Source organism: Schistocerca americana, chromosome 4, assembly GCF_021461395.2.
Source record: "Schistocerca americana isolate TAMUIC-IGC-003095 chromosome 4, iqSchAmer2.1, whole genome shotgun sequence".
NCBI lineage: Eukaryota > Metazoa > Arthropoda > Insecta > Orthoptera > Acrididae > Schistocerca > Schistocerca americana.
In genome coordinates, this window is record NC_060122.1 from 466,385,872 (window position 1) to 466,833,516 (window position 447,645).

At 40.2% G+C, this 447,645-nt stretch overlaps 2 protein-coding genes across 2 annotated transcripts; one reads left to right on the forward strand and one right to left on the reverse strand.

Moving 5' to 3' along the window:
• Positions 1-43,416: 43,416 nt before the first annotated feature.
• LOC124612788 (protein SEC13 homolog) lies at positions 43,417-44,725 on the reverse strand. The gene has a single exon (XM_047141186.1). The coding sequence runs from the start codon at positions 44,619-44,621 to the stop codon at positions 43,671-43,673; it is 951 nt and encodes a 316-aa protein (XP_046997142.1). The 5' UTR covers positions 44,622-44,725; the 3' UTR covers positions 43,417-43,670.
• A 39,215-nt stretch (positions 44,726-83,940) lies between these two features.
• LOC124612707 (DNA polymerase epsilon catalytic subunit 1) lies at positions 83,941-397,806 on the forward strand. The gene is made up of 36 exons (XM_047141058.1): positions 83,941-84,098; positions 94,221-94,344; positions 94,440-94,658; positions 98,257-98,492; positions 102,490-102,730; positions 114,179-114,495; positions 117,142-117,388; positions 125,525-125,737; positions 138,634-138,829; positions 138,950-139,093; positions 145,610-145,902; positions 157,988-158,136; positions 158,239-158,476; positions 174,420-174,622; positions 178,902-179,052; positions 183,263-183,477; positions 192,273-192,456; positions 202,116-202,262; positions 208,273-208,440; positions 216,833-217,066; positions 223,169-223,401; positions 238,941-239,158; positions 250,271-250,445; positions 261,961-262,127; positions 272,778-273,111; positions 275,244-275,383; positions 303,116-303,329; positions 303,427-303,511; positions 314,524-314,727; positions 323,188-323,316; positions 325,461-325,577; positions 332,348-332,502; positions 350,527-350,656; positions 371,554-371,765; positions 377,286-377,418; positions 396,932-397,806. The coding sequence occupies exons 1-36, from the start codon at positions 84,025-84,027 to the stop codon at positions 397,109-397,111; spliced, it is 6,819 nt and encodes a 2,272-aa protein (XP_046997014.1). The 5' UTR covers positions 83,941-84,024; the 3' UTR covers positions 397,112-397,806.
• The last annotated feature ends 49,839 nt before the right edge of the window (positions 397,807-447,645 follow it).

Genomic DNA, 447,645 nt, shown 5'->3' on the forward strand with positions numbered 1-447,645 from the left:
GAACACCTAAAGTAAATAAAGTGTTGAGTAAACATGACTAGTAATAACACTGTATAAGGTAGATAACACAGCTCTACAAAATAATTTTTTTTTTTTTTTTTTTTTTTTGTTGCCAGGGAAGTTTGAACGAAAATGGGATATTGTTATGATACTCATTCCGAGTATATTTGTACTTTTTCCAAATTGGCTCTGGTTTTTGAGGTATAGGTTATTTGTGGAAATGAGAGTTTCATGTGGATAATATCAACTGCAGGGTCCATATATGGTGTAATGTATTTGCTACCTGTTTTTTAATTAGTGACATTGTACTATCTTTATTAAACAATTGTGCTCAGGGAGTGCATCTGTGTGGTTGAGGATTACATCATGCAAACATCACACTGTCAGCATGTGTTCAGTCCTGTTGTGCGGTGCGTGTGTTGAAGATATTGAGGGTTGTGCAGATTTGAATTCGGCGGTACTCGACATTCATTTGTTGGCCGAGGTAATCCCCGCAACAGCCGATAGGTAGCGTTCAGTGTAAACAAGAAAAATGGCGATGGTCGAAAGTCACACACATGTGCAGTGCAGCTTCAAGGAGATAGAACCTTTTCATCGTGATGTAGCAAATAAGAGGTGAGTATTCATTTCACACAAAACAATTAATGATGTTTGTTGGATGTGATTGACATGCAAATACAAGAAAGTTCTGCATAATATGTAGTATTTGTGCAATTTTGTTTTAGGAAAACATGAGTTCTTCACGCCGTCTTTGCGTGAACCATCCAGATGAGTTCTGCTACATTTGTGGTGAATACGTTCTTCAAATGAACAGGAAGAATATCACTCCTTTTGTGAAGGAAGCGTATCTGGCATATTTCGGAATTAAACTTGGAGATCAAGACAAGGCGTGGGCACCCCATAAAGTTTGTAAATGCTGTGTGGAGTGCTTACGGCAGTGGACAAAACGAAAAAGGAAAAGCTTAAACTTCGGAGTGCCTATGGTATGGCGAGAGCAGAAGAACCATACAGATGATTGCTATTTTTGCATTGTTAATGTGAAAGGTTTTAATAGGTTCTAAAAACGAAAGTGGGAATATCCCGATTTGGAGTCAGCAAGAAGACCGGTGGTGCACAGCAACGATGTTCCTGTACCAACCTTCACAACATTACCCACGCTAACATCATCAGATGACGATGTGCACGGCGAGGAATGTACAAGTAGTGGTTCGGAATACGAAGGACGTGAGAGACAACCCCAGCAGTTCGACCAGAAGGAGCTCAGTGACTTGATACGAGAACTCAATCTTTCAAAGCAAGCATCAGAACTCTTAGCATCCAGGCTTAAGGAAAAGAACTGTCTTCATCCAAGTGTTAAAATAACAGCTTACCGGACGAGAGAAGAAAACCTTCTTCCATACTTCAACCAAGAAGAGGTTATAGTGTATTGCAGCAATATACCTGGACTTTTACTTGAATTGGGGCTGCCAGAATATAGACCAGAGGACTGGCGTCTCTTCATAGACAGTTCCACTAGAAGTTTAAAATGTGTTCTCCTACACAATGGCAATCGTTACGCATCTATTCCAATTGCCCACTCAACAAAACTTTGTGAAGCATATGCTAACATCAAGATGGTTCTGCAGAAAATTCAGTATATGCAGCACCAGTGGTTGATTTGTGTTGATTTGAAAATGGTGAACTTCTTGCTTGGACAACAAAGTGGATACACAAAGCACTCATGTTTTATCTGCATGTGGGATAGTAGGGCAAAGCACGAACATTGGAAGCAGAAAACATGGCCTCCAAGGGAACATATGGCTGTTGGTGAAGCAAACATCATTAATGAACCTCTGGTTAGTAGGGACAAGATTGTTCTTCCACCATTACATATTAAGTTAGGACTAATGAAGCAATTCACCAAAGCTTTAGACAGAAATGGTAATTGCTTCACATACATATGCAATACGTTCCCTGGACTCAGTAGTGAAAAACTTAAGGCAGGAATATTTGATGGTCCTCAAATTCGCAGGCTCATCAACGATACCAATTTTACCAGTGTCATGACTGTCACTGAAGCATCGGCCTGGAACAGTTTTGTCGCTGTTGTAAAATGTTTTTTGGGCAATCATAAAGCTCCCAATTACGAGGAACTGGTCAAAAACATGCTCACTAACTTTCAGAACTTAGGAGCTAACATGAGCATAAAATTGCACTTCCTTCACAGCCACTTGGATCGATTTCCTCGTAATCTAGGTGATTTCAGTGAGGAACAAGGAGAGCGGTTCCATCAAGATATGAAAGGAATAGAGGAAAGATATAAAGGAAGATGGGACAGGCATATGATGGCAGATTATTGCTGGAATCTGCAACGTGACTGTTCTGAAGAGACCTATAAAAGGAAAGCGTGCAGGAAGCGGTTCGTCATGGACGGAAAATGATATACTTATAGAGAAACTTTTCAATTATGTTTTATACGTGGACAAATGCCTATCAGGTTTTCATAGAAGCTATTTATAAAGATTATTTTCTTTTTTCATTGTAGTTTGTAGCGCTCGAGTTCAGTATTAGCAATTTTTTCTAATTTTTTGAATAAATCATGCATTATCTCAAAAACTAGAGCCAAACTGCATAAATGGTTGCTACATTCGTCCTCAGCACCACTAACCCATCCTAAAGCCACTCAAATATCCTTGGCAAGAAAATGAGTGTTGACCAGTGTAATTAGACATCTTGCAGAAGCCTTCTTAAGGAGCTTAGGACTCTTACACTCACTTCCCAATACATTTACTCCTGAATGGTTTTGGTGCTGTGATAAAAATCCATTTCAGCTGAATTGTGAGACACACAGTCAGAATACAAGACACAAAAATGATTTTTGCCTCCTTGCCCAGAATTCAGAACAGAGTTATGTACTGGTGGTAAGGTATTTAACAGGCTCTCACTTAACATAAAGCAAGAAATTGATAACTCATGCCAATTCAAAAGAAAACTAATAACGTATCTCATTAGCCACTCTTTCTCTAAATTATCTGAATACCTAGATTCAGGGACCGAAAAGGTCTTGTCAGCCAGATAACAAGTAGTAATGTTTGTTATAAAGCTATATGGCACATACATAATAATGTGCTCTAAAGAGGACTCAGAATTTGCAGATGTAAAAATATTTTCTTTGAAAAGCACCATTGCAGTCAAGTAAATATTAAGCTTATTTCTTTCTCTCCCCTAGCATTTATCCCCATCTAAATAGGGTCCATTTTTTTCAGGGTTTTCTTTATTAGGTTGGCGCATAAGTTCATAGCATTTTTGTTTTGCGGGTTGCTATGGGTTTATTTATTGATTGTTAATTTTTATTTGTAGTTCACTGTTGCTATTTGAATTTAGATATTGCCATTTTCTCATCTGGAGATATTCAGTGGAGATGTGGATGCTAGAAAATAAAGTGCCAAGAGGAGAAATTGGAACATTTCCAACATATTCTTCTTTTTGAGTTCAATAAAGGGATGACAGCAGTGGAGACAACCATAAACATTTGTGCCATGTATGGGGATAATGCCATTGGACAGAGCATGACAAGAAAATGGTTTTCTTGTTTTGAGGAGGATCGTTTTGACAGTAGTGACTCCACATTCAGGAAGAACTATGGGATTCAACGAAGATTGTTTAAACACATTAATCCACAATGAGCTACGTCAGTGTACTCGAGAACTGACAAATGTGATGAGCTGTGATCATTCTGTCATCATGCGACATTTGCACGCAATAAGGAAGGTTTAAAAATCAAGTGTGTGGGGACTGCATGCTCTAAAAAAGCCAAAATCACAAAAATTGGCAGGTTTCTGTATGTGCATCTCTTCTAGCTTTCCATCAATTTGCTCTTGAACGACTCTGACCATTCCTAACCTGCATCATTACTGGTGATGAGAAATGGTGTTTTTATGTTTACGTAAGGAACAGCAAGGAATGGATGAGCCCAAACAAAGCAGCAACTCCCCATATGAAGACCTGGGGGCATCCGCAAAAGATAATGTTATGCATCTGGTGAAACAGCAGTGGTGCGGTGTACCACGAATTGCTTCTCTGAGATGTAACCATCACTGCTGACATTTATTGTCATCAACTGAGAGGTCTTGCAGATGCAATCCAAGAACAATGAACAGGAAGAGTGGGTGGAGTGATGCTACTACATGATAATACCCACCTGCATTCTGCTAGACTGACAAAAATCACTATACAGGAATTGGGTTGCATAGTTATTCTGCGCCCACCTTGTTCACCTGATCTTGCATCATCAGATTTTCACCTTTTCTGTTCTCTATCGAATAGCCTTTAAGGAACTTCCTTACCAGATGAAAATGCTCTCCAAACATGGCTCGATGAGTTCTTCGCCTGATAACCACATGATTTATACAGCCACAGAATCAAAAAGCTATCCCAGCATTAGCAGACTGATATAAATAGTGCAGGAGACTATATTGCTGATGAGTAATGTCTCTATATGCATCTGTTGAGTTATTAAACTTGTGGAAAAATGTTACAACTTATGCACCAACTAGTAGTTATGTAACCTTATAGCTGGACCAGTCATTTGATCTACAAGCTAAGCTGCAACCACTGTGTTGCACTCTTTGTAGGCATGACAACCAACAAGCTGTCAGCCCGCATGAATGGCCACCAACAAACTGTGCCCAAGATACAAGTGGGCCATCCTGCTGCTGAACACTCTGCCAAACATGATATCCCTCATTTCAATGACTGCTTTCACAGCCTGTACCATATGGATCCTTCCCACAAACACCAGCTGTTCTAAATTGCGCATGTGGGAACTTTCCCTGCAATACATCTTACGTTCCCGTAACTCTCCTGGCCTCAACCTTCATTAGTCCCTGTCCCCATCCATCCAGCCTCTTCCCTGTTCCCATTCCAGCACTACACAGCCGCCATTCCATCAGCACGTCCAGTCTTTTTATTTCTCACCTTTTCCACTACTTCCAACCCTCCTCACCTCTCCCCTGCCCTCCATCTAACATGCAGCACTTCACTGCCTGCCACGCCCACCATACTATCCCTCCCTCTCCCCGCCCCAGCCTCATCATTACCTCCACCCAGCTGTCACTCCCATCATGCACTGGTACTGCTGCTCACAGTGTGGTTTCAGTTGCCTGAGACTGCAGCCGTGTGTGTGTGTGTGTGTGTGTGTGTGTGTGTGTGTGTGTGTGTGTGTGTGTTTGACAAAGGCCTTAATGGCTGAAAGCTTTGATTGTGAGAGTCTTTTTGTTGTGCCTAGCTGTGATTCAGCATCTCCACTATATGATATTGTAAGTCTGTCAGAGACAGCAAAGGACTTGGAAGAGCAGTTGCATGGAATGGACATACTCTTGAAAGGAGAATGTAATATGAATATCATCAAAAGCAAAACCAGGACAATGGAATGTAGCTGAATTAAATCAGGTGATGCCGAGGAAATCAGATATGGAACAAGGCACTAAAAGTAGTAGATGAGTTTCACTATTTGGGTAGCAGAATAACTGATGATGATTGAAGTAGAGAGGACATAAAATGTAAACTGGCAATAGAAAGAAAAGGATCTCTGTAAAAAAGAAATTTGTTAACATCGAATATAAATTTAAGTGCCAGGAAGTCATTTCTGAAGGCATTTATCTGACATTTAGCCAAGTATGGAACTGAAACAAGAACAATAAACAGTTTAGATAAGAAGAGAGTAGTGAATTTTGAAATGTGGAGCTGCACAAGAATGCTGAAGAATAGATGGGTACATGGACTAAATACTGAGGAGGTGCTGAATAGAATTGGGAAGAAAAGGAATTTGAGGCACATCTTAACTAAAAGAAGGATAGGGCAATTCTTAGACATCAAGGGATCTTCAATTTAGTATTAGAGGGAAGTGTGGGGGCAAAAAATTGTAGAAGGAGACCAAGAGATTCAGAAGGATGTAGGTGGCAGTAGTTGTTCAGAGATGAAGAGGACGCACTGGATAGAGTAGCATAGAGCTGCATCAAACCAGTCTCCAGACTGAAAACAAGAGCACTGTAATCTAACAGAAGTGAATGTTTTCACCTATTTACACACAATGTGTTACATTTATTTACATTCAGTGTCAACTTCCAGCTCCTGCACCAATCGTTGATCCCTTAAAGGACTTCCAGCATTTTGTCAGTCTTCTGGCATTGCAACTGCAGTATCTGTAAATAGTCTCATTGAGCCTATGACTAGATCATTCCAGAGCTAATCCTAAGTCCATACTTTATATTAACCACAAATACTACAGTATAACTGTAAGAATCCCTTGGTTACTGAATAGGGTTCTGCAAAATGTTCAGTTATCAACTTTAAGCAATGTTTTTTTATTGCTGGTTTCTGTAGAATAAGAGATTATGCCATAGTTCCACATGAACCATGAACATTGCCAAGGTAGGGCGGCCTGCTTGCCTCAGCCATACTGCAGGTGCAACCACAACAGAAGAGCACCTGTAGTGAGGCCAAACGACCTGTGGTTTATAAAGAGGAGTGACAGCCTTTTCTGTAGCTGCAGGGATAGCATTCTAGATGACCGACTGATCTGTTCTTGTAACATTAGCCAACATGGCTTTGCTGTGCTGCTATTATTTTTCCCAAGGGCATGCAGGTCTACCATATGGCTTAATGCTGATAGCATCCTCTTGGGTAAAATATTCTGGGGTTAAACAGTCTGCCATTTGTATCTCTGGGTGAGCACCACTCAGGAGGATGTTCTCATAAGAAAACAGAACTGGTATTCAATGGGTTGGAGTATAGAATGTTGGATCCCTTAATTGGGTAGGTAGACTAGAGAATTTATCAACTGAAATGGATAGGTTAAAGCTAGATGCAGTGGAAATTAGTAAAGTGAGGTGACAGGAAAAACAGGATTTCTGGTCTGTTGAGTACAAGCTTATAATACAAAATCAAATAGGTGTATTGCAGGAGTAGACTTAATAATGAACAAGAAAATAAGAGTGTGGGTAAGCTATTGTCAACAGCTGAGTGAACACATTATTGTAGCCCAGATAATCATAAAGCAAACAGCTACCTCAGTAGTACAAGTTTATACACTATCTATCTCCACAAATGATGGAGAGAGAGAAATTAAAAGAAAGGTACGATGAGATAAAAGAAATAATTCAAATAGTTAAGGAAGACAAGAATTTAATTGTGATGGAGAACTGGAATTAGAAAACAGGAAAGGAAGAGAAGGAAACACAGAGTGGAATGAAAGAGAGACCTGCCTGAAGAACTTTGCACAAAGCACAATTTAATCATCATAAGCACCTGGATCAAATATCATGGAGGAAAGTTGTATATGTGGAAGAGACATGGGAAAGTTTCAAATGGATTACATAGTGATAAGAATGAGATTCCGAAATCCAGTTTCAAACTGCAAAATATTTCCATGGGCAGATATAAGCTCTGCTCATAAATAATTGATTATGAACCGCATATTAAAACTAAATTAGTTGCAAAAAGGCAGGAAATTAAGGAGATGAATGCAGATGAATTCTAGAAATTCAAGGTTATTGAGAGTTTCAAAGGGAGCTTTAGGTAAAGTCGTCTGAAACAGGAAAGGAATACTGTTGAATGGTGAAATAGACTGATTATGGACTTTAAACTTAAAATTCCTGAAACCCATAAAATTAGTATATTGGTTTTTCTTTCAGAGCCTGGGTACTGAGCTGTAGTAACAAAAGTTTTGGTCTTTATTAACTTTTGCTCTAACGGAGTGGAATATTTAAAATGGGGCGAATTTTACTAAATATCTGTTATGTGACAACTACGGATTGTTTATGACTCTAGGATGACTTGAATTGTTCTGAAACTTTATCAATAGTTGAAAAATAAATCTGGCATAATAAGTATATTTTTAACTAATTTCAGAGTAAGATGCAAAGAAAGTTTAAGGACAAGAAAATGTTATGATAGATTTACTTAATGAAATTCTGAAGAAACATACACAAAAAACTCATTCACTGTACACTGAACCCTGGCATTTCAGCTTCAAAGAAAAATCCACCCTTCTTGCAACTACCGGGTTTGGCAAATATTTTACATCTGAAATCTGAATTGTTTTGATATCGTCAGTTACCTCCCCCCATGAACCATGGACCTTGCCGTTGGTGGGGAGGCTTGCGTGCCTCAGCGATACAGATAGCCGTGCCGTAGGTGCAACCACAACGGAGGGGTATCTGTTGAGAGGCCAGACAAACTTGTGGTTCCTGAAGAGGGGGAGCACCCTTTTCAGTAGTTGCAAGGGCAACAGTCTGGATGATTGACTGATCTGGCCTTGTAACAATAACCAAAACAGCCTTGCTGTGCTGGTACTGCGAACGGCTGAAAGCAAGGGGAAACTACGGCCGTAATTTTTCTCGAGGGCATGCAGCTTTACTGTACGATTAAATGATGATGGTGTCCTCTTGGGTAAAATATTCCGGAGGTAAAATAGTCCCCCATTCGGATCTCCGGGCGGGGACTTCTCAAGAGGATGTCGTTATCAGGAGAAAGAAAACTGGTGTTCTACGGATCGAAGCGTGGAATGTCAGATCACTTAATCAGGCAGGTAGGTTAGGAAATTTAAAAAGGGAAATGGATAGGTTAAAGTTAGATATAGTGGGAGTTAGTGAAGTTCGGTGGCAGGAGGAACAAGACTTCTGGTCAGGTGACTACAGGGTTATAAACACAAAATCAAATAGGGGTCATGCAGGAGTAGGTTTAATAATGAATAGGAAAATAGGAATGCGGGTAAGCTACTACAAACAGCTTAGTGAACGCATTATTGTGTCCGAGGTAGATACGAAGCCCACACCTACTACAGTAGTACAAGTTTATATGCCAACTAGCTCTGCAGATGACGAAGAAATTGAAGAAATGTATGATGAAATAAAAGAAATTATTCAGATAGTGAAGGGTGACGAAAATTTAATAGTCATGGGTGACTAGAATTCGGTAGTAGGAAAAGGGAAAGAAGGAAACGTAGTAGCTGAATATGGATTGGGGCTAAGAAATGAAAGAGGAAGCCGCCTGGTAGAATTTTGCACAGAGCACAACTTAATCATAGCTAACACTTGGTTTAAGAATCATAAAAGAAGGTTGTATACATGGAAGAATCCTGGAGATACTAGAAGGTATCAGATAGATTATATAATGGTAAGACAGAGATTTAGGAACCAGATTTTAAATTGTAAGACATTTCCAGGGGCAGATGTGGACTCTGACCACAATCTATTGGTTATGACCTGTAGATTAAAACTGAAGAAACTGCAAAAAGGTGGGAACTTAAGGAGATGAGACCTGGATAAACTGAAAGAACCAGAGGTTGTACAGAGTTTCAGGGAGAGCATAAGGGAACAATTGACAGGAATGGGGGAAAGAAATACAGTAGAAGAAGAATGGGTAATTTTGAGGGATGAAGTAGCGAAGGCAGCAGAGGATCAAGTAGGTAAAAAGACGAGGGCTAGTAGAAATCCTTGGGTAACAGAAGAAATATTGAATTTAATTGATGAAAGGAGAAAATATAAAAATGCAGTAAATGAAGCAGGCAAAAAGGAATACAAACGTCTCAAAAATGAGATCGACAGGAAGTGCAAAATGGCTAAGCAGGGATGGCTAGAGGACAAATGTAAAGACGTAGAGGCTTATCTCACTAGGGGTAAGATAGGTACTGCCCACAGGAAAATTAGAGAGACCTTTGGAGATAAGAGAACCACTTGTATGAACATCAAGAGCTCAGATGGAAACCCAGTTCTAAGCAAAGAAGGGAAAGCAGAAAGGTGGAAGGAGTATATAGTGGGTCTATCCAAGGGCGATGTACTTGAGGACAATATTATAGAAATGGAAGAGGATGTAGATGAAGATGAAATGGGAGATACGATACTGCGTGAAGAGTTTCACAAAGCACTGAAAGACCTGAGTCGAAACAAGGCCCCGGGAGTAGACAACATTCCATTGGAACTACTGATGGCCTTGGGAGAGCCAGTCCTGACAAAACTCTACCATCTGGTGAGCAAGATGTATGAAACAGGCGAAATACCCTCAGACTTCAAGAAGAATATAATAATTCCAATCCCAAAGAAAGCAGGTGTTGACAGATGTGAAAATTACCGAACAATCAGTTTAATAAGCCACAGCTGCAAAATACTAACACGAATTCTTTACAGACGAATGGAAAAACTGGTAGAAGCCGACCTCGGGGAAGATCAGTTTGGATTCCATAGAAATACTGGAACACATGAGGCAATACTGACCTTACGACTTATCTTCGAAGAAAGATTAAGGAAAGGCAAACCTATGTTTCTAGCATTTGTAGACTTAGAGAAAGCTTTTGACAATGTTGACTGGAATACACTCTTTCAAATTGTAAAGGTGGCAGGGGTAAAATACAGGGAGCAAAAGGCTATTTACAATTTGTACGGAAACCAGATGGCAGTTATAAGAGTCGAGGGACATGAAAGAGAAGCAGTTGTTGGGAAGGGATTAAGACAGGGTTGTAGCCTCTCCCCAATGTTACTCAATCTGTATATTGAGAGAGCAGTAAAGGAAACAAAAGAAAAATTTGGAGTAGGTATTAAAATCCAGGGAGAAGAAATAAAAACTTTGAGGTTCGCCGATGACATTGTAATTCTGTCAGAGACAGCAAAGGACTTGGAGGAGCAGTTGAATAGAATGGATAGCGTCTTGAAAGGAGGATATAAGATGAACATCAACAAAAGCAAAACGAGGATAATGGAATGTAGTCGAATTAAGTCAGGTGATGCTGAGGGAATTAGATTAGGAAATGAGACACTTAAAGTAGTAAAGGAGTTTTGCTATTTGGGGTGCAAAATAACTGATGATGGTCGAAGTAGAGAGGATTATAAAATGTAGACTGGCAATGGCAAGGAAAGCATTTCTGAAGAAGAGAAATTTGTTAACATCGAGTATAGATTTAAGTGTCAGGAAGTCATTTCTGAAAGTATTTGTATGGAGTGTAGCCATGTATGGAAGTGAAACATGGACAATAAATAGTTTGGACAAGAAGAGAATAGAAGCTTTCGAAATGTGGTGCTACAGAAGAATGCTGAAGATTAGATGGGTAGATCACATAACTAATGAGGAAGTATTGAATAGGATTGGGGAGAAGAGAAGTTTGTGGCACAGCTTGACCAGAAGAAGGGATCGGTTGGCAGGACATGTTCTGAGGCATCAAGGGATCACCAATTTAGTATTGGATGGCAGCGTGGAGGGTAAAAATCGTAAAGGGAGACCAAGAGATGAATACACTAAGCAGATTCAGAAGGATGTAGGTTGCAGTAGGTACTGGGAGAGGAAGAAGCTTGCACAGGATAGAGTAGCACGGAGAGCTGCATCAAACCAGTCTCAGGACTGAAGACCACAACAACAACAACAACAACAACAACAACAACATCGTCAGTTACAGGTCACATACAATGAGACTGACTTCTGTGAAGGAATGTAACTTCTGTCAGCATTTCATAAGAACTTCCCCATATGTTGTTTGACTGTTTTCTTGGAGCAGCATTGAACCAGCTCCCATTCAGACCGATTTGGAGTTTTTATCTGGAAAGAATGGATATAAAAATAATATCTTGTTACTGGGACCTCGTGTCGCGTAGACCGTTCGCCGGGTGCAAGTCTTTTGATTTGACGCCACTTCAGCAATTTGCGCGCCGATGGGGATGAAATGATGATTAGGACAACACAACACCCAGCCCTGAGTGGAGAAAATCTCCGACCCAGCCAGGAATCGAATCCAGGCCATTAGGATTGACATTCTCTTGTACTGACCACTCAGCTACCGGGGGCGGACTCAGAATAGATATGAAGAATTAAAGTTGAATAAATTTTTTTATAAGCACAGAAAAGATAGTAATGTACAGCCACCTTTCTTACTCACTCCATTACCAGCGCCATGAGTATCATCATCATCATCATCATCATCATCATCAGACTTGGAAGACAAGTCCTGGCACAAGTTCTTAAAAGGTGTCTCAGTACTGAAGTGTCATCTTTGCAACTGATGTAACCAATTTTCACTGGAGTGTCCTCAGCTGCAATAGATCTTCCTGGAATTATATTCAGTTTCTTCCATTTCACTGATGTGGTATCCTCATTAGTAGTGTGTCTCAGTTCCTTCAGGTATCTTTATGTACATTCTTTTCATCTACGTCATTCTTAGTCAGTGTTGTGCAATGCTGGCAGTCTCTCTATTAACTTGTGTTTGTTAAGTGGGTGAATACAAACTGAAAATCCACTTGCAGCATTCTTCCTAATTCAGTCCTTTCCTAGGACACAAAAGAGATGCCTCAGAATTCAAGAAAACATTCTCATTTCAACAGCAGATGTGGCAGGATTTGCCTTGTTCAAGTCTGTTAGAATTTCCCTCCAGAATTTCTTGAAAGGTGCAAGGATTGAAAAACGTTGCTCATAAATTGGGATGACAGATTATCACCAATTAAAACTTCTGTTCTTCAAATAACTTTGTGTGAGGCAAAATTACTTTCTGGAAACGGTCGCTGAACATGGAACAGTCAAACCATAAATGACTGGTATGACTGTAATGTGTTGCTATTGAACAGCATTTCTTTGTACAGAATTGAGCATCTTTTGAGCAGCCTTCATACCAGGAATCTCACACGTTGGCTGCCTTATACACAACATAAGGAGGCAATGCTTCACTGCTACTGATATGCACTATGTAATAGTTACTGAGCTCTTTGAATGGTTTTCCTGGGGTCACTACTTCAGTTGCTCTTGTCACAGTTAAAAACTGCATCAGGACTTACTGCATGGAGTGCTTTTTGCAAGTTTGTCACGGAAATCTGACAAATTAGTGATTCACACCAGCTCTAGCCCTCTTTATATTGTTACTAAGTCGAACACAAATTTGATCTTTGTGTTGGAACACACAGTCTCTTTTCCAATGAGGACTTGGAAAATTGTTTGTAAGTTTTAACTGAATGCCTGAGGTCCCAATTTAGATGATCAGGAAGTCCCATCAGTAGAGCCTCTTCTTTGGCACTGAAAACTGACTGACCACCTTGTGTTTTACCATGATGACCATGAATCCTGTTTATCAGGGTTCCTTTGGAAATTTTATACACTCGACTCACCTTGTTAATGCTTATTTTTCCATTTAAAAATTCTCTGAGAGACAGGTCTAAAACACCCAGGCTATATTTATTTGATTTGCCTGATTTGCATTTGGACACATGCATCATTTTCACACTGACAACTGTGATGATCTCAGCTGTATGATATAATCAAAACTATGGCTATGTGACATATTCATAAGTTAACATACAGCTGCTTGCAACAAGCCTTCCTCAATCTACCGCCAGTCTGTTGCTGCATCCTTTGTGTCACATTGTTGCTGCTTTTATTAGATCAACTTATTGCCAAATTCATGAATGTTATTTCATAAAAGAATCTCTCAAGAATAGAGAGTCAGCTTTACCCCAATTCCACCAAGAATTTTCAATGTCTTATTTATGTATCTATAAATAGGTAACTATAACAGATTAACTTTTGTTTTTGCTCTAGTTATAATTGTGAAAGGTTAATGCACAACATACATAAAACCTAGATACAAGAGTTGTTCCATGCCAGCCACAAACAAAAGTTTTAGCTCATTAAAAAAGTCAATCATTTTGAAAATGATTGGACAGAGGTTCAGAATATTATACATGTAGCCATTGCCATGAATCAGGAACTTCTGAACAGTAAATATAATAACTAAAATAAAGTAGTTTTCATGTGTAGTTATTCAACATAAAATATTTTTCAATCAAGTGACAGCAGGAGAAAATGTATAAAAGTTAAGGAAATGTGCAAGCTTTCGAAGTCAGTGGCAGAATGGTTGAAGAGGAAGGAAAGGGGATGAAAGAAAAGGACTGGTGAGGTTTAGGAAGTGGGAAAAGTTACTGAAGTTCTTCCATCCCACTTCCTTCCCCTTCAGCCCTTCTCCTAGAAGAAAAAGCCACTGACTCCAAAAGCTTGCACATTTCCTTAACTTGCATATGTGTTTTCTCCTATCTCTGCTTGGTGAGCAAATTTTTAATCACTCAGTTATGTTATATTTTCCAACAATGATTATTTTGATTTATATAAAATATTATTTGAACTTTTCAGTTAATTTCAGTCCATTTGAAAGTATAATAGAAAACAAATGGGTAGCTTTGAGAGACAAAACGGTGAAGGCAGTGGAGCATCAAACAGGTAAAGAGGCAAGGCCTATTAGAAATCCTTGGATAACACAACAGATATTGAATGTAACTGACGAAAGGAGAAAATATGAAAAAGTCACAAGTAAAACAGGCTAAAGAGAATACAAGCATCTAAAAAATGAGTGACAGATAATGTAAATGGCTAAAAAAGAATGGCCAAAGGAGAAATGCAAGGCTCTAGAGGCATACATGACTAGGGCAAAATTAAAGTAGCATTTGGAGAAAAAAGAACCAGCTGCATCAATCTCAAAAAGTCAGATGACAAGCTGATACCAAACATGAGGAAGTTGAAAGATGGAAGGAATATGTAAAAGAGCTCTACAAGACAAATGAACAAGAAGACAATGTCATAGAAATGGAGGAGGAAGTACATGAAGATGAGATCAGAGCTATTACACAGCAAGAAGAATTTGACAGAGTACTGAAAGACCTAAATGGAAGTAAGGTCCCTGGAATAGATGACATTCCCTCACAACTACTGAGATACTTGGTAGAGCAAGCCATGACAAAACTATTCGACCCAGGTATGTGGGAGAGGCAAAATACCCTCAAACTTCAAGAAGAATGTAATAATTCCAATTCCAAAGAACTCAGAAGCTGACAGTGTGAATACTACCAAACCATCAATTTAATAAGTCATGATTGCAAAATACTGACAGACATTATTTACAGAAGAATGGAAATGCTGTTAGAAGCCAGCCAACCTAGGGGAAGATCAGTTTGAGTTCCAGAGAAATATAGAAATAAACGAAGCAATATTGGCCCTATAACTTACCTTAGCAGATAGAATGAAGAAAATAAAACTTAAACAATGGAAAATCCAGGATGGAATAATGACATTAGGAATAGGATAGTTGTTACTCACCATATAAGCAGAGGTGCTGAGTCACAGACAAGCACAACAAAAAGACTCTCAGTAAGAAAGCTTTTGGCCAAAAAAACTTTCATCAAACACACACACACACACACACACACACACACACACACACACACACACACACACGACCACAGTCTATGGCTGCCAAGGCCACAAAACTTTCATTTATAGTGTTTGTAAATTTAGAAAAGCTTTTGATAGTGTTGACTGGCCTAGACTTGGTGAAAATAAGAAAACAGGAGGGATAAAAATATATGGAGCACAAAGTTATTTACAACCATGAAGAAACCAGACAGCAGTTATCAGAGTCAAAGGACATGAAAGGGAACTGTAGCTGAGAAAGGAGAGAGGAATTGTTGTAGTCTATGCTCACTTTTATTCAATCTGTGCATTGAGCAAGCTGTGAAGGAAACAAAGGAGAAATTTGGAAAGGGAATTAAAGTTCAGGGAGAAGAAATACTGTATAAACTTTAAGGTTGGCTGATCACATTGTAACTCTGCCAGAGAAAACAAATGACTTGTAAGAGTAATTGAACAAAATGGATAGTGTATTGAAAAGAGCTTAAAAGAAGAACATCAACAAAAGTAAAACAAAGGTAATGGAATGTAGTTTAATCAAATCAGATAATACTGTGGGAATTAGAGTTGAAAATGAGACAGTAAAATTAGTAGATATTTTGTTATTTGGACAGCAAAAAACTGATGATGGTCAAAGCACAAAACATATAAAATGAAGACTGTCTATGGAAAGAAAGGCTTTTCTGAAAAGAGTAATTTTTTAGCATCAAATATAACATGTTAGAAAGTCTCTTCTGAAGATGTTTGTGTGAAATATAGCCTTGTATGGAAGTGAAACATGGACAGCAAGCATTTCAGACATGAAGATAATAAAGCTTTTGAAATGTGATGCTACAGAAGAATGCTGAAGATTGGATAGGTAGATCAGGTGACTTATGAGGTAGTACTAAAATGACATTAGGAATAGGATAGTTGTTACTCACCATGTAAGCAGAGACGCTGAGTCACAGATAAGCACAACAAAGAAATGTATGGCACAACTTGACTAAACTGGTCAATAGAACACAATCTGAGATATCAATGAAGTGTCAATTTGGTAACAGAGTAAGCAAGCTTGTTGTTGTGGGAGGAGGGAGTGACTGCAGAGGGAGATGACGGCTTGACTGCAGTAAACAAATGGGAGTAGGTTGCAGTAATTATGCAGCAGTGAAGAGGCTTGCACAGGATAGAGTAGCATGGAGATCAGTGTCACACAAGCCATTAGACTAAAGTTCACAACACAACAGTGACGTAAAAGTATTTTTAGGAAAAAATAAAATTGTCTTCTACTATATATCCCCGGCAAACTTCCTCAAATGTTTCGTCTTTTAAATTCTCCCTGAATAATGCAACTGAATTAGCTTTTACAATTCTGCAAACTATTAATATTTCCCTCTTTATCAAACCTGACTGATGGGAATGATTTATTGCTGCCATTTGACCATCATGGGTAGGTAAGCTATTTATTATGTAGCCCACATACAAGGGATGATGGAGGGTTGGATCTAGAAATAAACTGTCAATCACTGTTGCACTATGTTCTTCAACTGTTTTTGCAAGTGTTACTGTTGGGCTGAAACCAAACATGTACATCAGTAGTTGAAAGTGCCCCTGATTAAATCATTCAAGCTGAATCAACATTTAAATCACTGGTACTGTCAATTCCCAGATATTTCCACTAAGTGTTACTAGCAGCCCCACTAATTGGCTAATAAATAAGTTTAAAACATTTTTGTTTTCTGTTGGGGCCCAATTAACTGTCAGAACTCCTAATTTGCATGTTTCTACATCATTACTGAAGAACAACACAAAAAGTACTCGCTGAATTATGTAGCCTGGGATTTCATTACAGTTTTGTGCACATAGCCACTCACCCTTTGCTCATATTATGCATACAGTAACGAGATATTAACTTGTATCTGTCTAAATGCAACCATTCAGGCATGCATGAGCAGCAGCCATGAGTGGAGCTAATTCCTCTTCCTTGGCACTAGCGAGCATGAACACCTGAATCCACCCCAGCCCCTGATAGATAGTACTGGAATCACGGTGAGTTATGCTGACCCCTCTGGGAATGATACCCTTGTAAATCAAAGTGCCTACCAAGCTGACCATAACCTAAAAATCAACAAATATCTAATGTGACAAGCAGCACAATATGCATTTGAATTATACCAGCCACAGTTCCAAAAACAGCAACAACAACAACAATTCAATCAGGTGCACCACAGTGACTTCCCGGAAGCCGAAAAGTATGAGCAGTGCCAACAAGAACCACAGGTAAAGCAGCCCACTCCTTTGGAGCTGCTGGCACACAATCATAGAGAACTTCATCAACCCATCAGGAGCTTTAAAATAGTAGTAGTGGCAGCAGGCAGAGGCATGTCAACATAACTTCTGGTAACAGCAGTCTAATGTGGCAAAAGCCTCATGTTAGGTTGTCATCAACAGAGGAAAGCACCAGCAAGTGGACTGGTACTAAACAAGCTAATTCATTGATTTCATTACAGCAGCTACAGTTAGTTGTTCTATACAGCTCACAAATACTGAAGATGATCACAGTGGTCACATGGTTGTCCATGCAAACAATTATGGCAACAATTCCACTAAAAATAACAGTGTTAGCAATAGTTTACAATACTCAGCTTGTACAAAATGGGAGTGCAATGTACATAGCTAAAAACAGTTATCAAGATGTAGTCACATTGGGAATAAGTTCCAAAACATGAGAACACTTCAGACCAAGTGAGGTGGCGCAGTGGTTAGCACACTGGACTCACATTCAGGAGGATGACAGTTCAATTCTGCGTCCAGTCATCCTGATTTAGGTTTTCCATGATTTCCCTAAATCGCTTCAGGTAAATGCCGGGATGGTTCCTTTGAAAGGGCATGGCTGACTTCCTTTCCCATCCTTCCCTAATCCTTGGAGACTGATGACCTCACTGTTTGGTCTCCTCCCACAAACAACCCAACACCATGAGAAAACTTCATCCTATGGCTGTAGGCAGACTCTTATTTAAAGGAAGTAAAGATTGTTAATATCAACATAGTGGGAAGGAATAGGACAAAAGTTGAACTCAAGTCTGTCAATGCAGCTAATTCGTTTGTGAAATCATCAATACTGAGAGAGAAAACTCTGGAATGTAATGTACCTACAGCACATGATACATAAACAGGGAATTATTCACACCATTGATATGGATATTAATGATGAGGGCATACTAGCTGATACATAGTCCCCATTTACTATTGTTAAAATTAAAACAGGCTTAAAAAAGTGTGGGCGATGGTGAATCTACCTACTGACCTTCACTGGTAGCTCAGGTGACATTCAGGTCTCATCGGCTCTCAGAATGTGCCTAGGTGTATGACCTGAGAGGCTCAACCCTACAGATCACCAATTTGCCGTTGTTATATCTGTTTCTGATTTTATTATATACATGTACATTGTTGGAACAAACCATGTTGTGCCAGTTGTGGTGGTGATCATGATCTAACACGCTGAATGGCAATGTCTAGTGCTAGTTGCCTGTACTGCTCTCGTAAATACTATGTTCAACCTGAAACTGCCCATTATATCCCAAACAGTGGCCATGGCTGATTTTCAGCACCCAGACATAACGAACCTACGTTTCATTATACTCGGAGGCAATGGATCCAATTTCCTGTCAGTTGATGTAATTACATTGAGAGCTCATGACAGATCCACTATCTCAGCTCCCCTGAATGAGCAGTCTCAAATGACAACAGTTTTCTCTTCTAAACAGTTTTTCACGTCTGTACCAAGACCATGGTCTGTCCCAAATTAATCAGTACATAGACAATTTAGTATCCTAAATGTGGCGCATTTGCTATAACCAGGATGTATACGTGGACAAGGAAAAAAAATTCCCAGATTTCTCCTGGATTTCCCGGTTAAAAATACACTTTCTCCCGGGTGGAAACATAGTCTTTCCCTGTTAATTGACAGTATATTTTCTCTCGGAACTGTAAAACTTATCAATCCTTTGAATGGTTATGGTTTTATACATGGGCGTAGAATTTCCCGGCGCTTTAGAAAACGAAACACCTTTTGGAAAGATGTTTGATGTGCAGTAACATGTACGCTGCATATTTTCGTATTATGAAAGTATAAACTCGAATTCCACCAAACACCGCATGTTACTTTCCGAAGCATTGAAATTGAGATTGCGATGCATATTTGTAAGCCAGTCATAACTCATGTCACGTGATCTCGCCAGCCAATGACAGCAGATATTGAGAGCTTTGGACATGTGGTGCAGTCAGCCAATAGCAACATCACTGTTCAGTAGCGCGAACACACTAACAGGAAAAGTTAATGGTTTAAATTAATATATACATTGTTACTACAAGAAAAACAAAGCTTTCACATATAATATTGGCCTTTAAGGCCAATATGCTGCAAGAGAAGCTAAGCTTTCACATATAATGTTGGTCTTTTATGCACATATTACATTTAAGATATATCACACAAATGTGCCAGTAAAGTGGCTCGTCATCAGTGAGCTGATTTTTTAAATGAGTCCCAGATTCCCAGTGAAGTACACGTCGACCTGATATTAAGCTTTTCAAAGTGGTTTCCGGATGTAAATTTCCTTGGGTACCAGTACTTTGTTATCTCATGTCTGGTTCTTTGTTATGGCATAATACCATACGTGCTAGAAGATGAAAACATACACTTGAAATGCACCGAACAGTTGAGACTAGCCAATAGTTTGAAATTAAGCCCTTTGTTTCAAATATATTGACTGCCTCAGCGGAAAAGACTAATAAAAGAAAATTTCTCCAGCAAACCGATAAAAAAAACTTCATTGTTCTGCATGGCAATTAATGCTTGACTGTCAGAAAGGTGGAAATAAAATAAAATCTGAAACTAATAACGCATTTTAGCCTTCCGTAATTATGTGAATGTATTTTAATTCACATGATAGCTCCCGGCCAAAGAAATCAATTTTGTTTTCATTTGACGTGAGTGCAGTAGACAAAGAGGAAACAGCAAAATCACTAAATGTAAACATGGAGACTACCCGCTTCCCTATTATAACTCAGACTGCTCTGCACATCAAACCCGTATCTACGATATTTTCGAACCAGGGCAATGGAAGATGGTGGCGTCCCTCGAGCATTTGAGATAGGACGTCAAAAATTTTAAAAAAAATCGAATTTTCAAGAATACGCTCATTTTGTAGCGCACATCTTTCTGAAGACTCTGATACGTACAACATACATGTCCGAGGAATTGTAAGACATGTTATCTGATCTTAAGTGTGCCAAAGTGCAGTGCCACTCCTCTCCATACAGCATTCTTCTAACACACGTCACTGTATTTCGGTCTGTGGAATTGAAACATGTATATTTTGTACTGGATGCCATCAAACTATATTCAGGACAGTGGAAATTAAAATGTCCTATGGTGCCTCTCCTGCTTCCAGTCGACCGGTTTGACATCCTGCCCCTCTTTTTCTTTTTTTCTTTTTTTTTTTTTTTTAAAAAAACTCTTCAGAAAATTTGCACTCTTTATTTACTATTAGCTAACAACTTGCTGCTTTGTGTGACATAAAATTTAGTATAGGATACATAAAGCCAGTAAGAAAAGAGACAAGCAAGACAGTACACATTTCTTTAATCCTTAGCTCCTAAAATTTTTTTCTCTCTAATCTTGCTACAGCCTTACATGGCGTGCTTTCTTTTCGGCGAAAGGATCTGTTACCTCATCAAAGTTCGTCATACGTTTTGCTACATGAAAAATCATATGTCGTTGTCTAATACTGAAAAAGCTGTAAGCACAAATAGGCCCAAGACTGGTGTGGTTCTCGACCTGATTACCTATATTATGTCACTGTCTGCTAGATAAAACAAAATAGGCCTTTATAATAGTGCAGCAATTGTAACACACGCCAAATAATCGAGTCTTTTTTGGCAGAAATGGTCATTTTTATAACACGGCAGAATATAATTCACGAAGTACCAATATCAAATGCCTAATAGGACTACTACAATCAAAAACCTTTACGTTAGGAAATAGTTTTACACTTCACTCATATGCTCTGGTTTCTCAAGCATGAGATCGGAAAGTAGTAGTGCGAAATTTTTATAGAAATTTGGAATCGTCTTATTCTTCCATAATTTGTGTTATGTCCCCATTTCTTCTCCTTCCTCGTTCTAACAAACAATGTTGTCATCACTAATTCTGTATCTATTCCTGCCAATGTCAAAGGTTATTCGCAGGTTAACTTCACTAACTCTGCCAGAGTCACCAGTTTAGTTATCCCGCAATTATTCTCCCGTTAGGCATTGTTACGTGTTCGTACAACACGTTTTGGCCGGCCGGTGTGGCCATGCGGTTCTAGGTGCTTCAGTCTGGAACCGCGAGACCGCGACGGTCACCGGTTCGAATCCTGCCTCGGGCATGGATGTGTGTGATGTTCTTAGGTTAGTTAGGTTTAAGTAGTCCTAGAGGACTGATGACCACAGATGTTAAGTCCCATAGTGCTCAGAGCCATTTGAACGAGTTTTCTGCGCTACTTCCAAAATAGACCTGCTGCTAGACCGACTGCTAGCCGGAGACTGTACAACTGGCCCTTGCTAGTAGAGCTATCTGGCCAAAAATTTTCTGTCAAAATTTCATTTTCTTGGATACACTGAGAAGATGCTTGCACAGCCAACAGCCACGTTTCTGTAGGCAGAAGCAGAAGCAGAAGAAGATACCACTGAACTGCGCATGCACATGATCCCACTCGTAACTGCTAAAACAAATCTAATGCTAACAGTTGTGACGTCATGCTCATCGGAGGCAATTTGTTGTTACGAAGCATTGCATAGCCTTCCTAAAGGCTTTGACACATTTTGCTGTTGGCAGATGCTTGTATGAGCATTGTGTTTTGTTACTGTACATGGCGCATTTCTTTTGCAATTTAAGTTTTATTTTAGTTTTTTCTCTCGTTCACGTTTTATGGCTGTAGTATTATTCTGCAGTAGCAGGATACAGTAATATCCTTTGTTAGAGTATTGGTTCTTACCAGTCAAAACTACAAAAATTTAACTGAGAGCAAAAACAATGAAAAATTCCCGGAATTCATAAAAATTCCCGGGTTTTTCCCGGTTTTATCCCGGATGAAAAAATTCCCGAGTTTTTCCCGGATCTCCCGGTTGTCCCAGGTCATAGACACCCTGTATAACAGATAACGGACCCTTCAGACTGATCAGAAAACTGCTACACACCTGTGACTTCCACAGGTGCTGTTGTGGACCAACAGAAGTTGATTGATACTGATCAAATATGCCAGACTGCATTATGCACAATACGTCAAATACATTACCACTTCATATCAGAATGAACTTTTGGCTACAAAACAACAGAAAGGATGTACCTTTTACTGTTCTACAGTGGAATGCCAGGATCTTTGGTCACAAGTGGAATTGCTTGGTTGCTACTATGAGTGAACTGCATGCTAGTATGGCAACCATTTCCGAAAGATGTTTTACTGCAAATGTGTAGCCAAAGTACAACCGTTTTAAATTTTTTACAAAGGACAGAGATGATGGAAAAGGAGGAGTCATGGTTGTAAAGGAATAAAACTTGAACTACACTCCTTACAGTATATAGGCAAATAATATTTTCATAGAGATCTTATCACCTAGCATAGTGAACTTGCAAAACATTTTGAATGTTAAGCTAATAATGTCCCCCTCATAATAAAGTTTCTGCAACCACATACAAAAATTCAACCAGCTAGCAAGGAATTGCACTTTTGTAGATGATTTCAATGCACACAATCACATGTGGGATGATCAGTTAAATGATTTCATCAGTAATGAACTACTGAACTCCATCACTCAATCAGATCTAGTTTTATTAAACATTAAACAACCAACCAGATTATGCAGTCAGTCACAACACCCATGCCCACCAGATATTTCACTTGTATCCTCAGCATTGTCCTTAAAATGCCACTGGAAACCACTCAGTGACACACAAGGCGATGACCGCCATGTTATTAAAATGTCTGTGGTGGCACATAACTCCCTGTTGACTAGAAAACACATGGGAAGATGGCATCAGCTATAAACTTATTAACTGGTATGGGCATCAAACAAAATTAAACAAGAGTTTTCATGCTTCTACACCCAATGATTGCCTTAAAGGTAAATACAAGATCCTTGAGAATACAATTTGGACAGCTGCCATTGAAAACACACCCATGAACAAGTCAGCTAACAGATATCACAATCGGAATCTGTGGACTGCAGGATGTTCTTTTACAATTGTCAAAAGACTGTTTGAATCAAGATATTTAAAATGAATCTACATATAATAATTTTATAGGCATGCGGAAGAACATAGCTTCGGCAAAGAAGATCCCATAAAACTTTGATTGTATATTTGTGCATTAAAATTTCTGAGAAGAGTAATTTCTTTAAAGGATGAACTCTCAATAATAATAATATAGGGCCTACACAGAGTCATTCATGGACCTGTCATCATCAGCCTATGTGCAACAAAGTGCCATTGAGCTATCAACCTTCCATCAAGGGTATGCACCCAATAATAAATGAAAGACTTGGCACCAGGCTCAGACAAAATTTTGCACTTTCACCTAAAAAATACAGACCGCTCTTCTTGAGCTTACAACAATTTATTTCAAAACTTCTGTGTGTCCGAGCAATGGAAGCTAATCAAAATGACACCAGCACCCGAACAGGCAAAATATCCAGCATCAGTTAACTCTTTACACCAGGTATCCTTCATCTCGCTTATCTGCAACATTATGAGTAAAATGATCAAAATCAAATTAGAGTTATTCGTAGAACATGACAAAATACTTCACAATAGGATATTTGGATCCCAGAAAAATATCAGCACAATAGATTCACCAATTGTATCTGTTACGTATTGGAAGAGAGCATGTTGTATACATCCACCTGTTCCTGTAATACTCCTTACAGTATTATTTTTTTTTCTTTATTTGGTATGAATAACTCATGTATGACTGTTACACAAACTATTCATTTTCTTATTTATTAATTTGGGGAGCAGTAAAACATGTAAATAGAATTTGGAATGAGCTTATAAGTGACTCTGACTGAAGCAAATACCTCATCTGAAAGCCTTACTTTCCTCTTTTTGGTAAATACCTTGCTTATCCCAAACGCATCATGTTCAAAAAATAAGTCATAATTAAAGGTCTCATCTTCCAGAATGTTCCATTTTTAATCAGTGATTTTTTCCAAAATTCATTTATGTGGTTTTGCAGCCCTAATTTTTCTGACTACAAAAGTTCCACCTGCACTAAGTGAACATGCTAGTTTGCTAATTACTCAATCTAGAGAATTGTATGTATCAGCCATTTTGGCAGGCGTTGTGATTCGTTGTGAGAGTATACAGTGTATTCACAATACAGTCCACATAATTTTGTCAATTTTCCATTTATCCAACCCATAGTTAAACCAGATTACTTCTTGGATGATTGTAAATCCATATCCTGTAATGTTGCTACCTTTCTTCTTATCAATCAAAAGGTAATAATAAACCTGAATTATTATTCACACAGAATCCTATAAATATTGTACTGGACAATGCTTCAGTCAGTTAGCAACTGGTAATCAAATTGTAACGTCTGTGCGCAGAGTTCATGGTTTACATTTATTTTGGCAACATCTCTTTGATATTTCATTGAGTCAGACTGCAGATGTTATTCATTTCAGTAATATCATGTTGTCACTTATACTACAAATCTTCATGAACTTATTTGAGTCAGTTTTAGGGTAGCTGTTGTTTTGCGAACCTCATGTAAGCCCTCATCAGCTATCTAGATGTAAAAAATTCTGTGTCATTACAAGTTCATTGACTATTTTAATATTATTCTGTCCACTGGTAACGAAAAATTGAGCAAAATTTATTTGCAGTGAATATGTAAATGAACCTAACTCCATGTTGTGTTTTCACCACAACTGTGTAGGGAAAGAATACTGGAAATATGACAGCAGTGTCAAATGCTTTATAGTAGAATGTAGACGCTGGCATGTGAGAAATATACTGTGTAAATTATAGTATGCAAACTGATAATAATAATAATAATAATAATAATAATAATGCATGAGTCAATAAATGTGGAAATGTCTCAAGCTAACTAACTAAGTGTTGCATCAACTTGCCATTAATCCAAATTACAGCAAGGCACCAGACTCTAGAGGCTGAGCAGACTAGGTTGGTCGTTTTACAAGATATGCAATTGAAATTCTCTAACAGTTTGTATATGTTTTGAAGGATGCGTACAACAATTTTGATATTTTTATATTTTGACAAACTGTATGTAATCTGAGTGTATCACCCAAAATAGTCTACTGGTGCTTGCAATTACTACACTACAGGATCTTAAGATAAAGTCAGGCAGATGGATAACTGACTTCCAGAACCATCTATAAAGGTTTACCATAAAGGGATCCCTTAAGGCTGTTATAATTTATATGCTAGGAAGAATTGAAAATGATGATGATGTCCTGTCACCTTTCTACATATTTTCCTGGCTTTGTGATGTATACCATCCACAAGGACCAGAATTGTGACTTGAACTACATACAATGAGGTGTCAATATAGTGGTAACTGGGTTCATCAGGATAGGAACGTATTCAGTGCCTAAGAAGTGCCATCTCAATGTTTCTATCAGACTCAGTATAGACTCTGAAGCAAATTCTTTCCTAATTAATAACTGTCCTATTTTAGAACCTATTCATCTTAAATTTCTGGAAATGTTGCTAGACATTAGACTAACATGGAAAATACATACCAGTGAATGCCAGTCTAACATACATACAATAATTAACATTTTGAAATCTTTTTCCTGCAATTTTAGTGGGGAACCAATTTTAGGACCCTCTTACATCTCTACAAACAGTTAATAAAGACCAAGATGGAATATGGCTGCTTGTTGCATGATTCTGCTCCCATGTCACGATCGAAAGTTCTAGGCAATATACATTCAGCAGCTCTACATATTTGTGGAGGTGATATTAAAATGATACACATATCTGCCACACAAGCAGAATTGGCAATTCCCTCACACGTTACAAGATGAAAACTCTTTATGTGACTCGTGAACTTTGAGTGTCAGATCTACAAACCATCCATTACAATGAGAATTACATTGATTATTAAATCTGATATAGACTAATGTAAGTCATACAGGACAAAGAAACATAAGCCCCTACCACCAATGTCATATAGTATGGTGAAATCCTGGAACATCTGACAGCACAATGTTAGCATGAGTTTCAGACATATGGCTTTAATCAAACACTCTCTCTCCAAAAATTCAGTGTGCTGTCTATGATGGGCAAATAACTAAAGGATCTCTGCTCTTTGGTGAACTGATAGCCTTCACATTGTAAAAATTGTATTGTAACAGGCAAAGTTGGTACAATTTGTACATGGATGGTCCAAAATGCATGTCTCTGCAGGAGCTGTATTTCTTATGACTAAACAGGGTGGGGAAAATTCTCCTTGCTACCTACAAAAGCATTGGTACTATCAACAGAGTTATTTATCATTCATCAAGCTATTCTTGATGTCATCAGTTTACAAGTTGATGAAGTTCTAGTATGTATTGGCTTGACAAGTGTCCTACAGTCTCTTATGACAGCAGACAAAGGAAAAACTGTGAATCCCTTGGCATACAATACACACTGAGAAGTCTCAGTAAAGCAAAGGAGCTGCAACAACTGATTCACCGTTAACATTTAATGTGGCATGTTGTTATTAGGGGCAACAGATGTGCAGACCAACTGTGAAAATGGTGCACTGACATACCTCTACCACAAAGTAATTTTCACAGTATACTCACCAACCAAACAAAACTGAAATGGACAATGTTAGTGCATATGGAGAGTAACATCAAAGGCACATAGTACCGGGCAATTCAGCAACAAATTGTCACACCTGTTTTCTTCACTTGGCATTCTACATGTACACCATACTCCACAAGCCGCATAACAGTGTGTGGCCAAAGGTAGTTCTGGTACCACTAACAAACTCCACTATTCTGTTCCACTTGTGAATGGCGCAGGGGAAGGATGATTGCTGGTAAGCCTCTGCATTAGCTCTAATTTCACAAATTTTTTCTTTGTAGTCATTTTGCGAGATGTATGCAGGAGGAAGTAATGTGTTGTCTGACTCTTCCCAGAAAGTACTCTTTCAAAATTTCAATCTCTCTCTCTCTCTCTCTCTCTCTCTCTCTCTCTCTCTCTCTCTCTCTCTCTAACAGTCCTATGTGGTAAGGACCCTTTATTGATGAACAACTCAAGAACTGGCTGGACAAGAGCCATATAAGTGACTTCCATTGTGGATGAGTTACATTTCCTTAAGATTCTTCCTATGAATCTCAGACTGGCTTCTGCTTATTTTATGTTGTCATTCCACTTAAGGTTGGCCAGGATAGTTGATCCTAGATACTTTATGATGGATAATGTCTTCAGCTGTTTGTTATCAATAGTGCAGTTGTTCAGTAGTGTATTTCTTTTTCTATGTATGCACGATGTGTTACATTTGTTGACACTCAGCGTCAACTGCCAGAGCCTGCACCATTCATCATTCCTCTGCAGGTCATTCTGCAAATCAATACTGTCTTCTGGTGTTACTACTTTCTTATAGACAATTCCATCATCTGCAAACTGTCTTATAGACCTTCCGATGCTTTCTACTAGGTCATTTACTTACGTTATTAACACTAATGGTACTACAACACTTCCTTGGGGTACTGGTGCTCTGGAAATTACCTTTACTTCTGTTGATTTTGTTCTGTTAAGAGTTATGTGTTGAGTTCTGTCTGCAAGACGGTCTTGAATCCACTTGCAAATCTGATTTAATACTTGAAATTCATATCTTTTTCACTAAATGGGGGTGCATGACAGTGTCAAATGCTTTCTGAAATTGAGGAGCATGGCATCAACCTGAGCACTGTTGTCTACAGCACTTTGGATCTGGTGGAAGAACAGAATGAGCAGAGTTTTCCATGGTGATTTTTATGGAGAAGGCTTTTGGTCTCCAAAAAAGTCATAATTCTTGACTATAGAACAAGTCGAATAACTCTATAACAGACTGATGTCAATGATATAGACCTATCATTAGTTGTATCTGTCCTAGGCCCTTCTAGAAAATGAGAATTACCTGCCCTTTTTTTTTTAGTTGCTATGTAGCTTTCAGTGCTCCAGCGATCTATGATAAACTGTTGCTGGATTGAGAGCAAGTTCTTTCACTTAGACCAGCAATCTGTCTTCATTAAATTTTGCATGAAACTCAATAAAACCTTTACAGAGACACGCCAAATGATTCAGGATGCCTACAATGATGAGTACTTAAGCCATACTTGGTATTATGAATGGTTCACATGGCTTAAAATTGGTTGGACGGAAGTTACAGGTGACCCTTGTTCAGGATGACCTTCAACGTCTACCAACGAGGATCGTCAGGAACATCAACGAAATTGTAAGACAGACTGTCGAAGAGATTGTAGAAGAATGTAAAAGTTCAGTTGGATCATGTCATGAAATCCTGACACAGCATCTTGGAATGCATCATTCTGCCGTCAAGTTCATCCCATGGGTCATGAGTCAAGACCAGAAAGATCTTCGTCTCATAATCTGTAAAGAGCATTCAGATCGCTCAAATGAGAACAATATGTTCCTTAAGAGTATCATAACTGGTGATGAGATGTGGGTCTATGGTTATGACATTGAGACCAAGATTCAATCTTCACAATAGTTTGAGAAAGGTTGTCAAAGCTAAAAAAAGCTCCTCAGTTCAGATCAAATGTCAAAGTCATGCTGCTAGTTTTCTTTGACTTTGAAGGACTAGATCATCATGAATTCATGCCACAGGGACAAACTGTTAATTCATGGAACTATTGGGATATGTTACAATGCCTGTGAGAAAATGTGACAAGGAAATGGCTTGAAATGTGGCGAGACAATTCATGGCTCTTGCATCACAATAATACACCCGCAAATGAAATGTGGCTAGACAATTCATGGCTCTTGCATCACAATAATACACCTGCAAATTCATCCCTGTTAATGTGTGACTATTGGACAAAAACCGAAATCACTGGGCTGCCTGATCCTTCATACTCTCCAGATCTGGCCCCTGCGGACTTTATTTATTCCCAAGGTTGAAAAATCCGTTGAAAGTATGAAGATTTGCAATGATATAAGAGATAAAAGAACATTCTCAGACAGCAAGAGGTGTATCAAGATTGCTTCTGGAAGTGGAAGTGGCACTGGCAGCAGTGTACTGTATAAATTGTGGAGGAGAGTATTTTGAAGGACACCATGCCCTATAAGTAAACGGTAAGCACAGAAAAATTTTGTGGACGAAGTTCAAGAATTTTTTCAAAGGACCTCATATTAACTATATTCTACAAGTGTTCTCTAAAGTGCTGTACCACTACAGCCCCTGATCCCAGTGGTCTACAAGAGCATGCAATTACCATTTTTGACTGACCTCTGACACTCAAATTCAACCAGATTAATTCACACTCAGAATCTGTGGTAATCTTGTTAGATGTTATTGAGTTCTTTACTGCAATAAATACTCCACCACCATTGGTGACAAGCCTATCCTTATGATAAATATACCAATATAAACTCAGGATTTCATCGCTATTCACTTCTGGTTTCAGCCCACTTTCTGTTCCTAGTATTACCTGGGCATAAATGATACTAATTCTGGGATCATTCCTTGGCTGCTCCTGCAGTTTACTAATATCATATTGACCTTTTCTAAATCCGATCTATGAGCATAAGCATTTTATGAGAACATTATGGCTGACATAACTTCATTTCTGGTGGGCAGTTCATTTCTGATCCCAAGGGGGAGTTTCCAACCTAAAAAAAAAAAAAAAATCCACATGTACTCCGCTATTCTAGTAACCACTTCCTGTACATAATGCACACCTGATGTATACATCTACATGACTACTCTGCAATTCACATCTAAGTGCTTGATTCTTCAAACCACCTTCAGGCTATTTCTCTACTGTTGCACTCTCTAACAGTGTCTCGGAAAAATGAACACTTAAATCTTTACAGACCAGCTCTGATTACTCTTATTTTGTCCCTCAGTACATTGGCAACAATAAAGTATTTTCACATCAGAAGAGAAAATTGGTGATCGAAATCTCATGAAAAGATCTCACTACTATGAAAAGAGCCTTTGTTTTAATGATTACCATCCCAACTCATTTATCGTATCTGTGACTCTCTCTCCCATATTTCACAATAATACAAAATGAGATGCCCCCTTTGAACTTTTTCGATGTCCTCCATTAATCCTACCTGGTAATGATCCCATACAATACAGCAACACTCCAGCAGAGAATGAATGTGCATAGTGTAGGCAGACCTACTAAGAGAAATCCTACAATTTTCCACCCGATAGTGGAGCTTGAGAAATTAGCATCCACTAGTATTGCAGAGTCACCTGAGCCTCTGGTTTAGAACTTCCACTCTGCCCCAAACCAGAGGACCACAATTGGCCCTGGGTACAATGCTACAAATAGTTAAGTTTAACCTGCACTTCGCCTGCGAAGCTAGATGCATTATGGCAGTTTACTTTATCTGATAGATGAAACATCAATTCATCTGAAAAGATAAGTCATTTGGAAAAAGTGTCATTTGCCATACCCTAAAGAATTGCAACATAAAATTTTTAGTTTCTGTTATGGTCGCCAGGACGCAACTGCTGTTGTAAGTGCTACTGGTAAAGCTTCATTTACATGCATCATTTCAGAACTCGCCAGACTGTTGTTTGAGGAACTTTAAGTCCTGGCTGCTCATCTTGTGAACTACTGAGGGCTCTGTGTGAATGCATCTCGGCTACACTTCATATTTTCATCACACGTGTGTGACCAACCACTGGTCTTCCTTTTGCATATGCAACCAACTTCCAAAAATCAATTATGCATCATAAAACTGCTTGTGCAGAGGCGGTTTCTTGCTGCATCAATGACAGACTGCACATTGATTTTGACAATGGATTAACTTCATGCAAATTCCAACACACAAAATTATTTCTCTTGTGGTGTAGTCGTCATGTTGCTGTGTCAAAACTTTCAACCTTCCTCTATCCATTGACATGCACAATGTGTTTCTATCTTTCACAGTGTGTCTGAAATAAACAACTGAACTCTATTCTTTCTTTCTGACTCACCATGTATTATCAGCCACTTGTACATGTTGCTAAGGTGTAAGGAGCCAGCAGTGCAGCTCATTCCCCCTTTCACTTTGTGCCCAGTGACACGCAAACCCACCACTCTTTTGGAGTGAGGATTGACTAGTCAGAGGTTGCGTATTGGAAGACACTGCGACAACTAGGTTACCAGGCAATTCCAAAGGCACCAAAGGTGTTGCAGCTCTCGTCACTGGCGCCCCGATGTCACCACAACTTTGAGCATTAGCCAGAAGCCTGTCGACTGTGGCCAATGCAGCTTCCAGCTCTTTGCAGACAGAAGCCCATTCTCCCTGTGTTCGCTCACAACAAGTACAGTCCTAGCCACATAGTACTGTGTGTGTTTTACAAGATCTCAAAGAATACAAACATGAGAACAGAAATTGTTCCTAGTAACAGGCTAAGAGCAGGTCGCATGAATATTAATAAAACAAGACATTTGTTAGAACTAATAACTGTGAATACTGCCTCATTGAAGAGGACAATGTACATATACAAACAGAAAGTGATAAATACTATCATCAAAGAACATTTACGCTAAACAATTAAAAAAACTAGGATTATTTTTCTTTGCTATAGCTCTTGGTTCCATGAATAAGTCTGTTGCCAAATATATTTGGCATTTCATATGTCTTTGTAAAAGCAAATTTTGTAATGGTGTCAGACAAATAGCCTGTCTCAATCATTTTGTCACATAATTGTATATGGTGAAGTGGGCTTTGCCTGAAACCAATAAATAATTAAACAAATAAATATGTGTGTGTTTTGAATTTCTGTGACTTTCAAATAATGTTCTGTTATACATAGCACTTCTTTAGAAATGTTTCCCTATTTCTGGTCTACATAAATATGTAATTAGAGAATGTTTTGAATCCTATGAAAAAATTATGATCACTTACATGGGTATTTTGGAGATCTTCATGAACTGGACATTGAAAATATAATCTGTTCATTGGTAAAATGTTGGATTAAATTCAATAATTTCAAGGAGGACTAAATTGGAAAATACGAGAATTTTCAAAACATAAACCAGTCTTTCACTGGCCTGCTTAGTGCTTGTCATTATGCTGCAGACAACTTATCAAGATTTTAATTTCTAGTGTTTCCTTGCACCATTACATTGGTATTCTCGGGCTGTAAATAATCAATACAAACATGTAATATACTTTGCAGTCTGAAAAATTGAGAAAAAAGTCAAAATACACATAATTTGGGTAAAGGTTCCTCTCTTGTTTAAATATTGTAAATTTTGTAGCAAGTATTTAATGAATTTCCTTATGTACCAATAAATGAAGTTCATGTATTAGTAACTATTTCTAATAAATAAAATATATCAAAATGCATCACCTTCATTTTGAAGGGTAGTTAATTATGTGCAGTACTACATACACCATTAGAACATATTTTTCCATGTTTAGTAGTGATCTTAAAGCTAATTTATTCCATGGAGTGAATGCACATTTTAAGATTCAAGCAACTTTGCTGAAAGAGATGACTCTAGTCAAAAACCATATCTATAATTTCATATGCAGAGCTTTGCAAATGAGAAGAGAAATTCCATTATGGCACTCCAAGAATGACAAAAGAATATTGTAGCTGAGGAACATCAGAAAGTTTCAGATTGATTATGAAATGGTAAGACAGAGATTTTGAAATGAAATTTTAAACTGCAAAACATTTCCCAAACCTGAATTTATTTTTGTGATTTGAAGATTAAAACTGATAAAAATCCAGAAAGTTAGGAAATTAACAAGAGAGACGATCTGAGAGAAGAAAAAGAAAGGAAAAAAAAACACAGAGTTTGTTGGAAGTTTCAGGAAGAGCATTAGGCAACAAGTGACAGAAACAGGATGAAGGAATACCACAGAAAACGAATTGGTAGCTCTGAGAGATGAAACTGAATCCAGCATAGGACTAGATAGGCAGAAAGACAAGGCCCCTCGATGAAAAACAAGACACTGACTTTAACTGGCAAAGGAGAAAATGTAAAAATGTAGCAAATGATGTAGGCAAAAGGGTTAAGAAACATCTAAAAAAAAATGGAATTGACAGAAAGTACAAAATGGCAAAGAATGGCTAAAGGGCAAAAGCAAGGCTGTGGAAGTATACAGGACAAGGGGAAAGATAGATACTGCCTCTTGAAATATAAAGAGACTTCTGGAGAAAAGAGACGCAGCAGTATGGATACCAAGAGTCCAAGTGGCAAACCACCGCAAAGCATAGGGTCAGTTGAAAAACGGAGGGAATTTCTAGAAGGGCTCTACAAAGACAATGAACTTGAAGACAGTATCATAAAAATGGAATATGAAGTTGCTGAAGATGAGGTGGGAGACATGATATTGCTGATATTATACTGCAAGGATGATCTGACAGACCTAAACCAAAAGAAGACTCTTAGAGTAGGCATCATTCCCTCAGGAGTATTGAGGTCCTTTGCAGACAGCCTGACAGAACAGTTCTACTGGTACGTAAGGTATGAAACAGGTGAAAAATCCTCAGACTTTAAGAAGAATGTAGCAGTTCCAATTGCAAAAACAGGCAGGTTCTGACAGGTGCAAAAATTATCATACCATCAACTTAATAAACCATGGTAATAAATTAATGCCACAAATTATTTATAAAAGAATGAAAAAACTGGCAGAAGTCAACCTTGAGGAAGATCACTTTTGGTTCAGAAGAAACTTAGAAACATACAAAGCAATCCTGATGTTACAATTTATCTTATAAGATAGGTTAAAGAAGGGCAAAGCTAGATTTTTTTGTATTTGTAGATAGATTTCAATAATGTTTACTGGTCCACACTGAAATTCTGAAGGCAGCAGAGATATATTACAAGGAGCGAAATGTTATTTACAACTTGTACAGAAACCTGACTGTAGTTACAAGAGTCAAAGAACATGGAAGGGAACTGTACTTTAGAAAGGAGTGAGACAGGGTGGTAGTCTGTCCCCGATTATATTCAAGCTGCACACTGAGCAAGCTGTGTAGGAAACAAAGGAGAAATTTGGAAAAGAAACTGAAGTTCATGGAGAAGAAATAAAAACTTTGTACATGACATCATAATTCTGTCAGAGACAGGTATGGACTTGTAAGAGTAGTTGAATCGAATGAATAGTGTCTTGGGGAAAAAAAAAAAATTTGAAATTAGAACATCAACAATAGTAAAATATGGGCAATGGAATGTAGTCAAATTAAATCAGATGGTGATGAGCAAATTAGTGTAGAAAGTGAGACACTGAAATTAGTACATGGTTTTTGCTATTTGGGCAGCAAAATAACTGATGATGGCCAGAGGAGAGAGGATAATAAATTCAGTTGGCAGTAACAAGAAATGCATTTCCAAAAGGGGACGTTTGTTAACACTGAATATAAATATAAAGTTAAGAAGACTTTTTCAAAGGTGGGTCATTCCATGTCTAACCAATATACCTATTTTACCTCACCATTTTAGATTTTGCTAAAATTTAGTATACTTATGGTGGGTGCTGACACTAAGAAAAATTACAAACTTCATTTTTTTTATCTCAAACCATTCCTGAAATATAGCTTTGTAAACTTTTCAAAAATCAGCCAAAAATGTGTGAATGGACTTTTTTTTTTAATTGCCCTACGAGCTGCTCTAATTGAGCTAGAGAGCTGGGAAAGGTGTCATTTTGCAGCATTTTGCATGCTCTTACCAGTGATACACAATAAAACATAGCTTCTAATTAATAGCTTTTTTCAAAATACTAATTAATATTTTGATTTAATTTTTTTTACAAAAAGTACATAATTGAAAAATTTCAAGATATTTCCAGAAATACTTCATACTCTTGTAAATCACATGGCAAAATATAAATTTGGGATGACGATGGGTTCATTGTTTAAAAAAAAAAAATTATTCCAGACTCTTGTTTTTTACTAACAGCCATAGTTTGACCAAACTGACCATTAACAAACAGGAATTTCATTAAAATATACTGAAAGATCAGTAAAAAAAGTAGGTCTATTAGAAATATCAAAACATCATCTTATTAAAACAAAACTAATCAGCATATTTTATAATTGGTTGCTTATTTTAATTTCATACAACTTAACTAACAGTTATTAACTGATAAAACGAAAAAGTTTGAGCATCTAACTACAAACTGAAATAAAGAATGAAAAATTACAAGTATTTACATAATAGTTCTGGTCCATGACATTTGGAATGAAACTATTAAAAAAATTAAATACATAATGCTTGTTTTTGAGTAACAGGTATCTATACATAGCTAAATTTAATACAATAGGTACTAACAGTAATTTTGAAACAACTTTCTATACCTGAGACAAAAATTAAGTATTGAGTTGAAAGCAGTTTCCCAATAAATTGTCTTGGAACTTCATAGATTACATTTTAATAAAGCTGACTGGGTTTGGTTTACATCACTTTCATTAAGAATGTATGTTCTCCCTGTCAGAGTAAATGGATTTACTTTTGTGAGAACGTCCACTACCCCACAACTGCCACCCACAGGACATCTGCATGTGCAGGATAGGAGAATGACTTAGCTGGTCCACATTGATGAAGAAAATTTTTTCACTTCATCAAGTTCTTTGTGTGTGGTTTCTCTCTCTCTCTCTCTCTCTCTCTCTCTCTCTCTCTCTCTCTCTAAAGTGTACCCAAGCCACCAGTTTCTGCCATATACAGTGGTGACACAGCCTGATACATCTTGTAACTTCAGTTTGTCTGGTGATGTAGTTACTTCCCTCTCGCAACTCTGCATATCAGCTGAAAAGTGTTTGACTATTAATTTTGATGTAGTGTTGGGAATGAAAGTGTGAAATTGCTGTGTTCCTTTGATTGTCAATGCCTCTTCAAGCCGGGTTTTTAATAATATTTCTGAAGCAACATAGTCTTCTTGAGTGGAATACGCAAAATCAATATTTGTGATATTATCTACTGCCCACTTAAAGACATCACGTGGGGTTTGGATCTGATTTTGGTATGGCCTTTGCAAACTTGCACGAGCTGCCAATCTCTTAACTGAATCCCCTACTCCATCACAAGGCCCTTTCCCATGTGCTGTGGCTGAAAAGTGCCACTCAGATTTTATGTTGAAGTCTTCCTCATGAAGGTAAAGGTTCAGGAAGTTTTTCTTATTTTTGTACTGAGCAGCACAACTGTAATATAGTATATCTTTTTTGGAAGCTTTTGAACTTTATTTGTTAGATAAGAAATAAGCTTCTTTTGAAAGGTGTAAACCGCAACTATATTGTGCTCCAGGTAATCGGAAACAATGACAAAGCTCATATGCTCAATTTTGTCTTCCAGTTTGTAACAAAAGGATGAAAGGTAATCTGTTGTCTTGTCCAGTGGTAACTCTGAGCTTCATCATGTAGAACTATACTATAATTTTCTGAAAAATTGCATATGACAACAAATTCAGATTCCATAAGGTTTTCTCTTGTGGAGTTAAGGAATGTTTGTTGTTGCTAGGCAATGAAGTCATGCCGAATCAAAGTAGACACCTTACTAGAAAATAAATCTATGAATTCTTCAGACGTTTTTTGAACAATTTCCAGATTACAGTGGGCAACTGACATCCACTGTCAGAAATGAACTTCTTCGATTAATTTTTCATCAAAAGAGCCTTGTAAAATTTTACATATGACAATTTCTTCTGGGCAATATTCACTGTTTCCCATTTTGCAATCAACTGATGATGGGTTGCAAAGCATTTTTGCAATGCACTGCTTACAATTGTTTAAGCTGCTGTTTGTTACTGTATTTAGTTTGGCATTTTCTATCGTTAATTTTAGGTTTTGGTGAGTTGTGCACACACAGACAGTGTGTGTGCCACTCCAGCCAGCAAATACACAATCTTTTGGTCTCAACACAGCAAATTTAGAGAAATCTATTTTTATGTTAGGGAACTTGTCTTTAAAATGTTTGTAAGCTTCTTTAAGGTTACACAAAATAAGCCTTTTTGATATTTTTGTTTTACTTCCACTTGTTTTGTAATTGTCACACAATCTTTAATACCTGGCATTGCCCAGCTAACTTAATCATTTTCATAAAATGGATGTACAGTTTTGACAGTTTCTGTTGGTAAACACTTCCCTGGTTTTGGGTCTGTACCTTCCATGAATCCTTTCTCTATCAAAATTTTTTTGGACTGCTCAACAACGTAATTAGGAGCATTAAATCCCCACATTATTTTCCTGACACTCCACTTTTCTGGTAAACTTGTAAGAATCATTATTTTTTTTCTCTACTTATAGAATTATTAATATCTAAAAACAAAGATGATGTGACTTACCACAGACGTCTGCTTGTGTCTGTATATGTGTGGATGGATATGTGTGTGTGTGCGAGTGTATACCCGTCCTTTTTTCCCCCTAAGGTAAGTCTTTCCGCTCCCGGGATTGGAATGACTCCTTACCCTCTCCCTTAAAACCCACTTCCTTTCATCTTTCCCTCTCCTTCCCTCTTTCCTGATGAGGCAACAGTTTGTTGCAAAAGCTTGAATTTTGTGTGTATGTTTGTGTTTGTTTGTGTGTCTGTCGACCTGCCAGCACTTTCATTTGGTAAGTCACATCATCTTTGTTTTTAGATATATATTTCCTACGTGGAATGTTTCCCTCTATTATAACTATAGAATTATTAAAGTTTTTTTGAAGAATAGATTCATCAGTATCAGTATCTGACGAAGAAGTTTCAGCAGCAACAAAAAGTTTGTGTGTCACTGATGATGAGATTTTTTTCACTTTTGATTTGGCTTAACGCCTAGATGATACTTTTTTCTTATCAATAGGGGACTCACCCATTTCTCTAAGTGATGTGTTAAGTTTCTGAACAATCACTGGAGTTGCAGAGAAGTCAGGGTCTTGGTCTGGGATGATTATCTCTGATCCAGAAGAATCTTCTTCAACACATTTATCACTGATGGGCTCTGGTGTATTTTTCAATGTGGTTACATCTTTCCTACATTTATCACAAATCCTGCCACCACCAGGTATTTGTGGAAATAATTTGAACAACCATGCTGTGACATTTCTTGTTTTTTTTCTGTCTCTAATAAAATGATTTGACTTCTTCAATGGATTAAAACACTGCATGGATTACAGCACTGCACTCTTAGAGCACTGCACTTTTTACTTGGTTCCATATTGATACAAAAACCAGTTATAAACTCTCCTTCAATTTATAGATTTACTTGTAAATGAACTATTAAATATACAAGATACAAACTGGTCAACACAGAGCTGACAATTGATTTGCACTAAAACCACATTGCACAATAATGCTGTAGGCACACTAAGACTTAGACAGTAACAGTCTTATACCCTCTCAACAATGGTTCCAGTCTCTGAATGATTGTACAGACATCAAGCACTGTGTTTGTTTCAACTTGTTCACAGCCTGCTGTGTACATAGACAGGAACACAAACACGCTCAGCCTTAATACAGTGACTAAAGTCTGTGCTAATGAAATGTGCATTTTTGGACCAGAAATATTACATCAATAGTCTACTTACAAGTTTTTCACACCTTATTTAAATCTTAGCTATAGGTCCCACACTCAACATTTCGTTTTACCAGTTGATATACTATTAGTTTAAACCGCAAGAAACTAAAAAGATAAGAAATCAATTACAGAAAATGTTGTTTAGTTTAGTTTCAAGATGGTGATATTTTGATATTTCTAGTACTTTTTTATTTACCTTTCAGTATATTTTAATGAAATTCCTGTTTGTTAAAGGTCACTACAGCTGTTAGTGAAAAACAAGAGTCTGGAATAATTTTTTTTAACAATGAATCCATCATTATCCCACATTTATATTTTGCCATGTGATTTACAACAGTATGAAGTTGTTATGGAAATATTTTGAAAATTTTCAATTACGTACTTTTAGTAAAAAAATTAAATCAAAATATTAATTAGTATTTTGAAAAAGGTTATTAATTAGAAGCTATGTTTCGTTGTGTATCCCTGGAAAGAGCATGAAAAATGCTGCAAAATGACACCTTTCCCAGCTCTCTAGCTCAATTAGGGCAGCTCCTAGAACAATTTAAAAAAGTCCGTTTACACATTTTTGGCCAGTTTTTGAAAAGTTTACATGACCATACTTCAGGAATGGTTTGATGTAAAAAAAATTGAAATTTGGTATTTTTCTTAGTTTCAGCACCCACTATAAGTATACCAACTTTCAGCAAAATCTAAGAGGGTGACGTTAAATTTTTATTTAAAGTGTGTTGATTAGACATGAAATGACCCAGGTATTTGCCTGGAGTGTAGCCTAGTAGGGAAGTGAAAAATGCATGATAAACAGTTAACACAAGAAAAGAATAGAAGCAGATGAAATGTTGTGTTAGAATGCTGCAGATCAGCTGGGTAGATATGATAACTAGCGAGGAGGGGGGGGGCGGGGGGGGGGGGGGGGGGGGAGAGAGAGAGAGAGAGAGAGATGAGATGATATTTGAGCAAGAGCATGTAGAATAGTTCTATGAAATTGTAGTAGTGGGCAGCCATCATCTAATAACTAAACATTAAGTTGTGCTGCAAGATTTTAGTACTGGCAAATAGGCTAACGTTTGAAAGCTTTGAGACAGAAACCTAAGGCGTCATATCATGGTTAACTAATTCCAAAGTGAATAATCTCTCATGCAAGAATAATTTCTTCTAAAAGGTCTGACATGGAGATGCACATATGGTAGCATGAAACACAAGATAGGTTATGCACTCATGACAATGGAAGACATGCATAAATGTGTGTGTTCTAAAGTTGTTTGAAATGGGAAACAGCCACATGTTGGAACTAGCTCCTGTGTACTGGCAAATAGGCTAACGTTTGAAAGCTTTGAGACAGAAACCTAAGGCGTCATATCATGGTTAACTAATTCCCAAGTGAATAATCTCTCATGCAAGAATAATTTCTTCTAAAAGGTCTAAAATTTCTGGGAAGGAAGTGGCCTAATGGAATCATTTAAATGCTAAGTATGTGGCCTCATTTTTCACTGTGTTCTATAATATAAAATATTTGTAAATATAAAACCATTATTAGCGGGAAGAGAGTAAATTAACATATAAATGAATTGAAAGTTACTTAATTTTACCCTTAGTAAAGTTGACAAATTTGTAATTTAAGCCCTGGATATGAACATCTGTTTAATTGGTTTTTATACCTACTTGAGGCTTTTTAGCTCAGCTAACTACATATTACTCTTAAATAAGCCACTGTGTCCAAGAGAATTTTTACTGTTCTTCATATACATCAGTAGCTTTTCCAACAGCATCACTGAATGATCTCCTGGCAGAGTAAACAAAGAAAACTACGACAAACATGAAACTACAGTCAACATGATACAAAATAACACTGATCATAAAAGATACTAGCCGGCCACTGTGGCCGAGCGGTTCTAGGTGCTTCAGTCCAGAATCGCACTGCTGTTACGGTTGCAGGTTCGAATCCTGCCTCGGGCGTGGATATGTGTGATGTCCTTAGGTTAATTAGGTTTAAGTAGTTCTAAGTCTAGGGGACTGAAGATCTCAGATGTTAAGTCCCATAGTGCTTAGAGCCATTTGAACCATTTGAAAAGCATCTCTGAAGTGTATATCTAAAATAGAATTTCAAAAAAATATTGACAATTAGCTAAACTGAAGTTGATAGATATATTAGCAAAGGGTGTAGGTTAATCTACCTAACTGTAGTGTACATTAACAAACTTCCTATAATTCTTTATGTATGTTTGATTCAAATAATTAATTTTAATTGATAAATTTGATGCTATTACAGATACACCACTTTCTATAAGTGATCAACATGTATTAATATAGTCAAGAGAGCTCCAGCACATTCCATATACAGCAGATCATACTGTGAAGGATATGCAATAGTCTGTAAAAGGAACATCAGGGGGATCATTTCATATCTCATGAATGTGGGGCAGTAATTAGCAATGTAAAAGTGGCACAATGGTTAATACTTTACTTCATATTTGGGACGAAAGCAGTTTAAATCCCTGTCCAGCCAACCAGATTCAGATTTTCTATAGTTATCTTAATTGCTTCAGTCAATGCCAAGACAGATCCTTTGAAAATGTAGGGGTCAGCTTCCTCTCCCAATTCGAGCATTCTACCTCCAATGACTTGGTTGGCCATGGGGCATTAAAGCCTAATCTTGCTTCTACAAAAAATGACACTTATTAGCTTTTAAAAAGCTCATTTACAAAAATTTTAATGTTTTATGAAACAGCTGTCATACTGAAATCTTCTCAGAACAACACATTTGATTTTACAGTTGAGCTACACATAGATCTAATTGTTTATAAGGAGAATGCAATTTAATTTTATCTTTTAAAAAGTCAGTTCCATGGAACAAAGAAAATGACATTTCTTCATGTTACACAGAGATCTATCACACAATAAATAATCAGAATGACAGCAGCAGAAACACATTTCTAACAAAATTGGCATGTGCCCTACCAGGAATCAAATTAACTTCATCCCACCTCAGTGATTATAAGGAGCTATGCCATAGTTCCATGCATATTTTCACTAACTATAGATTGTTTTACATCGATCTGAACCTCTCCTCCCACTGGCACATCAAAATGATCCGCAACAAAAAGGTTCTACAGTAGGAAGGATGCTTGTCAACTTGCAACTGTAGGTTCTGTACATGCCTCTGTGCTGCTGCATCTGCTAATTTGTTGCCTTGAATTCTTACATGCTCTAGTATTCAACAGAGTGTCACCCCGTCCTCTAAATTTGATTGCTAAGTAGGATGTCCTGAAATGATTGGACAGGTATTAATATTGCAGACAGCAAGTTATCTTTGAGCTGAGAATTTGCTTGGACTGAATATAACTCTCTTTCAAAGCACAAAATTTGTATCTGGTAAACTGTGGAAACTATCTAAGTAGACAACTAACTCAACATAAAACATTCTCCATGCAGCACCCATCTTATCTAAAACTACAGCAAACAACTTGTTGTAATCAATAATTAAACTGTGTATTACTGAGTGGGATGGCACAATTGTTTGACAATGGACTCGGGCTTATATTCAGAGGAATGGCAGTTCAAATTTCCACCTGGCCATCCAGATTTGGGTTTTCTGCGAGTGCCTTAGATTTTTTCAGGCAAATACTGAAATGAATCCGCATAAAGTGCACAGTCAACTTCCCTCCCCAATCCAAACTTATACTCTTGTCTATAATGACCTAATCGTCATCGAATATTGAATCCGATCTTCTTTTTAGCTAGTTTTTATAAATCCCAATACAGTCTTACACATAGCAGGCAATATATGAAAGTTTTTAAAATTGTTTCCTTAATGAATGTACAAAAGGTTGTAGGTTTCACAATTTATGTAGGTCTACTGGAGATTTTGAGAAAATATGCCCCTCAAAACACGTTACTTCTTGACAGATCAGAGAGAGAGAGAGAGAGAGAGAGAGAGAGAGAGAGAGAGAGAGAGCGCATATGCACATCGTGAACACATTTTGAAATTTCAAGTCCTACAGCCATTCAAAAACTGGAAACACTAGCAACTATCACACTCTGTACTCTCCTGGTCTCACACAGGTCGTTACTTTTCCAATGATACACTCAGTATATGTTTATGTGCACAAATCATATTATGACTAGCAAGTATTGTGATGGAGCGGGGACAGGCTGAATTTTTTTTAATGACGCTTCTGTGCAATTCTTATACTTCTGGTAATTGCAAGTAACATATTTATGACAAAATTGCAAGACACAAAATAATTAATTCACCAGTTCTATTCAAATACGAATTCACTCACTCATCGAGGTCATTACCCATTCTACTAAATAATTAGGGGTATCACTAAAAGACCACATATCTTTTCTGATTTCCTATTGTCTCGAAGAGTGGTATGACAAGGTTCCTAGTTCTTTCCAATGTTGAGTACTATATTAAACAATACAATGAAAAAGACGGTACAAACAGGAGGAAAAAGGTTCATCACAAGGATACCATTTACAAAAAAAGTTTGAACTTGAGTACACATAACAAATAAGGTCAACAATATTTATTAAACAAACAACATGTAATTCAAAAGTTGGTGAATATTTGCCACAAAATACTTGGTTTCTAACTCATGAATCATACACAGAACATATGCACTGTAACATTTGGATACTGTTTCCTTTGGTGTCATATGATTGTATACAACAGTATTATCCGCAAATGGAGTGGAAGGAAGTCATTTACCACAAATTACTGTTTAATGTTACAAAAATGTTTCCTCTTATGGTCACACGACAACTTTTAAAGTGCTCTCTGTTCATTGCCAACCATATGAGCCTGTCCTTTGGCAATCTCACTTATGCTTACCCATAGTCCTTCTGGGCTCTCTTTCCATAAACTAACTTTGTTGTCACCACATGATACAGCTAAAATGTTTCCTATTAAAGACCAGCTGACATTCCACACAACATCATCAAATGTGTGGAGCACTGTGGGATTCCACGTAACATAATCATCACTATACCAAATGACAACTCGCCGATCTTGCGAACAGCTTGCTATAACGCTCTTCGGGAGACCGATGGATGGTGCCCATGCAACATCACGCACCCAATCTGAGTGCATCTCTAGCTTGGATTCCTCCACCCAGCGATCACCTTCTTCTTTCCATATCTTCACAAGATTGTCACAACCCCCGGATGCTAATCTCTTCGTATTCACAGCTGGTTTCCCAGAAGCAGAGGCATCAAACAATGGATTTGGTGCAGTTGACGGGCACCAACTAACAGCATTGCATCCGATGGTATGAGCATTTGGTATCTTCTTCGCTTCCCAGGTTCCCGTATCGCTATTACTGCTTAAAATGGACAACGAACCATCTGAACTACCACAAGCAAGTATAAGACCATATTCATGAGGCGCCCAAGCTATAGAATTCACAGATGATTCGTGACCTGTATACTCATACAGTATAGACCAGGTACCAGATTCCTTCCATATGATGACTTTCCTGTCGTATGAGCAAGTTGCTAATAAATTCCCGTACTTTGGATGAGACCATGCCACTTGCCAAACTGGGCCGTAGTGACCTTTCAAATCTGCTGTCAGTGTTTGATTTCCATCCTTAACGTCGAAAACTTTTACCGAATGATCTGACGAACATGTCGCCATGCGGAGGCCATAAAAGTCCATTTGGGCATCATGTATCAGATCTTCGTGCCCAGTATCAATTGAGTTAAGCACGGATACCATTGCTGCGCCTCGTTCTAACACAGTAACAAACTTTACTTCAAACTCTAACACAAATTCAAGACCGACAACCACACAACTGTCAACAATGTATATTATCTCTGACAAGCAATACGTGGAAGTCAGTATGACCAACATAAGAAGTGAAAGTAAAGAAATTTGCCAGCTAAATATTTCCAGAAAAATGTTCACATCCTCTATATTTCGAAAAGGAACATGATCTGCTTGCTTTTGTCATTATATATGTTTTTCGTGTGTCTTCTCTGCGCTGGCTGTGTTAGTTTCACATCAATTTATAATGTGTTGACTCTTTTCTACGGATCGGAAGGCTACGTCACCATCAAATAGGGGTGTGTTCACACCACGCTAGAAGGGACTGTGAGCTTATAGTTCAGGCAGGGCCAACTAACACCGGTAACACGTGGCGCCACTGTTTGTGAGTTACTGTAGTGGTATCGTGAGCTACTGTTCACACAGGACGCCACAAATTCTAAGTAGTTGCACAGCTGACAACTTTAGTATGGCGTCAATTGAAATCATGTGGACGGGTATGAATGTTGCAGTGTAGGTTGTGGCATTAGAGCTGTGACAAAGTTAAATGCAAGGGAGACGAGACCCAAATGTTGGATCCGAAAATAAATTTCGCACAGGGATAAATCAGGGGCCACAAACACATTTATAAAAGAAATAACACTCGGAGACGAAATGCCGTCTGCAATGACAAACTAACCAACAGCTGGCACTTAAATATCGCCTGCAGACACGTCACTCTTCCAAGATTTTAGAATCTTATTGTATTCGTTGACATAGGCATTTCGAAAAACTAACTTTTAGTTTAACAGCAGCCACATCACACACTATTTCGTGCATGTAATACACAGCTTGTATAATGCTTGGTTTCACAAATCACCAAGTTTATATGACTCGCTTCCTAGGTTACATGTATTAATTTATTCGGCCAAAAAGATTGTTGGGTACGTCATTCTTTAGCAAATATTGTTGCCCCCCCCCCCCCCCCGCACACACACACACACACACACACACACACACACACACACACACACACACACACACTGCTGCAGAAAATCAAACATGTGCCGCTGCTCTTGTAAATCCAGAAGTTGCGACAGTGTACATGCCGACTATTGTTTTCCATATTTTCAGTAATAAAGTGAAAACACACTGAAATCGAATGTAGCACAGCAGCCATTACTCAACGATAACTGTGACAGAATGCTTGTGTTTAGAAATACTGGCACCAGGGAGCAGTGGTGGAAGGAAAGTGGCGCAACGAGGTACAACCAAGTAGAATCTTTTCTGGCATAACAAAATTTGCGTCTCTTGAGTTGCACCACTAAAAACTAGGAATTCACACATGCAACTGCAGAATGCCACTAGCCATGGTGACAGTTGTGTGTGTGAACTGACTTTTGGACTCACTAAGAAGGGATATCAATATGATGTCACTTCGCTACCTGAGTCTTGCTCCTAACAGCTTACCTGCAAATATGTCTCAAGGCCTAAGAAGGGAGTTGGAAATAGATGGGTAATAACAATTTTACTAATTTTGCAACAGGGTTTCACTTTCATCTTTATCCGAAACTTAGCCTATATTATAACTGAAAGCACGCATAAACACACTGAAATTAGCGAAGGATTGGTCTTTTATTACACATATGAAGACTACACGGGAAGAAGGGTTAAAGTCAATTTTATATACATTCCTGGAAATGGAAAAAAGAACACATTGACACCGGTGTGTCAGACCCACCATACTTGCTCCGGACACTGCGAGAGGGCTGTACAAGCAATGATCACACGCACGGCACAGCGGACACACCAGGAACCGCGGTGTTGGCAGTCGAATGGCGCTAGCTGCGTAGCATTTGTGCACCGCCGCCGTCAGTGTCAGCCAGTTTGCCGTGGCATACGGAGCTCCAAGGCAGTCTTTAACACTGGTAGCATGCCGCGACAGCGTGGACGTGAACCGTATGTGCAGTTGACGGACTTTGAGCGAGGGCGTATAGTGGGCATGCGGGAGGCCGGGTGGACGTACCGCCGAATTGCTCAACACGTGGGGCGTGAGGTCTCCACAGTACATCGATGTTGTCGCCAGTGGTCGGCGGAAGGTGCACGTGCCCGTCGACCTGGGACCGGACCGCAGCGACGCACGGATGCACGCCAAGACCGTAGGATCCTACGCAGTGCCGTAGGGGACCGCACCGCCACTTCCCAGCAAATTAGGGACACTGTTGCTCCTGGGGTATCGGCGAGGACCATTCGCAACCGTCTCCATGAAGCTGGGCTACGGTCCCGCACACCATTAGGCCGTCTTCCGCTCACGCCCCAACATCGTGCAGCCCGCCTCCAGTGGTGTCGCGACAGGCGTGAATGGAGGGACGAATGGAGACGTGTCGTCTTCAGCGATGAGAGTCGCTTCTGCCTTGGTGCCAATGATGGTCGTATGCGTGTTTGGCGCTGTGCAGATGAGCGCCACAATCAGGACTGCGTACGACCGAGGCACACAGGGCCAACACCCGGCATCATGGTGTGGGGAGCGATCTCCTACACTGGCCGTACACCACTGGTGATCGTCGAGGGGACACTGAATAGTGCACGGTACATCCAAACCGTCATCGAACCCATCGTTCTACCATTCCTAGACCGGCAAGGGAACTTGCTGTTCCAACAGGACAATGCATGTCCGCATGTATCCCGTGCCACCCAACGTGCTCTAGAAGGTGTAAGTCAACTACCCTGGCCAGCAAGAACTCCGGATCTGTCCCCCATTGAGCATGTTTGGGACTGGATGAAGCGTCGTCTCACGCGGTCTGCACGTCCAGCACGAACGCTGGTCCAACTGAGGCGCCAGGTGGAAATGGCATGGCAAGCCGTTCCACAGGACTACATCCAGCATCTCTACGATCGTCTCCATGGGAGAATAGCAGCCTGCATTGCTGCGAAAGGTGGATATACACTGTACTAGTGCCGACATTGTGCATGCTCTGTTGCCTGTGTCTATGTGCCTGTGGTTCTGTCAGTGTGATCATGTGATGTATCTGACCCCAGGAATGTGTCAATAAAGTTTCCCCTTCCTGGGACAATGAATTCACGGTGTTCTTATTTCAATTTCCAGGAGTGTATTTTTCATGGGAGTAATTTTATAGTTTGAAACGTTACCGTTTCAGTGTTTATTGAAATATGCTTGTGCAATTTTTACAGTGCTTTGAATGACCATTCTTTAGTGTTCGTTAAAGGTATAATTTTGTTTATTGGATTAGGTGTGTATTTTTCTGAATGTATATTTTTCAGTTTCTTAGCATAACCCTCAAATCAGATTATGAAATTCTGAATTTAATGCAATACTGAGATCATACCTCGATGCAACTCCCACAACAAAATTCTATTCATCTGTGCATCTAGTTATCTGTCTTACAGGTTGTTCATTGCTAAATGGGTTTTAGAACAATACTGTTTATCAAATTTCTCTTTTTATTTTGAATGGGCTTGAGTGATTTATAACGATTAATATGTCATCAGTATTGAAACATGGATTTTGGGAAAACCATAATGGAAGAGAATCGAAGCATTTGAGATGTGGTTTTACAGATGAATGTTGAAAATTAGGTGGATAATAAGGTAAGAAATGAGGAGGTACTACATAGAATCGGAGATGAAAGAAATATGTGAAAAACACTGACAAGGAGAAGGGACAGGATGAAAGGACATCTGCTAAGACATTAGGGAATGACTTCCATGGTACCAGTGGACAACGTAGAGTACAAAAACTGCAGAGGAAGCCAGAGATTGAAATACATCCAGAAAATAATTGAGGACATAAGCTGCAAGTGCTACTCTGAGATGAAGGGGATGACACAGGAGAGGGATTCGTAGGGGTTGCATCAAACCAGTCGGTAGAATAACAAAAAAGGGTCAGTGAGATGCTGCAGTGTCTCATTTTCTGTATCCTTGTTAAATATTCTTGTATATTACTTCCAGTAACCATTCAATCTAGGGTTACACAACATACAATTAAAATATAGTCAATGGAACAAACTTCAGTTATTAAGAATAAATCACAGTTTTTATATACTGCAGTGTTCATGTTTCACATTTTGCTCATAGAAAACACACAATATAAAATGAGACTGATAAAACAATAAATTCCCTATCCAAAAGAGATGTTTGTTAATTACCATTGGGTCACTGTGTCACAAAAGACCTTCAGTTCCTGCAGATCACAATACTTTTTTTGCCACTAGGTAGCAGTTCTGAGGTGTATGATCTCCTATTAGCATGGTATCAGCAGGTTTATTCTTATAAAATAGGAACTGCTATTTTAGAAACGATTTGGTCCATCTTAATTACATTATCTGTGACTAAATTCTTTAATAGCTTACTTTCATAACAGGATGATGGGAACAAAATTCTCCACCTGCAAGTTCTGGTTCCTCTACCATTTGTCCAGCAGGTGCAGCATAACTGATATGATCCAAGATCGATTCTAAGTGTTCCAATGTGTGATAAGTCTTGGAAGACTATATTCTACCTTCATCTCCTTACTGACTGGAGATAGAAATGGACATTTTGGTCTGTATCTTGGCTGCAATAAATTAATCCAGCCATGTATCATTGAGCCATCAACTTCAGCAAAGTTAAAAGGCGTGGGTTTCCCACACACATCTTTAATCCTATCCAACCAGTACTTTGGAAGCTTAGCTTTTGTTTTATGTGTGATGAGGTAAATGTCTTCATCACTTTCAAGATATGAATGTCCTCTAACTGGGAATGTCACATGAACACATTCAAAATAATTTGTGTGATGGGCTATTTAGTGGAGGAATCTGGTTAGGGTGTAGTTTTTGATTTGACCCCCACCTCTGAGCGAAAGAAGACTTCCAAATTTTTAACCTCTGGGTCCAGTATCATAGTGACATAATGATGAAGGAAAAAGACTACTTCATTTGAATCTTTTTTCCTAATGTTTCAGGATGAACATAAAATACTGCATACTATGGTGAGAGTCGATGTAAGTTAAATAGGTATAGAGAAATCTGATGCTTATAATAGATAATATCTTTCATTTCCATCTGCTGCATGTGTGAGTCATGCATCTAGAGCTTTGAAAGTTATAGAAATCTTATTACAAATACTGCCTGTATTACTTAACGAGAAATCGAACTCAGTATTAAATTTTGTATTACATATTTTAGGATATGTTTCATATGACGCTGAATGGGTAGGATGTGTCTCTTGAAACATCTTAAACATCTTCTTGATATTTAATTCTTCAGGCAAATACAGTTTCTGTTTTCCATTTATCTGTAATGATGATGTGAGTCCACACTTTCTGTTCTGTTTCTGCTGAAAATGTATGAGCTTGATTTCTGTGTTTCCCTCGTTTGTCAACTGGAGACAGCCTTAATTTTTAGGGAATTCCTAACAGCTTCTAATCTAGAATGAGATTTTCACTCTGCAGCGGAGTGTGTGCTGATATGAAACTTCCTGGCAGATTAAAACTGTGTGCCCGACCGAGACTCGAACTCGGGACCTTTGCCTTTTGCGGGCAAGTGCTCTACCGGCTGAGCTACTGAAGCACAACTCACGCCCGGTACTCACAGCTTTACTTCTGTCAGTATTTCGTCTCCTACCTTCCAAACTTTACAGAAGCTCTTCTGCGAACCATGCAGAACTAGCACTCCTGAAAGAAAGGATATTGCGGAGACATGGCTTAGCCACAGCGTGGGGGATGTTTCCAGAATGAGATTTTCAGTCTGCAGCAGAGTGTGCGCTGATATGAAACTTCCTGGCAGATTAAAACTGTGTGCCCGACCGAGACTCGAACTTGGGACCTTTGCCTTTCGCGAGCAAGTGCTCTACCAACTGAGCTACCGAAGCACAACTCACGCCCGGTACTCACAGCTTTACTTCTGTCAGTATTTCGTCTCCTACCTTCCAAACTTTACAGAAGCTCTCCTGCGAACCATGCAGAACTAGCACTCCTGAAAGAAAGGATATTGCGGAGACATGGCTTAGCCACAGCCTGGGGGATGTTTCCAGAATGAGATTTTCACTCAGCAATATCCTTGCCCGCGAAAGCCAAAGGTCCCGCGTTCGAGTCTCGGTCGGGCACACAGTTTTAATCTGCCAGGAAGTTTCATATCAGCGCACACTCCGCTGCAGACTGAAAATCTCATTCTGGCTGGCTGCACTGTACTGGCAAATTGCTGTCCATTAACTTAATTAAAAATGTATTGCACTGTGAAGTTAACATTAATTTACCTGCAAGATATGCTTTCCCACTGTTACAAGGAAGGATAGCATCATTCAACGAAATTAAACTCGTAGTGAAAAGTGTCTTTTTGTCCAACTAGAAAATGATGTCCATAGATCGTTGGTTTTATAACCTGAAAGAACATTTTAACTTATTTGCAAAACGACACGACACGATACGAAAACCAAATCACAATTATAAAACTTCACCCCAGCTATCAGAAACAGAATATTATTGTGTTTTCCTTGCTGTTTGCTTGCACTTACATTTGCAATTGCTGACATCATGTTCAAAAAGATATTTTCTAATTAGTGAGATCATACACTTTTTACTTTATTAGAAGCAATGATTTTATCTTCTTACTGTCCAGCTAGGATCCTCATCGTTTAAACTTCTGTAGTTTCATCATCTTACATGAGGATGAAGTAAGTCTGCTTCAGACACTAACATTATTTTACACTCTGAAACATCAGCACCCTTACGTTTGTATCATGTGTATGCTATACACACTTTATATCCTCCACATAACCTCATTGTTCTCCACCTCTTGTACTATGGGCACATGGTGGTATCCTCACTATTGGCAAGAGTGAATTTGTTCACAAAATAAATGCATTTATCCTTTGTTGTCCATTTCCCAGACTCAGAATAAGAATAATGTTAAGCTATGTATAATATATCCCACAATCAAAACAACTGCTACAATCAGTTCTTGCTATCGCTATTTTCGTGATTCATGTAAAAACTTTTAAAAATGTATGATCCTTTTACAATTCGATATGCTTGCCATTCTGCCACCTTTTTTTTTTTTTTTTTTGGCTCGGTATACTCATCCATTCAAGTTGACTAAACATGCCGAGCCACTGTGCTGGCACTGATCGCTTCCTGGATGCAATATCTCTGCTGAATGTGTTCTACAAAGGAAAGTAGCACTAAGTTTTGCCAAGAATAATTTCGTTGTGCTTTGGGTCGTAGCTCATGACTAACAGTGGATAATCTGCTTATCATATACAGACACATTTGCAAAAGTTCTATAGTTCCTTAGCTTTGAGCGAGTTTAATGATGTTGCAAGGGGGCAGGAAAAGGAATTTCTATCGTTACACCACTCTAAGTGGGTGGAGCATAAATGCATCAACTTTTGCAAGGCTTCCACTATCAGCATTCACAATATTCCTTTCTATTGTTACTTAAAAATTGGAATTGCGTTTTCGATCACTAAATAACTAAACTACTTGCAGAAAAAGTACGTAAAAACTTCATAGCGCTCCTATTCCCACATATTGCTTCACCTACTCCTAGTTTGTGGCGTCACTGGAACATCAGACATTAACAGAGTGTTTTTGATCACACAAATAAATCTCGATAGTTAATGAATTTTAAGCTTTAGTTACATTAAAATGGTAGATAAATTGTGAGAATTCTGAGTGTAAATGCTATTTAAATGTTACAATCAATCAGAATAACAACAATACGAACCATATTTTTAACATAGGAAAACAGCTTACTCCACCACACCACAAAGCAAAGTCCTAGTCTCAAGTCTGCTCTGTGTTAGCAGAAATCACAGACTTTGACAGCACAAAAGAAAAATCGACAATGACATTGCATTTAACAATGTCATCAATGAAACTTTCATAAAACCAAAAACAAAAAATAAATAAATACAGCTCAGAAAGCCACATCTCACAAGACCTCACTCCTTCTGTCCATGTTTTGGATAGACTTCACCCATTTTCTCAGTGTACATCATATTTTTATCTAACTATAACTGTGAGACTAAACCTACTACATTCGGCTAACTTGATGCAACTGACAGTATGTATGATGAACTGCATAATGACGCCAAAAGCTCATGTTCATCAAATTTCGTCATAATCTCTTTTTTATGTGTAATCATAATATTTTATTACACATTCATTATCTGTGCTGAAAAAGAGACATTTTCAAAATTGTGCTCCACAAAGTCCCTTCAACTTGAATATTACTGGCACTCAATCTCCTGAAGATCATTTTCTTCTGTTTCAAATATGAGAACAGTAGAAAATATATACGTTAAGAAAAACACACACACACACACACACACACACACACACACACACAGAGCACTGTCCTACAATGAGCAAAGCAAAAATGCAAATTCTTCAATTTCTCCCTCTTACATTAGACTTCTCACTGCCTGAAGGCCTGTCCACACACAACTATATATCCGCATACAGAGATTACCCTGTGTGGACAGGAGATTTGTGCAGATTTGAGTTGTACACAAACCTGTAAGTTGAATTTGGATGTTTGAGCAAAATTGATCAAATCTGTGGGCACCAAACATATCTGCACAGACAGACCATAGTGCGTGGACAGGAGAGTGCTGCAAATCTGGCTCATGAAACATGTTTGAGTCAGCTGATTGTTCAGCTTAGTGTTCTCTGTTTTGTCACACAGTAAATTTTGAAATACAAATGCGTCACTGTGCTCTAGAGAGTTCATAGCTGAATTTATTGAAATGCATAAGGCTCACACACGTTTGTGGAAAATTAAGAGGAATGAATACAGGTACTGAGGCATGAAGACAGTTGCTTATAATTCTTTAACAGAGAAATTAGCATCCTACGACCATCAAGGGAATGGTAATAACTATAAAAAAATCCCTGTGGATTGTTTACTGCAAATAGATAAGCAAAGTAATGAAATCTGTTCGATCTGGTGCTGGGGACAAAGAAATATATAAGCTAGATTTGTGGTATTTTGAAAGTGCTCTCTGATTGATTACAATGAAGATGCACCATTTGAAACACAGTTTAAGTTTTATCTTATACACAACAGTGACAATTGCTTGTCTTTTGCAGCTCCATTCATTTATTTACAAGATAATAGACATGCTAGTACCACCAGATGGAGATGGCTGCAGATATTAGCATAGATCTCTACCCAATTCATCTTTTAGATGATACTGATAGAGACCATTTCATCAAACTGAGGTGGTGCTGGCATGTTGGTAACTTGCTGCAGTGCTTGCCGCTGAAATTTCTTTTCTGGACCAATAGATGGTGGGCAAACAGTAGACTGAAAATTACATCATGTGAAAACACTATCTTAGCAACAATTTATTGCATGCACTGACATTTTCGCAAATATCTGTGCTGCAATGGCCTAAATAGCCTTCTACTAGTTCTTCAATATATGGAATCAGAACACAATAAATTGATTGAGCTGCATATGGGGCTACATCTTTAAGTCCTCATAGGGTGATATCTCTTGATCTGAAGTGTTTGAAATAAGCACTACGAAAACCTTGCCTCACGTCGTCAAGAACGAAAGTCATAATTAATTTAGACCATAACCATTGATTCCATCTATGCTAGTACAGTCACTGCATAACTTTTTCAGCTTTTCACCTTGACCCTCCTCACAACAATAAGAACAAAGTCTCGTTTTCTCAGGATTGAATGCCCTAAGGTGTATTCATAGCTGTGTGTCTTGCAGCTAGATGTCATGCACCTGTGTTTGCCCCACTTGCAACTGGGTGCATGTCGGTGCATGCCTCTTACTCAACGCATGTCCATGAGTGATTCTATTCGCATCTAGAGGTAATCAAAGACACTGCTCCACTAATCAACCTGCAGTTGCAGGTTAAGTACACCATGTGACTGGCAGTGAACATTGTTCTTTTTTCTTCAGAGCCATCAGGTATATTTGCAACCAGTGAGACCGCAACATAAACTTGCTCTCTAAAGGCAGGCTTAGAACTACCTAACATTACTTATTGCAAGAAACAAAACATTTGCTGAAGTCTTAACATTTATAATGAACAGGTCGCGAACATGTAAGTATGTGTATTCTATTTATCTCGCAGAATGTGTAATCGTAATGATGAATTTTAAACATGAGGAAACTTTATGTCATGAATGCATCATGAATACGTTTGTCTGCTTGCCTCGGAGAGGTCATATATTAAAGCAGTGCAAAGTGTCTGAAATGTCTGAATATTTTGTTGTTGCTTTGATTATTCACTGTCTAAGATGGGTGCAATGTGAGCTGAAATTTGTGAAACATGAAGGGGAGCAGTTACTGCAATATGAGTATATGGATCTGCAACACACAGGTTGGCTGATGGCTAGGGAAGAAATATCAGATGGTAGATATAACATTTCTGATTCCAAATGTAAATCAAAAGGTAATGTATAGATGAGTATTTTTGGTGTAGATTTCAGTGTCCTTTTATTTGCTCTCATCAACACAAATAATTTTTGTAAATTAAAGTATCTCATAAAGGAACTAAGACGGCTTTGGGTGTTCAGATTTGCCATCGTTGTTTCCAGGTTGTTCTTATTTGTGATGAACTATAGACATTTATTTAATTTCACTCTGTCTTTATAAGTAATGGAATTAACCAGCCAGAAAGAAGGAAATCCATGATAATACGAATACTGAGAAATTTCATGTGTTTCTCGTTAGACCACTCAGTCAAAGTGCTAACACAAAGACAAAATTAAATACATGCGAGAAACTGAATCTGTATACGTCGCACAATAGAGCATGAGTTGGAGACAACCGTGGACAGGTGCATGATTGTTGCATGTGTCTACCTGTCTGGGATAGGGAACACCTGCACATGGTGACCCATATGCACAATTCAGAAGCATGTGTGACTTTGCACCAGTTCATGCACCTCCTCTCCTCTTCTTGCATTGGCCACATGCACCTACTGCATACTATAACACACAAGTGTTTTTGCCAGTGTTGATCTTGTTAACTCATGCTTCCACATTGGTACCATTTTCTTTACGTCTTTTGGCATTTGAAGGTAAATTATTTTGTTACTCGTTGTTATATAGATCTTTTTATAGATAAATTATATTATTAATTCATATGCATATGGTTTTTTCAAGGGTTACAATTTTTTTTAATTCTGGTACCCTTACATTTCATTCTTATTTGAAGTCTGTATTAATTCTTATACTATACACTTATGTTACTTCTTCAGGAAGAGTTGATGCATTTGCTTGGATGATGCCGATTGTACAAACATTTTAAACATAGAAATTCTGAACACCAAAGTGTCACACAAAGGCAGGTTTGCCGGTGTGACATTTCTTCATATGAATTTCACTTGGGAAATAAATGTCATTAACATTGATAAAGATTGCATGCGTTGGCAACAATTTCGTGGCAAACCAGGTATAACGGATCACTTTTCCACAAACTGCCACTTGAAATTGCTGATGAATCAATATATACTACAGGAATTTCGCCGAAAACAATTTGAAATTAGTTCCTCATTCATGTATTTTTCATTATTATTATTATTTTTTAATTCATTCACCTGACATGATTGTATAAGGACAACGTTATTTTGGTATTCAATGGAAAACATTCTGGTAATAATCTTTTATGGACATGGGTAGACAGATGAAAAACAAGAATAAAAATAAAAACAGTAATTGTTTTTCGAACACAGCGCAAAAGTGTGAAGCCACAATGCCAGTGCTTGGGCTGAGCTCGGCTTTGCTCACTAAAGGCACATAAAGTATTTCAGAAACTTTGACTGTCGTCTTCTCAGAAACGGTCGAGTATCTACTGATAAGCCGGGACACGTGTTTGCTTTTTGACCCCTCTTCCACCAAGCGAAGTTTCTGGGAAATCGAATTATGGCACTTGCCATGTTCTCCTTGTTAGTTCAGAGACATGTGTGCAGCAGAAGTATCCAACATAAGTGTTCTCACTGGCGACATGTGACCAGTCAGTTTCATGGAGCATTCTGTCTGATGCTTTTCTACTTCTTTGCGTTAGCGCTGTGAAGTAACAGTAAGATGGGCGGATAGTAGGAGCAAGAAATGTAGGTGATAAATGCGTAACTTTCTCGGTAAATGTTGTAGTCATGAAGCTTAGAGTCCAGTAATCAGTGAACAATAAGTTAAAGACATACAGGGTTTAAGAAATTTGTTCGTATGTCTATGATAGACATTGAAGTGTTACTAAGTATGGCACCTCAATACTACAGATTATAGAATACAATTTTTCGAATAGCTGTAACTCCTGCTACACAAATTGTTGTTACATTACGTTTTTTACTGATTGAAATTTCGTACAGCTCCTTAATGCACATGCATAAAGTTTCCAAATCCAGAATCAGTGTGAAAATATCAAAAGTGTGTCATCCTACAGTAAAGGCACTTCAAAGAGAAATTAAGGTAGAAGCTTGTTATCTGTATTGATCTTTTATTTCAAATTAATACCGTACATTACAATACCACTAAACAAATTGAAAGATTTCGGGAAAGGTGTTCCTACATTCTCTGATTATAAAAACCAAACGCGATGCAGTTCTCCAGTTAGAGTCTTTATTTGGCACACATAATAAAGATTTGGATAGTAAAATTCAATTCTTCTTGGTTGAAATATAAACAGTTTTAAGATGCCTCTCGTTTACATTAACTACAGGTGAAAAGTCTAATTCCACTGTTGCACTTGTATTTGCAGAAGCCTCACTGTCAAATTCTTCAAGTTCTTCAACTCTTGCATCAAAAATCAACTCTTGTATTCTCTTCTGGACAGAAAGATGTTTTTATTGCGAAAGTTCACTGTCCACATTCGACATATCTTACAAACAAGGTAAACTTGTCTTTCTTTTTCCTCAGGACATGGACATTAATCACTGGTTCCTAGCCAATTCTTTGTCACTAAACTTTGAAAAAACACACTACATGCAGTTCAGAACTTGTAAGGGGTGTCCCACGAGTATATGCCTAACATACAATGACAAGCAGATAGAAGAAGTGGACAGTGTTAAATTCTTGGGATTACAGCTTGATAATAAATTCAACTGGGAGGATTACACCACAGAACTGCTGAAGCGTCTTAACAAATCTCTATTTGCTATACGAATTGTGTCAGATATAGGGATATAAAAATTAAAAAGCTGGCATACTATGCTTACTTTCATTACATAATGTCACATGGGATTATTTTTTGGGGTAATTCATCAAGCCAAGCTAAAGTTTTCTGGGCACAAAAACGTGCTGTAAGAGTTATACGTGGTGTGAGCTCAAGAACATCCTGCAGAAGCCTGTTTAGGGAACTAGGGATACTAACTACTGCTTCCCAATATATTTATTCCTTAATGAAATTTGTCATTAAAATATATCACTTTTTCAAACCAACACCTCAATTCATGGAATCAATACTAGAAATAATAATAATCTTCACAAGGATTTAAAGTCACTTAGTCTTGTACAAAAAACAGCCAATGAAATTCAGTTTAAGAGAAGTCTAAAGGATTTATTGGTGGCCAACTCCTTCTACTCCATTGATGAATTTCTCAGTAAAACCAACTGATTTGTGTATATACATATCAGTAGAATCTAACTTCTGCACTATTTCAGTGCTGTAATGGGTTCATTGTAAATATGTATTACAGTAGTTGTATTACACTTTTATTACCTTATAAATAAGTAAATAAACTTTTTTATTTTAAATTCAGTGCATTAGTACTTGTAAAATGACTCTTTAATACAGTGTTCATTAAAAAATGACGATCATTCCACTTGGGACCTGTGGAATGGTACATTAGCTCACTTGTTTTAGTTGTAAATATTTGTCATGTATTGTTGTTTTTCTGACTTGTTCTACATCCTGGAGGAGCTCCTCACTATGGATCAATTGGAATGAAAGTAAATCTAATCTAGTCACTTACAAGCTTCGAAATTTCTTTAGCATCATCGGTAGAGTTTTATTATTTTTGGCTTCTTGTGAAGTGGATGTGTATAAGGGTCTTAATGAGTACTCGAAGTATTTCTTCGTCTTCCAATGGCGCTGATGTACTGAGGACAATCTCTTTGCTACATATCGCTTCTGATGTACGAGGGTTATTCCAAAAGTAAGGTCCGATTCGCCGTAACTATTGAAATTTGGCGCCAATGACAAAACACGCATGCGCGCCGACTCCCGGCAAGCCTTGCGCGTAAAACGCCGCCATTCGCTTTGTTACTGTTGCTGAGTGTAGTTCACAGTGTCACTTTACAATGTTTAAGACAATTGATCAGCCCGCCGATTGTGAAGTAAGGGCAGTGATACGGTTTTTGTCTGCAAGAAACAATTCAGCGGCGGAAATCCATCGGCAGATTACTGAAGTGTACGGTCCTAACATAATGAGCGACAGTAAAGTGCGCAAGTGGGTGCGAGCTTTTAATGAAGGACGGGATAATGTGCACGATGAACCACGGTGTGGCCGACCATCAGTGATTTCAGACGATTTGGTCAATGCGGTTGACAAAAAAATTCGTGAAGATCGCCGATTCACTATTACAGACGTAGACATGCATTTTCCGAATGTGAGTAGAACAACTTTGTACAGAATTGTGTCTGAACATTTGAAGTTTCACAAATTGTGTGCCCGTTGGGTTCCCAGGCTGCTTACTGAGCCCCAACGAATGAAAAGAATGGCTTTTGCTCTTGATTTTTTGGAGCGATATCATAAGGAAGGTGACAGTCTTTTAGACAATGTTGTCACAGGGGATGAGACATGGGTTTCTCACATCACTCCAGAGTCTAAACGTCAGTCAATGCAATGGCGTCACACGTCATCTCCAGTCAAGGTCAAGGCAAAGCAGACAATCTCAACACGTAAGGTTATGGCGACTGTGTTCTGGGATAGACGTGGAGTATTGTTAGTCGACTTTATGGAGAGAGGAACAACGATTAATAAAGCCGCCTACTGCGCTACCCTGACTAAACTTCGACGTGCAATCCACAATAAGCGACGTGGTCTTTTGTCGTCTGGAATCTTGTTGTTGCATGACAATGCCAGACCCCACACTGCAAATGAAACGCAAGCTCTGATCAAGAAATTTGGATGGGAACAGATGGACCATCCTCCTTACAGTCCGGACCTGGCGCCAAGTGATTTCCACCTGTTCCGTTACTTAAAGGAGTTTCTCGGCGGCAAGCGCTTCGACACAGATGATGAAGTGAAAGAAGCAGTTAAGGACTGGTTATCGTCACAGGCGGCCGATTTCTATAACATGGGCATTCAAAAGCTTGTTGAACGATGTGACAAATGTTTAAATAAGTATGGAAGTTATGTAGAAAAATAGATAAAGATGTAAGGAATGTAAATAAAAATATTGTTTTGAAAAAAACATTTTAGTTTTGATTTTTTTTTTATAACCGGACCTTACTTTTGGAATAACCCTCGTACCTTAAAAAAAGGAAAAAAGTTCTTCAGGTTGTTTGCTTCTTCTTTTTAAGTACAGAATTCTGAATCCCAATGGAAGGAAATTTTGCAGGAATTTTTGTTTCCCTGGAACTTTCCTCACTCCACAGCGAATTTAGATAAAAAACGTTAGCAAATTGTAAATCCCACTCATGCTGGGAACACTAATGACTCTCACATTAGTGAGTGCCGATTACCAGTTTCTTTATGCAGATGCGGAAGTGCAAAGATGTATTTCAGATGGAGGTGTATTTAACCATACAACCTTTACATAAGCTCTTCAAGCACATGAGCTACAAATACCAAAATCGGAACCTTTGATTAGAAGAGCAGTATCCACCCCCATATAACTGTTAAGAACACGTGATGTAATCTTTCCTAGGTAATAGTAACAAAGGCGGAAAAGATAGAATACTTAATTACAGGCTCAACAGTGTCCGACAAGTCGTCGAAAATGCCTTTGGAATACTATCGTCTGTTTTTGGTGTTCTACAATAACCTATTCGTCTTGATACCCATAGAGCAACGATTGTGACTTTATGCTCCGTTTATTTTCAGAACTTGCTCAGACGAAATTGACAAATTAGTGGAATTTATTCACCATCAGGCAGTTTCGACTCTGGAAACCTATAATTATATTATGTCACCGAATGACAAGTGGAGTAACAATATTTGTTTGCTTAGTGTCGAATTATCGGCTTCATCGAAACTGCTTTCTTTTTTTGTGCACAACTATAAACAATATAGTATCCTTCATTTCTACATTAATAAATATTTTTGATAAAAATCATGTAAAATAAATGTGCTCTAGCTTATCTCAGATGCGAATTAGCTCATTTTTGGTTTATTTACATCCTTCAGGAAGAACAGCGAATTATAGGCAAAGCACGTCTGTATGTACAGCTCTTCTCTGCCCGAACCTGATGTCTTCAAGGATGAACATTTTTTAAATCCACGGGCGAATTGTGACTTGAGGTTGTGAATTCTGCTGTCCAATTCCAGACCCAAAAAGCCCAATAAAGATACGAATTGGTGAACTCCATCGTCTTTGGCGGTGCGGTTTTTGTAATCGGAGAATGTAAGATACCATAACAGACACTTTCATCAAAATGTTCAGTTATTTTATTGTTATTATTTTTCGTCCTATCTTCACAAACTGCTACTGAATGTACACAGCTGATCAAATACACCCAAGATGGAACACCACAAGTCTGCCTGTAAAATAAATGCAGTTGCACAGTAGAAAATATATCAGAGATTTGTGATATGTTTTTAATGAGAGAATGGATACAGGAACATGTACCAGAACAGAGCATTTCTCGGAACTTGCCGCTTGTGCCACACCACCCCGACAGCATGTGACAGGCACAAGTATACAAGACAAATCTCTCAGTGTGAGCATAGCTTAACATTCAGAAGATCCATACAAGAAGTCATACATTTGATTTTGCTTCATACCATGTCCAATTGTGGTTATTTCAATGCTGGCTGGACATAAACCTCATATTTTATTACTCCCCTGCCCTTTCATGTGGTGTATGGCCTTACTTTAAGATACATTATGTCGATCATTATGGTAACAAAATATATCATGAAGAAATTGTCAAGGCTTTTGTGGCCACTTTTCGACAAATTACCTGTTGGATTCTATCTCGAGTTTTTCGGCCGATGTTTGTTTGATGATTATTCTAACGCTTCTGCAGCATGAGCGACTGGCATTGTCAAAGCTTCACCTACCATTGGTGCTGGTGTACTGGAGTCGGCGTCGCGGCCGCAGATTCTATTTAAGGTTCGCGCCAACGTCCAAGGGTTTTTCCTTGGTCATTACCGCTGTGGTTCTCCTCTTGGTAACTGCAGCGTTCGTCGCTGTAGCGCGGGAACCCAGGATCTACTCACCTTGAGGGTTTTCGTTTTCTTGTTGAAACTATTGTCATGTTTGTGTATTTCTATAGATCCCCTGAGCAAGCGGGTGTGATAGCTCGTCTCTATAGAAAGAAGTTTCGTGTCAACGAATTTTACTGTGTCGTCGGTTTCACACATTGCGTGAGCCTGGTCATTACAACATAGACTTTCCCATACGTATGTGGCATACTCCCGACACTGCAAATGCGTCCCTTTTCTCCTTTGCCCATCTGACACACTGTTTGATCTTCGTTGTCGGTTTGTAAATAGTTTTTGCGCCGTGTTTGCACAATATACGGCCGATTCCGTTCGTCAGTCTGATAATGTATGGCAGAAAAGCCTAACCGACATTTCTTTTCAGTCTGTCGAGTGTTTGATTCTGTGACACGTATTCTGCAACTGCTGGATTATCCCCATGACCAGCACATTTAGAAAGGATAACAGTTGGTTCTTTTCAACCTCCATGATAAATTTTATTTTGGCATGGAGACTGTTCAGGTGTTTCAGGAAGTCACTGAGCTGTTCTTCACCATGGCTCCATACAACTTTGGACGCAGTGGGTATCGAAAACCGACACAATCGAACTGATACCTGCACATACTGTCAAATCATCATCCGAGCCAGAAAAGAGTCGTGATTAACACACTCGTACTGTGAGCAAGAAGAATATGTGAGTTACAGCACCTCCGACGCCAATTGCAACACCTAGAAAGGGTTCTGACGAACGATAGGTGTCATAGACTCGAACACTCGGTGAAATGATACATCGGAAAAAGAAATGACGGGTACGGCTTTTCTGCCATACATTTCCAGAGAGACAGACAGAACTGCCTGTAAATCGTGCAAACACGGTGTAAAGACTATTTATGTTGGAATGACTCGACAGTCGCAAAAGGTCATTGAACATAAGCGGCATTGTAAGTGGAGAAATCGGGCGTGTTGGGGCATGTGCTGTATGAGACTAATTATATAACGAAATTCGCCGACACAGAAGTTCTCACTGTAGATAAGACCCATCATACTCACTTGTTCAGAGAATCTATAGAAATACGTAAACATGACAATAGCTTCAACAAGAAAGAATAAAGCCTCAAGGTAAATGGATCCTGGATTCCCATTCTACATAGGACGATTGTTGGAATTAGCAAGGGATGGACCAGAGCGGAAATGACCATTGAAAAGCCCTTGGACGTTCGCGCCAGGTACATGTAATCTGCGACCGGGAGATCCACTCCAGTTCACCAGCAGCAATGGAGGGAGAAGGTTTGACAATGCCAGCCACTCTTGCTGGCGAGGCGGCAGAAAATCGTCAAACAAAAATCGGGTGAAGAATCCAGGACAGAAGCCAACAGGCAATTTGTCAGTGTCATGTAACATTATCTCCAGTATAATACTATTGTGCACTTTTTTGTCATCGCGGTCTCTACAAAACCATATACACAGAGCTAGAGAACGTTAGTAAATTCTTCACTTAATATTGATTCTTGAATCTTTGTAAGTAGGCTGTCGATGGATTTTCTCTTTAAGACTCTGCTAATTGATGTTTTTCAGCATTTTGTTGGCGCTTTTCCACAACTCAAACAGACTTGACAGCATTCATGATATCCTTCTTTGTATACTCTGTTAGTAATATATGATATGTGTCCCACATATTTGTCTGCCTCCGTATCCTAATGATCAATGATCTGCCATGCAGAGGCCCTTTGATCAGTTCCTGGTATGGCCAGGTATTTATCCTTGATGGGAGGACTGGAATGGAGTCCACACAGGAAACAACTACTTGAATAGAAAGTAGCAGCTCCAAGATCAACAAATCCAATTAATGGCCAGGAGAGCAGTGTGCTGACCCCTAGCTCCTCCCTATCGCATCCAAATGACACTAGTGGCTGAGGATGACACAGCATTCGATCTGTTCTGACTGGTCCCTCTGAGGCAAGGACACAGAGTTCCCCACACCTTTCAACAGTATTCTCAACAGAGAGGATTTGTAAATAGGCCCTCTTGTAGAATCCTTCTTTAATAGCTTCTGGAACACACTGCTTTACATATCTGTAAGTAGTTTCCTATTTGTCTGAGGTCTTTTGACAAAGTCTTTTGAAAGCTGCCATCTTTCAAACTCATATTACAGAGTAATGAAGTGTTACTGAAAATCTTCTGGTGTGATTTTATTACAGAATTTTTATTTGCAAATTGGACACAGTTTAACTCTTTATCAGGCGTTGGATGTATAATGCATAAAAAATATGACACCAAGTATGTGTGTTCTTGAAAACTTGCAACACGCTTTCGACACTTCTCATACATTCTTCAATACTCCCACTTCTTCTAATCTTAGAACTAGCTTATCGAGTTTAATGTGGATTATGTATTGCCGTAAAACTTGGAATTTATCGCTTAAAGAAAAAATACTAGAAACACAGTAGTTTTGAGTACTATACCAATAGCAGTGTAAAAGCAGCACATACCGACTGAGCTACATTTTCATGACTATGCTGATAACTGATTTACTATCTAGGCAGCTTATTGTTAGATACTTTTCGTAAAATTGGCATATTCTCACTTTCAAAGAAAGAGAAGGCAGCCAGAGCTTTCGAAATTGGGATGAATGTACCAATTGAAGATCTAAGGAATTGCTTCTTTAATTCATCTGCTAGAATAGTTTGCAGTTTAGGATCTCGAACAAGGAGATGTCTCTTTCGTCATGAAATCAATGCATGGGCACTGTCCTCTTTGATGCAGAGTGTACACATTAGAATGACATCACATTCGTCTCATTTCTCGTGAAATTAAGGATACATCAGAAATCGAGTTTGTGTAGTCATAGTTGCACGACAGGGGCTAGACACAAGTCGCTTCCCTAGCCCAATGTTAAGCGGTGAACATAGGGTTATGAGATACCAGCCATGATACAAAAAGTTGGAATACAGTGTAACACGGCCAATTTTCTGTGAAAAGTCCACTAAAATATTTGAAAGGTTTGTATGCAAATTCTCTTTATTGCACTGCTCTGCAATTGCAGATCTGGATAAGCATTGGCATTTGCTGTTTTCCCTTCACTGTTTGTTCTGCTGCTATTCTTATTTAGCTGGTGAAGGTTTCATAGATTTGAAAGCTCACAAGTTGGATGTGCGACATCAGGGTCCTCTTAAAAAAGAAATTTATCCTTATAAAAGTGTTGTTCTATGGGTGCGCCCTCGTCTGCAGGTTTGGGGGGGGGGGGGGCTGTCCTTGGGATTACCCAGCACACACGCAGAAAGTTTGGAGAACACACATTTCTCACTCAAAGGAAACATGGAATTCCTCGCAGAAGCCCTTTTAACCACATAAGGGATCTCTACGGTGGTTTCTCTCAAAGCGTGTGAGTGTTCGTTATGATGGCTTGGAGTAAAGTTCAGTTTAAACGTTCAGAATACTGCCTTCTCGTGGGGTCATTCTGTACTTTTCGGGAGAGCCTGCGTCTTCACGTTGTGTCCACTTGCAGAGTCTTTCATATATCAATTTCAGAAACATGTCATGGAGTGGGAGAAATCTCCTGGTTCTAGTAGTTCACCTCTGAGCGATTGGCTGAAGTATAATGAGATAGAAAAGAACAGGTGATTGTTTAACGCTGTTACGCAATTTTCATTCGTCGGAATTCGAAATCTCCGCGCTCTCTGACGACGAGTTCAAGTTCTGGCAGCAGAACAGGCTAATTTCAGACGCCGCTTGGAGAACACACTTCTTGTCAGGTTGTTGCAGCGCAAACACTTCGTGTTAGGCTTCATACAGTATGGCTTTGTCTTAGAGTTTTTTAGAGTAGAGACTTCAGGTTAGGACAGGAGGGATGACTGATGACATGAGGCTTGCTGCCACTAGATGGGTATCTACACTTAAGCAGTAAGTACAAAAGGAGAGCTGAAGTCACATCTTTCAGCCGCTACTCTCGCCGGCCTGTTTATGTATGCAGTGCCCGATTGGTAAGGTGGCACGTCGTCACAGCGACTTCAGCAGTTTAGAAACGAATCTAACGCACACCCTTCAGGAGCCGAGTACGATCGTAAAGTCATGTCAACATATTTTTGCAGTCAATACATATTTCGACAATCTTAAAGCGTTCGTTCTTATCTTTGCATGTACTTTCTACATCTAACTAAGAACTAACACACTGGCCATGTCAGTGAAATAATAACATAATCGTATTTTTTCCTCCCTGCCCACCCGTGGTGAGGTTGTACTTTGAGTTGTATTCTTTGTCCAGTTATTAATGATTATTTTTAAAATGTCAGTGGGTGACTTTAATATACAAAGTCAATAAATCATTTTGTTATAGTGTCCATTTTTCCATTCATAGCTAGAAGATCGCTCCTGCCAGTATTATACCTATGTGAGTTGTGTGGAGCCCATTTGTTTCATACTTAATTGTTCCACTCCTGTTAATACTAATTTAAATAAGTCATTTTCCATTGCATGACAGTATCCTTCTTTACAATTTATTTGTGTGGTCACTTGGGGTGGTTCCTCATGCTGTTTGTAAGCAGAATTTGGTGCTGTGCATCCTAGGGGTATGCTCTGACCACAACTGGCTCTCCATGCAGCATCAGAATTAAGGGACTATTAGTAGCCAATGTAAACTCACAACAGAAGTTCTTGATAAAGGGTGTATGGTAAATTTTCTAAACAGCTGACATCAACAATAAATATATTTTCAAAAAATCTCAATACATTTTGGATACAGAACTGAGTTTATGCATAAATGATTTTATGTGTGCTAAAGTGTAAGACAAACTAAAATGTAAGACTATGTACAAAATGATATGTAGCTTACTTAAACAACGAAGTATGTTTCTCAAAGAAAGTGAAATAAATTTACAAACCATACAGAATGACTCACACACACACATATATACACAGTGTGGACCATTGCAATCCAAAATGAGGAATAACTGGAAATAGAGATGAATGCAGCAAAATGTCTTACATAAAATTTGTATGTGGCAAACAGGGTCATGCACTGCAGCTAATGACCATGACTTTGAAAGTGATTTTCAAGGAGATTTGGAGTTCAAGGAATTTTTTAAAAATGGGAACCCTAATATTTGACTTAAGATTTGAAAAGAGTGGCAAATTTTACATATAAAATGAAACACTATACAAGGTCATCATAAGGTTCAATGAAGTCAAATAAGCAAATATGTTTTTGGTTCTGCTAGGGATTAAATCAGAATAGAGAAGGAATACAACAACAAAAAAACAATGCTAGATACAAATTGGAAGCGGCATAAGGGTCACCAGTAACTATAATCTTAAAGTCAGTTATTGGAGGTCATTTGAAGGTTCAGTTTTGTTTCATAGAAACCCCTATTTGTGACGTTGGATTTGGAAATAGGGAAAAGAGATTTAAACTTTAAGTTTTAATTGTAGTTTTTATTGGCAAAAACAAATACATCATGATGTGGAAATGTTATTTTGAGATGATTCAGAAAGGCGGCTACAATCCTCAAATGAAAGAAATGTTAGAGAGGTTGCATCAAACACTAATTGAGATGTTGGAGCACTTTGCAAAAAGAGCTCAAATGAACTGGGACAGTTGGGTAGCGTTTGCATTATTTGTGAATAATATGATTTCGTATAGTGAGACAAATGTTCGCCAGATGAGTTGTTCTTTGGAACAACATGTAACATTCCAGGGATACTGCGAAAAGATCCAGCTGGGATCAGGTATAATTTTGATGATTATATGGCAGACCTAAGGGAATACATGCAAGAAATGCACTGACCTGCGAGAGAGCAGAATAAAGAACACTATGATGGAACATGGAATGCAAAGGAATTCTGGTGTGGGAAAAAGGTACTGTTGTATGATGATAGTGTACGACAAGGAAGATCGCATTAATTTAGGTAAGCAGTGGGGAGTTCCATACACAGTAGTATGAACAAAGGGCCTAGTGGAGTAATCTGTCTGAGAGGAAATAAGTATCTTACAGTTAATGCCAACTGGCTGAAGAAGTTTTCCTAGTTGAAGTCATGTAGTATGAATGCAGGAAAATGCAGAAGTGCAGAACCAATGTGCCACTTTAACACGGAATAACTGTAAAGGAACAGAATATTTGGACAATGAGCATGGCATGAATCCCATATAAAGAAGTGAGGGATCTTAAACTTTGTGTGTGAGGTCAGTAAGATTTTGTTCGGAACACTGGACGAAGATGACGTCACATCCTTTAAGGTGAAGATAGCTGTTCCCCTCCTAAGGAACAGAAATAGCTTCTCAGACTCTCGAAGGAACAAGTGACCATAGTTAAAGCGACCTTGACTGGTTTTAATCAAATAGTAAGCTACATAGCAAAAAATGAAGAGATTATAACGCAAGAAATGAAACAATTAAGCTGGCACTTAGTAGAATTTGAGAACTGTACTGACAAAAGGTTGCAGAGAGAAGTCATCTTCATCTGTAAACAAACAGTGCATACAGCTCGCGGGCATTTTCATTGAGCTAAAATGGGGATACGATATGATAATATCAGTGACTGTCAACGCTCAGAAAGGCTTTCTGGAACTGCACCTGACCAATCGAGTTTAGCGCATTAAATATCTAGAACTGATAAAAGATAGCTTCAGGGATAAGTGGTTACCTGCCAGCTTTCTGCCCGACACCAGTTACCAATTGATCAGAATTATTGAGCTTGATGTTTTGACTGCTGAAAACATCTTAAGTTACGTGTTAAATATCACTGATTGATTTGTATCTATTTTTGTTATGGAGAACTGGAAAGCATTTGTGTATGTCCTTTGAGTGCTGTTGTAAAACAAATATGAATGCTTCTGATTAATTAAATAAAACATGTTGTTTGGACCTGTGAGGGTCTTGAACACATGTGGAGAAGTCATGAGGCGCAGCAATGCAATGGTGGTGACCATGTATGGTAGAACACGAGGCCTCACAGAAGCACCAGAAGCCCCTATGTGGAAGGGGGACATAGCCTGCCACACAGTATACAGGTCGAGGCAGTGGTTTTCAAAAGAGAGTACAGTTCACATGGGTGCCTAGGAGGGATATCTGTGTAGTCAGCCCCTGAGCCTGGACTTTAAGTCTCTGCTCTGGCTCTGTTTGCGTTCATACTTAGTCTTGTATTTCGCTCCAGGGAATTCGTAATCAGGATGACATACTTTTGTTGAATTTACCTACTCATTTTCGCTCAGACGAGAATTAAAGATTATAGTTATTTAAGTTTTGTTTATTGGTTAATATATTTCCCAACCAGGTTCCATAACTCCTTCGAAATATTCAGTTAGCCATCTCCATGTTAGCTAACTAGATGGACCAGCACCAGTTTCCTATGCCATCAAGTGTCTAGACTTCTTGCCAGATTCTATGCTGCTGATATGAATTATAATCATTCACCTCTCAAATCCCATCGTCCCTTGTGTAAAATTCCTGATCAAGTACATAGTATTTCAGATGGTAAAATCGTTGAAACTTTAAAAGTGGTTAATGAAATTCTGGCAGTTGACATGAGTTCAATGTCATAGAAAGCTGATCTCTTCCATACTTCATTTAATTGAAACTAGCACTCACACTGTATTTTAATTATTGTTGCCAGACATGGGACCTTGAGCGTTTCAAACTTGAGAATGACAATTGCCACTCTCAGGCTGGTCACTGCACCGACTTTTAGCCAGAGAAAACTTGTTATAAGATGGCTTAACTTGCTGACAGAATTAGAGCTAACCTCGTGCAAGGAAACATTACACCACACAGTCCTGAATGAGCGACCACATGATCAACCAACAAGAAGCATGAATTTACTCATAACCCACGACAGAATAGCGAAACAATTAAACTGCCAAAACTACACCTCCCATCGCACAGTAACGAGTGGAGGAGGAAAGATCACTGTCTTCAATTACACCGGTGCCAGGGACAGGAAACCCGGTCGCCGGAGGCCACAAGCCAAAGGGACGCTGTTTACACAGAATTAATACTTAATGATTAAACCTTTCACAAACTTAACTTGCAATTATGCTCCAACAGGCAGTACACGACCTCCGATGGCAAGGATCCACACATCCGACCGCGCACGCGGTGCCAGCGTACCCAACACGCCATGGTCACGCGACAACACGTTCTGTCACCGGAGTTCTCGTCTTCTCTGCAACGTTGACGGGTAGTGAGCGCTCCTTCATATTAGGTGTCTCCTTTTAAACTCCAGTGTTGAAACGGAGGATTTAAAGAATCTTGTTAACGTCCCACCAAGGCGAAATGAACAAGAACTACTCATGGGGCGATTCTGTATACAACTAACACGTGGGGAGTTCTTATGTCAACTCGACCCGCTCGTTACTCAGAACCGACATACATCACATGGTGACTCGGTACAACCGACCACGCCTGCTTCCGCTGGACAGCCACACTGCCCTCTCGTGTCCACCACACTCTCCACGCGCAATGCCCCTACTTCCGCGCCACCACACGAGGTTACAACCAGTCAAAGATCTCACTTCCTCCATAGCAGTTTCCCGGAAGCAAAAACGCACATACCGATAGCAGAGGGAAAAGACAACCAAGCAGCCACTTAATGACAGACAACATATCAAACGAACATGTCAGGGGAAGAAAAGGAAAACCAATGCAATCTAAACACAAGGTGTAGCACGAGTCGACACAGGGCTCAATATGTTTTTCGTTATTTCGTAATTTTCACCAGTTTTTATTTAAATATTTTTAAATCGTCTCATATTGCTTCCAGCTGTTAGACTTTTACATGACTAAAAGATGAATACAAGATGACACAATTTAAAGATAAATTACATAATCTGTGAACCATATTACAAGAAAGAAATTATTTAAATAACTTGCTCATCTTATTTCCCTCTGCATTTGACAAGAAAAATACTTACTGACATGAGAAACATGTGAATCAGAAATAAGTAGTGTTAAGTTACTATGTTTTTTAGTGTGATGTTTGAGTTTAGACCTTCTGAAAATTGCATTTGGAACATAGCTCATTATTTTAGAAACCAAATTCTTCTTTAAAATAGTAAAGTGATTTTCATTATTCATTCATTATCGTGATTCAGTATTTACAAAGTTTGTCCAACTTTTTGCCTTTTTAAAAAAATAAATAACCTGATTTTCAGTTTTACGCTAACAAAGTGAAATTAGTTTCATTCATTAAAGAACATATAACAACTAATATTTTAGCACCATTTCTAATATTTCTAAAAAAGATCTATGAAAGTTCATTATAGCATAAACACATCTAGTCTCAATGATGAAACATTCATTCAGTGTGGGAGCAACCTAATGTTTAAGCTAAGGCACCTGACTACAAATTATAATTTGCTTTCTCAATTAAAATATTTCTTATGAAAGGAAAACAACATTATTTTAGGACTGACAAAATCTTTCCAGTCATTTACTGAGTTTTACTGTGCAAGTCGAAAATAAATTTTAAGAAATACTTAAAGATGAAAAACCACTTTGACAATCTGCTCAGAAGCTGACCAAGGGAAAGCAAAATATCTTGACAGCTGCAGAGAGTACTGAAGCCTGTTCTACGATCTTCTGATCTAGAATTGTTTTTTACAAAGTACATTACCTGCATAGGATTGCTGCACATTTGATGAAGACAACGAGGTAAGTTTTTAACCCAAATACATTAAGATGGTATGTGATGGGAACAGGTCAATATTTGGGTTTAAAATAAAAATGCAACTAATGGTCAAACACGCATTTTATACATTACTTGATGGCTGTTAATAGTCACCTTCCAAAAGCGTTTAAAACTAAGATAAATATGTCTTTCTCTTTATTACATGGCAGGTGCTTTTTCATAAAGAGAAATGAATTATTTTAATTAGTCTATTACCAGACAACATTTGTTCTCTTAGGTTCAATGTTTTTTATCAAACTCATTTAGACCTATAGTACATAGAAGTAGTCGTAAATGCCCTTACAGTTGCCTGCACACTGTATAACCTTAGTGCCCACTACATATGATTAAAAGGAAATCAGTGTTTTCTCATTGACAATATTTCTGTCTCCATTGTAGTCTCCCGATTTGAGTTATAGTTTTTATTAGACTCTGAATATATACACATCAAAAAAAGTTTTGTATCACCCCGTTTCCAGAACTCTTGGTGATAGATGTTGACTGTTGATATTGTATCACAGACACAGTCCCTTTGACTGTTCAGAGATGTCACTAAACCCGCCCAAATATGTGAACAACCATGCATGAGCAGCGCCTATTAGACAGAGGGAGTCCGACAGCCGATCAGTTCCAATCATTCCACCAGGAAGAAGGTACACAGCTCGTGTTGTCTGTAGTTCAACCATGCCTAGATGGTCAATCAGCGGTTCGATCGCGTTCGCATTGTTATTTTGTGCCAGGAAGGGCTCTCAACAAGTGAAATGTACAGGCATCTCGGAGTGAACCAAATCGATGTTGTTCAGACGTGGAGGAGATACAGAGAGACAGGAACTGTCGATGACATGCCTCGCGTAGGCCGTCCAGGGGCTACTACTGCAGTGGATGACCGCTACCTACGGATTATGGCTTGGAGGATCCCTGACAGCAGTGCCAACATGTTGAATAATGCTTTTTGTGCAGCCACAGGACGTCATATCACGACTCAAACTTTGTGCAGTAGGCTGCATGATGCACAACTTCACTCCCACTGTCCATGGTGAGGTCCATCTTTGCAACTGTGACACCATGCAGCGCTGTACAGATTGACTCAACAACATGATGAATGGACTGCTCAGGATTGGCATCACGTTCTCTTCACCAATGAGTGTCCCATATGCCTTCAACCAGACAGTCGTCGGAGACGTGTTTGGAGGCAACCCAGTCAGGCTGTCCAGCGAGTGCAGCAAGGTGGAGGTTCGATGCTGTTTTAGTGAAGCGTTATGTGGGGCCGACGTACGCCACTGGTGGTCATGGACGGTTCCCTAACGGCTGCGTGATACGTGAGTGCCATCCTCTGACTGATTGTGCAATCATATCGGCAGCATATTGGAGAGGCATTCGTCTTCATGGATGACAATTCGCGCCACATGGTGCACATCTTGGGAATGACTTGCTTCAGGATAAAGACATCGCTCGACTAGAGAAACCAGCATGTTCTCCAGACATGAACCCTATCGAAAAAGCCTGGCATATATTGAGAAGTGCTGTTTACGGACGAATTGACCCACCAATCACTCTGAGGGATCTACGCCGAATCGCTATTGAGGGGTGGGACAACCTGACCAACATTGCTTTGATGAACATGTGGATAGTATGCCACGATGAATACAGGCATGCATCAATGCAAGAGGATATGCTACTGGCCATTAGAGGTACTGGTGTGTATACCAGTCTGGACCATCACTTCTGAAGGCCTCGCTGTATGGTGGTATAACATGCAGTGTGTTGTTTTTATGAGCATGTTGATCTCTATTCCAATGTTCTGTACAGGTTTCCGAACTCTCTGAACCGGGCTGATGTAAAACTTTTTTTGATGTGTGTATTTGCAGTTATGACATGTACATTTCAAATCACATCAAAATATACACACATAAATTTGAAATCACACACAAAAATGTTTACATCTAAGGATAATTAATATCTTTAACAATACACTATGAGATGGTCATTATGAGTCATTATTCCTGGGCATGTTATGTTGTCTCCACAAGCTAATGATAGTTCAGGTGAGTATAACAAGTGGAAAACATTTGACTCAATCTAAAGCTTACAGTTGAAATGAATCTACTGGGGTGCACTTACACGGGACACCCTAATATTGTAATGATACTAATATAAACTAAAATGAAACTATTATATTATAAAATATGTATGTCTCTGAAAGCTTCCATAAAGCGGATCCTTGATTGTGCACGTCCTCAGAGCCAAAGATACTGCTTCTGGCCCGAGACTGTAGTGTAGGAGTAAGAGAGTGTTTGGCGCACAGCAGTGGATATCTGTCTGTGATCGAAAGAGGATGCAGTAGGCAATTTCTGTAGTGTGCTCTGTAATGCCACCAAGTGTTAGAGTATAATGTAGGAATTATGAGTACATGCATTACTGGAAATATAAATATGGAAGCAGAAGTCTTTTCACAAGAAAAGCAAAGAAGCTAAATTTTTATGACTTTCGTTTTGCCAGAGCATTAGTGTAAATGGATTTGCTGATAATTGGTAACACTGAGTACTATGTTGAGTAACACCAAATTTGATGTATTGGCTAATTAGATATTTCCCTTTTGTAATGTTTGTAAGATTTGTTAACACAGGTATACCTAATTTGATGATCTGTCATTATGTTTTTTAGTGAGTTAGATAATACTTGCTGCATATCGTTTTTGACTCATTTAGTAAAAAGGATGGGATTTTTCTGACTAATGTAATTTCAATTGTCAGATGTTTTGAAAGGCCAAACTTAACTTAAAATACAATTCCACTATTGGGAAAGTCAGTGTTAGTAGTTCACCCAAATCGCTACTGCCTTCCTGTCCAGTCGATATGTTTTCCAAAGAGATTGAATTTTTCTTAAATATTTTCATTTATCAGCCATGAACTGCTCATTTATGAACCACGGACCTTGCCGTTGGTGGGGAGGCTTGCGTGCCTCAATGATACAGATAGCTGAACCGTAGGTGCAACCACAATGGAGGGGTATCTGTTGAGAGGCCAGACAAACGTGTGGTTCCTTTTCAGTAGTTAAAGGGGCAACAGTCTGGATGATTGACTGATCTGGCCTTGTAACACTAAACAAAACGGCCTTGCTGTGCTGGTACTGCGAACGGCTGAAAGCAAGGGGAAACTAAAGCCGTTATTATTCCTGAGGGCATGCAGCTTTACTGTATGATTAGATGATAATGGCGCCCTCTTGGATAAAATATTCCGGAGGTAAAATAGTCCCCCATTCAAACCTCCGGGCAGGGACTACTCAAGAGGACGTTGTTATCAGGAGAAAGAAAACTGGCGTTCTATAGATCGGATCATGGAATGTCAGATCCCTTAATCGGGCAGGTAGGTTAGAAAATTTAAAAAGGGAAATGGATAGGTTAAAGTTAGATATAGTGGGAGTTACTGAAGTTCGGTGGCAGGAGGAACAAGACTTTTGGTCAGGTGAATACAGGGTTACAAATACAAAATCAAACAAGGGTAATGCAGGAGTTAGTTTACTAATGAATAAAAAAATAGGAGTGCGGGTAAGCCACTACAAAAAGCATAGTGAATGCATTATTGTGGCCAAGATAGACACGAAGCCCACGCCTACTACAGTAGTGCAAGTTTATATGCCAACTAGCTCTGCAGATGACGAAGAAATTGAAGAAATGTATGATGAGATAAAAGAAATTATTCAGGTAATGAAGGGAGACGAAAATTTAATAGTCATGGGTGACTGGAATTCAAGAGTAGGAAAAGGGGGAGAAGGAAACATAGTTGGTGAATATGGATTGGGGCTAAGATATGAAAGAGGAAGCTGCCTGGTAGAATTTTGTGCAGAGCATAACTTAATCGTAGCTAACACTTGGCTTAAGAATCATGAACGATGGTTGTATGCATGGAGGAACCCTGGAGATACTGAAAGGTATCAGATAGATTATATAATGGTAAGACAGAGGATTAGGAACCAGGTTTTAAATTGTAAGACATTTCCAGGGGCAGATGTGGACTCTGACCACAATCTATTGGTTATGAACTGTAGATTAAAACTGAAGAAACCGCAAAAAGGTGGGAAATTAAGGAGATGGGACCTGGATAAACCGAAAGAACCAGAGGTTGTACAGAGTTTCAGGGAGAGCATAAGGGAACAATTGACAGGAATGAGGGAAAGAAATACAGTAGAAGAGGAATGGGTAGCTTTGAGGGATGAAATAGTGAAGGCAGCAAGGATCAAATTGGTAAAAAGACGAGGACTAGTAGAAACCCTTGGGTAACAGAAGAAATATTGAATTTAATTGATGAAAAGAGAAAATAAAAAAATGCAGTAAATGAAGCAGGCAAAAAGGAATATAAACGTCTCAAAAATGAGATCGACAGCAAGTGCAAAATGGCTAAGCCGAGATGGCTATAGGACAAATGTAAGGATGTAGAGACTTATCTCACTAGGGGTAAGATAGATACTGCCTACAGGAAAATTAAAGAGATCTTTGGAGAAAAGAGAACCACTTGTATTAATATCAAGAGCTCAGATGGAAACCCAGTTCTAAGCAAAGAAGGGAAAGCAGAAAGGTGGGAGGAGTATATAGAGGGTCTATACAATGGCGATGTACTTGAGGACAATATTATGGAAACGGAGGAGGTTGTAGATGAAGATGAAATGGGAGATACGATACTGTGTGAAGAGTTTGACAGAGCACTGAAAGACCTGAGTCGAAACAAGGCCCCCGGAGTAGACAACATTCCATTAGAACTGCTGATGTCCTTGGTAGAATTCTTTACAGACGAATGGAAAAACTGGTAGAAGCTGACCTCGGGGAAGATCAGTTTGGATTCCGTAGAAATGTGGAACACGAGAGGCAATACTGACCCTACGATTTATCTTAGAAGAAAGATTAAGAAAAGGCAAGCCTACGTTTCTAGCATTTGTAGACTTAGAGAAAGTTTCTGACAATGTTGATTGGAATACTCTCTTTCAAATTCTGAAGGCGGCAGGGGTAAAATACAGGGAGCGAAAGCCTATTTACAATTTGTACAGAAATCAGATGGCAGTTATAAGAGTCGAGGGGTATGAAAGGGAAGCAGTGGTTGGGAAGGGAGTGAGACAGGGCTGTAGCCTATCCCTGATGTTATGCAATCTGTATATTGAGCAAGCAATTAAGGAAACAAAAGAAAAGTTAGGAGTAGGTATTAAAATCCATGGAGAAGAAATAAAAACTTTGAGGTTCGCCGATGACATTTTAATTCTGTCAGAGACAGCAAAGGACTTGGAAGAGCAGTTGAACGGAATGGACAGTGTCTTGAACGGAGGGAATAAGATGAACATCAACAAAAGCAAAACGAGGGTAATGGAATGCAGTCGAATTAAGTTGGGTGATACTGAGGGAATTAGATCAGGAAATGAGACACTTAAAGTAGTAAATGAGTTTCGTTGTTTGGGGAGCAAAATAACTGATGATGGTCGAAGTAGAGAGGATATAAGATGTAGACTAGCAATGGCAAGGAAATCGTTTCTGAAGAAGAGAAATTTGTTAACATCAAGTATAGACTTAAATGTCAGGAAGTCATTTACGAAAGTATTTGTATGGAGTGTAGCCATATATGGAAGTGAAACATGGACGATAAATAGTTTGGACAAGAAGAGAATAGAAGCTTTCGAAATGTGGTGCTACCGAAGAATGCTGAAGATTAGATGGGTAGACCACATAACTAATGAGGAGGTATTGAATAGGATTGGGGAGAAGAGAAGTTTGTGGCACAACTTGACTAGAAGAAGGGATCGGTTGGTAGGACATATTCTGAGACATTGAGGGATCACCAATTTAGTATTGGAGGGCAGCGTTGAGGGTAAAAATCATAGATGGAGACCAAGAGATGAATACACTAAGCAGATTCAGAAGGATGTAGGTTGCAGTAGGTACTGGGAGATGAAAAAGCTTGCACAGGATAGAGTAGCATGGAGAGCTGCATCAAACCAGTCTCAGGACTGAAGATCACAACAATGTGTACAGGGACCAAAGTTATTAGTTTTGAGCAGGGACAGAGGATTCAGTACCTACGGGAGAGAATGTATTATCTAGTGACTGTATTTCTTTATTGGTAGTGGGAGTTGCATTTCCCAATCAGTTCATATAACGTTTTTGCTAACAATAACACAGAGTAAGCACACCACTTCCAGTTACAACACGCTACATGGTAACTCCAGTTTTGTATGCAATGCCAGTTTAAGCATTCATTCAATGTATTCCAAAAAGAAAAACCCAGAAAGAATGTTACATAGTAAACATTGATTTTTAGTATAAATGTAATGTTTTGGGACATTTCTACAAAAGTGTGGTGAATACATCTTGAATCATGTATCAGAAGTAACATTTATCATTTTCTTGATAATGTGTAGTAGTCTACACATTGTAAGGTAATAGTATTTATTGATTTATCTGTTTAGCATCTATGCAATTGTATTTGTCAAACACAGAAATTAAAAAATAAAATGTACCTAATGAAATTGCCTGCAACATGTACCAGTAAAATTAGAATTTCTTTGCATGCAGATCGTGTATAATAATTTTTTCCCAGTAATAACTACATGTAGAATAAATAGTAATATAGATAGTAAAGGAGTATAGCATAGACTGAAAAATGCAAAAATAGAAGCTTCTCATGGGATTTGTCACTCAAGTGCATTATATATATTGGTGATTAATTTATGTAATCATTCCTTGATCTTTACGATATTTGTTAACTGAGTAGCACTATTTATCTATTAAAAGTGTCTACGTTCTAATTTAAAATTTATGGCATCCTTTAAATCTTTAATGTATTGAGGCAATGCATTGTGGAACTAAATACCCATTTAGCTTACATGCTTCCTATTCTTTGTGATGTAGTTGTAACGCTCAGCATTCGTGTAGAGACTGCTTAGATTTGCTTTGGTTAAGAGGATGCATTTAAATATATAGACTGCTGTCAGAGTTTGTATTCCCTGAAAAGCCATCTGCAGTGAGTTCGTGTAGGACTGTAGGTAATTATTTGAACAGTCCATTTTTATAAGATAATTTTTTTTTAAATAAGATTTTGAGCTGGTTCAGAGTGCTATTCTACACGAAGCAATGGAATAGCAATATACAAAGTGTGCCAATTTGATGTCTTCTAAAGTGCAAATGTTTGCAATAACTCTCAGTGCTAAGCAGGCTGAGTTAAGTGTGTTTGCAAGGAATTTTACATTGTGTTCCTAGTCCATAGCTTTATCTATACACATTCCCAAAAGTTTTTCAAACTGAACTCTCTGTATTAGAGTGTTATCCCATTGTAAATATGTCCTCATGCTGAATTATTTTACCATACTGTATGAAATTTGTGAGACCATTATTTAAAAATGGAGACAGAAAAAAATAGAAAACTATTGTCCCATACCACTTCTTTCTGGTGAAATTGCACATCATTAGTTACAGAAAACAACAGCATACTTTGGAATTGTAATCAACACAATTTTAGTGCAAAACGCAGTTGTATAGTGCGTTGTATACTGCAACCAAGAAATAATTAAAAATTTGGAGAAAAAGAAAAGTGTAATATGAGTCAGTTTGGATTTATCTAAAACCTTTGACATGACTGCCATTCAACCCTTCTTGATCATCTGGAAGCAATGGGTATTAAAGAAAGTGTTAAAACGAAGTTTTAGTCATATCTCAAAAACAGATCTCAGATTTTAGAGCTCACCTGGGTGAATTGAATTTCAATAAATAAGCTTAATTTCAAAAGGAAAAGAAGTTCCTTGCGGAATTCCCCAGGGCAGCGTCTTAGGGCCACTACTCTGTATCATGTTGTGAATAATGTACTGTTACAGTATGATACAGCCAAAACTGTATTATAAGCAGATGACACAAGTCTAATAGTGAGTGACTTAAAAACTCATTACATTCCACTATTGATAAAAGTATTGAGGCTTGGTTTGATGTAAATAAACTTACACCTAATGCAAGAAAACAAATTATGTTGTATTGGTATGTTTAGCTACTGAGAGAGCCAATGCATTGGTTAGTACACTCGACTCACGTTGAGGAGGACAATGGTTCAAATTCCTGTCCAGCCTGATTTAGATTTTCTGTGGTTTTCTTAATTCGATTAAGGCAAATGCTGGGATGCTTCCTTTGAAAGAGCGTGGTCAATTACGTTCCCTAGCCTTCCTTAATATGATCCTTTTGCTCCATCTCTAATGTTTTCATTGCCAGTGGCACATTAAACACTAATTTCCCCCCCTTCCAGTAGGTTTGATATTTAATAAAAATACACTACTGGCCATTAAAGTTGCTGCACCACGAAGATGACGTGCTACAGACGCGAAATTTAACCGACACGAAGAAGATCATTCACACAAGGTTGGCGCTGGTGGCGACAAATACAACGTGCTGACATGAGGAAAGTTTGCAACCGATTTCTCATACACAAACAGCAGTTGACCGGCGTTGCCTGGTGAAACGTTGTTGTGATGCCTTGTGTAACGAGGAGAAATGCGTACCATCACGAGTCCGACTTTGATAAAGGTCGGATTGTAGCCTATCACGACATAACTGCTCGCGTTGGTCGAGATCCAAAGACTATTAGCAGAATATGGAATCAGTGGGTTCAGGAGGGTAATACGGAATGCCATGCTGGATCCCAATGGCCTCGTATCACTAACAGTCGAGGTGACAGGCATCTTATCCACATGGTTGTAACGGATCGTGCAGCCACGTCTCGATCCCTGAGTCAACAGATGGAGACGTTTGCAAGAGAGTTCAAAAAATGGTTCAAAAGGCTCTGAGCACTATGGGACTTAACATCTCATGTCATCAGTCCTCTGGAACTTAGAACTAATTAAACCTAACTAACCTAAGGACATCACACACATCCATGCTCGAGGCAGGATTCGAACCTGCGACCGTAGCGGTCGCGCGGTTCCTGACTGAAGCGCCTAGAACCGCACAGCCACCAACGGCCGGCACGAACAGTTCGACGACGTTTGCAGCAGCATGGACTATCAGCTCGAAGACCATGGCTGCAGTTACCCTTGACGCTGCATCACAGACAGGAGCGCCTGCGATGGTGTACTCAACGACGAACTTGGCTTCACGAATGGCAAAACATCATTTTTTTGGATGAATCCAGGTTCTGTTTACAGCATCATGATGGTCGCATCAGTGTTTGGCGACATCACAGTGACCGCATATTGGAAGTGTGTATTCGTCATCGCCATACTGGCACATCACTTGGCGTGATGGTATGGGGTTCCATTGGTTACACATCTCCATCACCTCTTGTTCGCGTTGACGGCACTTTGAACAGTGGACGTCAATTTCAGATGTGTTACGACCTGTGGCTCTACCCTTCATTCGATCCCTGCGAAACCCTACATTTCAGCAGGATAATGCACGACTGCATGTTGCAGGTCCTGTACGGCCCTTTCTGGATACAGAAAGTGTACGACTGCTGCCCTGGCCAGCACATTCTCTAGATCTCTCACCAACTGAAAACGTCTGGTCAATGGTGGCCGAGCAACTGGCTCATCACAATATGCCAGTCACTACTCTTGATGAACTGTGATATCGTGTTGAAGCTGCATGGGCAGCTGCACCTGTACACGCCATCCAAGCTCTGTTTGATTCAATTCCCAGGCGTATCAAGGCCATTATTATGGCCAGAGGTGGTTGTTCTGGGTACTGATTTCGCAGGATCTATGCACCCAAATTGCGTGAAAATGTAATCAAATGGTTCAAATGGCTCTGAGCACTATGGGACTTAACATCTGAGGTCATCAGTCCCCTAGAACTTAAAAATGTAGTCACATGTCAGTTCTAGTATAATATATTTGACCAATGAATACCCGTTATCATCTGCATTTCTTCTTGGTGTAGCAATTTTAATGGCCAGTAGTGTAGTTTTTAGCAGCAACTATTTTGTTAGAAATCGTTCTTCACTTCATTGACCACTCCCCCTTCCCAGAAACTAATATGAGGATCCCTGAACCTTAGCTCATATCTTGGTTGTGATATTGATTGGATTTACTGTTTGGCCACAATAACTTGACAACTGCGCTAATGCTGCCAGGAGTGGAGAAAATCATCACAACTTGAAAAATATCCGAACAGCAAGCTGCCCTTAGACGCTAAATATTACGAAAGGCTTGTGTTTATTAGCAAGTAACTTCTGTAAGCAATTGCTGAGGTGTTTCCATTAGAACAAAATCTACTCAAGTTTACTTGTTCGAGTCATGGGGTAAGTTTATTTCAGGAACTTTCTGAATGTATTTATTGCAGAAGTGCAGTTATTCTTAAAAAGCTAATCAGTCTTCACAGGTGTTGCATTATTGTTAATGACTAAAAATTGTGACAAAACAGAAAAAAATGTTAGAGGCGTATGTATTGGTATCACCAAGAATAACTATTCAGTGCACTAAAATTTCACTGAGATTAAAAACTTTGAGGATGTCATGTGCAAGTTTGAACATCTTCTGTCTAATGTATAAGCAAATATTCGATAACAGGAAAAAGACGAACCATGGTATCTCACCAGGGGACTGCCTTTCACTTACGCTTGAATTTACTACATTTATGATAAACGTAATGCTTTTTTGTTTACAGTAACATTGCAAAATTGCTAAAATTTAAAGATGTCTATACTGCCATTCTGCTTACCATTTCGTTGAAACAAATTATTTCGCACTTCCTTGATTGGTGGTGCCAATTATATGTGTTGAAGATTTCCAGTGGTAGTCTTTGTGCCATTGTCATTTTCGACACTGACGTTTTTGCACACACAACTTCTTTAAGTTTGAGAAAAACTTCCACAGAATGACACGTTTGGGAAGTACTTGCTGTAATATGCAAGAAAGTAGAACGAATTTTCATCCTACACCGGAGTGCGTGCTGATTTGAAACTTCCTGAAAATTTAAACTGTGTGCCAGATCGGGACTCGAACCTGGGAACCAGTCTCGCATACAGTTTTAGTTTGTCAGGAAGTTTCGTGCAAGAAACTGTATTCACTAATTGGCGAATTTCTTGAAGTGAAGTCGACAAAACTATTGGTCGTTGACTTGAGGGGGGGGGGGGGGTGTGTTTGCAGATATGGTGATTCCTATATTCCACACTATTATTTGATTTTATCGATAATGTGCCATAGTATAGCAGGAAGTTCGACAGGATGCTTGATAAATATGATTTGAGGATTACGATGTTACGGTGGTTGGAGACAGGCAAAAAATCGTAACGACTCAATGAGGAAGATTGAACTATTGCCGAAAAAGGAAAACAAAACATCCGTGAAAGTTGTATGTCACGCATGAAATCGTTGAGAGCAGAGGCGACAAAACGGTCCTTTTACCGCCCTACAACTGCGATCTAGATCTGATAGAACCGGCATGGGCCAAAATACAGCACAATTTCAGGGAGAATATTGTCACTGGTGACATGTCGAAGGAAAGATTGAAGAATGTTGTTAATGCCGCTTTTCTTTCAGTTACTGCAAATGGCTGGCAAGATTACTGCAAGAAAGTGCAGCAGCTGTGGCAAGAGTATTGGACAAGAGATGGAATAATGGAAGTGTTAATTGATTAAGGTACCGTAAATACCACGCCCTCAAGCAATGATGATGATGATTTTGAATCAAAAACAAATGACAGTGATCCTTAGTGAACATCATTTTGACGTTTCTTTCAGGCACTGTTAATTACACTTTGTAAACATTACTGGTGTGGTATGCTTAATAACTGCAATGTGCAAACATATTCCAAAAATCAGTACTTGACTTTCTACTAGTTTTGTCGCAAGTTGTACTTTCATGTACTTTCATTTTTCTTTATTTGCGAGGAATAAAAAATTCAAAAGTTGTTGTTGAAACTCTTGAGCATGAATATATCAACAAATTAGGTGATTTCCGGTACGACGGGAGTGTTACTTAACCGGTCGTATTTTCGTGAGAGGCGCGTCCGATTTCCTGTTAAGCATAAGACGTTGATAGTGGTGCCGGCACTCTGCAAACAGCCGACGCTGCGTTCCCGTTACCGCTCCTCATCTCTTGACAGTCATAATGAGTGGGTACCGCCGTTCCCGATAGCCATCACGCCAATCATCAACTTACCGTAGAAAACTGTATATTGAGTGACTTGTGTGCCCGAAAATTTTTGCTTTGAGAATTTTGATAGTAGCTGTTTATATGCATGTTCATGTTCTCTTTGGTAGTGGAAAAATGTTTTCTGTTGATATTTACCGGATACATACAGGCATATCTTTACTGTTTTCACTGATTGCGCGGGAAAGTATTTGTTTTTGTGTACACGACACAGTGTGGTGCATTTACTTTGCGGTATTGAAGATACGTGCGTAAGGAAGATTTAGTAATTAGTTGCAAGTATGGTGTTAGAAAATACTGGAAAGTACAGACCTGAAAGAAAGGAGGTAACAACAAAAGGGACTGGTTTTCCTAAGTGAGTACATAAACAGTTCTATTGCAAACATTTGATAAACAGAAAAAGAAACACACTACCTTAGTTGACTACGTAAACATTGATATATTTGAAGGCCCAACACGTTATTCCCCAATCCATTGGTTGAACGCAATGTATACGTAACTGGGTGAATACCGTGAGATTCTGCGCTCCGATACAACGGCAATGTTGAGGACAAAATGTTTCTAATCCATTATTAGCACACAATGGTTTCCATTATTTTTGCGAGTCGAGTCGAATGTGTGCTAGAGTTAATCAATGGTAAACATCGCGGCTATTTCATTCCACTTGCAGAGCCACACATAGAACGTTTCGCACACTATGACAGCACTCTGGACGGGATGCCAAAGGCATACGCAGACCCGCAAAGAAAGTTCAGCCCTGGTGTGGAAGCTGCAAATGGTTGCGAATGTCTTGTGCGTGGTGGACCTGTGGAATAGTTAGTCGGTACCAGCAGTTGGTCTGCAGAATGGGTTATAAATTAGACCTGTTAATAACGTGGTCGTGTCTCCTATGAAACACAGATTGGTAATGTGGTTTAGTTTCTTTCTTTGAAACACTTACTGACTTGCTTCTCATGGTGGTTCAATGATGGCCTGAGTTTATTATTTCTATATAAATTTCTGCACTGTAGTCACTATGTTCCATAGTGTCATAAAGTAAACTTTCAGGGAAGTGGAATGAATCAGTGTCACCATTAACAAAAGAGAAGAAACTTAATCGGTGAACTATTTTAACGTTACACTGTCGATGTACTGGTTAATGTTATTTGTGCATTTGCGAGAGATATGTATCTAGTAAATTACAAGGAAAGCCACTACTTTATTTTTTTAAGTAACTGCTCCATCAGTTATGTTAAATAGCTGCTGTTTACTTTTAGTTTGTAACTCAAAAGATATGTATTACAGGCTTTGTTTGCAATGCCATAGCTCCTATTTGTCACACAGTCCTAGAATGGGCACTCGTGCTTGTCATGTAGCTAACAGGAATTTTCGGCAAACAGGACTTTTCAGGTCCTCGCCATTAGAGGTGTATCTGAGACTAAAACCGTTTGATCTGAGTTTCTTTATTAGCTTATCTATTTAGTGACAACATTTTTACATGTCATTCTGTAAGAAATCTTCACGGAATGTTTCAATTAGGCCTAGTGTATGACTATTAATGTCTGCTTCGGGGGTAGGCTGGTCACCTTCATGTATTAGGAATTTCATAAAGTGTATCTTAATAAATAAGACTCTTTGCTGTGAATCAGTGGTATCTGATATACTTGATTTTTTGCATGGCACCCTTCCATCTCATCAAGCCTCATAACCTCCTTTGCTTTAGAAGTCAGAGAGAGATACTGACGTATTCTTTGTAAATTACTAATTTCTTCACTCTAAAATGCAACAAATTTTATTATTTATGTAAATAACATATTGGGTTTTTCTACTTTATTCATGAGTATACAAAGCTCAGGACTTTTTTTGCTGGTAAAGATTGATACAGCACCTCACATGCGCAGTGTGGCTATGGGTGGGTAGGAGGAAAAAGAGGTGTGTCTAATGGAAGATTAAAGAATAGTTGCAATAATTCTCTGAAACATTATCACAAATGTTAAGAAACATGTACAAGGGAGCAGAAAATGTGACACATATAAATACCTGAGGTCTGCATTATATGTGAGGGGGGACTCTTATGACTCACCTTCTCACTCTGACAGTATTGTAACCTTACAATTGCTGTTTCCTAGTGACTGGATGAATCCATATTTGGTCAAAATTAGTGATATATTGTTCATTGGGCAATGCTGAGGTGATCCTGCACACCCTGGCCAAACTGCCAAAGCTGTGCTCCCTCCCACTTATCTCTCCCCCCACCCAACAAAAAGAGATCTTATTTGCAAATTTTCCAACACGGATTTAGTAAATTTTATGATTTTGCAGTGCATATTTAATAGAAATCAAGCATTCTTGACGAATATTGCACACAACAAATTAAACCTTCATTGTTGCACATAAATTCCAAATTGTGTAAACATTCCAAAAGAATCTTTTGATTCATGAGAAATCTATGTTTACCTTATTCCACATGATGACATGCTTGTCACAATTGACACTAAAACTCTTTGTGTCAAAGCTTCTCAAGTTCGTAGAATGTCTGCTGTTGAAAATAGTCTCTTTTTTTTTTCAAAGAATTTATAATGGCATTGGTCCAAAGCAGCATAAAAGAATTCGCCCTTCTTAGTATCAGCCGATTTGGCTGTTAAGGATACGGTACTTGTATACACACCTTTTTTTTTTAGTGTGAGAGATGGATATCTTCATTCCTATATATTTTGCAAGACCAACTGTGAGCCAATGGTATATTTGTTGAAGTTTAGGCCCTAAGGTTTGAAGTTTTGTGTAGATGCTGTCTTTTGTTTTTATCTTTGTGTTTCAGTTGTAGCCGTTGTGTTCTGTTTCTAGCACATCATTTAGTAGTTGTGGGCGGTGGCTTAGATCATGTTTTGCGTTAGAAATATTTAGGTTTAGTGGAGATAGAAAGTGTATTGAATATTGTTGTTCATCTTTGACCAGTGACATACCTATTAGCACATTTTTAAAAGTTATATGCAATGCCGAAGGTGAATCTTGGGATGATTCTGCTGCATCTCTCTGTAGCTTGTGGGTTTGTGTAGAACATTTAGCTTAGAGTGTCATGTATGTTTAGCTATGATGAAGGTACTTAACCCAGTAGTGTAGAGTATGCATGAGAGAAGGTAAACACTAGAGGTACTGTCTTGAGACAGTATAACGATAGTAGAAGAGGGAGTCAGAGGCAGGCAGAAGCAAAAACAGTAGCCCAATGTAGTACTGCCCCAAATGTTACCATGTGTAGCCAACAGCTGGAGAGTGTACCATAATTAAAAGTCAGAGAGCACACTTGAGATGTTGCAAAGTATGCCTTGGCACTCACTGCACAGAATGCAATATTCGCCGTCTTTGTTACTTACATACCACTATATAGTAAGTAGTTCACTCTGATGACTCTGAACAGGACACACCTTTTAATGCTATGCTGCATTCCCTGAATATTTCCTTTATATTTGCCTATCCAAAACGTGTGCAGGACTTGGGTGCATTTCATTGGATGAGATGTGACTATGCCACATAGTTCCTCATTCAGTCTGCCACCTTCATTTCCATCCAGTATTAAGAAATGGTCCTTTAAGCTTCATAGTGATGTATTGAGAGCTTAGTATCTATGTATTGCATAAATCTGAATCTGGCCTGTTCATCAGTTGTGTTGTTTTGCCCTAGACTATGAAGCAGGGAACAACTTCCAACTTACTGGTAGCACAGCAAATTTGTCTGTTTTGAGTTAATTGAGCTTTGTTCCCTGATATCAAAGCATAAAAACTTCATAATATCTATAAATCTCTCCCTCGACATTTTATTGTGAAATAACTGTAGTTGCCAGTTTTCTAACCACTCGCTACACATTTTTATTCTTTTGAGACAAAAAGACCTAATGTCGTATACCGCAGCAGTGAACGTGTTCAGTTCAGACAGACACTAACTACTGTTTGCATTTTGCCTGTTAGTTTCTGTCTCTGTACACAGTTTTGTGTGCTTTAGCACTGAGTCAATATAAACAATGGCCAAGAACTAATAATATTATGAATTTTATTGTTTCTCTTCACAAGGGCAGTGGCTCCAACTGTCTGCTGTTAAACATTATAATTTTGTAAAGTTCTTTGTGGATTCAAGGTATAATGCCAATTGTCCCATTCTGTTCCGTCTTTTGCGAATTCTGGATGGCACACAAAAATTGGTGAAGGTAACTGACTGATACCTCTTGCTCTCCATCTTTCTCTGTTTTATTGTATATCATCCGTTCTTGAATGACATGCTGGTTTTGATGGAGGAGTTTGCGTTGCCACTGTAACAATTATTATTATAATGTCTCTGAACACACTGCACTTACATTCATGTGATTAAACACTGGTTACAATATAATCCTCACTCATAGTTTGTTCTTGTCATTAATATTCATTACCTTTGAAGTTTTGTTGTGAAACTCTTGCAAGTGTTCTAAATTTTCCGTTACTTCCTTGCCTAGCCATTTATAGGACGTTTTCAATATTTTTATCATGCCTTACACACATTCAAACATTTTAGGTATAGTCAGATTCTATAATCAGCTCAGAGCCCACAACATGTGTTGTAGCATCACTTCATATGCATTTGCAATGCAACTGAGCATTTACAGCACTCTCCGGTGACATAGATGCGTGAATAAAAATTAAAGTGATCAGAACAGGCACTGCCACAGTTCTAGGTATAACATTAGAAATAAATACAATGGATTTTACTACAGATCTGTTATTCCTAAAGTGACATCTCTTTTAGATATAAATAAAATTAATGAATTTCCAAAGTTTCATTTTAAAATAATATTATTGTTTTAGTCATACAAAATTTCAAAGCACTCATTTTCATCACTTCCACAATTCTAATCTTAAAGCAATCATTGTGTAAAGGATGTTAAAAAAAATCTGTGTCCAAACTGACAGATATCACTATGGATCTAACAAAAAATATATTTCGTTGAGCAACCAGGTGTCACAAATACTAAACCTTCCTTAGTACTCCTAAGGAAAACATTGTACATCAAAGGTGATTTGAGGTATGTTGTGTTTTGACATCCTGATGTTCACATTCAGCTGACAAACTGCATGTAGTGCTGAAGGGCCTGCCTGATAGTTTTAGTAGATAACATGAAGTGAAGTAAGTAAAGAGAGAACTTTTGACATATGCAGTTTGTTTAAATGATGCAGCTGAAGGTAATGATCAAAGGCCTCGGTGAATGTTGTGCAAACATTTCTCTGCACAAAGATGTCCACATTATCACACATTTATTGCAATCCATGTTCAATTAGACAATACTGGCATGTTCATGGTTCACACACCCAGTGCAAACAGACCACAGGTGGTGCGTACACCGACCTTTGTAGGAGATGTGCTGTTATGCTTTGAGAAAAGACTGGAGGCAAGTACATGAGCAAATGCTGCTCAGTTCAGGGTTCAGAATAGTTAAATATAGAACGTGTTATATGAATGGCTGCTTCATTTTTTCGTCCTTCCAGAGAACGGACACTGTGACCAAATGCTTATGCACTTTGGATGCAGCTGTATGCCAATTTCTGTAATGAGCTTCAGTTTCCTATTAAAGTTTTCTGTTTACATGTGAGGATCAGTTTGCTTCAGAAGGAATGTAGAACTGTCAAAACTTGCCTGTACGGTGGATGAAAACCCACATAAAACAAATTTGCGAGGTCATCAAAGAATACATGTTCGCTTTTATTGTGGAGTACTACTTTCCTGGGATCTATGTGTTGTTTCCTTTACTCAGGTGGTTCTGACAGAACTTGCAGAATATCATTAGTAATTTTGCTGATCATGCCATTGTAATAGGGGCGACTTGACAGCTATAGATAGGGAGTGTTATGCCATCAAAACTGGTGCCAGAGACTGGGGTTTGTGTGGCATTGTTCTGGATGTCTTGGCCGAAGATTACCTTGAGCAGATAGTTAGTGAACAAAATCGTGAGGGTAACATCTTGGACCTCCTGGCAACAACCAGACTTTAGTTAACATAGAGGAAGGTGTAAGTGATCATAAGGCTGTGACAGCATCTATGACGACGGGTTCTACAAGGAATGTTAAGAAAGGTAGGAAGATATATTTACTCAGCAAGGGTGACAGGATACAAAGATCTCAGAAGTCAGCATCAAATATTCAGTGATGAAGACGAAAATGTGGAGAACAAATGGAAAAAAATTCAAAGGCATCATTCAGTATGCCCTAGACAAGTATGCTCCAAAAGAGCTTTTAAGGGATGGAAAAGATCCATCCTGGTGTAATAGCCATGTTAGAAAAGCTCTACGTAAACAAAGAGCACTTCATCTCAGAGTCAAGAGAAGTAAAAACCTAGCTGACAAACAAAAACTGAATGAAGCAAAAATGAGCATAAGGAGAGAAATGTTCAGTGATTTTGAAAGTAAGACGTTGTCAACTGAACTGAGTAAAAAACCTGAGAGATTGTGGTCGTATGTAAAATCAGTAAGTGGGTCAAAATTATCTGTTCATTCTCTCAGCAACCACAATGGCACTGAAACAGAAGATAACAGAGAGAAGGCTGAAATACTGAATTCGACCTTCTTAAGGTGTTTCACTTCGGAAGGTTGTTACACAGTCCCTCCTTTCAATTGTTGTACAAACGTCAAAATGACAGATATTGAGATAGCTCATTGTGGAATTAAAAAGCAGCTACAATCGCTTAGTCGTGGAAAAGTGTCAGGACCAGATGAGGTACCTATAAGGTTCTATTTTAAAGGTTATGCGAAGGAACTTGCTCCCCTTCTAGCAGTAATTTATTGTAGATCGCTTGAGCAACGAAAGGTACCCAATGACTGGAAAAAAGCACAGGTCATTCCAATTTTTAAAGTCCATAAGACAAGCCCACACAATTATAGACCTATATCGTTGACGTCAGTCTGTTGTAGAATTATGGAACAAGTTTTATGCTCAAGAATTATGATGTTTTTAGAAAATGAACATCTCTATAAAAATCAACATGGATTTTGCAAAGAGATATCCAGTGAAACTCGGCTCACTTTATTCCTTCATGAGATCCACAGCGCAGTGGACGAGGGTGCTCAGGTTGATGCCGTGTTCCTTGATTTCAGTAAGGCATTTGAGACCGTCCTGAATTGCTGTTTAATGAAAGAAATATGAGCTTATGGAGTATTGGAGCAGACTTGTGATTGGATTAAAGACTTTCTTGCAGATAGAACTCAACATGTCGCTCTTAATGGAACAAAATTGACGGATATAAAGGTAATACCCGGAGTACCAAAGGGAAGTGTGATAGGATCGTTGCTGTTGGCAGTATATATAAATGATCTAGTAGAAAGCGTCAGGTGCCCTTTAAGGCTATTTGCAGATGATGCAGTTGTTTATACCAAAGTAGTGACGCCAGAAGATGGTAAGAATTTGCAGAACAACCTGCAGAGAATTGATGAATGGTGCAGGCTCTGGCAGTTGACCCTGCACATAAATAAATGTAACATACTGCGCAAACCTAGGAAAAGAAATCCACTACTGTACAGCTACACTATTGATGACAGCTGGAGATAACATCTGTTGTAAAATATCTGTGCTTAACTATCCAAAGCGACTTTAAGTGGAATGACCATGTAAAACAGATAGTGGGAAAAGCAGACACCAGACTCAGACTCATCAGAAGAATCTTAATAAAATGTAACTCATCCATGTTCATCTATCTGGTATCCCTATCAGGTAGGACTGATAGAGGAGATAGAGAAGATCCAACGAAGAGCGGCGAGTTTTGTCACAGCATTGCTTAGCTGGTGAGAGAGTGTTGCGGAGATACTAAACAAAAATGCACTGGCAGACATTACAAGAGAGGAATTGTGCATCATGGAGAGATTTACTATTGAAATTTTGGGACAGCACTTTTCAGGAGGTGTCGGACAACATATTACATCCCCCCCCCACATACATCTCGCATATTGACTACGTGTAGAAAATTCGAGAAATTGGAGCCAACATAGAGGCTTGCCAACAATCGTTTTTCCCACACACTATTCACAAGTGGAACAGGGTTGGAGGGATCAGATAGTGGCACTGAAAGTTCCTTCCAGCACACACCATAGGTGGCATGCGGAGTATGATGTGGACATATATGTAGAATGTGCAGACTATTCGTAAGAGCACCTGGTGATGTTATTGAAGGAGTTCCCTTATGTATCAGAGGGAGTATGTGATGTATGTGGTTCCAGTATGATGGAACTGTGCTCACTCTGCAGAACCATTGCATGCAGCATTAAACCATGCTTCAGGCAATCAGGAGTGACCTGTACATTGACCTCCCAAGATCCCTGGATCTCACCCCATTAACCTTTTTTCACTGGGGGTATGTGGAAACAGAAGTATATTTTATTCGTGTAGACTGAGAGGAAGAGTTGGGTGGAAGAATTCTTGCAATGGCCATGCAGATATAGAAAACACAACACATTTTCCAAACACTGGATGCTCTGATCCATCAATATTGGGCCTGCTCATTTTGAACATTTATAGTTCCACTGATCAGAACAATGAAGAACTGATACACATTTAACATTGTTTTATTCGCAGTCATGCCCATTGACCCTGACATTCCATACTCACTCAATATGTCTTACTGATATCTGCTTGCTTAGCAGATATATTTGTTGTTGTCTCCAGCATTGCAGCTCTCAGATTGAGAATTGAACCACAGAATGTACTGTTTCCATTGTCAGCTTGGCATGGTGGAATGAAGTGCTGCTTAACCTGGAGAGATACAAATAGCAAGCGATGTACTTATTGTACTGTCTCACACTTTAAGTGATTGTGTTTTATATTGTGACAAAAGGAAATGTTGTTAGTTAATGTATGTTTTCTTTCCATTTTAGCTGATGTTGCAACATTTGTGGCATCAGTCATAAAATATTGTTTTATTTCTGATCTGCTTTTTAAAGTCATGCAAAGAAAATAGTTTCTGTTCCTCCCCAGTTCCATGTTAAGTAGGCCTAATCATAGTTGTAGATTTTATGATCGCCTTATCATGAAGACATGAAACAGTTTAAATGATAACTAACTGAGTACATCACTGCTGCTGTTATTGCTTATTTGTATGTCCCCTGGATCTCAATTGTAACCTCTTGCTGTGAAATGGGAAAGTCAGTTCTACAATTGTTGTACCTGTTCTCTGCAGAAAATATAGCTACCTGCCAAGCATTTGTCAAACAATGGCATGTTTGAGAGTAGGATGAAAGTTGGTTTTGTGAGGATAGAAAAAATGCTGTTAGAATGGCACTGAGCCATCATTTGATGCACGAACTGAGTTCTAGGAATTTTAGCAAATTGGAGGCAGTGCCAGCTTAGGCAAGGAAACCAGTTGGTTAATTGTTCATCTTCCAGTTATTTCTAGACAAAGAGGACAACTTGAAGGACTGTTACTGAGACCACACCCCAAATACAATTTACTCTTACCAAAGCCACTTGTGGGGCAATACAGAGTACTGTGCACAGTAGATTTTATGAAGATGTTATGTATTTGAAGGCTGCTTAGTATTTTTGCACTTTGAACTGTGACTTTGCAGGCTTACAGAGGATGTCATTGATGCTGATCTACATCCTTAACAGTGGTGCAGTGGGGGTTAAGTTTGTGTACAAGATGACAATACTTCACCACACAGGACTGTTCTCATAATGAGTATCATCAAAGCTGTTCCCCATTTGGGAAATCCATAATTGCTGTACATGTTGTATTTTGTTAACTTCAGATTAACCATGTGCAGCAGATAATGGACAACTATTGTTTCATGTAAATTTACGAAAATGAAGGCAAAATTTAGCATGAAAGTCGGGTAGTTAATCTGCAAAGTATTGAACTGAAATTCCATTATCTTACTTATAATTGCATTTAAAAAATGAAAGTATGTCAGCTGTCATAATAAAAGAAGTCCTAGTTTCAATGCATTTATTTTTTTAGAGGAAAGATGCTCTTTCTTTATGTATATGAGGATAAATCACTGCTTTAGGGGAGGTTTTTAGGAAAGCTTATGTGTGAGATATTTAGGTGTATTTAAGGTAGGTGACCGGCTTTTGCAAAGGGAGACAACAGTTGGTGTAGTAGGGCACCACTAGGAGAAACATTGAGAAAATAGTATCAGGAGAGTGTGGAAGATCAACTAAAAGAAATAAATAAGCTAAAGAATGTTCTGGTCATTTAGAACAAAGTAAGAAAGTAAAAGGAGGAAGGGTGATACTTCCACAAGGGCAGAAGGCTGGAATGTGGTGGGATCATGACGGGAGTGAAGCACAGGGACTAATAAACAGGTGATGGGGAGGGGAGGAGATAGTTGAGAGAACAAAAGGTGTGTTGTTAGGAGACCAGTGAAGATTGATTCATACTACTACTGCTACAATAACAACAGCAACAACCACCACACTAGCAGTGATAGCAATGTATAACACTAGAATGTGAACATTTTCCCATGAGTGGTTCATTTGTGTGGCTTATTTTTCAGAGATGATACTTCAGAGCTTAGAATTCGTGAAGCAGTTGAAAATGATAAAATTGACAGTAAATATGGCTTTGAACGTGTATCTGATCATCTGGAACGTGTTGGTTTCCTTATTAACATGCACACAGTAAGTAAAATAGAAACTATTTTTTTATGATTTGTTCTGTTTTATTCAAAAAATGTTGTTTCCCTGCAAATATATGTGAATTTTATTTTTTGCAGACTGAAGTTCTAGATGAAGACAAAAGGCTTGTAAGCGCAGTTGATTACTATTTTATTCAGGAAGATGGAAGTAGGTTCAAGGCATCACTGGCTTATTTACCTTATTTTTATATTCTACCAAAACGGGAGTGTATCAATGAAATATCGGGCTACTTGAGCAAAAAGTATAGTGGCACAATAGCAAAAATTGAAGTTATACCAAAAGATGACTTAGATATGGTGTGTTGCACTTATTTATTTCCTTAACTGAATAATCTTTTAGATTAGTAGTGCTATTTTGTAAAAAATAAGTAACAATATAATTTTCTTAGTGCTGTGGGCTCTCCATCTCGGTCTCTTGGAACCCAGCAAATAATTTCCTTCGTCCATCATCTGTCCACATGTTCTGCACACTTCCAAATTTTCATTATAGTCATGATTCAGTCTTCCACTTCAGTCTGTTAACTGATCTATCTGTTTGTTCTTGTGTTACCCCAAGTAATTCATTGCTCATTGACCAGCCCTAAGTTTTTGAATGGTTTTTTATAGTTTAAAGTTCATGTCTTGCTACCATAAGTTAAAGGTAGTTTTGTACCCAGATTGTAATTTTCCTTTTCAGATGCGTTGGAAGCTAAGTTTTGAAAACTCCATTCAGTTTTCCAAAAGGAATTCCAGGCCAATTTAACTCTTCTGTTTGTTTATTTTTCTCATTGTTCAATCTTTGACTTAAACTGTCCTAAGTATAGAAACCAATGCAGTGGATCTATGACTTCATTGTTAATTAGAACTGTTTTACTTTTTGTATGTTTGTTATATATTATTTGAGTCTTATTGCAATTGATTTTTAAGGTAGTTTCAAAACTCGTGTCTAAAGTGCTTCCATTTGCTGTTTAAGTTTGTCTGCCCTGGAGGGCAGGTGTATATACTCGTGAGTCAAAACACTATGACCACAGCCCACTGTGAGACAAAATCCTGCCTGGTGGCCGTGTAGGCATGTGATACAGTAAAGAAAGTATATAAGTGGACCAGAAATGAATGGGGAATCATCCTAACAACTGTACAGGGCATGAATGGGGAAATCCTTTGACAAAGGGAAACCATTACAGTCCAGCACCTGGGAAAGAACTTCAGAAACAGTGAAGCTTGTCAGCTGTTTGCTTGCTGATGTCATGAGCATTGATGGAAAGTGATTGAAGGACAGTGAAACCACGAATAGACGACAAGATATTGAATGTACATGCTTCATTACAGAATGTAGAGGTAGGTGGCTTGCCCATTGTAAAGCAGGACAGATGGCAATCTGTGGAAAATCTGAGAACAGAGTACACAGCTGGTGCAGGCATATATTCTGGAGCACATGGTTCATTGCACATTGTTGAACATGGAGCTCCACTACAGACAATTAATATATATTCCCATTTTGACCCCATGACTTTCTCAATTATGAGTGTGGTGACTCAGTATTATCAGTATTGGACCATGCATCAATAGAAACATGTCTCGTAAGGTGAATCATGCTTTTTGTTGCACCAGACGAGTCACTGTGTCCTAATAGCTGACATCCAGGTGAATGGGTGCTTGAAACATCCACCATGCCATGGATGCAGGCATGTGTGTGCAGTGTTATTCTGTGGGAGACTTTTGCCTGGGCTTCCGTGGGACCTATTGCAGTAATTGAAGATGCTGTGACACCTGTAGACTACATGAACATTGTTGTAGACTACCTGCATCTCTTCATGTTGAGATTGTGTCTGATGGCTATGGCATCTTCCAACAGGATCACTATGCATGTCACAAGGCCAGAATGATGCTACTGTGGTTTGAGGAATATGATAGCAAACTCATGTTGGTGTCTTGGCCTTCAAATTTGCCTCCGAGTCCAAAGGGACACTATTGGGCATCAACTCCATGTCATCAACCAACTGACCTATAAATTACGGGAATTATGTGGCCTGTGCATAGACATCTTGTGCCACATGCCTCCAGAAACCTGCCAAGGACTTGCTGAATCCATATCAGGCAGAATAGTTGCTATAATGTGTTCCAAAGATGAATCAACACACTATTAAAGTGCTTATCATTATGTTTTTTCTGATCAGTGTAATGTCATTAGTAAAATGAATATGGTTCATTAACATGTATGTCTTGTTTGTGTTCCCAGCTTAAAGCTATGAAAACTTCTTGTAATTTCATTGTTCTGAAGAAGTTTCATGCATGCTGTGGCATATACAGGATGAGTCTGTGATGATGTTATAAACTTTCATTAATGATGGAGAAGGATAAATTTATCAATTTGAGGTAAGGGACCCTGGTCCGGAAATGACTAAGTCAAAAGTTATAAGCAAAAATCATTCCGATACCTCTGACAGTGGAATGCTTATATCGGTTAGCTTGTTGATAAGTCTGTAGGGTAGGAAAGTTGTAGAGATGGTAGTATGGACCAAAACAATAAACAAAACCTTCAGTAAGCATGGTCTCTAAAATGCATACCTTCATAGCTTTGGGCACTAGTTCAGTAGGAGAGACGTTTCATTGTACCAAATATGAACAACTGCTCATAGCTCTTAAGGTATGCATTTTAGAGTCCATGTTTACTGTATGTTTCTTCTTGTTTTGGTCCATACTGTCACCTGTTAAAATTGTCTGCCCAACAATCTGAGAAACAAAAGCACTATTACATGTATTTCTCTGACAGAGGTATCAGAACGATTTTCACTGATAACTTTGACTTGGTTGTTTCCAGACTGGGGCCCCTTACCTCAAATTAATACATTTACCCTTCTCCATCATCCCTGAACATTTGTAACATTATCAAGGAACCACCCTGTATATATAATTAAAGATTTAAAAGTAATAACTTACTGAATAGTAGAGGCATTGAGTTGTCAAAACAAGCCACTGAGAACTTACATAGCTTTTGGGTGAATTCCTTTTCAATCCATATAGAATGTGTGCATCGTTGAGAGAAAGGAGGGGGGGGGGGGAGGGGGGGATAGGAAATGGGAGCTGATGGATGAGAGAGAGAGGTAGTGGGTACAGTGAATTAGGAATGTCATATGGGCATTACACCACCAAGTGATCTAGTGTAGTACACAATGATGTGAAGGAGTGGATTGGGTGGGGGAGATAATGGGAAGTGGGTGTGGTGTAGGATGACTTGAAGTGCAGTTCTTGGAGCAGGGTAGAGGTGGGTGAGGGGTAGGTATCTGGAGAAGACTGAGGTCGATCGCGTAATCCACTTGACACCAGGTCATAGTTTATGAATAAGGTATTCAAGCTATGAGATGTTTTCATATGAAGCATTAGTTACTGACCCAGGTAAGGACTGCTTTCCCATAATTCATTGTGCTGGAGGTAGGGTAACTCCTTTATGGACCACTGTATATGTACCTAATAACAACTGTGTTCTACATTGCCAAAGCATTTTTAAAACAGATATTTCTTTTGTAATTTGTGAAACACTGAACATTTGTGTATTTGTTGAGTAGTGGTTAGGAGCATTTTATTGGTTATTGTACTTGATGTACGGTTCAGACGTATTTCATAGAATTGTAGCCATGTTTTGCTTGTAATATTAAACTGCAGGAAAGATATGTATTACGTGCTGTAAAAAATGTAAATGCTGTGTGGTATTGCTGGCTGGATTATCCTCCAGGTGTTCGCAAAGGCTTTCTTTATTAGCACTCACTGCAATATGTGAGAGCTATGCGCTAAGTGTGACTGTAATGAGAATGAGTGCACGTAAGTGAAGTGTTGTGTTCATGTTGTTGATGACAAAAGAGAATGGATAATAATACTTTTGAATATTAATAAACTTTTTTTTTCTCTGTGTGAGCAGCCAAACCATTTAATTGGCCTTCAACAAAAATACCTGAAACTTTCATTTGTAAGCATTACTGACTTAATGAAAGTTCGTAAAGATCTTCTGGCTGCTGTTCGTAAAAATCGTGAACGGCACAAAGGACGTACAGTCTACTCAGAAATGTTGAGCAATGCTCTGGCAAACAAGGAAGGTATAGATGTTGCAACTAAGCGTACTGCTACTGATCACCTGGAGAGTATTATGGACATAAGGTAATGAAGGTTTTTTTATGCTTTAATATGTAATTGCAGTGAAATATAACAATAAATTAGTATATTAGTATTATGAAGTATTGTCCTTGATACTTTGAAGAACTGACATCCAAGGCATCACTGTCTTGGTAGGAGAAATCCCAAGATGAAATAGCTTGCATAGTGAAATGGGCAACTTCCAGACAGGTGGTCATTAAGTGAACAGAATAAAGATAGAGGAGTATGTAGTATGCAATAATGATCAGAAAAATTGGGGTGGGATTAATGAACTACAGAGTAAAGACGAATTCACAATGTTGCCCCATTGTTTGAAGCACTCCTAAAAAGCAATAAAACTTAATTAAAAGTACATTAAACTCGGAGACTTCATCACAAATGTGCTGACATTTGAAGACTCTTTGGCTCATGTACTAACATTTTGGTGTCTCCTGCAGCTATTATCCAGACCAATAGTGTCAAACTCACAGCCCACAGGCTGCAAATGGCTCTTAAAAAAATTATATGTGCAATATGCTGCACCAGTCTAGTGATATGTAAATGCTGAGTCACCTTATGACTGGCATACAAAACCTGACAATAGTTGAGTTGGTGTAAGAAGATTCCTATCACCTTGCAGGGCTGTTGCTAGCTCATAGTCGTGAAACACTAATGGATGCAGGTGAAAATGTCAGCCATGTACAGAGTTGTGACAACACTGATGTGTTGCCATAGAGGCATTTACAAAATTGTATTGCGTTATTGGTTGAGGTAGGCCCGCCAAGCCCAATGCAACTGTTGGGAATCAACTTAATGCTGACTCAGCTACAGCAGTGAATGTTTTGGTAGGCGACTACTATACGACAGACTCAAAGAGTATAGGAGAAGATTCCAGTTGGGTGTTTTGCAGACTCCTTCCTTCAGAATGCACTGCTGTCAGGCCAATGGGGCAATAGTGTTTGCTTTAAAAAACTGAAAAGTTCGCTGCTGGGGATTCAGGCAAAAGCAATAGACTGATCTTGACCATGTCTTTGTCAGCACAATCTGATGATGTAGCTGTATTGGTTTGCTATGTAGGTCTGCTCGACACATATCATTACAAGTTGGCAGTGTTGGTGATATGACGTTTTCAACTGGTGTCAACAGCGTTCAAACATGTGTAGTATTGTAGATGCTTGGTGAAAGGGTGCCCAGTATTAATTAAGAAAGCAAGTAGAGATGGAGCTATATCTTGCTTGTCAGGGTCATATTCATTAGTTATGTGTTGTAATGTATTTTTCTTAGTAAATTTACATTAGTATGAAAACTGAAGTTGAAGGCCTCCCCCCATGCTTTTTTTTTCTTTTCTTTTTTTTTCTACCTAAATGTGAAAATTGGTTATATGGCCCATGCCAGCTTTTGAATTTGATAATCTTGGTCTAAACTTAATGGAGAGTTTTCTAGGGACAGAAAGCTAGCTAAAACCAAAAATTGGCAGCAATGATATCTTTGGGGTAGATCTAAGTGTACAGAGTGTACATAAAGTCCAGGAACACTTTCAATTATTTATTGCACAAGAGCTAAATTTGTACAGATGTCATACATATTGCATTTTGAAGTGAAACTCTGAAAGTTTTTTTTACCAACATTCGATATGCAAACCATGAGTGACCCGGCAGACATCAATATATTGTCATCAAATTCTTGCCATACTAGTCTCAGCATGGTATTGTTGATATTGTTGACTGTGGCAGTATTCTCTCTTGGAGCTCTGCTACATCACGTGGTAGAGGCAGTACATACACCAGATCTTTAATGTGTCTCCACAGAAAAAAAGTCACACGGAGTGAGATCTGGTGATTGGGGAGGCCATTTCATGAAACAGCTGTCCCCTTCTGTAGCATGGCTGATCCATCGATGCGGCAGCTCCGTGTTCAGGTACCCACATGCTTCATGATGAAAATGGGGTGGAGCCCCATCATGCTGAAAGATAAATGATACTAAAATGTAGACTTTCACGGCCGGAAATGTCATGTCCATTATAATTACCCGGGCTGTTATGCCGTGTTCGGTTGATGAATTCTGTGTCAATTCCCAACGTTTCGTCCCCATCTGTGGAGGACATCTTCAAGGAGGTCTGTAGCTCGATGGAAGGTCCAACTCACCCACTGGCTCACTACTGACTCAGTCAGTAGCGAGCCAGTGGGTGTGTTGGACCTTCCATCAAGCTACAGACCCCCTTGAAGATGAAGATGTCCTCTGCAGACGGGGACGAAACGTTGGGAATTGACACAGAATTCATCAACTGACCATGGCATAACAGCCCGGATAATTATAATGGACATGAAAGATGAATGGAGAATCTGATTGTGTTTGAGGCATCAGCCTTTGCTGCAACATGTCCAAGTAGGAATATCCAGTGACAGTGCTCTCAGCGAAGAGAAATGGCCTGTACAGTTTTCGACGTGACAAAGCACAAAAAACATTTACCTTTGGGGAATCACTCTCAAATTCAGTGCATTAATGTGGGGCTTCGTTGTTAAAAATTACGTGATCAACAATGCCATTCCCAGCCTCATTCAGTAGTTGCAACTGCAAACAAAACTCAAAACAATTGTCTTTTTCATCGTCATTGAGCTTCTGCACTAGCTCCAGTTTGATTGACTTCATAGACAGCTTCTGTAGCAGGACTTTCCACACTACCATTGGAGCCATTTCGATTTCACGGGATGCACAATGCACTGATTTCTTTGGACTCCTTATGATTGTCTCTCGTACGTGCTCCACATTCACTTCACTCACACTGGGACGTCCGCTTCTCTTTACCGGGCGAAAGCAAGCCCTTGTAATGAATTTGTTGTGCCAGTGGTAAGTGGCCTTCCTTGTTGGTGGCTTCTTACCATACTTTGTTCTAAACATCTGTTGAACAGCTGTAACACACTTTTTTTTTCGAACTTCAACACACAGAAAACTTGCTTGGCACCTGAACTCACCGTGTTTGCCACTAGTGCTGGCTATCGGCAAATTACCAAACTACGCTGTGGCGGTATACGTGAAAAAAACTTTCAGGGTTTCTCTTCAAAATGACATATGTATGATATTTGTACAATGTTTGGTTCTTGTGCAATAAATAATTGAAAGTGTTCCTGAACTTTATGTACCTCCTGTACATCAAAAGGATGGGCAAATGGAAAATAGATGTGGTGTATCTGCCTCAGTAGTCAATGTCGAATCCACCAAGATATAATTCAAGCTCCGTTTAAGACTCCTCGGGCAAGACCTATTATGGAGGATTAGCTTAAACTTATGACTGGGTCTTTTTATTGACCACCAGACTTATGTAAATGAAAGCTTTAAAGGGAATCTCAACTCACAAGTATGTATGTTCCCCAATCTTATTGTCGTAGTTGGGAAAGTCTTTAATGATCCTACATTTGATTGGGATAATTTCAGTTTTGTAAGTGATGGATGTGCCAAGACATCCTATGAAATAATACTACATGCTTTCTCTGAAGACAGCTTATATCTCATTGTTCAAATAAAATAGATATTTTAGCATTTACTAAATGATTGGTGTACATGAACATCAGAAATAAGTGATAATCACAAACAATGACTGAACACATACAAACAATAATTTGCTAGCTTAACTTTTACACTTGCTCTTGCTGTAGTACAGGTGATGTCTGTATCAGATAGTCCAGCTCATATTGCTTTTGCTATTCTCACAATTTACAAGTTCCATGTATTTCCACAACTTAGCTTATTCCTCAAGCAGCAATGCAATTTCTTTACTGTCACATCTTATGGATTTGTTGGAACTGGAGAAGGGAAGTGGTGGGGGTAAGTTGAGTTAAGAGTCTAACAATTTTTTCTTCTTTTCTGTCTTTTATAAACTTTTTAAGATAAGACAATAGTAGCCAAATAAAAAATTTGTATCTTCACATTTTAATATTAAATCCAGCTTGTACTCTCATGCAGAATTTATTTTATAATTCCATTTTGAGTCTCCATCTTTATGTTCAGTTGTCTTTTTTATTAGGGAATATGATGTACCATACCACATAAGAGTGTCACTTGATAACAAGATCTTCTGTGGCTCGTGGTACTCAGTGCAGAGTAGAGGCACTGAACCACCAATAATAAAGAAACGAGATGATATCATTGAGCGGCCTGATGCCATTGTCTTGGCGTTTGACATTGAAACAACTAAACTTCCACTTAAGTTTCCTGATGCCAGCAGTGATCAAATTATGATGATATCATATATGATTGATGGACAGGTAAGTTTTGTGCAATCTTGTTCTGATTTCTTAACACAATTTTAGTACTGGTACTTCAGTGAATAGTTTTCATTTCTTTTCCAGTGAACCAAAATACATTATAAATGATATGTAATAACTTCTTTTTCGATGAGCACAAGACCTGTAAATAAATCATGGGGATCTTCTCTGTGCCAACATTATAATGGCTAAATAGAAGAGGTGTTCCTTAATTACTGGAAATTGCATCTGCTGCCTTGCTACAGATTTATTGATTATGGTGTATCTTTGTCGTTTGGAGTTGTGATGTCGAAGAACTCAACTACATTCAACATTGCAACAATTTTTCTTAACTGACATTATCCAAATACTGAGCTACTTTCATGGATATCAACATCCATCTCCAAAAGGCTTCTGTCCAAACTGAGCTCCATGTGACATATCGCTCTCCCATAGGGTAGGTATCCATGATAATGAATTTGCTTCAGTTGAATCATGACTTCATTCACACAGTTCTGATAATCCCATAATGAAGGAGAGTTTAGAATGAGTCGAGCTATGCATTAACAGCCAGAAGCCCTTCTTTAATGATCTGCATACTGATAACAAATTATGACACATACTAACATGTGTTACTCTATATTGAATTCAAGTATTTGCAAGAAACTAGATGAAGTCTTTTTGAGTAGGAACATGTGGTTGAAAAATTTATACTTGCCCAGTTGAAGCTGTCTGTTATTAATAATGAATTTAACATATTTTATTCATTTGCAGCAGAAAGCGTAGGTATGAATCTCTTGGAGTGTTCGTGCATACTTGTGACTTAATTAGTGACTTTTCTACAACCATTATTCTTTCTTAAATCTTGTGATTTATTTGTAACTTTTCATTAACAAACATACATACATACATACCTACCTGTGATGAATTGAGCAAAGTCATACCTGAAACTGAACTGGACTCAAACTGCATAACTGTGCAGTCACAGCCGTGGTCCCTTAAATAACATTACGCCAACGTGAGCAAACTTAGATATCATTAGCATTTACACTATATATTAATTACAATGAAAAAAATATCAATACAAGCAATTCCACATGTGACATCAGAGTCATCAGAGAACGAAGGCACATTTTAAACAAATTGTTTTCTAAAATGTAGAAGCTATGAGTGTTGGATATCACGCCATGAGTACCTTTAACAATTAATATTACAATATCCAGATTGGTGCTGAACTACTTCATTATTTTCAGTACCACCATGTACAAAGGCTTCAATGTTGAAGTTACATAATTTGGCATACCCAACTACCTTATTAACCATGTTAAAGATTATTATGTACTGACCGTTTACAATTCAGTAGTTAGACTCAGCATTGGTCAGTGCACCATGGTTGAGCAAATTGCCACATGAGATCTAAGCTGTGGTAATATGCAGTGCAGGACTCTCACTGGAATATAAATTACAGTTGGCAGATCGCGTACACACTTTGCATAATGGCAACCCTCACTACCCATAGCCATGGCACTACATATTGTTGGCAGCCTTGTTGCCCACAGAGATGACAGATTGCTACTGAATGACACTGATCCCTCCTCAAGTTATCCAGTATGCCAAGCACGGAACAACAATGGCCATCTTGCCCCCCTCTTTGTCAGGCCACCACTGAGCAGCACCCAACTCACCAGAGGTTCCCTGACACGCCATGTTCAGAGCATTGGCAGTCATTTTGCCCTTCTATCCTGCATACCTACCCTATGACACCCATTGCCACCACAGCATGTCATTGAGCCCACCCGACTGTGCCACACCTCGCATAGCTGATGGTAACAGATGGTGTGATACCACCTACACTGCAGGATATGAAAAACACCCAACAGATCGCATAGTGGCTCTGGTTTCATGCCCACTTTGGCACCACCGCACGCAAGTGTTCCCAGCCCTGCCAACATCCAAATACCTCCCACAACCTTCACTAGGCATCAGAGGCCACACCATTACCCAAGTTCATCACTCACTGTACCTGGCAAATCAAACCAGTTCGCCCCACCCACCCCTCCACAACAGCTTCCTGCTCTGTGGGTGAGATCATCACACCAAACACCACTTTTTGTTGGCTTGGGGTCCAAAATTATACGATTCTGGATACCAACATCGTGGCCCTGACTCTGCACTTACACTATGAGTGGCAAATGGATTGATTATCACAACTTATGGAATTGTCACCCACAACATTGATATTGCAGTGGACAAGACCTCGGAGGTGACCAAAACTTCACGTGGACATTCCTACACACCAACGTGAATGAACTACTGACTGGGGCCGATTTCCTATGCCAGTTCCATCTACACCCAGATTTTCAGGAAGGGCTACTGCTCTGTGGATCAAATAATATCGCCATTGAGGGTACTATCAGACGACCACATATATCAGCTACATCACAGCACAAGGACACCTACGTTTCATTGGGACACAAGGCTCCATCTGCTATGGTCCTCCACCAGGAATCAGCTGACAGCAACTGATCATCCGTACATTGAAGCCAGGAATGAGCACCTCGCACTACAAGAGAATAACGCATCCCATCACAGGTTACTGTACAAGTGTCACAACCAGCTAGCGGAGGCTAGACTGCAACTTATGCCCGACATCGCTTCAATCTGCTTGAGTCTTCATGAACATTGCCCAGTCACCATCAGCAAACACCTTTCTTTGGTAAATGTTACACAGGATCCAACTGGTGACAGTGCAGCAAGTGTTTGTGCAATAAAAAAATTATTACAAACACGTTCGTTCTTGTTGGTGACTGTACACAGAATTGAAATGACAGAGGGACACTCCTGACAAAGCCACAGTTGGTGAGTTGCTTGAGATGGCCATTATCAACCCTTCAAACAGCCCTTGGACCTGGGCTTCACCAATACATATGGCCCACACAAAAAGCGGTATATTCTGGATGTGCAGGGACTATAGGGTACTCAACATTCGGACAATCCCCGAGCACTGCCCGGCACCTGATATACAGGACTTAACACACTTGTTATCAAGCACAACGATCTGCAGCATCGTAGAGTGCTGAAATGCGTATTTGCAAATACCAAGGGTTGCTGAAGATGTTTCTAAAACTGCCATTATCATCCCCTCCGGGTTATTTTAATATCTGTTCATGCAATTCAGATTAAAAAATGCAGCTCAAACATGGCAGATATTCATCATCTCAGCTGTACACAAATTCAGTTCTGTTTCCCGTATGTGAAAAACATACTGTTATTCTCTGCTATGCCCAAAGAGCATGAAGACCACATCTGACAGGCTGTCCATACCTTAGAACAGCTAGCTGTTATTATCAGTATTGAAGAAGACCACTTGGATCAGCAGATTGTAACTTTCCTAGGACATTCGATTTCATCACCGCGGATCAGGCCAACAGAAGAGAGCACTGAATTCATACAGCTCACTCCCAGGCCTACGACCTACTACAAGGAGCTATGCAGATTTGTAGGAATGATGCATTTCTACTGGCACTACACTCCATGGGCAACCAAAATCAAGGCACCCCTCACTAACTCCCTTTCCGCAAACAACACTACGGGCAGCCGAACTGTCCATGGTTGGAAGAGATGTTACAAGCGTTCCAGACACACCCTAACACAAAAGAAAGACACACCACAAAGGAATTAACCAAATGGACAGAAATCAGTAGATTCAATGTACATGTACAGACAAACAGATAGTTACAATCACAGAAAACATTGATGATTTATTCAAGAGAAAGGGCTTCACAAATCAAGTAAGTCAATAACAGTTTGTTCCATCTGTGGCCCTTATGAATGCATTTATTCGGCTTGGTATTGATTTACGGAGTTGTTGGATGTCTTCCTGAGGAATGTCATGCCAAATTCTGTCCAATTGGTGTATTAGATTGTCATAACCCCAAGCTGGCTGGAGGAACCTGTCTAGAATGCTCCAGATGTTCTCAATTGTGGAGAGATCTGACAATCTTGCCTGCCAAGGTAGGGTTTGGCAAACATGAAGACAAGCAGTAGAAACTCTCGCCATTTGTGGACGGACGTTATCTTGCTGAAATACAAGCCCAGATTTGCTTGTCCCGAATGGCAACAAAACAGGGTATGGAATATCGTTGAAGTAGTGCTGCGCTGTAAGGATGCTGTGGATGAGCCCAGACTCTCATTGACTGTAGTAGAATTGTCTTCAGTGACGAGTCCCATTGTGAACAGAGCCCAGATGGCCAGCAAAGATATGTCTGTAGATGCCCTGGACTACAGTGGGACACCAACCCATTGCCCGCCATATGGTCCGACAACCAGGAGTGGTGGTCTGGGGTGTCATTTCTTTTCATAGCAGGACCCCTTTGGTTGTTTCCCGCAGCATCCTTACAGCGCAGCAGTAAGTGGATGATATTCTATGTGCGTTTTGTTGCTCTTTATAGCAAGCCACCCTGGGCTTACATTTCAGCAAGATAACACCTGCCCACACATGGTGAGAGTTTCTACTACTTGTCTTTGTGCTTGCCGAACCCTGTCTTGGTCATTAAGGTTGTCAGATCTCTCTCCAGTTGAGAACATCTGTAAGATTATGGGCAGGGTCCTCTAACCAGCTTGGGACTTTGAGGGTCTAATGCACCATTTAGTCAGAATTTGGCACAATATCTTGCAGGAGAACTTCCAATAGCTCTATCTATTAATGCCAAGCTGAATACCAGCTTCATAAGGACCAGAGGTGGACCAATACGTTATTGATTGGCTCAATTTGTGAAGCTTTTTCTCTTGAATAAATCATCCAGTTTTTTCTGAGATTGTACTCATTTGTGTAATAAAACAGTCTGTACAGAGAACCATGAGCCTAGACCACCCCTCTCCAATAGCCGACCGGTTGACCAGTACTGACGCTAGTGACACTGCCATCAACACTGTCCTACAGCAAGGAGCTGAGGGTCCAGTGAATGCACAAGGAAAAGACAATCATTTACATGAACTCTAAAAGGTGACCCCAACACTGGCCTGTGACTTGAACAAATAAAGTTACCCAACTCTAGTGTCAAACTATGGTGTGACTCTTCACATAGCAGATCACGCCCATTGATCTCCATGCTATTTAGGGAATTAATGTTTAACAACTTCACAACCTGTCACACCCTGCAGTTCACCCCACCATGATGTTTATTACCAAATCTCTTTTTTGGCTGGGATCACAGAAGACTGCAGAAAATAAGCGAGGACCTGTGTTCCATGCCAGTGTAGCAGGAATGGACAGCACACACTCCACCCACAAGGCATATTTCCTGTACTGAAAGGACATTTCCAGCATGTGCACGTGGACCTAGCTGGCCCTTACCTGAGGCCAAAGGATATAAATACATTCCATCGCCCATTGATCGCATGACCCATAGGGTAGAAGCAATCCCTTTAGATGATGTAACAACTGAAACAGAGGCAAGGACTTTCATTAACATCTAGATTTTCCATTTCAGTTTCCTCCTATTTATACCATACAGTGAGGAGCAACAATTGGAATCCCTCCTCTTTGCTGAGCTGTGCAAACTGTGCAGCTTTCAATGATTTCACACCGTGGCCTACCACCCACAGAGCAACAGGTTAGTGGGAAGATGGCATTGGACATTGAAGGCCGCTTTAATGTGCCACAATACACAATGGTCAACTGCTCTACCCTGAGTTCTGCTAGGCACCTGGGCAGCATGCAAAGATGCCCTGAAGTTGTTGCTTGCAGAGGCACTATATGGCAAATGGTTTACTCTCCCAGCGGACTTTCCCTTATCTTCCCCACCATTAACGCAAGCAGAACTACGTTTGCTTGTACAGAACATCCAACACTACATTAACAACACTCACATTCTTGCCTCACACGCAACGGCTATGACCTATCTTGGTCAACAAGAGGCTAAGCGATTGCTCTCGTGTAATGCTTGGTGATGATGCAGTCTGCAACTGACTGTAGCAACCATACATGGGCCCGTACAAAGTACTCCAGTGGGGGAACAAACATTTTCTATACTACTGAAAGACAAACCCACAACAGTATCTGTCCGCCATCTCAAACCTGCTTGTATCCTAACAGAAGAGCAGGATGAAGATCTTTCCACCCCTCTTATGTCAACCTCTCCCATACCCAACACTTCCTGTGTGGATCGTCAGACCTACACGACAGCTTCAACACCAGGACTGGAGAGATGTCCACATATCACACATATCGCAGATGGTGACTTTCCCCACTCCTTCTGTGGCAGATTCCTTCAGCCCCTCATCATTTCTACGGGACTACATGCAGCAGTCAACAGCAGGCCACCTCCCCCACCCCACCCCTCACCTATGCGGTGCTCTGCATTGGTAAGGGGGAGGGGGGTATGCTCTTTGATGGCATTGATCTTCAGGATTGACTCTGTCCAACATATTGGCTGCAGCAGCTATGAACATGTTTTATCTGTAACCAAAAATATGATCTTTTTTCATTAGTTACCATTTGTTTTTTGTGTGGTAGGTAATCACAGTAACATGTTTTGTATCCATTCAGTGTATAATAGTTGCAATAAAGTGTGGAATTCTTTGCCAAGGTGTCCGTACATCATTCCACCCAACCCCCAGCTACCAAGGATTCACACAGTTTTAACAAAGTAGGAACATGCCTGCATGAAATTCCAAATTGTTGTGATTCTGTAAATGAAATACAATAAACAACATTTCACTTTAGAGAATATTTAATTAATCCTAATAGTGTTAGTTGAAAATTAATAACTTCAAAAGGAATAAACACAAACATAAATATGAGAATACAAGATAAATTACCTGAGAATGCCGTATTTGCTACTGGCCATTTGTATTAAACTAATATGCCAGAATAGAAAATTTCCCCTTAGGGACTAAATGTGTCAGGCATGTAAGCATGAGAATCCCAATGTCCCTGAAGATGCTGGTACAAGATGTTTGCTTATCAACTTTACTTAATGTTTATACTGCAAACCTCTGTAGAATAAATACTTCATCACAGGTAGCTGCATGTCCCCAGAACATTATTGTGTGGAATAAGAGTATGTTTGCAATCCCTTCTGCAGGTCGACACAGTTAGAGAGACTTATAAGTGCAAAGTAGGCAGAACTGAGCTTTTTCTTTAACTTTTCCTCGTGATGGTGCTACCGCTGTTTATTACCTGCAAAACCCCACACATGTAAGATGGAAAGGATAGATTCTACTCACTACATAGAGGAAGCATTGAGTTGCAGACAGGCACAATGAAAAAGGCTACTAAAATATCAAAGCTTTTAGACAAATTTGTGACACAGTGGCCGTGTGTGTGTGTGTGTGTGTGTGTGTGTGTGTGTGTGTGTGTGTGTTAGTTGTGCTTGTGTGAATGTGTCTTCATTTTCCTCATCAGAAGAAGGACTTTGTCCAAATGCATTAAATATTTTAGTAATATTTTTTGTAGTGCCTCTCTGTGACTCAGTGTCTCTTCTTTAAGGTGAATAGCAATCTATTCTTTCCATATTGTTGTTACTCCATCTTGGACTTTCCATTATTTGAACTTCACACATGGTATTTCAGCTAGTGTATTCCCATTGATCCCCACTTCTGGAATTTATTTTTATTTGTTAAGAATATCATAACATTAATCTTTGTAAAAGTAACAATTTACTGTCAACTAGTTGTAAGCCTTTTGCATGATTACCCTGACTGTGTCTGGTATACAGGATTGGGCCCTTCATCAGTATACTCTTGTCTTCAGCAAGATCACAATTATCAAGGAGCCCTGCAGTATCCCTGTGAAATCATTTGTACAAGTCAAAAACAGGAGTGGGCAAAGCACTAAACATTATGAGACACCATATTTAATGTTTCCCTTATCAGAATTCAGGCCGCTTCTTGTTGTAGCATTTGTTAATGTGACAATCTGTTTTCTATTATTAAAGTATGACTCCATCCATGGAAAAGAGAGCCTTTTACACCGGAACTATTTAGTTTCCATAGTACAATTCTATGCAATGCACAACTGAAGGTCTTGACAAGATCATAGAAAATACTTTGGTTGAAATACTTTCCTCTCCAAAACAGTTGTTACTTTCCAGTGACCTTGTTTTCCCAGTCTCTTTGGCTGTTGATTTGGTAAATCTGACGTTTTCTGGTGGAGTCTGCAGTGCCTGTCTGAGTAAATAACGGATCTGTTTTCATTAGTCCATTTTTTCTTTTCTGTGTTTTCAGCTATTGTTAGGAAGAATTTGTTGATTTTAGTTGCTAATGAGTTGAATTTATTGTTAATTGTCTCACAGCTACTGTCATTGTTGAATTAAATATCATTTTCTGTACTAAGTTTATTTGTTTCATGCCAATAATATTTCAAACCATATTTTTTCTGTTCTTTGATTTTTGTGCATTGCTGACATTTTTTGCTGTTTTGATAACATAGTGAAGAATTTTTCCAAGTTCACAGTAAATAAAGTTTTTGCTTCATGGCAAATGTTAGTCATCATTTTCTTCACTTTCCACTCTTTTTGGCTTTGGTCGAGTATAAAGAAAAACTTGATTCTTATTGTTTTTAGTATCTTTGTAGGAAAAAATTAAATTTCTCATCAACATTGTGCACCTCATTACCTTCTTCCCATTGGTCATCCAGTAAATTCTCTCTGAATAGTATGGCTGAATCAACATCTATAACTGTGAAACTGTAGAATTCCCATGTTAGCCAAACCTGATTGGTAGGGGTAAGATTGTTAATTTTAAAATGAGTTGTCCAGCACTATTTTGCCACATCTTTCCATTCTTGTTGGTAGTCTTATTGTAGGGACCATATGAAAGATTGACATCATTAACTCCAGGTGCTGTAAGTCAGTACTACTCAAAATGAAATCAGTATTGAAAGCTCCACTTCCAGTGACTACCCATTTACTTCTCTTAAGTCTTAGCAATGTCCAATCTCTTAGCTAGACAGAGTTCAAAATCTTTGTTGTTGAAGCCTGAAAACCACCAAAACTGCTCTGCTGCATGTTCCCAAACATGTTACTGCATGAAGTGCTTTGTCCTCCATGGTGTAGCAGTTGTAGACACTGGCTAGCGACACACAGGTCACAGATTCCCACCTCCTGCAATTATTTCTCATTTGATAATTATGATCTCTTGGGCCACAACTGTCAAGACAACATCCAAGGTTCTCACTGGCACTAATTCAACCAGCTCCTTTGCCAATTCAGTCACCGTGCAGAAAAATGTACACTTTGAGAACAGAGAATAGCACTTCAGTACATTTCCATTGTCGATGTCCTTATCACTTCGTATGCTGCTGTAAAGAAGAAGAGTTTTTAGCAGCTATTATGGTGCAAGGTATCTAACAGCAGAGCTGTTCTGTGGATACCAAGAAACTACAAATGATTATTGCTCATCTGTGGACTGAAACCTCTTGCTTATCTTGATTGAGACCGCTTTCCAAACTGCCAGTCATTGTTTGTCACCGTTCAGAGGGAAATCCTCTCTCCCAGCCATCAAAATCAGGAAAATTAAACAAGGTTATCAGTATGGAGGTGAGGCTATCACTGTTAAAAATCACCCAGGGATGACAGTTGCCAAGTCATCAGAAGATATCATTATTGACTGACCTATCCACGCACTAATCGCTTCCTAGATATCATTTTCTGTGATGCTGCATACTTATCACCACTGTCAGAACGAAACAATGTTTCGAGATTCAAAGATCTGTTTGCTGACAGTTGTAAATGGAAAAATACATCCAGCTGACAGGAACCTGTGTTCATGCACTAGTCACTTCCTAGGTATCATTTTCTGTGATGCTACATACTTATCACCACTGTCAGAATCAAACTATGTTTTGAGATTCGAGATCTGTCTGCTGATGGTTGTAAATGGAAAAATACATCCAGCTGACAGGCGTCACAGATAATCATAGACTGTGGAATATTAGAGCTTCAGATTGATGAAGTTAGAGATCTCAAGGTCATACAATGATTGCTCTGGCTGATTGTCTATCACTGAAGACACATTTATACTACCATCTACAAGCTGAGTTATAGCCAGCTGTCTGGATGCTCAGTTAAGTACTCTGCTTCACCAAAGAGATTTGTATGTCAATGATGATCACAACCATCACAAGTGGACAAAGAGATCTTTGAGTCACCAGTTGCCATGAACAGTGGTAACTCTTCCCTAAGGGGATGTGCTTAGAGACATTGAACCAGTCCTGGAAGGTCCACTCAATGGCCGTGCTTCGCTATCTTTATTGACTACTCACTGAAGGAATCTACTGTCCAGCGACCAGAAGCTTGCCACCTGACCGAGGAAAAGATTGTCTATTCTGCATAAATTTTTGAGAGTGTTCAAGTCTTACTCCAGAAACAAGCAGGCTGGATGTCCCAATGTGGAGCATTTTGTCAACAGCAGAAATCATGACTCCATCACTAGATATTTGTAAATGGTATCTCCTGCTGAATGATAGATAATTCATAAAAAGGCACTGTCTGATGACGATATTCATGCTTCAGAGTGCCTTTGGTCCTTGCGAAGAAGACAGGTGGTGCATCGCGTTTTTCCGTCAATTACCAATAGTTGAACAGTATCATTCCAAAGAATATATACCCACTGCCACAAATTGATGACATCTTTGACTCTGAAAGGAGCGAATTATTTCTCATCTATTTTTATACAATCTGGCTACTGACAGATAAAGATTGAGAGGAAAAGACTGCTTCAAAGGACATAACGGGTTCTGTGAGTGCAAGATATACTGTTTGATGTGGCTAACACTCCGGCCACCTTCGAAACGTGGATAATCTGCTTTTACATTTTAAATGGACAATACTGATAAACTACTCAAAAACACATATTCTGGTTTTTCTACCTGACTAAATTGACTCAGAAGAGTTCATGTAAGAACTTCATTGAAAATACTGTCATTTTGAGATAGATTGAAGGAATTATACTTCATAAAATAATGTGAAACATGAAAGCTGAGATACTGAAATCCTATGTTTATGGAACCACTTATCCTCTGCAAACCAAAATCATTGGATGGATGGAAAAGGTGGTGAGTGTTGAAATGGTCAAGTAATAGTCACAAATACTTTTTCAAGGGACATTAATCTTATCTTTTATTTAATATTCTTCTCTTCTTTTTAAAGGTGCTAGTTTTCTGCATTTTTCTCATTTTTCCTGTGGATCCCTAAAACATCTTAACTCAAGAGCTGAAAACTAAATACTGCATTTTTCACTAGAGTATTTTCAAAATTTTTTCATTGTTATACAGTCACCATGGTACCGATAACATATTTGGTTTCTTGGATAATATTATCAAGAAAATAGTACTCATTGTTTAATTTTCATAGTATTGGTAGACATTATTTTCTAACGTATTTTTGTTTGTTTCTTGCTAAGATTTCTAAACTGATAAGGCCTGAATTAGGTGATATAATTTATTTATTTATTCTAATATTTCAGGGGTATCTCATTACTAACCGTGAAATAATCTCTGCAGACATAGAAGACTTTGAATATACACCTAAACCAGAATTTGAGGGACTCTTTACAATTTTTAATGAACCTGATGAAGCTGGGTTGTTGCAGAGATTTTTTGACCACATCCTTGATATCAAGCCACACATTTTTGTTACCTACAACGGTGACTTTTTTGACTGGCCATTTGTTGAAGCAAGAGCTGCAGTTCATGAACTAGATATGAAACAGCAAATTGGATTTTCGTGTAATAGAGACGGTGTATATGCTTGCCGACCTGCGATGCATATGGACTGTCTGTGGTATGATAGTTTTTGTAACATTATGATTTCTTATTAAACTGTTCTTATTAAAATGTTTCTTATTAAACTTGATAATACAAATTAAGAACAAACTTTTATTATTTTGTATGTATTTGTTACTCGTAGAGTGAAGTGTATAGACTGAAAAAAAAGTTGCAGAAAATTACAGTCTTTATTTACAAAGTAGCTAAACTGAATCTGACAGCTGTTAACATGTAGCAAATATTGCACATGTTCAGAGATTGCTCATTATTTGGACCAAGCTTAGGCAGATTTTTATTTAAAAGAGTCAGTTACAGAAATGGTGTATCAGGTTTTCTCCAGTGAAATTTGATTATCAGCACTTTCGTAAACAGTGATGAATATGGTACCATGCAGAAACAAGTAGTCACGTTACCATATATAATTTGACACATGCATCACAAACATAAATATTCATGTAGAAATAAAAAAGAATAATATCAGTTTCTGACCCACGTTCGTCTCAAAACACAAAATTTATGTGAGAAAATTGTTAAAATTACAAAGAGGCAGAGTGGCTGGCCAGTACTTTTGGAAATGAAAATCGTAATACTGTCAATAGAAACATTAAAGTATCAAGAAGTAATCATACTATTCAAATCTTATACTAGGTGTCTGTCTTAAGAGTAGTTAAGCACATTTTCTTTAGTGTTTTGGCAGATTTTTGTAATTTCAGTTTTTCAATGCATATATGAAATCAAACCAACAAATACTGCTCAGCCCACATTTCATGCAACATTATTTCGCCACAGATTCTGTGCCTGATTTGTCCAGTCTTGTGTGCCGCCCACTACATTGCTATCCTGTCTGGTACCCACATATAGTAGCACTACTCAGTTGCTGCTGAAATACTGGTTATTCCTTGTGATTCTTTGTCCTTGTTTATAGATGTTGTTAAATGGAATTTTACACTTTTCTGATAAGGGATTTTCTATCTAATGGGTGCATAAAATTTTACTTTAAAAACATTTTGCATGGAAAGAGAACCATTTAGCTGTGATGAGCAGAATTTGTTTTGGTTGACTTTACCTTGACACTGGAAAAATGAAATTGCAGATATATGCCAAAACATCAGAAAAATCATCAGTGACACTTAAGGGATACACTCAGTATGTTTCCTCTGTTGAGAGGAAAGAGTGATTGGTCGAAAGGGTAATAGATTACTCAGTCCGTATGTCGAGAGGGTCCCTCCTGTTGTGGGTCTCCCCTCATTTTCATAATAGCTGAATTAGATCTCTCTCAACCTAATGTCTGAGTGACTTGCCTTCACTTTCCTGCATACCCCAACCAGTTCCTCTTTGACCCCTGAAGAAGGAACATACAAATTCCAAAAGTTTGGATTAGTATTTTTTATTTTAAGTGTTTCTGTTGTCCTGTACAAGGAATTTTTCTCTCTTGCAGTAAGTAATAGCCGGACATTTCATCATTTTTTTTTTATGTTCACAAATTGCATAACCTTCTAAACTTTTCAAGTTAATTGAGAGCCATAGAAACGGGTCTTTTCTGAATGTACTTCTGACAAAAATGCGATTCTGGTAGCCGGAGTCGTAGATTTTTGTGTTTGTGTGGTGATATTTTCATACAAACCTTAATCCTCCAACACACAGTTTCTTTTATCAAACTGAGAAGTGAAGTGTCAGTTTTCATAGATTTTGTTTTAACTGTTTTTAATATAGCGAAATATTTGCTTAAAAGTGTTCATCCTCTATTTCACCACTTAGTGGCTGAATTTCCAAAAACAGTGAAACACGTATTTATCTATCTCTAACCAAGAAACCAAATTCAAATTTTCATAGATTTATCTTTAAAAATGTTTTCATAATCAAAGAATTTCATAAAACATTTCATCCTCTATTTTAAAACATTTCATCCCCTATTTCACCACCTTAGGGCTTGGATTTCGAAAACACTGTAACAAATTTTTTTTGTTTTATTTGTAACCGAGAAGTCAAATACCAATTTTCATGGATGTAGCTTTAAAACTACTCTCATAGTTCTTTAATGATGTCTTATCTTCAAAAAAAGCCTTTCATTCCTTATTTCGCCACCATGGGCGTTGAATTTCAAAAAATGCTGAAATGTGTGTGTGTGTTTTTTTTTTAATTTCTGACCAAGAAACTAAATACCAATTTTTATTGCCTAGCTTCAAAATTTCCGTAATATTGACATTTTTCAAAAAACTTTCACCACGTATTTCACCGCTTTGGAAGTGGAATTGTAAAAAGTCCCTTCTTAAATGACACCTACAGTATAATGTCAGCAGTCTCTGCAAATTTCAAGTTTCTGTCCTTAGTAGTTTAGGCTGGGCAGTGATGAGCCAGTGAGTGAGTGAGTGAGTGAGTGAGTCAGATGTTGCCTTTTATATTTAATGAATGTGAGCTTAACGTGCAATGTTTTTTTCTGCTTATGTGGATGCTGTGAATATGAAATTTTAATATGGGTGTCAATAATCAGATTTACTTAAAACAGGGCTGTAGACTAAGTAATGATTGTGTTAATGCCACATTTTCAGAATATTACTGATTTATAAGTAATAGGTTGATATCAAATATTAAATTGTATGTACATGTTTAGAAAATGAAGGAAGGAAATTTGGACTGAATAGTAAACATGATTTTCTTCCAGTTGGGTGAAACGTGATTCATATCTCCCTGTGGGCTCCCAGAATTTGAAAGCAGTGGCCAAGGCAAAACTGCGTTATGATCCTGTAGAGTTGGATCCGGAGGATATGTGCCGACTTGCTTCAGAACAACCGCAAGTCTTGTCCAACTATTCAGTGTCAGATGCAGTTGCCACATATTACCTGTACATGAAGTATGTTCATCCCTTCATATTTGCTCTGTGCACTATTATTCCAATGGAACCTGATGAGGTGAGCAATATTTAAGCCTCATATGTTGCTAGTTGTGTTGACAGTTGATACTGGTATGTAATATACCTATTGTTTTCTGTCAAGTTAGGAAGAGGTCAGAGTTATTATAGCTTCTGATCAAATGTACGTTATTAGCCTTATTTTTGTGTTCATCCTCATTAATTCCCTGTTGGGGTTGTCTCTGAAGATTCTGACTCAGTACAACATGTGAAAATATTTATCCAAGGAATACTTAATTTATTAGTTTTCTTAATAATGTCCTATACAGATTAAACCTGAATTTTTGGCAATATACGTGGCAGAATAGTCCCAAATCAGTATTTGAACAGTTCACATTGTTACCTGTTACATGTCAATAAATAAATAAATAAATTGTTCAGTGCATTCCTGCTATATAGCATAGGAGACACACACACTTTTGGGACACAGTGATATACCAAATCCTGTAAATGAAAAATGGGAAGCGAAAAGGTCCCTTCAAGTGTTTAAGATTTGTAGTGTTAGGGAGACTCGCTGGTGGAATTCTTTAGAGTCCTATGCTACGTGCACTCCTGTATGAGACTGAAATACCAGTTAGCATACATGAAACATAGTACTTTTTTAAAACCTTCAGATGTTGTTGTAATCACATTAGAGACACATTAGAGAGATGACAAAATAGGAAATTGTAAAATATATTTTGTTCAGAATTATTAAGTTATCTGTAAGAGAGCCATCCCTTTATTTTAAAAAACAGTGCTCATTCAGTTATATGCAACAAATGGAGTATGAATTGTCTCAAAAGGAAAACTTAGTCAAGAAAACTACAAAATTATGAGACATAATTGCTGTCTAATGCATACCTACAGGAGGCAAAATATTTCATAATGCGGCAAATAACAGCTGTGGAAATTCCTGGATTTAATAACATATAAAGTAGGGCAAAGACAACACACATTTATAGCAAACTGATATGCAGTACATAGAAACACAAAACAGGAAACTATCAATATCAGCTTTTGAGCTCTTGCTTCATCTTTAGGAGAAGTAAGCATACCGTATTTACTCGAATCTAAGCCGCACTTTATTTCCGGTTTTTTGTAATCCAAAAAACCGACTGCGGCTTAGAATCGAGTGCAAAGTAAGCGGAAGTTCTGAAAAATGTTGGTAGGTGCCGCCACAACTAACTTCTGCCGTCGAATATATGTAGCGCTAGACAGGCATGCTTTGCAGGCACAAAGATAAATACTGGCGCCAAAACCTCTGCGTCAGTAAATAAATAAAAATAAAAAAAGTGGGAGACGAGCTTTTTTCTCCGCCCCGAGTTTCGACCACTGCATTTTCATACATTATCCAATGAAGGAAATACAAATTTCGTATTGTTCATCTTCGAATGTAGCAACATTTCAATGTACTACAAAATCCGACTGGCAAGACTGTTTGGGTGTTTGTCAATATGGGAAACTCTACGTCCTGAATTTTTTCCTACCTGTGAGAAGAGATGGTTGCTAATAGGAACTTTTATGAACTGTGAATCACATGCATTATTCTCTTCACCATAAGAATAATACGAATATAAACATTTTGTCATGTATTCTTTCGTGTTTGCAGCTGTCTTATTTAAATCCTGTCTGCCTAATAAACTACGAAACTAGAGTGAGACAACAGCAAACGCGGAAGAATACACATATCATCACATCATGTCATGTTTATATTCGTATTATTCTTATGCCTAATAGTGATACAGTCAGAAATGAAGCACGGCAATTGACTAGATTTTTAAATCTAAGATGACTCTAATTTCGGTGCAGAATGTAATGTTCTAAAAGAGGCGTCTACAAAGATTTTCAAACGGAGAAAAATTTTCGCTAAACTCTCGTTCAGAACATCTTCTATCATACGCAGTCTATTATTTGGTTCTTGTTGATCATTATCAAAGAAAGCGGCAGTGTAAGTAACAACAAATAGCAGTCTCTTGCCATTGTTTTGCTAATGAGACGACTCCTCTTTTTTTTTTTTTTTTTAAGCGGCGGTACCGTGCACAAAAGCAAGCAATGCGGCGAGCGGCGACAGGCCGTAAACACTCATTATCAGAAAGCGATAAACAATGGATGGCACAATACAGTAATGCATTTTCAGCTTAGAGTGACGTAAACAACTATAACAAAGAGAACGGCACTTATCAGATCAAAGAAAAATAAGCAATCAATTCGAAACAGACGAAGCACGTGAAAAAGGAAGGGTACCCAAAATACAGACGGAGCGCCTGACGCATAGCAATGGCTACCTGGTAAAGCTTAACTGCTAAGCTTACGACTTGAATCAAAATACTGTAGCTGTATCGTCATTCATTCGACCTAAATTATGTCTCATATTATAATGGGCCAACTTTGTTTCGATTTGGAGGTGCGGCCTAAAACTTTTCTCTCACCTTGAATTTCGAGTCTCAAATTTCTGGTGCGGCTTAGATTCGGGAAAATTTTTTTTCCTTGATTTAGAGTCTCATTTTTCAGGTGCAGCTTAGATTCGAGTAAATACGGTATTCACACACACACACACACACACACACACACACACACACACACACAATTTGTTATTTATTATTTACACACACAGGAACCAAGACACGCTCCTCCAGTGAGACTGATTGCTTGCTGGGGAGTGTGTGTCTGGGTGTGGTTGCATGTGTGAATGTGTGTAATTTTGCTGGAGAAAGAGCACAAGCTCCAATGTAGTGTGAGTACTGTTTTCTGTTGTGTGTTTCTATGCACCACACATCAGTACACTATAAATTAGTAGTTGCCTTTCCCTTATTTTACACACTAATACTGAGATAAACACACACAGAAAGAAACTATATGACACTGTCCTAGCTTTGGACATAACTATTCTTTCAATGGCGAGTGGGGAGAGGGATAGGTTGGAGAAGGATAAAGAAGAGGGACAGATCATTCAGACGATAGGATGTATTGAATATAGGAGTAAGTCAGATGCTGCAGTAATGTGCAGGAGGTGGACTTAAGAGAGAGTTGTTAACGATGATGTAAAGATTGCTCAGAAGTAAATGCAAGAAAATGGGAGAAAACCAAATGAAGTAGCCAAATAACATAAATTGTTAATAAGCAAGGGAAAATGATTGCTGAACAGGATTGTAAAAAAAGTGGAAAGAGATAATAGAACTGTTAAAAAAGATTAACAAACAAATAGAAAACTTGCCAAACAAAGAAAGTGGATCACTGAGTACAGAAAAAAGACCACTGAACAGAGGGATGGAGGTTGGGGGGGGGGGGGGGAGGGAAGGATCACTAAAGAAATAATCAAAATTGCTGAGTTCCTGTAGACAGATAAATTGGCTGGTGAAAGGATTTGCATAATACATATGGTAGAGCTGAAACAAGAGATGGTTGTTAAATGTACTATATTGCTGTTAAGCAGGCAAGATTGCAAGGAAAGCAAGAAAAATTGGCTAATGAACGAAAAAACAATCAGAAAATAGTGAGAGAAAACCATTCAAAAATAGAAGTGTGTCAAAAAACAATGAAAGTGTGCTGCAAAATAATGAAGAGAGACAACCACACACAAAATAGATTGCTAAACACTGTAAAAAGTATACGTTTGTTTGCATTGGCATCTTCCAAGACAGGACGCAGCATGTCATTCTCAGTGGAGAGAAGTCTTTCGAAGTAAGAGTGATTTCAGGTGTGCCGCAGAGGAGTGTCGTAGGACTGTTGCTATTCATGATATACATAAATGACCTTGTGGATAACATCGGAAGTTCACTGAGGCTTTTTGCGGATGATGCTATAGTATATCGAGAGGTTGTAACAATGGAAAATTGTACTGAAATGCAGGAGGATCTGCAACGAATTGACACATTGTGCAGGGAATGGCAATTGAATCTCAATGTAGACAAGTGTAATGTGCTGTGAATACATAGAAAGAAAGATCCTTTATCATTTAGCTACAAAATAGCAGGTCAGCAACTGTAAGCAGTTAATTCCATAAATTATCTGGGAGTAGGCATTAGGAGTGATTTAAAATGGTATGATCATATAAAGTTGATCGTCGGTAAAGCAGATGCCAGACTGAGATTCGGTGGAAGAATCCTAAGGAAATGCAATCCGAAAACAAAGGAAGTAGGTTACAGTACACTTGTTCACCCACAGCTTGAATATTGCTCACCAGTGTGGGATCCGTACCAGATAAGGTTGATAGAAGAGATAGAGAAGATCCAACAGAGAGCAGCGCGCTTTGTTACAGGATCATTTAGTAATCTCGAAAGCGTTACGGAGATGATAGATAAGCTCCAGTGGAAGACTCTACAGGACAGACACTCAGTAGCTCGGTACAGGCTTTTGTTGAAGTTTCGAGAACATACCTTCATCGAGGAGTCAAGCAGTATATTGCTCCCTCCTACGTATATCTCGCGAAGAGACCATGAGGATAAAATTGGAGAGATTAGAGCCCACACAGAGGCATACCGACAATCCTTCTTTCCACAAACAATATGAGACTGGAATAGAAGGGAGAACCGATAGAGGTACTCAAAGTACCCTCCGCCACACACCGTCAGGTGGCTTGCAGAGTATGGATGTAAATGAGTAGATGAGTTGTTAAAATCAGTGATAATCAGTTATTGTCGGATTTCCGTCTTGAGCTTACTGCAGTATCATTAAAGAGAATTACACCAGAGAAGTTTTGCTTTTATTTATTATGCACCTTCCGTGGTTATTTTGCAAATTGGATACATAAGTTTATACATTCTCGGTATTCTCCAAACCACTGCTTCTTCCCTCCTTCCTAGCAGCAGTTGACAGCGAAAGACTTCTATTCAAATATGCACTTGTCAGTTTTTGCCAGTCTGCAGTATTTCTTGCACTGCATTATTTGCATGTCATTTTTGTAAATTGAACTAAAGTTATGTGTGTTTCTCACTCTGCACAGTAACAATGTTTATGTCTATTCGTTTGTTTTCGTTTATGTTGTGAGTGTTGCCAACCTGTGAAACTACTTTTTTTGTAATTTGTGTGTGTGGAGGGAAGGGGGGGGGGGGGCAGGGTAATTTTTCTAGTTCCTGATGTATTTTCATATTGATAGCCAGATGATTACTCTGTTGTTGACTTTTGATAAAGTTGTACACATGTTGGAATACTCAGAGAATTGCAACTTGTCAAAAAAATAAATTTAACAACTGGCAATTATTTTTGTTCTAACATTGTAGTAAAATGCAGCACAATGTTGAATGCTGCTTTTGGTGAATATTCTATCAATAAAATGATAATTTATAAGAGGTACGAACATTTTCAAGCAAGTGGATATCTGTCTACTACAGCACATGAACAACCAGCTAAATAAAGTTGAAAAAGTGAAAGTATATATTGACCATCAATATCAGACAGATTGCTTAGAATGTTGGCTTTCTCTCCCGACCCCATGCTCTTGCCTGGGGCAGTTGCCCTCAAAATTTGTTCCGAAATTGTTGAATTTCTACCAAAAGGAGTTCCAAAATATGCATGCTTATTCTGTATCAGACCTCACTGTTAAATGGCACTAAGTATGAAGAACTGTGCCACATAAAGCAGTGACAGCTTACATCTAAACTTTATACTATTGTAGTTGTATTCTTATCATTCTCACAATATGTTTAAGTCAATTATAAAGGCAGATACTTCACTAAGTATGTCAAATTGTAAATTTACACAGGCCAGTGTAGGAATTTTTTTGAAAATGAAAGTGACATGTTCTTGTGGTTTTTACATTATCCTAATACGCTAACAAAATAGCAGTACCTTCCACCATTTATTTACAAGAAACAAAATCCCTTTTAATTATATGTATTTCATATACAGTTCTAGTTAATAATATAAAGTTGCAATTTTAGTGGCAGTTGTGGCACTGGGTAGAATATATCATGAGAAACTGTTTGCGGTGGGTTTGTTAATAAGAAAAATCAGAGAAAAATACAGATTTTTTAAAGAAAGTATAAAGTTGATGATTAGAAGGAATCTTGGATGCCACATAAGTAATGTTTTGAAGACTTCGGGGGGGGGGGGGGGGGGGGGGGAGGAAGGAAGACAATGACAACACCAGGACTTCAGACTCAATAGTCCAGTTCTATGGAGGTAGCCAAGAAGTGTTCTAGTTATTGTTAGTTTTATAGCATGCGTGTTTTTGGTTACAACTCAAGAAATAAAAAGTGATCTGTCTTGTTAAAGTAATCTCCTATCTCATCAAAGGCAGAGATACCAGTGAAAGCAGCCATATCTATAAACTAAGCAGTAAACACAGTGCTGCTTTCTACGAGGACGTGACAACTAACAAACCATCTGTCCACATGAATGGCCACTGCCAAACTGTGGCCAAGAGGCGGGTGGACTATCTAGTTACTGAACATGCTGTCCAACATGATGTACTTCACTTCAGTGACTGCTTCACAGCTTGCATCATATGGATCCTTCCTACCAAAACCAGCATTTCTGAATTGTGCTGGTGAGAACTCTACCTTCAAGATATCTTTCATTCTCATAACTCCCCTTACCTCAGCCCTCGCTCGTCTCTGTAATCCATGTCCCGTTCCCTGCTCCCACTCCAGTTCAACACAGCCTTTCATTCCACCAATGCATCTACCAATCTTTTCCCTTTCTCTACTCTACGTCTCCCGTTCCCCTCACCCAGCACTGCTTCCTGACTTTGCACCTAGCAGCACATCATCTTTCCCTGCCCTTAACCTGGTACTGCGCACCCCTCACCCTGGATTGCTGTTCTGTCAGACGTAGCCTGCAGTTGGGCCCAACTGGCAGTAGACAGTAGGTGTGTGTGTGTGTGTGTGTGTGTGTGTGTGTGTGTGTGTGTGTGTGTTTTACATCTGAAGACGCACTTTTTGATTCTAATTACATGCGATTTGCAAATATTCTTGTTTATAACAGTCACATTGTGACAAAACTGTAAATTGTGGTCTGACAAGAATTCGGTACACAAACAACCAAAGAGTAAGGTGTTACCTAACAAATAGTAATAACAAATGAAATGTTATGAACCCAGGCAATCAGCCTGAAACATCTGCATGTTGTGAAAGTGGTAAATTCCTGTTAGTTATTATAAAACTTGTTAAGTCATTGAGGTGCTTAGGGAACACAAGTGGGAATCCATGGAGAGAAGGTGACATTCTTTTCGAGTAATGCTATACAGAAAATTTAGAGAACTGGCATTTGAAGCTGACTGAAAAACAATCTTGCTGCTATCATCGTGCATTTCATGTAAGTGTTATGAAGAGAAGTGAAATTAGGGCTCATATCCATATAGATAGTCGTTTTCCCTTGCTCTGTTTGTCTTGCTCTGTTTGTGAGTGGAACAGGGAAGGAAATTACTGGTGTTACAGGGTACCCTCTGCCACGCACCGTATGATGGCTTGTGGAGTATGTATGTAGATGTAAATGTGGATGTAGAATTGGCTGGCATGCAGCTGTAGAACTCAAAGGATATAAAAAATACACACTATGTCATGTTTCTAATGAAATTATAAGTTGAGTTCCCTCTACTCCTTTATTCATATTTTATCGTAATTTTGAAATTGTACTTGCTGACAGCTAGCCCCTATTTGAACTTTTACCATTTCATGTAATTTAACCACATTGTTTTCTGTATTCCTTTTTCCCCTTTTGAAAATAAATGTTTGCTGCTGTTTCAAATACTCTTCTTATGTCTTTCATGCACTTTGTCTTTAGTTTGTAAAATATGTGGTACGAGCTTTAAGTTACGAAAGCTGGCTGTAGTAGATGTTCAGTTAGTGTTTGATACTGATACTATTGTTTACATGAGAGTTGCAGCATTGATGTAAGTGCTATGAGTTTATGGAGCACCTGACATGAACAGCTGAAATACAGACACTATTTTTATGGCACAGCTCTGTAATCACAAAATGATATATCATGTTCTTACTTGTTTTTTGTTTGCTGAAAGACAGATTACACAAATTCGGATGAAAATGATATTGTAATATAGTAAAATAAGTGAGTAAAATGAAGGATATTGCCGCCTGTAAGTGCATCTCCTTACACATTGCCTGTAGGTTTTTGTCTCAATCAGTGTGTCTAAAATATGATATTTCCAGCATATTGCTTAATTTTACCTGCCTTCTAATTGCTTCATTTATTGCAGGTATTGCGCAAAGGATCAGGCACATTATGTGAATCACTATTAATGGTGGAAGCTTTCCATGCAAATATCATTTTCCCAAACAAACAAGAATCAGAGCTTAATAAAATGACAGATGATGGCCATGTTCTTGACCAAGAGACATATGTTGGAGGTCATGTGGAAGCTCTTGAGTCTGGAGTGTTCCGTGCAGACTTGCCTTGTCGCTTCCGCCTGGTAAGACTTTGGATTATAATAATAAATTTAGTGTATGCTATATTCCAGATACAATGATGTACATCAGTGGTATTACTGAGGACTGAAGTTTGATTGCATCAGGAAAAATGGAAGATTAAAAGTAAATTCAGTTTTCAAAAAATTTTAGAAGAAAATTCTCTTGCCAAATTAGTTTAATAAATACAGGTTGAAGGCTGTTTTCTTAATAAATGCAGTGCATAAATTGAATTTCTTGGTCATGACTAAATATCACAGTTACTTTATTTATCATAATGTGTTGTTCAGCCACAGCCAGTTTCAGTTTAAGGGAGGTAGGACGTCAAACGGGCCGACTTGAAGCAGGAGAGGCACCACACGACATTTTAATTTCCACTGTCTATACTTTTACAAATAAATTCATAAAACTTTGTCAACATGACCAGGAAGTATTCTGGATTCAAACTCATAGCAATGTAAGTTCAAAAATATAACAAAATAATTTTTTTTACGTGTGAAATTTCATGATTTTTTCACTTACTATTGGCTGCATTTGTTGCTATAGGTACACTTTTCTTCACAAGTAAGAGAGATTATTCGATGAATTTTGCTCAGCATACAAACCATACTTACAGGTGTATGAAACTCTAGAATTTATTTAATTACTGAAAAAATGAACGAGCTGTTACATTTTAAACTTCATGTTTAGAAAAAACTCAAATTTTATAGTTAATTATCTCAATTTTTAGCACAGTTTATAATAGATTTGGAAAATTCTAGAGTTTCATACACCTGTAAGTATGGTTTGTATGCTGAGCAAAATTCATCGAAGAATCTCCCTTACTTATGAAGAAAAGTGTACCTATGGCAACGAATGCAGCCAATAGTAAGTGAAAAAATGATGACATTTCAGATGTAAAAAAAATATATTTTGTTATATTTTTGAACTTCCACTGCTGGGAGCATGAATCCTGAACCCTTCCTGGTCATGCTGACAAAGTTTTATGAATTTATTTGTAAAAGTATAGACAGTGGAAATTAAAATTTCCTGTGGTGCCTCTCCTGCTCCAAGTCGCCCAGTTTGACGTCCTACCCCTCTTAAAGCCATTATCACATAGCAGTATATGTAAGAACAACATATGGTAAAACTTAGCATGTTGAATGCTCCTGCTATCTGTCTAGTGAATGTACTCTAAGGCAACTTAATTTTGACAGTTCATTGACTTCTCATGATTACTCTGCAATTCACACTTAAGTGCCTGGCAGAGGGTTCTTCGAACCACCATGAGACTACTTATCTACCATTACACTCTCTAACAGTGCATGGGAAAAATGGTGAATGATGTTTCTGTAGGAACTATAATTTATTTTATTTTATTGTGATGATCGTTTCTCCGTGTGTATGTTGGTGACGATAAAATATTTTCACATTTAGAGGAGAAAGTTGGTGATAAAAAAAATTGTGAAAAGATCTTGCAGCATCGAAAAAGTCTTTTGCTTTAATGATTGCCACCCCAACTTGGTTGTCATATCGCCGACACTCTCTCCCCTATGGACTTTTTTGATGCCCATCGTTAATCCTATCTGATGAGGATCCCATACCACAGAACAGTACTCCAGCAGAGGTCGGACAAGTGTAGTGTAAGCAGTCTCTTTATTAGACCTGTTGCATCTTCTAAATGTTCTGCCAGTAAAATACATTCTTGTGTTTGCCTTCCTCACAACATTTTCTATGTGATCGTTTCATTTTAAGTTGTTTGTAATTGTAATTCCTAGGTAGACAGTTGAATTGACAGTCTTTAAATTTATGTGATTTATCATGTAACCAAAATTTATTGGAATTTTTTTTCTGTACTGATGTGGATGACCTCACACTTCTCCTTATTCATATTCAGTTGCCACTTTTGTACCATATAGATATTTTATCTAAACCATTATAAATTGGTTTTGATCTTCTGATGACTTTACTATATGGTAAATGGCAGCATCATTTGTCAACAATCTAAGAGGGCTGCTCAGATTGTCCCCTAAATTATTTATATAGATTAAGAACAACAGAGAGCAGATGTCATTTCTGTTTTATTTGATGATTTTCCATTGATTATTATGTACTGTGACCTTCCTGACAGGAAACCACAAATCCAGTTTCATAACTGAAGAGATACTTCACAGTCATGCAATTTGATTGGAAGTCCCATGTGAGGAGGGGTGTCAAAACCCTTCTGGAAATTGAGAAATATGGAATCAATATAATAGAGGGAAACATTCCACGCGGGAAAAATATATTTAAAAACAAAGATGATGTGACTTACCATACGAAAGCGCTGGCAGGTTGATAGAAACACAAACAGACACGTACATACACACAAAATTCAAGCTTTCGCAACAAACTGTTGCCTCATCAGGAAAGAGGGAAGGAGAGGGAAAGACGAGAGGAAGTGGGTTTTAAGGGAGAGGGTAAGTCTGCTTGTGTCTGTATATGTGTGGATGGATATATGTGTGTGTGTGTGCTCGAGTGTATACCCGTCCTTTTTTCCCCCTAAGGTAAGTCTTTCCGCTCCCGGGATTGGAATGACTCCTTACCCTCTCCCTTAAAACCCACTTCCTTTCGTCTTTCCCTCTCCTTCCCTCTTTCCTGATGAGGCAACAGTTTGTTGCGAAAGCTTGAATTTTGTGTGTATGTATGTGTCTGTTTGTGTTTCTATCGACCTGCCAGCGCTTTCGTATGGTAAGTCACATCATCTTTGTTTTTAGAAATATGGAATCAATTTGAGATCCCCTGTTGTATGTCATGAGAGTAAAGAGGTAGTTGTATTTCATAAGAACGATATTTTCTGAATCCTTGCTCACCATGTGTCAGTAAGCCATATTCTTCAAGGTAATTCATAAAGTTTGAATATAGTATATGTTCCATAATCGTGCAAATTGATGTCAGTGATATGGATCTGTAATTCGGTGGACCACTTCTCCTTCCTTTCTTGAATATTGGTGTGACCTTCGCAACTTCCCAGTCTTTTGGCATTGATCTTTTGTCAAATGAGCAGTTGTATATGATTGTTATGTATAAGGCTGTTGTATCAGTGTACTCTGAAAGGAATGTAGTGGGTATACTATCTCGACTGGAAGACTTGCCTTTATTAAGTGCTTTGAGCTGCTTCACTTCTTTGAGGATATCTTCTTCTAAATTACTCACATTGGCAATTGTTCTTGATTCAAATTCTGGATATTTACTTTGTCTTCTTTGATGAACGGATTTTGTAAGACTACGTTTAATAACTCCACTACAGTGACACTGTCATCAGTAATTTTGCCATTGGTATCATGCATTGGAGGTATTGATTGTGTCTTGCTGCTGGAGTACAGTACATATGACCAGAATCTCTTTAGATTTTCTGTCAGATTTTGAGATAGAGTTTTGTTGTGGAAGTTGTTAAAAGCATCTCACATTGAAGGTCTCACAAAGTTTTTAATTTCATTAAAACATTGCCAGTCTTGGAAATTTTGCATTCTGTTAAATTTGACATTTTTTGTTGCTTTTGCAACAATTTTCTGACATGTTTTGTATACCATGGGAGCCAGTCTCTTCTTTTATTAGTTTATTCAGTATGAATGTGTCAGTTGGCACGTATGTTATTTCCTTGAATTTAAGCCACATCTGGTCTAAACTTACATAGTTAGGTGGGAAGGAGCAGAGACTGTCTCTTAGGAATCCAAAGCAAATTTTTATCTCCTTTTTTTAAATAGCTATACTTTGTGTTTAATTTTAGTGGGTTTGGATGATGTGGTCAGTCTCACTAAACCGATCTTCCCATCACTAATCTCTGTATCCATCATGATGCCCCGTATTCACTCAGGATTAGTAGTTGCTAAGAAGTCAAGTATGTTTTCACAACCATTAATGCTTCTGGTGGGCTTTTGAACTAATTTTTCAGAATAATATTTAGATAGGCATTTAGTACAATTTCTGACAATGTTTTATACCTACCACCAGTTTTGAACTTGTATTTTCACCATCATAATGAGGATAGATTGAAGTTACCACCAAATGAAATTGTATGAGTGGAAGAACTATTTGAGATGATACTCAAGTTTTCTTCGAAGTGTTCGGTAACTGAATCATCTGAGTTGGGGGTAGTAAAAGAAACCAATTATTAATTTATTCTGGTTTGTCAAGTATAAACTTTACCCATACTAACTCACAGGAACTATCTAATTCATTTTCGATACAGGATAAATTACTTCTAACAGCAACAAACACCAATTGTATTTAAACTGTCTGAACTCCGTTAGGCCCATTGTAAAAATTTCAGCTGAGCTTACGTCTAGCCTTAGTCAGCTTTTGGTACCTACAAGGATTTGGGAGCTTCAGTACTTTCTGTTGGTGCTTGGAGCTCTGTTTCTTTCCTAACCGAGCTGTGACAGTTTACAACTGCAGTACTGATTGTTGCTAGATCTACCCTCTTCCTGTGTTTCTCCTGCACCCTTTGACACTGAAGCCCTTTCTGTACTTTCCTGAGACTTTCTAACCTAAAAACTCCTTAGTCCATTTCACACATCCACTGCTACCCATGTAGAGACGTGTATAGTGGACACCTGAACTATAAGCATAACCCAATTAAGTGAAACCCAAAACCCGACCACCCTATAGAGTAAATCTGCTATCGACATGGTCACAGAACTGTCTGAGCCTCTGATCCAGACCCTCCACTCAGCTCTGTACCAAAGATCCCCAATCAGTCCTGTAGATGATGCTACAGATGGTGAACTCTACCTTCATTTTGCAATCAAGACTGACAGTTTTTACCACTTCAGCTAGCTTCATAAAACAAGTAAGAATCTGTACAACCCAAAGCAACACGTGTCATTAATTCAGACATGAGCCACCACCTGCAGTTGGCTTCACCCTACGTTCTTTGTGGCATTCGGCAGAACTCGTTTCACATCTGAAATGTCTCCTCCCAGAATACACAGGATGCACACCGGATTTCTTTCCCTCCTAGGCAGTCATTTCCCAGGGGCCCCATTATTCCCTTGGCATGAGAGCTCCCAGCTACCAGTAATCCCACGTTCAGTGAATGCCCAGACCTTGTGGGCTGAGAGGCTTCATGTGGATCAGTGCAAGCGAATGCATCTGGCTCAAGACCTATGAGAGCCACAGATAGAGTCCAAGGCCTGTTTGTCAGATGAACCAGAGAGGCCCTTTGATTGGGCCCTTGGAAAGTCTTATCTTTCTGGATAAAAATTGAACAAAAACTGAAGCTTTCAATGATTGCCACTATCGTATTTCGCAGACACAAGTAACTTACTTTCAGAGACACAGTTGGGTTTTGTTATGCTCGCTCAGTAGTCCATTTACAGTTGGCTACTGTACATCGTCATGTCATAACATAAATTACTTAGAAGCTGCAGTTGGTAGCTCAGAGGAATACTTGCAAGGGGTAAGGGAGGCACAGAGAAATAGTCCTTCCCCTTGGTCCCTTCTGTCCTACAGCTGCCAGACATCAGCTGTATTGCCCTTCTGACTGATGTTGACGTACTGTTAGACTTCTTTGTTGCCTTGCTGTGGCGCATTTCATTATTGGTCTACTGGTAGACTTCATTGGCTACTATTCTGTGGCATGTTTTGTTGTTCGATACATAATCTCTACAGTTGCCTTTCGTGGGCCCACTGCAGTTTCTAATTACTTATATCTGTGTTGTTTTGCTGTTCTGTTCATTGTTTTTTGTCATGAGCAAAGAAAAGTGTTTGATTCTGTGACTATTGAATTGGTAGTCACCGAGGTTACTTTTATTACCCTCTTCAAAACATAAAAAGAGACAGATGATTCATAGTGAGGATATGGAATTACTAAGGAACACTGTAAAATCTTGTGATCTGGAAGCTAGAGCAGGAAATTTGAAATAGATGTGAAATTTATAGTCTGTGAGCTGCTAACTGTAGTGGCATACCATAAGAACTGTTACAAAAATTTGAGAAGATGGTATTTGTGTCGGGCGATTCTTCCATTATTGCCCTGGTATATGTATATATATATATATATATATATATATATCTCCTCACTATGAATCATCTGTCTCTTTTTATGTTTTGAAGAGGGTAATAAAAGTAACCTCGGTGACTACCAATTCAATAGTCACAGAATCAAACACTTTTCTTTGCTCATGACAAAAAACAATATATATATATATATATATATATATATATATATATATAAATATATATATATATATATATATATTTTGTCCTTTTTTTCCCCCTAAGGTAAGTCTTTCCGCTCCCGGGATTGGAATGACTCCTTACCCTCTCCCTTAAAACCCACATCCTTTCATCTTTCCCTCTCCTTCCCTCTTTCCTGATGAGGCAACCGTTGGTTGCGAAAGCTAGAATTTTGTGTGTATGTTTGTCTTTGTTTGTGTGTCTATCGACCTGCCAGCGCTTTCGTTCGGTAAGTCACCTCATCTTTGTTTTTATATATAATTTTTCCCACGTGGAATGTTTCTCTCTCTCTCTCTCTCTCTCTCTCTCTCTCTCTCTCTCTCTCTCTCTCTCTTTATATATATAAAAACAAAGATGATGTGACTTACCATACGAAAGCGCTGGCAGGTCGATAGAAACACAAACATACACACAAAATTCAAGCTTTCGCAACAAACTGTTGCCTCATCGGGAAAGAGGGAAGGAGAGGGAAAGACGAAAGGAAGTGGGTTTTAAGGGAGAGGGTAAGGAGTCATTCCAATCCCGGGAGCAGAAAGACTTACCTTAGGAGGAAAAAAGGACGGGTATACACTCGCGCGCACACACACACACACACATATCCATCCACACACATACAGACACAAGCAGACATTTGTAAAGGCAAAGAGTTTGGGCAGAGATGTCAGTCGGGCGGAAGTAAAGAGGCAAAGATGTTGTTGAAAGACAGGTGAGGTATGAGCGGCGGCAAATTGAAATTAGCGGAGACTGAGGCCTGGCGGATAATGAGAAGAGAGGATATACTGAAGGGCAAGTTCCCATCTCCAGAGTTCTGACGGGTTGGTGTTAGTGGGAAGTATCCAGATAACCCGGACGGTGTAACACTGTGCCAAGATGTGCTGGCCTTGCACCAAGGCATGTTTAGCCACAGGGTGATCCTCATTACCAACAAACACTGTCTGCCTGTGTCCATTCATGCGAATGGACAGTTTGTTGCTGGTCATTCCCACATAGAAAGCTTCACAGTGTAGGCAGGTCAGTTGGTAAATCACGTGGGTGCTCTCACACGAGGCTCTGCCTTTGATCGTGTACACCTTCCGGGTTACAGGACTGGAGTAGGTGGTGGTGGGAGGGTGCATGGGACAGGTTTTACATCGGGGGTGGTTACAAGGGTAGGAGCCAGAGGGTAGGGAAGGTGGTTTGGGGCTTTCATAGGGATGAACTAAGAGGTTACGAAGGTTAGGTGGACGGCGGAAAGACACTCCTGGTGGAGTGGGGAAGATTTCATGAAGGATGGATCTCATTTCAGGGCAGGATTTGAGGAAGTCGTATCCCTGCTGGAGAGCCACATTCAAGAGTCTGGTCCAGTCCCGGAAAGTATCCTGTCACAAGTGGGGCACTTTTGGGGTTCTTCTGTGCGAGGTTCTGGGTTTGAGGAGATGAGGAAGTGGCTCTGGTTATTTGCTTCTGTACCAGGTCGGGAGGGTAGTTACGGGATGCGAAAGCTGTTTTTAGGTTGTTGGTGTAATGGTTCAGGGATTCCGGACTGGAGCAGATTCGCTTGCCACGAAGACCTAGGCTGTAGGGAAGGGACCGTTTGATGTGGAATGGGTGGCAGCTGTCATAATGGAGGTACTGTTGCTTGTTGTTGGGTTTGATGTGGACGGACGTGTGAAGCTGGCCATTGGACAGGTGGAGGTCAATGTCAAGGAAAGTGGAATGGGATTTTGATTAGGACCAGGTGAATCTAATGGAACCAAAGGAGTTGAGGTTGGAGAGGAAATTCTGGAGTTCTTCTTCACTGTGAGTCCAGATCATGGAGATGTCATCAATAAATCTGTACCCAACTTTGGGTTGGCAGGCCTGGGTAACCAAGAAGGCTTCCTCTAAGTGACGCATGAATAGGTTGGCGTACGAGGGGGTCATCCTGGTACCCATGGCTGTTCCCTTTAATTGTTGGTATGTCTGGCCTTCAAAAGTGAAGGAGTTCTGGGTCAGGATGAAGCTGGCTAAGGTAATGAGGAAAGAGGTTTTTGGTAGGGTGGCAGGTGATCGGCGTGAAAGGAAGTGCTCCATCGCAGCGAGGCCCTGGACGTGCGGAATATTTGTGTATAAGGAAGTGGCATCAATGGTTACAAGGATGGTGTCCGGGGGTAACAGACTGGGTAGGGATTCCAGGCGTTCGAGAAAGTGGTTGGTGTCTTTGATGAAGGATGGGAGACTGCATGTGATGGGTTGAAGGTGTTGATCTACGTAGGCAGAGATACGTTCTGTGGGGGCTTGGTAACCAGCTACAATGGGACGGCCGGGATGATTGGGTTTGTGAATTTTAGGAAGAAGGTAGAAGGTAGGGGTGCGGGGTGTAGGTGGGGTCAGGAGGTTGATGGAGTCAGGTGAAAGGTTTTGTAGGGGGCCTAAGGTTCTGAGGATTCCTTGAAGCTCCGCCTGGACATCAGGAATGGGATTACCTTGGCAAACTTTGTATGTGGTGTTGTCTGAAAGCTGACGCAGTCCCTCAGCCACATACTCCCGACGATCAAGTACCACGGTTGTGGAACCCTTGTCCGCCGGAAGAATGACGATGGATCGGTCAGCCTTCAGATCACGGATAGCCTGGGCTTCAGCAGCGGTGATGTTGGGAGTAGGATTAAGGTTTTTTAAGAAGGATTGAGAGGCAAGTCTGGAAGTCAGAAATTCCTGGAAGGTTTGGAGAGGGTGATTTTGAGGAAGAGGAGGTGGGTCCCGCTGTGATGGAGGACGGAACTGTTCCAGGCAGGGTTCAATTTGGATAGTGTCTTGGGGAGTTGGACCATTAGGAGTAGGATTAGGATCATTGTTCTTCGTGGCAAAGTGATATTTCCAGCAGAGAGTATGGGTGTAGGACAGTAAATCTTTGACAAGGGCTGTTTGGTTGAATCTGGGAGTGGGGCTGAAGGTGAGGCCTTTGGATAGGACAGAGGTTTCGGATTGGGAGAGAGGTTTGGAGGAAAGGTTAACTACTGAATTAGGGTGTTGTGGTTCCAGATTGTGTTGATTGGAATTTTGAGGTTTTGGGGGGAGTCGAGCTGGAAGTGGGAGATTGAGTAGATGGGAGAGACTGGGTCTGTGTGCAATGAGAGGAGAGACTGGGTGATCTTGTGGTGAACTTGGGTTGGTAGATATATATATAAACAAAGATGATGTGACTTACCAAATGAAAGTGCTGGCAGGTCGACAGACACACAAACAAACACAAACATACACACAAAATTCAAGCTTTCGCAACAAACTGTTGCCTCATCAGGAAAGAGGGAAGGAGAGGGAAAGACGAAAGGATGTGGGTTTTAAGGGAGAGGGTAAGGAGTCATTCCAATCCTGGGAGTGGAAAGACTTACCTTAGGGGGGAAAAAAGGACGGGTATACACTCGCGCGCGCACACACACACACATCCATCCACACATATACAGACACAAGCAGACATATTTAAAGACAAAGAGTTGGGCAGAGATGTCAGTCGAGGCAGAAGTGCAGGGGCAAAGATGTTGTTGAATGACAGGTGAGGTATGAGTGGCGGCAACTTGAAATTAGCGGAGATTGAGGCCTGGTGGATAACGGGAAGAGAGGATATATTGAAGAGCAAGTTCCCATCTCCGGAGTTCGGATAGGTTGGTGTTGGTGGGAAGTATCCAGATAACCCGGACGGTGTAACACTGTGCCAAGATGTGCTGGCCGTGCACCAAGGCATGTTTAGCCACAGGGTGATCCTCATTACCAACAAACACTGTCTGCCTGTGTCCATTCATGGAATGGACAGTTTGTTGCTTGTCATTCCCACATAGAATGCATCACAATGTAGGCAGGTCAGTTGGTAGATCACGTGGGTGCTTTCACATGTGGCTCTGCCTTTGATCGTGTACACCTTCCGGGTTACAGGACTGGAGTAGGTGGTGGTGGGAGGGTGCATGGGACAGGTTTTACACCGGGGGCGATTACAAGGGTAGGAGCCAGAGGATAGGGAAGGTGGTTTGGGGATTTCATAGGGATGAACTAAGAGGTTACGAAGGTTAGGTGGACGGCGGAAAGACACTCTTGGTGGAGTGGGGAAGATTTCGTGAAGGATGGATCTCATTTCAGGGCAGGATTTGAGGAAGTCATATCCCTCAACTGACATCTCTGCCCAAACTCTTTGTCTTTAAATATGTCTGCTTGTGTCTGTATATGTGTGGATGGATATGTGTGTGTGTGCGAGTGTATACCCGCCTTTTTTGCCCCCTAAGGTAAGTCTTTCCGCTCCCGGGATTGGAATGACTCCTTACCCTCTCCCTTAAAACCCACATCCTTTCGTCTTTCCCTCTTCTTCCCTCTTTCCTGATGAGGCAACAGTTTGTTGCGAAAGCTTGAATTTTGTGTGTATGTTTGTGTTTGTTTGTGTGTGTCGACCTGCCAGCACTTTCATTTGGTAAGTCACATCTTCTTTGTTTTTAGATATATTTTTCCTACGTGGAATGTTTCCCTCTATTTTATATATATATATATATATATATATATATATATATATATATATATATATATATATATATATATATATATATATATATATATATAAAAAGCTCCTCCAGGGTGACGATTTCTCTGGAAAACCTGGCATTATTAGTGAATTACAATTTGATTTGTATGGAAAAATCAGGGAAATTGCAGGGAATTCTATGTTTCTAAGCTAGCACTCTAATTAATTTTCTTGCATTTTATAAATCACAATTCTTAAAATACTTAATATTTCAGTGTGTGTTAATTATATGAAAATTATAACATATAAATTATCAGTGTTCAAGAACTATGATTAAAGTACTGCTTTTTGGGTAGTATATCTCAGCTGTGAGGAAAGAAAAGTCATTATTAAGGTATGGTTCCCCCCACCTCTCCTACATTTATTAGGGGCTTCTTATAGCATCATCTTTCTCTCCAAATCTGCTCTCTCGCTCTCTCTCTCTCGAATAAATAACTTGGAGTATTCACCGTGCCCTCACAACATTCGTGAAAAGAGTGGGATTTCCATTGTCTGTTGACGCATTAAGGAGGCTGTTACATTTGATGAGTTCCAATGGAAAACGTGCTAGCAACAGAAACATTTTCATTGAGTGCTCTTATATTGTCACTTTGTGAGCAAAATACTTGAGGTGTGTCAAAATTTATCATTCCCAGTGCAGAACATTTTTACTTATGTAAAACTTGTGTGGACAATAATCTTTCATTTGGTGGATAATGGCAGAGCAAAAAAATTGTGGCTTTCACAACAAATACCAGCTCATCAAATAGACTTACCCTTGTCTATGCAGGTTAAAGGAATGACTTTATGAATGGAACAGAACTGATTCTTTAGGGATCGGAAAGTCAGTGGAGATTATCTGAGGCAAATCAAAGCTACCAATCTTGAGAAGTGAGATGCAGGAAAAATTGCTTCCCTGTCTACCAAAAGCTAGGATTATAAGTGTGTGATGCTGCTAATAGTGTGCAAGAAAAAAAGAACCCTCACAATAAGCAGTTAAAATCACAGAAAAAAATACACTTGAACTGTTTGAACAGATTCAAAAGTTTAAAAGCCCTTGAAAAGCCATATTGGTTTGACGAATCAACGAAAAGTCTTGGGCACTCAGTCCTCTGGTTACCCCCACATGTGTGTGAATCAAATTCCATAGAAATGACCTAGTCGAAAACTATAGGACATGTACGGAAGCAGAATATAAAGGGGGGTATTTCCATGGAGAAACAGCAAGAATTGGCAAAGAACATAACTGCATCTGTGACCATAGCAGACTAGGGGAAATTTGATGAACACATAATCAAAACAGAGAATATGTTTTGGGAAAAAGACTAGTTAATAGATGACACCGTAGATGATGTGTCCATAGGCATAGGTAGGACTGACTCTGCGAACGACAGTGATGACAACAGTAACTCTTCAGATTCGGATCTGTCTCAGCCATTTGACTTGGCTGACACTGACTATAGAATTCAACTATGTTGCTTCGTGAAGAACCGATAACTAAAACTCGTAAGAATTATAAGATGACACTTCCTGGCAGATTAAAACTGTGTGCCGGACCGAGACTCGAACTCGGGGCCTTTGCCTTTCCCAGGTAAGTGCGCTACCAACTGAGCTACCCAAGCACGACTCACGCCCCGTCCTCACAGCTTTAAATTCGCCAGTACCTCGTCTCCTACCTTCCAAACTTCACAGAAGCTCTCCTGCGAACCTTGCAGAACTAGCTCTCCTAGAAGAATGGTGTGCACATTGTTAGAATTTTTACATTAGCTGAGAGGAGCCAGATCATTCCCAGTAAAATTCTGCATCACTACATGAAATAGAAAAAGAAATGGCAAGACTGATGTGAGAACTATGTCTCATTATGTTTTGAACAGGGTCTTCTGCTCAGTTCATTCTTTGCTGGTAACATCCTATTTCTTTTCTGAGAAAGTAACATAAATTCATCAAACTCATTGTACATTTCTGGTTTTTCATTTTTGTTTCTTCAGTGGTTCACTGTTTGTTCTTGTTGTAATACTTTACATTTGCACCTCCCCAGTTTTCTTCCTTCTTTGAGCATCTCTCCAGTTTTCTTCCTTCTTTGATAACTAACAATATGAAACCATATTTTTTTACAAATATTGTATTAATACATAGGTTAGCTGTAAGTTTCATTTAATGAATCCAAAGAGCTTGTTCTACATATTACTTTTTGTGCTTCAGAGACCAGAGGCCTTTGATACACTTATTGCTGGTGTTGAAAGGGCAATGACACATGCCATAGAGGAAGAAGAGAAAATTCCTATTGATTTAGTTACTAATTTTGATGAAGTTGTGGCTGATATAAAGGCTAAATTACAAAATCTGAAGGAAAATCCTTTACGCAATGAGAAACCAATCATATACCACTTGGATGTAGGTTAGTATTAATGAATGCAGTTAAGCTTTCATACTGTAGCTTGCGAATGTTATAATATTTGCATATAGTCTCTTTACAGTCAATAACAAATATTCATCTTAAAAAAATGTTTGTTTTCAGGTGCTATGTATCCAAACATAATTTTAACTAATAGGCTGCAGCCATCTGCAATGGTAGATGAAGTCACTTGTGCCGCATGTGATTTTAATCGTCCAGGAGCCTTATGCCAACGTAAAATGGCATGGATGTGGCGTGGAGAATATAGTAAGTGTTACAGTGTTGTACCTTTCTGTATTACCAAAATTTGTCCCTTTTGCTGCTCTTTCAACTCAGTGTTTTTATTCTATAGAATTCTGATTTTTCTCATTAATTTTCACCTTGGTAACACTATTTTATATATAAGTACCTCCTGTGTCAGTAGGGTAATGAAAAGTTGTAGCAGAATGTAAATAATTTAGGAGTATGGGTAACAATTATTGAATAGGAGGGGTGTGGAATTGTTGACAAGCACATAAAAAAGACTGAGCCATTTGAATACACAATGTCGTGACTGCAGTTCTGGAGGTTGACTGGGATGAAGAGTTGTGTTAGGTGGAGAGGGCAAGGAGAGAAAGGTTGTAGTGAGGAGAAGAGAGACTTCGAGAAGGGTGGCTGTTGGCTTGGAGGGAGGCAGCTGGTGTACAGAATAGGTCAGGGGCACTCTCTGGTGCTCCTTTGCTTGCCTGCAAGTAGGTGCGAGGAGTGTATGCTACCCACCAGACAGTCGTGTTGCGTGCATTCTGCACATGTGAGAGCCACGTGGCCACCCGCACCAATGGGCTCTTGACAGGACAGTACAATCGTGTAGACGTCAGCCCAGTTGCCCAACTGCCCACCTGTCAGCTGTTTGCCCATGGGCACTTGGCTGCCCATGGATGGGCACTTCATTTGGAACAGCATGGCGTGGAGTCTTGCACTTCACTGATAAGCATATTTTAAAAATCCGATATACGTATCGTAAGTTCTCCACAGAACAACAAAGAGATAAAAAGTCATAAACTGTCTTTGTAGATGTTGCTTGCTCCTCACTTCTCCCAGTCTTTACCAAATCACTAGCATTTGCACACAAGTTGACCATATTCCTCTCTAAACACACCTGCTGGGCCAAATAGTGCCTGATAGTAATCCATTCAGATGGCTGCTCAGTAATGTGATCTGGACAGTGTTCAGCCAGCTGGCCTTCTGTGAAGAGTGTGACATTTGAGAATGAGTGAATTGGATCAACAATCCAATCCACTGTGCAACTGTTGCATTTGTGCTAAAGTCTTTAGGACAGCTTATAAGGTAGCTCATTCCCTGATGAAGTGACGAATGTCACTCTACAATCAGGGACACAACAGAGATTGGAGTGCAGTTTGTTTTAGAGCTACACCTTTTTTAGATTGAAGTGAGCTGGTAAGTATACCTGCTTAAAGGAAGTCTCTCTAACAGAGGAATCACCTTCAGGGGAGGTCAGGTATCCAACTACAGAAGGAATTGGCATATTTCATCAAAATATAAGAGGTGTTAGAGATAAACTTAGTGAACTTCTTATAGATGTTTACTCTGACATTATAGGTATATTGGAACACCACTTAAATAATTTGACAATTCAGAGGCTTCCTTTAGCAGGATACAGAGTAGGTGGCTGTTTTTCAAGGAGTTCCTTGCGGAGTAGAGGAGTGGCCATGAACGTAAAAAACAGACACCATTAGTGACCTGCAGCCGTCTAGAACGAAATTAGAATTATATTAATACCGTCAGCTGCTGACGGGCATTGTTATACCGTATATCAACGGGGACAGGTGGAAATGTGTGCCCTGACCGGGACTCGAACCAGGGATCTCCTGCTTACATGGCAGACGCTCTATCCATCTGAGCCACTGAGGGCACAGAGCATAGTGTGACTGCAGGGACTATCTCACACACGCCTCCCGCGAGACCCACATTCTCCCCTTCTATGTCCGCACACTGCATTCGTAGTGTCCCACCCCAACACACTCATTACTCATGGAAGACATTCTTACCAAGTCCTGTTAGAGTTTGAGGAATATGTGTGCATCCGCACAGAAGAAGGAGGTCGTTGCCGGTATTGCCAGAACTATTGCTTATATGGATATGGTGTCTGTTCTTTCGGACATGTCTGAGTAATGGGTGTGTTGGGGTGGGACACTACGAATGTAGTGTGTGTACATAGAAGGGGAGAATGTGGGTCTCGCGGGAGGTGTGTGTGAGATAGTCCCTGCAGTCGCACTATGCTCTGTGCCCTCAGTGGCTCAGATGGCTAGAGTGTCTGCCATGTAAGCAGGAGATCCTGGGTTCGAGTCCCAGTCTTAGCACACATTTTTCACCTGTCCCCGGGGATATATATCAATGCCCGTCAGCAGCTGACGGTATTAATATAATTCTAATTTCGTATTCCATTTGAGTCTGTAGATGTACCACAGCACTGCACTGAACAGATATTTGAATGTTGTGAATTTGGTGAAACTGAACTTCTAATTCTTGTTATTTACAGGTCCCCTAACTCTGACTTCAGAGCATTTCTGCTCAAGCTAGAGAGCGTTCTTGGTCCACTTTATAGGAAGTATAAAAAATTAATTATATGTGGTGACTTCAATATTAATATTGTATATGATTGTGCAAGAAAAATGATGTTGGTAGATCTCCTGAACTTCTGTGATCTGATGCAGATTGTGTTTTTTCCAACTAGGGTGCAGGGGAACAGTAGCACAGCCATAGACAATAATTTTATTCATTCTTCATTACTGGCTGGGCATTCTGTTAGTAAAAGGCCTTTCAGACCATGAAGCACATATTTTAACACTAAAAGGCTTTTGTACTCAAATCAAGTGTCACATGTAATTACAAACTATGTAGCAAAGCTAATCCAGAGGTAGTAGAGTGTTTTTTAAACCTCATTAAGAAACAAGAGTGGTGCCAATAACATAGATGACAAATATAATGCTTTCAGAATGAGATTTTCACTCTGCAGCGGAGTGTGCGCTGATATGAAACTTCCTGGCAGATTAAAACTGTGTGCCTGGCCGAGACTCGAACTCGGGACCTGTCTTGGTCGGGCACACAGTTTTAATCTGCCAGGAAGTTTCATATCTGCGCACACTCCGCTGCAGAGTGAAAATCTCATTCTGGAAACATCCCCCAGGCTGTGGCTAAGCCATGTCTCCGCAATATCCTTTCTTTCAGGAGTGCTAGTTCTGCAAGGTTCGCAGGAGAGCTTCTGTAAAGTTTGGAAGGTAGGAGACGAGGTACTGGCAGAAGTAGAGCTGTGAGTACCGGGCGTGAGTCGTGCTTTGGTAGCTCAGATGGTAGAGCACTTGCCCGCGAAAGGCAAAGGTCCCGAGTTCGAGTCTCGGTCGGGCACACAGTTTTAATCTGCCAGGAAGTTTCATAATGCTTTCCTTTAGAACATTCTAAATGGGGTACTAGCAGTAAAAGGCAGCCTGGGTGTTGACTTGCGTGTTAAGGATATCATATAGAACAAAGTGTGAATTACATCAAAATATTTGAAGTAGTCACAATCAAGCTACAGTAGCCCATTACAAATATTATTGTAAGGTGTTTAAGAATGTTATTAGGAAGACAAAGAGTATTTGGCACATAAATAGAATAGCTAATTCAGAGGATGAAATTAAAACCATATGGTCAGTTGTGAAGGAAATGCCTGGTCAGCAGCACAAGGTCAACGATATAGTCAGTTTATAGTAAAAATATTTCTGTTACTGATAAGTCAGATATATGTACAGTATTTAAGAATAATTTTCTGGGCATTGCTGGTGAATTAAATAAAAACTTGGTTTCTACAGGGAATCATATAACTCTCTTGGAAAATGCCTTTCTGAGATTGGTTTCTGAAATACTCCTCTGTGATACTGACAAGGGGGCGATTGAGTCAATAATTAAATCCTTGAAAATTAAAGCCCCTCATGGGTATGATGGAGTGCCTAGCAGAATATTAAAGTACTGTGCTGCACATGTTACCCCTGTACTTAGCCATATTTGTAATCTTTCCTTTAGAAATGGTCAGTTTCCTGAATGATTAAAGTACTCAGTAGTAAAGCCGCTTTATAAAAAGGGAGAAAGGGATAATGTAGACTATTTTAGACCTATTTCTATGCCATCAATGTTTACTAAAGTAATTGAAAAGACTGTGTATGTAAGGATAATTGATCATTTTGTATCGGATATTTCCTATCAAATGTACAGTTCGGCTTTAGAAGTCATTTAACAACTGAAAGTGCTGTATTATCTTTTCTTTGTGAAGTACTGGATGGATTAAACAAAAGGTTTCGAACATTAGGCATATTTTTTTTTTATTTAACTAAGGCGTTTGATGTGTTGATGATAAACTATTGTTCCAGAAGTTGGACGATTGTGGAATACAGGGAGTAGCCCACAATTGGTTCACCTCTTACTTTAACAACAGAAAGCAAAAGGTCATTATTCACATTGTTAAGAATGGCTGTGATGTGGGGTCTGAGTGGGGTGTGGTCAAATGGGGGGTGCCTCAGGGATCAGTGTTGGGGCCACTCCTGTTCCTTATTTGTATAAATGATATGCCTTATAGTATTACAGGTAATTCTAAAATATTTCTGTTTGCTGATGTCACTAGCTTGGTAGTAAAGGATGTTGTGTGCAACATTGGCTTGGTTTCAAATAGTGCAGTTCATTACATATGTTCATGGCTTGCAGAAAATAAACCATCTCAAAATCACAGAATGACTCAGTTTTTACAGTTTCTAACAGACAATTAAAAAAACTGACATTTTAATTTCACAGAATTGGCATATGATTAGTGAAACTGAACAGTTCAAATTTCTAGGTGTTCAGATAGATAGGAAGCTGTTGTGGAAAGCCCACATTTATGATCTTGTTCAAAGATTTAATGCTGCCATTTTTAATATTCGAACAGTACATAAAGTAAGCAATCATTCGACATGGAAATTAGTCTACTATGCTTATTTTCATTCACTTACATCATATGGTATTATATTTTGGGGTAACTTTTCCCATTCTCAAAGGATATTTTTGTCTTAGAAATGGGCAGTTTGGGCAATAAGTAGTGTAAGTTCACAAACCTCTTGTTGACCCCTATTCACTAGTATGGGTACCCTGACATTGGCCTCTCAATATATGTATTCTTTACTGTTGTTTCTTGTTAACAATATCAGCTTATTCTCAAGAACTAGCAGCTTTCACTCAGTTAATACTAGGCAGAAATCCAGTCTGCATTTGGATTGCACTTCCTTAACTTTTGTCCAGAAAGGAATGCAGTATACTGCTGCATCCATTTTCAGTAAGCTACCACAAGAATTCAAAAATCTGAACAGTAATCCACGCGTTTTTAAATTGAAACTGGAGAATTTTCTTGTGGGTCACTTCTTCTACTCTGTTGATGAGTTCCTTGAAAAATTAATCTGATTCCTGTGTTATATTGTTGATTTCACTTACTTAAACTTATGACTTGACTTATTTTGGGTTTAAACATTACTTTTATGTTGTAATTTCTTGTACTGACACTTTCCATGACCTTGTAGATTTTCTTCTCAATTTTGTCCTACGGAACTAGATGTGTAATTAAAAAAAAAAAGATATTATCACATTTACAGTACATTCAAATGTTAGTGTGGAGTGTGCCGAAGTAGATGACGTTATAGCATAGAAAAAGGACACCTTGGAGTCTTTCCCAACATGAAGAGCAATAACAAGCATGGCGATATTCTGAATGTGCATTTAGATAAGATGGAAGAACACATTTATGCAAGCTATCTCTTTCTCTTTTCAGCCAAAGAGCTTGGAGATGCATATCGAATTTCAGTTGGAGCCCATATTCAGTGGGTTTTGTAACTTATGCCCTATGAATGTATTCCGTTTCAAAGCAGTAGTACATTCAGGATCTCCTGAAAACTCATAATTTTTCGTACAATTTATGGTAATAAAATGGCAGGAAATGTCATATTGGTAGTTAAAGAAGCTCCGTATTAATACTTGTCTGCTATGAAAGTATGTTATTTCAAGCTGTCAGCACATTGAAGATCCATCAAAAATGCGTTCTCTTAGTACAATTTATTATAAATAAATGTCAATTAATAACTTATTAGAGATTAAAGGCTTCAAGAGATGATAAAAAAGGCAAGCTGTACTAGCATGTTCTGAAAGTTCGGTGATGCATAATGAATAGACTCACAGAAGTATAGAGCATTGTGTGACTTGTATAGCTGGTTTGCACATCACTAAATGCTTTCTTCTTTTCTGTTGCCGGCAATTGCTTCTAAAATTCAGTTATTTCCAGCATTTGTTGCTATTCTTATTTGTGCAATCCATAGAAACTGTCAGAAGGTGACCTCTAAAACTGTCAGAACGTGATCTCTGGAATTGTTAAAATGAGACCTCTAATTTGATGAGACAAAGGCTTTTCAATTACACGACTTTAAGTAGAATGAAATAATCCCATCTCAGTAACAATCCTGAAACTGTAGAGACCCGAACTCCCCATCATGTCCCTTCTCGTGGAGAAGTTAGTCTTATGAAAGATCTCTAGATAGTTCTATTAGAACTGGGAGAAGCCTCTAGATTGTTCCATGTGTAGCCTGTGCTGCTAATAACTGTTCAAATTGTAAGAGTTTACCAATTATCTTCAAAAAGTAATTGGTTGTGTCTACATTCTGAAAGTTTGTTAATGAAAAGTTTGTTGAAGCCCAGATCATGATGTAAATAAAGTATGTGCTGTGATTATTTCAGTGCCAGCATCACGTAGCGAATTTCAGCGCATCAGGCAGCAGTTGGAGACAGAAAAATTCCCTCCCCTGGTGCCAGGTGGTCCCCACCGTGCATTTCATCAGTTATCTCGTGAAGACCAAGCAGCACATGAAAAAAAACGACTCACTGAATATTGCCGAAAAGCTTATAAGAAAATTCATGTTACAAGGACTGAAGAAAGACTCACCACAATTTGTCAAAAGGAGAATAGTTTCTATGTTGACACTGTTAGAGCATTCCGAGATCGTCGCTATGAATACAAGGGTCTTTCAAAGGTGAGAATAGGTAACTTGCTATGAAAAAATAAAAGGAATGCTCTCTTACTGTAAAGGCGGATGGATTAGAATGGATTTGTGAATTTTGAATTGAATGTTGTGTCCTAATTTTACAAATCTGAATGATTCTGCATTGTCGTAAACATTCATGTGAGGTTTATTGATAAAAAAAACCTCTATAACACTATAACTTAGAAAATAGAAAACAGACAAGACACAATTTATAAAAGTAGTGCTTGAAGCAAAAGGTTTATTCATAATAGGCTAAACCTGAAATAAAGTTTATTCTTGTATTTTCTTCCTGCACTACTCATTAGAGTTCTTCAACATGAAGAAAAAGCAAAGAAATGAAAAGATCCATGGCTAAAAATAAAAATAGGAGATTAATAACACTGGTCAACAAAATTAAGTTTTTTTTAATGTTAAAGGGCATGTAATTGGTGATTCTTACTGAGTTTATTGTGCTGATTTCAAATCTTTTTACATAATTACTTTTCAGTCATCCACAGATTCTGAGTAATCTTATCAATAACATATCTGACAATTGAAGCAATCAGAATAGAAGTGGAGCAAGTCCAAAGAAAGCATTTCTGAGATATTGGAGGTAAAGATATATATTGGAAAAAAATTGGCATAAACTTTACAAACATAAATTTATTTTATTTTGAAACAGACAATTGTACTTCACTTTTTCTTTGAAAAATGGAGTACGGAGAAAAAACATTGGCGGCTGCAACTATGTCTGAAATGGAAAATATGGACGTGCTTCAGTAGTCTCCAGAAAATAATTCCATTCAAAGTTGTACACAATATCACAGTTTCATGTTTAGTATTTCCAAATCTGTTCTTCTATTGACTGCATTTACCTATGTATTCACACATAGAACAGTTCATTATTGTCTTCAGTCTCAGCGTCATTTTCACCAAACCGTGTTTGATATGTTTTGAAATGCAAGGAACATGTTTGAAGAGTGTAGTAGTTACAGAATGCCGCAGAGTAACTGTTGGCGTGGCTAGGAAAAGTTCTCAGCTCTCCTTAGACCAATTTTCATCACCATCTCAGTAGCCAGACGGCAGCCACAGCACATGCTTCGACAACACATGGGACACTTGCAGCTTATGTTGTCAGCTGCTGTATTGGTGACAAACACATGAGTGTGTCAGCTGTTCAGCCCAGTACTTTCCTGGATAACATCTATGAGAGGCATTGTCTGTTGCTTGTCATAGGCCGACAAGAACAAATTTTAATTAGTAAAGTGATGACAGTTTGTGATTTTAACACAACACATAACATTCATCATAGATGATGGTTTTCTTATCAGTTGATGATTGGTTTTTATCAATTGAGGAGCACTGAGAACTTTGCCTAGCTACACCAACAGCTACTCTGCAGCATTCTGAAATTACTCCCCACACTATACGACATAACATTTATATACACCAGAAGATGCAACTTAAAAGTTGTGAAACTGGTTGTGTGGGTCTATAACTGACGCTATACGGCTACAGTGGAATGTTGGACTTTTCATTCAGTTTTATATTTAATAATTTTAGTATCTGTATTAGAAAAATGTTTGCTGTGTGAATTGTCAATCAGCCATGTATAACTATTTTAGCTGTGGTAGCCCCAGTTTTAAAATGACTATGTGTAGTTAATCCTTCCATAAAATCTGGGCACCTCTGTTGTTGTAATTCACTGATATCATCAACACTTCTAAAATTTTCAGTCACAATTTTGCCGTTTAGTGGAGTTGGTATGGGAAGGCGTGGTCCAGGAGGTGCTGGTCGATGACTGATTCTAAAGATGGATATTTAACAAATGAACTAATGCCAGATGTATTTGTCAAGCAGGAGTGGCAGTCTGTTACATAACCCTTAGGTTCCTGCCATATCATAGAACTGCAAAAGGTATATGAAGGGATCCTATTAACCAGTCAGTTAATCATGTCACACATTTGGCACAACAGGTTTGTGAAGCCCAAAAGTTATTCTGGTCTGTTTTACTGTCAAAATAATGTTGGTAAATTATTTTAATTTTAGGAGTCAGATTTTGCCTCTGCGCTTTTCAATTTAATTCGCCACAAGCATAACAAAAATTGTTTTTGACATTTACACATTAGTGAGACATGTTCCTCCTCCTGAAACACAGTGCTTAAGAAAACACACTATCATCTAATGCTACACTTGTCAGTTCATAGCTGAATAACACACAGGATTAGCTCCTCTTACTAAATAAAGCTTCTACTCCTCTGGCAACTAAGCAGGACACCTTCAATATGTAATATATCTTCTTCTTTATTGTTTTTTGGAACAAGCCTTGACCTGGGTAGGGAAAAGCCAATATTATGAGGAAAAGTTCATTGCTGAACATTGTTATCATTCCTGAATTCACAGGCAACATTTGCCTCAAACAAATATGCGAGTTGTTGACCCAGTTGAATAAAATTATATTCTTTTAGTTACTGGATTTTGCACCTCATCTTAATAAACATTTTTAAAGGTTAATGTTACAAAAAACTGGTGGGCAATGGAACATTTCTGCCCTCATTTTTGGATTTGGCAGCGCAGATACATAACAATCAGCTGAAATTATTTATTTAACATATTCATTGTTGACCAGTGTTATGGACATGAAAGAAGCAAAAGAGAATTTTGTTATAAAAATACTAGAGTAGTTGTCTGATAGTATTGAAAATACTGATGCTCTTTGCTGCAGGCAAAAATAAATAAATATTTAAAATAAAATGAAGAGGTTAAAGCTTAGTACCATGCAAGTACCAAGGACAGTGAGTTGGGAAGGTAAAGTTATAGGTTTCTAAAACAAGCAATAATATTGCATGTAGTAAAAACCAGAAAATAAAATGGAAAACATATGTATTGGTAATATAAACACAATAGATGGTAGATAAATGAGGTAACTTTTTACTTAGAACATCACTTACTATACTCAATTAGCAGTTACAGCTTAAATTTACACGAGTTATATTCTTCCATAATCTACACGTTTGTGTACAGGAATAGATATACAAAGAGACATGTGTCTTTATTTCAACAATACTCAGTTAGATCTGTGAAATTCTCGAAAATTATGTACATTTCATCAAGAATGTTTTCACAGTGCTTTACAAACCCATTCATTCCATTCTTTTCTGTATTGCAACTTACCGCCCAGAACTTCCTTCATGTCTGTCTTCAGTCAGTAGTAGTATTTCCTCTGCTTTCTTCCACATTGCTCCTGTATTCCCATTTCTGGTGCTTTTGTCTTCCTCCTCTTTGTTCCCTTTTTTCCTCTCTCTCTTTCACTTCTTTGATATGACAGATCGATTTATTTTGCTCCGTTACCAGTTTCTCTTTTTGTTGGTGTTATGCATATTTTCACACACTTTGCTACAATCAGTATCTCCTCAAAATAATTGCACAATTAGAAGTGTTACAAATTGTAGTAGTAGTAGTAGTAGTAGTAGCAGCGCACCCACACACCCACACACACACACACACACACATACACACACACACACACACACACACACACACACGACCACTGTCTCTGGTTGTTGAGACCAGACTGCGAGCAGCAGTACATGATGGGAGAAGCAACTGGGTGGTGGGGTAAGGAGGAGCCTGGGACAGGGAGGTGGAGGAATAGCTGGGTAGGGTTGGGGGATGGTAAAGTGCTTCTTGTGAGAGCATACAGGGACGAAGTGGGGAGAGGGTAAGGCAGATAGGTGCAGTTGGGAGGCTAGATGGAGAGCAGAGGAGGTGGGGTATAATGGAAAAGGAGCTAAATAAAAAGACTGTGGTGTGGTGGTGGAATAGAGGGCTGTGTAGTGCTGGAATGGGAACAGGGAAGGGGCTGGGTGGGTGACAATGACTAATGAAGGTTGAGGCCAAGAGCAGTGCAGGAACATACACTCCTGGAAATTGAAATAAGAACACCGTGAATTCATTGTCCCAGGAAGGGGAAACTTTATTGACACATTCCTGGGGTCAGATACATCACATGATCACACTGACAGAACCACAGGCACATAGACACAGGCAACAGAGCATGCACAATGTCGGCACTAGTACAGTGTATATCCACCTTTCGCAGCAATGCAGGCTGCTATTCTCCCATGGAGACGATCGTAGAGATGCTGGATGTAGTCCTGTGGAACGGCTTGCCACGCCATTTCCACCTGGCGCCTCAGTTGGACCAGCGTTCGTGCTGGACGTGCAGACCGCGTGAGACGACGCTTCATCCAGTCCCAAACATGCTCAATGGGGGACAGATCCGGAGATCTTGCTGGCCAGGGTAGTTGACTTACGCCTTCTAGAGCACGTTGGGTGGCACGGGATACATGCGGACGTGCATTGTCCTGTTGGAACAGCAAGTTCCCTTGCCGGTCTAGGAATGGTAGAACGATGGGTTCGATGACGGTTTGGATGTACCGTGCACTATTCAGTATCCCCTCGACGATCACCAGTGGTGTACGGCCAGTGTAGGAGATCGCTCCCCACACCATGATGCCGGGTGTTGGCCCTGTGTGCCTCGGTCGTATGCAGTCCTGATTGTGGCGCTCACCTGCACGGCGCCAAACACGCATACGACCATCATTGGCACCAAGGCAGAAGCGACTCTCATCGCTGAAGACGACACGTCTCCATTCGTCCCTCCATTCACGCCTGTCGCGACACCACTGGAGGCGGGCTGCACGATGTTGGGGCGTGAGCGGAAGACGGCCTAACGCTGTGCGGGACCGTAGCCCAGCTTCATGGAGACGGTTGCGAATGGTCCTCGCCGATACCCCAGGAGCAACAGTGTCCCTAATTTGCTGGAAGTGGCGGTGCGGTCCCCTACGGCACTGTGTGGGATCCTACGGTTTTGGCGTGCATCCGTGCATCGCTGCGGTCCGGTCCCAGGTCGACGGGCACGTGCACCTTCCGCCGATCACTGGCGACAACATCGATGTACTGTGGAGACCTCACGCCCCACGTGTTGAGCAATTCGGCGGTACGTCCACCCGGCCTCCCGCATGCCCACTATACGCCCTCGCTCAAAGTCCGTCAACTGCACATACGGTTCACGTCCACGCTGTCGAGGCATGCTACCAGTGTTAAAGACTGCGATGGAGCTCCGTATGCCACGGCAAACTGGCTGACACTGACGGCAGTGGTGCACAAATGCTGCGCAGCTAGCGCCATTCGACGGCCAACACCGCGGTTCCTGGTGTGTCCGCTGTGCCGTGCATGTGATCATTGCTTGTACAGCCCTCTCGCAGTGTCCGGAGCAAGTATGGTGGGTCTGACACACCGATGTCAATGTGTTCTTTTTTCCATTTCCAGGAGTGTATGATATATTGCAGGGAGAGTTCCCACCTGTGAAATTCAGAAAAACTGGTTTTGGTGGGAAGGATCCAGTGAACCAATTATTAAAATGAAGAATGTTGTGTTTGGCAGCATGCCCAGCAACAGGGTGGCCCAGCTGTTTCTTGAACACAGTTTGTTGCTCATCATTCATGCAGACAGACAGCTTGTTGGTTGTCATGCCCACGTAGAATGCAGCACAGTGGTTGCAGCTTAGCTTGTACATCACATGACTGGTTTCACAGGTAGCTCTGCCTTTGATGGGTTAGGTAATGCTTTCAACTAGACTGGAGTAGGTGGTTGGTGGGAGGATGTGTGGGAAAGGTCTTGCACCTGAATGTGTTAGCCCCACAGAAGCATCAGTTCTCTCCAAAGGCCTGACCTTTTGCCCCACTCCCAAATTCAATCATGCGGGACTTGTTAAGGACCTTCTCTTCTTGTCCTGGTCCTTAATGTGAAACACTTTTCCGCCACCAACTCTACCAACCAGACTCAACCAAAGAATAATGTTTAATCCTACCTAACTCAGTTCACTCCTCCATCCAACCATGATCCACCCCCACTGTCCCCAAACAAACCCCGATTAAATTTGCAGAATTTCTTAAACTCGAACCTTGCCTCACCATCATTCCCCAAATCCCACAACAAGCAGGCTAATTTTACATCTGCATATAGAAACTCAATCCATCACCTAAAAACTGATTTCGACCTTATAATTCTACCTGCCAACAAACACTCCACCACTGTTGTTTTGAACCGCAAGGATTACCTGCCAAAATGACTCCGCCAGCTATCAGGTTCATCCACCTACAGACACTGCCCCAGTGACCAAATTACAGAAATTCAGCAGCATCTCCAGTCTGTCTTCAAAGCCTTAGGTCCACCAGTGAACCACTCCCTGGAGTGCGTCTCTCTCTTCATTACCACAGTTTGCACTCCTACCTTCTACATGCTTCCCAATGTCCATAAACCCAATCACCCAGAGTGTCCCATTGTGACTAGTTACTGTGCCCCTACTGAGAGAATCTCTGCTCTTGCAGACCAACACCTTCATCCTACTACCCACAACCTACCCTCGTGAAGATACCAACCATTTTCTCCACTGACCCTCCACAGTTCCTGTTCTTTTACCACATCTGTCCTGCTCGTCATTGTTGATGCCATCTCCCTTTTCACTAACATCCATAATACCCATGGCCTTACCACTATTGTAAGCTACATTTCCCAATGCCCAACAGATTCCAGACCTACAATCTCATTCCTAGTTGCCATGACCAACCATATCCTCACCCACTACTACTTCTCCTTTGAAGGCATCACCTACAAAGAAATCCACAGTACGGCTATGGGCACCCAGATGGCACCATCCTATTCCAACCTATTTGTGAGCCATCTAGAGGAATCCTTTCTAATCACTCAGAATCCCAAACCCCTCATCTGGTTCAGATTTATTGATGATACCTTCGTGATCTGGATTGAGGGTGAGGATACCCTAACCACATTCCTCCTGAACCTCAACACCTTGTCCCTCATCGCTTTACCTGGTCCTACTCTACCTTCCTCGACATTTACCTCCATCTCAAAGATGCCCACATCAATACCTTCATCCATATCAAACCTACCAACACCAGCAATCCCCCCTGTGGGTCCAGGATTTAGAATAGGCCCAAGGTATTCCTGCCTGTCATAAGAGGTGACTAAATGGAGTCTCACACTTTTTGGCCTTATAAGTTCAGGTCACATTTTATGGTTGACCTGCCACATTCCACATTCTACAGAAGTGTGAGCCATATGGGGAAGGATGCCTTACGTGCCCTTAGATTCGATCTCCTGAACCTCTTGCCATGGCTTTGCATCACCACCTGTAGTTCAGTTATTTGGGCAAGGAGACTTTCTGGGGTATGTCATCTTCTTCGGCTGTCTCCTGTCCCCTTTCACCCCCCCTGATGATATTAGATTTTTCTGCGCCCAATTTCCGGCACGGTAGCCAGTTTGTTGTGGTGGGGCTGTCATGTACCCATTTGCTGGCAGCCCCTGACAACACAGGGACCGCATTGCTGATGCCTGAGCTGTAAACTCCCCACGTATGCTAAGGAGTAGATGCCTGTCTTCCGAGGGCATGAGGACTCCCAGCAACGTCAGGTGGCCTTTGCTGTGGCTGGGTGGTACCCGTGGGGAGAGCTCCTCATCGAAGTGGGTGGTATCAGGGTGGATGACCCACAATGAAGCAGACTAAGTCATCTCGTACTGGTGACCCTACGGTGCCAGCAGTCTTTAAGAAGGGCAAGATTGAGTTCAGTGCCGACAGATATGACCCTAAATCATTTCCCTCCCTCACTACACCATGCAGGGAATGTAGAGCTACAGAACGGAGAGGGCCATATTCGCCTTGGTTTTTTAGTCTGTAGCAGAACCGATGGGGACTCTTTTCTACCAACGAAGCCGCAACTTTTCGTTGAACACCTTTAGGATAAGTTTGGAGAAATGACAACACTGTCCAAGATGCGAAACGGCGCAGTCTTGAATCAGACAGCATCCCCAGCCCAATCTTGAACATTACTCACCTGTGACAAGCTGGGTGATATTCCTGTTTCCGTCACTCCCCATAAAAGCCTCAACATGGTCCAGGGGATTATTTTCCATTGTGACCACCTCTTGCAGCCTGACAACGAGCTCCACACCAATTTAGAATGGCAGGGTGTTCATTTCATCTGGTGCATTTACGGTGGCCCCAAAGACAACAGGGTTGCTACCGGTGCCTTCATCTTGGCCTATGAGGGTGATTCATTGCCTGAAAAGGTCAAGGTGATGGTTTACCGCTTGACATTAAACCATACATCCCTCCCACTATGCAGTGCGTTAAGTGGTGGAAGTTTGGGTATGTCTTCCCGCTGCACTTCTTGCACCAAATGTCGAGACTGCAGACTTCCACTGCACCCAAATACTCCATGTGCACGACCTCCCACTTGCATCAGCTGTGGAGAGCTGCACTCCCCCTGCTCGCCAGACTGGACAGTACTCCAAAAGGAGTATGTATGCAGTATGTACAGCAAACTGCATGCCATTAAGGAGACTATTTTATCACGGTCCGCGCGGCTTCCCCTGTCAGAGGTTCGAGTCCTCCCTCATGCATAGGTGTGTGTTCGTGTTGTCCTTAGCGTAATTTAGTTTAACTAGTGTGTAAGCTTAGGGACCGATGACCTCAGCAGTTTGGCCGCACTAAAAAAAATTTAAAAAAATAGGAGACTACAGATGTGTGGAATTCCTCCATGCAGGCCTCTTGCAGGGACACACTAGTTCTCTACTGGCTCCGCATTGGCCATACATGGCCTACACATGGTTACCTCCTCCGTCGCGAGGACTCACCTCGGTGTCAGTGTGGCTCACATATGACTGTCGTCCACATCTTGTTGTATGCCCACTTTTAGCCACTCTGCTGTGGACTTTAAACATTCCCAGCACCATACCTTTGGTGTTGGGTGACCTTACCTCAACAGCAGATTTAGTTTTACGTTTTATTCGTAAGGGGAATTTTTATCGTACCATCTAAGGGTGGGCATTTAGCCTTCTCTCTGAGGTTGCCACCCTCCCTCTATTTTTAACTCTGTTGCATTTTCTTTGGATTTGTTTGTCTTGGTGATCGTTTTTTCCCTACATGTGTTCATCTCGCCTTGTGTTTTTGGGGTGGACATTTTAATGTGTTGGAGAGTGGCTGGCTCATCCTCTTTTATTATTGTGATCAACCAGCCCAGACCATCTGCTCTATGGTGTTAATACCTTTTTCTATATTTCCTTTTACTTTCTCAAACTTACTTTGGATGTTTTTGTACCTTGAGCCTCACTTGCGTCAGGAAAAAGGGACTGACAACCGTGTAGTTTGGTCCCTATATACCCCAAACCAACCAACCAGCCAACCATGAGCAATACCTCCACTTCGACAGCTGCCACCCATTCCATTACCAAGAAGTCCCATCCATATAGCCTAGCCACCTGTGCTGGTCACACCTGTAGTGACGATCGGCCCTTCTAGACATATACCATGGGTCTCACTGAGACTCTCCATCGAACCTCCCGACTGCACGTAGCTGCCCTACCCCCTCTCCACCTCGTCCCTGTCTGCTCCCACAAGCAGCACTTTACCATCTCCACTCCTACCCTGCTATCCCTCCACCCTGCCCCAGCCTCCTCCTTACCTCCAATACCTGGTTGCTTCTCCCATCCTGCGCTGCTGCTCGCAGTCTGGCCACAGCAGCCAGAGATTTTGTGTGTGTGTGTGTGTGTGTGTGTGTGTGTGTGTGTGTGCACGCGCGCGCGTGTGTGTGTGTGTGTGTGTGTGTGTGTGTGTGTGTGTGTGTGTGAGAGAGAGAGAGAGAGAATCTATTTCTGAAGAAGGTCTTGTTGGCCGAATGCTTACTTTCTGACAGTATTTTTGTTGTGCCTGTCTGCAACTCAGCATCTCCATTCTGTGCTGGGTAGCAACTATCCTTCTCATAAAAAGCAGATGTTGATGTTTCAAAAGAAGAGTTCTGTGATGCATATTATTCAGTTATTAATTTCTATAGTTTGCCATCGCAAGACAATCAAACGTGATGACACTGCCAGAAAATCAATAGATATTGTTTCTTCTGTTATTCCCTGAATACAAGAATGTTTAATACTATAAAACACAACATCTGATACAACAAACATAGCAAGAGTTAACTCAAAATCAGTTTATATTATCTAAGTGCATACTAATAAACTGAAGAGAGAAGTTAGTGATTTTCTTGACTGATTCTTAGAAACTTGTATGATATATTTCATAAGACACGAAACACTAACACAACTCATCGAATAGCAGAAGTGTTGAGGCATTGACAGGCACGTACAAAAGAGAAAGAAAGCTTGCTGGCTTTTGGAATACATATTTTGCCGAGCTTGAGTGCAAATACTCAAAAAGGCGCAATTCCCCCACTCCCCCTCACACACACACACACACACACACACACACACACACACCTGTGGTCCGAAAGATAATAAGTTTTCTATCTCTCTTGTATGTGCTTGACTCAATGATTCTGCTATTTGATGAATGGTTTCCTTTACTCCTAAGTAAGAATTTTCTGCAAGAATTTTCCATACAAATTATAATGTTTCTAAGGAATTCTGGTATTTGGCTGGAATAATTATTAAATTATATTTAGACTGTGTTCATAAACTTTAATAGTGCAACTTAATGATTTTCAAATACACTCCTGGAAATTGAAATAAGAACACCGTGAATTCATTGTCCCAGGAAGGGGAAACTTTATTGACACATTCCTGGGGTCAGATACATCACATGATCACACTGACAGAACCACAGGCACATAGACACAGGCAACAGAGCATGCACAATGTCGGCACTAGTACAGTGTATATCCACCTTTCGCAGCAATGCAGGCTGCTATTCTCCCATGGAGACGATCGTAGAGATGCTGGATGTAGTCCTGTGGAACGGCTTGCCACGCCATTTCCACCTGGCGCCTCAGTTGGACCAGCGTTCGTGCTGGACGTGCAGACCGCGTGAGACGCCGCTTCATCCAGTCCCAAACATGCTCAATGGGGGACAGATCCGGAGATCTTGCTGGCCAGGGTAGTTGACTTACACCTTCTAGAGCACGTTGGGTGGCACGGGATACATGCGGACGTGCATTGTCCTGTTGGAACAGCAAGTTCCCTTGCCGGTCTAGGAATGGTAGAACGATGGGTTCGATGACGGTTTGGATGTACCGTGCACTATTCAGTGTCCCCTCGATGATCACCAGTGGTGTACGGCCAGTGTAGGAGATCGCTCCCCACACCATGATGCCGGGTGTTGGCCCTGTGTGCCTCGGTCGTATGCAGTCCTGATTGTGGCGCTCACCTGCACGGCGCCAAACACGCATACGACCATCATTGGCACCAAGGCAGAAGCGACTCTCATCGCTGAAGATGACACGTCTCCATTCGTCCCTCCATTCACGCCTGTCGCGACACCACTGGAGGCAGGCTGCACGATGTTGGGGCGTGAGCGGAAGACGGCCTAACGGTGTGCGGGACCATAGCCCAGCTTCATGGAGACGGTTGCGAATGGTCCTCGCCGATACCCCAGGAGCAACAGTGTCCCTAATTTGCTGGGAAGTGGCGGTGCGGTCCCCTACGGCACTGCGTAGGATCCTACGGTCTTGGCGTGCATCCGTGCGTCGCTGCGGTCCGGTCCCAGGTCGACGGGCACGTGCACCTTCCGCCGACCACTGGCGACAACATCGATGTACTGTGGAGACCTCACGCCCCACGTGTTGAGCAATTCGGCGGTACGTCCACCCGGCCTCCCGCATGCCCACTATACGCCCTCGCTCAAAGTCCGTCAACTGCACATACGGTTCACGTCCACGCTGTCGCGGCATGCTACCAGTGTTAAAGACTGCGATGGAGCTCCGTATGCCACGGCAAACTGGCTGACACTGACGGCGGCGGTGCACAAATGCTGCGCAGCTAGCGCCATTCGACGGCCAACACCGCGGTTCCTGGTGTGTCCGCTGTGCCGTGCGTGTGATCATTGCTTGTACAGCCCTCTCGCAGTGCCCGGAGCAAGTATGGTGGGTCTGACACACCGGTGTCAATGCGTTCTTTTTTCCATTTCCAGGAGTGTACATTAATTTATGCACCAGTTGCTATATATTTTGTTTCCAGAGTGTTTGTAAAATAATTATAAATCGATGCTTATAACGATTTTCAGGTCGCAAAAAAACAAGTTTCTGAAGCTGTAGCCAAAGGAGATGCTGCTGAAATTAAGTCTGCAAAAAACAGAGAGGTGCTATATGATTCCCTGCAGCTGGCTCATAAGTGTATTCTCAATTCTTTCTATGGTTATGTAATGAGAAGAGGGTGAGTTTATTGCTCATATTTCTCTGTCATATTTCCATTTAGACTCTTTCAATCTAAGTAGATACTTTTCAAGTAAATGCTACATGAAATTTTATATTTTAGAGCCCGCTGGCACAGCATGGAAATGGCTGGTATAGTATGCTACACAGGAGCAGCAATTATAACAAAGGCTCGTGAAATCATAGAACAAGTTGGTCGACCGCTTGAACTTGATACAGATGGTATCTGGTGTATACTGCCAGAGTCCTTTCCAGAAAATTATGTTATTGAGAGTACACACCCAAAGAAGTCTAAAGTGACTATTTCATATACAAATGCCGTTCTGAATGCAATGGTTAAGGTTGGTTATCTGCTACATTATTTTGTAAGCTTAAGTTTGCAAAATTAAATAATCATTGTTGTTGCCATGTACTGTTATTGATTGTACTTTAGACTCTAATATAGCCTGTGGCAGTCGAAAATAACTGCACTAATGGAACCAGGACTTATTGAGACACAAATGGAAAATGTACAATTGGTGTAGAGAGAAATCAAAATAGATACGTGCAAAAGACTCATCTGTACGAGAGTTATTTCATTGTGCTAAATGTGCGTCTTTTAATAATCTCTCACCTCCCACTTCCTATCTGTAGCTGGCAGAGAACAATCAGTTTCAAGATCTCATAAATGAATTTATTGGAGGCTCTGCTCCATTTCCAGTGCCATTCACACATTCAGTTTTCTTGTTTCAGTACTGTCTCTTTGAATCTCCATATTGACAAGTTTCACACCACATATTTATGTACATGTGTAAATCTCAATATTTTTTCTGTATGATGATTCAGTGATGTGACTGAATCATTGTTATCATGTTTTTCAGTATTTAACATAATGTCTTGCCTTTGGAGAAATTTAGCAAGTTTGTCTGCATTCTTTTTGATACTATACATGTCTGCGTCCATCCCCGTTTTGTGGTTATAATTTTATCTTTGGGTCATTCCATATCAAGTCACCTAGTTTTGCAACATTTTCCTGCTTAATCATCAAAGATTTTGATTAAATTTTATGTGAAAATTCACACGTCATCAAGCAATACTGGCCGAGAGATAGCAACTTTTTTGCCTCCTTGCCTGACTTTGTGCAGAGTGAGCGTGAATTTCTGATAGTTATGAGCAGTTACATATTGGGCAATATTTTGTTGAAAGACATGAAATGTGGCTGTTTTGTACATCTTTATGCATTCTCTTAAGAAAAATAACGAATTTTATGAGCTCTATTCAGCCAGAAAATTTTAGCCAAATTCTTCTGTAAAAATTGACGGCTGGAAAAATTTCATCATTTATCTTCTTATATCTTAGGAATAATCAAACAATGGAAAATCCAGGATGGATGGAATATACTCCCGGCCTCATGGCTCCTATCCCTGTTATAGACCCAGATGCAAGACCTTGCCCCATCCAACCTCCAACCACCACCTACTCCTGTCTGTCACAAGCATCACCTGTTCCATCAAAGACAAGGCTACCTGTGAAACCAGTCCTGTGATCTACAAGCTAATCTGCAACCACCATGCTGCATTCTACAGGGGCATGACAACCAAAAGGTGTCTGTCTGCATGAATGGTCACCGACAAACTGGTCGAAAAACAGATGGACCACCCCATTGCTGAGCATGCCATACAACATTATGTTATCCGTTTCAGTGACCACTTCACAGCCTGTACCATCTGGATCCTTCCCACAAACACCAGCTGTTCTGAATTGTGCAGGCGGAAATGCTCCCTGCAATATACCTTCTTTGTTCATTGTCCTTACTCATCTAACTCTCCCCTGCTCTCATTCCAGCACTATGCAGCCTTCTGTTCCACCAACACACCCACAGTCTCTTTACTTCTCTCCTTTTCCGCTACCATCCCCTCCCCCCGCCCTCGCCCTCCGTCTAACCTCCCGACTGTCCCTAACTGCCCTACCCTCTCTCCACCTCGTCTGTCTCTGTATGCTCCCACAAGCAACACTTTACTGTCCCCCACCCCTCCCCCTTACTGTCACTGCCTCCTCCTTACCCCACCACCCAGTTGTTTCTCCCATCATGCACTGCTGCTCGCAGTCTAGCCTCAGCAGCCTGAGACTGTGATCATATGTGTGAGTTGCATTTGTGTGTGTGTGTATGTGTGTGTGTGTGTGTGTGTGTGTGTGTGTGTGTGTTTTCTTTTTCTGATGAAGGCCTTGTTGGCCAAAAGCTTACTTTCTGAAAGCCTTTTTGTTGTGCCTATCTGCGACTTCTCATGTAGTAACATAACACAAGGTTCTCAAATACAAAGTTTCATGCGTATACCACTTTCCAGTACTGAATAAATTAAGTGCAAAGTTGAAAATTTTGTAAAAAAAAATTAAAAAGTGTGGTGTTTTCAATCTGATTTTGCAAAAACTTTGTTCTATAAAACTTTGCAAACTAGGTTCATTAGAAAGACAGTGGTTTTAAACAAAAAAAAAAGTGTGTATGATTATCCAACATGGGCTAACAATGCTGGATAATTTGAATCCAAGTTGGCTTTGAAAATCGAGGCCCCAAAAAATGTAAACTTCAGATTCTTATATATCATTGAATTCCACAAGGATGTGGAATACAAAATTCCATTCACCTGTTATTTTCCAGTATTCTACAAATTCATCGATAGGATGATGATAATACCATTTTCTATTAAAGCTTCAAAACCAGTCTCACTCAAAGGTACGTGTTTTAAGCTCCCCAGAACAGTGAGTTTAATTTCCAATACGAGCTAACAATGCCATATAAACTATGGCAAAGTATCCAGAAAAATCACTCTTGAATAGAGTTTTATCTTTGGCTTCTTATATCTCATTGCTTAAATGCATGGAAAACATGAAACTTCGGTGACAACTTAGCAACATAAGGTTTTCCAGTATGAAATGTCATTCACATACTGCTTTCCAAATTTCTACAAAATCAGTTCAGACATGATTTTCATAAAAATTACAAAAATAGATCCATTCAATTTGCTTTCAGAAAATCTGTTTTGCGTAATTGATTTTAAACTAATCACAGTTGGAAAGAGTATGTTTTGGAGTGTTTAAAAAAAATCACATTCAGTTTTCCAATATGGGCTAACAATACGTGAAAATGACAGACAGATTTGGAGGAAAGTACCATGGCAACATTTCAACAATCTGTTGACTGCATTTTGCTGCATGCACTTTGTATTTGTGTATTGACAAATAGTATCTCACTATGTTGTATCAGTCCATTCTCTGTGTTTCTTAAATATCATCATCTGGCCTGCAGTATCAATTTCCAGAAAATGAACTGCAGCAAGTGGTTCAAAAATTTCAAAAAATGGGAACTGCAATGTTAAGTTTAAAATCAAAATTGATATTACTTTTTGCTTGCCGCCTGTGTGAGATACTCCTACAGATTTGAGAATAAGAGATAGGGTACTTAGCAAATGGCTGTGTAAGCAGATAGGTACCACCACAAGGCTTTTTAACCCAAACTAAGAAACCAAATTACAGACTTGTGAACCAGGATGAAGAATCCTCCATTGGCTGGTATTGCACAGCTATTGGGCGTGATCCCTATTGCAATGGGGTTGTTGGTTCATGTTCTCGACACGTTAGTGACAATGTCATCATGGACCAGCCCACTATAGTAAGATATTACTTGGCAATGTAAACATAAAAACAACTTGCAACGAAACACGGACAACAGGTTGCTGCAATGTAGTCTGTTGCCATGGTACATTGCCTCAAATTTGTCTGTTATTTTCAGGTATTGTGAGTACACATTGGAAAATTGAATGTGGTTTTCTGGATGCTTGAGTACATGCTCTTTCCAATTGTGATTAGTGTGGAATCAGTTACAGAAAACTGATTTTCTAAAATTAAAGTGTATTTGGACTATTTTTGCAACTAATTTTTGCAATATGTGAATGATGTTCCGTACTGGAAAACCTTATGTTGCCAAATTGTTGTCTCCAAAATTTCATGTTTACAATGCATTTAATCAATGAGATATAAGAAGCCAAAGGTAAAACTCTATTTGCAGCACATTTTTCCTGGATCCTTTGCCACAGTTTATGTAGCATTGTTAGCTCATGTCGTAAATTAAACCCACTGTTCTGGGGAGCTTAAAACAAGTTGTTTTGAGTGAGACTGGTTTTGAAGCTTTAATAGAAAACAGAATTTGTAAAAGAAGTGTCGAATATATCCTATTTTCATCTTTTCACAAACATCTTCATCGTACTGACAAATTTGTGGACTACTGGAAAATTGTACTTGAATGAAATTTTGTATACAACACCTTTTTGCTACCAAGCTATTGGTATTAAGTTTCATGTTCAGCATGCATTGACTCTACAAGATATAAGAATCTGAAGTTTACATTTTTTTATCCCACGATTATTACACCCCCCTTTGATTTAAATTAACTAGCAGTGTTCACTTGCACTGGAAAATCAAGTACACCTTTTTTGGGGTTTAAAGGATGGTCTTCCTAATGAGCCCAGCTTGGAAAGTTATATAGAACTCAGTTTTTTGCAATATTGAGTAAAAAATAGGGCATTTTTGACCATTTTACAGAATCTTCAACTTTGCACTTAATTTACTCAGTATTGGAAAGTGGCACATAAACGAAACTTTACATTTGAGAACCCTGTGTTGTTAGGCTACTATATGGCAAGTTTCATGTTCATTCTCTCCTTTATTTTTCTTAAGAGAAGGCATATAGTTGTGCAAGATTGCTAAATTTCATGTCCTTCAACAAAATATTGCTTAATATATAATGGCTCAAACTCACAGGAAATGTTCATCAGGCACATCTTTTGCATGTCATTGTTATTTCCTCAAAACCTGTCTTGTAATAGTCATTCTATTTTGTTGTACTTCCCTTAGTTCAGAGTGTGTCTAGTGCTTTAAATGTCTAGTGCTTCTGAATGGGTGACCTTCCGAAATTTTATGTTTTTTGTGGTATTCTATAATTAAGTCATTAATCCACTCACACATCGTGTTTTGTAAATATTTGTAAGGAGAGTCTTCAGGAATGTGGAGTGAGTCAGACTATACACAACACAAATGTCTAATGAAAGCAATTCCTTCTCAATTATTTTGTATGAATGCTAGGGGAATAGTAACCTCTTTAGGAAAAACACTACTCTTCCTCTTACTCTACTCGGCTGTTTTTTTCTTTTTTTTACCACTACTTCATACTAAGCATTTATGAATTTTTGTGATTTCAGAGACCTCTGTAGTTGTCTCTGTACTACAAAGGAAAAAACAGCTTGTTTAACTGGAACATCAGTGTCCACCACAATTTTTATGCTTAAAGATGTATATGACCCGGGAGATTCGGTAAAAACCCGGGAATTTTTTCATTCGGGAGAAAACCGGGTTAAACCAAGGAATTTTTCAGAATTCCGGGAATTTTTCATTGTTTTAGTTTTCAGTTAAATTTTTGTGATTTTGACGGGTAAGAACCAATACTCTAACAAATGGTATTACTGTATCCCACATTTGCAGAATAATACTGCAGCAACAAAACACGAGCGAGAGAAAAAATGAAAATAAAACTTAAGTTGCAAAAGAAATACGCCATATACAACTATAAAACACATTGTTCATACCAGCGTTTGCCAACTGCAATGTGTGTCAAAGGCTTTGGGAAGACTATGCAATGCTTCCTAACAACAAATTGTCTCCGATGAGCGTGACAGCACAACTGTTTACTTTAGATTCGTTTGAGCAGTTGCGGGCGGGCTCTTGTGCATGTGCAGTTCAGTTGCGTATGAGAAGTACCTTCTTCCGCTTCTGGCTACAGACGTGTGGTTGGCCGCCACTATCTAATATTGTTCCGGTTCGGAGATACAGCGCTGATCCACAGAGCAGTTTGAGTTGTAGTGGGGAGTCTCCACGTAACTCATGTTTACGTTTAGTGATTTTGCTGTTTCCTCTTCATTTATTGCTCCCACATTAAACGAAAACAAAACGGATATCTATGGCTGTGAGCTATCAAATGAATTAAAATACATTCGCATAATTGCGGAAAGCTAAAATATGTTATTAGATTCAGGTTTTATCTCCGCCTTTCTGACAGTCAAGCATTAATCGCCTTGCAGAACAATGAAGTTATTTTGTTGGTTTGCTAAAGAAGTTAGGGTTTTATTAATCTTTTCCACAGGGGCAGTCAATTTATTTGAAACAAAGTGTTTAATTCCACACAATGGGCTAGTTTCAACTGTTCACTGCATTTCAAATGTGCATGTTTTCATCTTCTAGCACGTATGGCATTATGCCATAATAAAGAACCAAACATGAGATAATACAGTACTAGTACTCAAGAAAATTTACATCAAAATCTGGACATATGAATGTGCACTTTAAGCCGAATTATGCGTTGTAGTATGGTTCACGAAATTCCGATGTTCTTGGAGTATCCTCTTATGTCTTGTTTCTTTTATGACATAGTGTAAGATCTTTTAATGTTTTACACCTACGAACATATGGGCTTCCTGCTTCATCATAGCTGCGCAAGTGCGGTGACGCCTGTTTCTGGCGCTCTCTACTGAAACGAAACTATTTCTAACAGGTCATGGGAAAATATTGTAAATGGTTGTTTGAAAAGCGTTACTTTCAAAGTAAATTTTCTTTTATGCAAGATGAATTATGTGCGAGAATGTATGATGAATTTCTTAAATCACAGAGCGTTTGACTCTCATTTAAAAATCAAGTCTTTGAGGACATACATTTAGAAAAATTTCGAGTTTAGAAGATCAGACATTTATATCTTTATTAAAAGCTTTAATGACACATTATTGTGTTGTTGTAACATGCGCAAAAAACAAAATCAATATTATATGTGAAAGCTTAGCTTCTCTTGCAGCGTATTAATCTTCGAGACCAATATTGTATGTGAAAGCTTTGCTTTTCTTGTAGTAACGCTGAGTATGTTAATTTAAACCATTAACTTTTCCTATTTGTGTTTACGCGCTACTTAACAGTGATATTGCTATTGGCTGACTACATCATGTACCCTACGCTAGAAGACCCACTGTCATCGGCTGGCGAGATCACGTGATAAGCCATGACTGGCTACAAAAGTGCATTGCAATTTTGATTTCAATGCTTCAGAAAGTAACATGCAGCATTTGGTGGAATTTAAATTTACACTTTCGTAATACAAATATATGCAGCATACATGTTGCTGCACAAAAAAAGATCTTTCCAAAATATGTTTCGTGTGTTGTTGTGGTTGTGTGTGTGGTTTTTTTTTTACTGAGTTTGGTTTTCGAAAGGTGCGGGAAGTTCTATGCCGGTGTATAAAACCATAACCATTGAAATTATTGATAAGTTTTACAGTTCCGAGGAAAAGTATACTGTCACTTAACAATGAAAAAGTGTATTTTCACCTGGGAGAAAGTGTAATTTTAACAGAGAAATCCGGGAATTTTTTTTTCTTGTCTGCATATACACCCTCTGTTAAATTACAGAGGTGAATCTCTTTTTCCTTCTTTCTCTTGTGTGTCTGTCCCATATTGGGCGCAGATTCGACACAATTATTAATAGACATGGCTCATTTAATTTAAAGGGTGGTTGGATGCCCTTCCTGTCACCGCTCAGTTACCCCCAGAATGGAATGAGTGTACTCCAACTGTCTGCAAATATTGTTATGCATATGAAAGTGAGTGAAAGTTTTCTAAATATTTGTGAATCGTGTAACTGAAGCAGGACTTGGGCACTAGCCCAGTATTCACCTTTTGGGATGTGGGGAAACTGGAAAAATCCACAACCAAGCCGGCCAGCACATCAGCCCTCGTCATAATCTGTTGGGCAGATTTGATCTGGGGCACTGCTGCTCCCCGTCCTGGAGGTGGTACCTTAACATTATAGGAGTGAATATTTGGGATTTTCTGGTTTCATGCTTGATATTTTGGCAACCTGTTGCAGATTTTTCCACCATGTATAAAACACCATTCTAAACCACAGACAGTGGCACTAGCCTATATGTAATCTCTCCCTTTTTTTTTTTTTTTTTTTTTTTTTTTTTTTTTTTTTTTTTTAATTGTGGTTTGGAATTTTCACAGTTCAGTCTTTATTGACTTTTATTATTAACTGCAAATAACATTATGGAATAAACTGTAAGAATACTGAGGTGCCTGGAGAGGCTTCTAGGCTTCTGGAAGATGTTCAGATATCTACTGTACACAATAGTATTACTACACACTTCTGAAGAACGTATTTGTCTTGACCTTAGCTTCATTGTCTCAGAAGATAATATCGTAGGACAGCACTGAGGGAAACACAGTGAGATGATTTATAGGTGCAAAGCAGGCATAATTAAGCCTTTTATACTGCTCATTCAGTAATGCCACTTGCAGTAAATAATAAGAGGGTATTTAGGGTGATCTGTGAAATTCAGAACCATGATGTTAGAACTAAAAAATTTCATATAGGCTATGTGCTACTGCCTATGGTTTAGAACAAGGGTGTCCAACACACTGCTCACATGCATCCCAAAGCAAGAACCATTTTTTTTTTTCTCAGCAGCAGTTGTTGTTGTTGTTGTTGTTGTTGTGGGCTTCAGTCCTGAGACTGGTTTGATGCAGCTCTCCATGCTACTCTATCCTGTGCAAGCTTCTTCATCTCCCAGTACTTACTGCAACCTACATCCTTCTGAATCTGCTTAGTGTATTCATCTCTTGGTCTCCCTCTACGATTTTTACCCTCCACGCTGCCCTCCAATACTAAATTGGTGATCCCTTGATACCTCAACACATGTCCTTCTAGTCAAGTTGTGCCACAAACTTCTCTTCTCCCCAATCCTATTCAATACTTCCTCATTAGTTATGTGATCTACCCATCTAATCTTCAGCATTCTTCTGTAGCACCACATTTCGAAAGCTTCTATTCTCTTCTTGTCCAAACTATTTATCGTCCATGTTTCACTTCCATACATGGCTACAATCCATACAAATACTTTCAGAAACAACTTCCTGACACTTAAATCTATACTCGATGTTAACAAATTTCTCTTCTTCAGAAACGCTTTCCTTGCCATTGCCAGTCTACATTTTATATCCTCTCTACTTTGATCATCATCAGTTATTTTGCTCCCCAAATAGCAAAACTCCTTTACTACTTTAAGTGTCTCACTTCCTAATCTAATTCCCTCAGCATCACCCGACTTAATTTGACTACATTCCATTATCCTCGTTTTGCTTTTGTTGATGTTCATCTTATACCCTCCTTTCAAGACATTGTCCATTCCATTCAACTACCCTTCCAAGTCCTTTGCTGTCTGTGACAGAATTACAATGTCATCGACGAACCTCAAAGTTTTTGTTTCTTCTCCATGGATTTTAATACCTACTCCGAATTTTTCTTTTGTGCCCTTCACTGCTTGCTCAATATACAGATTGAATAACATCGGGGAGAGACTACAACCCTGTCTCATTCCCTTCCCAACCACAGCTTCTGTTTCATGTCCCTTGACTCTTATAAGTGCCATCTGGTTTCTGTACAAATTGTAAATAGCCTTTCGCTCCCTGTATTTTACCCCTGCCACCTTAAGAATTTGAAAGAGCCTATTCCAGGCAACATTGTCAAAAGCTTTCTCTAGGTCTACAAATGCTAGAAATGTAGGTTTGCCTTTCCCTAATCTAGCTTCTAAGATAAGTCGTAGGGTCAGTATTACCTCACGTGTTCCAACATTGCTACGGAATCCAAACTGATATCCCCCGAGGTCGGCTTCTACTAGTTTTTCCATTCGTCTGTAAAGAATCTGCATTAGTATTTTGCAGCCGTGACTTATTAAACTGATAGTTCGGTAATTTTCACATTTGTCAACACCTGCTTTCTTTGGCATTGGCATTGCTGCCCCTCTTTTCGGGAACCACATGTTTGTCTGGCCTCTCAACAGATACCCCTCCATTGTGATTGCACCTACGGTACGGCTATCTGTATCGCTGAGGCACGCAAGCCTCCCCCCCAACGGCAAGGTCCATGGTTCATTGGGGGGGGGGGGGAGGCTTAGCAGTTATTGTTATTAATTAAGTATAATGCATGCAGTCCAAAAATACTTGCTTCTTTCAAAGTAGCCCAGGTAAGCTAAAATGTTGGCCACACCTAGTTACGAACTAAGTTTTATACCCTGGTGCAAAAGTATACAACAGTTTGCCAAAAGGTATGAGGGTGGTTTGAAAAGTTCTCAGAACGGAATAGAAAAAAGTACTTACATCACTGAAACTTTTTTTTTTATTTTTCAATGTAGTCCCCTTGTAGATTAATGCACTTGGTCCAAAAATGTTCCAGTGCCTTGATTCTATATCGAAAATGAGTTTCCTCCAGGCCTGCAAAATAGTTGTCAACTCCAGCTATCAGTTTTTTGTTTGAAGTGAATCTTGATCCACCAGGAAAAAATTTCAGTTTTGGGAAGAGATGGAAGTCTGATGGAGCCATATAAGGTGAATAAGGTGGGTGTGGCAACAATTCATACCTTAGTTCTTGTAATTTTGCCATGGCAATGGCACATGTTTGCAGGCTCACATTGTCTTGTCGTGGCACCCATCTTTCAGATAATTTTTTCATTTCTAATTATTCCATTAAACTGTGATATACCCTTTCGGATGACATCTGACAAGCGAGAGCAATTTCACTCACTTTCAATCTGCGATCCTCCATGACAACATTGTGCACTTTTGCAATGATTTCGGGATTTTGCTTTCATACTTCCATACCTTTCTTTACGAAGTTCTTAATCACTGCTCAAATCTCGATCTCCCCCCCCCCCCCCCCCCCCCCCCATCTTCACAAATCACTAAGCGGGAACAACAAAACAACAATAGAACTATGTCACCACCACAGCTCTCTTCCAAGAGCACTGACATGGCACATGTTTACAGGCAGTCCAATGAATATCATATGAACAACCTGTTGCACTAGCACTGACCTCTTGTGGCGATTCTGAGAACTTTTCAAACCACCCTCATATCATGCAGGAAATCGGAAATTGCCAAATACTGCCTGTACCATGTCTTGTCTATTATTCATCTGGAAGCATGGGAACTTCACACTTGTTGGTTCATCTAGTGTGGTTGTTTGCTGTGAACAATGTAAGCTTGTTCCATTATTCTGCTTACTGTGTCTGGTATAGAGGTGTTTGGGAGCATGATCAGTACAGCAGTGGGCCAAGGGTAGTTAACGGTCCTCCACTCTCAATTCTGATTTTTTCGCATGATGTCTCTTGTTAATGCTACCATCTATTTTCTAATAGTAAAATGTCCTCACAGCTTTACTTCTGCCAGTATCATTTAAAGAAGCCATACCGGGCTGTCTTTAAGAGTTTATTGTCAGAAACATGTTTCTGTATTACTGTATTTACCCAATTATTTTTTTCCCAGATTTGTCATTCAGAAAATACAGGTTTGTCTTTTCTTCACAGATTAAACTATTACTAGAATGAGATTTTCACTCTGCAGTGGAGTGTGTGCTGATATAAAACTTCCTGGCAGATTAAAACTATGTGCAGGACCAAGACTCGAAATCGAGACCTTTGCCTTTCACGGGCAAGTGCCCTACCGTCTGAGCTACACAAGCACGACTCACACCCTGTCCTCACAGCTTTACTTCTACCAGTATCTTGTCTCCTACCTTCCTTTAAGTCTTCTACCTTGTCTCTCCTTGCCTCCTACCTTCCTTAAGTTTTTTAAGTAAAAATAATATTCAACAGCGGAAATGTTGTCCTTCAAAAACTATTGCTGCTGATGTTAACATTTTTATGTTGTTTAATAGGCTATATATTAGGTCATATTACAATTACAGATGAAACTTTGGGTATTGAGGTCACAAGCAGATTTATTTTGAAGAATTTGGAAGGGCAGGGCTGGACAAACAGTACTCACATTTGAACAGGCTCATGATCTCCTGATACGTCAATGCCCTTCTGATATGTCAATGCCCTTGACACAGTATCAATGTTGCTCCAGCAATCACGCGACATTTAACTCACATGGCGCTAATACAAGGGATATCCGAGAAACTAGTCACTACAACAGTATTGCTCTGCTTAAAATCTGACAATTTTGTGAAACACAGGAGCAAATAGCACTAAATTCTGTCATCTTACCAAGTCTTGTTATATTTGAACAGATTTGCAATGAAAGTTCTCATACATACTTTTTACATAAAATTAACATTCAACAGCGGAAATGTTGTCCTTCCAAAAACATCACTTGATCCTGAACCAGATCTATATTTTGTTTGATTATGAGATACTGTAATGATTTACTAAGTGGGTTGCAAAAGAGAAATTTGGTCATTGTCTCATATTAGAATACTGAGTAAAAACATTACCAGCTTTAAATCAGCTTTAGAACATGATAGTGTCATTCAAATGAGACGAGAAGGAAAATAAATCCAGAATGAAATGTCAAAGAAACGAAATAAATTATATTAAACTGACTGCAGTTGTTACCGCAAAAATAAATTACAGCGGCAAGACCTGTCACAGAGATAGTACCAACAGATCTCAGTAGATTGTGGGATGAGTTGCAGTTCAAGAAGTGGACTGAATCGTGATTCCAGTCTTGTCTTAGCTGTTGTTGTTACGTATGACTTGTCCCATAGAAGATTTTGCTGCCTGTGTTTCACAGTTGCTCAAGCACGTTACTACAGAAGGGTTTGGGGGGAAACAGTGACACCAGCTTGGTTGAGAACAGGGGTGAGTGTGGGCATGGGCGTAGTGAGCAGGCAGCAAATTATGTCATGTTGCCAGCTTTGGGAATCTGTACCACATGCTTTGGCTTTTTAGGAACATTTACCGCATTTAAACTGCAGTTTGTGTGAATCCATTTGCTGTTGGAATTGAATTGACTTTAAAATTTGACAAATACTCAACAGTTTTTATTCATTTCTGCAGCAGACTTAAAGTCTATATAGGGGCCAATGGCATATGTACATGTTTTGTGCTACAGTGTTGTCGTCGCTCGCTGTGACTTTCGACAGGAACAAAATGGAGTGTGTCAGCTGCTGGTCCTATGCAGCCAATGAGAGAGTGGTGGGCAGATGGTGTGCTTGGATGCAAGAGGTGTTGTAACATTCTCAACCCAGTATAGCAGTGAAATCCAATATACAGGGTGGTCCATTGATCGTGACCGGGCCAAATATCTCACGAAATAAGCATCAAGCAAAAAACCTACAGATAACGAAACTTACCTAGCTTGAAGGGGGAAACCAGATTGCGCTATGGTTGGCCCGCTAGATGGTGCTGCCATAGGTCAAACGGATATCGACTGCGTTTTTTTTTTAAAATAGGAACCCCCATTTTTTATTACATATTCGTGTAGTACGTAAAGAAATATGAATGTTTTAGTTGGACCACTTTTTTCACTTTGTGATAGATGGCGCTGTAATAGTCACATACATATGGCTCACAATTTTAGATGAACAGTTGGTAACAGGTAGGTTTTTTTAAATTAAAATACAGAACATAGGTAAGTTTGAACATTTTATTTCAGTTGTTTCAATGTGACACATGTACCTTTGTGAACTTATCATTTCTGAGAACGCATGCTGTTACAGCGTGATTACCTGTAATTATCACATTAATGGAATAAATGCTCAAAATGATGTCCGTCAACCTCAATACATTTGGCAATACGTGTAACGACATTCCTCTCAACAGCGAATAGTTTGCCTTTCGTAATGTTCGCACACGCATTGATAATGTGCTGACGCATGTCATCAGGCGTTGTCTGTGGATCATGATAGGAATTATCCTTCAACTTTCCCCACAGAAAGAAATCTGGGGACTTTAGATCCGGTGAACGTGCAGGCATGGTATGGTGCTTCGACGACCAATCCACCTGTCATGAAATATGCTACTCAATATCCCTTCAACCGCACGCGAGCTATGTGCTGGACATCCATCATGTTGGAAGTACATCACCATTCTGTCATGCAGTGAAACATCTTGTAGTAACATCGGTAGAACATAATGTAGGAAATCAGCACACATTGCACTACTGAGATTGCCATCGATAAAATGGGGGCCAGTTATCCTTCTCCCACAATGCCGCACAATACATTAACCCGCCAAGGTCGCTGATGTTCCACTTGTCACAGCCATTGTGGATTTTCCGTTGCCCAATAGTGCATATTATGCTGGTTTACGTTATCACTGTTAGTGAATGACGCTTTGTCGCTAAATAGAACGCGTGCAAAAAATCTGTCATCATCCCATAATTTCTATTGTGCCCAGTGGCAGAACTGTACACGACGTTAAAAGTCGTCGCCATGCAATTATTGGTACATAGTAATATGGTACGGATGCAATCGATGTTGATGTAGCATTCTCAACACTGATGTTTTTGAGATTCTCGATTCTCGCGCAATTTGACTGCAACTGATGTGTGGATTAGCCGCGACAGTAGCTAAAACACCTACTTGGGCATCATCATTTGTTGCAGGTCGTGGTTGACGTTTCACATGTGGCTGAACACTTCCTGTTTCTTTAAATAATGTAACTATCTGGCGAACGCTCCGGACAGTTGGATGATGTCGTCCAGGATACCGAGCAGCATCCGTTGGGCGTTTTGATCACAATAGCCATGCATCAACATGATATCGACCTTTTCCACAATTGGTAAACGGTCCATTCTAACACAGGTAATGTATCACGAAGCAAACACCGTCCGCACTGGCGGAATGTTATGTGGTACCACTTACTTATACGTTTGTGACTATTACAACGCCATCTATCACAAAGCGAAAAAAGTGGTCAAACTTAGCCATTCATATTTCTTGACGTACTACACGAATATGTAATTAAAAAACGGGGGTTCCTATTTAAAAAAACGCAGTTGATATCCGTTTGACCTATGGCTGCACCATCTAGAGGGCCAACCATAGCACCATCTGGTTTCCCCCTTCGAGCCAGACAAGTTTCGTTCTTTGTAGTTCTTTCATTTGACACATATTTCGTGAGATATTTGGCCTGGTCATGACACACCGTTTTAATCTGCCAGGAAGTTTCAAATTTATGCCCTGACTTTTCGACATACTACAATAGTAAGTCAAGTGGCAACAGGATCAAGCCAACACAAGATTTTAGTACCTTGATTATAATACCAACATAACCAGTAATCAAATGATTTTTGTGATTAGGCAAACCCGATGGTTACTGATGGGGTATGCAATTCCTGTCCCTGACTAAGTAAGTACAATGGCTCTGCTTTTGATGGTCTGTCCTTTCTTTCTGTGTTTTCGGCAACTCTTATGGAGGATACATCGAGTTCAGTGGCCAGTGTTTTTTATTTTTATTGTCTGTCTCACTGCTACTGTTATAGGGGAATTGAATATCATTTGCCTTACTGAATCTATGTTTCATGCCTAGAAATGTTAAAAATTCCTCAGATCACTAGATATTGTTTATGTGTTCTTATTTTGTACTGAAACCATTGTGTTCTTTACCGAGCGAGGTGGCACATTGGTCAGCACACTGGACTCTCATTCTGGAGGACGACGGTCCAAACCCATGTCCGGCCGTAGTGATTCAGATTTTTCTGTGATTTCCATAAATCACTTCAGGCAAATGCCGGGATGGTTCCTTTGAAAGGGCATGGCTGACTTCCTTCTCCATTCTTCCCTATTCAAATGGGACCGGTGATCTCGCTGTTCAGTCCCCTCCCACAAATCAACCCAACCCCGGCCCCCGCAGCCCCAACCCTTTATGTTCTTTATACTTGCAGTGTACTGAAATTTCATTACATAATGAGCTGTTGATTACCAATATCCAGTGACTAAAAATATATCTCTTCCTTAGCTTGCAGCCTCTGGATCACGGGGTCCTAGGTTCAATTCCCAGCCGAGTCGGGTATTTTCTCCACTCGGAGACTGGGTGTTTGTGTTGTCCTCATCATCGTTCAGGTAGTGATGAGATTGGAAATGGGAAGATTGGAACTTGTACGCACACTGATGACCACAATGTTGAGTGCCCCACAAACCAACAACAACAACAACACACCCACACACACACACACCCACACACACACACACACACACACACACACACACACACACAGAGAGAGAGAGAGAGACTAAATATTAGAATAGTTTTTCCTGCCTAGTTTTGATAGCAACACATGACAGAAAGCGAGAATATTTTTCTTATTTAACTACATCTTCCAAGTGCAATAAGTAATTGTGACTGACATCTTCATTTTGCAGTTCAGCATTAGATTTGAAATTTTGTTACCTGAAAATGTGATGACAACTATTTGTTAATTTGTCTGTTTAAAGGATCATTTCACAAATGATGTTTACCATGAACTTGTTAATCGCGAAACACTGGAATACAAAATTCGGAGTGAAAATTCCATATTCTTTGAAGTTGATGGACCATATTTGGCAATGGTCTTGCCTGCCTCAAAGGAGGAAGGAAAGAAACTTAAGAAGAGATATGCTGTCTTTAACTTGGATGGTTCATTGGCTGAGCTCAAAGGGTTTGTATATGTGCATTCATTTTTAAAGCTGTATATAATTTTTATTTGAAATGTTAGGGTGTAAAAGATTAATTCAGTAGCTGATAATAGTTTCTGACATCTTACAAGTTATCCCTATCAATCCTGATAGTGTTTAATGTGCTAAAGAGGTTATGTTAGTGATATGCTTTGAAACAGAGGAAGCTGGAATTTTTCTATTTGCTGTTATTACACTTCTTATAATAAATATAATCATTTTCCCTTAATTCCCATTTAAATCATACACATCGTGTATATATTTTATGTGCTCAAATCTATCCAAATATTATTCAGACCATATTCTGTGCAAATTTACTATTCCGGGGGATGGTACTTATAGACTTTAGAGTAAAAATCCACTTCAGTTGCCAGTAATTTTCTTAATTTGTTGCTTGACTAGTTTTGAAGCTTAAAACTTCACCTTCAAGTGTCTCCAAATAATTATGATGACATAAATGTGTGGCAGTATGGCCAATTAATCATGGGGTCACATCCACATCTAACAAGTGCATGGGAGTATAGGATCAGCAACTACAGCTCCTGCCTGGACAGCATGACATGGATTTAGTATCAGAGGATAGATTTGAAGGTGCTGATTACAGGAATGTATGTCCTTTTTCTAGAAACTATATTAATTGAAAGTAATGAGTAATTGAAAGTTTTACTACTGCACATAATGAGGACTCAACTAAGCTAATTGATAACTGTGGCACTGATGATGCCTATCAGTAGAACGCTAGGAATTGATAAATTAAAATAACTTGTTATAATTTCCCTGAAACTAATCAACTTATCATATAACTAATGTTGAAGTTTTCGCCCACTCAAAGCTGCAGTTATCTTTTGTGCCATTGTATCTGCTTGGTTCCTAAGTTTGACTTAATGCTTTTGTTGCTATATCTTTTCTGGGCTGAGTGACATCCTTCATTATGTAATTAGGTCATTGATCAAAAATTTGCATAATTTATTAGAATTTGCAAAATGGCAGCTGTGCAGTGTAGACATACAAAATACTTCTGCAAACTTTTTTACTTTATTAACTAACTATGTGTTTTACATACCAAATTATTGTTTGAACATATAGCTAATCTACTGTAGTAAATTTTAACCCAGTGATTTTATAAACAAATGTGTAGTTTCCAAAATACTTAAATATCATCATGCCAGTCTATAAGTACCTCTTCCATCCCAATAATCCTTACTCCTTGTACCACTCCTAATAGCCTAACCTCCCCATTTCACTGTTGTTGTTGTTTTCAATCCTGAGACTGGTTTGATGCAGCTCTCCGTACTACTCTATCCTGTGCAAGCTTCATCATCTCCCAGTACTTACTGCAACCTACATCCTTCTGAATCTGCTTAGTGTATTCATCTCTTGGTCTCCCTCTACGATTTTTACCCTCCACACTGCCCTCCAATGCTAAATTTGTGATCCCTTGATGCCTCAGAACATGTCCTACCAACCAGTCCCTTCTTCTTGTCAAGTTGTGCCACAAACTCCTCTTCTCCCCAATTCTATTCATTACCTCCTCATTAGTTATGTGATCTACCCATCTAATCTTCAGCATTCTTCTGTAGCACCACATTTCAAAAGCTTCCCTCAGCAACACCCGACTTAATTCGACTACATTTCATTATCCTCGTTTTGATTTTGTTGATGTTCATCTTATATCCTCCTTTCAAGACACTGCCCATTCCGTTCAACTGCTCTTCCAAGTCCTTTGCTGTCTCTGACAGAATTACAATGTCATCAGCGAACCTCAACGTTTTTATTTCTTCTCCATGGACTTTAATAACTACTCCGAAATTTTCTGACACTAATAAAATGTCTGGTTGAAAATAAAGTGGTTCACATCACAAAGTAAAGTCCCACGCGAGCTAGCACAAAAGCAACATAGTTTATTATGAAGTCTGTCATCAACATTCATACACAAGGCATCTATGTGCTGAAGTCAGTGATCGTGTGATTTCGTATATATTATCTTTATGAATTTCTGTGATCAAAGTTCAGTTTGCACCTATCCATCAACCGTCCGAGGGTGGTTTGAAAAGTTCTCGGAATCACCACGAGAGGTCAGCACTAACACAATGAGTTGTTCATGTGAAATTCATTGGACTGTTGCCAGTAAATACGTGCCACGTCAGTGCTCTTGGAAGAGAGCTGTGGCAATGACGAGGCTCTGTTGTTGTTCCCGTGTAGTGATTTGTAAAGGTGGAAAGAATCGAGGTTCAAGCCGTGATTAAATATTTCGTAAAGAAAGGTATGAAAGCAAAGGACATAGGACATTCATGCCAATTTCACGGGGGGGGGGGGGGGGGGGGGGGGACTGCTCCTTCATATTCAACTGTGGATAAAGGAATTTAAATTTGGTCGGGAGAGCTTAGATGATGATCCACTCAGTGGTTGGCCAAGATGTGTCACTACTCCAGAAACCATTGCAAAAGTGCACAATATGGTCATGGAGGATTGCCAATTGAAGGTGTGTGAAATTGCTCATGCTTGCTAGATGTCATCTGAAAGGCTATATCACATTTTAACTGAAGAATTAGAAATGAAATAATTATCTGCAAGATGAGTGCTCTGACTCTTGATGCGCATCTGCACACGTGCCATTGTCGTGGCAAAATTACACGATCTATGGTATGAATTGTTGCCACCCACCTTATTCACCTGATACTTATTTTTGAGATGGGATCAAGGCACTGGAACATCGTTGGACCAAGTGCATTAATCTACAAGGAGACTACATTGAAAAATTTAAAAAGTTTAGTAATGTAAGTACTTTCTTTTTTTCTATTCCGTTCTGAGAACTTTTCAAGCCACCCTTGTACAATGCTTCTAGATTACCGCTTATTTATATTATGATGATATTTTCTCCATGTTGATTACATCCATGTCTGAGCAGTAACATCAGTTATCACAAACTGAGCTGTGTCCACTAATTGTGTGATTTGATAACAACTTTAGAATGCTTGCCTGTCAGATTTAATATGAGAAAGTATGTAATTTAGTTGTTAGGATACTGTATAGCAGGTAGGGAGAGAGAGAATGTGAATTATTCACAACTGACATAATTATGCCAGTGCACCTTTAGCCCACCAGAAATTGTATATCCAGAAATGCATGCAGGTATGGATGCATGCATGTTCAGAAACGTTGTGGCAGTTGTGGAACACTGAATATTAATTCATTTGCATTTTGGTGTATGGCTTGATATTTACCTTGTCTCCCCAACAATGTACAACAGTGCTGGCATGGCTTCGTTGGCTATTCTGTCTTCATGTTAACTTCTTCTATAAAAAGGTCCATTTAAAAATGCAAGTCCTTGTCACATCGGGATTCGGAGAGTAAGACATAGCTCGGTAAGAGAATTAAAACTTGCAACTTCCACATGTTATATCTTTTAATTAACACAATATTGGGAGAGTGTAAATACATACGTCTCTATTGCACTAGCTCAGAAGACCAACAGGCACCGAGATCAGTGGGGGAAAAAGAAATTTGAGGCACATAAAAAACTGATTGTACAGGTTTCAATTTTCTGTCAGCATATTCAGATATAATCGTACCTTCCTGTGATATCCTTGCTGCATGAGGATGGTGTGAACAAGAATCATTATAAATAATTATTTATATGTGTAGACCATTTAAAGAACCTGCACAACTGGAAATGTCTGGGAACAATATTTTATGTAGGGGCTGAAATTGCTCAACATATTGTCAATAGTGACAGTAAATGTGGAACAAGTCAAATCAGTTAAAAGTTGTGTATGTTATGGGAGAAGTTACCATAAAACCAGTTTGCAGCAATTTAGTAATCTTCCATTGATGAGACGCAAGTGCAAACTAGAAATCAAAGGCAGGTGCATTCCATTGCCATTCAAAACAGTGGATTCAATGACTGGGCTGAGCTGATATCACTGTGCAGTTCATATTCATGTACTGTCCTGTGCCACTTGAACCAGAACCCAGATCTTAATCAACTTTCCTGCTTAATCCTTGAGTAGGCTTGATCCTTTCAATTCACAGTCTCTTTTGCTGAATAAAATGTTTTTTGGTTCCAAAAGCTGGTGTTCCTATCAGCTTTTTCTGTGGATAATTGTCTGATCATTTGATTCTACAAGTTAATTTGGTAATTTCAAATCTGGTACAATATTTCTTGTGCCAGAAACCAGAAGGAACAACTGTAAATCAATGCTACAATATAGTGATGAACTTGCTTTTGCCATGCAGCAACATTCTGTGATTTCTCAATTACAGGTTCGAAGTCAAACGGCGAGGAGAACTGCAGCTAGTAAAAATTTTTCAGTCATCCGTCTTCGAAGCATTTCTTAAAGGTGACACTCTCGAGAAGTGCTATGAATCAGTTGCCAGAGTAGCTGATTATTGGCTTGATGTCCTGTACAGCAAAGTGAGTTGATCTTACATACCTGTTTGATGCGAAAGGAATATTGATCATGTCCTAGAAATCCTTTACTGAGATTGTAAACATTGTGCCTTAGTTCAATTTAATTTTCTCATGGTGCATAGTTTGATAGCTAAAATGATAAAATATCTAAAACTATGTAGATTTGTTTATTTTATTGGTATATTGGATACATTTGCAAGGCAGTGAATGATTTTCAAGTGTGTATTCGAGAATGAGTAACTCAGCACGTTATTCTGTATGGAGAGAAGTCTTCAGGTGTAAAAATAACTATGGGTGTTCCCTAGGGGAGTGTTACAGGGCCACTATTTTCACAATGTGTATAAATGACCTAGTAGATAACTTCGGAACTGCCATGAGGTGAAAATGAGAAAAACTTCACACAAGCTCTCTTGCGAAACTTGCAGAACTAGCACTCCTGAAGTTTGGAAGGTAGAAGATGAGGTACTGGCGGAATTAAAGCTGTGAGGGCGGGTCGTGAGTCGTGCTTAGGTAGCTCAGTTGGTAGAGCAATTGCCCGTGAAAGGCAAAGGTTCCGAGTTCAAGTCTCGGTCCGGCACACAGTTTTAATCTTCCTGGAAGTTTCATAACAGTGCACACTACGCTGCAGACTGAAAATTTCATTCTGGAAACATCCCCCAGGCTGTGGCAAAGCCATGTCTCCGCAATATCTTTTCTTCCAGGAGTGCTAGTCTCTGCCCACGCATCCTCTTAACATGCCCGTACCATCTTAATCGCTTTTTTTCAATTTCTTCTCTCATATTTTATTGTTTAAGGTCCTTTCGAATATCTACATTCCTTATCCTGTCCATTCTTGTTTTTCCCTTATCGGCTCTGTGAAATTTCATTTCTCCTGCTTGCAGTCTGCTCTAGTCCCTTTCTGTCATTGTCCATGTTTCTCCTCCATAGATGACAGTGTGGAAGTAATAACTCTTATACGTAAGGAGTTTTCTTTTTTTGAAACTTTCCTTATTCCAAATAAGGTGTTTTATTGTTTGGTAAAAATTGCCTCCCTTCTGTAACCTCCTATTAATTTCGTAGGTTATTCTCCCATCACTAGATATTTCACTCCCTTAACTAAGTCAAACTGTACCATTACTTCATTCTTATCTTTATTTATTTTTAATCCATACCTTTTCATTGTTTCCTTCCACACATCAAGTTGTAACTGCACATCCACCTCTTTATCACCCCATATTACCATATCATCTGCAAAGGTCATCTTTTTGCTTTTTTCTTCTGCTATATCTTTAACTGCCCTATTCATTCCCTCCATCACAACATTAAAAAGTGCAACAGATAGAATACTTTCTTGCTTAAGTCCTTGTCTTATTTCAAAGTATTCAGAGTTCCCCCATGTTGTTGTGTTGTTGTTGTCTTCAGTCCTGAGACTGGTTTGATGCAGCTCTCCATGCTACTCTATCCTGTGCAAACTTCTTCATCTCCCAGTACTTACTGCAACCTACATCCTTCTGAATCTGCTTAGTGTATTCATCTCTTGGTCTCCCTCTATGATTTTTACCCTCCACGCTGCCCTCCAATGCTAAATTTGTGATCCCTTGACGCCTCAGAACATGTCCTACCAACCGGTCCCTTCTAATTGTCAAGTTGTGCCACAAACTCCTCTTCTCCCCAATTCTATTCAATACCTCCTCATTAGTTATGTGATCTACCCATCTAATCTTCAGCATTCTTCTGTAGCACCACATTTCGAAAGCTTCTATTCTCTTCTTGTCCAAACTATTTATCGTCCATGTTTCACTTTCATACATGGCTACTCTCCATAAAAATACTTTCAGAAACGACTTCCTGACACTTAAATCTATACTCGATGTTAACAAATTTCTCTTCTTCAGAAACGCTTTTCTTGCCATTGCCAGTCTACATTTTATATCCTCTCTACTTCGACCATCATCAGTTATTTTGCTCCCCAAATAGCAAAACTCCTTTACTACTTTAAGTGTCTCATTTCCTAATCTAATTCCCTCAGCATCACCCGACTTAATTCGACTACATTCCATTATCCTCGTTTTGATTTTGTTGAGGTTCGTCTTATATCCTCCTTTCAAGACACTGTCCATTCCGTTCAACTGCTCTTCCAAGTCCTTTGCTGTCTCTGACAGAATTACAATGTCATCGGCGAACCTCAACGTTTTTATTTCTTCTCCATGGACTTTAATACCTACTCCAAATTTTTCTTTTGTTTCCTTTACTGCTTGCTCAATATACTGATTGAATAACATCGGGGAGAGACTACGACCCTGTCTCATTCCCTTCCCAACCACAGCTTCTGTTTCATGTCCCTTGACTCTTATAAGTGCCATATGGTTTCTGTACAAACTGTAAATAGCCTTTCGCTCCCTGTATTTTACCCCTGCCACCTTTAGAATTTGAAAGAGAGTATTCCAGTCAACACTGTCAAAAGCTTTCTCTAAGTCTACAAATGCTAGAAACGCAGGTTTGCCTTTCCTTAATCTATTTTCTAAGAGAAGTCGTAGGGTCAGTATTGCCTCACGTGTTCCAACATTTCTGCGGAATCCAAACTGATCTTCACCGAGGTCGGCTTCTACCAGTTTTTCCATTCGTCTGTAAAGAATTCGCATTAGTATTTTGCAGCTGTGACTTATTAAACTATGGTGTTCTAATTCTACAATTGTGTCCTCTGTACATTGTCTTTATTACATTAATGTACCCATCTTCTATACCTATCTTCTTCATTTAACTGAGTCATATGGCCTTTCTATGTCTATAAAAACCAATATCACCCTTTTGTTATACTCCCAAGTTTTTTCCATCAGTTGACAGATAGAAAATATCAGGTTGATTGTGCTTCATCCTTTCCTAAACCCATGCTATTCTTTACTCATCTCCTTTTCTATCTTTTCACTTATTCAATTTAGTAAAATTCTTTCAAAAATCTTGGCTGTATGACTCATAAGGGTTATTCCTCTGTAGTTTTTACAAAATCTTTTATTGCCTTTTTGAAGATGGAAATAATATCTCCTCTTTTCCAATCATCAGATATTGTACTATTTCTCCACACACAGTACTCTATACAGCCACTGCATTCATGTAATTTGTCCTAATTCTGCTTCCCAACTTCTCTCAATTTCTCCATTATTTGTTGTTTCCTCGTGTACCTGCTCCTCAGCATTTAACAGTTTCTTAAAATGTTCTCTCCAGAGATCTTTCACATTCCCTGGATCTTCAATCACAGTACCATCCTCTGTTTCCATCTTTAATTGTACTTCAGAAGCCTTCCTTTTATTTTTCATGATTTTATGGAACATTTTCTTGTTGCTCTTCACATGCCCTTTTCTTTGCTGTTTCCACTATTCCTTTGCACTTCTTTTTTTCCTCTGTATATCTTTTATGTTCCGCGTCATTTTTAGTTTTCCACCACTTTCTCCATGCTCCATTTTTCTTCTAACTGCGTGGATTGTGGTATCATCCCACTAACTTGTCTGTCTTACTTTTTCCTTTCCAGATTTTCTACCACATACTTTTTGTGCTGCTTCGACTAAAGTGTCTTTGAATAAACCCCATTCTTTTCCTACATCACAGAAAACTCCTTTTGGAAATTTTTGTGTGATTAATTCTCTGGACTTTTATGAATCTATATGATTCTATGTATGTCAGCAAATGACTGAAACCTTGTACAGTACACTAGATGCCTGTCTTTAACTGGGATCTTCAACTGCTGCACTTTTCGAACATAGCATACATGAAATTTAAAGTTCTGCCTCACTTTCTGGCCACCACCATATGAAACCTATGATTGGGCACATACCGTCCTCAGATTTTTTGAAGGTGTACACAGAAGTACATCCTTCATCTCAACCTGTTCAGCACCTATCAAAATGGCCAGATTATCAGTTCCATTCTTGTTGGTAACAATCTGCATACACAGAAATTGGTGATTAATCTCATTATTTCTGAACTGTTCTGCACATTTACCATGAAATGCATCTATGACAACACGTTTATCAAGCAGTGCGTGACACAGTACAATAGGCATCATATGACCTGTACCTTTTACATTTGCATCTGCATTTGTTGTTGGAATACCTGTGTTGTTACCTTGCACTAGCTGATCGAATGAACAAATGCAATGCAACTCCAACATACAAACACCTCTATTTTTTACCACACTGTAACAGTTTTTTCTCCTCTTAGTGATGCTATTATGTTTCAGGCTTGCAACATGCCTGACTCTGAGTTATTTGAGCTCATCTCAGAAAATAGATCTATGTCTCGAAAGCTAGAGGACTATGGAGCACAAAAATCAACATCCATCTCAACAGCTAAACGTCTGGCTGAATTTCTTGGTGACCAAATGGTGAAGGATGCGGGATTGGCTTGCAGGTTTATAATTTCAAGAAAGCCAGAAGGTGCTCCTGTTACTGAAAGGTAATTATAGTGCTTGAATTGTACATTATTTGTTCATTTGTGAATATATTAATGCCATGTGTTATTATAAACCTGCGTGTGTGGCTGAATTTACTGTAGGACGGTTCCGGATGAAGGTATATGCATCTTGCTGTATTAAATCAATACTTTCATTGATGCCATGTAGTGAATTCTTTATAATCTGATATGCTAGGGAAGTGTGTAGAATGTAATTTTGTGTAACTTGAAAGGAGACACAAAAATATAATTCTCCAGGGTTTAATACACAGCAATATGTCCATGTGCAACTCAGTTATGGATAATGTGAGAGCGAATTACAATATGAGACTCATTGGACTCATGTCATAATCTTGCTATATTGTTTGTAGATTTGTTGAGAGGAAAGGAAGAGAAAGGAAAATGTGAGGGAAATCTGTAAAGACTGAAAGGCTATATAAATGTAAATGAGTTCTCTTTATAACAATACACTGTTCTACGGTATAATAATAAGCTGGAGTAATAGAAAAGGTAAGTCATAATAGTGTATGTAAAATCACATTATTACCTGTTTCCTCACTCTCTTGCTGGTTCCTTCATTACTTTTATTTGCCAATTGCTAAATAACTGTATTTTCAAAACAGAGCTATGCTGGTAACAAGCACTTCGTACGCACTGCCCATCTACAACCTGTTTTAGGCCTAGAAAGGTGTTCTGTGATGTAAATTATGTCATAATGCCAGTTAAAAAAATTGAACTGAAAACCAAATATAGCAGTGACTAAGTTTAAAAATTGAATCATCAGACTTATTCATTTACAACTATCTATCACATGTATTCCACCAAGGGATCAGGAATTCTTTATTTTGCTTTGGGACATGAAACAGTAAAAACTACTGCGGTTATTTGTCTGATGCTATGTACATTCTCCCACCTCTCACAAAGCAAGTATGTTGTGAACTATGCTTGCTCGTGGCTGCTGGAAAGTGTAATATACTTACTGTGTGTTAGGAGAAACTACCAATATTTTTTGATGGTACTGTAAACTCACTTGGTGTTGCATTTTGAAATATGGTGACACACCAATAATAATATCAGTTTGACATCCCTTCACAGTGCTTCATATTTATGAAAGTAGAATCACTGTAAATTCCAGTATGTACACAAATATTTAGTGATTTCTATTTTAGGCCCACCATTTTGAAAACAAATGAAATCAATGGGAGAGAGGAAGTTGTGAGACATGTACAATGTGACAAATTCAGTGAGAATTAATATCCACCTAGTCTTAAGTTGCAGTTCTTTTTTCACCATTTCCAGGATCCATTATTTTGTTGCCACAGAGTAAATGCTGAGAGGGTTCGGTAAAGACTTCAGTTTCACTAATTCTGATTCTTGTAAGCTGTGGAAGCAGGCATTTGTTTGAATCTGCTGATTCCAGTGGGACGTGTTGATATTGTACTCATAGTATAATACTTGTATTTGTTTTGTGAGGTGTGACATTTTACCTTTCTGTATAGTTAAAGCAAGTTACCAGTCTTCGCACCATATTGAAATATTGTAAAAATGTTACTGGATATTTAGAAGTTTTTTTGTAAGATAGTACTTGAAGTTAACAATAAAATTGTCTTCTAGGCCATTAATGCACAACATGAACAGCAAGAGACCCATCATACTTTCCTGGAGCATTCTTGAAGGTACTTCTATATCTGTAGAAAAATCTCTGTCCAAGAGTGTTGGTGTGGTATGATTAGAGTGCTTTTTGGAAATCAAGAAATTCTGCACCGTTGTAATTGCCTTGGTCTATGCCTTTCAGGATATTTTTGCTTTTTTCCTTGCAAACAAAAATGTAACAGATTTCCACCAAATTGATAATACAGTTTGGTTAGTCGGCTACGAGTTTTGTGTGACCAATGTTTTTGCAATACATGCTGTTAAACGTGTAAGAGTTCATTTTGTTTGTGTTCCGATATGTTCTAAAATTCTGTAACGAATGTATGTCAGAGATATGGGTGGGTAGTTTTGTGAATCACTTCTACTACCAGTTTTGTAGACCAGTGTGACCTGTACTTTATTCTAACCAGTTTTTTTATGGGTCTAAGGTGTAGTATGGTTTATAGAGGACCTATCTCACCTATAAATTCTGTATATAATTGTGTAGAGACTCCATCAGGTCCTGGGCTCTTGTTTGGTTTTTTTCCAGTTTCAGCTGTTTCTCAATACCAGTGACAATAATGTCTATATTTAGTGGTTGGTTGGTTTGTGGGATTGAAGGGACCAGACTGCTATGGTCATCGGTCCCTATATTTAGTGGTCTGCATTGGTACTTAATAGTTCTTTTGTGAATAAAAGCTCGTGAGGATGCAGGTACCTGTAAGGTATGTTTGTGTATGTCCCCTTATCTTCTGTCTTTGACTGCTTTACCTCCCCCCACTGGCTCTGTGTTACTGCAGCTTTTTCTTTCATGCAATCTCTGAAGCACGTTCTAGGTGCTGACAACATGCAATTTGTGAAGATTCTGCTTGCCCGGTTAATGCTTTGTTGTTCTAGAGTGACCACCTAAAGAGGGCATCGAGTAAATGTTTCTGATAGTACTTTAATAAAATTAATACTGTAGGCATAATTTCATATAATGTTTAATTTGAGTTACCAAGTTGAATTTGTTGATTTGTCTGAATTTTGGTTATGTTGTTCATGGGAAGGAAAACAGCAAAGATATAGTGGCTGCTTGTATAGAAAGTGTATTCTCGCATCAGACAGTTAAATGTGCCTTCAAATTTGTTAAAACATAAGTATGAGGCTGGACAAAATAGTTAATTTGTTCTCTTTAATACTAAGAGGAACAGAAAGTTCAGCTGTCTGAAAAGACATTTTACATTTCAAAGTTGCTTGTGGAGCTGGATTTTTTAAAAATAGTACAGTTTCTTATTGATGTTGGGAGATGGCACTAAGAGTGCGAAAGAACGTCACCAAACCACCGCTTCAAGAAAGTTACAGAAAACCACCAATCTTCGGTATGAAGCTGCTTGTAGGTAGATGAGGAATATTTTCAGAGATGTAGGAGGGTCACCAGCAGTGAATGTATGGAGCAGTTTGTATCATAAAATAAACTAAAAAAATAAACTACATGGGAATGACTACACATTAAATTAATAGTGGAAAGAGAACTCATAAGGACCAGGTGTATTGAACCAGAAAGTTCGTTGCCAAGATTATCGGATTGGAAAAAGTATTAAACTGGAACTGAACGAGATATTACAGTCATTCAATTTATTCAACACTGTGTGAAATGTGATACAAGAGACTATCTTGTTTAGTCCATATCGTCAATATAGTGCTTCTGGACTCGACTTGGGGAGAGAGTGGAGATGAGAGGAGCAATGTAAAGTTCTCAAGGTGTCTTTATAAAAAAGATCTTGCATTCAGAACACTTGCACAAGTCATTAAAAGATGTGGACACACAATGAAACAGCAAACTTGACATTTCAGTTCATTAGCTTAACAGGGGTTCAGTGTTAAGCAACTTTTTCTGAGGAAAATCAAGATTGATTAAGCTGTCTGGGACGATTTAAAAATGTCTTCTGTGATCTTGATGTCTCTAAACCATCACCACTATATCTGTGTTTATCTTTTCTAACTACTTTAAATGTTACAGCAAAACCATTTTTTATGTACAAGAAATAACAACATTGCACAAACGCGCAATATTTATAAATTTTTAACACACAAGCTTGTAATTTCTTATCTGTACTAAGATAATGGGATCATCATGTCTGAAATTCTTGCAAAGAAACAGGAAACTATTTGATTTTTTTAAAAACTTGAGAAGTCATCAGATGTCTCTGCAAGAAACATTAGCATTGCTACAGATGAAATTCTGAAGCATATCTACAAAACCTCCAGTTTGTTGAAAGAAGTGACATGACAACCTGGTGATGTGAATAGGAAAGCCTATCCACATTTTTTCAAGCTGGTAGCCAGTGTTCTTCTTGAGAGGAGTTTCTGTATACTGGACGTATAATGTAGAATTGGCACATGCCTTGGAAGGCACAAACAAGTGACAATATTATTTTCCTGAATAGTAAATTTCCAAACTAAACAGGAACCTGTAGACTTGCCATTTCAGCTGTCTTTCTTTGAGTTACCATATTTTTAATTTTTTTGTCTCTTTGTTACACTGTTTGAAGCAGTATTTGGTGGAAGGAGTAAAGAAGGTAGACTGAATAAGTTGCTGCCAGCATGAAATCTACTATTTATTAATCGTGTAAGCCACTGGACAGAGTACCATTATAGGTTTCATGTGCAGTGACCAAGGGAAGAGTAGATATGTTGTTAGCATCCGCAGCGGCTAGAGACGGCAATATGTCCATCTTTTTTGTTTACTACATTGCTAAACATACTTCCTATTACTATTCTATCTGCAGCTGCTTTATGTCTGAGTCATTTGTTTCTTTTGCAGTAATAGACTTCAAGCATACAATTACCAAAAGCTACTGCAAAGTGAAATGAGGCACATCCAGAAAGTAAGTTTCCTGATGTTTCTTTTAAAGTAGACATATTTAGCCAGGAAAGCTGTGCAGGTGTGACAGAGCTATGATATGACAGTCAAATGCCAGCCAGACAGGTCCTGCATCATGCCAATACCATGGCAGCAGTGCCTCGAAACTGTCTCTCTTATTTGTTCTTCCACCACCTGGAAGGTTTGGTCAGTGATAAGGTTCCTTAATGCGTGAAACATAGCGCCCATCAAAACTCGTCAACAGGTCTATCAGGCCTACAGGCAGAACATCAAGAGCAGACGGATGATGTGTCGCTGGTGTAGTTTTTTTTTCTGGTGGTGGGCTGTCTTTGTCGCAGATGGCCACAACTGTTTGTCTTCATGCTGGATGTTGGCAGCTTTTTGCATGAAGGTATAGATCTGTTTTTGTCTTCTTCCTATGTACTGCATGGCCTAGTGAACCATCTGCCTTCCTATTAATTAGTATGTCAAGGAAGGGCAGGCAGCCATTTTCCTCCATTTCCATCGTAAATTTGATATTCGGATGGATGCTATTGAGGTGTTCCAGAAACTCATCTAGCGCCTGTATGCCATGTCCCCACACGACAAAAGTGATACCCATGTAGCGGAAGAAGTGCTGTGGTTTCTGTCTGGCAGTTTGAAGGGCCACCTCCTCAAAATATTCGATATAGATGTTACCCCGACGATGAGTAGAAAGACGATAACTCTGCTGAAGAAATCTGACTAACGTGAGCGAATGAAGAAGCATCAGTACCACAGAGTGCCAGCAATACTGCGTCTCTATGGACTCCCCAAGATGCATAAGGAAGGGGTACCTCTGAGACCGATTGTGGACTCCATCAACTCTCACAGCAACAGACTAGGTAAATACCTAGCAACACTGCTCAAAATCCCTTGTGGGACACTGCAGCCACCATGTGAGAAACTCAGCCGGACATGTGACTACAAAGGGAGCACCTAATTGTGAGCTTCGACATGACGTCACTTTTCACAAAAGTGCCCCTTCAAGACTCCTTGGCACTTTTAGCTCAGCACTTTGAACCACAAACAGCCAGCCTTTTCGAACATGCACAACCACCTACTTTCAGTGCAGTGGAGAATTCTTCGAGCAGATTGATGGTGTGGCCATAGGCTCCCAACTGGCTCCTGTGATTGCAAACCTCTACACGGAACGTTTTGAGGAGATGGCCCTTCAAACTGCCAGGCAGAAACCAAAGTACTTTTTCCGCTATGTCAACGACACTTTTGTCGTGTGGGGGCATGGCAAACAGGCACTAGATGAGTTTCTGGAGCACCTCAACAGCATCCATCTGAAAATCAAATTTACAATGTTAATGGAGGAAAATGGATGCCTCCCCTTCCTTGACATATTAATTAAGAGGAAGGCAGATGGTTCACTAGATCATGCAGTACATAGGAAGAAGACACACACAGACCTATACCTTCATGCAACAAGCTGCCACCATCCAGCACGAAGACAAACAATACTGACCACCTCTGGTACATAGGGCATGCGCCATCTGTGACAAAGACAGCCTACCATCCGGAGGGAAGTCTTCCATCAAAATGGCTACAGTGAAACGTAGATCAACAGGGTGCTTAAAAGGAAGAAGGAAGCAGTGACAGTCCCAGAAGAAGAAGCTGACAAATGACTGGCATTCCTTCTGTATGTGGGTCCGCTCCCACCCAAAGTTGCACGATTTCTGGGCAGACACAGTATCAAAACCGTTCTCCGCCCACCACTGAAAATGAGGGAGCTCCTAGGTTCTGCCAGCCCGAAACTTAACAAACCAGGAATTTACAGCATACCATGTGAATGTGGTAAACAATACATTGGAAAAATACAGCACTGTATATCTAAATGCTGCGAGGAACATATCAGATGTGTGCGACTAGGTCACACCGAAAAATCAGCCATAGCAGAACACAGCATAAATGAAGAACACACCTTCAACTTCAAAAACATGAAGGTGCTGTGCCGAGTATCTTGCTTCTGGGAAAGTATTATCAAAGAATCCTGAGAAATAAGGATTCATGACAACCTGGTTAGCAGGTCTGAGGGATACCAACTCAGCGCAGCATGGAACTCTGCAATAGCGGCAGTCCGTCGGGAGCACACCCATCAATGTCCTCCACAGCGGACACAGACAGAAGTCTTACACCGAGAACAGAACACGGCCACCGGGGATGACCGCTTTCCCCACCACCGCGCACACGCTGCTGGTCCACCACAGCCTCCCGAGGCCTAGTGGAGAACCCAGCTGGAGACCCAAGACACCTTCATCAACAGTTTGCATCGGGTAAGCCTACATCACACATGAAATTTGTTCTCCACAAAAAGTCAAATATGAAATTTCTTCTTGGCAAAAGACTTTAAACGTAAATCAGGAATTAGAATGTTTCATAAAACACATAGATGCAGAAAGAAATGTATTTAAATTTGATACAAATAAACAAACCAACAGAAGAGATCGTGATTTCTTAGACATGGCATCAATTGTGTAAATTTGATATAACTGGCATTGAAATAAACTTCATGACAAAGAGAGAGAGAGAGAGAGAGAGCAAAGCACCCAAAAGGGGACGAGGAAAGAAAATGAAACTTCAAGAGTTAAGAGTGTAAGTGATGTTATTTTAGTGATTACAAAATGAAGTCAAATTTACAAAGAATTTGGCTGTACAAGCCCATGTATCAGTGCAATGTTACATCTATTCTGACCTAGAGACTGATTCAGTTTGAAAAGATGTCTTAAAAAGATGTTGTATCCTCTCTTTAGGCAAGGTAGCTGACAACTGTTGCAATTGAACCTTGATATCATGGGTATTGACACTTGTACTGAGTTGTATTCCCACTGTTTAATTTATTCCTTGTGCGAGAAAAAAATTGATTTGTGGTTTTACCAGAAATGTCATAAACTATTTAACATGAATTCATGCTCATCAGCTAATAAGTGGGGCTTTTTTGCTCAAGTCTGCAGGAGGTCTATACTACATGGAAACGTAATGCCCTAGGATGGCTTTGAGAATGGTACTTAAGCAAATTTTATCATTGTACAGTCTTGACTATTTCCACTTAGTTTTAGATAGCAGGTCAGTGACAAGTATGTTGGCTTTGAAGAAGAAAAGATGTCCCTCAAGGCAGAGTTTATAGGCGAGTTTGGAGAGCAGATTGAACAAGTATCTCACTTTTACAGAAATTTTGTACATTTCTGGCTTCATTGTCGATGCTGAGTTTATGGATCTGCTAGAGAGATGTCTACCATAAAGTATTAGGCTAACAAGTGTCATGCTTTGCACCAGTTGCATTCTCATCTTCTTTGTTGAGACTGGTAAGCCATTCACTTGACACGAGGCAGTGCACTCTCACTAATGCAACCACTACCTAACACATTTGCTTGGCTTAATGTTGCTCGTCCACCATTCAAGTAATGTTTAAATTATTCACTGTGAATTACAAGATAATTGGAATTCATGTAGAGGACTACATTTTTATTGTAACCATATGTATGCTAGGTGTTAATTTTTTACTCCAAGATTGGGTTAATTTTCCATAGCAGGCCCAGTTTTGCTTCAGATTTGACAAATTAGGTAAAGTAATCCACTCCAAATGTACCTTTTTTCACATTTCCTAATTTTTTTTTTTTTTTCTAAACACAATGCTACAAGGCTTGAAGGGCTATCTTTCCTTTGTGCATTTGTGGAGCTGGAGACAAACAGTTGTAATGCCTGCCCATTCAGTTGAACAAATGAAGGGTTTCATCGGCTGACAAGATTCTCATGACACTTGTCCATTAGACTACACTGCTGAATTTTGGCATTTAAAATGAGCAATTATAATTGTTATTTCTCAAGGTCGAACAAATGAAGGGTTTCATCGGCTGACAAGATTCTCATGACAATGTCCAATAGACTACACTGCTGAATTTTGGCATGTAAAATGAGCAATTATAATTGTTATTTCTCAAGGTCACACATAAAATGTGATGACAGAAAGACACATTACTATTTTGTGCCTGAACTTCAATTACTGTGTGTTTTATTATTTCTTTCCTGAGTTGTAAGTGGTGCAGTCACTGAGTTTCATTTATTTTTGATAATTCTTTCATGGCTTTCCACTCTCTGCAGCTAACATTATATGTGACATGATTGACGAATTGGAGGTAAACAACAGCCTGGTACATTGACAATTGACTGCTTCAGTGTTACATATCTCATAGATTGAAAAACTTTGTTTTGTATAAATATTTAATTTACTTCTGATTGGGCGTATCAATTACTGTACCATATCATTTTTCATCAGGGCTATACCTTTGGCTATCTTCCAGTCAGAGCCAAGTGTGAAAAGGCATTATCTGCGAAAGTGGCTTAAGGATTCTTCAATACATGATGTTGATATTAGGGATGTACTGGATTGGGACTATTACATTGAAAGGCTTGGAGGGACGATACAGAAGATCATTACCATACCAGCTGCTATGCAGGGGGTGAGTACATAAACAAATAATATTGCTGATCGTATATCAAGTACCATTTATTTAATACCTATCCTTAGTATATCTTGAGAATTGAATAAACATTAAAAATAGCTGTGTCTTAGTTTTATATCATTATCATGGGGATACGTAATGTTACTTTGTAAGCCTGCGTCCACATCCTGAGTTAAAAAATAGACATCTCAGAGGCTTGTTAACTTCATAATGTTATATCTCTGTTTTGCAAATGAACATGGGTAAATATTTTCATAAATATAATGCTGAACTCTCATAACGGGTTAAGTAAAGTTTCACTGATACTGTACTCATACGGGGTCTGTTCAAAAAATTCCAGAACATTCATAATTTCGCACCAATGGTGTGTTTGAGCAAAATGCAGTCGACATCCTTGCACATACCTGTCTTTAATGTGTGACTGCCGGAAGTTTCATTGTCCTATGCCTGTTAGTAATTATTCAGTGCTGTATTGAGTAGAATGTTGTGTCACACAGTTTGCTAATTTCGAGATGGCAGAATAAAAGAGCAATGCGTCTGCATTAAATTTTGTGTGAAACTAATGAAAACCTTTGGAGAGACACACCAAATGATGCAGGAAGCCTACAGTGATGAGTGCATAAGCCATACTAGGTGTTAAGAATGGTTCACATGGTTTAAAAATGGCCAGACAGAAGTTAAAGATGACCCTTGTTCAGGAGGCCCTTTTATGTCTACCAACAACACTCGTGTCAGGAATGTCGATGAAAGTGCACGTGCCAATTGAAGACTGACTGTCAGAGATATTGAAGAAGAATGTAACATTTCAGTTGGATCATGTCGTGAAATCCTGACACAGCATCTTGGAATGGATCGTGTTATCCCAAAGTTCGTCCCACAGCTCATGAGTCAAGACTATAAAGACATTCGCCTCACAATCTGTCAAGAGTTTTCGGATTGCACAAATGAGAACAAGATGTTCCTTAAAAGAATCATAACTGGTGGTAAGATGTATGTTTACAGTTATAATGTTGAGACCAAGGTTCAATCATCACAATGAGTTGGGAAAGGTTCTCCAAGGCTAAAAAAAAAGCTCGTCAGGTCAGGTCAATTGTCAAAGCCATGCTGATAGTTTTCTTTGACTTTGAAGCATTAGTTCATCATGAATTCATGCCATATGGACAAACTGTTAATTCATGGTACTATCGGGACTTGTTGCAATGCCTGTGAGAAAATGTGAGAAGGAAATGGCCTGAAATGTGGCAATACAACTCATGGCTCTTGCATCATGATAACACACCCGCACATTCATACCTTTTGGTGTGTGACTATTGCACAAAAAATTACTATGTTGCCTCATCCTCCGTACTCTCCAGACTTGGCCCCTGCAGACATTTTTTATTACCAAACTTGGAAAACCATATTACAAGGACAAAGATTTGCAACAGTAGACAATATAAAAGAAAATTTGCAGATGGTATTTTGTGTAGTTCAATGGGAGGTGTACCAAGACTAGTTCCGGAAGTGGAAACAGTGCTGTTTCCACTTCAAGAGTGAGTGTGTGTGTGTGTGTGTGTGTGTGTGTGTGTGTGTGTGTGTTTTAGCCGCCAGGGGGACATCATGAGCACGATTGCCTTCGTTGTAGCTTTGTTGTTTTTTTTCAAAGATATGAACAGTGGTATGACCTTTTAAAATGGCACCCTGTATTTTTTATTCGGTAATTCATTTCCTCTCCTAAAGACCTATTCAATAATGTATCATTGTGTACCATTCACTGAAACACAACGTTATTAATTACATAACATACCGAGTGAGGTGGCGCAGTGGTTAGCACACTGGACTCGCATGGACGACAGTTCAATCCCACATCCAGCCTTGCTGATTTAGGTTTTCCGTGGTTTCCCTAAATCGCTCCAGGCAAATGCCGGGATGGTTCCTTTCAAAGGGCACGGCCGACTTCCTTCCCCAATCCGATGAGACTGATGACCTCGCTGTTTGGTCTCTTCCCCCAAACAACCCCACCCAATTACATAACATAACATTGATGTTGATGTTCCCAGCGGTTAGTGCAGGTCCTCGGGGTAATGGAACACATCCACGTGCTGACGTTGACAGAGGACAAGTGTAAACATAAGTAGAATGCACACCCATCATCCCGTCAACCATCGTCAGTTGGAGAGTTGTGTGAGTAGAATGTACACCAACGAAGAGAAGGTAGAAATGCTACTCAACTATGGGGAATGTAAGTTAGCAGAACAGTAATTGCAATACTGTTTTCTTATGTACGGGTACATTTAGTACAGTAGTTTAGTCCTTTTAAATATTGTTGTGTAGAGTAGGCTTACAGTGAAGGTTGTCCTTCCTTATGAAAGAAACTTAGAGCAAAATAATTACTATACCTTATGCAACTTTTCATGCGAAGGTCTTTAACTACATCAACATAATGTTTCTTTTATTGTTGTTGTTGTTGGTAGGCGAAATGCTACGCAGAGTGCAATATCCTGACAAGAACCCACCATCCCGACGGATGTTTTCTCGTCTTGTTGAGACGCTTCAGGAAACAGGAACTTTCAACCCATGACAACATAATTGTTGTAGCACTCACACAGATAAAGCTGCCGAAGTTACTGTTCTTGCTTCCGTTGCTATGACTCCACATGTGAGCACACAACAGCTTGAACATGAGATTGGCATTCATAAAACCAGTGTACATTGTATTCTTACACGTCACTGGTTCCATCCTTACCATGTACAGCTACATCAAGAATTGCATGGGAATGATTTCCAGAATCGTGTATTGTTCTGTCAGTGGGTTCAGCAGCAAATCACTGCCAACCGGAACTACTTCTCCAATGTTCTGTTTACCAATTAATGTTCCTTCTCAAACAAAGGACAGGTAAATACAAGGAACATGCATTATTGGTCCAGCGACAACCCACGATGGCTTAGACAGGTGGAACATCAGCATCAATGGAGAGTTAACATCTGGTGTGGGTTGCTTGATACTACAATTATTGGCTCTTATTTCATCAATGGTAGTCTTTGCACGCAGCGTATGCCAGCTTCCTCAGATGAATTCTTCCTCCTCTTCTGGATGAAGTGCCATTAAGAACCAGAATGGCTATGTGATATCAACACGGTGGATGTCCAGCACATAATGCCTTGCGTGCACATCGTGTTCTGAACTGAAGGTATCCTGCCAGATGGATTGATTGAGGAGGAACCAGTTACTTGGCCTGCTAGGTCTCCTGATTTAAATCCTCTGGACTCTTTCCTTTGGGGATGCGTTAAAGACATTGTGTATCGCAATATTCCAAGAACTCCAGAGGACATGCAGGAACGTATCATGATTGCTTGTAATTCTCTTCAGCAGGCAACACTGTAAGCAGTAAATAATTCTTTCATTCAACAAGTGCACCAGTATATCGGTGTCCAGTATAACCACTTTGAGCACCTTTGAATGTTCTACTCCTGGGCAGTGGTACAGGAGGGTCATTTTACTTGGTTTTCATTTGTTTTCTGACAACTCCAGCAAGTGGATGAGTTTGTGAGCCTGGGCTCAAAGTTAATGTTGTGTTATGTAATTAATAATGTTGTGTTTCAGTGAATGGTACACTGTGATACATTTTTGAATAGGTCTTTAGGAGAGGAAATGAATTACCGAATAAAAAATATAGGGTGCCATTTTAAAAAGGTCATGCTGCTGTTCATATCTTTGTAAAAAAACAAAGCTACAACGAAGACAATCGTGCTGATTGATGTCCCCCTGACGGCTAAAGAATATTTGCTTGAAACATTTTGTAATTTGCATCTGGACAAACAGTTATTTAGGGTGGTCAAGATAAATGGGACAGTGTGAAGGAAACATTCCACGTGGGAAAAATTATATATAAAAACAAAGATGAGGTGACTTACCGAACAAAAGCGCTGGCAGGTCGATAGACACACAAACAAACACAAACATACACACAAAATTCAAGCTTTCGCAACAAACTGTTGCCTCATCAGGAAAGAGGGAAGGAGAGGGGAAGACGAAAGGAAGTGGGTTTTAAGGGAGAGGGTAAGGAGTCATTCCAATCCCGGGAGCGGAAAGACTTACCTTAGGGGGAAAAAAGGACAGGTATACGCTCGCACACACGCACATATCCATCCACACATACAGTGCTTGTGTCTGTATGTGTGGATGGATATGTGCGTGTGTGCGAGTGTATACCTGTCCTTTTTTCCCCCTAAGGTAAGTCTTTCCGCTCCCGGGATTGGAATGACTCCTTACCCTCTCCCTTAAAACCCACTTCCTTTCGTCTTCCCCTCTCCTTCCCTCTTTCCTGATGAGGCAACAGTTTGTTGCGAAAGCTTGAATTTTGTGTGTATGTTTGTGTTTGTTTGTGTGTCTATCGACCTGCCAGCGCTTTTGTTCGGTAAGTCACCTCATCTTTGTTTTTATATATATATATATAATACACTGATGTCCAGAATTAAAGCAACCGATGGAAATTTTGCAAATTGGCATTCATCTTGCATTGAAACAGATGATAGTAAATTAGAAACAATACAAAGAATACAGAACATAACAACTGCAACATGCATGACAGTAAGCAAAAATGTTGTTTGTTTTTTCCAACTTGACGGATATGCACACACATTCCGGCAATTGGTTAATGTGCTCAGTATGGGGTATAACCACCTCTGGTAGCAATACAGGCTTAACGATGATGGAGCATGCTGTGAATGATTTTGTGAATCTCTTATTGAGGAGGCCTCAGCACTCAGAAACAGTAACCGTGTGTTTGGGAATTGTGTTTGTGTGAATGCGTGTGTGTGTTTTCAATTTCAAAAGAAGGACTTGTCCAAAAGCTTAAATATTTTAGCATTTTACTTTATTGTGTCCCTCAGCGACTCCGTGCCTCCTCTGTCTGGTAAATAGTAAACTGTCCTTTCCATATTGTTATTAAAATTATTAGGAGTTCTAAGGCATGTCGTGTATCATTTTCCCCCCACACATTTGTGTTTATGCATTGGTTATTGAGAGTAGTAAATAATTATAGAATCAACTCTTTAGTCTTGGGAAGAATTATCAGTGGAATAGGAATCCCAGTCCAAACAAAAGTCTGTTGTAGTGTTACACAGTACCAAGAGCAAACCTCCTCAGTGACCTTGTTTACTCTGGTTCAGTACAGCTCAAATTTTCTGCACATACAGATGAATCCAAATTAGCATCCACTCTGCAACTCACTTATTCATGGCTCAAGCTGCTACAGTTTGAAAGAAATCTAGATTACAAAGAAATTACTGAGAAATGTACTGACAAAATAACAACAACAATAGTTGGTGAATGATGCAACCCCCCCCCCCCTTCACACACACACACACACACACACACACACACACACACACACAAAAAAAATCTCATTTCTGTCTCAGGATATGAAATGAAATGGTTTGTTTACTGAGAAGTCATGCATCATCGCTGGCTGGGCGCAGCTGAGTATGCGCGCTGCTTCCCTTCTCCCTTGTTCTTACTGCTTATTTCAATTCTGCCACTCCCCTCAGATTGCACCCAGTGCTGCCACCACTTCTTGCCACTAGCCTAGCAGCTGCTGATGAGAGGCTGGGAGGCATGAGGAGTGGTTTGTTCGGAACTGATTCTGAGAGACTGTTGTTGCAATGGCTGTATATGGCGGTCACGTGTGCATGAGCTGTGTCTGAGTAAGTGTGTGAATGTGTGTGTGTGCTCTCACTTTCTAACAAAGGCTATGGACAAAAATTTAGTTGTGGGAGTGGGATTGTCTTTTCTATGTGTCTGTGGCTCAGCGATCGTCCTTAAGTGAGTTGGTACCTATGCTCATTAATCAGTGTATTTGAACAAGTTATCTGTTACACAGATTGATCACATGGTGTCATTTCATTAACATGCTATCTGTGACTTGTGAATAACTGGCCACACAAGTGGACTTCCATGATGGGCCAAAACCGCAGGCTGTTTCTGTGGGTATCTCTAATGGACCGGGTCGCCAATCTGAAGCCCATCAGTTCCCACTAATGTGGGCCCTGCATATTGGATGTAATCTCATTGATGTGCCCACAGGCCAAGTCTGTTTGCGTGTGGTGTAATGCAGTGGATCTGTTTGGTTTATCAATGGGTCCAGGGCAGAGGTGCTCCTCAGCAGACCAATGGCCACGGGCGATGGATTTAAGGAATTGTGACTGTCTCACCACAAGTACACTGTACAGTGTGGTGTTTTATAGACATTTTATTTATTCTAGTACATTTTGGCACTTTGAAAGTAGTTCATATATTAGAAAGTATGGACGGTAAGAAGAAGAAAATTGTAATAGTCGCTGGAAGTTTGTATGCTATTTACTCACGTATTTCTTAAAAGAAAAACCACACAGTACCTGTAAAATAATAGACATAACACAGTGGATAATAACTGACAATAACAAACGTAGTAAAATCGACATTTTATTGGCTGTCACCTACAGTGTCAGTTTACACAAATTTTCCCTGCCTTATGTACTCCTTTCAAGAGGCTTACTTTTTTCTGAGGTTATTTCTGAAATCAGTCAAGGTATTTTAAATCTATCTTGCAACTCCAACGAAATGCGTATTTTTGTCACAAAATGTGTTTCGTTTTATTGAAATAAAATAACATCAGTCGTGTCAATGAAACACGTATGCCATTTGGCTTGCGTTCTCCATCTAAAAACAGTCTTTACAGAAGTTGTTGATGTTAGTACTTAAGATATTTGCCGACACATTTAGAAGTACGGAAGTCCATGCATTTTATTGTCAACTTACGTCTTTGCTTACTCTTGAGATCTCAGAAATTGTCAGGAGAAACAAGCGCTTTACCATATTTTTATTAATAAAATAACTGATAAAGTGGCACTAAATACCGAAATATTCTTGTGCAGTGTGGAGCAGACAACATCGTGTTCATCAAAACATCTGTGTAACTACAAATATTAGCCATCTGACGACGGCACATTTCTGCCACGGAAAGGGCCGCACTACGAAAGCTACAAGAAGATCCTCACACAGATAAGGGAAACGCCACAGTGCTGTTGCCACGTGAGGTTTATAATCGGAAGATTTACAACTTGCCGAGTGAACCGATGTATCGGAAGATTGACAAAGATCCACAGCAAAAGTGGAAAGGAAAACATTAGCAGTGCTGAATTCTTCTTCTATTATGCAAGAAGTGGTGAAAAGACTGAGACCTCACAGTCCTGTGCTACCCAGGTTATACAGTCTTCTGAAGATACATAAAAAAGAGGTTCCACGGTGTCATCTCACTTTCCACTAAGGTGCCTCCTACAGACTCTCTGTTGATCATCGGCAATAAATTCACGTCCGATATAACGGCACTTTTCCATCGTGTCCTCTCCTCGACCTACTTTTTATTTAACAATGAATATTTTGAGCAGACTGACAGTCCTCTCTCGCCTTTGATGGCGAGCTTTTTTGTGGAAGACTTTGAGGAAAGGGCAGAACTTAAAACTGAGAGTCTTCTGGTGACATGTAGATGACACTTCTGTAGTGTGGCCCATGGTGAAGAAGAACTGTCATGTTTCTTGCAACATCTGAGTGCAATCCACAAGAACATCCACTTTACGACGGAAATAGAGGAGGATGGTTGCTTGCCATTTTTGGTTACTAGGAGAGTGGATGGGTCATTAGGGCATTCTGTCTACTGTAAGCCTACACGTACAGACCTTTACCTGCGAGTGTCGAGTTGCCGTCACCCTTCACAAACTACCGGCATCCTCAGAACGGTAGTGCACCGGGCTCGTGTTGTTTCTTGTGGAGATAGCCTTACAGAGGAGCTGGAACATCTAGAGTTGGTGTTCAGAGGTAATGGTTACTCTCCACATCAGATTAGAACAGCGCTAAGAAGGAAGAAACGTGACCAGCCACAACATCGAGAAGATAAGGAGTTGTTCGAGTCCACGGCGTTCCTTCCGTACGTCGCCATCCTTTCGTCTAAAGTAGGCAGGATCCTAAGGAAACATCAAGTTAAAGTAATGTTACAGCCACCGGCGAAGATTAGTGCCCTTCTCGGTTCGGTAAAGGATGATCTGGGTCTGCAGAAGACCGGGATCTACAGAAGCCCTTGCCAGTGTGGCAAAGCTTACATCGGTCGGGCGACACACAAAGTACGTGTTGAACATGAACGCCACACTCACCTTCCACAGCCCAGTAAATCGGCCGTAGCTAAACATTGTATTACCGCAGGACCCGCTGTGGATTTTTCTGCCGTGAAAATCTTGGCCCCCGGCAAAAACTTTTTGGGACTCGGTAATTAAAGAATCTGTGGAGATACGCCTAGCACAAAATCTTACAAATAGTGATGGGGGTTTTCAACTGGACGAGGCTTGGGACCCGGTGATCTCTCTAATTTCTTCTGAAAGAAGACAGTTTATTCGTAAGGACATGTCTGGCAACACCTGATGTCTGTTTTTAGTGACACAAGCGCGCATTCCGACAGAGGACCAACATGTAGTTTTCACCTTTACGCGTGCATCTGCGTGCCACAGATAGAATAGTTATTTCCAGAGATTGCAGATTTCGATAGAGGACACTCCTGTGATGGCTGACTACGCACACGTGTTTCCGCAACAATTTTTTGCTATATAGCTGACGCCAGGAACTCGCAGTCTCCAGTGACGGAGACTCACCTGAAGATGGCTGGACGTTTGCCAGCCAAAATTTGGCAAGAAGTCAATGTGATCCGGCTGCAATCCTGAAACCTCATCAAACAAATATGTTTTACTTGTAAAACTGGAGGATTTTGACCTGTAACAACATACATTTCAATTGTTTCTATGTTTATAGTCTCACATACTCATTCACATTACTTTCTTTCGATATGTAATATTCATTTCTTTAACTTCTAATCTGTCAAACTCACTCCTAACCTTAATATTTAACCTCATGCATTCCACTGAACTACATTCTATCTCTTACTTAAGTTACTATCTGTGTAGCCACTCATTTTTGCTTTAGCTTCCAATATTAAAATTACTGTGTCCATATTCGTTTCACAGCTTGTAAGTAGTCTTCCACAGGTTTCATTGATTGAAGAGTCTTCGGTACTGGCACCTTTGTTAATGTAATAACTCTCTCAATTATTCATTTTTGTCTTCATATTAAACCTAACACAAATCTTAAAAACAGTGTGCTGCACAACAGCATACAGTTTTCACCATTTTTACTTATGTATTGGAGTCCTGCTACTTTTCACAAGGTGCAAGATGCAAGATGTCTGTATGGCCAACAATGAAACTTGATGATCCCTGCTATGTGCCTTCCAGGTGACACCAGCCTGTTATGATGGGAGTTTACCCATAAATATAATTACCTGTGTAAATTTGTTCCTTGTGTAAGGAAATAGTAGCCTGTGTTTTCTGTCATCAGGTGCCCTTTGAGTTCTGAATGTAATGTAGCTAACCTTGTTGTGCTTTCAGGATGTATCAAATGCTGATAGTTGCTGTTGACCTCCCCACCCCACCCCCCACCCCACCCCCCACCCCTCCCCACCCCACCCTTTCCCCACTTTCCTCCCATCTGGTTTCTTAACTTAGTCGCTTGTATAGTGGTTATAAAGTTTCATTGAATGTGAGCTGCTTATTAGCAATGGCAGTGCGTGTGAAATCAATAATTTCTCATTTCACAGGTATCAAATCCTGTTCCACGTGTTCGGCACCCCGATTGGCTGCACAAAAGAATGATGGAAAAAAATGATGTTCTGAAACAACGGAGAATAAATGAAATATTTGCAAAAAAGCCAAAGGATGTTCAAGAAGAACACTCAAACGCAGAGGTAATGAGTAAAGTTCTAATTTTTTGTTATATTTAATTTTCTACCTCTCTTTTGTAATGTTATGTTTTTTTTATACACATATTGTACTGTAGTTCATTAATGCTAGTGCATTCAAATTAGTTTGACTTACACATAGACTTAAAAGAACATGCTGTAGTTTCTAGTGAAAATAATTATTTATGTAGCTTCACACTAAGGATACAACCATGAATGCGCACATATTTTTTAAATATCAGTTGTAATGGAAGCAAAAGATCAATTATTCCAACGTGTACAATGTTACTCCCAGGTGCCTGCTACTTGCTACAGTTGAGTTTCTGTGTTGCACATCCCAGTGAGTAAGGGCAATGTGCAGCCATTAACAGATCACATGGCTCGATCACATGTGTATCTATAATTTTTACTGAGTTAACATTCCACTGTGTCTGTTACAGCCACATATTAATCTATCCCAAGCTATAATGTTGAGGTATTTCTTCGTGAAGTGCACTGTACATCCATAATGTGTAGCTTGTTGGGTTAGCTGATGGCACTCTGCAGTTATGGGGACATGAGCAGATTGTTTACATGAAGCTCACATGGGTGGTTCAGAATCCATATTCTTCAGCATGAGCGTAGGCTTGAGTCTGTTAATAGAGATGGTCTTCTGGCCATGAAGTATTTCAATGACAAAGTGCTGTTCAGACTTGAATATAGTCTTTATGGTCCATCATAGACTGTAGAGGTTTTCAGTGTGCATCATGTCTTATGAATACATGTGAAGAGGTAATGAGTAGAGGATAGATAAAGACAGATGTTGCTGCATGATGTCAAACTTTAACTGGTTTATGTGATGTCATGTGCTGTTAAATGTTGAAAATGAAAGTTGGAATGTTACGCTCCACTGGTGTAAGATCAAAAAAATCGACTGGAAGTCTAGTTGTCATGTGATAACGATTTCTGCAGTGATGGTGTTTTATTCTGGAACCACATAAACTTGGAGACCCATTAAAAATGTTGAAATCAAACAATAGAAAATCCAGGATGGAATGTAACAATTTTATGAAATGGAAAGTTGATGTTCGCCATATAGTGGAGATGCTGAGTCGCAGATAGGCACTACTAAGAGACTGACACAGTGAAGCTTTTAGCCAGTAAGGCCTTCGTCAAAAATAGATGGCGCACAGCGCACACACACACACACACACACACACACACACACACACACACACACACACACAAATGCAATTGACATGCACGACTGCAGTCTCAGGCAACTGAAACCACACAGCAGTTGCCTGTGACTGCAGTCGTGTGTGTGTGTGTGTGTGTGTGTGTGTGTGTGTGTGTGTGTGTGTGTGTGTGTCTTTTTTGTTATGCCTGTCTGCGACTCAGCATCTCCGCTTTATGGTGAGTAACAGATTTCCTTTTCATTAAAAATTTTGATAAGTTGTCTACCCAGTCATCTGAAAGTCAGGTTCTTATTGCTGCTTTGATGTTGCAATGTCACCATTCAGCTTCCCTATTCAATGCTGGATGGTAAGCAGTGGTTTTGATGTGCTGTACACCTAAAGTCTTTATGAAAACAATAAATTATTGATAAAATTATTTAATTGGATAGATAAAAAAATCTACTCACCAAGCTACGGCAGAGCACACACAAAAAGGCTGTTGTGATTGGCATGCCTTCTTCAGGCAGAAGGGTTGGAGGGGAAAGAAGAAGGGTGAAGGAAAAGGACTGGAGAAGTCTAGGTAAAGGGGTAAATTTTGGGAAAGTCACCCAGAACCACAGGTCAGGGGAGACTTACCATTCAAGATGAGAAGGGAAGACTGAGTGCTGGGGACTGCATCGGAGAAGATTTGAAAACCTGAGAGCTTAAAGGTGAAAGACAGGATAATATGCAAGACATCATGCACGAGTTAATAAGAGTGAAAAGGTAAGTGCATTGTACGTAACAGGGATGGGATGGGGGTGGTGAAAAATGATGGGAAAGACAATAAAAGATGTAGAAAACTAAAGCGAAGTGAAGCAGAGAGTAGTTACAGTGAAGAAAATCTGAGACAGAAGAAATTAATGTAAATTAAAGCCAGGTGGGTGGCGAGAAACAAGGACATGTTGTAGAGCTAGTTTCCACCTGTGGAGTTCTGAGGAACAGGTGTCTGGGGGGAGAATTCAGATGGTGCGTGTGGTAAAACAGGCACCGAAGTCACGAGTGTCATGTTGTAGAGCGTGCTCTGCAACAGGATACTGCAAGTTGCCAGTGGACACCCTCAACATGAAATGTGAAATTAGCTTAGCAGATTCGCCTTCAAGTTATCCCAAAATTGAGTAATATTTTGTCACCTCGCTGCTAATATTTGTGGCACTAAAATGGGACCCCATTGCTAAAAACCATATTGTTAAATTTTTCCACCAGAAAGTGGTACTTGTTCGATGGTGAGTTCGCCATGAAAAAAAGTGTTTAAATTGCCATAGTACAATTGGAGTAATGATTGGAGTGATTCTTATGTGCTTGAAATAACGTCTGTCTCACATTAGTTGTGGATTCTAGTAAAAACAATTATGTATTTAGCACCACACGGAGGACACTACCCTGAACACACACACATTTTTTTAAATCCATTGCAATGGAAACACTAAATAACAAAACAGAAGAGTTTACATTTCATTGTATCTGTTATAGCCCCAGTACCACATCCATGAGTGTGGTTGCTGAATATACTTAGGCCCAGCCCTGCATGTACTCCACTTGTCTCCTATTAAGAGAGATGGTGCAACCATCTCTGAGACGTGAAACACACAAGGAAGGATGCATCGAGCAGTGTCTGTAACAGACTGGAACAAAACAAAAGGACAATCGGTCCATGAACATAGAAAAAAAAGATGCTGACAAAAGAAGCAAGGCGTGCCTGCATAGTAGAACGGCAGCTGGTTGCCGTAGGTGGTGACAGTAAGGTCGTGCATAAGCAGGTCTGATAGTGAGTTTCCATGGCCCAGAACAACACACAATGGGATTGGTGGCACCAGTGGAGACGGTCAGGTTAGCTGTGGAGGAGGCAGCAGTCAGGAATGGCACCAGGAGGACCAGTGATGACTGTGGAAGCAGCTGCATGGATGGCCATGGCAGTGCCAGTGCGGAACAGTTCGGTCAGCTCTGGAGGTGGCAGCAGTGGTGGTGATGGCCACAATAGCATTGCAAGGTCCCTCGAGAGAGCAAATGGCACCATCGACAGGACTGGTGATGTCAGAAGGGCAGACCGTGACCAGGCCGGCGACAGCTGAAGTGAAGCTGAGGGGCTGATGACAAGAAGTTGGTATCTGATGGCATCACATGCAAAGGCTGGGCTGATAATGGAGAGAATTCAGCCTGAGAACTCTGCGAACAATAAACAGAGCTGTACGGTATGTCAACATTGCAGGACACTCGATGATAGGGGGCCCAGGTTATCACACACGAACTCTTGCCCCCCCCCCCCCCCCCCCCCAACCAAATGCTGGTTCTGATCACACCCACTTGAAAATTGTGGGAAAGACTAGAATCTGACTTAGCAGAGAAAGACTACCTCCCTGGTCCGGAATTGCCCAACCCCAGAATGGGAGGGCCAGAGAAAATGATTTCTCCCGCAGTTGATCAGATGTGATTTACTTATAGATGAGAAAGACACCAAAGAACTACTGGAAACAGTGCAAACCAACAACAGCAAGCAAGAGGATTCACATTGAACAACACGTGAACAGATTACCCAAACTACGCTCAAAAGAAAGCAATGGCAAACTTGCATCCACTGATAAATGTGAACATCAAGTGCAAAACAAATGCTTACCAAAATCAAGACAACCACACGATAGAACACAGCTGTCACCCAAGAAAAGGAACAGTCCATGTCTGGTTACATAGGTGGATACTCTCTCACCATTGTAGCATTTGAGTACTGACTGCCATAACACAATGGACATGAATGCACTGCTCATCAAGACAAACTAGCATATGAACATCTGAGAAAGAACAAAACCTCACTCCAGCAAAAATGAATGAAGACACTTTGAGGGACACTGAAACACATGTGGAGAAACAGCCTCATCATCCCTGTTCTGTCTGGGCAGTGCCACCCTTGGGAAGAGGGCCAGCCACAGATGTCTTGACCGGGTGGATCGCAACACGGAATAGCAACATCAAACTCATCATAGAGGAGAGTTGCAGCCACGTGACAGATCAGACCAGTGAACCTTGGACAGGCACTGGAGGGGCAAATCTTGAGCAGGCATTGTATCACTATACTAGTCTCCTTGTTGGCACTGTAATATTCAGTACTCAAAGAAAAAGTATTGAGAATCCATACGAACTACAGGTGTCACACATCATGAAACCATTATCTTACTAACCACTGTAGGACATGGTAGACGAGGGAAAAGCGCTGTAACACAAAATCATTACCCTCACTACCACTGTTATAACCTTGGTCAAGTGGTGTGACTGGTAGTGATTGAAGTCACATGTTGCAGTAACAACTCTTTGTTTATTAATCTTGTACTAAACTTGGTACAACTGGAAAGAGCATTGCGATAATTTGTAGCGGGTGTCAATTATGTAGTAGTCCCCAGTTGTCATTAGTGTTGATGAGTTGGGAGTTATTGTGGATGATCAGTGGCACTGTACCAGCAAGCTGTCAGCTCATGGTCCCTCAAGATGCAGTTCCAGTCCCAGGAACAAGTGGTGGATGTGGAGCAGCTAAATGATCCTGGTGAAGGCATTGTCTGATGGGTAGTGGCATCAGCAAGCATTGTGGTAAAAGTCCAAAGCATAGACAGTCAGTGTAGAGCATGGAATGAACTCATCATTGAGGGCTGAGTGGCAACCTATGTACTCATTTGCAGAGGAATATATTGGGATGTCACATGACAGCATGGAGCAAGTAGGTGACTGTGACTGCAGCATTGTGTACAGCGATGTGCATGCCGCGTATCAGTGTGGCTTGCACCTCTAGACTCTGTGGCAGCTGCAGGAAGTGTGGCAGTAAACAGCTCAACGAATATTATGTTAACAAACAACCTCCCAAGGGAAAGCAGGAATTCTATGTGGCCCACAAAGCACATCCTATGAGTGTGATGACCAAACATGCAGGGGCTTAGCTCTGCATATACCACACCATCCATGCAGCCGTTTTCGTATATTCTTTTGTATTTGTATTAATTTGTTGTCAGAAAAAGGACTGCAGTGTTGGGCAGAATGCTGACAAATGTTGATGACTTTTTCAAAAACTGTGTAAGTGTTATGAGTTTTCCAATTTTTTGTGATTTTGGAAAGATGAGGTATACAAAGAAATCTGTTGAGACAAATGTGGGTGATGTTGAGTTAACTTTAATGAAACCATTGTATTGCTTTTCACAGAATTTAACACTTCAGGTTCAGATCTTGTAGATAACTGCTATTACCTGCAGGCTGGCTAAAGTCTTCGGGTTGTGACTTGTTGCTTCTACTGCTGGGTGTTTGTTCCTCCCAAGTAAAAGGGAAAAAGAGATTCCTGGCAGGTGTATGCTGCCGCACCGGTGTAAGATGGCTTATCATATGACACCCTCATGCCTTCGAGAGTGCATGTTGGTGTATTCAGCAAATGAAGAAGGCTGCTGCATATGAGTGGAGTGACATTCACCCAGGCACACTCAGTGACTGTCAAATTGCCAGTCAGATATTTTATGCTACCTCCACATCTACAAACTATGCAGAATCCATCATAAACTACTATTATATAATAAATTTAACAAATTCAATTTTAGAAGTGAGGTCAGTAATTCTTACAGTGCGTTATAAATCTCGTCTCCCTTTACTAGCACATTGTTATTGCTGCTTTATTCTACATGGAATATCATCTTCACCCTGAGTTAACTATTCCGCTAACAAGAAAAAGAGAGCAGTTCAAATTATTTGTGTATTTAGACCCAAGTCCTAAAGTGATATGAATCTCTCTATATATTCCATCAAATACTGATCATATTTTCTTGCCATTATTTCATTTTAATTTTTTTCCTCAGGTGGATATTGAAGATTCTGCAGGAAAGACTGTTACTGCAGAGAGACCAAAAACACCAGTTGCTCATGTAAACAAAAGAAAGAGAAACAGCTCAGTCACAGATCCAGACATTTTAAAGCGCAGCTGGCGTGAGGAGCTTGGAGCACCACCACCATATGGTACAAGCAAGGTATAAAATTAAACATGCTCTTTTTTGCAATGTAGAAATAGACAATATTTTACAGACAAATATAGAGATTTGACATACCTAATATTTCTTGCTGGCAACTTCAATGTGTAACCCATCCTGCTGATTCTGATGCTGGATAATGTTATGCTATGTGGCCATTTATTGACACATTTATAAATTGAGCTCCTGCAGGCAGTGTTAATAATTGTATATTAGTCCCATATTGACAATGTTACTCACAACAACATTGAATAAGAACTGCTTCAGTAACATTTTGAAGTAGAAATAACATGTAATACCTGAAGCTGCTGTGCAATTTATTCTTTATTGATGACCAATTTGGATCAAAGGCCATTTTCAAGCACCTTTTGTACATATGTCATAGAAAGAAGAAAATTTGCAAGGAAAACGATGTTTGAAAATTGTAATAAAAATATTGGCAATATCTACTCATTTTTGTTATCAGGAAGAGTTGCATGCATACATCATCAAAGATACAATGTCAAAAATATAATCTATATAAATAAAAATGTAAATTTTCATTTGTTCAAACTCTCAAATCTCCAAAAGCTTCATTGAAATTTTGACATAATGTTGCATTCTAATATTTACATGTTTTGTATATCTGTTGGAGCCACCTTCTATTGAACGTAACAGCAGCATACGCAATACTAAACATTGCTAATGCTGGGCAGTGAACTTTTTGACAGTTGTTGTTCCATTTTCCTTCTCACAATCAGTTTTAACTACAATAGCATGGCACTTAAACCATTAGACAGATTGTTTCTCCTGCATATATTCTTTCTCCATATAGATAATATTAAATAAAAATTCTATACACAACTATGTGCTGTTCTGTTTTCTTCCTACAGTCATTTTAAACAGAAAACAGGGAAGTTGTATTTATGGCTTTTTGGCTTATGATTAGAATACTACTATGGAATGTGAATCACCTGAAACTTTGTAATTGTACCCGTTCGCAGATCAAAACTATGCAAAATACTGTCATTAGTGCTACTATCCTCATAGATCCCGCATCCAGAGAGGTCTCTTATAAACTGTATTCAAATTATCCCAGTCAGTTGACCCATTCATTTTAATTCAGTTCCCAATAAAGGTCTTGTTGGCAATAACAATAAACTAGGCTCAAAATCAGAGAGAGAGAGAGAGAGAGAGAGAGGAGAGAGGAGAGGAGAGGAGATGAGATGAGAGGAGATGAGATGAGATGAGATGGATAGGGGGGAGGGTGATTATTGGACATAGAGGAGGGGAAGGAGGAAAGTTAGAGAGAGGGGGTGAAGGAGGTGGAGGAGGAGATAGATGGGGGGGGGGAGGAGGAGGAAGAGATGGGCAGAGGAATGGGAGGGAGAGGAGGAGATGGGCGCGGGGAGGGGGGGGGGGGGGGAGGAGGAGGAGGAGGAAGTAGAGATAGAGGGAGAAGGAGATTATGACATGTCCACTGCTCATACATATTTAGCAATTGCAAAGCATTGCCTAATTCGCCAATATTTATAAATAATGTTAAGTCTTGCAGAAGTTGATGCATGGAGTGTCAATTTTAGACCCCTATCCAAGTAATATACAGAATAATACAGCAAAGAATCATGAGTAACTGTTGGTGTAAAACATGGCTAATCTCTAAATGCCGTGGAGTTAGTTCTAGTCAAATGCCCTTCATAGCTAGTATTACCTTTGAAACTAATATATCACGAGAATTTTTCAGTATATGTTTTTTTAACTTTTCAGTTAAAATTATTTATTCAGTATGGAATTTGAAACTTGAGCATAATGTAAACAAATTTCTCTCTCTTCCATGGGATTCATATATCTGCCTTTCTCTGCTGGATGTCAAGTAGTAGCACTAGTTTTAGTTTTATTTACTACATGCTTTTTATTTCATAAATGTATAACTAGAGGCAGTAGAAAATTGTTTTATTTCATGGCCGATTTTGGTGGTTTTTTTGCCAATTTTTGTGTTACTTTTTACCATTTTTAGTGTTACTTTTTGCCATTTTTTTGTGTTATATTTTGCCATTTTTTGTTTTATTTTCTCAACATGTGTTTTTCAAATTCCTTCTTTATTTTTGTTTTATTTGTTTTCAGCACTATGTTGTAAATGAAAATATACCTCTCAATTACATTATGTTGGTAGACATTAAAAATCAAATCTATTTCAATTCTTGGACAGATAAAGTAATTTTCCCAACAAATATTTACAGTTGTTGTTTTTGTCTTATTTGTTGTAATTTAGTACTTTGTTGATAATGAAAATAAATCATGTTGTATTTATTAGACATTAAACATTAAATGTGTTTATGTTATTGTGCAGAAAGGTAAACATAGCACAGTCTTTCATCTGACATCGTTGTCATTAGTTCTAAGTTATCTTCTGGGAAATTGTGCCGCCGATTTGCCAGTACTTCATTATATTGTGAAAATAACTGCCCGCTCTGAGTCTAACGTTTGAACATGGAATCCAAATTGCTTTCAATGCAGCTGAGCAAATTGTGGGTTGTCAAGTTTAGTTGCCTACAGGCATTTGACAATGTTCACAGCTCCTGCTGAAAGCAGGATTTGTTTGCCTTCAGAATATCTATGGTGCTAAGAGCTGCCATGCCAGGTATACATGAGAGACTCTTTGCCATGTCAGCATTAACAGAGTTTGTGATTACTTTCCAGCAGTTGAAACACTATCCTATGACAGAACACAGACTTACATGGATCTGTAGACATGAGCATTGTTAGCTTTGTTCAGAGATGCAGTCCAGTGTGTTTATGCGGTAGTCTCACTTCCATCTGAAGATTATGCCTCTTCAACTTCTTCATAAGCTTCCGGGTTTCCTCACCAAAAATTCCATGTGCGACAATAGCAAAGCCATTTTCCAGCTGTTTTAACTTTTAGTATAATTCATTTGAGGTAAGATGATTTGAAGACTAAGTGGACATGGATGTTCATCAAATCATTTGCATGTTCCTGAATGAGCATAGCCTCCACAAAAATTGAACGTGCATCATAACTAGACAATAAATTAGTGTAATCAGTCCCTGCATTGGATAATTCCTGCATGTCATCACTGCAGAAGAATTCCACCATGTCTTCAACATATTCTCTCACATAAGTGGCTGTGGAAACCAAGGGTTCAACGCGTTAACACTGGAAGAGGAAATGCCTTCAGATCCCTCTTCTTTTCCTTTAAAAACAATTGATGCAAAAGTTTTCTCTTCTTGGTAATCAGGAAAGCACTCATTTAGTTAGTTATAGCTGAGTTCAGATTCAAAAGTTTGGAATGAATGAATGAATGAATGAATTGACACTCTTATTCATATATCTAGCACTGCCGGTGACAGTAGTTTTAACATTATTATACTGAATGTAATTGCATGAACACTTTGAGTAAGGTTTACTGTGTCAAGAACTTGTACACTCCCAACAAAAAATTTTTGTTCGTTCCACACCTTAACAGTCTTTACTGTCTCACAAGAAACATGATGACCTCTTATGTCAGTGGTCTCGTCTGCTAACACTACAACATCATTGCAAGCTGGTTGCTGCATCACCTCATTCTTTCGTTGTTTTTGTATTTAAGTACAACAGTTCCCTTCGTTGTCTTGATGCATGGATGTCACCAGCACCTTAAACAAAATTAACCCCACTGTTACCATTTGATTTAAAAATAATTTAAGACTGTGTCAACAAAATTTATTACTTCATTAAATATACAATGGCAAGCTGAAAACAACAATTCCATCATCAGACTGTTTATTATCAATAACCACAGCTCACCTTTGACGAATTCATTCATCCACTGGTGAAAAACTTCATTTTCCAGTTTATGAAATGGAGCGTTCACTTTCAAAAACATTTCAATAGTCCTTTGAGCCAGATATTCAGTCATTTTTCTTTTTCTTGGTGGCTTCAAAGCTGCTGCTGATTGAAGCTTGTCACTGTATTTGCACATTGTGAAACTTGGATCTATTTCCTTAAGCTTCTCACACTGCACATGTTTCAGTACAGTATCTTTTCTGTCCCAAGATATCGTGCTTTTGCAGTATTTACAGAATACTATATATTTATCGGGAGCATACAGATCATCAGCTTCAAATGCCTGTGCTCTTTCTTAGACAGCAACTGCATGCTTTAGCACTCTATACAATTACCAATGCTGCGTCTGTGAACAAGAGCAAAGTAAACAAAGAGAAAACACAACAAAATGTGAAAACTACTGCACTGTTTGGACAAAGATTTCATCATTTCAAAAATAAAGCGTTCCAAGAAAAGTCTTTCATTCTACATTTTAGTTAGGTTCTAAAGTTGGTGATATTGTGGGGCAGGGGGGCAACAGATAGCAAGAGGGATGAGGGAGCAGGGGGTTACTAGCTTATGCCTGTTTGCACTGAGGGGTAACAGTCTAATAAAGGCTGAGAAACACTGCTTTAAGTGAATTGTAGGACTTCAGTTGTTTTTGCCAGGAATCATCATTTTCAAGTTTATAGGTGAATGTCAACCTTGAGATCAAATTTAAGCGTCAAATAACTACTATTTACCAGTATTAATAAACTGCTGTCACAAGATTTATGACATTTTTAACATAGAAAAATTTGGCGACACTTCTTTTAAATAGCCAATTTTGTGATATGTCACTAAAAACAACGAGTCTCATGTTATTTGTCGCGTTACCATTAATGCGAAATTTTCCTGTCCCTATGTATAGCAAATGTTGATGGATTGCTTTTGTGGGTGTTAAAATGTTCTTTTTATTGTGTACATATTTTTCTACCAGTTTGCTCAGTGTTTTCTGTGTTTAAGTCTTGCTGTTAACAAACATCTATAAGAATTTTTTGTTTTTACTCCAGTTTTCAAACATACTTTTCACTGCAAATTTTCCTTCATCCACGATGTGTACAGCAGGTGTTAGATTTTGACCAAGACCTGTTGCACAATAAAGAATAAATTAAGGTGTTACGTAATTTATAAACATTAACATTGGTATTGAAAGACCATAATTTGTTGGACAAAGAGTTCATAGAACACCCTGTTCGCAACTGCAATATGCTATAGTTGAGAGCAGTGAAAATGGTGGACAGTACAGAAACATCAGTTTTCCCACCTATGTGTTACCTTCTTCTGTAGCTACCCTTGAGAAACAATAGCTCATTCCAGGGCAGTGTATGCCTCGTATAATTCTGCTGTAGCCAGAGTCAAAGTAGATTATAAAGACAGGATCTTATGCTGCTGTGTTTTATGAGGTAAGCCTGTGTTTGACTCACACAGCTACCACCAGCAGAGCTTTACATCTTTGTTATGATTGATCCTGTCATTTATGTTTTTTCTGTTTGCGAGTATTATTTGTTTGCCGAGAATCAATTTTCTGTTCATGTTCACTTGTTGTGTGCTGTTTTCGTGTGTTTAGTGTGGCCAACAAAGTGAGCTCCATCTTCCCAGGAACTTAGCTGTTCAGCTACTTATACAAAGTAAAGCTTAGTTTACACATCAACATTGGGTTGTGCCACTCATTGCGTGGAATGAGTTGCACGCAAGTGGTTTCATATATGACTGTAGACACGGCGACACCAGTATACTCTTCAGTTTTGTCGTTTTGTGGGTCCCTGAGTCGCATCTGAAATGAAAGTTTTGGCAGCTGCAAGACGCATGAGTTGTGATGGAGTTAAAGCTTGTTGCGTGGAATCATTGCATAAGAAAAAAATAAGAAAGGTGTTTTGATTCGTTACTGGATGAAGAAAAGACCTCAGCTTGGTTGCTCAGCATCCTTGCTGAAATAATTTATAACGGAAGTTCTTTTAATTATCTTAGAATGTCACCAGAACTGCTCACTTTTCTTCTAAATAGAGTTAGTTATGTGATAAGGAATAAAGATACTGTAATGCATGAAGCACTGTTGCCAGAACTGAAATTACATATCATATTGCATGCATTACAATTGAGAACACTCGGCATGCTATAAGATACAGTTTTAATTGGTGATGATGCTATTTCATTAACTCCAATAATTATTAGCATTAACAGTAATAATTATTAACATTAGCAACAATAATTATTTGAAGCAGGCCGCATTAAGAGAGTGGTTTGCAAAACTACTCTCTTGAAGACTTGAAGATAGATCTGTACACTGGCAATATTTCAAAATTCTAACATATGCGAATGGGGAGCACTGCATCGACATTTTAAATAGGTGAATATTGAATGAAGAATGCAGCTTCATGAATTTGTATAGCCTTCCCTCCTGTCAACAATAATCCTTAACAAAGAGTTGGTCAACTCGAACGATGGGATTTTAGTCTTGTAGACAAGAGCATTGCCACAGCTAGAACTACACTTGCTTTTTTTTTTTTTTTTTTTTTTTTTTTTTTTTTTTTTTTTTTTTTTTTTTTTTTTTTAATTCAGTTGTATATGTGCTCCTAACTCAATAAATTTTGCACTGCAGCTCAGATATTGTCAAACCATGTATGTTATATATCTCAGCAGCAGCAATATGCTGCTTATTTTTGTAATCAGCATCACTGAAATCCCACAAACACCTATGCAAAGCATAGATATCCAAAAAGCGAACATTATTCGCTGTTTCCCACTTCATATTTCAGTTTGTCTACACTCTACGAACACACACAACCTCAAAACTTATGCAACTAGTCGCCAAAGTTGGAACACGCCGAAAGTGTTGAGTTTCATCAATGAGTTGCGCAAATGCATGGCGCGCATACGCAGTGGCCGGCAGCGCAGTTGCCTGCAGCCTAGTGTCGTCACGTAAACTAGGCTTAAGTTATGCACAGTGTGTACTGATAGTGACAAAGAAAATTCCATTCTAGTCCTAGAATTTCTATGAAGTAAACATGAAGGAGGAGGTAAGAATCAGAACTGAAGTTGGAACTGTGAAGTAGACTTGTACAGGGTTGTCAAAGGTTCTGGAAATCGGGGAATATCATTGAATTTTAAACATATCCGGGGGGGGGGGGGGGAGGGGGAACTGGAAAAATCTTTTTCTCATCTCAGTAGATAAAACGGTTTGCTTACTGAGGTGTCATGCATTGTCACTGGCTGGTTGCAGCTGAGTACGTATACAGCTTCCCTACTCCCTCATTATTACTATTTCTCCCCTTCCTACTACTCCCCTCAGCTTACAGTCAGTGCCGCCACCACTTCTTGCCACTAGCCTACCAGGGAGGTGTGAGGAGCAGTTTGTTTGTACCTGATTCTGAGAGACTGTAGACGCAGTGGCCAGCGATGGTCATGTGTACATGAGTTATGCCTGAATGATTTTGTGAACGTGTGGGCACTCTTGTTTTCTGACAAAAGCTGTGACCAAAAATTTAGTTCTGAGGTTGTGATTATCTTTTCTACATGCCTTTCTGGGGCTGTGTGATCATCTTTACTGTGAGTTGCTACCTATCCTCATTATTATTGATTCTCAGAGTATTTGAACAAGTTATCTTTTGCATGGATTGAACACCGTGGTCCCATGTCATATTCATGGATCCAGGGCAGAGGCCATGGGTGGTGGATTTCAGGAATTGCGACTGTCTTGTCGTAAGTACTTTGCACAGTGTGGCATTTTAGACATTTTATTTGTCCTAGTACATTTTTACACTTCAAAAGTAGTTTATATATTAGAAGGTGTGGACGATAAGAAGAGAATTGTGTCAGTTACTGGCAGTTTGTACGCTATGTACTCATATATTTCTCGGCAGAAAAATCGTACAATACCTGTAAAATAATAGGTATAACACAGTGTATAATAACTAACAATAACAAACATAATAGAATTAACATTTTATTGGTGGTCACCTACAGTATTGGTTTACACAATTCTTCCCCGCCTCATACACTTCTTTCAAGAGGACTACTTTTTTCTGAAGTTATTTCTGAAATCAGTGAAGGTGCTTTAAATCCGTTCTGCGACTCCAAGGAAATGCGTATTTTTGGCTCCAAATGTGTCTTATACTATTGAAATAAAATAACATCAGTGGTCTTAATGAAACACATATACTGTTTGACTTACTTTCTCCATCTAAAAGCAGTTCATTACAAAAAATGTTGATGTTAGTACTTAAAATTTTTGCTCACTTCAGAAAACTATCTGCTTGCAAGTTTTTTTTAGATAATTCCTTGTCAACTTACATCTTAACTTACCCTTCAGACCTCAAGATATCTCAGGGAAAAATGCTCAAACTTCTCTGGAAATCGGGGTATTTCACTTGAGGAAACTTGTGGCAACCTTGTTGAAGCATATTTCCAATTATTTATGGTGTGAAAGTAAACATGATGTGCATTTTGAGCAGTATTGTAACATAAAAACTTTGTTGGTTAATGTGTACAATTCGCTGCACTAAATTAAGTCTTTTTATTTAATATAAAGTTGTATTAACTGTATTTTAGGAGCAAAGAACAGCATGGATAGAGTTCCAGAAAAAGAAATGGGCATGGCAGACAAAGCAACGTACAGCTCGTCGTGAAGCAGCAAAACGTTCTCGAATGGATGACATTGATGTTGGTTCAAATTCTCTTGTCTCTGTGGCTCGCAATACTTCTGCTCCTGCTCCAGGAACTCTAGGCGGCTTTCTTAAAAGGGCCCAGCGAACTCTTCTTGATTCTTATTGGCAGATAATACAGGTGCGTAATGCATTTTATGTTTGATGAAGCACTTTTTGTTCACTACAACCACTAATTTTGTTGGGTGAAATACCTAAAAATAGTGTGTGTGTAGCTACAGGAAGGTGTTAACACTAAGGACCTGAAAGTAAGAGGATGCTGGATGTCTTTTTTAATTGTAAAAAAGATGTAAGATACTAAGCAATTTTGGTAACGCTATATCAGCTGATTACCTGTGTTTTAAGTTATGTGTTTGGCTTAATTTTACATCGCAGGTTGTGACTTCAACATTATGCTCAAGTTAAGTGTTGTGCTGAGTAGCGCAGGAGAAACAGGCTCAGGAGAAAAGGGCTTCAAATTCCTATCGAACCATAATGACACAGTTTCTCTCAGATGAATTCTGCGATTGTTAGTTTAACAATAAATTCTGACCTTCTAATTTAGTTGATGCTTGTTGCTGGTGACCAAAACACTGAGAGGGTATTAACACTAATCTCCAAGGTGGGGAGGGCTAAAGTACACCACGTGCCAGGTATTCAGTAGCACACTGGTACCAAATGTGGACTCCTCAGGAAACTCATCTTTTGCCTGAGTTTGAGTTTGCCAAATCCAGGGTTCCCGAGGTGGGGGCTTGTCAGCACCACCAGTCCTCTACAACTACTAGCTATTTGCATGCTTCAGTAACCACTGCACCACGTGGCATTGGACCTTGCGTGCCACAGAGGTGAGTTATGTATCAGTTGGGTACTGGGTTATGAAGCAAAATAGTTGCTAGTGAGCAGCCTCCCAGGCAGCTGCTACAACTTAATTGTAAGGCCTACCCAAGCAAGCTGCACTCTGTTTGTGTGGACACTTATTGCCCAAATGACTCACAATTCTTAAAATCCAACAAACACCAGTGGGTCAGGTAGACCACCAGTTGACACTAAGGCCCAATCATCTAACAGAGCTATAAAATGTAGAACTAAACTTGTAAAATCAATTAAATGGCTTAAGAGTGGCGCACTGCTGATTGAAGTGACCACTGCCTATCAAAGTGACCAGCGAAAATTTCCACAGTTCTCTATTGTGGAGAGGAAATAAACTTTCTTCTCTTAATTCAAGCAAAGGTGCCAAGAAATTGTAGAAGGAATAGTTCGGTGAACGATTTACGGATAGAAACATTATGATACAGATCTACTAAGCTTCGAAAAAATACTGTTTGTATTATAATTCTTGTCTTACTGAGTTTGCCAAAGTATATTAGAGCTGACTTCCTGTGCCTGAATGTGTGACCATATATATATACAAAACCTCCTGAGATGTTTTAAGTGCCAGTGCGGAAGGCCACACAGTACTTCCATGCAATGGGCAGGCAACATGTGGCAGATACAGCAAGGCAAGCCACATAGCAGGAGTGATATGCTCACATCCAGAATTCTGCCTTGGGTACAAGTAAGAAACCATCAGACACACTCCACACTTAGGCTTATGTTGACTGATGAGGCATTGATTTTTTGGAAGATGATCGTGCAGATGACTCTAGCAATAACATGTACTATACTGTAGAAGAAATTTCGGAGAGTACAAGCCAAGAATGTCTGCATTCTATGTAGGCATGACAACCAACAAGCCGTCTGTCCGCATGAATGGCCACAGACAAACTGTGGCCAAAAAGCAAATGGACCACCCTGTTGCTGAACATGCTGCCAAACATGATATCCCTCATCTCAATGACTGCTTCACAGCCTATGCCATAAGGTTCCTTCCCACCAACACCAGCTTTTCTGAATTGCACAGGTGGGAACTTTTTGTAATTTTGCCTGGTAAGAACTGATAGTCTAACAAAGAATTTTACTTTATCCCACTACTGCAGAATAATACTGCAGCAATAAAACATAAACAACAAAATAAAAATTAAGCTGCAAAGGAAATGCGCCATTTACAACAACAAAACACAGTGCACACACAAGCGCGTACCTAAAGCAAAATGTGTCAAAGGCTTTAGGACAAAGACAGTAGCAAACTACTTCCAATGAGCGAGATGTCATAACGGTTCACATTAAGTTCGTTTTGAGCAGTTGCTAGTGGGCTCATGTGCATGCACTGTTGAGTTGCATATGAGCAGTACCTTCTGCTTCTGGCAACTTATGTGTGGCTGCAGCAGTAGCAAGAAGCAGTCATGCTACCCAGAAAAAATTTTCTGGCGCACCTAAGCTGCAAGATTTGCGCATGCTCAGAGCAGCCTGGGTTGTGGCGAGACGGGTAGTTGACCCTTGTTTACGCTTAGTGATTTGCTGCTTTGTCTTCATTTACAATTCACACATCAAATGAAAACAAAACAGGTTTATGTGGCCAGGATGTTGTCCACTATGTCACTTATGAATGCATTTCACAGTCTTCAGGTCAGCTACATAGATTTTTTGTTTCCTGGAGGAGTGTGGAGTGTTGCTTAGCAATAAGGAACAGGAGTACAGCTGTGCAAAGCTTAGAAATCTGACCAACAGTAGATAACGTTACAGCCTTTTGGGTTGCAAGGCCAAAGACCTGATTGGCTATTAAGGAGTTCAACAATAGGTTGTAGTGAATATTAGCAGACCAAATCATTTGCTGCATCAGCTAAACGCAAATATGGTAAGGCATCAGGAGGATTTCTGGAGGGGGAAAAAACCAGTTGGTCACTTTATTGTGTTGTCGCTGTGGTCTTCAGTGCGGAGATTGCTTTGATGCATCTCTCCACACTAGTTTATCCTGTGGAAGCATCTTCATCTCTGCAACTTACACCTATTTGAACCTGCCTTCTGCATTCAAGCTTTGATCTCCTGCTACTGCCTTACTCCCTTCACCACTAAACTGACAATTCCTTGATAATGTAACGATGAAAGGGTGTCTCCAAACCACACCTACAACATTAGCCTGACTAAGGCAGTGCATTTCATCAATGCTACTGCCAAAGTGTGCTTGGATCCAACACCATGTACACTTCAGGTACAAAAATGCTGAGCATGCCATTAGGTACTTTAAAGTTGGAAATCCATTGGGATTATCTCCTACATACAACATCATTAGAACAGTGTCCAAGGAGTTCACAAGTCCTGCTGCCGCAGTGCTCTAAAATGCTCCAGGGATGTCCAAGTCAGACAGTTGGGATTTCTTTTCCAGCAACGAGGAAGAATATAACTGCCCCTTCTCCATGTGGTGAATGGAGTCCACTTTGGCAGTGCCTCTGGACACTACCTCTTGTAACAACCAAAGACACAATAGCATGATGCTGCAGCTTAATAGTCCAGCAAAGAAAAGCCTCAATAGTTAATTTAATCAAAGCTGGCATACAGAATAATATTATGATTTCCGGAGGAGGGCAACTTAGTTTCCCTCCTTACATTAGAGAAAGAGCTGAAACATTGCTTACCTTAATTGTCTTTTTCATTTCATGTCCAGTAGATGACCTGCTACCAGAATGAGATTTACACTGCAGCGGAGCGTGCGCTGATATTAAACTTCCTGGTAGATTAAAACTGTGTGCCTGACCGAGACTCGAACTCGGGGCCTTTGCCATTCATGGGCAAGTGCTCTACCAACTGAGCTACCCGAGCACGACTCATGCCCCGTCCTCAAAGCTTTACTTCTGCCAGTATCCCATCTCCTACCTTCCAAACTTTACAGAAGCTCTCCTGCAAACCTTGTGGAACTAGCACTCCTGAAAGAAAGGATATTGCGGAGACATGGCGTAGCCACAGCCTGGGGGATGTTTCCAGAATGAGATTTTCACTCTGCAGCGGAGTGTGTACTGATATGAAACTTCCTGGCAGATTAAAACTGTGTGCCAGACCGCGAATCGAACTCGGGACCTTTGCCATTGTCCAAGATACCTATAGAAAGACTCTTGTATGAGGGTTTTGAGTGGATTTTTAGGTGTGCAGTACTACCCCTATTGGTCGTTAAAGCCCACCAAGAAATTTCTAGAAATTAAGTTATACATTAACAACTTTTTGTAGTAAAAGTATATTTTTTTCCACAGAGAAATTAGCGCTACAAGAGTGTATCCAGGATTTTATAAAGATTGGTTTCCTAAAATTTGAAATATTATGGAACAGCATTTTTGAGTTATATTGTTTTCTTAATTATAAAATTTAGGAAAAAAAGAAGGTATGTTCTTTGGTTAGTGTAGGAGGACTTTCAAATGAGGAAGTTCAAACTCAAAACAAACCATTATATCATGTACTGATTTCTAAGTTCATGTGATTTTCATGAGTCCCTCTTTTAGATTTCAAAAATATTAAATGTTGTTCTATCCAATCTAAGTTCCTAGCAATTCCTATTAATTTCAGTTCGTTAATTTCAGTTTTATTGTCTGCAGTGCTATGCTATATCACCATAACAACAGCAATACAACTTCAAATTTGTTAGTGATGTTAAGAAATCCATTTGATTTCATGTCTTGCCATTTATGACCAGAAGTTGCACATACATAATTTTTATGTGACTAAAGAGGACTACTACTCAGTGTCAGTTAATAGCCCCATATTTCTTACTGCTTTCCATAGACACATGAAGTTGCACTGAGCATTGGGTGGATTTCAGTTGAAAACATGAGATTTTGACTGGCTGCAAATTAATATTTCTGGGGAGCACCAGGTAGTGGTGGTAACATACATTGGACACTGAACATCAGGAGTATTTCATACATACACACAGCAGGTCCCAACATGAAGTGCAGCGTCCAGGGATGCGGGGTGATTCACCCTACTTTATTGGCAGGCAGAAGCAACCACTGCAGGCTACTTCTGTAAAGTATACTAACAACAAATTCTGACTAGTGCCAGCCATGCATATTGAGAAGTTATTTTACTTTATTTTTGCTACCAGTTTCAACAATTCGACATGCCATCTTCAGACCCCATGTGCACCTCTCTAAAGGGAAAAGACAGATTGCTATTGACTATATAGCAGAGATGTTGAGTCACAGACAGGCACAACAAAAAGACTGCTAAACATTTTAGCTTTCGACCAGAAGGTCTTCTTCCAAAATAGACAGTGTACACACACACATTCGTGCAAATGCGGCCCACACACCCATGACTTCTGTCACTGACTACCAGGGCCAGGGATTGGTTGCGGCAGCCAGAGACAGTGGTCATGTGTGTGTCAGCTGTGTGTGTGTTTTGTCTATTTTGGAAAAAATACCTTCTGGCTGAAAGCTAATGTGTTTAGCAATCTTTGCGATGTGCATGTCTGCAACTATCTCTGCTATGTGATGAATAGCATTCTATTGTTTTCATAATATTGTCCTTATTTCATCCTGGGTTTTGGGTTGTTCAATTCCTTTCTTATAGTAGCAGCAGGTTTCACTGAGAAGGTATCTTTTGCAAGTACATTTCACCAGTTAATTCAAAATAGAATCTTTGTCTTTGTTTGTGTAACAAGACAGACATGAAACTTCTGCAAGGCTTTTTGCTAAGTTATGAGAAACAGTCCTCTTTGTTTTAGTTCCAGCTCCCTGTTATATGAAGTATATGTGAAAAATACCAGTTTATCAGTTTCAAGCATTTGTGTGATGTAAAAAATTTAACAAATTCTAAAATTAACTTAAAACCAAACTGGTATAATTTCTACGTGACAGTTGCTTCTACTCCATACTCCATAGAATAATTTCATAATTGATTGGGTAATAATATAGTGTGTGTGTGTGAGGGAGAGAGAGAGAACATGCTTAAGTATCAATTGCGGAGGAAAAAGTGGCTGCAAAAAATCTTGTAAATGGTAAGCATGTTGCCACTGTGCACTATAATTGGAAGACTGGCTCCTTCCACTTCACAGCAAGAGATTGTGCGGAACATGCAACCAAGTGACTGATTCATTGATTGTATAACTACATTGGAATTTTCTTCCACAATGTTGATACTACCCATCTTTGTAATGTTTTGTCATAATTTTAGACCTGCAATTAAAATAAATAAATAATATGTTGATGTACACTTTAACTGAATGCTATTTATGTGTGACAGGCACTTGGTTGTCTGATGCTGCATACACAAAAACAACTCATTTTATTCTCTATTTTATCTGTTTGGTCAACTCTTATAAGAAATTTAATGTAAATGTTAATTATTAGCTTAATGTCAGTTTTTATTTAATTTCTAGATTTCTGAAATGAACCAGCCTGGAGCATTCAAGGCATGGGCCCTGGTGGGTAGTGAGCTGCATCAAATACGCCTCATAGTGCCACGCATTTTCTATGTAAATCAGCGAACACCTCGGGAAGAACCAGACTCAGTGCTGTGGCGCAAATGCAATCGTATTTTGCCTCGATCAAGACCAGTTTTCAATCTCTATGAGTACACAGTCCCTGATGAACTTTTCCAGCAACATAATCAGTAAGGCTTGTTATTTATTTATTTATTATTGTTTCTCTTACTGCCTGCTGGCCTTGAGGAACCTTAGGAAGAGAACATCTGTGCAGCTTTTAGAAACATAGCTCATGAAAACAGTACAGATATTTTGCACTGATTTTAGAGTGTTGCTTTTGAAATTATTCATGATATACTGTACCTTATACCAATGCATGAAAACTTACAGAGGAGTTGTAAATTATTTGATTGAATGAAACTACTTTTAGGAAGTGAATGCATGACTGATAATTGGGACAATGCTTAAGTGTAACAGTTACCATTGGACTGCCCCAAAGTGTCGTTTCATGAATGTATATTCACTTCTAAGTAAACGGATGTACTAAGAGGTCATCTTGAGAAGATTATCTATTGAACATGTACAGCCAGACTATTTGTAACTTATAAACGTAAGGCTTCCACCGCCATTGTCACAGTAAGTGTGGTTTTTTTTTTTGACAGCATAGTCAATATGTAAAAGTATCGACATTTCAGTCACTGTTCCAAGTGACCTCCTTCAGGCTGTTTTTGTTTACTGGTGAATGAGAAAACTTTGTTTCTTAAATACCTGCAGACATGGCTGTTATTTGAGTCTGATAGGCTGTTAAGGACAAGGGGAGGGATGTTGGAAGTTCTTTATTGGTGCTTTTATTATTTCTTTTTATTGGTGCTTTTCATTGGTGGAAATCCAATGTTTTGATTGGTGTTTGCATTACTGCTGTGATTGTGGAAATCAGCAAGTGGGAAACCAAATGGCACATGTGACAAGTCATTGTTTTCCTGCTTTCTAGCACCGGCTGAGGTGTGCCAGTACTCTATGTACCGGGTGATCAAAAAGTCAATATAAATTTGAAAACTTAATAAACCATGGAATAATGTAGATAGAGAGGTAAAAATTGACACACATGCTTGGAATGACATAGGGTTTTATTAGAAGAAGAAGAAGAAAAATGAAGTTCACAATATGTCTGACAGATGGCGCTGGACAGCAAAACGTCAGTGACTGCGCATGACAATCATGTGTAAAAGGAGCTGTAATGAGAGAGAGAATCAGATGCACCAGCAGTCGTAGCCTGTTGACGTTACCTGAAAAGGCACTTTTAGTGAAGCTGTGTTATCAGAATGGGGAATGTGCTAGTTCAGCATTACGATCCTATAGCCATAGGAAGGGGATTCGAACGGGTAAAGCTCCGTTGACAAATGCAGCTGTGGCGAGAATGATTTCGAAGCTCGAAGCCACGGGTTGTTTAGACGATAGACCCCATAGTGGGCGACCGAGCACAAGGTGTAATGCTGCTGAGACAGTTCAGGAAGAAATGGAGACTGTAGCAGGTTCGTCTATGCATGGGGAAGTCAGTGCTCGTGCAGTCGCACCTCGCACCGGCATTCCATACACTACTGTTTGGTTGGCACTTAGGCGTACCCTCCGATGCTATCCGTACAAAATCCGTCGGCATCATGAACTGTTACCTGGCGATTTACAATAGTGAATCGGAGGGAATTTGTGGTGTGGGCATTTCAAAAGATGGTGGAAGATGATGATTGGTTGAGTAACGTTTTGTGTACCGACGAAGCTCATTTCATGCTCCGAGGGTCTGTCAAGGCCCATAACTGCAGAATTTGGGCTACTGGAAATCCTAGAACTGTCGTGGAAACTCCATTACACGACGAGAAAGTCTTGGTATGGGTTGGATTTACCACATCTACCGTTATCAGGCCTTTTTTGTACGAGGAAATGCGTGATTCTGGTTTTGTAACTGCTACCGTGACGGGTGAGAGGTACGTCGATGTGTTACAGAATCGTATCATCCCCAGCCTGGCTGATAAACACCTACTGGAACGTACGATGTTTATGCAGGATGGTGCTTCACCCCATATTGCTAGACGCGTGAAAGATTTCTTGCACTCGTCATTTGGTGATAATCGTGTGCTCAACCGCCACTTTCGTCATGCTTGGCCTCCCAGGTCCCCAGACCTCAGTCCGTGCGATTATTGGCTTTGGGGTTACCTGAAGTCGCAAGTGTATCGTGATTAACCGACATCTCTAGGGATGCTGAAAGACAACATCTGACGCCAATTCCTCACCATAACTCCGGACATGCTTTACAGTGCTGTTCGCAACATTATTCCTGAACTACAGCTATTGTTGAGGAATGATGGTGGACATATTGAGCATTTCCTGTAAAGAACATCATCTTTGCTTTGTCTTACTTTGTTATGCTAATTATTGCTATTCTGATCAGATGAAGTGCCATCTGTTAGACATTTTTTGAACTTTTGTATTTTTTTTGTTCTAATGAAACCCCGTCATTCCAAGCATGTGTGTCAATTTGTACCTCTCTATCTACATTATTCCGTGATTTGTTCGGTTTTCAGATTTATACTAACTTTTTGATCACCCGGTACTTGTAACCGCTGCAGTCTCTCGCTCACTTGTGTGTATTGCTTCACATGAGCTGTCGCCCCGTAACACTATTATTGCTGGCAGCCAAAACGTTGGAAGTCGGTACCCGTCTTCTCTGTTCATGTCAGCGGATCGCTCGGCTATTTCTAAGAGGCTGTTTCATTAGTACGGAGCTTCTCCTAAATCAATCTGTTGGCTGCGCCCATCCTTGTGTGATGTCTTGGTCAGATACATCTTCCATGTTCAGATAACCATGTGCTGATGGGTCGCCGCAGCTCACCTACATATACTAATCTACATTTGCACTTGATTTCGTAAACACCAGCAGCATGTGTGTGATTCATTCAATTGAAACCTGGTCATTACGTCTACCTTTGCCTTATACATAAGGTTTCACCACGTACCTACAGATATCATGACGCCATCTATTGGTAGAGAGATTGACACGTGCACACAATTTGATGTTGCATAGCGCCAATATGGTTTCACGCCAAAGTGAAAGTGGTCACACAAGTTATCGTCCACTACTGAACATGCAAATAAGTAAGCAGGAACAACGAGGAGTGATTCGATTTTTGGCGGTGAAGGGAGTTGGAGGCCGTGAAATGTATCAATGGATGAAGGCTGTGTACGATGAGTACAGTCTGATTCATTGAAGTGTTGTGGAATGGCACAAATGATTCCTTGAGGGACGCGAGTCACTGGAAGGCTCATCGTGTCATCACACCGGAAATGGTTGCGGAAGTGAATGCTTTATTCTTGGACAACCACAGAATCGCCATGGATGAGATCCATCAGTTATTGGGTATTAGTGCGGGCAATGCCCACACCATAATGCATCAACATTTGAACTTTCAAAAAATCTGTGCACAGTGGATTCCCCACCAACTGACCACTGAACAGCACAATACTCAAATGGCGCTATCTTTAACTCATGTGCAATATTATCATGAGGAGGAATACGGCTTTCTGTTGCATATTGTCACAGGTGACGAAACGTGGTGTCACAATTTTGCACTGGAAAGCAAGCGTCAGAGCAAGCAGTGGAAACATCAGTCTTCACCACCTGCAAAGAAATCAAAGGCTGTGCACACCAGTTCTAGTAAGGTCATGATGTCCTTTTTTGACCACAAGGGCCCACTGCTTGTCAAGTTCCTGTAACGGGGAACCGCCTTCAATGCCCAACATCATCAAACCACTTTACAGAACCTGACGAGCCATCAAGTCGAAACACCAAGGCATGTTGTCCAATGGTGGTATCCTTCTTCTTCTTCTTCTTCTTCTTCTTCTTCTTCTGTGGCACTATAGTCCAGGATGAACCTTGGCCTTCCCAATAAGCTACCACCATCCATGACGGTCACATGCTACCCTCCAGTTTCTGCATTCGAGCTTCCATAGGTCTTCTTCCACTCCAGCCATCCATCTTGCTCGAGGTCAACCTCACCCTCTCTGTCCCTCTGGATTACCACAGAGAATCTTCTTTATCACCTCAGACTTCTCCATTCTTGCCATGTGACCTGCCCATCTTATCATTCCTGATCATATGATTTTTGTTACAGGAGCATCAGTATATATAGTGTACAATTCTGCATTGTACCTTTTCCTCCTTTGTTCTCTGTCATACACAGGGTCAATTATTCTCCTCAAAACTTTCCTCTCAAATCCGTCGATAGCCTTATATCGGTTTCCTTCAAGGGCCATGTTTCCTAAGCATAAGTTAGAACTGGTCTAACAAGGCTTTTATAAATAGTGAATTTTGTTGGGCGGCTGAGGAGTCTTGACCGGAATAAATTACTCAAGGTAAAATATGCCTTATTTGCTGATATCAGCCTAACCTTAATTTCAGTTGAGATATCATTAAAGCAAGTGACTGTGGGACCAAGATACTTGAAGCTATCAACTCTTTCAAGTGTATATCCATTCACATTGAAAGTTGACAGGATGTTGGGTTGATATGCTTTCCCACAGGCCATGTGGCTGGCCTTCATTAGTCAGAAGACCCACCTTCCTACTTGCTTGACTTAAGGATGTAAAAGCTTCTTTAAGTGCTGATACTGTTTGTGCTATGATGTCTATGTCATCTGCATATGCTAAAATCTGCACTGACTTGTAGAAAATGGTGCCCCTGGTCTGTAGGTCTGCTTCCCTAACCATCTTCTTGAGCGCTACATTAAATAACAAGCATGCTAATGCATCTCCTTGATGTAGCCCATGTTTTATTTACAGGGAGTCTCAATAATTTCCTCGAACTTGAATGCAGCATCTTACGTCAGACATCATCATTTTAACCATTCTCAGGAGCTTTCCGTGTATCCCCACCTCCTGTAAGGCAGGAAACAACTGGTTTCTATTGATGCTGTCATATGCAGCCTTAAAGTCAATAAAGAGGTGATGTATTCCAATTCTATATTCAACAGTTTTTTTCTAAAATTTGGTGTAGGTTGAAAATCTGGTCTATTGTTGACCTTCCTCATCGAAATCCGCTTTGGTATATTCCAGTTTCTTTATCCACCTGTGGGAGTAGCCGATCAAAAATAATATTAGATGACACGTTGTACCCCAGTTTCAGGAGGGTGATCCCATGGTGGCTTCTACACTCCTTTTGATTGCCCTTTTTATGTTTGGGACACAATGTTCCTTCATTCCATTCAGCTGGTATCCTTTCCTGTTCCCATATGAGAGTGATAAGTTCAAACAGAGACTGCTCTAATGTTGCTCCTCCACATTTTAACAGCTCTGTAGGAATGCTGTCAGTGCCAGGGGCCTTATTATTCTTCAGTTTCCTTAAAGGTTTTTTAATGTCCTTTAACCCTAGGCCATCCAGTGGCTGTTCATCATCCAATCTTTGCTCACAGTCATTAGAGATATCCTCTGCATGCTCTGTCTCTTGACTGAGTGGGTCATTAAAGTATCTTTGCCATCTTTCCAGTCTGTTTTCTCTCTCTTATTATGTTTCCTTCTTCATCTCTAATCAAGCTGGTTATTGGAGCAAATTGTCTTCTAGCATTGTTTACTTTTTCGAAGAAATTCCTTGTTTCATTCTTCTTTTCGGGCAATTCCATGCATTGTATTTCAGCCTTAGTCCATTTCCTTTACTTTCGGTGCTGTGTCATCTTTTCAGTCCTCCTTTTCTCTTGGTAATTCTCCAACAAGCTTCTTGTGCAGTTCGCCTGTGATGTCTTTTGGTATGCAGTGTTCTTTTCTTCAGTCACTCTCTTACACTCTTCATCAAACCATGTGGGCCGTATTGATTTTCTCTACATTCCTCGTGTTTCCTTAGTTGAAATGTCTATAGCTCTTTTTATAGTCGGCTATTTTTGTTCTATATCATTACTGTCTCACATTGTTCCTTGTTATTATTCTAGGGCCTGAGAAACTTTCTGACAGTACAATTCACAAGTTTCTGTTAATTGCAGTGCTGCAATATTGTACCATTCTTTCCTAGTATGTCTTTCTTTCTGAGCGTTTGATATCCTTGCTCTTATGTTGGCCATTACAAGAAAATGGTCTGAATCCACATTAGGGCCACGAAAGGTTCAAACATTCAACAAGTTAGATTTATGCCTCTGGCCTATCAGTACATGATCAGTTTGATTAATGGTTCCACCATCAGGTGACTTCCATGTGCCCTTGTGTATCTCCTTATGGGGAAACCTGGTAGATCCCACTATCATATTCCAGAAGGCTGTGAAGAGAATCAATCGTATTCCATTATTGTTAATGGATCCGTGTTTATTATGGACTCCAATTATGGGCTGAAACATGTCTCCTCTTCCAAGTTGTTCATTAAAATCACCCAGCACGATCTTGATGTCATTCCTTTGACACTTACCGTAAGCTTTTTCAAGGGCATCATAGAAATCATCTTTTAGGTTTCCAGTAGATTCTTCTGTAGGCGCATGTCCATTAGTTATACTAAATTAAAGAATCTTCCTTTAATTATAATTACTGATAGCTTTGGGTTAATGGATGTAAAATTCATCACCAAATGTTGCAGGCCTGGCTCACCGTCTCGGGAGGGAACCCTTTCCCCATTACCTCGTCTGTACTAGGACAGATCGGGATACATTCACTGCCAGAAAACCATTGTTTTTCATGGAAAATATCGAGGTCAAGTTTGGTGAAGTGGAGTCTCTTAGTGAGATGCGATTGGGCTCACTGTTGATCAAAGCTTCTTCTACCACCCAATCTGCAGCTCTTCAGGCCTGTGATCCTCTTGGTAATGTCCCGGTGTCTATCACTCCCAAACATCTCTGAATATGGTCCAGGGAGTAATTTTTCATAGGGTCCTCATCCTGCAAATTGATGAGGATGTCCAGGCTAATCTGGAGCGGCGTGACGTTCATTTTGTTCGATGTGTGCAGAAGGGTCGCAAAGACATCGCACCGATACTGGCATCTTCATTCTGGCTTTCAAGAGGGATACCCTCCCAGAGAAGGTCAAGGTTATGTGCAAGAAATGTGATGTGAAGCCATACGTCCCTTGACTTATGTGGTGCTTTCGGTGCATGTGTTTTGGACATATGTCTTCCCGCTGTACAGTGGACCCTTTGTGCGGCGACTGTGGCCACTAATGCCACGAGGGAAGCCCCTGTGTTCCGCCACCTGTGTGTGTCAATTGTGCTGATCTGCTGGTGATCAGGCTCCCTCCCGGGACCCCTTTCCCAGGCGTCTCTCAGGCCAGAAGACTCTTACCGCCACTCGGCCATGAGGCTCACCATCTGTGCACCCCAAGGTTGCCCACACTCTTTGGATCCCAGATCTTGCAGAAGCCTGTACTTCCCCTGTACCCTGCCCTCTTCCACCTCAGGAAGAGAAGAAGAAGAAACATAAATCCCAAGACAAGGTGCCCCCAGTGCCCCGGGAGGTGTTACCTTCCTCCTTGCAACCTGAGTCTGACATCTTATTTGTAGATATCACCCCATCCTTGTCAATGACAGCTACTGACTGAGTGACCTGACCTGCTCCTCAGCTTCTTTGTATCTACCTTGGACTCTTGCCACACGATCATCCAGTGGAATTACAACGAATACTATCGTCTCCAACCAGAAATGCAATGTCTTGTCTCCTCCTAGTAAGCATTCTGTCTCGTTCTTCAAGAAACACATTTCCGTCATGACCACTCTCCCAACTTTTCGTGGTTATTGGGCATTCTGTCGGAAGCATGCTGGCCCCGAGGTAGCATCTGATGGGTTCTGCACTTTGGTTCGCTCTGATGTCATTAGTGCCTGGAACCCCATACGTACCAACTTGGAAGTGATAGTGGTTTAAGTGCAAATGACTCTGGCAATAGCCATTTGCAATGTCTACCTCCCTCCAGGTAGACCAGTTCCTTACGTTGTACTGTCTACCTTAATCCAGCAACTCCCACCCCCATTTCTCCTCCTTGGGGACTTCAATGCCCACCATCCACTGTGGGGGAGTGTCACTTCAATGGGTAGGGTATCCTAATTGACCAACTTATCACAGACCTTGATTTGTGTCTCCTCAATGATGGTTCCCCTACCCGTTTCAGTGCCACCCATGGCACCTTCTGTGCTATCGATCTCACAATCTCCTCCCCTGCCCTTGTGGCTTTCCTACATTGGTCATCCCATGATGGCCTTTGTGACAGTGACCACTTTCTGGTGATTCTATTACTTCCCTGCTGCTGCCAGGCAGACAGGTCCCCACATTGGGCATTCCGCCAGGCCAATTGCCTTTATATACGTCTGCTGTGCACTTTGACTCCTCCCTTTCAAATTCTATTGATGTAGTCATGCAAGGCATTTGTGCCACTATTCTTCATGTTGCTGGGCCTGATGTCCCCCTATCCACAGATCCCCCTCCTTATCAGTCGGTGCCGTGGTGGAACAAGGATATTGCAGTCGCTGTCCAGGACTGCTGCAGTGATTTGAGCGACACTCTTTACAGACCAACCTCCTCGCTTTTGAGCGTCTCCACGCAAAGGCTCATTGCGTTAATAGGTGGAGTAAAAAGGAATGCTGGGAGCGCTATGTTTCCTCCCTGGGGACGTATGCCTCTTCATCGCAGGTTTGGTCCAAGCTTCGTAGTCTTCTGAGCCGCCAGTGACAGTTAACCATCCAGGGTCTGAACCTCCAAGGTACTCTGTGCTCTGATCCATTGGTCCTCGCAGAATACCGTGCGACACATTTTGCGATGGCAATGTCGTCCTCTTCCTACCTCTCTGCCTTTCTCTGGCAGAAATGCGAGTTGAACAGACCCCCCCCCCCACTGTTTCATCCCACTCCACGTTGAGCCCTATAATGCACACTTCACTGAATGGGAATTTGTTGCAGGCTTTTAGCTCTTCACAAGACACAGCCCCAGGCCCAGATTCCATCCACAACCAGATGATCCAGCACTTGGACATTCCCCAGAGGCAACAGCTCATCAGGGTCTTCAACCACATTTGGCTCATGGGTACTTTTCCGTCCCAATGGCGAGACAGTCTAGTTATCCCCATTCTTAAGCCCAGGAAAAACCATAACATCTCTCGACACCTACTGCCCAGTTAGCCTGATGAATGTAGTTTGCAAACTGCTCGAAAGGATGGTCAGCTTCAGATTATGTTGGGTACTCGAATCTCGTGGCCTTTTGTCCCTGTATCAGTGTGGCTTCCGGGCAGTGTGATCTCCAGCTGACCATTTACTCCGATTGGAATCAGCCATCCGACAGGCTTTTACTCACCACCGGCACCTTGTTGCGGTCTTTTTTGACCTAATTAAGGCGTATGACAAGGCTTGGTGCCATCACATTTTAGATACCCTTCATGACTGGGGCATCTGTGTTCCCCTTTTGGTTTTTTTCCGCAAGTTTTTATCTCACCAGCTTTTCCGGGTTCAAGTTGGCACTTCACTCAGCACCCCTCAAATTCAGGAGCATGGTATCCCACATGGTTCTGTACTAAGTCACACTCTTCCTCAATGCCATCAATGGGCTTGTGACCTTTGTTGGGCCTCTGATTCCCCCAGTGTTGTGTGTCGATTTTTACATCTGGTGCAGCTCCCATTCGGTAGCGTCTGCTGAGTGCCAGCTCCGAGGTGCCATCTGATGGGCCTCTGTGTGGGCTTCTGCCCGTGGCTTCCAGTTTTCTCCCTCCAAGACTTGGGTTATGCAATTTTGTCGTTGACCCCAATCCAGAACTTTATTTAGGCAACTAGCTCCTCGATTTTGTAGCACAGTCCCATTTCTTGGGTCTTATGTTTGGAAACAAGCTGACACGGCTGCCCCGCGTTCGCCACCTAAAGGCTACATGTATGCGGAAGCTTAATGCTCTCCACTGGGGCACACACATGTTGCGGTGCAGACCATTCCACTCTTCTCCATCTTTACCATGCTCTGGCCTTGTCCAGACTAGATTATGGTAGTCGGGTTTATGGCTCATCAGCTGCTTCCACTTTGAAACTCCTTGACCCTGTCCATCATTGTGGGGTGCGTCTGGCTATTGGTGCCTTTCGCCCTAGTTCTGTTGATAGTCTCCTCACAGAAGCTCATTCGATGGAGCAAACTCCTTGTTTCTTATGCAATCGCCATTCGCCAATTCCCTGACCATCCTGTGTACCCTGTGCTCTTCGCCAATGAGAGGTGTCTCCCTCCTAACACCCGCCCATGGGTGGGATTGCTGGTTGGCATACTTCTCACTTCCCTCTGTCGGGATCTTCATCTCCATTCACTGGACGGCACCCTGTGTCTTTCCTCCCTTATAGATGGTGCCTAGACCACGGATTAGGACAGATCTATTCCAAGGGTCCTAAGGTCTGTCGCTCCTATGGTTCACCGGTGTCTCGTATGTGCCATCCTTGCAGAGTTCCAGGATGACACCATCTTTTACACTGATGGATGTAAGACAATCGATTAGGTGGGATACGCTTTCACGTTTCCTACTGGTTTTGAACACCATTTATTGCCGGGATCATGTGGTGGGTCCACAGCAGAGCTTCTAGCCATTCACAGGCCCCTCCTTTTTGTTTCTCAGGCCTTCCTCCACAGTGTTTTAATTTGTTCAGACCCTGTGAGCAGCCTGCAGGCTATCAACCGATGCTACTGTCGTCACCCTTTGGTCTCTGCTGTCCATGACCTGCTCTCTGCCCTTGAGCATGCCGCTGTTCAGTCGTCTTCCTCCCAAGTCATGTGGGCATCCCGGTGAATGAACTGGCTGATCGTTTGGCTAGAGAAGCAGATATTTACCCCCATTTCCTTTCATGATGTCAACTGTGGCCCGAAGACGGCACATTTAAGTGCCGAAACTGATAGCTACACAATAAATAAGACCATAAGGATGGTGGTAGGTGTTTCATTTTCTTACAATATTGCAACTAGGTCAGTACCTCCAATGATTACTGTATTTCAGTGGTCAAATTTGTTCTTTGTAAAGTGTGGCAAAATGTCAGTTAGGACTACTTCAGTACTGTGATTGAATTCACACCACAGAGATGTAAAGAAGTATTAGTGTATCACACAAACACAATGTTGTTGATATAGGTTTTGGTTGCTTTAAATAAGAGTTGGTACTTCATTTGATCTCCTAATATGTTCTGACCAGACAGTACTGCATCTTAGCATTTTATAAGTTTTCCTCATTAGCATTTCAATACATTATGGTGTACTTTCTGTAAAATTTAAGCACAAGATTATCATGATAGCAGGTTTTAGTCATCTTCTCAATGTGTTGTGCCATTCTTAAATTCTTGTTGCTTTTTCCATGTGAGAATGCTATGAGATTTTTGTTACAGTTCTAGGTAGAGTTGCCAGATTCTGACTTTTTAATGAATTGAACTGTTTTCTCTCCCAGTGTCTTTTCCTCCATTAATTTTTTAACAGACATGAATAATTCTCCATTTTTGTATTTGAGTCTATTACAAGTTATATTTTATGGAATGAATATAATCTTAAAACTTAAACTCTTGAAAATCGCCTTTGTTATAGTTTCTTCAGTTATGAGTTAGCTGTAAATGGTAGCTAAAACACTAGAAAGTCTGACTTAAGTGTACTAGAGACAAGTAAACAAATTCGACTACTGAATTTTAAAATTCAGCCGAGAAGGAAAGACAACTTTTTTGGTATCAAAGCAGAACAACTCCTAAATAGATTGTCAATTCTGTTATAGAAAACGTAACTGACGACCTTGATTGTTTTTATAGCGGTATGCTTCAGTATTTGCAAAAGGCGAAAAGGTATGATATGACAGATGACAGCCCCTATGCATCCCTTGCAGCATTTTCTCTGTAGGAAGGGATACAGTTAAAGATTTTGAAAAGGCTGCAGAACTGTTTCACATCAGTAAAGATATTTGCTCAGATGGCCTGTGTTGGGAGTTCAGCAGTCAGTGATTTTATCTTAGCAGCAGTGTGGACAAAGATGATGTTTATATTACAGACTGGCTTAAATTATTTTCTTCAGTACCTGAGCAAAGTGTGTCGAATGTTTCCAAAGCGATAGGATTTTTGTTCAGTATCCCTGGTTCCGATGCCTTTGTGGAGTCAATCATTTTATTCGTGGAGAATAAGTGGTGTTACACAAAAAACAAATTTATTCAAGGCTGAACTCCAGGTGACACTGAACTACGAAAGCATGCTCTGTTCAGAAATGTTTAAATTTGTAAAGAGTGATATTCAGTTATTAAAAAGTGCTGGATGTTCAGAGAAATACAATTAGAATCCATGTGAATCTGATTGATTAGCCTCTGAAAATGATAAATTTTTACTTTTGTGTTCTTTAGAGCATTATTAATATTTTGAGCACTCTATTAATTATATAGAAGGGCTATATAACAGGGTTGCCACAGGTTTTGTAAATCGGGGAATTTCAGGAAATTTCAAACACTTCAGGGAAGTCAGGGATATTTGAAAAAAGAAAAAAACTGGAAGAATCTCATTTCTGTCTCAGTAGATGAAATGATTTGTTTACTGAGATGTGCAGCTGAGTACGTTCGCCGTTTCCCTACTCCATCATTACTACTGCTTGTCCCCTTCCTGTCACTCCCCTCAGTTTGCACCCAGTGCTGCCACCACTTCTTGCCACTAGCGCAGGAGCTGCCAATGAGAGGCAGGGAGCTGTTTTAGTGTAACGACACAAGTTTTGTATAAATGATTTTCTTTTGACATATGACCATGTGCAGACTTTGTCACCTACGTCAGTTACAACACACTTCAAAATTATTTAAATCCTTTTTAAATTGTCTCTGAATGGTTCTTGAACGAAACTGTAAAACATCATCATTTGAGTCGTATGCACAGAATTTCGTCACTCAGTCCAATTTGTTTGTGCAAACCTTTTCAATTTAGATGTCGTTTTGTTTCTTCTCAGAAATTATATTAATGCAAGTTATCTGATTCAACAAATATTAGAACCACATTGAATAAACTTTCCAGATTCAAACTCGCGATGAACGTTGTCAAAATTAATAATCAATTCATTCACATAATTCTTCATAAATAAATTCTCGGAACACGTATTTGAACTTTAGCAGTATCCACTAGTTTATTATCTTCCTACATATAGACGTGAACCTGAGCCTTGACAAGATAGGACTGAACATTTACAACATGATTAAACTTTCTATGACATCATTGTTGTAGAAACGTTACAAATTCTTATTTTTCCAGTTTTTAGAAGCACGACGCAACAACTCGGTTTCAGGATCTTCCGTTGCTCTTTGGCTGTCAACCCGCGACGTATAGTGGCCAGCAATTTTCTCTATGGTCCCGGCAGTGAAGATGCTGTCTCTGTTCGTTGCACCGCCCTCTCCGTACATGAAACATAAAAAAATTAAATACAAAACTTTAGACAATTCACAACAATTACAAAGATTACAAAAAATACATAAACAAACCACTAAATTAAATTTATATTCACCTGCAAACTGGGCTGACACTGGTGGATGGGTGACACTTCAATTTCGCGTCCCACTACACTGTGAGGAGTGGTTTCTTTAGTTCTTATTCTCAGAGACTGTAGATGCAGCAGCCGGAGACGGTGGTCATATGCACACGAGTTGCGTCTGAGTGATTGTGTGTATGTGTGTGTGCTCTTGTTTTCTGTGGCTGAAAATTTAGTTGTGAGAGTGTGAGTGTCTTTTCTACATGCCTGTCATGCAGCTCAGCAAACATCTTTACAGTGCATTGCTACCATCCTCATTATTATTGATTCCCAGAGTATTTGAACAAGTTATCGATTGCATGGATTGATCACCATTGTCTCATTTCATCAACATGCTGTCTGTGGCTCACGAATAGCTGGCAACATGAGTGGATTTCCGCAACGGGCCAAAACTGCGGGCCGTTTTTGCAGGTATCTGTAATGGACTGAGACTGCTAATCTGAAGCCTTTCTTTTCCCACTAATGTGCAGGCTCTGCCTGTCGGATCTAGTCTCACTGATCTGCCCGCAGGCCAGGCCTGTTTTTGTGTGGCGGAATGCAGTGAATTTTCATGATTTATCCATGAACCTGGGACTGTGGTACTCCTCAGCAAGCCAGAAGCCATGGGCGATGGATTTCAGGGATTGCAACAGTCTCAACGCAATTACATTGTGGCATTTTATAGACATTTTATTTGTTCTAGTACATTTTGGCACTTCAAAAGTAGTTTAATAGATATAACACAGTGGGTAATAACCAGCAATAACGAGCATAGTAGAACCGACATTTTATTGGTAGTCACCTACCGTGTTAGTTTACACAATTCTTTCCCACCTTATACACGTCTTTCAAGAGGACTACTTTTTTCTGAGGTTATTTCTTAAATCAGTAAAGGTATTTTAAATCTGTCTTGTGACTCCAAGGAAACACATATTTTTGTTTAGTTTTGTTGAAATAAAATACATTAAGTGGTCTTAATGAAACACATATACAATTTGGATTGCTTTCTCCATCTAAAAACAGTTCATTACAAAAGATGTTGATGTTAGTACTTAAGATGTTTGCTCACATCAGGAAACACCTTCTGCTTGCCAGGTTTTTTTTTTTTTTTTTTTTTTTTTTTTTTTTTTTTTGTCTCCCTGTTTGAACTATTGTTTCTTGTGCAATAGATGCAAAGACAGATTATCAGCTGACATCTTAACTTACCCTTGAGATCTCAAAATTTGTCAGGGAAAAGTGCTGAAACTTGTCTGGAAATCAGAGAAATATCAGGGAATTTCACTTGGGGAAACTTGTGGCAGCCCTGTATAACTTTGTGTGTTCTAATGTATGTGTATTTTAGCTTTGAAAATATTGTTGTTAACAAATAACTAGCCATTTCTTCTTTTTATTTCACAAAATATGGTAACTCTAGCCCCAGGTTCATGGTACTGTTGTCATTGTACCCACCCCAACCCCATCCTCTCTTTTCCCCCACATGGAAATGTTAGAATACGATTGGCTTTATCCCGTGCTACATGAAAATGTATTTCAATTAGAAAACTAATTGAAGATGCAGCAAAAGATTTAATGATATTGTGAATATCGCTGTTTTATCTGTGGAATGCCAACATAAACATTTACGATGTACCTCTAACCTCTTCCTTACATCTGACATTTCTCCAGGTAATTTTTTTTCCATTAAATACATACATCATTTACTTCCCATTGTGTTGGACCCACACGCGGGAGGAACAGATCGAAATCCCTGACCAGTTATCTAGATTGAAGATTACCTAGGTTTACCCAAACTGATAATGGTTTCTTTGAAAAGGAGAAGATTGGTTTCCTTCGCCACTCTTAATTCATCCAAGTTTTGAATTTTGCCTCTAATGGCCTTATTCTTGATGAGATGTTAAATCCTAATCTTCCATTTCCTTCCACCAACCCTGCCTTCCTCATGATGACAAGAGTTTCTCCAAATCTCTGAAAACCGGATATTCAGCTGTGCTTTATAATATGAGTTACGGTTGTATATGCTCCTTGTATTCCTCAGATATAGATAATAAGAGTTAAATAAGTATCCATTTTATTTGGTATCTGCTAAAAAAAGAAGAAGGAAAAAAAAAAGAGGAACTTCGACGCCTACTGTTATGCAGAAATTGTGTTGCAGCTTACCGTGTCTAATAATTGAATCATTTTGCTACATTACCAATTTTTAAATCATTTAATAGTCATATTTTGATTAGCTCTTTGTAATGAAATAATCCACTTATGAAACACAGGGAACTGCTTGCTGACTTGTCAACCCCTGACATTGAGGGCATTTATGAAACACAAGTTCCACTTGAGTTTCGGGCACTTGTACGCCTAGGATGTGTGTGCTCTGTAGAACGAAATGAAGCACGCCGTCTTGCTGTGCAGGGAGATGCTTCAGATACTTTTTCTTTGACACAGCTGCAGTTTCGAACTCTTGCACATCAACCTTATTTGGAAGGCTCAAGTAAGTCATTCACAAAGTATTAAATATTCTAATTCTGCATTTTTTAAAAAGCAAAATTGAAATTTTATTTACATTGAATATGTTATTTGTGCAATATGTCTTAAAGTTATGATCCATTTTACTGAAGACACTCAATAATATTATTATTGTTATCCTGCGTATCATTGCCACCATGAAGACAATTATTCAGCACTCATCTTACCATGATTTTTAAGATAGATAAAAAAAATCCTCTCCTGGTAAATAATACACTTAAGACTGGAAAGTTTCCTGAGATCATTATCCCAATTTATAAGAAAGAGGATTAAAAAAGAACTGAAAGTTACCGTCCAATATTCCTCGTACCCATAATAGCAAGGTAAGAGAACATATCAACAAAAGTGATCAATTGTTGAAAATATAATTGGATGGATAAAAAAAAATATAATCAACAAGTGGTGACAGTAGAAAACACATACAAAAGTTATGGAAACGTGCAATCTTTCAGAGCCAATGGCACCTTCTTCTATTAGAAGAAAGATGACGGAAAAAAACTGATGAGGCTTAATTAATGGGAAAAGTTACGGAAAGTTGTCCAAAACCCCGGGTCATGGGAGACTTACTGGACGGGATGAGAAGGAAGGACTGATTGTTGGGGGCTGCTAGCACCTGCCAATTGCTGATCAGTACTTACCTTTAGGAGATGAAATGTTAGTATTGTCATTGAACACACATATCCATTGCTTTTGGAACTATTAGCTCCTTTCTTAGAGAGAAGAGGAGGATAGGTTGAGGGAGGTTAAAAAGGAATGGCAAGTCACTTGGACCCCAGGATAGAGGGATCCTGAAATTTTATTTACATTTATAAGTGTTAAAATTTCTCCATTGTGTTTGATTGTAATAACTGCATCATATGCAAAAAGAACTGTTTCCAATTCTTTGGTATATGATGGCAGATCATTGATGTATATTATAAGAGCAAGAGCGAATTAACTATCAATCCCTGTGGTTCACGTGCAGGACTATTCTCAATCCTGAAGATGCTGTTTTGTCATATATAGTCCATAGATTTCCTGATTCTACAGTGCATCCTTTTAGTTTGATACGATGAAAACCAGTTACTAGCAGTATCTCTGATACCTTTAATCTATGAGATTCTCTGGGAGAATAATGTGAACTGTCCAATAAAATGCTTTAAAAATCGCAGTGATGGTATTTTGTCACTTATGTTTTGTGTACTTGAAAAAAACACATGTTCTGATACCCTAACAGAGACTAAATATCTTATTTTTGGTGATAAGTGTGTTACGGTTCTTGTGCAAATGACATGTTCCAGTACCTTTGGGGAGAAGGTAAGCAGTGACACTAGTTGATAATTACTATCCACCTTACTGCTTCTCTTGTAAAGATCTCTCCAGCTGCTTCGGAGACTAGAATTAACTCGTAGTAAGTCTTGCCATCCATAAGAGGCAATTAAAAGTAGTCCTATACCTTGCCAAGCTTTCACGTTGACAACTTGACTATTATCAGGACAACCAACAGTGTTAGCCCACATCACGACCTCTTCCTCAACCTTTTTCCTATTTGGGGTTTGACCTCCTCTGTTCTATATTCCGCATAATTGCAGACCGATGGGGAAGGAAGCCTTACATGGTGCATAATCTATCTACCGTATGCTGTGACCCCACGCACCTGCTGTTGGAGTGGATTTATGTTTGCATCCAAAATCCAGCAAAGTAGCCAGTTCGTTGTGTGGAATAATCACGCTCCCAGCAGCTGTAGCCCCTTTACAACACAGGGATTGCAATGCTGGTGCCTGAGCAGTGAACTCTCCATGCCCGTCAAGTTGTAAAAGCCTGGGGCACCAGGATTCCAGACAGTTGCTACTATGCAAGGTAACCTTTTCCACAGCAGTATAACATGCATGGGGAGAGTCTCCAATCAGGACACGTGGCATCAGTGCTGGCAATTTGCAAGGAAACGCAGCAAACGTACCTGTACTGGTGGCCATGCCAGTGCAGTCATCTCACCAGGTAGGAAACAAGATTTTAGTGCAGAGACGTACATCATCATAACATTTCCATCTTTGGCCACACCACAGGATGAGAGTCAGGCAAGAAGAAATGGAGGTAGACAGTTCGCCCAGTTCTTGATGTGCCCCAGAATCGATTGTGAATCTTTTACAACAACAAGAACCTTTGTTTTTAGTTGATGACATTGAGGATAAGGCTACTTACAATTCAGGAGACATGGCTCTCAGAAACCCAACTCCCTAATGTTAAAAATTGCAAATTGTGTTGTCAAAATCTCATTAATACCAATCTGGTGGAAGCATCATGTTCATATGTTCTGACATTTTCACTTAGCAGGTGCCTCTAAATGCTGCCTTACAAGCTGTGTCAGTCTATTTACTCCTATCAGGTAGGGCACTATCTACCGACAGAAAGACACATACCACATCACAGGCTGGTAGAGCTAATGGAACAGTTACCTCCATTCCCCCTTCTACTGATGCACAATCCTCTATAGGGCAGTTAAAACACATCTAGCAATAGCCAAGCAACAGCAGGTAATTTTAGCATGAGAAGTATACCTGCTTAACAGTGGAGATGCAACACATTTCAGTGTGAACTATGGAACATACTCAGCCATAGACTTCACAGTCTGTAACCCAAGCATCTCACCCTTGATCCAGTAGAACACCCATGTAGAGATGGGCAAAGTCGTTCATCCTTGGGAACTAGTTCACTGCTGATCATTCTTTTTTGGGAACCGTTCATTTTTACTCGTTCACCATTCATTTGTGCTTGGTATATGGTTCTTATGAAAAACTGAAAACTAGTAGTGTAGGTGACTGAAGGATGGAGGGCACCAAGAGGGGTCACTTGCCTCCCTCCTGCAGTATAGAGTTTTTATCCATTACAGAATTCTTACACACTTTTAGAAGTAATTTCTGTGATCCTGCAGAACCTCTCGTTTAGCCAACTGTAGCATTGTGTGGCTGATCGCAGGGGAATAACATAGGGTGGTGCACGGAAAACCAGCCCCGAGTACAGACTGCTCACCAATTACGGACGATGTGTTGCCCATTACGAGTAGATACAACAAATAGACTAACATGTAATAATTAGGCTGTGAAGAAATAACAAGCTAATGCAAGCAACAATTGCGAAACAATCGATGACAATGTGTAGAGAGCTGGAGAAAAGAACACGAAAATCTCACGCGACGCGCATGGGCTATAGCTCATGTAGTCTTGTAAACCTGTTGGTGGCTGTTTCCCAACTTAATAGACCACAAGGGTCTTGTATAAAATTCTTCGTTTCGACTTCCACTACATAGCTATGCCACGTTGTAAACAATAATCGTTTACACCCTATATATACGTCACGTTTCCTCTGAGTTCGTAGGCGAAGTAGAGACTTTATGGAAGCATAAAATAACATGTGGTTTTCTCATCATACTTGTGCCACACGCTTAGTAAAAATTAGGTTTTTATGTTGCACTATTAAAGTTAATGCAGCAATAATATTAATAATTAAGTTTGCAGTAATAAAGTTTTTTGGTTTGAAAGCTCTTTCTGAACAGATGTTTTTGAGATAATAAGTAAATACGATTTTATGGTAATCTATGTCTTTTCAAATAAATGGAGAGGCACCGCTTTTCCTACTGAGGCAAAATGACACCCCCCTCCCCCCAAGAAACCAAACTAGCAGGTTATGCAAATTGCAAACAACCAAACTTAAAAATAATTAGAGCCTTCCTAAATGTAATGCTTTGTATATGAAAGATACATGAAAATCGTTTTATGTGAATTTTCTTACACTAAAAATTAAGCAAATTATTGAAAGCTAGTTGCTAAATCAAGTCGATGAAACCAAAAAATATATGAATAACAAAAAAAAAAAAAACTTGCCTTGTTATAAGTATGTCTTCTGCTGTTCATCGATATAATGAAGTGAGCTGATATGCCCTTTTGTTACCTGAAAAGACGTACCTATTAGATACAACATAATTTTTACGTAACTATAAAATAATTTTTGATTACCGGTCATGGACACTGAATAGCCAGAACCAAGTGCAAGAACAGTTTGGAACACATGTAAAATGGGCGAGCGCTGTGAACGAAACGAACAACTGGATACTGAACTAACTAGGAGCAGTCGGCAGTGGAACTGAGACAGGTGGTCATGCGCAGAACGACGAGTGCAGGAGAGGGAGTCCGAGGCTGGAACGAGAACTGCCTAAGTGACTGCCGCGACCGAAGTGAACTAGTGAAGTATGAACCGATCGTTCCTCGTTCCCGGGAACTATAAGTAGACCGCCGCGACCGAAGTGAACTATGAACCGATCGTTCCTTGGAATTCATTCCTCGGTCCTTTCGTTCATCTTGGTGAACCGTTCCTTTGCACCCGTTCGTTCGCAAACTACCCATCTCTACACCCATGACGACTTTCCTATCACTGTCTTTTTCTCAAACCACCGACCAATGGGATACAAAAACTTTGGCCACCTTGGAAAGCCAATTGGCAACCTTTCACCTCCAAAACAACTTTTGAGGCCAGTCAAGACAAGGATATCGAAGGAATTATTCTGTTGATGCAATTATAAATGCTGCTAAAGCAATGAAGCCCTATTCTTCAGGCCCTCCCACCTGAAACCTGTGCCATAGTGGTTCGAAGAAGTGGCCTCAGTTATCAGCACACATAGATGGATGCTTCAACAAGACAAATGCTATACTTCTATGGAACATTTAACAGCATTTTTTAGTGAAGGAACTGTTTTTAAAAGAAAACAGGAGTGTTAGGAACAGTAGGTATAGTCTTTGAAGGCCCACACCCCATCCTGAGAGGTGTGGACTAAGTATTTGCAGCCACCATCTGCCCACAGTAGTTCCTGGCATCTCCCTCAGCCATTGATCATATTTGATGAGATGATGATGTCGTCGTCGTCTTCAGTCTGAAGACTGGTTTGATGCAGCTCTCAGTGCTAATCTATCCAGCGCAAGTCTCTTCATCTCCGAGTAACCACTACGCTCTACATACTTCTGAATCTGCTTACTGTATTCATCTCTTTGTCTTCCTGTACGATCCCCCCTCCCCCCCCCCCCTTGCCCAATACTTCCTTCTAATACTAAATTGGTGATCCCTTGATGTCTCAGAATGTGTTCTACCAATTGATCCCTTCATCTGGTCAGGTTGCTCCCCAGTTCTATTCATTACCTCCTCGTAAGTTACCTGAGCTACCCATTCAGTCCTCAGCATTCTTCTCTAGCACCACATTCAAAAGCTTCTATTCTCTTCTTGTCTAAACTGTTTATCGTCCATGTTTCACTTCCAAACATGGCTACACCCCATACAAATACGTTCAGAAGAGACTTCCTGACATTTAAATCTATACTTGATGTTAACAAATCTTTTCTTCAGAAACACTTTTCACAAATACTCTGTGTAAATTATATGAGAGAACAGTGAATTGACAACTGTTGGTATCCAGAAGACAGAGGACATTTCTATCAATTTCAAAGCAGCTCTTGCACATTGCTAATGCCCAGTCACTGTGTTCTTTGATCTGCAGAAGACATACAGCACCACCTGGCACTATCACATCCTGCTTGCACTGCATGGGTGGGCTTTCAGGGATTGCTTACCCATCTTTATGCAGAATTTCCTATCCCTCTGACTGTTAAAGGTCCTGACAAGTTCAGTCCTCTGCGACCAATATGTACAGGAAAATGGAGTCCCTTAGGGATCACTTTTGAGTGTAATCCTCTACACCATTACAGTCGATGGTGTAATGACCACCCTGGGACCCATGGTCTCATTGTTACTATTTGCGGATGGCTATTGCTTGTGTTACCATTCTACATCTTTGCGCACATCAGAGAGACGACTTCAGGGAACCATATAGGAAATACAAAATTGGGGCCTAAATAGTGGACATCATTTTTCTCTATGAAAATTCATCATGGGTTGACTAAGAACTATGCATTCTCAACCACAATTACACTTATGTAACGAGTTACATGAATTCATTGACAAAATAAAATTTTTAGGGCTTTCCTACCACACGTACACCACCTAAGGCAAATTGAATGAGGATACTTAAGACCCTCAGACCTCTCAGCAGCACCTCCTGCAAAGCATACTGCACCATTCTTTTGTGATTCTACAAAGCTTTTGGACTGTGCATTTGTTACTTGTATATCAGCAGCATCATCCATACTAAACTTGTTAGACTCTGTCCACCACAGTGGTGTTTGATTTGCAATGTACAAGCTCCATAGACATTCTCCTGAGGAGGACAATGCAGTTACTGCCTTTCAGATGTGCTTGCTATCTATCAGATCTCCACCCATTCATAGTGTTAGTCGAGTCTGTTCCAAAACCAACAGATCACACTTTTCAAATGTCCCCGTAACAGGTAGACCAATTGGGTCTCTGTTGGAGGCCCTTTCTGTAAGGACCTCCACTTCCTCCCTCTTATCTATGTACATAGGGTTCCCTCTCAGTGCAACTCACCCTTCCCACCCCTCTGCCCCTGCCCATATTGTATACCCAGTCCTGTGGACCTCTTCCATGTCCCTAAAGGAAATACAGATCCCGGCATTCTCAGATATCAGTAATGTTCAGTTCTGCACAGCTACCCCAATCCTGACTGCATCTACACAGATGAATTGAAAGTCAGTGATATTGTTTGTTATGATTTTGCATACACAAGTGAACACAAAAAATATTCTCTGTTGTGTGCATGCACTGTATACACTGTGGAGCCATATACTGGGCTTTGCAACATATCCAAAATCTCACAACAAAGGACTTCTTGATTTGTAGTGACTCCCTGAGCCACTTACAAGGAAAATATTGGTGATACCCCAGAAATGTTTTGGTTGCTAACACCCAACACCTATTAATTGGTCTGCACAGCTTTGGAACAACCACATCATTCATCTTTCACCAAGCCACTTGTTCGTATCAGGAAATGAACTCGCTCACAAATTAACTAAAAATGCAACCACAGCAAAAAACCGTGAACTCGGATTAACCGGGCACAGATCTGTGCTTGCAACTGAGGCATCAGATTTTGAAAACCTCGGATATGGAATGGTACGCTGCCACAACCCTCAACAAGCTGAGAGCAATCAAGGGAGCCACCAAGGCATCTATCCAAACTCTGGGAAAGATGATTCATACTGTGCCAACTGTGTATCGGCCAGACCAGACATACCCACGAGTTCCTTTTATATTAGGAGTTGCAGTTGTGGTAGTTCTCAAAGAATAGCCCATATTCTCACAATGTGTTCCCTGATTGATAATCCGAGACAAGCCATGAACCTGTTTACCTTGCTATCACAGGTACTTGCAGACAATGGGATAGCAGCTTAAAGAGGTGTGTGTTTCATGAGGAAAAGCAAATATTATAACAACAGTTAATATATCTCAGTGTTCGTCAGATAGGTACAGAGGGCGCATCTCTCGCTACGACATGCCTCTACCTGGTTTCTCCACATGCATCATCATGCATTTTAAAATTTTATGTACATATTTTATTTTATTTACTGCTTAAACTAATGAGCTGTCTAAACTATACAAATCTTCATTTTCTCATCACATGTTAGTCATCTGATTACCTTTCTTGGTGTGTGCTTTAGTGATGTTGGTAGGCACGGATACAGAGGGTGTGCTTTCCGCCTCAGATAGCTGCTGTGGGAAGCGTCCAGCTGCAGCTGCTTTCACATCAGCATTTGTTCCCCATGACTAGCTACAGTTTCTAGCTGCCTGGATCTTATGTCACTGTTAACCATTTACTTAACCTCTTAATGCTCAGTGTTGAGAATTTGCATCATACAAATGCTTTGCTAATAACTGGAAGGTTAACTGTTTCTGAATGACAATACCAGTAGTCGCTGATCCTTCATGAAGCTACCAGTGCTTCTGACAAGTGCTGCAGTCTCCAGAGTGTTTCAGATTCCTCTAAAGCACCACTATTTTTGATTTTTATATTTTGTCTAGAAATTTATTCAGGCATTAAGGGGTTAAGTTACTGTCCCACAAATTTTTAACCACAACAACAAAGTTAAGAATCCTGGAGCTGACCATTCTCCTTTTCTCATTTTACATGAATTCTAGTGGTATGAGGGGCTGATAACCAGGACTTTTAATACATTTAAACTCATAATTATCATCATCATCATCATCATCACCATCATCATCATCTTGTAAAGATGTCTGACAAACCACATTTCAGTCTACATGGAAATAACTTTGCGATAGCATGGTATTATCGTATGTGACTGCATACACTAGATACGTGTGAACAGCAGCTTAGTAATCTAATTGAGATATTGTCAACTTTGTGAGATTTTGGTTTATGAGGAGCTAATTACATTCTTAATTTCCTTGGCAGAGCATTGCAATTTGGCTGTATGTACATCACATTGGCATTGTTTGTTGTGTGTATTCCATTGCGTTATTCCTTGAACTGTATGCACTTACCTTCTGAGATAATTCCAGGAAATGGTTATTAAATATGTGGGTACCTGACACCTGTTCCTCATTATTTGTCTGTTTCCTTTAACAACAATTTGTTTAGCAGAGTAGTTGACCAACCGCTGAATTGATATGTTCTTAATAGAATAGTTTCTAATGGGAGGGACCCTCCATACTATATAGTCTCTATAAAGAAACTTCTAAAGAAGCAGTGGCCACTGCACAATAGGCATAAAATACAGCATTGGGCTATAATTAGGGCAATGCTGAATAAAAGATTATTGGCTGTAACAGTGGCAATGTGTAAAGCCTTTAATGATAATTATCTTATTGAAAGACCTCCTACAAAGCTCCACGAAATTCTTGTGTTATGAAAAGTTTGTCACTGGCAGGCACTCACTGATGCCGCAGGAACTGAAATTGAGGGCGGCAAAGTATTGCCACAGTTTAATTCTCACACCACTGCAGAGATGAGTGATATGTATGCTGTTGCTAATACTGAACAACGCTTCAGAGCCCAATGGAATCTCTAAAATTCTATACCGAATTTGCGGCTAAGTTAATCTCACTTGGAACTGTAATATACTGTATATACCTTGAACAAAAATTTGCATCCTGTCACTGAAAAAAAATACACATCTGCTGTTCAGCATCCTTGGCATCTGTCTGTTGTAAAATCTTATAACATATTATAAGCTCAAATATAATGCGTTATCTTGAATGGAATGACCTTGTGGATCCAAAAACATCAATCTTGTAAAACGCTACTTACACTTTCCTCTACATCCTAACACTGATGGATCAAGGTAGACAGGAGGACAGAATATTTCTTGACTTCTGAGCAGTATTTGAGTCAGTATCACACCTATGTTTATTACCAAAGGTATGGTTGTATGGGGTATCAAGTGAAATATGTATTTTGGCTGAAGGAATTCTTGATAAGGAGGATGCATTATGTTCTATAGAAGGTCATTGACAGGTGTAGAAGTAACTTCAGTTGAGACCCAGATAAAGGTATTGGAATTCTTGCTATTCATGTTTTATATTAATAACCTTGGAGAAAATATTAATAGTAATCTTAGACTTTTTGGAGATGGTGCTCTTATCTGTAATTAAAAAAGCTGCACAAATATTCAGTAAGATTTTGATAAGATTTCACAATGTGGTGCAAAAATTGACATGTTCAGAAATGTAAAATTGTGCACTTAAACCAAAAAACTATAGTAACTTATGACCACACCATCAACGAGTCCCAGCTGGAACCAGTCAATCCAGACAAATACCAGAATATAACAGGTTGGTGGTATATGAAGTGGGGTGATCACATCTACTCAATCACATGCTGTCTTTGGTTCATTGGTAGGATAGTAGGAAAATACAGTCAGGAAATTGCCTACAAAACGCTCACGCGGCATATCCTAGAATATTGTCAAGTTTTTGAGGCCAGTACCAAGTGGGAGTAACAGGTGACATTGAATGTGTACGAAGAAGAGCAGTGTGAATGGTCACAGGTTTCTTTGGCCAATGAGAGAAATCACTGGTGTGCTGAGACAACAGAAATACCAGGCACCTTAACATAGACACAGCCTATCCCATCAAAACCTAATTAGAAAGTTTCAAGAGGCAGCTTTATATGAAGAATCTAGGAATGCACTATAACCCTTTATGTAATACTCCAATCAGGATTGCTAAGACAATATCAGACTGTTCACAACCTGCACTCGAGGCATTTAAGCACCCTTTATGTAATACTCCAATCAGGATTGCTAAGATAATACCAGACTGTTCACAACCTGCACTCGAGGCATTTAAGCAGTCATTCTTCTCCATGCATGAAGGGAGAAGGAAGCAGCTCTCATAACTGGTACAATGGTAAGCACACTCTGCCGTGCACTTCAGTGGTTTACTGAGTATAGATGTACATTTAATATGAAATCTCCACTACTTCTCTGTTGTAACCATTTCATATAATTTCCGTTTCCTTGTTCATGACATTTTGATTCTTCTGCAAGCCAGTTCTTTTTATCTCTTTATTAGTGCAGCCATTAAGGATTAATAGAAGTCACCTCTAAATTCATTAAATGTAAAATTTACATTTGTCATATTTTACACATCCCTCCGCCACTTCCTCTAACATTGCTTTGTAATTGTTCATTGTTTATTAATTAGTTTTAACTGTTTCCTGTGACACCACTTTCTGTGGTGTATGATTTGCTGTGCTTCATGGCCAGATGTAAATTTATTTCATTAACTTTTCATATATAAATGTGTTTTCTACTAGTTTACTTTTTTCATGTATAGTTCTGGTTGGAGTGTTAGTGTAAGTGTTACACAGCATTTCCAAATCATTTCTTTTATCTCAATGTATCAGAAAATAAATATTAATAGTTGGCATAGACTGTCATTCGCTTTGGCTGACAGGTGGCATGATAATAGTTGACTTTTTCTAAAAATATTTGAAAATTTTCCAGTGAGTAGGTATATATTGCTGTAATTACAAATGATTTTTCTGTTATCAGCATTTGGGATGCACATACTTCCAATTGTTGATCTAAGCATGTCTTTTATGTACAGGATGCTGAAGCACTACATTATGTTTACTAGGCCCTTATATTGATATATAAGACTGCTATACTTGTTGCAGGTGGGTCGATGAGAAGGATATTTCTGTACCAAACTCGAGCACCACAGGGTCCACGAGCAATGTTTGGACTTTTCCTAACACCAGTTAATCGGGCTTTAATTTTTGTTTTGGACACTGTAAGAACCAACAACATGCCTGCCATGGGTCGACTTTATGAGACTGCACGCGCAGAAAAGTGAGTTCCCTTCTGCCCTTCTTTTTATGTCAGTATGTTCATGTTACTATATAGTTATAAGTTGTAAATTTACAGGAATTTTTGAGTGATATTGTTTATGAACGGTATAGTTTGCTAAAACAGCATATGAAAAGTGCCTCTCCGGCTTAATCATTTTTAGCAGCAGATGTGGTGGTGGTCTTCTTCAGTCTAAAGACTAGTTTGATGCAGCTCTCCATACTACTCTATCCTGTGGAAGCCTCTTCATCTCCAAATAACTACTGCAACCTACATACTTCTGAATCTCCTTCCTATATTCATCTCTTGGTCTCCCTCTACAAATTTTACCCCCAATGCTTCCCTCCAGTACTAAATTCATGATCCCTTGATGTCTCAGAACGTGACCTATCAGCTGATCCCTCCTTTTAATCAAGTTGCTCAACAAATTTCTTTTCTCCCCAATTCTCTTCAGTTCCTCCTCATTAGTTATGCAATCTACCCATCTAATCTTCAGCATTCTTCTGTCCACCGCATTTCAAAAGTGTCTATTATCTTCTTGTCTAGGCTGTTTATCATCCTTGTTTCACTTCCATATAGGGCTACACTCCAGACAAATACTTTAAGAGAAGACTTCCTTTCATCTTAACAGATATCTCTTATTCACAAACACTTTTCTTTCCATTGCTAGTCTACATTTTATATCCTCTTTGCTTTGGCCATAATTAGTTACTTTGCTGCCGAAATAGCAAAACTCATCTGCTACTTCAAGTGCGGTGTTTCCCCCCAATCGAATTTCCTCACCATCGCCTTATTTAATTCGACTACGTTCCATTATCCTTGTTTTGATTTTGTTGATGTTCATCTTATATGGTTCATTGTGTGGGTTCCTGTAGTCATGTCCTAGTTCATGAACCACGGGCAACATACGAGTGGCCAAGTAAGTGGTCCCGACAGTCGGGATACCAGTCACTTTGGAATAAGGCTGGGCATCTCGGACATATTCTGAGTCGTGGTCACCTTTGTGCTCATATGGCAAAGACTACCAAATCCACCGGTTAGTCCCTCAACCGTTAGGGGTAAAACCCAATGGGACTCGGGGCAAGTAAGGCTAGCAACCTGCTTCCCCGGTACTTTAAATATGATGCTGGCAACAATCAGAGCAAAATGCCTCGGGCCTTTGGAGGTGACGGAGTCCCACCTCTAACTGACAAACCAGGGACTCCTAAGATACAACGTGGCAAACAAATGGTAATGAGATGGGGAGCTATTAATATCAATGGGGGCTACTCTGGGAAGAAGGTAGAGCTGGCAGAGGCTGCAAGTAAGATGGGGCTGGACGTCTTAGCTGTTAGTGACATTCAGGTAAGGGGTGAGAAAGAAGAGGAAGTGGGAGAATACAAGGTCTACCTGTCAGGAGTCAAAGCAGGAATAGCACAATGGGGTGTAGGGCTTTACATCAGGAAAGAAATGGAACCCAGCGTAGTTGCAATAAGGTATGTAAACGAACGACTGATGTGGATAGATTTGACAGTGTCTAGCAAGAAAATTAGGATTGTGTCAGTATATTCGCATTGTGAAGGGACAGATCAAGATAAGATGGATAGTTTTTATGAGGCACTCAGTGATGTAGTTGTTAGAGTAAAGGACAAGGACAGTGTTCTGCTCATGGGTGATTTTAACGCCAGGATTGGAAATCGAACAGAAGGGTATGAAAAGGTTATGGGTAAATTTGGAGAGGATATGGAGGCCAACAGGAACGGGAAACAACTCTCGGATTTCTGTGCCAGTATGGGCTTGGTAATCACAAACTCCTTTTTTAAACATAAGAACATTCACCGGTATACTTGGGAAGGCAGGGGAACCAGATCTGTCATCGACTATATAATAATAGATCAGGAATTCAGGAAGGCTGTGAGGGACACATGTGTATTCAGGGGATTCTTTGATGACACTGATCATTATTTAATCTGCTGTGAAATTGGGATTGTGAGGCCGAAAGTGCAGGAGGTCAGGTCCATATGTAGGAGGATAAGAGTGGAAAACTTCAGGATAAGGAAATCAGGCACAAGTACATAACAGCGATCTCAGAAAGGTACCAGTTAGTTGAATGTAGTCAACTACAGTCATTGGAAAAGGAATGAACAAGGTACAGGGACACAGTACTAGAAGTGGCTAAAGAATGTCTTGGAACAGTAGTGTGTAAAAGTAGGATGAAGCAAACAGCTTGGTGGAATGACACAATCAAGGCAGCCTGTAAAAGGAAAAAGAAGGTGTATCAAAAATGGGTACATACTAGAACTCAGGTAGACAGAGAAAGTTATGTTGAAGGAAGAAACAAAGCCAAACAGATAATTGCAGCATCCAAGAAGAAATCTTGGGAAGACTTTGGAAACAGGTTGGAGACTATGGGTCAAGCTGCTGGAAAACCATTCTGGAGTGTAATTAGCAGTCTCCGAAAGGGAGGTAAGAAGGAAATGACAAGTATTTTGGACAGGTCAGGAAAACTGCTGGTGAATCCTATGGATGCCTTGGGCAGATGGAGGGAATATTTCGAAGAGTTGCTCAATGTACGTGAAAATACGATCAGTAATGTTTCAGATTTCGAGGTAGAATGGGATAGGAATGATGATGGAAATAGGATCACATTTGAGGAAGTGGAGAAAATTGTCAATAGATTGCAGTGCAATAAAGCACCTGGGGTGGATGAAATTAAGTCGGAACTCATCAAATACAGTGGAATGTCAGGTCTTAAATGGCTACATAGAATAATTGAAATGGCCTGGGAGTCGGGACAGGTTCCATCAGACTGGACAAAAGCAGTAATCACACCAGTCTTTAAACATGGAAACAGAAAAGATTGTAACAACTACAGAGGTATCTCTTTAATCAGCGTTGTGGATAAAATCTTCTCAGGTATTGTTGAAAGGAAAGTGCGAGTATTAGTTGAGGACCAGTTGGATGAAAATCAGTGTGGGTTTAGGCCTCTTAGAGGTTGTCAGGACCAGATCTTTAGCTTACGGCAAATAATGGAGAAGTCTTATGAGTGGAACAGGGAATTGTGTCTATGCTTTATAGATCTAGAAAAGGCATATGACCGGGTTCCTAGGAGGAAGTTATTGTCTGTTCTACGAGATTATGGAATGGGAGGCAAACTTTTGCAAGCAATTAAAGGTCTTTACACGGATAGTCAGGCAGCAGTTAGAGTTGACGGTAAATTGAGTTCATGGTTCAGAGTAGTTTCAGGGGTAAGATAAGGCTGCAACCTGTCTCCACTGTTGTTCATATTATTTATGGATCATATGTTGAAAACAATAGACTGGCTGGGTGAGATTAGGATATGTGAACACAAAATAAGCAGTCTTGCATATGCGGATGACTTAGTTGTGATGGTAGATTCGATTGAAAGTTTGTAAAGTAATATTCCAGAGCTAGATCAGGAATGTAAGGACTATGGTATGAAGATTAGCATCTCCAAAACGAAAGTAATGTCAGTGGGAAAGAAATATAAGCGGATTGAGTGCCAAATAGGAGGAACAAAGTTAGAACAGGTGGACGGTTTCAAGTACTTAGGATGCATATTCTCACAGGATGGCAACATAGTGAAAGAACTGGAAGCGAGGTGTAGCAAAGCTAATGCAGTGAGCGCTCAGCTACGATCTACTCTCTTCTGCAAGAAGGAAGTCAGTACCAAGACTAAGTTATCTGTGCACCGTTCAATCTTTCGACCAACTTTGTTGTATGGGAGCGAAAGCTGGGTGGTTTCAGGTTACCTTATCAACAAGGTTGAGGTTACGGATATGAAAATAGCTAGGATGATTGCAGGTACTAGTAGATGGGAACAATGGCAGGAGGGTGTCCACAAAGAAAAACTAGGAATGAACTCTATAGATGTAGCAGTCAGGGGGAACAGGCTTAGATGGTGGGGTCATGTTACACGCATGGGAGAAGCAAGGTTACCCAAGAGACTCATGGGTTCAGCAGTAGAGGGTAGGAGTCGGGGCAGACCAAGGAGAAGGTACCTGGATTCGGTTAAGAATGATTTTGAAGTAATAGGTTTAACATCAGAGGAGGCACCAATGTTAGCACTGAATAGGGGATCATGGAGGAATTTTATAAGGGGGCTATGCTCCAGACTGAACGCTGAAAGGCATAATCAGTCTTAAATGATGATGATGATGATCATCTTATATACTCTTTTCAACTGCTCTTCCAAGTTCTTTGCGGTCTCTGGCAGAATTACATTGTCATTGGCAAACCTCAACGTTGGTCGTATTTTTTTGTTTTATTAACCGCAAAATCGATTTTCGGTCCCTTAGTGACCATCCTCAGTGCTGTAATGTACAATTTAAATTGGTAGGCACTGGTGTCAACAAGCTTAGAGCGATCACATAAACTCAAGCTTAGAGCGATCACATAAACTTTATGAGTTTATGTGATCGCTCTAAGCTTGTTGACACCAGTGCCTACCAATTTAAATTGTATATTACAGCTCAGAGGATGTTCACTAAGCGACCGAAAATCGATTTTGCGCTTAATAAAACAAAAAAAATATGGCCAATTCTGTCTCTCCTTCCAAGTATATCCATTATCTGGTCGTGGTGCACAGGACACTCCATGGAGTCGCCAATCAATAAACCTCAAAGTGTTTATTTCTTGTCCTTGGACTTGACTTTGTTCACCAAATTTTTCTTTGTTTTCCTTTACTGCTTGCTCAATGTACAGGTTGAATAACATCGGAGACAGGCTACAAACCTGTCTCACTCCCTCCCTTTTCCATGCCCCTCAACTCTTATGACTGCCATCTGGTTGCAGTACAAGTTGTAAATAGCCTTTCGCTCTCTGTATTTCACCACTGCTACCTTCAGAATTTCAAAGCGATTATTCCAGTCAGCATTGTCAAAAGCTTTCTCTAAGTCTATAAATGCTATAAACATAGGTTTGCCTTTTCTTAACATACCTTCTAAGATAAGTCGTAATATCAATATTGCCTTGTGTGTTGTGTTCCTACATTTCTCCAAAATCCAAACTGAGCTTCCCAGAGGTCAGCTTTTCGATTCATGTGTAAAGAATTTGTGTTAGTATTTTGCAGCTATCAACATAAGTTTATAACCTTGTCCTTCATGTACATTGAATATAAGCTATATTTTTTGAAGTACCACAGTCTCTTCCTGCATACAGCTCTCTCAACTTTTATGAACAGTAGTAATGATCAACATGAGGTGTTAACTGTTTCCACAGTTGCGGAAAACTCTACTTATACAGTGCTGCACTATCAACAGTAAAAAACAGTATTTACGTCATTTTATAGGTGCAGTGTTGTGTAGGATATACATAACTTTGAAATTGTGACTGACAAATAGTATTTACAGCAAACAATATGCATCTTGCTTATGCAATATGACAAGAGATGGAACTGTAGACCAGTGATAGGGAGCAACATGGCACATGACGTGAAAAGTGCTCTACTTTGTTGTATAAGTAAACACAATCAGTAGACTGAACAGAACTGTATTCCTCGGAAGCATTAACAACTTGAACACACACACACACACACACACACGTCTGAGGCGCTCTCTGCGGATGACATAGCACGTTTCTCTCACGATGCTGATGATACTGGTATCAGGTGACAGAATCCCTGATGACTGTGTCGCAAGTAATAGAGAAACTGCTGGTTCGGGCACCAAAGATGGATGCCCTTATCAGTTTCGGGAGTGGAGACTCGACAGCAGCAGGGGATGTGACGCCCGATTGGGTGGGCTCGGAGGCAGTGGTGTGACATTAGGGGACACGTGGCCATCCACACGAAAGTGAAGCTGATCGTGGAGCATTGAGCAGAGGTTGTCCTCCGTACAAATGTTGCAGAGATGCTGGCCTCAGCATCTGGCAGTAACAGCTGGAATCCATTTAGGGCAACATCTCAAACTGCGTGCCCAGACAGCCACACCCAGCTGGAAGAGGCATGTCAGCTGCACAGGGTGATGTCCAGGTGGAGGACGAAGGACAAAATCCAAGCTGGTCTAAAATGTGTCAATGGGCCATTGCTTTTGTGTGTTATACACTCAGTGATCTGAATGTAATAAACAAACAACCTCCAAACAAAGCACTGAGGGGATCACTATCTGAGGGGCCATGTTGATATGTGTCTAAAAGCAGAACACCATCCACAACAGAGAATTAACGTCAGAAGACTTAATAACTACAGAGATTGTCGGACACACGGGAAGGTGGTGAATCCGGCCACCCATGTTGAACAAATGTTATGATTTGCAAAATGGTACCTGAAGCTACAGACTTCACAATCCGAGTGCTAGTTACAGGAAAACCATCAACTGTCTGCTGTGTGCCAACATCAATGTGAAATCAAAGTAATTCCTCCGGATCAAATCCTAGTCTGGACCAGCCGGCAGACGGGACAAAGCATCGGCATTTGTGTGGTGATTCATAGGGCAGAAATGAATCTTGTAGTTGTAACGCAAAAGAAAAAGATGCCAATGTTGAATGTGGTGTGCCGCTTTATCCGGTAATGACACAGAAGGACTGAATAAGGAAACCAATAACTTGTGACTGATGACCAGGTGGAATTTGGCACCATAGACAAAAACGTGGAATTTCTTCACAGCAAATACAATGGCCTAAGCTTTCTTTTCTGTTAGTTGTTCCAAAAAATATTGAAAAATAGTGGGAGTACTGGTGACTCCAAAAACCAACTGCAAATATTGGTACAGTCCAAAAGGGGTATTGGCATCTAACATATGTTGTCATTCTGTATCTAAAGGGAGCTGTAAATAGGCATCCAACAAGTCAGTTTTTGAGAAATATTTACCACCTAATAACTTTGCAAAGAGTTCATCTGGCCACGGTGTCAGGTATGTATCCACTGTAGATTGTACAGGGTGACACACGGGAAACGGACAGTTTTGGAACTGCGTAGTACTGAGGGCACGGTGTGGGAGGTGGTCATGGTGGGGATAGTTCTGATCGACACAAGACGCCATTTCATTTACTCAGTCACTATGGAGCAGTGGGACTTGCAATGTCGAGTGTTTGTCTATGACAGATTCGTGAAAAGTGGTGAGTCTATTATTGCTACACAACGATTGTTTCGTGCGCTGTTTATGTCAGTTGACATGGAGCTGTAACACAATCCTCGGGTGAAAAACTTCAGATCAACTGAAAACATACTGAATAAGAAGCATCCTGGCCCGAGACGCAGAGCAACAACACCAGAAAATGTTGAAAGGGTAGGGCTAGTGGCAGTCAGAAGCCCAGGACGGTCAGCTAGACATCATGCTAGTGAGTTGCGAATCAATCGTGAATCGGTTTGAAAAATTTTGCTAAAAGAATTAAAATTCCATCCCTACAAAATGCTCATTGTCCAACAACTTAAGGAAACTGATTTTGCTGTATGAGAAGACTTCGCTTACAGAATGCAAGTGATTTTGGGATCGAATGAAAATGAAATTTTATTGATGAGCGATGAAGCTCATTTTCATTTCAACAGGACCGTGAATAAGCAAAACCTATGTTACTGGGCTCCAGAGCATCCACACCTTATCCACCAGCGTCCTCTACACTCAGAAAAAGTAACAGTCTGGTGTGCTCTTGGCTCTGTTGGCATTATTGGACCTTATTTTTTTGAAGAGAACGGGCTCACAGTTACTGTTAATTTGGTTCGTTAGATTTGTATGCTTGAAACATTCTTGAAACCAGAACTAAGAAGACGACGAATCCCTTTAAAACGCATTTGGTTCCTGCAGGATGGGGCAACATCGCACACTGCAAACACTTCAATGACAGTTCTTAGTCGCATGTTTCCTGGTCGGAGTATCTCACATTTTGGCAATGTTCCTTGACCTCCCAGGTCTCCCGACTTGTCAGTATGTGACTCTTTTCTGTGATGTACCATAGGAACTGCGTCTATAACAACAAACCACGAAATTTGGACAAGTTGAAGAATGCAATCATTCAAGAAATTGCTACCATCCCTGCAGAGATTTTAGTCTGTGTGATGGAGGATTTTGAGAAGAGACTTGAGTCCTGCATTCGAAATGATGGACATGACCTTGATGACATTATTTTTCACAAATAACTTTGTTAACTAAAATGGCAAATAATGAGCTTTGATTTTTTGTAAATAAACATGCATTAATTTTAAAGTTGGCTGAGTATTATTTCATTAAAAAACGTCCGTCTCCCGTGTGTCACCCTTTACATTCACAGGAAATTTAAAACCACCGCAGAGGCATAACCGACCCAACAGATCCTTTACTATATCTAAGGAGGGTAGACCATTCACTTGATGCAATAGGCCGAACAACGCCGGATTCTGTGGGGCAATCTAATTCATCTTTCACATGTTCCCTGAGTGCCGCTTGAATCAGATGGGACCGAAAAAAACAAGGCTGAGCAGAAGGTTTCATGGTAATGAGTGCTTGAAAATTTTCGGCAAACCCTAATTCAGGAAAGAACAAAGAGGAAAACTCAAAACTTAACAGATTTAACTGTGGATATTGTGCTTGTTCAGACACTAAATTCACATCATCTGAAATGGTAAAACCAAATAACTTAAAAGCATCTAATCCATAAGGATTTTCCTCACATGCATTATCTACAACAAGAAATGTAAGTGACCGGGCTACTGGCTTGTAGGTCACTGGGGCAGAGAATTGGCTGAGTATAAGAATACTCTGTTTATTGTAATTTACCTAATGTTCATGACACTGGGAGAAGTGGAGGGGAACCCTGGTCCATGTAAATTTGTGAGTTTAACAAGGTTACCGCAGCTCCTGTATCCACTTGCATGTGCAGAACTTTATGAAAAATTATTACATTAATGAAAAATTGTTTGGAGCACCATAAATATCTGATACAATGCTTACATTCATATCCATATCAATAAGGACAGGACAGGAGCATGGAACATGTACATTCGTGTTTGCTGGCTTGTTTACTTTGTTGGTTCTACTGCTGCTGGGAGCAAGGCCGGCCATCTTGATGCTGTGATTGTGTGTGGATTGCCGTGACTATGTCTTCCCCCTGCGAAGTATTGGTCGGTTGGTTTGTTGATTGATTTGAGGGAAGAGGACCAAACAGCAAGGTGATTGGTCCCATCAGATTAGAGAAGGATAGGGAAGGAAGATGGCTGTGCGCTTTCAAAGGCATTTGCCTGAAGAAATCATGGAAAAGCTAAATCAAGATGGCCGGATCTGGGTTTCAATTATTGTCCTCCCAAATGCGAGTCCAGTGTGCTAACCACAGCACCAACTTGCTTGGTCCCAGCTAAGTATCTGAAGCTTGGTGTGGAGGAGAGGTTTGGATTGCTAATACCTCACACCAAGGCTCAATTTGGTCATCTGCAGCTTGAATGACTGTGCAATACCTAAAACCTTGGAGATGGATGTATTTTCATAGTGCAGGGATGCTCGTGCACCTCACGATCCAGAGCTAAATGAATGGTAGCACCTCACGATCCAGAGCTAAATGAATGGTAGCACCTCTTGTGGTTGCTTTCCACACTGGTAAAACTCAACCCAGGGTGCAATAACATGGGTGCGCTTGCAGTAGCATGTTGAAAGAAGTTCAAACATGTGGCCAAATGTTAGAGAAAAAGGACCCTACAGAGGGGCGAGTTGACAGAGGATTTTATACATTCTTGGCAATATACATGAAAAGAACTAGGCACAGCATAAAATAGTATCAGTAATACCAAAACTTGAAAGTGTTGTTGCAGACGTTTCTCATATGCTTCCCATTCCCATTCCTCAGTGGACTCATCATATGTAGAAAAGGGAAGTGGATAAACCTTGGGAACCACGGGGGACAAAACAGCAGGCAACACAGACTGGGGAGCATGCCAACTAGACAGAACAGAAGCCAGTGATTGAAGTACTTGAGTTTGATTGTCCAGCACCTGCAATAGGTGGTGCAAAACTGTGGCAAATGATTCTTGCTGTTCAGCCAACCAATGTAAAATATTCTCTGTAATACCCTCAGTCATCATGAGAATATGGAGCAACAATCAGATTAGAAACTTGCACGGAGAACAGTACCAGACTCGTCACCAATTGCGTTGTAAGTAGATATGACCAGTAGACTGAACATAACTTTATTCCACGGAAGAACTAACAACTTGAACACAGTATTTAAGTAACACTCAGCAGGAACCAGTAACATACACAATTAGCTGTAGCAATACACATAGAGAACGTACGCCGAGCTAGTGTGAAATAGAATGGGGCCCGCGGTGGGCTCTTGCAGTGGCTCTGAAGCCTGTTAATTTTGTAGTTACAAAATATACTGCACTACCTGTGGCAGCCGGCCGAAGTGGCTGTGCGGTTAAAGGCGCTGCAGTCTGGAACCACAAGACCGCTACGGTCGCAGGTTCGAATCCTGCCTCGGGCATGGATGTTTGTGATGTCCTTAGGTTAGTTAGGTTTAACTAGTTCTAAGTTCTAGGGGACTAATGACCTCAGCAGTTGAGTCCCATAGTGCTCAGAGCCATTTGAACCAACCTGTGGCAGTGTTGAAGAATAGCCACTTTAAAGATCAACAACAGTTGAGGGTGTTTGTCATTTGGTATCCTGGTAGCATGTTGCATCAGTTTGCATCACATAATATGAATCTGATTGTGTATGTGTTCCACAAGAGTCTGTAGCTTGTTTCTCATCCTCTCAATCTTCTCATTCTCAATAATTTTACCTTCAATCTTCATGATGAACTTCTATGATGACTCCATCAGTAAATACTTCCGGGCTAAGTTGCCGTGATCGATCTGTAGAACTTCTTCTCCCTGACGTTTCGTTCTCAACTACGGAGAATATCTTCCGAGGTGAGTCAACGACTGGCTGCTAGGAGCTGGGGCCGCCGCTTATATGGATATCGTAGGGGGCGCCACCGCACGTCACGTGGCGTCTATAGTTGAGAACGAAACGTCAGGGAGAAGAAGTTCTACAGATCGACCATGGCAACTTAGCCCGGAAGTGTTTACTGATGAAGACGCCGGCCTGAAAGCCTACATGGAATGATTCTATGATGACTGTGGTTTGTCATTTCAATTTAGAGCTTCTGTGTGAATTAATCATTTTAGCCTACTCTAATGGGCAGAGTTGTCAGTTTCGCTGAATGTAGCACACATTCTGTAGAAGGGTTCTTTCTACTCATTGTTTACATTTCCTCACCATTGGATTTTCCTTTACTAAGTAAGTTAGTAACAATTTGTAGTTTCCTAATCTCATGGTTTACAATAACACTTCAATCACACTTTCAAATATTCCATATTATCATAAAGTTGTGATCCAGAAGTCATGTAGGTTTCTTGTAAAAGAAGTAAGTGTACAGTCCTTCTGTTTAGTGCACTTTAGCCAAACTTTTAATAATGAAACTTTGTGTGATTGGTAAGTTTCTGTGTTGTCTCAGCAGTTTACTGTAGACACACAATAAATTCACCTAGTTTAGTGTTCCATAAATAAACTTCATTTCTATATGTTTCTAGACCAGTCTTAAGTTAAGCTGAAACACTTTCATGTTACTACAGGATTACCAGAGGGAAATCAGAGGATTCACTTCCTCCTAAGAATGTATCATTTGAAGTCCGTATAGAGACAGATCAACGCCAGGTTTTTCGTCTTATACAGCGTGCTCTCCAAGACTACAAAGATGAGAAGAAAGGACCCACGTTTATTGCTGTTCAATCATTAATAGGTCAGTTAAAAATCAATTTTTATAAATATTTGTTTTTTCTGTTGTGTTTGGCAAACATTCACAGTAAATTTGTATGGGATCTTTTACCGTTGATTTTACCATTCTTCACCATGGAGGATAATTTACAAGGGATGTTGCTGTTTGTCTTGTTAATGTAAGAATAGTAAATGTCATGACCAGTATTTTTTGTGTTACAGTCATACAATTAAATATGTAAATCATTCATCGCTTTTGGTATATTTAAGTTGTTGATGACATACATACCTATACTAATTTGTATTTAATCAAGAGAAAATAGAGCAGTGTTCAGATATAGCATTACAGCTAAATTCAAGCTAAACAAACCACAAATGTAGATGTTCACCAGAGGCCCAATGCGAGCCAAGGTTGTTTATTTGTCCATGTTACCCAGTACCTCCATCTGATAAAGTCGTATAATTACAATAGTTTAGATCTTCGCATTACATGCTGTTTTACTTCGTAGTGTTACATATCTACAGCAGTTTATATGTGCATGTTACCCAATGTCTCTGTCCAATAATATTAACTTTTTAGTTTAGATTAGATTAGATTTACTTTCATTCCAATTGATCCGTAGTGAGGAGGTCCTCCAGGATGTGGAACATGTCAGAAAAACAACAATACATGACAAATATTTACAACTAAAACAAATAAGCTAATGTACCATTCCACAGGTCCCAAGTGGAATGATCGTCATTTTTTAATGAACACTATATGAAAGAATAATTTTACAAATACTAATGCACTGAATTTAAAATTAAAAAGCTTTTTAATTTATTTGTAAGGTAATAAACATGTAATACAACTGCTATAATACTTATTTACAATGAACGCATTACTGCACTGAAATGCCGCAGAAGTTAGATTGCGCTTGCACAAAAAAGTGAATTTCATTGGCTGTTAAGCTTTTTATGGCTGTTGGCAAGTGAGCAGAAGGATTAGCTGTGGACAGCTTGGAATAAAGATTTACCAAAACTGAAGAACATGTAGGCTCTTACTCCGACATCATTCAGAAATATACAAATATTTTTTACTCAGTGAATATGGGAATCAAGCATCTTGCAATAACATCTTTATATGAATTCTTCAGTCTATGTGCCACATCAGTAACGCCTTTGTGTGTATTTTTTCAGTCTATGTGCCACACCAGACTGGAACAAAAATTATCATTCATTATTTTGCCGTTTTCTTTAATAACAGAGTCCTCCCATTTTTAACTAATTTTCCACTTTCTCTTTTAACTATTGTCCATATAGATGTAATTTTATTATCGGATTTATTAATTTCTGGCATTATACAGAGGTTTATTGATTTTTTAATCATTTTCCTTAAAATGATGCTTTACATTTCTTGTAATATATAATCTATCTTATTTCTTTGTTTGTCCTGACCATAACACTTTACTTTTCCTTGTACATGATATTTTGATTCCTTCTGTTAGCCCAGGAATTTTTGCATGTGTTTTTAGTGCTATGCTTACTTTATTGGGAAAGCAGCTGTTAAAGATAGATAATAATCCATGTGTAAATACATTAAATTGGAATTTAGGGAAAGATGTTTAACATTCAAATGCCAAAAGCAGTTTGAATGGCATAGAGCAATATGTAAAATAAGAAAAAGGCAACAACTCATCTATAGCAGACTGATTTGCGGAGCACAGAAATACAAGGGTATTTCGGAAAGTAAAGACACACCGTACGCCAGAAACGGAAGAGTTTTGGCGAGCAAGTTGGCAACACTGGTGTTAACCTTGAACCGTTAGCTTTCTCCTCGCAGTCGTTCGGCAGTTGAATGTTGCTTCTGGTTGGAGTAGGTCGTGTTTAAAATGGCTGCGCCGATTCAGAATCCTGCCAAGTGCGAAGTGCACTCCGTCATACGTTTTCTTCATGCAAAAGGTCAGCGACCAGCGGATATTCACAAATAATTTGTTTCTGCTTATGGGAACATTATAAATCGGCAAAATGTAACGAAATGGTGTTGTCATTTCTCTGAAGGTAGGACCGATGTTCATGACAAACAAAGAACAGGTCGGCCATCTGTGATCTCTGATGCCCTTCTTTGGAGAACAGAGAAAGCAATTCGTGCAAATAGACATCTCACATTGAAAGAATTGCATCAGATCATACCAGGCGTGTCAATGACAACTCTTCATGACATTGTGACTGTCGAGTTAGGGTACAGGAAATTGTGTGCGTGCTGGGTTCCAAAACTCTTAACGGAAGAACACAAAAAGAAAAGGATGGGCTTTGCACTCGACTTCCTCACACTATACTGAAGCAGGCGATGAGTTCCTTGATCACATTGTGACAGGTGACGAGACATGGGCTTATCACCATACACCTGAATCCAAGCAACAATCAATGCAATGGCACCATTCGAATTCACCAAAAGCCAAGAAATGCAAAACGTCGATTTCAGCGAAGAAAATCATGGCTTCTGTTTTTTGGGACAGACAAGGTATTCTTCTGTTGGAATTTATGTCTCCTGGAACAACAATTAATGCTGCTGCATATTGCCAGACTTTGAAATGTCTTCGAAGGGCAATTCAAAACAAATGCAGGGGAATGCCGAAAGTGGAGTCCGCTTGCTTCATGACAACACTCGGCCTCACACAGCGCTCGTAACCAAAGCACCACTCAAACAATTCAAATGGGACGTATTGGACCATCCCCCATACAGCCCGGACCTTGCGCTCACCGACTTCCATGTCTTCCGTTACCTGAAGTCACATCTTGGTGGAAAATCATTCCACGACAATGAAGAGATCAAAGATGAAGTTGAAATGTGGTTCCAACAACAGGCGGCAACCTTCTATGACTGTGGGATACAAAAGCTTGTGCACCAACTTAACAAATGTTTGGATAATGGGCGTGATTATGTCGAAAAACAACAAATAATCCAGTTAGTAAGATGTAACTGACATTTTCTAAATAAATGTTATATTTAAGGACTGCGAGCCATTGTATCTTTACTTTTCGAAATGCCCTCGTACATAATAAGAAACTGCATTCACACGAGCTCTCCTCCTCCTCCTCCTCCTCCTCCTCCTCCTCCTCCTCCTCTCCTGCCTACCGTTAGACCAAAAGTACATACACTCATACACACAGACACCAATGTACCTGACAACAGAGAAAGGGAGCTTAGAGAGAGAGAGAGGGGTGGGGGGCAGGGGGGGGAGAATGGGAGAATACTCTCATGGGGAGGAGGAAGAGTGGGTGGGAGAAGACAGAGCATGGTGTGGCTGGGAAATTAGTGGTGTGGACAGAAGAGAGAAAAGATAGATAGGTGAGGCATTGGGAACAGATTAGTGGAGTTTTAGGCCAAGGTGTAGAAAGAATGCAGGATATGCTGCATAGTTCAGAGAAACTTGTGCTGGAAGGAAGTATCCACGTGGACCACATAGTGAAGCAGCTGTAGAAGTCATTTGTGTTGTAGTATGCAACATATATGGCAACGAGATAATCAAATTTGCCATTTGCTGCAGTTTGACAGTGGCTATTTCTTGAAGCAGACAGTTGGTTACTTATCATGCCAACATAGATTGCTGTACAGTTACCTGTGTCACAGCTGATACATAAGATGGCTGTTCTCGCATATGGCCCTGTCTTTTGTAGGGCTGAAAATACCTGTGGCTGGACTGCAGTAGGAGGTAGTGGATGAGTGTATGTAACAGGTCTTGCACCTATGTTGACCACAGGGGAATGACCCATGCAGTACAGGATTGGGCATAGGATTGGAATGGGGTGAATAAGGGTATTCTGTAGGTTGGGTGGGTGGCAGAACAGTACTTTGGGTGATGTAGATAGGATTTTGGGTACAATATACCTTATCTTGGGCCACAATGAGAGCTAGTCGAAGCCTTCACTATGAAGGATGTGAGAGCTTTTCAAGGCCAGAGTGATACTGGATGATCAGATGATCGCTGGATGGTGGTTGGTTAACAGGTTTGCAGGTGTCAGAGGAGTAGATGGCATGGGAGATTCGTTTATGGATGTGCTGGACAGGATACTGTCTGTCAGTAAGGACTCTGGTAAGGTTACCAATGTATTTTGACAACTGCTTGCCCCTGCAAATATGACGTCCACAGATGGCAAGGCTGTAAAGAATAGCATTTTAGACATGGAACTGGTGAGAGCTGTTAAAGTGGAGCTACTGTTGGTGGTTGGATGTGATAGAGTTGACTGTACCTTGACCACTAGCAACAGCTCCCATAAAATCTACGAAATTAAATGTGACCCAGGGGAATGGGGAGAGGGACATAATAATTTTTAATATTAGTTTTGGGACAGAACTAGGCCAGCCCCTAATGTCCTTGAGAGAAATTGCACATTAATAATTATAATTGCAAAGGAGAAACTCCTGTAGATGTTGTAAAGATAGTTACATGATAACACACACCAAGAGGATCAAATGGTCATACGAAGCATGATGCTGTCTGCAGAAAATGGAAATTGATCACAAGTTTTGAGCTGCATTTGACATGAAGTCCAATGGGAAATGCTGTGTGGCTGTGGCCTCCCGTTGGATAGACCGCTCGCCTGGTGCAAGTCTTTCGAGTTGATGCCACTTTGGCAACTTGCGTGTCGATGTGGATGAAATGATGATGATAAGGACAACACAACACCCAGTCCCTGAGCGGAGAAAATCTACGACCCAGCCGGAAATCAAACCCGGGCCGTTAGGTATGACATTCCGTCGCGCTGACCACTCAGCTATCAGGGGCGGGCAATGAAGTCCAATGAATGCTAGCAATTCCTCAATCAGCTGGAACATATACTAAGCCTGTCCCATAATTTCCATGTTAATTGAAGCTCTCACTAGTCTACTTATAATATATATTGACTTAAATTACACAATTTTGGGGTTGAGGCTAACTGCTGTAGTGTACAGTAAGCACAAGCACCCCCCCCCCCCCTCCCCTCACCTCCCCTCCCGCCCACACACACACACACACACACACACACACACACCATCCCTCCGTTTTCTTACTATCTTGTGTTGACTGTTTTTAGGCTTTTGTACTGTTAGGGAGATAGTCTTAAGTTCTTAACTGAAATAGGTCTGATGAGTTGGAGAATGAAGACTGTGTGCCTGGATACATCCCTGTACCTAGTATTATTCCTACTATTTACTTTTAGGGCTTTGTAATTTAAGCTGTGAAATAAATTGATTAGACTAATATCAGTGCACACAAAGACATTTAACACTTAGTTGTCCAAACATGTTAAAATGTGCTCCTGCTCATGACTCTAGGTGCTCTGTGTGTTTAAGCACATCATTGCTTCTCTTTCCACGTGTTCTAGATGTCATAATGTGAACCTTCTTGACACTCCTTGTGTGCTCCAGACATTTTAAAACTCACTGCCACTCAGGTCCATTTGTCCTCTGAACTTGGTAATGCACAGAGCCGTAGGTGGCCTAGAGAAATTTTATTGGTTTATGTGCTCAAAATAAATTACTAACTGTATGAAAATTGATCACATGTTTTGAGCTACTCACCAGATAGGGAGTATGAGCCATGAGGTAAATGGTTGGGAGCAGGGGTTATTTAGGGGTGGACAAGTATATTGCGTAGGTTTGGTGGACGGTGGGATACCACTGTGGTAGGGGTGGGAAGGATAGTGGGCATGACATTTCTCATTTCAGGGTACGACGAGAAGTAGTCGAAACCCGGGCAGAGAATATAATTATGTTGCTCCAGTCCTGGGTGGTACTGAGTTATGAGGGGAATGCTCCTTGTGGCCGGGAGGTGGAACTTTGGGAGGTGGTGGCAGACTGGAAAGATAAGGCATGGGAGATTCGTTTTTTGTACAAGGTTGGGAGGATAATTACAGTCTGTAAAGGCTTCAGTGAGACCCTTGGTATATTTCGAGAGGGATTGCTCATCACTGCAGATGTGACTTCCATGGGTTGCTAGGCTATGTGGAATGGACTTATTGGTATGGAATGGGTGGCAGCTGTCGAAGTGGCTGTATTGCTGGTGGTTAGTAGGTTTGATATGGACAGAGGTACTAGTTTAGTCATCTTTGAAGTGGAGGTCAACATCTAGGAAGATGGCTTGTTGGGTTGAGTGATACCAGATGAAGCAAATTGGCGAGAAGTTGTTGAGGAGGTTCTGGAAGAGTATGGATAGGGTGTCCTCACCCTCAATTCAGATTGCAAAATGTCATCAAAGAATCTTAACCTGGTGAGGGGTTTAGGATTCTGGGTGTTTAGGGTTTGGAAGCCGTCGGGCGTTGGGAAAGGTAGTGTTCAATAGCGGTAAGGCAATGAGCATTGGTGATGTTAGTGTAAAGGGAGGTGGCATCAATAATGATGAGTAGGACACTGTTTGATAAAGGGACAGCAACTGTAGAGAGCTGGTGGAGGAAATGGTTGGTATCTATAAAGAAAGTAGGGTAGGTTCCAGGTAATAGCTTGGAGGTGTTGGTCTGCGAGGATAGAGATTCTCTCAGTACGGGCACAGTAACTAGCCACAATGGTGTGTCCTGGGTTGTTGGGTTTATGGACTTTACGAAGCATGTAGAAGGTAAGAGTGCAGGGAGTGATAGGGGTGAGCAGAGAGATGGACTCCGGGGAGAGGTTCTGGGATGGGTCTAAGGATATGAGGAGTGACTGTAGATCCTGCTGGATTTCTGGAATTGGGTCACTGTTGCAAGGTTTGTAGGTGGAAGTACCTGACAGCTGGCGAAGTCCTTCTGCCAGGTAATCCTTGCAGTTCAAAAAAACAGTGGTGGAGCCTTTGCTGCAGGTAGGATTACAAGGTCGGGATCAGTTTTTAGATGGCACACTGTGGTTCTTTCTGCTGTTGTAAGGTTAGTTTGCAGGTTGAGCGATTTGGGGAATGATGGTGAGGTGAGGTTTGAGGTTAAGAAATTGTGAAAAGTTAACGGGGTGTCTTGGGGGCAGTGGTGGGGGATCCCAGTTGGATGGAGGAGTGAACTGAGTTTGGCAGGGTTCAGCATTTGGTCTTTGGTTGAGTCTCACTGGTAGTGTTGGTGGCGAAAAAGTGTCTCCACTGCAGGGACTGGAAGAAGGAGAGAAGGTTGTTAACAAGTCCTGCATGAATGAATTTGGGAGTGGGGCAAAAGATGAGACCTTTCGAAAGGACTGATATTTCTGTGGGGCTATGGTTTCTGAACGAAACGTTCATGACTGTGTTGCTGGTCTGTTTAGGTTCTGGATTCTGTGTGGTGATGGGAGGAAATTTTGGAGGGTGGTGTAAGTGTAGTAGGTCTGTGACACAGGGTTTGTCCGCTATGAGGAGACATTGGGGAGGTTTGGAGCCGCAAATGGCCTTACCATCAAATTAACCATCTTTGGCTGCCACCCCTCCTTCCATAATGACTTCCACCAGTTCATATTCTGCTAATCCTTAGCCCTCGCCAACATAGTCGTGCAAAACTATATCAACCAAAGCCAAACCTCCTTGCAGTACCTGCTCTCCATCTGCAAAATTCTCCTGCATTGCAATCCCAAATTCCTGGAACCCGTAACACACATTGAAACTCTTGCCCTCCAGGAACAGTAGCAACTTGCACAATGCTACCTCGAAAAGCTCTCCACTCTGCTCACTTCGTACTCCTGCCTTTGAGTACCACTGTCCACCACCTCTACAACAACCTCCAAACCTCCGACAATGTCCCCTCATAGCAGACAAACCCTGTCTTGCAGACCTACCACACTTACCCCACACTCCAAAATTCCCTCCCATCACCACACGGAATCCAGAACCTAAACAGACCCGTAATACAGTCATGAACCATTCCTCCAGAAGCCTTAGCCCCACAGAAATATAAGTCCTTTCCAAAGGCCTCAACTTTTGCCCCACTCCCAAATTCATTCATGCAGGACTTGTTAACAACCTTCTCTCCTTCTCCCGGTCCCTACAGTGGAATCACTTTTTTCGCCACCAACACCACCAATCAGACTCAACCAAAGACCAAATGCTGAACCCTGCCGAACTCATTTCACTCCTCCATTCAACTGAGATCCACCCCCACTACCCCCAAGTCACCCCCTGTTAACTTTTCAGAATTTCTTAACCTCAAACCTCGCCTCACCTTCATTCCCCAAATCGCTCAACCTGCAAACTAACCTTACAACAGCAGAAAGAACCACAGTGTGCCATCTAAAAACTGATCCCGACCTTATAATCCTACCTGCAGAAAAGGCTCCACCACTGTTGTTTTGAACTGCAAGGATTACGTGGCAGAAGGTCTTCCCCAGCTGTCAGATTCTTCCACCTACAAACCTTGCAACAGTGACCCAATTCCAGAAATCCAGCAGGATCTACAGTCACTCCTCATATCCTTAGGCCCATGCTAGAACCTCTCCCCGGAGTCCATCTCTCTGCTCAACCCTACCACTCCCCGCACCCCTGCCTTCTACATGCTTCGCAAAGTCCATAAACCCAACAACCCAGGACACACAACTGTGGCCATTTACTGTGCCCCCACTGAGAGAATCTCTGCTCTTGCAGACCAATACCTTCAACCTATGACCTGGAACCTACCCTAGTATATAAAAGATACCAACCATTTCCTCCACCAGCTCTCCACAGTTCCTGTCCCTTACCACACGGTGTCCTGCTCATCACTATTGATGCCACTTCCCTTTTCGCTAACATCCAAATGCACATGGCTTAGCACTATTGAACACTACATTTCTCAATGCCCGACAGATTCCATACCAACAACCTCCTTCCTAGTCACCATCACCAACCAAATCGTCACCCATAATTACTCCTTTGATGGCACTACCTACAAACAAATCCGGGGTATGGCTACAGGCACCGTGTGGCACCATTCTATGCTAGCCTATTCATACACCATGAACCCTTCCTAAACACTCAGAATCCTAAACCCCTCACCTGGTTAAGATTCGTTGATGATATCTTTGCAATCTGGATTGAGGGTGAGGACACCTTATCCACAATCCTCCAGAACCTTGACCACTTCTCCCTCATTTGCTTCACCTGGTCCTACTCAACCCAACAAGCCACCTTCTTAGATGTTGACCTCCACCTCAAAGACAGTTACATCAGTACCTCCATCCATATCAAACCTACTAATCACTAGTAATACCTCCACTTCAACAGCTGCCACCCGTTTTACACCAAGAAGTCTAGTCAACTGTGGCCGTCGCATCTGCAGTGACAGGTGGTCCATCTCAAAATATATTGAAGATCTCACTGATGCCTTCACAGAGCATAATTATCCTTCCAACCTTGTATAAAAACTTATCTCCTGAGCCTTGTCTTTCCAGTCTCCCACCACCTCGCAAAGTCCCACCGTCTGGCCACAGAGGAGCATTCCCCTTGTAACTCAGTACCACCCAGGACTGGAGCAACTTAATTACATTCTCCGCCAGGATTTCGACTATCTCTCTTTGAGCCCTGAAATGAGAAATGTCCTGCCTACTATCCATCCCACCCCTCCCACAGTGGTATTCCACCTTCCACCTACACAATATACTCGTCCATCCCTACACAACCCCTGCTCCCAACCTCTTGCCTCATAGCTCATACCCCCGTAATAGACCTAGATGCAAGACCTGTCCCATACATCCTCCCCCCACCACCTACTCCACTCTGGTCACAAACATCATCCATTCCATCAAAGGCAGGAATACCTGTGAAACCAGTCATGTGACTTACGAGCTAAGCTGCAACCTGTGCCGCAGAACAAGCTGTCTGTCCGCAAGAAGGGCCAGCAACAAACTGTGGCCAGAAACAAGTGGACCACCCTGTCGCTGAGCACACTGCCAAACATGACAACCTTCATTTCAATGACTGCTTCACAGCCTGTGCAAAATGGATCCTTCCCACCAACACCAACTTTTCTGAATTGTGCAGGTGGAAGCTTACCCTGCAATATATCCTATGTTCCCATAACCCTCCTGGCCTCAACCTTCATTAGTAATTCTCCTCACCCATCCAGCCCCTTCCCTCTTACCATTCCAGCACTACACTGCCCAAATTCCACCATCACACCCAATCTTTTTACTTCTCTCCTTTTCCGCAACCCCCTCCCTCCCCCTCCCCACCTCTCACCTGCCCTCCAGCTAACCTGCAGCACTTCCCTGTCCACCACCCCTCCCCCTCCCCGCCCCCAACCTCCTCCTTGCTCCCACCCAGTCACCACTCCCATCATGCACTGGTGCTGCTGCTGGCTGTGTGGCCTCAGTTTTTTGGCGAAGCTCTTACTGGCCGAAAGCTTTATTGGTGATAGTTTTTTTGTACTGCCTATCTGCGACTCAGCATCTTCGCTATATTGTGAGTGGCAACTTTCCTTTTCATAATATTGTTACACTCCATCCTGGTTTTCCATTGTTTAATCTATAATTATTGTTTTGTTTACCATTTTATTCTTTCTTGTTACTAACTGCATAGTAAAGATCGTGAATTATGTGTGTACGTCAGTATCACTTGGTGTCTCACTTGTACTTTAGGCGTAACTTTTTCTTCCGTGTCCTGCTTTTGATCTCTCTCTCTTCTCTCTCTCTCTCTCTCTCTCTCTCTCTCTCTCTCTCTCTCTCTGTGTGTGTGTGCGTGTGTGTGTGTGTGTGTGTGTGTTCGTTCGTCATGTATTTTATCTTCTCTGTTGACAATACTTTTTTATTTTCCAGATCTGCCTACATTGACTTCAAATATGCCAGGATTACAAGAATTCCCATTGATTCCCATTCATGTCAAAGATGTTGAGATTCAGTGGGATTTGAACTGGCAGCGTACAGTTGCAAGAAATGTGGTACGCCACTATCTCAACTCAAATGTTGTACTAAATTTGATGGTAGAACAAGCAAGATATTTTCATGCGCCACTTGGGAACATTCCAGCAGATCCACCTCTGTTTGGTGCAGATCTGTTCTATGCAAGACATCTCATTAAGAACAATTTTGTCCTGTGGTGCTCTCCAACTGAAAGACCAGATCTTGGAGGGCGAGAAGTTGATGATAACAGGTTTGCAGCATTTTCTTTCAGCCACTGTCTTAATGTATATTGAAAGCATTTGAAATAATTTGTGTAGTGTAAGTAGGACTGTAATGTTAGAAATAGTACCAACACTTCAAGTAGTAAAACTGATTAAGCTCTTAAAGTAAAGCACTAAAATATTGATGGGTGATTTCAAGAAACTTCTGTAAGTGTTCTCCATTCAGCATTAAACAGGGTCTGTGCTGCTAACTTTATATTTGAGAAAACATAATGGCAGTTCAGTATGTAGACTAGCATGTAAACAGCTGAGGACAGAGTTATATAGGAAGGGAGGAAAAGTCTCAGTTTAATAAGAATAGAGGTCATTAAACTCAAGGAATATGAGATTAAAAAATGATGATGATTAGGATGATGATGATGATCATCATGATGATGTTGAAATCACACAAGAAGAAAGAAGGGAAAGTTATTAAATGGAAAATGTGTGCATGTTAAGAGGGAAGAGGTGCATGGTTTGGAAGTTAAACCCAAAGCCTGTGGAGTTACTCATTTGCTTTTGACTCTTGAATAACTTATTTTTTCATGGTTATACATTTCTTTTCCAATTGCCCCCACCATTTTATATTTTCTTTTCCTCTGTATTTCTCAATTAAAATAGCTAATACTTGTCTCACTGCCATCACTGTTTTAAAGCCAACTCAGTATCTCATGACTATCCTTTTTTTCTAATTGTTTCTGTAATATTTACCAGTTGTGTGTTAAATTTAATGTAAAATAAAATGATGTCACTTTTTGTGCACATACTTTTGAATGTGACAAAGTTTTTTTATTTATTTATTTATTTTATTTTATTTTTTTTAATATAGATTCTTTTAAATTTTCAATACATTCTATGTTTAATATTTGAGAAGGTAGAGGAGTTGTTGCTAACAAACTCCTTAAATAAGGACAATTGGAACAGGGCTGATGCCTATCAGTAATCAAATCCCTAACTTTCAAACAGCTATTTCATCGAGAGTGATACACTCATAGAGAATATGAATAGAAATTGGTGCCTTACAAATTAGTTATTACTTCAGACTTCATTTCTCCACAGGGACCATTTGGAATGGAAGACTTCCCCTTAACTTCTGCATCTCTATATATTTCTTATTCGTGTTCATTATGAGGGGTTTTAGAATGATCACAGTTTCTCTCCCACCCCCATCCCTCCTCCACATATCTATGCTCACCCTCATAAATTTGATGATGCATCTCAAAGTAACCTCCTTATGATGTGATGCAGTTGTCCCAGTGTTTCTGCCAGTTAGTAAAAGCATGCTGGAAAACATGTTTTGAAAGGTCCTTCAGAATCATGTCCACAGCCTTCACAACTACTTCTGATGATGGAAAATGCCTGCCGTGAAAGGGTTTTTTTCAGGTTATGGAATAGAAAAAAGTCACACAGGGCTAAATCTGGACTGTACGGACAGTGTGGGAACCATTTCACATTGATTTTTGCAAGATATCCAGTAACAACATTTGCAGTATGTGGCCGTGTATTATCATGACGCCGCATCCAGTCTGTTTCAAGGAAAATTTTCTGTCAACAGCCTGTGGATGACACCCAATAACATTTTTAATATTTCAGAAAGCATTAGTAAGGTTATTCATTGATCCTCTCTCTCAATTACAGCAGCGATGTTGATGTTTGCATCCGTAAGAGCAGTAACTGGAGTACCAGGTCTATGTTCCTCTGAAATTTGATTCTCTCTCCTCCTAAAATTAATTAAACCACCATCCAGCTGTGCGGAACACTCTCTGTAGGCCTCCTGTAACATCAAAGAGGCCTCAGCTGAAGATTCACTGAGACGAAAGCAGAATTTCAAAGCCCCATTGCGCACCACCTCCATTGCTGCGGTAGGTGATACTGAACATGTCTCAGCTTGCCACGTCTCACAGGCGAGCACCAAGAATGCCAACAATGGAAACTAGTACAGTGTGTTTGCTACACATGAAGCTAACAGACTACCATGAGATTAAATTCTACCCTGAGAAAAAATAACTGTAAAAAAATTATATAAAATTAAACAGTATTAATTTTCTATTTATTGCTTTGAATTAAATTAATGATCATTTAATGTTTCACACATACATAAAAACAAATTTGTTTTCAACAGGCTGCTGACTGAGTTTGAAGAAAGCTCAAGTATTGTTCATAATAACCCAGGCTGCTATTCAACATTCTGCATTGATCTTGACATTGATGGATTGGCAGTAAACACACTTCTGCAGTCAAGTCATGTTCATGACATTGAAGGTTAGTCTAATAAACAAGCTATGATTGGTAGTAATTTAAAGACTGTTAAAATGCTTTCATATGTCATCAACAAGGAGGTATGCAGTAGCAGTAGGAGTGTAAGTTCTGTTTCTGTTTTAGAAGAGCTCATGGACTATGGTGCAACCCAAACTACAACTGACAAGCATGTGTTCATTTTGCTGAAATTAATTTGGGTTATTTGTTAGGCTGATTGTGAGTGTTTTGTATCATCTTCCTTATATCCACTCCAGAATTTTTGGAAAATTTGGCACTATATGATCCAATAAGCCAAACAGCAGACACATCAGATACAAATGTGCACATGTGATGAAGTCAGAACACCTAAAGGATATTTAAACACTAAAGATTCTTTCACCAAATGCTTAACTGGTTGCAAAGAGAAGCTCACAGTTGGTGAAAGGACCATTAGTGTGTAAACATCCTTTTAGTGTCCTTATGTTATTTCCCATGCACTTTTGTGTCTGATATGTCTGCTGTATTTGTGTAGCATTACAGGTCCCCCAGAATGCAGTAGACATAGCAATGAACATAACATTTGCTTGGACACTGGTATCTGAAAGCCTCAACATTGCACATTTTTCTGTTAATACATTGTTCTCACTGTTTATGTGCTGTATAAGCACATCCTAGGATTGATTTTTGGCATTAAAAAGGCCTATTGAACTATTGCGAAGTAAATCGTAATGGCCAGCTTCACAGTAAGACTTCTGTGGAAAGTTAACAGTTTCACTAAGATCCTTCCTTGCTGAGTCATTGTCCTATACTAAATGGTAGACATTCTCTCAAGCAGTTTTGTAGAAGAGAATGATGTCCCTCAGTGAACTGATATAAATGTCACCCTCTTTACTGTTGGAATAAACAGCATAATGTGTGGTGTAAATACCAGTGGAATATTCTGCAGTTGTCGATGGTTTTGTATTTATTAGCATCACCTGTGCTCGAAATTAGACCAATTGTGTTTATAAAGTAATAAAACGTAATTGGAATTTATTTGTGGTTTTTACCTGAACACTATGCAGATTTTTAGGTCTTACTTGGAAGCTATGAGGATAGGAGTAAGAAAGGACAATGAGGAAGCATAAGAGAATGAAAGACACAAATGAAGCAAATAACTGCTTTATTCTACAATTTAATGACACAAAACCTCAGTGCAAACATAATTTTTAATAAATATTCCTTCGTCATTCTGTAAATGTCCTTGCTCGTTCTGTTCACAAATATAAAATTTCAAACCATCGAAAGATCAAACTCTGTTTGTTGCAACTTATAACTGACCATGAGTAAAGACTGGTTGTCTCAATAAAATCCCAATTGTTTCTAATATTTCTGCTTGTAACTTATTAATGGTAATATCAAATGTTGAAATAATCGGGAATTGTGCCCTTTGAAATTGCTGGATAGATAAAGTAGTACTTGAATATGCACACCTGGAGTCAAAATTCACTTATTTTGTGTGGTTTGAGTTAGAACTTGGTAATGAACATCATTAAAAAACATTTGACAGATATTCTGGTCCCATTAACTAATCCTTCTTTCGTATTTATATTTTTACTGAAAAGAACAATCCAATAATTTTTTTATCGTAATTTATGTGGTGGTAAGCCATTTTCAGACAGAGAATTCAAAAATTCTACTGGATAGTAATTATTAATTTTGTATCCATTATCACAAATTATTTTATCATTGCTTCACCTGGCATAGTGTTGAGTATGTTGTCATTGATTGTAGTGTGAACTTCATTTTTTGGTGCTAAAGTAACTGAATTTAACATGGATTGTGATAAAATGTTTTCTGCAATATTGCTATAAATATCATTAACAATATAATTTTGATCACCGACCTATGGCTGTGGTATTTCAATAGTAGTCAAGAAATTGTGAAAATTTTTCTTGCTTGCCATTACCAATTTGGTTTGAAAAATCTGAAAACTCTACTTCATGATGCAAAATGATTTTGTTTAAAGTAACATGGTGAAACTTTCTAAACTTGTTCCAATTTGTAATTGAAGTTGCACATGATCCATATTGAACAACTGGTAAAATTTGTCAAAAATCATCACTTAAAAGAACAGTTTTACCTCCAAAAGTTTTAAGTTTATTACGGCCATCTATACAAAGATCTCCAAATAATCTGCCTACAAGTTCCAATACTTGAAGTAGACACATTGAAACTTAATCTCTAGGAATCAATGATCGTTAATTAATGTGTTGACCGTTTTTACTTTTCTGTGTTATAACGGGCACAGAATTTTCTAATACTGGAATGGGTAATTTAAATGCATTGTGCAAGGTTCTATCTCCTATTAGGAGAGATGAAGCTATGCCGCTAAAGACAGTTGCAATGAAATGAAGATTAAACAAATTTAATTTGTGTATAATTGCAGTTTGTGTCAATGTTTTACCACATCCTGTATGAGCAGTCAAGCAAAACACATTCGGCCCAGTGTCATGGTACTGAATTTTACAAATAACATGGCCAAATATACTACACTGCTCAGTTAGCTCTTTCGTAAAGTTCACTAAATTCTAACTCTTCTTGGATTGGATCTAGAATATCTACTTCAAGAAATACTGGCATTAACATTGGAATGGGTAATCCAAGGTACCTATATCAAATTATGACCTTTAAAATATCATCAATTTCTAATAGTACTCTGTTGTAAGAAATTTCTTCATTGTATTTCCTTAAGAAATCTTCACGAAGAAATATTCTTAATTCTTCTTCCTTCCCATATGTTCTCTCATTGTGTACTTCTATACTTCTGCTATCATACCCTATACATACATATTTTTAAATGTATTTAACACTTTCAACTGTAGTGCAAAATTCAGCATTCACATTTAGCAAGTATAGATTGTATGGTATATTGTAACGATTGTCAAGTTTTTGTCATTGAATATCAATGCTAACATCATAATCACGCCATCTATATACAATTGATATCAATTAACTGATTGTCATGTGATTTTACAGAAATCATTAGGAGACCGTTTTGTGCATTTGCCATCTCTCATACTCGTAGAATTTTGATTAAATGCACCATATGGTCCATGCATTATATGTTTTGCAACACATTCATATAGTTTACATTGTGTTTGAATTTCTGAAATTTCTGCGCATGTTGTTGTTGTGATCTTCAATCCAAAGATGGGCCTGATGCAGCTCTCTGTGCTACTCTATACTGCGCAAGCCTCTTCATCTCCGAATAACTACTGCAACCTACATCCTTCGGAATGTGCTTAGTGTATTCATCTCTTGGTCTCCCTCTATGATTTTTACCCTCCACACTTCCCTCCAATACTAAAGTGTTGCCTCATAATGTGTCCTACCAACCAATCCCTTCTTCTAGTGAAGTTCTGTTCAGCACCTCCTCATTGATTACCTTGTGTACCCATCTAACCTTCAGCATTCTTCTGTAGCACCATATTTCAAAAGCTTTTGTTCTCTTCTTGTCTAAACTGTTCATCGTCCATGTTTTTTCATCTCCATATATGGCTACACTCCATACAAATACTTTCAGAAGAGACTCCCAAACACTTAAGTCTATATTTGATGTTAACAGATTTCTCTTATTCAGAAATGCTTTTCTTTCCATTGCCAGTCTGTTTTATATTCTCTCTGCTTTGACCATCATCAGTTATTTTGCAGCTAAAATAGCAAAACTCGTCTACTATTTTTGTGTCTCATTTCCTAATCTAATTCCCGCAGCATCACCCGATTTAATTCAACTACATTCCATTATCCTCATTGTGCTTTTGTTGATGATACCCTCCCGACAAGGCACTGCCCATTCTGTTCAACTGTTCTTCCAATTCCTTTGCTGCCTCTGACAGAATTACAATTTCATAGGCAAACCTCAAGGTTTTTATTTCTTCTCCCTGAATTTTAATTTCTACTCCAAATTTTTCTTTTGTTTCCTTTACTGCTTGCTCAGTATACAGATGGTGTAACAGTGGGGATAGGCTACAACCCTGTCTCACTCCCTTCTCAACCGTTTCTTCCTGTTTGTGCCCCTCTACTCTTATAACTGCCTTCTGGTTTCTGTACAAATTGTAAATAGCTTTTCACTCTCTGTAATTTTCCCCTGTCACCTTCACAGTTTGAAAGAGAGTATTCTCGTCAACATTATCCAAAGCTTTCTTAAGTCTACAGAGCTATAAACATAGTGCCTTTCCATAACCTATCTCCTAAGATGAGTCATAGGGTCAGTATTGCTTTTTGTGTTCTTACGTTTCTATGGAATCCAAATTGATCCTCTCCAAGGTCAGCTTCTACCAGTTTTTCCATTCGTATGTAAAGAAATCACATTAGTATTTTGTAGCCGTGACTTATTAAACTGATAGTTCGGTAATTTTCCCACCTGTTGACACCTGCTTTCTTTGGAATTTGAATTATGACATTCTTCTTGTAGTGTGAGAGTATTTCAGCAGGCTTGAACATCTTGCTCATCAGACGGAAGAGTTTTGTCATGGCTGGCTCTCCCAAGGCTAACAGTGGTTCTAATAGTATGTTGTCTACTTCCAGGGCCTTGTTTTGACTTAAGTCTTTCAATTTTCCAACCGAGTTCATGATATTCATACAGGTGGTTCTCTTTCCTCCAAAGATCTCTTTTATTTTCCTGTAGGTAGTATCTGTCTTACCTCTAGTGTTATATGCTTCTACATCCTTACATTTGTCCTCTAGCCATTCCCGCCTAGCCATTTTGCGTTTCCCGTCGATCTCATTTTTTAGACAATTTTATTCCTTTTTGACTAATTCATTTACTGCATTTTTATATTTTTTCCTTTCATTAGTTAAATTCAATATCTCTTGTGTTACCCAAAGGTTTCTACTAGTCCTCATCTTTTTACCTGCTTGATTCTCTTCGGCCTTCACTATTTTGTTTCTCAAAGCTACCCATTTTCTTCTACTGAATTCCTTTCCCCTGTTCTTGTCAACCGTTCTCTAATGCTCCCTCTGAAATTCTCTACAACTTCTGCTTCTTTCAGTTTATCGAGGTCCCATCTCCTTAAATTCCTACCTTTTTGTAGTTTCTTCAGTTTTAATCTACTGTTTATAACCAATAAATTGTGGTCAATCTGAAACCTACCAGTGTCTCCAAGTCTCTTCCACGTAAACAACTTTCTTCCATGATTCTTAAACAGTGTGTTAGCCATGATTAAGTTGTGCTCTGTGCAAAGTTCTACCAGATGCCTTCCTTTTTCATTCCTTACCCCCAGTCCATATTCACCTACTGCGTTTCCTTCTCCCACTATTAAATTCCAATCTGCCATGACTATTAAATTTTCGTCTCCTTTAACTATCTGAATAATTTATATTATCTCATCCTACATTTCTTCAATCTCTTCATCATCTACGGAGCTAGTTGGCATATAAACTTGTACTACTGTGGTAGCCATGAGATTCTTGTCTATCTTGGCTAAGATAATGCGTTCGCTATGCTGTTTGTTGTAGCTTATCCGCATTCCTACTTTTTTATCAATTGTTAAACTTAGTCCTGCATTACCCCTATTTGATTGTGTATTTCTAACCCTGTATTCAACTGATCAGAAGTTATGTTCCTCCTTGCCACCAAACTTGACTAATTTCCACAACATATAACTTTAACCTATCCACTTTCCTTTTTAAATTTTCTAGCCTATATGCCCGATTACGGGGTCTGACATTCCACGCTCCGATTCGTAGAACAGCAGTTTTGTTTCTCCTGATAACGATGTCCTCCTGAGTAGTCCCCGCCCGGAGAGCGAAATGGGTGATTATTTTACCTCCAGAATATTTTACTCAAAAGGATGCCATCATCATTTAACCATACTCCTAAAGCTGCATGCCCTCATGAAAAATTACAGCTGTAGTTTCCCCCTTGCTTTCAGACGTTCTCAGTACTGGGACAGCAGTACTGTTTTGGTTGATGGTACAAGGTCAGTTCAATCAATTATTCAGACTGTTGCCCCTGCAACTACTGAAAAGGCTCCTGCACCTCTTCAGGAATCACACGTTTGTCTGACCTCTCAACAGATACCCCTCCATTGTGGTTGCACCTACGGTACAACTATCTGCATCACTGAGCCATGCAAGCCTCCCCGCCAACGGCAAGGTCAACAGTTCATTTGGGGGGGGGGGTTCTTCTGCACATAAAACTTTACAACTATTATTACATTATATTATTAATAGTTTTTTCTGCACATAAAACTTAAAATATGGGCATGTGGCAACACTCTGTTTTGAAATTCAGTTGTGTAGAAGACTGCCTCAACTTTTACAAATATGTTTTTCATTACCACTACATCAATTAATTCTTTTAATTTAGCCTTGAATGCTCATATAACAATTTCTGGATGGAAGTTAGCAGATTCATGGGGATCAATGTTGTTGTCGGAGTAGTTTTATGTCTGTGGCTGTCGAAACAAATTACTGCATGCATACTATTAGCCGCCAATGGAGGAGGAGACCCTTCGTGTCAGAATCAGTAGCACTTTATTCAAAAGCTCAGAGAGTTGGTTAATGACAAATGTTAGATGGAGATATTTTATATGGAAGTAGTATCGACTCTACAATATGTCAAAAGCAACTCCATAACCAACAATCACCGGAATAAGAAACTATTCCAAGAGCAAGTGTACAAATGCCACAGAATACAGCGCCTCTGGTGGCTGGCGCAGATGCTCTTTGGCAGTGTTATGAAAACAGCACAACTTGCGTCGCAGTGTAATGTCACTTCTGTCTGCTGCATCAGCCCCTGCTGGGAAAGCGGAGCACAGTCCTAAATCCTTTCAGGGAAATGGACTCATCAACCCAATCATGCTGTGCATCCAGAGGGCTTCTTTGCATCGATGGCTCTCAGAACCGGCAGTGACAGAGGCAGTTGAAACTGGGTTGTGATTGTGCTTTGTTGTCCTCAGAATTTCTTCTTGAAGAGGTATGCAGGTCTTACACGGTCCAGTGTGACAGTAGTAGTTCTGCAATTAATGACAATGTTGAGCGCCACTTTATGCAGTCCTGACTAAGGTGTTTGCAATGGGGGTTTGACACCATCAGAGCATAGCATTATGTGTGTGCACTTGTGAAGGTCTTGGTGTACATATGTAGGACTGATGCCATGCCGGAGCGGTTGCCAGGGCCGGATGTGGGACATACATTCTCTCAACTGACAAATAAAATCACCATCTCCAAGATAGGTAGGAGCAAGTACTGTGGATTCACAAACTCCCCTGGCAGACATAATGATTCACAAGTTCGGCAGCTGAAGCGTCCAAATCTGGCTTGTAAGTGCTTCTCAGACTGAGCAACACGATTGGCAGCACTGTTGTCCAACTTGCCGCATGGCACATCAGGGCTGCTTTCAGTGATTGGTGCCAGTGTTCTATCATTCAGTTACGTGCGGGGTTCGAAGAGCACAGTGCCACAGAATTTAGTCAGCTTTGCAAAGAGATCAAGCTCAAACTGGTGTCTGTGATCCATCCTCACACTGCAAAGGTCAACCAAAGTGTGACACCCAACTAGAAACAAAGGCAGAAGCTAAGGTCTCAGCCGAGATGTTATCTACTGGTGTGAGTTCTGGCCAGTGGGTGGACTGGTCAATCACTGTTAATAAATACCATTGACAATTTTAGGAAGAAAGGGGCCGACTAAATCTATGAATGCGTGCAAATTGAGTTGTTGTATCTGAAAAGTTGTCCTTTGGTGCGTGAACATGTCTGCTGACTTTCAAGCATTGGTATTTAATACATGTCCATGCCCAGTTTTGGCAATCTTTCTTGACTCGTGGCCACACAAAATGACTGGAGACTACTTGTGTTGCTGTACTAACTCCCGGATGGCACAGATTATGCACATTATCAAAAGCACACCTCCTGAATGCCATGGCTAAGAAAGGGTGAGGTTTGCCACTGGACACATCACACTACAACTTGGCACTGGTGCCAGGAATCTCTACTGTCTGACGTCTGAATGACGACTCGGATTCTTCAAGCAACTAGTGCAGCTCCTGGTCTGATTGTTGTGCCACCACAAGTTCTGTGACGCAGGAGGAGCAGTGGGTCGCTACATTGTCTATTCCAGAAATGTGTTTTATATCTTCACTGAACTGAGAAATGTTGACTAATAGATTGTGCTGCTGAGGTGAACAATTCAAGTTATTTTGTCGGAAGGCATATGCGAGAGGCTTACAGATGCTATAAGATGGTAAATTCTCTGTCCTCCAGCTGAGACGGGAAATATTTAATGGCTTCCTAGATTGCTTAAAGTTCTCTGTTGTAAGCACCCCATTTTCATTGAGACAGAGACAGCTTTTGCAAGAAGAATGCTAGCAGCTGCTGTGCTCCGTCCTGAAGTTGTTCAAACGCTGTGCCTATTGCTGTCTGACTAGCATCAACTGCTAATGACAGGGGTGGACATGGTTCCGGGTCTCAAGTAATGGTGCATCCATTTGACTCTTCTTGGCTGCTTCGAATGCCAAGATCATTTCATTCCTCCATGAAACTTGTGAATTTCCCTTGCCCTTTGGGCCAATGAGTGCCGCTGTTAATGGTGCTTCCAGCTCCACTTCGTGAGGTAATGTCGGCAATAGAAATTGACAGTGCCAAGGAAACGATGCAGTCGTTGCAGGTATTTGGCCGGGTCATCTGCAGGATGGCCTCCACTTCCTCTGGCAGGAGTAGCAAGTCTGAGGACATTATGTTGTGGCCCAAAAAATCAACTTTTGCCTGGTTGAAGGTACACTTGGGAGAACCTTCGCCACATTTACGCTGCATTTTGCAGGCCAAACATCATGAACCAACTCTCAAACAGCCAAAAGATGTGACAATGGCTGTCTTTTGTAAGTCGGCTTCTGCCATTGGAATCCGCATATATGCCTTTGCACAACACTAAATACAGTCATGCCACATAATGCTTGATTATAGTCCCAAAGTAATGGTACTGGGTAACAATCAGGACAGTTTTAGCATTCAGTGCCCGATAGTCACCAAAGGGTGCCATGCACCATTCTGTTTTGGCACCAAGTGTAGTGGAGACGACCAGGGGGTCCGCAGCTCATGGTCTAATGATTAGCATTGCTGCCTCTGGATCATGGGGTCCTGGGTTCGATTCCCAGCCTGGTTGGGGATTTTCTCCACCCAGGGACTGTGTGTTTTTGTGTCCTCGTAGTTCTGGAAAATTGGGCAGCGAAAAGATTGGGAATTTGTGCGGGTGCTGATAACCATGCTGCTGAATGTCCACAAACCAAAATCACCACGACCAGGGACTACTCAATGGTGACTTCACATCTTCACGAATCATGCTGTCAGATTCTGCTTTTGCTATGCCATGTTGACCTAGTGCCAAGTGGTGAGGCTGGCAGGAGATTGGTGGGCCTTCCGCACTTTTTATGTGATGCACCATCTTGTGGGAAATCTCTTTCGATGCTCCCGGAGATCTTGTCAGTGCTGGGAAAATCTTCAATAAATCGATGTACTTGCCTCTGGTGTCTTACACTAGTTAACTCAGTGATGCCATCGACAAGCCGTGTAATCGCTATATCAGGAAGCAGTTGATAATGTGCCAAAGAATCCGTGCCTATTATGGGTTCTTGCACATCTACAACTGTGAAATCCAAAGTAAAGTCACATCACAGTCTGAGGTCCAGGCTGATTTGCAGTGTTCCATATGTCGATACAGTTGAATTGTTGGTGGCGTCAGACAGAAGGTAGCGTGCGGCTGCTTGCTGTGCTTACATGGGGTCATGCAAAAGTTGGAACCAGTATGTACGAGATATTTCTACTCGGCCTTATGGTTACAGATGAATAGGCGTTGAGACAATGCCCTGCAATTGGTCAGTGTGCCTACATCCAATTGCTGCTGACATTTGTGTGTGAACAGGGCATCGTACACTTGCTTGCCCAGTCCCCAAATCTCCTGTGAAACCATCAAACAGTGGGCTTCTCAGTACCTGATGTCGAGGATGTGGTAGACAAGCACCTCCTCGATTGCTTGCAATAACAGCCCCCGTTTCTTCTGTGGTCACGTTGAGTCAGTAATTCTGCTGACTTCTTGATCAATAAATCCACTTTGGAGGACAGCACGTCATAATCGGCCGATGTTACTGTGTGTGATGACAAGCTGTTGCACGCCATTGTCGCTGTACTCATCGGCGCAGGCATTACAGCGTCAGCTGTAACTGACTGTCAGCTAACTCTACTAGTGTCTAAAGGCATGCTAGTTTGTGACGCAATAATGGTTTTCACCTGGGGTGGCAAGTGAATTGACTGCTCCACAGCATGCGCAAAAGACTATCGGGCACGGTTCCTGTGTCTACCTCACCCTCAGGTGTCATAAATGTTGTGAGGGTTTTCTGTTGCCATTGTCTTCTTGGGTTAGGACTTCTCTGACACGTTCTTCCTGTAAAGTGGAAACCCGTTCATATCAGTTCCATTTTTAACACTTCTTTTGCATCCGTCGTTATGTAGAATGGTGATCACATCTTCGATCTGTGTAGCATATTTCTGATACAACTGTCTCGCAAAGATTGCAAATTTGGTTGCATCTGCTATTATTCTGGCACAAAGAAAACTCATTTCAACGTGCGCAAACCATAAAGCCGGGTTATGCTTCCAAAAGCATGGCAAATGCATGGTGAGTCATGATACTAAAGGCACTGGCTCTGCCAATGCATCCACCATGTTGAATGCGGTTCCTTCCTGTGATATAATGCAGTTAATTCTATGATGTAGGCGTCAGCAGTGTCGGAGTAGCCTCCTATCTGTGACCATCCGAACAAATTACTGGGTGCTATTAGTCGCTGATATAGTAGAAGCGACTATTCACTTCAGAATCACAAACACTTTATTCCAATGCACAGAAAGTTGGCTGATGACGAATGTTAGATTGAGACGTTTTACATGGAAGTAGAATAAACTCGACAATTAGAACATGTAATAGTCAAAAGTAACTCTGTAAATAATAAACAACAGAATAAGAAACTGTTCTGAGAACAAGTGCACAAATGTCATGGAATACAGTGCCTTTGGTGGCTGGCGCAGAAGTACCTTGACAGCGTTAAAAAAATGTACGAAAATCACATGACTTGCACTGCACTGTAGTGTCACTTCTGTCTGCTGTATTGTTAATAATTTCTGTCTGATTATGATTGCAAGTGATTGTAAAAAATTATGAAGGTTTCCCAAAATGTTGAACAATAGACATTTCGTTCAAATAATTTTCATACATCTTTTTGGAGAACCGTTAAATGAAGAAGTCAAAATAACTTCTTCTTTTACAGTATCATTTGGGTTATGTTATAAATGATAACATGAATTATTGTACATTTCTAACCTTAGAGCAGACTGATTTTGCCTTATGAATTGAGGTTTCATACCTTCGATACTTGCATACATATCAACAATCTGCTGCAAAAATAATATATGTGAATGATGTGAAAGTCTGAAATCATCTGTAATAGAAAGGTGATAGGATGCGTACAGCAACATGGTAACTTTATTTCTAGGCTGTTTCGCAGTAGACATATTTGGTGTGTTAAGGAACAAATTAGCGTGTCATTCAGTGTCACCATTAGGAAATATCAATGAATGTGCTAATGGATCCAGTGAGGAATCGGAAACCACACTGTATTTCTTTTGAACGGTGGCTGACAATCATCTGTAGTAAAAATAGGGGCCACAACAGTTTGCAATGCCAGAGGTCTAAATATTGATCAAGTATAATAACCATACAGATTTCTCAATTTTCCTTTTCCACTCCTGCAAAATAATCTTCCATCTCAGTGAAAGAACACGCAAAAGGATTAGTGCATTCTAATGCAGTAGCAGTTTCATACATTACTTTTTTATCTGTTCTGCATGACTGATTTGATTGCTCATTAAGTCTATAGTGAATAGCAGTCTTGAGATCATAAAAATGTAATTCTGCATAACATGGTGAACAATCATACATTAAAGTCATTGGACCTGACCTATGATAAAAAATGTCATGTATCTTAAAATGATACACTGCATGTAAAAGTTTGTCTGAAATTTTGGCATCAGAACTGACTATAGTAAATGCTGCATTGTAGCTACAAATATTATTGAAATAATCCTTTGATTTCTCTTGAATTCTTGGATCATTTGAAGTGTGTCTTCATAAAGTTAACTGAAAAATAAATTTTGTGTTAAGGGCGGAAATTTAACTTTTCCCTTTTGACAACACAATGTGGATGCTGTTGTACCACATACCGCAACCTCTGATGTGAAATGTTGTGCATTACAAAATCTACACTACAAATTAATCAAACCACAATTATAACTGTAAAAATTATGTGGAATTACCCTCAGTGGACATTTAAATGTATTTGTATCTGTCTAGCTCTGCGTCTTTCACTCTGATCTCTTGGTATTCTCCTTAGGAACTTAACCTCAGATTTTCTGTTAACAGTGGCAGATGACGACAGAGTTAATCTTACAGTAAAATAAGCAAAATAACAATGTCAGTATACAACATTATTTACAGGCTTTGTTACTACGATATTTTGGTTTCGACTGCTGGCAATGTCACTAACCTAGCAATTGTCGCATTGCAGCTGCCCAGTATACGTGTCTTACTGCAAATGAACCATGTAAACAAGAACATCCCTAGAATGTGTTTTCACAAAATATTGTTACTTCCGTGTGTCATTTCTACCATAGCAAGTGATTAGTATGCCGGGCAGAAATTGGTAGCACTTAAATCTTTGAGTTCACATATTGGAGATTTTAATAGTGATAGAGAAGGTAAATCAGAGTTATGAATATGAAAGCATCTTCTTCCTTTTACCATTCTTAAAAGTTACGTACATATATGATTTTTTTCTTTGTGTAAATCTGTGGCAAAATACCTTTCAAATTAATATAAGTTTCATTGGCCTCCTTGTATAATTATGGCTAAAAATGAAACAATGCAAAATCCTTGAGGGAACAATGGCTGTATTATGAAAAGGATAGACTGCTACTTACCACATAGTGGAGATACTGAGTCGCAGATAGGCACAACAAACAGACTGTCAACCATGTAAGATTTTGACCAAAAAGGCCTTCATCAGTATTAGACAACAGACAGTTACGCAAACCCAACTCACATCTGGCTGACAAGGCCAGACTGAGAGCAACAATGCATGATGGGAGATGCAGCAGTCAGGGGGTTGGATAGAAGACCGGGGGGGGGGAGTAAAAGAAGACTGTGAGTGTGTGGTTGGAGAAGAGGGCTGTGTAGTACTGGATTGGGAACAGGGAAGGGGATAGGGGGGTTGTAGGACAATGACTAAGGTTGAGGCCAGGAGGGTTATGAAAATGCAGGATATACTGCAGGGAGAATTCCCACCTATGCAATCCACAAAATTTGCCATTCATAGGAAGGATCCATATGATGCGGGCTGTGAAGCAGTCATTAAAATGGAGAACACTGTGTTGAGCAGCATGCTCAGCAACTGTGTCGTCAAGCTGTTTCATGGCCAAAGTTTATCTGTGACCATTCAACCGGACAGACAGCTTGTTGGTTGTCATCCCCATGTAGAATGTGGCACAGCAGTTGCAGCTTAGCTTGTAGATCACATGACTGGTTTCATAGGTACCCCTGCTTTTGATGGGATAGGTGATTCTTGTGACTAGACTGGAGTAGGTGTTGGTGGTGGGAGGATTTATGGACAGGTCTTGCATCTAGATCTATTACAGGGACATGAGCCATGAGGAAAGGGGTTAGGAGCAGAGGTTGTGTAGGGACGGACAAGGATATTGTGTAGGTTCAGTGGGTGGTGGAATACAACTATGGGAATGATAGTGGGTAGGACGTTTCTCATTTCAGGGCACAACGAGAGGTAGTCAAAACCATGCTGGAGAATGTGATTCAACTGCTCAAGTCCTGGATGGTACTGGGTCATGAGAAGAATGCTGTTCTGTGGCTGGTCAATGAGGCTTTAGGAAGTGGGATTGACTGGAGTGATAAGTCATAGGAGATCTGTTTCTGTACAAGGATGGGAAGGTAATTATAGTCTGTGACAATCTCAGTGAGATGCTTTGTATATTTCATGAGGGACTGCTTGTCACTACAGATGCAACGGCCATACGTGGCTAGGCTGTTTGGAAGGGACTCGTTGGTATGGAATGAACGGCAGGTGTCAAAGTAGAGATATTGCTGGTGGTTGATGGGTCTGGTATGAATGGAGGTACTGTTGTAGCCATCTTTGAGGTAGGAGTAGACATCAAGGAAGGTTCCCTGTTGGGTTGAGGAGGATCAGATGAAGCGAATGGGGGATTAGGTGTTGAGGTTGTGGAGGAATGTGGTTAGGGTATCGGCATCCTTGATCCAGATCACGAAGATGTCATCAGTGAATCTGAATCAGGTGGGGGTTTTGGATTCTGGTTTATTAGACAGGATTACTCTAGATGGCCCATGAATAGGTTTGCATAGGATGATGCCTCGCGGGTGTCCATTGCTGTACCCCGAATTCGTTTGCAGCTGATGCCTTCAAAGGAGAAGTAATTACGGGTGAGGATATAGTTGGTCATGGCTACTTGGAAGGATAGTGTAGGTTTGGGATCCATTGAGTGTTGGGAAACATAGTGTTTAATGGTGGAAAGGCTGTAGGCATTAGGAATGTTAGCGTAAAGGGAGCTGGCATCAAGAGTGATTAGCAGGACACCATGTGGTAAAGGAACAAGAACTGTGAAAAGTCAGAGGAGGAAATGGTTGGTATCTTTTATATAGGAGAGTAGGTTGTGGGTAATAGGCTGAAGATGTTGGTCTGCAAGAGCAGAGATTCTCTTAGTGGTGATACAGTAACAGGCCACACTGGGATGTCCTTGATGATTGGGTTTATGGACTTCGGGAAGCATGTAGAAGGTAGGAGTGCGAGGAGAGGTAGGGGTGAGTAGAGAGATGGACTCAGTTGAGAAGTTCTGGGATGGGCCTAAGAGTGTAAGACAAGACTGGAGATTCTGCTGGATTTCTGAAATGGGGTCACTGTAGCAGCTGGTGGAGGTGCTTGCAGCAGGTGATTTGTGCAGTTCAAAACAACATTGGTGAAGCCGCCTTTGTCAGCAGATAGGATTATAAGGTCAGGATCAGATTTTAGGTGGTGGATTGTGGGTGTTTCTCCGGATGCAAGGTTAACTTGCATGTTGAGGGATTGGGGAATAATGGTAAGGCAAGCTTTGAAGTTAAGAAATTTTGGAAAATTAACCAGACTGATTTGGAGGCAGTGGGGGTGGATCCCTGTTGGATGTAGGATTGAACTGGGTCAGGCAGGATTCAACATTGGTTTGGTTGAGTCTGGTTGGTAGAGTTGTTGGCAAAAAAGTGTTTCCACTGTAGGGACCAGGAGACGGAGAGGAGATCTTTATGACATTTAACTCTTACAGTAAAGGGTCGGGGATGGTAGAGATACAGTGAAGGAAGTGGTTGGTGTCCTGGATCCCTACTTGTCCCCTCCCTATACGCTAACATCCATCACACCCATGCCCTTACGGTTATGCAACATTACCTTTCCCAGCGTCCTTCAGATTCCAAACCCACTACCTCATTCCTCTTATACCTCACTTACTTTATCCTAACCCGCAACTACTTCCTCTCTGAACGCAAACAAATCTGTGACACAGCCATAGGCACCCGCATGGCACCCTCCTATGCCAGCCTGTTTATGGACCACCTAGAGGCTTCCTAGCCTCCCAAAATGCTAATCTCCTAGTCTGGTTCAAGTCATTGATGATATCTTCATGGTCTGGACTCTAGGACAGGACACTCTTATCTTCATTCCTCCACAGCCTCAACACCTTATCTCCCAGCCACTTCACCTGGTCATCCTTGGCTCAGTGTGCCACCTTTTATAAGTTGATTACCTCTTCTCTGACAGCTCCATCTGCCCCTCTGTCCATATTAGAACCACCAACAGTACCTACATTTCGACAACTGTCATCCCTTTCACGCTAAAAAACCCCTCAAAGGCCTTCAGTGACAGGCATTATCCCCAGACCTAGTCTACAAACAAATCTCACACACCATTTCCCTTCACACCCCAAGTCCTCCCACCAGCCCCAAGAATCAGCCACAAAGAAGTGCCGTCCCCTCCCCCCCATCATCCAATACCAACCCGGGCTGGAACAACTGAACCACATCCTTCGCCAGGGCTTTGATTACCTATTATACTGTTCTGAAAAGAGGGACGTCCTACCTGAAATTCTTCCCATTCCCCCCAAAACTGATGTTCCATTAGCCACCCTACCTCTACAATGCCCTAGTCCATTCCTATGCCACTCCTAGCCGCAAGGCTCATATCCATGTGGAAGACCCAGGAGCAAGACCTATCCAATCCACCCACCTATTCCAATCTTGACACAGGTTTATCCTACCCCATCAGGTTCTGGGCCACCTGTTGAAGCAGTCGTGTCATACACCAGCTTTGCTGCAATCATTGCACAGCTTTTTATATTGGTATGACTACCAACTGACTGTCCACCAGGATGAACGGCCATCACCAAACTGCGGCCAAGAGCAAAGTAGACCACTTTGAGGCACAACGTGCAGCTGAACATAGCATGCTTGATTTCAGTAGCTGCTTCACTACCCAGGTCATCTGGATCCTCCACTCCACCAACAGTTTTTCTGAACAGTGCAGTGCACAACATGTTCTCCACTTGCAACACCCATTTTTCCCCGATCCTCTCCTTTTTCCCTCCATTTTCCCCACCTCCCTGCCCCGCAACCTCCTGATGCTGCGGATCTTGACATTGTAGTAACTGCACATTCTGCCAGACAGCAATCCTCTCTCCCCCCATCGATACACTGCCGTCCTTCCCCTTCCCCTCCTGATTGCTGTTTCCATTCCAAGTAATAGCTGCATTCTGGTCTGAGTTGCCAGAGGTGGTGGTCATGTGTGCATGAGGTCGGTTTGGTTGTGCGGATGAATGGTGTATGCTCCTCTTTTTCTGATGAAGGCTGTGGCTGAAAGCTTATGTGTGTCTGTTAATTGTGTCTGTCTGTATCTTAACATGTCATCCTTAGAGTAAGTAGCAATCTGTCTTTTCCTACATTGTTAATTTTGTAAATAGATATTAGTGATTGTAGTCTGTTTAAATCCAAAATGGCATTTTGTTATCTCTGGTAGTGGAATAAGAGTGCCAGCATGTGTGCAGATCAGCCATAATTGTCTCCTTTGGTAGCTCATTCGAGAAGTAGTCAACAGTAGGGCGCTACTCTGTTGTGCGCAATGACACTGGTTCGGAAATGCACCCACTTTGTCAATTTGAAAGGTCTGACACACAACCGATCCATATTTACTGACGAAGTATTCGTAATTGAGTTCCCGAATTTCCAGGAAAGTCTTGGCTCAAATTACTCTTGGGACCGAGAACTGGCTGAAACCCAAAGTGGAAAGCTCCGAGCTATTCAGTGAGTCATGGAATGTATATTGGAAAGACAGATTAGAGGCTGTAGGACGGGGAGTGTTAATTGCAGTTGACAAAAATATTGTCTCAATTGAGGTTGAGGTTGAGTGTGACAATGAAGTCGTCTGGTTGCATAAAACAGGTGTAGCTGCAACTAAGTTAATTATTGGACATTTTAACTTGCCACCCATTTCTGCTGCGACAGTTCTAGTCATTCAAAGAAAGTTCACAGTGAGTAGCGCATAAATACATACGTTATCAATACTAGTTGGAGGCAACTTTAACCTCCTGAGTATAGATTGGAATGTCTATGGATTCATTGCAAGGTTACAGACAGACAGTTAAGTAAAATACTTTTGAACATGTTTTTCGAAAATTGTCTTGGGCGTCTAGCTCAGTAGCCCACAGGCAGTGGAAGTGTCTTAAACCTTGTAGCTACAAATAGACCAGATGTTATCGACAGTGTCGGTATAGAAACAGGAATTAGCAATCGTGGCGTCATTATAGCAACTATGATTACAAAAGTTAATAAATCAGTGAAAAAGGCTAGGAGAGTGTTTCTGCTAGAAAGAGCAGATAAGCATGTAATTTTTCCTCCTATCTATGTAATTATGTAGTTGCGTGGTTCTCAATTCGTTCAAGCAATCAATCATTCATAATAGGAAACACAGTCATAACTCAGTCACTCAAACTGATTCAGAAATTTTACATGTTAGAATGAAATCAGGCGATGATTCTTCTTCTCTGCAGGCTCACGCTTTGCGGCAGTCTGCTAATCTGTACGAATAAAATGCCTCGTATTTTTTGAAGTGTTGTATAATCAGTCGGGAAACCTCAGATCAAGCAGATATTTGGCTTTGATGACGTTTAAAATATATATATATATATATATATATATATATATATATATATATATATATATATATATATATATATATATATATATATATATGTCTGTATCTTAACATGTCATCCTTACAGTAAGTAGCAATCTGTCTTTTCCTACATTGTTAATTTTGTAAATAGATATTAGTGATTGTAGTCTGTTTAAATCCAAAATGGCATTTTGTTATCTCTGGTAGTGGAATAAGAGTGCCAGCATATAAAAAAAACAAAGATGATGTGACTTACCAAACGAAAGCCCTGGCAGGTCGATAGACACACAAACAAACACAAACATACACACAAAATTCAAGCTTTCGCAACAAACTGTTCCCTCATCAGGAAAGAGGGAAGGAGAGGGAAAGACGAAAGGATGTGGGTTTTAAGGGAGAGGGTAAGGAGCCATTCCAATCCCGGGAGCGGAAAGACTTACCTTAGGGGGAAAAAAGGACAGGTACACACACACACACACACACACACACACATACACAGACACAAGCAGACATTTGTAGAGGCAAAAAGTTTGGGCAGAGATGTCAGTCGAGGGAGAAGTACAGAGGCAAAGATGTTGTTGAAAGACAGGTGAGGTATGAGCAGCGGCAAATTGAAATTAGAAATTAGCGGAGATTGAGGCCTGGCGGATAACGAGAAGAGAGGATATACTGAAGGGCAAGTTCCCATCTCCGGAGTTCTGACAGGTTGGTGTTAGTGGGAAGTATCCAGATAACCCGGATGGTGTAACACTGTGCCAAGATATGCTGGCTGTGCACCAAGGCATGTTTAGCCACAGGGTGATCCTCATTACCAACAAACACTGTTTGCCTGTGTCCATTCATGCGAATGGACAGTTTGTTGCTGGTCATTCCCACATAGAAAGCTTCACAGTGTAGGCAGGTCAGTTGGTAAATCACGTGGGTGGTCTCACACGTGGCACTGCCTTTGATCGTGTACATCTTCCGGGTTACAGGACTGGAGTAGGTGGTGGTGGGAGGGTGCGTGGGACAGGTTTTACATCGGGGTCGGTTACAAGGGTAGGAGCCAGAGGGTAGGGAAGGGGGTTTGGGGATTTTGTAGGGATGAACTAAGAGGTTACGAAGGTTAGGTGGACGGCAGAAAGACACTCTTGGTGGAGTGGGGAGGATTTCATGAAGGATGGATCTCATTTCAGGGCAGGATTTGAGGAAGTCGTATCCCTGCTGGAGCGCCACATTCAGAGTCTGATCCAGTCCCGGAAAGTATCCTGTCACAAGTGGGGCACTTTTGGGGTTCTTCTGTGGGAGGTTCTGGGTTTGAGGAGATGAGGAAGTGGCTCTGGTTATTTGCTTCTCTATCAGGTTGGGAGGGTAGTTGCGGGATGCGAAGGCTGTTTTCAGGTTGTTGGTGTAATTGTTCAAGGATTCCGGACTGGAGCAGATTCGTTTGCCACGAAGACCTAGGCTGTAGGGAAGGGACCGTTTGATGTGGAATGGGTGACAGCTGTCATAATGGAGGTACTGTTGCTTGTTGGTGGGTTTGATGTGAATGGACATGTGAAGCTGGCCATTGGACAGGTGGAGGTCAACGTCAAGGAAAGTGACATGGGATTTGGAGTATGACCAGGTGAATCTGATGGAACCAAAGGAGTTGAGGTTGGAGAGGAAATTCTGGAGTTCTTCTTCACTGTGAGTCCAGATCATGAAAATGTCGTCAATAAATCTGTACCAAAATTTGGGTTGGCAGGCCTGGGTAACCAAGAAGGCTTCCTCTAAGCGACCCATGAATAGGTTGGCGTAAGATGGGGCCATCCTGATACCCATGGCTGTTCCCTTGAATTGTTGGTATGTCTGGCCTTCGAAAGTGAAGAAGTTGTGGGTCAGGATGAAGCTGGCTAGGGTAATGAGGAAAGAGGTTTTAGGTATGGTGGCAGGTGATCGGCGTGAAAGAAAGTGCTCCATCGCAGCGAGGCCCTGGACGTGCGGAATATTTGTGTATAAGGAAGTGGCATCAATGGTTACAAGGATGGTTTCTGGGGGTAACAGACTGGGTAAGGATTCCAGGCGTTCGAGGAAGTGGTTGGTGTCTTTGATGAAGGATGGGAGACTGCATGTAATGGGTTGAAGGTATTGATCTACACAGGCAGAGATACGTTCTGTGGGGGCTTGGTAACCAGCTACAATGGGACGGCCGGGATGATTGGGTTTGTGAATTTTAGGAAGAAGGTAGAAGGTAGATGTGCGGGGGTGGGGGTCAGGAGTTTGATGGAGTCAGGTGAAAGGTTTTTTAGGGGGCCTAAGGTTCTGAGGATTCCTTGAAGCTCCGCCTGGACATCAGGAATGGGATTACCTTGGCAAACTTTGCAAGTAGTGTTGTCTGGAAGCTGGCGCAGTCCCTCAGCCACATACTCCCGACGATAAAGTACCACGATTGGGGAACCCTTGTCCGCCAGAAGAATGACGATGGATCGGTCAGCCTTCAGATCACGGATGGCCAAGGCTTCAGCAGTGGTGATGTTGGGAGTAGGATTAAGGTTTTTTTAAGAAGGATTGAGAGGCAAGGCTGGAAGTCAGAAATTCCTGAAGGGTTTGGAGAGGGTGATTTTGAGGAAGAGGAGGTGGGTCCCGCTGTGACTGAGGACGGAACTGTTCCAGGCAGGGTTCAATTTGGATAGTGTCTTGGGGAGTTGGATCATTAGGAGTAGGATTAGGATCATTTTTCTTCATGGCAAAGTGATATTTCCAGCAGAGAGTACGGGTGTAGGACAGTAAATCTTTGACAAGGGCTGTTTGGTTGAATCTGGGAGTGGGGCTGAAGGTGAGGCCTTTGGATAGGACAGAGGTTTCGGATTGGGAGAGAGGTTTGAAGGAAAGGTTAACTACTGAATTAGGGTGTTGTGGTTCCAGATTGTGTTGATTGGAATTTTGAAGTTTTGGGGGGAGTGGAGCTGGAAGTGGGAGATTGAGTAGATGGGAGAGACTGGGTCTGTGTGCAATGAGAGGAGGTTGAGGTTTGCTGGAAAGGTTGTGAAGGGTGAGTGAGTTGCCTTTCCGGAGGTGGTAAACTAGGAGATTGGATAGTTTTTTGAAGTGGAGGGTGGCATGCTGTTCTAATTTGCAGTTGGCCTGTAGGAGGATGCTCTGAACAGCCGGTGTGGATGTGGGAGAGGAAAGACTGAGGACTTTTATTAAGGATAGGAGTTGACGGGTGTGTTCATTGGCTGAGTTGATGTGTAGGTGAAGGATTAGGTGGGTGAGGGCAATGGATTGTTCAGTTTGGAACTGGTATAGGGACTGATGGAAAGAAGGGTTACAGCCAGAGATGGGAACTTTAAGTGTGAGGCCTTTGGGGGTAATGCCAAATGTCAGACAAGCTTGAGAAAATAAAATATGGGAGTGTAATCTGGCTAGGGCGAAGGCATGTTTGCGGAGGGAATGTAAATAAAACTTAATGGGGTCATTGTGGGGATGGTGTGAGGGTGACATGGTATTAGAAGGTGGAAAGTGTAACATGAGGCTGAAACGAAAATGAAAATAAAAATATAAATATATGGGGAGAGATAAAGGTGAACTGGAAAGCAACTGGAGATCTGGTGTGAAAAAAGGCGAAAAAGTGTGGGTTATAGCTGGGCTTGTTGATCCTGTGGTGAACTTGGGTTGGTAGACAACGATGTGCACAAAGGTTAGGTGGTTGTTTTGCCGCCAAAACACGTAAAAGGGTGGAGCAATTCGGGAAAATTTCGAAAAAACTGCATGCAAATGTATTAAAAGGAGTGGTTTTGTGGTGGCAGATTGTGAAAATGAGGCTAACAATTGTCCGACGAAGAAATAATGACGTTAAAACCTGTGGGAAGTGGCTAAAAAAGGTCAGTGATGTGGGAAAAACGGAAATGGAAAAAAAGGCGAAAGTTATTAGAACTAGCCGAAATGGCTGTTTAATAGCTGAAAGGAACTGTTTGTGAACTGTAAATGGTGGATTTTATAGCAGCGGTAGTGTTGAAAGCAGAAAAAAATTTTTTGGTTATGGTTTGGAAGTGGGTTACGTATTATTGAGTATATACAGGGCTATTACAAATGATTGAAGCGAGTTCATAAATTCACTGTAGCTCCATTCATTGACATATGGTCACGACACACTACAGATACGTAGAAAAACTCATAAAGTTTTGTTCGGCAGAAGCCGCACTTCAGGTTTCTGCCACCAGAGCGCTCGAGAGCGCAGTGAGACAAAATGGCGACAGGAGCCGAGAAAGCGTATGTCGTGCTTGAAATGCACTCACATCAGTCAGTCATAACAATGCAACGACACTTCAGGACGAAGTTCAACAAAGATCCACCAACTGCTAACTCCATTCAGCGATGGTATGCGCAGTTTAAAGCTTCTGGATGCCTCTGTAAGGGGAAATCAACGGGTCGGCCTGCAGTGAGCGAAGAAACGGTTGAACGCGTGCGGGCAAGTTTCACGCGTAGCCCGTGGAAGTCGACGAATAAAGCAAGCAGGGAGCTAAACGTACCACAGCCGACGGGTTTGGAAAATCTTACGGAAAAAGGCTAAAGCAGAAGCCTTATCGTTTACAATTGCTACAAGCCCTGACACCCGATGACAAAGTCAAACGCTTTGAATTTTCGGCGCGGTTGCAACAGCTCATGGAAGAGGATGCCTTCAGTGCGAAACTTGTTTTCAGTGATGAAGCAACATATTTTCTTAATGGTGAAGTGAACAGATACAATGTGCAAATCTGGGCGGTAGAGAATCCTCGCGCATTCGTGCAGCAAATTCGCAACCACCAGAAATTAACGTGTTTTGTGCAATCTCACGGTTTAAAGTTTACAGCCCCTTTTTCTTCTGTGAAAAAAACGTTAGTCACGTGTATCTGGACATGCTGGAAAATTGGCTCATGCCACAACTGGAGACCGACAGCGCGACTTCATCTTTCAACAGGATGGTGCTCCACCGCACTTCTATCATGATGTTCGGCATTTCTTAAACAGGAGATTGGAAAACCGATGGATCGGTCATGGTGGAGATCATGATCAGCAATTCATGTCATGGCCTCCATGCTCTCCCGACTTAACCCTATGCGATTTCTTTCTGTGGGGTTATGTGAAAGATTCAGTGTTTAAACCTCCTCTACCAAGAAACGTGCCAGAACTGCGAGCTCGCATCAACGATGCTTTCGAACTCATTGATGGGGACATGCTGCGCCGAGTGTGGGAGGAACTTGATTATCGGCTTGATGTCTGCCGAATCACTAAAGGGGCACATATCGAACATTTGTGAATGCCTAAAAAAACTTTTTGAGTTTTTGTATGTGTGTGCAAATCATTGTGAAAATATCTCAAATAATAAAGTTATTGTACAGCTGTGAAATCGCTTCAATCATTTGTAATAACTCTGTATAGGCGGGATAAAATTGTATGGTAGATTCGGTAATGAGGAGAAGGTGAATGCAAAGTAAAACTACTTGCAAAAACAGAAAGAGAAAATAAGATGACAGGAAAGATTTCGAAATGCAACAGTGACAATAACAAACGTAATTGTTGGGTTCAAATTAATGATATGAATATAATAGAGGGAAACATTCCACATGGGAAAAATATATCTAAAAACAAAGATGATACGACTTACCAAACGAAAGTGCTGGCAGGTCGATAGACACACAAACAAACACAAACATACACACAAAATTCAAGCTTTCGCAACCAACCGTTGCTTCGTCAGGAAAGAGGGAAGGAGAGGGAAAGACGAAAGGATGTGGGTGTTAAGGGAGAGGGTAAGGAGTCATTCCAATCCCGGGAGCGGAAAGACTTACCTTATGGGGAAAAAAGGACAGGTATACACTCGCGCGCACACACACACACACACACACACATATCCATCCGCACATACACAGACACAAGCAGATATTTGTAAAAGCAAAGAGTTTGGCCAGATATGTCAGCCGAGGCAGAAGTACAGAGGCAAAGATGTTGTTGAAAGACAGGTGAGGTATGAGCGGCGGCAAATTGAAATTAGAAATTAGCGGAGATTGAGGCCTGGCGGATAACGAGAAGAGAGGATATACTGAAGGGCAAGTTCCCATCTCCGGAGTTCTGACAGGTTGGTGTTAGTGGGAAGTATCCAGATAACCCGGATGGTGTAACACTGTGCCAAGATGTGCTGACCGTGCACCAAGGCATGTTTAGCCACAGGGTGATACTCATTACCAACAAACACTGTCTGCCTGTGTCCATTCATGCGAATGGACAGTTTGTTGCTGGTCGTTCCCACATAGAAAGCTTCACAGTGTAGGCAGGTCAGTTGGTAAATCACGTGGGTGCTTTCACACGTGGCTCTGCCTTTGATCGTGTACACCTTCCGGGTTACAGGACTGGAGTAGGTAGTGGTGGGAGGGTGCATGGGACAGGTTTTACACCGGGGCGGTTACAAGGGTAGGAGCCAGAGGGTAGGGAAGGTGGTTTGGGGATTTCATAGGGATGAACTATGAGGTTACGAAGGTTAGGTGGACAGCGAAAGACTCAAAAAAAAAATATATATATATATATATATATATATATATATAAGGGAAACACTCCATGAGGGAAAAATATATCTAAAAACAAAGATGATGTGACTTACCAAATGAGAGCGCTGGCAGGTCGATAGACACACAAACAAACACAAACATACACACAAAATTCTAGCTTTCGCAACAAACGGTTGCTTCGTCAGGAAAGAGGGAAGGAGAGGCAAAGAAGAAAGGAAGTGGGTTTTAAGGGAGAGGGTAAGGAGTCATTCCAATCCCGGGAGCGGAAAGACTTACCTTAGGGGGAAAAAAGGACGGGTATACACTCGCGCACACACACACACACACATATCCATCCACACATTTACAGACACAAGCAGACATATTTAAAGACAAAGAGTTTGTCTTTAAATATGTCTGCTTGTATCTGTAAATGTAAAATTAGTAAACGTCATTCAAGGGTGGAATTGTATCAGAATAACTCATTGAATATAAAGAGATATTACAAGCAGTTATTAGCATCTCACTTAGACAGTGAACTGGCATCACTTAGTTCCAGTAAGATGCGTGTAGGCAAAGTTGAAGCAGATTGTAAATTGTGATCTGGAGAGCTATGTGCATAGTAAGTGGATAAAGGATGGAAAAGAACCAGGAAGATTTAATAACGAAATTTGGCAGCAGATGCTGAGGAAGCAGAGGCTGTTGTTCTTGCGGTTCAAAAGGGTTCGCACAAATGACAACAAGTGAAGGTTAGTAGAGATTTGTGCATCTGTGAAAAGATCTATGCATGAAGCATACCACAGTTACCACCATTACACCTTCGCAAAAGATCTGGCAGAGAACCCGAGGAAATTCTGGTATTATGTAAAATCGTTAAGTGGGTCTAAGGCTTCCATTCAGTCCCTTGTTGTCCAGTCCGGTGTGACAGTTGAAGATAGCAGAACAAAAGCCAAAGTTTTAAATTTCACATTCAAGTAATCATCCATACAGGAGAAATATACCATCATTTGACCATCGGACAGACTCTCGTATGTGCAATATAGTAATAAGCATACCTGGCATAGGGAAACCACTGAAAAGATTTGAAAGCAATAGATCACCAGGTCTGTATGGAATCACAGTTTGATTTTACAAAGAGTACTCTACAGCATTGGCCCCTTACACAGCTTGCATTTATTGTGAATCTCTCGCCCAGGACAAAGCCCGAAGCAACTGGGAAAAAGCACAGGTGACTGTAGCATATAAGAAGGGTAAAAGAACGGACACACAAAATTACAGGGCAATAATCCCTAACTTTTGTTTGCTGCAGAATCCTTAAAGATATTCTCAGTCCGAATATAATAAACTTTCTTGAGATTAAGCAGCTTATGTCCATGAATCAGCATGTTCTTAGAAGGCATCGCTCGTACGAAACTCAGCTTATCCTTTTCTCACACAATATACTGTGAACTACAGGTGAAGGGCAACATTTCTGGAAAGCATTTGACATGGTGCCCCATTGCAAGCTGTTAACAAAGCTACGAGCATATGGAATATGTAACAGATATGTGAGTGGCTCGAAGATTTCTTAAGTAGAAGAACGCAATATCTGGTCCAGGACGGCGAGTGTTCATCAAAGACAAGTGTGTCATCATGAGTGCCCCAGGGAAGTGTGATAGGACCACTGTTTCCCTCTCTATGCATAAATGATGTGGCGGACAGGGTGGACAGCAATCTACGGTTGTTTGCCGATGATCCCGTGGTGTACGGTAAGGTGTCGAATTTGAGCAACTGTAGGAAGATACAAGACAACGTAGACAAAATTTCCAGTTGGTGTGATGAATGGCAGCTAGTCCTGAATGTGGAAAAATGTAAGTTAGTGCAGATGGGTAGGAAGATCAGAGCTGTAATACTTGGATACGGTGTTACTAGTGTCCTTTTTGACACAGTCAAATTGTGTAAATATCTGGGCATAACATTGTACAGCGATAGGAGGTGAAACGAGCATGTGAGATCTGTAGAAAGGAAGGCAAATGGTAGACTTCAGCTTATTGGGAAAATTTTAGGAAAGAGTGGTTCACGTGTAAAGGAGACCACATATAGGACACTGGTGCGACTTATTCTTGAGTACTGCTCGATTGTTTGGAATCTGTAGCAGGTCAGATTGAAGGAAGACATTGGAATAATTCAGAGATGGGCTGCTAGATATGCTACTGGTAGGTTTGAACAACACACAAGTGTGTCACAGATGCTTCGGGAACTCAAACAGAAATCCCTGGAGCGAAGGCAACACTCTTTTTGAGAAACACTAGTGAGAAAATTTAGAGACACGGCATTTGAACCTGACCACTGAATGATTCTGCTGCGGCCAACGTACATTGCGCGTATGAGTTACGAAGATAAGATTCGAGAAATTATAGCTCATATGGAGGCCTACAGACAGTCATTTTTCCCTCACTCTATTTTCAGATGGAACAGGAGTGGAAATGACAAGTGGTTGGACAGGCTACCCTCCGCCATGCACCGTATGGCGGCTTGAAGCGTATCTTTGTAGGTGTAGATTTACTCCACAGTAATTTATCTGAAATTACTTCACAAAGTGTGCTGTTTTAAACATCCAGTTGTTATAAATGTGGGCAGTTATACCCCAGGCTACCAACCAGAAAATGTAGTTATCCCCATAGGCACTGAGATCACATCATGTTTCTGGCGTAGAAGTAGTCCTATGTTGCTTCTGGTATGATTCTTTATGTGTACAGTTTAATCAGACCATAATGTTTGCGTGTTGTGAAACTGTGAAACTTTTTTATATCTTCAGTGCTGTATCACCTATCAATTTTCTGGTAATTGAAATAGTTCTTTGAGTAATGCCATTGCGTAGAAACAATTATGATATAATTTTGGAACATAAGTGAACTATGAAATAGAGAGCAAAATTGCATCTCAGTATACTTGCAAAAATTATTAATACTCCATTTCTCTCCACAGGCACTAGCTCTAGTGTGGCATTTGACACAATGCCACAAGCATCACTCGAAGAGATGATGTCCGGTGGAGGACCAGCGACCCTGGGCAACTACGATGATATTGCTCGCTGCAGTGGGGCTTTCAAGGTACTCAGGTCAATGGTGGGAGCATGGCTTCGGGATGTCTCTGTCTACAAAAATGTGTTTGCAGATTTTCAGATAGTTCAGTTCTACAGGTGGGATATCGCATTGTTATAGATGTTCTTCATATGTAGTGTGAATCCTCATATACAATGAAACACAGATTAATTTTACGTCTGTTATTTTATTCAGATGGTTGCGGTCACCGAACACATTACTTTATGACCCGGCTTTACGAAGAACTTTGCACAGCCTCATGAAAAAACTCTTCATTCAGGTAATGTGTAGGTGGTAATTACACAGGTGCAGATCATATTTGCTGTTTATTTTTGATAGTTTGTTTCACTCCATATGTAAATGAAAGACAGTAAATTGGACAACACTACATGTCTTCCCCCCATTTAGTGTCTTTCATTTTCCATAGATAATAGTTCAGCTAGCTTGTAATGTCATTTGTTAATGGGAACAAATCGGTAATTTACAAATGTTATCAACTAGTCTTTTTGTCTGTTGACTTTAACAAGAAGTAATACATTTTGCAAACTGAAGATACTCAAAACTATTTTAACTAATGTAGTGCGGGCACTTTAGGTGGCAGTCAGCTACAAGTGTAAACAAGTGAGAACTTTGATCACTGGGGAGAGAGGAGATGTGCTGAGGGAACAAGCCCCACCTTCCTTTTGCAAGACTGGCAGTCTGCATTTTAGGTCTGGGTTTGTACAAAAACAGAACTGGTACCCAGTGATAGAGAATGCTGAATGTTTTGTAGTAACGGGAGATGTACTCTAACCCCTTGACAGAGCTGGAGTAGCCTCTTACAACACAAAACAAGGCTAAGTACATAAAATATTTGGTAATGGCTACTGCAGTTACATGCTGAGTTTGGCAGCACCATAAACGAGGTAGTACTGGCCCTACCTCTACAGGTATCTCCCCCCCTCCCCCCACCCCCCACCTCCCCTGCAGGGAGGGGCAGCTATGAACCAGGATGGTGCAAGTGGGTGGTGGAGGTGAGGTAGGAGCCTAGGAGGCTCCAGTGATAGGCGGCTGCAAAGGTAACGAGTTCTTTGTTGAATCCTGGCAGCATATTGTCTGTGTCACCGTCAGAGAAGCCCAGCACGATGAGACACTTGTCCTGCGATGGTGAAAGATGGTTGGTGTGCATGGGGAGTGATCTACTGTCCCTGGGTTGAAGTACGAGGTGCATTCAAGTTCTAAGGCCTCTGATTTTTTTTCTAATTAACTACTCACCCAAAATCGATGAAACTGACGTTACTTCTTGACGTAATCGGCCTGCAGATGTACACATTTTTCACAACGCTGACGCCATGATTCCGTGGCAGCGGCGAAGGCTTCTTTAGGAGTCTGTTTTGACCACTGGAAAATCGCTGAGGCAATAGCAGCACAGCTGAGAATGTGCGGCCACAGAGAGTGTCTTTCATTGTTGTAAAAAGCCAAAAGTCACTAGGAGCCAGGTCAGGTGAGTAGGGAGCATGAGGAATCACTTCAAAGTTGTTATCACGAAGAAACTGTTGCGTAACGTTAGCTCGATGTGCGGGTGTGTTGTCTTGGTGAAACAGCACACGCGCAGCCCTTCCCGGACGTTTTTGTTGCAGTGCAGGAAGGAATTTGTTCTTCAAAACATTTTCGTAGGATGCACCTGTTACCGTAGTGCCCTTTGGAACGCAATGGGTAAAGATTACACCCTCGCTGTCCCAGAACATGGACACCATCATTTTTTCAGCACTGGCGGTTACCCGAAATTTTTTTGGTGGCGGTGAATCTGTGTGCTTCCATTGAGCTGACTGGCGCTTTGTTTCTGGATTGAAAAATGGCATCCACGTCTCATCCATTGTCACAACCGACAAAAAGAAAGTCCCATTCATGCTGTCGTTGCGCGTCAACATTGCTTGGCAACATGCCACACGGGCAGCCATGTGGTCGTCCGTCAGCATTCGTGGCACCCACCTGGATGACACTTTTTGCATTTTCAGGTTGTCATGCAGGATTGTGTGCACAGAAGCCACAGAAATGCCAACTCTGGAGGCGATCTGTTCGACAGTCATTCGGCGATCCCCCAAAACAATTCTCTCCACTTTCTCAATCATGTCGTCAGACCGGCTTGTGCGAGCCCGAGGTTGTTTCAGTTTGTTGTCACACGATGTTCTGCCTTCATTAAACTGTCGCACCCACGAATGCACTTTTGACACATCCATAACTCCATCACCACATGTCTCCTTCAACTGTCGATGAATTTCAATTGGTTTCACACCACGCAAATTCAGAAAACGAATGATTGCACGCTGTTCAAGTAAGGAAAACATCGCCATTTTAAGTATTTAAAACAGTTCTCATTCTCGCCGCTGGCGGTAAAATTCCATCTGTCGTACGGTGCTGCCATCTCTGGGACGTATTGACAATGAACGCAGCCTCATTTTAAAACAATGCGCGTGTTTCTATCTCTTTCCAGTCCGGAGAAAAAAAATCGGAGGCCTTAGAACTTGAATGCACCTCATAGACCTGCAATAGCCTGCTGTGCTGTGGTGCTAAATCCATGATGAACTTGCTGTTGCTCCTCCTTGCCTCAAACCAGTGACTTCTACTGGCAGTTCAATGTGGCAGTGTCACCCAGTGCAGCCCCTTTGGTCTGGTAGAGCTGTGAGACTAACAACAATTTCATTGCATAATGATCAGTAATTACAGCTGGTAATGGCATTCTTGTTGTACATATGTGCTACTACCAGTCACGTATCCTGAAACACCGCTGCCACTGTGGAAATCTGGCTTGCCCCTTGCTGCGTTGGTTTGTGGCGTGCCACTGAGTCCACTGCTTCATCAAGCTAGCCTACCTCGAAACATTGCATCAACCTTGTTGAATTATTATAGTGACAACATCCCTCATGATCTTATGTGTGGCTCCAATACACTCTTCAGACTCACACTTTTGTGCCAATATGTGGTCAGTGTGGTACAGCAAACAACCAAAGCAACCATCTTTAGGTGAGTTTCATAACTGGAGTTTACTATTATTGTGCATTTCTATGTTTTATTGTGTTTGCTAAGTTAAAACTAAACAGTCAGACTAATTAAATTAGCTGTTGCTGGGAAGGCAGTAGGTGTACAACTATGTCTTTGTGAACAAACTGAAGAAATAACTGGGTTTGAAGCCAATTATTGATATATACAAAGCAACACGCACTAGTAATCTTCAGTTATAAATGTCACATGAAGATGGCTACTTGGTAGTCAATTGAAAAATCGAGGCAAGAAGTCAGCATCGTCCACCTTGCAAACCAAACGTCTTATGGTATAAAAAGCCCAATGATTGCAAATTCTGTACAGTCCAGGAAAATATGAAGTGTCAAAAACAAAACCATGCCTTTTTGCATAATGAAAATAAGTTTTAGTTCATAATCTTTTGATGTATATTTAGTTTTAATAAGATAAGAGTGTAATTAAACACATGTTAATGAACCAACAGTGTGAGGAGACAAGTACATTTTTTTGAAAATTCCTTGTTGGATACGTTTCAGTCACTTTCCGTGCAAAGTAAAATTATGTAAGAGAAATCTTGGAACTGGTGCGCCATTTTGTTGAGAAAATTTTCTATAATATTCAAATTTTGTGCTTTACAGACCAGCAGAATTAGTTAAAGGTCTATCTACTGGCCATGATGGGTTATTCTGTACCGAATGGTTACAGTGTCAACCTTTGCCAGTGGCCTCTTTTGGATGTGGTACAAAGGGCCATGGGATCAGAACACCGCTCTCCCAGCCTTTGTCGGCTTACCAAAGCTTGGAGCTGCTACTTCTCACTCGAGAAGCTCCTTGGCAGGTAACTTGAGGCTGAGTGTGCCCTGTTCCAATCGTCCCACAAAGAAAAAATCCCTGCCAGTACCAGAAATTGAACATGGTCCTCCAAATAGCAGTCCAACACACTTACCACTTAGTTATGGAGACGTATTACAGGTAGAACAAAAACAGCATTTATGTAATAGAGAATTTCCTCAGCTTTCATCTGGAACTTAATAGTAGAAGACTCGAGATGAGCCTGTGCTCATAATGGCTCAGATTGTCACATTTCTCTGTAATGTTTACATGCAGTCTCTGAATATGTTCAAATTATAGCTCCACACATGTCCAAGTATGGAATGATTGTCTTCAAGTATTTACAAATTAAATATGAAAAGTCAAAGTGCTGTGTAAATATTTTCATAGCAATCCTCTCCTCATAATCTCTTCAATGGCCGTTTCTCTGATTGTAATCTTCACAAAATGTAAACAGTCATGTGTATGTCTGTATTGAACCGGGAACCTTGAAACGACGGAGAGGCTTCATGCCGCCGTAGCCCTCAGTGGTTCACAACCCCCAACAGGCCACAGCATTCCACCCACCCTACCGCCGCCCCACACCGAACCCAGGGTTATCGTGGTTCAGCCCCCAGTGGACACCCCTACCCCCACCCCCGAGAACACCTCAGACCAGAAGAGCATTATCCCAAATGTTTGTGTGGTAGACTAATTATGGTGGATGCATATGAGGAGACAGTGTTTGCGCAGCAGTTGTTGACATAGTGTAACTGAGGCGGAATAAGGGGAACCAGTCCACATTCACCGAGGCTGGTGGAAAACCGGCTTAAAAACCATCCACAGGCTGGCCGGCACACTGGACCTTAACACTAATCCGCTGGGTGGATTCCTGCCGGGGACCAGCACGCTTTTCTGCTCGGGAAACTGTCACATAGGTGTCATTTGATAGACCACCTCATTGACTATCATTTAGTGTGCTGATCTTGTTTATAACTTATTGCATTTGCTATTAATGAATTTTGTAAACACATTGTTGTTAGTCAATCATTTTAAGCTCACAGATGCCAAAATAATCTCTACATAAGGCTACCTTTACTTAAATGAGGCTCATGAAATGCCTCAGGGGGCTCGCCACTCTTTGGTGGGTTCGTGCTTGGTCCCAGCCTTTGCAGCATCTTTTCCCTTCCATGCTGCATGTCTGTCCTCTTGCTATCCTTTTTCACCTCCCTTTGGGATCATGTGTGGGGTTTATTGGGAATGTTCCGCAAAGACCGTTGCTGACGTAAGAAGTCTCACTACTCTTTCTCATTCCCTTTTCCTTTCTTTGTTTCCCTTCTCCTGTCGTTCCTCCACTTCGGCATTTGAGATTTCTCTTTTTCTTCTTCCTCCCTGTGCCCTTCTGACGGCTGGCCCACGTGTCTGATGTGCAAGAGGTGACTGGTTAATGCATAGTTCCCAGCCCTGGGTCAACAGGTTGGGTTCGCACATACCCCTGGTAAAGGCCAGGCCCAGGGAGGGGTGATTGCCTGACCTTCTACTTTCCCAAATTGCTGATTGGTCCCTCGGTCCGGTGCTCAGGAGGTGTGTCCTGAAGTGTGAACAATCACCTAAGGCGGTTGTGCCCCCTTGTGAAGGGCGCCCCCAGTTGTAAGGACCACACCATCGGAGATGCTGGTAATCGTAGGGGATTTTCTCACAATGGGCCAATCCTCTTCACAGTCAGTATTTACAAAATGTAAACGGAATGAGCCTAATGATTCAAAGACCCATCCGGCTGCACCACGGTTCCTCATGATTTCATGTACTGAAGACAGTCAGTCCTTCGCAACGGTAAATCTGTTTATTATTCAGAAAGGTGTTGATGCAATTGCTGGCCCTTTGAAACCCTGCTCTCATTTACAGAATGGCACTTTGCTTTTGGAGACTACTTCTGATTCACAAGCACAGCAAAAGCTTGCTGCCTCACTTCTCCACGGCTATCCTGTTTATTTCGAGGCCCATAGAACTCTGAATTCTTCCCATGGTGCTATTTACACTAGGCTGCCTGACAGTCTGAATGAGGCTAAAAACCAATCGTATCTGTCTGATCAGTGTATCATCACCCTCCATTGGGTGATTAAAAAGGTAGATTACTCCTTAGTGCCCATGCACAGTCTTTTTCTCACCTTTGATGGAGTGGTGCTTCTGTCCAAGATCAAAGCAGGCTATGAAATTATCACAGTCCGACTGTACATTCTGAACCCGATGCGCTGCTACCAGTGTCATCGTTTCAACCACACTAGAATGTCTTGTCAACACGCAGGCAAATGTGTAACCTGTGTTAGGGATGCACACGAGGGTGATTGTCCACCTTCTCCCCGCTCTATAAACTGCAATGGCAGCCATGCCGCCTCCTCTCAGGATTGTCCCGTGTATCTTGATGAGCGGACTGTCCAGGAGATCCAAGTAAAGGAAAAAGTGCTTTATCCAGTCACTCGCAAGTTATTGGCTAGTCACGAACCTTGCATTCTCTCATCTGACACTTATAGTTCTGTTCTTGTTACCTCTTGTTCCATGAAGGACATGGCCACACAGACTTGTGACCTTAGATTCAGCTCTAAGGTTGTGAAATCACCCACTGTCAAGGTAGCATTGCAATCTCCTCGTCCAGCCATCAATCTCTCCCCCTCACAGGGCAAAGCCACCAGCTACACAACTGTTAGGCCAGAAAGGACAGAAGGAGTACTCCCATGAAGATTTCCTACATCCCTCCAGCCAAACAACATCTGAGTCTTACTCTGCTAATCCGAAATGCTCAAAGAAGTCCAACAAAGGCAAACGGTCTTCGCCTTCGCTGACCTGAAGATCCCCTTCAACGGTGTTGCCATGTGATAGCTTAGTCCGGCCGGCCTCTGTGTCGCCAGTGCGCACCCCCAACAATTTTCCTGTGGTGGACTCCACAGACTGACAGCACAAGCAAGCTGATGCTTCTGTGGACCTCAAGGAGCAGGATCCTCCTGCTTCTGTGCCCTGTGGCAGCGAGTCTGCGCAGGCTGTCACTCTGCAGTCGCCGAGGTGACACTCCTTCATTTCTTCCTCATCATGACTCTTCTCCAATGGAACATTTGCAGCCTTCGGTCACACAAAGAGGATTTACAGCTGCTTTTACCACCGGAACATCCCCTTGTACTCCGCCTTCAGTAAACAAAATTGCATCCTCATGACCACTTTGAGCTTTCACATTTCTTCCCAGTTTGTTTCGAACTTCCCCCTGAGGTCAGCATTCCATGTCATGAGGGTGTCGTGCTGCTCATACAAGATGACACTCATAGTCAACCCATCTCCATGACTAGCCATCAAGCTGTTGCAGTTCGCCTTTTCCATTCTCACCTAACTTTTTACCTCTGTACTATTTATGTCCCTCCATCATTTGATGTCACTAGGGCAGTCTTCCCTCAGCTTATTGGGCAGCTGTTCCCCCATTTCTGCAACTCTGTGACTTTAGTGTACATCATCCCATTTGGGGTTCTCCCAGAACCTGTCGGAGAGGTACCCTCTTGGCTGATCTTCGTAATCAACTCAACCTCTTCTACCTTAACACTGGAGCACCTACATTCCTTTCCAAATCCTCACACACCTATTCCCATTTGGATCTGTCCTTCTGCACTTCCCAGCTTGTCCATCATCTTGAGTGGTCCGTTCATTCTGACACCTACTTGAGTGACCATTTCCCATGTGCTATTCCTACCCCACCTGCATGCACACCCAAATGGCAGGTTACTAAGGCTGACTGGCGGCTTTACTCCTCCCTGGCAACCTTCGGAGAAGAAGATTTCCTCAGTTGTGATGACCAGGTGGAATATCACACTAACATTATCTTTACTGCTGCAGAACGTTCCATTCGTCACACTTCCTCTTTACCATGCCGTGTCCCAGTTCCTTGGTGGACTGAGGCATGCCACGACGCTGTTCGCGCATGGAAACGTGCTCTCCGCATTTTTAACTATCATCTTATGATGGCAAATTACATTCATTATAAACAGATGCATGCAGAGTGTCGTCACATTCTTTGGGATACAAAAAAAGCTAGCTGGATTTCATTCACTAATTCTTTTAACAGTTGCACCCATTCCTCTGTCATGTGGATCAACCTCCGACGGCTCTCTGGGAACAAGATCCATTCGCCAATTTCCGGCCTGATAGTAGCAGCCGAAGTCATCATGGACCCTATTGCTATCTCCAACACCTTGGGCCACCACTTTGTGGAAATTTCGAGCTCATCCCACTATCACCCTGCCTTCCTCCATCAGAAATGAGCGGAGGAGGCTCGGGCGATACCCTTCTCTTCTCAGAATCGTGAGTGCTACAATGCCGCTTTTACTATGAGGGAGCTAGATCATGCTCTCAGATCATCCTAATCGTGCGCCTCAGGGCCAGGTGCTGTCCACATTCAGATGGTACAGCACCTTTCTTTTGTGGGCAAGCACTTTCTGTTTAATGTGTACAACTGCATCTGGACAGAGGGCATGTTTCCCAGACGTTGGCATGAATCCATCATCATATCCATTCCTAAGCCCCATAAGGACAAAAACCTTCCTTCTAGCTGTTGCCCCATCTCTCTCACCTGCTGTGTTTGCAAGGTGATGGAATGATTCGTGCCCGGCTGGTATGGTGGCTCGACTCTCGCAATTCACTAACGACTGCAACGTGTGGATATCGAGCATACCATTCTGCAGTTGACAATTTCGTTACTAGGTCCACCCATTTCATGAATGGTTTTCTGTGGAAATCCCAGACTGTGGCTGTGTTTTTCAATTTGGAGAAGGCCTACAACACCTGCTGGAGAACAGGTATCCTACATATTCTTTACACGTGGGGCTTCTGTGGCCACTTGCCCTGTTTCCTTCGGGAATTTTTAAAAGACCCTGTGTTCAAGGTGTGAATGTGTTCTGCCTTGTCGGACACCTTTATGTAGGAAACCGGTGTGCCTCAGGGTTCCATCCTGAGTGTTGTCCTCTTTGCTATCACCATTAACCCTATAATGGCCTGTCTACCACCGGGCTTCTCCAGCTCCATTTTTGATGACGTTTTTGCCATCTATCACAGTTCTTCACGGACCTATCTCACTGAGTGACGTCTTCAGCGATTTCTTGATCGTCTTTACAGGCTGTTCCGTTCGTTGAAAATACAAAATTCTTGGGGCTTATGCTTGATAGGAAACACTCTTGGTCCTCCCAAGTGTCTTACCTGGCAGCCCACTGTACACAGTCCCTCAATGTCCTACGTGTCTTCAATGGTACTTCCTCTATTTGTACCGGTCCCTTGTCCATTCGAAACTTGACTATGGGTGTTTTGTTTATGCGTCTGCACGTCCGTCCCTCCTTACTCTGTCTCAATGCTATCCACCATTGTGGCATCCATTTAGCCCTGGCACCTTTTATATAGCCCTATTGAGGGTCTGTTTGCTGCAGCTGCTGAATTACCACTGTCCTACCGCCGTGACTTTCTCCTCGGCAGGTACGCATGCCGTTTGTCTGCTATGTGTGGCCACCCACGTATGCCTCCTGCTTCGATGATTCCTTTGATCACCAGTATGGGGCGCATCCCTCTTCTCTGTTACCTCCTGGAGTCCACTTTCAGCACTTGCTCCGGCGGCTTAACTTCGTACTCCCTGCAACTTTCCTGGTGGGTGTTAACCCTTCACCACCTTGGCTTCATGAAGCAGACAGTGTTAACCTTGGCCTTCATTCGCTTCCTAAGGACACTACCCCAGCCTCACTCTACCGCCTTCAGTTTCTTGACCTTCACACAGAACTTCACGATAGTACCTTTGTGTACACTGATGGCTCTCGAACTGACCGTGGTGTCGGGTGTGCCTTCATAATTGGTGCCAATGTTGCTCAGTATTGGCTTGCAACACACTGCTCAGTATTTACAGCCGAGCTCTTTGCCCCGTATCAGACCACGGGGTACACCCGACAATACGGAATTTTCTGTTGTGTCCTTTGCTCAGACTCTCTTGGCACCCTTCAAACTCTATGCGCGCTGTCCATAGTGCAACGGGTCCAGGAAAACAGTTACTTGCTCACTCTTGATGGAGCCACTGTGATTTTTATGTGGGTTTCTGGTCATGTTGGTCTGCCAGGAAAAAAGGCTGCTGCCAATGCTGCAGTCCTCCTACCTCAGCCCACTAGTTCCTATATTCCCTCCAGTGATCTCTGTGTTGCCGTCTGTCAGGAGGTAGTCTCACTTTGGCATCGCCATTGGCCCTCCCTTCATGGGAACAAGCTCTGGATTATTAAGCCTCTCCCAGTGGATAGGATGACCTCCTGTCGGCCCTCTCACCGGGACTGGGTCATTTTAGCTGGGTTGCATATTGGGCACTGCCTTTTTAGCCATCATCATCTGCTAAGTGCTGTTCCCCCACCACTTTGTACACATTGCGCCCAAGTTTTAACTGTCTTCCATTACCTGACGGAATGCCCATTTTTTAACCGTTTACGTTCCTGTGTGGGCCATTGACTGCGTTTTACTTTTTATCTGTCGTAGCAATATGGTGAAGGCCATTTAATTTTTAGTTTTGGACCTCCGTTTCTGTATGGTGTCTTTGGTAGCACTTTCTCCATGTCCCTGTTTTTAGCTGTCTTCTCTTACATTAGTAGGGATTGACATATAGTCGTTTTTTAACTCCTCTCTGTCTTTGTGTTCTGTAGTTGTGAGTTGGATGCATATGACCCCAGTTGTCTTTGCTCCCCTTAAACAAAACAAACAGGCTCATCAAAATAAAATGCATTTATTTGCAGCCATTGTGATTTCATCAGTTAGTTTTCTGCACTGGGTTTTCCTCCATTTAGTCATCATGAACGTGCTTAGCATGCATGGCAAGCTCACCATTTCCAAGCAGCTGCACTTAATTCTGTCAATCTGTCACCTCCACTGTCGAAATGGCCATCCTACCCCTGTCAGTGCACCTGTATTTGTACAGCCAACTACCTAGTCAGCTTAACAAGAGCTCTACAAAAAGCGATAAAAATTGTCAATCAGTAATGTACTAATTTAAATTCATTTGACTAATAAATATTTGAGTAATTAATTCATCAAGCGATGGCAGGAAAATACACATATAAAAGGTATTGTGTATGTAAGCTTTCAGAGCCAGTCACTTACAGACAGGATTTCTTCTCATCCCATCCTGTAAGTTATCTCTGATGCAGCAGTCATTTTCCTTCGCCCCTTATCCTTCCCCTTCAACCCTTATGCCAAAAGGAGGAGCCACTAGCTCCAAAAGCTTGCATACATAATAACTTTTCATATGTGCATTCTCCTGCCGCCGCTCGGTGAGTAGATTTTTTTAACTATACAATTATATTTTGTTTTCAAAAGCTGATTATTTTCATTGAGTATTAATTCAAATTGTGGGAAAAATATATTTGGCATTATTATACATGAACTTTTCCTTTATTGTTTACATTATGTATTTTGTTCTGCTTTGTGTCTACAGCTCGTAGCAGAGTTTAAGAGACTGGGGTCAGTGATCGTGTATGCAAATTTCAACAAGATCATTATATGCACCAAGAAAAGAAACATTGAAGATGCTATTGGCTATGTTGAATTTGTTGTCCAGAGCATCAGAAATAAAGAACTCTTCCACAGCATTGAAATTTCATATCAGCAGTGTTGGGAGTATCTCATGTGGCTGGATCCAGTGAGTGAGTTTATGTTTTTTCTTAATGTTAAGCTGTCTGATTGCAATTTCATTCATCAAATTCTGGTGGAGTTGTGTTGTTAATGTGTTGTGAAGAAAAATTCTAAAGTCATTATTTCTTATGTTATTCAAATAAAGCAAGTTAGCTAGTAAACGTTCTGAAGCTGTTGTATATAGATAAAATATTGGACAACAGTTTAAATGCTGTAAATACTGCACCAAGAAATTAAGTGAACCTTCAGTTCTTTATACTCCCAGAAGTGTGAATGGTTGTAATCATTATCCCGTATTTTTTATTATGTCTTTATGTCTTGTTGGGGAACTCTGAATACTTCCAAATAAGACAAAGACTTAAATGAGGATGTATTTTTTCTCCTGCACTTTTTAATGTTGTGATGGAGGGAATGAATAGGGCCGTTAAAGATACAGTATAAGAAAAAGACTTTTGCAGATGATATGGTAATATGGGGCATTATAGAGGTAGATGTACAGGTACAACTTGATTTGTGGAAGGAAATAATGAAAAGGTATGGACTAAAAATAAATAAAGATAAGAGTGAGGTAATAGTATTTGGAAGAGACAAAGAGATCAATGGGAAGATTATTTTGAATGGAGAACTCCTCAAACTGATAGACAGTTTCACTTATTTAGGGAGTGAAATATCTAGTGATGGAAGAATAACCAACAAAATTATAGGAGGTTACAGAAGGGAGGCAAGTTGTATAAAACAATAAAACATTTGATTTGGAATAAGGAACTTTCAGAAAAAGCAAAACTCCTTATGTATAAGAGTTATTACTTCCCTATTGTTACCTGTGGGGGAGAAACATGGACAATGACAGAAAGGGACTGGAGCAGAATGCAAGCAAGGGAAATGAAATTTCACAGAGCAGTTAAGGGGAAAACAAGAATGGACAGAGTAAGGAATGTAGATATTAGAAAGGACCTTAAACAAGAAAATATGAGAGAAGAAATTGAAAAAAAGAGATTAAGATGGTATGGGCATGTTAAGAGGATGCATGGGGGAGAGACTTCCCAAAATTATGGAAGAATTAAAGATGGATGGGAAAAGACCTAGAGGGCACCAAAGAACACGGTGGAAAATGGGAGTGAGAATATCTGTGGAAAGGAGAGATGTGACCTGGCAGCAAGTGGAGGAAGATAAGTGGTGGGAGGACCAAGCCAAACGGAGAGGACTTGTCAGCTCCCAGACCTGGCAGTAGCTGGAGTGGGATCCGGATACATACATATGTCTTATTACTTTGGTGTAACATGTAATTCCAATACTTGCTTGTTCTGTTACTGAAAGGGGGGGGTTCGGCAGTTTGGTCAAACTGCACAATTTTCTAATAAAAGAAATACTTGGTCGTACACATACATTAACAGTGTAAGCATATTCAGGATCGACTATTAAGATTTCTGTGTTTCTTTTTTTCTCCCCCTCTATAAATCACCATCAGGTGACGGCCGGATAGTTCATTCACAAATGACACTAACACTTTTTTTTCTTATGTTCTTCAAAATGAACTGGCATTCGCATTATCCTTTCTATGTCCAGAGTCCTAATTTTTCACAACATAAATTAGCCTGCCGGAAATTGTGCTGAAACGAAGTTGCTGCCTTCATGAGAGCAGCTGGTTGGTGTTAAGGACATACCTCCAATACAGATTCTAAGACAGTGTGTTTTGTCTTATTTATCAGATGATCACACACTAGTCCAGCTCTAGTTGTACCAGTGGCGATCAATACAGATTGAACATTGTGGCAGTCATATAAAAATGTTTGTCACTTGTTCTATCCTCAGAACCAAATGTGTAATGCGGACATTTATTAGTCTGTCATGAAGTAGTATGTCAGCTCAAATTAGTATATGGCAGGTATCCTGCAGAAATGTGGCAGTTGAGTATATGTACAGAAGTTTCAGCATCAGCATTATATGTAGTGTATAATATTGGGCTGAGGGCACCTCCAAGCATGAGGCCTTGCAATATTCACATAGCTGCAGCATCTCATCACTCAATCAAATGTGTGCAGCGAGTAGATACCTATGATGAAGGTGTCTGGTGTTCACAGTGTGAGTCTTACACGTTAGTTTAGAGATTCCTGAGTTGCACTCAACCGACAAATCAAAGAAGCCTGCAATAAGGAATCTGCCCTGAACAAACACACCAAAGATGTTGGCCATTAATATTATGAGTATCATATGTTCCGCATCCTTTTCTGAAGCTATTTTGGATGGTAGCCAGTTAGAGCCTGGTTTTTGCTTATGTATGAGCTTAATACAGGAAGCCTTCAACCCCATTCTGGAAGCTGTAGTACAAGAGAATGGCTCTATTGTCCACTGCTCCACTGGATGCAGCCAGCAACAACCATATAATCCCTCTCTGAACCTCCTATTGACTGCCTACAGACAAAGGGAGCTGATTTATTCAGCACATTAGTGGCAGGATGCTGGTTTATTTGGCATAGCTGCAAAAATGTGATGTGGACCCAGCAGCAGACTGCTGGTTCCAACAGTGACAAGCCTCAGTTATAGCAGCCCAAAGATGAACACGCAGCTGCAGACTGCAATGGTGAAGGGGCAGCCTTTGGGCCACACAGTTGCAGTATGAAGCAAGACTGTACTGCCCAACCGAGGGCAGCATGATACTGGCGTTGTTGGCTACGGCTACAGGTTGGCAGTGAACAGTGTAGATGGCAGCATGGCCAGCTTGGCTGGCAGGGTACTTATGGGTCAGGCTACAGCAGTGATATACTCCAATTAAAAAAACTTTGTTATTGACAGATAGCAGTGATGGAGGGTAGTGTTTCAACTGAGCAACCACATGTGGTAGATGTCCTGTCTGCATAATGGGCAACACAGTGAGCACATGGTGCTAGAGAAAGAGCTGGCCTCTGCTACTCAGCTTCCTGAAATGTCAATCACAAACTTATTTTAATCAGAGTATAGGTGGGTAACACTGGTGGGTGGCAGGCAGCTGGTGGGCCATGCCTATGGGCGGCATCAGGCAACAACCGTTCGCAGGAGCAGCTTAGACACACTGCATGATTTGCACACCACATGGATGGGACGGCTTAGCAGTGATGCCCAGGCTCAGTGTTGATGCAGCTCTGGCCATCTGCAACAGTCAAATGAGCCCCAAGCAGTGCCAGCTCGAACGCAGTGCACATGTGGACAGTTTTCTGCTTCCCTAAATGTCCAGGGTATTCACGGTGTGACTCCTTAGTACTGCTGGATGGCAGGCAACAAGCTGTAGGCTATACTTTGGCCCACTGTAGCAGTGGAATGTACAGACGCAGCACACTCCCGGCAGTGCACCGGCACACTGCAACACACAGCCCGCGTCGAGGCAACATTGTATCACTGGCCACACAGCATTGAACATGAACCAAAATTTTGCACTTCCCTTGAAACCAAAGGGAGGGGGATCCTGACTTCTGACACCAATCTGTACAGGCGCGAGAAGTAATGGCTTGATTGAGAACAGTAGAGAGAGTCCTTCGGAAAGGAGGTTTGAAATGAAAGAGAGAAATAAACTGAATTTTGACTATACTCTGAAATTATGGCTTACATAAGGACTCATCCAGGATGGACGGTGAGGGCATCTGCCATTCTGGATGATAGCTGTACATAGTAATAGGAAATGCAGAGCAGTTGGCTCACGTTTGAGCTAGCTGGTGGCCGATCGAAGAGAACAGAATCGGAGGCAAATGGCAGGAAGCCGCCTACCCAATTTGGAAGTTGAAGTACAAGAGAGTGACAGGACTGCACTCTGCTCCCAAGGTTGCAGCCCGTAACAATCATTTGATCCCCTTCTCACACATCCTATTAGCTGCCCACAAATGTATGGGACTTGTTATTCAGCACCGTGGTGATGGGATGCTGGTTTACTCAGCCTAGCACTGGAAATGTGGCATGATGCAAATGCTACAGTTCTCATAGACGGTGCAGGAACTCAGGCTGGTACCTTGGTTGGAAGGCATTTGAAAAGAAATTTTAGAATAAAATTTTGATGTTGTTGTTGCGGTATTCAGTCCAGAGACTGGTTTGATGCAGCTCTCCATGCTACTCTAACCTGTGCAAGTACCTACTGCAACCTACGTTCTTCTGAATCTGCTTAGTGTATTCATCTCTTGGTCTCCCTCTATGAATTTTACCCTACTCGCTGCCCTCCAATACTAAATTGGTGATCCCTTAATGCCTCGGAACATGCCCTACCATCCGATCTCTTCTTTTAGTCAAGTTGTGCCACAAATTCCTCTCCTCCCCAATTCTATTCGGTACCTCCTCATTAGTTACATAATCTACCCATCTAATCTTGAGCATTCTTCTATAGCACCACATTTCGAAAGCGTCTATTGTCTTCTTGACTAAACTATTTATCGTCCATGTTTCTCTTCCATACATGGCTGTACTCCATACAAATGCTTTCAGAAAAGACTTCCTGACACTTAAATCTATGCTCGATGTTAACAAATTTCTCTTTTTCAGAAATGATTTCCTTGCCATAACTAGTCTAAATTTTATATCCTCTCTACTTTGACCATCATCAGTTATTTTGCTCCCCAAATAACAAAACTGACGTATTACTTTAAGTGTCACATTTGCTAATCTAATTCCCTCAGCATTGCGTGATTTAATTCAACTGCATTCCATTATCCTCGTTTTGCTTTTGTTGATGTTCATCATATATCCTCCTTTCAAGCACCGTCTATTCCGTACAACTGTTCTTCGAATTCTTTGCTGTCTCTGACAGAATTACAATGTCATCAGCAAACCTCAAAGTTTTTATTTCTTCTCCATGGATTCCTACTCCAAATGTTTCGTTTGTTTCCTTTACTGCTTGCTTAATATACAGATGAATAACTTTGGGGATAGGCGGCTACAACCCTGTGTCACTCCTGTAACCACACCTTCCCTTTCGTACCCCTCGACTCTTATAAGTGCCATCTGGTTTCTATACAAATTACAAATAGCCTTTCGCTCCCTGTATTTTACCCCTGTTACCATCAGAATTTGAAAAGGAGTATTCCAGTCAACATTGTCAAAAGCTTTCTCTCTGTCTACAAATGCTAGAAATGTAGGTTTGCCTTTCTTTAATCTGCCCTCTAAGATAAATCGTAGTGTCACTATTGTCTTGCATGCCGCAAAATTTCTATGGAATCCAAACTGATCTTCCCTGAGGTCGGCTTCTACCAGTTTTTCCATTCGTCTGTAAAGAATTTGTGTTAGTATTTTGCAGCTATGACTTATTAAACTGGTAGTTTGGTAATTTTCACAACTGTAAACACATGCTTTCTTTATGATTGGGGTTGTTATATTCTTCTTGAAGGCTGAGGCTGTTTCGCTTGACTCATACATCTTGCTCACCAAATGGTAGAGTTTTGTCATGGCTGTCTCTCCCAAGGCTATCAGTAGTTCCAACAGGATGTTGTCTACTCCCGGGGTCTTCTTTTGACTTAGGTCCTTCAATGCTCTCTCAAATTCTTCACCCAGTATCATATCTCCCATTTCATCTATGTCCTCTTCCATTTCCATAATATTGCCCTCAAGTACATCACCCTTGCATAGGCCCTCTATATACTCCTTCCATCTTTCTCCTTACCTTCTTTGTTTAGGACTGGTTTTCCATCTGAGCTCTTGATATTCTCACAGGTGGTTCTCTTTTCTCCAAAGGTCTCTTTAACTTTCCTGTAGACAGTGTCTATCTTACCCCTAGTGATATACGCCTCTACATCCTTACATTTTCTCTAGCCATCCTTGCATAACCATTTTGCACTTACTGCCGATCTCATTTCTGAGACATTTGTATTCCTTTTCGCCTGCTTCATTAACTGCATTTTTATATTTTCTCCTTTCATAATTAAATTCTATATCTCTTCTGTTACCCAGGGATTTCTACTAGCCCTCGTCTTTTTACCTACGTGATCCTCTACTGCTTCCACTATTTCATCTCTCAAAGTTACCCATTTTCTTCTACTGTGTTTCTTTCCTCTGATCAATCGTTCCCTAATGCTATCCCTGAAACTCTCTACGGACTCTGGTTCTTTTAGTTTATCCAGGCCCCATCTCCTTAAATTCCTGCCTTTTTGCAGTTTCTTCAATTTTAATCTACAGTTCATAACCAGTAAATTGTGGTCAGAGTCCACATCAGCCCCTGGAAATGTCTTACAATTTAAAACCTGTTTCCTGAATCTCTGTCTTACCATTATATAACCTGTCTGAAACTTTCCAGTGTCTCCAGGCCTCTTTCACGTATACAACCTTCTTTCATGATTCTTAAATCAAGTGTTAGCCATGATTAAGTGCAAAATTCTACAATTTTTATGTAAAGTCTGTAATATTCCCAGACTATCAGAAGTCCTGTACAGCAATGTCACTGATGGCAACTGTTGGTGGTCAAATGTTGTCATTCTGCAGGCAGTTGTAGACGTTTTCTTCGTCGTCAGTTGAAGCCCTCTTGGTTAGTTACTCATAATTAGTTCGTTTCTTATTCATTGATCATATTCACAATAAACATTATGTTGTGTGTGATTGCACACACACATGTGGATGGAAAGGGGGGGGGGGGTTCATGTCAGCCATTTACTGGTATGTAATTAACTAATTACTTCCATTGTAATGAAGTTGCGTATGAAGTAATCCTTCTCTATGAGCCCAAATTAAACTGTTTGAGGGTTTACCAATGGTAGTCATATTGTGTCTTTAAAATCTTTTGTCCAATCTGTTTCTGTATATCCAGTATTGTGAGCATATTTAATACTTCTAAACTTTCCACCCTGTGTCCATCTTGTTAGCACCGTGCATTGCTGAGGGACAGAACGACTTGTAAGTCTCACATTTGCATTGTTTCAAGGGTCACTTGACCCTGGCATTGACACATCGGTATTTTCAGTTCATTTCATCTAACAGGCTGCTCTCCAAATTGTATTAATACTGATCTTAAAAGTAGTATGCTGCGAGAATTCTACTTTCTGGCAAATTATTGTCTGCTTATTGCAGGGGTTGTAAATATGTTTTCTTTGAACGGTTGCAGAAGCTGCTTTCTTCAACACAGTCATGAACCAATCATACACCATACATTCCAGCAAGATACAGTGAACCGTGGTTGTTTCCTCCTTTGCCCATGTGGAATAACATTCAAAGTTAGATTTGTCACAGTTTAATTTGTGTGGCTCTGCCATCAAGGGTGGAAGAAGTGAGTTTGCTGTTAAAGAGACCAGGAAAGGATGATGATCCAGTGCCACAGTGTCTTTCAGATCATCCCAGTCACATATTAGAGTAAGAGATCAACAAAGACAGACATGACAACAGCTAAGTTTATTCACATAGGTGAAAGTAGCATCCTGGATGATATGCCATTTAACAAAACAAATTGTTTTGTCTTCTATTAGTGAAAGAAAAATCATTCAGTCAATTGTCTCACAACCTCGTGCTTTAACACGAGAACCAAGGTCACCACAAATAGTGGTTATGTCTTTAAGATTTCCTGCCATCAATAATTTAATATGACTGATTTTGGTGAATAGTAAAATCACATGATCGTAAATAAGCCAACTGCTAGTTTTATATGTAAGGGGTGCAATATCATTAATTGCTGGCATACTTTAGTTTCATAGCTGGCATTTTCCCCCTTTCACCAATCTGGTCTCCTCGAATTATTTTATATCTGGAGAAACTAATCTGGATATTAGACCTGTCCATTTCTGTGATAGCCATAATTTATGGATGAACATTATGCATTGCAAGGAGCAGGCTTTCTTTCTCTGTTAAATGACACTGAGTAAATGTTCCAGTGGAGGATTTTAAATCTCATTCGTAGACCTGAAGGTTTGTTCTCGAACAAGTTCGCTCTGGGCAGTCTGACGTGTTTAAATACGAAAATAAGCATGCATGTGTCATCAGTTATGTTTTGGGTGCTATTATGAGCCATATCATTGTCCATAATGTGTTCCAAATTTAGCCAGTGAGTATGCAGTGTCTCTTAACATATCCTGTGCGACTGCCAGTTAAGGCTTGTGGACAGTTGAAGATGGTGGAAATTGTGACAGTTGATGTGAATATCAAGAAAAGCTTTGGTAGCTTTTATGTAGTTGCAAAGATACCTGGCATCATGTTGGCCTGAAACCAGTTCATAACATAAACTTGTGGCACTCCCATAGGCTTGCAGCATGGATTAAAACAGGCTATCCTGGCTGCATTTGTGGGAATTGTTGTTGAAGTCATACGTTCATTGGGATAGCTGGGATAAGGCTGCTGGTTGAGATGGTTGTAGGGGATTAAGCACTAGGTGCCATTACAACAATGGGGTATTGATGAAACTAGTCATGGGTTCTCTCTTAACTCTTAAATCTGTTGATTTCACAGTGTGTTTTTATGCACCTTTTTTTAAAAAAAAAATTCTGCAACAGCTTATTGTGGGTTCCACTGTAATTCATTAGTAAATCTTGTTTTGCAGGCAAATCATGCTGGTGTGCAGGGTAAATTACCAGAAGGGCTGGCTGGTGCTGGTGATGGAGCAAATTTAGCAGAAAAGGATGATGTTAACAATATGGTCAGCCAGAATGATGATGCTGAGGATGATGAAGTGAGTTTGCCCATATCATATCCATTATTTATGTAACAAAAATTTCTTATTTCACATTGAAAGACACTTTTCCATTATTTTAAGTAGTATTCCATAACAGCAGCTAATTTCCATTATTTCTATTTATTTTCATTTTGTTTAGTTTTATAACTTTTACATATATTCATGAACACCCAACAAAACAGCTGTCAAATAATAAAACCAGACATTTAACTAGAGAATGAATTTTGCTTAGGCAGTGACAGAATATCTCCTTTCCCAGCTTTCTTACCCTTTTCTACACAGTTTGAGAAATCTTTGCTGCTATAAACAAATTTAAGTTCATTTCTTTATCCCCACACAATTGTATGTTATCATCTATTGCTCAAATGCTATTGTAATACTATCCTGATAACCGTTTTACTCAGTATTCCAAAGTCATCTGACATTATTGATCCAAGAACAATGAGTGGGAAAGTAGGCCATTTCAAGTGTGTAAGCACTTGCTGACAGGTGTATTGTTATGTCTCTCAAGTGTCAAACACCAACGACAATTACCATTTTTGTTTTCTCTCCCTCATCTTCAATTTAGAGCATCACATTGACAGAGTCAAACACACTTTCAAATACTTATTAAATGACATAAATGAATGAAATACAAATGTTAAGCAGTTATGGCAATCATCTCGAAGTGTTTTGGTGATTCTCCATTAGACACTGGTAACACTTGTCCCATGTACACTAATTGTGTGACCCTGAATGAACTGTTGCATCAAAAATAGAGCTATAATGCTCTGAAACTTATTGGGAAGTGGTGGCTATATTTAGTACCTGCATGTTGAGTTTTTTCCCCATGTGTAGTAGCAATTGTGCCAATGTTTATCACTATACAAATCCTAACTGTTAATATTCAATGTTCATGCTTATGGTTTAAGTGCATAAAGAAAGGACTTTTATTGTTTTTGTATTCTGCTTTAATTCAGACATATCCAGAGAATAAAATGAGAATACTCTTAAAAATTACATTGTAATATTCAAGCACATAATTAACTTGAAGTCACTGAAGACAGCACAGTCCAGATAAAATTTCTTTTACTAAAGTCCTTTTCATTGCTTCTCAGTTATCTCTTTTACTTAAATTCCTGAGGCAGATGAAAGTTTTTTTCTATGCCATATAAAACAGTGACTTCATTGTTGATTGCAGGTAATTTGAGTGTACAAAAGGTGTTATTGCTGCAATCACACAGTGACAATGGGAAATATTTAGTTTTTGTAAGAAAACTATGATGATTGTGCAAATAATGTTCTAGCTTTAGTATTTTGTCCAAGCACTCAACTTACGAGAAAATACATTGAGACCCACTATTAACAAACAGTTAAAATTGTTAGCATTTATGTTCCCCTTGTCTCACATAAGTGAAAACTGTAAAAGGCACTATAAAAAAAACTTTCTTGTCGTCCATGTCTTCCTAGTGTTATTCATGCAGATTCTCATTAAATATTATGGCCGGCATTGCTTAAGACTGTGTTACATATAACTTTTTCCTCATCTAGGTAACTGTAACTGAGCAGTATGGGCTGTTATCATCATTTGGCTATTGTGCCTTATCCTGCCAGCTCCTCCCCCCCCCCCCCCTCTCTCTCTCTCTCTCTCTCTCTCTGTGGGTGTGGGAGTGCATGTGCGAGAGAATCGGAGATCGTGCATGCACACACGCCCTTACATTATCTTAGCACAAAACGTAAATTTTTCAAGTGCTCTTCTCTTCCTCTTTTTTTTCTTTGAAAGTCATTCTTCTTCTTGCAGATACAAATATTATGTATTTATCTGGAAGCCATAGCATATATTACATGAAACAACTGAAAAACTGTTAACTAGAGAATGATAAATTTTAAGTCTAAGGTGTAATTTTGTAATGTGTCGTCTATTTTCTCTCAATGTTACGTCAATGTCTTTAGTTTCTCCTCTAATTTTCTCAAAAAGAACAATGCATTTTAACGTAATTTTACAATGGGATGTATTCTGAGTTTAATTGCTTTCAGAAAAATTTGATGAGACACTGTTGCAGATTTTCTTCCCTATGGCACTCATTATTATTTGCTGCTTCACTAACCATGAATAACATATTCACAACTTCTTGTTCATAATATTTACATATTTTCTGCAGCCAACTATTGTTATGAACTGGAATTTGCTGGAGTTCCTGCCAAACATTGGAGGGTGTCGAGAGAACGTTAGCGCAGTGATAGCTGGCTACATCAGTGCTGTTTATCAACATATGCAGGTATCAGTTACTTCCCAGTAGCATACTGACCACAAGGAGACACTAACTGTGAAGTACCAAACAAATCTCTTCTTAATATCTATTTATCCAAAAGCAGTCATGATACAGTATTTAAAGTATGACTTCCAACATAGATAGAATATTTCAAATACATGCTATTGTATAAAACAGAGAAGAAAATTTCAGATAAGTTGAGCAGTCACTACCTGCGTTGTTTGGTACTTTTTGTTGCAGAACAAAAGAATTTTTTTTTTGTCAATTTTAGCACCTCTTATTAAGTGCACTGTTTTTTTATGTGCTCATATCTTTATTTGTCTCCAAAGAATATTAAGTTGAGGAAAAAAGTAATAAAGTAAAAGACAGAATTGCGCTGCAAAGAAAGAGAAAGTTGAGTATGAATTAATAAACAATCAGATAACAAATTCAAGGCTCTTTAATAATAATGAGCCTACTGGTGCACCCATAATTTCCCTGTCAATATTGAAAATTCAGTCATGATTTAAAACTTTAATTAAATTTCCGTGAGAAAAGAAACTTCATGTGAGAATGATTCCTACAGTCCAATTCGTGAACAGTGGCGGTTTGCGCATTTCGAGGCCTGGACTGTATCACATTGTTGCCCAGAACAGTACTGATTACTCATTGGCTGTTGGGTAATGCATTATGTCAAGTGCAGAGAATGAGCCTAAAGTTGACTTCCATCTTTTTCGACACCAACTATGACATATTGAGGAAGCAAAATCTAGAAACATTTTCGGCTCCCACAGTTTTGCAAGGAGTTGATAATTTACTCAGAATAGCAGCAATTGTTAAAAACTGTGGCAGTTTTAAATGGTTGTTCTTCCTCATGGAGACATAGTAATAGTGTGAGAACCATCTTTCAGGCAGTTGGAACTGAGCTAGAATACAAAACCACTGTCACCAAAAAAGACCCGATTGGCTCCTGTGTCTCAGCATGGTGGCTGTGGCCTGTGCCCTCCCCCGTAATTGGCAACAGCTCTATTTTTTAAGAATCTGAAGCTTACAGGAATATGGTGCCAGTTAAGTCTTATAAAGATGTGTTTCCACAAGCAATAGAAATTATGCCAAAGTAAGTCACATGATAGCTGGTACAACATTGGCACTGTGTGCTGCTGTTTCACTGTTTCAGCACACTACTGTCAAAAATTCTAGTTCTATGGCTTTCAATATGGTGTCATCTGAGATTATACGAACAGACATTGGTGTTATCATTCAAGTTATGGCATTAGAATTGATCTTAGACTACAGTAAGAAGGAGAGAAAGTGTAACAGTTTTTAATGTGGAAAAGGATTTTACGTAGAAGTAACTCAGGAGCATCAAAGACACTTAGAAATTAAGAAGCACTTGTAAACAAAAATCCGTCCTTGAACAACTTTTTGATAACAAAAATAACTGTCGATCTGCGTATTGAGCTGTTTTTTAAAAAAAATTAGATATTCAGTACTTGCTTGAGTGAAAATACAAGTGACACTTTGATATATGACATCTGGCGATTACTTTTCACCTCTCCGATATTTCTAATATATCCACAAAACTACAGTTTCATTGTTCTTGTGTGATGTGTTGGGTGTTATTTACAGTGCCCTGAAGACTCATTTGAAAGCTAATATTTTCACTCTTACACCACACATCAATTAAGTACGATGAACTGTTAAAGTTATTCTGTACCAAATTTTGGAGTTACGCTCCATGCAAACTCACCAAAAATTTCTCCAATATAGGTGATTTCCTTCATCAAAAGGCTCTCAGAAATCTTGTTTAAAGCATGGAAGATGCCATTATACAAGAATCTGAATTTACTATCACCATTGCATTAAGTATCAACATTTGAAGAATTAAGCAAGTTGCTGTGCAACTGTAAACCTCCTTTCACTAATCAGTCAATAATACTTACTTACTTGCACACATTATACCCATGCGTCATACATTAAAAACATCTTATACACCACATAAATTAACCTCTGTATGGTCGCAAAGGTCAATGTGTTCTGAAGAGGTCTTTAAAGCTGTGTAACTTTTGTAATACCAGGCATAAATTCGAAAAACACCAAATATGGAAATAGCTTGAGAAGATGGCAGCTGTTTGATCTGCTTCTGATGCTAATTTGTGTGTGTGTGTGTGTGTGTGTGTGTGTGTGTGTGTGTGTGTGTGTGTGTGTGTGTGAGGGAGGGAGGGGGGGGGGTTAGTGGCATCACATAGTTAGAGTGACTTGAACGTTTTTGGTGTGGCTAAAAGAGGCATCACATGAATTTTAGTGTTTCCACGTGCTACTTCGGAGATGTCACTTGAGTGACAGTGAGTGGAAGAGGAGTCACAGAAAATATTAGATACAGGCTCCCAGGAAGATGCCATTTTCCTTGACTTTCGGAAGATGTTTGATACAGTTCTGCACTGTTGCCTGATAAACAAAGTAAGAGACTGCAGAATATCAGACCAGCTGTGTAGCTTGATTGAAGAGTTTTTAGCAAACAGAACACAGAATGTTGTTCTCAATGGAGAGACGTCTACAGACGTTAAAGTAACTTCTGGCGTGCCACAGGGGAGTGTTATGGGACCATTGCTTTTCACAATATATGTAAATGACCTAGTAGATAGTGTCAGAAGTTCCATGCAGCTTTTCGCAGATGATGCTGTAGTATACAGAGAAGTTGCAGCATTAGAAAACTGCAGCGAAATGCAGGAAGATCTGCAGCGCATAGGCACTTGGTGCAGGGAGTGGCGACTGACCCTTAACATAGACAAATGTAATGTATTGCGAATACATAGAAAGAAGGATCCTTTATTGTATGATTATATGATAGCGGAACAAACACTGGTAGCAGTTACTTCTGTAAAATATCTGGGAGTATGCGTACGGAATGATATGAAGTGGAATGATCATATAAAATTAATTGTTGGGAAGGCGGGTGCCAGGTTGAGATTCATTGGGAGAGTCCTTAGAAAATGTAGTCCATCAGCAAAGGAGGTGGCTTACAAAACATTCGTTCGACCTATACTTGAGTATTGCTCATCAGTGTGGGATCCGTACCAGGTCTGGTTGACAGAGGAGATAGAGAAGATCCAAAGAAGAGCGGTGTGTTTTGTCACAGGGTTATTTGGCAAGAGTGATAGCGTTACGGAGATGTTTAGCAAACTCTAGTGGCAGACGCTGCAAGAGAGGCGCTCTGCATCGCGGTGCAGCTTGCTGTCCAGGTTTCGAGAGGGTGCGTTTCTGGGTGAGGTATCGAATATATTGCTTCCTCCTACTTATACCTCCTGAGGAGATCACGAATGTAAAATTAGAGAGAATCAAGCGCACACGGAGACTTTTCGGCAGTCATTCTTTCCACGAACCGCACCCAAATGGAACAGGAAAGGGAGGTAATGACAGTGGCATGTAAAGTGCCCTCCGCCACACACCACTGGGTGGCTTGTGGAGTATAAATGTAGATGTAGATTTGGGTGTTCCCAAATGCTACTTCAGTGACACCAGTTCAGTGGCAGCCAACTAGTGTCACTTCTGTTGCAACAAGTGGAAACCCTGCTTAAGGTCTAAAATGTTGCCACTCTTGCCCATTCAGGTTGATCATCAAGACAGACCAGCAGCTGCCATTTTGTCATGCATGTGACTACAAGCATTTACCACCTTGCAGTTAGTAGCTAGCTGTTCATCACGTTGAACAGAATGCAGCAATGTTGCCCACATGCACAAGCATTTTCAATCACTTCATGAGTGCGAGTATCTCACACTATGACTTTAGAACAAGGCACCAGCCATGTGGTAAGATTTATTGGAATCTTCCCGTTCTCACTTTGATATTCTCTCTTGGTTCAGTACTATCTCTCTTTGGCTTGATCATGGTTCTGTGTACCTAGCTATGGTTTCAGTACATGTCATTTGTTATTAGATACTGTCAGTGAAGACTGCCCTCAGCTAAATATTGTGTTTTGCTTAATTCAAATTTCAGAGTATATTAATGTAACTCCTAGTTTCTTTCTTATTAGAGTTGTAATATTCTCTCACCTTTTGTAGTGTCCAACAAATCACAGATCCCCTGCAAAGAGGCAGTAGGCATGTGAGATAAGTGAGCTACATACTACCCTTCCCCAGATAGGAGAGAGAGAGACAGGTTGTACAAGTTAAAAAGAAAGGGCAGCTGAGTGTAGCTAAGATGGCAGGTGGTGGGGTGATGCACAGTAGCAGGAGACAGTGTACTACATGACACTCCAGCCAATAGCATCATTCAACCATTTATCTGTTGCACACACTTCTGAGTGTACTTTGAACGTGTAATGACAATTTCTTCCCCAGTGTACGTGTGCTGGTTGTTATATTGTTTATAAAGCATCTTTCAAACTGCCAGGAAAGTGATGCAATTGTAAGAAGGAAGTAGGTGATCTGGACCATTTCTTGAAGAGTGTTTTGTGTCAGATGGTATTTGATATTAAAGGACGTGGGCTTTCGATATCGTAAGATGAATGAAGAGAGAAAATTGCTCCTGGAGAGAAGTGATATTGTGGATGCAAAGACTGTATTTTTAAGGAGACTGTCGGAGGTTTGAGACGGTGGGACATCTCGCATTTATTATATCGATGAAACGTATGTGAACCAGAATCATACAAGGTCAATTTGCTGGATAATGAGCGATGGATTTGGTGGTCTTACAGTTCAAATAGGTAAGGGTAGTTGACTTATGTTGTACATGCAGGGTCAGCAGACAAAGGGTTTATTGCTGAGAGTAAACTAATATTTAAGGCTTCAGGGTCAAAGAGCTCTGAGAATTGCCATAGTAGGACAACATACAGTGTATTTAAAAAGTGGTTTACAAATAATTATTGACATTCCTCCACCCAAATTCAGTTATTGTGGTGGACACCAGTGTCCACTCAGTGTTATTCGAAAAATTCCCTACAACCCATACCAGGAAATCTGATATTATCGCTTGGTGATCGAGCAATAACATCCATCACAAACCAGAGTGGTATTGACAATGCTTGTCAACACAAATAAACCAGCTTACTGTAACTATGAGACACTGAACAACATAAAGAAGAACAACAAGATAAAAATTATTTGACAAACTATGCAAGAACAAGATTGTTTACATCAGTAGTTCATAAGGTTCACTTGAATAAATAGAGCACAAGTTTATAATCAACAGTAAGAATTATTTAGAAATACATTACATTAAGTCACTGTTGAGTAACACACGGTACATTTTTTTATATTTTCACTCAGAAATATTTCATTGTTATTACTCACAGATCAGTGGGGCTTTTCTTGCGTAGTTTCCCATATATTCTTTACATTACTTCCTGTCTTGGCTGGTCCAGGTAGAGTAAATTTGCTATTAAAACTTATTCTCAATGCTGTCGTGTTCACTCGAGCACAATATTTTCCCTTCTGCAGTTACAATCTTTTCAGTGCATGTCCTTTTTGTTGCTGTCTATTGTAATCTGAAGTTGTGGCAGACAGTTGCAATGCCTACAAAATCTGTAGTGTGTTCCTGATTATGTGGCTATGATATTGCTTGCTATATACATTGATCTGTGCAGCAACCATATGTTCATGACAATATAAATGAAAAATTCAATGATTCCTTGTAAAACATTTCCAACTGATCTCTACCACAAGTTGAAGAGAGTGGATTTTCACTTAGGAAGAATTGCGTATAAGGATGAAAAATGCATTACTTCTGTGGTCATATAGATTGTATCAAAATCAGTGGTTCAAAAGCAGCTTGGAATCCATAAAAATAGCGGGACAAATTGCTCAGAACATATGACTGAAATATGAAATTAAAGTATGAGTAGAATATTCCTTACTAGGTGCACAATGTATGTATTGGAATGGGGAAACTCTCACATGGAACAATATTGCTAGGAATGTGACTGCTTAGCGCCCCATTCAGCTGACGCCTGACAGTGTAGTACTGAGAGCACTGAAAGGGCAAACTGCCAACGTTGCAAGTGTTCTCCATCTGTCTCTGTGTAGAATGCTTTGCTCAGCCACCACCTTACCTGCACTCCATTCTAAGACCCAAGGACAAAAGGGACCCACCGGGAGTGAGGATGAAGGTGGACAAATGTGAGGGGTCAGGTGACAGAAAGAATAGATGAGAGATAGTACATGGGTATGCACTTTTCCAGTTTAGATGATAGACCATAGTGAGGGTAAAGACAGATTATGGAGAAAGGAAATTAACTGTGCAGTTAGAATTAGGACAGGAAAAAAAATAAGAAAAGGGGAAAAAAGCTAGAGACAGTGAGAAGTGTACTTAAAGAGAGGCTGTGTTAATGGATATATTTCTGTTGTATATTGCAGTATATTGCATGATGTATATCAAAATAAGGTTGTGGTACTGTGACCTTTGGGGGGCGGGGGGTAAAAAGGGTTTAGATGTTTTAAAACATTATTTTAATAATGCTTTTTATAAATCTACCCCCCTCCCATAGATACTGCTATGGTGGTGTCTAACATACACACTGCAATTAAAAATGAGGACAGAGAAAAGGGATATGTATATGTAATAATAACTTCTTTTTCTGTTTCCATTTTTAATTGCAATATTCACTTGTCTTCCCACTAATTATTGTATGGTCAAAGAAAGTTTCTCTGTCTTAGCAGGGTACACATTGTTGCTTTGTGTTAGGAAAATATTTGAAATCTCTCTACACTTTTGTTTGAGTGAAAAAATTGTCAGAGTGTCTTTATGAAAGATCGGTTAAACATGCATGTGAATCATTAACTTTATTTATTCCTGCCAGGAATCAGATGGTCCACAAACACCAGTCAGGCGGCGACGGGTCACAAGCAGCCAAACACCATCACAGCTTGCACCATTGGGGTTGGCTGCTCATGCTACAGCAGCAGATTTTGCTCGCAACCTCATCAAAGAAGAAATGGCTCTCAGGCTATACCAGTAAGATCCATCTCCAGTATTGCTACTTTTGCTGTGCAATGCTATTAGCTAGTTGTTGCACATGCTCCTCTTTGTTGTCATTTATGTTCATGCGATACAAAGCCAACACATTTTCTCTTTAATTGCATTAATGTGTAGTTTTGGTTAAAAGATACTGAAATGAATTGTCTACATACGAATGAAAGAATTGGTTGAAGCTGATCTAGGGGAAGGTCAGTTTGGGTCTGAGCTCAGGAGAAATGTGGGAACATGTGGGGCAATACTGACCTTATCACTTACCTTAAAAGAGGGATTGAAGAATGAGAAATCTGCATTTATATAATTTGTTAATTTAAAAAAGGCTTTTGACAAAGTTGAACGGCATAAACTCTTTGAAAATTCTCAGGCTATCTGGGATAAAATAAAGAAGTGAAAGCATGACTACCATTTGTGGAGTCTCGAACATGAAGGAGAGGAATACTTGAGGAAATCAGTTACGTTTTCAACCTGTACACACAGGGAAACAGTATTGTAGCGTATCCCTCATTGCTCAACCTGTACATGAACAAGCTTTAAAAAAATTAAGGAGAAACTCCGAAAGGGGAAATAAATTTAAAAAATTAAAATAAACTCTAAGGATTGATGATTGCATTGTAATGCTGTCAACAACGACAAAGGACTTGGAAGATCAGTTAAAACGAAAGGATATATTTAAAAAATTAAAATAAACTCTTAAGGATTGATGATTGCATTGTGCTCCCTGGGAGGAGGGTCAGGCTCATAGGCGAGGGGCGAAACCTTTCCCCCACTATCTGGTTTGCACGTGAACTGATGGAGATACTTTCACTACTACCAAAACTTTATTTTTTGTGGAACACATTGAGGACAAGTTTGGCGATTTGATCTCTCAGAGCAAGATGCGGTCGGGTTTGTTGTTGCCCAGTCTGCGGCCAGTTGTGCCTGTGACCATCTTGGCACAATTCCTGTGTCGATTACCCCCACCAGTATTTGAATATGGTTCAAGGTGTAATTTTTCACAGGGACCTCATCCTTCAAACTGATGAGGAACTTCGGGACAATCTCGGTTGGCATGTTCAGAAGGGTCCGAAAGACAATCACATCAGTACTGGAATCTTTATCCTGGCCTTTGAAGGGGATACCCTCCCTGAGGAGGTCAAGACAGTACGCTTGTTCGCCCACTGCTTGAATACTGCTCAGCAGTGTGGGATCCGTACCAGATAGGGTTGATAGAAGAGATAGAGAAGATCCAACAGAGAGCAGCGCGCTTCATTACAGGATCATTTAGTAATCGCGAAAGCGTTACGGAGATGATAGATAAACTCCAGTGGAAGACTCTGCAGGAGAGACGCTCAGTAGCTCGGTACAGGCTTTTGTTAAAGTTTCGAGAACATACCTTCACCGAAGAGTCAAGCAGTATATTGCTCCCTCCTACGTATATCTCGCGAAGAGACCATGAGGATAAAATCAGAGAGATTAGAGCCCACACAGAAGCATACTGACAATCCTTCTTTCCACGAACAATACGAGACTGGAATAGAAGGGAGAACCGATAGAGGTACTCAGGGTACCCTCCGCCACATACCGTCAGGTGGCTTGTAGAGTATGGATATAGATGTAGAATGCTGTCAACAATGACAAAGGACTTGGAAGATCAGTTAAAACGAAAGGATAGACGCTTTTAAAGAAGTTAGAAAATGAACATCAGTAAAAGTAATGGAGTCTGGATGAATTAAGTCAGATGCTGCTGAGAAAATTAGCACAGGATGTGAGGCCCTAAGAGAAGCAGAAAATTTTGCCTATTTTGGTTGTGAAATAAATGATTAAAATATAAAATGTAGACAGCCAATTGTGAGGAAAGATTTCTGAAAAAGAGAAATATGTTAGTATGTACATTAATTTTCAGTGTCAGTGTGCCTGTTTCAGAAGTAACTGCTTGGAGTGCAACCTTATCAGAAAGTGAAATGTGGACATTCAACAGTGCAACAAGGAAAGAATAGAAACTTTTGAAATGTGCTGCTACAAAAGAGGGTGGACTGGTTAAATACTGAAGAGGTATTGCATTGAATAAGAGACAAAAAATTTATGGCACAACTTGACTTAAAGAAGTGACAGGCTGACAAGACACATTCTGAGATAGTAAGAAATAGTTAAGTCTTTACACATGGCGCTGTGCAGCTCACAAGAAACTCAGGAACTTTATTTTTTATGCAAGTCTTGTTATGCCACTTGAGAAATCTGTCGTACATGTCTTACCAAAAATATTATGAAAATGATAGATTGCTACACATTGTAAAGATGACACGTTAAGTTGCAGACAGGCACAATAAAAGACTGTTACACATTGAGCTTTCGACCAAAGTCGTGTCCATTTAAGAAAACACAACCACATTCACACTGGCAGCCACATGTCATGTGCGCATGACCACCATCTCCAGCCACTGCATCCAGAACGCAGCTGTCATGCTGAACAAAAGCAGCCATATGATGTGAGGCAGGGAAGGAGGAGGGATATCAGAACAAGGCTGTCAGGTGCAGTGTCAAGAGGTTATGGAGAAGGGAGAGGAGAGGGAAACACGGAGCAGAACACGAGAGATGCAGAGAAGATGAAAAGACCAGTGGGTATGTCAGCAGAGAGTGCTGCACAACAAGGGTGAGGGGACAGAGGGCGGAAACTGTTGGGTGGAGTATGTGTGGCAGTAGATTACCCTAGGTTGAGTCCAGGATGATTTCGATAGTGGAGAATGTGTTGTAAGGATTACTCCCATCTGCGCAGTTCAGTAAAGCTGGTAGTGGAGGGAAGGATCCAGATAGTGAAGCAACCAACCATTGAAATCAAGCATGCTTCGTTCTGCTGCATGTTGTGCCACAGGGTGGTGCGACTTTGCTCTTGGCCACAGTTTGGCAGTGGCCATTTATCCTGCAGGATAGCTGGTTGGTAGTCATTTCAATATAAAAAGCTGTGCAATGATTAGAGCAAGACTGATGTACCGTACTTGCACGATTATAAGACAAATCCGTCATTTGAAAAATACATTCGCAGACAATCAATCACATGACATGGAATCGCACAGCTGCTACAACAGTCTATTGCTCTCATTAAAATTTGTCAGTTTTGTGAAACACAGGAGGAAATGTAATTAAATTCTAACATCTTACAAACTACTGTTGTTTTTGAACAGGTTTGCAATAAATGTTCTCATACATGTATGGATACCATATACAAACAATAACAGGGAAAAAAGTTGCAGCACAAAAGAAATAGTTACTGTGGTGTAATAAAATTTCAGGAACTCATTTGTCTAGGTAACATATTTAAAATGATTAACGTTGAAAGATCACAGGTTAATGTGGAAAAGGGTTGAGGCTGGGTGGCATGGGAATGGTCTAGTATGTTGAGGAGGCTAGCTGGGTGATAGAACATCACTTTAGGAGGATTGGGAAAGATATTGGGTAGCTGCCTCTCATATGGGGGCATGATGATAGAAAATCAAAACCCTGATAAAGGATACGATTCATCTGCTCCAGTATGGGCTGGTATTACGTGACGAAGGGGGTGCTCCTTTGTAGCTGGTTGCAGGGGAGTGGTGGGAGGATTGGGAGTGTGTGGGGGTATGGCACAAGAAATATGTTTGCTGGTGGAATATGTAATGGATCTAGGAGATCTGTTTTTTTTTTTTTTTTTTTACCAGATTTGTCGATACCAAATTGTAAATGTTTTCTTATATTTTTTGTCAGATTTTTTTTATTATAATTTGCCTTATTATATGTTAATTTACTTATATTTTTGTGAGTGAAAGCATATTGATTACTATTAGTAAATGTGTCGAAGAATAGCAAAGAGACTGATTACAAGTGGAAGCTTGTGTGTTGTGTAAAATGTCTTTGACGCTGGAGTCGTCTTTGACTATAGTCAGTCGGCAGTTAACTCTTGGTGTGTGTTGACGGTAGAAGAATGTGCAGGTCGCCGTCATAAATAATTTTGAACTATGTTACTATTTTTTTATACAAACTATAAGAAGAAACTACATTCGAAAAATTGGTATTTGAAGCACCAAAAATGAGGCAAACACGTTGAACCAGGTCATTTGTGCAGCCGACAAAGACGCATTGTGGAATCATACTCCCAATAGACAACTGAAGCCAAGACCAATTCCGCCTCGTAAACATCTAACGGAAAAGGTACTGTCATGAAATATGCCAAATTTAAGTAAATAAAAAAAATGTGAACATATTTCAACTTTGTGTACCAGCCGGGATAGCATATTTCAACTGGGGACTGTAGCCGGGATATTGTGTTCACGAGATCTTCAACAGTGCTACGAGGAAGAAAATTTTTGTGTGTTAATACCAGTTTTTTCAGAATGTGTTTTACAGTATTTGTGTTCATCGGGAAGTAAAAGTTTTGGAGAAGAAATGTTTCGGCAAAAAATATAATTTTCGACAGAAGAAAATACTTCAAGAATTTTGGTCAACAATCACAGGGATGGAAAACGTGGATTTGCAACAGTAGAAGTGTGTTCCAGATAAGTCACGAAACCTTCGTATTTTGTTAAAACAATCTTTTTATCTCGTATTGTATTGTTGTGTATACATTTTTTTTCTTCACAATGACTTATGAGATTTTCGAGAGTATTGTGCCTAAAATAGAAAGTAGTAATTTAATAGACTTCGAAAATCAGGACAGGTCAAATGAAACAGAAAGAACCGATCAATTTGATTTAAAAAGTTTTCTTATAAATTTCACGAAAGAAATTAAACAGTCAGTTGACGACAATAAGACACTGGGATGAAAAAATTGATAACATTTTGTTGCAAGTCCAAGCAGTCAATACCCAAGTGGGTGATCTTTCGAACAGAGTTGGCAGTGTTGAGGAAAAAATTGAATCTGTGGAAGCAAAAGTAAATGAAATTGATGCTAAATTGAGCGATGAAATTAATACTGTAAAAAATGAGTTACTGGCAGATAGGGAAAGAAATTTAATTGATTTTAATGAGTTGAAAGGGGAAATTAAAAATTTGGATGAGAACACAAAAGTTTTAGTAAAAAATGTACAACAAGAAACTGACAATCGTTTGGTTACTCTAGAAAAAAAAATGATTTAGAAAACAAAAAATCTGTCAAAGAACTTAGCGAAAAAATTGAAAATTTTGACATTGAATTTCAAAGCAAAAATCACAATGTCAACACATACAATCTTGTATCTAATATTCCAGTGAAGCACTTTTCGGTAGATGGACCCTTACATCCCGTTGATTTTATACAGTATTGTAAGGATTGTTTTTTACCTCACTCACCAGATGATATGAAAATTAAATTTGTGAAAAAATTCTTGGAAGGGGAAGCTTTGACTTGGGCAGACCAGATTGTAACTTTGGGGATGACCTTTTCAGAATTTGAATCAAAATTTCTGGAAAATTTTTGGGATGATCTTAAACAAACTAGAATCAAAAGTGAATTTTTGAATGGGAGAAACTATAGAGAATCAGATGGGAACATGAAACAATTTTGCAAAAGTGAACTTCAAAAACTTATTCATTTAACAAAACCTTTGGATGACTTGATCAAAATTGATACCTTAAAGAGAAGATTGTCATCAGCAATGCAGTTGAGTTTAGTTCATTGTCCTGATAGTAATGTAGAGCAGTTTCTCAATTATATTGAAAAGTTGGATAGGGTAACAACAAGAACACACAGTGGGTTTACTCAGAAAGGTAATGGTCAAAATTGGGGAAATGATAACTTTCAAAAAAGGGAACAAAACAATTATCATGGTGTCAGTCAAAATTCACAGGGATATAACAATTTTCAAAAGAAGGACCATAATTTTTATCCAAAACAAGAACGGGAATAATCAACAAAATAGAGAACACTTTAGGGATCAAAATCACAGAAATTTTGCTAGAGATCAGTACAACAGAAACTACCAACAATCAGGTAATGTTTGGCATAGGAATGGGAACAGAAATGTTGATCGGAGACATTGGCAGAACCACAATCAGCAGTTCAAACAGGAACCAGTTGTAACTCAGGAAATAAAAAACGAGTAGACGCCCCCTTGAAGGTCCGCAAGGTTGAGGCAGAAGGTGAGCATGATGAAAGGACCAATGGATGTGACTATCATAAACCCAAACATGACAATTCCAAACCTAACCTATCACATGAGGTCATTAGTTGTTACTTATTGAAGAAATTTCAAGAGGAAAATAATGATGATATTGATAAAGATAAAATTTTCAGTACACAAGAATATACAGTAGATAAAAGTAATTGTGATTTATTTAATTTAACAGAGTTTTACACTTGGGCAGAAAAGAACAACACTTTGTCAGATGATGTAATTTGTAGTAGTTCAGAGACGTGTGTGAATGAAAGAGAGAATGCATGCTGTCAGAATGAAAATATTGGTGAAAGGGATCTGGTAACTTTAGAAAGGGGAAATTATATTTTGGGGGATAATTTGAATGTGTATGACCTGAATATGTATAATGATAATGATGTTGATGATAAAGTTGATTATGATAGTAATGGTATTGATGATGATGTTGAGGAAAGGTGTTTCATTAGTTTAAATAGGGAGTTGGGTATACACATGGTTGAAAATGGATTAAATAGTGAAAATGTTATAGAAATTCCCAGGGATGTTACCAGGATGAATAAGGCTCACAAGCTGGGTGTATGTAAAAGTGTGAATTTTGATGTTGTTGGTAAAGAATCTGACTTCACAAATAATGATGACACATGTATAACTTCTAGCCTAAGTGAAACTTTTACAGATACTAATGACACACACACATTTCTTAATAATCTATGGCTGAACAGTGAAACTATTTCTTTTGACAAGAACTTTAGAAAGATGCTTATTAATGTATGTGAAACTGTATGTCCTGAGTGGTGGAAAAATATGAGATATTTTATTTTTGAAAAGTTGAAGGATAAGTACTTCAATAGTATACAATGTGATTTGGATGAAAATTCTTGGCTATTTGAGATAATAGAGAGTACTAATGACAATTTTGTATCTTGTGCAAATTTTATAACTGTGACAAATAATACATGTAATGATATACCATATGATTCTGATAAGTATAGGTTTGGGGAAATTGAAAGTGATTTATTACGTGAGGATACAGGTTCTGAGAAGAGTGATCAGTTTTGCAGTCCTTATATAAAAGTTCAAATTGGGTCATGGATTGGTAAATGTTTAATTGATACAGGAAGTGAGATCTCGGGAATATCTGAAAGGTTAAGCAAGAAACTGAAAGCGGGCAAAGATTATGTTGAAATGCCAGTTGTTGGGGTAAAGATAAAAGGTGCTACTGGGAAGAACAGTAAATTGGTAAAAAGCCAGGCTTTAGTGACATTTTTAATTGAAGGCAAGTTGTTCACACATGGGTGTTTTGTAATTCAGGAATTTAATGAGGATTTTCTTTTGGGTATGAATTGGATAGTAAAAGTAAACACAGCATTTGATTGGGTTGGAAGAAAACTTGATAGAAACTAGTGAAAGGGAATACATTCAGACAAATTTTGTGAACACACTTGGTGATCAGAGTAATGGAAATTTTGACAGTATCAATTTACTAAAAGAAAATAGATTGGAGAATATTGAAACTCATAGATTTGATACTGATGAAGTTGAATTTGGGAATTTAGTAAATTTGAAAATTTCAGGAACACAAAATTTATCTGGGGAGCAAAAACAACAGTTAGAAAATCTGCTGTGGGAATACAGTGATGTTTTCAGTGACATACCTGGTAGGGTAAAGGGATATCAGTGTGAGCTTCAGGTAAAACCTCATGAACCATTTTTCATAAAACTATACAGTATTGCAGTATCAAAAGGACCTGCTGTTGAGAAAGAGCTGAAAAAGATGGAAGGATGTAATATAATAGAAAGGAGTATCAGTGCATATAATAATCCTCTAGTAGTAGTTTCGAAAAAAGATGGTGGAGTAAGATTGGTTTTGGACTCTAGACACTTAAACAAAATTTTACTCAGACAGACAGACCATCCCGAAAATACTGATGAGTTACTCTATAAATTTACAGATATAAAATATATGTCAAGTTTGGATCTAACTTCGGGTTTTCATCAGGTACCACTTTCGGTTAATTCTAGGAAATATACTGCTTTCTTGTACAATGGTAAGAGTTACCAATATTGTGTTGTGCCATTTGGGTTAAATTCTTCTGTTTCTGAATTTATAAGAGCTTTGGATCATGTACTGGGACAAGAACTTGCATCTAAACTGATAATTTATGTAGATGAAATTTTGGTGACAGGGCAAAATTGGGAGGAACATTTTTCGATTTTGAAGTCAGTTTGTGAAAAACTTAGAAAAGGGGGGATGACATTGAAATTAGAGAAATGTAAATTTGCAGTTTCTGAATTAAAATTTTTGGGTCATGTTGTCACAGACAAGGGAATTTTGGCAGATCCAGAAAAAATTAAAGCAATTTCAGAAATTCCTATTCCTAAGACTAAAGAACAATTAAAGTTGTTCTTTGGGTTATGCGGTTATTACCGAAAACACATAAGTGATCAGAGTCTGAATGCACCATGTTTAAGTCAGTTACTTAAGAAAAACACTGTTTGGGTTTGGGATAAAAGTTGTGAGGAAGAGTTTGATAAAATTAAGGAAGAGTTGAGGAAGCAACACTTATTACACAGACCTGATTTTAATTTACCATTTTGTTTGAACTCTGATAGCAGTAATTATGGGCTTGGAGCAGAGTTATTTCAAGAAAGAGTAGAGAATGGAGTTAAGATACATTGTACCATAACATTTGCAAGCAGAATGTTGCTCAAGCATGAGAAAAATTATACAGTCACAGAGAAGGAACTTTTGGCAATTCATTGGGCTTTTACAAAATTTAAAATTTACCTTATTGGACATAAAACCATAGTATTTTCGGATCACAAAGCTTTGAGTTACTTACAAGAGTGCAAATTATACCACAGTAGATTGACCAGATGAGCAATATTTCTGCAACAGTTTGACTTTGAAATCAAACACATAAAAGTTTTTTAAAATGTAGTAGCTGATTCACTTTCAAGGTTACCAATTGGGGGAGAAAAGGAGATTTTTGAACAAGAGGAGGAAAAGCAATTTAAAATTAGATACTTGAAAGGGGTGGAAAATGAGAAAACAATTAGAGCTATGTGTAACAAAATTAGAAAAAATCAAAATTTGGATCAGAGTTGGAAATTAATTAAAGAATGTTTAGGCAAGAAGGGGTATGAGAAACTTGATAAATTTTACAAATTACATAAGGGGATTTTATTTCGGAGAACAGATGTAGATTCTGATAATTGGAAATTGTGTTGGCCAGAGGCAGATGCCGATAAGCTGATCATTTACATACATGAAAGTTTTGGTCATTGTGGGATACAGAAGTGCATTCAAAAGATACAAGAAGACGTTTATTTTTACAATATTGGAAAGAAGGTAAGAAAAGAATTGGCAACCTGTGACAAATGTCAGAGAGTTAAAGTGAGCAATCAAAGATGTGGTGGAGAGATGCAAAACATTATTCCGGAAAAACCTTTAGATCTTATCGCAGTGGACTTATATGGAATGTTACCAAAGAGTAAAGGTGGTCACTGTTACATATTTGTTATGGTAGATGTATTTTCAAAATTAATTGAACTATATCCAGTGAAAAAAGTTACTAGCCATGAAATTATAATAAAAATTGAAAGAGATTATTTCGCACAGGTGGGTAAACCAAAAGCTATATTATCAGATAATGGTTCACAGTTCACCTCTAAAATTTGGAGAAAGTTTATTGAAAGATCAAAATTTATTCTCCATCCACCAATCCTGCAGAAAGATATATGAGGGAAATTGGGAGACTTTGTAGAACCAATAGTAGCCATGAACATCCAACCTGGTTTGAGCACATTCGAAATTTTGAAGATATTATGAATAGCCTACAACATAGTTCCACAGGATTTTCACCGTATGAGATTATGTTTAATATTAGACCTCCAAATCTTATATCAGAACTTACTGAATTTCCTAAATGTACACCTTTAACTATGCAAGAGAGAGAAATATTGTCAGGGAAACTATGAGGAAACAAGGGGAAAAGAGGAATAAAAGACATAACAATGGGGTAAAATTAACCACTTTCAAAATTGGGGATCTTGTTCTGGTCAAATCTCTTGAAAAATCAAAAATGTTAACTTCAGAAATTAAAAAATTCTTTGATATCTATATCGGGCCTTTTGAAGTCATAGAAAATCCGCACCGTAATGCTTATCGTTTGGTGTATCCTAAGTCAAAGAAATTATTTGGTCTCAGGAATGTTGAGTCTTTGAAACTATATAAACAGAAATCATAATTTCAAAATTTAAATAACCTATTATCATCTAAAACAAAAGTCCTCCACTGGAATATGCTTGCTAGAACAAAACTACCGGTACAACCAAGTATGTATATTTGCATGTATAAATTAATAATTTGAAGTCACATGTTAATTGAAACTGATGAAAAAACACTGTTGTAACAAAGAATGAGAGAGAGATTTATTTTTACTTTTTTACAAAAAAAAAGTCTCCCTAGAGAGCATTTCTGAATTTTTCTAATTTTTGGAAGCTAAGTCTTCCCTGTGGGTGAAGGCATGCATGTGAGGACATGCATGCAAAGGTATAAGTTTCAAAAACAATTTTAGATAAAGCCTCATGATATATGAGCAATTTATTGTTGTTTATACTGATGTTGTGGGGAGCGAAAGTACTCTTCACAAGAATGTGACTTGTAGTAATATTGTAGTAGAGAGGCAAGTGTACATAAATAATTGCAAAAAATTTAGATAATACTGATGTATCTTTAGCTGTACTAAAAGAAGTAAATCATAAGCAAAAAAATATACAAAACAAAGAAAAAACATGAGTAAAAAAAATTTAAAAAAGAAAATCAGAAGTAAAAATATATAAAAGGCAAATATATAGGGAAAAAAACACTACACTATATATGTCCAGTATCATTTTTACTGTACAATATGTAAGCATAATGAAATTAACAGTAATATAAAAAAAAAAATTAAATCTTATTTTAGGAAATGAGTTTTACCTTTCTATTATTTTCAATCTGTATGCTGTATGTTAGAATATTTCTCATGTATGTTTTATACCATGTATATTTGTCATGTCAAATAATTTCTTTACTTGAATTTTTTTTTGTATGAGATTGATGGGGAAGGATCATTGCAACAACAGCCAGTAACAAGTCCACAGATTCAAAGAGTCCAAATTTGGAAGAGGTTATCAGACTGCATCATTAATGTATTAATTGTGTAATACAGATCCATTACTGAGAGTGTTCGGGATTTTGTTGTATATGTCCATAACAACAAAAGCCCTGGGGAGCAGTTGTAATGGATCTGGGAGATCTGTTATTTTTTTTTTACCAGATTTGTCGATACCAAATTGTAAATGTTTTCTTATATTTTTTGTCAGATTTTTTTTATTGTAATTTGCCTTATTATATGGTAATTTACTTATATTTTTGTGAGTGAAAGCATATTGATTACTATTAGTAAATGTGTCGAAGAATAGCAAAGAGACTGATTACAAGTGGAAGCTTGTGTGTTGTGTAAAATGTCTTTGACGCTGGAGTCGTCTTTGACTATAGTCAGTCGGCAGTTAACTCTTGGTGTGTGTTGACGGTAGAAGAATGTGCAGGTCGCCGTCATAAATAATTTTGAATTATGTTACTATTTTTTTTATACAAACTATAAGAAGAAACTACATTCGAAGAAATGATATTTGAAGCACCAAAAAATGAGGCAAACACGTTGAACCAGGTCATTTGTGCAGCCGACAAAGACGCATTGTGGAATCATACTCCCAATAGACAACTGAAGCCAAGACCAATTCCGCCTCGTAAACATCTAACGGAAAAGGTACTGTCATGAAATATGCCAAATTTAAGTAAATAAAAAAAAAATGTGAACGTATTTCAACTTTGTGAGTGGCAACACAGTAGGTAGAATCATCAGGTTGATGTACAGATTTGGAGTCAGGGTGCTTGGGTGTGTGAGTGTTCCTTCTGTCATACAAAATCACACCCCAGATCAACTGGCCTCCTCCTAACCAACACACGGCCATCACTGGCACTGAGGCAGAACCAGGTGTCGTCAGAAAGTACAGCTAACCACCACCCTGCCCTCCAATGAGTTCTTGCTTGATACCACTGAAGTCACAAATAGCAGTGGTCTCGGGGAAGTGGAATGCACGCTACAGGGTGTCTGGCTTGGAGCTGTCATTGATGTAACTGACTTGTAACAATTTGTTGTGTCACTGCAGTACCAAACGTTGCTGCTGCAGATGCAGTACCACACCAGAACCATATGCAAAACACAATGGTCTTCCCTCTTGGGTGTGCCACATGGCCATCTGCAGCCCAGTCTACTTGCGACTGTACGTACTCGCGACCACCGTTGCAAGCAATTGTGTACAGTGGCTAATTCCTGCCAAGCCTTTCTGCAATATCACAATAGGAACATCCAGCTTCTCATAGCCCTATTACATGACCTCGTTCAAACACTATTAGGTGTTGATAGTGGTGTCTTTGTCACCTTAAAGTCAGTCTTGACTAACACCAACTCACCACATCCAATCTCAAAGATAACTAACACTCATGACACTTACAGCATAATTTACAGGAAACCTGATTGGCTTTCCTCATAATGGCACTACTAGAGCCAATCTTATGTGATGCGTGCAAAATTTGAATACACATTTTTCATATATAAAAACATGCCTCTGACTTTCATTTATGTCACACAACTCCTTGGTGTGGTTTTTTTCCCATTAGTGTATTAGCATATTTGTGTGTAGCATTCTGTGTTAGTTTGCAGAAATTAATTATCAGTTGATAATGATTCAGTATTTTGATTAATAAAAAAAAAAAACATCCCAAAGGTGTTCTGTGTTCTATAGGATGCAGGCCAGTCCATTACAGGGATGTTATTGTCGTGTAACATCTTCACCACAGGCCGTGCATTATGAACAGGTGCTCGATCTTGTTGAAAGATGTAATTGTCATCTCCGAATTGCTCTTCAACAGTGGGACGCAAGAAGGTGCTTAAAACATCAATTTAGGCCTTTGTTGTGATAGTGCCACACAAAACAACAAATAGTGCAAGCCTGCTCCATGAAAAACACGACCACACCATAACACCACCGCCTTCGAATTTTACTGTTGGCATTACACATGCTAGCAGATGACGTTCACCGGGCATTCGCCATACCTACACCCTGCCATCGGATCGGCAACATTGTGTACCATGATTCGTCACTCCACACAACGTTTTTCCACTGTTCACTCTTCCAATGTTTACACTCCTTACACCAAGCAAAGTGTCATTTGGCATTTACCGCCGTGATGTGTGGCTTATGAGCAGCCACTCGACCATGAAAGCCAAGTTTTCTCACCTCCTGTCTGAGTGTCATAGTACTCGCACTCGATCCTGATGCAGTTAGGAATTCCTATGTGATTGTCTGGATATATGTCTGCCTATTACACATTACAACCCTCTTCAACTGTCGGCAGTCTCTGTCAGTCAACAGACGAGGTCAGTCTGTACACTTTTGTGCTGTACGTGTCCTTTCATGTTCCCACTTCACTATCACATCGTAAACAGTGGACCTAGGTGTGTGGAAATATTGCGTGCAGATGAATGACACAAGTGGCACCCAATCACCTGACCCCATTTGAAGTCTGTTAGTTCTGTGGAGTGCCCCATTCTGCTGTATCACAATGTCTAACGATTACTGGGGTCACTGATATGGAGTACCTGGCAATAGGTGGCAGCTAATATGAAAAACGTATGTTTTTTTTTGGGATGTCCAGATAAGTTCGATCACATAGCGTATGTCTTATTTGTTTTGAACAGAAGTCTGCAGATACCAGTTACTGAATGGTGGCCCCTATCTTGATTGCACATGAGGCTGGATTCTTCCTGTACATCGGTCAAGAGGCCTGAAGATAGCCCAGTGAAATGGCAAAATAGGTTGCATAAATAAATTACATTCAAAATATAGACAGCTGAAGGTGCTATTGATTTTACATTCATCCGCAGTCCCTCAATCATCCCGTATGAAAATAGATCAAGAAAAGCTCTCTGCTCATATAAGGACAACCATTGCATGATCATTTTTAACCATAAATGAGAGTATACTAAGCAAGTCTTAAGTATTTTTAGGTTGCAATGATAGATTCAGTGTTTCTCAAAAATATTTTAAAAGTGACTCTTTGATGCTGATTGACCATCTCATGACAGTAACTAAAAATAGCAAGACCACAGGGAATAAACAATATACATCTTCCAAATTACCAGTACTTAAAAGGTTAGAATCCACACACTTCTTATAAATAAAATTCCTCTATTGAAAGGTGAGCTTTTAGTTTCAGAGTATAATTTACCGCACAATTGGAATAATGAAGAATATTTGACAATGATAAGTCCGGGCCAATTTAACTTTATGCTTTGGTCATTAATATCATACATTTTGTAATGCCATAACAGAAACTATCCTCATTAATCCAAGAACAAAGAGGAAAATTCATCGGCTTAGAGTCACTGGTGGCCACTAGATGACAGACACTGCCCCTTACCCACAGCAGCGAGCATTCCCTCCAACCAACGAAAGTGACAAGGGTGGGTAGTGGTGTGCTGCCAAGCAACATGTGTGCAACATACCACACATACCACTCTCAACCACTGGTGACCACAGGAATGTGGCTAGCTTGCCCAGGCTGAGTGGTTGGTGTCTCTGCTTAGTACAGATGCAGTACTACAGCTAAATGAAGCAATGGAAGTGCCCACTAGCTAAATATTGTAATAAATGCATTGAAATCTACCCTAATTGCAGTACACTAGAGGTGACAAGTTTCTGATCAGGGTTTCAGAGGTTTCCCCAATCCATAAGGATGGGATGGGGATGTGGTCAGCTGCAGTACTATGCAAAATCATTGAAACTAGATGTTAATGCCATGCAGTTGTTGTTTCTCTTAAAGTAACTTTCTTGACTGATCATGCTATGAGGAATAAATGTGAATGGGTTGTTTGACAGCACATGGTGCGTACAGTTTGACAATTTAAAGTCTGCTAATAATCAATAAATTTACCATGCCAACGATACAGTAAGAAGAAGAAGAAGAAGAAATGTCTTATTACAGAGGAACAGAGCAGAGATCAGATATTTTAAGAAGAAAATTAAGAATAATATTACAGGCATGGAATGAATCTCAAACAAAATAGCAAGACTTGGTTCAAAAATGAAGAAAAGGTATAGCATGAAAATTGTCTGTCTGAGCACCAGCATGCTCATATTCTGATGAAGAGTTTACCTCTAAAAAGAGTTATAGAAACAGATAAATGACAGGTATCCCACTACAAGTTGATAATAGGGCCTTTTAATGTATGGGCAGCATAAAAGCTGAAGAAAAATTCTTCAGTGTCACGCTACTGCACAATGTAGTTGCCTGTGTGTATGTGAGTGTGTAGCTACCACTCAGTGCTCCAGTTGTACAGTGATCAGTTGCCCTCATTCTTTTGATTGTTTGTATGCCACCCAGGACTTTCCAGTTTCAATTAACAATACAGAGAGTTCTCTAACAGGAGAGGTATCAAGAATGGTGTCCCACAGGTTCTTGGGTCCCTTATTGTTCTTAATATATACTAATGACTTACCACTCTATATTCAATAAGATGCAAAGCTAGTTCTTTTTGCTGATGATACAGGTATAGTAATCACACCCCAAGAAACAAGAATTAGCTGAGGAAATTGCAAATAATGGCTTTAAGAAAATTATTAAGTGGTTCTCTGCAAATGGACTATCACTAAATTTTGAGAAAACACAGTATATACAATTCTGTACAAATGGCATAACACCATTGATAAATATAGACTATTAACAGAAGGCTGTTGCTAAGACAGAATCAAATATTCAAAATTTCTGGGCATGTGGATTGATGAGAAATGCAATTGGAAGATGCATATGGATGATCTGCTGAAATGATTAGTTTATTGCAAATTTTGGCGATAAACATATCAGTAAGTTAACCTACTATACCTGTTTCGTTTACTGCTTTCATATGACATCATATGATTCATCATTACGAGAAAAGTATTCTTTGCACAAAAGTGTGTAATCAGAATAATAGCTGGAGCCCACCAAAGACCACCTTGCTGACATTTATTTAAGGACTCGGTATATTCACAGTAGCTTCAGATTTCATATATTCACGTATGAAATTTGTTATTAATAACTCACCCCAATGCAAAAATAACAGTCAAGCGCTTAGCTACAACACTAGAAGAAAGGGCCATCATCACTAACCTGGGTTAAATGTGACTTTGGCACAGAAAGGTGTGAATTATGCTGCCTCAGAAATCTTTGGTCATTTGCCAAATAGCAATAAAAGTCTGACAGATAGTCAACCAACCATTAAAAACAAATTAAAAGAATTTCTGAATGGTGACTCCCTCTACTCAATAGATGAATATTTAGATATGAAGTAGTAACTGTAAAATAAAATAAACAAATTATTTTGTGTAAAGAAAACTTACATCAAAGTGACACATTCCATATCATTATGAAATGTCGTTATTCATTATCTATGGAACAAGTATTAATGTATGTATGCATATACTGAACAGGGTAACAGATGTAGTAAAAGTCAATCTTCAGTAAGTAGAAGATAGTCCAATGAAAACCACATACACTGATGCCCACGTATAAAACTGTAGCAAATGTTAACAGCAGTTAGTTACATTTGCTTTATAATTTAGTCCACAATACCATTGTAACATAATCACGTGATCAAAGGACATGTTATTCCATTAAGTGAGCGCAACACCTTCACACGTGCAGCGAAGGTCAGTTATTGGAATGTTGTTCATTGGCGATTGCTAGTCACTAATTAATTCTGTCACTGATGGAGTTGCTTGTGCATCAGTAATACCCAAAACCCTCATCAGTGGTGTCATGAAAATCCCCTTACTGTTATGGAAAAACATTTTGACATTGGTCCTCGGTAAATGTGTGGGTTGGTGTAATCACCAATGAGATAATTACATTTGTAGTATGAACAGTGAATTACCATACTAGTCATCTTTATTGGTCAACAATATCATCATACTGCATCCTATTTAATGATTTAGGTGTTGTGATTGATGAAAAATAGAGTGCTACTTTCACAAAAAAAATTACACATTAGAAAGATAGCTGCATTTTGTATTTATGAGTCAGTGGTGGAATGTACGAGAATGTAATTTAAACTGTAAATTATGTGTGTTATTTTACATCAAGAAGTTGCTTCTATAATTTATTACATGCTCCGAATCATTTTTATGACATGTCTTGTATGCACAGCATTCAAACACCTGTAACTTTGTGTGTACTGATAACTGTAAATATGTTTGTATCAATATTTTAATACAGAATTGTCCTTTCTGCTGCATCCTAAAATATTTATTTTTTTATCCCAAAAATGTACATAATTTTCTAAGAAAATAGAACTTTGTGTGTATTCTGACTCAGGAACTGCCATTTACTTACAAGTTTCAATATTGTAATTTCCATGTTATATTTAGAAGTAAGTAAAAGGCTGATCGTCTGCACTGGGAATAGTAACTGCTTGATATAACAGTCTCACCAAGAAGAGAGACAAAATTAATGCTTTTTACAGTTTTAATATTGATATTTGCACATCATGGAGGTGCTTCTGTACTTTGTGTGTGAGAACTTGCTTTCTATGAGAATGCCATGTACTCACAGCAATGAGTGGTAACAACTCAATTGGTTCTGGCATTGGCGGAAGACAAGTGACATTGAAAGTGTGGTCTTTGATCTTTTCCCTATTCTTCAGAGTAACTTGAATGTATTTGTCCTTATACTCCTATTAACATTTTTGCTGTATTATTGTTCCCAGTTTCAAATCATCCCACAGTAGTGCAGTGTAGATGTTGCAGTATGCAGTTACTGATAGAAATAAATATTTTGCAGGATGACAGAGTCTATACAGGAGAAAGCTCGCAAACATAGACCCACTGCTGATGATGAAGTATCACCATTATTAATAAACTCAACAGTCAATAAGAATCCAGCATTAGAATTTGTTAAGGCAGTGTGCAAGGTACTTGTATTTCATTGTTAACTATTTTTTAATTATTAATTTAATAATGCACTGACTAAGCACAGTTTAATTGAACACTTGGATCTCAAAAAATTATAATTTTCTTGTGTAATTTTTGGAAACAACTGAAATTTTGCAATTTTTCTGTTATTCTTTATACACTAGAACTTTCAAAATCTGAGGACGTTCCAATAACATCATTTCAGTAAAAAAATTTCACCTCCGTATTCCAATACAGTGGAATATGCAGAATATGCATTTATGATATATTTGATTTTTTTTCTGGAATATCTTCCAGATTTAGATAGCTTCTAAAGTTGTACAAACACTCAGTGTTAATGCACTGTCTTTCTTGTTTTTAGGCCTCCTTTTTTCCACAGTTGCAGTTGTACAAATAATGTAGATTATATACCATGTTTTGTGACTGTAATAAAAGTCCTTATTTTCCTTCAACATCTGTCACTGTTGCTATAATAGTTGTTTCTTTGTGATAACTAGTTGCATCTGTGTAATGGTTAATGGTGAGGAATAATGTACAACATGTTGTATCTGAGTAATGAGTATAATGCATTTTTGGTTACTTGCATGTAGATTGGTGGGAACCATTTGCTTACACTTAAATCTAAGGCTATTGTCTGAAAATGGCCGTGCTTGCCCAAAACTAGTCACCACAAAGAAATTACTATCACAACTGTGATGGATGTGCCAGCCATGCAGCAAAAACACATGAACAGACCAGAGCTGCTCATGGTCGGCCCAAGTTAGCTGCATCAGATATCCGCGGCATGCATACCTGTCAATAGGCAAAATTGTGGCAACGTGTGGCGCCCACGAATGCAACAGAAAAAGCTACGGGCAGTGCAAACTAAGGTGCCATACAGTATGGACACTTATTTCAAGAGTCTATAACTTCAATCCGCAGGCCACATGGGTCGAGCTTTACACGAGCTCCCCACAGACTCGTACAGAAGTTTGTTTGGTGCTTCCCATTCGTTTCCACTTTCACTTTGTCCCATCTGCAAAATACACAGCACCCTGCGATCCCGAGGAAAAAGTTCATTTCGTTCTGGACACGTGTCCCCTCTTCTCACCCAATCGGATGACACACTCGTCATCGAGGAGTGTACATCCTCTGACATCAGTGTTCAAGTGGAACTGTTAAGCAAAGACAATTATCGCGATCGCTGGTTAATGGACATTGCAGTCTGATTTCATTTTTGTCACTTGTTCATTTACTCATTTGGCAGAATAAATACATTTTTGGCAAGTGTAGTTATCAGCTGTCGTTACCACACAGTCACCGTAGCTTACATCCTGAACAGAGTGCATGGGTGAGATAGTAAAGTCGGCTCACTGGATGACTAGCATGTAAGTGGCGATACCCACATGTTCCCCCTTCACTGGTGACCCCGACGTGACCGCTAGGCTAAATACGTGGTGACGCACTTTCATCACTGTGACGTGAAACCGCGAGTGATGTAACATGTACTCCCTCATGTACTTAGAATGAATTTTTGAACAAACCATTGTGAAGTAGGTGCTAAAGCAAGATAATGACTTTGGAAAAGCTGCAAAAGACAATAGACAGTAGACAGAAGACAATAGATGAGCTGCTAACACGCAACCAGTGACTGGAGAGTGAGCTACAGGCACTCTCCGCACGCACAGTCTCTGCCCACCTGGTACCAGCTGGCCACACCAGCACCTCCCACTGTTATAGGAGCGGCGGCAAGCACAGGACGTGTGTTGATTAGGCTGCCGCTCTTTTGGCCCTGCAACCCAATCATGTGGTTCAGCCAAGGGGAGGGGATTTTCTTGAGAAACATCACCATATGCGGCCTCGCCAAATTCAAATACGTCGTGAGCCAACTAGATCAAGACTACGCAGCCGAAGTGCGGGACATAATCACCACCCCGCCGACACAGTCTTCATATAACTGACAAAAACAGGAGTTAATACGGCAAATTTTATAATCTCAGCAATAACAGGTGCATCACTTGCTGGCCCAAGAGGAGTGCGGCGACAGGAGGCCATCTCAGCTTATGCACCATATGCGGAGTCTTGCACAGTCTGACATGGTCCGAGACTCGCTGTTGCATGTTATCTGGATGCGCAGCCTTCTAGCACAACAGCAAACAGAATTGCAGCTGTATGCAGTCACAGACTTGGCTGATCGGTACATGACATGCTTGCAACGGGGCTCAATACCACTGCCATGGCAGCCTACAATGCCGTTGCCATGCCAGCAAATTTGCCTCCGCACCGATACCCATCTGCTGCAGCCACTGGCGCATGGATGCAAACCTGCCCCAACTAGTTCAGGACTTGGCCACACAGGTGGCAGCAGTCAACACACAGGTCGACCGGTTGGCCCACTCATGGACAGAGGGCAGTAGGTGCCGTAGCAGCAGCAGGTCCCAATACCGCCTATCTTGCTTGCACAGTTGGTAGTGCAGTACCAGCCGTTCTGGAGGTACGTCAGTGACGTTAGAGCAGCAGCAGAGCAGGCTAGGCTGGTATCATTCCCACATTGGCAAGGAATTGACAAAGGTTTGTCCTCCCTGCTCGCACCCAAATGTCAGCTGCAACCAGGACTAGGTGCAAGTGGCTTCAGTGCAACATCCAGGCATCTCTTCGCAACTGAACAGGCTGGCAGTGTGAAGTACCTTGTGAACACAGGTTCCGATTGTCTATTTTCCCCCGATGTATGCTAAGAAGCTGCCAGAAGGCTGAGGTGCTGTCTATTATGGCATCAAAGACTTCAACAATAAAAACATGGCAGTCATCACCGAAATTTAGACCTTGGACAGTGTGGCACGTTCCTTTGGACATTTGCTGTGGCTGATCTCGTCAAGCCAGTCCTGGGTGCGGATTTCCTTGGCCCCTACAACTTATGAGCCGATATCGTGAACACCCTGCTGATTGATTCGATGGCAAATTTCAAATTAGCGATGGCCGACCACTTTCTTCAACGTTAAACCAATGAAGTCCCCCAGAATGTACGCAGACATACTGGACAAATTTCCAGAGCTCACTCGCCCACCTGGTGCACCGAGGGACGTCAAAACATTTGATGGTCAACTAAATTTTGACTACACCCAGCCTACTCACCTCGTGCCGTCCATTCTGACTTGCGCCCAAGCGACTCGCTGAAGCAACGGCTGAGATCAAGGCCATGTTGCGACATGGCATTGTTCGACCATCATGCAGCCCATGGTCCTCTGCCCTGCAGTGCTGGAACACCTATTGCGAAAGGAAGGACTCCTCTTAACTGGACGGATACAATGAAGAGAAGCTTTATTAAGTCCAAATGAAGCCTTGCAGAAGCAACGCTGCTCGCTCACCCTGTGCATAACACTAAACTAGCCATGGCCATGGTCATGGATGCTAGCCAGTCAGCCATTGGAGCAGTGCTTCAACAATGCTTCAGTGGCAGCCAATTGGTTTCTTCTCATGAAAGCTTTCAGAGTCACAATGTGCATGAAATGCTTACAATCACGAGTTGCTTGCAATGTTTGAGGCAGTAAAATACTTCTGCCCATCAGTAGAAGCTCGTCCCTTCATAATTTTCACTAACCACGCATTTGCAGGCAATAATGGCAATTGTGTGCCGTGCCAATTGCGGCAGTTGGAGTATGTGTCACAGTTCTCCAAAGACATCCATCATATTTTCAGAATTGACAACATCGTTGCTGACTGCCTGTTCCGCACTTGTGCCGTTAACTCTCCTCCCGTGAACTCGGAGGACTTTGCCGAAGGACAGAAGAATGACAAACTTTCAACAGGCACACACTGCTTGGTTCTCCTGGAGAAATTCAAGCGCACTGCTTTCAACCGTGTCCACAGACTGTCACACCCCCACGTCAACTCCACCGTGTTACTCATGGCAGTGCATTTCATCATGTGTTTCCAAGTATGCGTAATAACGATTGGTTATTTGATTGTGCTCTGGAAATTGTCTTAAATGCCATATTATGTCATTTTATTCTCATTTACATTGACATTTTGTTTTGGATTTTACATTTTGGAATATGAGTTAGGAATGGTGTGTAGTGCCACACTGTACAAATACTTCTATAAAAACACATGAAAGTGTGTAATCAATGGGCAAGCACCTGCAATGCGTGCCTAAGTCGGAAGGCACACTCTCACACTTGTCAGCACCTTTCCCGATGTGACAAGCTGTTTTACACATGTCCATGTCGACATTGTGGACCGTCTCCCTCTGTCCCAAGGCAAGCATTATCTCCTGACAATGGTAGACTGCTTGCCGGAGGTAACACCTGTAGCGGACATCATTGCCAACACCATAAGCACAGACTTCGCCAACACCTGGGTGGCATGCTTCAGCTGCCCTAGTCATGTTACAGTGGATTGCAGCTGCCAGTTTGACTATGCACTGTTCAGCTGCTCGACTGTGTGGCGTGCAGTTACACAGAACTACCAGCTACCATCCGGCATCTAATGACATAATCGAGCTGCTCCATTGAACACTAAGAGCCACTCTAGCTTGTCACAGCACTGCCTGGACAGATGCATTCAGGTTCGGCCTGCAAGTAACACAGAAATAAGAGATTGGCACTTCTCCAGCCGACCTTATGTATGGACAATCTCTCGCCATCCCTGGTGATTTTACGGAGGAGGCACCATCACAGTGCGATGCATCGGCCCCTCCACTGGCAGAACATCTGCACACCCACATGGCCTGCCTATGATCAAATGCACCGTCACGGCGTGGCGCCGACAAAGTGTCCATACACGCCGACCTACAGTGTTGTACACACATCTTGCTGCATAGTGACACAGTACAGCCACTGTTTTGGCCCCCGTACTCAGGTCCACACCGCGTCATCACCTATGGCAAGAGAACATTCGACGTTGAGTGCAACGGCAAGCCGACCAAAGCATTAATCGACCGAGTCAAGCTCGCTTATGTCTTGACCACTTCCTCTACCACTGGTCAGGCAGGCCCCCCACCTGTGACTGCCAATGACGCAAACACGCAGCCAGCTGTCATCAGGTGCACTGCAGCCTCACCCCCGCCCTACTTTGTACAACCAGCTGGCACAGTCGACCAGGGGTGCTATTCTGTATCTTTCAACTGTTCTGACGATCAAGTAGCCTTATTTTCGATGGAGAGCCCTCATGTTATTTTGAAAGAGATGCCGCAGGGTTCTAGCTCGTCAAGGCACTGTTGTCAGTTCTCCTCACGCCAACCAATCAAAAGCAAGGTGCCGCAGACCCATGCATGCACGCTGCAGCGTGCACAGCGCCACAAACCCGAAGGGCTAGCAGCCGACACAGGCACATTATTCTTTGCAGTTACAAAAAGTGTGTTTAGAGTATATAGTACTGTTCAAATTTTGCTCATCATGTGTTTCCAAGTATGCGTAATAACGATTGGTTATTTGATTCATCTTATTCTCATTTACATTGACATTTTGTTTTGGATTTTACATTTTGGAATATGAGTTAGGAATGGTGTGTAGTGCCACACTGTACAAATACTTCTATAAAAAAACATGAAAAATTGTTTAAGAGAGTGTGAAAGGATAAGAAAATGTGTAGAATGTGGTCGTAACTCACTCCTACAGATCCAAATGATGAAGTAGCCTACTTCCCTATATTACACATCAACAATTTGAGTCTAAAAAACAAAATTTGAAAAATCCCTTTTCGTGGGCATGTGGTGAGTGCAAGTATTGAAAGTTTGTCGTAGTTTATAACATACATCTGATAAATCAAAATGTTTCATATATGGTGGTATAGTCTAAAAATATTATGGCAAGGATCTTTCATCTCTGTCGACTACTCTTAAGGATCCAATCGCAGATAAATACTTGTGACAAGCAAGAGTTATAAAGATGATTGCTGTTAATTTCATTCATAGTAATGTAAGTTGTGCTCTTAGATTCCTGTCTAACCACACACTACGAAATCGCTACATATTCAGAAAAAAAATGGTGAATTGCTTGTGAAAATCAAAAAGAAAAATGTCACTGTTGGTTGTTTCACACACAGCAATTTCATCTGCAGCAGTTTCATTTTTCTAAACATACGGAAGTCACAAAATCAAAGATACTTATTACTGAGAAGGTGCACACTTAAATGTAAATAACAATGAATATTGCAGAAAAATACGTAACTTTCATGAGTAACAAAGTCTCAGAATGTGTTACAAAAATGAAGGGGGGGGGGGGGGGGGGGGGTGAGAGAATTACACCTGGCGGGACATAAACCTACAATCTACAGCATTACTGTGTCTTGCCTTATCCACTTGGCCATCACAACTACCGTGGGACCAGCTGTCCAGATTTAAATAAATAGAGATGCAGGCTCACATTGTCACTGAACGATGCAGACTTAAGTCACAAATGCCTGAAATTTTGGAAGGTTTCCACTGTCAGGCTTCGTAAAATTTCTGTCCATTATGACAAAAAGTTGTAAACATGTTTCGATAGTTAATAAATAAACCATTTGCGGGAAAAAAGTAAGCAAAGTCACAAGTATTTCAGCTAACACTCGTGTCAGATATGTAAGCAGAGCCAACATCTTGTAATTTAATGTTTTTTAAGCTCTTAATTACGTAAAAATAGCAGGTGTTTTGTGAGAATATTGACCGAAAATGTTTCTTTGATGTTATAATCATTCACAGTAAAAACAGTACAAATCATATTTCTAACAAAGGAAAACAGTCTTTTATGAACTCACTTTCCATTCGGATGCATCCTGGTGGTTCTTCAGTAAAACATAATCACTAAGCCCAAAACTAAAACCACGCAACATTTCTAAAATAACAAATTCTAGCTGTAAACAAGTCACACTGAACCGAATGAATGGCGTTATCGAAATCTAACCACCTCTCGGTACAGTTGTCAGAAATCAGCGGGAGGGCTGATCAGTATCAGACCTCAGAAGCTTACAGAATAGCAACTTCGGATTAAGAACTGCACCGATAGATATGAACATTACAGAATAGGGTCCCAGGCCACACTCACCACAAGTGCCCGGGCCACCCCCACCGCAGCCGCCAGCAGACTACGTCACGCCGTCCAGCTGCCGCGTCCAATCCAAATGACCATGCTGCATCATGCCATCACCTGCAGTAGACACCCACTGTACTTGCGCAAGTGTATACACTTCTTGTGATCGCTGTACCGAAGCATTGAGTCTGGACTGAATCCCAGGGCCGAGCTCCCGCAATCTCACGTGTCTGTGAAGTTTGAACAGTGAAGCTCATAATGCTTTATTTTGCTACCTCTTGTTGTCAGTTTTTCTTTCAAGACAACATCTTTTCAAGTAATTCACAGCCAGCACTGCCTGCCTCTACTGTCGCTAGCCAGCTGTGCAAGGACACGCCCACTGTGCACCTTGGTGCTGACATCACACGTCACCACGCAATCACAGCTGACTGGCCCACCTCCATCACGCTCACACTGACGTCAGAATGAAACATGCGGAACCCAAATATCTGTCACACAAGTTGGACAGCTGCACTTTCTCATAGCTTCTGAGCTCTGCTCTCGAAGAGGGGATCTGTGTGGCAGCTGTGCTGCAAAAATACGTGAAAGTACCAGAGCCGCTCAAGGCTGGCCCAAGTTAGTTGCATCATATATCCTTCGGCATGCATAGCTGCCAATAGGCAAAACTGTGGCAACGTATGATGTGCACAAATGCGGGTCAGCAGAAAAAGCAACAGGCAGTGTGAACTGAGCCATTGTATAGTAAAGATGTGTATTCTGGGAGTCTATAACTTCAGTCCGCAGACCACATGGGTTTAATGCGAGTTCCCCACAGACCCATGCGGAAGTTCGGTTGGCACTTCCCGTTCATTTCCACTTTTGCTTTGTTGCGTCCACGAAATACAAGGTGCCTTCCGATTGTGAGAAACAGGTTCATTTCGTTCTGTACACACATCAACTGTTCTCACACAATTGGATGACGCACTTATACCGAGGAGTGTACAGCCTCCGGGACTGGTGGAACTGTTATGCAAAGACAATTATCGCGATCACCAGTTAATGGTCATTGCAATTTGATTTCATTTTGTCACTTGTTTATTTACTCATTTGGCAGAATAAATACATTTTTGGCAAGTGTAGTTATCAGTTCTCATTACCACACCATCACCATAGTCTACATCCTAAATGAGGTGCATAGGTGTGCCTGTAAAGCTGCCTCAATGCACAACTGACATGTAAGCAGCGATAGCCACACGTTCCTGTTTCACGGGTATTGAAGGAAAATTAAGATATTAATAATCCAAGTTATTGCTGAAACTTCATACACATGCAATAAAAGTCTTATTTATACCATATATTAACTTTCATTTCAAAGCACTCTCCAGTGGTCGTTGTACCAGTGTGGTTTGTCGTACAAACCTGTCTGTCAAGATCGTAAATAGTTCTCATATTTTTCATTACTACTATTAAGTAGTGTTAAGTTACAATTCTTTCTCACAATTTTTTGCTTCCTACTTCATTCATAATGTTCTTTCACACATAGTTGCACTAGTTTTAGAACATTCCACTTTACTGGTGCTGGATATATTTTCATTTCCATGTTGTGTAGATGCACTCACACCTCTTCTATTTTCTTTTGTGATGTAACTTCTGTGGGTACATCTCATTGTTTTGTTAAACCTATTTTTCTGTGTATTTATCTACTGCATATTTATTAGCTTAATAATGTTTGGTTATAGATGTTTAATTAGTCATTTGTGTGTTTCTCTTCTGTGACTGCATTTTGAATACAGCAGTCTTCTTCTAGTGTTGAGCTACATTCACACAGAGATTTGTCATGTATGCTTACGCCCATCACATGAGCTGTGGCACATGTTGCAAGTTCCAGCAACATGTGTGTGCAACATCAACACTAGAATTCTGAGAAATACTCTGTTCTGACATAAGTGACTGTATCCATATGCTCATCGAAAACTCTGCACTAATCCCTGATAAAATTTTCTGCTGTGAATGCACAGGCAGACTCGTGGTGTTGCTTCTTGGGAGCAAGTGATCAGCTGTGCATATTCAGTAGCAGATTGTGAAAATGGAGTGAACAGAAAATAAACCCGTTAAACTAATTGAAGAATATTCCAAAAGGCATTCATTATTGGATCCTACATTCCCCCATGGTCTACAAACTTAACAAATGTTCACCCTGGAAGACATCAGGATCGGATAGAGAAGAGTCGTACATATCGAAGTGGTACACCTCTGATTTGTTGCTCTTTCTGAACAGTGTAAACAAGCAAAGAATGAGTTTATGCACTTGTAAGTAAGTTAGAGCGTATTTATTATACATGAGTTTTATTGTTGTTGTTGCTATCTGCAGTCCAGAGACTGGTTTGATGCAGCTCTCCATGCTATTCTATCCTATGTATACCTCCTCATCTCCAAGTAACTACTGCAACCTACATCCTTCTGAATCTGCTTAATGTATTCCTCTCTTGGTTCCCCTCTACGATTTTTACCCTCCACGCTTCCCTCCAATACTAAACTGGTGATCCCTTCTTCTAGTCAGGATGTGCCTCAAATTCCTCATCTCCCCAGTTCTGTTCAGTACCTCCTCACTAGTTACGTGATATTCCCGTCTAATCTTCAGCGTTCTTCTGTAGCACCATGTTTAGAAAGCTTCTATTCTCTTCTTGTCTAAACTATTTGTCGTCTATGTTTCACATATATACCTAGCTCCACAACATACAAATACTTTCGGAACGGTCTTCCTGACAATTACATCTGTACTCGATATTAACAAATTTCTCTTCTTCAGAAAAGCTTTCTTTGCCATAGCCAGTCTACATTTTATATCCTCTCCACTTCTACCACATCAGTTATTTTGTTTCCCAGATAGCAAAACACATCTACTACTTTAAGTCTTTTCATTTCCTAATCTAATTCCGTCAGCATCACCTGATTTAATTAGACTACATTCCATTATCCTCATTTTGCTTTTGTTGGTGTTCATCTTATATCCGCCTTTCAAGACGCTGTCCATTTTCTTCAACTGGTTTTCCAGGTCCTTTGCTGTGTCTGACAGAATTGCAATGTCATCGGTAAACCCAAAAATTTTTATTTCTTCTCCATGGATTTTAATTCCTACCCCAAATTTTTCTGTTGTTTTCTTTACTATATAGATTGAATAACATTGGGGATAGGCTACAACTCTGTCTCACTCCCTGCTCAATCACTGCTTCCCTTTCATGCCCCTCAACTCTTATAATTGCCATTTGGTTTCTGTGAAAATTGTAAATAGCCTTTCGCTCCCTGTATTTTACCCTTGCCACCTTCAAAATTTGAAAGAGAACACTCCAGTCAATATTGTCAAAAGCTTTCTCTGAGTCTACAAATGCTAGAAATGTAGGTTTGCCTTTCTTTAATCTGTCCTCTAAGATAAATCGTAGGGTCAGTATTGCCTTGCACGTTCCAACATTTTCACAGAATCCAAACTTATCTTCCCCGAGGTCGGCTTCTATCAGTTTTTCCATTCGTCTGTAAAGAATTCGTGTTAGTATTTTGCAGCCATAAATTATTAAACTGATTGTTCAGTAATTTTCACATCTGTCAACACCTGCTTTCTTTGGGATTGGAGTTGTTATATTCTTCTTGAAGGCTGAGGCTGTTTCGCATGACTCCTACATCTTGCTCACCAAATGGTAGAGTTTTCTCATGGCTGTCTCTCCCAAGGCTATCAGTAGTTCTAACGGGAAGTTGTCTACTCCCGGGGCCTTCTTTTGACTTAGGTCCTTCAGTGCTCTCTCAAATTCTTCATGCAGTGTCATATCTCCCATTCCATTTTCATCTACATCCTCTTCCATTTCCATAATATTGCCCTCAAATACATCACCCTTGTAAAGACCCTCTATATACTCCTTCCACCTTTCTGCTTTCTTTCTGTGCTTAGGACTGGTTTTCCATCTGAGCTCTTGATGTTCATACAGTTTTTTCTAATTTTTCCAAAGGTCTCTTTAATTTTCCTATAGGCACTATCTATCTTACCTCTAGTGTTATATGCTTCTACATCCTTGTATTTCTCCTCTAGCCATCCCTGCTTAGCCATTTTGCACTTTCTGTCGATCTCATTTTTGGGACGTTTGTATTCCTTTTTGCCTGCTTCATTTACTGCATTTTTATGTTTTCTCCTTTCGTCAGTTAAATTCAGCATCTCTTCTGTTACCAAAGGATTTCTACTAGCCCTCGTCTTTTTACCTACTTGATCCTCTGTTGCCATCACTATTTCATCTCTCAAAGCAACCCATTCTTCTTCTATTGTATTTCTTTCCCCTGATCTTATCAATCGATCCCTAATGCTCTCTCTAAAACTCTCTACAACCTCTGGTTCTTTCAGTTTATCCACGTCCCATCTTCTGAAATTCCTACCTTTTTGCAGTTTCTTCAGTTTTAATATACAGTTTACAACCAATGAATTGTGGTCAGAGCCCGCATTTGCTCTTGGGAATGTCTTACATTTTAAAACCTGTTTCCTAAATCTCTGTCTTACCATTATATAATCTGTCTGAAACCTTCCCATGTCTCCAAGGCTCTTTCATGTATACTACCTTCTCTCATTATTCTTAAACAAAGTGTTAGCTATGATGAAGTTGTGCTCTGTGCAAAATTCTACCAGGTGGCTTCTTAAATTCCTTACCTCCTGTCCATATTCATCTACTACTTTTCCTTCTCTTCCTTTTCCTACAATCAAATTCCAGTCCCCCATTACTATTACATTTTCGTCTCCCTTAATTACTTGTATAATTTCTTTTATCACATCACACATTTCTTCAATCTTGTCATCATCTGCAGAACTAGTTGGCATATAAACTTGCACTACTGTGGTAGGCATGGAAAATTTGTCTATCTTGGATATAATAATGCATTCACTATGCTGTTCATAGTAGCATATCCGCGTTCCTATTTTCTTGTTCACTATTAAACCTACTCCTGCATTACCCCTATTTTATTTTGTATTTATAACCCTGTATTCACCTGACCAGAAGTCTTTTTCCTCCAGGCACCGAACTTAACTATATCTAACCTACCCATTTCCCTTTTTAAATTTTCTAACTTACCTGCCCGATATCGAGATCCGACATTCCACACTCCGATTCATAGAACGCAAGTTTTGTTTCTCCTGATAACGATGACCTTCTGTGTAATCCCCACCTGGAGATCCGAATGGGGGACTATTTTACCTTTGGAATATTTTATCCAAGAGGACACCATCATCAATACAGTAAAGCTGCATGCCCTCGGGAAAAATTTAGCTGTAGTTTCCACTTGCTTTCAGCCATTTTCAGTACCAACACAGCAAGGCCGTCTTGGTTGATGTTACAAGGCTGGATCAGTCAATCATCCCGACGATTGCCCCTGCAATTACAGAGAAGGCTGCTGCCCCTCTTCAGGAACCACATGTTTGTATGGTCACTCAACAGATGCCCCTCCATTCTGGTTGCACCTATGGTATAGCTATCTGTATCACTGAGACACGCAAGTCTCCCCACCAACAGCAAGGCAGGTCCATGGTTCATGGGGAGCAGATGAGTTTTATTGTAAATATTTATATCTTAAAACAAAGATGATGTGACTTACCAAATGAAAGTGCTGGCAGGTCGACAGACACACAAACAAACACAAACATACACACAAAATTCAAGCTTTCGCAACAAACTGTTGCCTCATCAGGAAAGAGGGAAGGAGAGGGAAAGACGAAAGGAAGTGGGTTTTAAGTGAGAGGGTAAGGAGTCATTCCAATCCCGGGAGCGGAAAGACTTACCTTAGGGGGAAAAAAAAAAAAAGGACGGGTATACACTCGCACACAGACACATATCCATCCACACATATACAGACACAATATGTCTGCTTGTGTCTGTATATGTGTGGATGGATATGTGTCTGTGTGCGAGTGTATACCCGTCCTTTTTTTTTTTTTTCCCCCTAAGGTAAGTCTTTCCGCTCCCGGGATTGGAATGACTCCTTACCCTCTCACTTAAAACCCACTTCCTTTCGTCTTTCCCTCTCCTTCCCTCTTTCCTGATGAGGCAACAGTTTGTTGCGAAAGCTTGAATTTTGTGTGTATGTTTGTGTTTGTTTGTGTGTCTGTCGACCTGCCAGCACTTTCATTTGGTAAGTCACATCATCTTTGTTTTTAGATATATATTTCCTACGTGGAATGTTTCCCTCTATTATAACCATATCATTGTAAATATTTATTTAGACAACAGTGAAGAATATAGAAGTGGTGTTTACAGTTGTGCAAGAGAAGGAAATCATTATTGTTGAACGTGATAATTATCAGTGAACTATCTTCAGCACTAAATACTGCCACTCCACCTGTTCTCGTATGGTGGCACAATGTGCTACAAGCCCATTTCTCATTTGCTTAGCATCTTCAGCAAAATTTCTAAATATTCTTGATAGTGATGTAAGTGGTAGGTGGTCTCTCATTCTCCCAGGTTCTATGGTACCCCTTTCTAGATTTTCAAAATCAAAACTCTCTGGTGGTGAATAAATTAGGTGACCTTCTCGATTTCTTAGAAAATTGTGAAGATAAATACAAATTCACAATAGTTGCTTTGTGGGGATCAAGATGAACAGATTTACATAAAACACGAAAAGTAGACGATAGTATTCCAAAGGCATTTTTGACAACTCTTCAGGCTCTACTGAGACTGTAATTAGATATTCTTTCTTTGTTATGATTACCTGGGTAGAGCATCATAACATGTTACTGCAAAGGCATTGTCAGCAACAATTACCTAGGGGAAGAGGTTCTGGCTGTGGTATGTGCAGCTGACCTGCTTTGAAAGGCTTTGTTAATGGTTGTACAGTTAAATACACCTCCATCTGAAATACGTTTTAAATTTCCATTTCTGCACAAAGAAACTGGTAATTGGCATCCACTAATGCCATTAACACAGTACTGAAAGAGTCTTTATAGTTGTTGTAAGTGCTTCCAACATGGGCGGGATTGATAGTTTGCAGATTTTTTTCCACTACTGCCCCTATGTAGTTAGTAAAGTTCCAGCGAATCTCAAATTCTTGTGAAATCATTATGCTTCAGAATCTGGTGTCTAAAGAAAAAGAAAGTATGAACAATGTCCCCTGCCCCCCCTTTTTTGGGGTGGATCGGAAGAGAGATGTGGTGAAGAGACTGTCCTCGGTACATCATCGTCATTGGCAGGCAAGCAAGTACTTAAGAGTACTCATTTGGAGAATTCCTACGAACCCACTGTGCAAGAAGGCAAAAGTAATAGAAACAATATTCTAGTGATGATGCCACGAAAGTTTTGAGGTGTGCAAATGACCTAATCATGAGGAAAAAGGAAGACAAGTTTACCTCAGCTGCAAAGTACATCGAACGTCAACTGAGAGCCTTTCACATCAAAAAACGTGTTGCTGTCCTTCAGAAGAGGATTCAAGACCTGATTTTCATATTATAGCCTGACATGCTTTTGGTATTATTACAGTATGCTTGTACATTAAGAAGCTGTTTGAATCTCCAGTAGCTAAGAAGTGCAATGTAACTGCGCGTACTTCAGCAGGGGTTACAGCTTCTCAAAAATTTGTATTCTTTAATGTGTAGTATTGAGCTGTCACATTTAGTAATACTTCAAAGTCTGTCATAGACATACGAACAAAATTTTTGAAACTCTGTATGTCTTGAACTTTTAGGTCACTTATCACAGAACTGAGAGCTGCATGACAACACCATTTACAAGTTACGCACCCACTACCTACGTTTCCTTCTCCATTTATTCTCCCTTTTTACAATTCTATTCAGATGCTATTGTAAAGAAAAGTTCTGTGTCGGACGCCATGTTCCATGAAACTGACTGGCTGCATGTCACCATTGAGAAAGCTAACGTTGGCCACTATTGCCAGGCACATGCCCCTGAACTAAGTTGCAGTGTGCGTGTACCGAGGTATTTTTCTCCACAACTTGTCGGGTACAAATTTCTGCGACAAATCCCTCGGTGTGAATGTAGCTTTATTAGATGTTTTTTTCCCCGGATCTGATTATTTTCATGTATGTTCCTATTGTGGTTGTTTGGTTAGTTTTCTTGTTAGAGGTATTCTACAAATGTTGAATAGCCATTCAAGCTATTCAACATTTGTAGAATACCTCTAACAAGAAACCAACCAACCATACTTCCATGCTTTTTCATGTTCATTATATCTTATTTCATACGTTCTGTTGGTCTGTTCTAATTATGGAGCATCACAGATGTTACACTGTTTTAGCAAATGCCACATTTTTGCATATATCAGTGTCACCCTACTCCTTTAAAACTTTCTGTTTTGAATTATTACTTTGGTAAGCTATTTGTATTCCTTGATCCTTAAATATGTTACCAGGTATGTGTATTAGCTTGTTTCCATATGTGAATGTGCGCCAGCTTGCTGGTTAGTGTGTGTGTGTGTGTGTGTGTGTGTGTGTGTGTGTGTGTGTGTGTGTGTGTGCCAGTCACTGGATTTATGTGGTGTTTGCATTACTTGTTTAGCCTGTTTTATTTTCATGACTACCTGGATTGTCGTATTTAAATAGATTCTTCATATCCATTGTTTTTTGCTGTTTGTATTGTTATGTCTAGCGTCTTACTCTAGCATCTGTCTGAGAGCTGCTTGATTTTTGGGCTGTAGATGCAGCAACACACCTGTATCTGGAACACATGTGCCTTTTATGTGGTTTATTAGTTCCCCTGTGTTTTTGACTGTGCCATAATTCTGTGTGTGTGTGTGTGTGTGTGTGTGTGTGTGTGTGTGTTTTTGTTTCTGTGATTTGTGACCGGTCTTTCAGAGATATTTACTTTGTGAATTTTTGGTTGGCTCCAGAGTTTTGGAGCAATAGGTTTCGTACATGCCATACAAAGTTTTATCTGTCATCAAGTGTGCATCCTATTCTCATCAGTGTGTTTTTCATTTGTGTTACAAAACTATTTGTTGAATCTGATTTCACTTTTGTGATTTTATTCTGTGTAATGGGTTATTGTGTTTTGTTATTGTCCTCTTGTTTGTCGATGAGAACAACTTTATTCCCCATGTCTGCCTTGGTTACAATTATATTTGCTCTGTCCATTTTTTTCTCTAAGGGTTTTCAGAGTTTTAGATTCTGTGGTTCTCTCTGTTGGTTAATTGAGTTCACATCTTGTATTTATGATATTTTTAATTTGTTTGCCTATTGATTCCATAATTAAATCAGTGTCATGGTGTGCATGCCCTTCTGCTGTTCATGAGATTGTGTGTTCTCAGATTCTGTAATTAAATTTTCTGTGTAACACTTGTTTACTTTTGTTTATGTTTCGTTTTAAACCTTTCTGTTGTAGCTGTGTTTCTTCATTATTAAATTTTGTGTCTGTGAGTTTTGAGACATGGGTAGAGTTAATGTGGGTCTTTCTGCTTGGTTGGTGTGTTTAAGTGTATTTGTTGGTCTGTAAGTGTTTTTATTTTCTTTTTCTGTGCTGTTTTAACTGTTCTTTGGAGTTTCTGTTCGTGTATGGAATGATTTGGGTTCTGAGTGGTTGGATGTCAAATACATAGTTAAGTTATATTGTGTGTGGTTCTCTCAAATGTATTACAGACTTTCTGTTCCTATTTGATAGATATCATGTTAATGTTTATAAGTGGTTCCACACTTCTGGATTGATTTGTATATCACATCTATTGCAACATGATGCATAGAGGTTATGTGAATACTACTTGATTGTGACTAAAGTTTAAATTGGCCAATAACAGGTAAGTTGAATATTATGCAACCCATAATGGACAATTTTTTCTTTTGAAAAACTTGAGTTTATATTCACTGTTAACAAATTTGTCTTTTTCAGAAGCAATTTCCTTGTTTTTGCCAGCAATTTCCTGTTATTCACATCTTGTCTACTTCAGCCATATCAGTCATTTTGCTACCCAAATGGTACACTTCATCTCCTACATTGAGTGTCTCATTTCCTAATCTAATTCCTATTACCTGATCTAATTTCATTACATTCTATCACCCTAGCTTTACTTTTCTTGTTCTCTTTTGATAACTTCTTTATAATATATTACCCATTCCATTCAACCGATTCCTCATTCTATGCCACCTCTGTTAGAACTGCAATGTATTCATCAAACCTATTTCGTCTCCCTGAATTTTCATTCCCTTTAGAATTTGTCATTGGTTTTCTGTCTTGCTTGCTTGATGTGTACAGACTGAATAACATCAGGGATAAGTTGTAATCTCGTCTCATGCCCTCTCACCTGCCCTTTCATATTCTTCAACTCTCATAACAGCAGTTTCTGTAAAAGTTGTAACTTTTAACTTCCTACTTCTAATGGATCTGGGAGATGTGTTATTTTCTACCGGATTTGTCAGTACCAATTTGTAAATGTTTTCTTATATTTTTGTCAAAATTTTTTATTATAATTTGCCTTATTATATGTTGATTTACTTATATTTTTGAGAGTGACAGCATATTGATTACTATTAGTAAATGTGACGAAGAATATCAGAGAGACTGATTACAAGTGGAAGCTTGTGTGTTGTGTAAAATGTCTTTGACGCTGGAGTTGTCTTTGACTGTAGTCAGTCGGCAATGAACTCTTGGTGTGTGTTGACGGTAGAACAATGTGCAGGTCGCCGTCATATTAATTTGGAAGTGAACAGAAAAAAATGAATTATGTTACCACTTTTTTTTATATAAACTTTAAGAAGAAACCACATTCGAAGAAATGGTATTTGAAGTACTAAAAATGAGGTGAACACATTGAACCAGGTCATTTCTGCAACTGACAAAACTGCATTGTGGAATCATACTTCCACTAGACAACTGAAGCCAAGACAAATATCGCCTTGTAAACATTTTACGGAAAAGGTACTGTCACGAAATATGTCAAATTTAAGTAAATAAAAAGTAGATACCATATTTCATACTTCATCCCTGCTGGTTTCAGAGTGCTTTCTCTAAATCTACAAATGCTATAACCATTGATTCATTTTTCTTCAGTGTATCTTCTAATACAGGGATGACCAAGAACTCTGCCTGCATATAGAGGTCTTGCACATGTGTAGATCTCTCTCATCTTCATCTGACTGCTCTCTTCCAGCCCCCCCCCCCCCCAATCCTACTACTGCACCACACTGTCTGAGTGGGAATATGGGCAAACAGCAAATGCACTGTATCATGTGACAGTTTGTAGCTGTTTGTACAAGAGAATACACCAATAAAAATAAAGCTGGGTGTGCAGCTTTATTACACCAACAATATTATGCACACCACATTGTTCCTTTTAAATTTCTTAGAACATTTAAGCTTACATATAGAAAGAAAAGAAATAATCTCTATGACACACTGGTTAGGGTGGAATAAATCTTCATTTCAAATGCATTTAGAATCAAATTTCATTATCCAGAACTACTGTTCATTCCAGTGAATACATTTCTCAAAAATATAGACCACAAACAAAATATGTTTTTGCTATCATTTAATTATCTTTGGTTCACCGAAGACATGATAAAATTTATATCTGGGACACACTGTCAGCATGTGGACAAACACATTCAGTTTGCAGATTTTTGTCACTTAGGTTGCCATGTAATTGTGACTTACTTATTTCCATAATAGGAATAATAATTTATAATAATAATAATAATAATAACCTGCCACATGCATATTTTTGATAGTAACAGTGATATCAGTTTCGCATCATCTGTATGGAGATGTGGAAACTCTTTCCAAGGTAAAATTTGTAAAAGTCCTGGACAGCTCTAACGCAAAAGAATTTATCTTTTAAAGGGAATTACATTCCAGAACAATCAGTTTCTGCTGCAAAAGCACGGGGACTCTTTAAACTGAAACAACAAATGGTCCCAAAGACAGATTTGAGATGGTTCTCCTGGCAATGTATTGAAAACTGTTCCTTTAGTTCTTTCAACACTGCATTTTCTTTAACACAAGAGAGCTTAGGCAAGTGGGCACTGTTCTTTGTCAGAAGTTGTCCCTTTCACCATCTAATTTTCTTTTTAAATGGTTCCATTTTCCCCATCAAATAAAAATAAATTGCTTTTCATCTTGCAACATCTTGCTGAGGGCATACAAGTGTGCAATCAAGCTCACAAAAAGTGAGGTCTGCAGTTCATTCTGGTTTTCCTAGTATTGGTTCCTGCTTTCCTTTTTCCTTCATAAATTCAACAAGAGCTGAACTTAAATCAAAAAATCATTGTAGGCATGTCCCTTAAGTTAACCAACATATTTTGCAGTAATATATATATATGTCCCTACACTCTCTGTTCAGTTCCATCAAAAACTGTTGAAACTAACGCCATAATAATCTATGCGCTTTCAGAAAATTTACTATTTGTACCAGCAATAATAATGAGCTCGATACCTGCGAATTTAGTGCCAAGTGCTTCTTGATGTACAAAACAACGAATCCCATAAAAATCATCTTGTTGATTGTCATTTTTAGCCCATTCATCACCAACTATATCTTTAAATTCCTTGTGCTTGCAGTTCTGTAGGACATTTTTGGTGCCTGGTTCTTATGTGACTGCTTAATGGACATTGTGAATTCACAATATTCTCTCTGGGAGGGAAGACTGCAATTCTCGTTCATTTTCTATCCAGGCTTGGGACAATAGGTCACTATCTGCCTTTTTTGAATGTATGCCCCATTGCAAGAACGACGAAATTTCCTTTATACCAGAAGCAAATAGCTGCCATTGTGTACAGATCAAAAAACACTGCACCAAATGCCAGAAAAAACAGTGCTGCATGACACTGCTACATGAAATGTCGTAATTTACCAAGTAGCTCCAAGGAGGACCACACAAAGCCGAGACATTCTGACAGAATGAGCCCTAGAACACTTACATGAAATTTTTCCAACACTGTTCTAGGGTCGGTATTCCCTTCTGTATTGCTAAATTTCTCCAGAACCCAAACGTATCTTCCCTGAGGTCAGCATCTACCAGTTTTTCTATTCTCCCCTAGAAAAACCTAATGTCATTAACTTTTTAATGTTGAGTTTTTAAACTGATGTTCCGGTAATATTCACACCTGGCAGCATGAGCCTTCATTGAAATTATTACATTCTAATTGAAGTTTGAGGATTTTTCGCTGACTCGTATCTAGCATACCAGATAGAATAGAGTGTTGCGATTGGTTCTCTTAAAGATCTTAATAATACAGAGGAAGTGTTGTTTATTCCAGGTGCCTTGTTTTGACTTAAGTCTTCAGGGCTCTGCCAAATTTTTTCTCATAATATCATGACTCCCACCTCATCTCTTCTCTTTCCATAATATTGTCTTCAGTTCTGCAAGTTTCCTAAGCAGTACAGTGAGTCACATTCCAAGGAAACCACTGTTCCCTGATCTCACACTCTTTGATTTATGTTTCTCAGTCTCATCTTCTAACGCACTAGGTGAATATGGCTTATGTAAAATTTGTGTGTGTTGTTGTTGTGGTTTTTTTTAAATAGTCAAAATTGGAGTATCTGTGATTGCTGAGTATTCTGTTGTGTTTAAAGACAAGCAGTAATGTGCTTGTGGTGCAGGTAGCTAAACTAACTCACATTTCGTTGTTTGATTTCATTAAATAATTTTTTATTTTATCCGTAAGTTAGTGGTTTCCCCTCCTCTGTACACATTTTTCCTTCCTGATATGAAAGATAAGAAATTTATAAGATTTATCACTTTTTTGTGTGCTATAATTGAACTACTGGCAGAGTATCTGAATGAGCCTTCATTTTATGTCATATGTATCATAGTTTGTGGTGTATGTCTTCCCTTTTAGTCAGGGGTAAAATACATCAGTAATTATTGAGAATAGTACCCATGTTTAGTGTAATCTTTTAGTTGCAATCTCCACCATTTCCCCATATGGAATTCAGTTATTTTGTTATTGTTTCGTTCTGCATCACAGGTACTGTCACTAGACCCTAGTGTCCAGGAAGAGGTCAACAATATTCGCCGCAATATGTTACGCCTTCTTGGTATTGGAGAATTCAGTTCAGTTGCCACATGGCGTGATCCTTGTATTTCATTCATTTTACCAGAAGTGATATGCAGAGCCTGCAATCACTGTCGAGACATTGACCTTTGCCGTGATCCCTACCGTGGAGTTGACAACGAGACGTAAGTTAACTGTCGTGTACAATAAATCTCTGGTAGTTGCTCTGACTTCAGTTGTTAGTAGTTTTCATTAATTTTTTAGTTGTAGCAAAAAAATGGAAGTTGGATGGTAGAGGAAGAAATCTACATTGTGCATACTATTAAATTAAAGAAACATATCTTGATGTTCTAGGATATCATGATCACCCCTTCTGTTATGTGCACAGCATTCTTACATCATATGATGGACATGTACTCAATTGAATTATATGATTTTGAATAAAAAAGGAAGAAAGAAAGAAAAAAATGAACTTCTGGTCTTTTTACATGCTCTAGGATGTCAAATGAAAGTTAATTTATTATCTGTGTCTGAGCACCAAGTAAACCCATGCATCCATATGTTAAATGTAAAGGAATATAAATTAGTAGCCTATTTATGTGGGGAAAACATGGAGAATGAGGTATCATCATGTATGTTGAAAATAACATTAAGTTTATATCCACTGAAACCAGTAATTTCTGCTTAGATTTCTTAAATATTTCTAGAAAGAACTGAGTCATTATCACACCACCTAGCTAAATGATCTTTGTAGAATTTAGTGTTAATATTCTGAAAAATTAAGATAAAAGAAGCAATTTGAAAATATCTAACATTTATAAGCTGAAGTAAATTTATTGTATTGATGTTAACCCTATGAGTATGGTTGTGTTTTTGTTGCTACTAGGACCAGCCACTCTGAAATGCTTTTTTAGAACATTTTTATTCTTCCTTTAGCTATTTTTGAAGCCATAGCCAGCTCATCTTCAGGTGGTAGGTATTTATAGATCTTGCATTTTGTACCTGGTGCAGCTAGCTGCAGGGATCGTGGTATAGTGAAAAAAATTGGATGTGCATAGATTCTGTTGTTTTAGGCACATTTTATTTTGTTAGTTCCACATGACATGATTCTTGAAATTGTAAGAATGCTTCCATAAAATGAGTCATTATGCACCAGTCAATACAGTACTTGGATGCAGTTGGTTTTACAACTTCTGTACAAACAAAAAATTACAAGGAACCCATATCCAAAAATGCATGATTTGTATGTCAGTTTGAAATCAGGTCACTTTCCAGTGACATGCTTCACGGTGCACACATCACGGAAACAATGAGCTGTGACCTAAGTGCTCTACAGGAACTGATCCATGTGGTGATCCTGCTGTTCATTTTGCAAGGTGTATCTGCAACACATTCTTTCAGACACCCTATCTGCAAGCCCTGGAGCATGTTTGTGGAACCCAATAGTCAACCCTTTTAGTTGCAAATGTAGGCTGTTAGTTTCTTGCACCCACTGCTGTGATAAGATGGAAACGGCATGTGATGGACTGCGGTGATCTGGAAAACGTTCTCAATCATGCATTGTGCACCTGTACCATTACGCACCATACCATCAAGCTGGACATTGAAAGTGACGCGATCTTCAAACTTATTTTACAACCAAACAGTACATTTCTGGACATGGGTTCCTTATCAAAATTTTACGTCCCCACTACAACCTCTAGAAGCATGTATAGGAATTCTGAACCTAGCTGTATATAAAAATTATCCACTATGTGCAGGCATCATAAATATAACCATATCACTTAAATGAACTGTATCAGTTCTTTAAACAGTTTTTAGCGTCCTTTTGAAGATATTAGCAACTCCATATGAATTCTTATGGTGAGGATCATGGTAATTGTACTTATTTCAAACAGGGATGTGTCAGAAAACATTCTGGCAGAAATAAAACTGTGAGGACAAGTTGTGAGTTTTGCTGCAATAACTCAGTTGGTAGAGCACTTACCACAAAAGACAAAGGTTCTAGGTTCGAGTCCCAGTCCAGCACTTAGTTTTAATCATCTAAGAACAGGCATTTCAAACATTGGTATTAATGTGACTATTTTCCTAGCATATGCCTCCACATTTTCAGTGAACTGTTTCTGATCATTACATCTTCACATGCAATAATTATGCAGTTACAGTCCACCTCAAAGTTGCAAGCCAACTATTAACATCAACAGAAAGTTTTCTGCCTGTGTTAGGCAGAGTTTATCACAAAAAGACCCAAATTTGCAATGATAAGCAACACTTTATTTTCACTGGAGCTTGTTTTCAGCTTCAGGAATGATAGAATGTATACACCTCAGGACACCCAGGAAAAACCCTGAATTTTTTTAGAATTCCAGGAATTTTTCATTGTTTTAGTTTACAGTTAAATTTCTATAATTTGGACTCGTGAGAACTGATACTCTAACAAAGAATTTTACTTTAGTCCACTACTGCGGAATAATACTGCATCAATAAAGCATAAATGTGAAAATAACAGCAAAATAAAATTCTAGTTGCAGAGAAAATTTTCCATTTAGAACACCAAAACACAGAGCACACATAAGCGTCTGTTGACAGCAAAATGTGTCAAAGGCTTTCGTACGAAGACTATTCAATACTTCATAACAACAAGCTGCTTTTATGAGCATGACGTCACAACTGTTACATTTTTAATAGGTCACGGGAAAATACTGTGAATTTTCACATTGCATACATAATGACAGTCCATACCATCATGCCAGGAGATATGCTTGTTTAACAATGACGAATGCAACCTGACACATTTGTTCCCCTTGGAACCTCCACACATGGATATGCCCATAGTCATGCTGTACGCCAAACCAGGATGTGTCTGAAAAGACAATGCAGTGCCAATACTGAGTCCATTGTTGTAATCAGGTGCACAACCATTGCAGTGATGCGTATTGAACTGCAGCGATGCATATGGAAACTAGCAACAGCCCCATGCTGACAGTCCATAGTGCTCTAGGTGTAATTGCTTTCTCAGTGTGGATATTCCCCTTGCTGCAGACAGACCCATTACCTGGCTCAAGCTGCATGACATAGCTGTAAAATCCAGCACATCCGAAACAACAATATGTCTGTCTTCTTGAGGTCAGTCATGTGTGACCTTTGTACCCTGCATGGTGTTGAAAATAGTCCTCCTGAACCTCTTGATATTGTATTTGTATAGCAGTTGTCAGATTCTAACCAGCAATACTGTGAAAAGATATAAGACAGTCTTGATGCACCATGATCTTGCAACTATCCAACTTTGACGTACGGCTCAATACAATTTTCTCGTAAATGAACAAAATTCAAATGCAATTTCTGGCAGATAAACTCACTGCATTCTCTTTCCTCATATACACAAACTGTAGATGACATATTGCTACCTACATATTGTGTCTGCACTTTTGCTTATCCAAGCATGTAGTATGCTTTACGCCAACTTGGTGTTCTGTGTATGCTGCCTTCATAGTGCTGCAATTTTAATGGCCAGCAGGGAACTAAAAATGGCAGTTACTCTATCAGAAAATGTAAAATCTGGAATGGAATAATAATAATAATAATATGAAAGGATAGGTTGCTACTTACTACTTAGAGGTATCGAGTGGTAGATAAGCAATCGTCAAACGTAGATGAAAACAAAACACACACACACACACACGGGAAGAGAGAGAAAGACAAAGTGAGAGAGAGACATTGTCATCTCTGAGCACTAAGGCCTGACTGCGTCTGAGGTGAATGGTAATCTTTGCTGTGCCTGTCAGGGGGGTACAGAGCAGGTGTGTGGCATTGATAGGAGGGATAAGATGATAACACTACATGTGGGAGCTGGCAGAGATGTGCTACTTGCAGCATTGGGAGGCTGTGCAAGTGGGGGAAAAAGGGAGAGGAGAGAAATAGAGAAGGGGAACTGACTATGCAGGTGTACTGGCAGAATAGGTGTGTGGAGGGCTGGAGTGGTGGCACTGAAGGGGATGGGCAGGTAGCGGACAAGGACAAGCAAAGGTTGAGGCCAGGTGTGTGTGTGTGTGTGTGTGTGTGTGTGTGTGTGCACCTGATGGACTTAGTCCAACATAGGAAGTCCAGGATGGAATAAGAATAATGCTATGAAAAAGGATAGACTGCTACTTACCACAGACATGCACAATGAAAAGAGTGCTAAACATTTAAGATTTTGGACAAAAATCTCTTCTTCAGAAACATAAAACACATGCTTATTGTTACCGTCTCCAGCCACTGTGGCCCGTCTATGTCTCACATGAGCAGCTACTTGGAGTAGGTGGTCTGGGTAAGGATGCGGCATGGGTTGAAGAAGGGGGAGGGATTGCAGTGTAAGGCAAGATGTGCTGTCTGTGAGAGTGCGAAGGGACATGGTGGAGACAGGACAGGGCTCTATGTGCAGTCAAGAGGCTGTGCTGGTGAGGGGAGGGGAGGAGATGTGGAAGAGATGAGAGAATGAGAGAGAGGTAGATAATGGGAAAGGTTGGGGAGGGGGGGTTATGATGAGAACATTGGATGTATTGCAGGGAGAGAGTTCCAACATGACTGTTCAGAAAGGCTGGTGTTGGTAGGAAGGATCCAGATGGCACAGGCTGTTAAGTAGTCATTGAACTGAAGACCTTGAGCAATGGGGACGATAGTGTAAAAGGGAGGTGGCATCAACACTGATGAGCAGGGCACCGGGTGGTAAAAAACAATAACTGTGGAGAGTCGATGGAAGAAATGGTTGGTATCTTTTATATATGAGGGTAGATTACAAGTAATAGGCTGAAGGTGATGGTCTCTTGGAGGCACATTAACTGGCCACAATGGAGCACCTTGGGTGGCTTTGTTTATGGACAGGAAGCAAGTAGAAGGTAGGAGCGCACAGGGTGGTGGAGATGAGGAGAAAGTTTCTGGATGGGCCTAATGATTTGAGAACAGCTAGAGATCCTGCTGGATTCCTGGAATGGAGACACTGTGCCAGGGATTGCAGGTGGACACATCTGACAGCTGGCAGAGGCCCTCCAACATGTAAACACTACAATTTGTAACCACAGTGGATGAGCCTTTGTCAACATGGATGCCTATAAGATGTCAACATAAAAAAATTTTGAGTAGACCTTTGCCTAACTGATGAAGAGAAAGAGGAAGATGATAATGATTAAGACTCAGTTTTTGTTCATGTCTAAAGGGTATTTTTCAGTAATTTCAGTTTTTATAAATAAAATCATATCCTTGTATGTTTTATAGAGAAAAGAGAGAACAGTTTTAGTTAAGGTTTTGTTTGTTTGTTTGTGTGTGTGTGTGTGTGTGTGTGTGTGAGAGAGAGAGAGAGAGAGAGGGGGGGGGGCTTTTTTAAAAGTGATTGCAGTGTGATCATGTGTCTGACCACAATTAATCTTTTTTATTGAAAATCATTTTTTTGCGTATTTGTTCTCATACTGATTCTCATCTGTTGTCTTAAGGCCATCTTAAAAGCAAGAGCATATAGACAGTTAATAGATGTGTGTACCCCAATAGTTAATTCTAATAAACCTTCAGCTGAGATTTATTGACACATTAGAAGCATTTGGAGTATATTTTTATGTGATTATTTTTTAAATAATTCTATATGTTTTGTGAAATACCTTAATATTTAAATTATTTCTGTACCTTCTGTTTGACAGAAAGGAATAAAACATTTTTTCTTCCTTTTTCTGTAGCCCTGTATGGAAATGCCCACTGTGTCAAACAAGTTATGACAATAAAGAGCTTGAATACATGTTACTGGATATTGTTCACAGAAAGACCATGGCTTATACTCTTCAAGATTTGCAATGTTCAAAATGTCATGAGGTAAGGTTGTCAAATACTTTGCATATACGTAAATGCAAGCAAAAATTTTATTGCTTTCGTATGTTGGTCTTGCTTTAAAACATTCAGTGGTGTACCATATAAAAGGCTATTATAATAATTAATAATATGGAACTACAGTTTTGGTTACCATCCACTAACGATAGCATACTCAGCAGTCAGCTTTTGTACTGTTCGTCTCTGGGAATCAACAAGATACTAAGAAGGTACATACCTTCACAATGATTGATTCACAAGCAGATGATGTATTGTGTATTTCTTCATTTTATATTTCATGTTCTGGAACAAAACTTTCAATTGCTCAGTTTCATCATAGTCTCTCGTGGAAAATTATTGCAAAGGAAAAAAGAGCAAAAAGCCTTTAGATGCACCACCCAGTCTGACACTACCCAAGTCCAGTCTTCACATCTATGAAAGGGGCAAAAATAATACAGGTAATAATACAGCTAGTTTCATGTGCAAAATACATGATGTGGTATTTTGTATTGAGCCAGTCTTCACAGCTCTAGCACATGAAACAATCTATACAGAAACAACACAGAAGTATAAAGTGCAACTTGCCCTGTTAAAACTTCTAATTCCTTCTTTTCTGTAATATGTTCACTGTGGACAGTGATACACATTGTATTGTGTGCATTTTTATTGTTAATTGTAACTGAACTTTTACACTGAGATGACAGAAGTCATGGAACAACTCCTAATCTTGTGTTGGACCTCCTTTTGCCCAGCATAGTGCAGCAACTCGACATGACATGGACTCAACAACTCATTGGATGTCCCTTGCAAAAGTATAGAGATATATATATATATATATATATATATATATATATGTGTGTGTGTGTGTGTGTGTGTGTGTGTGTGTGTGTGTGTGTGTGTGTGCAAAAACTGACCCCTCAATTACATCACATAAATGTTGAGTGGGATTCATGTAGGGCAATCTGAGTGGCAAAACAATCCATTTGAGTTGTCCAGAATGTTCTTCAAACCAGTCATGAACAATTATGATCCGGTGACATGGCACATTATCATCATAAAAATTACATTGTTGTTTGGAAGCATGAAGTCCATGAAAGACTGCAAATGGGTCTCCAAGCAGCTGAACTTAATCATTTCCAGTCAATGATTGGTTCAGTTGGACCAGAAGACCCGGTCCATTCCATGTAAACACTATGGAGCCACCACCAGCTTGCACATTGCATTATCGACAACTTGAGGCTGTGGCTTTGTTCGGTCTTTGCCACACACTGCCTCTACAATCAGCTCTTGCCAACTGAAATAAGGACTTAGGAATTATCTGACCAGGGGCCAGTCATCTAGGATCCAACCAATACGGTCACAAGCCCAGGAGAGGTGCTGCAGGTGATATTGTGCTGTTAGCAAAGGCACTCACGTCATTCATTTGCTACCATAGCCCATGAATGCCAGATTTCACCGTGCTGTAGGAACGGATAGGTTTGTCGCACATCCCACATTGATTTCTGCGGTATTTCACGCAGCATTGCTTGTATGTCAGCACTGACAACTCGATGCAAATGCCGCTGGTCTCGGTATTTAAGTGGAGGCCGTCAGCCACTGCATTGTCCATGTAGCCATAATCATGTCGGAAGCCATTTTACAGGAATCACATGAGTACAAATGACAGTTCCATCAGTGCACTGGCTGTATGCGTGCATTTTGCTATCCCACTCCTTTTGGCACCGCAATGTATTTTCAGAGACTGCATTGCTGTCATCCTCTTGTCCTCCCTTTTTGCCACAAAATTAGTAACATAATGAATTATGAATTAAAAGATAACTGCCTGTTCCTTTTGCCTCCCCACCCCCTACTCCCAAGCCTAGAACCAAAATAAACATGGGAAATACATACACTGTAACTCGCCAAACACCAGTTAGGTAGAATTTCACCTGAGAATGTCAGTCAGTTTTATATAATGTTATTACAAATTGGCTTTACTTCTGTCTTAACAAACGTTTGTTATCACGATGTGGGATATTGCATGAGAAAAAATTTACAATTAAAATCATGTCTGATTCTCTGCTGCCAAAGTTGTTGATTTGCAGATACAGCTCATGCAGACAGAGGTGTAACACACTGCTCAAAAGAATTAGGGGAACATGACTTTGGGCATCTGCCATACTATACTGAGAAATAATTGCGGACTGGGTATGTTACCAGATTATATCTTAACTTTCTGAAACTAAGTACACAACAAAACATCATTACAATACTCGATTATTTACGTAAAAACAAGTGAAATGTCTGACTGGTGTCAAAAACTAAGTGGAAACAATCATTCACCCCAACATCCTGGGTGCTTTTCGTTGGAGTTTGAGAGCTTCAGTAATGTGTATCCGCACTGTGAGTTTTTACCACTGCCTGACACATACATAGTATGCTCCTTGTAAGACTACTGAGGCCCTCCTGTGGTATCCGTTCCCATTCTTCCGTGAGAGCCCTTAGAAGTTGTTGGAGTGTCTGTGGTGGAACAGGACAGCCAGAAATAAGAAGATCCCACATTGGCAGGATGGGGTTTTGGTCTGGACTCACTACTGGCCATTCCACTATTTCAGTGTTCAGGCTTCACAAGAAATCTCTGCTGATGTCCATCATGTAGGGCCTGGAATTAGAAGGAATTCAGGGCCAGCACCATACCCGGCGTCCACCACGTAGTCCAACAGGATCTGTTCGATGGACTGCATGATGGTAAGATTACCATTGACAGTGACGATTTGGATGGCTGTCAACTCTGAAGCCTCACCACAATCACATAAAACCTTGGAAATCTGTCAATTTTGTGGACAATATTTGGCGAGTACTGTTCACCACAAGTCTCTGCATATGAACATGGCCATCACCTTGTCTTGGAGGATATCAGGACTCATCTGTGAACAACAAATTTGTCCAGTCATCAAGGTTGACACAAGAATGGCTGAACGGAAGGCAAGCTTAAGGATGTTGTGTCAAGCAGGGTACTTGAACAGGATGCCTGAGTCGGGCGGTCCTTTCTTGTAACCTGTCCATTACAGTATTAGACACAGCACCTCCAGTGGTTCTTCTGAGGTTGTCTTGCAGTGCTCTGGCAGTATCCATATGATAGCATATCACAGAGATGGCCAAGTATCGGTCTTCAAGTGGGGTCCTAATGCATTGGCAAACTTGTCCAACTCACATTGTATACTGACATAATTCCCTGTAGTTTGTCCACACCTGTGGGTGACACATGGACAGACATTGGCATCTGCAGCAGTACTAACAGAAGTCCATCCTTTTCAGATTGAACAGGCCACCCTTGCAACTTGCACTGCATTAAGATGTCCCATTGTATGTGTGTGGTTGAATACTACGGCCACAAATGACAACTGCCACATGTATACCTCCTAAGAAAACACTGGGACACCAATACTCACTTCCTTCTGAAGGGTCACTCGACACTGTAATGAATAACACAGCCAGTAGATGGTGAAAGATTTTAATTGTTGCATACATTGAAAGTGAAGATCTCAAGTCGTGGTAAGAAAATGAGTACTTCCTGTATCAAACTATATTCACCATAGCAGACGTTGCTACACTTTTTCCACTAATTCTTTTGAACAGTGTGAACTCTCTAGCTAATCCAGATAATGATAGTTGTAGGAAACCCAGAAGTATCAGGGAAAGATCGAAAGAAATGCCTCCCATAGGTGAGAGTATTAAAATCTTGATGGTAAACTGTCGAAGCATTCACAACAAAGTACCAGAGTTTGAAGCACTAAAGGTTGGTTGTAACCTGAAATTGATAGCAGTGAGATTTTTGGGGGAAATTTTAAGTGGTGTGTATCGAAAGGATAGGCGAACAGGAAATTGAGATCGGGTATTTGTCACAGTAAACAAGAAACTCAAATCCACTAACAAGGGGAGGCCGCCAATTGTGAAATTCAGATTCGATTCATACTGCGCATAATAAAAGCTCATGGCCAGAGGTGTAATGTGGCAAAGCACCAAGATGCACTTCTCAGCCGTTGTCGAGAAAATCGACAGTTAAAAGAAACCGTTGCGGTGAAATACTCTCTACGATTAACAGTTTTCTACAGCGTCGTGGCGCAGCGGTACGCGCTCGGATTCGTAATCCGAAGGTCGCCGGATCGAATCTCGCGCCATGCAACATTTTTTTTATTATTAGTTTTTTGTAATTAAATATATATATAAACTATTAATGAATTGCTTATGAATGTTGGTGAAGGCGGATCGCTCTCCAATTGTACCGCCTCCATTTTTGCGTTTGTTTAACAGGGTGTACCAAAGCTCTCACGTTCGCACTGATTTTCGACAATGTTATAAGTTGCGCTAGGGACCGCATCTACCTTCTTTCGAAGTCAGCAGGCAACTACGCTGTTATGCGGCGGCTCGTTTCGGCCCATTCAACATCTGTCCTTCAAGTGTAACGAGCCAGTAACGGAGTTTATATTTCATACCTGCCACAGCAAATTTGTGTTCGTGGGGTTTCTATTCTAATTCGAACGTTTGACTTACGCTATACGTATTCGTTTCGGTATATCGTTTCTACGTCTTCCGTTAACTATTCTCACGTCCGTCGGCCGTCGTAATTTAATGTATATATTATTATTGTTATTATTATTGATTGTTGCCGACTTACGTGGTGGGCCTTAATAAAAATGATATTGAAGTTGAACAATGTAATAAACTTTTCATATTACTTTCCTCGGCTAGTCAGTTCACTTTAAAACAAGAAATCTGTAGTTATTAATTAAAATTGCGGCCCACACACGCGCGAGAGTATTTTTCTTACCTCCGTTGACCATTGTATTGTAGTCGGAGTCCTGGCTCTGGCTCTCAGCTATGGTACTGAAAATAAGAATCTTAAAGCTAAGTATTTCTGCAACTTCGTGCGGCTGTGGAGAAAAATTAATATTATGCTAATAGCGGGCGAGTTTTCAGCTTCCGTTAAATTTTCATAAGTTAATATCGCCACGTAATGGCGTCGTTGGCTGCATCGGCCGCTGCGATTGTTGAGCTGTAAATTACTTGAATGCAGGTTAATTCAAGGAAGGCAGACATGAAATCGGGATCACCTCTTACAAATTAAAAGTGCACAATAATATTAAATCAGTATATTATATGCTTAACTCATACAAATATGCTTACGTTCGTCAGCACACGCAAGATGTCCCTCTAGACACATTCAAGACAAAAGAGGAAGTGAAGTCGACTAAAAAATTAACAAAAGAGCGTATCTTGTCTCTTTAGATCATTCTGTCATAAATTATTTCTTTGCAATCTAAACCTACACAGAGAAATTATTATTTTATGGCTACATGATAAAAAAAATCTCTTACGAATTATGAATGTCTTCTTTATAAATAATTTAAAGTCTTTTCGTAATATGGCACTGGGGACGCTATATTGCCCCCCCCCCCCCCCCCCCCCGAAATGTTTGTCATAAAAAATGTTCGTGGTTGGTTTTTTTTTTTTTTTTTTTTTTTTTTTTTTTTTTTTTTTTTTTTTTTTACATAAATATTTCCTCTTTCATGTCCACAGTGTCCACACGCAGATTTTTCTTTCACAGTTTACATATGTCACATCGTATATTTACACAGTAGTAATTACTGAGGTGTGTTGCACACAAGGTGTAATACAGATGATGTTCAAGGTATACAACCACGATTTAGTCCGGAATATTTGAAGTCCCAGGGGTGTCAACTGTTCGCTCCCCATTTGGCGCGGCCGTAGGGAAACCTGGGGAAAACCTCGGCGGAGCGACAGACTAACTGCTTGGGTCACTTTCACTTAAACGTTTCTGGAATGTCATTGGAGTACAGGATGTGCATACAAATATTTTTGTTGCACTATGCAAAAAATGAGGTCATTATAACAATTGATTGCGGTGTCGTTGATGATCTACGCCGCGACGTTTGGCTCGCGACGGCGTCGGTTGGTGTGTTCGGTGCTCGGCGTTCGCGGCGGCTGCGGAGAGGTCAACGCCCGCTCGACGCCAGCGTGTGTCTCGCCGTCGCGGAACGTCAGAATCAGCTGATCGGCTGCACGGTTGGCGATGCGCTTCTGTCTCGCCCGAGCGTGGCGGAGTGGGATGATATCCGCCTCCCGCGCTTGTTGGCAGGAGTCAGCTCTGCTACGCTTCTCCGACGTAGTACATGAAACATACACACAACCAACGTAATATTTGTTTCCCGCTGCAGATGGTTACGCTAGTGGGAAAGAAGAATTTATTAGTGCAGCAGTTGTTGTTAAGTTTTCGCCAGTTTCCGAGTGTCAAGCTAGCACTGTCTTGCAGAATACATAACATGGATCTTCTCCCGTGAATGAAGTTTTGATGCGCCATTGTTTCCATTACACGTCAGTTTTTGTCTGGATAAAATTATTCATGTTTTCGCCGCACTCGCAGGCACTGGTGAGTGTCCCAATACGAGTTTAGCACAAACATTCGCCGTTTCTGCGGTCGCTGTTTTGCAACAGTCCATGCATCGCATTCCAATCTCGCATTATTGTGCTCACTGAAACTACAGTCTGTCCCAAAAATATTGACTGTGGGTTCACTTCACGTTAACAGTTCACATTTATAAGCAAATTCACAGTTTTTCGTGCGTAATATTGGCGTTTGGCGTCCTTATCGCTGTTGAACGTTCAATACTAGCACTTCACTGTCCGTATCACAGTTTCACCTTCACAGTTTTTCACACTGTTTAAAGTAACTGTTTCGATTAGTTTACAAACACTAATGTATTTCATTCAGTCTGAACTGGATTTTGGCTTGTGCTGGATTTTACCAGTCTCTCGCACTAATTTTCTCTTTTCATTTTCCACTTAGAGTCGTACTTGCCTTCAGATTTTTTGACTATACAATCGTATTTCCGTCTCATCTGAGGTCAGTCCCCATGTCATGTCTGCCCACTCATTGCGTACTTGCCCTCCAGAGCCAGGCTCGACTTTACAAAACTTTGCCTCTCGCATTACTGTACACATTTTATAATCTAGGCCTAGCGTGCAAGTTCCTAGATTAATGTTAGATTTGTGACTTTTGTTTACACTACAAATTCGTGCAAATCTCTGCCTTAGCAGATGGCAATATATTTTAACAGTGCTTAGCGGTAGTCGCGTTTACTGATTTGCTTTGTACCTTGCCCATAACACATGAGGTACCTTGGGTGATGTACACCCTGCACTCATGTTGTTTAGTAAATTATGATTGACCATATTTCAAGATCGGTATAAACATAAATACATGAAACGACATATACACTATAATATTGAATTTCATAAGTTGCATTACTACTACAGTTCAAAAATATTCATGACACACTATTGAAAAATTCTTTCATCATTACATGCTATTGAATTTTTTTTTAAATATTTTTAAAGCATTTTTCAACATGAAATTTTTAACATATTCTTAAACCTACGTTCATTTTTTTCTTCAAAATACAATTGCTTAAAAATACTATTATTCCTTAACATGTACAAAATTGAATCGCACTAATCTTGTGTGCCTCATTGTCTTTAAATATTACACTAAAATCGGAACATTTACACACAGAAAAAATACACTATAAACTTAACCTACTACACACAAATGTAAACGTTGCTCTACTGAGCGAACTTCTTTAAGTCTTTGTAAGTATTTTTTCTTATTTCCTTGGTAACTGCCTCCTTATTTGACCACGGAATGGTGTAGTTTGCGTGACAGAAAGTATCGTGAGGTACCACTTCGATGTTATAGGTGTAGCCCTCGATAACACCGGGTTTTTCCGAAAGCACATTCTCATAATCTGTAAGTAGCTGAGTCAATTCGTTTTGTTGTGCTTCAGTCAAATGTTCTGACTCCCTAACTTTCGTGTCTATCAGTTTCCTTTTTTTTCTCTTTGTCTTCAGTAATAAAATCTTTAAAATATACTTGTCTTGTACCTAAGCCAGAATATAAATTCATTACCTGTATTCCTTCGAATCTCGTTTGAAAGCTCCGGCAATATTTACCGTGCACTTCCCGTGTCCTCAACAACGGCAAAACTACACGTCTATCCTCATTCATAAGGCTTACTTCCCCGCACAAGAGGTCGATTTTTGCGTCCCTCTGGCGTAAAAATTCCATCCCCAGGATGCAAGCAACACCTAATCCCTTAACTACTAGGAACGAGCTTTTCATTGCTTCATTTCCTACCGTAAACTCGACTTGCACCTGGTGCTTTATGATATGAGATTGTGCACCTATTGCACCTGTAACACGACAATTCTTCACTGGCAATACTGGTATTCTATTATTTTGACTCAAGTACTTGTAAAAATTTGCGCTCATGACATTGGTTGACGCACCGGTATCGACTATTATGTGTATTGGTGCTCCATACATATCTGCTTGCAATATAGCCTGCACAACACTTTTGTCGGTTCGGTTACATGTCTGCGGTATGTCTACAAGTTCCTTTTCTATTTTTGTTCCTTCGTTGTATCTCAGCATACAAAGTTCATGGCTGTCGTCTGTGAATGTGCCCTCACTACACCATCCTGCAGCCAACAACGGAGAGCGTATTGTGGCTGTCTTTAGTTTAACGGATGAGCATTAGTGGGTTGACAGTTGTCTGTCACTTCCACTAACCTCACATTGTGGTTCTGGTTGTTGTTGTTGCTACTGTTGGGTTGGCCGCCCTGCCTCCCAGATGGTGTATTTTGATATTGTGTATGGCTCTGGTTTTGTGGTGGTCGGTTGTAACTCCCTGACATGTTCTGTGACAGACCTGGGTTGGTGTTCCATTGTGGCGCTGTGTTTTGTTGCCACTGTGGTGTCGGTTCGTTACGACCACACCACTGGTTTCGGTTGTTCCGCCATTGCGGATTGCCGTTACCATTATATCCATTACTCATGCGTCCATCATGATGTCTCTTTCGATTTTGACGATTATAACCATTGCCGTTATAACCATTGCCATTGTTTGTGCCTCGATTCTGTTGCCGGTGCTCTTGCCTATTCTCGTTACCATTTGGTACTAAGTTACTACCGTTACTGTGGCTGCTATTGTAATCGGCTTTTTGTTGATTACAGCCTGCATGGTTCCACTTGTTTTCGGTTTTCATATCTTCGATCAATAAGTCAACAGAATCCACTATTTCCATGAATTGTTCTATATCGTATTCCGGCACATTGATGAAATATCTTTTAATTTCACTGGGCAACTTCATTTTTATTAATCTGATTATGTCACGATCGGACATTGGCTCGTCCCAGTACCTGGTTTTGTTTATATACTTTTCGAAATATTTGCGTAACGTTCCCATCTTAGGATTGTACATTTCTGGACTGTACAACTCCTTTCGTAGTCTTTCTTGGACACTTATCGGACCAGAATTTTTGCAAGAATGCACCTTCAAACTGTTGCATCGTTAGACATTTTTTGGACACGTCGGTGGCCCACAGTGCCGCGTCACCTTGAATAAAGGAGACCACGAACTGTATTCTTTGTCTTTCCGTCCATGTCCTGGGAAACACATTCCTAAAGCTCTTAATAAATACAACAGGGTGGACATTTCGTTTTTCGCTATTGAAGGGTTGGAATGTCCTGTGTTTTATTACATTGTCCTCTTTTTTTGCACGTCTGATTGCTACATTCTGGGACATTCATCACTTCGTGATGTGCGCTGCACGGTATCGCATGTTGTTCGTGCTCATAATTCGCATTAGGTTGCGGTTGCGCACTCGCACCCTGCCTACCGTCAGCGTTATTATAGTAATCAGTACGCGGAGTTGGATTCATGATCTGTCCGCCACTGTTTACATTGCTTTCCAACGCAGACAGTCTCCGCGCGACCTCCTGTTGCCAATTTGGCAACTCCGCTGTCACACGGGATTTGATCTCTGTTAATTCGGCATGTAGTGCAGCAGCACTAGCGTCAATATTTACACTCGCGGCCGCAGTCGCTTGTTCTACAGCTGTTTTTACGTCGCTTTCAATCTTTGCAGATATCTCGCGATCCTTTACTTCTAGCCATTCATTTAATTCTTTTTCTACTTTTTGAGCTTGCACTTCCAAATATGCGTCAATACTTTTCCATGCATCTATCTCCACATTATCTACGCGGTTGGTTAAAGTCTGGACATTATCTTCAAGCCTAGCCTGCGATATCTGTAATTTCTGCATCTCACCGGCTAAGCTTTGCACCAGATCGGGTATTTCTTTGCACGCGTCCCGCATCTCGGCTAGTTCGCTTTGGATCCTATCTAGTTTTGCTTCATTGCACTGCTCTTGCTCACGTAGCATCTGAGCCAGGTTTTGATCTCTTTCCCTATCTCTTTCTTCTAACCTGCGCAGAAATTCTGCAAATGGGTCTGCAATCAGTGAGCATACTGGTGCCCCGCTTAATCTAGCACTCGATTGGCCCCCCTGCCCAGGCAGTGGAGTTGTTACTCTATTCCCATTCTGCTGTGGAGCGTCGTTCGCCGTCCACAGATCCTCGCCCCCCGCTCCGGAAATTATGTTATCCGAGGCGGTGGCTTGGGATTCGTTTACATTTTGCAAATTATCCTCACTTTCCATATTAACCGAATTTTGTTCTTCTGGTACGGATGCTTTAGGTTGTCCTATCTTACCCATACTAAATTCACTTTAAGCCACTGACAAATCTTTAACACTGATACACACACGAATAATTATCCCCTCCAAAAATAAACATATAAATAAACAAAACGAATAATTATCCCCTCCAAAAATAAACACATAAATACACAAAACACCGAAGGTATCTCATGTGCACATGGGTTCGATATTCCGCACAGAGCTACACAGGATGCTTGCACAATAGGCCTTACCTTACTTATTTTTCTTTCTCGCAATCCTTTTTCTTTTCTACACTTTTTCCTCTCCAGATCTCCTCAGGGTGTGGTTTTGTTGTTGTACATGTAAAAGAATTCATATAAGCATTAATATTTTACAACAATTATACACATACATAATTACATTCATTACAATAGAATCATATTAATTGGGCCCCAAAGTTGCGGCGCCAATCTCGCGTCCGTTGGCCGTCGTAATTTAATGTATATATTATTATTGTTATTATTATTTTTTGATTGTTGCCGACTTACGTGGTGGGCCTTAATAAAAATGATATTTAAGTTGAACAATGTAATAAACTTTTCATATTACTTTCCTCGGCTAGTCAGTTCACTTTAAAACAAGAAATCTGTAGTTATTAATTAAAATTGCGGCCCACACACGCGCGAGAGTATTTTTCTTACCTCCGTTGACCATTGTATTGTAGTCGGAGTCCTGGCTCTGGCTCTCAGCTATGGTACTGAAAATAAGAATCTTAAAGCTAAGTATTTCTGCAACTTCGTGCGGCTGTGGAGAAAAATTGATATTATGCTAATAGCGGGCGAGTTTTCAGCTTCCGTTAAATTTTCATAAGTTAATATCGCCACGTAATGGCGTCGTTGGCTGCATCGGCCGCTGCGATTGTTGAGCTGTAAATTACTTGAATGCAGGTTAATTCAAGGAAGGCAGACATGAAATCGGGATCACCTCTTACAAATTAAAAGTGCACAATAATATTAAATCAGTATATTATATGCTTAACTCATACAAATATGCTTACATTCGTCAGCACACGCAAGATGTCCCTCTAGACACATTCAAGACAAAAGAGGAAGTGAAGTCGACTAAAAAATTAACAAAAGAGCGTATCTTGTCTCTTTAGATCATTCTGTCATAAATTATTTCTTTGCAATCTAAACCTACACAGAGAAATTATTATTTTACGGCTACATGATAAAAAAAAATCTCTTACAAATTATGAATGTCTTCTTTATAAATAATTTAAAGTCTTTTCGTAATATGGCACTGGGGACGCTATACTATACGTGGTGAACATTATGAAGACAATTAATAACATTTGTGAAATACAACTTTGTTTGCGGAAAACGTAATGATGTTCGAAGTCGCCAGTTTTTCCACGACAAACGACTTATTATATGCATAATTGTTGCAACTGATTACCGGGAAATGTGTGTGTGTATATATATACACACATTTGAATTACAAAAAACAAATACTATAAAAAGAAAAAAAACGTTGCATGGCGCGAGATTCGATCCGGTGACCTCCGGATTACGAACCCGAGCGCTTACCGCTGCGCCACGACACTGTAGAAAACTATTGATCGTAGAGAGTATTTCACGGCAACGGTTTCTTTTAACTGTCGATTTTCTCGACAACGGCTGAGAAGTGCATCTTGGTGCTTTGCCACATTACACCTCTGGCCATGAGCTTTTATTATGCGCAGTATGAATCGAATCTGAATTTCACAATTGGCGGCCTCCCCTTGTAAGATAGAAATCAAGATGTGTGTGAGATTGTATGGGCAAGACTCAGTATCAAGGTTGGCATAAAATGATAATTGGATCCTTCTATCGCCCACCAGACTCACCTCCTGATGTAAGCGAAGACTTTAGAGAAAACCTCAGTTCACGTGTACTTGAGTTCCCCAATCATACTGCAATCATCGGTGGAGACTATAATCATCCAATAATTAACTGGGAAAATTACAGTTTTGTTAGTGATGGATGTGATAAGACATCCTATGAAATTTTACTAACTGTCTTCGCTAAAAATTACTTAGCCTCATGATGGAAATATATTGGATCTAATGCAATGAATAGACCTGACCTCCATGAGGGTGTTCACATTGAAACTGGTATTAGTGACCATGATGCAGTTGTGGCAACAATGATTATCAAAGTACAAATGACAACTAAAACAAGCAGAAAGATATATATGTTTAGTAAACTAGATAAAAAGTCAGTAGTGTCATTTCTCAGTGAGGGAACCTGAAACATTCAGCCCAGGGCAGGAGCTTGTATATGAACTCTAGCTCAATTTTAAAAGAATAGTTGACCATGCGCTGGATAGATATGAACAAATTAGAACAGTTCGTAATGGGAGGGAACCTTCATGGTATACAGTCATTGTAAAGAAACAGAGACTACAGCATAATAGGTGTAAAACACAGGTAGAGAGATGCCAAATGAAATGTGTTTGGCTCTCAGGAGAGCAATGTGTGAAAGCTTCAGTGACTACTGTAGCAGAATATTGTCAAATGACATTTCACAAAATCCAAAGAAATTTTGGTCGTATGTAAAGGTTGTTAGTGGCACCAAAGTTAGTGTCCAGTCCCTAGTGAATGAGACAGGAACTAGAATTGTGGGTAGAAAGGAAAACCCAGGAGAACTGTCGTAATTTAATCCTCGCACTCCTGAGAAGATAATGAAATGAGTGTTAGTGTCAGTGGTGTTGAGAAACAGCTGAAATTGTTAAAACTGAACAAAGCTCCAGGCTTGAGGAGCCCCTTTTAGATTCTATACTGAATTTGCAGCTGAGTTAGCCCCTCTTCTAACTATAATCTACCGTAGATCCATTGAGTAAAAATCTGTGCCCAGTTCTTGGAGAAAGGCACAGGTCCCACACATCTACAAGAAGTGTAGTAGAAGTTTTCCACAGTACTTCTGTCCATTGTCCTTGACATCAGTTTGTTGTAGAATCTTAAAACATATTTTGAGCTCAAACATAATGAAGTATCATGAATAGAATGAACTCCTCAGTGCCAACCAGCATGGATTTTGAAAACATTGATCATGTGAAACCCAACTCACACTTTCCCACATTACATACTGAATACTTTAGATCAAGGCAACCAGTTAGACACTGTGTTCCTTGTTCTCCAAAAAGGATTTGTCTCAGTACCACACCTCTACTTACTGTCTAACACACTATCATATGGTTATCAAGTGAAATTTGTGATGGACTGAGGACTTTTTGGTAGAGAGGACACAGCATGTTATCTTGGATGGAGAGTCATCATCAGATGTAGAAGTAACTTTGAGTGTGCCCAAGGGAAGTGTGTTGGGACCTTTGTTGTCCATGTTATATATTAATGTCCTTGCAGACAATATTAATTAATGATATCAGGCTTTTTTGCAGATAATGCAGTTACCTTTAACCCTGTGGCGCATAGCGTCCACTACAGTGGACAGCTGTTAATGGTCGCTTCTTTGGCATTTTCAGTCAGTCCTGAGGCTGCAAATGCACACAGTTCACTGCAATTGGCACTCCCTACTGGTGTTGTGTTCTGCATGCATTTGCAGCCTCATGATTGATTGAAAATGCCAGAAACTTGACCATTATAAGTTGTCCACTGCAGTGAAATTCATGCACCACAGGATTAATTAAGTACAATCTGAGAGAAGCTGCACAAATATTCAGTCATATCTTGATAAGATTTCAACATTGTGCAGAGATTGGCAGATTGCTGTAAATGTTTAGAAATGTAAAATTTTGCACTTCTCAAAACGAAACAAAAAACATAGTATCCTATGACAGTAGTATCTGTGAGTCACCATTGGAATTGACCTACTCGTACAAATATCTGGGTGTAGCATTTCGTAGAGATATAAAATGGAATGATCACATAGGTTCAGTCATGGGTAAAGCAGCTGGTAGACTTTGGTTTATTTGTAGAATACCGGAGAAGAGCAATCAATCTACAAAAGAGATTGCTTACAAATCAGTCGTGCATGCAACCGATTCTGAATATTGCTCAAGTGTGTGGGACCTGTACCAGATAGGACTAACAGGGCATACTGAATATATACAGCGAAGGGCAGCACAAATGTCGCAGGTTTGTTTAATCTGTGAGAAAGTGTCACAGAGGTACTGAAGGAACTCAACTGGCAGGCTCCTGAAGGCAGACTTAAACTATCCCAAGAAAGTGTATTGACAAAGTTTCAATAACCAGCTTTAAGTGATTACTCTAGGGATATACTACAACCCTCTATGCATCGCTTACATAGGGATCATGAGGATAAGATTGGAATAATTGTTGCGCGCCCGTCATTCGTCATAGCGTCATTCCTCGTGGTTCACTGAGTCAAATGCTTTAGTAAGATCTAGAAATATCCCTGCTGTCTGCATTCCCTCATCCAGAACATCATACACCTTGTGGATAAATTCGGTAATTGCTGTAATGGTATTGTGATGCTTTCTGAAGCCATGCTGTGTTTCTGCTAGTCAGTCAATCATTCTTCCTGTGCTCGATATGTGAGTGGAACAGGAAGAAACCCTAATAACTGGTATAATGGGACTTACCCACTGCCATGCACCTGCAGAATATAGATGTAGATGTGTGTATTACGTACACTGATCAGCCTGAACATTATGACCATCTACTTAATAGCCTGTATGTCCTTTTCTGGCACGGATAACAACGGTGACCCATCCTGGCACAGATGCAATGAGGCCGTGGTAGGTTGCTGGAGGGAGTTGGCACCACATCTGCAGACACAAGGCAATGTGTTCTATCAGGTTCAGATCTGGTGAGCTGGGAAACTAGCACATCAATTGGAACTCGCAACTGTATTCCTTGAACCTCCCTGTTGAGAAACGTGAGCGTCATGAAGGGGTGTATGTGGCCTGGAACCAGTGTACGATACCCTTTGGCCATCAAGGTACCTCGGATGAGCTACACTGGACCCATGGTTGCCCATATAAATGTTCCCCAGAGCATAATGAAGCCACCACCAGCTTGGCTCCGTCCCTCAGTGCAGGTGTCAAGGAGCTGTTCCCTTGAAAAACGACATTTTCGCGTCCTTCCATTGACATGATGAAGAAATTGTCAGAATTCATCAGACCATGCAGCACTCTGCACTGTGCCAAGGTCCAGTGCCAATGTTCATGTACCCATTTCAATCGCAGTTGCTGATGTTATGGCACACGTATATGTCATTGGCTGAGCGGTCAAACACATTTGTACTCTGCCCAGCATTAAAGTCTGATGTTAGTTCTGCCACAGTTTGCTGCCTGTCCAGTTTTGCCATTCTGCCCAGCATAAGGCATCAGACATCTGTAAAGAGGGGTGGCCACCCAATCCCAAAATGTCTGGACATGGTTTATCCTTGGTTTCGCAATGCATTGAAGGCACTCACCACAGCACTCCTCAAACAGTTGACACATCATGCAGTTTCCGAAATGCATGTGCTAAGCCTCCGGGCCATCACAATCTGCTCTCGGTCAAACGCAGATGGATCACATGCCTTTCCCATTGTAGACAAGGAAAGCATGGTCACTGATACTACATGCACCATGTGTGAGTCTGACTAGCAGTCATTCCTCACCGGGTGATTCTGGTATTGCCTGGATGGGTTTATATCAATAGTATGTCGATGGTTATAATGTTCTGTCTGATCAGTGTAGATGCCTGTTGCTAAATAATGAGTGTATTGCAGTTACTTTCTACCTGTAGGTATCACTGGTTTATTAACAGAGCCTTACAGCAGCCTATTTTGTATCGAAGAGTACGTAGTAACATTATTTCTAGTACTGAAAAAATTTGCAAATGACAAGAGTTGTATTCACAAACAGTAAATAGAAAGATATCAGTTCAACAGTGAAGTGTAAAACAAGCTTGATTTAATTTCTCGAACAGAGACTAACTTTAGTTTTTAGATAAATTTCCATACTTTTGACTTGTAAGAACTGATACTCATACAAATAATTTGACTTTATAATACTACAGCGAGAGAATAACACCAAAATAAAACTTTAGTTGCAAAGAAAATGAATTATTTACAACAACAAAACACAGTGCACATACAGCATGTGCCAACAGCAAATTGTGTCAAAGGCTTTGGGATGAAGACGATGCAATGCATATTAGCAACAGACTGAATTCACTGAGCGTGACATCACAATTTTTTATGTTTCTAACTGGTTTGCGGGAAAATATTTCGAATGGTGGTTTGAGAAGTGTTACTTTCTAAGTAAATTTCCTTTTAACGCAAAACGGATTTTGTTACGTGTGAGAATGTGCGATTAATTTCTTAAATCGTGGATTGACTCTTTCAAAACTTAACGACATTGATGATCACCCACTTAGAAAAATTTCAGGCCCAGAAGACCAGCCATTTATGTCATCATTTTAAATTTTACTGGAACATTTGTGTTTGATTTATCTTAAAGGGAACAGACATTAAAGCAGATAAATCTTCCAGGTTAGTTTTTCATTTTTATTGTAGTTCTTTCATAGGTTCAAATTGTGCAAGAACTAAAGCAAAAAGTATAATTATCATTAAAAATGTGCAAAGCGAATTCTGGAGCAATTTCGCACGTAATTGGCTTTACTATAGAAAGGGCGAAGTGCTTGACGAAACACATACTCAGCTAGGTAACCCATGAAATGTTTGGTGCATGACACTGAAATTTATAATCGTTCTTGTCAGAAATAGTCAGCTGCTGCAGTTTAGGATGTGTTCTTAGGATCCTGCCTGACCACACATTTGGAAAAAAAAAAGAGCAAAATGTTTTGAGGACCAGTATTATATGAGAAAGCTTAGCATTTTTGATGAAAAATATTATCTAGTAGCCATATTTGCAAAGCAAAAATATGTATTATCGCACCACATTTTACCGAACTCAAAGTTCATTGCCACATCACTCGTAGCACTGCTACAGTCTCTGTTTCCATATCGTAGTGTGGGCATCGCACTGCTTATATGTTGGTGTTCTGTGTTCAGAAGTTACCATGCTGTGTTTGGTGAATTCGCTTACATACTTTCGTAATACCAAAATATGCAGTGTAAATGTTGCCAAGCATGAAGGATCTTTCCAAAACGTGTTGTTTATTGTTGGGAGTGCCAGGAAATTCTTACTGATATGTTTTACAGCTCCGAGGGAAAGTATATTGTCAATTAACATGGAAAAATTCTACTTCCATTTGGGTTATAGTGTATTTTCACCTAGAAAAAGTGCATTATCACCCAGAAAAACTGTATTTTTAACTGGGAAATATCTGGAAATTCTTTTCTGTTGTCCATGTGTATACCCTGTTGTTACACGTGTCCACTAAGAAATTTCAAAGACATGCTTTTGCTCCATTCCTCTTGATGAATTTGTGAGATATGTAAACCAGTGTAGTTGGTTCAGAATTGCACAGGATTAATTTTTTTAGGATTAAATCAACTGCAGTCACTACTTAACAGTAGCATGACTCATGACCAGATTGTAATTGGAATGGTTGAATTCAGGGCCCTGGTATAATGCTAAACTCATCCTCCGTTCCTTTCTTATTCGAGATTGTTAAAAAGTTTTTGGCTGAACCTTGTAACTACTGATTGATAATCATATTGTAAGTAATATAACATTTCCATCCTGCTACAAAATGTAGAACATTACCTATTTATGTAAGCACTCGTGCTCAAATCTTTAGTCAAGAGGAGCAAGTGTCAAACCACAGTCTGAGTAATGCAGTTGTTTCTTTTGGTATGTTTTCCTATATTGATGCTGAAAAATTCCAAGCTAATTTCCTCAGCTAGACGATAGACATTTCTTTCGTCAGTTTCTAACCTGAAATAGTGCATTGTCTGTATAATTCTACTGCAAAAAAATCCACTCAATGCATGTCACTGTTCAAATCAACCAGAGGTCGAATATAAGCTTTTGTGCACACGGAAGAGCTGTGTAGAATGGCTAACAATTTGTCACACACGCACTATGAATGTGCAGCTTGCTTCACCAAAGTTACCAAATGGCATGTACATTGTGCAAGTCTTCATTCAGTATGTTGCAAGGAAAGAATGCAGATCAAATGAGTAAAATCGACAAAAATTATTTTAAAATGTGGGTATGCACCTCTTCTGTCGCTCAGGAAATTCATGATGATGATGATGATGATGAGTCCCATACTTCTTTACAGAGCGTAGGGGAGCGACGCGGGAGGACCGCGCCGCCTTACTAGGCAAGGTCCTAGTGGAGGTGGTTTGCCATTGCCTTCCCATGTATCTCTAAAACTCTGTAGTTAATATTTGAAGGTAAAATGTTATAAAGACTAAAGAAGTGCAAGTTGATGAAGAAACAATACCATGCAACGGGCAGTTATGACCAATAGATCCATAAGATTGGGTACTATTTGGCATAAAGCGAAACATTTGTTTGAAAACGTGTGTGTTAATACACACAGAACTTTGTCATATTTCCCAAAATATAAGTTGGTGTGTTGTCATGCTTTCTTAATCTATGCATCGTCAAAAGTTCAGATACGGTGTTTCAATGTAGTGATTAAAACACAATGTGTGTTATGCAACCTATGCTTACCTGACGAGGGCAACATATGATAATGCTACATATCTTTCAATGTATCCACAGTGATGACGTTATCCAGATCTTTGCCATGAACTTTTCTGTTGTGTTGAGTTTCAGTTCTTCATATTTTAAACTCATTTGTATTCAGTTTTAACTGTTAAAACTGGGACACTTCCTTTGATTGTAACTCTACAGGTTCCAAAATTTCTAGCTGCAAATTGTATGATGTATACTTAAAAATTTTAATCTTTAAGCTGGATATATCGCAAAGAGTAATACCACTAGACATTTATTGCAGTGATATATCCAGTTAGACCTGTACTTTAGGCTATTGTTGCCATTTTCTAATGAAATATATTTTGTTTCAGATTAAGATGGAGAATATGACCCGATTTTGCAACTGCTCAGGAGACTTCCAATCATTAATTCCAGTGTCGAACATTGCAGAACATCTTCGTACATTTCAGGCAGTTGCTAAGCACTTCAAAATGCCACTGTTATTGGAAGTAGTTCAATGGACTATTAATGCTAATCCAGGACTTGTGTAGGCAAAAAAAAAGATGACTATATCCAAATGATGGAAAATGTCATGACATGAGTAGTTGCACATGCCTTTGCTGAACAGTCTGCATTCTAACCTACCTGTGATGTGATAGTACAATGTACAATCACTACTCACAAAACAATTTATTTATTTTTTATCCTCTGTGTTGCATGGAATTCTGGTCACAACAGAAAATTTATTTTCTCATTTTTATCTTTGTGACAGTTAAATACATTTTTAATATTGCATTACTATCATTCAATGAGACTTTTACAAAATCATTGCAAAATATGTTTGCTGGCATTTTTCAACTACAAGAACAAAGGCAAGACATCAGAAAGACATAAGACACTCTAGCAAAAGCTCTAGTTCTATATTTTGGATGTCAGTGAGTTAGTAGGAAGATAAGCATTTGTGAGAAAGTGCATAAAGATTTGAAACAACAGTGTTGCAGGTGAGCTCTGTCTCTTTCCCAACATCCAAACCACTCACACCCCCCTCTAAAACCAACTGTCTCATTGAGTTCTATCTGTGTACATATTACCCCCATTTTTCCCCTTTGAACTATACTCAGTTGAGATGATGATGGATTTAACTTAGCTGTATATCTTGAAAATTGTACATATTTCTGTACATGTAAGTACTGTAATACTATTTTTATATATTTATTGTGCTGGTAATTAAAGCACTTTCTTTTTATTTTTCTTGTTCAATTATTTTAAAAAACTTCACTTTTATTGTGTATTATGAGAAGTATACAAAAAAAAAAAAAAAAAAAAATAATGAAAGTTTGAAATGAACATCCACATTTAAGGCAGAAGAGGATCATGTACTTTCCAGTCTCTGAAATAAACAGGAGCAGTCAAATGACAAACAAGTAGTGAATTTTCAGTTTTCAGCCTTATCATTAATAAAAGATGCTGATATAGATTAAAAGATTTGTACATGCAGTACTTTGACAATGAGAAATGTAAGGTACAGGATGTCACTAAATTCCCTGTACAGTCTTTGAAGTCTTGTATGTGAGACCAAGAAAATTCAGCTTAGCACAGGAACTCATGTTCGGAAAGATACCGTTTTCCCATTAGCTGCAAAGTATCACAACACACATTGCTCTCCGACTCCTGCTGCTTCTTGTCGTCTGGGTCCGTTTACAAGTAGGCTCACTGCGACAACCACCAACATCAACCCAGATAAGGCACCTCCATACCGTTTTCTGGTACAGACGATCACCAATCACTGGTCTTCCAGCATTCGCTGCAACTATAACTCATGCCAGTAGGTGTTCCTCAGATGTCACAAGGGTCTTGTAAATCAAACTTTGATTCAACCCCACAGGGAGTAGTCTAGTGGATTCGTGTTGGGAGAACCTGCAGGCCAAGCAGTCAGGCCACTATGGCCTACCTACTGTTGCCCAAATCATTCATTCAGATTATCTCAGACGGTATCTGCAAAATGAGGTGGTGTGCCATCATGCTGCCAATGGCCTTGCCACAGTGGTAACATCAGTTCCCATCACATCACCGAAGTTAAGTGCTGTCAGGCTTGGCTAGCTATTGGAAGGGTGGCTGTCTGGATCTGTGAAGCGCTGCTGACAAACGGCATGCACCCAGCCCTTGTGAGGCCAATTGAGAAACTACCTGAATGAGGCATAGTGGCTCCGGCCACGGAAACTGATAACAGCTGGAAGGGCAGTGTGCTGACCATATGCCCCTACATATTCACATCCAGTGACTCTTATCGACTGAGGATGGCACGTTGGTTGGTCGGTACCATTTGGATGGACTGCCATCATGCTGGAACCACACATTTTGATACATCTGCAGTAACACAAGATGATTCCTTGATGGCATACTGCATAGGCTCTCGGAAGATCGAAGAGCCAATGCAGTGTGCCTTCAAGGAATCTCAAGTACATGGCACCCATGAGATATGGTGAAAGAAGGTGTGGTCCAATCACACTTCAATCCAGGAATTGTACTCAAATGTTCAGACCATATTGCACATGCAGCGTGTAGATTTTTCATGCAGTGTGTAGATTTTTCATCAGCCCACATGTGACTTGTGGAATTTGAGAAAACCTTCCCTGTTGAACTTGGCTTCATGTGTGAAAAGAATCCGCCACGGGAAATTGGGCTCGTCTACACAACGGTGCAAGAACTACCTTTAGAAGCTGGCTTGTGACGCATTGCCTGTATCTTTCGGGGGTGGTACTGGTCTAGCTGCTGCTCATGCAGAACCCACCAGACGGTTTGGTGATTCACATTCATTCTGCCTGCTATGCGTCAGGTACTCACCGTATCCTCTTCCATTGGATGTAGTATAACCTCCTCAAACTGGTGTGTGGCACCACAGTCAGTCCTGCTGGTGGTTTGCACCACAGCCAGCCCTGCTGGTGGTGAACGTACTCGTCTCCAAGGCCCACTGGTACACCCTAGCAAAGAGGGAGTGCAAAGGTTTCTGGTGGTCTGGAAAATGCTCCACATACTACTGATGAACAACCCTCCCATTGCACAGAGCTTCATACAATAGCATCGTGTTGGCATGTTCTATGTAGTTATCATGTTCAACAGCAACGCACTAAAAATGTACAAACACCTTGCATTCTGCACTGTGGTGTATGATTACCACTGTGCAGTAGTGTGTGGTATGAACAAAGACCATAAGCACAACAGGTGCAAACCTCTCTGGGTAGATCATAAACTCAACTGAAAGGCATGTAAACCGGTAGGGAGTGTGAGGCTTCAGATGATCAGTGAATGACATACGTAATAGGCCAGTCATCAGTGCTGAAAGTGGGAGAGATTTGAATGTGTGTTGCGTATTTTGCGTGTAGTGAGAAAATGGTATGTTTACAGAAATGAATTCCTGTGCTAAACTTAATTGTCTTGGTCCCACTACGCGTCCTCATAATCAGTAAATGGAATTTGGTCACCGTCTTTTTCCTGGTGGCATTCATGGAAGTTAGACAACTCCATGTGTCTGTTCTAGCCATAATCCAGTTGCCCTTTTATCTGTAATTGTTAAATTGATATTCTTTGAGTTGCAGACAGACATAACAAAAAGATTGTTACACATTAATCTTTCAGCCTAAGCCTTCATCAGAAAAGGGAAACACACATGCATTCACACAAGAAAGCACACCTCTCACTGATGAGCATGCTTGTTTGTGTGAACCTGTGTTTGTTTCTCATTTCTGATGAAGGCTTCGGCCAAAAGCTTAATTTGTAGCAGTCTTTTCATTGTGCCTGTCTGCATCTCATCGTGTCCTCTTTACGGTGAATAGCAACCCGTCCTCCCATACCTGTTGATATTCCCATCTGGAATTTCCATTGTTTAAATTGATACTCCACTATAGTTTGATGACAGAAGATCTTGCTTTCAGTCAAGGAGTTGAATACATAATAAGTAATGTACTGAATACAGTGCAAATAAGTTGTCTTGCAGAAGTGTGACTAAAGCACTTATCTGCATCAAGATCATCTCCTCATGGGATAAAAAACTGAATAACCACCTGTTCCAAGCTAGTTTGATGTGAATTCTGCTACATGATCTGTAATTTTAAGTACCAGGACTCTATTATTTTCAATTATTGTGAAGTCTGAAACAATTAACTCACTTGCAAAGTGACCACTTAACCTAACCTAATGCATACGCCTTAAGAACTGCAGCACAAGCTCTTGTTTGGAGTTCAAGTAGCCATGTCAATAAAATAGGTATCCATCTAAACAATGTTACAAGAATCATGACAGTAACTTTTCGATCCTTGCCAACACCTTGGCTGTTGGTACTCGCCAATATTGCCCCTTCAAATCTCTGATGACATCAAGCAGTAACAAGTAAATGGATGAAATACGAAAGATCCAGAGACTTATCAATTCATGAAATATTTAAAGCTTGCCACACACCTGATTAACATCCAGAGGACCAGTCTGGGTAAACACCGCCAAATTGGCACATAGAGCTGTAATCTAAGAGATGAATGGAGAAAATTAGTGGACTTACTTCCATGGTCCTATGAAATTTGGTAATATAGAACTGACCAACTCCCAGGTGCTACACAACCGAGAAAAATGTGGAGCTCTCTCAAACATAAACATTTTTTTAGCTACTCGTTCTCCAGCTTTCATTATTACCTACAAATACATATAAATAGATGTATCTGCTTGTTCTGATACATGTCAGCTTTATTGAATGTACTTGTAGTACATAATGCTGTAAGCCATACACTAAATAAAACCTAACCAGTACTATTAACTGTTCCAGGAAATGAAATTGACAGAAATGTATTAAATAAATTTATTTTTAATGTAAAAACATTGTAAAAGTGCACTGCAACAGCATTTAGTTCTTAGTAATTGGTAGGCCAAATATAACTGATCAAATTTAAATAAAAAAGTCTTACTAAAGGCTGTATTCACTCATAACAATAACAGACGCAGGAAAAGATGGTGGAACTGCTGCAGGAACATTATTTTCTGAACCAACTCTTTAATTCTCATGGCTCAAAAGACTGGTCTGTCACAGGTGAACACAGAAATCTGCTTCACCAAGTGTTTCATCATTGAGAGACATCATCCCTGCAGCTTCGCAACTTTAGCTAATTTTAGGAATGAAAGGAGATGGAACTGCGTGATACACTAGACCAGGCTACCTTGTAGATACGAAGTGTCTGACCAGTATGATTTGGTAGCCAAGTATCACAGGCCTGAGACTTCAAAGGACCATATACAGCACTATTCAGAGGTGGCAGTTTATGGCTGCAGTGTGTCGGTAATGTTAATACAACTGTTGTTTTTCTTTGAGCAATGTTATTGTTCTTACTGACATTTGGCTCCACAATTATCTATGGTGAGAAATGTTGGTCTTCCTAAGCTTAGTCATTCACATTTGAAAAAAAAACTTGACAATTTGTCTCCAGTCATCCATCTTGAGATGTGAGCTGCCGCTGCGGTTCCAGGTGGTGTGATGACGAGCATATGATAATGAAAATGAACATGAACAATTTTGCAACATGAAAAATGGAGGAACTGCTTTTCCTGTGCGCCCTATAATGCTACAACTAGCTACAAGCATGCCTCTCTGTGCCTTCTAGTCCATATTTGATTTTTTTGAAGGCGTTCTTTGGAATTTGTGAAAAATTTACCAGCAACTGTCCTATTGAATTAGTGGCACGGCTCAAACTAGTCCCTTCAAGGTGTTAAAGAGGATGTATATGACTCTTCATAAAAGAGTGAAGCCATTGCTTCTCAAATACTTTTTCTTGTTGTCAGTGTGCCACGAGCTTCTTGTTGTTAGTGCAGATCGTATTTTACCTTCTTCGTAGCTGTGGATGATAAACTATAATACATACCAACAGTTTCGTTGAAGCAGGAACTGGCGTTAAAATCTTTTTGTTTGTACTTTGATCTAATAAAGTTTACTTCATGACCATCAACAGGTTATTATTATGTTTTAGCATTGTTTGAAGAATGTTAAATTTAATAAACATTGCATGATGGCTAGTTCCTCTTTTTAATAGCTGTCTCTGGTAGTGTCAGATCGTACACTGAATACAACCGGTGGTTGGTTATACAGTTACAAACTTGTGACAGCTGAAAATACCAACTTATAACTTATCTAAAATAGGTGTGGAGTTAACTCCATTGCAGTTTTTGCAGTGAAAGTTACTGCCAACAGTATTATATACAAGATTTTTAAAAGTAAAAAACAATACCAGTAAAATACAAAGTAGTTAACTGACCCAGCCTAAATAACCTAACCACATTTATGTCCTATTAATCTGAACACACTTTTTTTTCCTTCTAGGTCAGTAAAACAAGTACTCAACAGAAATTAATAATAAACAAACTGCTGTATAGTGTCAGCACTTCCATTATTTTATGTAATTAGTTTCTTCAAAATGCTTATTTAAGTAACAAATATACTGAAAACAAAATGAGTAGGAAAAACTACTATCAAAAAAAGCCACTCATCACAATTTCTTGTTGCTCTTTAACTGTTTTTAATAGCTTAAATTGTTAGATATGAGCAGTTTTTTTAGCCGTCTAGTGGAAGACACTGGAAACTACTACTGCGGGAATTTAAAAATGGGAATCAGTTAGCCTAACCTGTCCAGTTAACCTCACTCTCCCTTGTACACTGGTGACATCTGTCATGGGGTTCAAGAGACCAGTTTTTAGAGGCAGAAGACACAATTATGCTATAGAGAACAAGTGTATAATGGTAAGTTTTATTGACGTGTTCAGTGGTGCCCGGTGCTAAGCAATATTAATCCCCTTTACATGAAAAGATGATAAGCACTTTGTTGAGTGTGGACAAGAATGCATAAGAACAAATTTATCCCAAAGTACAATGTAACTGAGCAAAGTCCTCTGGCATGACTGAAACCTTATCAACCAAGTGAGTGCTTTCAGTCTTATGGATGGCTTAAAGGAGGTTTTCAAACAATGGAAACTCCAAGAAGGAATATCAACAATGTAGGAAAAGATAGGTTGCTACTTACCATAAAGCAGATTCATCAAATTGCAGATGAGCATAATTTAAAGACACTCACTTAGCTTCTGTCCACAGCCTTAAAGAGGACCACACACACACACACACGCACACACAACTGCCAACTCCAGCATCTCGGACCGGAATGTAACATCACGTGGGATGCAAGCAGCAATCTGGAGGGGGTGGGGAAGTGGAAACGGAAGGGATAGTAGAGTACGGGGGGAAGGTATGTGAACGCAATCTGATGGAGCGTGCAGAGACTAGACAGCCACAGGCACATCGTCAGGAGGTTGTGGAACAGGGAGGTGCGGCAAAAAGGAACAAAAAAGGTGAGGAATGGAGAAAGACAGGCAGATACGTTGGCAGAGGGGTGCAAATAAACAGTGTGGGAGACAAGAATGGGAAGGGGATGATAGGACAGCAGGTGTGGAAACTTGGTTTGAGGGTGTAGGGACAGTATGTTACCATAGGTTGAGGCTGAGATAATTGCAGGAGTAGAGAATGTGTTATAAGGATTACTCCCATCTGCACAATTAAGAAAAAATGGCTCGGCTAGTGAAGCAGCCATTGAATTCAAGTGAGTTATGTTCAGCTGCATGTTGTGGCACGGGGTAGTCTACTTTGCTCTTGGTCACAGTTTCGTGGTGGACAGCTGGTTGGTAGTCATATCAATATAAAATGCTGTGCAATGATTGCAGCAGAGCTGGTAAATGACAAGCCTGCTTTCACAAGTGGCCCGACCCCTGATGGGGCAGGATAAACCTGTGACAGGACTGGAATATGAAGTGCTGAGTGGGTGGATTGGGCATGTTTCGCACTTTTCGTCTAGTCCCTGCACAATCCACCAGATGATGTTTGTTTATCTCCCCATTCATATTTTACTATCCCTTCCCCACCTCCAGATTGCTGCTTGCATCCCAAGTGATGTTGAATTCCGGCCCGACATGCTGGAGTTTACGGTCGTGTGTGTGTGTGTGTGTGTGTGTGTGTGTGTGTGTGTGCGAGCGCGCGCGCGCGCGCATGCATGCATGCATGCGCTGACAAAGGCTGTGGCCAAAAGCTATGAGTGAGTGTCTTTTAATCGTGCTTGTATGCAACTTGACTTGTCTTCTTTACAGTAAATAGCAATCTATCTTTTCCTAAATTGTTAAAGGAAATTTTCCTGGACTTGTTCTGAAGAAGTAGCATTATTGAGTAATTTTTTCCAGCTGTTATTGGTAGGCTATCATCACTGGATAGGTAGCAATAACAGGCAGAGATAGAGAATGGGTATGTTTACCGAAATAGCGTTTGATGTTGCAGAAGTGATGTCCTGAATTCACACCCTTGGCTAAGTATTTACTTCCTTAACAGTGGGAAGCCATGAAGCTGGAAGCCTCTAGCCATAATTTCTATTGAAATTATTCACAGTCTTAGAGATCTTAATTGCTTCTCTGGCTTTCTTCTATAAATGTTTCATGGCTAACAATTATACATTGTTGAAATGTGGCCACAGTTCTCCTGATGTTCTGCTGTCACACATTTCATGCTCTGTTTTAAACAAGTGTGGTGTTAATGCTCTTTAATCTGCTCTTTTACTGTCTTCCCAGTTTTGCCTGTACGTATACAATTTGTCACAGCTACATGTCACTTCATACTCTTGCTGCATAAAGATGGAAAGGTACATCTGTTTTGTGTTTGAGAAATTCTTTTATTTAGTACTGACTGAAAAAATTATCTTTATGCAACTTTTTTGAAGAATTTTACTTGTCTGGCCAGCAACTGTGGAAATAAGTGGTAACCTTACACAGTCAGACGGTAGACCATCATCCTTCATGTTAGCATAATTAATGCTACTTTGTATGAAGATAAATTGTCATAACTGTTGACCTTCAGTCTCTCCTTTTGGAAATTCAATTCCAATTCCAAGCTGTTACAAGCACTGAACACAGTGCTTTTTGGCAGGATTAGGGATGAAGTGGCATCTAAATACCTATTTGTGTTTGAACTGTAGAATCTCTGTAGTCTTTCCTGTGTAGTCATATAACAAATCAGTGGTAGGCAATGAAAATGTCATAACTCCATTTTGTTAAATTTTACAGGAGAATCAAAAACAGTTTCTTAAAAAATAATACAAAGTGATAACGAAAAATTTGCTACATGTGTAACTATATAGTAGTAGCCTATTTTTTTCAAAATACTCCATAAAAAAGCCAGCTTTTACTGCTGACAAAGCTGAACCAATAGCAACAATGTCAGGTTGTTTGTAAACTTCATCCTTGTGTTTAAAATAGGCCTAGCTCAATTGTGAACATAATCTGATCAGCTCAGAAACAACTAGAGCAATTTTCTTCCCTATGGTGTGCATAGTATCTGGTAAGCAGGTGTTGGTAAATAAAGATTTCATGCCAGAGCTTACAAGAATGTCAGTCGCAAATATCTTCACCGTGCATAATATTTCTAAAAATGGTTTGAATCTTTCACTAAAATAGAATTTTTTTTCTACCTAGACGTCTCAATTTCAGCAACAAATCACACACTAGAAAGTACATTGAAGAGTTTTCATTTCTACTCGAGACAGCTGCCTGGGCCTGCCTCTTGCCAATGAAGCTATCCATTCTGCAGCTTAATCACAGATTTTTCAATTTTCTAATTATTCCCTTTGTCTGATCACTTTATGACTTGCAGTACACAGGGTCAACCAATAATTGTTACATCTTCTTGTGGTGTTACACAGCATCAATAAAAACTGTTTCTACTCTTATCCACTTTGGTGGGTGACCACATTGCATTCACATTCCACTTGCCATGAGGTGGTTGTGGCAACAATGATTACCAGAGTACAAAAGCAACTAAAATAAGCAAAAAAATATATGTTCAGTAAACTAGGTACGATAAACCAGTAGTGTCATATCAGTGAGGAACTTAAAACTTTCAACACAGGGTGGAAGCATGTAGAGGAATTACGACTCAAGTTTAAAAGTATAGTTGACCATGCACTGGACAGATATGTACCCAGTGGAACAGTTCATAATGGGAGGGAATCTCCATGCTATACAGTCATTGTAAAGAAACTTCTAAAGAAACAGAGACTACTGCATAATAGGTGTAAAACACAGCATAGAGAGATGCCAAATGAAACGTATTGGGCTGTCAAGAGAGCAGTGTGCAAAGCCTTCAGTGACTACTGTAACAGAATATTGTTAAATGACATATGACAAAATGCAGTATGTAAAGGCTGTTAACTAGTGGCAGCAAAGTTAGTGTTGAGTCACTAGCGAATGAAACAGGAACTGAAATTGAGTAGCAAAGCAAAAGCTGAAATGCTTAACTCTGTTTTCAAATGTTCCTTTATAAAAGAAAACCCAAGAGAATTGCCCCAATTTAATCATCATCACCACTGAAAAGATAAGTGAAATCAGTATTAGTGTCAGTAATGTTGAGAAACGGCTGAAATCATTTAATTTGAGCAAAGCTCCAGGATCCAATAGAATCTCTGTCAGACTGTATACTGAATCTGAGGCTAAGTTAGCTCCTCTTCTAACTGTAATTTCTTGTAGATCCCTCAGACAAATAACTGTACCCAATAGTTGGAAGAAAGCACAATTACACCCGTCTACAAGAAGATTAGTATAAGTGATCCCCAGAACTTCCATCCAAAATCCTTGACATTGATTTGTTCTACATCTCAGAACATAATATTCTGAGTTCAAACATAATGGGGTATCTTGAACAGAATGACCTCCTCTATGCCAAAAAGCATGAATTCCGAAAACATTAATCATGTGAAACTCAATTCGCACTTTTCTCACGATATACTGAAAGTTTTGGAATCAAGGCAACTGGGTACATGCAGAATTTCTTGATTTTTGAAAAGTATTTGACTCAGTACCACACCTATACTTATTGTCAAACGTATGGTCGTATGGGTACAAATGAAATTCATGATTGGATTGAGGACGTTTTGGTAGGTAGGACACACCATGTTATCTTGGATGGAGAGTCCGCATCAGATGTAGAAGCAACTTCACGTGTACCCCAGGGATGTGTGCTGGAACCCTTGCTGTTCATGTTATGAATTAATGAACTTGCAGACAATATTAATACTAACTTTTTGCAGATGATGCAGTTATCTATAACTAAGATCTATCTGAATGAAGCTACATAAATATTCAGTCAGATCTTGACAAGACTTCAAAGCGGAACAAATATCGGCAACTTGCTTCAATGCTCAGAAATGAAAAACTGTGCATTTCAAAAAATGGAAAGTCAAAGTATCCTATGACTACAATGTCAATAAGTCATAGCTGGAATCAGTCAACACTTACAAATACCTGGATGTAACACTTTGTAGGCATACAAAATGGAATGACCACATACAGTCAGTCATGGGTAATGCAAGAGGTAGACTTCAGTTTATTGGTAGAATACTGGGCTGGCGAAGTGGCAATCTGTCTACAAAGCAGTTTGCTTACACATCACTTGTGCGGTCCTTTCTGTGTGTGGGACCCTTACAAAATACAACTAACAGGGGATATTGAACATATACAGAGGAGGTCAGTGTGAATGGTTACAGGTTTGTTTGACCATGGGAGAGGCACAGAGCTGCTGAAGAATATGAAGTGGCAGACTCTTGAAGATAAATGTAAATTATCTGGAACAGGTCTACTAACAAAATTTCAAGAACTGGCTTTAAATTATGTCTCTAGGAATATACTACGACCCCTTTGTATCACTCACGTAGGGATCGTGAGAACAAGACTGGAATAATTACAGCACGCACAGAGGTACCCAAGCAATCATTTTACCCACATTCCATATGTAAATAGAAATAAACCCTAATAAATGGTACAATGGAATGCACCCTCTGCCATGCACTTCACGGTGGTTTGCAGAGTATAGATGTGGATGTAGATCACACAGAGCTTTCCTGCACCAATATGTTGCTTGTGGATGAGCTCATTGTCAAGAAAATTCTCTGAAAGTCCCGTCATTCTCCTTCTGCTTGAACCTACAAAAGGCAACGAGGATGTTTCGGCTGCACTGAAATTTTCTTCTATAGGAATTATATTGGCTATATTTGTGAAATTTAGGCCTCTGCCCAATTCTGAGATGGCCTGTTGCCAAGTTCCTCTGACAAGATGTTTACAACTACTCGTTCTGGGTGCAGGATATAGTGCCTTTTATGTGCTTGATTCATCAGTTTTGTGGAAAGTTTATGAAATCTGTGGTACCTGTCTGACCAACTGTTCATATAACATAACAATACTTACAGTATCAAATAATGGATAGCCCAGGTTGAAATGCCAATAACGGATTGAGCGCTGTTCAGCTAAAGATAACACGGTGTATTGCTGAAGGGCAGAACAAAAGGATTGTTACACAGAGAGCTTTCGGCCAGTCTTTTGCACAAAAGAAAAGACACACAAGCAAGCTCACATCACGCACATATGATCCCCAGGCACAGCGACGGGAGCATGGCTGGGCACAAGAGCGTTAATTAACGAAGTTAACTTTTCAAGATAACAGATGAACTTGTAAATTAATGTGAAAAATGTTAATAGGCTCTTTACCTTATGTTAATTTTTTTGGGTCCGTTAATCGTTGATTTAGTACCTACTGTTTATCAGAAAAATAATGCCGCGCCGCCTGCGGAAATCGCGTTCTGACAAGGTTTGGTCAAGTAGGTTTGTGGCCATGCCAGGGTGAGAGGTGCACGTGGTTGACGTCAACAATCGAGTGCGAAGGAAAGAATAAATAGGTAGTGCCTGTTTATTGTTGTCTGTTTACTGAGTTTGTGGTAAGTATTTTTGTTTGTGGAAACCAAGTTATGTAATCGGATTCTAACAGCACAACTGAGACGAAAATCCGTGGCGGCGTTCAGTAGCCGTGTCAATGGGAGGGGGAGGGGGGGGGGCGGGCTATAGACCCCTATTACACTGGATAAAATGATTTCAGAAAACACCTAATACATTACTTCAACAGATTCAGTATCATTTAACTTGAAACGGGCGTGGATGTATATTAATGTACCACTTACAATAATCAAAAAAGTTAAATATGCCAGGTATGCCTACCAGCACTTAAATTGCTGACCCAAGACAAAAAACTTCGAAATCGCCGCATATTTGGGTCAAATCGTATATTTTCCCGGGCACACGCATTCTGCAGGCGCGTTGCAGTCCTGGCAACGCCTGTAGACGCGCCACCTACCGACCAGTAGCTATAAACTATACACGAGAGTAACAGGAATTTGTGAAAGCGCATTATAGAGACGTTCAAGTTCAAACGTAGTACGCGTTTGTAGTAAGGAATATGAAGGTCATTTATGTGCATTTTAATACAGCTCAATGAGTAGAACGCAAATGACATTTAAACTATACAGTTGCCTAGCGCGCGGGGCGACGTTGCGGTGCATACGATCGCCGATTGTTGGAGGCTTCTTATTGTCTCAATAAAGACGTACGGAAAATACAGTGTGTTCCAAAACGATCTTTACAACTCCGACCATAGATATTTTGAAACGTGTTAAAAGTGTTGGTTAATTAATATATACATAAATAAACAGTGCAACATCCGATATTAAGCTTTAAAACCACCCAAAAATTGATAACCGAAAAGGCTGAAAGAGAACGTAAATAAAATAACTCAAGGCCGGAAACAGTGTAAACATCCATATAGCGGCTGCAACCGAGGGAAGAAACCGACTAGACGGAAAAATAATCAACTGACCAATCGATTGTTAAAAACAGTCGGTTGTCCTGTCACTAGTTCCAATTCTTCCACATGCTGTCAGCGACCCCTTGTCTTCCGCTTACGATTATTGACATTGTTGAAGAGTGTAACTTGAGTAGTGTGACCGAATCATGCGTAGTGAAGTGTCAATTTTTTCTGAAATAATAGTGTATTAGTGATTGGAGTCAGTGATTAAAGACGTTGCTGCAATGAATCGCAAGCAATTGCTGTCTGCTGTTTAAAATACGGTAAGGATGAAGTGATCCAGACATCTGAGAAATATGAACAGTTTTTGGAGAGTTTTTCGCTTTTAATGAAAGGAGGGCTGAAACTATAGAAGAAAAAGTGTGCTGACGAAAGTAAAAGACCTGAAACAGCAACTGATGCTTTAAAGAACTGTGACAAGCAGTTTTTCCGAAATGTATGTTTTAGGCCTACTTCAAATATTTGGGACTATATCTGTCACCGCAAGCACTCCAGAACGAAGCTTCTCTTCTTTGAGACGAATAAAGACTTACTTGCGTAACACAATGGAGCAGATGAGACTAAGTGGATTGGTTCATGCAAACATCCATAACGAAAGAGATATGGACATTGAAAATATCATTGTATCATTGACATACTCAGTAAAAAGAAACAGAGACAAATGAGCATGACAAATTGGACAGAAGACAGAAATATCCAGGGAATTTTGCTATAGAATCTTTTTTATATTCATATCGAGTTCAAGTTTTTCCTTTAATGCCATCTTCTGTATCCAGAAATTTAATAAAGACTTATTTGTTGTAAGCTGACCTTTTTATGGTTTATGTAATTCATAAAATTTCCCATGTTAAAACAAGTTTTCTTTTTACTCTGAACTCCAAAACACCAACTACTTTAAGCAAAACACCAAATTTTACCAATTTCTCGGTGAAGGACCCAACTCTCCTTTTATTAAACGATATTCCATTCCCCCAAGCTGAAGTGATTTCTGAAGACACTATGTCTGTTGAGTGGAAGTCTATTTCTTGACGGATGGTAGCTACCTGTGGTGGCACATTTGGATTTGGGCAAATTATTATTATTTTTTTTTACTTCATCAGATCAGTTGTCTTGAATACTGAAGTTGGGATTGCTTCTTTGTCAAACCCCTGTACTTCCCAATCATAAATTCCAGTAGTCTTAAATCCATTGATAATATTTGTTACGGGCACATCTTGGGCTAGTCTGGTTAAAAGTGAAATAAATGTCAGTTTACAGATTGTTTTGCATGGATTTATCCATTTACATAATTCACTGTCCCATTTGGTGTCGAGGCTTTTAAAAACTGGCACATCGAGAGGCTGTAATAGGTGTTTAGTATGGGGAGGTAGCTTCATAATGGTGACTTGATATTGTTGGGCTAGTCTAATCAATTTAGTTGAAATATGTGTAGTATGACCATCATAAATTAACTGCACTGGCCTTTCTTCACCTATAATTGGTAGAAAGAATACACAAAACCAATTGAAGAATAAAGTGGTTGCCATCCATCCACGTGCACTTGCTGAAACTGCTGTTTGTGAAGCAAGATCTGCATTAATCCAATTCACCATTACATTTTTGCCTCTGAATACGCACAGTAGTAGAAGCTTTTGTCATGCAGCATAACAGCGTTAGAGCACTAATGAACCGAGTGATCAAAAAGTCAGTATAAAATTGAAAACTTAATAAACCACGGAATAATGAAGATAGAGGGGTAAAACTTGACACACGTGCTTGGAATGACATGGGGTTTTATCAGAACAAAAAAAAAAAAAAAGTTCACAAAATGTCTGATAGAGCTGGACAGCAAAACGTCAGTGACTGCACATGACAATCGCGTATAAAAGGAGCTATAATGAGAGAGAGAATCAGATGCGCCAGCAGTCGCAGCATGTTGATATTACCTGAAAAGGCGCTTTTAGTGAAGCTGTATTATTAGAATGGGGAATGTGCTAGTTCAGCGTTACGATCCCATCGCCATAGGAAGGGGATTCGAACGGGTAAAGGTCCGTTTACAAATGCAGCTGTGGCGAGAATGATTTCTAAGTTCGAAGCCGCGGGTTGTTTAAACGATAGACCCCGTAGTGGCCGACCGAGCACAAGGCGTAATGCTGCTGAGACAGTTCAGGAAGAATGGAGACTGTAGCAGGTTCGTCTATGCACGGGGAAGTCAGCGCTCGTGCAGTCGCACCGGCATGCCATACACTACTGTTTGGTTGGCACTTAGGCGTACCCTCCGATGCTATCCGTACAAAATCCATCGGCATCATGAACTGTTACCTGGCGATTTAGTGAAGCGGAGGGCATTTGCGGTGTGGCCGTTTCAAAAGATGGCGGAAGATGACGATTGGTTGAGTAACGTTTTGTGGACCGACGAAGCTCATTTCACGCTCCGAGGGTCTGTCACGGCCCACAACTGCAGAATTTGAGCTACCGAAAATCCTAGAACTGTCGTGGAAACTCCATTGCACGACGAGAAAGTCACGGTATGAGTTGGATTTACCATATCTACCGATATCGGATCTTTTTTCTTCGAGGAAATGCGTGATTCTGGTTTTGGAACTGCTACCGTGACGGGTGAGAGGTACGCCGATATGTTACAGAATCGCATCATCCCAAGCCTGGCTGATAAACACCTGCTGGAACGTACGATGTTTATGCATGATGGCGCTCCACCCCGTGTTGCTAGACGCGTAAAAGATCTCTTGTGCGCGTTGTTTGGTGATGATTGCGTGCTCACGCCACTTCCGTCATGCTTGGCCTCCCAGGTCCCCAGACCTCAGTCCGTGTGATTATTTGCTTTGGGGTTACCTGAAGTCGCAAGTGTATTGTGATCGACCGACATCTCTAGGGATGCTGAAAGACAACATCCGACGCCAATGCCTCACCATAACTCCGGACATGCTTTACAGTGCTGTTCACAAAATTATTCCTCGACTACAGCTATTGTTGAGGAATGATGGTGGACATATTGAGCATTTCCTGTAAAAAACATCATCTTTGCTTTGTCTTACTTTGTTATGTTAATTACTGCTATTTTGATCAGATGAAGCGTCATCTGTCGGACATTTTTTGAACTTTTGTATTTTTTTGGTTCTAATAAAACCCCATGTCTTTCCAAGACTGTGTGTCAATTTGTACCTCTCTATCTACATTATTCCGTGATTTATTCAGTTTTCAAATTTATACTGACTTTTTGATCACCCAGTATTTTCACACCCAGATGTACTTGTTTTGCGTCTACTTTTTTGCGCCAATGACCCCAACAACTCTGGTTTTCGATGGATCATGACTAAAAGAGGTTTCATCACAATTTAAAATCCTCTCTGGTTTTCTATGAAGATTCAGTTCCCTTACAGTTTTTTCTAAAACATCAAAGAAGTTGTGTACTACCCATGGGTTGACTTGGTCACACCTTACGTGTTCAATACTTTGTGGTTTCTTGAGAGACAAGTGGTGCCTAATTTTAAAATTTATAAACCAGTCTACACCAGGCCTCTGGTCTTTACATCTACAAGGGATGCTGTTTTGTCTGATGTAACATTGAACTAAATCCAAAACTTCTTGTCGAGGTAAGCCAAAATTACTTTCAAGCAGTTCACAATCTCTTCTTCTTCAGCAGCAGACAAGAACAATTCAACACCACCATCACCCACCGCCTTTGCCGTCTCTTGACGTGAATCCTTCACCACATGTGCCCAGAATACGGTGTTTCAGTGTAGACCTAGAAACACTGTAGAATGTAGCTGCTCCCCTGGTGGTTTTACTGCCATTCTGAACATCTTCAATAGCTTTTTCTAAATCCTTTTCACAGTAGTTAATGCCAGCTTCCCTCTGAGTTTTTCTGACGTGTGTCCTCAACATCATCTGGAAAAAAAAAGTTTGTGAGATAGTTATAAGAAGTTTAGGCTAGGTTAAATTAAGGTCAGATTAGACAGTCGCCGTTAGAACTCAAATAGTAGACTTCAGGTAAAATTAATTTAACATAATTCACAAGGAAATAATAAAAACTGACTTAAGTTCTGAATTAAAGAATAACAATAACGATAATTAATGACTTGGTAAATGGATATACTTGGGGTAAATGGGTCCTAGGTGGGCCCAGATACCCCAAGCACCCGCCCCAATTGCCCCATTTTTGACAAACCTTTGGGGTAACTGGGCCACCCCCTCAAACGTATAACCTAAAGGATCACACATGCTGCCAGTAACATAACAAGTGTTTGTCATGCTTCTACTTTACGCTAAATTACTTGTAACATTGATAATACTCACAGTGAACCAATAGATATTCTGAAACTTTGAAACTTCCTGGCAGATTAAAACTGTGTGCCCGACCGAGACTCGAACTCGGGACCTTTGCCTTTGGCGGGCAAGTGCTCTACCATCTGAGCTACCGAAGCACGACTCACGCCCGGTACTCACAGCTTTACTTCTGCCAGTATCTCGTCTCCTACCTTCCAAACTTTACATAAGCTCTTCTGCGAACCTTGCAGAACTTAAGGCAAAGGTCCCGAGTTCGAGTCTCGGTCGGGCACACAGTTTTAATCTGCCAGGAAGTTTCATATCAGCGCACACTCCGCTGCAGAGTGAAAATCTCATTCTGGAAACATCCCCCAGGCTGTGGCTAAGCCATGTCTCCGCTATATCCTTTCTTTCAGGAGTGTTAGTTCTGCAAGGTTCGCAGAAGAGCTTCTGTAAAGTTTGGAAGGTAGGAGACGAGATACTGGCAGAAGTAAAGCTGTGAGTACCGGGCGTGAGTCGTGGTTCGGTAGCTCAGATGGTAGAGCACTTGCCGCCAAAGGCAAAGGTCCCGAGTTCGAGTCTCGGTCGGGCACACAGTTTTAATCTGCCAGGAAGTTTCATATCAGCGCACACTCCGCTGCAGAGTGAAAATCTCATTCTTGAATAGATATTCTGTCAAATTGTGATGACACCATGTAGCTATAGAAATCCAGCACTACAAAATTGAAAACTTGCACACACGAAAGCTAAAGCACTTAGAAAGATGAGACTGCTTGCTCAAGGAAGACACCATTGTCCTTCAGTGCTGCCAACCACTTGAAGTGAAATTCCTCTGACAACTGTTATGGAAAAAACCTATGGCCCAGTTACCCCCAGTTACCACATACCGCAACTGACCTTACCGGTCGCTGGCGCCCTTGATCAAATTCAAGAAGAAGCTAAAGCTGTGTTCACACACGCATCTAATGTGGCGCCACAACTTGTGGCTTGGTGTAGTGGCCTCGTGAGCTACAGCACTATTCACACAGAACGCCACAAATCGTACTTAGTTGCACAACTTCCAGTACGGCGTCAGTTGAAATCATATGGCAAGGTGTATATGCTCTGGGACAACAGGGAAATGCCAGAATTTTTTTATTCAGGAGAAAACTGAGAAAAACCTGGAAGTTTCCCAGCATTCGAGGAATTTTTCATTGTTTTAGTTTTGGTTAAATTTTTGTAATTTTGACTGATAAAAACTGATAAACAGCAAAATGTGTCAAACGCTTTAGGACGAAGACTAGGAATACTTCATAACAGAAACTGCTTCCGATGACCGTGATGTCACAACTGTTTACATTACGTTCGATTTGAGCAGTTGCCAGCGGGCTCATGCGGATGCGCAGTTGAGTTGTGAGTGAGAAGTGCCTTCTCCCTCTTCTGGCTAGTTGAAGTGTGAATGGGTAGTCTGGGTTTTAGCAGGGAGGGAGCTAGTGACCTGTGTTTATGTTTAGTGATTTTGCTGTTTCCTGATGTCCTGTTTCCTATTTATTCACAGTTCACACATCAAATGAAAACAAAACGGATGTCTGTGGCCGGGAGGTATCAAGTGATTTAAAATACATGCACATAATTACGGAAGGCTGTTATTAGTTCCAGTTTTCTGATTTCATTTTATTTCCATGTTTTTGGCAGTCAAGCATTAATCGCCTTACACAACAATGAAGTTATTTTTGTCGCTTTGCTAAATAAATGTGGTTTTGAATAATATTTTCTGCAGATGCAGTCGATTTATAAGAAACGATGTGTTTCATTCCTCACTATTGGCTAGTTTCAACTGTTCACTGACTTTCAAGTGCACATTTTCATCTTCTGGCATGTATGACATTATGCCATAACAAATAATCAAACACAAGTACTGGTACTGGTACTCCAAGAAAATTTGCAGCCTGAAGAGCGCACTGAAAATCTTAATATCAGGTTGGGGCCTACTTCATCGTGACTCTGGACATATGAATGTGTCCCTTAAGACCAATTATGCATTTTAGTATGGTTTACGAAATTCCTATGCTCTTGGATTATCCTCTGATGTCCTATTTCTTTTATGACGCCATGCAAGATCTTTTAATACTATATGTGTACGGACATACGGGCTTCCTACGTTATCATAGCTGCCTACGCGCAGTAACGCGTGTTTTCTGGCGCTCTCTGGACAGCTATTGAAACGAACCCATGTGTAACAGGTCGCAGGAAAATATTGCGAATGGTTCATCGAAAGGCGTTACTTTCAAAGGTAATTTTCTTTTACGCAAGATGAATTATGTTACATGTGAGAATGTGCAATGATTTTCTTAAATCACAGAGCGTCTGACTCACATTTAAAACTTAAAACTTTCAGGACCAGCCACTTGAATAATTTGGAGTCCTAAGGCCAGACATTATTAACGTTGTTTAAAATTTTACTGGCACATTTGTATGATGTATCTTAAAGTGTAACACACATTAAAAACACCAATGTTATATGTGAAAGCTTAACTTTTCTTGTAGCTTACAAGGGAACCTCCCCATCGCACCCCCCTCAGATTTAGTTATAAGTTGGCATAGTGGATAGGTCTTGAAAAACTGAACACAGATCAATCGAGAAAACAGGAAGAAGTTGTGTGGAACTATGAAAAAAAGAAGCAAAATGTGCAAACTGAGTAGCCCATGCGCAACATAAGCAACATCAAGGAGAGTGTGGGCACAGGAGCGCCGTGGTCCCGTGGTTAGCGTAAGTAGCTGCGAAACAGGAGGTCCTTAATTCAAATCTTCTCTAAAGTGAAAACTTTTTATTTTCAGACAATTATTATCTGGCCGTCCGTCCGTCCGATGCAACTGCGCCGTAGTATGGGGACGCTACACCTAAACAACGCACGGAAGAGAGAGTATTCCTGCTAACGAGGCTCCCTGGCTGGCAGTTAACTGTTCGCTACTTTGGACGAGAGTGCATTAAATACGTGAGATGTATTCCGTGGACAATATGAATCCAGCAAATACAGCGGACGGACGGACAGATAATAATTGTCTGAAAATAAAAAATTAAACATTTCACTCAAGGGAAGACTTGAACCAAGAACCTCTCGTTCCGCAGCTGCTCACGCTAACCACGGGACCACGGCGCTCCTGAGCTTCCATTACCCATAATGTTGCTTATCTAATGCATGGACTACTCAGTTTGTATATTTTGCTTATTTTTTTCATAGTTCCACACAACTTCTTCCTGTTTTCTCGATTGATCTGTGTTCAGCTTTCAAGGCCTGTCCACTGTGTCAACTAATAACTAAATCTGAGGGGGGTGCGATGTTACTAATCTTCAAGACCAGTATTATATGTGAACACTTAGCTTTTCTTATAGTTTAAACAATTAACTTTTCCTGTGTGTTCATGCTACTTAACAGTGATGTTGCTATTGGCTGGCTACATCACGTGTCCAATGCTAGGAATGTGTTGTTGTGGTCTTCAGTCTGTAACAACAACAACTGTACATATAATAATTTTTTCTTCGGATTTTTGATAAATTAGTGTAAGCAATGTTTTGATTTCATTTCTTTTTCTTTTCGTGTCATTATGTTAAAGAAAATGTAAGCAACTTTAGATGTGAATATTAATATTTATGTCAGATTTCAAGCAATGCTATAACAAAATTGAAGTGTAACCCTTGTTGAATCTATTGTAACATGTTTGAAATTGTAATTGTGCGCCTGGTCCATGCGTAGGCAATGTATTAGGATATGTGGAATGAAAAACCTTTGGTGAATACCCTATCTGTAGGGGAGCGGTAAAAGATGGATGGCAGGCGAGCGCGGGAAAATGCACACGGGCGCGGCACGGCATTAAGGCCGGTTCCCACTAGGGCTGCCGCGCGTCAAAACGGCGCGTCAGCGGCGTGGTTGCCATGGAAATTGCGTCAGCGGCAAGGCGCGGCGGGCTCTGCGTCGCGGTTTGACCACGTCGAACCGCTTCCGCTGCCGCGTGCCGCGCTCCAGGTGCGCGCCGCCAATCACAGAACGTGCTGAGCGTGACGTCAGGTACGGACTCCCGGGCCACACGAAGTTTCGCCGAACCGCTGGCGCGGACGCGGCGGCAGCTGTGAAATACTTATCATCCGATTCCAAGGAAACTATTCGGTAGAAAAATTTGATTCTTGGGCATGTTACAGCCTGATATCTTCTCTCGATAAAGGACCGAATTTCTTTTCGTTATTCGTCGTGGTTACTTGCTGTATCGCATTTACGTAAACCTTTACACGAAATTTTAATGAGTGTGCAGAGGTAAAAACGCATTGCGTGGACTTTGCGTACAGTTCAATTTAGGTAATACATTATTGCGTATGAAATTTAGTCAACATATCGAAATTGTTTTTAAAGCTGAGAGCAGATCGATAGCTATCACCGTTCTCGAGATATTGTCTGATATGTCGGCGGACGGGCTATGCCGTGACCGCGCGGGGGTTGCTCGGCGACGCGACCGGTACTTCGTCCTGCTCGTCGTAAACCATGTGGTTGTATCAACCGCAAATTTCGTAAACGGTTCAAGAAATCGAAATGTGTGTTTTTTTTTTTTTTTTTTGCAAACGATAACTTGTGAAAAGTCATGTATTTCGTCGCATGATAAATATCCTAAATCTGTTTATCTACCAAGATATGAAAGTAACTACAGTTTTTCAGAAGGGATAGATGAATTTTTTTAAATGGCATTAATAGCATGTCGAATGAGAAGTTAAACCGAAACTAATTTGCTGGTATGTCATAAGATGTAATTTACTAAATATGTAGAGCTATTGATTATTTCCTTTCTTTTTTCTTTATCCAGTGTACTTTACTGATTCAAGACGCGTTTCGCCTTTTACTTTAAGGCATCTTCGGTGGAATCTAGAATGACTCAGTTTTGTTTTGATCTGTGATACTTGGAGATTATAAAACAGTTCACATCTTTTTTTACGTGAATGACTGATTACTTACAGTGAATTGAGTTTTTGGCGGACATATACGTTTCCCCTCACCTGCTCACATGCTGGAGGTTGAACTAAAACTTAGATTATGGAACATAAGCACATTTTCATGTTCGCTCTTTTTTCTTCTGTCACTAGCAGTAGACGTTTTACCGAAAACTCTGATTTAAAGTCGTAACTACAGTGTGTTCAGCTCATGTCCCTTCCTGTCTGGTTTGTTTATGTACATGTTGCCAACCTGCAGAATTATTTGCTGAAAACTAATGTTTGTTTATTTTTGTTCTTCTTATATCTGTATGTGTGTGTGGCTAGCCAGTGATAGTTATAGAAAGTTGAAAGTGAATCCAGTAGTTGTCAGACAGTGGTTGAAAGATTTGGTGTTCAGCTGATTTCAGTTTTGGTTTAAATGTTTTAAGGAGTGCATGGAAGAGTAAATTCACTGCTTACATTAATAGATAAAATAGTAGAATAGTATTTCAACAGATGATTATTATCAGAATACTATCACCCAACCCCTTTGTCCTCACTCTTTGACGCCCCACAATACGCCCTGTCAACTAACTCCTATTGTCGTCAAAGTTGTACCGTAATTTCCTCTTCCTCCTCTATTTAATTCCGTACCTCTTCTTTAGTCACACGATCCTCGTATCTAAAGTTCAGCATTCTTATGAATCACCACGTTTTGAAAGCGTCCATTGTCTTCTTGACAGAAGTGTTCATCGTCCACGTTTCACTTACATACGAGGCTGCAGTCCACACAAATACCTTTGTAAAAAAGTATCCAACCATTAGCATTTATATTCGGTGTGAACAAATTTTCTTTTTCAGAACGCTTTTCTTGCTATTGACAGTCTTCAGTCAGGTTTGCGTCTGCACCAGGAAATGCCTTACAATTTAAAATCTGGTTTCGAAAACTGTTCCAAATATATATTATTCTTTCGTGATTCTTAAGCAAGGTGCTGGCGATGATTACATTATGCTCTGTGGGAAATTCTATCAGGTGGCTTCCACTTTCATCCCTTCCACCTAGTCTTTGTGTTCTTACTGTTTTCGTGTACCTGCTACCGTATCACATTTTAAATTTTTGTCTCGCTTAACTATCTGAATAATCTCTTTTGTCGTACATTGTTTCAATGTGTTAGGAGATAGTGAACAATCGTGAACGGTAGTCATGAAATCTGTTTATGGTGAAATGAGAAAACATGAATAATGAAATATGTGAAAGAGTACATTGTACAGAAAATGAAAAATTGGTATGTCTTCACCCAACTTCGTCTTTCCTTCATGTAGGTGTAAGATATAGCTAATCAAACGCACCGCGCGTTTCAGTGGGTCCTGCCCCGTACCTCAGTGGCTGTCCGTCATTGGCTACCGCTAGCGTCTGCCGCTTCCAGATGGGAACGCCAATTCCGCGAGCCGCCGCGTCAAAGCGGAAAACGCTTGCCGCTGCCGCTGCCGCACGACGCGCTGCCGCGCTCTAGTGGGAACCGGCCTTAACGGGCTCAGCAGTAATAGTCGGAGTTGGGCATCGGTCTGAGGAACACGTTCCGGATCGAGGAGGCTATCCTGGAAAGAGTGGTTTCATTGAGCCTCGGATGTGCCGTTTCCGACGACTATACAGCATGGCTATATTCTATAGGCACTGAATTGAAAAGGATTGCGACGCCAAGAAGAAGCAAAGTGCCGATACAGCAAGAGCCATAGCTGCGATTGTATGTGTGCTGTGCGCCTCGCCATCTCGCTGCCCGCCAACCGCCGCATCGACTCGAACAGGTTGAATCTTAAGAATTGTATTTGTGTGGACCAGTGTTAATTTTGTTCCTGACTATTCAATAATAACTTAACTTTTACCAGAATTGCCCTATCAATTAATTATCCTCATCACTGACCGAGACAGGGTCCTTTCCACATGTTGTGCACTCCGAGTGTCCCGAAATGAAGATTTAAAGTTTATGTTAATAAGAATTACCTGCAGACCTACCTATGCTAGAAAGATGTTTAAGGAGCTTTATTGTTAATGAAAATATAAGCAAAGAACAAAGGTCTGACAAAGTTGGAAGATAATTTGGGAATTGGTTTAGTAATGAATCTTAAATAATTTGAGACAAAAATAATAGTAGTTAAATGAGGAAGTAATAAGACTAAAAGAGTAGTAAGTCATATTTTGTATATCTCGAGTGCTTAATGTTTCCAATAGTTAATAGTTTCAACACAGTGGTCATAACAGTTTCAGGGTCCCCCCCCCTTCCACTCTTTTCTTTTCTATTCATTTAAATTCTGGAGTGTACTGAACTGATTTGACCTGCAAAGTTAAAGTCAATATAAAACCTAAATTTATCAGTGTTTTACCCTTATTAAAATTGACATTGTTTGTGTGTTTCAAAAGTGCTATTTCTAGGGTAATCTATGCCCGATTTCAGTCGGATCAACAGACAAAATGCAGTTTGTAGTAATCATTGTAGTGTAATGTTGTGTATTTACAGCTTGTCCAAATTAGTACAGAAAGGGAAAATATTAGTTCAGTAGATTTTTCTGGTTCTAAAATTTACCATATAATGCAGTATTACGACGTGTTGTTATGCTTGTACGTACACCCACTTGTACAAGGAAAAAACTCACTTAATGCCTAATTAGGCTGGCGACCGTATTATTAACAATTGGTAGCATCTGCTGTGCATATTCCTTGCCCGTCCTAACGTGTAGTTGCACTTTATACTTGCTTGACGTATCGTTGTTGTTACTGACTGGGCATAAGTCCGATTTTGCTTCCATTCAGGTACACGCGGTCAACATATGTACTAAAATCCTTTCTTAAAAAGGTGAAGCCCGTCAACTTATCATACTACAGGCTTTAAAGAATCTTCATCTCCCAGTACCTACTGCAACCTACATCATTCTGAATCTGCTTAGTGTATTCATCTCTTGGTCTCCCTCTACGATTTGTACTCTCCACGCTTCCCTCCAATACTAAATTGGTGATCCCTTGATGCCTCAGAACATGTCCTACCAACCGATCCCTCCTTCTGGTCAAGCTGTGCCACAAACTCCTCTTCTCCCCAATCCTATTCAATACTTCCTCATTACTTATGTGATCTACCCATCTAATCTTCAGCATTCTTCTGTAGCACCACATTTCGAAAGCTTCTATTCTCTTCTTGTCCAAACTATTTATCGTCCATGTTTCACTTCCATACATGGCTACGCTCCATACAAATACTTTCAGAAATGACTTCCTGACACTTAAATCTATACTCGATGTTAACAAATTTCTCTTCTTCAGAAACGCTTTCCTTGCCATTGCCAGTCTACATTTTATATCCTCTCTACTTCGACCATCATCAGTTATTTTGCTCCCCAAATAGCAAAACTCCTTTACTACTTTGAGTGTCTCATTTCCTAATCTAATTCCCTCAGCATCACCCGACTTAATTCGACTACATTCCATTATCCTCGTTTTGCTTTTGTTGATGTTCATCTTATATCCTCCTTTCAAGACGCTATCCATTCCATTCAACTGCTCTTCCAAGCCCTTTGCTGTCTCTGACAGAATTACAATGTCATCAGTGAACCTCAAAGTTTTTATTTCTTCTCCATGGATTTTAATACCCACTCCACATTTTTCTTTTGTTTCCTTTACTGCTTGTTCAATATACAGATTGAATAACATCGGGGAGAGGCTACAACCCTGTCTTACTCCCTTCCCAACAACTGCTTCCCGTTCATGCGCCTCGACTCTTATAACTGCCATCTGGTTTCTGTACAAATTGTAAATATCCTTTCGCTCCCTGTATTTTACCCCTGCCACCTTTAGAATTTGAAAGAGAGTATTCCAGTCAACATTGTCAAAAGCTTTCTCTAAGTCTACAAATGCTAGAAACGTAGGTTTGCCTTTCCTTAATCTTTCTTCTAAGATAAGTCGTAAGGTCAGTATTGCCTCACGTGTTCCAGTATTTCTATGGAATCCAAACTGATCTTCCCCGAGGTCGGCTTCTACTAGTTTTTCCATTCGTCTGTAAAGAATTCGTGTTAGTATTTTGCATCTGTGGCTTATTAAACTGATAGTTCGGTAATTTTCACATCTGTCAACACCTGCTTTCTTTGGGATCAGAATTATTATATTCTTCTTGAAGTCTGAGGGTATTTCGCCTGTTTCATACATCTTGATTACCAGATGGTAGAGTTTTGTCAGGACTGGCTCTCCCAAGGTCGTCAGTAGTTCCAATGGAATGTTGTCTACTCCGGGGGCCTTGTTTCGACTCAGGTCTTTCACTGCTCTGTCAAACTCTTCACGCAGTATCGTATCTCCCATTTCATCTTCATCTTCATCTACATCCTCTTCCATTTCCATAATATTGTCCTCAAGTACATCGGCCTTGTATAGACCCTCTATATACTCCTTCCACCTTTCTGCTTTCCCTTCTTGGCTTAGAACTGGGTTTCCATCTGAGCTCTTGATGTTCATACAAGTGGTTCTCTTATCTCCAAAGATCTCTTTAATTTTCCTGTAGGCAGTATCTATCTTACCCCTAGTGAGATTAGCCTCTACATCCTTACATTTGTCCTCTAGCCATCCCTGCTTAGCCATTTTGCACTTCCTGTCGATCTCATTTTTGAGGCGTTTGTATTCCTTTTTGCCTGCTTCATTTACTGCATTTTTATATTTTCTCCTTTCATCAATTAAATTCAATATTTCTTCTGTTACCCAAGGATTTCTATTAGCCCTCGTCTTTTTACCTACTTGATCCTCTGCTGCCTTCACTACTTCATCCCTTAGAGCTACCCATTCTTCTACTACTGTATTTCTTTCCCCCATTCCTGTCAATTGTTCCCTTATGCTCTCCCTGAAACTCTGTACAACCTCTGGTTCTTTCAGTTTATCCAGGTCCCATCTCCTTAAATTCCGACCTTTTTGCAGTTTCTTCAGTTTTAATCTACAGGTCATAACCAATAGATTGTGGTCAGAGTCCACATCTGCCCCTGGAAATGTCTTACAATTTAAAATCTGGTTCCTAAATCTCTGTCTTACCATTATATAATCTATCTGATACCTTTTAGTATCTCCAGGGTTCTTCCATGTATACAACCTTGTTTCATGATTCTTAAACCAAGTGTTAGCTATGATTAAGTTATGCTCTGTGCAAAATTCTACCAGACGGCTTCCTCTTTCATTTCTTAGCCCCAATCCATATTCACCTACTACGGTTCCTTCTCTCCCTTTTCCTACTACCGAATTCCAGTCACCCATGACTATTAAATTTTCGTCACCCTTCACTATCTGAATAATTTCTTTTATTTCATCATACATTTCTTCAATTTCTTCGTCATCTGCAGAGCTAGTTGGCATATAAACTTGTACTACTGTAGTAGGTGTGGGCTTCGTATCTATCTTGGCCACAATTATGCGTTCACTATGCTGTTTGTGGTAGCTTACCCGCATTCCTATTTTCCTATTCATTATTAAACCTACTCCTGCATTACCCCTATTTGATTTTGTGTTTATAACCCTGTAGTCAACTGACCAGAAGTCTTGTTCCTCCTGCCACCGAACTTCACTAATTCCCACTATATCTAACTTAACCTATCCATTTCCGTTTTAAATTTTCTAACCTACCTGCCCGATTAAGTGATCTGACATTCCACGCTCCGATCCGTAGAACGCCAGTTTTCTTTCTCCTGATAACGACACCCTCTTAAGTAGTCCCCGCCCGGAGATCCGAATGGGGGACTATTTTACCTCCGGAATATTTTACCCAAGAGGACGCGATCATCACTTAATCATACAGTAAAGCTGCATGCCCTCGGGAAAAATTACGGCCGTAGTTTCCCCTTGCTTTGAGCCGTTCACAGTACCAGCACAGCAAGGTCGTTTTGGTTATCGTTACAAGGCCAGATCAGTCAATCATCCAGACTGTTGCCCTTGCAACTACTGAAAAGGCTGCTGCCTCTCTTCAGGAACCACACGTTTGTCTGGCCTCTCAACAGATACCCCTCCTTTGTGGTTGCACCTACGGTACGGCTATCTGAGGCACGCAAGCCTCCCCACCAACGGCAAGGTCCATGGTTGAATATCTGGTGTGATTGGCTGACGAGATCACATGACATGAACTATGATAGGCTTACAATAGCACCCTGCAATCTCTGTTTCAATGCTTCGGAAACTAACGTGCTATGTTTGATGGAATTCGAATTTATGCTTTCATAATGCGAAAATATACAGCGTATCGTTAAGGTACGTTTACACTGGGATACATGTATGAGCGACATGTCAATTTGACATGTCGCGATACATCACCTCATACAAAAATTCACGGAACTTGTATGCGGAGCCTCGAGCTCATACATGTCACGTATACATTTTGTATATCGCTTTTTGGCCATATACGCGACATGTATGAGCGACATTTTAAAACCCGCGCATGCGCAGTACTATCATTTCCTGTCGTCTTGTCGCCTGCCGCTTATTTTGACGATTAGCGCATGTGTAGTACCAGGCTCTTTGGCGGCTGTTTGAGTTTTGGAGGTGCCGACTGTCGTTTGTTGTGTAGTTATTTGTGTATTGTGTCGTGTGTTGTGCCCGCGTGTAATACTTTAAAATTTGTCTTGACTTCTTGGTCCAAACAAAATACACTGCATTTTACAGAGGCAGTGCGCAGGCATCCCTGTATATGGGATGTGAAACTACGAGACTATAAGAACACTCAGAAAAGGTACGACGAGTGGGAGGAAATTGCCAAGGCATTTAACGTGTCAAGGAAGGAATGTGAGGACAAGTGGCATAATTTAAAAAGTCAATATAGTCGCGAGTTAGCGAAAAGGAAGAGCAGCAAAGGAACTGGAAGTGCTACAAGCAATGTGTACCACACTTCATGGAATGCTTTTGAAAGTATGCAGTTCATAAGAGACAATTACAAACCACTCTCTCATAGGAGCACACATGAAGTAGTACCAGTAAGTAAATTTGTTATATTATTTTATTAATCATATATTTGGCAACATTTTTTCGTGCTAATGCTTTACATAATGTGAATATTTACAATTTCACTGAAAAACATGATTCTCCATACTGCTATGGTTTGAAGTCCTGAATACTGCAGAAGAATAGAGCATATTACTTTGTGTCATCATTTAACAATGATGTGGAACTTATTTTCCATAGTGCCATGGGATGTATCCCTGAATACTGCATAAGTATTCAGCATATTCTCTTCTGTTGTCATTCAGCAATGAAGTTCTTCGGCCAGTTCTGGGCAGTGGCTCCAGCACAGTAGGGGTGTCCCTCCAGGACCCAGGTATTACGTTGCCATCATCTCCCTCTCTGTCGTATGTTCCTGCTGGACAGTACCTTTGAGATTTTCTGTTTTGAAGAAAATTATGTAAATAAACACAGGCTAGTGCCACCACTGTAGCCTTTTCCGGACTGAGAAGCATTTGCTTCCTCAGCACTCTGTAAACAGCACTTATAATCCCAAATACATTTTCTATTACTCTTCTTGCCCTGCATGCTCTATAGTTAAAAATACGTTGTCAATTATTTTTTTCATGCAGACCTGGAAATGGTTTCACAATAATTTCCTCTAGGCCAAAGGCTTCGTCAGCGACGAAAACATATGGAACAGGCTTGCTCCTACCAGGAAGAGGAGTTGATGGTGGTATATTTAGAGTTTTGGTTTCTAACATTTTGTAAAATGTGGTGTCTTTAAGGACACCACCATCTGAAATCCTCCCCTGCTTGCCAACATCAGCGTAAATTATTCTATAATTAGCATCAGCAATTGCTAGCAAAACAATGCTGAAGCGCTCTTTATAATTAAAATAAACTGTTCCACTGTTGGGTGGTGCCACAATGTCAATGTGCCTCCCATCTATAGCTCCCAAACACCTGGGGAAATTCCATTTTTCTTCATATTCTTTGGCAATTTTCAGCCATTCCTCTGCAGTAGCAGGAAGCAGGAAAGAAAATTGTTACTCTTTTAATTTAATTTACGCATGGACACTCAAAAAATTCTAAATACATTAAGATACTTTGATTATAATGTATGTATAACATATAGCTCACTTTGCCTTAGAAATGTGTTATGTATTTTAAAGGTCATGGAAGCCCCAGCCACAGAAGGAGATGGTGAAGGAGAAGGAAGCATTAGTTTCCCTTTCGATGTCACAGAAATGGAGGAGGTGACATTTGCCACGCCCCCAGAAGACATTGTGGAAGTGGAAACCACTCCAGTCATCTCTGTGCCTCCACATGAAAGTGGATGTGCAACCGTGTCACCCTGTACCACTCCAAGTCCGAGTGGAAGTGGTAGATCAAGTGCACTGAAGAGCCAGGAGAGACCTGGATGAAGACCGAGAAGGTCTTTTACAGACATTAAGAAAAGTTGGCGACAATTTAGCACGCAGAAAAAGGGACCAGTTTACCCACTTGTGTGACTTGGTCGCCAATAAGCTCAGATTTCTTTATGAAAATGGCCATACTAGAATTATGGCAAGACTTGAGAACGGAATATACAGATGTTTGCAGGAGGCAAACGATGAACTAATAGATGCAAATGCATCATAATTTATGTATTCTTTAAAAACATGTATAAATGTTGAAATATGCATGTAATGTGCTGTCAAGTACTACTTAATAAAATTAAATACAAATTAATGTTGTTGGATATCTTTAATGTGAAGAAAGTGTCCTCAGAAATTGTGATATTGTATTACTGAGTGAAGCATGTCAGTCGATCCAAAGAACTAAAAGCTAACCCATTTCAGCAAAATTTGAGAAATTTATGCTGCAAAATGTATGTGCCGTTAAAATATTAGTTCCTATTCCAGCATCCTCACGTGGTTATGTTGGCAACATCAATGGCGCGGTAGAAAATTTGTGCTGCTGTTCCTGGTTGACAGTTACTTGTGTGTACCCTCGTCCGCTCGTTAAAAGTAATTGCCCTCGTAAAACGAAGATTTCATGACAAAACATTTGCATTGTCGCGCGATTGCTAATGCCACACACGATTCTACATCTACATTTATACTCCGCAAGCCACCCAACGGTGTGTGGCGGAGGGCACTTTACGTGCCACTGTCATTACCTCCCTTTCTGTTCCAGTCGCGTATGGTTCGCGGGAAGAACGACTGTCTGAAAACCTCCGTGCGCGCTCTAATCTCTCTAATTTTACATTCGTGATCTCCTCGGGAGGTATAAGTAGGGGGAAGCAATATATTCGATACCTCATCTAGAAACGCACCCTCTCGAAACCTGGCGAGCAATCTACACCGCGATGCAGAGCGCCTCTCTTGCAGAGTCTACCACTTGAGTTTATTAAACATCTCCGTAACGCTATCACCCTTACCAAATAACCCTGTGACGAAACGCGCCGCTCTTCTTTGGATCTTCTCTATCTCCTCCGTCAAACCGATCTGGTACGGATCCCACATTGATGAGCAATACTCAAGTATAGGTCGAACGAGTGTTTTGTAGGCCACCTCCTTTGTTGATGGACTACATTTTCTAAGCACTCTCCCAATGAATCTCAACCTGGTACCCGCCTTACCAACAATTAATTTTATATGATCATTCCACTTCAAATCGTTCCGCACGCATACTCCCAGATATTTTACAGAAGAAAATTAGCATCCGTTGACAACATTATCACGCGAGGCCGCCGGAATAATAGCAAAAAACTGATATACGTGCCAGGTGCATGAAAAAATTATATAATGTATTACATACTCTGATATATATATATATATATATATATATATATATATATATATATATAACTTTTACCTCCACTTCTTGGGATAAAACTTGCACAATGGCCTCGCAAACACGAAGAATAATGTTGCATATGGCACTTTTTGATATTCTATGCAGATACATTAACGTCGAAAAGGAATCCCCAGTGGCCAAAAAACGGAGTGTTACTGCCAACTGATCCTCTGGTGGAATCGCTTCCCGAAAGTTTGTGTTGGTTTTGGACACAAGAGGAGCAACAAGAGATAGCAAACCGCGGAAATCCTCCATACTCATCCTAACATAATTTCTAAAATATGCGCCATCCTCTAGCGTTAATTCCTGAACGAGCATTGCGTAAGCTCCGTGAGTAGCGCGTTTGCGAAGAAACTCTCTCTGCCACCATCTACGCTTCCTCCGCCTTTTCTTCCTATCATCTTCCAAAAGAGCAAGTGTACCAGCACATAAAAATGTGAAATCTTCCAAATCGTCGTCGGAACCCATCGCACAGTGATACAAATCAGTGTAAACGCACGCTCATACATGTATGAAATTGATACTTGTCAACTCATACAAGTCGCTATACATGTCGCAAAGTCGCATATACATGTATCTCATACATGTGCCGATACAAATCGCAGTGTAAACGCACCTTTATATGAAAATATGCAGCATACATGTTGCTGCACATCAAAGGTCTTACCAAAATGCGTTTCCTTCCTCCCCACCTTGCCGAGTTTCGTTTTCTGAAGTACCTGGAAATTCTCGCTGGTGCGTAAAGCCTTTACCATTCAAAGGACTGATGTTTTTCTGCTCCAAGGGAAAGTACACTTTACTTATCATGGAAAAAGTCTATTTTCACCTTGAAAGAAGTATGTTTCCACGTAGGAAAAAGTGCGTTTTTAACTGGGAGATCCGACGAAAATACGGTTGTTTTGTTTGTTTGTTTCTTGTCCGCATATACACCCTGAATGGGCGGGTATGAATGACATAGTGCAGGTTATGCTCTTAGAGCTGTGACAAGCGATAAATACAAGGAAGACGAAACCCAAATGTTGGATCCGAAAATAGATTTCGCACAGAGATAAATCAGGGGAAACAAACACACTTATAAAAGTAATAACACGTAGAGACGATAATGCTACCTGAAATGTCAAACCAACCAACCAACACACACACACACACACACACACACACACACACACACACACACACAAATCAAACGTAGGCTGCTGTTCTTGTGGGTCTAGAAGCTGCGAAAGTTATCTGCCGACCACTGATTTCACTTTTTTCAGAAATAAAATAAAAAACACTGAAATCGAATGGCATACAGCAGCAATTACACAACGATAACTGCAACAGAATACTGTGTTTCGAAATACTGCCACCAGGGAGCAGCGGTCGTAGGAAAATGGCGTAAAAAAGTACATTGAACAACCAAGTTGAACTTTTTATGGTGTGAAAAAAGTTAGGTCTCTTACGTTGCTCCACTATAAGTGGGAACTCGCACTAATTGTGGCGACACTTTCGTTGAGTGTGTGAACCCGGCTTGGCGTACTCCAACTGACAGCTGTGGCAACCATATTTAAATTGAATAATATAGAGGCAATGAGTCTTGTCAACTGCACAGATTTAGCCAGTGCCTTGTTAAGTGGCAGAGATAAAATGCTTGGATCTCCACTAGACGATAACCAGTGCTAACTTGCTGCGGCTTTTCATGCAAAGTTACGGGCGATATGGTTGGAAACATATTATAACAACTGAGTGGAACTAGTAAGACAATGAATGGATAAAGTTGCAGAAGAGACTTTGAGGGAAGCTGTCAAAAGTTCAAAGATCAGAGATACTTTAAGCGGTGGTAGAGGGGCCAGAACAACTAAGATGTATATTTTTTGTGTCTATCACTCAAGCTAAGGAGGTGCCTAGTAGTAACACATCTGCAATAGGCAAAGTCCAGAGTCCAGTCAAAATATGGCTGGGGGTGAAATCAAAAGGCTCATTCAACGATGCAGTAATTCTTGGGAAACAGGTTTTAGTTCATTTATCTATTACATGTAATATCCCAATAACCTCGAGTGCTGCAGTCGAACAACTTTTTTCTGTGGACAAAAACATTTTCTCACCTAAACGAGTCTAGATCTCTGATTAAAACTTGAACATGTTCATGAGAGAAACATGCACCTTACGTAAGATACAATCTGATCCTCCTGTATTTTGGTTCTCTTGTGATTTGCCGTAAACTGGAGTGTATAGGGACAGCAGTTCAAGAAAAAGTTTTATTTGTCACTAACTCATTGTGAAATGTGACTGTAGTACATTTGCTGTCCGAAACTCCCAAAAAGGTTGGAAACGTCTTATGATTTTGTTTCTCTGTAATTGAAGATTTTTCTGGCAGCGAAACATGGGAAGTGACGTAACTGACAAAAGTTAACACATCCAACTAAAGGCACTGTAAAGTACTAACTTTGAAGACGAAATGTTGGCGGATGGAAAGGTCTGTGTTCTTTTCGTCAAGATTCCACCATGCTGCACTGAACTGTAGTAGTATTCAGCAAAAAACTTCAGGGTACGTTCAAACTCATCAGTTATTTTTGTTGTATTTATTTTGGTGGTAATACTTTTGCTGTACATGTAACACACTTTCGTGGAATCATTTCAAAAGTTTCCAGATAAATACTATTTATAAGACACATGTGCAGAGATTTACGCTACAATTCTTTTTGTAGAAACTATTAAGTTTTTTTTCTTATGCTGTAATTATGTTTTACTTTCAGGAGTAAATAGGGACAGCATGGTTAGGAAGTATCAGTCTTATCCTACAGGTCATCAGCAGTGCTGTTTGAGGCGCCATGTCACGGACTGCACGGCCCCTCCCGCCGGAGGTTCGAGTCCTCCCTCCGGCATGGGTGTGTGTGTTACTCTTAGCCTAAGTTAGTTCAAGTAGTGTGTAACTCTAGAGAAGGACGACCTCAGCAGGTTGGTCCCTTAGGAATTTACACACATTTGAACTTTTTTTATCGGTCATCGCCACAAACATGCCGCACCAGAGCACCTGAGATGTAAGCAAATTTAAAATTTCGAAGTCTGCATTGAAAAATAACATCAAAATATCTAATGAAAAAGTTGAAAACGGGAAAAAGAAAGGAGGCCAAACAGTCCTTGGTGTACCCATCGGAGTGAAGATTGGGAAAAGTATTGTTGTTACTTGTGCAAGACGGGGATATCCACTAAGCATTTTTGACTTACAATATTTTGTGAAGTACCATTTGGACAGAGAAGGAATAATAATAAAACAATTTCAAAACAGTCTTCCAGGCCCAGACTGGCTACAATGTTTCATCAAGCTTAAGTTAACTCACACGATATTGTTCGTTATTTTGAAGAGTTGAAAATAATTGTCGATAATGTTCCTCAAGAGCAGGGCTTAACAACTGGCCGGTTTTGTGCGCGAGTACTCGCGTCTGCTCAGGCACGTGCTCGCGAGTAGGTGCAAGGTCGCTGAGTAGGGACAGAGGGATGGGAGGAAGGGGAAATGCGCGCGCACGTTTGAATAGGGCATCAGCGTGCCTATTGAATTCGCGCCGAGTGTGTAACGTTTAAAGTACTACGATCAGCTCTAACAGTCGCTTCGCTGGTTAAGAATCATGTTAAGTCGCCGTTGTGTAGCCCCAACCATGCTTTCGCAGTTCAACCCCCATTGCGAGGAATTGTATCTGTTTACAGAAAAAGAGGGTGTTGCAAAATGTTTAGTATGTCACAAAACGCTGAATTCTTTTAGGAAATTTAATTTGCAGCGACATTATATGTCGTACCACGCGAAAGACTACGGAAGTGGAAAATGTGATGGACCAGATCGTGCACAGGAAGTTATTAAACTTAAAAGGAAGCTATCCGAAGAAGACCTGGACGACGAAGAAAAATCAACTGAGGCAGAGTGTGTTACAAAATTGCTTTGCTTTTGGCAAAATCCCTGCGCCCCTTCACTGATGGCGATTTAATAAAAGAATGAATGGTAGTTGCAGCGGAACATTTGTGTCCATCTCCAGTTGAACAGTTTCGGATTGTGCCATTATCTAACATGACCATTATGCGTCGCATACAGGACATGGCAGACGACGTCCAGAGCCAGCTTGCAAATATCTGTAAAGATTTTATGGCGTATTCCCTAGCTCTGGACGAAAGTGTTGATATCACTGGAACAGCGCAGCTTGCCATATTTATTATTGAGATTGTGGCAGTGATATTTTTCATGTCTGGTGCAAAGTGAGATCAAAAGTGCGCGAGAGTTTTTTTTGGTCATGTGTTGTTTTTTATCTTTGCCGTAGTTTTTGTTACTTCTCTGTTGTTTTTAGTTTTCTTCTCATTGTGAGTTTTCACGAATAAATATTTTTTCGTTAACTCATTATACCGGACGGCTATGCAATTATTTGCTGTAGGCAAGTCGCCTACATAATTGGTGACCTCCGGTTAAGGAACTTTAAATCTTTCGTTAGCTACGTCGAACATTAACTGCAAAAGCAATGAACGACGACGGCAAACGATAAATGCTCACCAAGACAGTTCCGTTATATTGAGTTCATAAGTCAGTTCACGACAGATATACGCCATTTAAGAGGCGCAGAAAATTTAGTGGCTGGCTATTTTTCACGTATTTGCCGGATTTCAGAAATTATAGACTATGATAAACTTGCAGTGGAACAGACCAAGGATGCAGAGCTACGACAGCTGTTAAACGACCCGTCTACAGGTCTGAAGTTCGAGCAAATTCTGGTGCCTAACTCCAGGCGGAAACTGTGGTGCTACTTTTCTCACGGCAGACCAAGACCATTCATTTCAGAAATATTGCGCAAGACGGCATTCGACAGTGTCCACACACTATCGCACCCAGGAGCCAACGCTACAATAAAGCTGCTGACAGACCGCTATGTGTGGCCTTCTATGAAAAGAGACGCGCGCCTTTGGGTACGTTCCTGCATTCCTTGTCAACAGAGTAAAGTAGGACGACATGTGCGTGCTGATATTGGAGATTTTCGAGGTACCTCTGCTAGATTCGCACACGTTCACGTGGACCTGGTTGGACCTCTCCCACAGTCAGAGGGTTACAGATATTTGTTTACGGCCATAGATAGGTGCACAAGATGGGCAGAAGCAACTCCAATAGTCGATATTTCAGCCGAAACTACTACTAAGACGTTTCTGTGTACGTGAGTTGCCCGTTTTGGATGCCCCCTTCATGTCACAACGACCAAGGACGTCAGTTCGAATCTACGTTGTTCCTCGAGCTATCCAAAATGTGCGGTTTCCAACGCCACCACACGACTGCCTATCACCCTGCTAGTAATGGTATGGTCGAACGATGGCACAGAACACTCAAAGCAGCATTGATGTGTCATCAAGAGAGATGGACGGAAGCATTACCATTAGTGTTGTTAGGCCTGCGGACATCTCACAAACCCGATATTGGTGCATCAGTTGCCGAGATGGTTTACGGCGAGCCGCTACGGATTCCTGCAGATTATTTAGTACCAACCTTACTACCTGGATCAGAGGGCCTCACACACTGGGTGCAGCAGCTAAAACGTCACTGCACAAATATACGTTGCCCGCCACCTTCTCGCCATGGTAACCGTAAGGTGTTTGTACACAAGACTTGTACAATTGCTCTCACGTAATGTTGCGAACAGACTCGCCTTTACAACTACCATATACGGGCCCATTTCATGTGCTGAGTAGAAATAAGCATACCGTGGACATAATGTACAATGGTGTTCCGACAAAGGTATCGATTGAACGTGTCAAGCCAGCATGGGTTTTACCCTCTCCGACCTCTGACACCACGCCTGTGCATCAACACATGATGGACGCAGAGCATACCGAAACACCGCTCAGTACATCGTCCGAGACAGGTGAACCACCACCACCACAAACAACAACGTCACCGCCCCCGAGACACCCGACGCACACCAGAGCTGGACGTCGAATAAAATTCAAGTATCAAGATATCCCTGGGGCTCCGCATTTTAAGGGGGGGGGGGGGGGGGGGGGTCTGTGTGGCAGTGATATTTTTCATGTCTGGTGCAAAGTGAGATCAAAAGTGCGCGAGAGTTTTTTTTTGGTCATGTGTTGTTTTTTATCTTTGCCGAAAGACTATAGGATCTCCTAGTTTTTGTTACTTCTCTGTTGTTTTTAGTTTTCTTCTCATTGTGAGTTTTCACGAATAAATATTTTTTCGTTAACTCATTATACCGGACGGCTATGCAATTATCTGTTGTAGGCAAGTCGCCTACAAGATCTTCAGGTGAGGGAGGAGCTCCTCGATGTAGTAGCCATGAAGAACACTACAACCGGAGGTATATTTTAAGTAGTGTTGAAGAAAGTGTTGAAAATATAGAATTGTCGTGGAATTCTTTAGTTTCAGTGTCTACAGACGGTGCACCAGCGATGACAAGGAAAAAATCTGGTTTCGTTGCGCTGTTGAAGGAGAAAATGTAAAAACTGACCGTGCCGAATGAAATAAGGGGCGTTCACTGTGTGATCCACCAGGAAAACTTATGTGCAAAGAGTATCACTCTAAAAAATGTGATTAGTGTTGTTGTTCGTACAACCAATTATATAAGGAAGCATGGGCTACAACACAGGCAATTTAAAAGCTTTCTTGAGGATGTAGAAAGCCAGTATGGTAGCCTGCCTTATTACAGCGAGGTCCGCTGGATTAGTCGTGGCGAATTATTAAATCGATTTTTTTGCCTATTAGATGAGATAAATATGTTCATGGAAATAAATAACATGTGTGTTCCTGAATTGAAAAAGCCTTCGTGGAAATGTGATCTCGCGTTCTTAGCAGATTTAACTAGCCGTCTGAATGCTTTGAACATTTCACTACAAGGTAAAGATCTGCTAATTACTCATTTCATAGATCGAATACGAGCTTTTAAAATGAAATTGACACTTTGGGTGAGTCAGCTGGAAACAGGAAATCTAGCTCATTTTCCTAAATTACCATCCATGCAAGATGTTCACAAAGACTGTGAACGTTATTCACATAGTTTAGTTGCCCTTAAGGAAGAATTTGATCAACGCTTTCAAGATCTGACAGCACTAGAGAGTCTTTTTTAATCTGTTCTCCTCTCCATATTCAGCGAATATTGAAGAGATTCGTCCTGAGCTGCAACTAGAAATTATTGACCTGCAGTGGGACAGAGAATACAGAGACAACTTTCAGAACAAAAAAAACATTTTGGAATTCTACAGACACTTCCCTCGGGATAGATTTCCTCGCTTGCACAAACTGGCGGCTACAATAATATCAAAGTTCGGTTCCACGTATGTTTGTGAACAACTGTTCTCTGCAATGAAATGTAACAAGACGCGCCTGAGAAACGCATTGTCTGATCGAAATTTAAACTGCACGCTCCGCTTACAATGCACAAGAACAATTACTCCGAACATAGACGCAATTGTAAAGGGCAAAAAGTACAAGATAACCGAGGATCCCACACTTCAGTGACACCTTTTATTGTATAACAGTTCACAAATTAATACGAATGTAGAGGCATACAACACTAAGCTAATAAAATTATGTGGCACGTGTACATTCTCCTTTATTTGTTTCATTTGTCGCAGTAATAAGTCGTGAGTGATATCCATGCAGGTGGCCGCGGATTTACATTGACTGGCAGCAGCTGTTGTGTGCCTCATGTGACTCTCTCCACTCACCGCTCTGGTCCGGTAGTGGGGGTAGCATGCTCGCGCTGCACCATGCTCGTGCCTTGCTGCTCACAGCTTGCTCCGCGAGCACGTATGTTGTGAAGCCCTGCTCTAGAGCAAATATTAAATTACGATGAGACGAATCTGGGGGATCACCATGGAAGGAGACAACTTCTGTACAAAAGAGGCTGCAACTACCCTGACAGAGTTAGGAGTCAAACAAAATCCAACGTTAAGTCTGATGTATGCTGCTAGTGGCGATGGCACATTATTGCCACCTTATGTAACATGTAAAACTAAACACCTAGACGATGTATGGAGCGAAGATTGTCCTGCTGGGGCAAGGCTTAACCTATGTAAATCAGGTTGGGTGGGTGGCAGCTATTTCGTAGCTTATAATGATACCTTATTTTCGTTGCATGAGGGAAGAAAAGTCATTATTGGCGACAACTTGAGTTCTCATCTGTCTTCTGCTGTCTCTGATTTGTGAGACGTAGGTATTGAGTGTGTTTTCTTACCTCCGAACTCAACAGATTACACAGCCTCTAGAGGGCGCCCTGTTTAGGCAAGTGAAACAGGTTAGACGAAAGCTCCTGGAGAATTGGATGAGCAAACTAACAACAAATTTTCAGGAACTGATAAGAAGTGCTTTCCTCGACTTTTGAAACAAGCTCTCGACATGTTATCACAAACCCCGAAGTTAAATTTACAAGGGGACTGGTATTTATCCTCTGAATAAGGACCAAGTTCCTGAAATTTTACCATCTGAACAAAATGGGGAGGGCAGCTCTATTAATGACAACTTAGTTGATTTCTTAAAGAATCAAAGGTGCCTTGATAATAATTTGCCCAAACCGGGTAGAGAAAGGAAACTGAATGTACCACATCGCAGGAGCATGCGTATCTAATCAGAATGCAGAAGAACAGTCTCTTGGTTGGGCAATGGGTAAAAGTAAAATTTGAGAACCTTGAGGGAGCTGCAGAATATTTTATTGGGAGAATTATCAATGTTGTGAGTGAAGGAAAAACACATGTGACATCATTTTTTAGACAAACCTCCACAGATGATAAAAATGAGTCAGTATAAGTTTAAATGACGTTTTTATATTCTAAAGGTTGATTTGCATTTAAAAAAAGTGTTTTTGTGTCTCTATTGACCCCAATGTCTGTCGCAATAGGGTTCTGTGTTTACATTTGTGACTGTCCCTACTAACCCCATTCATGGGGTGGGCAGGGAACTTTTTAATTGCTAATTAGTACAAATTGTTTTAAGCATTACCAAATATACTTAGTTGAGAATGAGTACCAGTACCATCTTCCACCTGAATAATTAAAAAATCTGTTGCAGTTTGCTTTCCTTGTTCTGCAAAATCTGCCCCTATTCACCCCTGTTTATAGTAACATTGATACCTATATAATTACAAAACTAAATTATTAAATTATTTTTTAAAATTTATCTCCATTATTCCACCTGGTCTTTCCCAACTAAAACATTTTCATTTAAGCACTGGTAATACATTTGATTCACATGCTTATTTCACAACACCTAAAGTTTACTATTAGGAGTTAACAACTAACGATTTACTTCAGCTTACAATAAATCTCCTGGAAAGTGACTCTTTGACGTTTAACGAAGCTACCTTTTTAGTAACAGTTTAATAATTAGCGAAATTAACTTTTTGATTAATGCTGCCCAAGTATAGGTGGGAAGCTGTGGCAGATGGGGCGCAGAGGGAGGAAAAATGTAGGACCAGAGAAGGCGAAAAGACCAGTGGCTGCGTTGGCAGAGTGTGGTGTGCAATGAGGGGATGTGAATTAGGAGGAGGTTATACGAGGGCGAGTCAAATGAAAATCTTAAATATTTTTTAAAATATTATCTATTGTGCAGAAGTGGTACATTCTGTATCACTTTTCAACATAATCCCCCCCACGCTCAATGCAAGTCCTCCAGCGCTTACAAAGTGCATAAATTCCTTTAGAAAAAAAGTCTTTTGGTAGTCCGTGCAACCACTCATGCATCGCATGGCGTACCTCTTCATCAGAACGAAACTTCTTTCCTCCCATTGCGTCTTTGAATGGTCCAAACATATGGAAATTACTTGGGGCAAGGTCTTGTGAGTATGGTGGATGAGGAAGACACTCAAAATGCAGGTGTGTGATTGTTGCAACTGTCGTACGGGCAGTGTGGGGCCTTGCATTGTCATGTTGCAAAAGGACACCTGCTGACAGTAATCCATGTCACTTTGATTTGATTGCAGGCTGCAGACGATTTTTTAGGAGATCTGTGTATGATGCACTGGTGACAGTGATCCCTCTAGGCATGTAATGCTCCAAAATGACGCCTTTTTCGTCCCAAAAGAGAGTCAGCATAATCTTCCCTGCTGATGATTCTGTTCGAAACTTCTTTGGTTTTGGTGATGAGGAACGGCGCCATTCCCTTGCTCGCTCCCTTCGTTTCCGGTTGGTGGAAGTGAATCCAAGTTTCGTCCCCAGTAACGATTCTTGCAAGGAAGCCATTAGCTTCTCGTTCAGAGCGCCGAAGAAGGTCTTCACAAGCATCAACACGTCGTTCTCTCATTTCAGGAGTCAGCTGCAGTGGCACCCATCTTGCAGACACTTTGTGAAACTGGAGCACATCATGCACAATGTGGTGTGCTGACCCATGACTAATCTGCAAACATGCTGCAAGTCATTCAGTGTCACTCGGCAGTTTTCCTTCACATTGGCTTCAACAGCTGCAATGTTCTGTGGAGTCACAACTCGTTGTGCCTGACCTGGACGAGAAGCATCTTCCACTGAAGTCACAGCATTTGCGAACTTCCTACTCCATTCGTAGACTTGCTGCTGTGACAAACATGCATCACCATACTTAACCTTCATTCGTCGATGAATTTCAATAGGTTTCACACCTTCACTACGCAAAAACCGAATAACAGAAAGCTGTTCTTCCCTGGTGCAAGTCGCAAGTGGGGCGGCCATCTTTATACAGATACTGCGACGGTATGTGTGCATCTGCACTATGCTGCCACCTACAGGCCATTCTGCACGCTGTTTGTAGCACACTTACCAACTTACAGGATAACGGCGCAAAATTTCGATTTGTTATTAAAAATTTGAAGTTTTCATTTGACTCACCTTCGTAGAACGGAGGGGTGAAAAATATTGGGTGGAGGGTGTGGGGGACAATAGTATGCTGTAGGTTGAAGCTAGGGTGATTTTGAGAGCAGAGAATGTGTTGCTAGAATAATTCCCTGCTCCACTCAGAAAAGCTGTTGGTGGAGGGGAGGATTCAGATGATCTGGGTAGTGAAGCAGCTATTGAAATCAAGCATGTTACGTTCAGCTGCATGTTGTGCCACAAGGTGGTTCACTTTACTCCTGGCCAAAGTTTGCCCATTCATTCTGGTAGACAGTTGGTTCGGGGGAGGGGAAGGGGGGCTGCATTCAACTCGTCGACTGAAAGCAAGAACCAATATAAACAACGGAAAGCCTTGGTTGAAATATCAACAATTATGGAAAGGCTAGATTGCTACACACCACAGAGATGACATGCTGAGTCATAGATACACTGTGTCATCAAAAGTGTCCGAACACCACGCTGAAAATGACTTACAAGTTAGTGGCGCCCTCCATCGGTAATGCCGGAATTCAATTTGGTGTTGGCCCACCCTTAGCCTTGATGACAGCTTCCACTCTCGCAAGCCTACGTTCAATCAGGTGCTGGAACGGTTCTTGGAGAATGGCAGCCTATTCTTCACGGAGTGCTGCACTGAGGTAAGGTATTGATGTCAATCGGTGAGGCCTGGCACAAAATCGGCGTTCCAAAGCATCCCAAAGGTGTTCTATAGGATTCAGGTCAAGCCTCTGTGCAGGCCAGTCCATTACAGGGATGTTGTTGTCGTGTAACCACTCCACCACAGACCGTGCATTATGAACAGGTGTTTGATCGTGTTGAAAGATGCAATAGCCAACCCCACATTGCTCTTCAACAGCGGGAAGCAAGAAGGTGCTTAAAACATCAATGTAGGCCTGTGCTGTGACAGTGCCACGCAAAATAACAAGGGGTGCAAGCCCCCTCCATGGAAAACACGACCACACCATAATACCACTGTCTCCGAATTTTACTGTTGGCACTACACACGCTGGCAGATGACGTTCACTGGGCATTCGCCATACCCACACCCTGCCATCGGATCGTCACACTCTGTACCGTGTTTCGTGAATCCACACAACGTTTTTCCACTGTTAAATCGTCCAATGTTTACGCTTCTTGCACCAAGCGAGGATTCGTTTGGCATTCACTGGCGTGATGTGTGGCTTATGAGCAGCCGCTCGACCATGAAATTCAAGTTTTCTCACCTCCCATCTAACTGTCATAGTACTTGCAGTGGATCCTCGTGCAGTTTGGAATTCCTGTGTGATGGTCTGGATAGATGTCTACCTATTACACATTACAACCCTCAACTGTCAGCGGTCTCTGTCAGTCAACAGATGAGGTCGGCCTGTACGCTTTTGTGCTGTACATGTCCCTCCACGTTCCCACTTCACTATCACATCGGAAACAGTGGACCCAGGGATGTTAAGGAGTGTGGAAATCTTGCGTGCAGACGTATGACACAAGTGACACTCAATCACCTGACCCCGTTTGAAGTCCGTTGGTTCCGTGGAGCTCTTCAATCTGCTCTCTCACGATGTCTAATGACTACTGAGGTAACTGATATGGAGTACCTGGCAACAGGTGGCAGCACAATGCACTCAATATGAAAAAGGGATATTTCTGGGTCCGCAGCTCGTGGTCGTGCGGTAGCGTTCTCGCTTCCCACGCCCGGGTTCCCGGGTTCGATTCCCGGCGGGGTTAGGGATTTTCTCTGCCTCGTGATGACTGGGTGTTGTGTGATGTCCTTAGGTTAGTTAGGTTTAAGTAGTTCTAAGTTCTAGGGGTTGGTTCAAATGGCTCTGAGCACAATGGGACTTAACATCTGTGGTCATCAGTCCCCTAGAACTTAGAACTACTTAAACCTAACTAACCTAAAGACATCACACACATCCATGCCCGAGGCAGGATTCGAACCTGCGACTGTAGCGGTCACGCGGTTCCAGACTGAAGCGCCTAGAACCGCACAGCCACACCGGCCTGCTAAGTTCTAGGGGACTGATAACCATAGATGTTAAGTCCCAGAGTTCTCAGAGCCATTTGAACCATTTATATTTCTGGGGGTGTCCAGATACTTTCGATCACATAGTGTAGATGCATCGAAACGACTGTTACACATTAAGCTTCATCAGAAACTTCATCAGAAAAGGAAACACACACGAATTCACACGAACAAACACACCTTACACACAAAACCGCTATATCAGGTCCTAACCTAGAAACATGCTTTACTTGCCCCCACTGAATCAACAGTGTCTGTACAGGTGCAAGTACTGTAGAGTCCTGTCTACATAGATACTCCGCAAGCCACCGTACATTGCGTGTTTGAGGGTATGCTGTACCACTACTAATCTTTTCTTTCCTGTTCCACTCGCAAATTGAGCAAGGGAAAAACGACTCCCTGTATGCCTCCAAGAGAGTCGTAATTTCTCATGTCTTATCTTCATGGTCCTTAAGCGCAATGTAAGTTGGCGCCAGTAAAATCGTTCGGCAGTCAGCCTCAAATGCCGGTTGTCGAAATTTCCCCAACAGTGTTTCTCAAAAAAGTACGTCGCCTTCCGTCCAGAGATTCCCATTTGAATTCCCAAATCATCTCCATAACAGTTAGTGTTGGTCAAGCCTACCAGTAGCAAATCTAGCAGCCCGCCTTTGAATAACTTCGACGTCTTCTTTCAACCCGACCTGGTATGGATCCCGAACACCCGAGCGGTACTCAAGAATTTGATCCAATTTGCGATCGTCTTTACCGGTGATCCATTTTTCATAAAATTCTCCCAATAAACCGAAGTCGACCGTTCGCCTTCCCTGCCGCAGTTCTCACATGCTCGTTCCATCTCGTATCACTTTGCAACGTTGTGCCCAGATATTTAAATGACTTGACTGTGTCAAGCATGAAACTAGTAATGCTGTATCCGAACATTACAAGTTTGTTCCTCCTACTCAGCCGCATTGACTTACATTCTTCCACACTGAAGACTAGCTGCCATTCATCACAACTGGAAATATTGTCTAAGTCGTCTTTTATCGCCCTACAGTCACTCAATTTCGACACCTTACTGTACACCATGGCATCATCACAAACAACCGGAGACTGATCCTCACCCTGTCCGCCAAATCATTTATGTATATAGTAAACAACATCGATCCTATAACACTTCCCTGGGGCTCTACTGACAACATCCTTGTCTCTTATGGACAATCACTGTCAAGGACGACATATTAGGTTATATTACTTAAGAAGTCTTCGGGCCACTCGCATATCTGTGAACTTATTCCATATGCTCGTATCTTTGTTAACAGCCTGCAATGGGGCACTGTGTCAAAAGCTTTCCGGAAATTTGGAAATATGGAATCTGCCTGTTGCTATATACCATGTGAGAAGAGGGCAAGCTGCGTTTTGCACGAGCGATGCCATCTAAAGCCGAGTTGATTCGTGGACATAAGCTTCTCAGTATCAAGAAATATTATCATAATCGAACTGGGAATATGTTCAAGGATTCTGCAGCAAACAGAAGTTAGGTGTATTGGTCTGTAATTACGAATGTCCGTTCTTTTACCCTTCTTATATATTGGACTCATCTGCAGCTTTTTCCAGTTACTAGGAACTTTGTGCTGGGTGAGAGATTCGCGATAAATGGAAGCTGGATAAGGGGCCAATGCCGTAGAGTAATCTTCGTAAAATCTAACTGGGATTCCTTGTGCACCTGTTGATTTATTTGCTTTCAAATCTTTCAGTTGTTTCTCTCAGCTAGGGACGCTTATTACCGTGTTATCCATACAGGAATCTGTTCGATCCTCAAATGATGGTATGTTTTTTGAACATGAAATTTAAGACTTCGGCTTTCCTTTTGCTATCTTAAACTACCACACAAGATTGGTCAATAAGAAACTGAATGTAAGCCTTAGGCTCACTTAGCAATTTTACATAAGACCAGAATTTCCTCGTGCTCTCTGCCGTCTGTTGCTAAGTTGTGATGGTGGTCAGTGGCAGAACTAAAAACTTTGTGCCCCTAGGCCCAGCGTATTATAAGCGTCCCCCCCCCCCCCCCCCCCCGCGCCCCCAAGAAAAAAAAACGTGTTTTAAATAATAACTATTACCCGATCACTTCACAACTGCCGTTTTGGGTGGGAGCACTGTGAGCTGTTTCCGTACTCTACTATTCGTTGTTCTGAAGGATGCGTCAGCGGTCTATTCGCGCTCAATCAAAATGCAATATGGTTCCTGAACTGTACTTGGTGTACGGCAGTGAATAAAACAAACTTAAAACTTCGTTGTGTTAACACATTCTGTGGTGTCACCGCCAGACACCACACTTGCTAGGTGGTAGCATTTAAATCGGCCGCGGTCCGTTGGTATACGTCGGACCCGCGTGTCGCCACTGTCAGTGATTGCAGACCGAGCGCCGCCACACGGCAGGTCTAGAGAGACGTTCTAGCACTCGCCCAGTTGTACAGCCGACTTTGCCAGAGATGGATAACTGACAACTACGCTCTCATTTGCCGAGACGATAGTTGGCATAGCCTTCAGCTACGTCATTTGCTACGACCTAGCAAGGCGCCATAGCATTTGATATTATTTTATATTGTGGTTATAACATGTACCGCCAAGAGAGATGTTCTACAATTATGGATTAAAGTTAAGTATTACAGCAACTGCGTCCGTTTTTCTAAGTTCTCATTTCATTGTAATGTTCCAGACCTCACGCAACCCTGCGTGAGCTTAAACGCGTGCCTTTCGGCTTCCTCTCATAGTGACTTGGCTGTCTTGCCAAGTCACAACACATTCTTCTGTCGAAAGACAACAGAAACGAACACAAGAGTCCTGTTTAACGTTTAGCTAGTCAAATGGCCTTTAGCTGCCGGAGGCCAAATAAATAAATGCCGATACATGTACACTCTCATCAAATCGCAAGACAAAATAGAGGTTCTTCATTACATTACCATGGCAAGGAAATTCCCAGAGTAGTGCTAGGGTTGTAAGAGCTTCGATCTCTCTCACAGATTAGTTCAGTTTCTTATTCTAAAACTAGTAAAACTGTTTGACAATAAAAAAGGATCATTGGCTATACATATGTATCGTAGAAATCACAATTTACGTTTTCAAGTAAACAAATGACATCGATACAATAGACGATATACCGTAAACAACTAATGGGCAAATCACTTTACTTGGACACAAGTTTTAGTTGTTTATGTATTGCTTTTAATCTAGATAAATGCAATCAGTGTCCAAATTTAATCTCTGTCCTAAAAGCAGTGCAGAGTCAACATATTACCAGAACACTGCAGTGATGAAGTGACAGTTCATGAACAGATTCACGCAATTGTGGGTCAACGTCTGCCCACGTACATTTCGTTTCATCTGGCTGGACCCCACCAACACACAAAAGAATGGTTTATGTACCCACTGCAGCATTCTATCCATGCCAAGTTACAGGACAGCTAATGACGACCATTTAAACGAACCATTGTGAAGTGCATAGCAGAGGGTAGTTAGCATGACACCACAAGTGGTTTCTTCTCATTCCAGTCACAATTGAAGCAACGGAATAATTCCTCTGGGCAATCTAATGAGTCTAGTAATGTCTTCACAAGAGTGATACATGGCTGAAGGCTGTCACCAATTCTGCCAGTTTGGGTTCTGTGACACACTCTTGCGTGTCAAAGAGACCTGTGATCATTCATGCTGCTCTCCTTTGGGGGTATACACTGGAGCACTAAAGAAACTTTTACAGGCCTGTGTATTCAAATACAGAGATATATAAATAGGCAGAATATGGCACTGTGGTTAGCAACGTCTATGTAAGACATCAAGTGTCTGGCACGGTAGTTAAATCGATTACCGCTGCTACAATGGCAGGTTATAAAGATTTAGGGGAGTCTGAACGTGGTGTTACGGTTGGGGCACAAGCGATAGGACGAACCATCCCCGAGGCAGCGATGAAGTGGGGATTTTCCCATACAACCATTTCACAAGTATACCGTGAATATCAGGAATCTAGTAAAACATCAAATCTCCACTATCGCTGCCGCTGGAAAAAGATCCTGCAAGAACAGGACCAATGATGACTGAAGAGAATTGTTCAATGTGACAGAAGTGCAACCATTCTGCAATTTGCTGCAGGGTTCAGTGCTGGGCCATCAACAAGTATCAGCATGTGAAGAACTCAATAAAACATTTTTGATATGGGCTTTCGGAGCCAGAGGCCCACTCGTGTACCCTTGCTGACTCCACGACACAAAGCTTTACACCTCACCTGGACCCGTCAACACTGGCATTGGGCACTTGATGACTAGAAACGTGTTGCCTGATTGGACGAGTCTCGTTTCAAATTGTATCGAGCGGATGTACATGTACGAGTTGGGAGACAACCTCATGGACCCTGCATGTCAGCAGTGGACTGTTCAAGATGGTGGAGGCTCTGTTATGATGTGTGGCGTGTGTAGTAGTAGTGATGTGGGCTCCCTGATACGTCTAGACACTACTCCGATAGGTGACTTGTATGTAAGCATCCTGTCTGATCACCTGCTTCCATTCATGTCCATTGTACATTCCAATGAACGTGGACAATTCCACCAGGACAATGCAACACCTCACATATCCAGAATTGCAACAGAGTGGCTCCAGGAACATTCTTCTGGGTTTAAACACTTCCACCGCCCACCAAACTCCCCAGACATAAACATTATTGAGCATATCTGTGATGCCTTACAACAGGCTGTTCAGAAAAGATCTCCACTGCCTTGTAATCTTACTGATTTATGGACAACTCTGCAGGATTCATTGTGTCAGTTCCCTTTAACCCTACTTCAGACATTAGTCGAGTCCATGCCACATCATGTTGCGACATTTCTGAATGCTCGCGGGAGCCCTACATTACATTGGGCAGGTGTGCGGTATCAGTTTCTTTGGCTCTTCAGTTTATATCTTTTCCTCTACATACATAAAATGAAGTTCTCTGCTCGCTTCTGTCTGTATGTAAAGGTTAATATTGGGAAGTACTATAGGGATTTTGATACAATGATTTGAGGCAGACTGGGTGGTGTAGTAGCTCACACCTTCCATCATTTCCATATAAATAAGGAACACTTAGCAGTCATGTCTCTTGAGAACTTTCCTGCCTTGCAATGCTTAAATCGGTTTAGTTATATTAAAATGACGTGATTCAGTCGTCTAATGATGTTTTCTGAACTTATATCATAACTCTATACAGTGGCCCTTATGCCAAACTAGTCATCAATATACAATAATGGCTCTTTCAATCTATGTGTGCTGTACTTTTAGGCCTCTCTCGTCCAACTCTTACTTGCATACAGCGTATTAACAATGGCTTTTACAACAAATCAACAATACCTGACCAGTTCTACAGATATTATACATTCATACAGTATTTTCTTAGTTTTATAATTCCCCCGCCCCCCCCCCCCCCCCCCCCCAGTCTACTGACTGGTTTGATGCGGCCCGCCACGAATTCCTTTCCTGTGCTAACCTCTTCATCTCAGAGTAGCACTTGCAACCTACGTC

Excerpts from the sequence above, each read along its gene's own strand:
- LOC124612788 (XM_047141186.1), bottom strand. The coding sequence starts at position 44,621 with ATGGTATCCGTGCTTAACTCAATTGATACTGGGCACGAAGATCTGATA.
- LOC124612707 (XM_047141058.1), top strand. The coding sequence starts at position 84,025 with ATGGTGTTAGAAAATACTGGAAAGTACAGACCTGAAAGAAAGGAGGTA. Across the intron at positions 84,099-94,220 it reads AAAGGGACTGGTTTTCCTAA|AGATGATACTTCAGAGCTTA; the intron begins GTGAGTACATAA and ends CTTATTTTTCAG. Across the intron at positions 139,094-145,609 it reads GATGTGGCGTGGAGAATATA|TGCCAGCATCACGTAGCGAA; the intron begins GTAAGTGTTACA and ends TGATTATTTCAG.